General features: G+C 43.4%; 1 protein-coding gene across 3 annotated transcripts; it reads right to left on the bottom strand.

Annotated features, from left to right (window-relative positions):
* Nucleotides 1–94,444: 94,444 nt before the first annotated feature.
* LOC141264848 (pituitary adenylate cyclase-activating polypeptide type I receptor-like) lies at nt 94,445–574,160 on the bottom strand. 3 transcript variants are annotated; one of them, XM_073677213.1, is made up of 16 exons: nt 573,596–574,159; nt 455,366–455,536; nt 421,748–421,850; nt 373,502–373,609; nt 341,493–341,525; nt 341,200–341,232; nt 329,050–329,153; nt 276,994–277,091; nt 275,178–275,310; nt 270,174–270,327; nt 259,546–259,606; nt 258,298–258,367; nt 257,186–257,277; nt 107,919–108,048; nt 105,738–105,779; nt 94,445–102,077 (listed from the first exon to the last, which is right to left on the bottom strand). In XM_073677213.1, exons 2-16 carry the CDS (start codon nt 455,414–455,416, stop codon nt 101,859–101,861), a joined length of 1,431 nt encoding a protein of 476 aa, XP_073533314.1. In that variant the 5' UTR covers nt 455,417–455,536; nt 573,596–574,159; the 3' UTR covers nt 94,445–101,858. The 3 variants fall into 3 exon arrangements, with proteins under 3 accessions (XP_073533314.1, XP_073533315.1, XP_073533316.1); XM_073677214.1 differs by having other exon boundaries at nt 94,445–102,064; nt 573,596–574,157; XM_073677215.1 differs by lacking the exon at nt 341,493–341,525 and having other exon boundaries at nt 573,596–574,160.
* Nucleotides 574,161–576,716: the final 2,556 nt, after the last annotated feature.

The raw sequence follows: 576,716 nt of genomic DNA, 5'->3' as shown, positions 1-576,716 counted from the left end.
CAGGAAGCAAGCAGGAGCCTCCAGGTAGGCTGGCTAGTAGGTGCGGCAGGTAACAGGCAGGTGCTTCCAGGTAAGCAGGCGGGTGGGACCCATAGACAGAGTGGCGGACTGGACTGTAGGCAGACTGTCGGGCTGCAGAGTAGACAAGCTGGCGGGCAGGACTGGTAGTCAGGCTGGCGGACTGGACTGGTAGTCAGGCTGGCGGACTGGACTGGTAGTCAGGCTGGCGGACAGGACTGGTAGTCAGGCTGGCGGACAGGACTGGTAGTCAGGCTGGCGGGCAGGCAGGACTTGTAGTCAGGCTTAGCAGCAGGACCTGAGGGCTGAAGCAGAGTTTAACACACAAAGCTACAACCTTGCACGGGCACCTCCATATTGGAGGAGGTGCCTTTTATAGGGGAAGTCCTCCGGCCATCGGCTGGAGACTTTTTAGGATGGTACGCACGGCCCCTTTAAGAGGGAGGGAGCGCGCGCCCTAAGCACAGAGCCGGGGAGGCTGCGTGCACCAGCAGCAGCTGCAGGGAGGCCAAGAGACGCCGGAGCAGGACCGCGGCGGTAAGGGGGACGGCGTCTCTGCCGGGCAGGAGGCAGAGACCCCGATGGTACAGTACCCCCCCCTTTACGCCCCCTCTTTTTCAGGCCAGCAAGAAATTTTTTAAGGAGAAGCGGGGCATGGATGTTCTCCCTGGGTTCCCAAGTTCTCTACTCTGGGCCAAACCCCTTCCAATCCACCAGAAAAAAGTTTTTTTCTCTTACCCTCTTGGTGGCCAGAATGTTCTCTACCTCATAGACGTCCTCAGTGGAGACCGGAGCTGGGGAGGTACCTGGATTGTCGGAAATAGAATTAAGCACAACTGGTTTGAGGAGAGATACGTGGAAGGAGTTGGGAATCCGTAAGGTGGCCGGGAGTTTTAACTTGTAGGCTACTGGGTTGATTTGCTTGAGGGCCAATGAACCGTGGACCCAACTTATAGGAGGGTATTTTGAGACGAACATGTTTGGAGGAGAGCCAAACCTTGTCTCCCGGACTGAATTGAGGCGGATCCAGACGTCTCTTATCAGCATGCTTCTTCATCCGCTCGGAGGATTGAAGAAGTGCGGATCTAGTGTCCTCCCAAATAGTGGAAAATTTGCTGACCAGAGACTCCGCGGCCGGGTTGTCCACTAAAGCGGAAACGAGAAAGGGAATCCGGGGATGATGACCATAGAACACAAAGAACGGGGACTTGGAAGAAGATTCGCTCTCATGGTTGTTGTAGGAGAACTCGGCCCATGGTAGGAGCTCCACCCAATTGGTATGGTGAGAGTTGACAAAGTGCCGGAGGTAGCTGGTAAGGATCTGGTTGATACGCTCCACTTGACCATTGGACTGCGGATGGTAAGCGGAGGAGAAATCCAAGGTGACATCCAGCAGCTTACACGTAGCTCTCCAGAAGCGCGAAGTGAACTGGACCCCTCGATCAGACACAATGTGGAGGGGTAGGCCGTCAAGACGAAAGATGTGATGGATGAAGTCCTTAGCCAGCACAGATGCAGATGGGAGCCCAGGCAGAGGAATGAAGTGGGCTATTTTAGAAAAGCGGTCAACGACCACCCAAATGATCGTACATTCGGCAGAAACAGGGAGATCCATAATAAAGTCTATAGCAATGTGTTGCCATGGGGCAGCAGGTACGGGAAGAGGCAGGAGACGGCCGGCAGGAAGATGTCTGGGAACCTTGTTGCGGGCACAGGATGAACAGGCCGTGACAAAGTCTACCACATCCTGGCGCAGGGTAGGCCACCAGTAATGCCGGGTAATGAGCAGGAAGGTCTTCTTCTGGCCAACATGGCCGGCTAGTTTGGATGAATGACCTCAGTGAAGAACCTTCTTACGATCCGGAACCTCTACAAACGTCTTACCGGGTGGGAGACGAGACAGATCCAAGGGGGCCACATTCATCACTTTGGAGGGATCGATGATATGCATAGGCTCCTCCTCTTGATCGGAAGACAGGAAGGATCGGGACAAGGCGTCTGCTTTAACGTTCTTGTCCGCCGGGCGGTAATGTAGGGTAAAGTTAAAGCGGGCGAAGAACAAAGACCACCGGGCCTGACGCGGATTGAGTCTTTGGGCGTTCTGAAGATAAGCCAAGTTTTTGTGGTCAGTATAGATGACCACAGGGTGCAGAGTCCCCTCGAGCAGGTAACGCCACTCCTCCAGCGCCAATTTGATGGCTAGCAGTTCTCGGTCTCCAATGGAGTAGTTGCGCTCAGACGAGAAGAGCTTGGAGAAGAAGCCGCAGGTTACCATTCTCCCGGATGGAGATTTCTGGGTGAGCACCGTTCCGGCTCCGGAAGAGCAAGCATCAACCTCCAGAAAGAATTGTTTGTTGTTATCCGGACAGTGCAGCACAGGGGCAGAAGAGAAGGCTTGTTTTAAAGATAGGAAGGCTTCCTCCGCTTCGGACGGCCATTCCTTAGAATTTGCTCCCTTTCGAGTGAGCGCAGAGATGGGAGCAGTCAGGAAAGAGAAATGTGGGATGAAGAGACGGTAATAGTTGGCGAAGCCCAGGAATCGCTGAATCGCCTTCAACCCCTCTGGACGGGGCCACTTTAAGACGGCAGAGACCTTCTCGGGGTCCATCCGTAGACCTGTCTTAGACATAATATAGCCCAGGAATGGAAGAGAGGACTGCTCGAAGAGGCATATCTCAAATTTTGCATATAGGTGATTCTGCCTGAGCCTAAGCAGGACCTGACGAACATCCCTCCGGTGTGAGGGAAGATCCGGAGAGAAGACCAAGATGTCGTCCAGGTACACCACCACGCAAGAATATAAGAGGTCACGGAAGATGTCATTAACTAATTCTTCGAAGACGGCGGGAGCATTACAGAGATCGAAGGGCATCACACGGTATTCATAGTGACCGTCCCGGGTATTGAATGCCGTCTTCCACTCGTCTCCTTGGCGGATCCGGACCAAGTTATACGCCCCACGAAGATCGAGCTTGGTGAAGATCTTTGCGCCTTTAAGGCGGTCAAACAGCTCAGAGATGAGTGACAGGGGGTATTTGTTTTTGACAGTGATTTGGTTGAGTCCTCTATAATCGATACATGGACGTAGTGAACCGTCTTTCTTTTTAATGAAGAAGAATCCGGCTCCAGCCGGGGAGGAAGATTTCCGGATGAACCCCCTAGCCAGATTTTCTTTGATGTACTCCGACATGGCCCGGGTTTCGGCCAACGACAACGGGTAGATACGCCCACGGGGTGGAGCGGCACCGGGTATCAGGTCGATAGGGCAATCATATGGCCTGTGGTGTGGCAGAGTCCCTGCCTCCTTCTTGTCGAAGACATCAGCATAGGACCAGTAGGGTGCCGGTAGACCAGGTAAATTAGTCGGAGTAGATGGGGGTCGAGCCGGGCGAACCGGAACCAGGCAGGTCTCATGGCAATCCTGCCCCCAGCGGAGCACCTCACCGGATTGCCAATTCAGAACGGGTTCATGTCTCTGTAGCCAGGGTAGACCTAGCAAAAGGGGGTGAGAGAGTCCGGAAAGCACATGGAAGGAAATCCTCTCAGAGTGCAGCATTCCCACCTGCAGGGTTACGGGCTCTGTGACGAGCAAGATGGTCACCGGAAGGAGTCTTCCATCCACGGAAGTGACTGCCAATGGTTCGGCCAGAGGTTTGGTAGGAATCTGATACTTCTCTACAAGGGACTGGGATATGAGATTCCCAGCGGCTCCGGAATCCAGGTGGGCGGTTTCAAAGAAGCGGTTCTCTCCACAGGAAATAGTGATGGATAAAGTCAAGAACGGAGAGGATTTACTTTTGCCTAGGATGACCTCTCTGAGCGGTCCTAGACACTGGAGTTTCCCGGCTTCACCGGGCAGGAACGAATCAGGTGCTCCTTACTACCACAGTAGAAACAGCTACCCTCGGCTCGGCGTGTCTCTTGGCTAGATTTGACCATCTTGGTCTGGTAGATCTGCATAGGTCCGGGCGAGCGTGCCCGGGGAGTTGCAGGTTGGGAAGCAGGTTTCTGGAAAACAGGAGCGAGACGAGGAAATCTTCTCTCCCGGGTAGACTCCTTAGCACGTTCTAGGAAACGGATGTCAATCCGGGTAGCTAGTGACACCAGGTCATCCAGGGTGGTAGGAATGTCCCAGCCGGCTAACTTGTCCTTAATCCGACCGGAAAGACCCTCCCAGAAGGTGGACACCAGGGCCTTGTTGTCCCAGGCAAGCTCAGAAGCGAGGGTACGGAACCGTATAGCATACTGGACCACGGTGAGACTCCCTTGGTGAAGACGGAGCAATGAGGAGGCAGTGGAAATCCTTCGTCAGGGCTCATCGAAGACCCTCAGGAAAGTAGTAAGGAAAGCCGGAACATTGGACACCAGGGGATCCCCTCTCTCCCATAGGGGGTTTAGCCATGCCAATGCTTCCCCAGTGAGGTGAGACATGATGAACGCCACCTTGGCCCGGTCGGAGGGAAACTGATGTGCCGGAAGTTCAAAGTGCAGTGTGCACTGATTCAGAAAGCCCCGACATAGGACGGGGTCACCTCCAAAACGAGGAGGCGCAGAAAGCCGGGGTCCTAGGCTGGATGCCGTGGTATTGGTAGGCAGCGGCGCTGCCTTAGCGGGTGTTGCTCGACTTGAGGCGGACACAGGTGGAACAAGCAGTGTGCCCAGGCGAGAGTTGACAGACTACAGGTAGGTCAGGATGGTTTCCTGTTGGGATCTCTGACGAGAAACCTCCTGGTACAGGTCAGCCAGCAAAGGGGCCTGGGGGCCACCAGGTTCCATGGCCCGTGCAAACTGTTATGGATCCGGGTGGTGGAACCTCTGTGCTGTGGTGCAAGGAGGGACCAGAGGGGCGTAACTAGGTATCAACTCGGACCGACCAAGGTAGCAAGCAGGAGCCTCCAGGTAGGCTGGCTAGTAGGTGCGGCATGTAACAGGCAAGTGCTTCCAGGTAAGCAGGCGGGTTGGACCCATAGACAGAGTGGCGGACTGGACTGTAGGCAGACTGTCGGGCTGGAGAGTAGACAAGCTGGCGGGCAGGACTGGTAGTCAGGCTGGCGGACTGGACTGGTAGTCAGGCTGGCGGACTGGACTGGTAGTCAGGCTGGCGGACAGGACTGGTAGTCAGGCTGGCAAACAGGACTGGTAGTCAGGCTGGCAGGCAGGACTGGTAGTCAATTCTCATTCCCCATTTACAATAAATCAATGACAATAAATTCATATATTTTAGTAGATTTATTAAACACAAAGTTTATTTAGCAAACAACAGACACCCCTTATAAAATATGCCACTAAAAAAGACCCATTAAAAGTTGAGGCAGTGTGGTTCTAGCTATGATCTAGTGCGGCAACATAGTTAATACATGATACAAATTTAACATAAAAGTTCAATACATGTATTATCAGATGTAATTTACATACAAGAGATATCCAAGCTAGCATGTATATATGGCTTGTTTGTACAAATCTAATACATTATTAATAACATTGTCAGATGCACAATATAGGAAGATCAGAAGGTCAATTTCTAGATTAATAATAACAAAATCAGATACATGATGTAAGGAAATCAAGGGGCCAAATATTCAATCATATACGTAGATATAGAGAATATACCATCATCTCAGCAAATTAGAGAGTTAGACTGGTTGTTATTACAAAATAGCCACCCAAGGTCTAACGTAAGAATAGTATATAAAAAGTTATATCATAGGCTCCAAGGTTGGTAAAGATTGAGTGCATGAATACCATACAGACCATGTACCATCACTCAGGAGACCACACTGCCTCGTACCCCAACGCGCGTTTCGCGTTCTGCATCGTCGGGGGGACTGGTAGTCAGGCTGGCGGGCAGGCAGGACTTGTAGTCAGGCTTAGCAGCGGGACCTGAGGGCTGAAGCAGAGTTTAACACACAAAGCTACAACCTTGCACGGGCACCTCCATATTGGAGGAGGTGCCTTTTATAGGGGAAGTCCTCCGGCCATTGGCCGGGGACTTTTTAGGACGGCGCGCGCGGCCCCTTTAAGAATGAGGGAGCGCGCGCGCTAAGCACAGAGCCGGGGAGGCTGCGTGCACCAGCAGCAGCTGCAGGGAGGCCAGAAGACGCCGGAGCAGGACCGCGGCGGTAAGGGGGACGGCGTCTCTGCTGGGCAGGAGGCAGAGATGCCGATACTACACTAATATGCCCACCACTGCATATTTCCCTCCCTGAAACTAATCTCTATGCCCTATACTGAATCTTATGTCCTAGATCTAACCCTATACTTCGCCTATTCACTATACATTGCTAACATTGTTCATCAATCACATGGCATTAAAATAAACGCATCAATTCATTCCTATAAAGTTCTATGCATTTTCACATATTACAACAGCCATAAAAATACAATAAAATAACATGACCGAACCATTTTGCAAACGTTGTCCTTTAGGAAGGAAGGCACATGACAGTTCATCATTGCTTTCAATTATATCTGAATCCAGATACCAATTGTAGATCACTGCAGACCAGGTCAGTAATAATGTTTCTGTGGATGAGCAAGTTTTTTATCAAAGATTTTAGAATAAAATGTTGAAAATAATCCCCCCCCCCCAATCGCTCTACCCATAATAACCAGTGGATAATATAAGTCAGGGCTAGCATCAGCCGGAGGCAGATTTCTGTCTCTCCGTAGAGCGTCTTCATTGATTAGCAGACAGTCCGGGTAGACGTGAAATGAGTTAATTATCGCGCCTCCCTTGATTTTCCAGCCATCAATTTGTCTCTTGAATTGGCAGGAAAGAGTGGAGGAATTGATTGTCGTGGCTGTCATTTTAATTAACTTCACTCGTTTATTCTTTGCTCTTATTTGCTTGTTCCAAATCTCTGTTTTTTCGGCAGAAAATGTATCATTGTAAATGAAAGCAATTTAGACATGAAGGTGACATCCAGAGATTAGGAAATTACTGTTGGCGAGGGGTGCGACCCTGCGCTCCAAACCTCCAAACGGTGCAATCGACACTTTCACTAATATAATAGCAGCAATGTGTGAAAACTTTCACCTTGAGTAAAGAATATCAATAGCAATTAGTGAGGTTCTATCATTTCCCAGTACTGAGGCTTCAATATGAACCTTTACTCATAACTATATGAACCTTTACTCATAACTTTACACATCCCTGAACGCTGCCGCCACTTTTCTTTTTTCCTCCCCTTTGTCCAAGAGCCATAACTTTTCTACTTTTCTGTCCACTTATTTTGTTTTATGGCACTTACCATGCTGCTTAAATAATTTTAATCAAACTTTTGCAGGGGGGCGGAAATACCAAATTCATTTTTTTATTTTATTTTTGGATTTTGAAAAAGAAGGTGATTCAAACTTTTTATTTTACATATTTTTTTTCTACTTTTTTTTATTACATTTTACTACTTTTTTGTTAAGTCCACCTAGGGGATTTGAACCTGTCACCTGTATGCTGTATACAGCAATTATAGTACAATGATGGCAGTGATGGAGACATTCACTAGGGCTCATTGTGTCGTGGGCTGTATCATTGCTCTACGCAGAATGACAGTAACATTTAAGTGGTCAAAAAGCAGCGATCAGGGCCAGCTCCGGTAGCTGCTGTTAGAGACCTGTAAGGTGCACCGGGCGGTAGTCATGGGCGAGGGGATGCTGTGTTCCCACCCTATAAGTAAACAAAGTCTCTCAAGGCTTGAGAAAGGTCCTATGAACTGAAACGTTGCAATTTGGGCTTAATAAAGTCCACTTTTTTCCAACTTTGTATGTTTTTTGGAGTGCTTTTTATAATATCTAGATAGATATTATATCTGCTATAGATACTATCTGCTATAGATAGATAGCAGATAGATAGCAGATAGATAATAGATAGCGTCATAGAAAATATTAAAATCTCTGAAGCCACCAGTGAGGGGGATTCCCTCACTCCTTTTTTCCTCTCACACAGATTACCAGTAAGGAAGTCAAGAGCTGACACTCATAGAAATAGACTTGGACAATGGGCATAAAGGAATAGGAAGTTATTATAGCTGGATAGTGAACCATCCTAATTAGAATGCAGGCAATTCCTTTTAGGACAGAGGACTCCTGCAATGGAAAACAGGATGTATTTTGTGTGAAAGATTGAAATTTAGAATAGACAGGTAATTGAGACAGAAGAAGTCTTTTCAGAGGCCTGGACAACAATTGGGTACATGTGTTTACACATAACTTGCAAAGTGGAAGCCTCTTCCTCCCCAGGAAATGCATTTTGAATTCAAGTGACACTGTAGTTGCCTGCAAGGAAAATGCTATACATTGAGCCCAGACCTATGTCTCCTAAAGAAAATTATGAATATCAAAGCTTGTGTAGATCTGATAGTGATGGGACATACATTTTCAGTTTCAGGACGTATCAGGAAAGAAGATGCATGTTTTCTAACTATAACACCTGCCTATAAGCCCCAAATCATTAGTAGACAGATAACTGACAACAGCCATGTCATGTTTGGTTTCTGGGCAACGGTAAAATGGCAATAAAAAATATGGTGGCAATTTCGAACTTCTGCAATCATCCAAAGAGAAATTAACATGTAAGTTGAGAATTTCATAAAACCCTGAAGGGCTGAGAAGAACCCACAACCCAGCCCACGTGAGGTCATCAAGGGGGCTGTGTGAGTGTAACTCAGGTGCTCATAAAAGGTCAAGCCGAATTATGATCTTTGTTCCTGTAGAGAGAAACACATCAGGTGTATACATGAATCCCGTTCACTGAACATCTCCAATCGAAGTGCTCTCCTTCGGCTAAGTTGACTCATCTCTGTGAGCGCCTTAGTAAGTTTCATTCGTTAATTCTTTTTATTTTATGTAACTATATATGTTGTATTGTTTTGTCCTCTTTGTAAAATATTTTGTATATTTTTCATTAACACCGTCTATCGTTTTGGATTAAATATAAAATTTACTAGTTCTGTTCCTTTTGTTCAGTAAACCGCGCTGCAAAGCCATACACTATCTGTCAGGCGTCCAGTCAGCCTGTAAAAACGACTGGTGGTGGCAGCTAATAATCTTTCTTGGGTTATCGTGGAGTTAGCAGTGACCGTACGCGGGTATATAAATATTCCATGCATTGGAATCGGAGGTCTATATGCCATACACTCACTGTTAGTTTCCCAATAACCGGCCTAATAGTGGAAACAGCCTGTGTCCTTCTTCGTTAATCGTTGGTCAATCGAGTAATTGTACGGACAGTAGGGGGTTGCAAAGAGCTGTTCGCTCCAAAGATAACATTCAGTTGGAATCAGTGACGACCCCCCCTGGCTGCAATCTTTGACAATTCGTGGCAGCGGTGGGATTCTGTGTCATCTTTCCGGTGGTATCATTGACAAATTGGTGGCAGCGGTAGGATTCTGCATGATCTTTCCGGTGTCATCCTTGACAGATCGATAATAGATAGAGATAGATGATAGATAGATAGATAGATGATAGATAGATTATTGCTCTCCAGATGATGCGGATATAACCGTGCATTCAGCAGACTTATGAATATTATTTATTTGCTTTTCTATTACAAGGTAATTCTTAGCATGAGGACGAATCTGTGTCATGTAACATCCACACAACAGGTACAGGTCATATCTGTGACTCAGGATCCGGGTTCTGCTCATTATCTCAAGTACAAAGAACTATTATTAGACTTATTTATTCCATCTAGAAGCAGCACAGAAGTTAAAAATACTGATTGTGTCAATGCAGATATGGCCGCTGCTATGTACAGTCCTGAACTCATCCAAAACCAGGTCCCTGCAAAAAGAGAAATATTACAGTGCCTTAAAGGAGAACTCCACCTTTCATCCTCAGCTGCAGTAGCTGATGTCTAGACTAAGGGGATCCCTTTATAGTAGGGTTCCCACACTGGTCAAAGCCGGACCCACCACTCTTTCTTTTTAGCGATCACTGGAGGGTCTGTCTCCTTCCCAGGCCTCAGGTACTCACCTCCTGGGCTCCCTTGATGCTAATCCTGTGATCCTGTGGCAGGACGCTGCCTATTGAAATTTTCATGGATGCTTTTTTTTGTGCCGTTATACATTATATTGTTTGCAATCTCCTATTTGGGTTGATGTCAGAAGTTCTCTTGAATGGGCAGGGGCCATTGTGTTGGTGCCCTGGGCTGGCATTATGGCAAATGCTGTGGCACTAAGAGCATTGCATAACAGTTTTTTTGAGATGGCTTGACGTTTGTCCATTAATCTGGTGTTTGGTGCCCTGTAAGCTGTGAAAGAGTGCAGAGATCTAGGATTATCCCTGCCCCCGAGTAATAATATGGTGGGCTTGTGACTGGAAAGTAGTTATCCCAGATATGGTATAAGCTAACATCTGGACGAATGAAAAGAGTAAAAATTGAGACCTCAGAGGAGTCACTCATAAGAGGAATAGAGGCTGGTGAGAATGAGACTATACAGTATGTGCATGGGAGCCAGTGACTGTGTAAGGCTCACACTGTGAGGTGGATTCTCGAACCCCAAGTTCCAGGTGGGCACACGGGCCATGGGTGTTGGTGCAGTAGGCGGGAGACAGACATCGGGGGCACTGGACAGGAAACTGAGGGAGTGGAAGCCGCAGGCAGCCAGGAGATGTCATGTAAACCGTAGACAGGTTGGAGAGATACTAAAAGCTGCAGGCAGGAGACTGAGGCACTGGAAGCCGCAGGCATCTAGGAGACGTCTTGGAGACCGCAGATAAGTTCCATAGATACTGAAGGCTGCAGGCAGACAGGAGACTGAGGGACTGGAAGCCGCAGGCAACCAGGGGTTGTCCTGGAGACCGGAAACAGGTTGGAGAGATACTGAAGGTCACAGGGCAGACAGGAAACTGAGGGACTGTAAACCACAGTCAGCCAGGAGACGTCTTGTAGACCACAGACAGGTTGAAGGCTGACAGGACTCAGGAACACCAAAGTCTTAATACCAAGACACAAATTTGTGTCTTGGTGAGCCTTTTATAGGCTGGGCCATTTGCAAAGCCTGACATGGAGCACAACAGAATTTAGTGGACCGTTGTGGGGGTGTAAAGCCCAGATCCGGGATAAGTGCGTAACAGGCTGTGTATTGTGAATGGAGCATTGTATCAACTGAAATTCATCTCAACCTGTTGGGACTGAACCATAAAGAGTTGATGTCCCTCACGCGCACTTGGATTCAAACTGTGTGACCAAATCGTGATCTAGGACCACACTGTAGTTGTGCAAATGTTGGGTGTTGTACGTTGGTAGGAGGTAACTAATGATGACTAACTTTTTGGCAAGGCCATTGGGGAGGAAGCTGCATGCAGGACCGAATGCATTCTGGAATAGTCATCATCTCGTTTTAAGACTATTCCCCTTCCATGTCTACTACATCCGATCCATGTATCACGAAGTGCCTAAGCAAGAAACAATACGAATATAAGGCCAAAAAATATAATAAAAAGTATCTTTATTGAAAAAATATATATATAGATAAATAATCACAGTATCAATACAGGTAATGGTGGCACGACATATGTCAGAAAACATTACAGAGACTTAGATAAAACATACTTAAAACCAACCACCAGGTGTCGCCACAGAGTACAGATATCGCATGCCTCATGTAACATTATGGACTATAGCCATATCAGTGAGGGTAATCATATATAGGTGATAATAAATGGCTAAAAAAATTATCGACAGCACAACCACTTAAAGATGTACACCTTCATTATATATATATAGTGTTTATAAGGAAATACCAAGAGAAGGAAATGACACATCAGACATATGATTCACCTTAATATTGGAATCGAAACTGCACGCTGTGTGGCTCCCCGACGCGCGTTTCGGCGCTCCTGCCTTTTTCAAGGGGATAGCTATAACCAGAACCGTTCCCCCTATAAATACCCCTACAAAGGGGTGGGACCTGCCGCTAGTGCCGGAACTAAATGGTCATGTGACCGTTGTCATAGTGGCACATAACGCTATCAACTGTGAATACAAACACAGTGGGATGGGCCATGCCGCTAATACCGGAACCAGACGATCATGTGACCGCAGTCATAGTGGCACATGACGCTACCCATCATGCACTAAGATCCGGAAGTCACCTGACCATATGATCATTGCCATAGCAGCGCATAGCGCTACACACTATGCGCCGCAACCCGGAAGCCAAATAGGCATGTGACCGTTACTATGGTAGCGTAGAACACTAGCCACTACATCTTACAGCCAAGCAAAACAAATAGGTCGTCATCATAGGGATATAGGGGCATATGTATGTGACTGGTGGCAGCACAAAAAGGTGCCTACCCTACATATGACCCGAGAAAAAGACGCAGAATGCCTCGCTGCAAATAGACGACGGACTACATCAGCGTCGTATTTCGTCGTAGCAAAAACCTTCGTGATCACCTTGTTCGTAGCCATTATGAGGGGGGCAGGGTTGGTACTTTTTTGGATAATTTTAGGAACCGCCCGGGATGTACCCCATGTGGTCGGTGTGTGGCCTGCCCCAACGTGGTGAGGAGTACCACATTTGTGGACTCTACGGGGAAATATGTATATGATATTAAGAAACGCATTACATGTAGCTCTCAGAATGTTATATATCATGCTACATGTCCCTGTGGCCTCATCTACGTGGGGATGACCACACGCTGCCTTAAAACACGTATTAGGGAACACGTTCTAGGGATATTAGCGGCATCAGAGCAAAACGATATATCTACGCTAAAAACAATACCAAAGCACTTCAAAAGATACCATAATTGTAATCCAGGGTTGTTAAGGTTTAAAGGGATTGATTCAGTGGAGGTGGGAATACGTGGAGGTCCTGTTTCGCAGAGACTGGCACGTATGGAAACAAGGTGGATTTGGGCCCTGAATACAATAAATCCAAATGGTCTAAATGAACATAATAGCTTCGCCCCATATTTGTGAATCCGGTCCTGCTATTCCACCTTATATATGTGTTAGATACTTTACAGTGAATTTTGCTGTGTTCTTTCGTTCTTTTAATTGTGCACATTTTTATGATGTTTTATCAGGTGCTATGAATCTGTGAGCTCTGATTGGACATGTGTCCCCCTCCCATATTGGACCATTCTACGTGACCTGCTGCTCTATCCCCTTGTATCCATACTGGACTATGTTGTCTTACATTTGGGTACCGGACAATCCCTTGATGAGACACTACGCGTTATGTCATCTGATAATGTGCAATGTATTTCTTTCTTCATTGGATTTGTATATATATTGTGTATATGCCATATGTCATAGTCATGTTATATGTATTAAAATATGGGTTGTATCTCTATGAATATATATACTATCATCCATACATTGTGATGTGACGTGTTGTATGTGCACAATTTACACGTATAGATAGGATGTCAGCATCAAAGGTAATTTATATATACAGTAATTAGTCATGCTAGGGTTGGATATATATCTCTTGTGCTATGTATGGGGTGTATTATGACCCTCTGTATATTGTCATCACTGGGGTGACGTTTCTCCTTTTCTTCCTTCCCCCTCCTTCCCTTCCCCCCCCTCCTCCCCTTTTCTTTTTCCTTCCCCCCTTCCCTCCCCCTTCCCCTCCTCCCTCCCCCCAGTGCTATATAATAGTGTGTGTTATATATATATTCTTACCTTGATGACTCCGTACGCAGATGCCTCCCTGTCTGTGGCTTCTGACTCCATAGGTGTCCTGGGCGGCTTGCTGCTGCGACGCTGATGTAGTCCGTCGTCTATTTGCAGCGAGGCATTCTGCGTCTTTTTCTCGGGTCATATGTAGGGTAGGCACCTTTTTGTGCTGCCACCAGTCACATACATATGCCCCTATATCCCTATGATGACGACCTATTTGTTTTGCTTGGCTGTAAGATGTAGTGGCTAGTGTTCTACGCTACCATAGTAACGGTCACATGCCTATTTGGCTTCCGGGTTGCGGCGCATAGTGTGTAGCGCTATGCGCTGCTATGGCAATGATCATATGGTCAGGTGACTTCCGGATCTTAGTGCATGATGGGTAGCGTCATGTGCCACTATGACTGCGGTCACATGATCGTCTGGTTCCGGTATTAGCGGCATGGCCCATCCCACTGTGTTTGTATTCACAGTTGATAGCGTTATGTGCCACTATGACAACGGTCACATGACCATTTAGTTCCGGCACTAGCGGCAGGTCCCACCCCTTTGTAGGGGTATTTATAGGGGGAACGGTTCTGGTTATAGCTATCGCCTTGAAAAAGGCAGGAGCGCCGAAACGCGCGTCGGGGAGCCACACAGCGTGCAGTTTCGATTCCAATATTAAGGTGAATCATATGTCTGATGTGTCATTTCCTTCTCTTGGTATTTCCTTATAAACACTATATATATATAATGAAGGTGTACATCTTTAAGTGGTTGTGCTGTCGATAATTTTTTTAGCCATTTATTATCACCTATATATGATTACCCTCACTGATATGGCTATAGTCCATAATGTTACATGAGGCATGCGATATCTGTACTCTGTGGCGACACCTGGTGGTTGGTTTTAAGTATGTTTTATCTAAGTCTCTGTAATGTTTTCTGACATATGTCGTGCCACCATTACCTGTATTGATACTGTGATTATTTATCTATATATATTTTTTTTCAATAAAGATACTTTTTATTATATTTTTTGGCCTTATATTCGTATTGTTTCTTGCTTAGGCACTTCGTGATATATGCTATTTATACGAATGGCCCTATATACATAGTCCTCTGAATAGTTTCCAATATGGAGATACTTGTTATCTCCTTTATATATTTGTTTGGTAACTTATTTTTCGGTTCTAATCTTTATTCTAATACATCCGATCCATGGAAAAAGCCTTCCAGAAACGCTGCTTTCAAAAAGCAAAAATGTTTTGGAAAGATTTGAAGGGCACGTAGGAGATTTATCACTTTCTCTGGGAAGGCTGTCGTTTCCCCAGGACAGTATCAGGTCATTCCTGTAGAAGGCAGCAGCCTGGCTGTCGTGAGGACTTACAGAATTTCCAGGCAAACATAGACAAGTGACTGATGAAACCCCTGAGAATAATGTTTAGGCAGGGTAGGCAGTAGGAAGTGGGGAGTCAGGTGGTGTCACAGAAGATCTGAAGCAAGAGCTCTCTATCATTTTGTTCACAATGTGAGTGACCCTTTGAAAAGATAGCGGCCCAACGATGATGAGGATCTAAAGAAGTGTTGGGTGAAAAGGCTGGGAATGCGGTGGCAGGAGGGAGTCTCCATGTTTAAAGAAGAGCCGTCCGCCACCTTGCAAATGTAAGGTGCCCCAGCGAGGTAGTCGTGGGCGAGCTGTAGCCCCCTCTCGCTCTGGCACCCTACAGACAATACGTGTCCTCCCTCTGATGTGTGGATGTGTATGTGGGGCTCTCCACCTACTTCAAACCTTCCGATCGCGGCTGTCTCCAGGCATTTCTCTTCTGGGACCAGGGCAGCAATAAATTCAGAGGACACGAGGTTCTTAACCAGAACTTGAACTTTACTTGGGGAAGAGGAATATGTACAATATTTACAGGCAGATATAATGGATAAGGCCCGACAGGTTATTATCTCTCTCACCCGCGCTGGCAACATCTTCAGCCATGGTTCCCTCTTTAAGTGAAGCATCTCTGTGACTCTAATCTCTAGCCCAAGAGACTCTTCTGCAATACCAACAGTGATCTGGATCTGATATCTCTCCCCCACGTCTTAGCCTGGAGTCCTATTTATCTTCCTCTGCTTCCTGCAGACTAGAAGTGCCCCGGGTCCTCACTAGCTCTGATGAGTTTCTCCGGCCAGCTAACAGGACTCTTGCGCAGGGAGACTTTTGCACTGTTGATCCCACTGTCTGAGGGTATGGAGCTCCCGTCTACCCTAGCAGCCAATATATATTCAGGCCGCCCGTAAGGTTCACTGTCCTATCTCTTACTGAACTTCATTTCCTGCTTCTTAAGGCCCCATCACACTTAGCGACGCTGCAGCGATCCCGACAACGATACGACCTGTCAGGGATCGTTGCTGCGTCGCTATGTGGTCGCTAGTGAGCTGTCAAACAGGCAGGCTCACCAACGATCAGGGGAGCAGCGACATCGTGGAAAGAATCTTTCCACGATGTCCTGCTCCTGGTTACCAGCCTGCTGAAGCAGGAGCAGGCTGGTAACCATGGTAAACATCAGGTTACTAGGGGCACACGCGCACCTAGTAACCCGCTGTTTATCATAGTTACCACTCTGCTAAGGTGAGCGGGAGGTTACCGCTCACTTTAGCAGGCTCGTAACCATGATAAACAGCGGGTTACTAGGTGCGCGTGTGCCCCTAGTAACACGATGTTTATCATGGTTACCAGCCTGATTGCTGCTCCCGCTGGTCACACACAGCGATGTGTGCTGACCAGCGGGAGGGCAACGACCAAAAAAAGGTCCAGGACATTCTGCAGCGATCAGCGACCTCACAGCAGGGTCCTGATCGCTGCAAAGTGTCACACATAGCGACATCGCTGGTGAGGTCGCTGTTGCGTCACCAAAACCTTGACTCAGCAGCGATCTCGCTAGCGATCTCGCTATGTGAGACGGGGGGGCTTTAGAAGCTAAGCAGGGATTTTCTAAAGTGCCCACCCTCTGTGGACTGTCATAACACCTCATTAACCCCATCACTGCCTGTAACACTGCTGGCAGACTCAACCTGACATCTGCACCCAGGACAGAGGCATCTTGTGGCTGTTTACAGGTACTGCAGCCCACAAGGAATTATGGCAGGAACAAGCTCTATATCACTCAAGGCTTGATCAGGGCACTAAGTTCCCCCTTTACTCTGCTGACTGGACCACTGAAGCTAACCCCTTAGCTTGGCCTAGCAACAGTCCAGAGAGGTCTGACTTCAGGAACACTTCCTTTAACTATCTCAGTGCCAAGGGAAGGCTACGCCCTTCCCCACTATTACATTCCCCGACACTTTAATGTTGGTCTTCCCTGACCACACTAAACAATCAACACAGATCGGTAGCTATGACATTATATCACATTACTAAATTTACTAAAACATTTTAGTATACGACTGGTCCTGAAAAACGTCTTCTTGAATGGGAGACCGGCCCTTCTCGGTTAAGGGCCCTGGAAACACAGTGTCCATGTCCATATTTTTAAGACAGGCCAACACCTCAATAGCCCCCAATCTCCTTCAAGGGCTGCATTCTGAGGCACACAGTCACAGGTAACACCCCGTGAGTCTCTTTCTTCTTGGCCCTAGCGGGGGTCACCGGTTCTTCCCGCTAGGCCGCACGTCTCTTAGATTTGGAGGATATCCATCCTCAAGGTGTGCCTCAGCGTTTTAAATTCCAGCAGAAAAAGGCACAACAACCGCAACAAAAATAAAAATAAAAAGTAAAAACAAAAAGAGCAGCTCTCCTGGGCACACAACTTTAGTGCTGCTTAAGGCCTTCCTGGCCTGGGAGGTAGGGGAACAGTCCTCCATTTTTCTCTCCAACTTAATTCAACAAGGGGCACTCCACCCCCTTTGGGAAACAGTCCCAGAATCAGGACCACAGCTTGTGGGTCCTAGTAGAAGAAAAGGTGAAAGGTCAACGGACCTTTTAGCCAGCTCACTTCATCTGGGCCTCCTTCCGTTCCTTCATGAAGGCGGCCCATGCTGCAGAGGAAGGTGGCTTCTTCCACCTCCAAGGCTGATTGGGGTACTTAGTAGGCCCAGGGTCCTCGTCCGAGGACGTAGCACTGCCACAGCCAACCTGGGTAGGGCCGTAGCTGGTCACTGTAAAGCTGTGGACGATGTTACTGGCGCCAGCTTGGATGTCCCTGACAGCTCTCTCAGCCCCTCCTGGGTATTGTGGCACCGACTCCTCCTCTGGCACCACACTAGGGAAATCAGCTTCCTTGCCCCTTGCGAGATCTTCTTCTTCATCACTCACAATATCCCCCCACTGCCGCCTCCTAGGCTCCTCTGCTGGCGGGACATTGGCCTTAGGTGGGGACAAAAAGCCTTTAGGGGCTTCCCTAGCCCAGCGCTGCTTAGCCTCCCTCTTGGCCCTCCTCCTGAAGACCTCTTCGTCCTTTTCCAGGACATCTTTCCACTCGTATGGACAGGTGAGCGCAGCCGCGTACCACCCCCTGGAACATTCACACTTGACGAAGTGAACGATGTCCCCCACACGTAGGTTGTGGAGACGGTCGGGCAGGTAGTCGCGTTTGATAACCTCACGGGTAACGAACACCTCATCCCCGGTCCACTCTTCCTCCAGGAACCCGTACCCCTCACGGATATGGAACTCGAGGACTCGCCCCCGAGTCTGGGATGCCTCCACCGACTCTCTCCGCGCCGCGTTGGACCCTTCCAGCCAGCCTCTGAGGAAGGTGTCGGTCCATCGCCGCTGCTCACGTGGTGTCATCGGGGGGTTGCGGGTAGTCCACTTCAGACTCCCGAGCTCGACGTAACGCTTCGCCGAGGGGGTGTTGATGGCCTCCACTGCCAGTTGCCAAAAACTCTCTTGCGGGGACCTCTTCCTGGGAGGCCTCGCCTCCGCACCACCCCTTTCAGGCCTAGAGGCCCCTGTCACCGTGGAAGGTGTCATGGCAGGCGCTGCAGGTGAAACTGGCCGCTGGGGTATAGGCTGCTCACCTCCATCAAACCCCGCTGCAGCTGTTCCTCCGGCCCCATCGGAATGTTCTCCACCCTCGGCCGAGGGGGACGGGTCTTCCGGCATCTGGCTCCAGCACCACATACGGAACTCATGGACAAGCAGGCCCAGCTCCGGATCGGGCCTAGTGGACCACTGGACAGCCACTGGGGGCAAGGACTCAGGACAGCATCTGCGGGTGAGCGACTCTCGATTGCGGCCCCTGGGGTACTCAGCTCCAAGACCTCCTCCTCGGCTTTCATTCCGAACAGGTCATCCGATCCTCCGGTCGCAATTCTCTCAGAGCATCCACCGCCGCACCTCCTTCCTCTCGCGCTGGACAGAAAATGGCGCTGGTCGCTTACCAGTGACGCGCGTCCTGCGCGTCCAACTCCTCCTCTTCCTGGGCCGGCTTTCTGACGCGACCGCCGCGTCACTCGTCACTCTCGGCAGCTCCGCCTTCAGCCGCGCCCCTTCTCTGTGCGCGCTGATACTCACGGGGCCAGACTTCACTTTACGCCGCGCCCTCTTCCTCACTGGACGTCCCATCCTGGGACGCATCTTCACTGCTGGGCCCATCCTTCTTTGGGCCAGAACTCGTAGGGGCTGGACATCTTTTCGCGCTCTCCGGCGCCGTCCACTCCCACGATAGGCGGTTCTTCTCCCAGACTTTACCGCCATTGTCACCATCTTGGAATCCATGCTTCGGGCCACCATCTTGGGCCGCATGCCTTCCAACACTTTCTCCTCAGTGTTCTGCGTCGGCTCTTCCCCGCTTTCTTCATGCGAGGAGCTCGCATCCTGCCGACTACGCCAAATGTAAGGTGCCCCAGCGAGGTAGTCGTGGGCGAGCTGTAGCCCCCTCTCGCTCTGGCACCCTACAGACAATACGTGTCCTCCCTCTGATGTGTGGCTGTGTATGTGGGGCTCTCCACCTACTTCAAACCATCCGATCGCGGCTGTCTCCAGGCATTTCTCTTCTGGGACCAGGGCAGCAATAAATTCAGAGGACATGAGGTTCTTAACCAGAACTTGAACTTTACTTGGGGAAGAGGAATATGTACAATATTTACAGGCAGATATAATGGATAAGGCCCGACAGGTTATTATCCCTCTCACCCGCGCTGGCAACATCTTCAGCCCTGGTTCCCTCTTTAAGTGAAGCATCTCTGTGACTCTAATCTCTAGCCCAAGGGACTCTTCTGCAATACCAACAGTGATCTGGATCCGATATCTCTCCCCCACGTCTTAGCCTGGAGTCCTATTTATCTTCCTCTGCTTCCTGCAGACTAGAAGTGCCCCGGGTCCTCACTACCTCTGATAAGTTTCTCCGGCCAGCTAACAGGACTCTTGCGCAGGGAGACTTTTGCACTGTTGATCCCACTGTCTGAGGGTATGGAGCTCCCGTCTACCCTAGCAGCCAATATATATTCAGGCCGCCCGTAAGGTTCACTGTCCTATCTCTTACTGAACTTCACTTCCTGCTTCTTAGAAGCTAAGCAGGGATTTTCTAAAGTGCCCACCCTCTGTGGACTGTCATAACACCTCACTAACCCCATCACTGCCTGTAACACTGCTGGCAGACTCAACCTGACATCTGCACCCAGGACAGTGGCATCTTGTGGTTGTTTACAGGTACTGCAGCCCACAAGGAATTATGCCAGGAACAAGCTCTATATCATTCAAGGCTTGATGAGGGCACTAAGTTCCCCCTTTACTCTGCTGACTGGACCACTGAAGCTAACCCCTTAGCTTGGCCTACCAACAGTCCAGAGAGGTCTGCCTTCAGGAACACTTCCTTTAACTATCTCAGTGCCAAGGGAAGGCTACGCCCTTCCCCACTATTACACAGAGACGAGTGGTGATGCAGAAAGATATTGCTGTTTCCAAGTAAAGTAAAAAATTTTGCAACTGTTGAAGTTTGAAATTCAAGAGAGCGTGTAACCACCAAGCATTGTCTGCCATTTAGAGGGACAGCAACTGCTGCTTGTATATCAATTAATTTATATCTTAGATGTGTCCACATGGAATGCCATAAATATCTGATAGATTTTGGCACCTACTCTTGAAACCTGCACTCATTGGCGGACACAGACAGAAGAGGCCCCTGTGCATGAGTAGTATATGGGCCCTTTGGGTCCAATAGCTCATCTTAATGCACAAATCCAACCGTTTTGGAGGTGGAAATGGACCCCCTTATCACTTCAGCCCCTTTGTGGCTGCACAGGTTGCACCAATGTTATGTCCACTCCTGCACCCACCATCTTCCAGAAGGTGGATCTCCAACTTCCTTCCACCTGTTGATGCAATCGCTATGAATGGAGAGATGACTAGCTGCGCGTACGCGACTCTCCCTTTCCATCTCCACTGGACTTCTGCCAACGGCTGAACACGAGATGGAGTAGTGATGGCACCCATAATGGTTGTCAATGTTACCCATGGCAAGAAGACACCAAAGAAAATGACTTAAAATGTGTTGTTTTTTTATTATATTATTAGAGATGAGCAAAAATATTTGCAGGACCCTGGTCCAGCGGCACGTTAATGGTCTGGACCCTGCACGAGACTCCTATGAACCAACCCCAACCTGTCGAAATCCATGGTGCCCAGGGCAACGTCATGCATGCATCACTCTACAAGAACAACATCGTGCCGGGCCTTCTAATCAGAAGAGGCACAGGGATGTAAGTAGGAGGAGGTTTGCAGGGCTCCCATCGAGCAGCCACGGACTAATAATGTGGCCACGTGACCAGGGTCCTGCGAAGCTCAACATTTTATTAAATGCAATTTACAAATAATTGATTGTTACCTCTGTTCCATCGTAGCCGCTGCTTCTTTCAATAAACTAATGGGTTTGATGGCTTCTTGCCCACCGCCAATTAAGTCAGGATTGTAATAGATTTTTAATTTTCTTTCATTGATTTTAATTTTTAATTTTGGCCTCACTTACTTTGGTCTGTTCAACTCCAAATGGAAAAAAAAGTAACGAATGGAGGCAGCACTTCCAAATGGAGTTGTTTTTTTAAAATTTATTGGTAAAATTCCCTGTAGGATACAATTCTTAAATATCAGCTGAACGGTAATACTTTAATGCCGCGATGATTACTATAACACTGACTCAGCTGATTTCTCTGGCTTTTTACATAATGAATGCTGGAAGCTAATGAAGGTGGAACCACAGCTGAATGTAAATATAGTCCTCACTGTCAGATGGAGAGGATTAATAAGCTACTATCGATTGCAAGAACCATGGCAGAAAATATTATATGAGATATCTCGCGTTACAAAAAATGCTGCTCACCCCTATACAAAAATATTAGGATGACCAATCCGCCATGGAGCGGCCTTGGTCAACTGGGATCGGCATTTCTTGGTTGAAAGTTCTTCTGAACCAGGGAGTCACCTCTTTGCTTCAGATTGTGGTATCCATAGTCAAGCAGCCAGGGATTAATATGCTCAATGCCAAGTGGCTGCAGGAGTGGTATAAAGCATGCTTTACTGGACTCCAGAGTAATGGAAATTCATGCATCTGGAAGTCAGGAGGTTTCATCTGTTTGGAAAATATCAACCAGTTCTTGCATGAATGTAATAAATTGTAATACCCTCACTGGACGTTGGATTTTTCCAGAGGAAACCATGGCCAACCAGGCATTTCCCCTGAAGCAGCTGCTGCAGGCGAAACATAATATTACATGGCATCCAGAAAAAAAATATTGATGGACCATAGTGGACCATAGAAGTCCAGCAGAATGTGAGTTGTTCTGGCTCATTGAAGGGAATCTTACGTGGAGGAATTCCCTCTAATGAAGTCCAAGTGCCAAGATCTCCAATGAAATGCCTTAAGAGGATTTCACTGATTGCTAAGGCTAAGTGATTAAAAAAAAAATTCTGTGCCCTTTTGGTATCCAAACAACATTTTCATCCTCTTTTTGGAAAGGTTGGGTACCGGCTATAAACTAATACCTGCTAACTCTTCCAAAACATCCATGAGGCTTAAGAAAATACTGGAGACCTCCTGTTCATCCGAAAGAGTTGGAAAATATATCAGGCAACCACCTTATCCTCCTGGAAACATCCTGGAACGCTTCACTTTCGGATGGTTTCCTGTGTGCAATGCCCAGATATTTCTTCATTCTTTGAGATGAACAAATCAATTGGAGGCAAATAAAATTTGTCTGAAATTTCACAAAAAAAAATTGGATTTACCCGAATCCAAATTTTTTAATGAATCGTCGTGGGTGAATTGAGCAAACTGGCAGCCGGACAAAATTTTGCTGGATTATAGAGGGCCTGGAGAGGGTTAAAAAAAAATTTTATACTCACTTGTCCTCGGCCCTTTCTGTGTCTGTCCCAGCACTGCTGGTTTACCAATAGGGTTTTCTATCTTCTTTCTTGTATTTTGTTCCAAGTCTTCTGTTCACTAGGCCTTCGGAGACATGTGAAGCACAATGCATGTCATTGATTTGCGTCACACACCACATAATAACTGCATGCAATGTTATGTACCTCAATGAAGTGCGTAACGCCCCTTATGATTAGTGTTTGGAAGACTTGGATGGAAGTGGCTGCAGGCTGGTAAAGAACAGAAGTAGAAGACAGAAGGTAGAAGACAGAGGAGTCGATCGAGGGACCGGTGGTGGCAGGATAGGTATTGGTATGGGCAAGCATAGGTGAGGGCTTTTTTTTTTTACCCCTTCTCAGTAGATTTAATTTGCATCGTTTTTATTCAATGCCAATCCAATTTTATCCTTGAATCGAATTAACCCGTCCAAATCAAATTTCGGGAGATTCTCTCAAATCTACCTATTTTTACAAATTGGTGGAAATCTCGGCAACTGGAACCCAATCAAAACTTTTGGCACATTTTGATGAAATATCTGAATATCACAGGCAGTTCTGTTATACAATAGACTCCCTCTCCTTGGTGCACAGACTTGTTTTAAAGTTCTTCCCACTTAGACAATGAGAAGACCTAAATGTAGACAGCATCAAGCATACTTGTCAACAGTTTTGCCAGGACCTAAAAATGCAAAATCTTTCAAAAGTAGTTTGGGGTTGCTCCTAACATGACCCGACTTCAGCAATGTAAATGTTGGCACTTATGTCGGAAGCAGAAATGTTTTATATAATAGGGCAATTTATAAAACTGCTGCTGATGACCTGCACACCACCAATGTTATGAAACCTGGATCCCGATCGGACATTAGTCGAGTCATAATTTTCCGCCGTCTTCACCGCACAGGGAAGCTCACCGTCCTTGCTAATTTTACTGACTTTACAAGTTGCATGATTGCAAGCCCTGGCTCAGAATTTATACTTACTGCATTAACTAAATTACCTCCTGAATTTGTCCAACTCTTCATCTTCAGAATTTATGGAGACTGTAAACTTCTCCGACTGCCGGTTACTTTTGCCAGATCCATTCAATCGGGATAAAGCACTTGAGATTGTTAAAATAGAATTGACCACAGCCGATGATTTCATTAAAATGTATTACATTTCTCTTGCTCTTTCCATATAGTATTAAAATTATTTAAAGAGCTCCAGTCACTTTGACAGATCCCTTTAAATTAGGACACCTACAAAATGCTTGAAGAAAAGTAAATACGTGCACAAACAATGCATGGATTTACACTTAAAAAAATCTCCACCATTCCCCCTAAATGCTGGGTCATGTTATATGCCCTTTTAACTGAAATATTGCTGTACATAGAACAAATGATCAAAGGGTCCCCTAAGGGGACTAAAAAATAAAATGAAAATGTAAAAAAAAAGTTTTTGAAAATATTAGAAAGAAACTTTGTCATTCCCCTTTGCTTAATTCATACATATAACAATTTAAAAAAAAAAAAAAAAAAAAAAGAATATTTGATTTTTCCACATCTGTAAAAGTTTAATCTATCAAAATATACAATTATTTAACTTATATACATCATAAAGATAAAAAAAAATTAAATAAAGCTCCAGGATTTACGTTTTTGTGGTCACCAAACGAGGTAATCAAATCATTGTTTGTACCCCTGAATGGTATCAATACAGCTGGGCAAAGCAAAAATAAGTCTCACGCAGCTCCATCGCTGTAAAAATAAAAATTTACGGCTTTTGGAAAATGGAGACACAAATTAAGTTTTCTTTTAAAAAGTTCAGAATTTTGTTCACAAAAAAAACACCCTGATTTTGGTATGGCCATAATTGTACTCATCTGGAGAACGTTGCTGTCAGGTCATTTTGATTGAACGCCATCAAAACTAAACCCAAAATACAATGGTGGGATTATTTTTTTTTTCTTCGCTATTTCACCACTTTGAATTTTTTTCCCATTTTTCAGTAAACTGTGATAAAATAAACAATCTTATTAAAAACAGCAACTCATCATACAAAAAAAACAACAAGCCTATGGCTATGTAAATGGAAAAATAAAAAAGTCATGGTTCATGGAAAAGAGGAGGAAAAAACAAAAAAACAAAAACCTCAAAAGCGAATATTGACCATTAGAAGGGGGTAGCGTCCACAAATAGGAAAAATAGAAATAATGTTGCGCAGTTGCTTTGCACATTATGACCACCTTACTAGAGGATTAAACCGATGGAATTACCCCTGTAGATATTTCTATTTTTTGATGGATAATCGTGGTTCTGTTTGATTTTGCTATTATTGCTATCAAATAAACTATGAAAGAAAAAAAAAAGGGAACTTTTTACAAGCTGTGGAATGGAACATTTGTGCCACCTATCTCGTCCCTTATTATAAAGGTGACACAAAAGACGTTATATTTTTTCTAAAATGAGATAGGATTGTTTTTCTTTGTGCTCAGTGCCCGGGAAATTGCATTTATTTGATCTATAGGAAATAGGAAACATATTTTTAACTTCAAAGTAAAAATGTATCAGTCCAGAGTCCACAGTTTCTGTGGCAATAATTTTGCACCCACCGATTCATTGTAAAAAATCAATATGTACAATAAAATAACAACATTTCCTAATACTACTAATAATAGTAAGTAACAAACCAATGAAGAAAAAATCTGGGTATATAATGAATCGAAACCCCATCTATAGGTAACCCAGTATATGACAGGTAAATATATATTGTGGACAAACGAAGCAAAAATGTATATGAAAAACCAGAGAAACAAAACTTTGAATCCAAGTCCAATTAATTATAAAATTATAAACCTTTATTAATTTATAATTATTACAAAGGGAAAAAAATGAATCACAGATACAGGAACAAAAAATGTGAAATAGAAACGAGAACAAGAAAAGGAGAACTAGCAAGGAACATGTAGTACAATAACCACATTGGGCAATATCACCTAAATAATCAAGCTGCCAGTGAATTAATCTAAGTTGATCAAATAAATAGAGCCTTTCATAAAGTGCAAGTGCTTAGAGGGTATATGTAACTAAGGAATGTACGCAATCAAAACAGCAAATCATGTTACCATATATAGATTTAAAGACAATTATATAAAGCCAGTATAGCAAATGGCAGACTCCTATAGTTAATATCCTGATCATAATATCACCCAGTTGTAAGCTAGATTGACACATGCACTAATTCATAGTAAAGCATGAAAAGTTAATCCATGTAAATAGGAAAATTACAGCCTGAAAAATGAAAATATAAATCACATAACTACTCACAATGGATAGAAGCGCGGTTCCTTGCTAGCGCTCACCCCGACGCGCGTTTCGGCACAACTGCCCTGACGGAGGCAGTGCATCTAATTCCTGCACGGACTCCATTAAGAATGGTATACAAAATACTAGTCTTAATAAATTGGGGCCAAAGTGTCACATTTTTCACCATGCAAATTTTTGATAAACCTCACTCCTTTCTCTCTTAGTCGTGCCCCTTGTATAGAGTGTGCAAAAAGTGCCTAAAACAATAATATATCTGATGCAAACCACATATGCTAGTTATTGGGCGCAACATGAGCCAGAATTCTGGAAAATGTAGTGAATATGTAAAACTATTTATAGTTAAAATTTGTAGTTTAAGGAAAGAGTTTTTATAATGCTTAGATTCATTCAGACCCAAAATTCAGAACCCAGACCACAAAATTCAAGACACAAACCCCAACATTAAGGCCCCAAACAACATAAATAATATCCTACACCAAACTTCATAACTCAGATCTCAGAAGGCATAATTGAGACTTCAGAGTAGACCTGTTACCAAAATTCACCCCAAAGACTCCATTATTTAGACGCCTTACAGTATACCTGTCCTTACAAACAAAACCTGTGGACAAACTACCCCAATCTCACACAGCAGCTTAAAATAGTTTTTGGTGTACATACCAGTCTATACCCAAAAAATTTTCTGAGTCTCCTACTCTGTAACTTGCCTTCCCCTTTATTTAAGTGGGTGTTTTTTTCAACATTTATCAGCTTTATAGATCTTGGAACTTCCAATTCCTTAGCTTCCCAGCATGAATTGCTCATTGAATTGTCCAAAAGCTTGCCTGTCCTAAACTGAAAGCCCTTCTCTGTAGAGACAAAGACCCACTTCCACATTCTGTAGAGAAAAAGACACCCTTCACTTCTGGTAGAAATACATAGACTCACCTTTAGAGAGCTAAAGACCTGTCCTCACTTCTTGCAGAGAGTCAAAGATTGGTCTCCACATCCACTATAGAAGCAAAGACCTGTCCTACCTCTTACAGAAAGGAAAATTCCCCCCTCACTTCCTGTAGAGAAACAAAGACCCTATTCCACATCCTGTAGAATAGCAAAGACCTGCTCCCACTTCCTGTACAGATCCAAGGACCTGCCCTATATCTTCTACAGACACAAAGACCTGCCCCCACTTCCTGTACAGATATAAGGACCTGCGCCCACTTCCTGTACAGATACAAAGAACCTGCCCCATATCCTCTACAGACACAAAGACCTGCCCTTACTTCCTGTAGAGACTCATTCCCACCCCCACTTCCTGGACAGATCTTACCTATCTTCTGTATAGTCAAAGACCCGCCTCCACTTTCTGTAGAGAGACAAATACCCACCCAGTTACTGATGGGGAGACAAAGACCCGCCAACTTCCTGTAGAGATACAAAGACCAGCCCCCACTTCCTGCACAGATACAAGGACCTGCCCTATATCGTCCAAAAACACAAAGACCTGATCTTACTTCCTATAAAGACACAAAGACCTGCTCCCACTTCCTGTAGAGAGACAAAGACCTGCCCCACTTTACAATACAAAGACCTTCCCTATCACCTGTATAGTCAAAGAACCACCTCCACTTTCTGTAGAGAGACAAAGACACACACCCATTTCCTTCAGAGACAAAATTTAGTCTCCCCTTCCTGTAGAGACAAAGACTTGCCATCTCTTCCTGTACAGATGCAAAAGCCTTGCCTATCTCCTGTAGAGAAACAAAAACCTGCCCCAATTCCTTTAGAGAAAAGACCTTCCCTACCTACTGTAGAGACAAAGACCCACCTCCACTTACTGGAGAGAGACTAAGATCCACCACCACTTCTAGTGAACAGATAAATACAAGCGCCCACTTCCTGTAAAGCGACAAAACTCGCCCAACTTCTGGTAAAAAGAAATAAACTCGCCTTTCTGTAGAGAGAAAAAGACCTGCCTTCACTTCTTACAGAAAGCCAAAGACTGGTCCGAAATATTTTAAAGAATCAAAGACCTGACCTATCTCCTATACAAATATAAAGCCCCCCCCCCCACACTTTCTGTAGAGAGGAAAATTCTCCCTCCCTTCTTGTAGAGAGAAAGAGACCCTCCTCACTTCCTGTAGAGGAAAAAAATACCTGCCTCACTTCCTCAGGAGAAACAAAGACCTTAACCCACATGCAATAGAGAAAACAACCCCCTCACATCAAGACAAATAAAGACACTACCCTACACACAACAGAGAAAAACACCATCCTCACTTTGTGTAGAGAAACAAAGACTCTATCCCACATTCTGTAGAATAGCAAAAAGACCCACCACTCCCTGTACAGATACAAAGACCTGCCCTTACTGCCTGTAGAGAAACAAAGATCTTTTTCCACTTCATGTAGAAAGACAAAGACCCATATACTTCCTTTAGAGAGACAAAGACCTACCAACTTCCTGTAGATAGTCAAAGACCTACCAACTTCCTGTAGAGAGACAAAGACCCACCCCCACTTACTGTAGAGCATCAAAGACCTGTGTCACTTTCTGTAGATCAACAAATACCTGCCTCACTTTCTGTAAATCAACAAAGAACTGCCTCACTTTCTGTAGAACAACAAAGACCTGCCCTCACTTCCTGTAGAGCAACAAAGACCTGCCTCACTTCCTGTAGTGAAACAAAGACCTGCCCTCACTTCTTGTAGATCAACAAAGACCTGCCCTCACTTCCTGTAGAGAAACAAAGACCTGCCTCACTTCCTCTAGAGAAAAAAAAGACCTGCCCTCACTTCCTGTAGAGAAATAAAGACCTGCCCTCACTTCCTGCAGGGAAACAAAGACCTGCCTCACTTCCTGTAGAGTGACAAAGACCTGTGTAACATACTTGGTGGCGTACTTGCATAGTGCACCATCTCCCACTATGCAAGATCGCAAACTTAATCTTCAGTCCAGTCTGCCAGCCTGGCTTCTGTTCTTGCTGTCTGCTTGTCCATGTCCTGACTTCTTAGGGCGGCGGCCCGGTTACTTCCTGTTTCTTGTAGCTGCTGTGGGCACACCCCTAATGTGTCTCCAGCCTATTGCTGTCTGTCACTGGATATTTAAACCAGCTCCACCCTGAAGCTGGTGCCTGAGCAACTCTTTCCTTCAGAGGGCTCCTTGCCTCTGATGTGCCAGGTCCCGTTCCTTTTCATGCCTGTCCGCCAACCTGGGGTCTGTATTCCCAGGCCTGTCTGAACTATCTCCTAGCCTGTTTGTCCGCCTCTCTGGGGGCTGTATACCCAGACTCGCTCCTGTATCTTGTTGCAGTGTCAGTTCCTGTCTGAACACTCTCCTAGCCTGTTTGTCTCTGTGTCCGTACCTTCCCTTTTCCTGCAGTCTCGGAACCTGCACCTAACTCCTACTCGATGTCTCTGTACTTCTGTTGTGAGTTTAGAGTCCACTCGCTACTTCATTGCAAGTACCTTGTGTGTATCTGGTTTTGCCTTTCCCTTCCAGTCTGTTCAGTGTGAACAGAGCCCTGCTTTGCCTTGTTCACCGCTCCGGCGGTTCCTCTCTGCTCTGCCTTGCTCACCGCTCCAGCGGTTCCTTCCTGCTCTGCCTTGCTCACCGCTCCAGCGGTTCCTTCCTGCTCTGCCTTGCTCACCGCTCCGGCGGTTCCTTCCTGCTCTACCTTGCTCACCGCTCCGGCAGTTCCTTCCTGCTCTTCCTTGCTCACCGCTCCGGCGATTCCTTCCTGCTCTGCCTTGTTCACCGCTCCGGCGGTTCCTTTCTGCTATGCCTTGCTCACCGCTCCGGCGGTTCCTCTCTGCTCTGCCTTGCTCACTGCTCCGGCGGTTACTGCCTGCTCTGCCTTGCTCACCTCTCCGGCAGTTCCTGCCTGCTCTGCCTTGCTCACCGCTCCGGCGGTTCCTGCCTGCTCTGCCTTGCTCACCGCTCCGGCGGTTTCTCCCTGCCCTGCTTGCTCACCGCTCCAGCGGTACCTCTCTGCTCCTCCTTGCCCACCGCTCCGGCGGTTCCTCTCTGCTCTGCTTGTCTGTACTGGACCCTATCCAGCCTGTGCTCCAACCTGCTAGTACCTCCTGCCCCTCCAGGCACTCTCTGGTTCATGGCACAGTGGAATCACTAAATCACGCACACGCCAGTCAGCCCGGGCGTGTGCATAACAACCTGCCTCATTTTCTGTAGATCAACAAAGACCTGCCCTCACTTCCTGTAGAGAAACAAAGACCTGCCTCACTTCCTGTAGAGCAACAAAGACCTACTTTCACTTCCTGTAGAAAATTAAAGATCTGCTTCACTTCCTCTAGAGAAACAAAGACCTGCCTCACTTCCTCTAGAGAAACAAAGACCTGCCTCATTTTGTGTAGAGAAACAAAGACTCTATCCCACATTGTGTAGAATAGCAAAAAGACCCACCACACTCCCTGTACAGATACAAAGACCTGCCCTTACTGCCTGTAGAGAAACAAAGATCTTTTTCCACTTCATGAAGAAAGACAAAGACCCATATACTTCCTTAAGAGAGACAAAGACCTACCAACTTCCTGTAGATAGTCAAAGACCTACCAACTTCCTGTAGAGAAACAAAGACCCACCCCTACTTACTGTAGAGCATCAAAGACCTGTGTCACTTTCTGTAGATCAACAAAGACCTGCCTCACTTTCTGTAAATCAACAAAGAATTGCCTCACTTTCCGTAGAGCAACAAAGACCTGCCTCACTTCCTGTAGAGAATTAAAGACCTGCCTCACTTCCTCTAGAGAAGCAAAGACCTGCCCTCACTTCCTGTAGAGAAACAAAGACCTGTCTCACTTCCTCTAGAGAAACAAAGACATGCCCTCACTTCCTGTAGAGCAACAAGGACCTGCCCTCACTTCCTGTAGAGAAACAAAGACCTGCCTCACTTCCTGTAGAGCAACAAAGACCTGCCTTCACTTCCTGTAGAGCAAAAAAGACATGCCTTCACTTCCTGTAGAGAATTAAAGATCTGTCTCACTTCCTCTAGAGAAACAAAGACCTGCCTCACTTCCTCTAGAGAAACAAAGACCTGCCCTCACTTCCTGTAGAGAAACAAATACATGCCCTCACTTTCTGTAGATCAACAAAGACCTGCCTTCACTTCCTGTAGAGAAACAAAGACCTGCCCTCACTTCCTGTAGATCAACAAAGACCTGCCTCACTTCCTCTAGAGAAGCAAAGACCTGCCCTCACTTCCTCTAGAGAAACAAAGACCTGCCTCACTTCCTCTAGAGAAACAAAAACCTGCCTCACTTCCTGTAGAGAAACAAAGACCTACCCTCACTTCCTGTAGATCAACAAAGACCTGCCTCACTTCCTCTAGAGAAGCAAAGACCTGCCCTCACTTCCTCTAGAGAAACAAAGACCTGCCTCACTTCCTCTAGAGAAACAAAAACCTGCCTCACTTCCTGTAGAGAAACAAAGACCTGCCCTCACTTCCTGTAGATCAACAAAGACCTGCCCTCACTTCCTGTAGAGAAACAAAGACCTGCCCTCACTTCCTGTAGATCAACAAAGACCTGCCTCACTTCCTCTAGAGAAGCAAAGACCTGCCCTCACTTCCTCTAGAGAAACAAAGACCTGCCTCACTTCCTCTAGAGAAACAAAAACCTGCCTCACTTCCTGTAGAGAAACAAAGACCTGCCCTCACTTCCTGTAGATCAACAAAGACCTGCCTCACTTCCTCTAGAAAAGCAAAGACCTGCCCTCACTTCCTCTAGAGAAACAAAGACCTGCCTCACTTCCTCTAGAGAAACAAAGACCTGCCCTCACTTCTTGTAGAGAAACAAATACCTGCCCTCACTTCCTGTAGATCAACAAAGACCTGCCCTCACTTCCTGTAGAGAAACAAAGACCTGCCCTCACTTCCTGTAGATCAACAAAGACCTGCCTCACTTCCTCTAGAGAAGCAAAGACCTGCCCTCACTTCCTCTAGAGAAACAAAGACCTGCCTCACTTCCTCTAGAGAAACAAAAACCTGCCTCACTTCCTGTAGAGAAACAAAGACCTGCCCTCACTTCCTGTAGATCAACAAAGACCTGCCTCACTTCCTCTAGAGAAGCAAAGACCTGCCCTCACTTCCTCTAGAGAAACAAAGACCTGCCTCACTTCCTGTAATCTATCACAGCTTCTCTTCTGCTAGATATGGATTACACTAGACTACAGGCAATGCACTAGTTACACAGTAGGAAGAAATCTAGTGGCTAGTATTTTGGAGGAATTTTTGGAGGTAGGACAACATTATTTTTAATTACATTTATTTGCAGATTGTCCATTTATCGCATTATTTATCAATGAGATCACGCTGTCTGATATTACAGAGACCAAGTTTTTCTAGTTGAGCTGCTAATTAAAAAATGTTCTCTTTAATGTTTGAAAACTGGATTGTTACAAAACTGCAGGACGACTGCGCTCCTCGGGAAACTTTAATGATCAGCTCTTTGTTGTTGTGTCTCACAACGAATCGCTACAGAATTTTAATAAAAGGAATAGTTCTGAATAAGCGACTAATTGCATTATTGTCATTGACTGAAGAAGACGTTAACCTTATTACAATAAGCAGCGATGGAGGAATGAGTCACTCGCCAATACTCCGGGGAGAGTCTCGTAATGCACTTTGTGGATTTGTTACTTATTGAATTAAATCTTTAGATGCATTAACGGAAAGATTAAATGAAAAGCCGCAGAGGTTGCTGGTCGGATCGCAGTGATATTAATGCAGTTAATGAATATGTTAATGAAGGTATAGTTTACCCAGTAAGGGCATGTAACCAACATTTTAATATCGTAGTCAGAAGGAGCTGATTGAATTCTGTATTTTGATAAAAGAGATACGTTCGCCATTGTGTATGTTTTTTTTTTTTCATATCGGCTAATTGCGCCATTATAAATTATTTTGAAGATGGAGAAACATGAAGAGGTCATGTATCAATGAAGTAATTTGCTACAGAGTCTACTTTGTCATTCTCTGAGTATATAAGTGGAAAGTAAAACTGAACTGTAAAAAAGTGAAATAAGTGAATCGATGCAATGAAAAATCTAATTTGTGTCAAATTTTAGCAAATTCGTGTATGCAAACAATTTGTAATGTCATTTGCTTGAATCGCTAGAAAATGCCCATCGCTATTTTATGCAAAGCAGTAGATTAGATCAAGCAGAGAAGGCTCACGTGACGTCAGACACGACAGCACCCGCTTCCCCATAATGCCTAATTGCATCATACGGTACAGCACTGCCTATCATAGCCTGTATAAAAGCTAAGCCAGGGAATGCAGCAGCCATTTTAGGGTGAATCTGGATAGTGAGAGGACGTCAGAGCTCACAGTTTAGCCATAGAAAAGGCCATAAAACACTGATTAAACATTACAGATAGGGTATAACAGCGCAGCAGTTAAAAACAGCTACCAACAGTTTTACCCATTGACAGATATGCTGAGGTCACTTGGACATTACTAAGGCTGTGTTTGCTTTAAAGAGCTTGAAAAGTGTTTAATACAGTCCTAGAAGACTTCAGCGTGTTACACGTTCTTTTTCTGGGCAAATTAAGGCTTCATAGCACAACAAATTGAAATTTTCAGCTGGTGAATTCGAACATCAAAAGATTCATTTATCTCTAGTAGCAACCAATGCCAGGCAGCTGCTGTGAAAGTAAATGAGGCCAAAGATACGTGTTGAGTACCTAAGTATCTATAAATCAATAATCAAACCAGATATTTGGTTCCAGAGTTGAAAAGGGTTCAGAGGTGTACTACCAACATAATTTAGGGGATAGGTGGACTGAGCAGGAAACACATTTGGGTTTATTCAGTCTGGGCAAATTGGGTTTAGCAGCTACTTAAGGGAACCCATCATGTTGTATATGTCTTCTTATCTGAGGTCAGCATGGGGTAGAGCAGGAGGACTTGAGAAGATGTGCTTAGGAGTCCAGTGGGTGGTCCTACTTATTGATTGCCCACCTTCCCTATTAGTGGAACTGTCAATCATTGAATATGACCGCCCATTGGACTCATAAGTATGGAAAGAGCATGAATTGAATGAATAAAATGCAAGTTATGCTGAATTGTTTCCAACAAAACTATATATCAATCTGCTCTATAACATGTGGTCTGTAGACCATGCACCATATTCAATGTGACAAGTAATTTTTTGGTACAATACATACCTGATATATGTAACAAAGGCTAACACAAGTGAGTTTGGCACAAGATCTGGGATCGGAAGGGGCCAAGAAGGACCCTCTGTCCCTGGGAAGCCTGGTACTATATATAGTGTTTATAAATGGTAGGTGAGGGCCTTGTAACAAATTTGGCACCGGGGCCAAAAACCTTTAGATTGATCCTCTGACCCCTCTACATTACACATGCTTTCTCTGCTGACAAGTCCAGGAGGTTTCCGATAAAAGCAGAGACTGCCTGGACACCAAGTAGAGGTGGCTGTTAATGAAGTCTCCTGAAAACTCTTTGGAGAGTTTTTTGTGTGATGTTTCACAATCCCTGGTGTCCAATCATTCATTCAGGGGTTAGGAATTAGGGCATGGAGCTCCTGACATCAAGTAAATCAAAGCACAATGGCCCATCCAACATTGTTGACCTCCATGTTTTCATTATTGAAGACTGTACCTGCTACATAATGTAGGGTCACTGGGTGAGGTGGATCTTCCAAGTCCATGGTCTGGGTGGGCACACGAGCCATGGGCGTCGGTGTGGCAGGTAGGTGGAGCACGTGGAACAAGGAAAGCTGAGGGACTGGAAAACGCAGGTAAACAGGTGGAATGGTGGATGCTGAAACCACAGGCTGGAGGGAGACGTTCATGAGAAAACAGGCAAGCAGGTAGACACTTAGAAAGCAAACTAAAAGTTTTAATAAAGTCCTGGAATCCGCAAGGGAACAGGAGACATCCTAGGATCCACAGGCAGACATGTAGAAAGCAAACTAAAAATCTTAATAAAGTCCTGGAAACCACTGACATATAGGCAGGATGCTGGAAACCGCAGGCTGGCGGGAAACATCCAGGAGACCGCAAGCAAGCAGGCATTATTATGGAAACTGCAGACAAGCAGGAAACATCCAGGAGATCGCAGGCAAGCAGGCGAGATGCTGGAAAATGTTGGCAGGTAGGAGACGCGCGGGAGACCACAGGCAAGCAGGCGTGATGCTGGAAACCGCAGTCAAACAAGAAACGTCCAGGAGACCACAGGCAAGCAAGCGGGAAGCTGGAAACCGTTATCAGGTGGGATACGTCCAGGAGACCACAGGCAAGCAGGCGTGATGCTGTAAACTGCAAGCAAACAGGAAACGTCCAGGAGACCACAGGCATGCAGGCGGGAAGCTGAAAACCACAGACAGCCAGGAGACGTCCTGAATGATGACTGCAGACAGGAACTGTGCACAGACAACTAAAAGAGTTACTAGACAGTCTTAATACAATACTAAGACACAGGTGTGAGTCTTTGGAGGCTTCATATAGGCCCAGGAAATACAACACATGGGAGCGCGCCGGGCTATTTACAAAGCCAGATGTGGAGCACAAGAAAATATAACCGACTAGAGCAGGTACGTAAGAGTACCCTAATAAACATGACCCTAAAGGGAGTTGGACAAAGAGATCCCCTTGATTGCTCTTTCTCAAAATTACAGAATATGCGGAATGTGTCCCTATATGCCGTGTAACAGTACGGTTTCTACATTGTAGAGACTTGTGCTTTATCTCCATATCTTTTACATTATTATGTTGTTGTTATTTTCCATTCAATATTTTTAATTATATTATGTAACTTAGTGCTCAGTTCTAATTCTCACTCTTATGTTGTCACTAAGCATCAGTCTTCACCTCCTTCTGTCACTTTCCTTACCCCACACAGCCAGATAGACACAGTAATGTGACAACTAAGCTCCTCCCACAGCTGGATAGACACAGTAATGTGACAACTAAGCTCCTCCCACAGCTGGATAGACACAGTAATGTGACAACTAAGCTCCTCCCACAGCTGGATAGACACAGTAATATGACAACTAAGCTCCTCCCGTAGCTGGATAGACAGTAATGTGACAACTAAGCTCCTCCCACAGCTGGATAGACACAGTAATGTGACAACTAAGCTCCTCCCGTAGCTGGATAGACACAGTAATGTGACAACTAAGCTCCTCCCACAGCTGGATAGACACAGTACTGTGACAACTAAGCTCCTCCCACAGCTGGATAGACACAGTAATGTGACAACTAAGCTCCTCCCACAGCTGGATAGACACAGTAATGTGACAACTAAGCTCCGCCCACAGCTGGATAGACACAGTAATGTGACAACTAAGCTCCTCCCACAGCTGGATAGACACAGTAATGTGACAACTAAGCTCCTCCCACAGCTGGATAGACACAGTAATGTGACAACTAAGCTCCTCCCACAGCTGGATAGACACAGTAATGTGACAACTAAGCTCCTCCCACAGCTGGATAGACACAGTAATGTGATAACTAAGCTCCTCCCACAGCTGGATAGACACAGCAATGTGACAACTAAGCTCCTCCCACAGCTGGATAGACACAGTAATGTGACAACGAAGCTCCTCCCACAGCTGGATAGACACAGTAATGTGATAACTAAGCTCCTCCCACAGCTGGATAGACACAGTAATGTGACAACTAAGCTCCTCCCACAGCTGGATAGACACAGTAATGTGACAACTAAGCTCCTCCCACAGCTGGATAGACACAGTAATGTGACAACTAAGCTCCTCCCACAGCTGGATAGACACAGTAATGTGACTAAGCTCCACCCACTGCTGGATAGATACAGTAATGTGACAGATAAGCTCCACCCACAGCTGGATAGACACAGTAATGTAACAACTAAGCTCCACCCACAGCTGGATAGACACAGTAATGTGAAAACTAAGCTCCTCCCTCAGCTGGATAGACACAGTAATGTGAAAACTAAGCTCCTCCCACAGCTGGATAGATACAGTAATGTGACAGCTAAGCTCCACCCACAGCTGGATAGACACAGTAATGTAACAACTAAGCTCCACCCACAGCTGGATAGACACAGTAATGTGAAAACTAAGCTCCGCCCACAGCTGGATAGACACGGTAATGTGAATGTGGCGCCCCTGAGGGTTCCGTCGCCACAGGGGTACTGCATCTCTTTAATGAGGTAAGGTATCTCTCCTTCGAGGTAAGGATGGTGCAGCTGTCAGGACCCCACCTCTGCATTCAACACTACACCTCTCCCACCTGAGGGGGGCTAATATGCATCAGGGTGCTGCCCCAGCCGGGATAAGAGGAGATGGGGAATCCAAAAGTTAGGGGGAACCTAGTAGTGGGTGAGGGTGGAGGACGCACATTTAGGTTACACCACAAAATTCATATTTAATAAACAGCCATCTTGGGCTTATGGTCTTTGTTTGTGATCTTTATCACTGAATGTGGCTTTCTGTGTGAACCTGCAGCTGAAGGGGGCACGGTCCTCGTACTCTGGCCTTGAGGCGAGGAGCGGGCTAGAGTTAACGGCTGTCTCTACCCAGTCAAGGTCCCTACCTAAGAAGGCCTGGAGGGGAGCAGAGGAGACAAGCTCCACAGGCAAAAGGATCCCAGGGGGATGCAGACGGAGCGGCATACGCCACCTGTCCTCACTATTCTGGCCTAGCCAGAGGGACTCCTGCTGCAAAAGGGGTCACTTCAAGTCTTAGTCAGAGAAGCCCGGAGGCTCAGAGGATCCCAGCGGGTAACGGACGGAGCGGAGTCGCCACCCGTACCCTTGTTCTGTGCATAGTCCAGGGGGAGACCCGGCCTTAGTACACGCATCATACATGGACAGGAGAGGACCTAGTGGGAAAAGTCTAGGAACACTCTGGTGCAGGGTCCTGACCAAAGTACCTAAACTACTCGGAGGTTTTCGGACCCCCAGGTCCTGGAGGCCGCAGCGCACCGTGAGGAGCAGGGAGAAGCCTTGCACCTGTGCATTCTACCGTGAGTAAAGCTTGGAAGACTACCCCTATGGCCTCCGGTCCTTTATTCCCGCGCCGCACCGCACTGCACCAGAATTCACTACTACTCCCTCCATCCGCTTCTCTGCCCTGAGGCCCTGCTCCGCCTGTGGGGAGTAGCACATTCCAAAGCTGCCACTACATCCCGCCTCAGAGGACTTCCGCAGCGCTGGTGGCCATCACCAGACACCACAGGTGGCGTAGTCATTTAATCCACTCGATTACCACCGTCCCTCCTAGCCCTTAACTTTTTAATGTGACAACCCTGGGCACTGACCGGGCCTAGGCCGCGACTACATTCACCTTGCACAGTGGCCCGGCTTCCGAGTACCCCAACTTTCAGGGTGGGCTAGCGAGCGGGGAAGGAGAGGCGTCCCCTAGTCCAACCGACACGGACGTATTTCTACCATCAATCTCTCTCCTCCACCCGGGCGTCACAATTTGGCGTAGTCGGCAGGATTGCGTGCCCGCAGCAACGAAAAAGAAAATCCCTATTGCTACCGGGTACTGCGCGCCTTTTACCACAGACTGTCGTTTTCCACTTAAAATGGCGCCCGCCCAAGAAGAACGGACGCCATAATGTCTAGAAAGGACAGCGTCCTAGCACCTCCTATTGTGGGCCTGGCTCCCCAATGGCGCCAAAAGTGCAGCCCGCCCCTTCCATTAGAGACTGTCCACGGGGTAGTGTCCGTCAAAACGGATGGGATGTCCGAAGGAGTGCCTGTCAGCCTACCGCCCTGGAGCCGCCCCGAAAAGAGGAGGAGACGAAGGAAACCACAAGGTGCGGCCATAACAGTCCGAGACTCACCATACTCAGGAGCAGTCATGGACGCTGCTGAGGAAAGTCCACCTGAGCCTTCCGAACTCGGCCCAGGTCCTACTCCCGTCGGAGAGAGGAGGGAGGCATATTCCTGACCCTGGGAGAAGCTGAATTCCTTCGTGGGGAAACCCCACACCTTGCCCGCAGGGTAGCTGAGGCCCAGCATGCAGCGTCCGCCGCGTGGCGGGAAGAGATGCTGCAAAAGATCCGGGCCCGCCGCCAAGGAGCAGCAACCCAGGAGGAAGAAGCAACGGAGGTCGCGTGCAGCCCAGGATCGGGTAAGAGTGATACCCCCGTCCCAGCTGCTGAGCCCACTGTGCCCCTCCTGGATCGGATGACGGAGTACCTGCTACCTGGCGCGGTAACTTGGCAGCAAGTCTTTGCCGCGGAGCTGGAAGCTTCCGCCATCGCCGGAGGCCTGCATTGCCTCCCACCTCCCGTCTCGGAGGAACCTGTGCCTGCTGGGGAATCTACCGACCCCAACCCGGACTGGTCCGCACTCACCGAGGACCAGCAGCAACCCCTGCTGTCACCGCAACCTGCACCTCCAGTTACCTGGCCGGCGGCGGAGGAGATGGCCTGGGACAACCAGGGGGGGGACCTGATGGGCTTCCCCCAGGAGACCCGGGCTGAAGCGCGGAGGAGGAGCGAACTGTGTAGGCAACAAATCCTCCAGCTTGACAGGGAGCGGCGGCAGAGGGAGATTCGCTGCGAGCTCCTGGAGGTACGCGCCAAGGCCGCAAAATCCAAGGCCCGCCAGGAAGAGGCAGCCTGTCCAAGCCCCCGGGAAGAAGGGCAAGTTGTCCGCTTTCACCAGGAGGCGGGATGGGGCTTCATTCGGAGTTCCCAGTTCGAGAAAGACGTCTTCGTCAGCCGGCGGGACATTGAGCCACGACTAAAGAAGGGACACCCTGGCCGGAACCTCTTCCCGCGTGACCTGGTTTCGTACACCCGCCACCACGGGGTGCGGGGGTGGTACGCCCTGGATGTGCACAAAGTGTCCAGGAGTGATGCCCCCTCGCGCTTGACAGTGGAGGATCAGCCAGCCTCCGTCGGGAGGAATGAACCTTTTCCCTGGTGGGGATATATGGAGTAAGCGGCCCCGGCGGCTGTAGCCTTTTGCAGTTAACTTGTTCTTGTTTTATGTTAACGACCATGTTTTCCTCCCTTCTTTGAGAGACACTTGTCCCTGCGGACTGGCAGTAGACAGACTCTTCTATTGTAAATAGTTTGCATCTATTTAGGTGCTCCCTATTGGTTTTATACAAAACCGCTCTACTACTACCTCAGACCTCAGAAGAAAAACCTGTCTGGAGTGGCTCTCCTGGAGGTCCAACACGGGATCTTCATGCCCTGCAGCCACCCCATGGCCTATGTTGAGGGTTAGGGACAGGTCCCTCTTGCTTCTGAACTGACTCCTTCCTACTGCACTTTAATCAGTCTGTCTATATGCATAATGTCTCTGTGATGTTTTTATACTTTTGTATACTTTTGTACTATTTAAAGTTTGTAACGTTTAAGAAAAAGTGCCTCCCATAATGGGAAGATTGTTGTATTGTTATGCAAAAATTTAAAAAGTCTGTACCATGTTTTTGCTCTCTTTGCAGCCCGCGGACGTGCTGTGTTTCACTAGGGGGGAATGTGGCGCCCCTGAGGGTTCGGTCGCTACAGGGGTACTGCATCTCTTTAATGAGGTGTGGTATCTCTCCTTCGAGGTAAGGATAGTGCAGCTGTCAGGACCCCACCTCTGCATTCAACACTACACCTCTCCCACCTGAGGGGGGCTAATATGCACCAGGGTGCTGCCCCAGCCGGGATAAGAGGAGATGGGGGAACCAAAAGTTAGGGGGAACCTAGTAGTGGGTGAGGGTGGAGGATGCACATTTAGGTTACACCACAAAATTCATATTTAATAAACAGCCATCTTGGGCTTATGGTCTTTGATTGTGATCTTCATCACTGAACGTGGCTTTCTGTGTGAATCTGCAGCTGATGGGGACACGGTCCTCGTACTCTGGCCTTGAGGCGAGGAGCGGGCTAGAGTTAACGGCTGTCTCTACCCGTTCAAGGTCCCTACCTAAGAAGGCCAGGAGGGGAGCAGAGGAGACAAGCTCCACAGGCAAAAGGATCCCAGGAGGGTGCAAATGGAGCGGCATACGCCACCTGTCCTCACTATTCTGGCGCCTAGCCAGAGGGACTACTGCTGCAAAAGGGGTACCGGCCCCCGATATCTGACTCTGTCACTTCAAGTCTTAGTCAGAGAAGCCCGGAGGCTCAGAGGATCCCAGCGGGTAACGGACGGAGCGGAGTCGCCACCCGTACCCTTGTTCTGTGCATAGTCCAGAGGAAGACCCTGCCTTAGTACACGCATCATACATGGACAGGAGAGGACCTAGTGGTAAAAGTCTAGGAACACTCTGGTGCGGCGTCCTGACCAAAGTACCTAAACTACTCGGAGGTTTTCGGACCCCCGGTCCTGGTGGCTGCAGCGCACCGTGAGGAGCAGGGAGAAGCCTTGCAGCTGTGCATTCTACCGTGATTAAAGCTTGGAAGACTACCCCTATGACCTCCAGTCCTTTACTCCCACGCCGCACCGCACTGCACCAGAATTCACTACTACTCCCTCCATCCGCTTCTCTGCCCTGAGGCCCTGCTCCGCCTGTGGGGAGTAGCACCATCCAAAGCTGCCACTACATCCCGCCTCAGAGGACTGCCGCAGCGCTGGTGGCCATCACCAGACACCACAGGTGGCGTAGTCATTTAATCCACTTGATTACCACCGTCCCTCCTAGCCCTTAACTTTTTAATGTGACAACCCTGGGCACGGACCGGGCCTAGGCCGCGACTACATTCACCTTGCACAGTCGCCCGGCTTCCGAGTACCCCAACTCTCAGGTTGGGCTAGCGAGCGGGGAAGGAGAGGCGTCCCCTAGTCCAACCAACACGGATGTATTTCTACCATCAATCTCTCTCCTCCACCCGGGCGTCACATGACAACTAGTCTCCGCCCACAGCTGGAAAGACACAGTAATGTGACAACTAAGCTCCTCCCACAGCTGGATAGACACAGTAATGTGACAACTAAGCGCCTCCCACAGCTGGATAGACACAGTAATGTGACAACTAACCTCCTCCCTCAGCTGGATAGACACAGTAATGTGACAACTAAGCTCCTCCCACAGCTGGATAGACACAGTAATGTGACAACTAACTCCACCCACAGCTGGATAGACACAGTAATGTGAAAACGAAGCTCCTCCCACAGCTGGATAGACACAGTAATGTGAAAACTAAGCTCCTCCCTCAGCTGGATAGACACAGTAATGTGACAACTAGGCTCCGCCCACAGCTGGATAGACACAGTAATGTGATAACTAGGCTCTGCCCACAGCTGGATAGACACAGTAATGTGACAACTAAGCTCCTCCCACAGCTGGATATATACAGTAATGTGACAACTGAGCTCCTCCCACAGCTGGACTGACACAGTAATGTGACAACTAAGCTACACCCACAGCTGGATAGACACAGTAATGTGACAACTAAGCTCCACCCACAGCTGGATAGACACAGTAATGTGACAACTAAGCTCCACCCACAGCTGGAAAGATACAGTAATGTGACAACTAAGCTCCTCCCACAGCTGGATAGACACAGTAATGTGACAACTAAGCTCCTCCCACAGCCATATAAACACAGTAATGTAACATCTTAGCTCCTCCCACAGCTGGATAGACAGAGTAATGTGACAACTAAGCTCCTCCCACAGCTGGATAGACACAGTAATGTGACAACTAAGCTCCTCCCACAGCTGGATAGACACAGCAATGTGACAACTAAGCTCCGCCCACAGCTGGACAGACACAGTAATGTGACAACTAAGCTCCGCCCACAGCTGGATAGACAGTAGCGTGACAACTAAGCTCCTCCCACAGCTGGATAGACACAGTAATGTGAAAACTAAACTCCTCCCACAGCTGGATAGACACAGTAATGTGACAACTAAGCTCCTCCCACAGCTGGATAGACACAGTAATGTGACAACTAAGCTCTTCCCACAGCTGGATAGACACAGTAATGTGACAAATAAGCTCCTCCCACAGCTGGATAGACACAGTAATGTGACAACTAAGCTCCTCCCACAGCTGGATAGACACAGTGATGTGACAACTAAGCTCCTCCCACAGCTGGATAGACACAGTAATGTGACAACTAACTCCACCCACAGCTGGATAGACAGTAATGTGACAACTAAGCTCCTCCCACAGCTGGATAGACACAGTAATGTGACAAATAAGCTCCGCCCACAGCTGGATAGACACAGTAATGTGACAACTAAGCTCCTCCCACAGCTGGATAGACACAGTAATGTGACAACTAAGCTCAGCCCACAGCTGGATATACACAGTAATGTGACAACTAAGCTCCTCCCACAGCTGGTTAGACACAGTAATGTGACAACTAAGCTCCTCCCACAGCTGGACAGACACAGTAATGTGACAACTAAGCTCCTCCAACAGCTGGATAGACACAGTAATGTGACAACTAAGCTCCTCCCACAGCTGGATAGACACAGTAATTTGACAACTAAGCTCCTCCCACAGCTGGACAGACACAGTAATGTGACAACTAAGCTCCTCCCACAGCTGGATAGACACCGTAATGTGACAACTAAGCTCTTCCCACAGCTGGATAGACAGCAATGTGACAACTAAGCTCCTCCCACAGCTGGCTAGACAGTAATGTGACAACTAAGCTCCTCCCACAGCTGGATAGACAGCAATGTGACAACTAAGCTCGTCCCACAGCTGGATAGACACAGTAATGTGACAACTAAGCTCCTCCCACAGCTGGATAGACGCAGTAATGTGACAACTAAGCTCCTCCCACAGCTGGATAGACGCAGTAATGTGACAACTAAGCTCCGCCCACAGCTGGATAGACACAGTAATGTGACAACTAAGCTCCTCCCACAGCTGGATAGACGCAGTAATGTGACAACTAAGCTCCACCCACAGCTGGATAGACACAGTATGTGACAACTAAGCTCCTCCCACAGCTGGATAGACGCAGTAATGTGACAACTAAGCTCCGCCCACAGCTGGATAGACACAGTAATGTGACAACTAAGCTCCTCCCACAGCTGGATAGACACAGCAATGTGAAAACTAAGCTCCTCCCACAGCTGGATAGACACCGTAATGTGACAACTAAGCTCCTCCCACAGCTGGACAGACACAGTAATGTAACAACTAAGCTCCTCCCACAGCTGGATAGACACAGCAATGTGAAAACGAAGCTCCTCCCACAGCTGGATAGACACAGTAATGTGACAACTAAGCTCCTCCCACAGCTGGATAGGCACAGTAATGTGACAACTAAGCTCCTCCCACAGCTGGTTAGACACAGTAATGTGACAACTAAGCTCCTCCCACAGCTGGACTGACACAGTAATGTGACAACTAAGCTCCTCCCACAGCTGGATAGACACCGTAATGTGACAACTAAGCTCCTCCCACAGCTGGATAGACACAGTAATGTGACAACTAAGCTCCTCCCACAGCTGGACAGACACAGTAATGTGACAACTAAGCTCCTCCCACAGCTGGATAGATACAGTAATGTGACAGCTAAGCTCCACCCCCAGCTGGATAGACACAGTAATGTGACAACTAAGCTCTTCCCACAGCTGGATAGACAAAGTAATGTGACAACTAAGCTCTTCCCACAGCTGGATAGACACAGTAATGTGACAACTAAGCTCTTCCCACAGCTGGATAGACACAGTAATGTGACAACTAAGCTCCTCCCACAGCTGGATAGACACAGTAATGTGACAACTAAGCTCCTCTCACAGCTGGATAGACACAGTAATGTGACAACTAAGCTCCTCCCACAGCTGGATAGACACAGTGATGTGACAACTAAGCTCCTCCCACAGCTGGATAGACACAGTAATGTGACAACTAACTCCACCCACAACTGGATAGACAGTAATGTGACAACTAAGCTCCTCCCACAGCTGGATAGACACAGTAATGTGACAACTAAGCTCCGCCCACAGCTGGATAGATACAGTAATGTGACAACTAAGCTCCGCCCACAGCTGGATAGACACAGTAATGTGACAACTAAGCTCCTCCCACAGCTGGATAGACACAGTAATGTGACAACTAAGCTCAGCCCACAGCTGGATAGACACAGTAATGTGACAACTAAGCTCCTCCCACAGCTGGTTAGACACAGTAATGTGACAACTAAGCTCCTCCCACAGCTGGACAGACACAGTAATGTGACAACTAAGCTCCGCCCACAGCTGGATAGACATAGTAATGTGACAACTAAGCTCCTCCAACAGCTGGATAGACACAGTAATGTGACAACTAAGCTCCTCCCACAGCTGGATAGACGCAGTAATGTGACAACTAAGCTCCTCCCACAGCTGGATAGACACAGTAATGTGACAACTAAGCTCCTCCCACAGCTGGACAGACACAGTAATGTAACAACTAAGCTCCTCCCACAGCTGGATAGACACAGCAATGTGAAAACTAAGCTCCTCCCACAGATGGATAGACACCGTAATGTGACAACTAAGCTCCTCCCACAGCTGGACAGACACAGTAATGTAACAACTAAGCTCCTCCCACAGCTGGATAGACACAGCAATGTGAAAACTAAGCTCCTCCCACAGCTGGATAGACACAGTAATGTGACAACTAAGCTCCTCCCACAGCTGGATAGGCACAGTAATGTGACAACTAAGCTCCTCCGACAGCTGGTTAGACACAGTAATGTGACAACTAAGCTCCTCCCACAGCTGGATTGACACAGTAATGTGACAACTAAGCTCCTCCCACAGCTGGATAGACACCGTAGTGTGACAACTAAGCTCCTCCCACAGCTGGATAGACACAGTAATGTGACAACTAAGCTCCTCCCACAGCTGGATAGACGCAGTAATGTGACAACTAAGCTCCTCCCACAGCTGGATAGACACCGTAATGTGACAACTAAGCTCCTCCCACAGCTGGATAGACTCAGTAATGTGACAACTAAGCTCCACCCACAGCTGGGTAGACACAGCAATGTGACAACTAAGCTCCTCCCACAGCTGGATAGACACAGTAATGTGACAACTAAGCTCCGCCCACAGCTGGATAGACAGTAATGTGACAACTAAGCTCCTCCCACAGCTGGATAGACAGTAATGTGACAACTAAGCTCCTCGCACAGCTGGCTAGACAGTAATGTGACAACTAAGCTCCACCCACAGCTGGATAGACACAGTAATGTGACAACTAAGCTCCTCCCACAGCTGGATAGACACAGTAATGTGACAACTAAGCTCCACCCACAGCTGGGTAGACACAGTAATGTGACAACTAAGCTCCTCCCACAGCTGGACAGACACAGTAATGTGACAACTAAGCTCCGCCCACAGCTGGATAGACAGTAATGTGACAACTAAGCTCCTCCCACAGCTGGATAGACAGTAATGTGACAACTAAGCTCCTCGCACAGCTGGCTAGACAGTAATGTTACAACTAAGCTCCACCCACAGCTGGATAGACACAGTAATGTGACAACTAAGCTCCTCCCACAGCTGGATAGACACAGTAATGTGACAACTAAGCTCCTCCCACAGCTGGATAGACACAGTAATGTGACAACTAAGCTCCTCCCACAGCTGGATAGACACAGTAATGTGACAACTAAGCTCTGCCCACAGCTGGATAGACGCAGTAATGTGACAACTAAGCTCCTCCCACAGCTGGATAGACACCGCAATGTGACAACTAAGCTCCTCCCACAGCTGGATAGACTCAGTAATGTGACAACTAAGCTCCACCCACAGCTGGGTAGACACAGCAATGTGACAACTAAGCTCCTCCCACAGCTGGATAGACACAGTAATGTGACAACTAAGCTCCGCCCACAGCTGGATAGACGGTAATGTGACAACTAAGCTCCTCCCTCAGCTGGATAGACAGTAATGTGACAACTAAGCTCCTCGCACAGCTGGCTAGACAGTAATGTGACAACTAAGCTCCACCCACAGCTGGATAGACACAGTAATGTGACAACTAAGCTCCTCCCACAGCTGGATAGACTCAGTAATGTGACAACTAAGCTCCACCCACAGCTGGGTAGACACAGCAATGTGACAACTAAGCTCCTCCCACAGCTGGATAGACACAGTAATGTGACAACTAAGCTCCGCCCACAGCTGGATAGACAGTAATGTGACAACTAAGCTCCTCCCACAGCTGGATAGACAGTAATGTGACAACTAAGCTCCGCCCACAGCTGGATAGACAGTAATGTGACAACTAAGCTCCTCCCACAGCTGGATAGACAGTAATGTGACAACTAAGCTCCTCGCACAGCTGGCTAGACAGTAATGTGACAACTAAGCTCCACCCACAGCTGGATAGACACAGTAATGTGACAACTAAGCTCCTCCCACAGCTGGATAGACACAGTAATGTGACAACTAAGCTCCTCTCACAGCTGGATAGACACAGTAATGTGACAACTAAGCTCCTCTCACAGCTGGATAGACACAGTAATGTGACAACTAAGCTCCTCCCACAGCTGGATAGACACAGTAATGTGACAACTAAGCTCCTCCCACAGCTGGATAGACACAGTAATGTGACAACTAAGCTCCTCTCACAGCTGGATAGACACAGTAATGTGACAACTAAGCTCCTCTCTCAGCTGGGTAGACACAGTAATGTGACAACTAAGCTCCTCCCACAGCTGGATAGACACAGTAATGTGACAACTAAGCTCCTCCCACAGCTGGATAGACAGTAATGTGACAACTAAGCTCCTCCCACAGCTGGATAGACACAGTAATGTGACAACTAAGCTCCTCCCACAGCTGGATAGACACAGTAATGTGACAACTAAGCTCCGCCCACAGCTGGATAGACAGTAATGTGACAATAAGCTCCTCCCACAGCTGGATAGACAGTAATGTGACAACTAAGCTCCGCCCACAGCTGGATAGACAGTAATGTGACAACTAAGCTCCTCCCACAGCTGGATAGACAGTAATGTGACAACTAAGCTCCTCGCACAGCTGGCTAGACAGTAATGTGACAACTAAGTGACGCGCCCCTGGGCCTTCTGTGTTGTGCGGCATCGCGTGCACGGGGGCTTACCCGGAGCCGGATCAGATGGGGGTAGTAGTCTCGTGGCAGTGACCCGGTCCGTGCCCAGGGAGTCAAACTAAGTGGCGAGTCTATTAGCAGTAGATGTTGGATGACTATGTAGCACCTTGAGGATTCGGCTGCTACAGGGGTATTACACCTCAAGCCAGAGGTGTGATATTCCACTCCCGGGTAAGGATGGAGTGTGGAACTGAGCTCAGTTAGCTGCATGCACTACACACATCCCATTTCCGAGGAACAGACCGATGGTACTCCCACTAGAGAAATGTGCAGGTACGACAGTGTCTGTTCCTGGCTGGAGTGGGATGGGGGTGGAACATCCCAGTAGTGTAGGGGCAGATAGGGGGAGCAGCCTGGGTAAAGCTAGGAGCTCATTGGGTGCTGGTCACCTGAGCTCACACATAGAGGGAGTATATAAGGTGGGCACCATCTTAGATCAGGGTCAGTCTGTCAGTCTTTTGTCAGAGCAGAGGAGAAGAGCAGCTCCAAGGCCAAGAGAGAGAGAGAGGAGAAAGAAAGACCCAGAGGGGGAGAGAGAAGGAACTCCAAGAGCCCAAATTAGACCAGAGGGTGAAGAGTTGGCAACAGGGTACCGGATCCTAAGCTGGCAGAGGCTACAGCACACCTTAGCCAGGAACCGGAGGTCGTGGGCAGGATCTGCCACGATCACCCACTAAATCCACCCGGAAGGCAGACCAGGAATAGGGTCAGGGAACCCAGAGACAAGGGTTTACCACCAAGAGGCCCGAGGGAGCCGGACATAGGTGGATCCCTGGTGGGGAAGGCCAGAGAAGAGGACAGGACAGAAAGGGAGCTCAGGACCACGCTCCAGAATCACCTGGGGGTTGGCTGAGTCCAGGACCTGGTGGACGCAGCACGGCTCGGGTGGTCACTTAAGGCCGGAGTGACCAGAACAACTGCAGTAAGTAAACAAACCCTGAACTGCACAGCCCGACTCTGAGTCTCATTTCCATCCCCGCTGCACCACCACAACCCCCATCCTCTGCAACTGACCCCCTGAGGCTATACCCCTCCCGTTGGGGGTTATACTACCTGAGCTGCACTCACATCACCAGCCTCAGCGGACCCTGCTGCAGCGGCGGCCGTATTGACCGCAATTCAACGGGTGGCGTAGTCGACACAAAAGAACATCTAGAAACATCATAAGGACTGCCACACACTGAGCTTGACACCCTGGGCACGGACCGGGTCACAGCCACTCGGAGACTACAACCCCCATCTGATCCGGCTCCGGGTATCCCTAACAGCACTGGCCCAGGGGGCGCGTCAACTTTGGCGTAGTCGGCAGGATAACGTCCCGCAACAACCGGGTACTGCGTGCCTGAAGAAAAGTTCACCGTTACCTCAAAAAGAAGTCTCCTGCCGGTTCCGGAGGGTCCCCGCCAACGGACCCCATCACAGGTCGTTTCCCGCCGGTTGTCCGCCATTTGCAGCTTTTTCCCGCCATCCATGGAGTTTCCCGCCACTGGGAGACGATTCCCGCCATTTCTGAAGATTTCCCGCCTTGGGAGAGCGGACGCCATTATGGGCGTGCCAGAGGGTGGCAAGAGGCCACCTCCCATCGTGGGCCAGGTCGAAGAATGGCGCCAAAAGCGGAAACCGCGCCCACCAACAGAGACTGTGATGCTGGAAGTGTCCATCAGCGTGAGAGAACTGCCCCTGGAACTGAAGTTGCCCCGGGACCACCCTCGATGTGGGCGGAGACAGAAGAAGAGAACAAAGATGGGTGTCGCCTGGAGCAGTCTGGAGAGAGCGCACCCGGAGACAAGACGTCTGGAAGAGAGTCCAGAGAAAGCCTACCCGGAGATGGAGGGAGAGTCAGGCAGCACCGACCCAGTGGTCAGGAGCCTGTTGCAGGTCGCCACTCCAGAAGGCCTGCTGGAGATCCTAGCACAGGTCCCCCGAGACCGGGAGTGTGCACAGACCGCGCTGGAGGGCCTCGCACGGAGGATGGCCCGGGTGCAGCGAGAGACGTTGGCGGAGTGGAGCCAAGAGATGGCCCAGCAGACCGAAACCCGTCAGCGGAGCACGCCACCCGAGACGAGGAGACAGACCGCCTCTGAGGATGGCGCAGGAGGAATGAAGGCAGGAGACGGCGCCGAGAAGGGAGCTGAACGGACGGAGGCAGGTAAAGGGGACGTCTCTACCCCGAGCCGGGAAACCGCGTGCCTGCCCCAGCTCCCCGTCGCAGAGCCCGAAATTCCCCCTGCCGTGCCCGTCGCTGCATCGTCACCGCCGCCGACTAGGCCTCAACCGGAAATTGCGGCCGCGACCCCTGTGACGTCACACGCCTCGACCTCGAGCGTGGCCAAGCAGGAAATACCACCGGCCTGGTCGCAAGGCCTAGTACCCCCGGGCGCCGCAATACCAACAGCGCCTCCTACCTCCGCGGAGCCACCGGCCTGGTCGCAGGGCCGAATAACCCAGGGCGCCGCCGTTCTTACGGTGCCCTTTGCCTTTAAGGTGCCCCAGGCCTGGTCGCAAGGCCTGGTTAACCCGGGCGCCGCTACCATCAACGCGCCCTCAGCATCTAGAGTGCCGCACCTGGGTGAAGATCTATTTGCCCAGCATACGTGCCCGGATGGGCAGCCCTTCATATGGCCCCAGGAGTACATTCAGCTGGAACTCCAGAGAGCAAGGCCCATGTGCGAGCCCCTGATTCCGGCTCCGAAGCCCGTAAAGAGGATCTCGCCCCCGCTGGAGGAGGCACAGTTCGAGTGGGACCCCACCGGAGAAGACCTCATGGGGTTCACTCAGGAGACTCGGGCGGCCGCAGCAGAGCGTGCAGAGTGCTGCCGGCAGCAGCTCGAGGTCTTCGAGAGGGAGCGGAGAGAGAGGCGGGTCCGGGAACAGCAAGCACAGATAAGGAGCGCAGAGCAGAAGAGCCGGACCAGGAGGAATCCCCGTGCAGCTCATGGTCCCCCTTCCACCGGGACTGTGATAAAATTCAACATGCAGCATGGGTGGGGCTTCATTAGAGACCATCAGACCCCCGGCGACGTCTTTGTAACTCGCAGAGACGTAGAAAGCCATCTGCCGGAGGGACACAGAGGTCGTGACCTGTATGTAGGGGATGAGGTCACCTTCACCCGGCACAAGTGTGCCAAAGGACCCTACGCCCTCCATGTGCATCGCCTGACGGAGGAGGAGCTGCGGTGTGAGGAGGAGCAAGAGGACCCGGACGGGTCTGAAACTGAAACCAACCAACAAGAAAGAGCAGGAGGACGCCGTCGTTGAAGTACGGTAGAGAGAGACTGTACATAGTTACCCGTCAGGGTATAAGAACTGTTCTAGTTAAAATATAGTCCCCGTTGGGACCAGCCAATTGAACTGTTAACCCCGTGTGTCCCTATTCCCATTACCTGGCCGAGGACTGAGAGCGGCCATAATTCCCTTGTATATAGTTGCGCTTCCTAAAGCGCCCCCTACCGGTTTTATAGGAAACTGTTTTCTTCCAAAAGAGACTGTCGCACTTTACCCAGTCACAAGTTGCACTGTGACCGGAGGTACCAGAAACAAGAATGTTATTTATATGAAAAGTTTATTGCTGATATATCTATATGATGTTTTCTATGTTTATGTTTTATGAAAAAAAAATGTATGTTTGTGGATGTTTATATCTTACAGCCCGAGGACGTGCTGTGATTTACCAGGGGGGAATGTAGCACCCTGAGGATTCGGCTGCTACAGGGGTATTACACCTCAAGCCAGAGGTGTGATATTCCACTCCCGGGTAAGGATGGAGTGTGGAACTGAGCTCAGTTAGCTGCATGCACTACACACATCCCATTTCCGAGGAACAAACCGATGGTACTCCCACTAGAGAAATGTGCAGGTACGACAGTGTCTGTTCCTGGCTGGAGTGGGAGGGGGGTGGAACATCCCAGTAGTGTAGGGGCAGATAGGGGGAGCAGCCTGGGTAAAGCTAGGAGCTCATTGGGTGCTGGTCACCTGAGCTCACACATAGAGGGAGTATATAAGGTGGGCACCATCTTAGATCAGGGTCAGTCTGTCAGTCTTTTGTCAGAGCAGAGGAGAAGAGCAGCTCCAAGGCCAAGAGAGAGAGAGAGGAGAAAGAAAGACCCAGAGGGGGAGAGAGAAGGAACTCCAAGAGCCCAAATTAGACCAGAGGGTGAAGAGTTGGCAACAGGGTACCGGATCCTAAGCTGGCAGAGGCTACAGCACACCTTAGCCAGGAACCGGAGGTCGTGGGCAGGATCTGCCACGATCACCCACTAAATCCACCCGGAAGGCAGACCAGGAATAGGGTCAGGGAACCCAGAGACAAGGGTTTACCACCAAGAGGCCCGAGGGAGCCGGACATAGGTGGATCCCTGGTGGGGAAGGCCAGAGAAGAGGACAGGACAGAAAGGGAGCTCAGGACCACGCTCCAGAATCACCTGGGGGTTGGCTGAGTCCAGGACCTGGTGGACGCAGCACGGCTCGGGTGGTCACTTAAGGCCGGAGTGACCAGAACAACTGCAGTAAGTAAACAAACCCTGAACTGCACAGCCCGACTCTGAGTCTCATTTCCATCCCCGCTGCACCACCACAACCCCCATCCTCTGCAACTGACCCCCTGAGGCTATACCCCTCCCGTTGGGGGTTATACTACCTGAGCTGTACTCACATCACCAGCCTCAGCGGACCCTGCTGCAGCGGCGGCCGTATTGACCGCAATTCAACGGGTGGCGTAGTCGACACAAAAGAACATCTAGAAACATCATAAGGACTGCCACACACTGAGCTTGACACCCTGGGCACGGACCGGGTCACAGCCACTCGGAGACTACAACCCCCATCTGATCCGGCTCCGGGTATCTGACGCGCCCCCTGGGCCAGTGTTGTTAGGGATACCCGGAGCCGGATCAGATGCGGGTTGTAGTCTCCGAGTGGCTGTGACCCGGTCCGTGCCCAGGGTGTCAAGCTCAGTGTGTGGCAGTCCTTACTGATGTTACTAAAGTTCTTTATGTCGACTACGCCACCCGTTGAATTGCGGTCACTACGGCCGCCGCTGCAGCAGGGTCCGCTGAGGCTGGTGATGTTTGTGCAGCTTAGGTGGTATAACCCCCAACGGGAGGGGTATAGCCTCAGGGGGTCAGGTGCAGAGGATGGTGGTTGTGGAAGTGCAGGGATGATGGTAATGAGAGTCAGAGTCGGGTTGTGCAGTTCAGGGTTCTTTACTTACTGCAGATGTTCCGGTCACTCCGGCCTTGAGTGACCACCCGAGCCGTGCTGCGTCCACCAGGTCCTGGACTCGGCCAACCCCCAAGTAGTTCTGGAGCGTGGTTCTGAGCTCCCGTTCTGTCCTGTCCTCGTCTCTGGCCTTCCCCACCAGGGATCCACCTAAGTCCGGCTCCCTCGGGCCTCTTGTTGGTGAACCCTTGTTTCTGGGCTCCCTGACCCTATTCGTGGTCTGCCTTCCGGGTGGATATAGTGGGTGGCCGTGGCAGATCAGTCCTGCCCACGACCTCCGGTTCCTGGCTAAGGTGTGCTGTAGCCTCTGCCAGCTTGGGATCCGGTACCCTGTTGCCAACTCTTCACCCTGTGATTATATTTGGGCTCTCAGAGTTCCTTCTTTCTCCCCCTCTGGGTCTTTCGTTTTCTCCTCTCTCACTCTTGGCTCTGGGGCTGCTCTGCTCCTCTGCTTTCCTCCACTGCTCTGCAAAGACTTACTGACTGACTTCTCACAGACTGACCCTGATCTAAGATGGTGCCCACCTTATATACTCCCTCTATGTGTGAGCTCAGGTGGCCAGCACCCAATGAGCTCCTAGCACTACCCAGACTGCTCCCCCTATCTGCCCCTACACTACTGGGATGTACCACCCCCCTCCCACTCCAGCCAGTAACAGACTCGGTCGTACCTGCACATTTCTAAGTGGGAGTACCGTTGGTCTGTTCCTCGGAAATGGGATGTGTGTAGTGCATGCAGCTTTCTGAGCTCAGCTCCACACTCCATCCTTACCCGGGAGTGGAATATCACACCTCTGGCTGAGGTGCAATACCCCTGTAGCAGCCGAATCCTCAGGGTGCTACATTCCCCCCTGGTAAATCACAGCACGTCCTCGGGCTGTAAGATATAAAAACATCAAAACATACAATTTTTGCATAAACAACATAATAAAACATATAAAACAACATATATTAGCAGCATCATAAAACTTTTCATATTAACATTCTTGTCTTCTGGTACCTCCGGTCACGGTGCAACTTGTGACCGGGTAAAGTGCGACAGTCTCTTGAAGAAAAATCAGTTCTTCTATAAAACCAGTAGGGGGCGCTTTAGGAAGCGCAACTATATACAAAGGGAAGGTATGGCCGCTCTCAGTCCTCGGCCAGGTATTAGGAAAGGGATGACCGCTCTCAGTCCTCGGTCAGTGGGAATAGGGACACACGGGGTTAACAGTTCAGTTCTCTGGTCCCAACGGGGACTTTATTAGCAGCAACGGTTCACTGTGCCCCGACGGGCAACTATATACAGCTTCTACTCTGCTGTACTCAACGACGACGTCCTCCTGCTCTTTCTTTGTGATTAACTTTAGCTTCAGACCCATCCGGGTCCTCTTGCTCCTCCTCACACCGCAGCTCCTCCTCCGTCAGGCGATGCACATGGAGGGCGTAGGGTCCTTTGGCACACTTGTGCCGGGTGAAGGTGACCTCGTCCCCTATATAAAGGTCACGACCTCTGTGTCCCTCCGGTAGGTGGGACTCAACGTCTCTTCTTGTCACAAAGACGTCGCCTGGGGTACGGTGATCTCGGATGAAGCCCCACCCGTGCTGCATATTAAACTTGATCACAGTCCCGGTGGAAGGGGGATCATGGGCTGCACGGGGACTCCTCCTGGCCTGGCTCTTCTGCTCCGCGCTCTTTATTTGGGCTTGTTGTTCCCGGACCCGCCTCTCTCTCCGCTCCCTCTCAAAGACCTCGAGCTGCTGGCGGCAGCACTCTGCACGCTCCGCTGCAGCTGCCCGGGTCTCCTGAGTGAACCCCATGAGGTCTTCTCTGGTGGGGTCCCACTCAAACTGTGCCTCCTCTAGCGGGGGCGAGGTCCTTTTTACGGGCTTCGGAGCCGGGATCAGGGGCTCACACATGGGCCTTGCCCTCTTTTGGAGCTCTTGTTCGTAGTACTCCCTGGGCCAGACAAAGGGCTGCCCGTCCGGCCATGTGTGTTGGGCGAACAGATCTTCTCCCAGATGCGGCACTCTTGGTTTTATGGGCGCGGTGGTGGTGGCGCCCGGGTTGCCCAGGCCTTGCGGCCAGGCCTGGGGCACCTGGAAAGTGAAGGGCACCGTAAGGACGGCGGCGCCCTGGGCTACTTGGCCCTGCGACCAGGCCGGGGGCTCCGCGGAGGTAGGGGGCGCTGTTGGTATTGCGTCGCCCGGGGGTACTAGGCCTTGCGACCAGGCCGATGGTACTTCCTGCTTGGTCACGCTCGGGGTCGAGGCGTGTGACGTCACAGGGGTCGCGGCTGCGGCTTCCGGTTGAGGCCTAGTCTGTGGCAGTGACGTTGCGGTTACGGGCACGGCAGGGGGTACTTCGGGCTCTGCGACGGGGAGCTGGGGCAGGTACGCGGTTTCCTGGTTTGGGGTAGAAACGTCCCCTTTACCTGCCTCCTTTCGTTCGGCTCCCTTCTCGGCGCCGTCTCCGGCCTTCAGTCCTCCTGCGCCATCCTCAGAGGCGGTCTGTCTCCTCGTCTCGGGTGGCGTGCTCCGCTGACGAGTCTCGGTCCGCTGGGCCATCTCTCGGCTCCACTCCGCCAACGTCTCTCGTTGCACCCGGGCCATCCTCCGTGCGAGGCCCTCCAGCGCAGTCTGTGCACACTCCCGATCTCGGGGGAGCTGTGCCAAGACCTCCACTAAGCCTAGTGGGGTCGTTGCTTCTAGCAGGCTCCTGACCAACGGGTCGGTGCTGCTCTGCTCTCCTCCCGTTGTCTCCAGCAGGCCTTCTGGAGTGGCGACCGGCAACAGGCTCCTGACCACTGGGTCGGTGCTGCCTGGAGTGGCGGCCCGCATCAGGCTCCTGACCGCTGGGTCGGTGCTGCCTGGCTCTCCCTCCATCTCCGGGTAGGCTCTTTCTGGACTCTGCTCCAGGCTTCTTGTCTCCGGGTGCGCTCTCTCCAGACTGCTCCAGGCGACACCCATCTTTGCTCTCTTCTTCTCAGTCCTCCCACTTCGAGGGCGGTCCCGGGGCCACTTGGTGATTGTCAGCTCCAGGGGCAGTTCTTTCACGCTGACAGACACCTCTAGCATCACAGTCTCTGTTGGTGGGGGCGGTTTCCACTTTTGGCGCCATTTTCGGTCCTGGCCCACGATGGGAGGCGGCCTCTTGCCACCCTCTGGCACGCCCATAATGGCGTCCGCTCTTCCAAGGCGGGAAACCTTTGGAAATGGCGGGAAAAAGCTGCAAATGGCGGACAACCGGCGGGAAACGACCTGTGATGGGGCCCGATGGCGGGGACCCTCCGGAACCGGCAGGAGACTTCTTTTTGAGGTAACGGTGAACTTTTCTTCAGGCACGCAGTACCCGGTTGTTGTGGGCACGTAATCCTGCCGACTACGCCAAAGTTGACGCGCCCCCTGGGCCAGTGTTGTTAGGGATACCCGGAGCCGGATCAGATGGGGGTTGTAGTCTCCGACTGGCTGTGACCCGGTCCGTGCCCAGGGTGTCAAGCTCAGTGTGTGGCAGTCCTTACTGATGTTACTAAAGTTCTTTATGTCGACTACGCCACCCGTTGAATTGCGGTCACTACGGCCGCCGCTGCAGCAGGGTCCGCTGAGGCTGGTGGTGTTTGTGCAGCTTAGGTGGTATAACCCCCAACGGGAGGGGTATAGCCTCAGGGGGTCAGGTGCAGAGGATGGTGGTTGTGGAAGTGCAGGGATGATGGTAATGAGAGTCAGAGTCGGGTTGTGCAGTTCAGGGTTCTTTACTTACTGCAGATGTTCCGGTCACTCCGGCCTTGAGTGACCACCCGAGCCGTGCTGCGTCCACCAGGTCCTGGACTCGGCCAACCCCCAAGTAGTTCTGGAGCGTGGTTCTGAGCTCCCGTTCTGTCCTGTCCTCGTCTCTGGCCTTCCCCACCAGGGATCCACCTAAGTCCGGCTCCCTCGGGCCTCTTGTTGGTGAACCCTTGTTTCTGGGCTCCCTGACCCTATTCGTGGTCTGCCTTCCGGGTGGATATAGTGGGTGGCCGTGGCAGATCAGTCCTGCCCACGACCTCCGGTTCCTGGCTAAGGTGTGCTGTAGCCTCTGCCAGCTTGGGATCCGGTACCCTGTTGCCAACTCTTCACCCTGTGATTATATTTGGGCTCTCAGAGTTCCTTCTTTCTCCCCCTCTGGGTCTTTCGTTTTCTCCTCTCTCACTCTTGGCTCTGGGGCTGCTCTGCTCCTCTGCTTTCCTCCACTGCTCTGCAAAGACTTACTGACTGACTTCTCACAGACTGACCCTGATCTAAGATGGTGCCCACCTTATATACTCCCTCTATGTGTGAGCTCAGGTGGCCAGCACCCAATGAGCTCCTAGCACTACCCAGACTGCTCCCCCTATCTGCCCCTACACTACTGGGATGTACCACCCCCCTCCCACTCCAGCCAGGAACAGACTCGGTCGTACCTGCACATTTCTAAGTGGGAGTACCGTTGGTCTGTTCCTCGGAAATGGGATGTGTGTAGTGCATGCAGCTTTCTGAGCTCAGCTCCACACTCCATCCTTACCCGGGAGTGGAATATCACACCTCTGGCTGAGGTGCAATACCCCTGTAGCAGCCGAATCCTCAGGGTGCTACATATCCCTAACAGCACTGGCCCAGGGGGCGCGTCAACTACGCCACCCGTTGAATGCAGCTTTGGAGCTGCCGCTGCAGGGCAGACCGCTGAGGCCGGTGGTAGGATTGTGCAGCGTGATAGTATAACCCCCAACGGGAGGGGTATGGCCTCAGGGCAGCCGACGTGGATGATGGGGGTAGCAGGAACCACTCGAAGACGGTACTGTGTAGTTCAGGGTCTTTACTGGTGACAAAGATAGACCCTCCCGGAGTACTGGCTAGCGATTGGGGCCTGGTCAGTCCTTGAGCAGATGGGATCTCCCCTGGCCAGGCGGAGTTGTAGGCCTCCCAAACTAACGATACTCTTCTGGCTACCTTGCTAGAGGCGGGTATAAGTAGCCCACGTCCCTGAGTGTACCGTGTGGTGCTCACCCGTATGGCCGGTGACTCGGGGCCTTCGGGTTTCTGGGCCAGAGGACCTGCAATCCCCTGCCGGTCGGTTTCTGCTGCCGGATAGGAGTTAGTCCCCACAGCCTCGGACTCCGGGTCCGGTGATAACTTCTCAGTCAGGGCGAGCTCTGCAGCTGCCAGCCCCTGACTCCTTGTAACACTGCTCCCACAGAGCTCCTGTTGTTTCTTCCTATATTTGCTTCTTTTCTCTGCTTCTTCTCTACTCACTCACCCTGCCTCAGCCCTAGGTTTATATAGGGGAAGTTCTTCCCCTCCCAGGACTGGGCAGGAGGTGTGGCATGCATAGGATCCCTGACCAAGAGACCTCCCACCTGCTCTCAGACATGACATTGCTGTTACTGTGGAAAACCAGACCCCTGGGGTGCCACATTCCCCCCTAGTGAAATTTAGTACTCCGGGACTAAACATATTTTAGAAAAACATAACAAGATATAACAATAACAATAAAGAAACACATAAAGGTGGTCACGGCATGTCCGTAACCGGGTGCAGTCTTTGAAGAAAGCAAGGTGTCCATTTCACCAAAACAGGGAGACGTAACCAGGTAGGGGTCTGTCCTGCCCCGAGTCCTTAACAGTCTTTAGTCCGTCCTGGGTTACGCTCCAACTATGTACAAAGGATTCCCGGTAAATCCACCAAGGACTCCTAAAAATAACTAGAAACACATAATTATACACAAGCAACAATAAACAGGTAACCACAAATAAAACAATTTATACACTTCAAATCCTCCAACGTGCGGGTAACTGGCCCCTAGTGGCCCTAGTGGACCTACGGAGCTGACTGTCTGGCCCTGAACTACAGGGTGTAGGAGCTGTTAAGGGTAAACTGGGCAGCGGTCTACGGGCCCTTTGGCTCACTAGGGATATGGCAGGCTCACTGCAAGCAGAGGGTTGATCCTCCTGGTCTGCTGGTGTGGGGTCTTCTGCCTCCTGGACCGGCTGTTCTTCCAGCTCTACCTGTTGCTCCGTAGGTGCTTGGGATGCTGGTTGGAGGAAGGTGAGTACGGGTACCACAACTGCACCATTGACTTGAGTCCAAGACCGAGGGAAGTCTCCGAGCACAGTATTAACCATGTCTTCCCTTTCCTCTACGGGTCGAGGGTCTTCTTGTTCCTCTTCAGGGTTCCGTAGCTGTTCGGGACACTTCTTCAGGTGATCCCGGGATACAATGGTTGTGGTTTCCCCTCCGTCTTTACTGATGGTACAGACCTTTGGGTTGTCGTGGCTTGAGGGCAGTACGGTGTACGGGTCCTTCTCCCACTGGTCGTCCAACTTGTGGAGCCGTCTTTTTCTCTTCAAGACCTGCTCTCCGGGTACCAGGGGAACAGCGGGAGCATACTGGTTGTAAGTTTTCTCTTGTCTTTCCCTAGCCTGACAGAGACTTCGCTCCACGCTCTCCTGTACTCTCCGGTACTGCTGCTGCCTCTCTGTGTCCCAGTCTGCTTCTGGTGAAGTGTCCTCGGGTGTCAGGACTCCCATTTCCAGGTCAACAGGTAACTTACCAGGTCTCGCCCTCATTAGGTAAGCCGGGGTACAGTAGGTGGAACCTACCGGGATGTGGTTGTATCGGTCCACCAGATCGGGCAGCTTCTCAGGCCACAGACTGCGTTCTTCCAGGGGCAACGTTTTCAGAAGATCCATTACCACCTGGTTCATTTTCTCACAAAGTCCATTAGTTTGCGGATGATAGGGTGTCGTCCTTATCTTCCGGCAGCCATACAGAGTGCAGAATTCTTGGAAGACCTCCGCTTCAAAGGCAGGTCCCTGGTCTGTCAACACTTGGTCCGGGTACCCGTGTGGACGGCAGAAATGCTGCTGGAAGGCTCTCGCTGCTGTTCGAGCTGTTAAGTCCTTGACGGGGACGACAACCAAGAACCGGGAGTAGTGATCCACGATGGTTAGTGCGTAGACGTAGCCACTTCTGCTTGGGGTCAGTTTTACATGATCCAAGGCTACCAGTTCCAACGGCTGCCGGGTGACGATGGACTGCAGGGGAGTCTTCTGGCTGGCACGGTCCTTCCTTCTTAGGTTGCACGGGCCACAGTCTCTGCACCACCTCTCGATGGTTCCCCTCATGCCTACCCAGTGGAACCGCTCGCGCAGCAGGAACTCCAGCTTCTTCCATCCGAAGTGTCCAGCCCCGTCGTGGTATGCCTCCATCACCATGGCTGCGTCTCTTCGTGGCACCACTACTTGCCAGATTAGTTCATGCGTCCGGGAGTTAACCATTCTGCGGCACAACTTCCCCTTATAAAGGAACAGTCGACTCTTCTCAGCCCACAGTTGCTTGGCTTCCTCCGGAGCGTCTGGGTCAAGGCGAGCCTCTGGCCGAGTCAGCATCTCCTTCACCAGTCGGACGGCAGGGTCACTGTCTTGCGTTTCCTCCCAGTTGTAGTGAGGCAAGGGGTTAAACGTAGCGGCTTGCTTACTCCTTACCCGGTGGGAATACTGGATAGTCCCATGCCGGTGGAACGCAGGGAGTTCGACTTCTTCCAGTCCCTCTGGATCTTCTCCTACGTCCGGTAGGTTTGGCATCCTGGACAGGGCGTCCGCGTTGGTATTGGAGCGTCCTGCCCGGTATTTGATTGTGAACTCGTAGTTGGACAGACGGGCCATCCATCTCTGCTCTAGGGCACCGAGTCTTGCTGTGTCCAGGTGTGTCAACGGGTTGTTATCCGTGTACATGACGAACCGGGAAGAAGCGAGGTAGTGCTTAAAGCGTTCGGTGACTGCCCACACCACTGCCAGGAACTCTAGCTTAAATGAGCTGTAATTCTCAGGGTTTCTCTCGGTGGGTCGCAGTTTTCGGCTGGCGTAAGCGATTACTCGTTCTTTCCCCTGCTGGATCTGGGACAGCACGGCTCCTAGCCCGATGTTACTTGCGTCGGTGTAGAGGATAAAGGGCTGGCTGTAATCCGGGTACGCCAGGATTTCATCCCCCGTGAGGGCCATCTTCAGCTGGCGGAAGGACTCCTCTTCCAACTTCTCCCATCTGAAGGGCGGCTTCTGGTTCTTGGCCTTCCGGGACTGGCCTATCAGGAGGTCCTGCATAGGAGCTGCCTTTTTGGTGAAACCGGGGATGAACCTGCGGTAGTAGCCTACCAACCCGAGGAACTGCCGCACTTCCTTTACACTGGAGGGACTTGGCCATTTCTTAATTGCGGTGATCTTATCAGGGTCGGGAGCCACTCCGTCAGTTCTCACCACGTGTCCCAGGTACTGCACCTTTGGTTTCAGGAGGTGACACTTGGAGGGTTTCACCTTTAGGCCGTAGCTTGCCAGAGCTTCGAACACTTCCGCCAGGTGTTTCAGGTGGTCCTCATAAGTCTTAGAATATACGATGACATCGTCCAGGTACAACAGGACCGTCTCGAAGTTTCTATGGCCCAGACAGCACTCCATTAATCGTTGGAAGGTTCCTGGTGCGTTGCAGAGTCCGAACGGCATGCAGGTAAACTCGCTAAGTCCCATCGGGGTGGTGAATGCGGTCTTCTCCCGGTCCGCCTCTGCTACAGGAACCTGCCAGTACCCACTAGTGAGATCCAAGGTAGAGAAGAAGTTAGCAGATCTTAAAGCAGCCAAAGACTCCTCTATCCTTGGTAAGGGGTACGCATCCTTGTGTGTGATACGGTTGATTTTCCGGTAATCTACACACATCCTCATGGTGTTGTCTTTCTTTTTGACTAAGACTAGTGGAGCTGCCCAGGGGCTACAGCTATCCCTGATCACCCCAGCCTCCTTCATGTCTCTAAGCATCCCCTTGGCGTGTTGGTAGTGTGCAGGGGGTACGGGTCGATACCTCTCTTTTATGGGAGGATGGTCTCCCGTGGGGATGTGGTGTTCTACCCCCTTGACTCGCCCGAAGTCTAACGGGTGTTTACTAAACACTCTCTCGTACTCTTGAACCACCCGATAGACTCCCTGTTTCTGATGTGAGGGAGTGGAGTCAGTACCCAAATGTAGTTGCTGACACCAGTCCTCCATTGTTTTCTTAGAGCCGTTACCTTCCTCCGGGTGAGATGGAGGCAAGGGTTCCACAGATTGTATAGCATTTTGGTTAATGGTATATAATTTGGCTAGCGTGGCATACCGGGGCAGGTACACTTCCCTCTTCCCGATATTGATTATGCGAACGGGCACCCTCCCATGGCGTACATTAACCACCCCCCGTGCTGTCAAGATGGTGGGCCTACTGTCTGAGTAAACTGGTTCTACCATTGCCTGGTAATCTCTACCTCTCAGACCAATAGCTGCCCGGCACCAAATCATCATTTCACTTTTTGGGGGCATGGCAATAGGGAAAGGGTCACACATTCTCACGCTACCAATCTCACCGCCGGAGAGTTCCACCTGTTGCCGTCGCATCAGTGCCCGGATCTCTTTTTGGAGCACTCGCTGCTCGCCGGAGCTGGCGTTCTTGGCAACCTGCTGTAAAAGGAAAATCACCTCTGCAAGACAATTTTCAATTACATTAGTTCCTAGAGTTATCTTTGGGTGACTCTCGTGTTTGTCAATATCTACAATGATCAGTCCCTGTGCTGCCAGTTCAACTCTACCAATTTTAATGGTCACCTCTTTAAATCCGATCTGTGGCACGGGCTGACCATTGCTGGCGATGATACTCAAGTCGTCGTCAGGGTAGCGGGTAATATCCGAGTCATTCCAGTACTGCTTGAAGAGCACGTACGGGATGGTGGTGACCTGTGACCCGGTGTCCAGTAGGGCACTCATAGGAATGCCATCCAGTACCACAGGCAAGACTGGACGTCCTCCCACATATTTATCACGCCAGTTTGATGGGCCTGATGATCTTTTTCCTAGGGGTTGGCCCTCTACCCTAGGTTGTGCCAGTTTAAAGGACAGTACCTTGCCATATGTCCGGGTTGATTACAGCGGCGGCAGATGGGTCGTCCGTCCTCGTTGTATCGGTCGCTGGGTCTTCCTCTGGCCGGTGGGGTCCTCCTTGGTCGACGCCACGGGATGTCCTCCGGTCCGGATGCCAGCTGGATCTTCCCTGGAGTGGAAACCTGTAAAGACTGCACAGTTCGGGTTAGCGCAGCAACGCTTTTAGCTAGCTCTGGACCTGATGGTGCAGGTCTGGAGCCGAGTCATTGTTCAAAGCCTGCGCATCAGCTCCCACAGGCCCTGCCGACAAGGGCGCCGCCTCCTGGTGGTAGGTGGTAGTGGGGCGTCTGTGGGTCACAACGCCACCTGGTGCCGGTTCTCGGAGCACCCGGATGGCTCTGTCCTTGAACTGTGCAAATCCCAGATGAGGGTCCTGTAAGGCCATTGCCCGCAACTGGGTTCGGTGGGCATTGCAATATAAACCCTCTATAAATTGTTCAGTTAACAGCCTGTCCTCGTCTCCCACGCCGTCAGGGTCGGTCTGCTTAATGGCTCTCAGGGCCTCTTGTAGGTTCAGGGCATAGTCCCTTATACTCTCATGTGCCCGCTGTTTGCACCCGTAGAATCTAAGCTTGATCTCGGCTGAGGTGCGGGTATCAAAGGTGTCCCTCAGCCGGGTTAGTATCCCTGCGACAGTCCTCCCCCCAGGTGGCCAGGACTTTACCTCCCTTTGGGCTGCCCCGGTTAATTGGGCCACCAGGATGCTTACTTTTTGCTCTTCTGTGAGGGGGTACACCTGGAAGAGGCTATCCAGTTTTTCTCTAAAGTCCTGCAGGGTATGTGACTCCCCTGAGTACTGGGGTAACTAGGCTGCCCCCGGGATATAGGGCATGGTGAAAGGCATGACCGCAACAGTGGTGGCGCTGGCGGGGGTTGGAGCGGTGAAGCTCTCCTCCGTATCCGACATCCTTCTCCCCCCTAGTGGACCGTGGCCTACCTTGCGATGATCCTCTTCCGTAGGCCGCGGCTCCGCAGTGAATCGTCAGGGTTGAGGACCTTCCGTCGCGCTCCTGTGACGTCGGCGTCTGCTGGGCTCCTTCCAGGACCTTACGCAACGTCCGGACGTGAGGCGGGGCTTCAGTTCTCGCGCGTTTTCGGAGTCCACGCCCCTCTTCTTCCCGCACGGCGTCCTCAAGATGGCGTCCAATGGCGGGAAAACTCCACGGATGGCGGGAAGAAGGCCGAAGATGGCGCCGGATGGCGGGAAAACTCCACCGATTGCGGGAAGAAAGCGGAAGATGGCGCCGGATGGCGGGAATCTTCACCACGGGTAAGTTTTCACAGTCTTTTTCAGGCACGCAGTACCCGGTGGTTGCGGGCACGAGATCCTGCCGACTACGCCAAAAGTTGACGCGCCCCTGGGCCTTCTGTGTCGTGCGGCATCGCGTGCACGGGGGCTTACCCGGAGCCGGATCAGATGGGGGTAGTAGTCTCGTGGCGGTGACCCGGTCCGTGCCCAGGGAGTCAAACTAAGTGGCGAGTCTATTAGCAGTAGATGTTGGATGACTACGCCACCCGTTGAATGCAGCTTTGGAGCTGCCGCTGCAGGGCAGACCGCTGAGGCCGGTGGTAGGATTGTGCAGCGTGATAGTATAACCCCCAACGGGAGGGGTATGGCCTCAGGGCAGCCGACGTGGATGATGGGGGTAGCAGGAACCACTCGGAGACGGTACTGTGTAGTTCAGGGTCTTTACTGGTGACAAAGATAGACCCTCCCGGAGTACTGGCTAGCGATTGGGGCCTGGTCAGTCCTTGAGCAGATGGGATCTCCCCTGGCCAGGCGGAGTTGTAGGCCTCCCAAACTAACGATACTCTTCTGGCTACCTTGCTAGAGGCGGGTATAAGTAGCCCACGTCCCTGAGTGTACCGTGTGGTGCTTACCCGTATGGCCGGTGACTCGGGGCCTTCGGGTTTCTGGGCCAGAGGACCTGCAATCCCCTGCCGGTCGGTTTCTGCTGCTGGATAGGAGTTAGTCCCCACAGCCTCGGACTCCGGGTCCGGTGATAACTTCTCAGTCAGGGCGAGCTCTGCAGCTGCCAGCCCCTGACTCCTTGTAGCACTGCTCCCACAGAGCTCCTGATGTTCTTTTCCTATATCTGCTTCTCTGTCTCTACTTCTTCTCTACTCACTAACCCTGCCTCAGCCCTAGGTTTATATAGGGGAAGTTCTTCCCCTCCCAGGACTGGGCAGGAGGTGTGGCATGCATAGGATCCCTGACCAAGAGACCTCCCACCTGCTCTCAGACGTAATATCTCTATCACTGTGGCAACCAGACCCCTGGGGTGTCACATAAGCTCCACCCACAGCTGGATAGACACAGTAATGTGACAACTAAGCTCCTCCCACAGCTGCATAGACACAGTAATGTGACAACTAAGCTCCTCCCACAGCTGGATAGACACAGTAATGTGACAACTAAGCTCCTCCCACAGCTGGATAGACACAGTAATGTGACAACTAAGCTCCTCCCACAGCTGGATAGACACAGTAATGTGACAACTAAGCTCCTCCCACAGCTGGATAGACACAGCAATCTGACAATTAAGCTCCGCCCACAGTAAAGAAAGTTTAAAAAAATGTTATTTAAATGGTGATACATTATGGGACATAACAGAGACAGAAACAAACACATTATGTTGTGATTTTCAGGCCTGATCATCAGTGTTCTCCTCCCGGGAGTCATCATTGTCACACTCTGTGAAGAATGGACTTTTCCTTCGCTTTCACATTTGGAGCGTTTTGGACACATTTTGGTCGCTATTTTTATGGGACCCGATAATAAACTGATCAGTCGTCCCTGCTGCTCCGTTGTGCCTGTGGCTCCGGATCAGACATTAGAGCAATCTATTCCTATTAAGCCGCGGTGACGCGGGAGCATGGATCTCTCGTCCTCAGCTCCGGGCACCTTAAGAATCTTTGTGGCTTAATACGACCGCTGTGGCCGACAGCAGGGGAAAATTGGTACAAAAAAGACAAAGTAATAAAATTAACCAACATCGACCATGAAAAAAAATAGAAACGGCAAATGGTCATTGACCGGTGTGATAAGAGGTAGAAACCGATGATTTACGTTAACCTGTTAAATGCTGGCAGGGTTTCACTGAACCACAAGATGGGCATCCAGGGGCCCAGACGCTGACGAATTGCTTAAATCTGCTGCGAAACTAGCATGATAAAGGGGTTCTCACTAAGGTCCCTTTCATGTCCGTGTTTCAGGTACGTGTGGTATGCGTTTTTTTTCACGGATTATAATCTGTGGTGCTGCACACATGTCCATGCAAACCACATGGAAACATGTGCGGTCCGCACACACACACCGTGTGTGTGCCGTCTGCGTGCCATCCGTGTGTCGTCCGCGTGCTATCCGTGTGCTGTCCATGTGCTGAATGTGTGCCATCCGTGTGCTGTACGTGTGGCATCCCCATGTTGTCCGTGTTATGTACGTGTGCCGCCCTTGTGCTGTATGTGTGCCGTGCACGTGCTGTCTGTGTGCCGTCCATGTGCTGTACGTGTGCCGTCCGTGTGCTGTATGCTTGCCGTCCATGTGCTGTACATGTGCCGTCCATATGCCATCCGTACGCTGTACGTATGCCATCCGTGTCGTCCATGCGCGGTACATGTGCTGTACGTGTGTCGTCCGCATGCTGTATGTGTGCCATCCATGTGCTGTGTGAGTGCCATCCATGTGCCGTTCGTGTGCTGTACGTGTGCCGTCCGTGTGCTGTACATGTGCCACCCCCGTGCTGTCCGTGTGTTGTATGTGTTCCGTCCGTGTGCTGTACGTGTGCCATCCTTGTGCCGTCCGTGTGCTGTACGTGTGTCGTCCACGTGCCGTCTGCGTGCTATATGTGCTGTACGTGTGCCATCCCCATGCGCCGTCCATGTGCTGCACGTGTGCCATCCCCGTGCCGTCCGTGTGCTGTACGTGTGCCATCCCCATGCCGTCCGTGTGCTGTATGTGTGCCGTCCGTGTGCTGTACGTGTGCCGTCCGTGTGCCCTCCATGTTTAACATTGCAAAGTGTTAAATGCACGCTGCCTAAGTTCAGATAGGGATGAGACCGGTTACATGAATTCGTTGGAATCCTGGGGGAACCGTTATTCCGGGCGACCATAGGCTGCAGCTTCTCTCAGGCACACGATAGATTCAGTTGCTGACCAGACACATTTGACAAGAATCCTCATAAACGGAGTGCAATGCAAATGTCTCTTTGAGCAACAGGCTTCAGTAATAACAGTACAGTCTCCTTTGCAGCACAGCAGTACACAGTCTATTATTCTGTAACACAGTACAGCACAGTTTTGATGCTTACACAACTACAGGCTTTTCCTTCACAAGGAACACAGCATTCTTTATCCTGCATGGAGATGGAGGGGGGAGGGTTTGATGAGGGAGATGATCTCTATGACACAATTCCTTCCAGTCCTTATCTTCCTGCCCGATGATAGACTTCCTGAACAAACTGTGAAGGGTATCTGACCTGTGCTGAGCTTCACCCTGGACATGAATCCTGTTCTCTTTCCTGCTCTTCTGTGAGATACAGATCACAAACACCACTTCTCCCTTTGGCTGCAGCCAGAATAGTAAACAAGTTCTCCACAATCCCCCTTGGGCTCTGATAACCACTCCCTGTCTCTTGTGACTGTGTTAACTCTTATAGTTACTGGATGCTTCTGAAGCAATAGCACCACTTCTGCATGTCACACTCTTCCCTCCTTTCTGAATGTCGTCCTCGACATTCGCCTTAATTGGTCAATCTGACCAATTCTGAGACAGCGGCGAAAGTTGAGTAACTTTATATACAAATGGGCATTGTCAAATTGGCATAACATTTATAAACATTGATAACAACCTATTCTATGACCTTTTTCTTGTAGTACTCCAGTAAGAAATAAAAATTAACACAATTAACACAATTAGCGTCTCTTCAGCTGGAGCTTTTCATACGACTTCAACCAGCTCTCTCTCACTAGGCCTTAACAGTTCTTTGTTTCTACAAAGTCTTTTAAGGAAAATCAAACCATGAAAACAAGTCTTTCCACCAGGCAACATCTTCCATACAGCCTCTAGGTGGTGAATACCATTCACCTTACCTGGTGCACAGGCAGAGATACCTGTTTCCAGTCGATAGTCCTTGGCACTTGACTCGGTTCACCAAGTGTCTCGTACGTCAGCATCACGGGCCTCCTCACTTCTCGAGTCGACACCCTCCTGGTGGGTTGTTCCTCAGATACCACGGGTTCTTCGGTCACAGGAGTTTCTTACTCCGCACTCATTTCCCATGCTTCCTAAGATGCTCTTGGAGCTGCCTCTGCAAGTTCCTGTACTTCTCCTGAGTCGCTTGTTTGCGCACGGTCTGGTAATTCCGCTCCTCCTGAGTGTCGATCGGTCTCTTCAGGGGCCGGTGTTCGATCATCGGATCTGAATTAGACTTCATCTGTACTCCTTGGTACGAACTCTGGAGCCTCAGGACTTAGTTCACTCTCCTGAGGATGGTACATTCTCTCCTTGCCGGTCCAAGAAATACAATGGTGTGTTCTTCTCCATCGGAACTTTCAAGGTCACTATCCACCTCCGGAGCTTCAGTCTGTGGTGGTCCCTTAGTCGATCTCGGACGATGTCGGTCTACTTCTGGGAAGTCTTGTTGTGGTGTAAGATAATCACAGGGTAGTAGTAAATTCTGATGGACTATTCTGGTTTTCTTGTCTCCCGTTTCCAATCAGATTTCATACACTGGGCTGTCAGCAGCTTTCCTCCTTATGACCACATACACTTTGTCTTCCCAGTACGAACAAAGTTTTCCTGGACCTCCTTACTCACGTACGTTCTTGACTAGCACCCGGCTGTCCGGTGCCAATTCTGCTCCTTAACATTTTCAATCATAGTACTCCTTACTCTTGCTCTGTCCTTGTGTAACCACTTTGGACATACAACCGCTATGTTGTATGCCTCTGCCATCCGTTCCTTCCATTAGCAAACGTACTCCAGATACGTTCTGTAAGTCTCTGACACTGTAGTATCGAACATGATGTCGATTGGCAGTCTTGGTGATCGTCCATACAATAGGAAAAAGGGTGAGTAATCCGTTGCATCGCTCTTTGTAAAGTTATAGGCATGTACCACTTTTGACAGAATACTCTTCCAGTCTTTCTTCTCATCATCTGTTAAAAGTGTGCAACATCGACAATAATGTCCGGTTAAAACGTTCCACTTGTCCATTACCCTCTGGGTGATAGGGCGTTATGTGGGATCTCTGAATTCTACAGTACTTTCCTAGCTTGGCAAAGAGCTGGTTCTCAAATTCTCTTCCTTGGTCGTGGGGTAACCTCGTAGGGAACCCAAACCTCAAAGTAAAATCATTGAAGATCTTCTTTGCTGCTGTTCGACCCGATTTATTGGTGGTGGCATATGCTTGGGCAAATCGAGTGAAATGGTCCATCACCACCAAGATGTTTTCGTAACCACCCTTGCACGTCTTGAGATGTAGAAAGTCTATTGAGATCATCTCAAACGGATATGTAGTTTGGATGTTGCCCATAGGTGCCCGGGTTGATGTGTTGGGACGTTTATCTTTCAGACACCCACACTCCTTGGTCACATACCTCTCAATATCTCTCTGCATGTACGGCCAGAAGAAACGTTCACGGATCAAACTTATTGTCCTTTCCACTCCCAAGAGTCCCATGTTTTCATGGAGTTCTTTGAAGACCAACCTACGAAATACTCTGGGTAGTACCAACTGCCGGTTTTGTCCTCCTTTACGATACAGGATACCGTCTTCACTGAGGTAGAGCTTCGTCAATTCTTTAATTAAAACAGATACTGCTGGTGACTCATTGTCTCTCTCCCATTTACTTGGAAACTGATTTTGGTCCACATAAAGTTGTATTCTACCAATTATCTGATCTTCCCGTTGTGCTCTACGGATTTTCCCTTTTGTAGTTGTTGAATAGACCGGGTGTGATCTCTTTCTCTCGCTTTTATGGTGGTTTCCATCATCAACGGACACCACAATGGTGTGTCTTCCTCCTGATAAGCTTGTACTGCTTGGGTAGTGCTTTCAATTGCTTCCAGACTGACATCCTCCAAGCATTCTTGAATGAACTCCTCAGGCTCTAGTGGCATTCTTAACAATCCGTCAGCATCCGCATTGCATTTTCCTGCTGGCCTGTACTTGATGCTGAAATTGAAGTCAGCTAGTTCAGCGACCCATCTCTGACCCCTTTGCATTCAGTTTGGCTGTAGTAAGGACATAGGTCAAATTCTTGTTGTCAGTGTATACCGCAAACTCTTTGCTGTAGTAGAGATAATCTCTAAATCGTTCACAGATAGCCCATTTCAGTGTCAGGAACTCCAATTTTCCGGAATGTAGATGGTAATTCTTCTCAGCGTCTATCAATGTTCTAGAACTGTAACCGATGACTCTCAATTTTTCCATCTTGATGCTCCCAGTCCAACTTGAGAAGCATCACAATGAAGAACAAATGGTAAATTGAAATCAAGATATCCCAAGATGGGTGGTTTTACCAGGTAGTCTATAAGTTCTTTGAATACCTCCTGGTGGTCTGCTGTCCAGGGAATGGGCTGTTGGGATAAAACGGCGTTGCTTCTTTTAAGCCCGGTTCTACCCGCGTTCTTCTTTTTCTCCATGGGTGCTGTCTCTGTCGTCCTCCCCAAGAGGAGGTATAGCGGGGCGGCAATCCCGGAGAAGTTCCGAACGTAAGTACGATAGATCTGCCTCAACTCCCCGAAAGTAGAGAGCCGCTTGTCTTTTAAGGCCAGTGCCAGAGCGATTTATGCTGGGTCCATGGTATATCCTTCTCCGGACACAATTTTCCCTAGGAATCGGACTTGCCTTTTGAACAGTTCACACTTCTTTGGGGTCAACTTAACTCTGTGTTGTTGATACCGTTGTAATACGGTCCTCAAGTGTTCAACACGCTCCCAAAGGTTTTACTGTGTACCACATTGTCATCCAAGTACGGCTGACAGATATCATCCCTCAATCCTTCTAAACATGTCTCCATGCTCCTCTGGAATTCCGCTGGAGCCGAACTGAGCCCAAACGGTATGCGGATCCACTCATGCAATCCCCATGGCGTGATAAATGCTGTCAAGGGTCTACTGGACTCTTTGACAAACCCTTGGTCGTATGCCTTACCCTGATCAAGGACAGAGAGCCAGGTACTTCCTGATAGGCCATCTAGCATATCTTGGATCTTTGGTATCGGGTGTCGATCAGGTACTGACTTTCGGTTTAATTCCTGGTAATCACAACGTACCATTCTTCTTCCTAACACAGACAATAGTAGAGGAATAAGAGGACTTCGACTTTTGGACCCAACCTCTGTTGATGAGATCTTGTAAATATTCTTTCACTTCACGGTATAATGGTTTCGGCACAGACATGTGTCTTCTGGTTACTGGGGTCATGTCTTTCAAATTGATTTTCAATTGCAATGATGGGATACAGCTTATATCAGAGTCATCTTTGGAGAATGCATGACACTGTTCTCTCAGCATCTGTTTTGCTATTGCTATATCTTCAGCACACAAGTGTTCCAGGGTTACTGGGGTATCCCGGGACCCTGAGGTCGTGCAATTTCCTCCCCTGGGCAACTCCTGTTACTTGGTGGGGAGACTGAATTCACGGTAGACCCCTGGGCAGGTCTCACACTGGCTGGATATACCGTTTTAACAATTTCAATGTGACCTAACACAGTCTTTGGATCCTGTCTAATTTCGTGTTTCGTGGTATTCATCACTGGTACTGTCACTCGAGCAAACCCACCAGTAGGAATCGCAAGCACAGTGTCTCACCTTGAACTAAGCCTTGCAGAAGTTTTGAGGAGTCTTTTGGCACGAACAGTCTTTTTTGGGTTTTTCTTCCCGGTTCTACTCGGACTCCACATCTCACCCCCACCATTTGGTTTGCAGGGATGATGGTTGGGCGCCAACCTACCTTGACTTCTTTTAGGTCCGTTGTATTCTGTGCTTTCTTTACTCTATGAATCACATTTTCCGTCACGGTGTTGGGTATGGTAAGTGATGTGGCAATTGCATGCATCACCAGCATCCATGACTTGAGTTTCGTGATGACCTCACTGATTACATTATAACCCAGGATAGGATCCTCTGCCATGTTCTGATCACTGGTCACGAGAAAAGGTACCAAAAGCTCAATGGTGTTGCTGTTCTTCGTGGCCTTCAGTTGGACAGTCACTTCCACCCAGCCCATGAAAGGGATTTCGGTCTGGTTGACGGCTTTGCCGTGGAGTTTCACTGGTCCCTAGAGTTCTTTTAGTGACTGAAGGCAGGTATGTGGCAGGTAGCGCCTCCTCCATTCTTCATTTAAAAGGCTCGCTTGGGCTCCTGTGTCCCACAGTGCTTTTACCAGGAGTCCATCTAGCTGGCACTGTATAAAGCACCTTTCACCGATTAGGCTGATGAGGCTATCTTTACTGACCGAGGAATCCTCCTCCCAGGAGTACATCATTTGACCTCCGCACTGGGCATTAAGTAAGTGATGCCCCTGTCTCTCTTGCTGCTGTTTTAGATGGGAACACACTTGGGGATAGTACTGACGCAGCCGTTTTACCTCATGCGCCGTTCTGGGGTTTGGTGAGATTTGGATGTGCTTTTGGGGCCTCCTCTGTGTCGCGGTTACCAGTCGCCACGCACTGGCAGCCTCCTGTCTTTTAAACCAAACGACCGTGACCATTGGCACTCCTTGGCATAATGTCCTTCCTCACCACATCTTAGACAGTGGACACACACCGTACTCTGATTTGATGAATGCCACGCTTCACAAGCTGGGTATCTTCTGTTTTGGAACCCACTCCTGGGTCTCAGGGATACAGGTTCTGGCCTGGAACGAATCAACTTTTTCACCTCAATCAACTCGGCTCGCAGTTTTCCTATTACTTCCTCCCAGTCATCCTCTCTGTTGTTGGTGATTTAAGGTTCCCTCTCGGAGGTGGCACTGGAGGGTCTCCATGATGATCTTCGGACTGGCCACTTGGAGTCTCCAACTTCTGCTGACTCATTTTGGTGATTTTAGGAGCAGAGCCTTTAACTTCTGTTAAAGACTCCAAACTCCAAACTAGCTGCCTCATTCATTTTTTCAATTAGGACTTCGTCCAGAATGGCAGGATCTTCTAGGTACTCTTTCAGCTGCAACTTGATGTCTTTGCTGTTTAAATGATCTCAAGAACTTCTTCTGGACTAGTCCAGCATCAAACTTCTCCTCCCCGTCTACATCTCTGGATGCAAACAACAGTCTATCCTTCAGTTCAATTGCTCTGAACAAGAAATTTGGGGTGATTCATTATTTTCTGTGAGAGGTTAATGAGTTGGTGGAACAATTCTGAAGTACTCTCTTCTTTATAGTGCCCTTTTAAAATCATTTTCAGCTGTGGCAAGGTCAATTGACTCTTCATTTCTAACATACTACAGAGGTTCAGTCCTGGGCTGATCGCTTTCACCACCCCCTCAACGATCTCATCTGGCTGGTAGGCTTTCTGTAAGCCTGCATCGATCTGGTGCAACAAGTTCCTATAAGACAGTTTCTCTACAATCTGTCCCAGGCTCTTGAATTCTTTCCTTATGGTGATTTGTGGTGTTAGAGAGGACTGTCTTCCTGATTTATCTAACCCGAGCAGGGTAAAGGTTCTGTCTGAGTCTATCACCCGTTCAGAGGTTTTGGTCGATTCCTGCAGGGCTGTTGTTAGGGCTTTGAATTGTTCTTTCAATTCCTGTAGTTCAGTCTATGGACGGAGATTCCCGCTTTTGGTAATTGGTGCCGCCCCTCCATCCTCCAACTTCAACCTGGTTAGAAACTGTGTTAGTTCCTGGAGGAATGTCCCTATGACATCTTCAGCTTATTTTTCCCCCAGCTTATCTATTTTTCCATTAATGGCAGCTAACAGTTGCCTGCGGTTGTGTGCTTTAGAAATCTGTTCTTTTGTCATCTTTATATGTTCTGCTACTGTTCTCAATTCTTCATAGGTTACCTGAAGAAGCAGCTCACTAATTCTGTCATAACTTTTTTATTTTTTCATCAAGACTTGTAAGGGCTTGTTTTTTTTGCGGGACGAGTTGTACTGTTGAACGACACCATTGATCTTTCCATATCGTGTACTGGAAAACGGGGAAAAATTCCAAGTGTGGTGAAATTGCAAAAAAAAAAGTGCAATTCCACAATGTTTTATATATACATATATATATATATATATATATATATATATATATATAATGTTCACTATATGGCAATATGATTCTCCAGGTCATTACCAGTTCGCAGACACCTAACATGTAAAGGTTCTTTTTTTATTTAAGTGGTGAAAAAAGATCAGAAATTTGTAAGAAAAAATAATTTGCTTATAATGTCATTTTCTAAGAGAGCCGTAGCGTCTAAATTTTTCGGGATCTGGTGCCGGGTGATGGCTTATTTCTTGCACCCAAGCTGACATTTTTATTGATGCCATTTTGGGGTAGATACAATGTTTTGATCGCCCGTTATTGCAATGTTGCTGCGGCCAAAAAAAAACCACCTTAATTCTGACATTTCAATCTCTTGCTCTTGTTAACGCCGTTTACCGATTGTATTATTTTACTTTATATTTTGATAGATCAGACATGTGGACCGAAACGTTTTTATCTGTGTTGAGCTGCAATTAAATACATAAAATGATATCCCTCCGAGTGCAAAGTTTTATTTGCTATTTCCTCTCACAAGAGACTTCTCCCCATGTTCCCATCTATCACCGACTTCTCCCACTGACAAAATGCGGTTTCAGCACGAGATGGACTTTTGACATCAAGGTCGTTCACTTCTCTTCTTTTCAGTCTTCTCTTTCTCACACACAATAGAAAAGTTAACATTCTAGTTATCTGCTGTCGCCCCTAGGGGGAGCTCAAGAGCTGATTGCATACGTAACAAAATAATACCACAGTGTGCAGGGAGCCCCACCTGGTGGTGACTGCAGGTAATTTATGCGCATGAAGGAGATTTGGAGCTTTGTATCAGTAAATTCTTTGACTACTATAAAGATTAAATAAGAAAATAATTAAGGCAGAACTATGGACCCTAAAATAACATAATGATAAAAAAACACCATCATGTGTCAGTCTGTTAGACATGCATATCTGTTAGTAAAGAAACAAATCCTCCAGTGACCCATAGACTATAATCACACGTGTGACTGTACGACATATCCAGAATATTTCTATGCATATTATTTCCATGCTGTTTGTCTGCTGTCATTTAAAGGAGTAAAACCTAATATAAAAGTCAATAAAGAAATCTACATTTAAATAAAACCTGCAAATAAGAGGTGAAAATAGTTCTTCCTAGCTGGCAATCATCACAGACACCTCTAAGCCTTGACGAATGTGCTGATCGAAGACAATAGTATTAGTTCGAAATCAGAAAAACAACAACAGCGACATCTGGTGTTAAAAATATGGTAATGCAAGAAAGTTCCTCCTGCAGGAATTGAATACTAGTATTAATAAAGTGTATATAGTCCTATAGAGATTCTGAGAAAGGGGAGCGAAGTCTGTAATGTGTGATACTGTCTGCTCAGATGATGCATCTAATCCTATCATGCTGGGGTGGGATACAGCTGGTTGTAAAACTGAAGCTTTCGGTTCCCGTTCTGTGATAATTTCTCAGCAGTCTCATTATCATCACAGGCAGGATTACAATGACAGGTAACACTTTTAGATAGACAATAGAGATGAGAGGTCACTTTAGTAATTACATGACTAACAGATAGGAGCCCAACGAACCGCCTCCTACCTGCCAGCATCTCGCTGCCTCCTCAAGACCCCCGTGTCCGCCATGTTTGTACACCTGTGCTTGGCCTTCATAGGAAATCATTAATTTTATAATACACATCAGTATTACAGCATTGTGTTGTATTTTACAAGTCTCATGGGAGGACACAAAAAAATGAAAAAAAAAAAATTAAATTAAAAAAAAAAAAGAAATTAATAAATGATTTTACACATACAGTACAGACCAAAAGTTTGGACACACCTTCTCATTTAAAGATTTTTCTGTATTTTCATGACTATGAAAATTGTACATTCACACTGAAGGCATCAAAACTATGAATTAACACATGAGGAATTATATACTTAACAAAAAAGTGTGAAACAACTGAAAATATGTCTTATATTCTAGGTTCTTCAAAGTAGCCACCTTTTGCTTTGATGACTTGATCTCCTGATGGTCCCGGGGGTCACTCACTGGCAGAAGTTTTATGTTTTTTTGTTTTTCCAGATTGTAAGTCGTAAAAGTTTCTGTCCTCTACCAGGAAAAGCATAAGAAAGTCTTTGGCGCCACCTAGTGGCTGGTTGGAATATGGCACTACAAACTTGAAATATTTAGGACGAGTGACTTTGCTGAAACTTGAATTCGCAGATTTACTCGAAATTTGGACAGAGAATTAAATTTGCATTTAATGTATCTGATATGAATAAAATGTGCGTTATTATGACATGAGCATAATAATCATAGTTAGAATAAAAAACTAAAATAGATATACTTGATCCTCACAAGTTGTGCCACCCTGCCCCGGTCCTGGTGCCTGGCATCTTTCGCACCTCTGGAGAGAGGCACCTAATCAAGGCGTCTGTAATTGATTCTCTGATGTCTATCCCATCGCATTTCGCCGGATTTGCCAAAAGCAATTAACAAAAAAAAAAATTCCGATTCTGGCCAATCTAAATTTTGGGTAAAATTCAAGGCAAAAGCCATAGATTGTATTTCTCAGTTTCATCGGGTGTCGCCCTCTTGTGGCTCATACAATGCTCAGAGTATGAGAGCGACATAGCGTAGGTCTAAGATGAGCACAACTCTCCTCTGTATAAAACACATTGCTATGCCCCGATAACGCTATGGGCACCACGGCGCAGATTTATCAAAACCGTCTAAGGCCTAATTCACACATCTGTGTTTCTCATACATGTGGAGTCCGTTTTCACACGAACCCGGAGACACGTACACCCATTATAATCTATTGGGCTGTGCGCATGCCCGTCTTTTACTGGCAGCATGGATCACACGGACCCATATCAGTCTATGGGTCCATGTAAAACACGTACCGCACAAGGATGACATCCATGTGCCATCTGTGTGACACATACCGGAATAAAATGCAGAGAAGAAATTACAGATTTTTAAGTGATGTGCAAAGATAGTGTGGAAAAGCGGTTTGCTCAGCTGTACACGGAGGTAGACACGGAATACTGTCTCTTTAAGTTTTGGGTTGGTTTATTAAAATTGTCATAAACCACCACAGCCCATTCAGCATAACGGCAAAGCAAAATAAAAAGTTACAGCACAGTCCGTATATCGCCCGGGGTCCGGCAACTCTGGCTTAACTACACACAACACATGCAAGCTCCTCTCTGGAGCAAGTCTCTCCAGATACTGACCCACACGTGAGTCACAAGGCTGGCTATCTACAGCCCAGACCACACCCTAGGGTGGAGATATGGTGAATAGCCTCCCGCCCGCACTTTGGTCATTCACAGTAAAACATGCCCTTTTAAATATGGCTGATTAACCCTCTCTGCACTTACCATGCAGGAGAAGACTCCCACGTTTCACATCACTGAAGCTAATGGCCTCAGTGAAACATATCTCCCCTCCAGTATTCTGCCAGTGACTTTGTCACAATAGAGATAGATAGATAGATAAAAATATTAAATGAAAAAAATGACGTAGGGTCCCCCCCTTATTTTTGTAACCAGCCAAGGTAAAGCAGACAGCTGCAAGCTTATAGTATGAGGCTGGGAAAGTCCATGGTTATTGGGCCCACCTGAGCCTAAAAATACCAGCCCGCAGCCACCCCAGAGACTGGTGATGAGGGAGCCATGCGTACCAGGATTGGGGGATGAGGGGGCCATACATACCAGGATTGGTGATGAGGGAGCCATGCGTACCAGGATGGTGAAATTTACCAGTAGCTGCATCATTTCCCTCCCTAGGCTTATACTTGAGTCATTACGTTTTCTCAGTTTTTTGTGGTAAAATTAGGGGCCTCGGCTTATATTCGGGTCAGCTTATTTAAAATATACGATATTTTAAAATCAGTGAGTACGTGGTGCCCATAATACTGTAGGACTGTGGGGTGCATTATACTATATGGGGGCTACATTTTACCCTATGGGGTGTGTAATATACTATATGGAGGACTATGGGGAGTGCGTATTTTCTATTGAGGACCATGGGACGTTCATTATACTATATGGAGGATTATGGGGGGCGCATTATACTATTTGGAGGATTATGGGTGCCGTATTATACTATATGGAGGATTATGGGTGACGTATTATACAATATGGAAGGCTATGTGGGGCCATTATAATATTTTGAGGGCTATGTGGGGGGCCATTATACTGTATGAAAGCAATTATACGGTGTGAGGGTTTAGTGTGGAGTCCATCATACTGTATGGAGGGCTGTGTGGGAGTCACAGTTGGGGGATCATACTGTGTTGGGGTCACCATACTTTGCCTTGAAAGTTGAGGTTCGGTACAGTAGGGTCATTATACTGTGCATGTGGAGTAGTGTTGAGCGAGCACTAAAATGCTCGGGTGCTCGAAGCTCGGGCCGAGCTCACAGTGATTCTTGGGTGCTCGACCCGAGCAACGAGCCCAAAATATATAACCGATTAGAGCAGGTACGTAACAGTACCCTAATAAACATGACCCTAAAGGGAGTTGGACAAAGAGATCCCCTTGACTGCTCTTTCTCAAAATTACACAATATGCGGAATGTGTCCCTATTAGTGTTGAGCGAGCACTAAAATGCTCGGGTGCTCGAAGCTTGGGCCGAGCTCACTGTGATACTCGGGTGCTCGACCCGAGCAACGAGCCCAATGTTAGTCTATGGGAGACCCGAGCATTTTTGCGGCGGCACCCCCGGCAGTCTGTAGAAAGCCTAAAAAGTGCCCAAAACGATAGTGACAGTGTTCAAATGACATGGGGACAGCATGGGGATCACCCCAGGAAGCATTTCTGACCCCCAGTTCACTGCTGTCAACAACGTGGTCAGAGGTATTAAGCCACTTTTACGGGCTCACAATGAAACGTTCAAAAACGAAACTGCAACGGTTTTCCTGTGAAATATGTTAAGGAACTTCCTTTCTAGGGTAAAGACTTGTGTATAAGGTAAAATAAATAACCAAAAACAAAACTACTCCTCCACACCTTGGGCTATGTTCACAAGTAGCATTTTTTATGCGTTTTTGCACTTTTGTATTGCTTTCAACCGTGACAAATGCATTCACCGGGAAATGTCATTTTAACATTTTACAACCTTATCTGGCCATGTGCAGTGTGACACACGCATACAGTGCTGAAAAGACATGGGAACAGCATGGGGAAGACCCCTGGAAGCATTTCTGACACCCAGGTCACTGCCTAAAAGTGTGCCCATCAGAAGTGATCCTTGCCGCATCAGAAGATGCAGACTTGCAACTATCCCCGTGCAAGTCCTTGTCCCAAGGCAGTGTTCAATTGTACCTCCCCCATTCCTTGCAATGCAAGCGCAAGTATGAAGCCTGCCACCCACCCACCCCCAGGCTGCAATACCATACTGCTAGCTTGCTTGCACTTGAAATTGGGCCTTTTAGGCATGTGGAGGCAGACGCCGGCCACCATGTCATGGCTGCGTCGGCGGCCTGGCATCCATACTCAGTCCCCAGCCGCCCAGCGGCCGGGTTTCCACACTCGGTCCCCAGCCGCCAGGGGGCGGCCGGGTGTCCATACTCGGTCCCCAGCCACCCTGTGGCCGGGTGTCCACACACGGTCCCCAGCCGCCAGGGGGCGGCCGGGTGTCCATAAACGGTCCCCAGCCGCCCCTATTTCTCCTGTCAACTTCCCCAACACTTTTCCTAGCCTAGCCTGCTTTAGGGCAGCATTGGACGAGCCCACCAGAGAACCAGACTCCTCCGGTGGGCCCTGGCTTCTCCATCAGGGGAGTTGAGAGTGCCAAGGTGAGGAGCATGATGATGATGATAGAAGTTAGCATCTGCTTTGTTTTCTTGGAATGCAAGCGTAAGTGTGCAGCCTGCCACCCACCCACCCCCAGGCTGCAATACCATACTGCTAGCTTGCACTTGAAATGGGGCCTTTTAGTTTGGAGGAGGCCGAAGCTGGCCACTACCTCATGGCTGCTTCGGCAGCGAGGTATCCATACTCAGTCCCCAGGCGCCCGGCGGCCGGGTGTCCACGCTCGGTCCCCAGCCGCCAGGGGGCGGCCGGGTGTCCATAAACGGTCCCCAGGCGCCCCTATTTCTCCTTGGAAGTTCCCCCACACTTTTCTTAGCCTGGCCTGCTTTAGGGCAGCATTGGACGAGCCCACCAGAGAACCAGACTCCTCCGGTGGGCCCTGGCTTCTCCATCAGGGGAGTTGAGAGTGCCAAGGTGAGGAGCATGATGATGATGATAGAAGTTAGTGTCTGCTTTGTTTTCTTGGAATTCAAGCTCATGTATGTAGTAGCGGCTAGGCCTGAGTTGGTCAGCGTTTTGGCGCATATCCTACCTCCTCCAAGGATTGCTGGATGTTTTCCTGCTATTATCCCAGTTCTATGACTCCCATTAAAACAAAGCTTCAGGTGATGAATGATGGATGAGGTGGTGGCAAAGGAGAAAGGGCAGGAGGAACAGAGACCATTCACATCAATATCAGGCCAGTCAACCACACGTCTTGTAGGATATGTTTCTATACCAAAAGGAGCGGTTCGGCTACACAGTTATAGGGCATACAGTGAGTGCAATGCCTACCAAAAATTTCAAGGCACTCCAATGCCCCTTGGAAGTGACATGGAGGTCAGAGGGCCTTAACTAAACCATTTTTTCTATTTATAGCAACTGGGTCTCCTGTGCACTGTTGGCCTAAGCAGTGAATGGAAGGCGTTCCAAAAATTATGAGGAACTGTAGTGCCCCTTGAAACAGACGTGGATTACAGCATACTGGTGGAGGTAGCAGTAGCTTAACAAGACGGTTTTAATGCCCCTTGGAAGAGACGTGGAGGTCGCAGTAACTTAACAAGATGGTTTTAATGCCCCTTGGAAAAGTGGTGGAGGTCGCAGTAGCTTAACAAGACGGTTTTAATGCCCATTGGAAGAGACGAGGAGGTCGCAGTAGCTTAACAAGATGGTTTTAATGCCCCTTGGAAAAGTGGTGGAGGTCGCAGTAGCTTAACAAGACGCTTTCATGCCCCTTGGAAGAATGGTGGAGGTCGCAGTAGCTTAACAAGACGGTTTTAATGCCCCTTGGAAGAATGGTGGAGGTCGCAGTGGATTAAAAAGACAATATCAATGCCCCTTGGAAAAGTGGTGGAGGTCGCAGTAGCTTAACAAGACGGTTTTAATTCCCCTTGGAAGAGACGTGGAGGTCACAGTAGCTTAACAAGACGGTTTTAATGCCCCTTGGAAGAATGGTGGAGGTCGCAGTGGATTAAAAAGACAATATCAATGACCCTTGGAAAAGTGGTGGAGGTCTCAGTAGCTTAACAATACGGTTTTAATGCCCCTTGGAAGAGACGTGGAGATCGCAGTAGCTTAACAAGATGCTTTTAATGCCCCTTGGAAGAATGGTGGAGGTCGCAGTGGAATAAAAAGACAATATCTATGCCCCTTGGAAAAGTGGTAGAGGTCGCAGTAGCTTAACAAGACGGTTTTAATTCCCCTTGGAAGAGACGTGGAGGTCGCAGTAGCTTAACAAGATGGTTTTAATGCCCCTTGGAAAAGTGGTGGAGGTCGCAGTAGCTTAACAAGACGGTTTTAATGCCCCTTGGAAGAATGGTGGAGGTCGCAGTGGAATAAAAAGACAATATCAATGCCCCTTGGAAAAGTGGTGGAGGTCGCAGTAGCTTAACAAGACGGTTTTAATGCCCCTTGGAAGAGACGTGGAGGTCGCAGTAGCTTAACAAGACGGTTTTAATGCCCCTTGGAAAAGTGGTGGAGGTTGCAGTAGCTTAACAAGACGGTTTTAATGCCCCTTGGAAGAGACGTGGAGGTCGCAGTAGCTTAACAAGATGGTTTTAATGCCCCTTGGAAAAGTGGTGGAGGTCGCAGTAGCTTAACAAGACGGTTTTAATGCCCCTTGGAAGAATGGTTGAGGTCGCAGTGGAATAAAAAGACAATATCAATGCCCCTTGGAAAAGAGGTGGAGGTCGCAGTAGCTTAACAAGACGGTTTTAATGCCCCTTGGAAGAGACGTGGAGGTCGTAGTAGCTTAACAAGACGGTTTTAATGCCCCTTGGAAGAATGGTGGAAGTCGCAGTGGAATAAAAAGACAATATCAATGCCCCTTGGAAAAGTGGTGGAGGTCACAGTAGCTTAACAAGACGGTTTTAATGCCCCTTGGAAGAGACGTGGAGTTCAGAGTAGCTTAACAAAATGGTTTTCATGCCCCTTACAAGAGCCATGCAGCACAGCATATTATATACTTTATTCTCATTATTGGGGAGTGGCTCTCCCATAGTCGTTGCCTATGCTTTCCAAGCAAAAGCTGCCAAAAATTAGGACGGAGGAACTTGCAATGCTGGCAAACAAGAGCCATGCAGTATAGCATATTAAAAATATTATTCCCAGTATTGGGGAGTGGGTCTCCCATAGTCTTTGCCTATGCCTTCCAAGCAAAAGCTGCCAAAAATTAGGACGGGGGAACTTGCAATGCTGGCAACACGGACCATGGTCACCCTGGTGGTATAGTGGTGGTGGAGGCTGAGGATAAGGAGAAGAGCAAAATACAGCCGAAATGAGGAAGCGTATACCCATGTGTGGGTGTGAAGCGGTGCATGGGAATACACCTCTCGAAATAACACAGTGGATTTGACTTTATGTTACTCTGCTGTCATTTGGTTGTGATGAGAAGTCTGGCCCAATCCAGCCCTTGTTCATTTTGATAAGGGTCAGCTTGTTAGCATTGTCAGTCGACAGGTGAGTGCGCTTATCAGTTATAATTACCCCAGCGGCACTAAAAACACGCTCCGATAACACGCTAGCGGCAGGGCAGGCCAGGACCTCCAAGGCGTACAGAGCGAGTTCATCCCAAGTGTCCAGCTTGGATACCCAATAATTAAAAGGCACAGAGGAATCACGGAGGACGCTGGTACGGTCGGCAAGGTACACCCTCACCATCTTTTGAAACTTTCCACTCCTTGTGAGAGTACCCCACGCCTCAGGGCCTGTAAGCTGGGCGGGTCTCAGAAAACTGTCCCAGAATGTTGACAGTGTTCCCCTCCCTGCTGGATTGGAGTTACGTCTCTATTGCCGGTACGCCTTGGTTGGTCAAAGAACTGTGACCTCTGCCGCTAGTGTGCTCAGATGGGAATTTGTTTAACAGTTCTGCAGCAAGGGCCTTCTGGTACTGCCACATTTTTGGCAGACCTCTTCACTTCAGGAATAAGAGAGTAAAAGTTATCCTTGTAGCGGGGGTCTAAAAGTGTCACCAACCAGTAATGACTGTCACCCAACATTTTGACAACGCGAGGGTCATGGTTAAGGCAGTGTAACATAAAGTCAGCCATGCGTGCCAGACTGGTAACGGGCAAGACTTCCGTGTCCTCACCAAGATGACGACTAACCATGCTCTCCTCCTCCTCCTCCTCCCCCCTGTCCTCAGGCCACCCACGCTAAACAGACTGTATGATAGTTGTACAGGTACTACCATCTACAATGCATGATACCAGCTCCTGTTCTTCCTTCTCCTCTCCCTCATTGTCCCCCAATGCACATTGGGATGAGATGAGGCTGGGCTGTGTGTAATCGCCCATTACGGCTTCTTGATCCATCTCATCATACTCTGGCTGCAATGCCTCCTCTTTAATTCTCTGCAGAGAGCGTTGCAAAAGACAGACAAGTGGGATGCTGACGCTAATGATGGCGTCATCACCACTCACCATCTTGGTGGACTCCTCAAAGTTTGTCAGGATGGTACATATGTCAGACATCCAGGTCCACTCCCGAGGTCTTATGTGTGGAGTCTGACCTGAATATCGACGGCCTTGTTGCAGCTGGTACTCCACAACTGCTCTCTTCTGCTCACAAATCTTTTGCAACATGTGGAGGGTAGAGTTCCAACGTGTGGGGACATCACACACCAGTCGGTGTGTCGGAAGCTGCAAACGCTGCTGCAACACAGCAAGGGCGGCAGAAGCTGTAGCCGACTTCCGAAAATGAGCTGACAGGCGGCGTACTTTGACGACTAGATCTGGCAACTCGGGGTACGATTTAAGAAACTGCTGAACCACGAGGTTAAACACATGAGCCAGGCATGGTACGTGTGTGATGTCGCCTCGCCTCAGAGCCGCCACCAGTTTCCGGCCATTGTCACACACGACCATGCCTGGATGTAGGTGTAACAGTGGGGAAGGGCGTAGCCTTCCCTTGGTACTGAGATAGTTAAAGGAAGTGTCCCTGAGGTCAGACCTCCCTCTCTGTGGTAGACCAAGCTAAGGGGGTTAGCTTTAGTGGTCCAGTTAGTAGAGTAGAGGGGGAACTTAGTGCCCTTATCAGGCCCAGAGAGATATAAAGCTTGTTCCTGGTATAATTCCTTCTGGGCTGTAGTACCTGAAAACAGCCACAATATGCCACTGTTCTGGGTGCAGATGTCAGGTTGAGTCTGCCAGCAAAGTTATAGACAGTGATGGGTTAAAGTTCTGTGATGACAGCTCACTGAGGGTGGGCATATTAGGAAAGTCTCTGTTTAGCTTCCAGAATCAGGAAGTGATTCTTCAGTACGAGTTGAGACCACAAGTTGTTCAGACAGCCTGATTATAGTGGCTGCTAGGGTAGACGGGAGCTCCGTACCCTCAGACAGTGGGATCCCAGTGTGCAAGTCTCCCCACACAAGAGCACGAGTCCTGTCAGCCCGCCGGAGAGACTCATCAGAGCGTAGTGAGGACACGGGGCACTTCTAGTCTGCAGGAAGCAGAGGAAGCTAAATAGGACTCCAGGCTAAGACGTGGGGGAGAGATATTGGATCCAGGTCACTGTCAATACAGAGGAGTCTCTTGGGCCAGGGATTATAGCCACAGAGATGCTCCGCTTAAAGAGGGAACCAGGGCTGAAGCAGTTAACAGCGCCTGTGAGAGAGATGATTGCCTGTCGGGCCTTATCCATTATATCTGACTGTAAATATTGTATATATTCCTCTTCCCCAAGTAAAGTCCAAGTTCTGGCTAAGAACCTCGTGTCCTCTGAAATTATTGCTGCCCTGGTCCCAGAAGAAAATTGCCTGGAGACAGCCGCGATCGGATGGCTTGAAGTAAGTGAAGAGCACTACATACACAGCCACACTTCAGAGGGAGGACCCGTATTGTCTGTAGGGTGCCATAGCGAGAGGGGGCTACAGCTCGCCCACGACTACCTCGCTGGGGCACCTTACATAGGTTCAGTGGTCTCAGCCACAGATCTGCCTGCTCTTTCACAGCTGTCCACAACTCACAAGCAGTGTGAGGTTTATCACCTAAGCTTATGAGTTTCAGCACAGCCTGTAGTCGCTTGGCTGAGGCAGTACTGCAATGCTTCCAGCTTGTAACTGATGTGGTGATATCTGAGATGGAGGCTGAACATGAGGAGGAGGAGGATGATGCACAAGAGCTGTACACTGTGGGGGCAACTCTGACTGACATAGGGCCCGCAATCCTCGGTGTGGGGAGGATGTGTTCCGTCCCAAGGTCCGACTGGGTCCCGGCTTCCACTATGTTTACCCAGTGTGCCGTCAGAGAGATGTACCGTCCCTGGCCACAAGCACTTGTCCACGTGTCCGTTGTCAGGTGGACTCTCCCAGTAACTGCGTTGTTGAGGGCACGGCAGATGTTTTGGGACACGTGCTTGTGTAGTGCGGGGATGGCACACCGGGCAAAATAGTGTCGGCTGGGGACCGAGTACCAAGGGACGGCCACCGCCATAAGGTTGCGGAAGGATTCCATTTCCACCAGCCTAAAAGGCAGCATTTCCAACGCAAGCAGTCGTGAAATGTGCTAATTTAGGACTGTGGCCTGTGGGGCGTTGGCTGCGAATTTGCGCTTTCGTTCAAAGCTCTGGGATATGGACAACTCTTACGTTTTTTGGCTTGCTAGAGAGGGGTTTCTTTGTTGTTTTTTCCCCCTTTTTGTAAATATATATTGAATATACTCCTCCCAAGCCATTGGTTTCCTAAGGTCAGTTAGACTCCCAGAACTAACAGTGTGGAGTATTATCAGCCAGGAAGATAAGGACTGGAAGGAAGCCTGTCATAAAGATCATCTCCCTCATCACACCCTTCCCCCCTCCATCTCCATGCAGGATAAAGAATGCTGTGTACTATTGAGTCCTTGTGAAGGAAAAGCCTGTGGTTGTGTATGCAATAAAACTGTGCTATACTGTGCTACCGGATAATAGACTGTGTACTGCTGTGCTGCAAAGGAGACTGTACTGTACTGTTATTATTGGAGCCTGTTGCTCAAAGAAACATTTGCATTGCACTGGCCGTGCCTCAATAAATGTTACTGTTCTACCATTTATGAAGACTCTTGTCAGATGTGTCTGGTCAGAAACTGAATCTTTTGTGTGCCTGAGAGAAGCTTCAGCCTATGATCGCCCTGAGTAACGGTTCCCCCAGGATTCCAACGAATTCATGTAACCAGTCTCGCCCCTATCTGAACTTAAGTGGCGTGCGTGTAACATGGGATTCCAGCCCAAGAGAAATATTCCACCTGGAATTCTGTAAGCCCCTTCTCCAGGTCCATCGCAGCACCACCAACAGTGCCTGTCGGGCTTAGCTGGGCAGATTCCCACTACACCTAGCAGTTCTGAAGAAGGTGCTGTCATTCTGGGCTCACTTACATAGAAGCAGTCTGAGCTCCCATCGCCATAAAGCCCTGCTACGTATAGGTGGTCCACATGAACCTGGACTCCCGGTGGAGTCTACAGAGAGACTACAGACTGGCCCCAGAGACCGCCAGATCCTGAGCCGGTATAGACTCAGTTCCCACATTCTGGCCATCGAATCCAGCTGGCACAAACAGAGCCACAAGTCCAGGGAGGACAGATTGTGCCCACACTGTGACCTGGAGGATGAGACCCACTTCCTGCTACACTGCACCAAATACTCAGTAGTGAAGGACACTCACTTCAGGAGAATCTCTGATCTCTTCCTGGATTTCAGCTCCATAAAGGAGGAAAAGAAAACATTTATCCCGCTGTGGGAAGAAGAGAGCACGGGGGAGAGAGCAGAGCAGTATATGAGCGCGGGAAAGAGAGCAGTGCAGTATGTGAAGGTGGGAAGAGAGCAGTGCAGTATGTGAGGTCAGGGGAGAGAGCAGTGCAGTATGTGACCTTGAGGAAGAGAGCAGTGCAGCATGTGAAGGTGGGAAGAGAGCAGTGCAGTATGTGAAGGTGGGAAGAGAGCAGTGCAGTATGTGAAGGTGGGAAGAGAGCAGTGCAGTATGTGAGGTCAGGGGAGAGAGCAGTGCAGTATGTGACCTTGAGGAAGAGAGCAGTGCAGTATGTGAAGGTGGGAAGAGAGCAGTGCAGTATGTGAGGTCAGGGGAGAGAGCAGTGCAGTATGTGACCTTGAGGAAGAGAGCAGTGCAGTATGTGAAGGTGGGAAGAGAGCAGTGCAGTATGTGAGGTCAGGGGAGAGAGCAGTGCAGTATGTGACCTTGAGGAAGAGAGCAGTGCAGTATGTGAAGGTGGGAAGAGAGCAGTGCAGTATGTGAAGGTGGGAAGAGAGCAGTGCAGTATGTGAGGTCAGGGGAGAGAGCAGTGCAGTATGTGACCTTGAGGAAGAGAGCAGTGCAGTATGTGAAGGTGGGAAGAGAGCAGTGCAGTATGTGAAGGTGGGAAGAGAGCAGTGCAGTATGTGACCGTGGGGAAGAGAGCAGCGCAGTATGTGGGGGAGAGAGCAGTGCAGTATGTGACCGTGGGGAAGAGAGCCGCGCAGTATGTGGGGGAGGGGGAGAGAGCAGTGCAGTATGTGAGGTCAGGGGAGAGAGCATCGCAGTATGTGGGGGAGGGGGAGAGAGCAGTGCAGTATGTGAGGTCAGGGGAGAGAGCAGCGCAGTATGTGACCGTGAGGAAGAGAGCAGCGCAGTATGTGAGGTCAGGGGAGGGAGCAGCGCAGTATGTGACCGTGACGAAGAGAGCAACGCAGTATGTGAGGTCAGGGGAGAGAGCAGCGCAGTATGTGAGAACGGGGGAGAGAGCAGTGCAGTATGTGAACGCGGGGGAGAGAGCAGCGCAGTATGTGAGCATGGAGGAGAGAGCAGCGCAGTATGTGACCGTGAGGAAGAGAGAGCAGCACTGTATGTGAGGTCAGGGGAGAGAGCAGCGCAGTATGTGGGGGAGGGGGAGAGAGCAGTGCAGTATGTGAGGTCAGGGGAGAGAGCAGCGCAGTATGTGACCGTGAGGAAGAGAGCAGCGCAGTATGTGAGGTCAGGGGAGGGAGCAGCGCAGTATGTGACCGTGAGGAAGAGAGCAGCGCAGTATGTGAGGTCAGGGGAGGGAGCAGCGCAGTATGTGACCGTGAGGAAGAGAGCAGCGCAGTATGTGAGGTCAGGGGAGAGAGCAGCGCAGTATGTGAGAACGGGGGAGAGAGCAGTGCAGTATGTGAACGCGGGGGAGAGAGCAGCGCAGTATGTGAGCATGGAGGAGAGAGCAGCGCAGTATGTGACCGTGAGGAAGAGAGAGCAGCACAGTATGTGAGGTCAGGGGAGAGAGCAGCGCAGTATGTGACCGTGAGGAAGAGAGCAGCGCAGTATGTGAGGGCAGGGGAGAGAGCAGTGTAGTATGTGACCGTGAGGAAGAGAGCAGCGTAATATGTGAGCACGAGGAGAGAGCAGTGCAGTATGTGAGCATGGCAAAGACAGCAGCGCAGTATGTGAGCGCATTGAGAGACTGTCGCAGTATGTGAGCGCAGGGGAGAGATGTCACGCAAGATGTGGGAAAGACTTAGTGCAACACAAAGGGAAGAGGGAAAGGGAGCCCAGACTCTAGGGAAAGGGGGAAGTGGAGACCTCCTAGTCTGGTCTAGTGTCACCCTGTCTCAACTATCGACTCTATATTGGCTCTTCACCAATCGCCGCATGCGTTCCTCGCCCTGTCTTTCCCTGGCATTAGACTCAGGCTAGGGAAGGGAGGAGATGAGCACTAGTCGATCTCCACTGAACACTAAAGGCAACAAGGGAGGACAAACAGGGGAAATTACTTAGCTTTAGACGACTCCAGATAAATGCGCACACGACCTCAAGCACCAGAGAGGAACAAGTACTGCTCTTGCTAAAGCCTTCACATGGAGAAATGAATATCGCCGGCACCTCCCTCTGATACACAGCAGGTATTTATACACCCAGACCAGGGGCTTAATTAGCCAGAGGAAGGTAGCCTCTGGGTCCTAGAGGCAGCCTCTAAGAAGATGTCTGTAATGCGAAACATAGAGATCTCCTGCAACCAACTGCAGGGCGACTGTCTGTCACTTCTGACACACCCGTGACAGTACTCCCCCGCCTCTACGAGTGGCCTCCGGACACTCAGGACTGGGTTTCTAAGGATAAGAGGTGTGGAATAAACGAACCAACCTGGGAGTGTTCACCTCTGATGCTGAAACCCACATCCTCTCCTCAGGATCATAGCCTTTCCAGTGCACCAATTATTGTAGAGAATGACGTTGGAGACGAGAATCTACAATCCTCGAAATCTGGAACTCCAGATTACCATCAACCATTACTGGGGGCGGTGGTAAAGGCGAGGGCTCAAGAGGTTCCACATACTTTTTTGAGTAAGGACCTGTGGAACACGTTTGGGACCTTAAGGGCCTGAGGAAGTTCAAGACGAAATGCTGCTGTTAATGACGGTGGTTATTTTATAGGGACCAATAAGCCTAGGTCCCAGCTTCCAAGAAGGAACTTTCAATCTTATATTCCTGGTAAACACCCACACAAAGTCATTCACATTCAGGTCTGGACCTGGCAAGCAATTTCTGTCAGCCATTTATTTATATCTGTCTCCCATAATCTTTACATTACTCAGCACACCCTGCCACACCGAGGAGAGAGACGAAGCAAACCGTTCCTCCTCAGGAACTCTTGAAGCTCCTCCCCCACTAAATGTACCAAACTGTGGATGATTACCGTGCACCGAAGAACGGTGACCTGCCAGTGGATTCTTGGCGATGAATATTAATGGCAAATTCTGCCAGCGATAAGTATGATGCCCAATCCTCCTGATTTTCAAAGACAAAACACCTGAGGTAGGTCTCCAAATTCTGATTGACACGCTCGGTCTGTCCATTCAACTGAGGGTGGAAGGCAGAGGAAAAGGACAACTGCACCCCCAGTCGAGAACAGAATGCCTTCCAGCACTTAGAAACAAACTGGGTCCCCCGATCTGACACCACATCGGAGGAGACCCCGTGAAGCTTCACAATCTCATTTATGAACACCTGAGCAAGTGTCTTGGCATTTGGAAGTGCAGGTAATGCGATAAAGTGAACCATTTTACTGAACCTATCTACAACCACCAAAACCACCGTTTTGCCTGCACAAACCGGTAGGTCAGTAATAAAATCCATGGACAAGTGTGTCCATGGCCTACTAGGGATAGGTAGTGAAAGGAGAGTACCAGACGGACGGGTAAGCAAAACCTTAGAATGCGGGAAATACTACAAGCAGCTACGTGTTCAATCACATCGCGATGCAACCCCGGCCATCAAAAACGACGAGAGAGGAGGTCCACGGTTGCCTTACCACCTGGATGACCAGCAAGCACAGAGTTATGATGTTCCTTAATTACTTTGTGGCGCAGATTAGATGGTACAAATAACCTTCCTGAAGGGCTGGAGGCTGGGGCATACCCCTGAGCCTCCAGCACCTCCCCCTCCAGTTCAGGATACAGTGCCGAAATGACTACCCCTTTCTTTAATATCGGGGCAGGGTTCTCATGGTCACCAGCACCAGAGAAGCTCCAGGACAAAGCATCAGCCTTGACATTTTTGACCCCTGGACGAAAAGTGACAACATAATTGAACTTATTAAAAAACAGGGACCATCTTGCTTGCCTTGGGTTGAGACGTTTAGCTGACTGGAGATATGACAGGTTCTTATGGTCAGTAATAACAGTAATAGGATGGACAGCCCCCTCCAACCAATGTCGCCATTCTTCAAACGCCAATTTGATCGCCTAAAGTTCCCTATTACCCACGTCATAATTTCTCTCAGCCGAAGACAATTTTTTAGAAAAGAAGACGCATGGACGCCATTTACCAGGGGACGAACCCTGAGACAACACAGCCCCAACCCCGACATCCGATGAATCAACCTCCACAATAAAGGGTTGAGAAACATCGGGTTGACTGAGTATAGATGCAGTGGCAAAATGATGCTTTAAGGAAGTAAAAGCCTGGAGGGAAGCATCCGACCGTGTAGAAAAATCAGACCCCTTCTTAGTCATGTCAGTAAGGGGTTTCACAATTACAGAGTAATTTTGGATGAATTTCTGGTAAAAATTAGTAAAGCCCAGAAAGCTTTGTAGAGCCTTCAGGTTCTCGGGACGTTCCCAATCAAGGACTGCACGGATCTTCTCCGGATCCATCCAAAAACCCGAAGGTGACAACAAGTACCGCAAAAACTGCACCTCCTGAACAGCGAAAACACATTTTTCCAGTTTGGCATATAGTTTGTTATCCCTGAATATCTGGAGCACCTGCTTAACATGCCCCCGATGTGTCTCCAAATCAGGTGAGTAAACCAAAATATTGTCAAGATAGACCACCACAAACCTCCCCACCAAATGATGGAAAATATCATTTATGAAATGCTGGAACACCGCAGGTGCATTGATCAAACCAAAAGGCATAACCAGACTCTCGAAATGTCCTTCCTGGGTATTGAACGCTGTTTTCCATTCATCCCCTTCTCTGATTCTGACAAGATTGTAGGCTCCCCTTAAATCCAACTTGGAGAATACCTTAGCTCCCACAACCTGGCTGAACAAATCAGGAATCAGAGGAAGAGGTTATGGAATGTGAGCGCGGGGAGAGAGCAGCTCAGTATCTGAGTGTGGAGGAGAGAGCAGCTCAGTATGTGAGCCCCGAGGTGAGAGCAGCGCGGAATGTGAGGGCGAAGGGAGAGAACAGCGTGGACTGTGAGCGTGGAGGGAGAGAGCAGCGCAGTATGTGAGCGCCAGGGAGAGAGCAGCACAGTATGTGAGCGCGGAGGAGAGAGCAGTGCAGTATGTGAGCGCCAGGGAGAGAGCAGCACAGTATGTGAGCGCGGAGGAGAGAGCAGTGCAGTATGTGAGTGCGGAGGAGAGAGCAGCACAGTATGTGAGCGCGGAGGAGAGAGCAGTGCAGTATGTGAGTGCGGAGGAGAGAGCAGTGCAGTATGTGAGAACGGAGGAGAGAGCAGGGCAGTATGTGAGCGCGGGGGAGAGAGCAGCACAGTATGTGAGCGCCAGGGAGAGAGCAGCACAGTATGTGAGCGCGGAGGAGAGAGCAGTGCAGTATGTGAGTGCGGAGGAGAGAGCAGCTCAGTATGTGAGTGCGGAGGAGAGAGCAGCGCAGTATGTGAACGCAGAGGAGAGAGCAGCTCAGTATGTGAGCGCGGAGGAGAGAGCAGCTCAGTATGTGAGCACGGGGGAGAGAGCAGCTCAGTATGAGAGTGCGGAGGAGAGAGCAGCGCAGTATGTGAGCACAGAGGAGAGAGCAGCACAGTATGTGAGCGCAGAGGAGAGAGCAGTGCAGTATGTGAGTGCGGAGGAGAGAGCAGCTCAGTATGTGAGTGCGGAGGAGAGAGCAGTGCAGTATGTGAGCGCGGAGGAGAGAGCAGTGCAGTATGTGAGTGCGGAGGAGAGAGCAGCTCAGTATGTGAGTGCGGAGGAGAGAGCAGCGCAGTATGTGAGCGCAGAGGAGACAGCAGCTCAGTTTGTGAGCGCGGAGGAGAGAGCAGTGCAGTATGTGAGTGCGGAGGAGAGAGCAGCTCCTTATGTGAGTGCGGAGGAGAGAGCAGCGCAGTATGTGAGCGCAGAGGAGAGAGCAGCTCAGTATGTGAGCGCCAGGGAGAGAGCAGTGCAGTATGTGAGCCTCGGGGAGAGAGCAGCGCGGACTGTGAGCGCGGAGGGAGAGAGCTGCGCATTATGTGAGAGCAGAGGAGAGAGCAGTGCAGTATGTGAGCCCCGGGGTAAGAGTAGCGCAGTATGTGAGCCCCGGGGAGAGAGCAGCTCAGTATGTGAGTGCGGAGGAGAGAGCAGCTCAGTATGTGAGCGCGGGGGAGAGAGCAGCACAGTATGTGAGCGAGGAGGAGAGAGAGCGCGGAATGTGATTGCAGGTCATAGGCGGCGAGAAAGAGGACTATGATATGCCATGGACTTCCATAGCCCCCACCCTGGATGTGCCCCCATCCATCATCCCACAGTCCCTATCCCTATTGTACACATGCTCTGGCAAAACTAAAGAGTATTTGGTCCTGCCAATAAAGCTTTTTTGAATTTGATAGGTAATAGATAGATGATATATAATTGGTAGATAGATAATAGATAGATAATAGATAGATAATAGATAGATAGATACATGGATAATAGATAGATAATAGATAGATAATAGATAGATAGATGATAGATAGATAGATAATAGATAAATAGATAATAGATAGATAGATACATGGATAATAGATAGATAATAGATAGATGATAGATAGATAATAGATAGATAGATAATAGATAGATAGATACATGGATAATAGATAGATGATAGATAATAGATAGATAGATGATAGATAGATGATAGATAGATGATAGATAATAGATAGATGATAGATAGATGATAGATAGATGATAGATAATAGATAGATGATAGATAGATAATAGATAAATAGATAATAGATAAATAGATAGATAGATAGATAATAGATAGATAGATGATAGATAGATAATAGATACATAGATAATAGATAGATAAATAGATATTAGACTGACAGATACGTCGTTCCGCAGGGGATGTTGTTAGCAAACACTGTTTATTAAGTTGACAATTTCTGTAACAAAACAGATTTTCCCCGATATCAATACATTTCTATTCAGATATTTCAAAAGTTAAAACCACGTTCTACACAGATCGGCCGAGACACATTATTTCCATTTACAATTTAGAAAAGAAGTCTGATTTCACATGAAGAAGCAGCAGATGTCAGTTTGCAATACAACAAGCATTATTAAGACGACCCACTATCAAATTCTACAAGGGCATCTGTCATTGCACACAATGGTAATATATCAAAATTAAAAAAAAAAAAAAAAAAAAGAAGTTAAAAACACAAAAATTTTAAAAATCAAGACTGCGGCATGGTGAGAAACTAGAAATAAAACGAAAATGGACATTACAGAACATTATTAGAAATAATGTGAGGTTATCATTTTATACATACATTAGAATACACTATACATATTATCGAACTGTTCTTTCTATTACAATGACACAGGACTGTACACCACGGCTTCAGGATTAGACGTTACGACATGCTACACACCTCAAAAAGTGAATTTGGCATCGACCACTGTACAACACAGAGCAACAGAGGACGGGTTACATTGTATTAAAGCTGTAGCATTTTTTATTTTGTTTTTATTTTTTGTACAGACATTGGACGGTCATTGGATCAATGACACAAGTTAAGACTTTTTGATATTTTGACATCACAGTAAACAAGTAAAAAGGAGTCATGGTCTGTAATTGCAATAAGGCACCCGAAACGTTGAGTTGCCACGATGCATAATAGAGAAAAAAGGATAGGTATATGCTGACTAAAGGAGCAACATTGAGCTAACAGTCGTGTGAATGTGTCCAAGAGGATCTGTTACGGGAGAGCAACTTCAGCTATAGGTTACAGAGACATCATGGTCGTGAAGCCTAAGGGGGCAAATAAAGAGACGCTAGAGATGAGGAAATCTCATCCGGAAAATTTGCTCGAAATCGGCTTGGAAATTCAATTTGCATTGAACGAATCTGGTGCAAATCAAATTTGCCAAGAAGGTGCCAACAAAAAAAAATCTTATCCTCACTTCTACTCTGCCTTTCCTATCCCTCTCCCACTGCCGCCAGTTTTCGAGCTTCTCTGTCTTCTACTTCTTCTTTCCAGGCCGTCGGCACAGATTAACGTCAATGACGTACATCACAACCCCATGTGATGATGGCACAGGGCTTAGTGAAGACCAAGTGTCGGCGGCCCAGAATTAAGAAATGGAAGATAGAAGACATGGAATAGAAGATGGAGGAGCCAATCAGAGGACTGGTGGAGTCGGGAGAGGTATGGGAAGGGCCAAGGAGAGGTGACTATAAGGGTTTTTTTTTTGTTATAACTTCTTCATGCCCCTCAAAATCCAGCAAAAAGGTGGTAAGATATTCACCCCCCTCTAGACACCATTATTATATATGGACATAGTAGGTGGACGCCCTGTTAGATTTTGCATTTGGGCATAGAAATTCAAGAAATACAACGTTGCCTGATCTCATTACCACTGGGGAAGCACTGAAAACTTTTTTTTTTCCCTTTTTTTTGAAGAACCTAAAACCTTGATCAATTAAGCCCAAAAATTCTTTAGGATTCATGGTTGGGAATCTGCTCTGGACTCGACTTTCCACCATCAAATCTGGCAAAGGTCAACAAAACTATTTCTGTCCCTTTTAGAAGTAGGAGCAACAAGTTACTAATCACCGGGGAACCCGCCGATTCTACAGGACGTCGTTCTCCGGAGACAAATCCTCTTTACGGTGGAATGACATTATAAAATAGCAACCCAGCGCTTGACCAATGCTTTTCTCAATACGACCGCTACATGTTCCTTCTGATTGTAGTATCACACTGGGAAGAAGGTTCTAGAACGTTAAAAAAAAAAATGAAAAGCCCCATTTACCTAGCAAAAAATTTTTTAAACTTACTGTGATTTTTGGACTTTTTCGGAGGTTTTGTGACCCATTTCACCATGCTAGTGATCGCAGAGATCTACATAAAACAAAAAAAAATCCTTTCCTCCAAAAATATCAATTTCCTAAAGATTATAAATTGAAACAAACAACTGAATTAAAAAAGGATATCTGGCTCATAAGAACCAAGGTCAAGGTGGCGAAATGCCAAAAATAAAGAAAATGTAATATTCTTCAAATAGAAAAAAACATGGAATTGACAAGTACATTATATTTTGTCATTTTTAACCAGCTTTCCTAAAACCTCTTTAAGGGTTTACAAATTAACCCATTATGGTCAGTGCCCATTCAAAGTTTTTGGAAAAAATATAGATTTTTGCGTCATATAAATGTAACTGTTTCTGCTGATTGCATAACACTTTAATATCGTCCCGCTTTTATCTTCTGTGACATAATTTTATTATTCTGTCATCTGTGACATCATTTTATATCTTAAAAAAAATAAATAAAATAAACGTAATAAAATAAAATCTTATTTTAGACTGGACTTGTCGAAAAAATATGTTACAAGTCGTTTTGGCACATTTTTCTGCATGTACTAGAACATTATTATGCGTTTTGAAAAAAAGAAGTAAAAGTTTTTTGTGTTCTATATTTAAAAAAAAAAATCACTTCCAGGTCTATTTTTTTCATTCTTTTTATCCACTTTTATATTTCATTTTATTCTATTTCATTTCCCACATTCGGCTTAAGTTCTATTTAAAGGAAACTTACAATTTAAAGCGGTTTAAAGGCAAAAGTAAATCTGCAAAAATTTGAGTAAACGCAAGAATTAAAATTACAGTTAAAAAAAAGTTTAGAATACTTTAGTGTTTGCGGTTCTTATATCATTTCATGTGAGTTAATGTTTTAATGTATAGAGAGACTTTAGTTATAGATATATTTTATTCCTTTCTTTTTTTTCGAAAATACAGTCATCCTAGCTATTCCTAACAAAATATATTTTTCTAACTATTCACTTTTGTGTTTTTTTGCTTTGACACTTTTATGCTGTTTTGATTGGTTCTATTACTTCTTTAAGAATAGCTGGTAGATTTAATGCATTTTATTTCAAGTTGTTTAAACCCGTGTGATAGTTGAAGGATAGAAATGCTGTTGTGAAAAGGCACTTGAGGAACCTCTGCTGTTCTAACAGAAATACAGAAATTTGGGGTGGAAATTCTAAATATTGGGTGTTTTTCAATTTGCAATTTACTTATCACCTAAACATACCTACAGGCTGGAAAATTACTTAGAAAATCACTAATTCACAGATTGAGTTGGCCATCAAAAACTTTGTTGGCCAAGACATCTTTCAATTATGAACTTCCATGTCCGCTGGTTGAAAACAATCAAATAAAGAGAAAAAAAATGTATCAGGATAGAAACCAGATTTTTAGAACATCCTACTAGTCTGTGAACAAAATATCTAATATCTATCGGGGGGCTGGTTAATAATTATACCATATTCCTGGGAATATTTTTTTATAATAATAATAATAATTTTTATTTATATAGCGCCAACATTATTATTATTTTTATAAAAAAAAAGCGTATACTTATCTTACATTTAACAATACAGAGCAATATGTATAAACATGACATCAACGAACCAACCAATAGCTTGGTTGAGATTTTTCTTTTTTTCTTTAAAATTTCTTTTTTTTTTTTGCAGACCACAACATAAAAAAAAAATTATGTACCGTGTATTCAAATAAAAAGTGCAGAATAAAAATCACAGACAGGTGATCTGCGATAAGAGAAATAGCTGGAAATATTCAGAAAACATGAATTTTAAGGAATTTTCCACTATTTTTTTAATAGTTTTCCATCGTGTTCACATTGTTGGGGAGAGGTAACGGAATCTACTGGGTGCCACGATGTGTTTTTTTTTTTGCTTAAATATAAATATAGAATATAGAGTCGTATTACTTTAAATGTTTAGATAGTTTTGTAAGCAAGAAAATGTCCTCATTTGTTATTTTTCGAAATGACCGCTACAAAAAGTAAAACCATTACTGTTGTTTTGACATTTGGCATAAAATTTGGTAGCTCTTCTCCAGCAGAAGTCTAATTTAATGCTAAATATAAGCATTAACTAATTAGAGACCCCCTAAATTGTGGAAGCCCCTTTCGATTGGCCCATTTTGCATTTCTGACGTTGTGGCCTTCCGTCTCATGAGGGCTTTGCAGTACAATATGGTGATTTTACAACATACACGATATAAACATTTAGTGACGCATATATTCTCACTTGTGTTGGCTTGTTACATCCATGGAGAAGAGTTGACATTTGTAGCTATGGCGGCCAGGGGTCTTTGTCTCCTACATGATGAGGACCCTGTAGTAAACTCTGGTGGTGTTCAGGCACTACAGACAAGATTCTGTGACACTTTTCCCCTAGATATGTCCAACTTTTTTCTCAACTTTGTTGGATTGTTCCATCAATGAAAAAAAGTCAAAAGTGGTAGGCTTGGTGACTTCACATATTGGTCTAAATGGCTATGAGGGCCCCGTCGTAAAATATGACGGTGTTGAGGGTCTGCCGACAAGATTTAGTGCCATTTATTTTTCTTAAAATGTCCAGATATTGTTGAATTGTTCCATATATGGAGAAAAGTCAACAATAGTAGATGTTGAATTCATCGGTCTTGGTCTACTTGGCCATGAGGGCCTTGTAGCAAAATCTCGTGATGTTGAGGCATTATAGACAACATTTCGTGCCACATTTCTTCTGGAATTGTCCAGATATTTTCTAAGTTGGTTTGGATTGTTACATCCATTGAGAAAATACAACAGTAGTAGATATGGGGACCTTACATATTAGTTTAGTTGACCACTGAGGGACCTGTGGTGAAATCTATTGATATTGTGGAACTATATACAAGAGTCAGTAGAAAGTTTCCCTTTGAAATGTCCAAATATTTTCTCACTCACTTTGAATTATTCCATCTATGGAGAAAAGTCAACAATAGAAAATGTTGAGTCCTCAAGTCCTGGTGTCCTCAGTCGTGAAGGCCTTGTAGGTGCTGGGGGTCTACAGACAAGAGGTTGTGACACATTTCCTCTTGATCTATCCAGATATTTTTTATTTGTGTTGGATTTTTCCATTCATGAAGAAAAGTCAACAGAGGAAAAACTTGAGTTCTCGAGTCTTGGTGTACTTGGACATGAGGGCCTCGTAGTAAAATATGGTGATGTTGGGGGTCTACAGACAAGAGGTTGTGACACATTTCCTCTTGAACTGTCCAGATATTGTTTTTTCTTTTGTGTTGGATTGTGCCATCAATGAAGAACAGTGGAAAATGTTGAGTTCTCGAGTCTTGGTTTACTTGGCCATGAAGGCCTCGTAGTAAAATATGGTGGTGTTGGGGTCTACAGACAAGAGGTTGTGACATATGTCCTCTTGATCTATCCAGATATTTTTTCTTTTGTGTTGCATTGTTGCACCTATGGAGAAAAGTCCACAGTGGATAATGTTGAGTCCTCAAGTCCTGGTGTACTCGGCCGTGAGGGCCTCATACGTGTTGTGGGTCTACAGACAAGAGGTTGTGACATATGTACTCTTGATCTCTCCAGATATTTTTTTGTTTGTGTTGGGTTGTTCCATTTATGGAGAAAGGTCAACAATGGTAGATGTGGTGACCTTGCATATTGGTGACCTTGGTGATGTGGTGACCTTAATCAATCTATTGGTGTTGGATGACTACAGACAAGATTCAGAGGTAAAATTTCATTTGAAAAGTCTAAATATTTTCAGACTTCTATATCATGAACGGAATCTGAAAACTTCTTTTCATCCCACATCTAAAATATTAAAAGTTTTTTCAAAATGGCTCAGAGAGAACTATGGCACAACTAACATCACAGTCCAATGTATTTGAAAATCAAAAGTTGCTTTGTATAATGTAAACACACATCTGCATTTTATATACACATTCTGCATTATATTTAAACATTCTGATCTGATTATCATCAATCTCGTCTTCAATACGATCGTTACATTCTATGAAGCCACCGGTACAGATTTTCTGCACCTTTTTCCTTATTGTGTTCTATGTATACATCGGCTTTTAGTAATAAAAAAAAATATTCAAAAAATTTAAAATATCCAGTTTTCTTTCAAAGATTTTTGCTTTTTTTTTTTTTAACACTAAAATAAAATGACTCGTTAATCTTATTGTAAAGTGTTCTTAAAGTTAATTGACATCTTATTACTATGAGTTAAGAAAATATGTCCCAGATGTATTTCTGGATACAAGGCAAAGTTATGCAAGACTGTCACAAAATATCGATAATAGTAATAATAATAATTACACATATATATAATTTTTTTGAATTTTTGTAAAAAATATATTTTAATACTGTTAGTGTTCTATCACATGATATGCTGTTTTCCAGTGTTTATGAGAAACATTGCCACCACCCCTGCAAAATTTTTGCTATATTACTAAAATAATACTATTCGGTAATCCACATTTTGCGTTGAGTCTGCTTTTTTTTTTATTTTGTGCAGATCCACCCTGCATCCACCGTCACCATCACCAGTGCAATCTATAGACACAACTCATCTTAAATCAGTTAATTCACATTTTTGATTGATTTAAAAAAAAACAACTAAAAATAAAAAACTAAAATAAAAAAGTAAACGAATGAAAAAAAATAAAATTTAAGCTGCCTGATATGTATTATTGATTTACAACATAATACGTTATTGAATTCATTTTTGATATGAAACATTTAACCTAAAAAAAAGAATAAATCAATTGCTTCCGTATTATTATTATTTTTTTTTTGGCAATGGAAGATACATTTATGAAGACTGGTACAAAAGTAAAAGCAAAAAAAAAAGTGTTTTGTAACCTGTACCAACTGGACTTTAAATAAATAAAAATTACGCTACAAAATTGAGAGGTTACAGAACTTGTTTGAAAAAAAAAAAATTGACACTGAATTTTATTTTTATTTTTTTTTTTTTTTACTATTTCATTTCTGAATTTTGTTTTTGGGATTTTATTTTTGAATTTTTGTCTTGAGTTTATTTTTGAATTTTGAATTAATTTTTAAATTTGAATTTTGAATTAATTTTTCAATTTGAATTTTGAATTCATTTTTCAATTTGAATTTTGAATTGGATTTTTTAAAATTTTTAACTGATAACTTTTTGAAAAAAACAAAGCGTATTTTAGTTTAAAAAAAAAAAGTGTTTTTCATGGATTGTCTTGTATGTATAGAAGTTATATTGCTGGGAAACAAAGCCCAAAAAAAATTCATTTTCTACCTTCTCTCGTCCAAAACCTCTCACTATTTTTTTCTGTAATACCCAGGCACAATGCGCTATTACTTTATCGCCCTCTTCTTCCATTCAATTAAAAAAAAAAAAGTAAAATGAAAAACAAACAAATAAACCCATAGTAATAAAAACTAAAAAAAGAGCGATGTTAGAAAATGTTTAGGCAGTTTCTGATCTCATGTGGCCAGGTTCTCCGCATTTATGCTGGACATCCGGATCTGCGAGCTGCTCTTGCTCAGAATGGACAACTGTGTCCCCCCGTTGACTCCGCTGCTCGCCAGTGATGGATGACGGTGCTTGAAATCCACAGCAAAATACCGGTTGACTTTCCAGCTCCGCCATTTTCTCTTTATTTCTGATTGCACCTTTAGGGAGAAACTTTAAAAGGTCATTTTTTTATGTACTTTTGTTGTTATGGAACAGGATGGTAAATACTCATAATCTATCTGTTATCTATATATTTCATACGTATCTATCTAAAGCTATCAAATATCTAGAAATCTAATATTTAACTATCCGATAGTTGCTATATCTATTATCTATCTATAAATCTCATATCTACCATCTATTTACTATCTAATATAAAAAAAAAAAATCTAAAATCTATTTATTATCTTATCTATCTCCTATTTATCTCTATCTCTCTATAATCTATTATCTATCATCTATCTATCTACAGTGGGGAAAATAAGTATCTGATACACTGACGATTTTGCAAGTTTTCCCACCTACAAAGAATGGGGAGGTCTGTGATTTTTATCGTAGGTCACTTCGCCTGTGAGAGACAGAATCTAAAAATAAAAACCATAAAATCACATTGTAGGATTTTTACATAATTAATCTGCGTTTTATTGCAGGAAATAAGTATTTGATACAATAGAAAAGCAGAATTTAATATTTGGTGCAGAAACCTTTGTTATAATTACAGAGGTCAGATGTTTCCTGTAGATCTTGACCAGGTTTGCACAGTCTGCGGCAGGGATTTTGGCCCCCTCCTCCATACAGATCTTCTCCAGATCTTTCATGTTTCGGGGCTGTCGCTGGACTACATTGAGTTTCAGCTCCCTCCAAAGATTTTCTATTGGGTTCAGGTCTGGAGACTGGCTGGGCCACTCCAGGATCTTGAAATGCTTCTTACAGAGCCTCTCCTTAGTTGCCCTGGTTGTGTGTTTCAGGTCATTATCATGGTGGAAGATCCAGACACGACCCATCTTCAATGCTCTTACTGAGGGAAGGAGGTTGTTGACTAAAATCTCGTGATGCATGACCCCATCCATCCTCACTTCAATACGGTGCTGTCGTCCTGTCCCCTTTGCAGAAAAGCAGCCCCAAATTATGATGTTGCCCCACCATGCTTCACAGTTGGGATGGTGTTCTTGGGGTTTTACTCATTCTTCTTCCTCCTCCAAACACGGCAAGTGTCGTTGATACCAAAAAGTTCTATTCTGGTCTCATCTGACCACATGACGTTCTCCCATGCCTCCTCTGGATCATCCAGATCGTCATTGGCAAACGTCAAACAGGCCTGGACATGTGCTGGCGTGAGCAGGGGGACCTTGAATGCCCTGTAGGATTTTAATCCATGACAGCGTAGTGTCTTACTAACGGTAATTTTTGAGACTGTGGTCCCAGCTCTCTTAAGGTCATTGACCAGGTTCTCCCGTTTAGTTCTGGTCTGATTCCTGACTTTTCTCAGAATCATCCTTATCCCACGAGGCGAGATCCTGCATGGAGCCCCAGACTGAGGAAGATTCACCATCATCTTGTGTTTCTTCCATTTTCTAATAATTGCGCCAACAGTTGTTGCCTTCTCACCAAGCTGCTTGCCTATTGTCCTGTAGCCCATCCCAGCCTTGTACAGGTCTACAATTTTGTCCCTGGTGTCCTTAGACAGCTCTTTGGTCTTGACCATGGTGGAAAGGTTGGAGTGTGATTGATTGAGTGTGTGGACAGGTGTTTTTTATACAGGTAACGAGTTCAAACAGGTGCAATTAATACAGGTAATGAGTGCAGAGTAGTAACAGGTCTGTGCTGGTTGGTAGGTGATCAAGTACTTATTTCATGCAATAAAATGCAATTTAACTATGTAAAAATCATACAATGTGATTTTCTGGATTTATTTTAGATTCTGTCTCTCACAGGTGAAGTGTACCTATGATAAAAATTACAGACCTCTCCATTCTTTGTAGGTGGGAAAACTTGCAAAATTGGCAGTGGATCAAATACTTATTTCTGTACTTATTTCATACTGTATGTATGTATGTACAGTACAGACCAAAAGTTTGGACACACCTTCTCATTTAAAGATTTTTCTGTATTTTCATGACTTTGAAAATTGTACATTCACACTGAAGGCATCAAAACTATGAATTAACACATGTGGAATTATATACTTAACAAAAAAGTGTGAAACAACTGAAAATATGTACTATATTCTAGGTTCTTCAAAGTAGCCACCTTTTGCTTTGATGACTGCTTTGCACACTCTTGGCATTCTCTTGATGAGCTTCAAGAGGTAGTCACCGGAAATGGTTTTCACTTCACAGGTGTGCCCTGTCAGGTTTAATAAGTGGGATTTCTTGCCTTATAAATGGTGTTGGGACCATCAGTTGTGTTGTGCAGGAGTCAGGTGGATACACAGCTGACAGTCCTACTGAATAGACTGTTAGAATTTGTATTATGGCAAGAAAAAAGCAGCTAAGTAAAGAAAAACGAGTGTCCGTCATTACTTTAAGAAATGAAGGTCAGTCAGTCTGAAAAATTGGGCAAACTTTGAAAGTGTCCCCAAGTGCAGTTGCAAAAACCATCAAGCGCTACAAAGAAACTGGCTCACACGAGGACCGCCCCAGGAAAGGAAGACCAAGAGTAACCTTTGCTTCTGAGGATAAGTTTATCCGAGTCACCAGCCTCAGAAATCGCAGGTTAACAGCAGCTCAGATTAGAGACCAGGTCAATGCCACACAGAGTTCTAGCAGCAGACACATCTCTACAACAACTGTTAAGAGGAGACTTTGTGCAGCCGGCCTTCATGGTAAAATAGCTGCTAGGAAACCACTGCTAAGGACAGGCAACAAGCAGAAGAGACTTGTTTGGGCTAAAGAACACAAGGAATGGACATTAGACCAGTGGAAATCTGTGCTTTGGTCTGATGAGTCCAAATTTCTGAGATCTTTGGTTCCAACCACCGTGTCTTTGTGCGACGCAGAAAAGGTGAACGGATGGACTCTACATGCCTGGTTCCCACCGTGAAGCATGGAGGAGGAGGTGTGATGGTGTGGGGGGGCTTTGCTGGTGACACTGTTGGGGATTTATTCAAAATTGAAGGCATACTGAACCAGCATGGCTATCACAGCATCTTGCAGCGGCATGCTATTCCATCCGGTTTGAGTTTAGTTCAACCATCATTTATTTTTCAACAGGACAATGACCCCAAACACACCTCCAGGCTGAGTAAGGGCTATTTGACCAAGAAGGAGAGTGATGGGGTGCTACGCCAGATGACCTGGCCTCGACAGTCACCAGACCTGAACCCAATCGAGATGGTTTGGGGTGAGCTGGACCGCAGAGTGAAGGCAAAAGGGCCAACAAGTGCTAAGCATCTCTGGGAACTCCTGCAAGATTGTTGGAAGACCATTTCCGGTGACTACCTCTTGAAGCTCATCAAGAGAATGCCATGAGTGTGCAAAGCAGTCATCAAAGCAAAAGGTGGCTACTTTGAAGAACCTAGAATATAGTACATATTTTCAGTTGTTTCACACTTTTTTGTTAAGTATATAATTCCACATGTGTTAATTCATAGTTTTGATGCCTTTAGTGTGAATGTACAATTTTCATAGTCATGAAAATACAGAAAAATCTTTAAATGAGAAGGTGTGTCCAAACTTTTGGTCTGTACTGTATGTATCTATCTATCACATTCGAGTACCTGTCCCATACCTTTCTACCTGATCACCTCTCTTAATTCTGCTCTTTCATCTGGATTTTGCCTTCAGTGTATAAAAGAAAAAGAAACTAAATGAAGAATAAACCGTCTCTTACCTCTCCATTCAGGAAGCAATAGAGGATGGCGACCACAAAGCCCTAAGAAAGTCAGAGACATGAAAAACTGTAATATTTGATAAATAAAAAAAATCTACTTCTGTTTTACCCTTTCCCATCGTGGCCATTTTTTTATAAAAATTTTACTGTTTGCTTTTTCATCCTTTCTTTGCAAAAGCCTTAACTTTTTTTTTTATTTTTCCATGTTTTAAATGAAAAAAAAAAAGCTGAATTTTAATAGCATCATGGAGAAGGAAAAACAGACAGAAAAAAATACAATTCTGCCATTGATTTTTTTAGGTTTCGTTTTTTTGTGAAGTAAAAATGACAATTTTCCATTATTTTTTCATTTTACAATTATGGTTTTACTAATTATCTACAGGTTTTCAGATTTTTATTACAAATTTTTCAAAATAAAAAAAAAAAACTTTTTTTTATCCCATCAGCGAATTGTAGTTTTTATTGAGATGGATGTGTGTTATATACTGTACAAGTTTTTTCCGCATTCTATTACATTTTTTTTTTTAGTTTGTATCCTTGTAAATGTTGACATGCTAATTAGGATTTCTTTATCTATTTTTTTATTGTTATTATTGTACAGATTTTTAGGTAACAAACGGAAAAACGGGAGGTCATTTAAAATTTTGTTTGTTTTTTTATTTTTTTTCATTTTGTTAAACTTTTTTTTTGTTCCTGTTGCATTACCTTTTTATTGTTATATGAGAAAAGTTAAAAGAAACAAAAAGGACATTTGTATATTTTCTCATGGGGAGTTAGGGCTAAAAACAACAGTTTGGACAAGCAGTGACTTCTTTTTTATTTTATTTTTTTCTGTGCATTTTTTTATTCTTTTTTTTCAATACAAGGGCATAAAAAACATGTTTTTTGGTGAGGAGCGTAAGGGCCGGAGAGGTGAAGATAAGTATTTTTTTTTACTTTTTACATATTTCATTCGTTATGCTCTTGGGTCTGCAGAGCATAATAAAATAAAATAAATTTGAAGAGAATAACTTTGCTTTATAAACTTATCTCTACTGATTGCCTCTGGCACTGGCTAACTGGCCCCAGTTACAGGGAGCATCCACCCTCTTTTCTGTACTGTTGAGTTGAAAGGAGTCTGCTAAGACCCAGAAGCTTTTGCCCTCTCCCGACACTGGCTCCTGCCGCTGAATTATCTCCATTTTTAAACATTAGGCACTCTTCAAATAGTTATTAAGGACTAGAGAATTCAGCTCTGATTACAGTGGGTTGTCCTCTGAGGACTCGTATGGGCCTGTATGGTGCATTAGAGGGTGGTGCCTTAGGGAAACGCAAAGTCCCCTCTGCTTTGCAAGACAACTTGCATCATAAATGGCACTTGGTGTTGGCTCTGTAACAGATTCGGCTTCTTGTCCTCCCAGTGCACAGATTATAGCAACAAATTCAGGGAGGGGAGAGAGAACTGTGCAGCTGTATTTGTAAAACCATACTGATCTGCAATCCAGCATGTTTCAGGGTCTGGGCAAGAGAAAACTTTTCTTTAATGGGCAGTTTCTAAACTGAGCAACTTCGGTGCTCAGCAGCTTTAAAGTATCACTAATTGGTCCCAAACTTCACAGACACTCGAAGAGGTTATCCAAAGTGTAACAAACCATACACACTTGGAACTGAGATGGATTTAAAGTTCTGTAAGTGATTGGATCCTTACTCTTCCATAGTCCGGCTACTCAGATGGTAACAGCTTAGCTATTGATCATTAGTTATAAAGATTTGGGAGCAACTAGGGATTTATTTATTGGAAAAGTAAGTGAAGAGAGAGAACTGTGCAGCTGTAAAACTATACGGATCTACAAACAAGCATATTTTGAGGTCTGGGCAAATTTCCTCTGAATGTAGAATATCAAAGTCGTGCTATTTAGCTTTAGAGGACCATTAATTGGAGATGTTCCAAACTTTACAGATGCTCAGAAGACGTTATCCAAGTCCCAAGGCTATAAGTGATGAGATATGAGAGGTTTGGATTTTCAATCTTTCCGGTCACTCGGAAAGTAACAATTCAGTTATTGAATCCCAGATATAAAGGTATGGGAGAAACTAGGAAAATATTTAATGATACATGGTAATATAGTAGCAAGGGGAAATTACAAAGTTCACTGGGAGCGACAATTTGCAGGGTTTTTTTTCCATCTTTTTTATATTTACCTGGAAAGATCCAAGTCCCAATTCAAACACGAGCCGTTCCCTCTTACTGACGTTCTCAGGCGAAAAGGCAAAGACGGTGTAGTGTATTCCGAAGAGCGGGATGAGCAGGAGAGTGGACCGGGCCAGCCTCCTATGAAGGGAAAGAATGCATCGGTTCATGGAAAGTCATGTGATGATACTTTGTAGCTTTTTATTTTTCATTTTGTAAGATGTCCCTGGGGGCAGCCATACCTTAGACACATTTCCTTTATAGACGGTACTGGAGAGTGTGTGCGCATTATGGCAGCTTTAATAAATGGGACCTAATGGTCACTAAAGTGTCCACAGACAGACGTCAACCGCAGGGGTGTATTACAGCCCCTCCCCAGAAGAACAGGAACTAACAATGGAGCTGCACACAGAGACTTATTTGTGCACTTGAATTAATTGTAGTGTTACTATCTCGCCCTTAATTAGGTCTTCAGTAGCGGAATAAAGCTCTCATCAACATGAAATCCCCTGTCATCAAGAGATAAAGAGATGACTCTGCTGACTCTGCCCGGTAATGATAAGATGACTCTGCTGACCCCATGAGACAGAGGAGCAGTGTCCTCCCTAAGAAAGATGATTAGACAAACCCTTAAAATATATAAAATATTCTAATCACATAAGAAAGTATTTGTGCAACTGCCAAGATCTTATAGCTAAAATGAAATCTACAAAATATTTCCAATCATAGATTAAGATAAAATGACACAAAATATAAAGTCACAGAGCAGATGTCTTCAATTCATCTTTCAAACACTCAGTGGCCATTATCACTGTCAGCACCGGTATAACTACGGAAGTCAAGCACGTGTCAGCACCATAAAACAACTCAGGATCAGTAATGTAATGTATGTACACAGTGACTGCACCAGCAGAATAGTGAGTGCAGCTCTGGAGTATAATACAGGAGGTAACTCAGGATCAGTAATGTAATGTATGTACACAGTGACTGCACCAGCAGAATAGTGAGTGCAGCTCTGGAGTATAATACAGGATGTAACTCAGGATCAGTACAGGATCAGTAATGTAATGTATGTACACAGTGACTGCACCAGCAGAATAGTGAGTGCAGCTCTGGAGTATAATACAGGATGTAACTCAGGATCAGTAATGTAATGTATGTACACAGTGACTGCACCAGCAGAATAGTGAGTGCAGCTCTGGAGTATAACACAGGATGTAACTCAGGATCAGTAATGTAATGTATGTACACAGTGACTGCACCAGCAGAATAGTGAGTGCAGCTCTGGAGTATAATACAGGATGTAACTCAGGATCAGTAATGTAATGTATGTACACAGTGACTGCACCAGCAGAATAGTGAGTGCAGCTCTGGAGTATAATACAGGAGGTAACTCAGGATCAGTAATGTAATGTATGTACACAGTGACTGCACCAGCAGAATAGTGAGTGCAGCTCTGGAGTATAATACAGGAGGTAACTCAGGATCAGTAATGTAATGTATGTACACACTGACTGCACCAGCAGAATAGTGAGTGCAGCTCTGGAGTATAACACAGGATGTAACTCAGGATCAGTAATGTAATGTATGTACACACTGACTGCACCAGCAGAATAGTGAGTGCAGCTCTGGAGTATAATACAGGATGTAACTCAGGATCAGTAATGTAATGTATGTACACAGTGACTGCACCAGCAGAATAGTGAGTACAGCTCTGGAGTATAATACAGGAGGTAACTCAGGATCAGTAATGTAATGTATGTACACAGTGACTGAACCAGCAGAATAGTGAGTGCAGCTCTGGAGTATAACACAGGATGTAACTCAGGATCAGTAATGTAATGTATGTACACACTGACTGCACCAGCAGAATAGTGAGTGCAGCTCTGGGGTATAATACAGGAGGTAACTCAGGATCAGTAATGTAATGTATGTACACAGTGACTGCACCAGCAGAATAGTGAGTGCAGCTCTGGGGTATAATACAGGAGGTAACTCAGGATCAGTAATGTAATGTATGTACACAGTGACTGCACCAGCAGAATAGTGAGTGCAGCTCTGGAGTATAATACAGGATGTAACTCAGGATCAGTAATGTAATGTATGTACACAGTGACTGCACCAGCAGAATAGTGAGTGCAGCTCTGGAGTATAATACAGGATGTAACTCAGGATCAGTAATGTAATGTATGTACACAGTGACTGCACCAGCAGAATAGTGAGTGCAGCTCTGGAGTATAATACAGGATGTAACTCAGGATCAGTAATGTATGTACACAGTGACTGCACCAGCAGAATAGTGAGTGCAGCTCTGGAGTATAATACAGGATGTAACTCAGGATCAGTAATGTAATGTATGTACACAGTGACTGCACCAGCAGAATAGTGAGTGCAGCTCTGGGGTATAATACAGGAGGTAACTCAGGATCAGTAATGTAATGTATGTACACAGTGACTGCACCAGCAGAATAGTGAGTGCAGCTCTGGAGTATAATACAGGATGTAACTCAGGATCAGTACAGGATCAGTAATGTAATGTATGTACACAGTGACTGCACCAGCAGAATAGTGAGTGCAGCTCTGGAGTATAATACAGGATGTAACTCAGGATCAGTAATGTAATGTATGTACACAGTGACTGCATCAGCAGAATAGTGAGTGCAGCTCTGGAGGATAATACAGGAGGTAACTCAGGATCAGTAATGTATGTACACAGTCACTGCATCACCAGAATAGTGAGTGCAGCTCTGGAGTATAATACAGGATGTAACTCAGGATCAGTAATGTAACGTATGTACACAGTGACTGCATCAGCAGAATAGTGAGTGCAGCTCTGGAGGATAATACAGGAGGCAACTCAGGATCAGTAATGTATGTACACAGTGACTGCATCAGCAGAATAGTGAGTACAGCTCTGGAGTATAATACAGGAGGTAACTCAGGATCAGTAATGTAATGTATGTACACAGTGACTGCACCAGCAGAATAGTGAGTGCAGCTCTGGAGTATAATACAGGAGGTAACTCAGGATCAGTAATGTAATGTATGTACACAGTGACTGCACCAGCAGAATAGTGAGTGCAGCTCTGGAGTATAACACAGGAGGTAACTCAGGATCAGTAATGTAATGTATGTACACAGTGACTGCACCAGCAGAATAGTGAGTGCAGCTCTGGAGTATAATACAGGATGTAACTCGGGATCAGTAATGTAATGTATGTACACAGTGACTGCACCAGCAGAATAGTGAGTGCAGCTCTGGAGTATAATACAGGATGTAACTCAGGATCAGTAATGTAATGTATGTACACAGTGACTGCACCAGCAGAATAGTGAGTGCAGCTCTGGAGTATAATACAGGATGTAACTCGGGATCAGTAATGTAATGTATGTACACAGTGACTGCACCAGCAGTATAGTGAGTGCAGCTCTGGAGTATAATACAGGATGTAACTCAGGATCAGTAATGTAATGTATGTACACAGTGACTGCACCAGCAGAATAGTGAGTGCAGCTCTGGAGTATAATACAGGATGTAACTCAGGATCAGTAATGTAATGTATGTACACAGTGACTGCACCAGCAGAATAGTGAGAACAGCTCTGGAGTATAATACAGAATGTAACTCAGGATCAGTAATGTATGTACACAGTGACTGCACCAGCAGAATAGTGAGTGCAGCTCTGGAGTATAATACAGGATGTAACTCAGGATCAGTACAGGATCAGTAATGTAATGTATGTACACAGTGACTGCACCAGCAGAATAGTGAGTGCAGCTCTGGAGTATAATACAGGATGTAACTCAGGATCAGTAATGTAATGTATGCACACAGTGACTGCACCAGCAGAACAGTGAGTGCAGCTCTGGAGTATAGTACAGGATGTAACTCAGGATCAGTAATGTAATGTATGTACACAGTGACTGCACCAGCAGAATAGTGAGTGCAGCTCTGGAGTATAATACAGGAGGTAACTCAGGATCAGTAATGTAATGTAATGTATGTACACAGTGACTGCACCAGCAGTATAGTGAGTGCAGCTTTGGAGTATAATACAGGATGTAACTCAGGATCAGTAATGTAATGTATGTACACAGTGACTGCACCAGCAGAATAGTGAGTGCAGCTCTGGGGTATAATACAGGATATAAATAAGGATCAGTAATTTAATGTATGTACATAGTGACTGCACCAGCAGAATAGTGAGTGCAGCTCTGGGGTATAATAGAGGATGTAACTCAGGATCAGTAATGTAATGTATGTACACAGTGACTGCACCAGCAGAATAGTGAGTGCAGCTCTGGAGTATAATACAGGATGTAACTCAGGATCAGTAATGTAATGTATGTACACAGTGACTGCACCAGCAGAATAGTGAGTGCAGCTCTGGAGTATAATACAGGATATAAATAAGGATCAGTAATGTAATGTAAGTACACAGTGACTGCACCAGCAGAATAGTGAGTGCAGCTCTGGAGTATAATACAGGATGTAACTCAGGATCAGTAATGTAATGTATGTACACAGTGACTGCACCAGCAGAATAGTGAGTGCAGCTCTGGGGTATAATAGAGGATGTAACTCAGGATCAGTAATGTAATGCATGTACACAGTAACTGCACCAGCAGAATAGTGAGTGCAGCTCTGGAGTATAATACAGGATGTAACTCAGGATCAGTAATGTAATGTATGCACACAGTGACTGCACCAGCAGAATAGTGAGTGCAGCTCTGGAGTATAATACAGGATGTAACTCATGATCAGTAATGTAATGTATGTACACAGTGACTGCACCAGCAGAATAGTGAGTGCAGCTCTGGAGTATAATACAGGAGGTAACTCAGGATCAGTAATGTAATGTATGTACACGGTGACTGCACCAGCAGAATAGTGAGTGCAGCTCTGGAGTATAATACAGGAGGTAACTCAGGATCAGTAATGTAATGTAATGTATGTACACAGTGACTGCACCAGCAGTATAGTGAGTGCAGCTTTGGAGTATAATACAGGATGTAACTCAGGATCAGTAATGTAATGTATGTACACAGTGACTGCACCAGCAGAATAGTGAGTGCAGCTCTGGGGTATAATACAGGATATAAATAAGGATCAGTAATTTAATGTATGTACATAGTGACTGCACCAGCAGAATAGTGAGTGCAGCTCTGGGGTATAATAGAGGATGTAACTCAGGATCAGTAATGTAATGTATGTACACAGTGACTGCACCAGCAGAATAGTGAGTGCAGCTCTGGAGTATAATACAGGATATAAATAAGGATCAGTAATGTAATGTAAGTACACAGTGACTGCACCAGCAGAATAGTGAGTGCAGCTCTGGAGTATAATACAGGATGTAACTCAGGATCAGTAATGTAATGTATGTACACAGTGACTGCACCAGCAGAATAGTGAGTGCAGCTCTGGGGTATAATAGAGGATGTAACTCAGGATCAGTAATGTAATGCATGTACACAGTAACTGCACCAGCAGAATAGTGAGTGCAGCTCTGGAGTATAATACAGGATGTAACTCAGGATCAGTAATGTAATGTATGCACACAGTGACTGCACCAGCAGAATAGTGAGTGCAGCTCTGGAGTATAATACAGGATGTAACTCAGGATCAGTAATGTAATGTATGTACACAGTGACTGCACCAGCAGAATAGTGAGTGCAGCTCTGGAGTATAATACAGGAGGTAACTCAGGATCAGTAATGTAATGTATGTACACGGTGACTGCACCAGCAGAATAGTGAGTGCAGCTCTGGAGTATAATACAGGAGGTAACTCAGGATCAGTAATGTAATGTATGTACACAGTGACTGCACCAGCAGAATAGTGAGTGCAGCTCTGGAGTATAATACAGGAGGTAACTCAGGATCAGTAATGTAATGTATGTACACGGAGACTGCACCAGCAGAATAGTGAGTGCAGCTCTGGAGTATAATACAGGATGTAACTCAGGATCAGTAATGTAATGTATGTACACAGTGACTGCACCAGCAGAATAGTGAGTGCAGCTCTGGAGTATAATACAGGAGGTAACTCAGGATCAGTAATGTAATGTATGTACACAGTGACTGCACCAGCAGAATAGTGAGTGCAGCTCTGGAGTATAATACAGGATGTAACTCAGGATCAGTAATGTAATGTATGTACACAGTGACTGCACCAGCAGAATAGTGAGTGCAGCTCTGGAGTATAATACAGGAGGTAACTCAGGATCAGTAATGTATGTACACAGTGACTGCTCCAGCAGAATAGTGAGTGCAGCTCTGGAGTATAATACAGGATGTAACTCAGGATCAGTACAGGATCAGTAATGTAATGTATGTACACAGTGACTGCACCAGCAGAATAGTGAGTGCAGCTCTGGAGTATAATACAGGATGTAACTCAGGATCAGTAATGTAATGTATGTACACAGTGACTGCATCAGCAGAATAGTGAGTGCAGCTCTGGAGGATAATACAGGAGGTAACTCAGGATCAGTAATGTATGTACACAGTGACTGCTCACCAGAATAGTGAGTGCAGCTCTGGAGTATAATACAGGATGTAACTCAGGATCAGTAATGTAATGTATGTACACAGTGACTGCATCAGCAGAATAGTGAGTGCAGCTCTGGAGGATAATACAGGAGGCAACTCAGGATCAGTAATGTATGTACACAGTGACTGCATCAGCAGAATAGTGAGTACAGCTCTGGAGTATAATACAGGAGGTAACTCAGGATCAGTAATGTAATGTATGTACACAGTGACTGCACCAGCAGAATAGTGAGTGCAGCTCTGGAGTATAATACAGGAGGTAACTCAGGATCAGTAATGTAATGTATGTACACAGTGACTGCACCAGCAGAATAGTGAGTGCAGCTCTGGAGTATAATACAGGATGTAACTCAGGATCAGTAATGTAATGTATGTACACAGTGACTGCACCAGCAGAATAGTGAGTGCAGCTCTGGAGTATAATACAGGATGTAACTCAGGATCAGTAATGTAATGTATGTGCACAGTTACTGCACCAGCAGAATAGTGAGAACAGCTCTGGAGTATAATACAGAATATAACTCAGGATCAGTAATGTATGTACACAGTGACTGCACCAGCAGAATAGTGAGTGCAGCTCTGGAGTATAATACAGGATGTAACTCAGGATCAGTAATGTAATGTATGCACACAGTGACTGCACCAGCAGAACAGTGAGTGCAGCTCTGGAGTATAGTACAGGATGTAACTCAGGATCAGTAATGTAATGTACGTACACAGTGACTGCACCAGCAGAATAGTGAGTGCAGCTCTGGAATATAATACAGGAGGTAACTCAGGATCAGTAATGTAATGTATGTACACAGTGACTGCACCAGCAGTATAGTGAGTGCAGCTTTGGAGTATAATACAGGATGTAACTCAGGATCAGTAATGTAATGTATGTACACAGTGACTGCACCAGCAGAATAGTGAGTGCAGCTCTGGGGTATAATACAGGATATAAATAAGGATCAGTAATTTAATGTATGTACATAGTGACTGCACCAGCAGAATAGTGAGTGCAGCTCTGGGGTATAATAGAGGATGTAACTCAGGATCAGTAATGTAATGTATGTACACAGTGACTGCACCAGCAGAATAGTGAGTGCAGCTCTGGAGTATAATACAGGATATAAATAAGGATCAGTAATGTAATGTAAGTACACAGTGACTGCACCAGCAGAATAGTGAGTGCAGCTCTGGAGTATAATACAGGATGTAACTCAGGATCAGTAATGTAATGTATGTACACAGTGACTGCACCAGCAGAATAGTGAGTGCAGCTCTGGGGTATAATAGAGGATGTAACTCAGGATCAGTAATGTAATGCATGTACACAGTAACTGCACCAGCAGAATAGTGAGTGCACCTCTGGAGTATAATACAGGATGTAACTCAGGATCAGTAATGTAATGTATGCACACAGTGACTGCACCAGCAGAATAGTGAGTGCAGCTCTGGAGTATAATACAGGATGTAACTCAGGATCAGTAATGTAATGTATGTACACAGTGACTGCACCAGCAGAATAGTGAGTGCAGCTCTGGAGTATAATACAGGAGGTAACTCAGGATCAGTAATGTAATGTATGTACACGTTGACTGCACCAGCAGAATAGTGAGTGCAGCTCTGGAGTATAATACAGGAGGTAACTCAGGATCAGTAATGTAATGTATGTACACAGTGACTGCACCAGCAGAATAGTGAGTGCAGCTCTGGAGTATAATACAGGAGGTAACTCAGGATCAGTAATGTAATGTATGTACACGGTGACTGCACCAGCAGAATAGTGAGTGCAGCTCTGGAGTATAATACAGGATGTAACTCAGGATCAGTAATGTAATGTATGTACACAGTGACTGCACCAGCAGAATAGTGAGTGCAGCTCTGGAGTATAATACAGGAGGTAACTCAGGATCAGTAATGTATGTACACAGTGACTGCTCCAGCAGAATAGTGAGTGCAGCTCTGGAGTATAATACAGGATGTAACTCAGGATCAGTACAGGATCAGTAATGTAATGTATGTACACAGTGACTGCACCAGCAGAATAGTGAGTGCAGCTCTGGAGTATAATACAGGATGTAACTCAGGATCAGTAATGTAATGTATGTACACAGTGACTGCATCAGCAGAATAGTGAGTGCAGCTCTGGAGGATAATACAGGAGGTAACTCAGGATCAGTAATGTATGTACACAGTGACTGCATCACCAGAATAGTGAGTGCAGCTCTGGAGTATAATACAGGATGTAACTCAGGATCAGTAATGTAATGTATGTACACAGTGACTGCATCAGCAGAATAGTGAGTGCAGCTCTGGCGTATAATACAGGAGGCAACTCACGATCAGTAATGTATGTACACAGTGACTGCATCAGCAGAATAGTGAGTACAGCTCTGGAGTATAATACAGGAGGTAACTCAGGATCAGTAATGTAATGTATGTACACAGTGACTGCACCAGCAGAATAGTGAGTGCAGCTCTGGAGTATAATACAGGAGGTAACTCAGGATCAGTAATGTAATGTATGTACACAGTGACTGCACCAGCAGAATAGTGAGTGCAGCTCTGGAGTATAATACAGGATGTAACTCAGGATCAGTAATGTAATGTATGTACACAGTGACTGCACCAGCAGAATAGTGAGTGCAGCTCTGGAGTATAATACAGGATGTAACTCAGGATCAGTAATGTAATGTATGTGCACAGTTACTGCACCAGCAGAATAGTGAGAACAGCTCTGGAGTATAATACAGAATATAACTCAGGATCAGTAATGTATGTACACAGTGACTGCACCAGCAGAATAGTGAGTGCAGCTCTGGAGTATAATACAGGATGTAACTCAGGATCAGTACAGGATCAGTAATGTAATGTATGCACACAGTGACTGCACCAGCAGAACAGTGAGTGCAGCTCTGGAGTATAGTACAGGATGTAACTCAGGATCAGTAATGTAATGTACGTACACAGTGACTGCACCAGCAGAATAGTGAGTGCAGCTCTGGAGTATAATGCAGGAGGTAACTCAGGATCAGTAATGTAATGTAATGTATGTACACAGTGACTGCACCAGCAGAATAGTGAGTGCAGCTTTGGAGTATAATACAGGATGTAACTCAGGATCAGTAATGTAATGTATGTACACAGTGACTGCACCAGCAGAATAGTGAGTGCAGCTCTGGGGTATAATACAGGATATAAATAAGGATCAGTAATTTAATGTATGTACATAGTGACTGCACCAGCAGAATAGTGAGTGTAGCTCTGGGGTATAATAGAGGATGTAACTCAGGATCAGTAATGTAATGTATGTACACAGTGACTGCACCAGCAGAATAGTGAGTGCAGCTCTGGGGTATAATAGAGGATGTAACTCAGGATCAGTAATGTAATGTATGCACACAGTGACTCCACCAGCAGCATACTGGGTGCAGCTCTGGAGTATAATACAGGATGTAACTCAGGATCAGTAATGTAATGTATGTACACAGTGACTCCACCAGCAGAATAGTGAGTGCAGCTCTGGAGTATAATACAGGAGGTAACTCAGGATCAGTAATGTAATGTATGTACACAGTGACTGCACCAGCAGCATACTGGGTGCAGCTCTGATCGGCTGCTAGTCAGTGTGGTGATTACGGGTGTGGTGGCTGCAGATCCTGCTGTGAGCTCCTGATCTCTGAGAACCAACACCTCTCCACCTGGGGACCTGCTCTCTCTCTTTCCCGGAGGGAGAGCTGGTTTCTGGGATGAGTGAAGGAGCCAAGCCCCAGGCTTCTGCTTCCCGAACCAGGCCGGCGGGGGGCAGAAGAAACCAGCAACCGGCCTGCACATCAGAGGACTCGGGGGTGAGATGCTGCACCAGGAGTCGCAGCAATGTGGCTCCTACTCCTCCCGGGATTGTGGAGACCCCTAGAAGCCGCAAGGCTTCCAGCATGGAGGTAAAGCCTGACAGCGGCGTGCATAATGGTGCTCCTTCCGGAGAAAAGCGGAGTGCTCACGGAGGTGAGGCCGACCTCCCTGAGGGGGGTTGGGCGCTGCAGGGACCCCGGGAGTCTGTGTCCACCTATGCCACCCGGGTCATGATCCGCCTCCGTGAGTATGAAGATGCAAGTAAGCTCATCAGGAGGCTCCGGGAGGAGCTGCGCTGCACAAGCGCCAAAGCTGCGGGGGCCTCCAAACCAAGGAAGGCTAAACTCCAGACCGAGGTAAAGCGACTGACCAGCGAGATTCACCTGCTGGAACTGAGGAAAGCCACCATCAGGGAGCAGAGTGGTCATTTCAAAGAAAAACTAATAAATGAAGACCGCTTTAGAGAAATGGCTGATACCAGAGAGCAAAGGCAGATGGGGCTGCAGCCTGAGAGCCAGGTGGATGATGAGAGTGATGATGACCAGCCGAAGCCCCACCTGGCAGCCTGCAAAGTCACCCGCAGGCCACGTGCAGCGAGCTCCCTGCAGGACAGGCGACAGTGACATCCGGTCGCAGTTCTGCCGGATCTGGGGAGGACAGTGACAGCAGCGGCCAGGGAGGGGCGCTAATGGCGGAGATTAAGCTCCTGGAGTCCCCAGTGTGCCTCCAAAACTTCCATCTTGGTGACGATCTACCAGAAGAGCCACCTGGGGGCCACAAAAAGGCAAAGAAGACCAAGCCAAAGCTGCAGGAGGCGGTAAGATACGTATATGCCCCCCTTCCTGTACCCCCTGAGTCGGCGGCAGGCTCAGCTCGCTGTATAAGCCCCGTTGCCCAGCCCAGCCCGGGTTCTGCTGTGGATCCGGTGCAAAGGCACGGGGAGATTACAGAGCGCGGTAGTGAGGCGCAGAGCTCCGTCTCTGCTTGTAGTAGCGGGGACGCAGCAGGAGGTGCATCAGCCGAGAGGCTGGACAGTGAGGGCGGCCCGGCGGCGGGCGTTCCATCAGGCCACGATGCTGTGGTGCGCTCCTCAGTGGGAGGGGGGAGCAGCCCGGTGTCGGGGGCAGCTCTGGTAGCCTCGGCACCTCTGAATGCTGTTGCCGCTGATCACTTAGTTGAGAAGCGACGGCAGTGTGAGGGGGCTGTCGGGGCTGAGCGTTCCGGTCCTCCCACGAAAGTGCTATTTTGTGTTGGCGTCACTGGTCCAGAAGATCCTGATGCTAAAGATCAGCGGCGCCTAACTGCAGCTAGAGATCAGCAGCACATTATACCAAATGCCAAACAGCGGAAATTACCGACCGATGATGTGGAGGGCACACATAAGACCGGGGGTGAGGTCGCCTCCAGTTCTATGGAGGTGACTGAGCCCCTTGTGCCTGATGCGGAGGTCAAAATGTCATCCGCCATTGTTACTGGTCCAGCAGGAATGAATGTGGTGGTGGGGGTGAATGAGGCTAATTCATTGTCTAGTGGTGTGGTTGCTGGTTTGGTGGAGGGTGAGATGGAGGTGGGTAATGGTGTTGCTGTTCGGGCTGATGTGGTCACTGGTCCGGTTGCCCCCCCGGGGGTGGCAACACCTGTCCAGAGTTATGCCAGTGTCACCTCCGGGGGCAAATAGGGCATCCTCCTTGTCTCCGGGCTTTGGGGACGGCATGTTGCAACGGCGCCTTCTGGAGGCTCTAAAGAAGGGGGAGAGATCACTAATGGTAGAGGGTCGAGAGGTTGATCTATCCTTCTGGATAGAGAGGCATGGCCTCGGGGACTTCCGAGAGCAAAAAGGGGGGGATACAGTGTGGTCCCTCCCAACAGCCGGGCCAGGCAGTGTGCGTAGGAATGTGGTCCGTCTTCGGTGGAGGGGCAGTGATGCATGTCCTCCAAGGTCTAAAGTTGTGGAGCTCCTGCTGAGGATGGGCTTCAAGGCGATTGACATCTACGCCTTGATACATCCCTATTCCACGCCTGAGTTTGATATCAGCTTTGTTCGGCCGGAGGGGCTTGAGCTCTTCTGGGCGAATTATGAGCTGGCAAAAAATGAGCCCGGCTGGCGAGACTTTGCCGTTCAGGCAGTGTCTCGCCAAAACCAGATCAAGAAAGTGACCGTGATGACTCGTAACGAGTCGCTTTCTTGCTATGACATCATGACGTGGCTTGGTCGGTATGGAGAGGTGGTGGAGATGCCAAAGAAAAACCGCGACGAGTTTGGTATCTGGTCAGGGGCCTGGACGTTTATGGTAAAACTTAAGCGTTCAGGTGGTACGGTTGCCCACATTCCATCGTCTGCCTTCCTGGGTAGGGATCGTATCCTGGTCTTCTACCAGGGGCAACCGAAGCTCTGTCACAGGTGCGGCGACCCCACACACTTCAGTGCAAACTGCACCGTGCAGAAATGCGCGTTGTGTGGCGGTGTCGGCCATCTTGCCGCCTCTTGTGTGGAGATTAGGTGCCACCTGTGTGGTGAGTTAGGTCACCCATTCATCCGTTGTCCTCGCTCCTTCATTAATGCAGTCGAGACCCCGGTGGGAGTAAGCCGTGAGGCCGATTCTGCTGGGGAGGGGACTAGCAGGGGTGGGGGGAGCCGAGGGGCCAGGGAAGAAAAGCAATAAAAAGACGCCTGCCCAGCTGAGGCGTCTAGACAAGCGCAGACAGGAGAGGGAGCGGGGCGAGCCCCAGACTACCGGGGCAGCCCCTGTCCTGGATGCCAGTCTTGCTGCTGAGGCCCCGAGGGATGATGAGTTGGATGAGGAGGTCAGGAGGATCCACAGGGAGGAAACCGCCTCTGCTTCAGAATCCTCCCATTATGAAAGTATGGATGAGGATAATAAGCGGTGGCTAGAGCACAAGCGTAAGCTCGGCACCAAAAAGAAGAAAAAGAAGGGAGATAAAACATCTTCTCCCGCTCTGACCAAGGTACCTAAGGAAGGTAAAACTGACTCCCCTCTGGTTGGTCTTTCTAACCGGTTCCAAGCCCTTGATAACATCTCTTCCTCTGAGGAGGAGGCCGAGGGTGAGGTTCCGGCTTCAGCGGAGCTTACAGGGGGTGCCGAGTCTCCTTCTCCTGGGGATGCAGGGTCCTTGGGGGGAGGGACTGGCCCAGAGTCCGGAGACGAGGACGAGAAAAGAAGGAAAAATGTGGGAATGGACACCTCTGTGTCATTAAAGAGGGGGAAGGATTCCTCCTCTGAGGCAGAGGGTAAGGGGAGTGGGAAGAAGAAAGCCATCTAACTCAATCACCAATGATGGCGGTACCCACTCCGTTGACGCTGGCTTCCATTAATGTCGCCAGCATTAAGTCAAATATGGCTAGATTTGCGGCCTTTGATTTTCTCAGCCGGGTTGAAGCTGACATTTTCTTTTTGCAAGAGACCAGGCTGCCAAATATGGCAGAGGTGTTTATAGCTAAGAGGGAGTGGAGACTCGGGCCCTCCTATTGGTCTCTTGCGGCCGAGCCGTATAGCGGAGTGGCGGTCCTTTTTACCGCACCAGTAGAATGCCGACGGGTTATTGAGTTAGAAATGGGGAGGTGCCTGATATTAGATGTCCTCATGAAGGGACAGGAGCTTCGGCTCATTAACATTTATGGTCCCCAATCTAAGTGGGACCGGAAGTGTCTCTTTACGAGGATCAAGCCCTACCTTTTTACAAGTCGGCAGGTCGTCTTTGGAGGGGACTTCAACACTGTCACGAGGCCCCGGGATAGAGGAGGTTCCAGAGACAAGCTGACTTATGATAGCGTCGCCCTTAATAGTATAGCTAGTGAGGCTCGCCTGGTGGATGTCCACATCCGGCACACCGCAGGCCACGAGGGGTTCACCTATTATAGAGGTAACTGTAGGTCCAGGATAGACAGGTTTTATTTAAAGGAGGAAGCCGTCTCTTCAGCAGTATCTGTTGTTGAGGTGGAGTTCTCCGATCACTGTATGATTTTGTTTTCCCTGAATGTTAGAGACCCCCCGGATGGGAAGAGGCTTTTGGAGGCTCAATTCGTCTCTCTTGGAAGAAGCGGAGATAAGACAGTCCTTTGAGGATTTTCTTCAGAGCCAGGTACCCTTACTGGATCTTTGTAGTAGTAAGTCAGAGTGGTGGGAGATGTTCAAGAAAAGGGTGGCGAGATTCTTCCGCCAGCTCTCGAGCCTCAGGAGCCTGGACAGGTATCGCCTGTATCAGGGCCTGAGGAGGAAACTCGAGCATCTTGTCTCAACTGGAGGTAGCCGCGAGGAGATCTCCAGAGTGAAATCTTTGCTAATGAGGTGTCAGTATGATAGACACGCATCTTTGGTTTTTGAGAAGGATTACGGGAAGTACCGCTCGCCCGACCCTTACAGAAACTGCAAGATGTCAGTGAATAGTAAAGTTGTTACAGGAATGGTTGACACTGCGGGGTCCCTGAAAAGATCCAGATCGGGGATCCTGGAGGTCGTCAGATCCTTCTACTCGCACCTCTTGGGGAAGAGGGATCTGGATTGGGATGAGATGTCGGCTTTTCTGGCTGAAGCCGTCCCCGAACCAGGGGTAGACCCCTCTCTTGGCGTTTTGACAGAGATGATCAGGGAAGAGGAAGTTAAGTTGGCGATTGAAGGGCTTGCCCTGAAGAAATCTCCCGGTCCGGATGGCTTAACATCTGAATTCTATAAGACCTTTAAGGACGCCTTGGTTCCCCTCTTGACTGAGGTATTCAATGAGTGTCTTTCCTCGGGCACTCTGCCAAAGTCAATGAGGAGGTCTGCCCTGATCATCTTGTCAAAGGGTAAGGACCCATCTTGCATTGAGAATTGGCGTCCCATAGCGCTTCTCAATGCAGACAGGAAGGTTTTGGCAAAGGTGCTGTTTAATCGGCTGGTGAAATTTGCACCCCAGCTCCTTTCGGGGGCCCAGCATTGCTCTGTTCCGGGCCGCAGTACAATTAGTGCTGTACTCTGTGCCCGAGAGGCGGTGGAGCAGGGTAGGGCTGGCCACTGGAAGGGGTACATGCTGTCATTGGACCAGGCAAAAGCGTTTGATCGGGTTAATCATGAGTACCTCTGGTCTGTCCTTCTGAGGTATGGCCTGCCGGGGGGGGTTCGTTGATTGGCTTAAGACCTTGTACGCTGGGGCAGAGAGTTTCCCGCTTGTGAACGGTTGTATTGGCAGCTCTTTTGAGGTTGGGTGTGGTGTTCGCCAGGGTTGTCCCTTGAGCCCGCTACTGTACGCGTTTTCGATTGACCCACTTCTTAGGAGGGTGGAGCGTGGACCGTTAGCTGGGATCGGGATGGACCGGGCAGCACCGGAAGCCACTCTGAGAGTGGTGGCGTATGCCAATGACGTCACCGTTTTTGTTTCCTCTGATGGGGAGGCAGAATGGCTGATGTCAGAGGTAAATCGCTACTCGGAGGCATCCGGGTCTAAGATCAACTGGGATAAGTGTGAGAGTCTCTGGCTGGGAGGAGGAGATCCTGGCTTTGATCTCCCGGACACCCTTCCAGAATCCAAAGTCTCTGCAAAAGTTCTTGGCATCGAATTTGGCCAGGGGGATTACCCCAAACAAAATTGGGACAGCAGGCTAGAGATCGCCACTCAGAAGGTAAACCAATGGAAGGGTTGGTCTTTGACCCTAAGGGAAAGGGTAAACCTGATCAAAACTTACCTGCTCCCTTTGCTGATCTATCTGGGCAGTGTGTGCATCTTGCCAGAGCCTCTCTGGACTCGGGTCTACAGTTTGTTCTTTCAACTGTTATGGGGGAATAGACTGAACCTGGTCAAGAGGGAGGTTACTTACCGTACGAGGAGACTAGGAGGGTTGGGTATGGTCAACCCTGTGGTATTCCTTGTGAATACCTTCATTAAGATCAATATTGCAAACCTCTGGAACGAGAGGGCTCCTCCATGGGTATTCTCCTGCAAGGGATGGTTTCAGCCTTTCTTCCAGGAATGGGAGACAGGAGGGCAAGTGAAGGATCTCCGCACACCGCATGGACATCTCCCGGCTTACGCTATCGTGGTTCTGAAGATATTTCGCCGGTGGGGTCTGGGAGTGTGGGAGGTCAGGACTCTGCCAAGGAAGCTCCTTGACAAAAGGGTTCTGTTGACCCATTTTCAGAGGCCTCTGGCGCTCAGGGATTGCCCAAGTCGGGATCTTGGGGTGGGTCTGCATCTTTTGAATTCTATCAGGATCCCCTCGAAGGTTTGGGACTTGGCTTGGCGCTGCTTCCATGGGAAACTGTGTGTGAGGGACAATCTGAAGTGTAGGAGCTCTGAGGACAGGAACTGTCCTCGGGAGCATTGTGGTACCATGCTTGAAAGCATGGACCACTTCCTGCTTCGTTGTCCCTTTAACACAGAGGTGTACAACAGGGTGGGCGCCTCCATTGGCTGGCCCCGGCTGGCCGGTCTCTCTTATGCGGAATGGGCCTATGGAGCATTCGGGGATCTGGGTGGTCGGGACCGCTGCACCTTATTTCTAGTTAGCGCAGTGGTTAGGTATCACACGTGGAACGCACGGTGCTTAGTATCGACGCAGCGGAAAATCCTCCCAGTGGACGATGTGTTTAGGACCATACTCGGTGACCTGGTGAAGGTGCGTTCTCTGGAGTATGAGAGACTGGGTACACGGAGGGCCGCTCTCCTCTGGAGGGGCTTTTCTTTTAGTGTGCCCTAGTCTGGTCGTCTTCTCTCCTGGTGGTGGGCTGCTGCTGACACCATAGATTTTTGTTTTATTGATCAGTAGACAGTGATGTAAGGCTGCAGGCGCCGAACTTGGGCTTTGTCAGTTGTGGTTATTGTATTGTTTGTTTCTGTATATATTGTATATATGGGTTTGGGTGTAGGTGTTAGGTTGGGTGGAGGGAAAAGGGGGGAGGTGGGTTCATCTTGTGGGACACTGGTTATTTGGGTGAAAAACTGGCACTGCCTGATCTGGCCTATGGACGTTGGACATCGACTGAGGCATGAGACGCAGGAACAGCTCTCAGGTCAGTGCCGGGGAGGGACTGGTGGGCTCGAGTGTGGGGGGTTTTGTTTTGTCTTGTATATATTTGTATAGTTAGCATTTATTTTATTTATTAAAAAAAAAAAAAAAAAAGAATGTATATATTAGTTTGTATATAATTTGTCGGTTATTGTTTATTATATTGTTATTTTTTTTTGTTTGGTAACCGGACCAGATGTCACAGTGTAGGTAGTTATTATTGTGTATATATGTATAATATGTGTGTGAGGAGAGAGGGAGCGGCTGGACCAGCAGAATAGTGAGTGCAGCTCTGGAGTATAATACAGGATGTAACTCAGGATCAGTAATGTAATGTATGTACACAGTGACTGCACCAGCAGAATAGTGAGTGCAGCTCTGGAGTATAATACAGGATGTAACTCAGGATCAGTAATGTAATGTATGTACACAGTGACTGCACCAGCAGAATAGTGAGTGCAGCTCTGGAGTATAATACAGGATGTAACTCAGGATCAGTAATGTAATGTATGCACACAGTGACTGCACCAGCAGAATAGTGAGTGCAGCTCTGGAGTATAATACAGGATGTAACTCAGGATCAGTAATGTAATGTATGTACACAGTGACTGCACCAGCAGAATAGTGAGTGCAGCTCTGGAGTATAATACAGGATGTAACTCAGGATCAGTAATGTAATGTATGCACACAGTGACTGCACCAGCAGAATAGTGAGTGCAGCTCTGGAGTATAATACAGGATGTAACTCAGGATCAGTAATGTAATGTATGTACACAGTGACTGCACCAGCAGAATAGTGAGTGCAGCTCTGGAGTATAATACAGGATGTAACTCAGGATCAGTAATGTAATGTATGTACACAGTGACTGCACCAGCAGAATAGTGAGTGCAGCTCTGGAGTATAATACAGGAGGTAACTCAGGATCAGTAATGTAATGTATGCACACAGTGACTGCACCAGCAGAATAGTGAGTGCAGCTCTGGAGTATAATACAGGATGTAACTCAGGATCAGTAATGTAATGTATGTACACAGTGACTGCACCAGCAGAATAGTGAGTGCAGCTCTGGAGTATAATACAGGATGTAACTCAGAATCAGTAATGTAATGTATGTACACAGTGACTGCACCAGCAGAACAGTGAGTGCAGCTCTGGAGTATAATACAGGAGGTAACTCAGGATCAGTAATGTAATGTATGTACACATTGATTGCGCCAGCAGAATAGTGAGTGCAGCTCTGGAGTATAAAACAGGAGGTAACTCAGGATCAGTACAGGATCAGTAATGTAATGTATGTACACAGTGACTGCACCAGCAGAATAGGGAGTGCAGCTCTGGAGTATAATACTGGATTTAACTCAGGATCAGTACAGGATCAGTAATGTAAAGTATGTACACAGTGACTGCACCAGCAGAATAGTGAGTGCAGCTCTGGAGTATAATACAGGATGTAACTCAGGATCAGTAATGTAATGTATGCACACAGTGACTGCACCAGCAGAATAGTGAGTGCAGCTCTGGAGTATAATACAGGATGTAACTCAGGATCAGTAATGTAATGTATGTACACAGTGACTGCACCAGCAGAATAGTGAGTGCAGCTCTGGAGTATAATACAGGATGTAACTCAGGATCAGTAATGTAATGTATGTACACAGTGACTGCACCAGCAGAATAGTGAGTGCAGCTCTGGAGTATAATACAGGAGGTAACTCAGGATCAGTAATGTAATGTATGCACACAGTGACTGCACCAGCAGAATAGTGAGTGCAGCTCTGGAGTATAATACAGGATGTAACTCAGGATCAGTAATGTAATGTATGTACACAGTGACTGCACCAGCAGAATAGTGAGTGCAGCTCTGGAGTATAATACAGGATGTAACTCAGGATCAGTAATGTAATGTATGTACACAGTGACTGCACCAGCAGAACAGTGAGTGCAGCTCTGGAGTATAATACAGGAGGTAACTCAGGATCAGTAATGTAATGTATGTACACATTGATTGCGCCAGCAGAATAGTGAGTGCAGCTCTGGAGTATAAAACAGGAGGTAACTCAGGATCAGTACAGGATCAGTAATGTAATGTATGTACACAGTGACTGCACCAGCAGAATAGGGAGTGCAGCTCTGGAGTATAATACTGGATTTAACTCAGGATCAGTACAGGATCAGTAATGTAAAGTATGTACACAGTGACTGCACCAGCAGAATAGTGAGTGCAGCTCTGGAGTATAATACAGGATGTAACTCAGGATCAGTAATGTAATGTATGTACACAGTGACTGTACCAGCAGAATAGTGAGTGCAGCTCTGGAGTATAATACAGGATGTAACTCAGGATCAGTACAGGATCAGTAATGTATGTACACAGTGACAGCACCAGCAGAATAGTGAGTGCAGCTCTGGAGTATAATACAGGATGTAACTCAGGATCAGTAATGTAATGTATGTACACAGTGACTGTACCAGCAGAATAGTGAGTGCAGCTCTGGAGTATAATACAGGATGTAACTCAGGATCAGTAATGTAATGTATGTACACAGTGACTGCACCAGCAGAACAGTGAGTGCAGCTCTGGAGTATAATACAGGAGGTAACTCAGGATCAGTAATGTAATGTATGTACACATTGATTGCACCAGCAGAATAGTGAGTGCAGCTCTGGAGTATAAAACAGGAGGTAACTCAGGATCAGTACAGGATCAGTAATGTAATGTATGTACACAGTGACTGCACCAGCAGAATAGGGAGTGCAGCTCTGGAGTATAATACTGGATGTAACTCAGGATCAGTACAGGTTCAGTAATGTAAAGTATGTACACAGTGACTGCACCAGCAGAATAGTGAGTGCAGCTCTGGAGTATAATACAGGATGTAACTCAGAATCAGTACAGGATCATTAATGTATGTACACAGTGACAGCACCAGCAGAATAGTGAGTGCAGCTCTGGAGTGTAATACAGGATGTAACTCAGGATCAGTAATGTAATGTATGTACACAGTGACTGTACCAGCAGAATAGTGAGTGCAGCTCTGGAGTATAATACAGGATGTAACTCAGAATCAGTATAGGATCAGTAATGTATGTACACAGTGACAGCAACAGCAGAATAGTGAGTGCAGCTCTGGGGTATAATACAGGATGTAACTCAGGATCAGTAATGTAATGTATGTACACAGTGACTACACCAGCAGAATAGTGAGTGCAGCTCTGGAGTATAATACAGGATGTAACTCAGGATCAGTAATGTAATGTATGTACACAGTGACTGCACCAGCAGAATAGTGAGTGCAGCTCTGGAGTATAATACAGGATGTAACTCAGGATCAGTAATGTAATGTATGTACACATTGACTTCCCCAGCAGAATAGTGAGTGCAGCTCTGGAGTATAATACAGGAGGTAACTCAGGATCAGTAATGTAATGTATGTACACAGTGAGTCCACCAGCAGAATAGTGAGTGCAGCTCTGGAGTATAATACAGGATGTAACTCAGGATCAGTAATGTAATGTATGTACACAGTGACTGCACCAGCAGAATAGTGAGTGCAGCTCTGGAGTATAATACAGGATGTAACTCAGGATCAGTAATGTAATGTATGTACACAGTGACTGCACCAGCAGAATAGTGAGTGCAGCTCTGGAGTGTAATACAGGAGGTAACTCAGGATCAGTAATGTAATGTATGTACACAGAGACTGCACCAGCAGAATAGTGAGTGCAGCTCTGGAGTATAATACAGGATGTAACTCAGGATCAGTAATGTAATGTATGTACACAGTGACGGCACCAGCAGAATAGTGAGTGCAGCTCTGGAGTATAATACAGGATGTAACTCAGGATCAGTAATATAATGTATGTACACAGTGACTGTACCAGCAGAATAGTGAGTGCAGCTCTGGGGTATAATACAGGATGTAACTCAGGATCAGTAATGTAATGTGTGTACATAGTGACTTCACCAGCAGAATACTGAGTGCAGCTCTGGAGTATAATACAGGAGGTAACTCAAGATCAGTACAGGATCAGTAATGTAATGTGTGTACACAGTGACTGCTCCAGCAGAATAGTGAGTGCAGCTCTGGAGTATAAAACAGGAGGTAACTCAGGATCAGTAATGTAATGTGTGTACATAGTGACTGCACCAGCAGAATAGTGAGTGCAGCTCTGGAGTATAATACAGGAGGTAACTCAGGATCAGTAATATAATGTATGTACACAGTGACTGTACCAGCAGAATAGTGAGTGCAGCTCTGGAGTATAATACAGGAGGTAACTCAGGATCAGTAATGTAATGTGTGTACATAGTGACTGCACCAGCAGAATAGTGAGTGCAGCTCTGGAATATAAAACAGGAGGTAACTCAGGATCAGTAATATAATGTATGTACACAGTGACTGTACCAGCAGAATAGTGAGTGCAGCTCTGGAGTATAATACAGGAGGTAACTCAGGATCAGTAATGTAATGTGTGTGCACAGTGACTGCACCAGCAGAATAGTGAGTGCAGCTCTGGAGTATAATACAAGATGTAACTCAGGATCAGTACAGGATCAGTAATGTAATGTATGTACACATTGACTGCACCAGCAGAATAGTGAGTGCAGCTCTGGAGTATAATACACGAGGTAACTCAGGATCAGTACAGGATCAGTAATGTAATGTATGTACACAGTGTCTGCACCAGCAGAATAGTGAGTGCAGCTCTGGAGTATAATACAGGAGGTAACTCAGGATCAGTAATGTAATGTATGTACACAGTGACTGCACCAGCAGAATAGTGAGTGCAGCTCTGTAATATAATACAGGAGGTAACTTAGGATCAGTAATGTAATGTATGTACACAGTGACTGCACCAGCAGAATAGTGAGTGCAGCTCTGGAGTATAATACAGGATGTAACTCAGGATCAGTACAGGATCAGTAAAGTAATGTATGTACACCGTGACTGCACCAGCAGAATAGTGAGTGCAGCTCTGGAGTATAATACAGGATGTAACTCAGGATCAGTCCAGGATCAGTAATGTAATGTATGTACACAGTGACTGCACCAGCAGAATAGTGAGTGCAGCTCTGGAGTATAATACAGGATGTGACTCAGGATCAGTAATGTAATGTATGTACACAGTGACTGCACCAGCAGAATAGTGAGTTCAGCTCTGGAGTATAATACAGGATGTAACTCAGGATCAGTACAGGATCAGTAATGTAATGTATGTATACAGTGACTGCAGCAGCAGAATAGTGAGTGCAGCTCTGGAGTATAATACAGGATGTAACTCAGGATCAGTCCAGGATCAGTAATATAATGTATGTACGCAGTGACTCTACCAGCAGAATAGTGAGTGCAGCTGTGGAGTATAATACAGGATGTAACTCAGGATCAGTACAGGATCAGTAATGTAATGTATGTACACAGTGTCTGCACCAGCAGAATAGTGAGTGCAGCTCTGGAGAATAATACAGGAGGTAACTCAGGATCAGTAATGTAATGTATGTACACAGTGACTGCACCAGCAGAATAGTGAGTGCAGCTCTGTAATATAATACAGGAGGTAACTCAGGATCAGTAATGTAATGTATGTACACAGTGACTGCACCAGCAGAATAGTGAGTGCAGCTCTGGAGTATAATACAGGATGTTACTCAGGATCAGTACAGGATCAGTAAAGTAATGTATGTACACCGTGACTGCACCAGCAGAATAGTGAGTGCAGCTCTGGAGTATAATACAGGATGTAACTCAGGATCAGTCCAGGATCAGTAATATAATGTATGTACACAGTGACTGCACCAGCAGAATAGTGAGTGCAGCTCTGGAGTATAATACAGGAGGTAACTCAGGATCAGTAATGTAATGTATGTACACAGAGACTGAACCAGCACAATAGTGAGTGCAGCTCTGGAGTATAATACAGGATGTAACTCAGGATCAGTAATGTAATGTATGTACACAGTGACGGCACCAGCAGAATAGTGAGTGCAGCTCTGGAGTATAATACAGGATGTAACTCAGGATCAGTAATATAATGTATGTACACAGTGACTGTACCAGCAGAATAGTGAGTGCAGCTCTGGGGTATAATACAGGATGTAACTCAGGATCAGTAATGTAATGTGTGTACATAGTGACTGCACCAGCAGAATAGTGAGTGCAGCTCTGGAGTATAATACAGGAGGTAACTCAAGATCAGTACAGGATCAGTAATGTAATGTGTGTACACAGTGACTGCACCAGCAGAATAGTGAGTGCAGCTCTGGAGTATAAAACAGGAGGTAACTCAGGATCAGTAATGTAATGTGTGTACATAGTGACTGCACCAGCAGAATAGTGAGTGCAGCTCTGGAGTATAATACAGGAGGTAACTCAAGATCAGTACAGGATCAGTAATGTAATGTGTGTACACAGTGACTGCACCAGCAGAATAGTGAGTGCAGCTCTGGAGTATAAAACAGGAGGTAACTCAGGATCAGTAATGTAATGTGTGTACATAGTGACTGCACCAGCAGAATAGTGAGTGCAGCTCTGGAGTATAATACAGGAGGTAACTCAGGATCAGTAATGTAATGTATGTACACATTGATTGCACCAGCAGAATAGTGAGTGCAGCTCTGGAGTATAAAACAGGAGGTAACTCAGGATCAGTACAGGATCAGTAATGTAATGTATGTACACAGTGACTGCACCAGCAGAATAGGGAGTGCAGCTCTGGAGTATAATACTGGATGTAACTCAGGATCAGTACAGGATCAGTAATGTAAAGTATGTACACAGTGACTGCACCAGCAGAATAGTGAGTGCAGCTCTGGAGTATAATACAGGATGTAACTCAGGATCAGTAATGTAATGTATGTACACAGTGACTGTACCAGCAGAATAGTGAGTGCAGCTCTGGAGTATAATACAGGATGTAACTCAGGATCAGTACAGGATCAGTAATGTATGTACACAGTGACAGCACCAGCAGAATAGTGAGTGCAGCTCTGGAGTATAATACAGGATGTAACTCAGGATCAGTAATGTAATGTATGTACACAGTGACTGTACCAGCAGAATAGTGAGTGCAGCTCTGGAGTATAATACAGGATGTAAGTCAGGATCAGTAATGTAATGTAAGTACACAGTGACCGCACCAGCAGGAAAGTGAGTGCAGCTCTGGAGTATAATACAGGAGGTAACTCAGGATCAGTAATGTAATGTATGTACACAGTGACTGCACCAGCAGAACAGTGAGTGCAGCTCTGGAGTATAATACAGGATGTAACTCAGGATCAGTAATGTAATGTATGTACACAGTGACTGTACCAGCAGAATAGTGAGTGCAGCTCTGGAGTATAAAACAGGAGGTAACTCAGGATCAGTACAGGATCAGTAATGTAATGTATGTACACAGTGACTGCACCAGCAGAATAGGGAGTGCAGCTCTGGAGTATAATACTGGATGTAACTCAGGATCAGTACAGGTTCAGTAATGTAAAGTATGTACACAGTGACTGCACCAGCAGAATAGTGAGTGCAGCTCTGGAGTATAATACAGGATTTAACTCAGAATCAGTACAGGATCAGTAATGTATGTACACAGTGACAGCACCAGCAGAATAGTGAGTGCAGCTCTGGAGTGTAATACAGGATGTAACTCAGGATCAGTAATGTAATGTATGTACACAGTGACTACACCACCAGAATAGTGAGTGCAGCTCTGGAGTATAATACAGGATGTAACTCAGGATCAGTAATGTAATGTATGTACACAGTGACAACAACAGCAGAATAGTGAGTGCAGCTCTGGGGTATAATACAGGATGTAACTCAGGATCAGTAATGTAATGTATGTACACAGTGACTACACCACCAGAATAGTGAGTGCAGCTCTGGAGTATAATACAGGATGTAACTCAGGATCAGTAATGTAATGTATGTACACAGTGACTGCACCAGCAGAATAGTGAGTGCAGCTCTGGAGTATAATACAGGATGTAACTCAGGATCAGTAATGTAATGTATGTACACATTGACTTCCCAAGCAGAATAGTGAGTGCAGCTCTGGAGTATAATACAAGATGTAAGTCAGGATCAGTAATGTAATGTATGTACACAGTGAGTCCACCAGCAGAATAGTGAGTGCAGCTCTGGAGTATAATACAGGATGTAACTCAGGATCAGTAATGTAATGTATGTACACATTGACTTCCCCAGCAGAATAGTGAGTGCAGCTCTGGAGTATAATACAAGATGTAAGTCAGGATCAGTAATGTAATGTATGTACACAGTGAGTCCACCAGCAGAATAGTGAGTGCAGCTCTGGAGTATAATACAGGATGTAACTCAGGATCAGTAATGTAATGTATGTACACAGTGACTGCACCAGCAGAATAGTGAGTGCAGCTCTGGAGTATAATACAGGATGTAACTCAGGATCAGTAATGTAATGTATGTACACAGTGACTGCACCAGCAGAATAGTGAGTGCAGCTCTGGAGTGTAACACAGGAGGTAACTCAGGATCAGTAATGTAATGTATGTACACAGAGACTGCACCAGCAGAATAGTGAGTGCAGCTCTGGAGTATAATACAGGATGTAACTCAGGATCAGTAATGTAATGTATGTACGCAGTGACGGCACCAGCAGAATAGTGAGTGCAGCTCTGGAGTATAATACAGGATGTAACTCAGGATCAGTAATATAATGTATGTACACAGTGACTGTACCAGCAGAATAGTGAGTGCAGCTCTGGGGTATAATACAGGATGTAACTCAGGATCAGTAATGTAATGTGTGTACATAGTGACTTCACCAGCAGAATACTGAGTGCAGCTCTGGAGTATAATACAGGAGGTAACTCAAGATCAGTACAGGATCAGTAATGTAATGTGTGTACACAGTGACTGCTCCAGCAGAATAGTGAGTGCAGCTCTGGAGTATAAAACAGGAGGTAACTCAGGATCAGTAATGTAATGTGTGTACATAGTGACTGCACCAGCAGAATAGTGAGTGCAGCTCTGGAGTATAATACAGGAGGTAACTCAGGATCAGTAATATAATGTATGTACACAGTGACTGTACCAGCAGAATAGTGAGTGCAGCTCTGGAGTAAAATACAGGAGGTAACTCAGGATCAGTAATGTAATGTGTGTACATAGTGACTGCACCAGCAGAATAGTGAGTGCAGCTCTGGAATATAAAACAGGAGGTAACTCAGGATCAGTAATATAATGTATGTACACAGTGACTGTACCAGCAGAATAGTGAGTGCAGCTCTGGAGTATAATACAGGAGGTAACTCAGGATCAGTAATGTAATGTGTGTACATAGTGACTGCACCAGCAGAATAGTGAGTGCAGCTCTGGAGTATAATACAGGAGGTAACTCAGGATCAGTAATATAATGTATGTGCACAGTGACTGCACCAGCAGAATAGTGAGTGCAGCTCTGGAGTATAATACAAGATGTAACTCAGGATCAGTACAGGATCAGTAATGTAATGTATGTACACATTGACTGCACCAGCAGAATAGTGAGTGCAGCTCTGGAGTATAATACACGAGGTAACTCAGGATCAGTACAGGATCAGTAATGTAATGTATGTACACAGTGTCTGCACCAGCAGAATAGTGAGTGCAGCTCTGGAGTATAATACAGGAGGTAACTCAGGATCAGTAATGTAATGTATGTACACAATGTCTGCACCAGCAGAATAGTGAGTGCAGCTCTGGAGTATAATACAGGAGGTAACTTAGGATCAGTAATGTAATGTATGTACACAGTGACTGCACTAGCAGAATAGTGAGTGCAGCTCTGGAGTATAATACAGGATGTAACTCAGGATCAGTACAGGATCAGTAAAGTAATGTATGTACACCGTGACTGCACCAGCAGAATAGTGAGTGCAGCTCTGGAGTATAATACAGGATGTAACTCAGGATCAGTCCAGGATCAGTAATGTAATGTATGTACACAGTGACTGCACCAGCAGAATAGTGAGTGCAGCTCTGGAGTATAATACAGGATGTGACTCAGGATCAGTAATGTAATGTATGTACACAGTGACTGCACCAGCAGAATAGTGAGTTCAGCTCTGGAGTATAATACAGGATGTAACTCAGGATCAGTACAGGATCAGTAATGTAATGTATGTACACAGTGACTGCACCAGCAGAATAGTGAGTGCAGCTCTGGAGTATAATACAGGATGTAACTCAGGATCAGTCCAGGATCAGTAATATAATGTATGTACGCAGTGACTCTACCAGCAGAATAGTGAGTGCAGCTGTGGAGTATAATACAGGATGTAACTCAGGATCAGTACAGGATCAGTAATGTAATGTATGTACACAGTGTCTGCACCAGCAGAATAGTGAGTGCAGCTCTGGAGAATAATACAGGAGGTAACTCAGGATCAGTAATGTAATGTATGTACACAGTGACTGCACCAGCAGAATAGTGAGTGCAGCTCTGTAATATAATTCAGGAGGTAACTCAGGATCAGTAATGTAATGTATGTACACAGTGACTGCACCAGCAGAATAGTGAGTGCAGCTCTGGAGTATAATACAGGATGTAACTCAGGATCAGTACAGGATCAGTAAAGTAATGTATGTACACCGTGACTGCACCAGCAGAATAGTGAGTGCAGCTCTGGAGTATAATACAGGATGTAACTCAGGATCAGTCCAGGATCAGTAATATAATGTATGTACACAGTGACTGCACCAGCAGAATAGTGAGTGCAGCTCTGGAGTATAATACAGGAGGTAACTAAGGATCAGTAATGTAATGTATGTACACAGAGACTGCACCAGCACAATAGTGAGTGCAGCTCTGGAGTATAATACAGGATGTAACTCAGGATCAGTAATGTAATGTATGTACACAGTGACGGCACCAGCAGAATAGTGAGTGCAGCTCTGGAGTATAATACAGGATGTAACTCAGGATCAGTAATATAATGTATGTACACAGTGACTGTACCAGCAGAATAGTGAGTGCAGCTCTGGGGTATAATACAGGATGTAACTCAGGATCAGTAATGTAATGTGTGTACATAGTGACTGCACCAGCAGAATAGTGAGGGCAGCTCTGGAGTATAATACAGGAGGTAACTCAAGATCAGTACAGGATCAGTAATGTAATGTGTGTACACAGTGACTGCACCAGCAGAATAGTGAGTGCAGCTCTGGAGTATAAAACAGGAGGTAACTCAGGATCAGTAATGTAATGTGTGTACATAGTGACTGCACCAGCAGAATAGTGAGTGCAGCTCTGGAGTATAATACAGGAGGTAACTCAAGATCAGTACAGGATCAGTAATGTAATGTGTGTACACAGTGACTGCACCAGCAGAATAGTGAGTGCAGCTCTGGAGTATAAAACAGGAGGTAACTCAGGATCAGTAATGTAATGTGTGTACATAGTGACTGCACCAGCAGAATAGTGAGTGCAGCTCTGGAGTATAATACAGGAGGTAACTCAGGATCAGTAATGTAATGTATGTACACATTGATTGCACCAGCAGAATAGTGAGTGCAGCTCTGGAGTATAAAACAGGAGGTAACTCAGGATCAGTACAGGATCAGTAATGTAATGTATGTACACAGTGACTGCACCAGCAGAATAGGGAGTGCAGCTCTGGAGTATAATACTGGATGTAACTCAGGATCAGTACAGGATCAGTAATGTAAAGTATGTACACAGTGACTGCACCAGCAGAATAGTGAGTGCAGCTCTGGAGTATAATACAGGATGTAACTCAGGATCAGTAATGCAATGTATGTACACAGTGACTGTACCAGCAGAATAGTGAGTGCAGCTCTGGAGTATAATACAGGATGTAACTCAGGATCAGTACAGTATCAGTAATGTATGTACACAGTGACAGCACCAGCAGAATAGTGAGTGCAGCTCTGGAGTATAATACAGGATGTAACTCAGGATCAGTAATGTAATGTATGTACACAGTGACTGTACCAGCAGAATAGTGAGTGCAGCTCTGGAGTATAATACAGGATGTAAGTCAGGATCAGTAATGTAATGTAAGTACACAGTGACCGCACCAGCAGAAAAGTGAGTGCAGCTCTGGAGTATAATACAGGAGGTAACTCAGGATCAGTAATGTAATGTATGTACACAGTGACTGCACCAGCAGAACAGTGAGTGCAGCTCTGGAGTATAATACAGGATGTAACTCAGGATCAGTAATGTAATGTATGTACACAGTGACTGCACCAGCAGAACAGTGAGTGCAACTCTGGATTATAATACAGGATGTAACTCAGGATCAGTAATGTAATGTATGTACACAGTGACTGCACCAGCAGAATAGTGAGTGCAGCTCTGGAGTATAAAACAGGAGGTAACTCAGGATCAGTACAGGATCAGTAATGTAATGTATGTACACAGTGACTGCACCAGCAGAATAGGGAGTGCAGCTCTGGAGTATAATACTGGATGTAACTCAGGATCAGTACAGGTTCAGTAATGTAAAGTATGTACACAGTGACTGCACCAGCAGAATAGTGAGTGCAGCTCTGGAGTATAATACAGGATGTAACTCAGAATCAGTACAGGATCAGTAATGTATGTACACAGTGACAGCACCAGCAGAATAGTGAGTGCAGCTCTGGAGTGTAATACAGGATGTAACTCAGGATCAGTAATGTAATGTATGTACACAGTGACTGTACCAGCAGAATAGTGAGTGCAGCTCTGGAGTATAATACAGGATGTAACTCAGGATCAGTAATGTAATGTATGTACACAGTGACTACACCAGCAGAATAGTGAGTGCAGCTCTGGAGTATAATACAGGATGTAACTCAGGATCAGTAATGTAATGTATGTACACAGTGACTGCACCAGCAGAATAGTGAGTGCAGCTCTGGAGTATAATACAGGATGTAACTCAGGATCAGTAATGTAATGTATGTACACATTGACTTCCCCAGCAGAATAGTGAGTGCAGCTCTGGAGTATAATACAAGATGTAAGTCAGGATCAGTAATGTAATGTATGTACACAGTGAGTCCACCAGCAGAATAGTGAGTGCAGCTCTGGAGTAAAATACAGGATGTAACTCAGGATCAGTAATGTAATGTATGTACACAGTGACTGCACCAGCAGAATAGTGAGTGCAGCTCTGGAGTATAATACAGGATGTAACTCAGGATCAGTAATGTAATGTATGTACACAGTGACTGCACCAGCAGAATAGTGAGTGCAGCTCTGAAGTGTAATACAGGAGGTAACTCAGGATCAGTAATGTAATGTATGTACACAGAGACTGCACCAGCAGAATAGTGAGTGCAGCTCTGGAGTATAATACAGGATGTAACTCAGGATCAGTAATGTAATGTATGTACACAGTGACGGCACCAGCAGAATAGTGAGTGCAGCTCTGGAGTATAATACAGGATGTAACTCAGGATCAGTAATATAATGTATGTACACAGTGACTGTACCAGCAGAATAGTGAGTGCAGCTCTGGGGTATAATACAGGATGTAACTCAGGATCAGTAATGTAATGTGTGTACATAGTGACTTCACCAGCAGAATACTGAGTGCAGCTCTGGAGTATAATACAGGAGGTAACTCAAGATCAGTACAGGATCAGTAATGTAATGTGTGTACACAGTGACTGCTCCAGCAGAATAGTGAGTGCAGCTCTGGAGTATAAAACAGGAGGTAACTCAGGATCAGTAATGTAATGTGTGTACATAGTGACTGCACCAGCAGAATAGTGAGTGCAGCTCTGGAGTATAATACAGGAGGTAACTCAAGATCAGTACAGGATCAGTAATGTAATGTGTGTACACAGTGACTGCACCAGCAGAATAGTGAGTGCAGCTCTGGAGTATAAAACAGGAGGTAACTCAGGATCAGTAATGTAATGTGTGTACATAGTGACTGCACCAGCAGAATAGTGAGTGCAGCTCTGGAGTATAATACAGGAGGTAACTCAGGATCAGTAATGTAATGTATGTACACATTGATTGCACCAGCAGAATAGTGAGTGCAGCTCTGGAGTATAAAACAGGAGGTAACTCAGGATCAGTACAGGATCAGTAATGTAATGTATGTACACAGTGACTGCACCAGCAGAATAGGGAGTGCAGCTCTGGAGTATAATACTGGATGTAACTCAGGATCAGTACAGGATCAGTAATGTAAAGTATGTACACAGTGACTGCACCAGCAGAATAGTGAGTGCAGCTCTGGAGTATAATACAGGATGTAACTCAGGATCAGTAATGTAATGTATGTACACAGTGACTGTACCAGCAGAATAGTGAGTGCAGCTCTGGAGTATAATACAGGATGTAACTCAGGATCAGTACAGGATCAGTAATGTATGTACACAGTGACAGCACCAGCAGAATAGTGAGTGCAGCTCTGGAGTATAATACAGGATGTAACTCAGGATCAGTAATGTAATGTATGTACACAGTGACTGTACCAGCAGAATAGTGAGTGCAGCTCTGGAGTATAATACAGGATGTAAGTCAGGATCAGTAATGTAATGTAAGTACACAGTGACCGCACCAGCAGGAAAGTGAGTGCAGCTCTGGAGTATAATACAGGAGGTAACTCAGGATCAGTAATGTAATGTATGTACACAGTGACTGCACCAGCAGAACAGTGAGTGCAGCTCTGGAGTATAATACAGGATGTAACTCAGGATCAGTAATGTAATGTATGTACACAGTGACTGTACCAGCAGAATAGTGAGTGCAGCTCTGGAGTATAAAACAGGAGGTAACTCAGGATCAGTACAGGATCAGTAATGTAATGTATGTACACAGTGACTGCACCAGCAGAATAGGGAGTGCAGCTCTGGAGTATAATACTGGATGTAACTCAGGATCAGTACAGGTTCAGTAATGTAAAGTATGTACACAGTGACTGCACCAGCAGAATAGTGAGTGCAGCTCTGGAGTATAATACAGGATTTAACTCAGAATCAGTACAGGATCAGTAATGTATGTACACAGTGACAGCACCAGCAGAATAGTGAGTGCAGCTCTGGAGTGTAATACAGGATGTAACTCAGGATCAGTAATGTAATGTATGTACACAGTGACTACACCACCAGAATAGTGAGTGCAGCTCTGGAGTATAATACAGGATGTAACTCAGGATCAGTAATGTAATGTATGTACACAGTGACAACAACAGCAGAATAGTGAGTGCAGCTCTGGGGTATAATACAGGATGTAACTCAGGATCAGTAATGTAATGTATGTACACAGTGACTACACCACCAGAATAGTGAGTGCAGCTCTGGAGTATAATACAGGATGTAACTCAGGATCAGTAATGTAATGTATGTACACAGTGACTGCACCAGCAGAATAGTGAGTGCAGCTCTGGAGTATAATACAGGATGTAACTCAGGATCAGTAATGTAATGTATGTACACATTGACTTCCCAAGCAGAATAGTGAGTGCAGCTCTGGAGTATAATACAAGATGTAAGTCAGGATCAGTAATGTAATGTATGTACACAGTGAGTCCACCAGCAGAATAGTGAGTGCAGCTCTGGAGTATAATACAGGATGTAACTCAGGATCAGTAATGTAATGTATGTACACATTGACTTCCCCAGCAGAATAGTGAGTGCAGCTCTGGAGTATAATACAAGATGTAAGTCAGGATCAGTAATGTAATGTATGTACACAGTGAGTCCACCAGCAGAATAGTGAGTGCAGCTCTGGAGTATAATACAGGATGTAACTCAGGATCAGTAATGTAATGTATGTACACAGTGACTGCACCAGCAGAATAGTGAGTGCAGCTCTGGAGTATAATACAGGATGTAACTCAGGATCAGTAATGTAATGTATGTACACAGTGACTGCACCAGCAGAATAGTGAGTGCAGCTCTGGAGTGTAACACAGGAGGTAACTCAGGATCAGTAATGTAATGTATGTACACAGAGACTGCACCAGCAGAATAGTGAGTGCAGCTCTGGAGTATAATACAGGATGTAACTCAGGATCAGTAATGTAATGTATGTACGCAGTGACGGCACCAGCAGAATAGTGAGTGCAGCTCTGGAGTATAATACAGGATGTAACTCAGGATCAGTAATATAATGTATGTACACAGTGACTGTACCAGCAGAATAGTGAGTGCAGCTCTGGGGTATAATACAGGATGTAACTCAGGATCAGTAATGTAATGTGTGTACATAGTGACTTCACCAGCAGAATACTGAGTGCAGCTCTGGAGTATAATACAGGAGGTAACTCAAGATCAGTACAGGATCAGTAATGTAATGTGTGTACACAGTGACTGCTCCAGCAGAATAGTGAGTGCAGCTCTGGAGTATAAAACAGGAGGTAACTCAGGATCAGTAATGTAATGTGTGTACATAGTGACTGCACCAGCAGAATAGTGAGTGCAGCTCTGGAGTATAATACAGGAGGTAACTCAGGATCAGTAATATAATGTATGTACACAGTGACTGTACCAGCAGAATAGTGAGTGCAGCTCTGGAGTAAAATACAGGAGGTAACTCAGGATCAGTAATGTAATGTGTGTACATAGTGACTGCACCAGCAGAATAGTGAGTGCAGCTCTGGAATATAAAACAGGAGGTAACTCAGGATCAGTAATATAATGTATGTACACAGTGACTGTACCAGCAGAATAGTGAGTGCAGCTCTGGAGTATAATACAGGAGGTAACTCAGGATCAGTAATGTAATGTGTGTACATAGTGACTGCACCAGCAGAATAGTGAGTGCAGCTCTGGAGTATAATACAGGAGGTAACTCAGGATCAGTAATATAATGTATGTGCACAGTGACTGCACCAGCAGAATAGTGAGTGCAGCTCTGGAGTATAATACAAGATGTAACTCAGGATCAGTACAGGATCAGTAATGTAATGTATGTACACATTGACTGCACCAGCAGAATAGTGAGTGCAGCTCTGGAGTATAATACACGAGGTAACTCAGGATCAGTACAGGATCAGTAATGTAATGTATGTACACAGTGTCTGCACCAGCAGAATAGTGAGTGCAGCTCTGGAGTATAATACAGGAGGTAACTCAGGATCAGTAATGTAATGTATGTACACAATGTCTGCACCAGCAGAATAGTGAGTGCAGCTCTGGAGTATAATACAGGAGGTAACTTAGGATCAGTAATGTAATGTATGTACACAGTGACTGCACTAGCAGAATAGTGAGTGCAGCTCTGGAGTATAATACAGGATGTAACTCAGGATCAGTACAGGATCAGTAAAGTAATGTATGTACACCGTGACTGCACCAGCAGAATAGTGAGTGCAGCTCTGGAGTATAATACAGGATGTAACTCAGGATCAGTCCAGGATCAGTAATGTAATGTATGTACACAGTGACTGCACCAGCAGAATAGTGAGTGCAGCTCTGGAGTATAATACAGGATGTGACTCAGGATCAGTAATGTAATGTATGTACACAGTGACTGCACCAGCAGAATAGTGAGTTCAGCTCTGGAGTATAATACAGGATGTAACTCAGGATCAGTACAGGATCAGTAATGTAATGTATGTACACAGTGACTGCACCAGCAGAATAGTGAGTGCAGCTCTGGAGTATAATACAGGATGTAACTCAGGATCAGTCCAGGATCAGTAATATAATGTATGTACGCAGTGACTCTACCAGCAGAATAGTGAGTGCAGCTGTGGAGTATAATACAGGATGTAACTCAGGATCAGTACAGGATCAGTAATGTAATGTATGTACACAGTGTCTGCACCAGCAGAATAGTGAGTGCAGCTCTGGAGAATAATACAGGAGGTAACTCAGGATCAGTAATGTAATGTATGTACACAGTGACTGCACCAGCAGAATAGTGAGTGCAGCTCTGTAATATAATTCAGGAGGTAACTCAGGATCAGTAATGTAATGTATGTACACAGTGACTGCACCAGCAGAATAGTGAGTGCAGCTCTGGAGTATAATACAGGATGTAACTCAGGATCAGTACAGGATCAGTAAAGTAATGTATGTACACCGTGACTGCACCAGCAGAATAGTGAGTGCAGCTCTGGAGTATAATACAGGATGTAACTCAGGATCAGTCCAGGATCAGTAATATAATGTATGTACACAGTGACTGCACCAGCAGAATAGTGAGTGCAGCTCTGGAGTATAATACAGGAGGTAACTAAGGATCAGTAATGTAATGTATGTACACAGAGACTGCACCAGCACAATAGTGAGTGCAGCTCTGGAGTATAATACAGGATGTAACTCAGGATCAGTAATGTAATGTATGTACACAGTGACGGCACCAGCAGAATAGTGAGTGCAGCTCTGGAGTATAATACAGGATGTAACTCAGGATCAGTAATATAATGTATGTACACAGTGACTGTACCAGCAGAATAGTGAGTGCAGCTCTGGGGTATAATACAGGATGTAACTCAGGATCAGTAATGTAATGTGTGTACATAGTGACTGCACCAGCAGAATAGTGAGGGCAGCTCTGGAGTATAATACAGGAGGTAACTCAAGATCAGTACAGGATCAGTAATGTAATGTGTGTACACAGTGACTGCACCAGCAGAATAGTGAGTGCAGCTCTGGAGTATAAAACAGGAGGTAACTCAGGATCAGTAATGTAATGTGTGTACATAGTGACTGCACCAGCAGAATAGTGAGTGCAGCTCTGGAGTATAATACAGGAGGTAACTCAAGATCAGTACAGGATCAGTAATGTAATGTGTGTACACAGTGACTGCACCAGCAGAATAGTGAGTGCAGCTCTGGAGTATAAAACAGGAGGTAACTCAGGATCAGTAATGTAATGTGTGTACATAGTGACTGCACCAGCAGAATAGTGAGTGCAGCTCTGGAGTATAATACAGGAGGTAACTCAGGATCAGTAATGTAATGTATGTACACATTGATTGCACCAGCAGAATAGTGAGTGCAGCTCTGGAGTATAAAACAGGAGGTAACTCAGGATCAGTACAGGATCAGTAATGTAATGTATGTACACAGTGACTGCACCAGCAGAATAGGGAGTGCAGCTCTGGAGTATAATACTGGATGTAACTCAGGATCAGTACAGGATCAGTAATGTAAAGTATGTACACAGTGACTGCACCAGCAGAATAGTGAGTGCAGCTCTGGAGTATAATACAGGATGTAACTCAGGATCAGTAATGCAATGTATGTACACAGTGACTGTACCAGCAGAATAGTGAGTGCAGCTCTGGAGTATAATACAGGATGTAACTCAGGATCAGTACAGTATCAGTAATGTATGTACACAGTGACAGCACCAGCAGAATAGTGAGTGCAGCTCTGGAGTATAATACAGGATGTAACTCAGGATCAGTAATGTAATGTATGTACACAGTGACTGTACCAGCAGAATAGTGAGTGCAGCTCTGGAGTATAATACAGGATGTAAGTCAGGATCAGTAATGTAATGTAAGTACACAGTGACCGCACCAGCAGAAAAGTGAGTGCAGCTCTGGAGTATAATACAGGAGGTAACTCAGGATCAGTAATGTAATGTATGTACACAGTGACTGCACCAGCAGAACAGTGAGTGCAGCTCTGGAGTATAATACAGGATGTAACTCAGGATCAGTAATGTAATGTATGTACACAGTGACTGCACCAGCAGAACAGTGAGTGCAACTCTGGATTATAATACAGGATGTAACTCAGGATCAGTAATGTAATGTATGTACACAGTGACTGCACCAGCAGAATAGTGAGTGCAGCTCTGGAGTATAAAACAGGAGGTAACTCAGGATCAGTACAGGATCAGTAATGTAATGTATGTACACAGTGACTGCACCAGCAGAATAGGGAGTGCAGCTCTGGAGTATAATACTGGATGTAACTCAGGATCAGTACAGGTTCAGTAATGTAAAGTATGTACACAGTGACTGCACCAGCAGAATAGTGAGTGCAGCTCTGGAGTATAATACAGGATGTAACTCAGAATCAGTACAGGATCAGTAATGTATGTACACAGTGACAGCACCAGCAGAATAGTGAGTGCAGCTCTGGAGTGTAATACAGGATGTAACTCAGGATCAGTAATGTAATGTATGTACACAGTGACTGTACCAGCAGAATAGTGAGTGCAGCTCTGGAGTATAATACAGGATGTAACTCAGGATCAGTAATGTAATGTATGTACACAGTGACTACACCAGCAGAATAGTGAGTGCAGCTCTGGAGTATAATACAGGATGTAACTCAGGATCAGTAATGTAATGTATGTACACAGTGACTGCACCAGCAGAATAGTGAGTGCAGCTCTGGAGTATAATACAGGATGTAACTCAGGATCAGTAATGTAATGTATGTACACATTGACTTCCCCAGCAGAATAGTGAGTGCAGCTCTGGAGTATAATACAAGATGTAAGTCAGGATCAGTAATGTAATGTATGTACACAGTGAGTCCACCAGCAGAATAGTGAGTGCAGCTCTGGAGTATAATACAGGATGTAACTCAGGATCAGTAATGTAATGTATGTACACAGTGACTGCACCAGCAGAATAGTGAGTGCAGCTCTGGAGTATAATACAGGATGTAACTCAGGATCAGTAATGTAATGTATGTACACAGTGACTGCACCAGCAGAATAGTGAGTGCAGCTCTGAAGTGTAATACAGGAGGTAACTCAGGATCAGTAATGTAATGTATGTACACAGAGACTGCACCAGCAGAATAGTGAGTGCAGCTCTGGAGTATAATACAGGATGTAACTCAGGATCAGTAATGTAATGTATGTACACAGTGACGGCACCAGCAGAATAGTGAGTGCAGCTCTGGAGTATAATACAGGATGTAACTCAGGATCAGTAATATAATGTATGTACACAGTGACTGTACCAGCAGAATAGTGAGTGCAGCTCTGGGGTATAATACAGGATGTAACTCAGGATCAGTAATGTAATGTGTGTACATAGTGACTTCACCAGCAGAATACTGAGTGCAGCTCTGGAGTATAATACAGGAGGTAACTCAAGATCAGTACAGGATCAGTAATGTAATGTGTGTACACAGTGACTGCTCCAGCAGAATAGTGAGTGCAGCTCTGGAGTATAAAACAGGAGGTAACTCAGGATCAGTAATGTAATGTGTGTACATAGTGACTGCACCAGCAGAATAGTGAGTGCAGCTCTGGAGTATAATACAGGAGGTAGTTCAGGATCAGTAATATAATGTATGTACACAGTGACTGTACCAGCAGAATAGTGAGTGCAGCTCTGGAGTATAATATAGGAGGTAACTCAGGATCAGTAATGTAATGTGTGTACATAGTGACTGCACCAGCAGAATAGTGAGTGCAGCTCTGGAATATAAAACAGGAGGTAACTCAGGATCAGTAATATAATGTATGTACACAGTGACTGTACCAGCAGAATAGTGAGTGCAGCTCTGGAGTATAATACAGGAGGTAACTCAGGATCAGTAATGTAATGTGTGTACATAGTGACTGCACCAGCAGAATAGTGAGTGCAGCTCTGGAGTATAATGCAGGAGGTAACTCAGGATCAGTAATATAATGTATGTGCACAGTGACTGCACCAGCAGAATAGTGAGTGCAGCTCTGGAGTATAATACACGAGGTAACTCAGGATCAGTACAGGATCAGTAATGTAATGTATGTACACAGTGTCTGCACCAGCAGAATAGTGAGTGCAGCTCTGGAGTATAATACAGGAGGTAACTCAGGATCAGTAATGTAATGTATGTACACAGTGACTGCACCAGCAGAATAGTGAGTGCAGCTCTGTAATATAATACAGGAGGTAACTTAGGATCAGTAATGTAATGTATGTACACAGTGACTGCACCAGCAGAATATTGAGTGCAGCTCTGGAGTATAATACAGGATGTAACTCAGGATCAGTACAGGATCAGTAAAGTAATGTATGTACACCGTGATTGCACCAGCAGAATAGTGAGTGCAGCTCTGGAGTATAATACAGGATGTAACTCAGGATCAGTCCAGGATCAGTAATGTAATGTATGTACACAGTGACTGCACCAGCAGAATAGTGAGTGCAGCTCTGGAGTATAATACAGGATGTGACTCAGGATCAGTAATGTAATGTATGTGCACAGTGACTGCAGCAGCAGAATAGTGAGTTCAGCTCTGGAGTATAATACAGGATGTAACTCAGGATCAGTACAGGATCAGTAATGTAATGTATGTACACAGTGACTGCACCAGCAGAATAGTGAGTGCAGCTCTGGAGTATAATACAGGATGTAACTCAGGATCAGTCCAGGATCAGTAATATAATGTATGTACGCAGTGACTCTACCAGCAGAATAGTGAGTGCAGCTGTGGAGTATAATACAGGATGTAACTCAGGATCAGTACAGGTTCAGTAATGTAATGTATGTACACAGTGTCTGCACCAGCAGAATAGTGAGTGCAGCTCTGGAGAATAATACAGGAGGTAACTCAGGATCAGTAATGTAATGTATGTACACAGTGACTGCACCAGCAGAATAGTGAGTGCAGCTCTGTAATATAATACAGGAGGTAACTCAGGATCAGTAATGTAATGTATGTACACAGTGACTGCACCAGCAGAATAGTGAGTGCAGCTCTGGAGTATAATACAGGATGTAACTCAGGATCAGTACAGGATCAGTAAAGTAATGTATGTACACCGTGACTGCACCAGCAGAAGAGTGAGTGCAGCTCTGGAGTATAATACAGGATGTAACTCAGGATCAGTCCAGGATCAGTAATATAATGTATGTACACAGTGACTGCACCAGCAGAATAGTGAGTGCAGCTCTGGAGTATAATACAGGAGGTAACTCAGGATCAGTAATGTAATGTATGTACACAGAGACTGCACCAGCACAATAGTGAGTGCAGCTCTGGAGTATAATACAGGATGTAACTCAGGATCAGTAATGTAATGTATGTACACAGTGACGGCACCAGCAGAATAGTGAGTGCAGCTCTGGAGTATAATACAGGATGTAACTCAGGATCAGTAATATAATGTATGTACACAGTGACTGTACCAGCAGAATAGTGAGTGCAGCTCTGGGGTATAATACAGGATGTAACTCAGGATCAGTAATGTAATGTGTGTTCATAGTGACTGCACCAGCAGAATAGTGAGTGCAGCTCTGGAGTATAATACAGGAGGTAACTCAAGATCAGTACAGGATCAGTAATGTAATGTGTGTACACAGTGACTGCACCAGCAGAATAGTGAGTGCAGCTCTGGAGTATAAAACAGGAGGTAACTCAGGATCAGTAATGTAATGTGTGTACATAGTGACTGCACCAGCAGAACAGTGAGTGCAGCTCTGGAGTATAATACAGGAGGTAACTCAGGATCAGTAATATAATGTATGTACACAGTGACTGTACCAGCAGAATAGTGAGTGCAGCTCTGGAGTATAATACAGGAGGTAACTCAGGATCAGTAATGTAATGTGTGTACATAGTGACTACACCAGCAGAATAGTGAGTGCAGCTCTGGAGTATAAAACAGGAGGTAACTCAGGATCAGTAATGTAATGTGTGTACATAGTGACTGCACCAGCAGAATAGTGAGTGCAGCTCTGGAGTATAATACAGGAGGTAACTCAGGATCAGTAATGTAATGTGTGTACATAGTGACTGCACCAGCAGAATAGTGAGTGCAGCTCTGGAGTATAATACAGGAGGTAACTCTGGATCAGTAATATAATGTATGTGCACAGTGACTGCACCAGCAGAATAGTGAATGCAGCTCTGGAGTATAATACAGGATGTAACTCAGGATCAGTACAGGATCAGTAATGTAATGTATGTACACATTGACTGCACCAGCAGAATAGTGAGTGCAGCTCTGGAGTATAATACACGAGGTAACTCAGGATCAGTACAGGATCAGTAATGTAATGTATGTACACAGTGTCTGCACCAGCAGAATAGTGAGTGCAGCTCTGGAGTATAATACAGGAGGTAACTCAGGATCAGTAATATAATGTATGTGCACAGTGACTGCACCAGCAGAATAGTGAGTGCAGCTCTGGAGTATAATACAGGATGTAACTCAGGATCAGTAATGTAATGTATGTACACATTGACTGCACCAGCAGAATAGTGAGTGCAGCTCTGGAGTATAATACACGAGGTAACTCAGGATCAGTACAGGATCAGTAATGTAATGTATGTACACAGTGACTGCACCAGCAGAATAGTGAGTGAAGCTCTGGAGTATAATACAGGATGTGACTCAGGATCAGTAATGTAATGTATGTAGACAGTGACTGCACAAGCAGAATAGTGAGTGCAGCTCTGGGGTATAATACAGGATGTAACTCAGGATCAGTAATGTAATGTATGTACACAGTGACTGCACCAGCAGAATAGTGAGTTCAGCTCTGGAGTATAATATAGGATGTAACTCAGGATCAGTACAGGATCAGTAATGTAATGTATGTACACAGTGACTGCACCAGCAGAATAGTGAGTGCAGCTCTGGAGTATAATACAGGATGTAACTCAGGATCAGTCCAGGATCAGTAATATATTGTATGTACGCAGTGACTCTACCAGCAGAATAGTGAGTGCAGCTGTGGAGTATAATACAGGATGTAACTCAGGATCAGTACAGGATCAGTAATGTAATGTATGTACACAGTGTCTGCACCAGCAGTATAGTGAGTGCAGCTCTGGAGAATAATACAGGAGGTAACTCAGGATCAGTAATGTAATGTATGTACACAGTGACTGCACCAGCAGAATGTTGAGTGCAGCTCTGTAATATAATACAGGAGGTAACTCAGGATCAGTAATGTAATGTATGTACACAGTGACTGCACCAGCAGAATAGTGAGTGCAGCTCTGGAGTATAATACAGGATGTAACTCAGGATCAGTACAGGATCAGTAAAGTAATGTATGTACACCGTGACTGCACCAGCAGAATAGTGAGTGCAGCTCTGGAGTATAATACAGGATGTAACTCAGGATCAGTCCAGGATCAGTAATATAATGTATGTACACAGTGACTGCACCAGCAGAATAGTGAGTGCAGCTCTGGAGTATAATACAGGATGTAACTCAGGATCAGTAATGCAATGTATGTACACAGTGACTGCACCAGCAGAATAGTGAGTGCAGCTCTGGAGTATAATACAGGATGTAACTCAGGATCAGTAATGTAATGTATGTAGACAGTGACTGCACATGCAGAATAGTGAGTGAAGCTCTGGGGTATAATACAGGATGTAACTCAGGATCAGTAATGTAATGTATGTACACAGTGACTGCACCAGCAGAATAGTGAGTTCAGCTCTGGAGTATAATACAGGATGTAACTCAGGATCAGTAATGTAATGTGTGTACATAGTGACTTCACCAGCAGAATACTGAGTGCAGCTCTGGAGTATAATACAGGAGGTAACTCAAGATCAGTACAGGATCAGTAATGTAATGTGTGTACACAGTGACTGCTCCAGCAGAATAGTGAGTGCAGCTCTGGAGTATAATACAGGATGTAACTCAGGATCAGTAATGTAATGTATGTACACAGTGACTGCACCAGCAGAATAGTGAGTGCAGCTCTGGAGTATAATACAGGAGGTAGCTAAGGATCAGTAATATAATGTATGTACACAGTGACTGTACCAGCAGAATAGTGAGTGCAGCTCTGGAGTATAATACAGGAGGTAGCTCAGGATCAGTAATATAATGTATGTACACAGTGACTGTACCAGCAGAATAGTGAGTGCAGCTCTGGAGTATAATATAGGAGGTAACTCAGGATCAGTAATGTAATGTGTGTACATAGTGACTGCACCAGCAGAATAGTGAGTGCAGCTCTGGAATATAAAACAGGAGGTAACTCAAGATCAGTAATATAATGTATGTACACAGTGACTGTACCAGCAGAAAAGTGAGTGCAGCTCTGGAGTATAATACAGGAGGTAACTCAGGATCAGTAATGTAATGTGTGTACATAGTGACTGCACCAGCAGAATAGTGAGTGCAGCTCTGGAGTATAATACAGGAGGTAACTCAGGATCAGTAATATAATGTATGTGCACAGTGACTGCACCAGCAGAATAGTGAGTGCAGCTCTGGAGTATAATACAGGATGTAACTCAGGATCAGTACAGCATCAGTAATGTAATGTATGTACACATTGACTGCACCAGCAGAATAGTGAGTGCAGCTCTGGAGTATAATACACGAGGTAACTCAGGATCAGTACAGGATCAGTAATGTAATGTATGTACACAGTGTCTGCACCAGCAGAATAGTGAGTGCAGCTCTGGAGTATAATACAGGAGGTAACTCAGGATCAGTAATGTAATGTATGTACACAGTGACTGCACCAGCAGAATAGTGAGTGCAGCTCTGTAATATAATACAGGAGGTAACTTAGGATCAGTAATGTAATGTATGTACACAGTGACTGCACCAGCAGAATAGTGAGTGCAGCTCTGGAGTATAATACAGGATGTAACTCAGGATCAGTACAGGATCAGTAAAGTAATGTATGTACACCGTGACTGCACCAGCAGAATAGTGAGTGCAGCTCTGGAGTATAATACAGGATGTAACTCAGGATCAGTCCAGGATCAGTAATGTAATGTATGTACACAGTGACTGCACCAGCAGAATAGTGAGTGCAGCTCTGGAGTATAATACAGGATGCGACTCAGGATCAGTAATGTAATGTATGTACACAGTGACTGCACCAGCAGAATAGTGAGTTCAGCTCTGGAGTATAATACAGGATGTAACTCAGGATCAGTACAGGATCAGTAATGTAATGTATGTACACAGTGACTGCACCAGCAGAATAGTGAGTGCAGCTCTGGAGTATAATACAGGATGTAACTCAGGATCAGTCCAGGATCAGTAATGTAATGTATGTACACAGTGTCTGCACCAGCAGAATAGTGAGTGCAGCTCTGGACAATAATACAGGAGGTAACTCAGGATCAGTAATGTAATGTATGTACACAGTGACTGCACCAGCAGAATAGTGAGTGCAGCTCTGTAATATAATACAGGAGGTAACTCAGGATCAGTAATGTAATGTATGTACACAGTGACTGCACCAGCAGAATAGTGAGTGCAGCTCTGGAGTATAGTACAGGATGTAACTCAGGATCAGTACAGGATCAGTAAAGTAATGTATGTACACCGTGACTGCACCATCAGAATAGTGAGTGCAGCTCTGGAGTATAATACAGGATGTAACTCAGGATCAGTCCAGGATCAGTAATATAATGTATGTACACAGTGACTGCACCAGCAGAATAGTGAGTGCAGCTCTGGAGTATAATACAGGAGGTAACTCAGGATCAGTAATGTAATGTATGTACACAGAGACTGCACCAGCACAATAGTGAGTGCAGCTCTGGAGTATAATACAGGATGTAACTCAGGATCAGTAATGTAATGTATGTACACAGTGACGGCACCAGCAGAATAGTGAGTGCAGCTCTGGAGTATAATACAGGATGTAACTCAGGATCAGTAATATAATGTATGTACACAGTGACTGTACCAGCAGAATAGTGAGTGCAGCTCTGGGGTATAATACAGGATGTAACTCAGGATCAGTAATGTAATGTGTGTACATAGTGACTGCACCAGCAGAATAGTGAGTGCAGCTCTGGAGTATAATACAGGAGGTAACTCAAGATCAGTACAGGATCAGTAATGTAATGTGTGTACACAGTGACTGCACCAGCAGAATAGTGAGTGCAGCTCTGGAGTATAAAACAGGAGGTAACTCAGGATCAGTAATGTAATGTGTGTACATAGTGACTGCACCAGCAGAATAGTGAGTGCAGCTCTGGAGTATAATACAGGAGGTAACTCAAGATCAGTACAGGATCAGTAATGTAATGTGTGTACACAGTGACTGCACCAGCAGAATAGTGAGTGCAGCTCTGGAGTATAAAACAGGAGGTAACTCAGGATCAGTAATGTAATGTGTGTACATAGTGACTGCACCAGCAGAATAGTGAGTGCAGCTCTGGAGTATAATACAGGAGGTAACTCAGGATCAGTAATATAATGTATGTACACAGTGACTGTACCAGCAGAATAGTGAGTGCAGCTCTGGAGTATAATACAGGAGGTAACTCAGGATCAGTAATGTAATGTGTGTACATAGTGACTACACCAGCAGAATAGTGAGTGCAGCTCTGGAGTATAAAACAGGAGGTAACTCAGGATCAGTAATGTAATGTGTGTACATAGTGACTGCACCAGCAGAATAGTGAGTGCAGCTCTGGAGTATAATACAGGAGGTAACTCAGGATCAGTAATATAATGTATGTGCACAGTGACTGCACCAGCAGAATAGTGAGTGCAGCTCTGGAGTATAATACAGGATGTAACTCAGGATCAGTACAGGATCAGTAATGTAATGTATGTACACATTGACTGCACCAGCAGAATAGTGAGTGCAGCTCTGGAGTATAATACACGAGGTAACTCAGGATCAGTACAGGATCAGGAATGTAATGTATGTACACAGTGTCTGCACCAGCAGAATAGTGAGTGCAGCTCTGGAGAATAATACAGGAGGTAACTCAGGATCAGTAATGTAATGTATGTACACAGTGACTGCACCAGCAGAATAGTGAGTGCAGCTCTGTAATATAATACAGGAGGTAACTCAGGATCAGTAATGTAATGTATGTACACAGTGACTGCACCAGCAGAATAGTGAGTGCAGCTCTGGAGTATAGTACAGGATGTAACTCAGGATCAGTACAGGATCAGTAAAGTAATGTATGTACACCGTGACTGCACCAGCAGAATAGTGAGTGCAGCTCTGGAGTATAATACAGGATGTAACTCAGGATCAGTCCAGGATCAGTAATATAATGTATGTACACAGTGACTGCACCAGCAGAATAGTGAGTGCAGCTCTGGAGTATAATACAGGAGGTAACTCAGGATCAGTAATGTAATGTATGTACACAGAGACTGCACCAGCACAATAGTGAGTGCAGCTCTGGAGTATAATACAGGATGTAACTCAGGATCAGTAATATAATGTATGTACACAGTGACTGTACCAGCAGAATAGTGAGTGCAGCTCTGGGGTATAATACAGGATGTAACTCAGGATCAGTAATGTAATGTGTGTACATAGTGACTGCACCAGCAGAATAGTGAGTGCAGCTCTGGAGTATAATACAGGAGGTAACTCAAGATCAGTACAGGATCAGTAATGTAATGTGTGTACACAGTGACTGCACCAGCAGAATAGTGAGTGCAGCTCTGGAGTATAAAACAGGAGGTAACTCAGGATCAGTAATGTAATGTGTGTACATAGTGACTGCACCAGCAGAATAGTGAGTGCAGCTCTGGAGTATAATACAGGAGGTAACTCAAGATCAGTACAGGATCAGTAATGTAATGTGTGTACACAGTGACTGCACCAGCAGAATAGTGAGTGCAGCTCTGGAGTATAAAACAGGAGGTAACTCAGGATCAGTAATGTAATGTGTGTACATAGTGACTGCACCAGCAGAATAGTGAGTGCAGCTCTGGAGTATAATACAGGAGGTAACTCAGGATCAGTAATATAATGTATGTACACAGTGACTGTACCAGCAGAATAGTGAGTGCAGCTCTGGAGTATAATACAGGAGGTAACTCAGGATCAGTAATGTAATGTGTGTACATAGTGACTACACCAGCAGAATAGTGAGTGCAGCTCTGGAGTATAAAACAGGAGGTAACTCAGGATCAGTAATGTAATGTGTGTACATAGTGACTGCACCAGCAGAATAGTGAGTGCAGCTCTGGAGTATAATACAGGAGGTAACTCAGGATCAGTAATGTAATGTGTGTACATAGTGACTGCACCAGCAGAATAGTGAGTGCAGCTCTGGAGTATAATACAGGAGGTAACTCAGGATCAGTAATATAATGTATGTGCACAGTGACTGCACCAGCAGAATAGTGAATGCAGCTCTGGAGTATAATACAGGATGTAACTCAGGATCAGTACAGGATCAGTAATGTAATGTATGTACACATTGACTGCACCAGCAGAATAGTGAGTGCAGCTCTGGAGTATAATAGACGAGGTAACTCAGGATCAGTACAGGATCAGTAATGTAATGTATGTACACAGTGTCTGCACCAGCAGAATAGTGAGTGCAGCTCTGGAGTATAATACAGGAGGTAACTCAGGATCAGTAATATAATGTATGTGCACAGTGACTGCACCAGCAGAATAGTGAGTGCAGCTCTGGAGTATAATACAGGATGTAACTCAGGATCAGTAATGTAATGTATGTACACATTGACTGCACCAGCAGAATAGTGAGTGCAGCTCTGGAGTATAATACACGAGGTAACTCAGGATCAGTACAGGATCAGTAATGTAATGTATGTACACAGTGACTGCACCAGCAGAATAGTGAGTGCAGCTCTGGAGTATAATACAGGATGTGACTCAGGATCAGTAATGTAATGTATGTAGACAGTGACTGCACAAGCAGAATAGTGAGTGCAGCTCTGGAGTATAATACAGGATGTAACTCAGGATCAGTAATGTAATGTATGTACACAGTGACTGCACCAGCAGAATAGTGAGTTCAGCTCTGGAGTATAATACAGGATGTAACTCAGGATCAGTACAGGATCAGTAATGTAATGTATGTACACAGTGACTGCACCAGCAGAATAGTGAGTGCAGCTCTGGAGTATAATACAGGATGTAACTCAGGATCAGTCCAGGATCAGTAATATATTGTATGTACGCAGTGACTCTACCAGCAGAATAGTGAGTGCAGCTGTGGAGTATAATACAGGATGTAACTCAGGATCAGTACAGGATCAGTAATGTAATGTATGTACACAGTGTCTGCACCAGCAGAATAGTGAGTGCAGCTCTGGAGAATAATACAGGAGGTAACTCAGGATCAGTAATGTAATGTATGTACACAGTGACTGCACCAGCAGAATGTTGAGTGCAGCTCTGTAATATAATACAGGAGGTAACTCAGGATCAGTAATGTAATGTATGTACACAGTGACTGCACCAGCAGAATAGTGAGTGCAGCTCTGGAGTATAATACAGGATGTAACTCAGGATCAGTACAGGATCAGTAAAGTAATGTATGTACACCGTGACTGCACCAGCAGAATAGTGAGTGCAGCTCTGGAGTATAATACAGGATGTAACTCAGGATCAGTCCAGGATCAGTAATATAATGTATGTACACAGTGACTGCACCAGCAGAATAGTGAGTGCAGCTCTGGAGTATAATACAGGATGTAACTCAGGATCAGTAATGCAATGTATGTACACAGTGACTGCACCAGCAGAATAGTGAGTGCAGCTCTGGAGTATAATACAGGATGTGACTCAGGATCAGTAATGTAATGTATGTAGACAGTGACTGCACAAGCAGAATAGTGAGTGCAGCTCTGGGGTATAATACAGGATGTAACTCAGGATCAGTAATGTAATGTATGTACACAGTGACTGCACCAGCAGAATAGTGAGTTCAGCTCTGGAGTATAATACAGGATGTAACTCAGGATCAGTACAGGATCAGTAATGTAATGTATGTACACAGTGACTGCACCAGCAGAATAGTGAGTGCAGCTCTGGAGTATAATACAGGATGTAACTCAGGATCAGTCCAGGATCAGTAATATAATGTATGTACGCAGTGACTCTACCAGCAGAATAGTGAGTGCAGCTGTGGAGTATAATACAGGAGGTAACTCAGGATCAGTACAGGATCAGTAATGTAATGTATGTACACAGTGTCTGCACCAGCAGAATAGTTAGTGCAGCTCTGGAGTATAATACAGGATGTAACTCAGGATCAGCAATGTAGTGTATGTACACAGTGACTGCACCAGCAGAATAGTGAGTGCAGCTCTGGAGTATAATACAGGATGTAACTCAGGATCAGCAATGTAATGTATGTACACAGTGACTGCACCAGCAGAATAGTGAGTGCAGCTCTGGAGTATAATACAGGATGTAACTCAGGATCAGTAATGTAATGTATGCACACAGTGACTGCACCAGCAGAATAGTGAGTGCAGCTCTGGAGTATAATACAGGATGTGACTCAGGATCAGTAATGTAATGTATGTACACAGTGAATGCACCAGCAGAATAGTGAGTGCAGCTCTGGAGTATAATACAGGATGTAACTCAGGATCAGTAATGTAATGTATGTACACAGTGACTGCACCAGCAGAATAGTGAGTGCAGTTCTGGAGTATAATACAGGATGTAACTCAGGATCAGTAATGTAATGTATGTACACAGTGACTGCACCAGCAGAATAGTGAGTGCAGCTCTGGAGTATAATACAGGATGTAACTCAGGATCAGTAATGTAATGTATGTACACAGTGACTGCACCAGCAGAATAGTGAGTGCAGTTCTGGAGTATAATACAGGATGTAACTCAGGATCAGCAATGTAATGTATGTACACAGTGACTGCACCAGCAGAATAGTGAGTGCAGCTCTGGAGTATAATACAGGATGTAACTCAGGATCAGTAATGTAATGTATGCACACAGTGACTGCACCAGCAGAATAGTGAGTGCAGCTCTGGAGTATAATACAGGATGTGACTCAGGTTCAGTAATGTAATGTATGTACACAGTGACTGCACCAGCAGAACAGTGAGTGCAGCTCTGGAGTATAATACAGGAGGTAACTCAGGATCAGTAATGTAATGTATGTAAACGGTGATTGCACCAGCAGAATAGTGAGTGCAGCTCTGGAGTATAATACAGGATGTAACTCAGGATTAGTAATGTAATGTATGTACACAGTGACTGCACCAGCAGCATACTGGGTGCAGCTCTGATCAGCTGCTAGTCAGTGTGGTGATTACGGGTGTGGTGGCTGCAGATCCTGTTGTGTGCTCCTGATCTCTGAGAAACCATCACCTCTCCACCTGGGGACCTGCTCTCTCTCTTACCCAGGGAGGGAGCGGGTTTCTGGGATGAGTGAAGGAGCCAAGTCCCAGGCTTCTGCTTCCCGAACCAGGCCGGCGGGGAGGCAGAAGAAACCAGCAACCGGCCTGCACATCAGAGGACTCGGGGGTGAGACGCTCCACCAGGAGTCGCAGCAATGTGGCTCCTAGTCCCCCCGGGATTGTGGAGACCCCTAGAAGCCGCAAGGCTTCCAGCATGGAGGAAAAGCCTGACAGCGGCATGCATGATGGCGCTCCTTCCGGAAGAAAGCTGAGTGCTCACGGAGGTGAGGCCGACCTCCCTGAGGGGGGTTGGGCGCTGCAGGGACCCCGGTAGTCTGTGTCCACCTATGCCTCCCGGGTCATGATCCACCTCCGTGAGTATGAAGATGCCAGTAAGCTGGTCAGGAGACTTCGGGAGGAGCTGCGCTGCACAAGCGCAAAAGCTGCAGGTGCCTCCAAACAGAGGAAGACAAAGCACCAGGCTGAAGTAAAGAGGCTCACCAGCGAGATTCACCTGCTGGAACTTAGGAAAGCCACCATCAGGGAGCAGAGTGGTCCATTCAAAGAAAAACATATAAATGAAGACCGCTTCAGAGAAATGGCTGATACCAGAGAGCAAAGGCAGATGGGGCTGCAGCCTGAGAGCCAGGTGGATGATGAGAGTGATGATGACCAGCAGGAAGGCCCACCTGGCAGCCTGCAAAGTCACCCGCAGGCCACGTGCAGCGAGCTCCCTGCAGGACAGGCGACAGTGACATCCGGTCGCAGTTCTGCTGGCTCTGGGGAGGACAGTGACAGCAGCGGCCAGGGAGGGGCGCTTATGGCGGAGATTAAGCTCCTGGAGACCCCAGTGTGCCTCCAAAACTTCCATCTTGGTGACGATCTACCAGAAGAGGCACCTGGGGGCCACAAAAAGGCAAAGAAGACCAAGCCAAAGCTGCAGGAAGCGGTAAGCTATGTCTATGCCCCCCTCCCTGTACCCCCTGAGTCGACGGCAGGCTCAGCTCGCTGTATAAGCCCCGTTGCGCAGCCCAGCCCGGGTTCTGCTGTGGATCCGGTGCAAAGGCGCGGGGAGATTACAGAGCGTGGTAGTGAGGCGCAGAGCTCCGTCTCTGCTTGTAGTAGCGGGGACGCAGCAGGAGGTGCATCAGCCGAGAGGCTGGACAGTGAGGGCGGCCTGGCAGCGGGCGTTCCATCAGGCCACGATGCTGTGGTGCGCTCCTCAGTGGGAGGGGAGAGCAGCCCGGTGTCGGGGGCAGCTCTGGTAGCCTCGGCACCTCTGAATGCTGTTGCCGCTGATCACTTAGTTGAGGAGCGGCGGCAGTGTGAGGGGGCTGTCGGGACTGAGCGTTCCGGTCCTCCCACGAAAGTGCTATTTTGTGTTGGCGTCGCTGTTCCGGAAGATCCTGATGCTAAAGATCAGCGGCGCCTAACAGCAGCTAAAGATCAGCGGCACATTATACCGAATGCCAAACAGCGGAAATTACCGACCGATGATGTGGAGGGCACACATAAGACCGGGGGTGAGGTCGCCTCCAGCTCCATGGAGGTGACTGAGCCCCTTGTGCCTGATGCGGAGGTCAAAATGTCATCCGCCATTGTTATTGGTCCAGCAGGAATGAATGTGGTGGTGGGGGTGAATGAGGCTAATTCATTGTCTAGTGGTGTGGTTGCTGGTTTGGTGGAGGGTGAGATGGAGGTGGGTAATGGTGATGCTGTTGGGGCTGATGTGGTCACTGGTCCGGTTACCCCCACGGGGGTGGCAACACCTGTCCAGAGTTATGCCAGTGTCACCTCAGGGGCAAATAGGGAATCCTCCTCGTCTCCGGGCTTTGGGGACAGCATGTTGCAACGGCGCCTTCTGGAGGCTCTAAAGAAGGGGGAGAGATCACTAATGGTAGAGGGTCGAGAGGTTGATCTATCCTTCTGGATAGAGAGGCATGGCCTCGGGGCCTTCCGAGAGCAAAAAGAGGGGGATACAGTGTGGCCCCTCCCAACAGCCGGGACAGGCAGTGTGCGTAGGAATGTGGTCCGTCTTCGGTGGAGGGGCAGTGATGCATATCCTCCAAGGTCTAAAGTTGTGGAGCTCCTGCTGAGGATGGGCTTCAAGGCGATTGACATCTACGCCTTGATACATCCCTATTCCACCCCTGAGTTTGATGTCAGCTTTGTTCGGCCGGAGGGGCTTGAGCTCTTCTGGGCGAATTATGAGTTGGCAAAAAATAAGCCCGGCTGGCGAGACTTTGCCGTTCAGGCAGTGTCTCGCCAAAACCAGATCAAGAAAGTGACCGTGATGACTCGTAACGAGTCGCTTTCTTGCTATGACATCATGACGTGGCTTGGTCGGTATGGAGAGGTGGTAGAGATGCCAAAGAAAAACCGCGACGAGTTTGGTATCTGGTCAGGGGCCTGGACGTTTATGGTAAAACTTAGGCGTTCAGGTGGTACTGTTGCCTACATTCCATCGTCTGCCTTCCTGGGTAGGGATCGTATCCTGGTCTTCTACCAGGGGCAACCGAAGCTCTGTCACAGGTGCGGCGACCCCACACACTTCAGTGCAAACTGCACCGTGCAGAAATGCGCGTTGTGTGGGGGTGTCGGCCATCTTGCCGCCTCTTGTGTGGAGATTAGGTGCCACCTGTGTGGTGAGTTAGGTCACCCATTCAGCCTTTGTCCTCGCTCCTTCGCTAATGCAGTTGAGACCCCGGTGGGAGAAAGCCGTGAGGCCGATTCTGCTGGGGAGGGGACTAGCAGGGGTGGGGGAGCTGAGGGGCCAGGGAAGAAAAGCAATAAAAAGACGCCTGCCCAGCTGAGGTGTCTAGACAAGCGCAGACAGGAGAGGGAGCGGGGCGAGCCCCAGACTACCGGGGTAGCCCCTGTCCTGGATTCCAGTCTTGCTGCTGAGGCCCCGAGGGATGATGAGTTGGATGAGGAGGTCAGGAGGATCCACAGGGAGGAAACTGCCTCTGCCTCAGAATCCTCCCATTATGAAAGTATGGATGAGGATAATAAGCGGTGGCTAGAGAACAAGCGTAAGCTCGGCACCAAAAAGAAGAAAAAGAAGGGAGATAAAACATCTTCTCCCGCTCTGACCAAGGAAAGTAAAACCGACTCCCCTCTGGTTGGTCTTTCTAACCGGTTCCAAGCCCTTGATAACATCTCCTCCTCTGAGGAGGAGGCTGAGGGTGAGGTTCCGGCTTCAGCGGAGCTTACAGGGGGCGCCGAGTCTCCTTCTCCTGGGGATGCAAGGTCCTTGGGGGGAGGGACTGGCCCAGAGTCCGGAGACGAGGACGAGAAAAGAAGGAAAAATGCTGGAATGGACACCTCTGTGTCATTAAAGAGGGGGAAGGATTCCTCCTCTGAGGCAGAGGATAAGGGGAGTGGGAAGAGGAAAGCCATCTAACTTAATCACCAATGATGGCGGTACCCACTCCGTTGACGCTGGCGTCCATTAATGTCGCCAGCATTAAGTCAAATATGGCTAGATTTGCGGCCTTTGATTTTCTCAGCCGGGTTGAAGCTGACATTTTCTTTTTGCAAGAGACCAGGCTGCCAAATATGGCAGAGGTGTTTATTGCTAAGAGGGAGTGGAGACTCGGGCCCTCCTATTGGTCTCTTGCGGCCGAGCCGTATAGCGGAGTGGCGGTCCTTTTTACCGCACCGGTAGAATGCCGACGGGTTATTCAGTTAGAAATGGGGAGGTGCCTGATATTAGGGACAAGAGCTCCGGCTCATTAACATCTATGGTCCCCAATCTAAGTGGAACCGGAAGTGTCTCTTTACGAGGATCAAGCCCTACCTTTTTACGAGTCGGCAGGTCGTCTTTGGAGGGGACTTCAACACTGTCACGAGGCCCCGGGATAGAGGAGGTTCCAGAGACAAGCTGACTTATGATAGCGTCGCCCTTAATAGTATAGCTAGTGAGGCTCGCCTGGTGGATGTCCACATCCGGCACACCGCAGGCCACGAGGGGTTCACCTATCATAGAGGTAACTGTAGGTCCAGGATAGACAGGTTTTATTTAAAGGAGGAAGACGTCTCTTCAGCAGTATCTGTTGTTGAGGTGGAGTTCTCCGATCACTGTTTGATTTTGTTTTCCCTGAATGTTACAGAGACCCCCCGGATGGGAAGAGGCTTTTGGAGGCTCAATTCGTCTCTCTTGGAAGAAGCGGAGATAAGACAGTCCTTTGAGGATTTTCTTCAGAGCCAGGTACCCTTACTGGATCTTTGTAGTAGTAAGTCAGAGTGGTGGGAGATGTTTAAGAAAAGGGTTGCGAGATTCTTCCGCCAGCTCTCGAGCCTCAGGAGCCTGGACAGGTATCGCCTGTATCAGGGCCTGAGGAGGAAACTCGAGCATCTTGTCTCAACTGGAGGTAGCCGCGAGGAGATCTCCAGAGTGAAATCTTTGCTAATGAGGTGTCAGTATGATAGACACGCATCTTTGGTTTTTGAGAGGGATTACGGGAAGTATCGCTCGCCCGACCCTTACAGAAACTGCAAGATGTCAGTGAATAGTAAAGTTGTTACAGGACTGGTTGACACTGTGGGGTCCCTGAAAAGATCCAGATCGGGGATCCTGGAGGTCGTCAGATCCTTCTTCTCGCAGCTCTTGGGGAAGAGGGATCTGGATTGGGATGAGATGTCGGCTTTTCTGGCTGAAGCCGTCCCCGAACCAGGGGTAGACCCCTCTCTTGGCGTTTTGACAGAGATGATCAGGGAAGAGAAAGTTAAGTTGGCGATTGAAGGGCTTGCCCTAAAGAAATCTCCCGGTCCAGATGGCTTAACATCTGAATTCTATAAGACCTTTAAGGACGCCTTGGTTCCCCTCTTGACTGAGGTATTCAATGAGTGTCTTTCCTCGGGCACTCTGCCAAAGTCAATGAGGAGGTCTGCCCTGATCATCTTGTCAAAGGGTAAGGACCCATCTTGCATTGAGAATTGGCGTCCCATAGCGCTTCTCAATGCAGACAGGAAGGTTTTGGCAAAGGTGCTGTTTAATCGGCTGGTGAAATTTGCACCCCAGCTCCTATCTGGGGCCCAGCATTGCTCGGTTCCGGGCCGCAGTGCAATTAGTGCTGTACTCTGTGTCCGAGAGGCAGTGGAGCAGGGTAGGGCTGGTCACTGGAAGGGGTACATGCTGTCATTGGACCAGGCAAAAGCGTTTGATCGGGTTAATCATGAGTACCTCTGGTCTGTCCTTCTGAGGTATGGCCTGCCGGGGGGGTTTGTTGATTGGCTTAAGACCTTGTACGCTGGGGCAGAGAGTTTCCCGCTTGTGAACGGTTGGATTGGCAGCTCTTTTGAGGTTGGGTGTGGTGTTCGCCAGGGTTGTCCCTTGAGCCCGCTACTGTACGTGTTTGCGATTGACCCACTTCTTAGGAGGGTGAAGCGTGGACCGTTGGCTGGGATCGGGATGGACCGGGCAGCACCGGAAGCCACTCAGAGTGGTGGCGTATGCCGATGACGTCACCGTTTTTGTTTCCTCTGATGGGGAGGCAGAATGGCTGATGTCAGAGGTAAATCGCTACTTGGAGGCATCCGGGTCTAAGATCAACCGGGATAAGTGTGAGTCTCTGGCTGGGAGGAGGAGATCCTGGTTTTGATCTCCCGGACACCCTTCCAGAACCCAAAGTCTCTGCAAAAGTTCTTGGCATCGAATTTGGCCAGGGGGATTACCCCAAACAAAATTGGGACAGCAGGCTAGAGATCGCCACTCAGAAGGTGAACCAATGGAAGGGTTGGTCTTTGACCCTAAGGGAAAGGGTAAACCTGATCAAAACTTACCTGCTACCTTTGCTGATCTATCTGGGCAGTGTGTGCATCTTGCCGGAGCCTCTCTGGACTCGGGTCTACAGTTTGTTCTTCAAACTGTTATGGGGGAATAGACTGAACCTGGTCAAGAGGGACGTTACTTACCGTACGAGGAGACTAGGAGGGTTGGGTATGGTCAACCCTGTGGTATTCCTTGTGAATACCTTCATTAAGATCAATATTGCAAACCTCTGGAAAGAGAGGGCTCCTCCGTTGGTATTCTCCTGTAAAGGATGGTTTCAGCCTTTCTTCCAGGAATGGGAGACAGGAGGGCAAGTGAAGGATCTCCGCACACCGCATGGACATCTCCCGGCTTACGCTACCGTGGTTCTGAAGGTAATTCGCCGGTGGGGTCTGGGAATGTGGGAGGTCAGGAGTCTGCCAAGGAAGCTCCTTGACAAAAGGGTTCTGTTGACCCATTTTCAGAGGCCTCTGGTGCTCAGGGATTGCCCAAGTCGGGATCTTGGGGTGGGTCTGCATCTTTTGAATTCTATCAGGATCCCCTCGAAGGTTTGGGACTCGGCTTGGCGCTGCTTCCATGGGAAACTGTGTGTGAGGGACAATCTGAAGTGTAGGAGCTCTGAGGACAGGAACTGTCCTCGGGAGCATTGTGGTACCATGCTTGAAAGCATGGACCACTTCCTGCTTCGTTGTCCCTTTAACACAGAGGTGTACAACAGGGTGGGCGCCTCTATTGGCTGGCCCCGGCTGGCTGGTGTCTCTTATGCGGAATGGGCCTATGGAGCATTCGGGGACCTGGGTGGTCGGGACCGTTGCACCTTATTTCTAGTTAGCGCAGTGGTTAGGTATCACACGTGGAACGCACGGTGCTTAGTATCGACGCAGCGGAAAATCCTCCCAGTGGACGATGTGTTTAGGACCATACTCGGTGACCTGGTGAAGGTGCGTTCTCTGGAGTATGAGAGACTGGGTACACGGAGGGCCGCTCTCCTCTGGAGGGGCTTTTCTTTTAGTGTGCCCTAGTCTGGTCATCTCCTCTCCTGGTGGTGGGCTCCTGCTGACACCATAGATTTTTGTTTTATTGATCAGTAGACAGTGATGTAGGGCTGCAGGCACCGAACTTGGGCTTTGTCAGTTGTGGTTATTGTATTGTTTGTTTCTGTATATATTGTATATATGGGTTTGGGTGTAGGTGTTAGGTTGGGTGGTGGGAAAAGGGGGGAGGTGGGTTCATCTTGCGGGACACTGGTTATTTGGGTGAAAAACTGGCACTGCCTGATCTGGCCTATGGACGTTGGACATGGACTGAGGCATGAGGCGCAGGAGCAGCTCTCAGGTCAGTGCCGGGGAGGGACTGGTGGGCTCGAGTGTGGGGGGTTTTGTTTTGTCTTGTATAGATTTGTATAGTTAGTATTTATTTTATTTATTAAAAAAAAAAAAAAAAAAGAATGTATATAATTTGTCGGTTATTGTTTATTATATTGTTATTATTTGTTTGGTAACCGGACCAGATGTCACAGTGTAGGTAATTATTATTGTGTATATATGTATAATATGTGTGTGAGGAGAGAGGGAGCGGCTGGACCAGTTCATTACACTGTTTATTTTGTGGTTATTATTATTGTTATGTTTTTCATTTTTATAATAAAAGATCTACAGGATGTAACTCAGGATCAGTAATGTAATGTATGTACACAGTGACTGCACCAGCAGAATAGTGAGTGCAGCTCTGGAGTATAATACAGGATGTAACTCAGGATCAGTAATGTAATATATGTACACAGTGACTGCACCAGCAGAATAGTGAGTGCAGCTCTGGAGCATAATACAGGATGTAACTCAGGATCAGTAATGTAATGTATGTACACAGTGACTGCACCAGCAGAATAGTGAGTGCAGCTCTGGAGTATAATACAGGATGTAACTCAGGATCAGTAATGTAATGTATGTACACAGTGACTGCACCAGCAGAATAGTGAGTGCAGCTCTGGAGTATAATACAGGATGTAACTCAGGATCAGTAATGTAATGTATGTACACAGTGACTGCACCAGCAGAATAGTGAGTGCAGCTCTGGAGTATAATACAGGAGGTAACTCAGGATCAGTAATGTAATGTATGTACACAGTGACTGCACCAGCAGAATAGTGAGTGCAGCTCTGGAGTATAATACAGGATGTAACTCAGGATCAGTAATGTAATGTATGTACACAGTGACTGCACCAGCAGAATAGTGAGTGCAGCTCTGGAGTATAATACAGGATGTAACTCAGAATCAGTAATGTAATGTATATACACAGTGACTGCACCAGCAGAATAGTGAGTGCAGCTCTGGAGCATAATACAGGATGTAACTCAGGATCAGTAATGTAATGTATGTACACAGTGACTGCACCAGCAGAATAGTGAGTGCAGCTCTGGAGCATAATACAGGATGTAACTCAGGATCAGTAATGTAATGTATGTACACAGTGACTGCACCAGCAGAATAGTGAGTGCAGCTCTGGAGCATAATACAGGATGTAACTCAGGATCAGTAATGTAATGTATGTACACAGTGACTGCACCAGCAGAATAGTGAGTGCAGCTCTGGAGTATAATACAGGATGTAACTCAGGATCAGTAATGTAATGTATGTACACAGTGACTCCACCAGCAGAATAGTGAGTGCAGCTCTGGAGTATAATACAGGATGTAACTCAGGATCAGTAATGTAATGTATGTACACAGTGACTGCACCAGCAGAATAGTGAGTGCAGCTCTGGAGTATAATACAGGATGTAACTCAGGATCAGTAATGTAATGTATGTACACAGTGACTGCACCAGCAGAATAGTGAGTGCAGCTCTGGAGTATAATACAGGATGTAACTCAGGATCAGTAATGTAATGTATGTACACAGTGACTGCACCAGCAGAACAGTGAGTGCAGCTCTGGAGTATAATACAGGATGTAACTCAGAATCAGTAATGCAATGTATATACACAGTGACTGCACCAGCAGAATAGTGAGTGCAGCTCTGGAGTATAATACAGGAGGTAACTCAGGATCAGTAATGTAATGTATGTACACAGTGACTGCACCAGCAGAACAGTGAGTGCAGCTCTGGAGTATAATACAGGATGTAACTCAGAATCAGTAATGTAATGTATATACACAGTGACTGCACCAGCAGAATAGTGAGTGCAGCTCTGGAGTATAATACAGGATGTAACTCAGAATCAGTAATGTAATGTATATACACAGTGACTGCACCAGCAGACTAGTGAGTGCAGCTCTGGAGTATAATACAGGATGTAACTCAGAATCAGTAATGTAATGTATATACACAGTGACTCCACCAGCAGAATAGTGAGTGCAGCTCTGGAGTATAATACAGGATGTAACTCAGGATCAGTAATGTAATGTATGTACACAGTGACTGCACCAGCAGAATAGTGAGTGCAGCTCTGGAGTATAATACAAGATGTAACTCAGGATCAGTAATGTAATGTATGTACACAGTGACTGCACCAGCAGAATAGTGAGTGCAGCTCTGGAGTATAATACAAGATGTAACTCAGGATCAGTAATGTAATGTATGTACACAGTGACTGCACCAGCAGAATAGTGAGTGCAGCTCTGGAGTATAATACAGGATGTAACTCAGGATCAGTAATGTAATGTATGTACACAGTGACTGCACCAGCAGAATAGTGAGTGCAGCTCTGGAGTATAATACAGGATGTAACTCAGGATCAGTAATGTAATGTATGTACACAGTGTCTGCACCAGCAGAATAGTGAGTGCAGATCTGGAGTATAATACAGGATGTAACTCAGGATCAGTAATGTAATGTATGTACACAGTGATTGCACCAGCAGAATAGTGAGTGCAGCTCTGGAGTATAATACAGGATGTGACTCAGGATCAGTAATGTAATGTATGTACACAGTGACTGCACCAGCAGAATAGTGAGTGCAGCTCTGGAGTATAATACAGGATGTGACTCAGGATCAGTAATGTAATGTATGTACTCAGTGACTGCACCAGCAGAATAATGAGTGCAGCTCTGGAGTATAATACAGGATGTGACTCAGGATCAGTAATGTAATGTATGTACACAGTGACTGCACCAGCAGAATAGTGAGTGCAGCTCTGGAGTATAATACAGGATGCAACTCAGGATCAGTAATGTAATGTATGTACACACGACTGCACCAGCAGAATAGTGAGCGCAGCTCTGGAGTATAATACAGGATGTAACTCAGGATCAGTAATGTAATGCATGTACACAGTGACTGCACCAGCAGAATAGTGAGCGCAGCTCTGGAGTATAATACAGGATGTAACTCTGGATCAGTAATGTAATGTATGTACACACGACTGCACCAGCAGAATAGTGAGTGCAGCTCTGGAGTATAATACAGGAGGTAACTCAGGATCAGTAATGTAATGTATGTACACAGTGACTCCTCTTTTTATGGACATATGTAATCTATACCAGGGGTTACAAACACACGACCCGCGGTCCGCATGTGGCCCCTGAGGCTCAATTGTGCGGCCCACATGCCCCAGAGCTCCCAAGACAATCATGTCCAGGGAGTCAGGGGACCACCGATACCAGCACTTATTTTCAGTTGAATGTATGACAAAGGAAGCACATTCAATTGAATTGTATTGTGGTGCAGCGACCAGCTCTTTGTTCGCAATACCTATACCAGCCCTCAGCCAATCAGAGGCCGGCAGCTGGTGCCGTTGTGCCCCTCGTGGCAGCACATGACATCACTGCCCAGCTGGGGAGGAGGAAGAGGACGCTATTCGCTGAAGGAGCGAGGTCAGGTGAGAATATTTTTTTTAATGTTTATGTGAAAAAAAAGCATATTGTGGGACATTATTACAAGAAGAGGACCAGGATGGGGACATTACTACAAGATGAGGACCAGGATGGGGACATTACTACTACAAGATGAGGACCAGGATGGGGACATTACTACTACAAGAAGGGGACCAAGATAGGGGACATTACTACTACAAGAAGGGGACCAAGATAGGGGACATTACTACTACAAGAAGGGGACCAAGATAGGGGACATTACTACAAGAAAAGGACATTTGGGGCCAGAATTACTATGTGGGGCTAATTGTTAAACAATAATACCGTATGGGGCTGATTCAGGGACACAAGAAAGGAAACAAATTCTATAAATTAAAGGAAAATCAAAATAAAATATTTTGCAACAAAAAATCATGTCACTGTAGAGGGATCATATCTATTGTCATTTACACATGGAAACACGAGAAGCAATGGGATGAAACCGAAAGGGAGAAGACACAGATTAGATATTAGAGAAAACTTTTTGACAGTGATGTGATCAATGAGGGGAACAGGCTGCCACGAGAGGTGGTGAGTAGTGTTGAGCATTCCGATACTGAAATATCGGGTATCGGCCGATATTCGCGGTATCGGAATTCAGATACTTAATTCCGATACTTTTACAATATCGAATACCGGAATCGGAAGTTCCCATAATGCCTGCGCTCTGCAGTGTCTCTGAAGGATGACAAGCTGGATGGCAGCGCTCAGCTGAGATCCAGCCTGTCATCAGAACGCCATCCCAGCGTGGGAGAATTCTCCTGATTGTTTAAAAGCCGGCGGGCGGTAAAAAGCCGCCGGCTTTTAAACAATCACACAGCCCCATACTGCTTCCCCGCAGCCTCCCACCCCGATCCTCCGCTCCCCTCGCCACCTCCCATCCCGATCGTAAGTTAGGACCGGGCGGGGAGCGCAGCACCAAGGAGCGGGGAGCGAAGGACCCGGGCGGGGAAGCCGGCAGTGAAAAGACTTCACCGCCGGCTTTCCCGTTCTGTGCTGCGCTTTCCCGCCGGATATTTCAAATGAACAGCTGAGGTATCAGGTGATGCTGATCAGCTGCTCATTTGAAGTCGCCGCGGTGCCCTCGGAGGGTTCATGTGAGTTCATGCTTGACTGCATGAACTCACATGAACTTTCCCACGGCCGCACAGGTCAGCCTCACCTCCCAGACCCGTCATGATTGGTGTGTGTGGGTGTCTGTGCGATGTCTGCGGGTGTGTGTGGGTGTCTGTGCGATGTGTGCGGGTGTGCGCGGTGTCTGTGCGATGTCTGCGGGTGTGCGCGGTGTCTGTGCGATGTCTGCGGTGTCTGTGCGATGTGTGCGAGTGTGCGCGGTGTCTGTGCGATGTGTGCTGGTGTGCGCGGTGTCTGTGGGTGTGTGCGGTGTCTGTGCGATGTGTGCGGGTGTGTGTGTGCAGGCAGACATAGGCCGATGTGACACTACTACTCCCATCGGCCTATGTCTGTCCCCCGTCCACTCCTGCCAGCAGGATCAGCTCGATGGGAGCAGTAGTTCCCATCAGCCTGATCCTGCTATTTAAATTGCCCTACTGTGTCCCCAATAAATGTTAAATACATGTCATTGGTGGCCAGTGGTTACCTACAATAAATTAGTTCATACATTACCTGTCCCCGCCGATCGCCACCTAAAATAAAGTAAAAAAGAAAAAACTACACCTATACTCACCTAGACACCTAATTCCCCGAAGCCATCGATCTCCTGTAATAAAATATAAAATAATAAACCACAACCTTATCCTTACCCCTCCGTAGTAGTCCACAAGTGTCCCACGATGATCTCCAGTTCAGAGCAGCCACATAGAATGTGACCGCTCTGAACCGCTGCCGCCGCTAGAATGACGGGGCCGTAAAGCAGCCCCGTCACTGCATAAGCGGGTTCGCCGGAGTTCAGGCAGCGCTGCTCTGGTTAGCTCCTTTACGGCCCTGCTGTATCGTGAGAAATTCCCACGGTGCAGCAGTGCCGTAAAGGAGGTCTCCGGAGCTGCGCTGACTGAATGCACTCCGGTGACCTCAGTCAGTGGCTCCCGCTGCCGGGAGCGGACGTGTTCCCGGCAGCGTGAGCTTACAGCAGCCATGCACAGCTGTCACCATCTCCAGATGTGACAGCTGTGCATGGGAGATCAGCGCAGGAACGTGGACAGGTAACTATTTTTTTTTAGTAAACTAAGAATTAAATAAAATGGTGTGTTTTATTTCAAATAAATTATTTTTTTCTGGGTGTAGTGTGTTTTTTCTTTTTAACACTTTGTAGGTTAGTAATGGGGGTGTCTTATAGACGCCCATCATTACTAACCTGGGCTTCATGGCAGCTGGCACTGACATGAACCCCAGCCCTATTACCCCCTGCCACCGCACCAGGGCAGCGTGGAAGAGCGAGGCTAAGTGCCAGAATTGGCGCATCCTATGGATGCGCCATTTCTCGGGCGGCTGACGGCTGGTGTTTCTAGCCTGGGAGGGGGCCAATATTCATGGCACCCTTCCTGGGCTATTAATATCAGCCCCCAGCTGCCTGCCTAGCCTTTGCTAGCTATTAAAATAGGGGGGACCCCACGTCATTTTCTTGGGGGGTCCCCCATTTTAATAGCTAGTAAAGGCTAGGTATTCAGCTGGGGGCTGATATTAGTAGTCTGGGAAGCTCCGTGGGTATTACCCCCTTCCCAGGCTTCAAACATCTGCCCCAGCTGTCTGCTTAACCTCCGCTAGAGACTAAAATTATGGGGGATCCCACGCCAATTTTTTTTAAATAAATCCTTTATTTTAGCACTAAATGACATTTGAGGAGTTAATAAAGATGCAGTCCCTAAATTATTATTTATTTTTTAATTAATTTTTCCCAAAAATTTTGATGTGGGCTTTGCCATATTTTTGTATGCCAGCCAGGTACAGCATCCAGCTTCTATGAACGCGCCATTTTCCGGGGCGGCTGCGGACTGCAATTTGCAGCGGGTGGGGCCCAGAAAGCTTGGGCCTCCCTGCGCTGTGGATTCCAGCCCCCAGCTGCCTAGTTGTACCTGGCTGGACACAAAAATAGGGCGAAGCTCCACGTATTTTTTTTTTTAAATTATTTCATGAAATTCATGAAATAATTTAAAAAAAATTGATGTGGGGCTTCGTCCTATATTTGTGTCCAGCCAGGTACAGCAGGCAGGAACGGGCTGCCCCCAACCACCAGCTGACTATTTGTACCTGGCCGGACACAACAATATAGGGAAGCCCTTTTTTTCTTAATTATTTCATGAATTTCATGAAATAATTAAAAAAAAAAATACGTGGGGCTTCGCCCTATTTTTGTGTCCAGCCAGGTACAACTAGGCAGCTGGGGGCTGGAATCTGCAGCGCAGGGAGGCCCAAGCTTTCTGGGCCCCACCCGCTGCAAATTGCAGTCCGCACCCGCCCCGGAAAATGGCGCGTTCATAGAAGCGCCATCTTCTGGCGCTGTACCCAACTCATCCAGGGCCCTGGTGCGGTGGCTCACTGGGTAATAAAGGGGTTAAGGCCAGCTTGGCATTATCAGCTGGCCCTAAGCCCGAAATTCATGGGGTCACGCCAATATTAGACATGACCACCATGAATTTCTAGTAAAGTATTTAAAAAAAAAACACAAAACCCAGAATAAAGTCCTTTAATTGAAATAAAGACACAATTCTTTATTGTTCTAAATTAAACCATACTTACCATCACGCCCATTCCAGCTGAAGCCAACGATCTCCTGCAATAAAAGAAAAATAATAAAGCAACCTCATCCTTACCTTTCCATGGATCCCACGACAGCTTCAGCTCTGCTACATCGAGATGACAGGCTGGACCGCAGCAGAACGCTGCCATCCAGCCTGTCATCCCGCAGACACTGAGAAGCGCAGGCATGCTTGCGCTCCTCAGTGTCTCGCTGTGACGGCATCCAGATGAGCCGAGGTCATGTCCAATGAACTCAGCTCACCTCCTGCACGTCACTGACAGCGTGGGAAAATTCTCCTGCACTCAGCGCTTCAGCGTGAGAATTCTCCCACGCTGTCAGTGACGTACATGAAGTGAGCTGAGTTCATTGGACATTAGCTCACCTCATGCACGTCACTGACAGCGTGGGGAAATTCTCACGCTGAAGCGCTGAGTGCAGGAGAATTTTCCCACGCTGTCAGTGACGTGCATGAGGTGAGGTCATGTCCAATGAACTCGCCTCACCTCATGCACGTCACTGACAGCGTGGGAAAATTCTCCTGCACTCAGCGCTTCAGCGTGAGAATTCTCCCACGCTGTCAGTGACGTGCATGAGGTGAGCCGAGTTCATTGTCGGCTCATCTGGATGCCGTCACAGAGAGACACTGTGGAGCGCAAGCAAGCCTGCGCTTCTCAGTGTCTGCGGGATGACAGGCTGGATGGCAGCGTTCTGCTGCGGTCCAGCCTGTCATCTCGATGTAGCAGAGCTGAAGCTGTCGTGGGAACCATGGAAAGGTAAGGATGAGGTTGGTTTATTATTTTACTTTTATTGCAGGAGATCGTTGGCTTCAGCTGGAATGGGCGTGACGGTAAGTATGGTTTAATTTAGAACAATAAAGAATTGTGTCTTTATTTCAATTAAAGGACTTTATTCTGGGTGTTTGTGTTTTTTTTAACTTTGACTATGGGGTTAGTAATGGGGGTGTCTTATAGACGCCTCTCCATTACTAACCTGGGCTTGATGTCAGCTGGCATTATAAGCTGACATCAACCCCAGCCCTATTACCCCCTGCCACCGCACCAGGGCAGCGTGGAAGAGCGATCTAAGTGCCAGAATCCTATGGATGCGCTATTTCTGGGGCGGCTGACGGATGGTGTTTCTAGCCTGGGAGGGGGCCAATATTCATGGCTCCCTTCCTGGGCTATTAATATCAGCCCCCAGCTGTCTGCCTAGCCTTTGCTAGCTATTAAAATAGGGGGGACCCCACGTCATTTTTTTGGGGGGGTCCCCCATTTTAATAGCTAGTAAAGGCTATGTATTCAGCTGGGGGCTGATATTAGTAGCCTCGGAAGCTCCGTTGGTATTACCCCCTTCCCAGGCTTCAAACATCTGCCCCAGCCGTCTGCTTAACCTCCGCTAGAGCCTAAAATTAAGGGGAACCCCACGCCAATTTTTTTTTAAATAAATCCTTTATTTTAACACTGAATGACAAGTACAGTAATCAACACTATCACTGTACTTCATATATATGTGACTGACATGTTTCTATCTATCTAATCTATGTATGATTCTCTATTCCTTCTATTCTAAATTGTCGGGTACCGCTGCTGAATTGCCGGCCGGCTTTCTTAAAGAGACAACAATAATATTTTTTTAAATAAATCCTTTACACTAAATGACAAGTACAGTAAGCAACACTGTCACTGTACTTCATATATATGTGACTGACATGTTTCTATCTATCTAATCTATGTGTGATGCTCTATTCTTTCTGTTGTAAATTGCCGGGTACCGGTGTATGCCGCCGCTGATGAATTGCCGGCTTTTCATGTAATACATTCTACATTATTCTTAGTTGTTTTACTTCATGTAGAATTAACCTACAAGGAAAGAAAGGGTTTATTTTCATTCCGATATTAGTGTCCCATTGACTTGCATTGGTTTCCGGTATCGGAATCTGCGATATCCGATACTTTTTGAGTATCGGTCCGATCCAATCCGATACGATATTTCCTGATATCGGAAGGTATCGCTCAACACTAGTGGTGAGTTCTCCTTCAATGGAAGTCTTCAATCAGAGGCTGGACAGACATCTGTCTGAGATGGTTTAGTGACTCCTGCATTGAGCAGGGGTTGGACACGAGGACCCCGGAGGTCTCTTCCAACGAGAACATTCTAGGATACTATGTAAAAACTGAAGTAAAAAAGAAAACTTCTACCATAACACGTGATAAACAGCATTAAAAAAAAATGTCAAAAATGGTCAAGACGTCATACAGAACAAAAATGGTATCACTGAGAACATCATCTTTTAGCACAAAGAACACGGCCCGTCATATTCACATTTTTACCATGTGCGGCCCATTTACTCGGCTGACTTTGAGACCCCTGATCTATACAGCAGCGTCTAAAGCCCTTTTAGATCAGTGTTGAACAATGAGTAGACTAATACTTTTTTCTGTGCCATCAGCTGTATCGCTCAGTTTATCCGGTGCTCACGCTGCTTTATTGGAAGGAATACTTCGAGCAAAAGTTGCTTTACCACGTTCTATCTCCAAGATGGTGGAGCAAGACACAGTGTACTGTAAGCGATGGTGTGATATGGTGTGTGGGGTATCATTCTGTCTATATTTATATTTTACTGATTTTCAGAGTGTTGTCTTGTTGCTCTGTGTTCTTCTGTATATTCCCTCTAATGTGACGACACAGCATTTAATACTAATTATCCAGACGTCTATTTTCAGTAGGCCTGGAGAAGTACACTATTATCTTTAGCTTGACTTTTAAATTTATGTGTTTCTTTCTTCGTTTGGTCAAGAAACATGGACTTTTGTCATGAGTCTGAATGTTGACTTTTCTTGTAGGATGAGGTGATACAGCTCCTACAGTTTATTGTATGGTTATCTGTGGAGGACAGGGACACAGGGTCATTGAACAATGGATGTTTGCTAAATAGGTTGCTTAACCATTGTTTGGCCCTACAGCTTGTTGCATAGCTTGGGTGTGGATAATTCATCCTTCAATGTTGGCAAGTCAACATTGGGGGATGAGCTGTGGATGCTCAGTCAATGCTGGTCAATATCATCAATCCTTATCCTTGACCTGCGGATGTGTGCTTGAAAGGACAAATGTGAACTATTTAAGGGGCATATGCCTCTGTATCAGGGAGACTTTTAAAACTCACAGCCAAGAGAGAGGAAGCACCTCACAGAGAATTGGAAAACCCGGATGGTCCTGGATTACTGCTAGAGGAGTCTATATGGAGAGGTATCTGGACTATTGTATCCTCTGTCTGCTGGACTGTTTGACTCTCCTCTCCAGGGGCATTTATCCCGTTACAGGACTGCATTCGTGTTTCAGGACTGTTTTATCCTTTGTGTGGTGGATTGTTTATGGATCGTTCGGTTTGCATATAATAAAGGTTCTGGGGATTGTTCACTCATCTATCGCTCTGTTGTTTGATTGTTTGATACTGGAGAAGGACCCTCGACAGTGTATTTTATATTCCTATCTGTGTCGTATCCCAATCACACGGGTCAAGCATTAGGCATAGCACAGTACATGTGATATTGCAACAATGTGAGTGATTGGGGCTGAGTACAATACAAAGGAAACATAACGGCATTTACATATTTTGTACAATTTTGAAATTACAATACGGATTCACACAAGAAAAAATAATGAGTGTGTGTAGAAAATTGAATCATATACTCTACAAGAAAGATACCACACTTAGATAGAGAATTAAAATATATTATTTATTAAAAAGCTTAAAATATATATCACATCAAAGTATATATGCACAAACTCCAGGGAAATAGTAAGCACAATAAGCTTGTGTCGGGAGATAGGAGTGTAATAATGGTAGTCACACAAGTATGTTAGGTAATTCGATCAAGTAAGAGTTATATCATATCAAATCCAGTTATATATAATAGTGGACAGTAAATTGTCAATTTCCAAGCACCCGTGTTTCGCACATTTGCTTGCTCAGAGAGTCAGAATTACCTAACATCCTTGCATCTTGCACTATTTAGTATAACAGTATTTATGCACTTTTACCTATCTACTATATAATTGTCTTATCCCGTCTGTCTGTCTGTCCAGGAAATCCCGCGTCGCTCATTGGTCCGGCAGCGGCCAATCAGCGCCGTGGGATTTCTGAAAAAAGATGGCGGCCGTTAGCGGCTCATCTGCGGGACGGAGTTGAGTGGCCATGCAGCCGGGAGATGAGCGCCGCGAGGCAACAGCAGAAGGAACCCGACCGCCGGACCCATCTGCGGGACGGAGATGCAGCCGGGAGATGAGCGGAGCGAGGCGCTCATCTCCCGGCCGGTATCAGCGGAAGGACCGCCGGCGCCGCTGACCTCCATGCGGAAGTGAGGACGGGGAGCGGCGCTGCGGGCCGGGATACTTCTGCTGCGAGCGCCCGCTATGTCCCGGGTTCTCGCAGCGGAAGTACCCGCACAGGCAGCGCCGCTCCCCGGTCCTCACCAAGACGATTCGATGATTGGTCGCGGTCTTCGGACCCAACCAATCACTGATCTTAGCGCAAAACTTAAACACCGCTGTGCTGATTGGTCGCCGACGCTGCCCGCGACCAATCACGGATTTGGGCGCCACATTTAAATATCGGCCGCGAACAATCAGTACAGCGGTGTTTAAATGTGGAGCCAAGATCGGTGATTGGTCGCGGCCGATATTTAAATGTGGCGCCCAAATCCGTGATTGGTCGCGGCCAGCGTCCGCGACCAATCACGGATTTGGGCGCCACATTTAAATATCGGCCGCGAACAATCAGTACAGCGGTGTTTAAATGTGGAGCCAAGATCGGTGATTGGTCGCGGCCGATATTTAAATTTGGCGCCCAAATCGGTGATTGGTCGCGGCCAGCGTCCGCGACCAATCAGCACAGTAGTGTTTAACTTTGGCCGCAAGATCAGTGATTGGTCGCGGGCCAAGTCCGCGACCAATCACCGATTTGTGCGGCACATTTAAATAGCGGCCGCGACCAATTGGACCCGCAGCGCCGCTCCCCGGTCCTCCCTTCACACCCTAGCCGCATGGATGTCAGCAGCGCTGCCTGTGCGGGTACTTCCGCTCCGAGAACTCGGGACATGAGCGGACGCTCGGAGCAGAAGCATCCGGACCTGCAGCGCCGCTCCCCGGTCCTCCCTTCACACCCTAGCCGCTGATGTCCCCACAGTATCTGCATGGTGTTACAAAGGTCCGGACATTTGTGTTAAAAATCGCTGATTGGTCGCTGGCGCTGCCCGTGACCAATCACCGATTTGGGCGCCAAATTCAAATATCGGCCGCGACCAATCACCGATCTTGGCTCCACATTTAAACACCGCTGTACTGATTGGTCGCGGACGCTATTTAAATGTGCCGCCCAAATCGGTGATTGGTCGCGCACAGCGTTGGCGACCAATCAGCACAGCGGTGTTTAACTTTAGCGCCAAGATCACTGATTGGTCGCGTGCAGAGAGCGCGACCAATCAGCGAATCGTATTGGTGAGGAGCGGGGAGCGGAATCGTATTAGTGAGGACCGGGGAGCGCCGCTGCCTGTGCGGATACTTCCACTCCGAGAAGCCGGGACATGAGCGACTGCTCGTGACTCGCCCCCTGGGCCATGTTGCAGTGCGGCGCACGTGTGCGCGGGGGAATACCCGGAGCCGGATCCGATGGGGGTTGTAGTCTCCGAGTGGCGGGGACCCGGTCCGTGCCCAGGGTGGTCAAACCAAGTGGCGGTTATTGCTATGATGGTATTAGTGTCCGACTACGCCACCCGTTGAATGCGGTTATGAAACCGCCGCTGCAGGGCAGACCGCTGAGGCCGGTGGTATGGTTGTGCAGCGTGGATGGTATAACCCCCAACGGGAGGGGTATAGCCTCAGGGCAGCTGGTGAAGCAGGAAAAGATGATAGTGGTAGTGGTGGGGTGACAAGGAATCGCAGAGACTTGTAGTGCAGGTTTAAAGCTTTACTCACAGTTGGTGTTCAGATCACTTCGGCCAAGAGTGACCACCCGAGCCGTGCTGCGTCCACCAGGTGCGGGACTCGGCCAACTCCCAGGCAGTTCCAGAGCGTGGTCCCGAGCTCCCCTCTCCTCCTTCCTACTGGCCGTCCCCACCAGGGATCCACCTTTGTCCGGCTCCCTCGGGCCTTCTGGTGGTGAAACCTTTCCCGGCTTCCCTGACCCTATACGTGGTTTGCCTTCCTGGTGGATGTGGCGAGGGGTCGCGCCAAAACTTGACCACGACCTCCGGTTCCTGGCTAAGGATAATTGGCCTCCACCAGTTTGGGATCCGGTACCCTGTTCTGCCAACCCTTCACCCGTTAACTCGTGGGATCTCAGGGTTCCCTCTCTTCTTGCGTCTCTGGGCCTTTCTTGGTGTTCCTGTTTCTCCTTCTTCTTCTTTCTCTCTCTCTCTCAGGCCTCCTCTCCAGGCCTGGCTCTGGAGCTGGGCCCAGACTGAGCCACAGCTCCCTGTCAGCCCTCTCTGGCTGAGCTCCTCTCTAGACTGACCCCTGATCCAAGATGGTGCCCCCCTTATATACTCCCTTCTGACACCCGAGCCCAGGTGACTAGCACCCAATGGGCTCCTACCTATGCCCAGAGTCCCTCCCCTCTCTGCTCCTACACCACTGGGATGTTCCTCCCCCCCTCCCCACTCCAGCCAGGGACAGAAGCTGTCGTACCTGCACATCTATCTGGTGGGAGTACCGTTGATCTGTCCCCCGGAAATGGGGTGAGTGTAGTGCATGCAGCTAACTGAGCCCAGTTCCACGCCCCATCCTTACCCGGGAGTGGAATACCACACCTCTGGTTCGAGGTGCAATACCCCTGTAGCAGCCGAGTCCTCGGGGTGCTACACTCGCAGCAGAAGTATCCTGACCCGCAGCGCCGCTCCCCGGTCCTCCCTTCACACCCTAGCCGCTGATGTCCCCACAGTATCCGCATGGTGTTACAAAGGTCCGGACATTTGTGTTAAAAATCGCTGATTGGTCGCTGGCGCTGCCCGCGACCAATCACCGATTTGGGCGCCAAATTCAAATATCGGCCGCGACCAATCAGCACAGCGGTGTTTAAATGTGGAGCCAAGATCGGTGATTGGTCGCGGCCGATATTTAAATTTGGCGCCCAAATCGGTGATTGGTCGCGGGCAGCGCCAGCGACCAATCAGCGATTTTTAACACAAATGTCCGGACCTTTGTAACACCATGCGGATACTGTGGGGACATCAGCGGCTAGGGTGTGAAGGGAGGACCGGGGAGCGGCGCTGCGGGTCGGGATACTTCTGCTGCGAGCAGTCGCTCATGTCCCGGCTTCTCGGAGTGGAAGTATCCGCACAGGCAGCGGCGCTCCCCGGTCCTCACTAATACGATTCCGCTCCCCGCTCCTCACCAATACGATTCGCTGATTGGTTGCGCTCTCCGCACGTGACCAATCAGTGATCTTGGCGCTAAAGTTAAACACCGCTCTGCTGATTGGTCGCGGTCGCTGCCCGCAACCAATCACCGATTTGGGCGCCACATTTAAATAGCGGCCGCGACCAATCACCGATCTTGCCGCGACATTTAAACACTGCTGTGCTAATTGGTCGCGGACGCCAGCCGCGACCAATCAGCGAGCTTGGCGCCAAATTTAAACAACGCTCTGCTCATTGGTCGCGGACGCCAGACGCATCCAATCAGCGATTTTGGCGCCAAATTTAAACACCGTTCTGCATCGCTCTGCTGATTGGTCGCGGTCGCCGGCCGCGACCAATCAGCAGTATTGTCACCAAATTTAAACACTTCTTTGCTGATTGGTCGCGGTCGCGACTAATCAGCGATTTTGGTGCCAAATTTAAACACGCTCTCCATTCCTCACTAACACGGTTCGCTGATTGGTCGCGGCCGCCATCCGCGACCAATCAGCGATTTTGGCGCAAAATTTAAACACCGCTCTGCTAATTGCGCCCCGTCGGCCGCATACCTATTCTAGAATACCCGATGCATTAGAATCGGGCCACCATCTAGTATGATTATATCTTGTTTGATTACATTTAATGATTATCCGCACGGTCTATTAATTTTTATGTTGAATATGTGATTGCCATTATTACACCCGCTTAATGTGCTTACTACTTCCCTGGAGTTTGTGCATACATACTTTGACATGATGTATATTTTAAAGCTATTTATCAAATAATATATTTTAATTCTCTTAAGTGTGGTATCTTTTCTTGTAGGGCATAAAATGTTGAAATTGTAAAACAATGATACAACGTGCAGACTGATAAAGCCGGACACGCACAACACGTACGACACCATCATGCAGAACAAGCACTGCAATGGTACAGGGTAGAGCACACTTACAGTGTAACGATGGATAGCTCAGACATCTTGAATGAGTACTGGTTAGCCCTCTTATTGTTACAGAAGCATTTCTGAAGGCAGCTGATGGACATGACAAGATTAACAGGTCAGCTTATTACTGTACATGTCTGACCACCACTGACAAAGAACAGGAGAAGACACCTCACGAGACAAGTACAGACACAGAACATGTACAAATGTAACACCGAGACTAATCACAAACAATGGAGCTGTATAATGGTCACAATAAACATAAGAAGAATGTACGATGGAAGCAGTATAATAGTAGTTATATTCTTGTACATAGCAGGCAGTATTATAGTAGTTATACTCTTGTACATAGGAGGCAGTATTATAGTAGTTATATTCTTGTACACAGGAGCAGTATTATAGTAGTTATATTCTTGTACATAGGGGGCAGTATTATAGTAGTTATATTCTTGTACATAGGAGGCAGTATTATAGTAGTTATATTCTTGTACACAGGAGCAGTATTATAGTAGTTATATTCTTGTACATAGGGGGCAGTATTATAGTAGTTATATTCTTGTACATAGGAGCAGTTTTATAGTAGTTATATTCTTGTATATAGCGGCAGTATTATAGTAGTTATATTCTTGTATATAGGGGCAGTATTATAGTAGTTATATTCTTGTACATAGGGGGCAGTATTATAGTAGTTATATTCTTGTACATAGGGGTAGTATAATAGTAGTTATATTCTTGCACATAGGAGGCAGTATTATAGTAGTTATATTCTTGTACATAGGAGCAGTATTATAGTAGTTATATTCTTCTACATAGGGGGCAGTATTATAGTAGTTATATTCTTGTACATAGGAGCAGTTTTATAGTAGTTATATTCTTGTATATAGGGGCAGTATTATAGTAGTTATATTCTTGTATATAGGGGCAGTATTATAGTAGTTATATTCTTGTACATAGGGGGCAGTATTATAGTAGTTATATTCTTGTACATAGGGGCAATATTAAAGTAGTTATATTCTTGCACATAGGGGGCAGTATTATAGTAGTTATATTCTTGTACATAGTGGGCAGTATTATAGTAGTTATATTCTTGCACATAGGAGGCAGTATTATAGTAGTTATATTCTTGTACATAGGAGCAGTATTATAGTAGTTATATTCTTGTACATAGTGGGCAGTATTATAGTAGTTATATTCTTGTACATAGGAGCAGTATTATAGTAGTTATATTCTTGCACATAGGAGGCAGTATTATAGTAGTTATATTCTTGTACATAGTGGGCAGTATTATAGTAGTTATATTCTTGTACATAGGAGCAGTATTATAGTAGTTATATTCTTGTACATAAGAGCAGTATTATAGTAGTTATATTCTTGTACATAAGAGCAGTATTATAGTAGTTATATTCTTGCACATAGGAGGCAGTATTATAGTAGTTATATTCTTGTACATAGGATCAGTATTATAGTAGTTATATTCTTGTACATTGGAGGCAGTATTATAGTAATTATATTCTTATACATAAGAGCAGTAATATAGTAGTTATATTCTTGTACATAGGAGGCAGTATTATAGTAGTTATATTCTTGTACATAAGAGCAGTATTATAGTAGATATATTCTTGTACATAGAGGGTAGTATTATAGTAGTTATATTCTTGAACATAGGGGCAGTATTATAGTAGTTATATTCTTGTACATAGGAGCAGTATTATAGTAGTTATATTCTTGTACATAAGAGCAGTATTATAGTAGTTATATTCTTGTACATAGGAGGCAGTATTATAGTAGTTATATTCTTGTACATAAGAGCAGTATTATAGTAGTTATATTCTTGTACATAGAGGGTAGTATTATAGTAGTTATATTCTTGTACATAGGAGGCAGCTTTATAGTAGTTTTATTCTTGCACATAAGAGGCAGTATTATAGTATTTATATTATTGTACATAGGAGCAATATTATAGTAGTTATATTCATGTACATAGGGGGCAGTATTATAGTAGTTATATTCCTGTACATAGGGGCAGTATTATAGTAGTTATATTCTTGTACATAGGAGCAGTATTATAGTAGTTATATTCTTGTACATAGGAGCAGTATTATAGTAGTTATATTCTTGTACATAGGAGCAGTATTATAGTAGTTATATTCTTGTACATAGGAGCAGTATTATTGTAGCTACATTCTTGTACATAGGGGGCAGTATTATAGTAGTTATATTCTTGTACATAGGGGCAGTATTATAATAGTTATATTCTTGTACATAGGGAGCAGTATTAAAGTAGTTATATTCTTGTACATAGGGGCAGTATTATAGTAGTTATATTCTTGTAAATAGGGGCAGTATTATAGTAGTAATATTCTTGTACATAGGGGCAGTATTATAGTAGATATATTCTTGTACATAGGAGCAGTATTATAGTAGTTATATTCTTGTACATAGGGGGCAGTATTATAGTAGTTATATTCTTGTACATAGGAGGCAGTATTATAGTAGTTATATTCTTGTACACAGGAGCAGTATTATAGTAGTTATATTCTTGTACATAGGGGGCAGTATTATAGTAGTTATATTCTTGTACATAGGAGCAGTTTTATAGTAGTTATATTCTTGTATATAGGGGCAGTATTATAGTAGTTATATTCTTGTATATAGGGGCAGTATTATAGTAGTTATATTCTTGTACATAGGGGGCAGTATTATAGTAGTTATATTCTTGTACATAGGGGTAGTATAATAGTAGTTATATTCTTGCACATAGGAGGCAGTATTATAGTAGTTATATTCTTGTACATAGGAGCAGTATTATAGTAGTTATATTCTTGTACATAGGGGGCAGTATTATAGTAGTTATATTCTTGTACATAGGAGCAGTTTTATAGTAGTTATATTCTTGTATATAGGGGCAGTATTATAGTAGTTATATTCTTGTATATAGGGGCAGTATTATAGTAGTTATATTCTTGTACATAGGGGGCAGTATTATAGTAGTTATATTCTTGTACATAGGGGCAATATTATAGTAGTTATATTCTTGCACATAGGGGGCAGTATTATAGTAGTTATATTCTTGTACATAGTGGGCAGTATTATAGTAGTTATATTCTTGCACATAGGAGGCAGTATTATAGTAGTAATATTCTTGTACATAGGAGCAGTATTATAGTAGTTATATTCTTGTACATAGTGGGCAGTATTATAGTAGTTATATTCTTGTACATAGGAGCAGTATTATAGTAGTTATATTCTTGCACATAGGAGGCAGTATTATAGTAGTTATATTCTTGTACATAGTGGGCAGTATTATAGTAGTTATATTCTTGCACATAGGAGGCAGTATTATAGTAGTTATATTCTTGTACATAGGATCAGTATTATAGTAGTTATATTCTTGTACATTGGAGGCAGTATTATAGTAATTATATTCTTATACATAAGAGCAGTAATATAGTAGTTATATTCTTGTACATAGGAGGCAGTATTATAGTAGTTATATTCTTGTACATAAGAGCAGTATTATAGTAGATATATTCTTGTACATAGAGGGTAGTATTATAGTAGTTATATTCTTGAACATAGGGGCAGTATTATAGTAGTTATATTCTTGTACATAGGAGCAGTATTATAGTAGTTATATTCTTGTACATAAGAGCAGTATTATAGTAGTTATATTCTTGTACATAGGAGGCAGTATTATAGTAGTTATATTCTTGTACATAAGAGCAGTATTATAGTAGTTATATTCTTGTACATAGAGGGTAGTATTATAGTAGTTATATTCTTGTACATAGGAGGCAGCTTTATAGTAGTTTTATTCTTGCACATAAGAGGCAGTATTATAGTATTTATATTATTGTACATAGGAGCAATATTATAGTAGTTATATTCATGTACATAGGGGGCAGTATTATAGTAGTTATATTCCTGTACATAGGGGCAGTATTATAGTAGTTATATTCTTGTACATAGGAGCAGTATTATAGTAGTTATATTCTTGTACATAGGAGCAGTATTATAGTAGTTATATTCTTGTACATAGGAGCAGTATTATAGTAGTTATATTCTTGTACATAGGAGCAGTATTATTGTAGCTACATTCTTGTACATAGGGGGCAGTATTATAGTAGTTATATTCTTGTACATAGGGGCAGTATTATAATAGTTATATTCTTGTACATAGGGAGCAGTATTAAAGTAGTTATATTCTTGTACATAGGGGCAGTATTATAGTAGTTATATTCTTGTAAATAGGGGCAGTATTATAGTAGTAATATTCTTGTACATAGGGGCAGTATTATAGTAGATATATTCTTGTACATAGGAGCAGTATTATAGTAGTTATATTCTTGTACATAGGGGGCAGTATTATAGTAGTTATATTCTTGTACATAGGAGGCAGTATTATAGTAGTTATATTCTTGTACACAGGAGCAGTATTATAGTAGTTATATTCTTGTACATAGGGGGCAGTATTATAGTAGTTATATTCTTGTACATAGGAGCAGTTTTATAGTAGTTATATTCTTGTATATAGGGGCAGTATTATAGTAGTTATATTCTTGTATATAGGGGCAGTATTATAGTAGTTATATTCTTGTACATAGGGGGCAGTATTATAGTAGTTATATTCTTGTACATAGGGGTAGTATAATAGTAGTTATATTCTTGCACATAGGAGGCAGTATTATAGTAGTTATATTCTTGTACATAGGAGCAGTATTATAGTAGTTATATTCTTGTACATAGGGGGCAGTATTATAGTAGTTATATTCTTGTACATAGGAGCAGTTTTATAGTAGTTATATTCTTGTATATAGGGGCAGTATTATAGTAGTTATATTCTTGTATATAGGGGCAGTATTATAGTAGTTATATTCTTGTACATAGGGGGCAGTATTATAGTAGTTATATTCTTGTACATAGGGGCAATATTATAGTAGTTATATTCTTGCACATAGGGGGCAGTATTATAGTAGTTATATTCTTGTACATAGTGGGCAGTATTATAGTAGTTATATTCTTGCACATAGGAGGCAGTATTATAGTAGTAATATTCTTGTACATAGGAGCAGTATTATAGTAGTTATATTCTTGTACATAGTGGGCAGTATTATAGTAGTTATATTCTTGTACATAGGAGCAGTATTATAGTAGTTATATTCTTGCACATAGGAGGCAGTATTATAGTAGTTATATTCTTGTACATAGTGGGCAGTATTATAGTAGTTATATTCTTGTACATAGGAGCAGTATTATAGTAGTTATATTCTTGTACATAAGAGCAGTATTATAGTAGTTATATTCTTGTACATAAGAGCAGTATTATAGTAGTTATATTCTTGCACATAGGAGGCAGTATTATAGTAGTTATATTCTTGTACATAGGATCAGTATTATAGTAGTTATATTCTTGTACATAGGAGGCAGTATTATAGTAATTATATTCTTATACATAAGAGCAGTATTATAGTAGTTATATTCTTGTACATAGGAGGCAGTATTATAGTAGTTATATTCTTGTACATAAGAGCAGTATTATAGTAGTTATATTCTTGTACATAGAGGGTAGTATTATAGTAGTTATATTCTTGTACATAGGGGCAGTATTATAGTAGTTATATTCTTGTACATAGGAGCAGTATTATAGTAGTTATATTCTTGTACATAAGAGCAGTATTATAGTAGTTATATTCTTGTACATAGGAGGCAGTATTATAGTAGTTATATTCTTGTACATAAGAGCAGTATTATAGTAGTTATATTCTTGTACATAGAGGGTAGTATTATAGTAGTTATATTCTTGTACATAGGAGGCAGCTTTATAGTAGTTTTATTCTTGCACATAAGAGGCAGTATTATAGTATTTATATTATTGTACATAGGAGCAATATTATAGTAGTTATATTCTTGTACATAGGGGGCAGTATTATAGTAGTTGTATTCTTGTACATAGGAGCAGTATTATTGTAGCTATATTATTGTACATAGGGGCAGTATTATAGTAGTTATATTCAGGTACATAGGGGGCAGTATTATAGTAGTTATATTCCTGTACATGGGGGCAGTATTATAGTAGTTATATTCTTGTACATAGGGGCAGTATTATAGTAGTTATATTCTTGTACATAGGAGCAGTATTATAGTAGTTATATACTTGTACATAGGGGCAGTATTATAGTAGTTATATTCATGTACATAGGGGGCAGTATTATAGTAGTTATATTCCTGTACATAGGGGCAGTATTATAGTAGTTATATTCTTGTACATAGGAGCAGTATTATAGTAGTTATATTCTTGTACATAGGAGCAGTATTATAGTAGTTATATTCTTGTACATAGGAGCAGTATTATAGTAGTTATATTCTTGTACATAGGAGCAGTATTATTGTAGCTACATTCTTGTACATAGGGGGCAGTATTATAGTAGTTATATTCTTGTACATAGGGGCAGTATTATAATAGTTATATTCTTGTACATAGGGAGCAGTATTATAGTAGTTATATTCTTGTACATAGGGGCAGTATTATAGTAGTTATATTCTTGTAAATAGGGGCAGTATTATAGTAGTTATATTCTTGTACATAGGGGCAGTATTATAGTAGATATATTCTTGTACATAGGAGCAGTATTATTGTAGCTATATTCTTGTACATAGGGGCAGTATTATAGTAGTTATATTCTTGTACATAGGGGCAGTATTATAGTAGATATATTCATGTACATAGGAGCAGTATTATTGTAGCTATATTCTTGTACATAGGAGCAGTATTATAGTAGTTATATTCATGGACATAGCGGGCAGTATTATAGTAGTTATATTCCTGTACATAGGGGAAGTATTATAGTAGTTATATTCTTGTACATAGGGGCAGTATTATAGTAGTTATATTCTTGTACATAGGAGCAGTATTATAGTAGTTATATTCTTGTACATAGGAGCAGTATTATAGTAGTTATATTCATGTACATAGGGGACAGTATTATAGTAGTTATATTCCTGTACATAAGGGTAGTATTATAGTAGTTATAGTCTTGTACATAGGGGCAGTATTATAGTAGTTATATTCCTGTACATAGGAGCAGTATTATAGTAGTTATATTCTTGTACATAGGGGGCAGTATTATAGTAGTTATATTCTTCTACATAGGAGCAGTATTATAGTAGTTATATTCTTGTACATAGGGGCAGTATTATAGTAGTTATATTCCTGTACATAGGGGCAGTATTATAGTAGATATATTCTTGTACATAGGGGGCAATATTATAGTAGTTATATTCTTGTACATAGGGGCAGTATTATAGTAGATATATTCTTGTACATAGGAACAGTATTATAGTAGTTATATTCTGTACATAGGGGCAGTATTATAGTATATATATTCCTGTACATAGGAGCAGTATTATAGTAGTTATATTCTTGTACATAGGAGCAGTATTATAGTAGTTATATTCTTGTACATAGGAGCAGTATTATTGTAGCTATATTCTTGTACATAGGGGGCAGTATTATAGTAGTTATATTCTTGTACATAGGGGCAGTATTATAATAGTTATATTCTTGTACATAGGGAGCAGTATTATAGTAGTTATATTCTTGTACATAGGGGCAGTATTATAGTAGTTATATTCTTGTAAATAGGGGCAGTATTATAGTAGTTATATTCTTGTACATAGGGGCAGTATTATAGTAGATATATTCTTGTACATAGGAGCAGTATTATTGTAGCTATATTCTTGTACATAGGGGCAGTATTATAGTAGTTATATTCTTGTACATAGGGGCAGTATTATAGTAGATATATTCATGTACATAGGAGCAGTATTATTGTAGCTATATTCTTGTACATAGGAGCAGTATTATAGTAGTTATATTCTTGCACATAGGGGCAGTATTATAGTAGTTATATTCCTGTACATAGGGGCAGTATTATAGTAGATATATTCTTGTACATAGGGGGCAATATTATAGTAGTTATATTCTTGTACATAGGGGCAGTATTATAGTAGATATATTCTTGTACATAGTAACAGTATTATAGTAGTTATATTCTGTACATAGGGGCAGTATTATAGTAGTTATATTCTTGTACATAGGGGGCAGTATTATAGTAGTTATATTCATGTACATAGGAGGCAGTATTATAGTAGTTATATTCTTGTACATAGGAGCAGTATTATAGTAGTTATATTCTTGTACATAGGGGCAGTATTATAGTAGATATATTCTTGTACATAGGGGGCAATATTATAGTAGTTATATTCTTGTACATAGGGGGCATTATTATAGTAGTTATATTCCTGTACATAGGAGCAGTATTATAGTAGTTATATTATTGTACATAGGAGCAGTATTATAGTAGTTATATTCTTGTACATAGGAGCAGTATTATAGTAGTTATATTCTTGTACATAGGAGCAGTATTATTGTAGCTATACTCTTGTACATAGGGGGCAGTATTATAGTAGTTATATTCTTGTACATAGGGGCAGTATTATAGTAGATATATTCTTGTACATAGGAACAGTATTATAGTAGTTATATTCTTGTACATAGGGGCAGTATTATAATAGTTATATTCTTGTACATAGGGAGCAGTATTATAGTAGTTATATTCTTGTAAATAGGGGCAGTATTATAGTAGTTATATTCTTGTACATAGGGGCAGTATTATAGTAGATATATTCTTGTACATAGGAGCAGTATTATTGTAGCTATATTCTTGTACATAGGGGCAGTATTATAGTAGTTATATTCTTGTACATAGGGGCAGTATTATAGTAGATATATTCATGTACATAGGAGCAGTATTATTGTAGCTATATTCTTGTACATAGGAGCAGTATTATAGTAGTTATATTCATGGACATAGGGGGCAGTATTATAGTAGTTATATTCCTGTACATAGGGGAAGTATTATAGTAGTTATATTCTTGTACATAGGAGCAGTATTATAGTAGTTATATTCTTGTACATAGGAGCAGTATTATAGTAGTTATATTCTTGTACATGGAGCAGTATTATAGTAGTTATATTCATGTACATAGGGGGCAGTATTATAGTAGTTATATTCCTGTACATAAGGGTAGTATTATAGTAGTTATAGTCTTGTACATAGGGGCAGTATTATAGTAGTTATATTCCTGTACATAGGAGCAGCATTATAGTAGTTATATTCTTGTACATAGGGGGCAGTATTATAGTAGTTATATTCTTGTACATAGGAGCAGTATTATAGTAGTTATATTCTTGTACATAGGGGCAGTATTATAGTAGTTATATTCCTGTACATAGGGGCAGTATTATAGTAGATATATTCTTGTACATAGGGGGCAATATTATAGTAGTTATATTCTTGTACATAGGGGCAGTATTATAGTAGTTATATTCCTGTACATAAGGGTAGTATTATAGTAGTTATAGTCTTGTACATAGGGGCAGTATTATAGTAGTTATATTCCTGTACATAGGTGCAGTATTATAGTAGTTATATTCTTGTACATAGGGAGCGGTATTATAGTAGTTATATTCTTGTACATAGGAGCAGTATTATAGTAGTTATATTCTTGTACATAGGAGCAGTATTATAGTAGTTATATTCTTGTACATAGGAGCAGTATTATAGTAGTTATATTCTTGTACATAGGGGGCAGTATTATAGTAGTTAAATTCTTGTACATAGGGGCAGTATTATAGTAGTTATATTCTTGTACATAGAAGCAGTATTATAGTAGATATATTCTTGTACATAGAAACAGTATTATAGTAGTTATATTCTTGTACATAGGGGCAGTATTATAGTAGTTATATTCCTGTACATAGGGGCAGTATTATAGTAGATATATTCTTGTACATAGGGGGCAATATTATAGTAGTTATATTCTTGTACATAGGGGCAGTATTATAGTAGTTATATTCCTGTACATAAGGGTAGTATTATAGTAGTTATAGTCTTGTACATAGGGGCAGTATTATAGTAGTTATATTCCTGTACATAGGTGCAGTATTATAGTAGTTATATTCTTGTACATAGGGAGCGGTATTATAGTAGTTATATTCTTGTAAATAGGAGCAGTATTATAGTAGTTATATTCTTGTACATAGGAGCAGTATTATAGTAGTTATATTCTTGTACATAGGAGCAGTATTATAGTAGTTATATTCTTGTACATAGGGGGCAGTATTATAGTAGTTAAATTCTTGTACATAGGGGCAGTATTATAGTAGTTATATTCTTGTACATAGAAGCAGTATTATAGTAGATATATTCTTGTACATAGAAACAGTATTATAGTAGTTATATTCTTGTACATAGGGGCAGTATTATAGTAGTTATATTCCTGTACATAGGGGCAGTATTATAGTAGATATATTCTTGTACATAGGGGGCAATATTATAGTAGTTATATTCTTGTACATAGGGGCAGTATTATAGTAGATATATTCTTGTACATAGGAACAGTATTATAGTAGTTATATTCTTGTACATAGGAGCAGTATTATAGTAGTTATATTCATGTACATAGGGGGCAGTGTTATAGTAGTTATATTCTGTACATAGGGGCAGTATTATAGTAGTTATATTCTTGTACATAGGGGGCAGTATTATAGTAGTTATATTCATGTACATAGGAGGCAGTACTATAGTAGTTATATTCTTGTACATAGGGGCAGTATTATAGTAGATATATTCTTGTAGATAGGGGGCAATAATATAGTAGTTATATTCTTGTACATAGGGGGCAGTATTATAGTAGTTATAGTCTTGTACATAGGGGCAGTATTATAGTAGTTATATTCTTGTACATAGGAGCAGTATTATAGTAGTTATATTCTTGTACATAGGGGCAGTATTATAGTAGATATATTCTTGTAGATAGGGGGCAATATTATAGTAGATATATTCTTGTACATAGGGGGCAGTATTATAGTAGTTATATTCTTGTACATAGGGGGCAGTATTATAGTAGTTATATTCCTGTACATAGGAGCAGTATTATAGTAGTTATATTCTTGTACATAGGAGCAGTATTATAGTAGTTATATTCTTGTACATAGGAGCAGTATTATAGTAGTTATATTCTTGTACATAGGAGCAGTATTATAGTAGACATATTCATGTACATAGGGGGCAGTATTATAGTAGTTATATTCCTGTACATAGGGGCAGTATTATAGTAGTTATATTCTTGTACATAGGAACAGTATTATAGTAGTTATATTCTTGTACATAGGGGCAGTATTATAATAGTTATATTCTTGTACATAGGGAGCAGTATTATAGTAGTTATATTCTTGTAAATAGGGGCAGTATTATAGTAGTTATATTCTTGTACATAGGGGCAGTATTATAGTAGATATATTCTTGTACATAGGAGCAGTATTATTGTAGCTATATTCTTGTACATAGGGGCAGTATTATAGTAGTTATATTCTTGTACATAGGGGCAGTATTATAGTAGATATATTCATGTACATAGGAGCAGTATTATTGTAGCTATATTCTTCTACATAGGAGCAGTATTATAGTAGTTATATTCATGGACATAGGGGGCAGTATTATAGTAGTTATATTCCTGTACATAGGGGAAGTATTATAGTAGTTATATTCTTGTACATAGGAGCAGTATTATAGTAGTTATATTCTTGTACATAGGAGCAGTATTATAGTAGTTATATTCTTGTACATGGAGCAGTATTATAGTAGTTATATTCATGTACATAGGGGGCAGTATTATAGTAGTTATATTCCTGTACATAAGGGTAGTATTATAGTAGTTATAGTCTTGTACATAGGGGCAGTATTATAGTAGTTATATTCCTGTACATAGGAGCAGTATTATAGTAGTTATATTCTTGTACATAGGGGGCAGTATTATAGTAGTTATATTCTTGTACATAGGAGCAGTATTATAGTAGTTATATTCTTGTACATAGGGGCAGTATTATAGTAGTTATATTCCTGTACATAGGGGCAGTATTATAGTAGATATATTCTTGTACATAGGGGGCAATATTATAGTAGTTATATTCTTGTACATAGGGGCAGTATTATAGTAGTCATATTCCTGTACATAAGGGTAGTATTATAGTAGTTATAGTCTTGTACATAGGGGCAGTATTATAGTAGTTATATTCCTCTACATAGGTGCAGTATTATAATAGTTATATTCTTGTACATAGGGAGCGGTATTATAGTAGTTATATTCTTGTACATAGGAGCAGTATTATAGTAGTTATATTCTTGTACATAGGAGCAGTATTATAGTAGTTATATTCTTGTACATAGGAGCAGTATTATAGTAGTTATATTCTTGTACATAGGGGGCAGTATTATAGTAGTTAAATTCTTGTACATAGGGGCAGTATTATAGTAGTTATATTCTTGTACATAGAAGCAGTATTATAGTAGATATATTCTTGTACATAGGAACAGTATTATAGTAGTTATATTCTTGTACATAGGGGCAGTATTATAGTAGTTATATTCCTGTACATAGGGGCAGTATTATAGTAGATATATTCTTGTACATAGGGGGCAATATTATAGTAGTTATATTCTTGTACATAGGGGCAGTATTATAGTAGATATATTCTTGTACATAGGAGGCAGTACTATAGTAGTTATATTCTTGTACATAGGAGCAGTATTATAGTAGTTATATTCTTGTACATAGGGGCAGTATTATAGTAGATATATTCTTGTAGATAGGGGGCAATATTATAGTAGTTATATTCTTGTACATAGGGGGCAGTATTATAGTAGTTATATTCTTGTACATAGGGGGCAGTATTATAGTAGTTATATTCCTGTACATAGGAGCAGTATTATAGTAGTTATATTCTTGTACATAGGAGCAGTATTATAGTAGTTATATTCTTGTACATAGGAGCAGTATTATAGTAGTTATATTCTTGTACATAGGAGCAGTATTATAGTAGTTATATTCCTGTACATAGGGACAGTATGATAGTAGTTATATTCTTGTACATAGGGGCAGTATTATAGTAGTTATATTCTTGTACATAGGGGCAGTATTATAGCAGTTATATTCTTGTACATAGGAGCAGTATTATAGTAGTTATATTCCTGTACATAGGAGCAGTATTATAGTAGTTATATTCATGTACATAGGAGGCAGTATTATAGCAGTTATATTCTTGTACATAGGAGGCAGTATTATAGTAGTTATATTTTTGTACATAGGGGGCAGTATTATAGTAGTTATATTCTTGTACATAGGAGCAGTATTATAGTAGTTATATTCTTGTATATAGGGGGCAGTATTATAGTAGTTATATTCTTGTACATATGAGCAGTATTATTGTCAGGACTGCGAATATTTTTCATTACATTTTGGCCATTTTTGCCCTCTTTCAAGATGGTGTCTTTTGTCTCATGTGCCCCTTGTCTTCCTGCTTTATAACTCCACCCCAGCCTCTAATCAGTACTAGAGTATACTGCCTGTGACCTGTTCCTGGTGGTTTCCTAGTTTCCTGCTCTGCCCTGCAGACTTGTGTGGATCTTCTGTTACCTGCTCTCAGAGATTCTGCTGCATTCAGTTGTTACCTGTATTCCCCCTTCTCCTGGCTGCTCCTGCTGTTACCTCTGAGCCTCAGTCTTCACCTGCATTCTGCTAACAAGTAAGCTGGTTTCTGTTCTGACTCACCTGCATTAGATAGCTGCAGAGCACGGGACTGTGCTGCGCTATCAGGGACTTCCTACCCAGGCCTCCCTGGATTATCTAATATATATATTGTGTGGACTTCCTTGCATGGACTTGATATAGACTTCCTCTATTGTGAACTGTGCTTTACAGATTGCTTTGCTGATTGCATTTAGAGCACGGGACTGTGCTGCATTATCTGGGACTTCCTACCCAGGCCTCCCTGGATTATCTAATATATATTGTTTGGACTTCCTTGCATCTATAGATATACTTGTGTATGGACTTGATAAAGACTTCCTTGTTTTCTAACATTCTCTGGTGTGAACTGCGCTTTACAGTCTTCTCTGCTGATTGCATTTTCCCCTGAGTGTTTATGGACTTTGCGTTTTCATCTGCACTGGTTAGAAACACGGTGTGTTTATAATATACACTTTGACACCTATTAACTGTGTTCTGTTGTATCTTTGTTCCACGCAAAAAGACTCCTGCGGTATCCATTATAATTATTACAATTATAGTAGTTATATTCTTGTACGTAGCAGCAGTATTATAGTAGTTACATTCTTGTACATAGGGAGCAGTATTATAGTAGTTATATTCTTGTACATAGGAGCAGTATTATAGTAGTTATATTCTTATACATAGGGGCAGTATTATAGTAGTTATATTCTTGTACATAGGGGGCAGTATTACGGTAGTTATATTCTTGTACGTAGGAGCAGTATTATAGTAGTTATATTCTTGTACATAGGGGACAGTATTATAGTAGTTATATTCTTGTACATAGGGGCAGTATTATAGTAGTTATATTCTTGTACATAGGGGGCAGTATTACGGTAGTTATATTCTTATACGTAGGAGCAGTATTATAGTAGTTATATTCTTGTACATAGGGGACAGTATTATAGTAGTTATATTCTTGTACATAGGAGCAGTATTATAGTAGTTATATTCTTATACATAGGGGCAGTATTATAGTAGTTATATTCTTGTACATAGGGGGCAGTATTACGGTAGTTATATTCTTGTACGTAGGAGCAGTATTATAGTAGTTATATTCTTGTACATAGGGGACAGTATTATAGTAGTTATATTCTTGTACATAGGAGCAGTATTATAGTAGTTATATTCTTGTACGTCGGAGCAGTATTATAGTAGTTATATTCTTGCACATAGGGGACAGTATTATAGTAGTTATATTCTTGTACATAGGGGCAGTATTATAGTAGTTATATACTAGTACATAGGGGCAGTATTATAGTAGTTATATTCTTGTACATAGGGGCAGTATTATAGTAGTTATATTCTTGTACATAGGGGGCAGTATTATAGTAGATATATTCTTGTATATAGGAGCAGTATTATAGTAGTTATATTCTTGTACATAGGAGCAGTATTATAGTAGTTATATTCTTGTACATAGGGGCAGTATTATAGCAGTTATATTCTTGTACGTAGGAGCAGTATTATAGTAGTTATATTCTTGTACACAGAGGACAGTATTATAGTAGTTATATTCTTGTACATAGGGGCAGTATTATAGTAGTTATATTCTAGTACATAGGGGCAGTATTATAGTAGTTATATTCTGGTACATAGCGGCAGTATTATAGTAGTTATATTCCTGTACATAGGGGGCAGTATTATAGTAGATATATTCATGTATATAGAAGCAGTATTATAGTAGTTATATTCTTGTACATAGGGAGCAGTATTATAGTAGTTATATTCTTGTACAAAGGGGCAGTATTATAGTAGTTGTATTCTTGTACATAGGGGGCAGTATTATAGTAGATATATTCTTGTATATAGGAGCAGTATTATAGTAGTTATATTCTTGTACATAGGAGCAGTATTATAGTAGTTATATTCTTGTACATAGGGGCAGTATTATAGCAGTTATATTCTTGTACATAGGGGCAGTATTATAGTAGTTATATTCCTGTACCTAGGGGCAGTATTATAGTAGTTATTATCTTGTACATAGGAGCAGTATTATAGTAGTTATATTCTTGCACATAGGGGGCAGTATTATACTAGTTATATTCTTGTACATAGGAGCAGTATTATAGTAGTTATATTCTTGTACATAGGAGGCAGTATTATAGTAGTTATATTCTTGTATATAGGAGCAGTGTTATAGTAGTTATATTCTTGTACATAGGGAGCAGTATTATAGTAGTTATATTCTTGTACGTAGGAGCAGTATTATAGTAGTTATATTCTTGTACATAGGAGCAGTATTTTAGTAGTTATATTCCTGTACATATGAACAGTGTTATAGTAGTTATATTCTTGTACGTAGGAGCAGTATTATAGTAGTTATATTCTTGTACATAGGGGACAGTATTATAGTAGTTATATTCTTGTACATAGGAGCAGTATTATAGTAGTTATATTCTTATACATAGGGGCAGTATTATAGTAGTTATATTCTTGTACATAGGGGGCAGTATTACGGTAGTTATATTCTTGTACGTAGGAGCAGTATTATAGTAGTTATATTCTTGTACATAGGGGACAGTATTATAGTAGTTATATTCTTGTACATAGGAGCAGTATTATAGTAGTTATATTCTTGTACGTAGGAGCAGTATTATAGTAGTTATATTCTTGCACATAGGGGACAGTATTATAGTAGTTATATTCTTGTACATAGGGGCAGTATTATAGTAGTTATATTCTAGTACATAGGGGCAGTATTATAGTAGTTATATTCTTGTACATAGGGGCAGTATTATAGTAGTTATATTCTTGTACATAGGGGGCAGTATTATAGTAGATATATTCTTGTATATAGGAGCAGTGTTATAGTAGTTATATTCTTGTACATAGGGAGCAGTATTATAGTAGTTATATTCTTGTACGTAGGAGCAGTATTATAGTAGTTATATTCTTGTACATAGGAGCAGTATTTTAGTAGTTATATTCCTGTACATATGAACAGTGTTATAGTAGTTATATTCTTGTACGTAGGAGCAGTATTATAGTAGTTATATTCTTGTACATAGGGGACAGTATTATAGTAGTTATATTCTTGTACATAGGAGCAGTATTATAGTAGTTATATTCTTATACATAGGGGCAGTATTATAGTAGTTATATTCTTGTACATAGGGGGCAGTATTACGGTAGTTATATTCTTGTACGTAGGAGCAGTATTATAGTAGTTATATTCTTGTACATAGGGGACAGTATTATAGTAGTTATATTCTTGTACATAGGAGCAGTATTATAGTAGTTATATTCTTGTACGTAGGAGCAGTATTATAGTAGTTATATTCTTGCACATAGGGGACAGTATTATAGTAGTTATATTCTTGTACATAGGGGCAGTATTATAGTAGTTATATTCTAGTACATAGGGGCAGTATTATAGTAGTTATATTCTTGTACATAGGGGCAGTATTATAGTAGTTATATTCTTGTACATAGGGGGCAGTATTATAGTAGATATATTCTTGTATATAGGAGCAGTATTATAGTAGTTATATTCTTGTACATAGGAGCAGTATTATAGTAGTTATATTCTTGTACATAGGGGCAGTATTATAGCAGTTATATTCTTGTACGTAGGAGCAGTATTATAGTAGTTATATTCTTGTACACAGAGGACAGTATTATAGTAGTTATATTCTTGTACATAGGGGCAGTATTATAGTAGTTATATTCTAGTACATAGGGGCAGTATTATAGTAGTTATATTCTGGTACATAGCGGCAGTATTATAGTAGTTATATTCCTGTACATAGGGGGCAGTATTATAGTAGATATATTCATGTATATAGAAGCAGTATTATAGTAGTTATATTCTTGTACATAGGGAGCAGTATTATAGTAGTTATATTCTTGTACAAAGGGGCAGTATTATAGTAGTTGTATTCTTGTACATAGGGGGCAGTATTATAGTAGATATATTCTTGTATATAGGAGCAGTATTATAGTAGTTATATTCTTGTACATAGGAGCAGTATTATAGTAGTTATATTCTTGTACATAGGGGCAGTATTATAGCAGTTATATTCTTGTACATAGGGGCAGTATTATAGTAGTTATATTCCTGTACCTAGGGGCAGTATTATAGTAGTTATTATCTTGTACATAGGAGCAGTATTATAGTAGTTATATTCTTGCACATAGGGGGCAGTATTATACTAGTTATATTCTTGTACATAGGAGCAGTATTATAGTAGTTATATTCTTGTACATAGGAGGCAGTATTATAGTAGTTATATTCTTGTATATAGGAGCAGTGTTATAGTAGTTATATTCTTGTACATAGGGAGCAGTATTATAGTAGTTATATTCTTGTACGTAGGAGCAGTATTATAGTAGTTATATTCTTGTACATAGGAGCAGTATTTTAGTAGTTATATTCCTGTACATATGAACAGTGTTATAGTAGTTATATTCTTGTACGTAGGAGCAGTATTATAGAAGTTATATTCTTGTACATAGGGGGCAGTATTATAGTAGTTATATTTATGTACATAGGGATCAGTATTATAGTAGTTATATTCTTGTACACAGGGGGCAGTATTACAGTAGGCATATTCTTGTACATAGGGGGCAGTATTATAGTAGTTATATTCTTGTACATAGGAGCAGTATTATAGTAGTTATATTCTTATACATAGGGGCAGTATTATAGTAGTTATCGTCTTGTACATAGGGGCAGTATTATAGTAGTTATATTCCTATACATATGAGCAGTATTATAGTAGTTATATTCTTATACATAGGGGGCAGAATTACGGTAGTTATATTCTTGTACATAGGAGCAGTATTATAGTAGTTATATTCTTGTACATAGGGGCAGTATTATAGTAGTTATATTCCTGTACATAGGGGCAGTATTATAGTAGTTATTATCTTGTACATAGGAGCAGTATTATAGTACTTATATTCTTGTACATAGGGGGCAGTATTATAGTAGTTATATTCTTGTACATACGGGCAGTATTATAGTAGTTATATTCCTGTACATAGGAACAGTGTTATAGTAGTTATATTAATGTACGTAGGAGCAGTATTATAGTAGTTATATTCTTGTACATAGGGGGCAGTATTATAGTAGTTATATTTATGTAAATAGGGATCAGTATTATAGTAGTTATATTCTTGCACACAGGGGGCAGTATTACAGTAGTTATATTCTTGTACATAGGGGGCAGTATTATAGTAGTTATATTCTTATACAAAGGGGCAGTATTATAGTAGTTATAGTCTTGTACATAGGGGCAGTAATATAGTAGTTATATTCCTATACATATGAGCAGTATTATAGTAGTTATATTCTTGTACATAGGGGGCAGTATTACGGTAGTTATATTCTTGTACGTAGGAGCAGTATTATAGTAGTTATATTCTTGTACATAGGGGCAGTATTATAGTAGTTATATTCTTGTACGTAGGAGCAGTATTATAGTAGTTATATTCTTGTACATAGGGGACAGTATTATAGTAGTTATATTCTTGTACATAGGAGCAGTGTTATAGTAGTTATATTCTTGTACATAGGAGCAGTATTATAGTAGTTATATTCTTGTACATAGGAGCAGTATTATAGTAGTTATATTCTTGTACATAGGAGCAGTGTTATAGTAGTTATATTCTTGTACATAGGGGCAGTATTATAGTAGTTATATTCTTGTACATAGGGGCAGTATTACAGTAGTTATATTCTTGTACATAGGAGCAGTATTATAGTAGTTATATTCTTGTACATAGGAGCAGTATTATAGTAGTTATATTCTTGTACATAGGGGCAGTATTATAGCAGTTATATTCTTGTACGTAGGAGCAGTATTATAGTAGTTATATTCTTGTACACAGAGGACAGTATTATAGTAGTTATATTCTTGTACATAGGGGCAGTATTATAGTAGTTATATTCTAGTACATAGGGGCAGTATTATAGTAGTTATATTCTGGTACATAGCGGCAGTATTATAGTAGTTATATTCCTGTACATAGGGGGCAGTATTATAGTAGATATATTCATGTATATAGAAGCAGTATTATAGTAGTTATATTCTTGTACATAGGGAGCAGTATTATAGTAGTTATATTCTTGTACAAAGGGGCAGTATTATAGTAGTTGTATTCTTGTACATAGGGGGCAGTATTATAGTAGATATATTCTTGTATATAGGAGCAGTATTATAGTAGTTATATTCTTGTACATAGGAGCAGTATTATAGTAGTTATATTCTTGTACATAGGGGCAGTATTATAGCAGTTATATTCTTGTACATAGGGGCAGTATTATAGTAGTTATATTCCTGTACCTAGGGGCAGTATTATAGTAGTTATTATCTTGTACATAGGAGCAGTATTATAGTAGTTATATTCTTGCACATAGGGGGCAGTATTATACTAGTTATATTCTTGTACATAGGAGCAGTATTATAGTAGTTATATTCTTGTACATAGGAGGCAGTATTATAGTAGTTATATTCTTGTATATAGGAGCAGTGTTATAGTAGTTATATTCTTGTACATAGGGAGCAGTATTATAGTAGTTATATTCTTGTACGTAGGAGCAGTATTATAGTAGTTATATTCTTGTACATAGGAGCAGTATTTTAGTAGTTATATTCCTGTACATATGAACAGTGTTATAGTAGTTATATTCTTGTACGTAGGAGCAGTATTATAGAAGTTATATTCTTGTACATAGGGGGCAGTATTATAGTAGTTATATTTATGTACATAGGGATCAGTATTATAGTAGTTATATTCTTGTACACAGGGGGCAGTATTACAGTAGGCATATTCTTGTACATAGGGGGCAGTATTATAGTAGTTATATTCTTGTACATAGGAGCAGTATTATAGTAGTTATATTCTTATACATAGGGGCAGTATTATAGTAGTTATCGTCTTGTACATAGGGGCAGTATTATAGTAGTTATATTCCTATACATATGAGCAGTATTATAGTAGTTATATTCTTATACATAGGGGGCAGAATTACGGTAGTTATATTCTTGTACATAGGAGCAGTATTATAGTAGTTATATTCTTGTACATAGGGGCAGTATTATAGTAGTTATATTCCTGTACATAGGGGCAGTATTATAGTAGTTATTATCTTGTACATAGGAGCAGTATTATAGTACTTATATTCTTGTACATAGGGGGCAGTATTATAGTAGTTATATTCTTGTACATACGGGCAGTATTATAGTAGTTATATTCCTGTACATAGGAACAGTGTTATAGTAGTTATATTAATGTACGTAGGAGCAGTATTATAGTAGTTATATTCTTGTACATAGGGGGCAGTATTATAGTAGTTATATTTATGTAAATAGGGATCAGTATTATAGTAGTTATATTCTTGCACACAGGGGGCAGTATTACAGTAGTTATATTCTTGTACATAGGGGGCAGTATTATAGTAGTTATATTCTTATACAAAGGGGCAGTATTATAGTAGTTATAGTCTTGTACATAGGGGCAGTAATATAGTAGTTATATTCCTATACATATGAGCAGTATTATAGTAGTTATATTCTTGTACATAGGGGGCAGTATTACGGTAGTTATATTCTTGTACGTAGGAGCAGTATTATAGTAGTTATATTCTTGTACATAGGGGCAGTATTATAGTAGTTATATTCTTGTACGTAGGAGCAGTATTATAGTAGTTATATTCTTGTACATAGGGGACAGTATTATAGTAGTTATATTCTTGTACATAGGAGCAGTGTTATAGTAGTTATATTCTTGTACATAGGGGCAGTATTATAGTAGTTATATTCTTGTACATAGGGGCAGTATTATAGTAGTTATATTCTTGTACATAGGAGCAGTATTATAGTAGTTATATTCTTGTACATAGGGGGCAGTATTATAGTAGTTATATTCTTGTACATAGGAGCAGTATTATAGTAGTTATATTCTTGTACATAGGAGCAGTATTATAGCAGTTATATTCTTGTACATAAAGGACAGTATTATAGTAGTTATATTCTTGTACATAGGGGCAGTATTATAGTAGTTATATTCTAGTACATAGGGGCAGTATTATAGTAGTTATATTCTGGTACATAGCGGCAGTATTATAGTAGTTATATTCTTGTACATAGGGGGCAGTATTATAGTAGATATATTCATGTATATAGAAGCAGTATTATAGTAGTTATATTCTTGTACATAGGGAGCAGTATTATAGTAGTTATATTCTTGTACATAGGGGGCAGTATTATAGTAGATATATTCTTGTATATAGGAGCAGTATTATAGTAGTTATATTCTTGTACATAGGAGCAGTATTATAGTAGTTATATTCTTGTACATAGGGGCAGTATTATAGCAGTTATATTCTTGTACATAGGGGCAGTATTATAGTAGTTATATTCCTGTACCTAGGGGCAGTATTATAGTAGTTATTATCTTGTACATAGGAGCAGTATTATAGTAGTTATATTCTTGCACATAGGGGGCAGTATTATACTAGTTATATTCTTGTACATAGGAGCAGTATTATAGTAGTTATATTCTTGTACATAGGAGGCAGTATTATAGAAGTTATATTCTTGTATGTAGGACCAGTGTTATAGTAGTTATATTCTTGTACATAGGGAGCAGTATTATAGTAGTTATATTCTTGTACGTAGGAGCAGTATTATAGTAGTTATATTCTTGTACATAGGAGCAGTATTTTAGTAGTTATATTCCTGTACATAGGAACAGTGTTATAGTAGTTATAGTCTTGTACGTAGGAGCAGTATTATAGAAGTTATATTCTTGTACATAGGGGGCAGTATTATAGTAGTTATATTTATGTACATAGGGATCAGTATTATAGTAGTTATATTCTTGTACACAGGGGGCAGTATTACAGTAGGCATATTCTTGTACATAGGGGGCAGTATTATAGTAGTTATATTCTTGTACATAGGAGCAGTATTATAGTAGTTATATTCTTATACATAGGGGCAGTATTATAGTAGTTATCGTCTTGTACATAGGGGCAGTATTATAGTAGTTATATTCCTATACATATGAGCAGTATTTTAATAGTTATATTCTTATACATAGGGGGCAGAATTACGGTAGTTATATTCTTGTACATAGGAGCAGTATTATAGTAGTTATATTCTTGTACATAGGAGCAGTATTATAGTAGTTATATTCTTGTACATAGGAGCATTATTATAGTAGTTATATTCTTGTACATAGGGAGCAGTATTATAGTAGTTATATTCTTGTACATAGGAGCAGTGTTATAGTAGTTATATTCTTGTACATAGCAGTATTATAGTAGTTATATTCTTGTACATAGGAGCAGTATTATAGTAGTTATATTCTTGTACAAAGGAGCAGTATTATAGTAGGTATATTCTTGTACATAGGAGCAGTATTATAGTAGTTATATTCTTGTACATAGGGGCAGTATTATAGTAGATATATTCTAGTACATAGGGGCAGTATTATAGTAGTTATATTCCTGTACATAGGGGCAGTATTATAGTAGTTATATTCTTGTACGTAGGAGCAGTATTATAGTAGTTAAATTCTTGTACATAGGGGGCAGTATTATAGTAGTTATATTTATGTACATAGGGATCAGTATTATAGTAGTTATATTCTTGCACACAGGGGGCAGTATTACAGTAGTTATATTCTTGTACATAGGGGGCAGTATTATAGTAGTTATATTCTTATACATAGGGGCAGTATTATAGTAGTTATAGTCTTGTACATAGGGGCAGTAATATAGTAGTTATATTCCTATACATATGAGCAGTATTATAGTAGTTATATTCTTGTACATAGGGGGCAGTATTACGGTAGTTATATTCTTGTACGTAGGAGCAGTATTATAGTAGTTATATTCTTGTACATAGGGGGCAGTATTATAGTAGATATATTCTTGTACGTAGGAGCAGTATTATAGTAGTTATATTCTTGTACATAGGGGACAGTATTATAGTAGTTATATTCTTGTACATAGGAGCAGTGCTATAGTAGTTATATTCTTGTACATAGGAGCAGTATTATAGTAGTTATATTCTTGTATATAGGAGCAGTATTACAGTAGTTATATTCTTGTACATAGGAGCAGTGTTATAGTAGTTATATTCTTGTACATAGGGGCAGTATTATAGTAGTTATATTCTTGTACATAGGGGCAGTATTATAGTAGTTATATTCTTGTACATAGGGGCAGTATTATAGTAGTTATATTCTTGTACATAGGGGCAGTATTATAGTAGTTATATTCTTGTACATAGGGGGCAGTATTATAGTAGTTATATTCTTGTACATAGGAGCAGTATTATAGTAGTTATATTCTTGTACATAGGAGCAGTGTTATAGTAGTTATATTCTTGTACATAGGGGCAGTATTATAGTAGTTATATTCTTGTACATAGGGGCAGTATTATAGTAGTTATATTCTTGTACATAGGGGCAGTATTATAGTAGTTATATTCTTGTACATAGGGGCAGTATTATAGTAGTTATATTCTTGTACATAGGGGGCAGTATTATAGTAGTTATATTCTTGTACATAGGAGCAGTATTATAGTAGTTATATTCTTGTACATAGGGGCAGTATTATAGTAGTTATATTCTTGTACATAGGGGCAGTATTATAGTAGTTATATTCTTGTACATAGGAGCAGTATTATAGTAGTTATATTCTTGTACATAGGAGCAGTATTATAGTAGTTATATTCTTGTACATAGGAGCAGTGTTATAGTAGTTATATTCTTGTACATAGGAGCAGTATTATAGTAGTTATATTCTTGTATATAGGGGCAGTATTATAGTATTTATATTCTTGGACATAGGGGGCAGTATTTTAGTAGTTATATTCTTGTACATAGGGGCAGTATTATAGTAGTTATTATCTTGTATATAAGAGCAGTATTATAGTAGTTATATTCTTGTACATAGGGGGCAGTATTTTAGTAGTTATATTCTTGTACATAGGGGCAGTATTATAGTAGTTATATTCTTGTACATAGGGGGCAGTATTATAGTAGTTATACTTATGTACATAGGGATCAGTATTATAGTAGTTATATTCTTGTACACAGGGGGCAGTATTACAGTAGTTATATTCTTGTACATAGGGGGCAGTATTACAGTAGTTATATTCTTGTACATAGGGGGCAGTATTACAGTAGTTATATTCTTGCACATAGGGGGCAGTATTATAGTAGTTCTATTCTTGTATATAGGAGCAGTATTATAGTAGTTATATTCTTATACATAGGGGCAGTATTATAGTAGTTATCGTCTTGGACATAGGGAGCAGTATTATAGTAGTTATATTCTTGTATATAGGGGCAGTATTATAGTAGTTATATTCTTGTACATAGGGGGCAGTATTATAGTAGTTGTATTCTTGTACATAGGAGCAGTGTTATAGTAGTTATATTCTTGTACATAGGAGCAGTATTATAGTAGTTATATTCTTGTACATAGGAGCAGTATTATAGAAGTTATATTCTTGTACATAGAGGCATTATTATAGTAGTTATATTCTTGTACATAGGGGGCAGTATTATAGTAGTTATATTCTTGTACATAGGAGCAGTATTATAGTAGTTATATTCTTGTACATAGGGGCAGTATTATAGTAGTTATATTCTTGTACATAGGGGCAGTATTATAGTAGTTATATTCTTGTACATAGGAGCAGTATTATAGTAGTTATATTCTTGTACATAGGAGCAGTATTATAGTAGTTATATTCTTGTACATAGGAGCAGTGTTATAGTAGTTATATTCTTGTACATAGGAGCAGTATAATAGTTATATTCTTGTACATAGGAGCAGTATTATAGTAGTTATATTCTTGTACATAGGGGCAGTATTATAGTAGTTATATTCTTGGACATAGGGGCAGTATTATAGTAGTTATATTCCTGTACATAGGGGCAGTATTATAGTAGTTATTATCTTTCATATAGGAGCAGTATTATAGTAGTTATATTCTTGTACATAGGGGGCAGTATTTTAGTAGTTATATTCTTGTACATAGGGGCAGTATTATAGTAGTTATATTCTTGTACATAGGGGGCAGTATTATAGTAGTTATATTTATGTACATAGGGATCAGTATTATAGTAGTTATAATCTTGTACACAGGGGGCAGTATTACAGTAGTTATATTCTTGTACATAGGGGGCAGTATTACATTAGTTATATTCTTGTACATAGGGGGCAGTATTACAGTAGTTATATTCTTGCACATAGGGGGCAGTATTATAGTAGTTATATTCTTGTACATAGGAGCAGTATTATAGTAGTTATATTCTTATACATAGGGGCAGTATTATAGTAGTTATCGTCTTGTACATAGGGGCAGTATTATAGTAGTTATATTCCTATACATATGAGCAGTATTATAGTAGTTATATTCTTGTACATAGGGGGCAGTATTACGGCAGTTATATTCTTTTACGTAGGAGCAGTATTATAGTAGTTATATTCTTGTACATAGGGGGCAGTATTATAGTAGTTATATTCTAGTACGTAGGAGCAGTATTATAGTAGTTATATTCTTGTACATAGGGGACAGTAATATAGTAGTTATATTCTTGTACATAGGAGCAGTGTTATAGTAGTTATATTCTTGTACATAGGAGCAGTATTATAGTAGTTATATTCTTGTACATAGGAGCAGTATTATAGTAGTTATATTCTTGCACATAGGAGCAGTGTTATAGTAGTTATATTCTTGTACATAGGAGCAGTATTATAGTAGTTATATTCTTGTACATAGGAGCAGTATTATAGTAGTTATATTCTTGTACATAGGAGCAGTATTATAGTAGTTATATTCTTGTACATAGGAGCAGTATTATAGTAGTTATATTCTTGTACATAGGGGGCAGTATTATAGTACTTATATTCTTGTACATAGGGGACAGTATTATAGTAGTTATATTCTTGTACGTAGGAGCAGTATTATAATAGTTATATTCTTGTACATAGGGGGCAGTATTATAGTAGCTACATTCATGTACATAGGGATCAGTATTATTGTAGTTATATTCTTGTACATAGGGGCAGTGTTATAGTAGTTATATTCTTGTATATAGGGGCAGTATTATAGTAGTTATATTCATGTACATAGGAGCAGTATTATAGTAGTTATATTCTTGTACATAGGAGCAGTATTATAGTAGTTATATTCTTGTACATAGGGATCAGTATTATTGTAGTTATATTCTTGTACGTAGGAGCAGTATTATAGTAGTTATATTCTTGTACATAGGGGGCAGTATTATAGTAGTTATATTCTTGTATATAGGGGCAGTATTATAGTAGTTATATTCATGTACATAGGAGCAGTATTATAGTAGTTATATTCTTGTACATAGGAGCAGTATTATAGTAGTTATATTCTTGTACATAGGGATCAGTATTATTGTAGTTATATTCTTGTACGTAGGAGCAGTATTATAGTAGTTATATTCTTGTACGTAGGGGGCAGTATTATAGTAGTTATATTCTTGTACATAGGAGGCAGTATTATAGTAGTTATATTCTAGTACATAGGGGGCAGTATTATAGTAGTTATATTCTTGTACATAGGGGACAGTATTAAAGTAGTTATATTCATGTACATAGGGATCAGTATTATTGTAGTTATATTCTTGTACATAGGAGCAGTATTATAGTAGTTATATTCTTGTGCATAGGGGCAGTATTATAGTAGTTATATTCATGTACATAGGGATCAGTATTATTGTAGTTATATTCTTGTACATAGGAGCAGTATTATAGTAGTTATATTCTTGTACATAGGGGGCAGTATTATAGTAGTTATATTCTTGTACATAGGAGGCAGTATTATAGTAGTTATATTCTTGTACATAGGAGCAGTATTATAGTTGTTATATTCTTGTACATAGGGGCAGTATTATAGTAGTTATATTCTTGTACATATGGGGCAGTATTATAGTAGTTATATTCTTGTACATAGGAGCAGTATTATAGTAGTTATATTCTTGTACATAGGAGCAGTATTATAGTAGTTATATTCTTGTACATAGGGGCAGTATTATAGTAGTTATATTCTTGTACATAGGGTGCAGTATTATAGTAGTTATATTCTTGTACATAGGAGCAGTATTATAGTAGTTATATTCTTGTACATGGGAGCAGTATTATAGTACTTATATTCTTGTACATAGGTGCAGTATTATAGTAGTTATATTCTTATACATAGGGGGCAGTATTATAGTAGTTATATTCTTGTACATAGTGGCAGTATTATAGTAGTTATATTCTTGTACATAGGAGCAGTATTATAGTAGTTATATTCTTGTACATAGTGGCAGTATTATAGTAGTTATATTCTTGTACATAGTGGCAGTATTATAGTAGTTATATTCTTGTACATAGAGGGCAGTATTATAGTAGTTATATTCTTGTACATAGGAGCAGTGTTATAGTAGTTATATTCTTGTACATAGGAGCAGTATTATAGTAGTTATATTCTTGTACATAGGAGGCAGTATTTTAGTAGTTATATTCTTGTACATAGGGGCAGTATTATAGTGGTTATATTCTTGTATATAGGGAGCAGTATTATAGTAGTTATATTCTTGTACATAGGGGCAGTATTATAGTAGATATATTCTTGTACATAGGGGCAGTATTATAGTAGTTATATTCTTGTACATAGGGGGCAGTATTATACTAGTTATATTCTTGTACATAGGAGGCAGTATTATAGTAGATATATTCTTGTACATAGGAGGCAGTATTATAGCAGATATATTCTTGTACATAGGAGGCAGTATTATAGTAGTTATATTTATGTACATAGGGATCAGTATTATAGTAGTTATATTCTTGTACACAGGGGGCAGTATTACAGTAGTTATATTCTTGTACATAGGGGGCAGTATTATAGCAGATATATTCTTGTACATAGGAGGCAGTATTATAGTAGGTATATTCTTGTACATAGGAGCAGTATTATAGTAATTATATTCTTGAACATAGGAGCAGTATTATAGTAGTTATATTCTTGTACATAGGAGCAGTATTATAGTAGTTATATTCTTGTACATAGGGGGCAGTATTATAGTAGTTATATTCTTGTACATAGGGGGCAGTATTATAGTAGTTATATTCTTGTACATAGGAGGCAGTATTATAGTAGATATATTCTTGTACATAGGGGGCAGTATTATAGTAGGTATATTCTTGTACATAGGAGCAGTATTATAGTAATTATATTCTTGAACATAGGAGCAGTATTATAGTAGTTTTATTCTTGTACATAGGAGCAGTATTATAGTAGTTATATTCTTGTACATAGGGGGCAGTATTATAGTAGTTATATTCTTGTACATAGGGGCAGTATTATAGTAGTTATATTCTTGTGCATAGGGGGCAGTATTATAGTAGATATATTCTTGTACATAGCAGTATTATAGTAGTTATATTCTTGCACATAGGAGCAGTATTATAGTAATTATATTCTTGTACATAGGAGCAGTATTATAGTAGTTATATTCTTGCACATAGGAGCAGTATTATAGTAATTATATTCTTGTACATAGGAGCAGTATTATAGTAGTTATATTCTTGTACATAGGAGCAGTATTATAGTAATTATATTCTTGTACATAGGAGCAGTATTATAGTAGTTATATTCTTGTACATAGGAGCAGTATTATAGTAGTTATATTCTTGTACATAGGAGCAGTATTATAGTAATTATATTCTTGTACATAGGAGCAGTATTATAGTAGTTATATTCTTGTACATAGGAGCAGTATTATAGTAATTATATTCTTGTACATAGGAGCAGTATTATAGTAGTTATATTCTTGTACATAGGGGGCAGTATTATAGTAATTATATTCTTGTACATAGGAGGCAGTATTATAGTAGTTGTATTCTTGTACATAGGGGCAGTATTATAGTAGTTATATTCTTATACATAGGAGCAGTATTATAGTAGTTATATTCTTGTATATAGGGGGCAGTATTATAGTAGTTATATTCTTGTATATAGGGGGCAGTATTATAGTAGTTATGTTCTTGTACATAGAGGGCAGTATTATAGTAGTTATATTATTGTACATAGGGGGCAGTATTATAGTAGTTGTATTCTTGTACATAGGGGCAGTATTATCGTAGTTATATTCGTGTATATAGGGGCAGTATTATAGTAGTTATATTCTTGTACATAGAAGCAGTATTATAGTAGTTATATTCTTGTACATAGGAGCAGTATTATAGTAGTTATATTCTTGTACATAGGAGCAGTATTATAGTAGTTATATTCTTATACATAGGGGCAGTATTATAGTAGTTATCATCTTGTACATAGGGGCAGTATTATAGTAGTTATATTCCTATACATATGAGCAGTATTATAGTAGTTATATTCTTGTACATAGGGGGCAGTATTACGGCAGTTATATTCTTTTACGTAGGAGCAGTATTATAGTAGTTATATTCTTGTACATAGGGGGCAGTATTATAGTAGTTATATTCTAGTACGTAGGAGCAGTATTATAGTAGTTATATTCTTGTACATAGGGGACAGTAATATAGTAGTTATATTCTTGTACATAGGAGCAGTGTTATAGTAGTTATATTCTTGTACATAGGAGCAGTATTATAGTAGTTATATTCTTGTACATAGGAGCAGTATTATAGTAGTTATATTCTTGCACATAGGAGCAGTGTTATAGTAGTTATATTCTTGTACATAGGAGCAGTATTATAGTAGTTATATTCTTGTACATAGGGGGCAGTATTATAGTACTTATATTCTTGTACATAGGGGACAGTATTATAGTAGTTATATTCTTGTACGTAGGAGCAGTATTATAATAGTTATATTCTTGTACATAGGGGGCAGTATTATAGTAGCTACATTCATGTACATAGGGATCAGTATTATTGTAGTTATATTCTTGTACATAGGGGCAGTGTTATAGTAGTTATATTCTTGTATATAGGGGCAGTATTATAGTAGTTATATTCATGTACATAGGAGCAGTATTATAGTAGTTATATTCTTGTACATAGGAGCAGTATTATAGTAGTTATATTCTTGTACATAGGGATCAGTATTATTGTAGTTATATTCTTGTACGTAGGAGCAGTATTATAGTAGTTATATTCTTGTACGTAGGGGGCAGTATTATAGTAGTTATATTCTTGTACATAGGAGGCAGTATTATAGTAGTTATATTCTAGTACATAGGGGGCAGTATTATAGTAGTTATATTCTTGTACATAGGGGACAGTATTAAAGTAGTTATATTCATGTACATAGGGATCAGTATTATTGTAGTTATATTCTTGTACATAGGAGCAGTATTATAGTAGTTATATTCTTGTGCATAGGGGCAGTATTATAGTAGTTATATTCATGTACATAGGGATCAGTATTATTGTAGTTATATTCTTGTACATAGGAGCAGTATTATAGTAGTTATATTCTTGTACATAGGGGGCAGTATTATAGTAGTTATATTCTTGTACATAGGAGGCAGTATTATAGTAGTTATATTCTTGTACATAGGAGCAGTATTATAGTTGTTATATTCTTGTACATAGGGGCAGTATTATAGTAGTTATATTCTTGTACATATGGGGCAGTATTATAGTAGTTATATTCTTGTACATAGGAGCAGTATTATAGTAGTTATATTCTTGTACATAGGAGCAGTATTATAGTAGTTATATTCTTGTACATAGGGGCAGTATTATAGTAGTTATATTCTTGTACATAGGGTGCAGTATTATAGTAGTTATATTCTTGTACATAGGAGCAGTATTATAGTAGTTATATTCTTGTACATGGGAGCAGTATTATAGTACTTATATTCTTGTACATAGGTGCAGTATTATAGTAGTTATATTCTTATACATAGGGGGCAGTATTATAGTAGTTATATTCTTGTACATAGTGGCAGTATTATAGTAGTTATATTCTTGTACATAGGAGCAGTATTATAGTAGTTATATTCTTGTACATAGTGGCAGTATTATAGTAGTTATATTCTTGTACATAGTGGCAGTATTATAGTAGTTATATTCTTGTACATAGAGGGCAGTATTATAGTAGTTATATTCTTGTACATAGGAGCAGTGTTATAGTAGTTATATTCTTGTACATAGGAGCAGTATTATAGTAGTTATATTCTTGTACATAGGAGGCAGTATTTTAGTAGTTATATTCTTGTACATAGGGGCAGTATTATAGTGGTTATATTCTTATATATAGGGAGCAGTATTATAGTAGTTATATTCTTGTACATAGGGGCAGTATTATAGTAGATATATTCTTGTACATAGGGGCAGTATTATAGTAGTTATATTCTTGTACATAGGGGGCAGTATTATACTAGTTATATTCTTGTACATAGGAGGCAGTATTATAGTAGATATATTCTTGTACATAGGAGGCAGTATTATAGCAGATATATTCTTGTACATAGGAGGCAGTATTATAGTAGTTATATTTATGTACATAGGGATCAGTATTATAGTAGTTATATTCTTGTACACAGGGGGCAGTATTACAGTAGTTATATTCTTGTACATAGGGGGCAGTATTATAGCAGATATATTCTTGTACATAGGAGGCAGTATTATAGTAGGTATATTCTTGTACATAGGAGCAGTATTATAGTAATTATATTCTTGAACATAGGAGCAGTATTATAGTAGTTATATTCTTGTACATAGGAGCAGTATTATAGTAGTTATATTCTTGTACATAGGGGGCAGTATTATAGTAGTTATATTCTTGTACATAGGGGGCAGTATTATAGTAGTTATATTCTTGTACATAGGAGGCAGTATTATAGTAGATATATTCTTGTACATAGGGGGCAGTATTATAGTAGGTATATTCTTGTACATAGGAGCAGTATTATAGTAATTATATTCTTGAACATAGGAGCAGTATTATAGTAGTTTTATTCTTGTACATAGGAGCAGTATTATAGTAGTTATATTCTTGTACATAGGGGGCAGTATTATAGTAGTTATATTCTTGTACATAGGGGCAGTATTATAGTAGTTATATTCTTGTGCATAGGGGGCAGTATTATAGTAGATATATTCTTGTACATAGGAGCAGTATTATAGTAGTTATATTCTTGCACATAGGAGCAGTATTATAGTAATTATATTCTTGTACATAGGAGCAGTATTATAGTAATTATATTCTTGTACATAGGAGCAGTATTATAGTAGTTATATTCTTGTACATAGGAGCAGTATTATAGTAGTTATATTCTTGTACATAGGAGCAGTATTATAGTAATTATATTCTTGTACATAGGAGCAGTATTATAGTAGTTATATTCTTGTACATAGGAGCAGTATTATAGTAATTATATTCTTGTACATAGGAGCAGTATTATAGTAGTTATATTCTTGTACATAGGAGCAGTATTATAGTAGTTATATTCTTGTACATAGGAGCAGTATTATAGTAATTATATTCTTGTACATAGGAGCAGTATTATAGTAGTTATATTCTTGTACATAGGAGCAGTATTATAGTAATTATATTCTTGTACATAGGAGCAGTATTATAGTAGTTATATTCTTGTACATAGGGGGCAGTATTATAGTAATTATATTCTTGTACATAGGAGGCAGTATTATAGTAGTTGTATTCTTGTACATAGGGGCAGTATTATAGTAGTTATATTCTTATACATAGGAGCAGTATTATAGTAGTTATATTCTTGTATATAGGGGGCAGTATTATAGTAGTTATATTCTTGTATATAGGGGGCAGTATTATAGTAGTTATGTTCTTGTACATAGAGGGCAGTATTATAGTAGTTATATTATTGTACATAGGGGGCAGTATTATAGTAGTTGTATTCTTGTACATAGGGGCAGTATTATCGTAGTTATATTCGTGTATATAGGGGCAGTATTATAGTAGTTATATTCTTGTACATAGAAGCAGTATTATAGTAGTTATATTCTTGTACATAGGAGCAGTATTATAGTAGTTATATTCTTGTACATAGGAGCAGTATTATAGTAGTTATATTCTTATACATAGGGGCAGTATTATAGTAGTTATCATCTTGTACATAGGGGCAGTATTATAGTAGTTATATTCCTATACATATGAGCAGTATTATAGTAGTTATATTCTTGTACATAGGGGGCAGTATTACGGCAGTTATATTCTTTTACGTAGGAGCAGTATTATAGTAGTTATATTCTTGTACATAGGGGGCAGTATTATAGTAGTTATATTCTAGTACGTAGGAGCAGTATTATAGTAGTTATATTCTTGTACATAGGGGACAGTAATATAGTAGTTATATTCTTGTACATAGGAGCAGTGTTATAGTAGTTATATTCTTGTACATAGGAGCAGTATTATAGTAGTTATATTCTTGTACATAGGAGCAGTATTATAGTAGTTATATTCTTGCACATAGGAGCAGTGTTATAGTAGTTATATTCTTGTACATAGGAGCAGTATTATAGTAGTTATATTCTTGTACATAGGGGGCAGTATTATAGTACTTATATTCTTGTACATAGGGGACAGTATTATAGTAGTTATATTCTTGTACGTAGGAGCAGTATTATAATAGTTATATTCTTGTACATAGGGGGCAGTATTATAGTAGCTACATTCATGTACATAGGGATCAGTATTATTGTAGTTATATTCTTGTACATAGGGGCAGTGTTATAGTAGTTATATTCTTGTATATAGGGGCAGTATTATAGTAGTTATATTCATGTACATAGGAGCAGTATTATAGTAGTTATATTCTTGTACATAGGAGCAGTATTATAGTAGTTATATTCTTGTACATAGGGATCAGTATTATTGTAGTTATATTCTTGTACGTAGGAGCAGTATTATAGTAGTTATATTCTTGTACATAGGGGGCAGTATTATAGTAGTTATATTCTTGTATATAGGGGCAGTATTATAGTAGTTATATTCATGTACATAGGAGCAGTATTATAGTAGTTATATTCTTGTACATAGGAGCAGTATTATAGTAGTTATATTCTTGTACATAGGGATCAGTATTATTGTAGTTATATTCTTGTACGTAGGAGCAGTATTATAGTAGTTATATTCTTGTACGTAGGGGGCAGTATTATAGTAGTTATATTCTTGTACATAGGAGGCAGTATTATAGTAGTTATATTCTAGTACATAGGGGGCAGTATTATAGTAGTTATATTCTTGTACATAGGGGACAGTATTAAAGTAGCTATATTCATGTACATAGGGATCAGTATTATTGTAGTTATATTCTTGTACATAGGAGCAGTATTATAGTAGTTATATTCTTGTGCATAGGGGCAGTATTATAGTAGTTATATTCATGTACATAGGGATCAGTATTATTGTAGTTATATTCTTGTACATAGGAGCAGTATTATAGTAGTTATATTCTTGTACATAGGGGGCAGTATTATAGTAGTTATATTCTTGTACATAGGAGGCAGTATTATAGTAGTTATATTCTTGTACATAGGAGCAGTATTATAGTTGTTATATTCTTGTACATAGGGGCAGTATTATAGTAGTTATATTCTTGTACATAGGGTGCAGTATTATAGTAGTTATATTCTTGTACATAGGAGCAGTATTATAGTAGTTATATTCTTGTACATGGGAGCAGTATTATAGTAGTTATATTCTTGTACATAGGTGCAGTATTATAGTAGTTATATTCTTATACATAGGGGGCAGTATTATAGTAGTTATATTCTTGTACATAGTGGCAGTATTATAGTAGTTATATTCTTGTACATAGGAGCAGTATTATAGTAGTTATATTCTTGTACATAGTGGCAGTATTATAGTAGTTATATTCTTGTACATAGTGGCAGTATTATAGTAGTTATATTCTTGTACATAGAGGGCAGTATTATAGTAGTTATATTCTTGTACATAGGAGCAGTATTATAGTAGTTATATTCTTGTACATAGGAGCAGTATTATAGTAGTTATATTCTTGTACATAGGAGGCAGTATTTTAGTAGTTATATTCTTGTACATAGGGGCAGTATTATAGTGGTTATATTCTTGTATATAGGGAGCAGTATTATAGTAGTTATATTCTTGTACATAGGGGCAGTATTATAGTAGATATATTCTTGTACATAGGGGCAGTATTATAGTAGTTATATTCTTGTACATAGGGGGCAGTATTATACTAGTTATATTCTTGTACATAGGAGGCAGTATTATAGTAGATATATTCTTGTACATAGGAGGCAGTATTATAGCAGATATATTCTTGTACATAGGAGGCAGTATTATAGTAGTTATATTTATGTACATAGGGATCAGTATTATAGTAGTTATATTCTTGTACACAGGGGGCAGTATTACAGTAGTTATATTCTTGTACATAGGGGGCAGTATTATAGCAGATATATTCTTGTACATAGGAGGCAGTATTATAGTAGGTATATTCTTGTACATAGGAGCAGTATTATAGTAATTATATTCTTGAACATAGGAGCAGTATTATAGTAGTTATATTCTTGTACATAGGAGCAGTATTATAGTAGTTATATTCTTGTACATAGGGGGCAGTATTATAGTAGTTATATTCTTGTACATAGGGGCAGTATTATAGTAGTTATATTCTTGTACATAGGAGGCAGTATTATAGTAGATATATACTTGTACATAGGGGGCAGTATTATAGTAGGTATATTCTTGTACATAGGAGCAGTATTATAGTAATTATATTCTTGAACATAGGAGCAGTATTATAGTAGTTTTATTCTTGTACATAGGAGCAGTATTATAGTAGTTATATTCTTGTACATAGGGGGCAGTATTATAGTAGTTATATTTTTGTACATAGGGGCAGTATTATAGTAGTTATATTCTTGTGCATAGGGGGCAGTATTATAGTAGATATATTCTTGTACATAGGAGCAGTATTATAGTAGTTATATTCTTGCACATAGGAGCAGTATTATAGTAATTATATTCTTGTACATAGGAGCAGTATTATAGTAGTTACATTCTTGCACATAGGAGCAGTATTATAGTAATTATATTCTTGTACATAGGAGCAGTATTATAGTAGTTATATTCTTGTACATAGGAGCAGTATTATAGTAATTATATTCTTGTACATAGGAGCAGTATTATAGTAGTTATATTCTTGTACATAGGAGCAGTATTATAGTAGTTATATTCTTGTACATAGGAGCAGTATTATAGTAATTATATTCTTGTACATAGGAGCAGTATTATAGTAGTTATATTCTTGTACATAGGAGCAGTATTATAGTAATTATATTCTTGTACATAGGAGCAGTATTATAGTAGTTATATTCTTGTACATAGGGGGCAGTATTATAGTAGTTATATTCTTGTACATAGGAGGCAGTATTATAGTAGTTGTATTCTTGTACATAGGGGCAGTATTATAGTAGTTATATTCTTATACATAGGAGCAGTATTATAGTAGTTATATTCTTGTATATAGGGGGCAGTATTATAGTAGTTATGTTCTTGTACATAGAGGGCAGTATTATAGTAGTTATATTATTGTACATAGGGGGCAGTATTATAGTAGTTGTATTCTTGTACATAGGGGCAGTATTATCGTAGTTATATTCGTGTATATAGGGGCAGTATTATAGTAGTTATATTCTTGTACATAGAAGCAGTATTATAGTAGTTATATTCTTGTACATAGGAGCAGTATTATAGTAGTTATATTCTTGTACATAGGAGCAGTATTATAGTAGTTATATTCTTATACATAGGGGCAGTATTATAGTAGTTATCATCTTGTACATAGGGGCAGTATTATAGTAGTTATATTCCTATACATATGAGCAGTATTATAGTAGTTATATTCTTGTACATAGGGGGCAGTATTACGGCAGTTATATTCTTTTACGTAGGAGCAGTATTATAGTAGTTATATTCTTGTACATAGGGGGCAGTATTATAGTAGTTATATTCTAGTACGTAGGAGCAGTATTATAGTAGTTATATTCTTGTACATAGGGGACAGTAATATAGTAGTTATATTCTTGTACATAGGAGCAGTGTTATAGTAGTTATATTCTTGTACATAGGAGCAGTATTATAGTAGTTATATTCTTGTACACAGGAGCAGTATTATAGTAGTTATATTCTTGCACATAGGAGCAGTGTTATAGTAATTATATTCTTGTACATAGGAGCAGTATTATAGTAGTTATATTCTTGCACATAGGAGCAGTATTATAGTAATTATATTCTTGTACATAGGAGCAGTATTATAGTAGTTATATTCTTGTACATAGGAGCAGTATTATAGTAATTATATTCTTGTACATAGGAGCAGTATTATAGTAGTTATATTCTTGTACATAGGAGCAGTATTATAGTAGTTATATTCTTGTACATAGGAGCAGTATTATAGTAATTATATTCTTGTACATAGGAGCAGTATTATAGTAGTTATATTCTTGTACATAGGAGCAGTATTATAGTAATTATATTCTTGTACATAGGAGCAGTATTATAGTAGTTATATTCTTGTACATAGGGGGCAGTATTATAGTAATTATATTCTTGTACATAGGAGGCAGTATTATAGTAGTTGTATTCTTGTACATAGGGGCAGTATTATAGTAGTTATATTCTTATACATAGGAGCAGTATTATAGTAGTTATATTCTTGTATATAGGGGGCAGTATTATAGTAGTTATATTCTTGTATATAGGGGGCAGTATTATAGTAGTTATGTTCTTGTACATAGAGGGCAGTATTATAGTAGTTATATTATTGTACATAGGGGGCAGTATTATAGTAGTTGTATTCTTGTACATAGGGGCAGTATTATCGTAGTTATATTCGTGTATATAGGGGCAGTATTATAGTAGTTATATTCTTGTACATAGAAGCAGTATTATAGTAGTTATATTCTTGTACATAGGAGCAGTATTATAGTAGTTATATTCTTGTACATAGGAGCAGTATTATAGTAGTTATATTCTTATACATAGGGGCAGTATTATAGTAGTTATCATCTTGTACATAGGGGCAGTATTATAGTAGTTATATTCCTATACATATGAGCAGTATTATAGTAGTTATATTCTTGTACATAGGGGGCAGTATTACGGCAGTTATATTCTTTTACGTAGGAGCAGTATTATAGTAGTTATATTCTTGTACATAGGGGGCAGTATTATAGTAGTTATATTCTAGTACGTAGGAGCAGTATTATAGTAGTTATATTCTTGTACATAGGGGACAGTAATATAGTAGTTATATTCTTGTACATAGGAGCAGTGTTATAGTAGTTATATTCTTGTACATAGGAGCAGTATTATAGTAGTTATATTCTTGTACATAGGAGCAGTATTATAGTAGTTATATTCTTGCACATAGGAGCAGTGTTATAGTAGTTATATTCTTGTACATAGGAGCAGTATTATAGTAGTTATATTCTTGTACATAGGGGGCAGTATTATAGTACTTATATTCTTGTACATAGGGGACAGTATTATAGTAGTTATATTCTTGTACGTAGGAGCAGTATTATAATAGTTATATTCTTGTACATAGGGGGCAGTATTATAGTAGCTACATTCATGTACATAGGGATCAGTATTATTGTAGTTATATTCTTGTACATAGGGGCAGTGTTATAGTAGTTATATTCTTGTATATAGGGGCAGTATTATAGTAGTTATATTCATGTACATAGGAGCAGTATTATAGTAGTTATATTCTTGTACATAGGAGCAGTATTATAGTAGTTATATTCTTGTACATAGGGATCAGTATTATTGTAGTTATATTCTTGTACGTAGGAGCAGTATTATAGTAGTTATATTCTTGTACATAGGGGGCAGTATTATAGTAGTTATATTCTTGTATATAGGGGCAGTATTATAGTAGTTATATTCATGTACATAGGAGCAGTATTATAGTAGTTATATTCTTGTACATAGGAGCAGTATTATAGTAGTTATATTCTTGTACATAGGGATCAGTATTATTGTAGTTATATTCTTGTACGTAGGAGCAGTATTATAGTAGTTATATTCTTGTACGTAGGGGGCAGTATTATAGTAGTTATATTCTTGTACATAGGAGGCAGTATTATAGTAGTTATATTCTAGTACATAGGGGGCAGTATTATAGTAGTTATATTCTTGTACATAGGGGACAGTATTAAAGTAGTTATATTCATGTACATAGGGATCAGTATTATTGTAGTTATATTCTTGTACATAGGAGCAGTATTATAGTAGTTATATTCTTGTGCATAGGGGCAGTATTATAGTAGTTATATTCATGTACATAGGGATCAGTATTATTGTAGTTATATTCTTGTACATAGGAGCAGTATTATAGTAGTTATATTCTTGTACATAGGGGGCAGTATTATAGTAGTTATATTCTTGTACATAGGAGGCAGTATTATAGTAGTTATATTCTTGTACATAGGAGCAGTATTATAGTTGTTATATTCTTGTACATAGGGGCAGTATTATAGTAGTTATATTCTTGTACATAGGGTGCAGTATTATAGTAGTTATATTCTTGTACATAGGAGCAGTATTATAGTAGTTATATTCTTGTACATGGGAGCAGTATTATAGTAGTTATATTCTTGTACATAGGTGCAGTATTATAGTAGTTATATTCTTATACATAGGGGGCAGTATTATAGTAGTTATATTCTTGTACATAGTGGCAGTATTATAGTAGTTATATTCTTGTACATAGGAGCAGTATTATAGTAGTTATATTCTTGTACATAGTGGCAGTATTATAGTAGTTATATTCTTGTACATAGTGGCAGTATTATAGTAGTTATATTCTTGTACATAGAGGGCAGTATTATAGTAGTTATATTCTTGTACATAGGAGCAGTATTATAGTAGTTATATTCTTGTACATAGGAGCAGTATTATAGTAGTTATATTCTTGTACATAGGAGGCAGTATTTTAGTAGTTATATTCTTGTACATAGGGGCAGTATTATAGTGGTTATATTCTTGTATATAGGGAGCAGTATTATAGTAGTTATATTCTTGTACATAGGGGCAGTATTATAGTAGATATATTCTTGTACATAGGGGCAGTATTATAGTAGTTATATTCTTGTACATAGGGGGCAGTATTATACTAGTTATATTCTTGTACATAGGAGGCAGTATTATAGTAGATATATTCTTGTACATAGGAGGCAGTATTATAGCAGATATATTCTTGTACATAGGAGGCAGTATTATAGTAGTTATATTTATGTACATAGGGTTCAGTATTATAGTAGTTATATTCTTGTACACAGGGGGCAGTATTACAGTAGTTATATTCTTGTACATAGGGGGCAGTATTATAGCAGATATATTCTTGTACATAGGAGGCAGTATTATAGTAGGTATATTCTTGTACATAGGAGCAGTATTATAGTAATTATATTCTTGAACATAGGAGCAGTATTATAGTAGTTATATTCTTGTACATAGGAGCGGTATTATAGTAGTTATATTCTTGTACATAGGGGGCAGTATTATAGTAGTTATATTCTTGTACATAGGGGCAGTATTATAGTAGTTATATTCTTGTACATAGGAGGCAGTATTATAGTAGATATATACTTGTACATAGGGGGCAGTATTATAGTAGGTATATTCTTGTACATAGGAGCAGTATTATAGTAATTATATTCTTGAACATAGGAGCAGTATTATAGTAGTTTTATTCTTGTACATAGGAGCAGTATTATAGTAGTTATATTCTTGTACATAGGGGGCAGTATTATAGTAGTTATATTCTTGTACATAGGGGCAGTATTATAGTAGTTATATTCTTGTGCATAGGGGGCAGTATTATAGTAGATATATTCTTGTACATAGGAGCAGTATTATAGTAGTTATATTCTTGCACATAGGAGCAGTATTATAGTAATTATATTCTTGTACATAGGAGCAGTATTATAGTAGTTACATTCTTGCACATAGGAGCAGTATTATAGTAATTATATTCTTGTACATAGGAGCAGTATTATAGTAGTTATATTCTTGTACATAGGAGCAGTATTATAGTAATTATATTCTTGTACATAGGAGCAGTATTATAGTAGTTATATTCTTGTACATAGGAGCAGTATTATAGTAGTTATATTCTTGTACATAGGAGCAGTATTATAGTAATTATATTCTTGTACATAGGAGCAGTATTATAGTAGTTATATTCTTGTACATAGGAGCAGTATTATAGTAATTATATTCTTGTACATAGGAGCAGTATTATAGTAGTTATATTCTTGTACATAGGGGGCAGTATTATAGTAGTTATATTCTTGTACATAGGAGGCAGTATTATAGTAGTTGTATTCTTGTACATAGGGGCAGTATTATAGTAGTTATATTCTTATACATAGGAGCAGTATTATAGTAGTTATATTCTTGTATATAGGGGGCAGTATTATAGTAGTTATGTTCTTGTACATAGAGGGCAGTATTATAGTAGTTATATTATTGTACATAGGGGGCAGTTTTATAGTAGTTGTATTCTTGTACATAGGGGCAGTATTATCGTAGTTATATTCGTGTATATAGGGGCAGTATTATAGTAGTTATATTCTTGTACATAGAAGCAGTATTATAGTAGTTATATTCTTGTACATAGGAGCAGTATTATAGTAGTTATATTCTTGTACATAGGAGCAGTATTATAGTAGTTATATTCTTATACATAGGGGCAGTATTATAGTAGTTATCATCTTGTACATAGGGGCAGTATTATAGTAGTTATATTCCTATACATATGAGCAGTATTATAGTAGTTATATTCTTGTACATAGGGGGCAGTATTACGGCAGTTATATTCTTTTACGTAGGAGCAGTATTATAGTAGTTATATTCTTGTACATAGGGGGCAGTATTATAGTAGTTATATTCTAGTACGTAGGAGCAGTATTATAGTAGTTATATTCTTGTACATAGGGGACAGTAATATAGTAGTTATATTCTTGTACATAGGAGCAGTGTTATAGTAGTTATATTCTTGTACATAGGAGCAGTATTATAGTAGTTATATTCTTGTACATAGGAGCAGTATTATAGTAGTTATATTCTTGCACATAGGAGCAGTGTTATAGTAGTTATATTCTTGTACATAGGAGCAGTATTATAGTAGTTATATTCTTGTACATAGGAGCAGTATTATAGTAGTTATATTCTTGTACATAGGAGCAGTATTGTAGTTATATTCTTGTACATAGGAGCAGTATTATAGTAGTTATATTCTTGTACATAGGGGGCAGTATTATAGTACTTATATTCTTGTACATAGGGGACAGTATTATAGTAGTTATATTCTTGTACGTAGGAGCAGTATTATAATAGTTATATTCTTGTACATAGGGGGCAGTATTATAGTAGCTACATTCATGTACATAGGGATCAGTATTATTGTAGTTATATTCTTGTACATAGGGGCAGTGTTATAGTAGTTATATTCTTGTATATAGGGGCAGTATTATAGTAGTTATATTCATGTACATAGGAGCAGTATTATAGTAGTTATATTCTTGTACATAGGAGCAGTATTATAGTAGTTATATTCTTGTACATAGGGATCAGTATTATTGTAGTTATATTCTTGTACGTAGGAGCAGTATTATAGTAGTTATATTCTTGTACATAGGGGGCAGTATTATAGTAGTTATATTCTTGTATATAGGGGCAGTATTATAGTAGTTATATTCATGTACATAGGAGCAGTATTATAGTAGTTATATTCTTGTACATAGGAGCAGTATTATAGTAGTTATATTCTTGTACATAGGGATCAGTATTATTGTAGTTATATTCTTGTACGTAGGAGCAGTATTATAGTAGTTATATTCTTGTACGTAGGGGGCAGTATTATAGTAGTTATATTCTTGTACATAGGAGGCAGTATTATAGTAGTTATATTCTAGTACATAGGGGGCAGTATTATAGTAGTTATATTCTTGTACATAGGGGACAGTATTAAAGTAGTTATATTCATGTACATAGGGATCAGTATTATTGTAGTTATATTCTTGTACATAGGAGCAGTATTATAGTAGTTATATTCTTGTGCATAGGGGCAGTATTATAGTAGTTATATTCATGTACATAGGGATCAGTATTATTGTAGTTATATTCTTGTACATAGGAGCAGTATTATAGTAGTTATATTCTTGTACATAGGGGGCAGTATTATAGTAGTTATATTCTTGTACATAGGAGGCAGTATTATAGTAGTTATATTCTTGTACATAGGAGCAGTATTATAGTTGTTATATTCTTGTACATAGGGGCAGTATTATAGTAGTTATATTCTTGTACATAGGGTGCAGTATTATAGTAGTTATATTCTTGTACATAGGAGCAGTATTATAGTAGTTATATTCTTGTACATGGGAGCAGTATTATAGTAGTTATATTCTTGTACATAGGTGCAGTATTATAGTAGTTATATTCTTATACATAGGGGGCAGTATTATAGTAGTTATATTCTTGTACATAGTGGCAGTATTATAGTAGTTATATTCTTGTACATAGGAGCAGTATTATAGTAGTTATATTCTTGTACATAGTGGCAGTATTATAGTAGTTATATTCTTGTACATAGTGGCAGTATTATAGTAGTTATATTCTTGTACATAGAGGGCAGTATTATAGTAGTTATATTCTTGTACATAGGAGCAGTATTATAGTAGTTATATTCTTGTACATAGGAGCAGTATTATAGTAGTTATATTCTTGTACATAGGAGGCAGTATTTTAGTAGTTATATTCTTGTACATAGGGGCAGTATTATAGTGGTTATATTCTTGTATATAGGGAGCAGTATTATAGTAGTTATATTCTTGTACATAGGGGCAGTATTATAGTAGATATATTCTTGTACATAGGGGCAGTATTATAGTAGTTATATTCTTGTACATAGGGGGCAGTATTATACTAGTTATATTCTTGTACATAGGAGGCAGTATTATAGTAGATATATTCTTGTACATAGGAGGCAGTATTATAGCAGATATATTCTTGTACATAGGAGGCAGTATTATAGTAGTTATATTTATGTACATAGGGATCAGTATTATAGTAGTTATATTCTTGTACACAGGGGGCAGTATTACAGTAGTTATATTCTTGTACATAGGGGGCAGTATTATAGCAGATATATTCTTGTACATAGGAGGCAGTATTATAGTAGGTATATTCTTGTACATAGGAGCAGTATTATAGTAATTATATTCTTGAACATAGGAGCAGTATTATAGTAGTTATATTCTTGTACATAGGAGCAGTATTATAGTAGTTATATTCTTGTACATAGGGGGCAGTATTATAGTAGTTATATTCTTGTACATAGGGGGCAGTATTATAGTAGTTATATTCTTGTACATAGGAGGCAGTATTATAGTAGATATATACTTGTATATAGGGGGCAGTATTATAGTAGGTATATTCTTGTACATAGGAGCAGTATTATAGTAATTATATTCTTGAACATAGGAGCAGTATTATAGTAGTTTTATTCTTGTACATAGGAGCAGTATTATAGTAGTTATATTCTTGTACATAGGGGGCAGTATTATAGTAGTTATATTCTTGTACATAGGAGCAGTATTATAGTAGTTATATTCTTGTACATAGGGATCAGTATTATTGTAGTTATATTCTTGTACGTAGGAGCAGTATTATAGTAGTTATATTCTTGTACATAGGGGGCAGTATTATAGTAGTTATATTCTTGTATATAGGGGCAGTATTATAGTAGTTATATTCATGTACATAGGAGCAGTATTATAGTAGTTATATTCTTGTACATAGGAGCAGTATTATAGTAGTTATATTCTTGTACATAGGGATCAGTATTATTGTAGTTATATTCTTGTACGTAGGAGCAGTATTATAGTAGTTATATTCTTGTACGTAGGGGGCAGTATTATAGTAGTTATATTCTTGTACATAGGAGGCAGTATTATAGTAGTTATATTCTAGTACATAGGGGGCAGTATTATAGTAGTTATATTCTTGTACATAGGGGACAGTATTAAAGTAGTTATATTCATGTACATAGGGATCAGTATTATTGTAGTTATATTCTTGTACATAGGAGCAGTATTATAGTAGTTATATTCTTGTGCATAGGGGCAGTATTATAGTAGTTATATTCATGTACATAGGGATCAGTATTATTGTAGTTATATTCTTGTACATAGGAGCAGTATTATAGTAGTTATATTCTTGTACATAGGGGGCAGTATTATAGTAGTTATATTCTTGTACATAGGAGGCAGTATTATAGTAGTTATATTCTTGTACATAGGAGCAGTATTATAGTTGTTATATTCTTGTACATAGGGGCAGTATTATAGTAGTTATATTCTTGTACATAGGGTGCAGTATTATAGTAGTTATATTCTTGTACATAGGAGCAGTATTATAGTAGTTATATTCTTGTACATGGGAGCAGTATTATAGTAGTTATATTCTTGTACATAGGTGCAGTATTATAGTAGTTATATTCTTATACATAGGGGGCAGTATTATAGTAGTTATATTCTTGTACATAGTGGCAGTATTATAGTAGTTATATTCTTGTACATAGGAGCAGTATTATAGTAGTTATATTCTTGTACATAGTGGCAGTATTATAGTAGTTATATTCTTGTACATAGTGGCAGTATTATAGTAGTTATATTCTTGTACATAGAGGGCAGTATTATAGTAGTTATATTCTTGTACATAGGAGCAGTATTATAGTAGTTATATTCTTGTACATAGGAGCAGTATTATAGTAGTTATATTCTTGTACATAGGAGGCAGTATTTTAGTAGTTATATTCTTGTACATAGGGGCAGTATTATAGTGGTTATATTCTTGTATATAGGGAGCAGTATTATAGTAGTTATATTCTTGTACATAGGGGCAGTATTATAGTAGATATATTCTTGTACATAGGGGCAGTATTATAGTAGTTATATTCTTGTACATAGGGGGCAGTATTATACTAGTTATATTCTTGTACATAGGAGGCAGTATTATAGTAGATATATTCTTGTACATAGGAGGCAGTATTATAGCAGATATATTCTTGTACATAGGAGGCAGTATTATAGTAGTTATATTTATGTACACAGGGATCAGTATTATAGTAGTTATATTCTTGTACACAGGGGGCAGTATTACAGTAGTTATATTCTTGTACATAGGGGGCAGTATTATAGCAGATATATTCTTGTACATAGGAGGCAGTATTATAGTAGGTATATTCTTGTACATAGGAGCAGTATTATAGTAATTATATTCTTGAACATAGGAGCAGTATTATAGTAGTTATATTCTTGTACATAGGAGCAGTATTATAGTAGTTATATTCTTGTACATAGGGGGCAGTATTATAGTAGTTATATTCTTGTACATAGGGGGCAGTATTATAGTAGTTATATTCTTGTACATAGGAGGCAGTATTATAGTAGATATATACTTGTATATAGGGGGCAGTATTATAGTAGGTATATTCTTGTACATAGGAGCAGTATTATAGTAATTATATTCTTGAACATAGGAGCAGTATTATAGTAGTTTTATTCTTGTACATAGGAGCAGTATTATAGTAGTTATATTCTTGTACATAGGGGGCAGTATTATAGTAGTTATATTCTTGTACATAGGGGCAGTATTATAGTAGTTATATTCTTGTGCATAGGGGGCAGTATTATAGTAGATATATTCTTGTACATAGGAGCAGTATTATAGTAGTTATATTCTTGTACATAGGGATCAGTATTATTGTAGTTATATTCTTGTACGTAGGAGCAGTATTATAGTAGTTATATTCTTGTACGTAGGGGGCAGTATTATAGTAGTTATATTCTTGTACATAGGAGGCAGTATTATAGTAGTTATATTCTAGTACATAGGGGGCAGTATTATAGTAGTTATATTCTTGTACATAGGGGACAGTATTAAAGTAGTTATATTCATGTACATAGGGATCAGTATTATTGTAGTTATATTCTTGTACATAGGAGCAGTATTATAGTAGTTATATTCTTGTGCATAGGGGCAGTATTATAGTAGTTATATTCATGTACATAGGGATCAGTATTATTGTAGTTATATTCTTGTACATAAGAGCAGTATTATAGTAGTTATATTCTTGTACATAGGGGGCAGTATTATAGTAGTTATATTCTTGTACATAGGAGGCAGTATTATAGTAGTTATATTCTTGTACATAGGAGCAGTATTATAGTTGTTATATTCTTGTACATAGGGGCAGTATTATAGTAGTTATATTCTTGTACATAGGGTGCAGTATTATAGTAGTTATATTCTTGTACATAGGAGCAGTATTATAGTAGTTATATTCTTGTACATGGGAGCAGTATTATAGTAGTTATATTCTTGTACATAGGTGCAGTATTATAGTAGTTATATTCTTATACATAGGGGGCAGTATTATAGTAGTTATATTCTTGTACATAGTGGCAGTATTATAGTAGTTATATTCTTGTACATAGGAGCAGTATTATAGTAGTTATATTCTTGTACATAGTGGCAGTATTATAGTAGTTATATTCTTGTACATAGTGGCAGTATTATAGTAGTTATATTCTTGTACATAGAGGGCAGTATTATAGTAGTTATATTCTTGTACATAGGAGCAGTATTATAGTAGTTATATTCTTGTACATAGGAGCAGTATTATAGTAGTTATATTCTTGTACATAGGAGGCAGTATTTTAGTAGTTATATTCTTGTACATAGGGGCAGTATTATAGTGGTTATATTCTTGTATATAGGGAGCAGTATTATAGTAGTTATATTCTTGTACATAGGGGCAGTATTATAGTAGATATATTCTTGTACATAGGGGCAGTATTATAGTAGTTATATTCTTGTACATAGGGGGCAGTATTATACTAGTTATATTCTTGTACATAGGAGGCAGTATTATAGTAGATATATTCTTGTACATAGGAGGCAGTATTATAGCAGATATATTCTTGTACATAGGAGGCAGTATTATAGTAGTTATATTTATGTACATAGGGATCAGTATTATAGTAGTTATATTCTTGTACACAGGGGGCAGTATTACAGTAGTTATATTCTTGTACATAGGGGGCAGTATTATAGCAGATATATTCTTGTACATAGGAGGCAGTATTATAGTAGGTATATTCTTGTACATAGGAGCAGTATTATAGTAATTATATTCTTGAACATAGGAGCAGTATTATAGTAGTTATATTCTTGTACATAGGAGCAGTATTATAGTAGTTATATTCTTGTACATAGGGGGCAGTATTATAGTAGTTATATTCTTGTACATAGGGGGCAGTATTATAGTAGTTATATTCTTGTACATAGGAGGCAGTATTATAGTAGATATATACTTGTATATAGGGGGCAGTATTATAGTAGGTATATTCTTGTACATAGGAGCAGTATTATAGTAATTATATTCTTGAACATAGGAGCAGTATTATAGTAGTTTTATTCTTGTACATAGGAGCAGTATTATAGTAGTTATATTCTTGTACATAGGGGGCAGTATTATAGTAGTTATATTCTTGTACATAGGGGCAGTATTATAGTAGTTATATTCTTGTGCATAGGGGGCAGTATTATAGTAGATATATTCTTGTACATAGGAGCAGTATTATAGTAGTTATATTCTTGCACATAGGAGCAGTATTATAGTAATTATATTCTTGTACATAGGAGCAGTATTATAGTAGTTATATTCTTGCACATAGGAGCAGTATTATAGTAATTATATTCTTGTACATAGGAGCAGTATTATAGTAGTTATATTCTTGTACATAGGAGCAGTATTATAGTAATTATATTCTTGTACATAGGAGCAGTATTATAGTAGTTATATTCTTGTACATAGGAGCAGTATTATAGTAGTTATATTCTTGTGCATAGGGGCAGTATTATAGTAGTTATATTCATGTACATAGGGATCAGTATTATTGTAGTTATATTCTTGTACATAAGAGCAGTATTATAGTAGTTATATTCTTGTACATAGGGGGCAGTATTATAGTAGTTATATTCTTGTACATAGGAGGCAGTATTATAGTAGTTATATTCTTGTACATAGGAGCAGTATTATAGTTGTTATATTCTTGTACATAGGGGCAGTATTATAGTAGTTATATTCTTGTACATAGGGTGCAGTATTATAGTAGTTATATTCTTGTACATAGGAGCAGTATTATAGTAGTTATATTCTTGTACATGGGAGCAGTATTATAGTAGTTATATTCTTGTACATAGGTGCAGTATTATAGTAGTTATATTCTTATACATAGGGGGCAGTATTATAGTAGTTATATTCTTGTACATAGTGGCAGTATTATAGTAGTTATATTCTTGTACATAGGAGCAGTATTATAGTAGTTATATTCTTGTACATAGTGGCAGTATTATAGTAGTTATATTCTTGTACATAGTGGCAGTATTATAGTAGTTATATTCTTGTACATAGAGGGCAGTATTATAGTAGTTATATTCTTGTACATAGGAGCAGTATTATAGTAGTTATATTCTTGTACATAGGAGCAGTATTATAGTAGTTATATTCTTGTACATAGGAGGCAGTATTTTAGTAGTTATATTCTTGTACATAGGGGCAGTATTATAGTGGTTATATTCTTGTATATAGGGAGCAGTATTATAGTAGTTATATTCTTGTACATAGGGGCAGTATTATAGTAGATATATTCTTGTACATAGGGGCAGTATTATAGTAGTTATATTCTTGTACATAGGGGGCAGTATTATACTAGTTATATTCTTGTACATAGGAGGCAGTATTATAGTAGATATATTCTTGTACATAGGAGGCAGTATTATAGCAGATATATTCTTGTACATAGGAGGCAGTATTATAGTAGTTATATTTATGTACATAGGGATCAGTATTATAGTAGTTATATTCTTGTACACAGGGGGCAGTATTACAGTAGTTATATTCTTGTACATAGGGGGCAGTATTATAGCAGATATATTCTTGTACATAGGAGGCAGTATTATAGTAGGTATATTCTTGTACATAGGAGCAGTATTATAGTAATTATATTCTTGAACATAGGAGCAGTATTATAGTAGTTATATTCTTGTACATAGGAGCAGTATTATAGTAGTTATATTCTTGTACATAGGGGGCAGTATTATAGTAGTTATATTCTTGTACATAGGGGGCAGTATTATAGTAGTTATATTCTTGTACATAGGAGGCAGTATTATAGTAGATATATACTTGTATATAGGGGGCAGTATTATAGTAGGTATATTCTTGTACATAGGAGCAGTATTATAGTAATTATATTCTTGAACATAGGAGCAGTATTATAGTAGTTTTATTCTTGTACATAGGAGCAGTATTATAGTAGTTATATTCTTGTACATAGGGGGCAGTATTATAGTAGTTATATTCTTGTACATAGGGGCAGTATTATAGTAGTTATATTCTTGTGCATAGGGGGCAGTATTATAGTAGATATATTCTTGTACATAGGAGCAGTATTATAGTAGTTATATTCTTGCACATAGGAGCAGTATTATAGTAATTATATTCTTGTACATAGGAGCAGTATTATAGTAGTTATATTCTTGCACATAGGAGCAGTATTATAGTAATTATATTCTTGTACATAGGAGCAGTATTATAGTAGTTATATTCTTGTACATAGGAGCAGTATTATAGTAATTATATTCTTGTACATAGGAGCAGTATTATAGTAGTTATATTCTTGTACATAGGAGCAGTATTATAGTAGTTATATTCTTGTACATAGGAGCAGTATTATAGTAATTATATTCTTGTACATAGGAGCAGTATTATAGTAGTTATATTCTTGTACATAGGGGCAGTATTATAGTAGTTATATTCTTGTGCATAGGGGGCAGTATTATAGTAGATATATTCTTGTACATAGGAGCAGTATTATAGTAGTTATATTCTTGCACATAGGAGCAGTATTATAGTAATTATATTCTTGTACATAGGAGCAGTATTATAGTAGTTATATTCTTGCACATAGGAGCAGTATTATAGTAATTATATTCTTGTACATAGGAGCAGTATTATAGTAGTTATATTCTTGTACATAGGAGCAGTATTATAGTAATTATATTCTTGTACATAGGAGCAGTATTATAGTAGTTATATTCTTGTACATAGGAGCAGTATTATAGTAGTTATATTCTTGTACATAGGAGCAGTATTATAGTAATTATATTCTTGTACATAGGAGCAGTATTATAGTAGTTATATTCTTGTACATAGGAGCAGTATTATAGTAATTATATTCTTGTACATAGGAGCAGTATTATAGTAGTTATATTCTTGTACATAGGGGGCAGTATTATAGTAGTTATATTCTTGTACATAGGAGGCAGTATTATAGTAGTTGTATTCTTGTACATAGGGGCAGTATTATAGTAGTTATATTCTTATACATAGGAGCAGTATTATAGTAGTTATATTCTTGTATATAGGGGGCAGTATTATAGTAGTTATGTTCTTGTACATAGAGGGCAGTATTATAGTAGTTATATTATTGTACATAGGGGCAGTATTATAGTAGTTGTATTCTTGTACATAGGGGCAGTATTATCGTAGTTATATTCGTGTATATAGGGGCAGTATTATAGTAGTTATATTCTTGTATATAGGAGCAGTATTATAGTAGTTATATTCTTGTACATAGGGGCAGTATTATGGTAGTTATATTCTTGTACATAGGAGCAGTATTATAGTAGTTATATTCTTGTACATAGGGGCAGTATTATAGTAGTTATATTCTTGTACATAGGGAGCTGTATTATAGTAGTTATATTCTTGTACATAGGGGGCAGTATTATAGTAGTTATATTCTTGTACATAGGGGCAGTATTATAGTAGTTATATTCTTGTACATAGGGGCAGTATTATAGTAGCTATATTCTTGTACATAGGGAGCTGTATTATAGTAGCTATATTTTAAGAGTCAGGTAGTATTATTGTATATCAGGGATTTGATAGACACAATATATTGATTAGTAACATACAGTTTCCAGCACTTGTTATTGGGCTGTTCTCTGTCATCTTGTTATTGGTGGAGTAAGATGTTTTCACATTTATACTGATGATTTATCTATTAATGATTCACTAATTGACACATTTATTCAACTAATGTCTCCGTGTGCAAAACAGAGAGAACAGATCCTGTTTATGGTGATGACACATGTGACATTGCTTTGCTGACATGACATTTTCTTGTTCCATGTCTGACATTTCAAATCAAAGTACAAGGCAGGAGATGAACATGGAGGTCAGACGAGTGTTACTGAATATGGAGGAACGGCAAAAGTGGAAAACATAAAAGCAACAGCAAGCAAATATAAGTTCATTATTCAAAGAGCTGAAAATTCATACTACCTCCACAACAGAGACAGCCACAACAGTGCCTCCACAACAGAGACAGATACAGCAGTGCCTCCACAACAGAGACAGATACAGCAGTGCCTCCACAACAGAGACAGATACAGCAATGCCTCCACAACAGAGACAGCCACAACAGTGCCTCCACAACAGAGACAGATACAGCAGTGCCTCCACAACAGAGACAGCCACAACAGTGCCTCCACAACAGAGACAGACACAACAGTGCCTCCACAACAGAGACAGCCACAACAGTGCCTCCACAACAGAGACAGATACAGCAGTGCCTCCACAACAGAGACAGACACAACAGTGCCTCCACAACAGATACAGCAATGCCTCCATAACAGAGACAGCCACAACAGTGCCTCCATAATAGAGACAGACATAACAGTGCCTCCATAACAGAGGCAGATACAACAGTGTCTCCATAACAGACAGACATAACAGTGCCTCCACAACAGAGACAGATACAACAGTACCTCCATAACAGAGACAGCCACAACAGTGTCTCCATAATAGAGACAGATACAACAGTGCCTCCATAACAGAGGCAGATACAACAGTGTCTCCATAACAGACAGACATAACAGTGCCTCCACAACAGAGACAGCCACAACAGTGCCTCCATAACAGAGACAGATACAACAGTACCTCCACAACAGAGACAGACACAACAGTGCCTCCATAACAGACAGCCACAACAGTGCCTCCACAACAGAGACAGCCACAACAGTGCCTCCATAACAGACAGCCACAACAGTGCCTCCATAACAGACAGCCACAACAGTGCCTCCATAACAGAGACAGACACAACAGTGCCTCCATAACAGAAACAGCCACAATAGTGCCTCCATAACAGACAGCCACAACAGTGCCTCCACAACAGAGACAGCCACAACAGTGCCTCCACAACAGAGACAGCCACAACAGTGCCTCCATAACAGACAGCCACAACAGTGCCTCCATAACAGAGACAGCCACAACAGTGCCTCCACAACAGAGACAGCCACAACAGTGCCTCCATAACAGAGACAGACACAACAGTGCCTCCACAACAGAGACAGCCACAACAGTGCCTCCATAACAGAGACAGCCACAACAGTGCCTCCACAACAGAGACAGATACAGCAGTGCCTCCACAACAGAGACAGCCACAACAGTGCCTCCACAACAGCAGTGCCTCTATCATATATTACTGACTTATTATAATAAAGGCCATCAATCAGTTAAATGAAGGGTTAAATGAGCATATGTAGTGTAATACTGCTGTAGTTTTCCCATTAGGGAACCCTGGATCTGCACATCCTCAGGTTATAGCGAGTCCTCGGTAACGAGCCGGGAATACCAATGTTTAACTACCGGTGTCACCTGTCACTGTCACAAAGTAACAGAATGACAGCGCAGATCAGGAGAAAGCAGCAGCAATTCTAATGCGGATTAACGAGTATCTGACATCACAAATCTATGTGTCATATTGAAAAGGTCACAAGCGTCAGAGAAAATATAAGGAGGTAACAACTAAGGAAAACTCTACCCTCCGAAATCACAGCAGGTATAACCTGGGCATCCTCTGTATATAATTATATATGTACAGCTGGTATAACCTGGGCATCCTCTGTATATAATTATATATGTACAGCTGGTATAACCTGGGCATCCTCTGTATATAATTATATATGTACAGCAGGTATAACCTGGGCATCCTCTGTATATAATTATATATGTACAGCTGGTATAACCTGGGCATCCTCTGTATATAATTATATATGTACAGCTGGTATAACCTGGGCATCCTCTGTATATAATTATATATGTACAGCTGGTATAACCTGGGCATCCTCTGTATATAATTATATATGTACAGCTGGTATAACCTGGGCATCTCCTGTATATAATTATATATGTGCAGCTGGTATAACCTGGGCATCTCCTGTATATAATTATATATGTACAGCTGGTATAACCTGGGCATCTCCTGTATATAATTATATATGTACAGCTGGTATAACCTGGGTATCTCCTGTATATAATTATATATGTACAGCTGGTATAACCTGGGTATCTTCTGTGTATAATTATATATGTACAGCTGGTATAACCTGGGCATCTCCTGTATATAATTATATATGTACAGCTGGTATAACCTGGGTATCTTCTGTGTATAATTATATATGTACAGCCGGTATAACCTGGGCATCTCCTGTATATAATTATATATGTACAGCTGGTATAACCTGGGCATGTCCTGTATATAATTATATATGTATGGCTGGTATAACCTGGGCATCTTCTGTATATAATTATATATGTATGGCTGGTATAACCTGGGTATCTCCTGTATATAATTATATATGTACAGCTGGTATAACCTGGGCATCTCCTGTATATAATTATATATGTACAGCTGGTATAACCTGGGCATCTCCTGTATATAATTATATATGTACAGCTGGTATAACCTGGGCATCCTCTGTATATAATTATATATGTACAGCTGGTATAACCTGGGCATCTCCTGTATATAATTATATATGTGCAGCTGGTATAACCTGGGCATCTCCTGTATATAATTATATATGTACAGCTGGTATAACCTGGACATCTCCTGTATATAATTATATATGTACAGCTGGTATAACCTGGGTATCTCCTGTATATAATTATATATGTACAGCTGGTATAACCTGGGCATCTCCTGTATATAATTATATATGTACAGCTGGTATAACCTGGGCATCTCCTGTATATAATTATATATGTACAGCTGGTATAACCTGGGCATCCTCTGTATATAATTATATATGTACACAGGAAATTTCCCGGTGGGCCCCGGGCCCCTTGCAGAGAGAACAGGAGAATTTTTAAAAAAAAGTGGTCGTGGGCCCTTTAAGGGCGCGCGCACGCTCTTTCACCGACGCGATGCCCAGGACAGTAGTGGGAGGGGCCTGGGAGCAGGAGAGCAGGGGCTGCACTGCAGCGTCACACTCAGCAGACAGGGCCGCACGTCTGCTAAAAGTGACGTCACAGCGCGCCCTGCACTGCAGTCTCCCACATTAGGAGCGTGTCTGTACACTGTATGGGCTGGAGACAAGCCAAGGTACTGTAATATTTGTGTGTTTGTATGGATTTTTATGTATATGCTGCCTGCATGTGTGTGTGTACAGTGTGTGTATATGCCTGTGTGTACAGTGTGTGTATATGCCTGTGTGTACAGTGTGTGTATATGCCTGTGTGTACAGTGTGTGTATATGCCTGTGTGTACAGTGTGTGTGTATATGCCTGTGTGTACAGTGTGTGTGTATATGCCTGTGTGTACAGTGTGTGTATATATATATATGTGTGTGTGTGTGTACAGTGTGTGTATATGCCTGTGTGTACAGTGTGTGTGTACAGTGTGTGTGTACAGTGTGTGTATATGCCTGTGTGTACAGTGTGTGTATATGTGTGTGTGTACAGTGTGTGTGTATATGCCTGTGTGTACAGTGTGTGTGTATATGCCTGTGTGTACAGTGTGTGTATATGCCTGTGTGTACAGTGTGTGTGTATATGCCTGTGTGTACAGTGTGTGTGTATATGCCTGTGTGTACAGTGTGTGTATATATATATATATGTGTGTGTGTGTGTGTACAGTGTGTGTATATGCCTGTGTGTACAGTGTGTGTATATGCCTGTGTGTACAGTGTGTGTGTATATGCCTGTGTACAGTGTGTGTATATGCCTGTGTGTGTACAGTGTGTGTGTGTACAGTGTGTGTGTGTACAGTGTGTGTGTGTATGCCTGTGTGTGTACAGTGTTTGTGTGTGTGTGTGTGTACAGTGTGTGTGTGTGTGTGTATATGCCTGTGTGTACAGTGTGTGTATATACCTGTGTGTGTGTACAGTGTGTATATGCCTGTGTGTGTGTATATATGCCTGTGTGTGTACAGTGTGTGTGTGTACAGTGTGTGTGTGTATGCCTGTGTGTGTACAGTGTTTGTGTGTGTGTGTGTACAGTGTGTGTGTGTATATGCCTGTGTGTGTGTGTATATGCCTGTGTGTATGCGTGTGTGTGTCTATATGCCTGTGTGTTTAGGTGTCTTCACATATGTGTGTGCTTCCCTGCGTGTCTGCATTTCTGTGTGTGCTTGCCTGCTTGTGTACGTGTCCCCATTTCTGTGAGTATGTGTATCTGCGTGTGTATATTAGGGCTCTTTCACATGTCCTGATATTTACGGGACTGGAGATATCCGTGTCCACCTGTGTGTCATCCAAGTGACACATACTGGCGCTTGGGAATCAGTATACAGTTAGCGCTGTTCCCAAGAGCCGGGTGCTGAGCGCTGCCCTCATCATAGATCCATGCCGATGCTGCGATCAGCAGCAGCAGGGTCAATGATGAGAGTAGTAGTCTACTCCCACCGTGTCCGTGTCCAACTGTAAAAATGATAAAATAAAAAAATCCTTATACTCACCTCTCCTAAGTGTCACCTGCTGTAATCCGTGCGAGCGCTCACGCCGAGGAGAATGACTCCTGCAGCGAGCTTGCTCCAGAGCTGCGTTTATTGAATCACAGGGCACCGCTTGTTGAGCGCAGCTCCGGAGCCCACTCGCTGCAGGAGACATTCTCCTCGGCGTGAGAGCTTGCACGGATTACAGTGGGTGACACTTAGTAGAGGTTAGTATAAGGATTTTTTTATTTTATTATTTTTACAGTTGGACACAGCGGGTATAGACTATTACTCTCATCATTGACCCTGCTGGTGCTGATTGCAGCACCTTCAGGGATCTATGATGAGGGCAGTTCTCAGCGCTCTTCCCAAGCACCGCGTGCTAACTGTCATCAGTGTGCGGGACATTTCGCGGTCTGGACAGCAAGTAAAAAACAGACATGCCAGCGTGTTTTGCCCACGGACACCACATGATCTGTGGAAAGTGGAAACACATTGACATGTGCACATACGCATTCATTTGAATGGGTCTACGTGTGTCAGTGTCTCTGGTACGTGTGGAAACGGTCACCGCATGTACTGACGTGTGAAAGAGCCCTTAGTATGTGTCTGTGTGCTCTTGTTTTCGTGTGTGTAAGCGCGCTTCTGCATGTCTGTGTGCTCTTCCGAAGATTTATTATATTTGGAGAGAGATGGGAGAGAAATTTTAGGAGACAGAATGGGGAGATGTGTGAAGAAACAGTATGGTGAACCAGAGGAGGTGTGGGAATGGGTGCGGGAACAGAATGGGGAAGGGATGTATAAGACAGTATGGAGAGCGGGGGAATAGTGTGAGGAGACAGTATGGAGGGAGAAAAGTGTGAGGTGACACAGCACAGAGACTAGGTAGTGTGGGGGAAGGTATAGAGATGCGGCAGTATGGGGGGAACAGTGTGAGGGCACAGAAAGGAGGGAACAGTATGCTGAGGAGGGGGAGAGTGATGAAGGGGCACAGTATAGAGACTGGGCAGTATAGGGGGGACACAGTGTGAGAGGACAATGTGAAGAGGGGGGCCCAGTATGGTAAGGAGAGGACAGTGTGGAGAGCAGGTAGCATAAGAGGGGTAGAGTGTATGTCATGTTTTGTGCAGAGAGCATTGTAAGAGTTAGGTTTATTCAGGGGCTCAGTGTAGATATTTTTATTCAGGAGCATTATAATGACACTGCTATCTTTAAGGGCATCGTGTCGGGATGTGCTGCAGAAGACCGGAGAAGATGGAAGTCTGCAGAGACGAGCTGTGGATAAGAAAAGTCATCATTGAGACTGGACAAGAGGAAGAACAGAAAGAGAACGACTCTAATCAGAGAAACCGTCTCAGGTAAGATACCTGGATGTAAATGTTCATCTGTGATCCTGCCTGTGTCTCATCAGTACTGTGGTTGCTGTATGGTCCGCAGTCTGATGATGACTGATAACAACTCCCAGTATCTCTATTGTTAATTACATACTGGGAGCTGTAGGTTTATGTGATATAAAGATATATGGGGCTGACCTGACATTACAAATGATGGTGGTTCAGATGATGTATTCATGTACTGATGTGTTTGTGCGCGTCTGTGTGTTTGTGCGCGTCTGCGTATCTGGAATAATATGTCTTTTTGTAAGATGCGTGTATGTAACTGTGCATTGTGGTGTGTAATAACATTCATATGCTTGAGGCACCTTTACTAAATCTATTAGGTATCTTTCACATGTGTTAGGGAATTCCATTTGTCTTTCCACATTTAGGAACAGACAAGTGAAATTTGCTAACCTTGTCATAACTGTCACCATTGGGATGTGCTTGTATGGAGCGGGTTCAGGAGCTGAGCCTGCTCCATACCGGGCAGATGTCGGCTGTGTTACATAGCTGGCGTCTGCCTGTAACAGCAGTGATCAGAGCTCGCCTTGATTGCTGATGTTTTGAGTATTTAAGTGCCCTTGTCAATCACTGACAGCGGCATTTAGATAGCACAATGGCCGGTGCATGCTGTCACCTGTTCCCTTCTGCCCCCTGTGACGCAGTTGCAGGTTGCTGATGGGTTGCCAGTAGTGCTGAGTGAGCGTGGTCGGATAAGAGACATTACAGTCACCGCGAACTACAAAGTGAGCGTGCTGCAATAACGTCCGGCACCTTGATTGTGACACTTCCATGGAGCCCAACCTCAGGCTGAGCTTCATTGAATGACTAACATGGCAGCAACACCTGGCAACTAGTGCTGAGTGAGTGTGGTCGGATAAGGTGTGATCCCAGCAAGCTCGGGTGTTATCCAGGTATCTTGTAGTGCTCTGCTAATATGCTCGAGTCCCGGGGGTAACATGTTTTGCGGCGGTAAACAGAAGCAACACATGCAGTGATTACCTAACAAACAGGCAATTCCTAAATGTGTTGCATCTGCCTACCGCCGCAAAACATGCTACCCCGGGGACTCGAGCATAGTAGCAGAGCACTACAAGATACTCAGATAACACCCGAGCATGCTGGGATCACACCTTATCCAACCACGCTCGCTCAGCACTAGTTGCCAGGTGCTGCTGCCATGTTAGTCATTCAATGAAGCTCAGCCTGAGGTTGGGCTCCATGGAAGTGTCACAATCAAGGTGCCGGACAATATTGCAGCATCCTCACTTTGTAGTTCGCAGTGACTGTAAAGTCTCCCTCCTTGCACCGATCCTATGACAGGAAGCGAGTGGCGGCAGGGAGAATAAAATGTAATTTTCTCCGTGTAGCCAACGCTTTTCTAATAAGCCGTCTAACCAGGCTTTAAACCCTATTTACCTGCAGATTACCCCTATATCTGCAGATAAATAGCGTTTTTCAAGGTGACAAGTTACCATTAAAGGGACTCTGGCAGTGCGGAATGGCTGTCCGAAGAAAGTCCTGCCGCTCAGTGCTTCACAGCTGGTGGGCTGTAGTGTGGGCCCCTAGAGTCAGTTCCCCTGGTGGGCCCTAGGCACCCCAGTCCGACCCTGTATGTACAGCTGGTATAACCTGGGCATCTCCTGTACATAATTATATATGTACAGCTGGTATAACCTGGACATCTCCTGTATATAATTATATATGTACAGCTGGTATAACCTGGGCATCTCCTGTACATAATTATATATGTACAGCTGGTATAACCTGGGCATCTCCTGTATATAATTATACATGTACAGCTGGTATAACCTGGGCATCCTCTGTATATAATTATATATGTACAGCTGGTATAACCTGGGCATCTTCTGTATATAATTATATATGTACAGCTGGTATAACCTGGGCATCTTCTGTATATAATTATATATGTACAGCTGGTATAACCTGGGCATCCTCTGTATATAATTATATATGTACAGCTGGTATAACCTGGGCATCCTCTGTATATAATTATATATGTACAGCTGGTATAACCTGGGCATCTTCTGTATATAATTATATATGTACAGCTGGTATAACCTGGGCATCCTCTGTATATAATTATATATGTACAGCTGGTATAACCTGGGCATCTTCTGTATATAATTATATATGTACAGCTGGTATAACCTGGGCATCCTCTGTATATAATTATATATGTACAGCTGGTATAACCTGGGCATCCTCTGTATATAATTATATATGTACAGCTGGTATAACCTGGGCATCTTCTGTATATAATTATATATGTACAGCTGGTATAACCTGGGCATCCTCTGTATATAATTATATATGTACAGCTGGTATAACCTGGGCATCCTCTGTATATAATTATATATGTACAGCTGGTATAACCTGGGCATCTTCTGTATATAATTATATATGTACAGCTGGTATAACCTGGGCATCCTCTGTATATAATTATATATGTACAGCTGGTATAACCTGGGTATCTTCTGTATATAATTATATATATATACAGCTGGTATAACCTGGGTATCTCCTGTATATAATTATATATATGTATAGCTGGTATAACCTGGGCATCCTCTGTATATAATTATATATGTACAGCTGGTGTAACCTGGGTATCTCCTGCATATAATTATATATATGTATAGCTGGTATAACCTGGGCATCCTCTGTATATAATTATATATGTACAGCTGGTGTAACCTGGGCATCCTCTGTATATAATTATATATGTACAGCTGGTATAACCTGGGCATCTTCTGTATATAATTATATATGTACAGCTGGTATAACCTGGGCATCCTCTGTATATAATTATATATGTACAGCTGGTATAACCTGGGCATCCTCTGTATATAATTATATATGTACAGCTGGTATAACCTGGGCATCCTCTGTATATAATTATATATGTACAGCTGGTATAACCTGGGCATCTTCTGTATATAATTATATATGTACAGCTGGTATAACCTGGACATCTCCTGTATATAATTATATATGTACAGCTGGTATAACCTGGGTATCTCCTGTATATAATTATATACAGTATGTACAGCTGGTATAACCTGGGCATCTCCTGTATATAATTATATATGTACAGCTGGTATAACCTGGGCATCTCCTGTATATAATTATATATGTACAGCTGGTATAACCTGGGCATCCTCTGTATATAATTATATATGTACACAGGAAATTTCCCGGTGGGCCCCGGGCCCCTTGCAGAGAGAACAGGAGAATTTTTAAAAAAAAGTGGTCGTGGGCCCTTTAAGGGCGCGCGCACGCTCTTTCACCGACGCGATGCCCAGGACAGTAGTGGGAGGGGCCTGGGAGCAGGAGAGCAGGGGCTGCACTGCAGCGTCACACTCAGCAGACAGGGCCGCACGTCTGCTAAAAGTGACGTCACAGCGCGCCCTGCACTGCAGTCTCCCACATTAGGAGCGTGTCTGTACACTGTATGGGCTGGAGACAAGCCAAGGTACTGTAATATTTGTGTGTTTGTATGGATTTTTATGTATATGCTGCCTGCATGTGTGTGTGTACAGTGTGTGTATATGCCTGTGTGTACAGTGTGTGTGTACAGTGTGTGTATATGCCTGTGTGTACAGTGTGTGTATATGCCTGTGTGTACAGTGTGTGTATATGCCTGTGTGTACAGTGTGTGTGTATATGCCTGTGTGTACAGTGTGTGTGTATATGCCTGTGTGTACAGTGTGTGTATATATATATATGTGTGTGTGTGTGTACAGTGTGTGTATATGCCTGTGTGTACAGTGTGTGTGTACAGTGTGTGTGTACAGTGTGTGTATATGCCTGTGTGTACAGTGTGTGTATATGTGTGTGTGTACAGTGTGTGTGTATATGCCTGTGTGTACAGTGTGTGTGTATATGCCTGTGTGTACAGTGTGTGTATATGCCTGTGTGTACAGTGTGTGTGTATATGCCTGTGTGTACAGTGTGTGTGTATATGCCTGTGTGTACAGTGTGTGTATATATATATACAGTTATATGAAAAAGTTTGGGCACCCCTATTAATCTTAAGCTTAATGTTTTATAAAAATTGGTGTTTTTGCAACAGCTATTTCAGTTTGATATATGTAATAACTGTTGGACACAGTAATGTTTCTGCCTTGAAATGAGATTTATTGTACTAACAGAAAATGTGCAATCTGCATTCAAACAAAATTTGACAGGTGCATAAGTATGGGCACCTCACCAGAAAAGTGACATTAATATTTAGTAGATCCTCCTTTTGCAAAAATAACAGCCTCTAGTCGCTTCCTGAAGCTTTTAATGATTTCCTGGATCCTGGATGAAGACATTTTTGACCATTCCTCTTTACAAAACAATTCCAGTTCAGTTACGTTTGATGGTCGCCGAGCATGGACAGCCCTCTTCAAATGATCCCACAGATGTTCAATGATATTCAGGTCTGGGGACTGGGATGGCCATTTCAGAACATTGTAATTGTTCCTCTGCATGAATGCCTGAGTAGATTTGGAGCGGTGTTTTGGATCATTGTCTTGCTGAAAGATCCATCCCCTGCGTAACTTCAACTTTGTCACTGATTCTTGAACATTATTGTCAAGAATCTGCTGATACTGAGTGGAATCCATGCGTCCCTCAACTTTAACAAGATTCCCGGTGCCGGCATTGGCCACACAGCCCCAAAGCATGATGGAACCTCCACCAAATTTTACTGTGGGTAGCAAGTGTTTTTCTTGGAATGCTATGCTTTTTTGCCGCCATGCATAACGCCTTTTTGTATGACCAAACAACTCAATCTTGGTTTCATCAGTCCACAGGACCTTCTTCCAAAAAGAAATTGGCTTCTCCAAATGTGCTTTTGCATACCTCAGCCGACTCTGTTTGTGGCGTGCTTGCAGAAATGGCTTCTTTCGCATCACTCTCCCATACAGCTTCTCCTTGTGCAAAGTGCGTTGTATAGTTGACCGATGCACAGTGACACCATCTGCAGCAAGTTGATGCTGCAGCTCTCTGGAGGTGGTCTGAGGATTGTCCTTGACTGATCTCACCATTCTTCTTCTCTGCCTTTCTGATGTTTTTCTTGGCCTGCCACTTCTGGCCTTAACAAGAACTGTCCCTGTGTTCTTCCATTTCCTTACTATGTTCCTCACAGTGGAAACTGACAGGTTAAATCTCTGAGACAACTTTTTGTATCCTTCCCCTGAACAACTATGTTGAATAATCTTTGTTTTCAGATCATTTGACAGTTGTTTGGAGTAGCCCATGATGCCACTTTCAGATGAGATTCAAACATGAGAACAACTTGCAAGTGGCCACTTTAAGTAGCTTTTCTCATGATTGCATACACCTGGCTATGAAATTCAAAGCTCAATGAGGTTACAAAACAAAAAAAAAGTGCTTTAGTAAGTCAGTAAGAAGTAGGTAGGAGTATTTAAAACAAGAAAATGATAAGGGTGCCCATACTTATGCACCTGTCAAATTTTGTTTGAATGCAGATTGCACATTTTCTGTTAGTACAATAAACCTCATTTCAAGGCAGAAACATTACTGTGTCCAACAGTTATTACATATATCAAACTGAAATAGCTGTTGCAAAACCACCAATTTTTATAAAACATTAAGCTTAAGATTAATAGGGGTGCCCAAACTTTTTCATATAACTGTATATGTGTGTGTGTGTGTGTACAGTGTGTGTATATGCCTGTGTGTACAGTGTGTGTATATGCCTGTGTGTACAGTGTGTGTGTATATGCCTGTGTACAGTGTGTGTATATGCCTGTGTGTGTACAGTGTGTGTGTGTACAGTGTGTGTGTGTACAGTGTGTGTGTGTGTATGCCTGTGTGTGTACAGTGTTTGTGTGTGTGTGTGTGTACAGTGTGTGTGTGTGTGTGTATATGCCTGTGTGTACAGTGTGTGTATATACCTGTGTGTGTGTACAGTGTGTATATGCCTGTGTGTGTGTATATATGCCTGTGTGTGTACAGTGTGTGTGTGTACAGTGTGTGTGTGTATGCCTGTGTGTGTACAGTGTTTGTGTGTGTGTGTGTACAGTGTGTGTGTGTATATGCCTGTGTGTGTGTGTATATGCCTGTGTGTATGCGTGTGTGTGTCTATATGCCTGTGTGTTTAGGTGTCTTCACATATGTGTGTGCTTCCCTGCGTGTCTGCATTTCTGTGTGTGCTTGCCTGCTTGTGTACGTGTCCCCATTTCTGTGAGTATGTGTATCTGCGTGTGTATATTAGGGCTCTTTCACATGTCCTGATATTTACGGGACTGGAGATATCCGTGTCCACCTGTGTGTCATCCAAGTGACACATACTGGCGCTTGGGAATCAGTATACAGTTAGCGCTGTTCCTAAGAGCCGGGTGCTGAGCGCTGCCCTCATCATAGATCCATGCCGATGCTGCGATCAGCAGCAGCAGGGTCAATGATGAGAGTAGTAGTCTACTCCCACCGTGTCCGTGTCCAACTGTAAAAATGATAAAATAAAAAAATCCTTATACTCACCTCTCCTAAGTGTCACCTGCTGTAATCCGTGCGAGCGCTCACGCCGAGGAGAATGACTCCTGCAGCGAGCTTGCTCCAGAGCTGCGTTTATTGAATCACAGGGCACCGCTTGTTGAGCGCAGCTCCGGAGCCCACTCGCTGCAGGAGACATTCTCCTCGGCGTGAGAGCTTGCACGGATTACAGTGGGTGACACTTAGTAGAGGTTAGTATAAGGATTTTTTTATTTTATTATTTTTACAGTTGGACACAGCGGGTATAGACTATTACTCTCATCATTGACCCTGCTGGTGCTGATTGCAGCACCTTCAGGGATCTATGATGAGGGCAGTTCTCAGCGCTCTTCCCAAGCACCGCGTGCTAACTGTCATCAGTGTGCGGGACATTTCGCGGTCTGGACAGCAAGTAAAAAACAGACATGCCAGCGTGTTTTGCCCACGGACACCACATGATCTGTGGAAAGTGGAAACACATTGACATGTGCACATACGCATTCATTTGAATGGGTCTACGTGTGTCAGTGTCTCTGGTACGTGTGGAAACGGTCACCGCATGTACTGACGTGTGAAAGAGCCCTTAGTATGTGTCTGTGTGCTCTTGTTTTCGTGTGTGTAAGCGCGCTTCTGCATGTCTGTGTGCTCTTCCGAAGATTTATTATATTTGGAGAGAGATGGGAGAGAAATTTTAGGAGACAGAATGGGGAGATGTGTGAAGAAACAGTATGGTGAACCAGAGGAGGTGTGGGAATGGGTGCGGGAACAGAATGGGGAAGGGATGTATAAGACAGTATGGAGAGCGGGGGAATAGTGTGAGGAGACAGTATGGAGGGAGAAAAGTGTGAGGTGACACAGCACAGAGACTAGGTAGTGTGGGGGAAGGTATAGAGATGCGGCAGTATGGGGGGAACAGTGTGAGGGCACAGAAAGGAGGGAACAGTATGCTGAGGAGGGGGAGAGTGATGAAGGGGCACAGTATAGAGACTGGGCAGTATAGGGGGGACACAGTGTGAGAGGACAATGTGAAGAGGGGGGCCCAGTATGGTAAGGAGAGGACAGTGTGGAGAGCAGGTAGCATAAGAGGGGTAGAGTGTATGTCATGTTTTGTGCAGAGAGCATTGTAAGAGTTAGGTTTATTCAGGGGCTCAGTGTAGATATTTTTATTCAGGAGCATTATAATGACACTGTATCTTTAAGGGCATCGTGTCGGGATGTGCTGCAGAAGACCGGAGAAGATGGAAGTCTGCAGAGACGAGCTGTGGATAAGAAAAGTCATCATTGAGACTGGACAAGAGGAAGAACAGAAAGAGAACGACTCTAATCAGAGAAACCGTCTCAGGTAAGATACCTGGATGTAAATGTTCATCTGTGATCCTGCCTGTGTCTCATCAGTACTGTGGTTCCTGTATGGTCCGCAGTCTGATGATGACTGATAACAACTCCCAGTATCTCTATTGTTAATTACATACTGGGAGCTGTAGGTTTATGTGATATAAAGATATATGGGGCTGACCTGACATTACAAATGATGGTGGTTCAGATGATGTATTCATGTACTGATGTGTTTGTGCGCGTCTGTGTGTTTGTGCGCGTCTGCGTATCTGGAATAATATGTCTTTTTGTAAGATGCGTGTATGTAACTGTGCATTGTGGTGTGTAATAACATTCATATGCTTGAGGCACCTTTACTAAATCTATTAGGTATCTTTCACATGTGTTAGGGAATTCCATTTGTCTTTCCACATTTAGGAACAGACAAGTGAAATTTGCTAACCTTGTCATAACTGTCACCATTGGGATGTGCTTGTATGGAGCGGGTTCAGGAGCTGAGCCTGCTCCATACCGGGCAGATGTCGGCTGTGTTACATAGCTGGCGTCTGCCTGTAACAGCAGTGATCAGAGCTCGCCTTGATTGCTGCAGTTTTGAGTATTTAAGTGCCCTTGTCAATCACTGACAGCGGCATTTAGATAGCACAATGGCCGGTGCATGCTGTCACCTGTTCCCTTCTGCCCCCTGTGACGCAGTTGCAGGTTGCTGATGGGTTGCCAGTAGTGCTGAGTGAGCGTGGTCGGATAAGAGACATTACAGTCACCGCGAACTACAAAGTGAGCGTGCTGCAATAACGTCCGGCACCTTGATTGTGACACTTCCATGGAGCCCAACCTCAGGCTGAGCTTCATTGAATGACTAACATGGCAGCAACACCTGGCAACTAGTGCTGAGTGAGTGTGGTCAGATAAGGTGTGATCCCAGCATGCTCGGGTGTTATCCAGGTATCTTGTAGTGCTCTGCTAATATGCTCGAGTCCCGGGGGTAACATGTTTTGCGGCGGTAAACAGAAGCAACACATGCAGTGATTACCTAACAAACTGGCAATTCCTAAATGTGTTGCATCTGCCTACCGCCGCAAAACATGCTACCCCGGGGACTCGAGCATAGTAGCAGAGCACTACAAGATACTCAGATAACACCCGAGCATGCTGGGATCACACCTTATCCAACCACGCTCGCTCAGCACTAGTTGCCAGGTGCTGCTGCCATGTTAGTCATTCAATGAAGCTCAGCCTGAGGTTGGGCTCCATGGAAGTGTCACAATCAAGGTGCCGGACAATATTGCAGCATCCTCACTTTGTAGTTCGCAGTGACTGTAAAGTCTCCCTCCTTGCACCGATCCTATGACAGGAAGCGAGTGGCGGCAGGGAGAATAAAATGTAATTTTCTCCGTGTAGCCAACGCTTTTCTAATAAGCCGTCTAACCAGGCTTTAAACCCTATTTACCTGCAGATTAACCCCATATCTGCAGATAAATAGCGTTTTTCAAGGTGACAAGTTACCATTAAAGGGACTCTGGCAGTGCGGAATGGCTGTCCGAAGAAAGTCCTGCCGCTCAGTGCTTCACAGCTGGTGGGCTGTAGTGTGGGCCCCTAGAGTCAGTTCCCCTGGTGGGCCCTAGGCACCCCAGTCCGACCCTGTATGTACAGCTGGTATAACCTGGGCATCTCCTGTACATAATTATATATGTACAGCTGGTATAACCTGGACATCTCCTGTATATAATTATATATGTACAGCTGGTATAACCTGGGCATCTCCTGTACATAATTATATATGTACAGCTGGTATAACCTGGGCATCTCCTGTATATAATTATACATGTACAGCTGGTATAACCTGGGCATCCTCTGTATATAATTATATATGTACAGCTGGTATAACCTGGGCATCTTCTGTATATAATTATATATGTACAGCTGGTATAACCTGGGCATCTTCTGTATATAATTATATATGTACAGCTGGTATAACCTGGGCATCCTCTGTATATAATTATATATGTACAGCTGGTATAACCTGGGCATCCTCTGTATATAATTATATATGTACAGCTGGTATAACCTGGGCATCTTCTGTATATAATTATATATGTACAGCTGGTATAACCTGGGCATCCTCTGTATATAATTATATATGTACAGCTGGTATAACCTGGGCATCTTCTGTATATAATTATATATGTACAGCTGGTATAACCTGGGCATCCTCTGTATATAATTATATATGTACAGCTGGTATAACCTGGGCATCCTCTGTATATAATTATATATGTACAGCTGGTATAACCTGGGCATCTTCTGTATATAATTATATATGTACAGCTGGTATAACCTGGGCATCCTCTGTATATAATTATATATGTACAGCTGGTATAACCTGGGCATCCTCTGTATATAATTATATATGTACAGCTGGTATAACCTGGGCATCTTCTGTATATAATTATATATGTACAGCTGGTATAACCTGGGCATCCTCTGTATATAATTATATATGTACAGCTGGTATAACCTGGGTATCTTCTGTATATAATTATATATATATACAGCTGGTATAACCTGGGTATCTCCTGTATATAATTATATATATGTATAGCTGGTATAACCTGGGCATCCTCTGTATATAATTATATATGTACAGCTGGTGTAACCTGGGTATCTCCTGCATATAATTATATATATGTATAGCTGGTATAACCTGGGCATCCTCTGTATATAATTATATATGTACAGCTGGTGTAACCTGGGCATCCTCTGTATATAATTATATATGTACAGCTGGTATAACCTGGGCATCTTCTGTATATAATTATATATGTACAGCTGGTATAACCTGGGCATCCTCTGTATATAATTATATATGTACAGCTGGTATAACCTGGGCATCCTCTGTATATAATTATATATGTACAGCTGGTATAACCTGGGCATCCTCTGTATATAATTATATATGTACAGCTGGTATAACCTGGGCATCTTCTGTATATAATTATATATGTACAGCTGGTATAACCTGGACATCTCCTGTATATAATTATATATGTACAGCTGGTATAACCTGGGTATCTCCTGTATATAATTATATACAGTATGTACAGCTGGTATAACCTGGGCATCTCCTGTATATAATTATATATGTACAGCTGGTATAACCTGGGCATCTCCTGTATATAATTATATATGTACAGCTGGTATAACCTGGGCATCCTCTGTATATAATTATATATGTACACAGGAAATTTCCCGGTGGGCCCCGGGCCCCTTGCAGAGAGAACAGGAGAATTTTTAAAAAAAAGTGGTCGTGGGCCCTTTAAGGGCGCGCGCACGCTCTTTCACCGACGCGATGCCCAGGACAGTAGTGGGAGGGGCCTGGGAGCAGGAGAGCAGGGGCTGCACTGCAGCGTCACACTCAGCAGACAGGGCCGCACGTCTGCTAAAAGTGACGTCACAGCGCGCCCTGCACTGCAGTCTCCCACATTAGGAGCGTGTCTGTACACTGTATGGGCTGGAGACAAGCCAAGGTACTGTAATATTTGTGTGTTTGTATGGATTTTTATGTATATGCTGCCTGCATGTGTGTGTGTACAGTGTGTGTATATGCCTGTGTGTACAGTGTGTGTGTACAGTGTGTGTATATGCCTGTGTGTACAGTGTGTGTATATGCCTGTGTGTACAGTGTGTGTATATGCCTGTGTGTACAGTGTGTGTGTATATGCCTGTGTGTACAGTGTGTGTATATATATGCCTGTGTGTACAGTGTGTGTATATATATATATGTGTGTGTGTGTGTGTACAGTGTGTGTATATGCCTGTGTGTACAGTGTGTGTGTATATGCCTGTGTGTACAGTGTGTGTATATGCCTGTGTGTACAGTGTGTGTGTATATGCCTGTGTACAGTGTGTGTATATGCCTGTGTGTACAGTGTGTGTATATGCCTGTGTGTGTACAGTGTGTGTGTGTACAGTGTGTGTGTGTACAGTGTGTGTGTGTATGCCTGTGTGTGTACAGTGTTTGTGTGTGTGTGTGTGTGTGTGTGTACAGTGTGTGTGTGTGTGTGTACAGTGTGTGTGTGTATATGCCTGTGTGTACAGTGTGTGTATATACCTGTGTGTGTGTACAGTGTGTATATGCCTGTGTGTGTGTATATATGCCTGTGTGTGTACAGTGTGTGTGTGTACAGTGTGTGTGTGTACAGTGTGTGTGTGTATGCCTGTGTGTGTACAGTGTTTGTGTGTGTGTGTGTACAGTGTGTGTGTGTATATGCCTGTGTGTGTGTGTATATGCCTGTGTGTATGCGTGTGTGTGTCTATGTGCCTGTGTGTTTAGGTGTCTTCACATATGTGTGTGCTTCCCTGCGTGTCTGCATTTCTGTGTGTGCTTGCCTGCTGGTGTACGTGTCCCCATTTCTGTGAGTATGTGTATCTGTGTGTGCATATTAGGGCTCTTTCACATGTCCTGATATTTACGGGACTGGAGATATCCGTGTCCACCTGTGTGTCATCCAAGTGACACATACTGGCGCTTGGGAATCAGTATACAGTTAGCGCTGTTCCCAAGAGCCGGGTGCTGAGCGCTGCCCTCATCATAGATCCATGCCGATGCTGCGATCAGCAGCAGCAGGGTCAATGATGAGAGTAGTAGTCTACTCCCACCGTGTCCGTGTCCAACTGTAAAAATGATAAAATAAAAAAATCCTTATACTCACCTCTCCTAAGTGTCACCTGCTGTAATCCGTGCGAGCGCTCACGCCGAGGAGAATGACTCCTGCAGCGAGCTTGCTCCAGAGCTGCGTTTATTGAATCACAGGGCACCGCTTGTTGAGCGCAGCTCCGGAGCCCACTCGCTGTAGGAGACATTCTCCTCGGCGTGAGAGCTTGCACGGATTACAGTGGGTGACACTTAGTAGAGGTTAGTATAAGGATTTTTTTATTTTATTATTTTTACAGTTGGACACAGCGGGTATAGACTATTACTCTCATCATTGACCCTGCTGGTGCTGATTGCAGCACCTTCAGGGATCTATGATGAGGGCAGTTCTCAGCGCTCTTCCCAAGCACCGCGTGCTAACTGTCATCAGTGTGCGGGACATTTCGCGGTCTGGACAGCAAGTAAAAAACAGACATGCCAGCGTGTTTTGCCCACGGACACCACATGATCTGTGGAAAGTGGAAACACATTGACATGTGCACATACGCATTCATTTGAATGGGTCTACGTGTGTCAGTGTCTCTGGTACGTGTGGAAACGGTCACCGCATGTACTGACGTGTGAAAGAGCCCTTAGTATGTGTCTGTGTGCTCTTGTTTTCGTGTGTGTAAGCGCGCTTCTGCATGTCTGTGTGCTCTTCCGAAGATTTATTATATTTGGAGAGAGATGGGAGAGAAATTTTAGGAGACAGAATGGGGAGATGTGTGAAGAAACAGTATGGTGAACTAGAGGAGGGGTAGGAATGAGTGCAGAAACAGAATGGGGAAGGGGGATGTATGAGGAAACAGTATGGAGAGTGGGGAAATAGTGTGAGGAGACAGTATGGAGGGAGAAAAGTGTGAGGTGACACAGCACAGAGACTAGGTAGTGTGGGGGAAGGTATAGAGATGCGGCAGTATGGGGGGAACAGTGTGAGGGCACAGAAAGGAGGGAACAGTATGCTGAGGAGGGGGAGAGTGATGAAGGGGCACAGTATAGAGACTGGGCAGTATAGGGGGGACACAGTGTGAGAGGACAATGTGAACAGGGGGCCCAGTATGGTAAGGAGAGGACAGTGTGGAGAGCAGGTAGCATAAGAGGGGTAGAGTGTATGTCATGTTTTGTGCAGAGAGCATTGTAAGAGTTAGGTTTATTCAGGGGCTCAGTGTAGATATTTTTATTCAGGAGCATTATAATGACACTGTATCTTTAAGGGCATCGTGTCGGGATGTGCTGCAGAAGACCGGAGAAGATGGAAGTCTGCAGAGACGAGCTGTGGATAAGAAAAGTCATCATTGAGACTGGACAAGAGGAAGAACAGAAAGAGAACGACTCTAATCAGAGAAACCGTCTCAGGTAAGATACCTGGATGTAAATGTTCATCTGTGATCCTGCCTGTGTCTCATCAGTACTGTGGTTCCTGTATGGTCCGCAGTCTGATGATGACTGATAACAACTCCCAGTATCTCTATTGTTAATTACATACTGGGAGTTGTAGGTTTATGTGATCTAAAGATATATGGGGCTGACCTGACATTACAAATGATGGTGGTTCAGATGATGTATTCATGTACTGATGTGTTTGTGCGCGTCTGTGTGTTTGTGCGCGTCTGCGTATCTGGAATAATATGTCTTTTTGTAAGATGCGTGTATGTAACTGTGCATTGTGGTGTGTAATAACATTCATATGCTTGAGGCACCTTTACTAAATCTATTAGGTATCTTTCACATGTGTTAGGGAATTCCATTTGTCTTTCCACATTTAGGAACAGACAAGTGAAATTTGCTAACCTTGTCATAACTGTCACCATTGGGATGTGCTTGTATGGAGCGGGTTCAGGAGCTGAGCCTGCTCCATACCAGGCAGATGTCGGCTGTGTTACATAGCTGGCGTCTGCCTGTAACAGCAGTGATCAGAGCTCGCCTTGATTGCTGCTGTTTTGAGTATTTAAGTGCCCTTGTCAATCACTGACAGCGGCATTTAGATAGCACAATGGCCGGTGCATGCGGTCACCTGCTCCCTTCTGCCCCCTGTGACGCAGTTGCAGGTTGCTGATGGGTTGCCAGTAGTGCTGAGTGAGCGTGGTCGGATAAGAGACATTACAGTCACCGCGAACTACAAAGTGAGCGTGCTGCAATAACGTCCGGCACCTTGATTGTGACACTTCCATGGAGCCCAACCTCAGGCTGAGCTTCATTGAATGACTAACATGGCAGCAACACCTGGCAACTAGTGCTGAGTGAGTGTGGTCAGATAAGGTGTGATCCCAGCATGCTCGGGTGTTATCCAGGTATCTTGTAGTGCTCTGCTAATATGCTCGAGTCCCTGCGGTAACATGTTTTGCGGCGGTAGACAGAAGCAACACATGCAGTGATTACCTAACAAACAGGCAATTCCTAAATGTGTTGCATCTGCCTACCGCCGCAAAACATGCTACCCCGGGGACTCGAGCATAGTAGCAGAGCACTACAAGATACTCAGATAACACCCGAGCATGCTGGGTTCACTCCTTATCCGACCACGCTCGCTCAGCACTAGTTGCCAGGTGCTGCTGCCATGTTAGTCATTCAATGAAGCTCAGCCTGAGGTTGGGCTCCATGGAAGTGTCACAATCAAGGTGCCGGACAATATTGCAGCACCCTCACTTTGTAGTTCGCAGTGACTGTAAAGTCTCCCTCCTTGCACCGATCCTATGACAGGAAGCGAGTGGCGGCAGGGAGAATAAAATGTAATTTTCTCCGTGTAGCCAACGCTTTTCTAATAAGCCGTCTAACCAGGCTTTAAACCCTATTTACCTGCAGATTACCCCTATATCTGCAGATAAATAGCGTTTTTCAAGGTGACAAGTTACCATTAAAGGGACTCTGGCAGTGCGGAATGGCTGTCCGAAGAAAGTCCTGCCGCTCAGTGCTTCACAGCTGGTGGGCTGTAGTGTGGGCCCCTAGAGTCAGTTCCCCTGGTGGGCCCTAGGCACCCCAGTCCGACCCTGTATGTACAGCTGGTATAACCTGGGCATCTCCTGTACATAATTATATATGTACAGCAGGTATAACCTGGGCATCTCCTGTATATAATTATATATGTACAGCTGGTATAACCTGGGCATCTTCTGTATATAATTATATATGTACAGCAGGTATAACCTGGGCATCTCCTGTATATAATTATATATGTACAGCTGGTATAACCTGGGCATCTCCTGTACATAATTATATATGTACAGCTGGTATAACCTGGGCATCTCCTGTACATAATTATATATGTACAGCTGGTATAACCTGGGCATCTCCTGTATATAATTATACATGTACAGCTGGTATAACCTGGGCATCCTCTGTATATAATTATATATGTACAGCTGGTATAACCTGGGCATCTTCTGTATATAATTATATATGTACAGCAGGTATAACCTGGGCATCTTCTGTATATAATTATATATGTACAGCTGGTATAACCTGGGCATCCTCTGTATATAATTATATATGTACAGCTGGTATAACCTGGGCATCCTCTGTATATAATTATATATGTACAGCTGGTATAACCTGGGCATCTTCTGTATATAATTATATATGTACAGCTGGTATAACCTGGGCATCCTCTGTATATAATTATATATGTACAGCTGGTATAACCTGGGCATCTTCTGTATATAATTATATATGTACAGCTGGTATAACCTGGGCATCCTCTGTATATAATTATATATGTACAGCTGGTATAACCTGGGCATCCTCTGTATATAATTATATATGTACAGCTGGTATAACCTGGGCATCTTCTGTATATAATTATATATGTACAGCTGGTATAACCTGGGCATCCTCTGTATATAATTATATATGTACAGCTGGTATAACCTGGGCATCCTCTGTATATAATTATATATGTACAGCTGGTATAACCTGGGCATCTTCTGTATATAATTATATATGTACAGCTGGTATAACCTGGGCATCCTCTGTATATAATTATATATGTACAGCTGGTATAACCTGGGTATCTTCTGTATATAATTATATATATATACAGCTGGTATAACCTGGGTATCTCCTGTATATAATTATATATATGTATAGCTGGTATAACCTGGGCATCCTCTGTATATAATTATATATGTACAGCTGGTGTAACCTGGGTATCTTCTGTATATAATTATATATGTATAGATGGTATAACCTGGGCATCTCCTGCAAGTAATTATATATGTACAGCTGGTGTAACCTGGGTATCTTCTGTATATAATTATATATGTACAGCTGGTATAACCTGGACATCTTCTGTATATAATTATATATGTACAGCTGGTATAACCTGGGCATCTTTTGTATATAATTATATATGTACAGCTGGTATAACCTGGGCATCTCCTGTATATAATTATATATGTACAGCTGGTATAACCTGGGCATCTCCTGTATATAATTATATATATATATACAGCTGGTATAACCTGGGCATCTCCTGTATATAATTATATATGTACAGCTGGTATAACCTGGGTATCTCCTGTATATAATTATATATGTACAGCTGGTATAGCCTGGGCATCTTTTGTATATAATTATATATGTACAGCTGGTATAACCTGGGCATCTCCTGTATATAATTATATATGTACAGCTGGTATAACCTGGGCATCTCCTGTATATAATTATATATGTACAGCTGGTATAACCTGGGCATCTTTTGTATATAATTATATATGTACAGCTGGTATAACCTGGGCATATCCTATGTGTACAGCTGTATATGATACACCCGGGTTGTTACTCTTTCGGTTTTCCGCAGACCCTCAGTGTGGGGGTCCGTGCACTTACAGGTATATGCTGGACTCGTTGCCGCCGATGTCGGGGGACTGAAGCTTCTGCACCAGGATGATGATGATTCCCACAAACAGCACAAAGTTGATCTATTGGACAAAGCGAGAATTGGAATCTGGAAACACCGTTGGATTTTGCACATTTGTCAGAATCGTATTATCACGAGATCGAGGTCACCGGAGCCCACAACTGTCAGCAGTGTGACGGGGCCGTGTGGTGGACGCAGCGGTGAACTGCAGAGCTGCCATCATTAATTCTTCCCTTACATGTCTGCCAATATAAACTGTGGGTGCATTCATTCGCCTCTGTGTACAGAGTGCCGGGGTACGATGCGGCTGACTCATTAACCCCTTTACTGCCACAGAGATTGTGGAATCTAGGTGTAAATGTAGCAGCAATCAGATCCAGCTCCGGTCGCTTGTGTTAGGGGCAGGTGCCGGCTGTATAACACAGTGTACGGAGCGAGCGCAGCTCTTGAGCAGGTTTAGGAAGCTGTAATACAATTATTGCATCTCTGGCCAGAAAGTCGCATTTCTGGAGAATTTTTCTGGCTGAAAGACTTTTTAAGAAAAGTCAAAGAATGGCAGAAAATGAAAAAAAAAAAAAAAAAAAAATATTTTTGAAAATATGCATGCATCAAAATTTGTGATATTATTTTCCCACCTCATAGCCCTCTGCGGTCAAAATCTGCAGACCCTTTCTAATTATTGCGTTTTAGCCACAACTATTGAAAATAGAAGCAGAAAAAAGAGCTGTAGTCAGATTTCAGCTACATTTACACACATTTGTTTGAAACAGTTACACTTGGGACTTTGTCACTAGTTATCCGTTGTTTTCAGTGGGCAGTTCCTCATCATCAGCATTCTGCCAGCACTAGAGGTTCCGTAATGCCCATTTAATGGCTATTTTATGGTTAGCTGTGTCTGTCACTTTCAGTCGTACTTTTTTTTTTTTTAATGACGGTGGAACAAGATTTAGCCACGTAACAGCCATATAAGAACCGTAAGGATCCACCCGATCCAGTTTACAAATGATATCAGTGATACAAAACAATCCAAGAATATGGAGGTAAGATGTTATCGACCACCACTTACATAAGATTCACTTACCATAATGGAGCCAATGACCGGACCTTTAATCACCCACCAGAGAGCCACATTATTATTCATCTCCCAGCAGCTAAAAAATAATAATAATAACAACAACAATAACATCAAACATTTGTTTTCTTCAATTATTTGCCAAGTGATCAAAGATTCAAAGACAGCACAATGCCAATCAGCTGCTACTAAAGCTGGACAGATAATATAGTGCTCTAATTTTTGGTCGTTGCCTGTTTATCATGGTTACGAGCCTGCTAAAGTGAGCGGTAACCTCCCGATCACCGTAGCAGAGTGGTAACCATGATAAACAGCGGGTTACTAGGTGTGCGTGTGCCCCTAGTAACCCAATGTTTATCATGGTTACGAGCCTGCTCCTGCTTCAGCAGGCTGGTAACCAGGAGCAGGACATCGTGGAAAGATTCTTTCCACGATGTCGCTGCTCCCCTGATCGTTGGTGAGCCTGCCTGTTTGACATCTCACCAGCGACCACATAGCGACGCAGGAACGATCCCTGACAGGTCGTATCATTGTCGGGATCGTTGCAGCGTCGCTAAGTGTGATGGGGCCTTAAGGCTGCGTTCACACTTAGTGACCTTGGCGGGTGCCGGCTGTGTTATACAGGTGATGCCAGCGTCCAACAGCAGCAATCGGAGCAAACTCTGATCGCTTCTGTTTAATGGTTTCAGGCCTTGACAGTGACATTTAAATGGCACAATCCGGTTGGGCATCTGGTTTAGCGCCCATCACCCCCATAATGGGCTGTCATGGCGGTTGGGGTTGTACTGGTCTTGGTCTTGGTCTTTGCCTTTTACTAATATAAAATCAAATGAATAAAAAAAAAATTCAAATAATAAAAATTGACATTTTTCACTCATTAAACCTCCCCCCAAAAAAATGCAATAAAAAGCAATTAAAAAACATTGTATGGACATAAAAATGCTACCGATAAAAACTGCAGGAAAAAAAAAAGCCTTCCTATGGCGTTGTCTATGGAAAATTAAAAAAAAAGTTATGGCTCTTAAAAAAATAAAAGTGCAAAAACAAAAATTGTCCCAGCCAGGAATGGGTGGAGGAAAGCCGCCATGCTTATCTAATGCTGGACAGACCCTTTAAATGATACAAGTAATTCAGAACGCACTTCCATTATTCCATTGCTTCCTTAGCGAGGCCCCCGACCTCCACCACGGCCTCCAATCCCCAATTCTTCCCCCCCTAATATTCAGCATTATAAGGCTGCACATGTGTCATACATACCCCTGGTCGTCAAAATGAAGCCTTAATACGGCCCATATGGTCACACATATCAGAGGAGTGCCTGAAGGAGAGAGAAAAGCGGTCAGTCATTTATATGGAAGCAGCGGTACGGCTGTGTAGGTGATCGTCCACCAATAAAAATGACACCTTTTTTGTAGGGATCCGATGTGCCAGTCCGGAGAAATCTAGTGTAGAAGATGTATGCAAATCAGTCTGGAAGTGCACGAGGGGCGTGTCAATGTACTTGGCCTGCATCATCAAGTGCAGTGACACGCCTGGCACTGGCACATCGGATCCCTACAAAAAAGGTCTCATTATTATTGCTGGACGAGAACTTACTGTACATTGTGTCGTATCAGACATAGCACAGCTCACAGAGGGTACCACACAGGATAGGATTAGATACACAGCTCACAGAGGGTACCACACAGGAGAGGATTAGATACACAGCTCACAGAGGGTATCACACAGGAGAGGATTAGATACACGGCTCACAGAGGGTATCACACAGGAGAGGATTAGATACACAGCTCACAGAGGGTATCACACAGGAGAGGATTAGATACACGGCTCACAGAGGGTATCACACAGGAGAGGATTAGATACACAGCTCACAGAGGGTATCACACAGGAGAGGATTAGATACACAGCTCACAGAGGGTATCACACAGGAGAGGATTAGATACACAGCTCACAGAGGGTACCACACAGGAGAGGATTAGATACACGGCTCACAGAGGGTATCACACAGGAGAGGATTAGATACACGGCTCACAGAGGGTATCACACAGGAGAGGATTAGATACACAGCTCACAGAGGGTACCACACAGGAGAGGATTAGATACACAGCTCACAGAGGGTACCACACAGGAGAGGATTAGATACACAGCTCACAGTGGGTATCACACAGGAGAGGATTAGATACACAGCTCACAGAGGGTATCACACAGGAGAGGATTAGATACACAGCTCACAGAGGGTACCACACAGGAGAGGATTAGATACACAGCTCACAGAGGGTACCACACAGGAGAGGATTAGATACACAGCTCACAGTGGGTATCACACAGGAGAGGATTAGATACACAGCTCACAGAGGGTACCACACAGGAGAGGATTAGATACACAGCTCAGCAGACAGTATCACACAGGAGAGGGTTAGATACACAGCTCAGCAGACAGTATCACACAGGATAGGATTAGATACACGGCTCAGCAGACAGTATCACACAGGAGAGGATTAGATACACAGCTCAACAGACAGTAACACACAGGATAGGATTAGATACACGGCTCAGCCGACAGTATCACACAGGATAGGATTAGATACACGGCTCAGCAGACCGTATCACACTGGATAGGATTAGATACACAGCTCAGCAGACTGTATCACACAGGACAGGATTAGATACACAGCTCAGCAGACCGTATCACACTGGATAGGATTAGATACACAGCTCACAGAGGGTATCACACAGGATAGGATTAGATACACAGCTCACAGAGGGTATCACACAGGATAGGATTAGATACACAGCTCACAGAGGGTATCACACAGGAGAGGATTAGATACACAGCTCACAGAGGGTATCACACAGGAGAGGAATAGATAAACAGCTCACAGAGGGTACCACACAGGAGAGGATTAGATACACAGCTCACAGAGGGTACCACACAGGAGAGGATTAGATACACAGCTCACAGAGGGTACCACACAGGAGAGGATTAGATACACAGCTCACAGAGGGTATCACACAGGAGAGGATTAGATACACAGCTCACAGAGGGTATCACACAGGAGAGGATTAGATACACAGCTCACAGAGGGTACCACACAGGAGAGGATTAGATACACAGCTCACAGAGGGTACCACACAGGAGAGGATTAGATACACAGCTCACAGAGGGTACCACACAGGAGAGGATTAGATACACAGCTCACAGAGGGTATCACACAGGAGAGGATTAGATACACAGCTCACAGAGGGTATCACACAGGAGAGGATTAGATACACAGCTCACAGTGGGTATCACACAGGAGAGGATTAGATACACAGCTCACAGAGGGTACCACACAGGAGAGGATTAGATACACAGCTCACAGAGGGTATCACACAGGAGAGGATTAGATACACGGCTCACAGAGGGTATCACACAGGAGAGGATTAGATACACGGCTCACAGAGGGTATCACACAGGAGAGGATTAGATACACGGCTCACAGAGGGTATCACACAGGAGAGGATTAGATACACGGCTCAGCAGACAGTATCACACAGGAGAGGATTAGATACACACCTCACAGCGGGTATCACACAGGAGAGGATTAGATACACAGCTCACAGTAGGTATCACACAGGAGAGGATTAGATACACAGCTCACAGAGGGTATCACACAGGAGAGGATTAGATACACAGCTCACAGAGGGTATCACACAGGAGAGGATGAGATACACGGCTCACAGAGGGTATCACACAGGAGAGGATTAGATACACGGCTCACAGAGGGTATCACACAGGAGAGGATTAGATACACGGCTCAGCAGACAGTATCACACAGGAGAGGATTAGATACAAAGCTCAGCAGACATCACACAGGAGAGGATTAGATACACAGCTCACAGTAGGTATCACACAGGAGAGGATTAGATACACAGCTCACAGTAGGTATCACACAGGAGAGGATTAGATACACAGCTCACAGAGGGTATCACACAGGAGAGGATTAGATACACAGCTCACAGCGGGTATCACACAGGACAGGATTAGATACATAGCTCACAGAGGGTACCACACAGGAGAGGATTAGATACACAGCTCACAGAGGGTACCACACAGGAGAGGATTAGATACACAGCTCACAGAGGGTACCACACAGGAGAGGATTAGATACACAGCTCACAGAGGGTATCACACAGGAGAGGATTAGATACACGGCTCACAGAGGGTATCACACAGGAGAGGATGAGATACACGGCTCAGCAGACAGTATCACACGGGATAGGATTAGATACACAGCTCACAGAGGGTATCACACAGGAGAGGATTAGATACACGGCTCAGGAGACAGTATCACACAGGAGAGGATTAGATACACAGCTCAGCTGACAGTATCACACAGGAGAGGATTAGATACACAGCTCACAGAGGGTATCACACAGGAGAGGATTAGATACACGGCTCACAGAGGGTATCACACAGGAGAGGATTAGATACACGGCTCACAGAGGGTATCACACAGGAGAGGATTAGATACACGGCTCAGCAGACAGTATCATACAGGAGAGGATGAGATACACGGTTCACAGTAGGTATCACACAGGAGAGGATTAGATACACAGCTCACAGAGGGTATCACACAGGAGAGGATTAGATACACAGCTCACAGAGGGTATCACACAGGAGAGGATGAGATACACGGCTCAGCAGACAGTATCACACGGGATAGGATTAGATACACAGCTCACAGAGGGTATCACACAGGAGAGGATTAGATACACGGCTCAGCAGACAGTATCACACAGGAGAGGATTAGATACACAGCTCAGCTGACAGTATCACACAGGAGAGGATTAGATACACAGCTCACAGAGGGTATCACACAGGAGAGGATTAGATACACGGCTCACAGAGGGTATCACACAGAAGAGGATTAGATACACGGCTCACAGAGGGTATCACACAGGAGAGGATTAGAAACACGGCTCAGCAGACAGTATCACACATAAAATGATTAGATACACAGCTCAGCAGACAGTATCACACTGGATAGGATTAGATACACAACTCACAGAGGGTATCACACATAAAAGAATTAGATACACAGCTTAGCAAACAGTATCATACAGGAGAGGATTAGATACACGGCTCAGCAGACAGTATCACACAGGAGAGGATTAGATACACAGCTAACAGCGGGTATCACGCAGGAGAGGATTAGATACATGGCTCAGCAGACAGTATCACACAGGAGAGGATCAGATACACGGCTCACAGAGGGTACCACACAGGAGAGGATCAGATACACAGCTCACAGAGGGTACCACACAGGAGAGGATTAGATACACAGCTCACAGAGGGTACCACACAGGAGAGGATTAGATACACAGCTCACAGAGGGTATCACACAGGAGAGGATTAGATACACAGCTCACAGTGGGTATCACACAGGAGAGGATTAGATACACAGCTCACAGAGGGTATCACACAGGAGAGGATTAGATACACAGCTCACAGAGGGTATCACACAGGAGAGGATTAGATACACAGCTCACAGTGGGTATCACACAGGAGAGGATTAGATACACAGCTCACAGAGGGCACCACACAGGAGAGGATTAGATACACAGCTCACAGAGGGTATCACACAGGAGAGGATTAGATACACGGCTCACAGAGGGTATCACACAGGAGAGGATTAGATACACGGCTCACAGAGGGCACCACACAGGAGAGGATTAGATACACAGCTCACAGAGGGTATCACACCGGAGAGGATTAGATACACGGCTCAGCAGACGGTATCACACAGGAGAGGATTAGATACACACCTCACAGCGGGTATCACACAGGAGAGGATTAGATACACAGCTCACAGTAGGTATCACACAGGAGAGGATTAGATACACAGCTCACAGAGGGTATCACACAGGAGAGGATGAGATACACGGCTCACAGAGGGTATCACACAGGAGAGGATTAGATACACGGCTCAGCAGACAGTATCACATAGGAGAGGATTAGATACAAAGCTCAGCAGACATCACACAGGAGAGGATTAGATACACAGCTCACAGTAGGTATCACACAGGAGAGGATTAGATACACAGCTCACAGTAGGTATCACACAGGAGAGGATTAGATACACAGCTCACAGTAGGTATCACACAGGAGAGGATTAGATACACAGCTCACAGAGGGTATCACACAGGAGAGGATTAGATACACAGCTCACAGCGGGTATCACACAGGAGAGGATTAGATACATAGCTCACAGAGGGTACCACACAGGAGAGGATTAGATACACAGCTCACAGAGGGTACCACACAGGAGAGGATTAGATACACAGCTCACAGAGGGTACCACACAGGAGAGGATTAGATACACAGCTCACAGAGGGTATCACACAGGAGAGGATTAGATACACAGCTCACATAGGGTATCACACAGGAGAGGATTAGATACACGGCTCACAGAGGGTATCACACAGGAGAGGATGAGATACACGGCTCAGCAGACAGTATCACACGGGATAGGATTAGATACACGGCTCAGCTGACAGTATCACACAGGAGAGGATTAGATACACAGCTCACAGAGGGTATCACACAGGAGAGGATTAGATACACGGCTCAGCAGACAGTATCACACAGGAGAGGATTAGATACACAGCTCAGCTGACAGTATCACACAGGAGAGGATTAGATACACAGCTCACAGAGGGTATCACACAGGAGAGGATTAGATACACGGCTCACAGAGGGTATCACACAGGAGAGGATTAGATACACGGCTCACAGAGGGTATCACACAGGAGAGGATTAGATACACGGCTCAGCAGACAGTATCATACAGGAGAGGATGAGATACACGGTTCACAGTAGGTATCACACAGGAGAGGATTAGATACACAGCTCACAGAGGGTATCACACAGGAGAGGATTAGATACACAGCTCACAGAGGGTATCACACAGGAGAGGATGAGATACACGGCTCAGCAGACAGTATCACACGGGATAGGATTAGATACACAGCTCACAGAGGGTATCACACAGGAGAGGATTAGATACACGGCTCAGCAGACAGTATCACACAGGAGAGGATTAGATACACAGCTCAGCTGACAGTATCACACAGGAGAGGATTAGATACACAGCTCACAGAGGGTATCACACAGGAGAGGATTAGATACACGGCTCACAGAGGGTATCACACAGGAGAGGATTAGATACACGGCTCAGCAGACAGTATCACACATAAAATGATTAGATACACAGCTCAGCAGACAGTATCACACTGGATAGGATTAGATACACAGCTCACAGAGGGTATCACACATAAAAGAATTAGATACACAGCTTAGCAAACAGTATCATACAGGAGAGGATTAGATACACGGCTCAGCAGACAGTATCACACAGGATAGGATTAGATACACGGCTCAGCAGACAGTATCACACAGGAGAGGATTAGATACACAGCTAAGCAAACAGTATCATACAGGAGAGGATTAGATACATGGCTCAGCAGACAGTATCACACAGGATAGGATTAGATACACAGCTCACAGCGGGTATCACGCAGGAGAGGATTAGATACATGGCTCAGCAGACAGTATCACACAGGAGAGGATCAGATACACGGCTCACAGAGGGTACCACACAGGAGAGGATCAGATACACGGCTCACAGAGGGTATCACACAGGAGAGGATTAGATACACAGCTCACAGAGGGTATCACACAGGAGAGGATTAGATACACGGGTCACAGAGGGTATCACACAGGAGAGGATTAGATACACAGCTCACAGAGGGTATCACACAGGAGAGGATTAGATACACGGGTCACAGAGGGTATCACACAGGAGAGGATTAGATACACAGCTCACAGAGGGTATCACACAGGAGAGGATTAGATACACAGCTCACAGAGGGTATCACACAGGAGAGGATGAGATACACAGCTCACAGAGGGTATCACACAGGAGAGGATTAGATACACAGCTCACAGAGGGTATCACACAGGAGAGGATTAGATACACGGGTCACAGAGGGTATCACACAGGAGAGGATTAGATACACAGCTCACAGAGGGTATCACACAGGAGAGGATTAGATACACGGCTCACAGAGGGTATCACACAGGAGAGGATGAGATACACAGCTCACAGAGGGTATCACACAGGAGAGGATTAGATACACAGCTCACAGAGGGTATCACACAGGAGAGGATTAGATACACGGCTCACAGAGGGTATCACACAGGAGAGGATTAGATACACAGCTCACAGAGGGTATCACACAGGAGAGGATGAGATACACAGCTCACAGAGGGTATCACACAGGAGAGGATGAGATACACAGCTCACAGAGGGTATCACACAGGAGAGGATTAGATACACAGCTCACAGAGGGTATCACACAGTAGAGGATTAGATACACAGCTCACAGAGGGTATCACACATGAGAGGATTAGATACACGGCTCAGCAGACAGTATCACACAGGAGAAGATTAGATACACAGCTCACAGAGGGTATCACACAGGAGAGGATTAGATACACGGCTCACAGTGGGTATCACACAGGAGAGGATTAGATACACAGCTCACAGAGGGTATCACACAGGAGAGGATTAGATACACAGCTTACATAGGGTATCACACAGAAGAGCATTAGATACACGGCTCAGCAGACAGTATCACACAGGATAGGATTAGATACACAGCTCACAGCGGGTATTACACAGGAGAGGATTAGATACACGGCTCAGCAGACAGTATCACACAGGAGAGGATCAGATACACAGCTCTCAGAGGGTATCACACAGGAGAGGATTAGATACATGGCTCACAGAGGGTATCACACAGGAGAGGATTAGATACACGGCTCACAGAGGGTATCACACCAGAGAGGATTAGATACACGGCTCACAGAGGGTATCACACAGGAGAGGATTAGATACACAGCTCACAGAGGGTATCACACAGAAGAGCATTAGATACACGGCTCACAGATGTATCACACATAAAAGGATTAGATACACAGCTCAGCAGACAGTATCACACAGGGTAGTATTAGATACACAGCTCAGCAGACAGTATCACACAGGAGAGGATTAGATACACAGCTCAGCAGACAGTATCACACAGGATAGGATTAGATACACGGCTCAGCAGACAGTATCACACAGGATAGGATTAGATACACGGCTCAGCAGACAGTATCACACAGGATAGGATTAGATGCACAGCTCAGCAGATAGTATCACACAGGATAGGATTAGATACACGGCTCAGCAGACAGTATCACACAGGATAGGATTAGATACACGGCTCAGCAGACAGTATCACACAGGAGAGGATTAGATACACAGCTCAGCACACAGTATCATACAGGATAGGATTAGATACACAGCTCACAGAGGGTATCACACATAAAAGGATTAGATACACAGCTCACAGAGGGTACCACACAGGAGAGGATTAGATACACAGCTCACAGGTATCACACATAAAAGGATTAGATACACAGCTTAGCAAACAGTATCATACAGGAGAGGATTAGATACACGGCTCAGCAAACAGTATCACACAGGATAGGATTAGATACACAGCTCACAGCGGGTATCACACAGGAGAGGATTAGATACACGGCTCAGCAGACAGTATCACACAGGAGAGGATTAGATACACAGCTCACAGAGGGTATCACACAGGAGAGGATTAGATACACGGCTCAGCAGACAGTATCACACAGGAGAGGATTAGATACACGGCTCACAGAGGGTACCACACAGGAGAGGATTAGATACACGGCTCAGCAGACAGTATCACACAGGAGAGGATTAGATACACAGCTCACAGCGGGTATCACACAGGAGAGGATTAGATACACGGCTCAGCAGACAGTATCACACAGGAGAGGATTAGATACACGGCTCACAGAGGGTACCACACAGGAGAGGATTAGATACACGGCTCAGCAGACAGTATCACACAGGAGAGGATTAGATACATGGCTCAGCAGACAGTATCACACAGGAGAGGATTAGATACATGGCTCAGCAGACAGTATCACACAGGATAGGATTAGATACACGGCTCAGCAAACAGTATCACACAGGATAGGATTAGATACACAGCTCAGCAGACAGTATCACACAGGATAGGATTAGATACACGGCTCAGCAGACAGTATCACACAGGATAGGATTAGATACACGGCTCAGCAGACAGTATCACACAGGATAGGATTAGATACACGGCTCAGCAGACAGTATCACACAGGATAGGATTAGATACACAGCTCAGCAGACAGTATCACACTGGAGAGGATTAGATACACGGCTCAGCAGACAGTATCACACAGGATAGGATTAGATACACAGCTCAGCAGACAGTATCACACAGGATAGGATTAGATACACGGCTCAGCAAACAGTATCACACAGGAGAGGATTAGATACACGGCTCAGCAAACAGTATCACACAGGATAGGATTAGATACACAGCTCAGCAGACAGTATCACACAGGATAGGATTAGATACACGGCTCAGCAGACAGTATCACACAGGATAGGATTAGATACACAGCTCAGCAGACAGTATCATACATTACAGGATTAGATACACGGCTCAGCAGACAGTATCACACAGGATAGGATTAGATACACAGCTCAGCAGACAGTATCATACATTACAGGATTAGATACACAGCTCAGCAGACAGTATCACACAGGACAGGATTAGATACACGGCTCAGCAGACAGTATCACACAGGATAGGATTAGATACACGGCTCAGCAAACAGTATCACACAGGATAGGATTAGATACACAGCTCAGCAGACAGTATCACACAGGATAGGATTAGATACACAGCTCAGCAGACAGTATCACACAGGATAGGATTAGATACACGGCTCAGCAAACAGTATCACACAGGATAGGATTAGATACACGGCTCAGCAGACAGTATCACACAGGATAGGATTAGATACACAGCTCAGCAGATGGTATCACACACAACAGGATTAGATACAGCAGCTCTGCAGCAGAGTATCACACATAGCGGGCTTGGATACACTGAGCACAGTGATAGGTCAGGTATCTCTATATAATGTATGGCTTGTTCTCTAGGGGACGGTGACTTCAGAGTATCTTCTGTTTGATGAGAGTTGTCACCTTATATCTGAAACTCATGAATGGATAAAAAAAACTAGATATAAAGCGTTTCGCCGCCCGATGATGAAACCCCCCAACATCAATCAGAATTCTGAGAACCCGACGCCAGAACCGCGGACGTTTCCTTTGAAATGCAAAGCTGAGACCAAAGTCGATCTCCTGAATAAATTGTCCCGGACAGGATCCAGTCTTTTGATATGAAGCTTGTAATTAAAATGCAAATAAATGTCGTACAGCGGCGCCTCGACCGGACGGTGAATTATTAAACGCTGCGCTGAAACTTTGAAATATCTGAACATGTGCAGAAGCGCAAGATCAATATTTCATCTCCGAGTCTCAACCCTGCTCCACTTTGTTCTTTGGATGATTGCACTTATTAAAAGGAGTCCTGCCATCAAAGAATCCAGCATGGATTCCACACTACTGGTTGTAAGTATGGGGTTAAGTTTATATCATGTTCTCAGATTTCTATTTATCTGGCATCTATTTGGTTCATGAAGAGAATGCCGGAACTACTGTAAGGACTGACACAGGCAGATCATTAGCGATCAAAATGAACTCCGAATAACATTCTTAATTTATAAGCTAATTAGAAAGAGGCGACAGCCCCTTTAAGATCCTGTATGCACTGTATGTACTGATCTGAACATATGGTCATTCAGACAGAACCTATCCCCCACCTTCATGGTCATTTTAGTATCTTGTGTATGGTGGAATACATACCCCATCCAATTATCGTGTACCAATAGAAATATCTTCGCTCCGGGAAAAAGGTTTCCACCAGAAGCGTAAAGAGGTAGAGTCCTTCTATGAAGAGCCAAAAATAATTGGACATGACACAGTAGTGAAAAAACACCATCACGGCTTTACATTCCACCTGGAAAAAAAGAGGAAATGGAGTAAGTTTTGTGTATCTCAAGAGGTATATGCATGGACAATGAGACCTGTGCTCCTTGGGGGCGGATGCATGGACAATGAGACCTGTGCTCCTTGGGGGCGGATGCATGGACAATGAGACCTGCGCTCCTCGGGGGCGGATGCATGGACAATGAGACCTGTGCTCCTTGGGGGCGGATGCATGGACAATGAGACCTGCGCTCCTCGGGGGCGGATGCATGGACAATGAGACCTGTGCTCCTTGGGGGCGGATGCATGGACAATGAGACCTGTGCTCCTTGGGGGCGGATGCATGGACAATGAGACCTGCGCTCCTCGGGGGCGGATGCATGGACAATGAGACCTGCGCTCCTCGTGGGCGGATGCATTGACAATGAGACCTGCACTCCTCAGGGGCGGATGCATGGATAATGAGACCTGCACTCCTCAGGGGCAGACGCATGGACAATGAGACCTGCACTCCTCAGAGGCGGACGCATGAACAATAAGACCTGCACTCTTCGGGGGCAGATGCATGGACAATGAGACCTGAGCTCCTCGAGGGCGGATGCATGGACAATGAGACCTGCACTCCTCGAGGGCGGACGCATGGACAATGAGACCTGCGCTTTTTGGGGGCGGACGCATGGATAATGAGACCTGCGCTCCTTGGGGGCGGACGCATGGATAATGAGACCTGCGCTCCTTGGGGGCGGACGCATGGACAATGAGACCTGTGCTCCTCAGGTGCGGACGCATGAACAATGGGACGGAGCTCACCAACCAAGGAGCTACATTTTTTAGGTATTTATAAACCCTTAAAGTCTTCTAACTTTTTATTTACAAAAGTATAAACAGAATTTTTTATATATTTACAACAAACACAAAATTGCTTTGATAACATTTCACATTTTTTATAGTTTGGCATTGAGCCACAACCGCCCATATGTGTATTATATGGACAGCAACCTGTCATGGTACATCCATCGATCAATGCAAAAATCCAAGATGACCCATCATCACCAGTGATCGGCAACAATAGTCAAAATGGCGCAACTTTCCTCCGATGTGTATCCTCGCCTTTAGGCTGGGTCCAGACTGCGACCTTAGAACGACACAGGTCACGTGGCCGCTGCCACATCGCAGCATAATGCCGGTGAATGGTGACACATTGTGAACCCGAGGAAACCGAGAGAAACAAGCCTCAAATCGCGGCAACTAGCTGGATTTTTTGCATCTTGCTTACTGGGAGTTGTAGTTCTGCAACAATTGACAACCACTGAGCTAAAAGCAACATGGATCACGGCCGGCTCTAAAACATTTCCTACTTCTTGCACTGCTGAAATCTTCTGTATGTAAATGGTGGTAACAGCAAATTGTAACATTTTCTAAAGAAATGTATCTAAACGATGAAAATAAGTGATGCGTGAAATCCATTAGGGAGAGGAGACTTCTCTTACATAACATTCACTTATCATCCACCATTCTGGGCAGATTTCTGATGTATCCCTGGATAGCACCATCTATCTATATATGTAGGAAAACATCCCTATCCTATTAGAAGAAATGCACTGAATATGAACACTGGTCCTATTAACACTGACTATAGAAAGCAAATATAAAATCCGTCATCTTTACTGGGGTTATCTAGTTCCTAGGAATTGTCTTCTAAGCCACACAGTTGAAAAAGAAAATTATATGAGGGAGCTCACAGTATAAATCTCTATGAACTATGCTCCCCTCCTGTCAACTGAATGCAGAGAACATCCCTTAGCGGTGGCTGCATGCAGTGACTATGAGCTCCCCCTAGTGGTGGCTGTATAAATCTGTATGTAGTGAGCTCCCCCTAGAGGTGACTGTATAAATCCATACGTAGTGAACTCCCCCAAATGGTGGCTGGATACATTTGTATGTACTGAGCTCCCTCTAGTGGTGGCTGTATAAATCTGTATGTAGTGAGCTCCCTCTAGTGGTGGCTGTATAAATCTGTATGTAGTGAGCTCCCTCTAGTGGTGGCTGTATAAATCTGTATGTAGTCAGCTCCCTCTAGTGGTGGCTGTATAAATCTGTATGTAGTGAGCTCCCTCTAGTGATGGCTGTATAAATCTGTATGTAGTCAGCTCCCTCTAGTGGTGGCTGTATAAATCTGTATGTAGTGAACTCCCCCTGGTGGTGGCTGTATAAATCTGTATGTAGTGAGCTCCCCCTAGAGGTGACTGTATAAATCCATACGTAGTGAACTCCCCCAAATGGTGGCTGGATACATTTGTATGTACTGAGCTCCCTCTAGTGATGGCTGTATAAATCTGTATGTAGTGAGCTCCCTCTAGTGGTGGCTGTATAAATCTGTATGCAGTGAGCTCCCCCTAGTGGTAGCTGTATAAATCTGTATGTACTGAGCTCCCTCTAGTGATGGCTGTATAAATCTGTATATAGTGAGCTCCCTCTAGAGGTGGCTGTATAAATCTGTATGTAGTGAGCTCCCTCTAGTGGTGGCTGTATAAATCTGTATGTATAGAGCTCCCCCAAAGTGATGGCTGTATAAATCTGTATGTAGTCAGCTCCCTCTAGTGGTGGCTGTATAAATCTGTATGTAGTGAGCTCCTCCTAATGGTGACTGTATAAATCTGTATGTAGTGAGCTCCCCCAAAGTGATGGCTGTATAAATCTGTATGTAGTCAGCTCCCTCTAGTGGTGGCTGTATAAATCTGTATGTAGTGAACTCCCCCTGGTGGTGGCTGTATAAATCTGTATGTAGAGAGCTCCCTCTAGTGGTGACTGTATAAATCTGTATGTAGTGAGCTCCTCCTAATGGTGACTGTATAAATCTGTATGTAGTAAGCTCCCTCTAGTGGTGGCTGTATAAATCTGTATGTAGTGAGCTCCTCCTAGTGGAGGCTGTATAAATCTGTATATAGTGAGCTCTCTCTAGTGGTGGCTGTATAAATCTGTATGTAGCGAGCTCCCTCTAGTGGTGGCTGTATAAATCTATATGTAGTGAGCTTCCTCTAGTGGTGGCTGTATAAATCTGTATGTAGTGAGCTCCTCCTAGTGGTGGCTGTATAAATCTGTATATAGTGAGCTCCCTCTAGTGGTGGCTGTATAAATATGTAGGTAGTGAGCTCCCTCTAGTGGTGACTGTATAAATGTGTATGTAGTGAGCTCCCTCTAGTGGTGACTGTATAAATCTGTATGTGGTGAGCTCCCTCTAGTGGTGGCTGTATAAATGTGTATGTAGTGAGCTCCCTCTAGTGGTGACTGTATAAATCTGTATGTGGTGAGCTCCCTCTAGTGGTGACTGTATAAATCTGTATGTAGTGAGCTCCCTCCAGTGGTGACTGTATAAATCTGTATGTGGTGAGCTCCCTCTAGTGGTGGCTGTATAAATGTGTATGTAGTGAGCTCCCTCTAGTGGTAGCTGTATAAATCTGTATGTAGTGAGCTCCCTCTAGTGGTGACTGTATAAATCTTTATGTAGTGAGCTCCCTCTAGTGGTGGCTGTATAAATGTGTATGTAGTGAGCTCCCTCTAGTGGTAGCTGTATAAATCTGTATGTAGTGAGCTCCCTCTAGTGGTGACTGTATAAATCTTTATGTAGTGAGCTCTCTCTAGTGGTGGCTGTATAAATCTGTATATAGTGAGCTCCCTCTAGTGGTGGCTGTATAAATTTATCTAATGAGCTCCCCCCAGTGGTGACTTTAGACAAACAGCTCACCCTAGTTGGTGGCTGAACGCAGTGAGATCCACCTAGTAATGACTGTAAACAGTGAGCTGCCCGTAGCGGTGGCTGAATGCTATGCGTTTCCCCTATAACTCCTCATATAACTGTGAGAAAGCAGTTTGAAGCTCTTCAAAATAAAATAGAGCTTCAAGTCCTATAAGGATTTCTGAAAATATTAAATTAAATTATGGGTTTTCTTACCAGCCCCCGATCACCACCACTATCTAAAATAAAAGAGGTAGCCCACCCTGAAATATTGTATTGTAGTGTCACAGCTGAACATGATTTAATATTTGACTGTGTGTTACTCCATGTTGTATATTCCATTCACATCCAGAGCAGTAATCATAATTCTGATTGCTTAGAATCCAACCACAACAAGTATTTCAGCAATAGTATAAATATTTTTTAGTATGAATAGCGGTGTGTCCGGACTGTGAATAAATCACTTCTCACTCCCTCTCTCATCCCTCTCTCACCCCTTTCTCACCCCTCTCTCATCCCGCTCTCATCCCGCTCTCATCCCTCTCTCACCCCCTCTCTCACCCCCTCTCTCACCCCTCTCTCATCCCTCTCTCACCCCCTCTCTCACTCCCTCTCTCACCCCTCTCTCACCCCCTCTCTCACCCCTCTCTCACCCCCTCTCTCACCCCCTCTCTCACCCCTCTCTCACCCCTCTCTCACCCTCTCTCTCACCCCTCTCTCATCCCTCTCATCCCTCTCTCACCCCCTCTCTCACCCCTCTCTCACCCCTCTCTCATCCCTCTCTCACCCCCTCTCTCACCCCTCTCTCACCCCCTCTCTCACCCCTCTCTCACCCCCTCTCTCACCCCCTCTCTCACCCCCTCTCTCACCCCTCTCTCACCCCCCTCTCACCCCTCTCTCATCCCTCTCTCACCCCTCTCTCACCCCTCTCTCATCCCTCTCATCCCTCTCTCACCCCTCTCTCATCCCTCTCTCATCCCTCTCTCATCCCTCTCTCATCCCTCTCTCATCCCTCTCTCACCCCCTCTCTCACCCCCTCTCTCATCCCTCTCTCATCCCTCTCATCCCTCCTCTCTCATCCCTCTCTCACCCCTCTCTCATCCCTCTGCATGTATCTTATACAGTATAGTTATATCTGCACTCACGGTTGACACGTGGCAGTGATTGCTGTCCTGCTCGGCGTACAGAACTTCGTCTTTGATAAAAACGGATATCGCTCTCAGGATGAACGAGACAAACAGATTCATGTGGATGAAGTTTCTGGTGCAGTGAAGTTTCCTGAAACAATGAAATATATATGTTTTTGTTTGTTTTACAAACATTCATTCTGAGTCCAGTAAATAACAGAACATTCTGCCAGTTCTGTTGAACTCTAACAAAGTTTTGCGCAAATTTTTCTTCCATCTCATGTCAGGTCGACAGAAGGTCTGGGACAATATCTTAACACAACAAGTAAACGGTCAAGCACTAACTTTTTAAAGGTAAGATTCTAGAAAAGCAATATAGACATACAGTGGCCATAGACCATGGTATATAATATGCTAATATATAGTATAGTGCCCATATAATACAGTGTCAATTTATTAGAACTATATATTACAGCGTCATACATTGTCCACATAGTTACATCATAAGGTAACCACATATAAATGTTGTATATGGACTCTTATAGTGCCATACAGTGCATATAAATACGGTATTAGAAAGTTCTCCCAAAATCTGAAGTTATCCCCTTTAATAGAATAGGTGATAACTTGCTGAATGATGGGGGTCCAACCACTGAGACCCCCGGCGATCCTTAGAATGGAGCCCTGAAACAGCATTAGCGGCACATTAAAGAAGACCTGGAGTGTTCAGACAAGAATAAATGGGTGCTAGACGTCACTAAATGATATAGACTACGGGACAATTTATTTCTTACCCACGATACTATCTAGAAATGCTATGCAGCTTTCTGTGGTCGGTGTGACATAATGCTCGAGACCACTAATTTTCAGTATTAGTTATATGGCAGTATTATTTCACTATTGTTTGTTAGTATTTTTACACAACACTATTTTATCCAAAGTATAGCAGAACTACCTGAGTCGCATATAGTAGTACTTACTTAGATATTATATGGCAATTTGGTATTGGAACATTTATTTGGCATTGTATAGCGGTATGTCATTGTATGACGCAGTACAGTATTTTATCGTACAATGTATGGTGACAACGGCGCTTTATAAAATTGCTTCAAAATGTTCCTATATGACCCAGCTCTTGCTGTACCGCTCTGTACACTGTATAGCATGCTTATGTTCACACTATATGTCAGCATTATTTTGATATTATGTAGTCAACGTATGGATCTTAACAGTGTATCTAGAGATTCTAGATGATCAGGAGCTGGACCATTGGATGGCGTTGATGATTATAGAGACGTTATATAACACATTATTTGTGCCGTTCTTTTGTTTCTTAGTCCACGGAGAGAAAGACGGGTCCTCCATTAGTAAAATAGCCCAATTTACCCCATTATCCTATTGCAAAAACACCAAAGTATGAAAAAGCGACGCTCGTCAGTGGGTAGAAATCCACAGCGGGGAGGAAATAATGACTGGAGAAGTGTAAAAACGAAGAAGAAAAGCAGCAAAGGGATAAAATGTAACAAAAGTGCGAGTATAGGATTAATGTGCCGCTATTGGGATAAAGCGGAGAATGCAAATGATCTCCACGACCAAAAGGAAGAGGAGGAAAAATAAGTCAGAAAGTGCAATAGTGACAGCGAGCCAAGTCAGAAATACGGAGAAATATACAAGATAGTGACATCACGACCCCGTCCTGACCGGAGGCTTATAGACCTTACTGCAGGGAGGAGAACAGGGATTATTTTCCTAATTGTAGCAAAACTTTTGTGTCTCTTTTTTTATATGGAATCATTGCAGAAATGAACATTATATAATATAATACAGCAATTACCTGAAGCGGCACAGGATCACCATAGCAGTGGTCAGAGCCACGAGGGACGTGCTGTATCCAACCGTGTATAAGGCTTTTACTGAGAGGAAGTAAGTGTCCTGCAGAGAAAACCCTCAGAATAAGAGCAAAGAAGACCAAGGGATATAAGACACCACAGCAAAACACTAATATATAAGGCATTCCTCCACCTAATCATATTGTACATAGGAGCAGTATTATAGTAGTTATATTCTTGTACATAGGAGCAGTATTATAGTAGTTATATTCTTGTACATAGGGGCAGTATTGTAGTAGTCATATTCTTGTACATAGGGGCAGTATTATAGTAGTTATATTCTTGAACATAGGGGGGCAGTACTATAGTAGTTATATTCTTGTACATAGGAGCAGTATTATAGTAGTTATATTCTTGTACATAGGAGCAGTATTATAGTAGTTATATTCTTGTACATAGGGGCAGTATTGTAGTAGTTATATTCTTGTATATAGGGGCAGTATTATAGTAGTTATATTCTTGTATATAGGGGGCAGTATTATAGTAGTTATATTCTTGTACATAGGAGCAGTATTATAGTAGTTATATTCTTGAACATAGGGGCAGTATTATAGTAGTTATATTCTTGAATATAGGGGCAGTATTATAGTAGTTATATTCTTGTACATAGGAGCAGTATTATAGTAGTTATATTCTTGTACATAGGGGCAGTATTATAGTAGTTATATTCTTGAATATAGGGGCAGTATTATAGTAGTTATATTCTTGTACATAGGAGCAGTATTATAGTAGTTATATTCTTGAACATAGGGGCAGTATTATAGTAGTTATATTCTTGAATATAGGGGCAGTATTATAGTAGTTATATTCTTGTACATAGGAGCAGTATTATATTAGTTATATTCTTGTACATAGGAGCAGTATTATAGCAGTTATATTCTTGTACATGGGGGCAGTATTATAGTAGTTATATTCTGGTACATAGGGGGCAGTATTATAGTAGTTATATTCTTGTACATAGGGGCAGTGTAATGCACACGCCCGGGCTGAGCGGCGTGTGCGTGTGATTGTAGTGATTCCACTGGACCGTGCCGGAGAGTGAATGCCTGGAGGGGCGTAACTAGGTATTCACCCGATCCGACCAGGGTCCACGACGGCATACGACGCCAGTGCACCAAGGAGGAACCGAGCAGAGGGACCAGGTGCTACTCCAGGACAGACCCCGGACACGGCTGTTGACCCACACAGGGGAATACAGGAACAGACTGGTAGGCTGGCACACAGACTGGTGGGTATAGGCAGGCACGACTAGTATGCAGGCAGGGGGGTACAGGCAAGCACAGCTAGAGTGCAGACAGGGAGGCACTAGCAGGTAGGAACACAGGCGGGATAGGACCCAGTACACACTGGGACTCAGGAACAGAACCACAGATGTGGCGGACAAACACAGCAGAGTGAGGCCGCCCAGAGAGGTGAGCGAGAACAGGGCAGGACAAGGCCGCCTGGAGCGGTGAGCAAGAGTAGAGCAGGACAAGGCCGCCAGGAGCGGTGAACAAAGGGTCAGAGCTGAGCGAGACTGCCGGAGCAGTGAGCAAGAGTAAAGCAGGACGAGGCCGCCTGGAGCGGTGAGCAAGAGTGGAGCAAGACTGCCGGAGCAGTGAGCAAAAGGATAAGAGCGGAGCGAGACTGCCGGAGCAGCGAGCAAAAGGGTCGGAGCGGAGCAAGGCTGCCGGAGCAGCGAGCAAAAGGAGTCAGAGCAGGCTAGAACCGCCGGAGCGGTGAGCAAAGGAGTCAGAGCAGGCTAGAACCGCCGGAGCGGTGAGCAAAGGAGTCAGAGCAGGCTAGAACCGCCGGAGCGGTGAGCAAAGGAGTAGGAGCAGGCTAGAACCGCCGGAGCGGTAAGCAAGGCAGAGCAGGGGGGACAGGGCTCTGTTCACATGGAACAGACAGGAAGAGAAAGGCAGAGCCAGATACCCACAGGATACTTGCAGTGAAGTAGCGAGTGGACCACAAACTCATAAACGGGAGTACAGAGACAACAAGCAGGAGTTAGGTACGAGTTCAGACTCTGCAGAAAAAGGAAGGGAACGGACATAGAGGCAAAACAGGTAAAGGATAGGAAAGAGTTCAGACTGGAACTGAGTGTACTGAGGAGACCGACACTGCAGCGGGATACAGGAGCGGGTCTGGGAATACGGCCCCCAGAGAGGCGGGACGAACAGGCAAGGAGCGTGTTCAGACAGGACAGACAAGATACAGGAGCGGGTCTAGGTAATCGGCCCCTAGAAGGCGAGAGGAACAGGCTAGGAGCGAGTTCAGACAGGCCTGGAAATACAGCCTCCAGGATAGGCAGACGAGAGAACACAGACAGGACTCAGTTCAGACACGGGAACTGATACCGCAAGGCAGGAGACATAGACAGGACTCAGTTCAGACACGGGAACTGATACCGCAAGGCAGGAGACATAGACAGGACTCAGCTCAGACACGGGAACTGATACCGCAAGGCAGGAGACATAGACAGGACTCAGTTCAGACACGGGAAATGATACCGCAAGGCAGGAGACATAGACAGGACTCAGCTCAGACACGGGAACTGATACCGCAAGGCAGGAGACATAGACAGGACTCAGTTCAGACACGGGAACTGATACCGCAAAGCAGGAGACATAGACAGGACTCAGTTCAGACACGGGAACTGATACCGCAAAGCAGGAGAAATAGACAGGACTCAGTTCAGACACGGGAACTGATACCGCAAAGCAGGAGACAAAGAACGGGACCTGGCACCTTCAGAGTGCACGCACACACTGAATGAAACACTATGCTCAGGCAGGGATAGATGGGAGCAGCTGAGCTATATACCAGGTGACAGACAGCAATAGGCTGAGGACGCACAAGGGGTGTGACCCACAGCAGGTACAAAAAGCAGGAAGTGATCGGGCGCCGCCCTTAAGCAGCAGAAACAGACACAAACAGACAGCATGGAGGGAAGCCAGAGAGACATTCTGGACTGGAGATCAAGTGCGCGCTCTTGCACAGTGGGAGATGGACCACCATGCAAGGACGCCGCCAGGTATGTTACAGGCAGTATTATGGTAGTTATATTCTTGAACATAGGGGGCAGTATTATAGTAGTTATATTCTTGTACATAGGGGGCAGTATTATAGTAGTTATATTCTTGTACATAGGAGCAGTATTATAGTAGTTATATTCTTGTACATAGGAGCAGTATTATAGTAGTTATATTCTTGTACATAGGGGACAGTATTATAGTAGTTATATTCTTGTATATAGGAGCAGTATTATAGTAGTTATATTCTTGTACATAGGAGCAGTATTATAGTAGTTATATTCTTGTACATAGGGGACAGTATTATAGTAGTTATATTCTTGTACATAGGGGCAGTATTATAGTAGTTATATTCTTGTACATAGGAGCAGTATTATAGTAGTTATATTCTTGTACATAGGAGCAGTATTATAGTAGTTATATTCTTGAACATAGGGGGCAGTATTATAGTAGTTATATTCTTGTACATAGGGAGCAGTATTATAGTAGTTATATTATTGTACATAGGGGGCAGTATTATAGCAGTTATATTCTTGTACATAGGAGCAGTATTATAGTAGCTATATTCTTGCACATAGGGGGCAGTATTATAGTAGTTATATTCTTGTACATAGGAGCAGTATTATAGTAGCTATATTCTTGTCCATAGGGGGCAGTATTATAGTAGTAATATTCTTGTCCATAGGAGCAGTATTATAGTAGCTATATTCTTGTCCATAGGGGGCAGTATTATAGTAGTAATATTCTTGTACATATGGAGCAGTATTATAGTAGTTATAAACTTGTACATAGGGGGCAGTATTAAAGTAGTTATATTCTTGTACATAGGAGCAGTATTATAGTAGTTATATTCTTGTACATAGGGGGCAGTATTATAGTAGTTATATTCTTGTACATAGGAGCAGTATTATAGTAGTTATATTCTTGTACATAGGAGCAGTATTATAGTAGTTATATTCTTGTACATAGGAGCAGTATTATAGTAGTTATATTCTTGTACATAGGGGCAGTATTATAGTAGTTATATTCTTGTACATAGGAGCAGTATTATAGTAGTTATATTCTTGTACATAGGAGCAGTATTATAGTAGTTATATTCTTGTACATAGGGGCAGTATTGTAGTAGTTATATTCTTGTACATAGGAGCAGTATTATAGTAGTTATATTCTTGTACATAGGGGGGCAGTATTATAGTAGTTATATTCTTGTACATAGGAGCAGTATTATAGTAGTTATATTCTTGTACATAGGAGCAGTATTATAGTAGTTATATTCTTGTACATAGGGGCAGTATTGTAGTAGTTATATTCTTGTACATAGGAGCAATATTATAGTAGTTATATTCTTGTACATAGGAGCAGTATTATAGTAGTTATATTCTTGTACATAGGGGCAGTATTATAGTAGTTATATTCTTGTACATAGGAGCAGTATTATAGTAGTTATATTCTTGTACATAGGAGCAGTATTATAGTAGTTATATTCTTGTACATAGGGGCAGTATTGTAGTAGTTATATTCTTGCTCATAGGAGCAGTATTATAGTAGTTATATTCTTGTACATAGGAGCAGTATTATAGTAGTTATATTCTTGTACATAGGAGCAGTATTATAGTAGTTATATTCTTGTACATAGGGGCAGTATTGTAGTAGTTATATTCTTGTACATAGGAGCAATATTATAGTAGTTATATTCTTGTACATAGGAGCAGTATTATAGTAGTTATATTCTTGTACATAGGGGCAGTATTATAGTAGTTATATTCTTGTACATAGGAGCAGTATTATAGTAGTTATATTCTTGTACATAGGAGCAGTATTATAGTAGTTATATTCTTGTACATAGGAGCAGTATTGTAGTAGTTATATTCTTGCTCATAGGAGCAGTATTATAGTAGTTATATTCTAGTACATAGGGGCAGTATTACAGTAGTTATATTCTTGTACATAGGAGCAGTATTATAGTAGTTATATTCTTGTACATAGGGGGCTGTATTATAGTAGTTATATTATTGTACATAGGAGCAGTATTATAGTAGTTATATTCTTGTACATAGGAGCAGTATTATAGTAGTTATATTCTTGTACATAGGGGCAGTATTGTAGTAGTTATATTCTTGCTCATAGGAGCAGTATTATAGTAGTTATATTCTAGTACATAGGGGCAGTATTACAGTAGTTATATTCTTGTACATAGGAGCAGTATTATAGTAGTTATATTCTTGTACATAGGGGGCTGTATTATAGTAGTTATATTATTGTACATAGGAGCAGTATTATAGTAGTTATATTCTTGTACATAGAGGCAGTATTATAGTAGTTATATTCTTGTACATAGGGGGCTGTATTATAGTAGTTATATTCTTGTACATAGGAGCAGTATTATAGTAGTTATATTCTTGTACATAGAGGCAGTATTATAGTAGTTATATTCTTGTACTTAGGGGGCTGTATTATAGTAGTTATATTCTTGTACATAGGGGCAGTATTATAGTAGTTATATTCTTGTACATAGGAGCAGTATTATAGTAGTTATATTCTTGTACATAGAGGCAGTATTATAGTAGTTATATTCTTGTACATAGGGGCAGTATTATAGTAGTCATATTCTTGTACATAGGGGCAGTATTATAGTAGTTATATTCTTGTACATAGGGGGCTGTATTATAGTAGTTATATTCTTGTACATAGGAGCAGTATTATAGTAGTTATATTATTGTACATAGAGGCAGTATTATAGTAGTTATATTCTTGTACATAGGGGGCTGTATTATAGTAGTTATATTCTTGTACATAGGAGCAGTATTATAGTAGTTATATTCTTGTACATAAGGACAGTATTATAGTAGTTATATTCTTGTACATAGGAGCAGTATTATAGTAGCTATATTCTTGTACATAGGGGGCTGTATTATAGTAGTTATATTCTTGTACATAGGAGCAGTATTATAGTAGTTATATTCTTGTACATAGAGGCAGTATTATAGTAGTTATATTCTTGTACATAGGGGCAGTATTATAGTAGTCATATTCTTGTACATAGGGGCAGTATTATAGTAGTTATATTCTTGTACATAGGGGGCTGTATTATAGTAGTTATATTCTTGTACATAGGGGCAGTATTATAGTAGTTATATTCTTGTACATAGGGGCAGTATTATAGTAGTCATATTCTTGTACATAGGGGCAGTATTATAGTAGTTATATTCTTGTACATAGGGGGCTGTATTATAGTAGTTATATTCTTGTACATAGGAGCAGTATTATAGTAGTTATATTCTTGTACATAGGAGCAGTATTATAGTAGTTATATTCTTGTACATAGGAGCAGTATTATAGTAGTTATATTCTTGTACATAGGGGGCTGTATTATAGTAGTTATATTCTTGCACATAGGAGCAGTATGATAGTAGTTATATTCTTGTACATAGAGGCAGTATTATAGTAGTTATATTCTTGTACATAGGGGGCTGTATTATAGCAGTTATATTCTTGTACATAGGAGCAGTATTATAGTAGTTATATTCTTGTACATAGGGGCAGTATTATAGCAGTTATATTCTTGTACATAGGAGTAGTATTATAGCAGTTATGTTCTTATACATAGGAGCAGTATTATAGTAGTTATATTCTTGTACATAGGGGCAGTATTATAGTAGTTATATTCTTGTACATAGGGGCAGTATTATAGTAGTTATATTCTTGTACATAGAGGCAGTATTTTAGTAGTTATATTCTTGTACATAGGAGCAGTATTATAGTAGTTATATTCTTGTACATAGGGACATTATTATAGTAGTTATATTATTGTACATAGGAGCAGTATTATAGCAGTTATATTCTTGTACATAGGAGTAGTATTATAGCAGTTATGTTCTTGTACATAGGAGCAGTATTATAGTAGTTATATTCTTGTACATAGGGGCAGTATTATAGTAGTTATATTCTTGTACATAGGGGGCAGTATTATAGTAGTTATATTCTTCTACATAGGAGGCAGTATTATAGTAGTTATATTCTTGCACATAGGGGCAGTATTATAGTAGTTATATTCTTATACATAGGAGCAGTATTATAGTAGTTATACTCTTGCACATAGGAGCAGTATTATAGTAGTTATATTCTTATACATAGCAGCAGTATTATAGTAGATATATTCTTGCACATAGGGGGCTGTATTATAGTAGTTATATTCTTGTACATAGGAGCACTATGATAGTAGTTATATTCTTATACATAGGAGCAGTATTATAGTAGATATATTCTTGTACATAGGAGCAGTATTATAGTAGTTATATTCTTGCACATAGGAGCAGTATTATAGTAGTTATATTCTTGTACATAGAGGCAGTATTATAGTAGTTATATTCTTGTACATAGGAGGCTGTATTATAGTAGTTATATTCTTGTACATAGGAGCAGTATTATAGTAGTTATATTCTTGTACATAGGGGCAGTATTATAGCAGTTATATTCTTGTACATAGGAGTAGTATTATAGCAGTTAGGTTCTTGTACATAGGAGCAGTATTATAGTAGTTATATTCTTGTACATAGGGGCAGTATTATAGTAGTTATATTCTTGTACATAGGGGCAGTATTATAGTAGTTATATTCTTGTACATAGAGGCAGTATTATAGTAGTTATATTCTTGTACATAGGAGCAGTATTATAGTAGTTATATTCTTGTACATAGGGACAGTATTATAGTAGTTATATTATTGTACATAGGAGCAGTATTATAGCAGTTATATTCTTGTACATAGGAGTAGTATTATAGCAGCTATGTTCTTGTACATAGGAGCAGTATTATAGTAGTTATATTCTTGTACATAGGGGCAGTATTATAGTAGTTATATTCTTGTACATAGGGGCAGTATTATAGTAGTTATATTCTTGTACATAGAGGCAGTATTATAGTAGTTATATTCTTGTACATAGGAGCAGTATTATAGTAGTTATATTCTTGTACATAGGGACAGTATTATAGTAGTTATATTATTGTACATAGGAGCAGTATTATAGCAGTTATATTCTTGTACATAGGAGTAGTATTATAGCAGCTATGTTCTTGTACATAGGAGCAGTATTATAGTAGTTATATTCTTGTACATAGGGGCAGTATTATAGTAGTTATATTCTTGTACATAGGGGCAGTATTATAGTAGTTATATTCTTGTACATAGAGGCAGTATTATAGTAGTTATATTCTTGTACATAGGAGTAGTATTATAGCAGTTATGTTCTTGTACATAGGAGCAGTATTATAGTAGTTATATTCTTGTACATAGGGGCAGTATTATAGTAGTTATATTCTTGTACATAGGGGCAGTATTATAGTAGTTATATTTTTGCACACAGGGGGCAGTATTATAGTAGTTATATTCTTGTACATAGGGGGCAGTATTATAGTAGTTATATTCTTGTACATAGGAGGCAGTATTATAGTAGTTATATTCTTGCTCATAGGGGCAGTATTATAGTAGTTATATTCTTATACATAGGAGCAGTATTATAGTAGTTATACTCTTGCACATAGGAGCAGTATTATAGTAGTTATATTATTATACATAGGAGCAGTATTATAGTAGATATATTCTTGCACATAGGGGGCAGTATTATAGTAGTTATATTCTTGTACATAGGCGCAGTATTATAGTAGTTATATTCTTGTACATAGGGGCAGTATTATAGTAGTTATATTCTTATACATAGGAGCAGTATGATAGTAGTTATATTCTTATACATAGGAGCAGTATTATAGTAGATATATTCTTGCACATAGGGGGCAGCATTATAGTAGATATATTCTTGTACATGGGGGGCAGTATTATAGTAGATATATTCTTGTACATATGGGGCAGTATTATAGTAGTTATATTCTTGTACATAGGAGCAGTATTATAGTAGTTATATTCTTGTACATAGGGGCAGTATTATAGCAGTTATATTCTTGTACATATTAGTAGTATTATAGCAGTTATGTTCTTATACATAGGAGCAGTATTATAGTAGTTATATTCTTGTACATAGGGGCAGTATTATAGTAGTTATATTCTTGTACATAGGGGCAGTATTATAGTAGTTATATTCTTGTACATAGAGGCAGTATTATAGTAGTTATATTCTTGTACATAGGAGCAGTATTATAGTAGTTATATTCTTGTACATAGGGACAGTATTATAGTAGTTATATTATTGTACATAGGGGCAGTATTATAGCAGTTATATTCTTGTACATAGGAGTAGTATTATAGCAGTTATGTTCTTGTACATAGGAGCAGTATTATAGTAGTTATATTCTTGTACATAGGGGCAGTATTATAGTAGTTATATTCTTGTACATAGGAGTAGTATTATAGTAGTTATATTCTTGTACATAGGAGGCAGTATTATAGTAGTTATATTCTTGCACATAGGGGCAGTATTATAGTAGTTATATTCTTATACATAGGAGCAGTATTATAGTAGTTATACTCTTGCACATAGGAGCAGTATTATAGTAGTTATATTCTTATACATAGCAGCAGTATTATAGTAGATATATTCTTGCACATAGGGGGCTGTATTATAGTAGTTATATTCTTGTACATAGGGGCAGTATGATAGTAGTTATATTCTTATACATAGGAGCACTATGATAGTAGTTATATTCTTATACATAGGAGCAGTATTATAGTAGATATATTCTTGTACATAGGAGCAGTATTATAGTAGTTATATTCTTGTACATAGGAGCAGTATTATAGTAGTTATATTCTTGTACATAGGGGGCTGTATTATAGTAGTTATATTCTTGCACATAGGAGCAGTATTATAGTAGTTATATTCTTGTACATAGAGGCAGTATTATAGTAGTTATATTCTTGTACATAGGCTGTATTATAGTAGTTATATTCTTGTACATAGGAGCAGTATTATAGTAGTTATATTCTTGTACATAGGGGCAGTATTATAGCAGTTATATTCTTGTACATAGGAGTAGTATTATAGCAGTTATGTTCTTGTACATAGGAGCAGTATTATAGTAGTTATATTCTTGTACATAGGGGCAGTATTATAGTAGTTATATTCTTGTACATAGGGGCAGTATTATACTAGTTATATTCTTGTACATAGAGGCAGCATTATAGTAGTTATATTCTTGTACATAGGAGCAGTATTATAGTAGTTATATTCTTGTACATAGGGACAGTATTATAGTAGTTATATTATTGTACATAGGAGCAGTATTATAGCAGTTATATTCTTGTACATAGGAGCAGTATTATAGTAGTTATATTCTTGTACATAGGGGGCTGTATTATAGTAGTTATATTCTTGCACATAGGAGCAGTATGATAGTAGTTATATTCTTGTACATAGAGGCAGTATTATAGTAGTTATATTCTTGTACATAGGGGGCTGTATTATAGCAGTTATATTCTTGTACATAGGAGCAGTATTATAGTAGTTATATTCTTGTACATAGGGGCAGTATTATAGCAGTTATATTCTTGTACATAGGAGTAGTATTATAGCAGTTATGTTCTTATACATAGGAGCAGTATTATAGTAGTTATATTCTTGTACATAGGGGCAGTATTATAGTAGTTATATTCTTGTACATAGGGGCAGTATTATAGTAGTTATATTCTTGTACATAGAGGCAGTATTTTAGTAGTTATATTCTTGTACATAGGAGCAGTATTATAGTAGTTATATTCTTGTACATAGGGACAGTATTATAGTAGTTATATTATTGTACATAGGAGCAGTATTATAGCAGTTATATTCTTGTACATAGGAGTAGTATTATAGCAGTTATGTTCTTGTACATAGGAGCAGTATTATAGTAGTTATATTCTTGTACATAGGGGCAGTATTATAGTAGTTATATTCTTGTACATAGGGGGCAGTATTATAGTAGTTATATTCTTGTACATAGGAGGCAGTATTATAGTAGTTATATTCTTGCACATAGGGGCAGTATTATAGTAGTTATATTCTTATACATAGGAGCAGTATTATAGTAGTTATACTCTTGCACATAGGAGCAGTATTATAGTAGTTATATTCTTATACATAGCAGCAGTATTATAGTAGATATATTCTTGCACATAGGGGGCTGTATTATAGTAGTTATATTCTTGTACATAGGAGCACTATGATAGTAGTTATATTCTTATACATAGGAGCAGTATTATAGTAGATATATTCTTGTACATAGGAGCAGTATTATAGTAGTTATATTCTTGTACATAGGAGCAGTATTATAGTAGTTATATTCTTGTACATAGGGGGCTGTATTATAGTAGTTATATTCTTGCACATAGGAGCAGTATTATAGTAGTTATATTCTTGTACATAGAGGCAGTATTATAGTAGTTATATTCTTGTACATAGGAGGCTGTATTATAGTAGTTATATTCTTGTACATAGGAGCAGTATTATAGTAGTTATATTCTTGTACATAGGGGCAGTATTATAGCAGTTATGTTCTTGTACATAGGAGTAGTATTATAGCAGTTATGTTCTTGTACATAGGAGCAGTATTATAGTAGTTATATTCTTGTACATAGGGGCAGTATTATAGTAGTTATATTCTTGTACATAGGGGCAGTATTATAGTAGTTATATTCTTGTACATAGAGGCAGTATTATAGTAGTTATATTCTTGTACATAGGAGCAGTATTATAGTAGTTATATTCTTGTACATAGGGACAGTATTATAGTAGTTATATTATTGTACATAGGAGCAGTATTATAGCAGTTATATTCTTGTACATAGGAGTAGTATTATAGCAGCTATGTTCTTGTACATAGGAGCAGTATTATAGTAGTTATATTCTTGTACATAGGGGCAGTATTATATTAGTTATATTCTTGTACATAGGGGCAGTATTATAGTAGTTATATTCTTGTACATAGAGGCAGTATTATAGTAGTTATATTCTTGTACATAGGAGTAGTATTATAGCAGTTATGTTCTTGTACATAGGAGCAGTATTATAGTAGTTATATTCTTGTACATAGGGGCAGTATTATAGTAGTTATATTCTTGTACATAGGGGCAGTATTATAGTAGTTATATTTTTGCACACAGGGGGCAGTATTATAGTAGTTATATTCTTGTACATAGGGGGCAGTATTATAGTAGTTATATTCTTGTACATAGGAGGCAGTATTATAGTAGTTATATTCTTGCTCATAGGGGCAGTATTATAGTAGTTATATTCTTATACATAGGAGCAGTATTATAGTAGTTATACTCTTGCACATAGGAGCAGTATTATAGTAGTTATATTATTATACATAGGAGCAGTATTATAGTAGATATATTCTTGCACATAGGGGGCAGTATTATAGTAGTTATATTCTTGTACATAGGCGCAGTATTATAGTAGTTATATTCTTGTACATAGGGGCAGTATTATAGTAGTTATATTCTTATACATAGGAGTAGTATGATAGTAGTTATATTCTTATACATAGGAGCAGTATTATAGTAGATATATTCTTGCACATAGGGGGCAGCATTATAGTAGATATATTCTTGTACATGGGGGGCAGTATTATAGTAGATATATTCTTGTACATAGGGGGCAGTATTATAGTAGTTATATTCTTGTACATAGGAGCAGTATTATAGTAGTTATATTCTTGTACATAGGGGCAGTATTATAGCAGTTATATTCTTGTACATAGGAGTAGTATTATAGCAGTTATGTTCTTATACATAGGAGCAGTATTATAGTAGTTATATTCTTGTACATAGGGGCAGTATTATAGTAGTTATATTCTTGTACATAGGGGCAGTATTATAGTAGTTATATTCTTGTACATAGAGGCAGTATTATAGTAGTTATATTCTTGTACATAGGAGCAGTATTATAGTAGTTATATTCTTGTACATAGGGACAGTATTATAGTAGTTATATTATTGTACATAGGAGCAGTATTATAGCAGTTATATTCTTGTACATAGGAGTAGTATTATAGCAGTTATGTTCTTGTACATAGGAGCAGTATTATAGTAGTTATACTCTTGCACATAGGAGCAGTATTATAGTAGTTATATTCTTATACATAGCAGCAGTATTATAGTAGATATATTCTTGCACATAGGGGGCTGTATTATAGTAGTTATATTCTTGTACATAGGGGCAGTATGATAGTAGTTATATTCTTATACATAGGAGCACTATGATAGTAGTTATATTCTTATACATAGGAGCAGTATTATAGTAGATATATTCTTGTACATAGGAGCAGTGTTATAGTAGTTATATTCTTGTACATAGGAGCAGTATTATAGTAGTTATATTCTTGTACATAGGGGGCTGTATTATAGTAGTTATATTCTTGCACATAGGAGCAGTATTATAGTAGTTATATTCTTGTACATAGAGGCAGTATTATAGTAGTTATATTCTTGTACATAGGCTGTATTATAGTAGTTATATTCTTGTACATAGGAGCAGTATTATAGTAGTTATATTCTTGTACATAGGGGCAGTATTATAGCAGTTATATTCTTGTACATAGGAGTAGTATTATAGCAGTTATGTTCTTGTACATAGGAGCAGTATTATAGTAGTTATATTCTTGTACATAGGGGCAGTATTATAGTAGTTATATTCTTGTACATAGAGGCAGCATTATAGTAGTTATATTCTTGTACATAGGAGCAGTATTATAGTAGTTATATTCTTGTACATAGGGACAGTATTATAGTAGTTATATTATTGTACATAGGAGCAGTATTATAGCAGTTATATTCTTGTACATAGGAGTAGTATTATAGCAGCTATGTTCTTGTACATAGGAGCAGTATTATAGTAGTTATATTCTTGTACATAGGGGCAGTATTATAGTAGTTATATTCTTGTACATAGGGGCAGTATTATAGTAGTTATATTCTTGTACATAGAGGCAGTATTATAGTAGTTATATTCTTGTACATAGGAGTAGTATTATAGCAGTTATGTTCTTGTACATAGGAGCAGTATTATAGTAGTTATATTCTTGTACATAGGGGCAGTATTATAGTAGTTATATTCTTGTACATAGGGGCAGTATTATAGTAGTTATATTTTTGCACACAGGGGGCAGTATTATAGTAGTTATATTCTTGTACATAGGGGGCAGTATTATAGTAGTTATATTCTTGTACATAGGAGGCAGTATTATAGTAGTTATATTCTTGCTCATAGGGGCAGTATTATAGTAGTTATATTCTTATACATAGGAGCAGTATTATAGTAGTTATACTCTTGCACATAGGAGCAGTATTATAGTAGTTATATTATTATACATAGGAGCAGTATTATAGTAGATATATTCTTGCACATAGGGGGCAGTATTATAGTAGTTATATTCTTGTACATAGGCGCAGTATTATAGTAGTTATATTCTTGTACATAGGGGCAGTATTATAGTAGTTATATTCTTATACATAGGAGCAGTATGATAGTAGTTATATTCTTATACATAGGAGCAGTATTATAGTAGATATATTCTTGCACATAGGGGGCAGCATTATAGTAGATATATTCTTGTACATGGGGGGCAGTATTATAGTAGATATATTCTTGTACATATGGGGCAGTATTATAGTAGTTATATTCTTGTACATAGGAGCAGTATTATAGTAGTTATATTCTTGTACATAGGGGCAGTATTATAGCAGTTATATTCTTGTACATAGGAGTAGTATTATTGCAGTTATGTTCTTATACATAGGAGCAGTATTATAGTAGTTATATTCTTGTACATAGGGGCAGTATTATAGTAGTTATATTCTTGTACATAGGGGCAGTATTATAGTAGTTATATTCTTGTACATAGAGGCAGTATTATAGTAGTTATATTCTTGTACATAGGAGCAGTATTATAGTAGTTATATTCTTGTACATAGGGACAGTATTATAGTAGTTATATTATTGTACATAGGAGCAGTATTATAGCAGTTATATTCTTGTACATAGGAGTAGTATTATAGCAGTTATGTTCTTGTACATAGGAGCAGTATTATAGTAGTTATATTCTTGTACATAGGGGCAGTATTATAGTAGTTATATTCTTGTACATAGGGGGCAGTATTATAGTAGTTATATTCTTGTACATAGGAGGCAGTATTATAGTAGTTATATTCTTGCACATAGGGGCAGTATTATAGTAGTTATATTCTTATACATAGGAGCAGTATTATAGTAGTTATACTCTTGCACATAGGAGCAGTATTATAGTAGTTATATTCTTATACATAGCAGCAGTATTATAGTAGATATATTCTTGCACATAGGGGGCTGCATTATAGTAGTTATATTCTTGTACATAGGGGCAGTATGATAGTAGTTATATTCTTATACATAGGAGCACTATGATAGTAGTTATATTCTTATACATAGGAGCAGTATTATAGTAGATATATTCTTGTACATAGGAGCAGTATTATAGTAGTTATATTCTTGTACATAGGAGCAGTATTATAGTAGTTATATTCTTGTACATAGGGGGCTGTATTATAGTAGTTATATTCTTGCACATAGGAGCAGTATTATAGTAGTTATATTCTTGTACATAGAGGCAGTATTATAGTAGTTATATTCTTGTACATAGGCTGTATTATAGTAGTTATATTCTTGTACATAGGAGCAGTATTATAGTAGTTATATTCTTGTACATAGGGGCAGTATTATAGCAGTTATATTCTTGTACATAGGAGTAGTATTATAGCAGTTATGTTCTTGTACATAGGAGCAGTATTATAGTAGTTATATTCTTGTACATAGGGGCAGTATTATAGTAGTTATATTCTTGTACATAGGGGCAGTATTATAGTAGTTATATTCTTGTACATAGAGGCAGCATTATAGTAGTTATATTCTTGTACATAGGAGCAGTATTATAGTAGTTATATTCTTGTACATAGGGACAGTATTATAGTAGTTATATTATTGTACATAGGAGCAGTATTATAGCAGTTATATTCTTGTACATAGGAGCAGTATTATAGTAGTTATATTCTTGTACATAGGGGGCTGTATTATAGTAGTTATATTCTTGCACATAGGAGCAGTATGATAGTAGTTATATTCTTGTACATAGAGGCAGTATTATAGTAGTTATATTCTTGTACATAGGGGGCTGTATTATAGCAGTTATATTCTTGTACATAGGAGCAGTATTATAGTAGTTATATTCTTGTACATAGGGGCAGTATTATAGCAGTTATATTCTTGTACATAGGAGTAGTATTATAGCAGTTATGTTCTTATACATAGGAGCAGTATTATAGTAGTTATATTCTTGTACATAGGGGCAGTATTATAGTAGTTATATTCTTGTACATAGGGGCAGTATTATAGTAGTTATATTCTTGTACATAGAGGCAGTATTTTAGTAGTTATATTCTTGTACATAGGAGCAGTATTATAGTAGTTATATTCTTGTACATAGGGACAGTATTATAGTAGTTATATTATTGTACATAGGAGCAGTATTATAGCAGTTATATTCTTGTACATAGGAGTAGTATTATAGCAGTTATGTTCTTGTACATAGGAGCAGTATTATAGTAGTTATATTCTTGTACATAGGGGCAGTATTATAGTAGTTATATTCTTGTACATAGGGGGCAGTATTATAGTAGTTATATTCTTGTACATAGGAGGCAGTATTATAGTAGTTATATTCTTGCACATAGGGGCAGTATTATAGTAGTTATATTCTTATACATAGGAGCAGTATTATAGTAGTTATACTCTTGCACATAGGAGCAGTATTATAGTAGTTATATTCTTATACATAGCAGCAGTATTATAGTAGATATATTCTTGCACATAGGGGGCTGTATTATAGCAGTTATATTCTTGTACATAGGAGCACTATGATAGTAGTTATATTCTTATACATAGGAGCAGTATTATAGTAGATATATTCTTGTACATAGGAGCAGTATTATAGTAGTTATATTCTTGTACATAGGAGCAGTATTATAGTAGTTATATTCTTGTACATAGGGGGCTGTATTATAGTAGTTATATTCTTGCACATAGGAGCAGTATTATAGTAGTTATATTCTTGTACATAGAGGCAGTATTATAGTAGTTATATTCTTGTACATAGGAGGCTGTATTATAGTAGTTATATTCTTGTACATAGGAGCAGTATTATAGTAGTTATATTCTTGTACATAGGGGCAGTATTATAGCAGTTATATTCTTGTACATAGGAGTAGTATTATAGCAGTTATGTTCTTGTACATAGGAGCAGTATTATAGTAGTTATATTCTTGTACATAGGGGCAGTATTATAGTAGTTATATTCTTGTACATAGGGGCAGTATTATAGTAGTTATATTCTTGTACATAGAGGCAGTATTATAGTAGTTATATTCTTGTACATAGGAGCAGTATTATAGTAGTTATATTCTTGTACATAGGGACAGTATTATAGTAGTTATATTATTGTACATAGGAGCAGTATTATAGCAGTTATATTCTTGTACATAGGAGTAGTATTATAGCAGCTATGTTCTTGTACATAGGAGCAGTATTATAGTAGTTATATTCTTGTACATAGGGGCAGTATTATAGTAGTTATATTCTTGTAAATAGGGGCAGTATTATAGTAGTTATATTCTTGTACATAGAGGCAGTATTATAGTAGTTATATTCTTGTACATAGGAGTAGTATTATAGCTGTTATGTTCTTGTACATAGGAGCAGTATTATAGTAGTTATATTCTTGTACATAGGGGCAGTATTATAGTAGTTATATTCTTGTACATAGGGGCAGTATTATAGTAGTTATATTTTTGCACACAGGGGGCAGTATTATAGTAGTTATATTCTTGTACATAGGGGGCAGTATTATAGTAGTTATATTCTTGTACATAGGAGGCAGTATTATAGTAGTTATATTCTTGCTCATAGGGGCAGTATTATAGTAGTTATATTCTTATACATAGGAGCAGTATTATAGTAGTTATACTCTTGCACATAGGAGCAGTATTATAGTAGTTATATTATTATACATAGGAGCAGTATTATAGTAGATATATTCTTGCACATAGGGGGCAGTATTATAGTAGTTATATTCTTGTACATAGGCGCAGTATTATAGTAGTTATATTCTTGTACATAGGGGCAGTATTATAGTAGTTATATTCTTATACATAGGAGCAGTATGATAGTAGTTATATTCTTATACATAGGAGCAGTATTATAGTAGATATATTCTTGCACATAGGGGGCAGCATTATAGTAGATATATTCTTGTACATGGGGGGCAGTATTATAGTAGATATATTCTTGTACATAGGGGGCAGTATTATAGTAGTTATATTCTTGTACATAGGAGCAGTATTATAGTAGTTATATTCTTGTACATAGGGGCAGTATTATAGCAGTTATATTCTTGTACATAGGAGTAGTATTATAGCAGTTATGTTCTTATACATAGGAGCAGTATTATAGTAGTTATATTCTTGTACATAGGGGCAGTATTATAGTAGTTATATTCTTGTACATAGGGGCAGTATTATAGTAGTTATATTCTTGTACATAGAGGCAGTATTATAGTAGTTATATTCTTGTACATAGGAGCAGTATTATAGTAGTTATATTCTTGTACATAGAGACAGTATTATAGTAGTTATATTATTGTACATAGGAGCAGTATTATAGCAGTTATATTCTTGTACATAGGAGTAGTATTATAGCAGTTATGTTCTTGTACATAGGAGCAGTATTATAGTAGTTATACTCTTGCACATAGGAGCAGTATTATAGTAGTTATATTCTTATACATAGCAGCAGTATTATAGTAGATATATTCTTGCACATAGGGGGCTGTATTATAGTAGTTATATTCTTGTACATAGGGGCAGTATGATAGTAGTTATATTCTTATACATAGGAGCACTATGATAGTAGTTATATTCTTATACATAGGAGCAGTATTATAGTAGATATATTCTTGTACATAGGAGCAGTATTATAGTAGTTATATTCTTGTACATAGGAGCAGTATTATAGTAGTTATATTCTTGTACATAGGGGGCTGTATTATAGTAGTTATATTCTTGCACATAGGAGCAGTATTATAGTAGTTATATTCTTGTACATAGAGGCAGTATTATAGTAGTTATATTCTTGTACATAGGCTGTATTATAGTAGTTATATTCTTGTACATAGGAGCAGTATTATAGTAGTTATATTCTTGTACATAGGGGCAGTATTATAGCAGTTATATTCTTGTACATAGGAGTAGTATTATAGCAGTTATGTTCTTGTACATAGGAGCAGTATTATAGTAGTTATATTCTGGTACATAGGGGCAGTATTATAGTAGTTATATTCTTGTACATAGAGGCAGCATTATAGTAGTTATATTCTTGTACATAGGAGCAGTATTATAGTAGTTATATTCTTGTACATAGGGACAGTATTATAGTAGTTATATTATTGTACATAGGAGCAGTATTATAGCAGTTATATTCTTGTACATAGGAGTAGTATTGTAGCAGCTATGTTCTTGTACATAGCAGCAGTATTATAGTAGTTATATTCTTGTACATAGGGGCAGTATTATAGTAGTTATATTCTTGTACATAGGGGCAGTATTATAGTAGTTATATTCTTGTACATAGAGGCAGTATTATAGTAGTTATATTCTTGTACATAGGAGTAGTATTATAGCAGTTATGTTCTTGTACATAGTAGGAGTATTATAGTAGTTATATTCTTGTACATAGGGGCAGTATTATAGTAGTTATATTCTTGTACATAGGGGCAGTATTATAGTAGTTATATTTTTGCACACAGGGGGCAGTATTATAGTAGTTATATTCTTGTACATAGGGGGCAGTATTATAGTAGTGATATTCTTGTACATAGGAGGCAGTATTATAGTAGTTATATTCTTGCTCATAGGGGCAGTATTATAGTAGTTATATTCTTATACATAGGAGCAGTATTATAGTAGTTATACTCTTGCACATAGGAGCAGTATTATAGTAGTTATATTATTATACATAGGAGCAGTATTATAGTAGATATATTCTTGCACATAGGGGGCAGTATTATAGTAGTTATATTCTTGTACATAGGCGCAGTATTATAGTAGTTATATTCTTGTACATAGGGGCAGTATTATAGTAGTTATATTCTTATACATAGGAGCAGTATGATAGTAGTTATATTCTTATACATAGGAGCAGTATTATAGTAGATATATTCTTGCACATAGGGGGCAGCATTATAGTAGATATATTCTTGTACATGGGGGGCAGTATTATAGTAGATATATTCTTGTACATATGGGGCAGTATTATAGTAGTTATATTCTTGTACATAGGAGCAGTATTATAGTAGTTATATTCTTGTACATAGGGGCAGTATTATAGCAGTTATATTCTTGTACATAGGAGTAGTATTATAGCAGTTATGTTCTTATACATAGGAGCAGTATTATAGTAGTTATATTCTTGTACATAGGGGCAGTATTATAGTAGTTATATTCTTGTACATAGGGGCAGTATTATAGTAGTTATATTCTTGTACATAGAGGCAGTATTATAGTAGTTATATTCTTGTACATAGGAGCAGTATTATAGTAGTTATATTCTTGTACATAGGGACAGTATTATAGTAGTTATATTATTGTACATAGGAGCAGTATTATAGCAGTTATATTCTTGTACATAGGAGTAGTATTATAGCAGTTATGTTCTTGTACATAGGAGCAGTATTATAGTAGTTATATTCTTGTACATAGGGGCAGTATTATAGTAGTTATATTCTTGTACATAGGGGGCAGTATTATAGTAGTTATATTCTTGTACATAGGAGGCAGTATTATAGTAGTTATATTCTTGCACATAGGGGCAGTATTATAGTAGTTATATTCTTATACATAGGAGCAGTATTATAGTAGTTATACTCTTGCACATAGGAGCAGTATTATAGTAGTTATATTCTTATACATAGCAGCAGTATTATAGTAGATATATTCTTGCACATAGGGGGCTGCATTATAGTAGTTATATTCTTGTACATAGGGGCAGTATGATAGTAGTTATATTCTTATACATAGGAGCACTATGATAGTAGTTATATTCTTATACATAGGAGCAGTATTATAGTAGATATATTCTTGTACATAGGAGCAGTATTATAGTAGTTATATTCTTGTACATAGGAGCAGTATTATAGTAGTTATATTCTTGTACATAGGGGGCTGTATTATAGTAGTTATATTCTTGCACATAGGAGCAGTATTATAGTAGTTATATTCTTGTACATAGAGGCAGTATTATAGTAGTTATATTCTTGTACATAGGCTGTATTATAGTAGTTATATTCTTGTACATAGGAGCAGTATTATAGTAGTTATATTCTTGTACATAGGGGCAGTATTATAGCAGTTATATTCTTGTACATAGGAGTAGTATTATAGCAGTTATGTTCTTGTACATAGGAGCAGTATTATAGTAGTTATATTCTTGTACATAGGGGCAGTATTATAGTAGTTATATTCTTGTACATAGGGGCAGTATTATAGTAGTTATATTCTTGTACATAGAGGCAGCATTATAGTAGTTATATTCTTGTACATAGGAGCAGTATTATAGTAGTTATATTCTTGTACATAGGGACAGTATTATAGTAGTTATATTATTGTACATAGGAGCAGTATTATAGCAGTTATATTCTTGTACATAGGAGCAGTATTATAGTAGTTATATTCTTGTACATAGGGGGCTGTATTATAGTAGTTATATTCTTGCACATAGGAGCAGTATGATAGTAGATATATTCTTGTACATAGAGGCAGTATTATAGTAGTTATATTCTTGTACATAGGGGGCTGTATTATAGCAGTTATATTCTTGTACATAGGAGCAGTATTATAGTAGTTATATTCTTGTACATAGGGGCAGTATTATAGCAGTTATATTCTTGTACATAGGAGTAGTATTATAGCAGTTATGTTCTTATACATAGGAGCAGTATTATAGTAGTTATATTCTTGTACATAGGGGCAGTATTATAGTAGTTATATTCTTGTACATAGGGGCAGTATTATAGTAGTTATATTCTTGTACATAGAGGCAGTATTTTAGTAGTTATATTCTTGTACATAGGAGCAGTATTATAGTAGTTATATTCTTGTACATAGGGACAGTATTATAGTAGTTATATTATTGTACATAGGAGCAGTATTATAGCAGTTATATTCTTGTACATAGGAGTAGTATTATAGCAGTTATGTTCTTGTACATAGGAGCAGTATTATAGTAGTTATATTCTTTTACATAGGGGCAGTATTATAGTAGTTATATTCTTGTACATAGGGGGCAGTATTATAGTAGTTATATTCTTGTACATAGGAGGCAGTATTATAGTAGTTATATTCTTGCACATAGGGGCAGTATTATAGTAGTTATATTCTTATACATAGGAGCAGTATTATAGTAGTTATACTCTTGCACATAGGAGCAGTATTATAGTAGTTATATTCTTATACATAGCAGCAGTATTATAGTAGATATATTCTTGCACATAGGGGGCTGTATTATAGCAGTTATATTCTTGTACATAGGAGCACTATGATAGTAGTTATATTCTTATACATAGGAGCAGTATTATAGTAGATATATTCTTGTACATAGGAGCAGTATTATAGTAGTTATATTCTTGTACATAGGAGCAGTATTATAGTAGTTATATTCTTGTACATAGGGGGCTGTATTATAGTAGTTATATTCTTGCACATAGGAGCAGTATTATAGTAGTTATATTCTTGTACATAGAGGCAGTATTATAGTAGTTATATTCTTGTACATAGGAGGCTGTATTATAGTAGTTATATTCTTGTACATAGGAGCAGTATTATAGTAGTTATATTCTTGTACATAGGGGCAGTATTATAGCAGTTATATTCTTGTACATAGGAGTAGTATTATAGCAGTTATGTTCTTGTACATAGGAGCAGTATTATAGTAGTTATATTCTTGTACATAGGGGCAGTATTATAGTAGTTATATTCTTGTACATAGGGGCAGTATTATAGTAGTTATATTCTTGTACATAGAGGCAGTATTATAGTAGTTATATTCTTGTACATAGGAGCAGTATTATAGTAGTTATATTCTTGTACATAGGGACAGTATTATAGTAGTTATATTATTGTACATAGGAGCAGTATTATAGCAGTTATATTCTTGTACATAGGAGTAGTATTATAGCAGCTATGTTCTTGTACATAGGAGCAGTATTATAGTAGTTATATTCTTGTACATAGGGGCAGTATTATAGTAGTTATATTCTTGTAAATAGGGGCAGTATTATAGTAGTTATATTCTTGTACATAGAGGCAGTATTATAGTAGTTATATTCTTGTACATAGGAGTAGTATTATAGCAGTTATGTTCTTGTACATAGGAGCAGTATTATAGTAGTTATATTCTTGTACATAGGGGCAGTATTATAGTAGTTATATTCTTGTACATAGGGGCAGTATTATAGTAGTTATATTTTTGCACACAGGGGGCAGTATTATAGTAGTTATATTCTTGTACATAGGGGGCAGTATTATAGTAGTTATATTCTTGTACATAGGAGGCAGTATTATAGTAGTTATATTCTTGCTCATAGGGGCAGTATTATAGTAGTTATATTCTTATACATAGGAGCAGTATTATAGTAGTTATACTCTTGCACATAGGAGCAGTATTATAGTAGTTATATTATTATACATAGGAGCAGTATTATAGTAGATATATTCTTGCACATAGGGGGCAGTATTATAGTAGTTATATTCTTGTACATAGGCGCAGTATTATAGTAGTTATATTCTTGTACATAGGGGCAGTATTATAGTAGTTATATTCTTATACATAGGAGCAGTATGATAGTAGTTATATTCTTATACATAGGAGCAGTATTATAGTAGATATATTCTTGCACATAGGGGGCAGCATTATAGTAGATATATTCTTGTACATGGGGGGCAGTATTATAGTAGATATATTCTTGCACATAGGGGGCAGTATTATAGTAGTTATATTCTTGTACATAGGAGCAGTATTATAGTAGTTATATTCTTGTACATAGGGGCAGTATTATAGCAGTTATATTCTTGTACATAGGAGTAGTATTATAGCAGTTATGTTCTTATACATAGGAGCAGTATTATAGTAGTTATATTCTTGTACATAGGGGCAGTATTATAGTAGTTATATTCTTGTACATAGGGGCAGTATTATAGTAGTTATATTCTTGTACATAGAGGCAGTATTATAGTAGTTATATTCTTGTACATAGGAGCAGTATTATAGTAGTTATATTCTTGTACATAGGGACAGTATTATAGTAGTTATATTATTGTACATAGGAGCAGTATTATAGCAGTTATATTCTTGTACATAGGAGTAGTATTATAGCAGTTATGTTCTTGTACATAGGAGCAGTATTATAGTAGTTATACTCTTGCACATAGGAGCAGTATTATAGTAGTTATATTCTTATACATAGCAGCAGTATTATAGTAGATATATTCTTGCACATAGGGGGCTGTATTATAGTAGTTATATTCTTGTACATAGGGGCAGTATGATAGTAGTTATATTCTTATACATAGGAGCACTATGATAGTAGTTATATTCTTATACATAGGAGCAGTATTATAGTAGATATATTCTTGTACATAGGAGCAGTATTATAGTAGTTATATTCTTGTACATAGGAGCAGTATTATAGTAGTTATATTCTTGTACATAGGGGGCTGTATTATAGTAGTTATATTCTTGCACATAGGAGCAGTATTATAGTAGTTATATTCTTGTACATAGAGGCAGTATTATAGTAGTTATATTCTTGTACATAGGCTGTATTATAGTAGTTATATTCTTGTACATAGGAGCAGTATTATAGTAGTTATATTCTTGTACATAGGGGCAGTATTATAGCAGTTATATTCTTGTACATAGGAGTAGTATTATAGCAGTTATGTTCTTGTACATAGGAGCAGTATTATAGTAGTTATATTCTTGTACATAGTGGCAGTATTATAGTAGTTATATTCTTGTACATAGGGGCAGTATTATAGTAGTTATATTCTTGTACATAGAGGCAGCATTATAGTAGTTATATTCTTGTACATAGGAGCAGTATTATAGTAGTTATATTCTTGTACATAGGGACAGTATTATAGTAGTTATATTATTGTACATAGGAGCAGTATTATAGCAGTTATATTCTTGTACATAGGAGTAGTATTATAGCAGCTATGTTCTTGTACATAGGAGCAGTATTATAGTAGTTATATTCTTGTACATAGGGGCAGTATTATAGTAGTTATATTCTTGTACATAGGGGCAGTATTATAGTAGTTATATTCTTGTACATAGAGGCAGTATTATAGTAGTTATATTCTTGTACATAGGAGTAGTATTATAGCAGTTATGTTCTTGTACATAGGAGCAGTATTATAGTAGTTATATTCTTGTACATAGGGGCAGTATTATAGTAGTTATATTCTTGTACATAGGGGCAGTATTATAGTAGTTATATTTTTGCACACAGGGGGCAGTATTATAGTAGTTATATTCTTGTACATAGGGGGCAGTATTATAGTAGTTATATTCTTGTACATAGGAGGCAGTATTATAGTAGTTATATTCTTGCTCATAGGGGCAGTATTATAGTAGTTATATTCTTATACATAGGAGCAGTATTATAGTAGTTATACTCTTGCACATAGGAGCAGTATTATAGTAGTTATATTATTATACATAGGAGCAGTATTATAGTAGATATATTCTTGCACATAGGGGGCAGTATTATAGTAGTTATATTCTTGTACATAGGCGCAGTATTATAGTAGTTATATTCTTGTACATAGGGGCAGTATTATAGTAGTTATATTCTTATACATAGGAGCAGTATGATAGTAGTTATATTCTTATACATAGGAGCAGTATTATAGTAGATATATTCTTGCACATAGGGGGCAGCATTATAGTAGATATATTCTTGTACATGGGGGGCAGTATTATAGTAGATATATTCTTGTACATAGGGGGCAGTATTATAGTAGTTATATTCTTGTACATAGGTGTAGTATTATGGTAGTTATATTCTTGTTCATAGGAGCAGTATTATAGTAGTTATATTCTTGTACATAGGAGCAGTATTATAGTAGTTATATTCTTGTATATAGGAGCAGTATTATAGTAGTTATATTCTTGTACATAGGAGCAGTTTTATAGTAATTATATTCTTGTACATAGGAGCAGTATTATAGTAGTTATATTCATGTATATAGCAGTATTATAGTAGTTATATTCTTGTACATAGGGGCAGTATTATAGTAGTTATATTCTTGTACATAGGAGCAGTATTATAGTAGTTATGTTCTTGTACATAGGAGCAGTATTATAGTAGTTATATTCTTGTACATAGGGGCAGTATTATAGTAGTTATATTCTTGTACATAGGGGGCAGTATTATAGTAGTTATATTCTTGTATGTAGGAGCAGTATTATAGCAGTTATATTCTTGTACATAGGAGCAGTATTATAGTAGTTATATTCTTGTATATAGGAGCAGTATTATAGTAGATATATTCTTGTATATAGGAGCAGTATTATAGTAGATATATTCTTGGACATAGGGGGCAATATTATAGTAGTTATATTCTTGTACATAGGAGCAGTATTATAGTAGTTATATTCTTGTGCATAGGAGCAGTATTATAGTAGTTATAATCTTGTATATAGGAGCAGTATTATAGTAGATATATTCTTGTACATAGGGGGCAGTATTATAGTAGTTATATTCTTGTACATAGGAGCAGTATTATAGTAGCAATATTCTTGTACATAGGGGGCAGTATTATAGTAGTTATATTCTTGTACATAGGAGCAGTATTATAGTAATTATATTCTTGTACATAGGGACAGTATTATAGTAGTTATATTCTTGTACATAGGGACAGTATTATAGTAGTTATATTCTTGTACATAGGGGCAGTATTATAGTAGCTATATTCTTGTACATAGGGGGCAGTATTATAGTAGTTATATTCTTGTACATAGGGGGCAGTATTATAGTAGTTATATTCTTGTACATAGGAGCAGTATTATAGTAGTTATATTCTTGTACATAGGAGCAGTATTATAGTAGTTATATTCTTGTACATAGGGGCAGTATTGCAGTAGTTATATTCTTGTACATAGGAGCAGTATTATAGTAGTTATATTCTTGTACATAGGAACAGTATTATAGTAGTTATATTCTTGTACATAGGGGCAGTAATATAGTAGTTATATTCTTGTACATAGGAGCAGTATTATAGTAGTTATATTCTTGTACATAGGAGCAGTATTATATTAGTTATATTCTTGTACATAGGGGCAGCATTGTAGTAGTTATATTCTTGTACATAGGAGCAGTATTATAGTAGTTATATTCTTGTACATAGGGGGCTGTATTATAGTAGGTATATTCTTGTACATAGGAGTAGTATTATAGTAGTTATATTCTTGTACATAGAGGCAGTATTATAGCAGTTATATTCTTGTACATAGGAGTAGTATTATAGCAGTTATGTTCTTGTACATAGGAGCAGTATTATAGTAGTTATATTCTTGTACATAGGGGCAGTATTATAGTAGTTATATCCTTGTACATAGAGGCAGTATTATAGTAGTTATATTCTTGTACATAGGAGTAGTATTATAGCAGTTATGTTCTTGTACATAGGAGCAGTATTATAGTAGTTATATTCTTGTACATAGGGGGCAGTATTATAGTAGTTATATTCTTGTACATAGGGGCAGTATTATAGTAGTTATATCCTTGTACATAGAGGCAGTATTATACTAGTTATATTCTTGTACATAGGAGTAGTATTATAGCAGTTATGTTCTTGTACATAGGAGCAGTATTATAGTAGTTATATTCTTGTACATAGGAGCAGTATTATAGTAGTTATATTCTTGTACATAGGGGGCTGTATTATAGTAGTTATATTCTAGTACATAGGGGCAGTATTACAGTAGTTATATTCTTGTACATAGGAGCAGTATTATAGTAGTTATATTCTTGTACATAGGGGGCTGTATTATAGTAGTTATATTATTGTACATAGGAGCAGTATTATAGTAGTTATATTCTTGTACATAGGAGCAGTATTATAGTAGTTATATTCTTGTACATAGGGGCAGTATTGTAGTAGTTATATTCTTGCTCATAGGAGCAGTATTATAGTAGTTATATTCTAGTACATAGGGGCAGTATTACAGTAGTTATATTCTTGTACATAGGAGCAGTATTATAGTAGTTATATTCTTGTACATAGGGGGCTGTATTATAGTAGTTATATTATTGTACATAGGAGCAGTATTATAGTAGTTATATTCTTGTACATAGAGGCAGTATTATAGTAGTTATATTCTTGTACATAGGGGGCTGTATTATAGTAGTTATATTCTTGTACATAGGAGCAGTATTATAGTAGTTATATTCTTGTACATAGAGGCAGTATTATAGTAGTTATATTCTTGTACTTAGGGGGCTGTATTATAGTAGTTATATTCTTGTACATAGGGGCAGTATTATAGTAGTTATATTCTTGTACATAGGAGCAGTATTATAGTAGTTATATTCTTGTACATAGAGGCAGTATTATAGTAGTTATATTCTTGTACATAGGGGCAGTATTATAGTAGTCATATTCTTGTACATAGGGGCAGTATTATAGTAGTTATATTCTTGTACATAGGGGGCTGTATTATAGTAGTTATATTCTTGTACATAGGAGCAGTATTATAGTAGTTATATTATTGTACATAGAGGCAGTATTATAGTAGTTATATTTTTGTACATAGGGGGCTGTATTATAGTAGTTATATTCTTGTACATAGGAGCAGTATTATAGTAGTTATATTCTTGTACATAAGGACAGTATTATAGTAGTTATATTCTTGTACATAGGAGCAGTATTATAGTAGCTATATTCTTGCACATAGGGGGCTGTATTATAGTAGTTATATTCTTGTACATAGGAGCAGTATTATAGTAGTTATATTCTTGTACATAGAGGCAGTATTATAGTAGTTATATTCTTGTACATAGGGGCAGTATTATAGTAGTCATATTCTTGTACATAGGGGCAGTATTATAGTAGTTATATTCTTGTACATAGGGGGCTGTATTATAGTAGTTATATTCTTGTACATAGGAGCAGTATTATAGTAGTTATATTCTTGTACATAGGAGCAGTATTATAGTAGTTATATTCTTGTACATAGGAGCAGTATTATAGTAGTTATATTCTTGTACATAGGGGGCTGTATTATAGTAGTTATATTCTTGCACATAGGAGCAGTATGATAGTAGTTATATTCTTGTACATAGAGGCAGTATTATAGTAGTTATATTCTTGTACATAGGGGGATGTATTATAGCAGTTATATTCTTGTACATAGGAGCAGTATTATAGCAGCTATGTTCTTGTACATAGGAGCAGTATTATAGTAGTTATATTCTTGTACATAGGGGCAGTATTATAGTAGTTATATTCTTGTACATAGGGGCAGTATTATAGTAGTTATATTCTTGTACATAGAGGCAGTATTATAGTAGTTATATTCTTGTACATAGGAGTAGTATTATAGCAGTTATGTTCTTGTACATAGGAGCAGTATTATAGTAGTTATATTCTTGTACATAGGGGCAGTATTATAGTAGTTATATTCTTGTACATAGGGGCAGTATTATAGTAGTTATATTTTTGCACACAGGGGGCAGTATTATAGTAGTTATATTCTTGTACATAGGGGGCAGTATTATAGTAGTTATATTCTTGTACATAGGAGGCAGTATTATAGTAGTTATATTCTTGCTCATAGGGGCAGTATTATAGTAGTTATATTCTTATACATAGGAGCAGTATTATAGTAGTTATACTCTTGCACATAGGAGCAGTATTATAGTAGTTATATTATTATACATAGGAGCAGTATTATAGTAGATATATTCTTGCACATAGGGGGCAGTATTATAGTAGTTATATTCTTGTACATAGGCGCAGTATTATAGTAGTTATATTCTTGTACATAGGGGCAGTATTATAGTAGTTATATTCTTATACATAGGAGCAGTATGATAGTAGTTATATTCTTATACATAGGAGCAGTATTATAGTAGATATATTCTTGCACATAGGGGGCAGCATTATAGTAGATATATTCTTGTACATGGGGGGCAGTATTATAGTAGATATATTCTTGTACATAGGGGGCAGTATTATAGTAGTTATATTCTTGTACATAGGGGTAGTATTATGGTAGTTATATTCTTGTTCATAGGAGCAGTATTATAGTAGTTATATTCTTGTACATAGGAGCAGTATTATAGTAGTTATATTCTTGTATATAGGAGCAGTATTATAGTAGTTATATTCTTGTACATAGGAGCAGTTTTATAGTAATTATATTCTTGTACATAGGAGCAGTATTATAGTAGTTATATTCATGTATATAGGAGCAGTATTATAGTAGTTATATTCTTGTACATAGGGGCAGTATTATAGTAGTTATATTCTTGTACATAGGAGCAGTATTATAGTAGTTATGTTCTTGTACATAGGAGCAGTATTATAGTAGTTATGTTCTTGTACATAGGAGCAGTATTATAGTAGTTATATTCTTGTACATAGGGGCAGTATTATAGTAGTTATATTCTTGTACATAGGGGGCAGTATTATAGTAGTTATATTCTTGTACGTAGGAGCAGTATTATAGCAGTTATATTCTTGTACATAGGAGCAGTATTATAGTAGTTATATTCTTGTATATAGGAGCAGTATTATAGTAGATATATTCTTGTATATAGGAGCAGTATTATAGTAGATATATTCTTGGACATAGGGGGCAATATTATAGTAGTTATATTCTTGTACATAGGAGCAGTATTATAGTAGTTATATTCTTGTGCATAGGAGCAGTATTATAGTAGCTATATGCTTGTACATAGGGGGCAGTATTATAGTAGTTATATTCTTGTACATAGGAGCAGTATTATAGTAATTATATTCTTGTACATAGGGACAGTATTATAGTAGTTATATTCTTGTACATAGGGACAGTATTATAGTAGTTATATTCTTGTACATAGGGGCAGTATTATAGTAGCTATATTCTTGTACATAGGGGGCAGTATTATAGTAGTTATATTCTTGTACATAGGGGGCAGTATTATAGTAGTTATATTCTTGTACATAGGAGCAGTATTATAGTAGTTATATTCTTGTACATAGGAGCAGTATTATAGTAGTTATATTCTTGTACATAGGGGCAGTATTGCAGTAGTTATATTCTTGTACATAGGAGCAGTATTATAGTAGTTATATTCTTGTACATAGGAGCAGTATTATAGTAGTTATATTCTTGTACATAGGGGCAGTAATATAGTAGTTATATTCTTGTACATAGGAGCAGTATTATAGTAGTTATATTCTTGTACATAGGAGCAGTATTATATTAGTTATATTCTTGTACATAGGGGCAGCATTGTAGTAGTTATATTCTTGTACATAGGAGCAGTATTATAGTAGTTATATTCTTGTACATAGGGGGCTGTATTATAGCAGTTATATTCTTGTACATAGGAGTAGTATTATAGTAGTTATATTCTTGTACATAGAGGCAGTATTATAGCAGTTATATTCTTGTACATAGGAGTAGTATTATAGCAGTTATGTTCTTGTACATAGGAGCAGTATTATAGTAGTTATATTCTTGTACATAGGGGCAGTATTATAGTAGTTATATCCTTGTACATAGAGGCAGTATTATAGTAGTTATATTCTTGTACATAGGAGTAGTATTATAGCAGTTATGTTCTTGTACATAGGAGCAGTATTATAGTAGTTATATTCTTGTACATAGGGGGCAGTATTATAGTAGTTATATTCTTGTACATAGGGGCAGTATTATAGTAGTTATATCCTTGTACATAGAGGCAGTATTATACTAGTTATATTCTTGTACATAGGAGTAGTATTATAGCAGTTATGTTCTTGTACATAGGAGCAGTATTATAGTAGTTATATTCTTGTACATAGGGAGCAGTATTATAGTAGTTATATTCTTGTACATAGGGGCAGTATTATAGTAGTTATATTTTTGTACATAGGGGGCAGTATTATAGTAGTTATATTCTTGTACATAGGGGGCAGTATTATAGTAGTTATATTCTTGTACATAGGAGGCAGTATTATAGTAGTTATATTCTTGCACATAGGGGGCAGCATTATAGTAGATATATTCTTGTACATGGGGGGCAGTATTATAGTAGATATATTCTTCTACATAGGGGGCAGTATTATAGTAGTTATATTCTTGTACATAGGGGTAGTATTATGGTAGTTATATTCTTGCTCATAGGAGCAGTATTATAGTAGTTATATTCTTGTATATAGGAGCAGTATTATAGTAGATATATTCTTGTACATAGGAGCAGTATTATAGTAGCTATATTCTTGTATATAGGAGCAGTATTATAGTAGATATATTCTTGTACATAGGGGGCAGTATTATAGTAGTTATATTCTTGTACATAGGAGCAGTATTATAGTAGTTATATTCTTGTATATAGGAGCAGTATTATAGTAGATATATTCTTGTATATAGGAGCAGTATTATAGTAGATATATTCTTGTATATAGGAGCAGTATTATAGTAGATATATTCTTGTACACAGGGGGCAGTATTATAGTAGTTATATTCTTGTACATAGGAGCAGTATTATAGTAGTTATATTCTTGTACACAGGGGGCAGTATTATAGTAGTTATATTCTTGCACATAAGAGCAGTATTATAGTAGTTATATTCTTGTATAGAGGAGCAGTATTATAGTAGATATTCTTGTATATAGGAGCAGTATTATAGTAGATATATTCTTGTATATAGGAGCAGTATTATAGTAGATATATTCTTGTACACAGGGGGCAGTATTATAGTAGTTATATTCTTGTACATAGGAGCAGTATTATAGTAGTTATATTCTTGTGCATAGGAGCTGTATTATAGTAGTTATATTCTTGTACATAGGAGGCAGTATTATATTAGATATATTCTTGTACATAGGCGGCAGTATTATAGATGTTATATTCTTGTACATAGGAGCAGTATTATAGTAGATATATTCTTGTACATAGGTGGCAGTATTATAGTAGCTATATTCTTGTACATAGGAGGCAGTATTATATTACATATATTCTTGTACATAGGGGGCAGTATTATAGATGTTATATTCTTGTACATAGGAGCAGTATTATAGTAGATATATTCTTGTACATAGGTGGCAGTATTATAGTAGTTATATTCTTGTACATAGGGGGCAGTGTTATAGTAGCTATATTTCTGTACATAGGGGGCAGTATTATAGTAGTTATATTCTTGCACATAGGGGCAGTATTATAGTAGTTATATTCTTGTACATAGGGGAAGTATTATTGTAGTTATATTCTTGTACATAGGGGCAGTATTATAGCAGTTATATTCTTGTACATAGGGTGCAGTATTATAGTAGATATATTCTTGTACATAGGGGGCAGTATTATAGTAGATATATTCTTGTACATAGGAGCAGTATTATAGTAGTTATATTCTTGTACATAGGGGCAGTATTATAGTAGTTATATTCTTGTACATAGGAGCAGTATTATAGTAGTTATATTCTTGTACATAGGGGCAGTATTATAGTAGTTATATTCTTGTACATAGGGGCAGTATTATAGTAGTTATATTCTTGTACATAGAGGCAGTATTATAGTAGTTATATTCTTGTACATAGGAGCGGTATTATAGTAGTTATATTCTTGTACATAGGGACAGTATTATAGTAGTTATATTCTTGTACATAGGGGCAGTATTATAGTAGTTATATTCTTGTACATAGAGGCAGTATTATAGTAGTTATATTCTTGTACATAGGAGTAGTATTATAGCAGTTATGTTCTTGTACATAGGAGCAGTATTATAGTAGTTATATTCTTGTACATAGGTGCAGTATTATAGTAGTTATATTCTTGTACATAGGGGCAGTATTACAGTAGTTATATTTTTGTACATAGGGGGCAGTATTATAGTAGTTATATTCTTGTACATAGGGGGCAGTATTATAGTAGTTATATTCTTGTACATAGGAGGCAGTATTATAGTAGTTATATTCTTGCACATAGGGGCAGTATTATAGTAGTTATACTCTTGTACATAGGAGCAGTATTATAGTAGTTATATTCTTATACATAGGAGCAGTGTTATAGTAGATATATTCTTGCACATAGGGGGCAGTATTATAGTAGTTATATTCTTGTACATAGGGGCAGTATTATAGTAGTTATATTCTTATACATAGGAGCAGTATTATAGTAGATATATTCGTGCACATCGGGGGCAGCATTATAGTAGATATATTCTTGTACATGGGGGCAGTATTATAGTAGATATATTCTTGTACATAGGGGGCAGTATTATAGTAGTTATATTCTTGTACATAGGGGTAGTATTATGGTAGTTATATTCTTGTTCATAGGAACAGTATTATAGTATTTATATTCTTGTACATAGGAGCAGTATTATAGTAGTTATATTCTTGTATATAGGAGCAGTATTATAGTAGTTATATTCTTGTACATAGGAGCAGTATTATAGTAGTTATATTCTTGTACATAGGAGCAGTATTATAGTAGTTATATTCTTGTACATAGGGGCAGTATTACAGTAGTTATATTCTTGTACATAGGGGGCAGTTTTATAGTAGTTATATTCTTGTACATAGGAGCAGTATTATAGTAGTTATATTCTTGTATATAGGAGCAGTATTATAGTAGTTATATTCTTGTATATAGGAGCAGTATTATAGTAGTTATATTCTTGTACATAGGAGCAGTATTATAGTAGTTATATTCTTGTACATAGGAGCAGTATTATAGTAGTTATATTCTTGTACATAGGGGCAGTATTACAGTAGTTATATTTTTGTACATAGGGGGCAGTATTATAGTAGTTATATTCTTGTACATAGGGGGCAGTATTATAGTAGTTATATTCTTGTACATAGGAGGCAGTATTATAGTAGTTATATTCTTGCACATAGGGGCAGTTTTATAGTAGTTATACTCTTGTACATAGGAGCAGTATTATAGTAGTTATATTCTTATACATAGGAGCAGTGTTATAGTAGATATATTCTTGCACATAGGGGGCAGTATTATAGTAGTTATATTCTTGTACATGGGGCAGTATTATAGTAGTTATATTCTTATACATAGGAGCAGTATTATAGTAGATATATTCGTGCACATAGGGGGCAGCATTATAGTAGATATATTCTTGTACATGGGGGCAGTATTATAGTAGATATATTCTTGTACATAGGGGGCAGTATTATAGTAGTTATATTCTTGTATATAGGGGTAGTATTATGGTAGTTATATTCTTGTTCATAGGAGCAGAATTATAGTATTGATATTCTTGTACATAGGAGCAGTATTATAGTAGTTATATTCTTGTATATAGGAGCAGTATTATAGTAGTTATATTCTTGTACATAGGAGCAGTATTATAGTAGTTATATTCTTGTACATAGAGGCAGTATTATAGTAGTTATATTCTTGTACATAGGGGCAGTATTACAGTAGTTATATTCTTGTACATAGGGGGCAGTATTATAGTAGTTATATTCTTGTACATAGGAGCAGCATTATAGTAGTTATATTCTTGTATATAGGAGCAGTATTATAGTAGTTATATTCTTGTATATAGGAGCAGTATTATAGTAGTTATATTCTTGTACATAGGAGCAGTATTATAGTAGTTATATTCTTGTACATAGGAGCAGTATTATAGTAGTTATATTCTTGTACATAGGGGCAGTATTATAGTAGTTATATTCTTGTACATAGGAGCAGTATTATAGTAGTTATATTCTTGTACATAGGGGCAGTATTATAGTAGTTATATTCTTGTACATAGGGGACAGTATTATAGTAGTTATATTCTTGTACATAGGAGCAGTATTATAGTAGTTATATTCTTGTACATGGGAGCAGTATTATAGTAGTTATATTGTTGTATATAGGAGCAGTATTATAGTAGATATATTCTTGTATATAGGAGCAGTATTTTAGTAGTTATATTCTTGTACATAGGAGCAGTATTATAGTTGTTATATTCTTGTGCATAGGAGCAGTATTATAGTAGTTATAATCTTGTATATAGGAGCAGTATTATAGTAGATATATTCTTGTACATAGGGGGCAGTATTATAGTAGTTATATTCTTATACATAAGAGCAGTATTATAGTAGTTATATTCTTGTACATAGGAGCAGTATTATAGTAGTTATATTCTTGTATATAGGAGCAGGATTATAGTAGATATATTCTTGTACATAGGGGGCAGTATTATAGTAGTTATATTCTTGTACATAGGAGCAGTATTATAGTAGCTATATTCTTGTACATAGGGGGCAGTATTATAGTAGTTATATCCTTGTACATAGAGGCAGTATTATAGTAGTTATATTCTTGTACATAGGAGTAGTATTATAGCAGTTATGTTCTTGTACATAGGAGCAGTATTATAGTAGTTATATTCTTGTACATAGGGGCAGTATTATAGTAGTTATATTCTTGTACATAGGGGCAGTATTATAATAGTTATATCCTTGTACATAGAGGCAGTATTATACTAGTTATATTCTTGTACATAGGAGTAGTATTATAGCAGTTATGTTCTTGTACATAGGAGCAGTATTATAGTAGTTATATTCTTGTACATAGGGAGCAGTATTATAGTAGTTATATTCTTGTACATAGGGGCAGTATTATAGTAGTTATATTTTTGTACATAGGGGGCAGTATTATAGTAGTTATATTCTTGTACATAGGTGGCAGTATTATAGTAGTTATATTCTTGTACATAGGAGGCAGTATTATTGTAGTTATATTCTTGCACATAGGGGGCAGCATTATAGTAGATATATTCTTGTACATGGGGGGCAGTATTATAGTAGATATATTCTTCTACATAGGGGGCAGTATTATAGTAGTTATATTCTTGTACATAGGGGTAGTATTATGGTAGTTATATTCTTGCTCATAGGAGCAGTATTATAGTAGTTATATTCTTGTACATAGGAGCAGTATTATAGTAGTTATATTCTTGTATATAGGAGCAGTATTATAGTAGATATATTCTTGTACATAGGGGGCAGTATTATAGTAGTTATATTCTTGTATATAGGAGCAGTATTATAGTAGATATATTCTTGTACATAGGGGGCAGTATTATAGTAGTTATATTCTTGTACATAGGAGCAGTATTATAGTAGTTATATTCTTGTACATAGGAGCAGTATTATAGTAGTTATATTCTTGTATATAGGAGCAGTATTATAGTAGATATATTCTTGTATATAGGAGCAGTATTATAGTAGATATATTCTTGTATATAGGAGCAGTATTATAGTAGATATATTCTTGTACACAGGGGGCAGTATTATAGTAGTTATATTCTTGTACATAGGAGCAGTATTATAGTAGTTATATTCTTGTACACAGGGGGCAGTATTATAGTAGTTATATTCTTGCACATAAGAGCAGTATTATAGTAGTTATATTCTTGTACACAGGGGGCAGTATTATAGTAGTTATATTCTTGTACATAGGAGCAGTATTATAGTAGTTATATTCTTGTGCATATGAGCAGTATTATAGTAGTTATATTCTTGTATATAGGAGCAGTATTATAGTAGATATATTCTTGTACATAGGGGGCAGTATTATAGTAGTTATATTATTGTACATAGGAGCAGTATTATAGTAGTTATATTCTTGTGCATAGGAGCAGTATTATATTAGATATATTCTTGTACATAGGGGGCAGTATTATAGATGTTATATTCTTGTACATAGGAGCAGTATTATAGTAGTTATATTCTTGTACATAGGAGCAGTATTATAGTAGTTATATTCTTATACATAGGAGCAGTATTATAGTAGTTATATTCTTGTACATAGGAGCAGTATTATAGTAGTTATATTCTTGTATATAGGAGCAGTATTATAGTAGATATATTCTTGTACATAGGGGGCTGTATTATAGTAGTTATATTCTTGTACATAGGAGCAGTATTATAGTAATTATATTCTTGTGCATAGGAGCTGTATTATAGTAGTTATATTCTTGTACATAGGAGGCAGTATTATATTAGATATATTTTTGTACATAGGGGGCAGTATTATAGATGTTATATTCTTGTACATAGGAGCAGTATTATAGTAGATATATTCTTGTACATAGGTGGCAGTATTATAGTAGTTTTATTCTTGTACATAGGAGGCAGTATTATATTAGATATATTCTTGTACATAGGGGGCAGTATTATAGATGTCATATTCTTGTACATAGGAGCAGTATTATAGTAGATATATTCTTGTACATAGGTGGCAGTATTATAGTAGTTATATTCTTGTACATAGGGGGCAGTATTATAGTAGATATATTCTTGTACATAGGAGCAGTATTATAGTAGTTATATTCTTGTACATAGGGGCAGTATTATAGTAGTTATATTCTTGTACATAGGAGCAGTATTATAGTAGTTATATTCTTGTACATAGGGGCAGTATTATAGTAGTTATATTCTTGTACATAGGGGCAGTATTATAGTAGTTATATTCTTGTACATAGAGGCAGTATTATAGTAGTTATATTCTTGTACATAGGAGCAGTATTATAGTAGTTATATTCTTGTACATAGGGACAGTATTATAGTAGTTATATTATTGTACATAGGAGCAGTATTATAGCAGTTATATTCTTGTACATAGGAGTAGTATTATAGCAGTTATGTTCTTGTACATAGGAGCAGTATTATAGTAGTTATATTCTTGTACATAGGGGCAGTATTATAGTAGTTATATTCTTGTACATAGGGGCAGTATTATAGTAGTTATATTCTTGTACATAGAGGCAGTATTATAGTAGTTATATTCTTGTACATAGGAGTAGTATTATAGCAGTTATGTTCTTGTACATAGGAGCAGTATTATAGTAGTTATATTCTTGTACATAGGTGCAGTATTATAGTAGTTATATTCTTGTACATAGGGGCAGTATTACAGTAGTTATATTTTTGTACATAGGGGGCAGTATTATAGTAGTTATATTCTTGTACATAGGGGGCAGTATTATAGTAGTTATATTCTTGTACATAGGAGGCAGTATTATAGTAGTTATATTCTTGCACATAGGGGCAGTATTATAGTAGTTATACTCTTGTACATAGGAGCAGTATTATAGTAGTTATACTCTTGTACATAGGAGCAGTATTATAGTAGTTATATTCTTATACATAGGAGCAGTATTATAGTAGATATATTCTTGCACATAGGGGGCAGTATTATAGTAGTTATATTATTGTACATAGGGGCAGTATTATAGTAGTTATATTCTTATACATAGGAGCAGTATTATAGTAGATATATTCTTGCACATAGGGGGCAGTATTATAGTAGTTATATTATTGTACATAGGGGCAGTATTATAGTAGTTATATTCTTATACATAGGAGCAGTATTATAGTAGTTATACTCTTGTACATAGGAGCAGTATTATAGTAGTTATATTCTTATACATAGGAGCAGTATTATAGTAGATATATTCTTGCACATAGGGGGCAGTATTATAGTAGTTATATTATTGTACATAGGGGCAGTATTATAGTAGTTATATTCTTATACATAGGAGCAGTATTATAGTAGATATATTCGTGCACATAGGGGGCAGCATTATAGTAGATATATTCTTGTACATGGGGGCAGTATTATAGTAGATATATTCTTGTACATAGGGGGCAGTATTATAGTAGTTATATTCTTGTACATAGGGGTAGTATTATGGTAGTTATATTCTTGTTCATAGGAGCAGTATTATAGTATTTATATTCTTGTACATAGGAGCAGTATTATAGTAGTTATATTCTTGTATATAGGAGCAGTATTATAGTAGTTATATTCTTGTACATAGGAGCAGTATTATAGTAGTTATATTCTTGTACATAGGAGCAGTATTATAGTAGTTATATTCTTGTATATAGGAGCAGTATTATAGTAGTTATATTCTTGTATATAGGAGCAGTATTATAGTAGTTATATTCTTGTACATAGGAGCAGTATTATAGTAGTTATATTCTTGTACATAGGAGCAGCATTATAGTAGTTATATTCTTGTACATAGGGGCAGTATTATAGTAGTTATATTCTTGTACATAGGAGCAGTATTATAGTAGTTATATTCTTGTACATAGGGGCAGTATTATAGTAGTTATATTCTTGTACATAGGGGGCAGTATTATAGTAGTTATATTCTTGTACATAGGAGCAGTATTATAGTAGTTATATTCTTGTACATAGGAGCAGTATTATAGTAGTTATATTGTTGTATATAGGAGCACTATTATAGTAGATATATTCTTGTATATAGGAGCAGTATTATAGTAGTTATATTCTTGTACATAGGAGCAGTATTATAGTAGTTATATTCTTGTGCATAGGAGCAGTATTATAGTAGTTATATTCTTGTACATAGGAGCAGTATTATAGTAGCTATATTCTTGTACATAGGGGGCAGTATTATAGTAGTTATATTCTTGTACATAGGAGCAGTATTATAGTAGTTATATTCTTGTACATAGGGGCAGTATTGTAGTAGTTATATTCTTGTACATAGGAGCAGTATTATAGTAGTTATATTCTTGTACATAGGGGGCTGTATTATAGTAGTTATATTCTTGTACATAGGAGCAGTATTATAGTAGTTATATTCTTGTACATAGGGAGCAGTATTATAGTAGTTATATTCTTGTACATAGGAGCAGTATTATAGCAGTTATGTTCTTGTACATAGGAGCAGTATTATAGTAGTTATGTTCTTGTACATAGGGGCAGTATTATAGCAGTTATATTCTTGTACATAGGAGCAGTATTATAGCAGTTATGTTCTTGTACATAGGAGCAGTATTATAGTAGTTATATTCTTGTACATAGGGACAGTATTATAGCAGTTATATTCTTGTACATAGGAGCAGTATTATAGCAGTTATGTTCTTGTACATAGGAGCAGTATTATAGTAGTTATATTCTTGTACATAGGGAGTAGTATTATAGTAGTTATATTCTTGTACATAGGAGCAGTATTATAGCAGTTATGTTCTTGTACATAGGAGCAGTATTATAGTAGTTATATTCTTGTACATAGGGACAGTATTATTGTAGTTATATTCTTGTACATAGGAGCAGTATTATAGCAGTTATGTTCTTGTACATAGGAGCAGTATTATAGTAGTTATATTCTTGTACATAGGGGCAGTATTATAGTAGTTATATTCTTGTACATAGGGGCAGTATTATAGTAGTTATATTTTTGTACATAGGGAGCAGTATTATAGTAGTTATATTGTTGTACATAGGAGCAGTATTATAGTAGTTATATTCTTGTATATAGGAGCAGTATTATAGTAGTTATATTCTTGTATATAGGAGCAGTATTATAGTAGTTATATTCTTGTACATAGGAGCAGTATTATAGTAGTTATATTCTTGTACATAGGAGCAGCATTATAGTAGTTATATTCTTGTACATAGGGGCAGTATTATAGTAGTTATATTCTTGTACATAGGAGCAGTATTATAGTAGTTATATTCTTGTACATAGGGGCAGTATTATAGTAGTTATATTCTTGTACATAGGGGGCAGTATTATAGTAGTTATATTCTTGTACATAGGAGCAGTATTATAGTAGTTATATTCTTGTACATAGGAGCAGTATTATAGTAGTTATATTGTTGTATATAGGAGCACTATTATAGTAGATATATTCTTGTATATAGGAGCAGTATTATAGTAGTTATATTCTTGTACATAGGAGCAGTATTATAGTAGTTATATTCTTGTGCATAGGAGCAGTATTATAGTAGTTATATTCTTGTACATAGGAGCAGTATTATAGTAGCTATATTCTTGTACATAGGGGGCAGTATTATAGTAGTTATATTCTTGTACATAGGAGCAGTATTATAGTAGTTATATTCTTGTACATAGGGGCAGTATTGTAGTAGTTATATTCTTGTACATAGGAGCAGTATTATAGTAGTTATATTCTTGTACATAGGGGGCTGTATTATAGTAGTTATATTCTTGTACATAGGAGCAGTATTATAGTAGTTATATTCTTGTACATAGGGAGCAGTATTATAGTAGTTATATTCTTGTACATAGGAGCAGTATTATAGCAGTTATGTTCTTGTACATAGGAGCAGTATTATAGTAGTTATGTTCTTGTACATAGGGGCAGTATTATAGCAGTTATATTCTTGTACATAGGAGCAGTATTATAGCAGTTATGTTCTTGTACATAGGAGCAGTATTATAGTAGTTATATTCTTGTACATAGGGACAGTATTATAGCAGTTATATTCTTGTACATAGGAGCAGTATTATAGCAGTTATGTTCTTGTACATAGGAGCAGTATTATAGTAGTTATATTCTTGTACATAGGGAGTAGTATTATAGTAGTTATATTCTTGTACATAGGAGCAGTATTATAGCAGTTATGTTCTTGTACATAGGAGCAGTATTATAGTAGTTATATTCTTGTACATAGGGACAGTATTATTGTAGTTATATTCTTGTACATAGGAGCAGTATTATAGCAGTTATGTTCTTGTACATAGGAGCAGTATTATAGTAGTTATATTCTTGTACATAGGGGCAGTATTATAGTAGTTATATTCTTGTACATAGGGGCAGTATTATAGTAGTTATATTTTTGTACATAGGGAGCAGTATTATAGTAGTTATATTGTTGTACATAGGGGGCAGTATTATAGTAGTTATATTCTTGTACATAGGAGGCAGTATTATAGTAGTTATATTCTTGCACATAGGGGGCAGCATTATAGTAGATATATTCTTGTACATGGGGGGCAGTATTATAGTAGATATAGTCTTCTACATAGGGGGCAGTATTATAGTAGTTATATTCTTGTACATAGGGGTAGTATTATGGTAGTTATATTCTTGTTCATAGGAGCAGTATTATAGTAGTTATATTCTTGTACATAGGAGCAGTATTATAGTAGTTATATTCTTGTATATAGGAGCAGTATTATAGTAGATATATTCTTGTACATAGGGGGCAGTATTATAGTAGTTATATTCTTGTACATAGGAGCAGTATTATAGTAGTTATATTCTTGTACATAGGAGCAGTATTATAGTAGTTATATTCTTGTATATAGGAGCAGTATCATAGTAGATATATTCTTGTATATAGGAGCAGTATTATAGTAGATATATTCTTGTACACAGGGGGCAGTATTATAGTAGTTATATTCTTGTACATAGGAGCAGTATTATAGTAGTTATATTCTTGTACACAGGGGGCAGTATTATATTAGTTATATTATTGTACATAGGAGCAGTATTATAGTAGTTATATTCTTGTACATATGAGCAGTATTATAGTAGTTATATTCTTGTACATAGGAGCAGTATTATAGATGTTATATTTTTGTACATAGGAGGCAGTATTATAGTAGTTATATTCTTGTACATAGGGGGCAGTATTATAGTAGTTATATTCTTGTACATAAGAGCAGTATTATAGTAGTTATATTCTTGTACACAGGGGGCAGTATTATAGTAGTTATATTCTTGTACATAGGAGCAGTATTATAGTAGATATATTCGTGCACATAGGGGGCAGCATTATAGTAGATATATTCTTGTACATGGGGGCAGTATTATAGTAGATATATTCTTGTACATAGGGGGCAGTATTATAGTAGTTATATTCTTGTACATAGGGGTAGTATTATGGTAGTTATATTCTTGTTCATAGGAGCAGTATTATAGTATTTATATTCTTGTACATAGGAGCAGTATTATAGTAGTTATATTCTTGTATATAGGAGCAGTATTATAGTAGTTATATTCTTGTACATAGGAGCAGTATTATAGTAGTTATATTCTTGTACATAGGAGCAGTATTATAGTAGTTATATTCTTGTATATAGGAGCAGTATTATAGTAGTTATATTCTTGTATATAGGAGCAGTATTATAGTAGTTATATTCTTGTACATAGGAGCAGTATTATAGTAGTTATATTCTTGTACATAGGAGCAGTATTATAGTAGTTATATTCTTGTACATAGGGGCAGTATTATAGTAGTTATATTCTTGTACATAGGAGCAGTATTATAGTAGTTATATTCTTGTACATAGGGGCAGTATTATAGTAGTTATATTCTTGTACATAGGGGGCAGCATTATAGTAGTTATATTCTTGTACATAGGAGCAGTATTATAGTAGTTATATTCTTGTACATAGGAGCAGTATTATAGTAGTTATATTGTTGTATATAGGAGCACTATTATAGTAGATATATTCTTGTATATAGGAGCAGTATTATAGTAGTTATATTCTTGTACATAGGAGCAGTATTATAGTAGTTATATTCTTGTGCATAGGAGCAGTATTATAGTAGTTATATTCTTGTACATAGGAGCAGTATTATAGTAGCTATATTCTTGTACATAGGGGGCAGTATTATAGTAGTTATATTCTTGTACATAGGAGCAGTATTATAGTAGTTATATTCTTGTACATAGGGGCAGTATTGTAGTAGTTATATTCTTGTACATAGGAGCAGTATTATAGCAGTTATGTTCTTGTACATAGGAGCAGTATTATAGTAGTTATGTTCTTGTACATAGGGGCAGTATTATAGCAGTTATATTCTTGTACATAGGAGCAGTATTATAGCAGTTATGTTCTTGTACATAGGAGCAGTATTATAGTAGTTATATTCTTGTACATAGGGACAGTATTATAGCAGTTATATTCTTGTACATAGGAGCAGTATTATAGCAGTTATGTTCTTGTACATAGGAGCAGTATTATAGTAGTTATATTCTTGTACATAGGGAGTAGTATTATAGTAGTTATATTCTTGTACATAGGAGCAGTATTATAGCAGTTATGTTCTTGTACATAGGAGCAGTATTATAGTAGTTATATTCTTGTACATAGGGACAGTATTATTGTAGTTATATTCTTGTACATAGGAGCAGTATTATAGCAGTTATGTTCTTGTACATAGGAGCAGTATTATAGTAGTTATATTCTTGTACATAGGGGCAGTATTATAGTAGTTATATTCTTGTACATAGGGGCAGTATTATAGTAGTTATATTTTTGTACATAGGGAGCAGTATTATAGTAGTTATATTGTTGTACATAGGGGGCAGTATTATAGTAGTTATATTCTTGTACATAGGAGGCAGTATTATAGTAGTTATATTCTTGCACATAGGGGGCAGCATTATAGTAGATATATTCTTGTACATGGGGGGCAGTATTATAGTAGATATAGTCTTCTACATAGGGGGCAGTATTATAGTAGTTATATTCTTGTACATAGGGGTAGTATTATGGTAGTTATATTCTTGTTCATAGGAGCAGTATTATAGTAGTTATATTCTTGTACATAGGAGCAGTATTATAGTAGTTATATTCTTGTATATAGGAGCAGTATTATAGTAGATATATTCTTGTACATAGGGGGCAGTATTATAGTAGTTATATTCTTGTACATAGGAGCAGTATTATAGTAGTTATATTCTTGTACATAGGAGCAGTATTATAGTAGTTATATTCTTGTATATAGGAGCAGTATCATAGTAGATATATTCTTGTATATAGGAGCAGTATTATAGTAGATATATTCTTGTACACAGGGGGCAGTATTATAGTAGTTATATTCTTGTACATAGGAGCAGTATTATAGTAGTTATATTCTTGTACACAGGGGGCAGTATTATATTAGTTATATTATTGTACATAGGAGCAGTATTATAGTAGTTATATTCTTGTACATATGAGCAGTATTATAGTAGTTATATTCTTGTACATAGGAGCAGTATTATAGATGTTATATTTTTGTACATAGGAGGCAGTATTATAGTAGTTATATTCTTGTACATAGGGGGCAGTATTATAGTAGTTATATTCTTGTACATAAGAGCAGTATTATAGTAGTTATATTCTTGTACACAGGGGGCAGTATTATAGTAGTTATATTCTTGTACATAGGAGCAGTATTATAGTAGATATATTCGTGCACATAGGGGGCAGCATTATAGTAGATATATTCTTGTACATGGGGGCAGTATTATAGTAGATATATTCTTGTACATAGGGGGCAGTATTATAGTAGTTATATTCTTGTACATAGGGGTAGTATTATGGTAGTTATATTCTTGTTCATAGGAGCAGTATTATAGTATTTATATTCTTGTACATAGGAGCAGTATTATAGTAGTTATATTCTTGTATATAGGAGCAGTATTATAGTAGTTATATTCTTGTACATAGGAGCAGTATTATAGTAGTTATATTCTTGTACATAGGAGCAGTATTATAGTAGTTATATTCTTGTATATAGGAGCAGTATTATAGTAGTTATATTCTTGTATATAGGAGCAGTATTATAGTAGTTATATTCTTGTACATAGGAGCAGTATTATAGTAGTTATATTCTTGTACATAGGAGCAGTATTATAGTAGTTATATTCTTGTACATAGGGGCAGTATTATAGTAGTTATATTCTTGTACATAGGAGCAGTATTATAGTAGTTATATTCTTGTACATAGGGGCAGTATTATAGTAGTTATATTCTTGTACATAGGGGGCAGCATTATAGTAGTTATATTCTTGTACATAGGAGCAGTATTATAGTAGTTATATTCTTGTACATAGGAGCAGTATTATAGTAGTTATATTGTTGTATATAGGAGCACTATTATAGTAGATATATTCTTGTATATAGGAGCAGTATTATAGTAGTTATATTCTTGTACATAGGAGCAGTATTATAGTAGTTATATTCTTGTGCATAGGAGCAGTATTATAGTAGTTATATTCTTGTACATAGGAGCAGTATTATAGTAGCTATATTCTTGTACATAGGGGGCAGTATTATAGTAGTTATATTCTTGTACATAGGAGCAGTATTATAGTAGTTATATTCTTGTACATAGGGGCAGTATTGTAGTAGTTATATTCTTGTACATAGGAGCAGTATTATAGTAGTTATATTCTTGTACATAGGGGGCTGTATTATAGTAGTTATATTCTTGTACATAGGAGCAGTATTATAGTAGTTATATTCTTGTACATAGGGAGCAGTATTATGGTAGTTATATTCTTGTACATAGGAGCAGTATTATAGTAGTTATATTCTTGTACATAGGGACAGTATTATAGCAGTTATATTCTTGTACATAGGAGCAGTATTATAGCAGTTATGTTCTTGTACATAGGAGCAGTATTATAGTAGTTATATTCTTGTACATAGGGAGTAGTATTATAGTAGTTATATTCTTGTACATAGGAGCAGTATTATAGCAGTTATGTTCTTGTACATAGGAGCAGTATTATAGTAGTTATATTCTTGTACATAGGGACAGTATTATTGTAGTTATATTCTTGTACATAGGAGCAGTATTATAGCAGTTATGTTCTTGTACATAGGAGCAGTATTATAGTAGTTATATTCTTGTACATAGGGGCAGTATTATAGTAGTTATATTCTTGTACATAGGGGCAGTATTATAGTAGTTATATTTTTGTACATAGGGAGCAGTATTATAGTAGTTATATTGTTGTACATAGGGGGCAGTATTATAGTAGTTATATTCTTGTACATAGGAGGCAGTATTATAGTAGTTATATTCTTGCACATAGGGGGCAGCATTATAGTAGATATATTCTTGTACATGGGGGGCAGTATTATAGTAGATATATTCTGCTACATAGGGGGCAGTATTATAGTAGTTATATTCTTGTACATAGGGGTAGTATTATGGTAGTTATATTCTTGTTCATATGAGCAGTATTATAGTAGTTATATTCTTGTACATAGGAGCAGTATTATAGTAGTTATATTCTTGTGCATAGGAGCAGTATTATAGTAGTTATATTCTTGTACATAGGAGCAGTATTATAGTAGCTATATTCTTGTACATAGGGGGCAGTATTATAGTAGTTATATTCTTGTACATAGGAGCAGTATTATAGTAGTTATATTCTTGTACATAGGGGCAGTATTGTAGTAGTTATATTCTTGTACATAGGAGCAGTATTATAGTAGTTATATTCTTGTACATAGGGACAGTATTATAGCAGTTATATTCTTGTACATAGGAGCAGTATTATAGCAGTTATGTTCTTGTACATAGGAGCAGTATTATAGTAGTTATATTCTTGTACATAGGGAGTAGTATTATAGTAGTTATATTCTTGTACATAGGAGCAGTATTATAGCAGTTATGTTCTTGTACATAGGAGCAGTATTATAGTAGTTATATTCTTGTACATAGGGACAGTATTATTGTAGTTATATTCTTGTACATAGGAGCAGTATTATAGCAGTTATGTTCTTGTACATAGGAGCAGTATTATAGTAGTTATATTCTTGTACATAGGGGCAGTATTATAGTAGTTATATTCTTGTACATAGGGGCAGTATTATAGTAGTTATATTTTTGTACATAGGGAGCAGTATTATAGTAGTTATATTGTTGTACATAGGGGGCAGTATTATAGTAGTTATATTCTTGTACATAGGAGGCAGTATTATAGTAGTTATATTCTTGCACATAGGGGGCAGCATTATAGTAGATATATTCTTGTACATGGGGGGCAGTATTATAGTAGATATATTCTGCTACATAGGGGGCAGTATTATAGTAGTTATATTCTTGTACATAGGGGTAGTATTATGGTAGTTATATTCTTGTTCATAGGAGCAGTATTATAGTAGTTATATTCTTGTACATAGGAGCAGTATTATAGTAGTTATATTCTTGTATATAGGAGCAGTATTATAGTAGATATATTCTTGTACATAGGGGGCAGTATTATAGTAGTTATATTCTTGTACATAGGAGCAGTATTATAGTAGTTATATTCTTGTACATAGGAGCAGTATTATAGTAGTTATATTCTTGTATATAGGAGCAGTATCATAGTAGATATATTCTTGTATATAGGAGCAGTATTATAGTAGATATATTCTTGTACACAGGGGGCAGTATTATAGTAGTTATATTCTTGTACATAGGAGCAGTATTATAGTAGTTATATTCTTGTACACAGGGGGCAGTATTATATTAGTTATATTATTGTACATAGGAGCAGTATTATAGTAGTTATATTCTTGTACATATGAGCAGTATTATAGTAGTTATATTCTTGTACATAGGAGCAGTATTATAGATGTTATATTTTTGTACATAGGAGGCAGTATTATAGTAGTTATATTCTTGTACATAGGGGGCAGTATTATAGTAGTTATATTCTTGTACATAAGAGCAGTATTATAGTAGTTATATTCTTGTACACAGGGGGCAGTATTATAGTAGTTATATTCTTGTACATAGGAGCAGTATTATAGTAGTTATATTCTTGTACATAGGGGGCAGTATTATAGTAGCTATATTTCTGTACATAGGGGGCATTATTATAGTAGTTATATTCTTGCACATAGGGGCAGTATTATAGTAGTTATATTCTTGTACATAGGGGCAGTATTATAGTAGTTATATTCTTGTACATCGGGGGCAGTATTATAGTAGTTATATTCTTGTACATAGGGGCAGTATTATAGCAGTTATATTCTTGTACATAGGGGGCAGTAGTATAGTAGTTATATTCTTGTACATAGGGGCGGTATTATAGCAGTTATATTCTTGTACATAGGGGGCAGTAGTATAGCAGTTTAATCACTGTTCTGTGTTTTTTAGATATTTGGGGACAGGGTGAAGTGATGAATATGTTTCTGTGATTTTCCTCCTGCCATGTGATACACATGTGGTCAAAATTGTTGGTACCCCTCGTTTAATGAAAGAAAAACCCACAATTGTCACAGAAATAACTTGAATCTGACAAAAGTGATAATAAATTAAAAATCTATGAAAATGAACAAATGAAAGTCAGACATTGCTTTTCTGCTTCTACAGAATTAAAGAAAAAAATTAAACTCATGAAATCGGCCTGGACAGAAATGATGGTGCCCCTGAAAATAATGTGACAAAAGGGACATGTTAAATCAAGTTGTGTCCACTAATTATCATCACCGGTGTCTACAATCTTGTAATCAGTCAGTGGGCCTGTATATAGGGCTACAGATACTCACTGTGTTGTTTGGTGACATGGTGTGTACCACACTCAACATGGACCAGAGGAAGCAAAGGAAAGAGTTGTCTCAGGAGATTAGAAAGAAAATTAAAGACAAGCATGTTAAAGGTAAAGGTTATAAGACCATCTCCAAGCAGCTTGATGTTCCTGTGACTACAGTTGCACATATTATTCAGAAATGTAAGATCCATGGGACAGTAGCAAACCTCCCTGGACGTGGCCGCAGGAGGAAAATTTATGACAAATCAAAGAGACGGTTAATACAAATGGTAAGAAAAGAGCCCAGGATAACTTCTAAAGAGATTAAAGGTGAACTTCAAGCTCAAGGAACATCAGTGTCAGATTGCACCATCTGTCATTGTTTGATCCGAAGTGGACTTCATGGGAGACGACCAAGGAGAACACCATTGTTGAAAAAAAATTATAAAAAAGCCAGACTGGAATTTGCCAAACTACATGTTGACAAGCCACAAAGCTTCTGGGAGAATGTCCTATAGACAGATGAGACAAAAATGGAAGTTTTTGGCAAGGCACATCAGCTCTACTTTCACAGGCGTAAAAATGAAGCATATCAAGAAAAGAACACTGTCCCTACTGTGAAACATGGTGGAGTCTCTGTTATGTTCTGGGGCTGCTTTGCTGCATCTGGCACAGGGTGTCTTGAATCTGTGCAGGGTACAATGAAATCTCAAGACTATCAAGGGATTCTAGAGAGAAATGTGCTGCCCAGTGTCAGAAAGCTTGGTCTCAGTCGCAGGTCATGGGTCTTGCAACAGGATAATGACCCAAAACACACAGCTAAAAACACCCAAGAATGGCTAAGAGGAAAACATTGGACTATTCTGAAGTGGCTTCTATGAGCCCTGAACTAAATCCTATTGAGCATCTTTGGAAAGAGCTGAAACCTGCCGTCTGGAAAAGGCAACCTTCACACACGAGACAACTGGAGCAGTTTACTCATGAGGAGCGGCCAAAATACCTGTCGAGAGGCGCAGAAGTCTCATTGACAGATACAGGAATCGTTTGATTGCAGTGGAAGCAGAAAAGCAACGTCTGACTTTTATTTGTTCATTTTCATAGATTTTTAATTTATTATTACTTTTGTCAGATTCAAGTTATTTCTGTGACCATTGTGGGTTTTTCTTTCATTAAATGAGGGGTACCAACAATTTTGACCACGTGTGTACTTCACAGCTTGTAATAAATCTCCACTCTTATTCCTCAGTCATGTTCTGCTCCTGATTCTGCATGCTGGGGACTGACTGCCCATTAGCACACAGATGCAGGACTGCTTTTCCCAGTTCGCCTGTCATTTCTTATTGTGTATCGCTGACCTACATTGGTGAGTCCGGCTGTAGAGGAGACTGCACCGCGGAGACTTTGCTGGATTCTGCTGGGTCTTTTAAAGGGAACATGTCACCAGGACAATCCTCTGAATGCAGTGAATCCTGGATCCTCGTTTACTAAACAATAAGAGAGCTAAACCCCTGATGACCAGTAGGGGGGGCTACATTGTATCACCCACAATGCAGTGTGCAGTGCAGATTATCACACTGTGGGGCTCATTATGTGTTGGCTGTTAGTGAGATATCCGCACATACAGGACGCAGTTTACACTGACACTCCCGGCTTTATCATTTTCTTACCTGATCCTGACCTGTTTGATTAAGGTCAAAGCCGCAAGCGTCTGAGTAATGAGGGAAGGGCTCCGACCAGCCGCTCTCCGTGCAGTTCCGACTGATTATTCCCTCTGGGGACGGCAGAAAACACAAAAGATTTCACATTGTGGTCAAAGGAAATGATATCCCTGAGGATGAGAGGCTGAGAGGTGGTGTAGGAGACGGAGGACGGCAATGTAAAATACTCAATATTATCATCATCATACAGACCACTACCCATAGAAATATTATCACCATCCTTATCATACAGCTCACTATCCATAGAAATATAATCATCATCATCATACAGATCATTATTAGTGATGAGCGAGCACTAAAATACTCAGATGCTCGATGCTCGGGTCGAACACATTGGAATACTCAGGTGCTCGACTCGAGCAACGAGCCCAATGTAAGTCTATGGGGAACTTGAGCATTTTTCAGGCGGCTCCCCCCAGCGGTCTGCAGAGGGCCTAAAAATTGCCCAAATCGATGGGAACAGTGCTCAAATGGCATGGGAACAGCATGGGGAAGACCCCTGGAAGCATCTCTGACTCCCAGGTCACTGCCTAAAAGTGTGCCCATCATAAGTGATCCTTGGCGCATGCGATGATGCCTTCCGCCATGCACCTGTCGTTGCAGACTTCCAACAATCACCATCCACGTTCTTGTCCCAGTACAGCGTTCAGTTGTCCCTACCCCATTCCTTGGAATGCAAGCGCAAGTATGCAGCCAGCCACCCACCCACTCACAGGCTGCAATACTATACTGCCAAATTTTTGACAGCTGCTTGCACTTGAAATGTGGCCTTTTAGGCTCGTGGAGGCGGAAGCTTTTCATAACCTCATGCCGGCGGCGGCCGGGTGTCCATACTTGGTCCCCAGCCGCCACTGTTTCTCCCAGTATCATCTCCGCCTTCCACAAGCACGGGTCCCACAACATTACCCGTGCCCTCCCCAGTGCACTTACTGGGAAGGACGGCCTAACCACAAACACGTGGACAGGTGAATGTGGCCAGGTACGGTACGGAGCCAGTCCACAGCTTTTTTTGCTGAGAGTTGTATTTAGCTCGGTGAAAGGACTGGCATAGAGGGAAACCGTATCTACCCTGGGTGTCATTTCTCCCAGGAAGTCCTGTAATGCAGCTTGTTGCAGAAGCAATGGCAGCCTGTCCAACATCAACTAGCACTTTTCGGTGGTGCTTTGACACACAAACATCTTTCTTTGCACATTTAATTTCATGAATACAGAGTTGGACAATGGCCTGATCTGCAATGCGGTTTAAGAAATAACATGCATAAGCATGGCCGATCCACATTAAAAAAGCAGCCATAGAGTTTCCCGGGAACCTTCCCCCACACTTTTCTTAGCCAGGGCTGCTTCTCGGCAGGGTTGGACGGGCCCACCAGAAAACCGGAGACTCCTCCGGTGGCCCTGGCTTCTCCTTCAGGAGAGTTCATAGTGCCGAGGTGAGGCCATGATGATGATAGAGGCCACCATCTGCTTAGTTTTCTGTTACTTGGAATGCAAGCGCAAGTATGCAGCCAGCCACCCACCCACCCACAGACCGCAACACTAAACTGCAAGATTTCTGGGCAACTGCTTGCACTTGAAATATGGCCTTTTAGGCTCATGGAGGCAGAAGCTGTCCACAATCTTATGGCGGCGACCGGGTGTCCATACTTGGTCCCCATCCACCATTATTTTTCCTGGTATCATCTCCGCCTTTCACAAGCACGGGTCCCACAACATTACCCGTGCCCTCCCCAGTGCACTTACAGGGAAGGGCCGCCTACCCACAAACACGTGGATAGGTGAATGTGGCCAGGTGAATGTGGCCAGGGACAGTATGGAGCCAGTCCACAGCTTTTTTTGCTGAGAGTTGTATTTAGCTCGGTGAAAGTACTGGCATAGAGGGAAACTGTATTTTCTCCGGCTGTCATTTCTCCGTTACCAGGTCACACACGACCATGCCTGGCTGTATGTTCAGCGGTGAGAGCCACAGATCAGGCTGCTGTGTTACAGCTTTCAACAACTCTGCAGCACTGGGCAGTGTGTCACCTAACCATTAAGCATGTTATCTTCAGCACAGCCTGTTGCCGCTTGGCCAAGGCAGTGCTGCAGTGCTATCAGCTTTTGACTGATGTGATCATTTCGGAGATGGAGGAGGAGGTGCATGAGCTGAACAATGTGATTACATTGAGGTTAAATTGGTGACGCTGTTTTTTATACTAAAGAAAGATCCCATTGTTTTGTTTTTTTTTAAGTTATTTTTTAAGACAAATGCATTCACCGGGAAATGTGATTTTAACATTTTACAACTTTATCTGGCAATGTGGTGTGTGACACATCATCAGACACATCCTGTTTAAATTTATGATGGAGGGACTCTGAAAGTCATAAAGCCTATTTTTATAGGGCCATCAGACGGCCCTTACTATTCTTAAAAGGCCAGCAGTCGGCCCTCGCTATTGTTAGAGAGTCATCAGCCGGCTATGCTTTGTTGTTCCCATTATTAACAAGTGGGTCTCCTATACTGTTATTGCATATCCAGTGACTGCAAGGGCTGCCAAAAATTTGGACACACTTCAATGCCCCTTGGAAGAGACGTGGAGGAGGGCCTCATAAAAATATGTTCCCATTAGAAAGGAGCGGGCCTCCTATACTTGTAATGCCCATGCACTAAGTGTATGGGCTCACAAACATTTACCGCTGGGGGGTATACATGAACATACTGTATAAAAAAAATTTTTTACGGGCATCATAAACACCCTTTAAAAAAATTAGGTGGGTGTTGCATGACGGACCACGGTCACCCTGGAGATATGGTGGTGGAGGATAAGGAGAAGGAGGAGGACAAGAGCAAATAGCCAAAATCAGGAAGCGTATACCCATGTGTGGGTGTGAAAAGGTGCATGGGAATATACCTCCCAAAAAAAGACACTGTATTTGAGTTTATGTTACATTGCTATCATTCAGTGGTGTCGAGAAGTCTGGCCCAATACAGCCCTTGTTCATTTTTATAAGAGTCAGCCTGTCTGTATTTTCAGTTGACAGGCGGATGCGCTTATCAGTTATAATTCCACCAGCGGCACTAAAAACCCACTCTGATAAAACGCTGGCGGCAGCGCAGGCCAGAACCTCCAAGGCATAGAGAGACAGTTCATTCCACGTATCCAGCTTGGATACCCAACAATTATAAGGCACAGAGGAATCACGGAGGATGTTGCTACGGTCGGCAAAGTACTCCCTCAGCATCTTCCCAAACTTTGCACTCCATGTGAGAGTACCCTGCGCCTCAGGGCCTGTGCGATGGGAGGGTGTGAGAAAACTCTCCCAGAACTTTGACAGTGTTCCCCTGCCTCTGCTGGATTGAAGTTGTGTCTCTCTCGCCTGTGCTCCTTGGTTGTCCAACGAAGTTTGCCCTCTGCCGCCAGCGCATTCAGATGGGAATTTTTTTAATAGCTCCTCAACAAGGGCCTTCTGGTACAGCCCCATTTTTGTAGATCTGTCTGCCTCAGGAATAAGAGATAGAAAGTTCTCCTTGTAGCGTGGGTCTAGAAGTGTCACCAACCAGTAATGTCTGTAACCAAAAATTTTGACAACGCGAGGGTCATGGGAAAGGCAGCGTAACATAAACTCAGCCATGCGTGCCATACTACTAACAGGCAAGATTTCCATGTCCTCACCAAGAGGCTGACTGACCACGCTCTCCTCCTCCTCCTCCTCTCTGTCCTCTGGCCATCCACGCTGAACAGACGGTATGACAGCTGTGCAGGTAGTACCGTCTATAGTGCATGAAACTAGCTCCTGTCCTTCCTCCTCCTCTTCCTCATTGACACCCAATCCACGTTGGGATGAGATGAGGCTTGGCTGTGTGTAATCACCCTGTATGGTTCTTTGCGCCATCTCATCGTGCTCCGCCTGCAATGCATCCTCTTTGATTGTGAGCAGAGAGCGTTTCAGAAGACAGAGAAGCGGGATGGTGATGCTAATTATGGCATCATCGCCGCTCACCATCTTGGTGGAGTCCTCAAAGTTTTGGGACAATGGTACATATGTCTGACATCCATGTCCACTCCTGAGGTCTTATGTGTGGAGTCTGAACTGAATACCGACGGCCTTGTTGATGCTGGTACTCAACATCTGCCCTCTTCTGCTCACAAATCCTTCCCAACATCTGCAGTGTAGAGTTCCAAAGCGTGGGGCATCACACACCAGTCTGTGAGCCGGAAGCTGAAAACGCTGCTGAAACACTGAAAGGGCGGCGGAAGCTGTAGCTGACTTTCTAAAATGGGCATACAGGCGGCGTACTTTAACAAACAGATCCAGCAGCTCCGGGTAGGATTTGAGAAACCGCTGAACCACGAGGCTAAACACATGGGCCAGGTATGGTACGTGTGTGAACTCGCCTCGCCTCAGAGCCGCTACCAGGTTCCGGCCATTGTCACACATGACCATGCCTGGCTGTAGGTTCAGCGGTGTGAGCCACAGATCTGCCTGCTCTTTCAGACCTGTCCACAACTCTTCAGCATTGTGCGGTTTGTCACCTAAGCATATTAGCTTCAGCACAGCCTCTTGCCGCTTGGCCGAGGCAGTGCTGCAGTGCTTCCAGCTTGTGACTGATGTGGTCATTTCGGAGATGGAGGTTGAAGAGGAGGAGGAGGCTGAGGAGGATGAGGTGCAGGAGCTGTAGACCATGGGACATCGGGAGGACGTGTTCCGTCCCAAAGTTCGACTGGGTCCCGGCTTCCACTATGTTAACCCAGTGTGCCGTCAGCGAGATGTACCGTCCCTGCCCACAGTCACTTGTCCACGTGTCCGTGATTAGGTGTACTTTCCCGGTAACTGCGTTGTTGAGGGCACGGCTAATGTTTTGGGACACGTGCTTGTGTAATGCGGGGACGGCACACAGGGAGAAATAGTGGCAGCTGGGGACCGAGTACCGAGTGATGGCCGCCGCCATCAGGTTGCGGAATGCTTCCGTCTCCACGAGCCTAAAAGGCAACATTTCAAGCGCAAGCAGTCGTGAAATGTGAAAATTTAGTAGTGGGGCGTTGGCTGCATATTTGTGCTTGCGTTCCAAGGACAGGGGTATGGACAACTGAACGCTGCGCTGGGACAAGGACGTGCTTCCTGATGCTGCTACTTGAGAGTGTGCAACGACAGGTGCAGGGCAGGAGGCATCTTCGCATGCACCATAGACAGGGGATTGGCTTGCATGCACAACAGCGGAAGAAGCAATGGTGTCACGTGCAGACACTGTTCCTGGACCCTGGGGTTCGGCCCACAAAGTCGGGTGCTTTGCTGCCATGTGCCTGATCATGCTGGTGGTGGTCAGGCTGGTCGTTTTGCCACTCCTGCTGATGCTGGCCTGGCAGGTGGTGCAAATGGCCTTTTTGGGGTTACCGGCAGTCTTTAAAAAACAACCAGACTCGGTAAGACCTAACAGTTGTACTGGCAACTTCCTTCGTGTTGGTGTTACGGGGAACGGTTGCCTGCCTTCTGACTGCAGCCACCACACTGCTTCTTCCTGCCTGTTGGGGTACTCTGCCTCCCTCCCCCTGTGTGCTGCTGGCTTCGCTCTGCGTGTCCTCCTGCCAGGTTCAGTCAGTTACTATATCATCCACCACCTCGTCTCCCACTTCCGCACCCTGGTCCTCCTCCTGACTTTCTGGCAATTGTGTCTCATCATAGTCCACCTCTTGTGACACTTTCCCACCGTTGCCTTCGTGTGACCGTGGCTGCTCAAATATTTCGGCATCGCTACACGCGATCTCCTCTTGTCCCACTTCAAGTTGACCGGGCGAGAGGCCCAAATCTATAAATGGAAAAGTGAACAGCTCTTCAGTGTCCAAGTGTGGGATTAGTTGTCTCTGGGTACTCGGCATGGTGGGAGGAAGGAGGATCAGGGTGAGGAATATGCGGTCCAGACTCACGGCTAATGAGACTTGACCGTGCGGAAGATAGGGTGGTGGTGGTGGCTAAGTGACTGGAAGTATTATTGACGCGCCCCCTGGGCCGTGTGTGGGGGAATACCCGGAGCCGGGTCTCTGTGTAATGCTGGGGTTTTGTAGTCTCCGTGGCGGCGACCCGGTCCCGTGGCTCAGGGCGGTTAAACCAGTGGCGGATCTGTTTATTTGGTTTTTAATGTTTAAATGTCCGACTACGCCACCCGTGGATTGCGGTCACTGAGAACCGCAGCTGCGGGGCAGACCGCTGAGGCTGATGTTGTGTGCGCAGCAGAGGGTAGTATAACTCCCCACGGGAGGAGTATAGCCTCAGGGCAGTGAGTGCAGATGGTGGGGGTGATGGTGCGCAGGAGCAGCAGTAATGACTCAGAGTCCAGTGATGCAGTCCAGGGTCTTTACTCACAGTTTTAGACTCCAAGCCACTTCTGCAGGTAATGGCTGCCCAAGTCGTACTGTGCTCACCAGGTGAGGGGCTCGGCCAACTCCCAGGTACCTTTGGAATACTTTTCAGGACCCCCTTCGTGTGTCCTCTCTCTGGCCCGTCGTACCCCACAATTGACCACGTTTCTGTCCAGCTGCCTCAGGCCTTTGCGGGCAAACGTATGTTCCGTTTTCCTGGGTCCTATGTGGTGCCTTCCTAACAGGTGTAATGAGGGGCCGTAACACGTGCAATGCCACGGCCTCCGGTTACTAGCTGAGGGTAGTTGCTCTCCTCCACTAGATGAGGGATCCGGTTCCCTTTCTTGGCCTGACCCCACTACTCTGGTAGCAGCGGGCGTACGGTGGCGACTGGCCGGTCCGCACCCCTGGGGTCCCTTCACTCCACTCCTGGAGCCTCCTCCGTTCCTCTCCTTTCCTTTCTTCTCCTCCAGGCCCCGGCCTTGTGACTTGGCCTGCCCGCGGAGCAGAGCTCGTACAGAGCCCCTGCTCCCTGTCTTCTTCTCTCTCTGCTCTCTCACCTCTCTCTCTGACTCCAAGATGGTGCCCACCTTATATACTCCTTTTTCCAGTGCACCCTGGATCTACTCTCCCCTCCCACACACTACCGGGTTCCCCCTTTCTAGGTGTTCCATCCCCCCACTCCAGCCAGGGACAGGGGCAGTTGTGCTCACCCTTGGGAGCATTGTCGCCCTGCCCCCCGGAAATGTGGTATAGTGCATGTGGGTGTTAGGGTCCTGAGCCACACTCCATCCTTACCTGGAAGTGAGATATCACACCTCTGGGTGAGATGCAATACCTCTGTAGCGGCCGAACCCTCGGGGCGCTACATTATCCGCTATCCAACCAACAACCTTTTGACACTGCTCTGGGTTCAATAGTGGCGTGCTGCGGTCCCCTAGGATTTGGGACAGGAAGGTCAGGCGAGAAGATGTGGGTGTTTGCTGTGCCATATTTCAGCTTGCCCACGGCCTTGTCCTCGGCCTCTGCATGCACCATTACCATCACGTCCAGTTCCCCGTCCCTTGCCACGTGCCTTGCCCATTTTAAATGGAGGACAATATCTTCCACACTCACTACAAATGACTGAGTTTGGCGTGAACTTATATGTGATCCGTGTGACGGAGAAAACACAGTTGTAAATAGCTGGATTTCTAGCGCTGTAATATGGAAAGGACCTGGCTGTATTCTGCAGTGCCAACAAGCAAATGGCGCAGAAAAACCGTGTTCTCTGGATTGCTTTTTAAGCAAATAATGAGGATTAAGATCCAAAGAAAAGTATTCCTGGCCCCTGAGACCTGGGCCTTTGTATAGAAATATCTAACAGCAGCAGAAGGCAGAACTGGAATGGAGCCTCCTGTGCTATATGCACTGCAGTCTGCTATATACACTGCCTTCCTATATACACTGCCTGCCTGATATCTCTGCAGATGGATTAGTCCTCAGAAGGACTGTTTGTTAAGATGGATATGTGTAATGTACGGCTTTTCTCCCTACACTACCTAATACACGATCAAATCTCTCCCTGACGCAGCAGTAGCTCTCCCTACACTGTCTGATTCCGGAGTGATTGTGACGAGCATGGCGGCGCCAGGTCTGATATAGACCTGATGATGCTGTGCGGCCAGCCAATCACTGTAATGCCACAACCAACATGGCTACGGCATTACAGTGCATGGCAGGCAATCCCTGCATGTTCATTGGCTCTCTAAAGAGCGCCAAACATGGAGGGAGAAGACCCGAGCTCCCGCCGAGCAACCCCGGAAATACTCACCGAGCTCCCGCCGAGCAACCCCGGAAATACTCGACGAGCGCCGAGAATCTCGAGTGGTGAGATGCTCGGGCGAGTACCGAGCAGTAGCGAGCATGCTCGCTCATCACTAATCATTATCCATAGCTATATTATCACCATCCTCATCATCATACAGATCACTATCCATAGAAATATTATCACCATCTTCATCATCATACAGCTCACTATCCATAGCTATATTATCACCATTCATACCAACAACATCATCGTTACCATTATCATCAACTGCAGATGCCCCATCATCATCATCATCATCATCATTGATACAAACTGAAGAAGATAAGGAGTGAGATGAGAAGATAAGTAGAAGACACGACATAATTAGTGATGAGCGAGCACTAAAATGCTCGGGTGCTTGAAGCTCGGGTCGAGCACATTGGAATACTCGGGTGCTCGACCCAAGCAACGAGCCCAATGTAAGTCTATGGGAAACTTGAGCATTTTTCTGGCGGTCCCCCCCAGCGGTCTGCAGAAGGTCAAAAATTGCCCAAATCGATGGGAACAGTGCTCAATTAAACGTCAGGCAGGCAGAATATATAGGCAGGCAGGCAGGGTATATAGGAGGGTGCATGAAAAACATAGCAAGGCACTTGGAACACACTAGTGCCCTCCGATTTTCATGCACCCGTCTCTTTAAAAAAGCCGGCCGGCAATTCATCAGCGGCATACACCGGTACCCGACAATTTAGAACAGAAAGAATAGAGCTTCACACATAGATTAGATACATAGAAACATGTCAGTCACATATATATGAAGTACAGTGATAGTGTTGATTACTGTACCTGTCATTTAGTGTTAAAATAAAGGATTTATTAAAAAAAAAATTGGCGTGGGGTTCCCCGTAATTTTAGTCTCTAGCGGAGGTTAAGCAGACGGCTGGGGCAGATGTTTGAAGCCTGGGAAGGGGGTAATACCCATGGAGCTTCCCAGGCTACTAATATCAGCCCCCAGCTGAATACCTAGCCTTTACTAGCTATTAAAATGGGGAATCCATCAAAAAATGACGTGGGGTCCCCCCTATTTTAATAGCTAGCAAAGGCTAGGCAGACAGCTGGGGGCTGATATTAATAGCCCAAGAAGAGTGCAATGAATATTGGCCCCCTCCCAGGCTAGAAACACCAGCCGTCAGCCGCCCCAGAAATGGCGCATCCATAGGATGCGCCAACTCTGGCACTTAGCCTCGCTCTTCCCACTGCCCTGGTGCGGTGGCAGGGGGTAATAGGGCTGGGGTTGATGTCAGCTTATAATGCCAGCTGACATCAAGCCCAGGTTAGTAATGGAGAGGCGTCTATAAGACACCCCCATTACTAACCCCATAGTCAAAGTTACAAAAAAAAACACAAACACCCAGAATAAAGTCCTTTAATTGAAATAAACACACAATTCTTTATTGTTCTAAATTAAACCATACTTACCGTCATGCCCATTCCAGCTGAAGCCAACGATCTCCTGCAATAAAAGTAAAATAATAAAGCAACCTCATCCTTACCTTTCCATGGTTCCCAGGACCGGTCCAGCTCTGCTACATTCACATGACAGGCTGGATCGCAGCAGAACGCTGCCATCCAGCTAGCCATGCCGCAGACACTGAGAAGCGCAGGCATGCTTGCGCTCTGCAGTGTCTCTGAAAGAGGACAAGCTGGATGGCAGCGTTCTGCTACCATCCAGCCTGTCATCTCAATGCCATCCCAGCGTGGGAGAATTGTCCTGCTCAAGTGGTGACGTCATTTGCCGGCACCGCATGCGCAGGAGAGTTTTCCCACGCTGTCAGTGACGTGCATGAGGTGAGCTGAGTTCATTGAACATGAACTCGGCTCATCTGGATGCCGTCACAGCCAGACACTGAGGAGCGCAAGCATGCGTACGCTTCTCAGTGTCTGCGGGATGACAGGCTGGATGGCAGCATTCTGCTGCGATCCAGCCTGTCATCTCGATGTAGCAGAGCTGGAGCCGTCGTGGGAACCATGGAAAGGTAAGGATGAGGTTGCTTTATTATTTTACTTTTATTGCAGGAGATCGTTGGCTTCAGCTGGAATGGGCGTGATGGTAAGTAGGGTTTAATTTAGAACATTAAAGAATTGTATGTTTATTTCAATTAAGGGACTTTATTCTGGGTGTTTGTGTTTTTTTTTTAACTTTGCCTATGGGGTTAGTAATGGGGGTGTCTTATAGACACCTCTCCATTACTAACCTGGGCTTCATGTCAGCTGGCATTATAAGCTGACATCAACCCCAGCCCTATTACCCCCTGCCACCGCACCAGGGCAGCGTGGAAGAGCGAGGCTAAGTGCCAGAATTGGCGCATCCTATGGATGCGCCATTTTTGGGGCGGCTGACGGCTGGTGTTTCTAGCCTGGGAGGGGGCCAATATTCATGGCACTCTTCCTGGGCTATTAATATCAGCCCCCAGCTGTCTGCCTAGCCTTCGCTAGCTATTAAAATAGGGGGGACCCCAAGTTTTTTTCTTTTTTTGGGGTCTCCCATTTTAATAGCTAGTAAAGGCTCGGTATTCAGCTGGGGGCTGATATTAGTAGCCTGGGAAGCTCCGTGGGTATTACCCCCTTCCCAGGCTTCAAACATCTGCCCCAGCCGTCTGCTTAACCTCCGCTAGAGACTAAAATTATGGGGGATCCCACGCCAATTTTTTTTTTTTTTTAATAAATCCTTTATTTTAACACTAAATGACAAGTACAGTAACCAACACTATCACTGTACTTCATATATATGTGACTGACATGTTTCTATCTATCTAATCTATGTGTGATGCTGATGAATTGCCGGCTTTTCATGTTTCACTGTTGGCACTGTTCCCATCGATTTGGGCAATCACTGTAATGCCACAACCACCATGGCTGTGGCATTACAGTGAGTGGCAGACAATCCCTGCATGATTGGTGCTCTAAATAGCGCCAGACATGCAGGACGGGGACCCGAGCTCCCGCCCGAACATCGCGCAAGTACTCGGCGAGCTCCGAGCATCTCGAGTACTGAGGTGCTCGGGCGAGTACCGAGCAGTGGCGAGCATGCTCGCTCATCACTAGACACAAACTATCAGATAAACACAAAGGAAAGAAGTTTTATTCTAAATATCATATAGAGACCAAAGGATGGAAAACATTCAAAAAGGGCACAGGGGGTCCGCACCCTGATAAGAGGTCGGCCCCCCACACATGAAATAAGAAGCCACTTCTGGTGGTGTAAAGTGAGGGGTGCCGTGCCCCCTCTCCTCCTTCCCTGGAGACCCCTTGATCTGCTTGTATTATATTGTTATGGTACATTTGTCTTGCATTTTACCTTATTAAGCAGACATCTATAGGGGGTCCCAATCATCTCATCATCATCAATGTTACCACCAATATAATCATCAATATCCTCCCCAATATCATCACATGATCACTTTCATCATCAATCTCACCACCTATGTCATTATCCAAATCTCATCATCATCATCTTCACCATCATCATCCCTGCTCCTCCCATTCATTCCTTCTGGTTTCTCACAATCCTCGCTCTCTGATCACAGTTTCCGCTCACATGTGACGTGAGACTTTGTGTCCGGCTTATCCCAGGCACAGTGATGATCATCGTACCCCCAGCCCCATATAGCGTACCTACACCCTGCCAGCCCCATATACAGTACTTTCGCCCTTCCAGCCCCATATACAGTACCTCCGCCCTTCCAGTCCCATATACAGTACCTCCGCCCTTCCAGTCCCATATACAGTACCTCTCCCTTCCAGTCCCATATACAGTACCTACACCCTTCCAGCCCCATATATAGTACCACCGCCCTTCCAGCCTCACATACAGTACCTCCGCCCTTCCAGCCCCATATACAGTACCTCGCCCTTCCAGCCCCATATACAGTACCTCTGCCCTCCCAGCCCCATATACAGTACCTCCTCCCTTCTCACCTGACTGCAGTTCCTCCAGGTTCTCCGGAGACTCTGAACGATGTAAGACAAAGGACAAGACACCATCAGTCATCAGTGACATAAAGCGACAATATACCATTATCTGCAATGTATCCACAATGTGACCAGTGGTCCCTCCATGTCAGGAGACCCCCCGCTATAAGTGCGGCACCACAGCTGGGGGCTCCGTTACGGATTTTACTTTGGCGCTAAGAAGACTGAAGTCAATAGGGGGCAATAGAGCCCGTGACGGGGGGGTGCGCGGTGTGAATGTGAGATGGTCCCGCTCTTACCCAGCTGCGACTGTCGGTCTGACAGGTCCATGTCTGTAACAAAGAGAAAACAATCGTCATCACAGGAGGGAATCCGTGAGATGGCGCCGGCGGCCGTACGCCTACCCCCGAGCCACATTGCCCTATATGAGGGGTAACTACAGGCCGGGCGGAACTATAGTAGGAGCAGGGGCTGCAATCACCCCCGGGGGGCAGGAGCCTAAGGGGCCCAAACAGGTCCCTATGGGCCACATGGAAAGACCATTACTATTAAAGTCTTGCAAATAACTGATGGCCGTGTTGGAGCTTTTGCATCTACATCTATGTCTTATATGGGCAAAAGGAAAAAATAATCTACCGCAATCCCCGACGCGCGTCCACCATTCACAGCAATCTGCATCGCATCCGCCGGCTGCTAAACTAATGAAGCATTTTACGGAAACGCACTTTCATAAAAAGAACATTTTCTGACGACCAACAAGTAAAGCTCTGAACGTTATCGTTCACTGACAGCAAGCAGAGGTCTTAGTTTCAGGTCATTATGTGCAAAATGTTAAAAATATATTTTTCAGAGATTATTATATATTTATAGAAGGAATGATACTTTCATAGCATTATTGCATGAAGGATGTGATAAGCATATTGAGCACTAGATGGCGACGGTGATGCACACATTTCTATGGATGGACTGGAGGAAAAATAATATAAGCGATTATCCGGATCACTGTGGAAACGTCACAAAGACACCGAGACTTAACGCACCAACCAAATGGGGGTGAAAAAAAGTGCACCCTAACTTTAAGGGAAAAATCACTAGGTGGTCCTTGCAGCTTGTCTGGTGGTCTCTTTTAAAAGTCTTGATATTTCCAAGAAATAGGAAAAGAGTGAAAATGATGATAATTGGTGCTTGGGCGTCCTCCTCTAGGATGAATGGTGTTGTGCCATCGACCAGCACCTGCTATGGGGTCCCATATTGATGCGCCATGGGGCAATCTCAGCTCTATATACTGCGCATCATAAGAGAATGGATTCTGTTTGGATCAAAGAATGGAAACAATAAAACATTCCATTCACTTCTTTTTTTTAAGGACTACAATTTACTTTTAGTACCTGCAGACTGCCACCTAGTGGTCAACAAATTAATAAGCTCTAGAAAAGTTTGGGGTGGGTGGTGGGCAAGAAAAGTTTTATTGTGGACTTTAAAAAAAATATAAAAAAATTCACCGAAGCCCTTCTAAATCTCCAACATAAATTCTTGGCATGGAAGTATCAGTTCTACTTTACAAGATGAAAAATGCAAAATTGACACATGAGCCGCGTATCCTACGTCACAAAATATTAGGCTATGTTCACACGTTGCATTTTTTTCAGCATTTTTTATGAGCTTTTTTATACAAACTTTCATTTGCATTTTACAGTACCTGCAAAGTCAGAATCTCATGCACACAGCTTGGGGTTTTTTGTCCTCAGTAATTTATTAAATACCTTGGTTTCTGCAAAATTCAGCATGTCAGTAAAGAAGCTGCTGCAAAATAGCAGGTATCAGGTTTCGCTGCATTTTTGCTGCAAAAACCGGAGGAAGTTGAATCAAGTTATATTTTTTGCATTAAACTTTATCAGTATGAACAAGAGTGAAATGTGCACGGGCAAAAACGAAGTAAAAAAAAGCACTAGGAGCACAGCAAAAACTCAGGAAAACCTGCTTTTTTTAAGCAGCTTCTTTACTGCCAAGAGAGCAGGTTTTGCCTCAGAAAAAAAGCATCAAAAACGCAACATGTGAACATAGCAGTGCAAAATTATATTTCTCCAATGTCTTACAGAACTCACATCCCCTGTATAGACAAAGATATCTGCCGAAGCAACTATGGTGGCTAAATAAATATATATATATATATATGCACTGAGCTCCCCCTAGTGGTGGCTGCAGACAGAATCTTATCATGTATCTCTGTATACAGGGAACTCCCCCTAGTGGTGGCTGCAGACAGAATCTTATCATGTATCTCTGTATACAGGGAGCGCCCCCTAGTGGTGGCTGCAGACAGGATCTTATCATGTATCTCTGTATACAGGGAACTCCCCCTAGTGGTGGCTGCAGACAGAATCTTATCATGTATCTCTGTATACAGGGAGCTCCCCCTAGTGGTGGCTGCAGAGAGGATCTTATCATGTATCTCTCTATACAGGGAGCTCCCCCTAGTGGTGGCTGCAGACAGAATCTTATCATGTATCTCTGTATACAGGGAGCTCCCCCTAGTGGTGGCTGCAGACAGAATCTTATCATGTATCTCTGTATACAGGGAGCTCCCCCTAGTGATGACTGCAGACAGAATCTTATCATATATCTCTGTATACAGGAAGATCCCCCTAGTGGTGGCTGCAGACAGAATCTTATCATGTATCTCTGTATACAGGGAGCTCCCCCTAGTGGTGGCTGCAGACAGAATCTTACCATGTATCTCTGTATACAGGGAGCTCCCCCTAGTGATGACTGCAGACAGAATCTTATCATGTATCTCTGCATACAGGGAGCTCCCCCTAGTGGTGGCTGCAGACAGGATCTTATCATGTATCTTTGTATACAGGGAGCTCCCCCTAGTGGTGGCTGCAGACAGGATCTTATCATGTATCTTTGTATACAGGGAGCTCCCCCTAGTGGTGGCTGCAGACAGGATCTTATCATGTATTTCTGTATACAGGGAGCTCCCCCTAGTGGTGGCTGCAGAAAGGATCTTATCATGTATCTTTGTATACAGGGAGCTCCCCCTAGTGGTGGCTGCAGACAGAATCTTATCATATATCTCTGTATACAGGAAGATCCCCCTAGTGGTGGCTGCAGACAGAATCTTATCATGTATCTCTGCATACAGGGAGCTCCCCCTAGTGGTGGCTGCAGACAGGATCTTATCATGTATCTTTGTATACAGGGAGCTCCCCCTAGTGGTGGCTGCAGACAGGATCTTATCATGTATCTTTGTATACAGGGAGCTCCCCCTAGTGGTGGCTGCAGACAGGATCTTATCATGTATTTCTGTATACAGGGAGCTCCCCCTAGTGGTGGCTGCAGAAAGGATCTTATCATGTATCTTTGTATACAGGGAGCTCCCCCTAGTGGTGGCTGCAGACAGGATCTTATCTTGTATCTCTGTACACAGGGAGCTCCCCCTAGTGGTGGCTGCAGACAGGATCTTATCATGTATCTCTGTATACAGGGAGCTCCCCCTAGTGGTGGCTGCAGACAGGATCTTATCTTGTATCTCTGTATACAGGGAGCTCACCCTAGTGATGAATGCAGACAGAATCTTATCATGTATCTTTGTATACAGGGAGCTCCCCCTAGTGGTGGCTGCAGACAGGATATTATCTTGTATCTCTATATACAGAGAGCTCCCCCTAGTGGTGACTGCAGACAGATTCTTATCATGTATCTCTGTATACAGGGAGCTCCCCCTAGTGGTGGCTGCGGACAGAATCTTAACATGTATCTCTGTATACAGGGAGCTCCCCCTAGTGGTAGCTGCAGACAGAATCTTGTCATGTATCTCTGTATACAGGGAGCTCCCCCTAGTGGTGGCTGTAGACAGAATCTTATCATGTATCTCTGTATATTTGGAGCTCCCCCTAGTGGTGGCTGTAGACAGAATCTTATTATGCATCTCTGTATACAGGGAGCGCCCCCTAGTGGTGGCTGTAGACAGAATCTTATCATGTATCTCTGTATACAGGGAGCTCCCCCTAGTGGTGACTGCAAACAGAATCTTATCATGTATCTCTGTATACAGGGAGCTCCCCCTAGTGGTGACTGCAAACAGAATCTTATCATGTATCTCTGTATACAGGGAGCTCCCCCTAGCGGTGACTGCAGACAGAATCTTATCATGTATCTCTGCATACAGAGAGCTCCCCCTAGTGGTGGCTGCAGACAGAATCTTAACATGTATCTCTGTATACAGGGAGCTCCCCCTAGTGGTGGCTGCAGACAGAATCTTATCATGTATCTCTGTATACAGGGAGCTCCCCCTAGTGGTGACTGCACACAGAAACTTATCATGTATCTCTGTATACAGGGAGCTCCCCCTAGTGGTGGCTGCAGACAGAATCTTATCATGTATCTCTATATACAGAGAGCTCCTCCTAGTGGTGGCTGCAGACAGAATCTTATCATGTACCTCTGTATACAGGGAGCTCCCCCTAGTGGTGGCTGCAGAGAGGATCTTATCTTGCATCTCTGTATACAGGGAGCTCCCCCTAGTGGTGGCTGCAGACAGAATCTTATCATGTATCTCTGTATACAGGGAGCTCCCTCTAGTGGTGGCTGCAGAGAGGATCTTATCTTGCATCTCTGTATACAGGGAGCTCCCCCTAGTGGTGGCTGCAGACAGAATCTTAACATGTATCTCTGTATACAGGGAGCTCCCCCTAGTGGTGACTGCAGACAGAATCTTATCATGTATCTCTGTGTACAGGGGGCTCCCCCTATTGGTGACTGCAGACAGAATCTTATCATGTATCTCTGTATACAGGGAGCTCCCACTAGTGGTGGCTGCAGACAGAATCTTATCATGTATCTCTGTATACAGGGAGCTCCCCCTAGTGGTGGCTGCAGACAGAATCTTATCATGTATCTCTGTGTACAGGGAACTCCCCCTAGTGGTGGCTGCAGACAGAATCTTATCATGTATCTCTGTATACAGGGAGCTCCCCCTAGTGGTGGCTGCAGACAAGATCTTATCATGTATCTCTCTATACAGGGAGCTCCCCCTAGTGGTGGCTGCAGACAGAATCTTATCATGTATCTCTGTATACAGGGAGCTCCCCCTAGTGGTGGCTGCAGACAGAATCTTATCATGTATCTCTGTATACAGGGAGCTCCCCCTAGTGGTGGCTGCAGACAGAATCTTATCATGTATCTCTGTATACAGGGAGCTCCCCCTAGTGATGACTGCAGACAGAATCTTATCATATATCTCTGTATACAGGAAGCTCCCCGTAGTGATGACTGCAGACAGAATCTTATCATGTATCTCTGCATACAGGGAGCTCCCCCTAGTGGTGGCTGCAGACAGGATCTTATCATGTATCTTTGTATACAGGGAGCTCCCCCTAGTGGTGGCTGCAGACAGGATCTTATCTTGTATCTCTGTACACAGGGAGCTCCCCCTAGTGGTGGCTGCAGACAGGATCTTATCATGTATCTCTGTATACAAGGAGCTCCCCCTAGTGGTGGCTGCAGACAGGATATTATCTTGTATCTCTGTATACAGGGAGCTCCCCCTAGTGATGAATGCAGACAGAATCTTATCATGTATCTCTGTATACAGGGAGCTCCCCCTAGTGGTGGCTGCAGACAGGATATTATCTTGTATCTCTATATACAGAGAGCTCCCCCTAGTGGTGACTGCAGACAGATTCTTATCATGTATCTCTGTATACAGGGAGCTCCCCCTAGTGGTGGCTGCAGACAGAATCTTAACATGTATCTCTGTATACAGGGAGCTCCCCCTAGTGGTGGCTGCAGACAGAATCTTAACATGTATCTCTGTATACAGGGACCTCCCCCTAGTGGTGGCTGCAGACAGAATCTTATCATATATATCTGTATACAGGGAGCTCCCCCTAGTGGTGGCTGCAGACAGAATCTTATCATGTATCTCTGTATACAGGGAGCTCCCCCTAGTGGTGACTGCACACAGAATCTTATCATGTATCTCTGTATACAGGGAGCTCCCCCTAGTGGTGGCTGTAGACAGAATCTTATCATGTATCTCTGTGTACCGAGAGCTCCCCCTAGTGGTGGCTGTAGACAGAATCTTATTATTTATCTCTGCATACAAGGAGCTCCCCCTAGTGGTAGCTGCAGACAGAATCTTATCATGTATCTCTGTATACAGGGAGCTCCCCCTAGTGGTGGCTGTAGACAGAATCTTATCATGTATCTCTGTATACTTGGAGCTCCCCCTAGTGGTGGCTGTAGACAGAATCTTATTATGCATCTCTGTATACAGGGAGCTCCCCCTAGTGGTGGCTGCAGACAGAATCTTATCATGTATCTCTGTATACAGGGAGCTCCCCCTAGTGGTGGCTGCAGACAGAATCTTAACATGTATCTCTGTATACAGGGAGCTCCCCCTAGTGGTGACTGCACACAGAATCTTATCATGTATCTCTGTATACAGGGAGCTCCCCCTAGTGGTGGCTGCAGACAGGATCTTATCATGTATCTTTGTATACAGGGAGCTCCCCCTAGTGGTGGCTGCAGACAGGATCTTATCTTGTATCTCTGTACACAGGGAGCTCCCTCTAGTGGTGGCTGCAGACAGGATCTTATCATGTATCTCTGTATACAGGGAGCTCCCCCTAGTGGTGGCTGCAGACAGGATCTTATCTTGTATCTCTGTATACAGGGAGCTCCCCCTAGTGATGAATGCAGACAGAATCTTATCATGTATCTCTGTATACAGGGAGCTCCCCCTAGTGGTGGCTGCAGACAGGATATTATCTTGTATCTCTATATACAGAGAGCTACCCCTAGTGGTGACTGCAGACAGATTCTTATCATGTATCTCTGTATACAGGGAGCTCCCCCTAGTGGTGGCTGCAGAGAGGATCTTATCTTGCATCTCTGTATACAGGGAGCTCCCCCTAGTGGTGGCTGCAGACAGAATCTTATCATGTATCTCTGTATACAGGGAGCTCCCTCTAGTGGTGGCTGCAGACAGAATCTTAACATGTATCTCTGTATACAGGGAGCTCCCCCTAGTGGTGACTGCAGACAGAATCTTATCATGTATCTCTGTGTACAGGGAGCTCCCCCTATTGGTGACTGCAGACAGAATCTTATCATGTATCTCTGCCTTCAGGGAGCTCCCCCTAGTGGTGGCTGCAGGCAGAATCTTATCATGTATCTCTGTATACAGGGAGCTCCCCCTAGTGGTGGCTGCAGACAGAATCTTATCATGTATCTCTGTATACAGGTAGCTCCCCCTATTGGTGGCTGCAAACAGAATCTTATCATGTATCTCTGTATACAGGGAGCTTCTCCTAGTGGTGGCTGCAGACATAATCTTATCATGTATCTGTATACAAAGAGCTACCCCTAGTGGTGACTGCAGACAGAATCTTATCCTGTATCTCTGTATACAGGGATCTCCCCGTAGTGGTGGCTGCAGACAGGATCTTATCATGTATCTCTGTATACAGGGAGCTCCCCCTAGTGGTGGCTGCAGACAGAATCTTATCATGTATCTCTGTATACAGGGAGCTCCCCCTATTGGTGGCTGCAGACAGAATCTTATCATGTACCTCTGTATACAGGGAGCTCCCCCTAGTGGTGACTGCAGACAGAATCTTATCCTGTATCTCTGCATACAGGGAGCTCCCCCTAGTGGTGACTGCAGACAGAATCTTATCATGTATCTCTGTATACAGGGAGCTCCCCCTATTGGTGGCTGCAGACAGAATCTTATCATGTATCTCTGTATACAGGGAGCTCCCCCTAGTGGTGGCTGCAGGCAGAATCTTATCATGTATCTCTGTATACAGGGAGCTCCCCCTAGTGGTGGCTGCAGACAGAATATTATCATGTATCTCTGTATACAGGGCATTCCCCCTAGTGGTGACTGCAGACAGAATCTTATCATGTATCTCTGTATACAGGGAGCTCCCCCTAATGGTGACTGCAGACAGAATCTTATCATGTATCTCTGTATACAGGGAGCTCCCCCTAGTGGTGGCTGCAGACAGAATCTTATCATGTATCTCTGTATACAGGGAGCTCCCCCTAGTGGTGGCTGCAGACAGAATCTTATCATGTATCTCTGTATACAGGGAGCTCCCCCTAGTGGTGGCAGCAGACAGAATCTTATCATGTATCTCTGTATACAGGGAGCTCTCCCTAGTGGTGGCTGCAGACAGAATCTTATCATGTATCTCTGTATACAGGGAGCTCCCCCTAGTGGTGGCTGCAGACAGAATCTTATCATGTATCTCTGTATACAGGGAGCTCCCCCTAGTGGTGGCTGCAGACAGGATCTTATCATGTATCTCTGTATACAGGGAGCCCCCCCTAGTGGTGGCTGCAGACAGAATCTTATCATGTATCTCTGTATACAGGGAGCTCCCCCTAGTGGTGACTGCAGACAGAATCTTATCATGTATCTCTGTATACAGGGAGCTCCCCCTAGTGGTGGCTGCAGACAGAATCTTATCATGTATCTCTGTATACAGGGAGCTCCCCCTAGTGGTGGCTGCAGACAGAATCTTATCATGTATCTCTGTATACAGGGAGCTCCCCCCTAGTGGTGGCTGCAGATAGAATCTCATCATGTATCTCTGCATACAGGGAGCTCCCCCTAGTGGTGGCTGCAGACAGAATCTTATCTTGTATCTCTGTATACAGGAAGCTCCCCCTAGTGGTGTCTGCAGACAGATTCTTATCATGTATCTCTGTATACAGGGAGCTCCCCCTAGTGGTGGCTGCAGACAGAATCTTATCATGTATCTCTGTATACAGGGAGCTCCCCCTATTGGTGGCTGCAAACAGAATCTTATCATGTATCTCTGTATACAGGGAGCTTCTCCTAGTGGTGGCTGCAGACATAATCTTATCATGTATCTGTATACAAAGAGCTACCCCTAGTGGTGACTGCAGACAGAATCTTATCCTGTATCTCTGTATACAGGGATCTCCCCCTAGTGGTGGCTGCAGACAGGATCTTATCATGTATCTCTGTATACAGGGAGCTCCCCCTAGTGGTGGCTGCAGACAGAATCTTATCATGTATCTCTGTATACAGGGAGCTCCCCCTATTGGTGGCTGCAGACAGAATCTTATCATGTACCTCTGTATACAGGGAGCTCCCCCTAGTGGTGACTGCAGACAGAATCTTATCCTGTATCTCTGCATACAGGGAGCTCCCTCTAGTGGTGACTGCAGACAGAATCTTATCATGTATCTCTGTATACAGGGAGCTCCCCCTATTGGTGGCTGCAGACAGAATCTTATCATGTATCTCTGTATACAGGGAGCTCCCCCTAGTGGTGGCTGCAGGCAGAATCTTATCATGTATCTCTGTATACAGGGAGCTTACCCTAGTGGTGGCTGCAGACAGAATCTTATCATGCATCTGTGTATACAGGGAGCTCCCCCTAGTGGTGGCTGCAGACAGAATCTTATCATGTATCTCTGTATACAGGGCATTCCCCCTAGTGGTGACTGCAGACAGAATCTTATCATGTATCTCTGTATACAGGGAGCTCCCCCTAGTGGTGACTGCAGACAGAATCTTATCATGTATCTCTGTATACAGGGAGCTCCCCCTAGTGGTGGCTGCAGACAGAATCTTATCATGTATCTCTGTATACAGGGAGCTCCCCCTAGTGGTGGCTGCAGACAGAATCTTATCATGTATCTCTGTATACAGGGAGCTCCCCCTAGTGGTGGCAGCAGACAGAATCTTATCATGTATCTCTGTATACAGGGAGCTCCCCCTATTGGTGGCTGCAGACAGAATCTTATCATGTATCTCTGTATACAGGGAGCTCCCCCTAGTGGTGGCTGCAGGCAGAATCTTATCATGTATCTCTGTATACAGGGAGCTTACCCTAGTGGTGGCTGCAGACAGAATCTTATCATGCATCTGTGTATACAGGGAGCTCCCCCTAGTGGTGGCTGCAGACAGAATCTTATCATGTATCTCTGTATACAGGGCATTCCCCCTAGTGGTGACTACAGACAGAATCTTATCATGTATCTCTGTATACAGGGAGCTCCCCCTAGTGGTGACTGCAGACAGAATCTTATCATGTATCTCTGTATACAGGGAGCTCCCCCTAGTGGTGGCTGCAGACAAAATCTTATCATGTATCTCTGTATACAGGGAGCTCCCCCTAGTGGTGGCTGCAGACAGAATCTTATCATGTATCTCTGTATACAGGGAGCTCCCCCTAGTGGTGGCAGCAGACAGAATCTTATCATGTATCTCTGTATACAGGGAGCTCACCCTAGTGGTGGCTGCAGACAGAAGCTTATCATGTATCTCTGTATACAGGGAGCTCCCCCTAGTGGTGGCTGCAGACAGAATCTTATCATGTATCTCTGTATACAGGGAGCTCCCCCTAGTGGTGGCTGCAGACAGGATCTTATCATGTATCTCTGTATACAGGGAGCTCCCCCTAGTGGTGACTGCAGACAGAATCTTATCATGTATCTCTGTATACAGGGAGCTCCCCCTAGTGGTGGCTGCAGACAGAATCTTATCATGTATCTCTGTATACAGGGAGCTCCCCCTAGTGGTGGCTGCAGACAGAATCTTATCATGTATCTCTGTATACAGGGAGCTCCCCCTAGTGGTGGCAGCAGACAGAATCTTATCATGTATCTCTGTATACAGGGAGCTCCCCCTATTGGTGGCTGCAGACAGAATCTTATCATGTATCTCTGTATACAGGGAGCTCCCCCTAGTGGTGGCTGCAGGCAGAATCTTATCATGTATCTCTGTATACAGGGAGCTTACCCTAGTGGTGGCTGCAGGCAGAATCTTATCATGAATCTCATGCCTCTCTGTATACAGGGAGCTCCCCCTAGTGGTGGCTGCTATTTATAGATCGTCTTCTATAACTTAGCAGTGTACTTATCGGTTGAAAAACACAAATGATTGCAGTAAATATTTTTTACCACTAGGTGCTGCTGTAGAGTATTAAACTACATATAGCTTAACCGCACACCATGTGGTCAGACGTGGTATTGAATGGAAAGAAAATGAGCGCTGTTAATGTGAACCATTATGAAATATAAAGTGACAGACTCTTTATCACTATATATTGTAGATGGAAATTTTTTTTTTATATATTTCTGCTCCACGGATTTTTCTCCCTCTTTTATGAGAGCAGACAATTGCCTTCACAGAGAAGCCATCACTCCGCCAGCAGCTGAACCACCGCGCTCATCTTCACGTTGACGCTACAGCTCTAATTACACAATTAATTTCACCATTAGCCGGAATTTTAAATGCGAGTAAAAGACGCCGGGATGAAATGTTTCTTCTAATTGTCTCGTTCTTATATTTATCTGTAATTTAAAGGAAGAGGAAACTCAGGAACCATAAAAAATATTTCTGTTGTATTTTATTTCTGTCTTTAATTTAAAAATTAAGAATTATTTTCAAAAATTTTTTTCGTATATCATTTTAAAAAAAATATATATGAGACAAGAAAAAAAATGGTGATGCCGCTCTCACCTATTGGCCGTGGCTGGTATTCACTTTAATTGGGCACAGCTGTAAATTACTCAAATGTTACCATCATGGTATATATAACATACAATAAATACAGGGGATATAAAAAAATCTACACGCCCCTGGTATAATGTCATTTAATAAAATATCCTTCCGAGAAAAATAATTTCAGAACTTTTTCCACCTTCAATGTCAAATCCATTGAGAAAAAAAAACTGAAATAATTTTTTAGGGGGAAAATAAAAAGAACAAAACTAAAATAATGTGATTTGCATAAGTCTAAACACCCGCTTATAATTGAGACTGTGGTGGTGTTTAAAATTAGCCGATCACATTTATCCTTATGTTACATAGTAGTCAGTTCACAGCAAGTCTGATTAACTCCAGAGAAAGTGTCGCTGTTCTAGGAGGATGTTCCTGACATTTTTTTTTTGTCTGTAAACAGCTGACAACACAGCAAAGGGATCTCATTGTGGAAAGTTATCATTCAGGAGAGGAGTATGAAAAAAACCTTCCCAGGCTTAAACTCTACATCAAGAAAGGGCTTACATTTGGCACAAATTAATCCTAGAATTGGATGTCCCTCAAAAATTGACTTATGGACAAGAAGAAAATTGATCCAAGAGGCCAGCAGCAACATTAAAGGAGCTGCAGGAATGTCTGGCAAGTACTGGTTGTGCAATACATGCGACAACTATCTCCTGTGTTCTTCATATGCCTGATGTGTGCGGTCAGGGGGGGCAAGACTGAAACTTTTTTTCTATACAAAGAAAAACATTTATATCTAACTTTAGATAATAATTCTAGTGATTGGAGTCTGAGGTAGTTTAAAATACACCAGAGACTCAGACTGTGGCTGTTCCTCCACCATGCTTTACACTGAATCATTGATCAGTTTTATAGAAAACTCCAGATTAGCTGGGATAAGGTAAAATCCACTTCTTGTTTTTATCCACGAGTTAGGCTGCTGCTTTGTCACTCACTCCTCCATGCTTTACACTGCAGCTTTGAACGTGGAAGCAAGGATCTGTCATGACGGCTCAGGGTTAAAAATATTTGAAGGATAAATGCCTCAATTGAGATTCCCGTGGGAGTTGTAGCTGTGGCCATATTGGGTGTCACCCACTTTTCCTAGGAACAAACACAACTCTGCTACATCTGAATATAATTTTGGAATATTTCCTACGGGGGGCCGCCCGAGGGTCTTGTATCTGCTGTGATATCTTTGCACAGTAATGATTTTCAGCTTCTCTTGCCCGCAGTTTTATCGCAGTAATGTGTCAGTACGCCGCCATATGTCACAGTGTTCGCTCACATTATAACGTGCCGCCTATAATAACTTCCCCTCCGGCTGTTGGGGGGATTTACAGGACTGTGAGATAATAAGCATTTTCCCACTTTCTGCACCTAAATTATAAATGTGCACGGAGCTCAGACACGTGCCGTAAACATGGCTGCTACCAGAGAGCAAGCGACGCTGCCGTCCAGCTGCTGTCTGCGGGTAAACCAGTGAATAGTTAATTTGATAAAATGTCCATCTGGGGAGCGAGGACCAGAAAATCTGCTTCTCACTCCGGGCTTATCGCTTCTCTGGATCTCGGAGCAAACAAAAAACACACTGCAACTTGGTCAGATGCTATAATGGAGAATAAAGGGTTAATTAAAAGGGATCCCTCATCTCTTAGCCCAGGAGGCTACAAAGAGCATCTCTCTCTCTCTCTCTCTGCATTATGTGAATAACCCATTGATTTTAAAAAATGCAGGGAGTAATACTCCATTCTGCCTGCGGGGGGCGCTATAGGAAACGCTAACATTCACTATTAAAGGTTTCATGCAAATTTGGGTTTCACAATTCTAGAATACGTAGAGATCAGCTTATCACAGGGGGGGCGGGGGCTTTATAACAAAAAAAGGAATTGCAAAAACAGAAACCCTATTTAATGATTTGAAGATGTATTAGTCTGTATGTGGTGAGCTCCCTCTAGTGGTGGATGTATAACTCTCTATGTTGTGCGCTTCCTCTGGTGGCTGTATAAATCTGCATGTAGTGAGCTCCCTCTAGTGGTGGCTGTATAAATCTGCATGTAGTGAGCTCCCTCCAGTGGTGGCTGTATAAATCTGTATGTAGTGAGCTCCCTCTAGTGGTGGATGTATAACTCTCTATGTTGTGCGCTTCCTCTGGTGGCTGTATAAATCTGTATGTAGTGAGCTCCCTCTAGTGGTGGCTGTATAAATCTGTATGTAGTGAGCTCCCTCTAGTGGTGTCTGTATAAATCTGTATGTAGTGAGCTCCCTCTAGTGGTGGATGTATAACTCTCTATGTTGTGCGCTTCCTCTGGTGGCTGTATAAATCTGCATGTAGTGAGCTCCCTCTAGTGGTGGCTGTATAAATCTGCATGTAGTGAGCTCCCTCCAGTGGTGGCTGTATAAATCTGTATGTAGTGAGCTCCCTCTAGTGGTGGATGTATAACTCTCTATGTTGTGCGCTTCCTCTGGTGGCTGTATAAATCTGTATGTAGTGAGCTCCCTCTAGTGGTGGCTGTATAAATCTGTATGTAGTGAGCTCCCTCTAGTGGTGTCTGTATAAATCTGTATGTAGTGAGCTCCCTCTAGTGGTGGATGTATAACTCTCTATGTTGTGCGCTTCCTCTGGTGGCTGTATAAATCTGTATGTAGTGAGCTCCCTCTAGTGGTGGCTGTATAAATCTATATGTAGTGAGCTCCCTCTAGTGGTGGCTGTGTAACTCTCTATGTGGTGCGCTTCCTCTGGTGGCTGTATAAATCTGTATGTAGTGAGCTCCCTCTAGTGGTGGCTGTATAAATCTGTATGTAGTGAGCTCCCTCTAGTGGTGGCTGTATAAATCTGTATGTAGTGAGCTCCCTCTAGCGGTGGCTGTATAAATCTGTATGTAGTGAGATCCCTCTAGCGGTGGCTGTATAAATCTGTATGTAGTGAGCTCCCTCTAGTGGTGGCTGTATAAATCTGTATGTAGTGAGATCCCCCTAGTGGTGACTGTATAAATCTGTATGTAGTGAGATCCCTCTAGTGGTGGCTGTATAAATCTGTATGTAGTGAGCTCCCTCTAGTGGTGGCTGTATAAATCTGTATGTAGTGAGATCCCCCTAGTGGTGACTGTATAAATCTGTATGTAGTGAGATCCCCCTAGTGGTGACTGTATAAATCTGTATGTAGTGAGCTCCCTCTAGTGGTGGCTGTAGCGCCGGCGTCCCTGCCCTCTGCTAGGCAGGGACGCTGTTCCCCTCACCTCTCTGCTCCGTGCCCGGCGTCCTCCTCCCGCTCTGCTGGCAGCGCGCGCTCCTTCCCGGCCACTGTGCTTAGGGCGCGCGCGCGCGCTCTCCCTCCCTCTTAAAGGGGCCGCACGCGCCGTCCTAAGGAGTCCCCGGCCAATGGCCGGAGGACTTCACCATATATAAGGCACCTCCTCCAAAATGGAGGTGCCCGAGCAATGTTGTTGCACTGTTCACTACTCTGCTTCAGCCCTCAGGTCCCGTTGCCAGTTACCTGCCAGATACCTGCCAGATTCCTGCCAGCTTGCTGTCTTATTCCTGCCTAATATTCTGCTACCTGCCTGCTAGCCTGAGGTCCGACGGTCTGCCTTACTACTCCTGTCAGTCTGTCTAAGGACCAGCTTGCCCGCTCACCTGGGAGCGCACATCAACTACCTGCCTGCTTGCCTGAGGTCCGACGGTCTGCCTTCCAACTCCTGTCAGTCTGTCTATGGACCAGCTTGCCCGCTCACCTGGGAGCGCACATCTGCTACCTGCCTGCTAGCCTTCCTGGAGGCTCCGCCGTCACGTGCTGTGACCACCTGCCTGTCCAGTGACTCCTGCCCGCTCACCTGGGAGCGCTCATCTGCTGCCTGTCTGCTAGCCTACCTGGAGGCTCTGCCGTCACGTGCTGTGACCACCCGCCTGTCCAGAGACTTCTGCCCGCTCACCTGGGAGCGCTCATCTGCCGCCTGTCTGTTGGTCTTCCTGGAGGCTCCGCCGTCACATGCTGTGACCACCCGTTTATCCAGAGACTCTCGCCTGCTCACCTGGGAGCTCACGTCTACCATCAGCCGCCACAGGTCGTACCAACCCTTTACCCAGAGACTGCCCCGGTCACTTGCCGTGACCATCTGCCTGTTCACCCAGAGACTGCCCCGGTCACTTCCCGTGACCATCTGCCCGTTCACCCAGAGACTGCCCCGGTCACTTGCCGTGACCATCTGCCCGTTCATCCAGAGACTGCCCCGGTCACTTGCCGTGACCTCCTGCCCGTTCTTCTAGAGACTGTCCCGGTCACCTGCTGTGACTGCCTGCCTGGTCGCCACCCGCTCCCTTACAAGGACCGCCCCCTTGTATAGTAGCTCAGAGGTTCCGCCTCCCAGACCCGTTACAGTTTGCTCGGGCCATGGAACCCGGTGGCACCCAAGCTCCCTCGCTCTCGAACCTGTGTCATGAACTGTCCCGTCAGAGGTCCCAACAGGAGTCCATCCTGGGTCACCTGCGGAATGTCAATTCTCGCCTGGACACTCTGACTGCTCCGCCAGCAACCTCCGCCAGTGCCATGACTCGCAATCCGGCAGCTCCGCTGTCCACTAATGCCATGGTATCCTACCCCGGACCCCGGCTTTCTGCACCTCCTCGCTTCGGAGGCGACTCCGCCCAGGCTCGGGGCTTCATAAATCAGTGCACCCTGCACTTTGAACTCCTGTCCCACCAGTTTAACTCCGACCGGGCCAAAATTGCCTTCATCATGTCCCATCTCACCGGGGAGGCCCTGGCCTGGCTAAATCCTCTATGGGAGAGAGGAGACCCCCTGGTGTCCGACTTGCCTGCCTTTCTCATGGCTTTCCGGAAAGTCTTCGACGAACCCGGACGGAAGACCTCATCCGCATCATCACTGCTACGCCTCCGTCAGGGAAGTCTCACCGTGGGCCAATATGCCATACGGTTCCGTACCCTTGCCTCGGAGCTGGCCTGGGATAACGACGCTCTGGTATCTGTCTTCTGGGAGGGTCTGTCCGGCCGTATTAAAGATGAACTTGCCGGTCGGGACATTCCTACCACTCTCGATGACCTAATAACTCTTGCCACCCGGATTGACCTACGGTTCCAGGAGCGTGCCAAAGAGGTCACCCGTGAGAGGAGGTTTCCACGTCTAGCTCCTACTTTTCAGAAATCCGTCTCTCCCCAGGTACACTCTCCTGAGCCTATGCAGGTCGACTAGACCAAGATGGTCAAAACCCGTCAGGACTTACGCCGTGCCGAGGGGAGCTGCTTCTACTGTGGCAGTAAGGAGCACCGGATCCGTGCCTGCCCGGAGAGGTCGGGAAACGCCTGTGTCTAGGTTCGCTCAGAGAGGTCGACCTAGACAAGAATAAATCCTCTCCATCTCTGCTGCTGTCAGTCTCAATTGTCTGCGGGGAGAACCGTTTTTTCGAACTAGCCCAACTTGACTCTGGAGCAGCCGGGAATCTTATTTCACAGTCCCTGGTAGAGAAATACCGCATCCCCACCAAACCTCTGGCTGTACCCTTGTCTGTTGCTGCCGTGGATGGGGGTCTCTTACCACGCCCCATCCAACTCATCACCGAATCCATTACTCTGCAGGTGGGAATGCTGCATTCTGAGAGTATCTCCTTTCATGTTCTGCCTGGACTCTCTCACGCCCTCTTGCTAGGTCTACCTTGGCTCCAGAGACATGCACCCGTGCTTGACTGGCAGACCGGAGAAGTCCTTCGCTGGGGACAGGACTGCCATAAGACTTGTCTGGTTCCCGTCCATCCCGTCCGTCCTTCTCCTACCCCAGCTAATCTACCTGGACTTCCGATTCCTTATTGGTCTTATGCTGATGTCTTTAATAAAAAGGAGGCAGAGACACTACCCCCTCATAGACCATACGACTGCCCTATCGACCTGTTACCTGGTACTACTCCCCGTGGGCGTATTTATCCATTATCCGCTGCTGAGACCCGGTCGATGTCCGAATATATTGAGGAGAATCTGGCCAGGGGATTCATCCGGAAATCTACCTCCCCGGCGGGAGCAGGCTTCTTTTTCGTCAAAAAGAAGGACGGCTCTCTCCGTCCCTGTATAGACTATAGAGGCCTTAACCAGATCACGGTGAAGAATAAGTACCCCCTTCCGCTCATTCCGGAGTTATTTGATCGTCTGAGGGGGGCTAGAATCTTCACCAAACTGGACCTCCGTGGGGCGTACAACCTGGTTCGTATCCGTCAGGGGGATGAATGGAAGACGGCATTCAACACCCGGGACGGCCACTATGAATATCTGGTAATGCCCTTTGGTCTCTGTAACGCTCCTGCCGTCTTTCAAGAGTTGGTCAATGACATCTTCCGGGACCTTCTCTACTCCTGCGTAGTGGTGTACCTGGACGACATCTTGGTCTTCTCTCCGGATCTCCAGACTCACCGGAGAGACGTTCGTCAGGTCCTGCTCAGGCTCAGGCAGAATCACCTCTTCGCTAAATACGAGAAGTGCCTCTTTGAGCAGACCTCGCTTCCGTTTTTGGGCTACATTATTTCTCAGACCGGCCTACGAATGGATCCAGAGAAACTGTCTGCCATCGAGAAATGGCCTCGACCGGAGGGGTTGAAGGCCATTCAGCGGTTCCTGGGCTTCGCCAACTACTACCGCCTCTTCATACCGCACTTCTCTTCCCGGACTGCCCCAATTTCCGCGCTCACCCGTAAGGGTACTAATCCCAAAGAGTGGCCGCCCGAAGCAGAGGAGGCCTTTCTTTCCTTAAAACAGGCCTTCTCTTCCGCCCCGGTGCTGCATCGCCCGGACGGCAACAAGCAGTTCTTCCTGGAAGTTGACGCCTCCTCCTCTGGAGCCGGAGCGGTACTTACTCAAAAATCATCTTCCGGGAGGATGGTAACTTGCGGCTTCTTCTCTAAACTCTTCTCCTCCTCAGAGCGCAATTATTCCATAGGAGACCGAGAGTTATTGGCCATCAAACTGGCATTGGAGGAGTGGCGTTACCTACTCGAGGGGGCTCTTCACCCGGTAATAATTTACACTGACCACAAGAACTTGGCTTACCTCCAGCATGCCCAGAGACTTAACCCGCGCCAAGCCCGGTGGTCCTTGTTTTTTGCTCGCTTTGATTTTGTTCTTCATTTTCGCCCGGCTGACAAAAACGTCAAGGCGGACGCCTTGTCTCGATCCTTTCTGGTGTCTGATCTCGAGGAAGATCCGAAACACATCATCGATCCCGCCAGAGTAATGCAGGTGGCTCCTGTGAGTCTAAATCGTCTCCCTCCCGGAAAGACGTTCGTATCAGTACCTGATCGGGAGAAGATCCTTCACTGGGGTCACTCGTCTAAACTGGCTGGCCACGCCGGTCAGAAAAAGACCCTCCAGCTTATTACCCGGCACTACTGGTGGCCTACCCTGCACAAGGACGTAATAGACTTTGTTTCTGCCTGTGTGTCCTGCGCCCGCAACAAAGTCCCGAGACACCTGCCAGCCGGTCGCCTCCTTCCGCTTTCTGTACCTGCTGCCCCCTGGCAGCATATAGCAATGGACTTTATAACTGACCTCCCAGTCTCTGCCGGTTGTACGGTCATTTGGGTGGTCGCTGACCGCTTCTCCAAGATGGCTCATTTCGTTCCCCTGCCAGGCCTCCCGTCTGCACCCGAGCTAGCGAAAGACTTTATTCGTCACATCTTTCGTCTTCATGGCCTGCCCCTCCACATCGTGTCGGATCGTGGGGTACAGTTCACCTCACGCTTCTGGAGAGCCACTTGTAAACTACTAGACGTCACCCTGGACTTCTCCTCCGCTTACCACCCACAGTCCAATGGTCAAGTGGAGCGGATCAATCAGAACCTGACCAGTTACCTCCGGCACTTCGTTAATGCCCATCATTCAGACTGGTGGATCTCCTACCATGGGCCGAGTTCTCTTATAACAATCACGAGAGCGAATCCTCCTCCAAATCCCCGTTTTTTGTAGTCTTCGGTCAGCATCCTCGGATTCCTTTTCCTGTCTCCACCTCTGTGGACAACCCGGCTGCGGAATCTCTCGTTAGCAAATTTTCCTCCATTTGGGAGAGTACCCGATCCGCACTCCTTCAGTCGTCCGAACGGATGAAAAGACACGCTGACAAAAAACGCCTGGATCCTCCACAATTTCGTCCTGGAGATAAAGTCTGGCTCTCATCTAAATATGTCCGACTCAAGATACCTTCTTACAAGTTAGGGCCTCGGTTCATCGGTCCTCTGGAGGTCATCAGTCAGATCAACCCGGTGGCCTATAAATTGAAACTTCCGGCCAACTTACGGATCCCTAACTCCTTCCATGTATCTCTCCTCAAACCTGTGGTACTTAACTCTTTTTCCAAGTCTACAGGTACGCCTCCTGCTCCGGTTTCTGCTGAGGACGAGTTTGAGGTAGAGAACATTCTTGCCACCAAAAGGGTAAGAGGAAAGACCTTTTTTCTAGTAGATTGGAAGGGGTTTGGTCCTGAGGAGAGAACGTGGGAGCCCCGGGAGAACATCCATGCCCCTCTCATCCTTGCTAAACTTCTGTCTGGCCTAAAAAAGGGGGGGCCTAAAGGGGGGGGTACTGTAGCGCCGGCGTCCCTGCCCTCTGTTAGGCAGGGACGCTGTTCCCCTCACCTCTCTGCTCCGTGCCCGGCGTCCTCCTCCCGCTCTGCTGGCAGCGCGCGCTCCTTCCCGGCCACTGTGCTTAGGGCGCGCGCGCGCGCTCTCCCTCCCTCTTAAAGGGGCCGCGCGCGCCGTCCTAAGGAGTCCCCGGCCAATGGCCGGAGGACTTCACCATATATAAGGCACCTCCTCCAAAATGGAGGTGCCCGAGCAATGTTGTTGCACTGTTCACTACTCTGCTTCAGCCCTCAGGTCCCGTTGCCAGTTACCTGCCAGATACCTGCCAGATTCCTGCCAGCTTGCTGTCTTATTCCTGCCTAATATTCTGCTACCTGCCTGCTAGCCTGAGGTCCGACGGTCTGCCTTCCAACTCTTGTCAGTCTGTCTATGGACCAGCTTGCCCGCTCACCTGGGAGCGCACATCTGCTACCTGCCTGCTAGCCTACCTGGAGGCTCTGCCGTCACGTGCTGTGACCACCCGCCTGTCCAGAGACTTCTGCCCGCTCACCTGGGAGCGCTCATCTGCCGCCTGTCTGTTGGTCTTCCTGGAGGCTCCGCCGTCACATGCTGTGACCACCCGTTTATCCAGAGACTCTCGCCTGCTCACCTGGGAGCTCACGTCTACCATCAGCCGCCACAGGTCGTACCAACCCTTTACCCAGAGACTGCCCCGGTCACTTGCCGTGACCATCTGCCCGTTCACCCAGAGACTGCCCCGGTCACTTGCCGTGACCATCTGCCCGTTCACCCAGAGACTGCCCCGGTCACTTGCCGTGACCTCCTGCCCGTTCTTCTAGAGACTGTCCCGGTCACCTGCTGTGACTGCCTGCCTGGTCGCCACCCGCTCCCTTACAAGGACCGCCCCCTTGTATAGTAGCTCAGAGGTTCCGCCTCCCAGACCCGTTACAGTGGCTGTATATATCTGTATGTAGTGAGCTCCCTCTAGTGGTGGCTGTATAAATCTGTATGTAGTGAGCTCCCTCTAGTGGTGGCTGTATAAATCTGTATGTAGTGAGCTCCCTCTAGCGGTGGCTGTATAAATCTGTATGTAGTGAGCTCCCTCTAGTGGTGGCTGTATAAATCTGTATGTAGTGAGATCCCCCTAGTGGTGACTGTATAAATCTGTATGTAGTGAGATCCCTCTAGTGGTGGCTGTATAAATCTGTATGTAGTGAGCTCCCTCTAGTGGTGGCTGTATAAATCTGTATGTAGTGAGCTCCCTCTAGTGGTGGCTGTATAAATCTGTATGTAGTGAGCTCCCTCTAGTGGTGGCTGTATAAATCTGTATGTAGTGAGCTCCCTCTAGTGGTGGCTGTATAAATCTGTGTGTAGTGAGCTCCCTCTAGTGGTGGCTGTATAAATCTGTATGTAGTGAGCTCCCTCTAGTGGTGGCTGTATAAATCTGTATGTAGTGAGCTCCCTCTAGTGGTGGCTGTATAAATCTGTGTGTAGTGAGCACCCTCTAGTGGTGGCTGTATAAATCTGTATGTAGTGAGCTCCCCTAGTGGTGGCTGTATAAATCTGTATGTAGCGAGCTTCCTCTAGTGGTAGCTGTATAAATCTGTATGTAGTGAGCTCCCTCTAGTGGTGGCTGTATAAATCTGTATGTAGAGAGCTCCCTCTAGTGGTAGCTGTGTAAATCTGTATGTAGTGAGCTCCCTCTAGTGGTGGCTGTATAAATCTGTATGTAGTGAGCTCCCTCTAGTGGTGGCTGTATAAATCTGTATGTAGTGAGCTCCCTCTAGTGGTGACTGTATAAATCTGTATGTAGCGAGCTCCCTCTAGTGGTGGCTGTATAAATCTGTATGTAGTGAGCTCCCCCTAGTGGTGACTGTATAAATCTGTATGTAGTGAGCTACCCCTAGTGGTGACTGTATAAATCTGTATGTAGCGAGCTCCCCCTGGTGGTGACTGTATAAATCTGTATGTAGTGAGCTCCTCCTAGTGGTGGCTGTATAAATCTGTATGTAGTGAGCTCTCTCTAGTGGTGGCTGTATAAATCTGTATGTAGTGAGCTCCTCCTAGTGGTGGCTGTATAAATCTGTATGTAGTGAGCTCCCTCTAGTGGTGACTGTATAAATCTGTATGTAGTGAGCTCCCCCTAGTGGTGGCTGTATAAATCTGTATGTAGTGAGCTCCTCCTAGTGGTGGCTGTATAAATCTGTATGTAGTGAGCTCTCTCTAGTGGTGGCTGTATAAATCTGTATGTAGTGAGCTCCCCCTAGTGGTGGCTGTATAAATCTGTATGTAGTGAGCTCTCTCTAGTGGTGGCTGTATAAATCTGTATGTAGTGAGCTCCTCCTAGTGGTGGCTGTATAAATCTGTATGTAGTGAGCTCCCTCTAGTGGTGACTGTATAAATCTGTATGTAGTGAGCTCCCCCTAGTGGTGGCTGTATAAATCTGTATGCAGAGAGCTCCCCCTAGTGGTGGCTGTATAAATCTGTATGTAGTGAGCTCTCTCTAGTGGTGGCTGTATAAATCTGTATGTAGTGAGCTCCCTCTAGTGGTGACTGTATAAATCTGTATGTAGTGAGCTTCCTCTAGTGGTGGCTGTATAAATCTGTATGTAGTGAGCTCCCTCTAGTGGTGGCTGTATAAATCTGTATGTAATGAGCTCCCTCTAGTGGTGACTGTATAAATCTGTATGTTTTGAGCTCCCCCTAGCGGTGGCTGTATAAATCTGTATGTAGTGAGCTCCCCCTAGCGGTGGCTTTATAAAACTGTATGTTTTGAGCTCCCTCTAGAGGTTGCTGCAAGCAACTGGATTTTTTTACATTGATCAAGACAGTAGGGAGTAGATTGCCCATTCCATATTTTGCTTTGAAGCTCTGTAAATCAGTCTAATCTCCCATACTCACTAATTCCCATTACAAGCGCAGCAATGCTTGGTTAAAAGACATATGAACGGAGATTTACATTATTATTGATAATTTATTTTTATGTGTTCTCTCCTCCTTTCATTTGCACATACATTTATTAAACGGGTGAATTTATAAATATACTTTAGCTCTTCAAGATGCAATTCCCATGTGTAGTCACTAGAGGGCAGTAGTAGGTCTCTGAGAAAATCAGTTCTGGTCCAGGACCAATTTACGTCAGCATGACTCACGCTTGTGTCACTGCTGTATATTGCTGGGTGTCATTTATCTACCTAAATTCATCACACCAAGAACCAGATTCTAATACGACATGCAGCCCACATAATATCTACTGAATCACATCTGTTCTCATGTTTTCATCAAGTTTTATTTTGTAGAATTTTAACTTGTTTGCTGCCTTATATGAAAGCACGGCAGATCATCACTAATTCTGATACAGGAGGAACAGTGTGATACCCTCTCCTCCCAGCAGACGGAGCTGTCATAAATATTAGTTAAAATATTGTCAATGCAAATCCAATTGAACCTAATATTCCATATTTTTTGTTAAATTGGAACTGCATACAAGGGAATTAAAAGGGACAATCTGCATGTAGTGAGCTCCCTCTAGTGGTGGCTGTATAAATCTGTATGTAGTGAGCTCCTCCTAGTGGTGGCTGTATAAATCTGTATGTAGTGAGCTCCACCTAGTGGTGACTTTATAAATCCGTATGTAGTGAGCTCCCTCTAGTGGTGGCTGTATAAATCTGTATGTAGTGAGCTCCTCATAGTGGTCATTGTATAAATCTATATGTAGTGAGCTCCCTCTAGTGGTGGCTGTATAAATCTGTATGTAGTGAGCTCCCTCTAGTGGTGACTGTATAAATCTGTATGTAGTGATCTCCCTCTAGTGGTGACTGTATAAATCTGTATGTGGTGAGCTCCCTCTAGTGGTGGCTGTATAAATCTGTATGTAGTGAGACTCCCTCTAGTGGTGGCTGTATAAATCTGTATGTACTGAGCTCCCTCTAGTGGTGGCTGTATAAATCTGCATGTAGTGAGCTCCCTCTAGTGGTGGCTGTATAAATCTGCATGTAGTGAGCTCCCTCTAGTGGTGGCTGTATAAATCTGCATGTAGTGAGCTCCCTCTAGTGGTGGCTGTATAAATCTGTATGTAGTGAGCTCCCTCTAGTGAATCATAGAATCATAGAATGGTAGAGTTGGAAGGGACCTCCTGGGTCATCTGGTCCAACCCCCTGCTCAAAGCAGGATTCACTAGATCATCTCAGACAGATGTCTGTCCAGCCTCTGTTTGAAGACGTCCATTGAAGGGTAACTCACCACCTCTCGTGGCAGCCTGTTCCACTCATTGATCACCCTAACTGTCAAAAAGTTTTTTCTAATATCTAATCTGTGTCTCCTCCCATTTAGTTTCATCCCATTGCTTCTAGTCTTTCCTTGTGCAAATGAGAATAAAGATGATCCTTCTACAATGTGACAGCCCTTGACATATTTGTAGACAGCTATTAAGTCTCCTCTCAGTCTTCTTTTTTGCAAGCTAAACATTCCCAAATCCTGTAACCGTTCCTCATAGGACATGGTTTGCAGACCGGTCACCATTCTGGTCGCTCTTCTCTGAACTTGCTCCAGTTTGTCTATGTCTTTTTTAAAATGTGGTGCCCAAAACTGTACACAGTATTCCAGATGAGGTCTGACCAAAGAGGAGTAAAGACCGATAATGACTTCACGTGATCTAGACTGTATGCTTCTGTTAATACATCCCAGAATTGTATTTGCCTTTTTTGCTGCTGCATCACACTGTTGACTCATGTTCAGTCTATGATCTATTAGTATACCTAAGTCTTTTTCACATGTACTGTTGCTTAGCTCTATTCCTCCCATTCTGTATATGCTTTTTTCATTTTTATTGCCCAGATGTAGTACTTTGCATTTTTCCCTGTTAAAAACCATTCTGTTGGTTGCTGCCCACTGCTCCAGTTTATTTAGGTCTTTTTGAATCCTCTCTCTCTCTTCTCTAGTGTTAGCTATCCCTCCTAGCTTTGTGTCATCAGCAAATTTAATCAGTTTACCCTCAATTCCTTCATCTAAATCATTGATAAAGATGTTGAACAATACAGGTCCCAGGACGGAGCCCTGTGGTACCCCACTTGAGACATTCATCCAGCTGGATGTGAAGCCATTTACAACCACCCTTTGAGTCCGATCACTAAGCCAGTTATGAATCCACCTAACAGTTGCCTGGTCCATTGCATACTTGGTCATTTTTTCAATAAGGATGGTGTGAGATACTTTGTCAAATGCTTTGCTGAAGTCAAGATATACTATATCTACAGCATTTCCCTGATCCACCCAGTCAGTGATTCTGTCATAGAAGGAAATTAAGTTAGTCTGACATGACTTGTTAGTTACAAACCCATGCTGACTCTGGTTAATCACTTCATTCTTATCCATGTACTTACATACATGTTGTTTAATAATTTGTTCAAAGATCTTTCCTGGTATAGAAGTCAGACTCACCGGCCTATAGTTCCCTGGGTCCACCTTCTTCCCCTTTTTGAAGATAGGAACAACATTTGCTCTTCTCCAGTCTTCTGGGACTTCTCCTGTTCTCCAAGAATTTTCAAAGATTATGGAGAGTGGTTCTAAAATTTCTTCTACGATCTCCTTCAGTACTCTGGGGTGTAATTCATCTGGACCTGGAGACTTGAACTCATTTATGTTAGCTAAATATTCCCTCACAATCTTTCTGTTTACAGATAACTTGGATTCTTCTATTCCTTTGAAAGGACAGTGAAGATCAGTTGATGTTACATTTTCTTTCTGAGAGAAAACAGATGCAAAATAGGAATTAAAAAGTTCGGCCTTCTCAACATCCTCTCTTACCATTTCTCCATTTTCATCCTGTAAAAATCCTATAGCATCTTTGACTTTTCTTTTACTTTTGACGAACCCCCAAAATTCTTTTTTATTGCTTTTGACATCTCTTGCAAGCCTTAATTCATTGTCAGCTTTAGCTAACCTGATACGTGCCCTACAGGATCTGCAGACTGCATCATAATCTTCTTTAGATATGCCTCCCTCTTTCCATTTAATAAACATTTCTTTCTTTTTAGCATGTGTTTAAGTTCTGTGTTCATCCATCCTGGTTTCCTTAAATGCTTCCCATTCTTCCTACTTTTCGGGATTGTTAACGATTGTGCTTTGAGAATCTCATTTTTAAAAATTTCCCATCCTTCCTGGACATTTTTGTCCTTAAGGACATCCAGCCATTGGATCCCTCCTATTTTCTTTCTGAGTCTCTTAAAATCTGCCTTTCTAAAATCTAACCTTGAAGTTTGAGTCTTCACATGTCTTCCTCCTCTAGTTATCCAAAATTCTATAATAGCATGATCGCTGCCTCCTAGGGTCCCAGCCACCTTTACCTCCTCAACCATTTCCTCCCTGTTTATAAGGATTAGATCCAAAGTAGCAGATCCCCTTGTTTTCTCCCCTACCTTTTGGAAGATAAAGTTGTCAGCAAGAGAGGATAAGAATTTGCTTGACCTGTTAGTTTTACTTGAGAGAGATTCCCAACAAATGTCTGGATAGTTGAAATCTCCCATGACCACTACGTCATATTTTTTGGAGAACTTGGTCATTTGATACATAAAGAGTTCATCCATATCTTCAGCTTGCCCAGGTGGCCTGTAGTAAATGCCTACAATGGTGTCCTTTCCGTTGTTCTCTCCTTGTATTCTTACCCAAACAGTTTCCACAGAACTCCCAGTCTCTGAAGCTTCAATCTCTGTGCAGATATACGCTTTTCTAACATACAATGCGACACCTCCTCCTCGTTTATCAAGTCTGTTTCTTGCAAATAAGTTGTATCCTTTTAGCCTTTTATTCCAATCATGTGTATCGTCCCACCAAGTTTCAGTGATTCCAATGACATCATATTCCTTTTCCTGCATTAGTAGTTCCAATTCTCCTTGTTTGTTGCCCATGCTTTGTGCATTTGTATAAAAACATTTTAGTTTGTGATTGGTTTCTCTTCCTCCCATATTTTTATTATTTAAATTGTTTTGTCTTTGTTCTTCTTTTCCACTTCCAGTAGCAGAGATCTCAATAGTATTTGTGGTGGCTGTATAAATCTGTATGTAGTGAGCTCCCTCTAGTGGTAGCTGTATAAATCTGTATGTAGTGAGCTCCCTCTAGTGGTAGCTGTATAAATCTGTATGTAGTGATCTCCTCCTAGTGGTGGCTGTATAAATCTGTATGTAGTGAGCTCCCCCTAGTGGTGGCTGTATAAATCTGTATGTAGAGAGCTCCCTCTAGTGGTGGCTGTATTAATCTGCATGTACTGAGCTCCTCCTAGTGGTAGCTGTATAAATCTGTATGTAGTGAGCTCCCCCCAGTGGTGGCTGTATAAATATGTATGTAGTGAGCTCCCTCTAGTGGTTGCTGTATAAATCTGCATGTAGTGAGCTCCTTGTAGTGGGGGATGTATAAAAATGCATGCACTTAGTTCCTCTTGGTGGTACAAAGATCTAGCAATCTCTTTGTGAGTAGGGACATGGTATAGGCAAATGAAAAAAAATCACAGGAGAGAGTCCCATATCTAATTAGTTATGGGCTCCCACACCTTATTAAATGCCTCCTACTAGTCATACTACATGTTATTTTTATGTACAAATTGGCAACCATGAAAGACCACTAGGGGGAGAACTTTGCTAATGAATATATAAAGTTCCCCTGGAGTCTTACATCGTACTTACATCCTCCCTCTATCTGAAACTGAATCTCTCCAAAACTGAACTTCTTGTGTTTCCCCTCTCTACTAACCTAACTCTACCTAACATCGAAAATTACCTTGGAGGGTTCAACCATAACTCCCAGCAGCACGCCCGCTGCCTGGGGGTCATATTCGACACTAACCTTTCCTTTACTCCCTATATCCGATCACTCACTCGCTCTTGTCACCTGCATCTTAAAAACATCTCCAGAATCCGATCTTTTCTCACCTTTGAAACTGTTAAAAACTCTTACTGTCGCTCTTATTCACTCTCGTCTGGACTACTGCAACTCTCTTCTGATCGGTCTCCCGCTTACCAAACTTTCTCCTCTGCAATCTGTCCTGAATGCGGCAGCCAGGGTCGTATTTCTGTCCAGCCGCTTCACCGATGCCTCCACCTTGTGCCAGTCATTACAGTGGTTACCCATCCGCTACAGGGTCCAATATAAACTCATCGTTCTCACCCACAAAGCTCTCCACAGTTCTGCACCGCCTTATATCTCCTCTCTCATCTCAGTCTATCACCATACACGTGCCCTCCGTTCCACAAATGACCTAAGACTAACATCCCCCATAATCTGAACCTCGCACCTCCGTCTCCAAGACTTCTCTCGTGCTGCGCCAGTTCTCTGGAATGCTCTACCCCAGACGATCCGATTGATGCCTAGCCCCGATGTCTTCAAGCGCGCTTTAAAAACCCATCTCTTTAAACAAGCCGACCACCTCAAATACCCAGTAAACTAACCTTCCCCTGTGGGGGATAACTGATAGCCGGATCTACGGGTTGACATCAGGAGCAATGCTGGCTGTGATCTCAGAGGTGATCTAGGAGAGATCTCACAGCGGTGGATAAAATCCATATTTTTTATTTTAGATAATAGGGAATTAGATCAATTCTTCAAGCAGTGGAGCGTTGTGAAGGTGTTCTGCCGCCGCCCCTGCCGCTACCTGATTATCTCACCCTAATTAGACAAACAGCACAAGATACAAAAATAAGACTCGTTCTGTAGTCACAGCAACTGGGGAGCAGGCGGCGCGGGCGATGTCAGATAATGCCGTCTGCTCAGCTCTGTCTAATCTGACAAACGTGCAGCCGCACCAGGACCCTGGGGGCTTCATTTCAAGGTGTACTTATCCCTAATCGATTGACCCTTTCCATATGGCCTTTGATGAAAGTAATAGAAAGAAACACATTCATTAACCAGGGAGGTGGCTACTTTAAGCCCCACTTAAATTTTATGTTCAAAATCCTTTGCAAAATAAATTCATAAGTGTTCTTCATAGGCATGAGAAATCTATTTTTCTCATACAGAATCCCCTGCAAATATTTGTTTTGCCTAGAGCCACCATTAGGGGGAGCTCCCTGTATACAGAGATACATGATCAGATTCTATCTGCAGCTACCACTAGGGGGAGCTCCCTGTATACAGAGATACAGGATAAGATCCTGTCTACAGCCACCACTAGGGGGAGCTCCCTGTATACAGAGATACATGATAAGATCCTGTCTGCAGCCACCACTAGGGGGAGCTCCTGTATATATTGATATATGATAAGATTCTGTCTGCAGCCACCACTAGGGGGAGCTCCCTGTATACAAAGAAACATGATAAGATTCTGTCTGCAGCCACCACTACGGGGAGCTCCCTGTATACTGAGATACATGATCAGATTCTATCTACAGCCACCACTAGGGGGAGCTCCCTGTATACAGAGATACATGATCAGATTCTATCTGCAGCCAACACTAGGGGGAGCTCCCTGTATACAGAGATACATGGTAAGATTCAGTCTGCAGCCACCACTAGGGGGAGCTCCCTGTATACAGAGATACATGGTAAGATTCTGTCTGCAGCCACCACTAGGGGGAGCTCCTTGTATACAGAGATACATGATAAGATTCTGTCTGCAGCCACCACTAGGGGGAGCTCCCTGTATACAAACATACATGATAATATTCTGCCTGCAGTCACCACTAGGGAGAGCTCCCTGTATACAGAGATACATGATAATATTCTGCCTGCAGCCACCACTAGGGGGAGCTCCCTGTATACAGATATACATGATAAGATTCTGTCTGCAGCCACCACTAGGGGGAGCTCCCTGTATACTGAGATACATGATCAGATTCTATCTACAGCCACCACTAGGGGGAGCTCCCTGTATACAGAGATACATGATCAGATTCTATCTGCAGCCAACACTAGGGGGAGCTCCTTGTATACAGAGATACATGATAAGATTCTGTCTGAAGCCACCACTAGGGGGAGCTCCCTGTATACAAACATACATGATAATATTCTGCCTGCAGTCACCACTAGGGGGAACTCCCTGTATACAGAGATACATGATAAGATTCTGTCTGCAGCCACCACTAGGGGGAGCTCCCTGTATACAAACATACATGATAATATTCTGCCTGCAGTCACCACTAGGGGGAGCTCCCTATATACAGAGATACATGATAAGATTCTGTCGGCAGCCACCACTAGAGGGAACTCCCTGCATACAAACATACATGATAATATTCTGCCTGCAGTCACCACTAGGGGGAGCTCCCTGTATACAGAGATACATGATAAGATTCTGTCTGCAGCCACCACTAGGGGGAGCTACCTGTATAACAGAGAGACATGATAAGATCCTGTCTACAGCCACCACTAGGGGGAGCTCCGTGTATACAGAGATATATGATAAGATTCTGTCTGCAGCCACCACTAGGGGGAGCTCCGTGTATACAGAGATACATGATAAGATCCTGTCTACAGCCACCACTAGGGGTAGCTCCCTGTACACAGAGATATATGATAATATTGTGTCTGCAGCCACCACTAGAGGGAGTCCCTGTATACAGAGAAACATGATAAGATCCGGTCTGCAGCCACCACTAGGGGGAGCTCCCTGTATACAGAGATACATGATAAGATTCTGTCTGCAGCCACCACTAGAGGGAGCTCCCTGTATACAGAGATACATGATAAGATTCTGTCTGCAGCCGCCACTAGAGGGAGCTCCCTGTATACAGAGATACATGATAAGAATCTGTCTGTAGCCACCACTAGGGGGAGCTCCCTGTATACAGAGATACATGATAAGATTCTGTCTGCAGCCACCACTAGAGGGAGCTCCCTGTATACAGAGATACATGATAAGAATCTGTCTGCAGCCACCACTAGGGGGAGCTCCCTGTATACAGAGATACATGATAAGATTCTGTCTGCAGCCACCACTAGGGGGAGCTCCCTGTATAGAGAGATACATGATAAGATCCTGTCTGCAGCCACCACTAGGGGGAGCTCCCTGTATACAGAGATACATGATAAGATTCTGTCTTCAGTCACCACTAGGTGAAGCTCCCTGTATACAGAGATACATAATAAGATCCTGTCTTCAGCCACCACTAGAGGGAGCTCCCTGTATACAGAGATACATGATAAGATTCTGTCTGTAGCCACCACTAGGGGGAGCTCCCTGTATACAGAGATACATGATAAGAATCTGTCTTCAGTCACCACTAGGTGAAGCTCCCTGTATACAGAGATACATGATAAGATCCTGTCTTCAGCCACCACTAGAGGGAGCTCCCTGTATACAGAGATACATGATAAGATTCTGTCTGTAGCCACCACTAGGGGGAGCTCCCTGTATACAGAGATACATGATAAGAATCTGTCTACAGCCACCACTAGGGGGAGCTCCCTGTATACAGAGATACATGATAAGAATCTGTCTACAGCCACCACTAGAGGGAGCTCCCTGTATACAGAGATACATGATAAGATCCTGTCTGCAGCCACCACTAGGGGGAGCTCCCTGTATACAGAGATGCATGATAAGATCCTGTCTACAGCCACCACTAGGGGGAGCTCCCTGTATACAGAGATGCATGATATGATTCTGTCTGCAGCCACCACTAGGGGGGAGCTCCCTGTATACAGAGACAGATGATAAGATTCTGTCTGTAGCTACCACTAGGGGGAGCTCCCTGTATACAGAGATACATGATAAGATTCTGTCTGTAGCCACCACTAGGGGGAGCTCCCTGTATACAGAGATACATGATAAGATTCTGTCTGCAGCCACCACTAGGGGGAGCTCCCTGTATACAGAGATGCATGATAAGATCCTGTCTACAGCCACCACTAGGGGGAGCTCCCTGTATACAGAGATACATGATAAGATCCTGTCTACAGCCACCACTAGAGGGAGCTCCCTGTATACAGAGATACATGATAAGATCCTGTCTGCAGACACTACTAGAGGGAGCTCCCTGTATACAGAGATACATGATAAGATCCTGTCTGCAGCCACCACTAGGGGGAGCTCCCTGTATACAGAGATGCATGATATGATTCTGTCTGCAGCCACCACTAGGGGGAGCTCCCTGTATACAGAGATACATGATACGATTCTGTCTGTAGCCTGCACCCAGATTTCCTCAACATAACTAACAAATGCACTGTAAGGTGATACATGACATTTATAATATCAGTTGATTCTTACCATCCTCAGATTCGATCATGCTGAACCATGCTGGGCATCGGATAAAAGCGATCTTGCCAACCACTGCAGGCATCCAGCAGGTTATGTTGTCCCACATCCCTGGGCATCCTAAAACAAAAGATAATATTGTATCTTAATTATTGACAGAAGACAGAATGCTTTGATCTTTTTGCTACAATGTAACATGTTGAAAAATAAAGCAACGATCAACAGACAATAAAAATGTTGCATGTGAATAAAACCCTAAAGTGATTTATACAATTTTCTTCTTTCAATCTAAATAGATCTATTTTGCATAGATTCATTTTTTTTTATATAACTTTTCAACGATCACAGATGTTTTTCTTATGCAAAGGTCTAAATCCCTTGCATTGCCCTGAAGTTTACAGGTAGCATTGCAGTAACTTGTGGCCACCATTAGAGGGAGCTACACAGCTGACTGCATATTGTTTTTTGACATTGAACTGAATAATAACACAGTATGTACTGAACTCCCCCTAGTGGTGGCAACAGATAGACAGAATTTTGTAATGTAACTTTATATTTATGTAGGGGATTAGTAGCTCTGTACCAGACTGCAACCAAGATATATGAATCAATTATTCAACATAAAACCTATTACACAGTACCATGAGATTATAGGAACTGTGTGAAAAGAATAAGTAACTTAAAGGGGGAGACTATACATCTTCTATTGTCCCGTCTACACTTCCACTGTTAATAAATATATATACTCCACATATATTTTAAAAACTTTTTGAGAAATCTGCTATTTAACACTGATTCCTCTGATTTCTTGCTGCCATCTCTTCTGTAAATTATCATGAACTATAATAAACCTAAAAAAGTGATTTTATATACAGTGTATCCATCCATCTATCTATCTATTATCTATCTATTATCTATCATCTGTCTATCATCTATCTATCATCTATCTATCATCTATCTATCATCTATCTATTATCTATTATCTATCATCTATCTGTCTATTATCTATCTATCATCTATCTATTATCTGTCATCTATCTATTATCTATCTATCTATTATCTATCTATTATCTATCATCTATCTATCATCTATTATCTATCTATTATCTATCTATTATCTATCATCTGTCTATCATCTATCTATCATCTATCTATCATCTATCTATTATCTATCTATTATCTATCATCTATCTGTCTATTATCTATCTATCATCTATCTATCATCTATCTATTATCTATTATCTATCTATTATCTATCTATTATCTATCATCTATCTATCATCTATTATCTATTATCTATCATCTATCTGTCTATTATCTATCTATCATCTATCTATTATCTATTATCTATCTATTATCTATCTATTATCTATCATCTATCTATCATCTATTATCTATCTATTATCTATCTATTATCTATCTATCTATTATCTATCTATATATATATAAATTATCATGGAATATAGTCAACCTAAAAAAAAAATAATAGTAACAAAAATTTCCATAAATAAATATATTATTCCAAAAATGATAAATATAAAAGGTGGTATATAAATGAAAACAAAAATAATATATTAGCAATAAAAAATAATAACGAAAACTGCAGTAGTAGCATAAAATATATAATTAAACGATGTAATAGAATTTCTCTCTAGACTTTGCTCTCGTTAGCGGCGGCCGGCGCAGAAATCCTGCCGCAGGGAAGCTGCTAATGAGCCGGGTTAGTTCCCGGGAAGGTGGCGCCGCTGCAGAGAACACGGCGCCTTGTTTACTTATTTATTTCTACATTGCACTTCTCCGAAATATAAGAATCTTCTGCAGCAAGTGGAAAGTTCACACTTCAGTACAGAGTGTAAATCATTTTTGCTTGGAGGGAAAAGAGGAGGGAGGTGAGGAAAGTGCGAGACAAGCTGCAGCATTGTAATGGGAAACAACACGAGGCGGCTACAAGAACTGATACCGGGGCAGCTAGAAGTATCACAAATCCCAGTCGCATTCATACACTTTAATGAAATTATTGGGATAAGGCGCTCCTATAATCTTTGGTGCAGAAGTAATGTCCCACCCCGTATATGGTAAACATAGAACTTGGCACTCATGGATGAAAGAATAGTAGAGATTTATTAAACAAAAAAGTGGTGTCACAGAGTATGCATGACGTTTCGCTCCGTTCCGCTTCCTCAGGTGCACATAATATCTGTGGAGAAATCGACTTCAGGAGAAAGTGTGCAGAGCTGTGGTATTGTGGGACCCCGCCGTGGAATGGCGCATTAATTAATACACTTGTCGAATGTATCAACTGTTTACATACATCCTTAAAGGGAATGTCCAGGTTTACAAAAACATGGCTGCCTTGTTCCCAAAATATTATCTAGGTGAACAGAGTGTTAGAAATTAGAGCACAACATGTATAACAAGGTATCAATCATCTTGGATTCTAGAATGATTATGTAACAAGGTGAACAGGAGATGTGAATCCACTAGATCGCTAGGCTTAGGACCACAGACAGGTATGGATATTCGCACAGGGTCAGATCTCCTGAATAGGGTCCCGATGGCAATGGCTGGTGGTCGAAAGGTGGAAATCAAAAAGTCACGGCCTCAAGGCAGCAGGCAGGAATGGTAGTCAGAGGGCGCACAAGTCGTGGCAATTGCTGGACCAGCAATGGTTAAGAAGGGAAGAAGATGTAGTCAAGATTACAAACCCAGTCAATGCCTAACAGAACAGCAACTTCTGGACGCCGGCTAATAAAAAGGACCTTATTGCTTGGGCAAAGTTCCGTAGGGGATGAGTCCTTGAGAAGGGCACTTCAGTGTGGGTGGAGTCAGGGACAATTAGTGGACACGCCCTTGAAGAGCCAGAACATGATCCAAGACCAGAGGAGCATAATGCTGGAGCCAAGTAGGGGGGGGTCAGAAATAAGACGCTGGACACTCACAGAGGTTGTTATTAGTGTATATTATGCCGGAGCGTCACTGGGTGTTCTGTAATGAATCACTAGTGGACATGTAGACAGAAGCTACAAGTTGTGACTCTTGTGATAAGAGGGAAGAGGGAGATGGAGCTGCAGCATCTCTTCTATAGTGGGTGTATGACTGTATGCTGAGGGGGGAACAGGGAGCAACTAAGCTGTGTGCATAACTGATTATAGGGGGAAGAGGGAGATTGGGCTGCAGTATCTCTTTTATAGTGTGTGTATGACTGTATGCTGAGGGGGGAACAGGGAGCAACTAAGCTGTGTGCATAACTGATTATAGGGGGAAGGGGGAGATTGGGCTGCAGTATCTCTTTTATAGTGGGTGTATGACTGTATGCTGAGGGGGGGCAGGGAGCAACTAAGCTGTGTGCATAACTGATTATAGGGGGAAGAGGGAGATTGGGCTGCAGTATCTCTTTTATAGTGGGTGTATGACTGTATGCTGAGGGGGGGGGCAGGGAGCAACTAAGCTGTCTGCATAACTGATTATAGGGGGAAGAGGGAGATTGGGCTGCAGTATCTCTTTTATAGTGTGTGTATGACTGTATGCTGAGGGGGGGCAGGGAGCAACTAAGCTGTGTGCATAACTGATTATAGGGGGAAGAGGGAGATTGGGCTGCAGTATCTCTTTTATAGTGGGTGTATGACTGTATGCTGAGGGGGGGGGGCAGGGAGCAACTAAGCTGTCTGCATAACTGATTATAGGGGGAAGAGGGAGATTGGGCTGCAGTATCTCTTTTATAGTGTGTGTATGACTGTATGCTGAGGGGGGGCAGGGAGCAACTAAGCTGTGTGCATAACTGATTATAGGGGGAAGAGGGAGATTGGGCTGCAGTATCTCTTTTATAGTGTGTGTATGACTGTATGCTGAGGGGGGGCAGGGAGCAACTAAGCTGTGTGCATAACTGATTATAGGGGGAAGAGGGAGATGGAGCTGCAGCATCTCTTCTATAGTGGGTGTATGACTGTATGCTGAGGGGGGGGGACAGGGAGCAACTAAGCTGTCTGCATAACTGATTATAGGGGGAAGAGGGAGATGGAGCTGCAGCATCTCTTCTATAGTGGGTGTATGACTATGCTGAGGGGGGGGACAGGGAGCAACTAAGCTGTCTGCATAACTGATTATAGGGGGAAGAGGGAGATTGGGCTGCAGTATCTCTTTTATAGTGTGTGTATGACTGTATGCTGAGGGGGGAACAGGGAGCAACTAAGCTGTCTGCATAACTGATTATAGGGGGAAGAGGGAGATGGAGCTGCAGCATCTCTTCTATAGTGGGTGTATGACTATGCTGAGGGGGGGGACAGGGAGCAACTAAGCTGTCTGCATAACTGATTATAGGGGGAAGAGGGAGATTGGGCTGCAGTATCTCTTTTATAGTGTGTGTATGACTGTATGCTGAGGGAGGGCAGGGAGCAACTAAGCTGTGTGCATAACTGATTATAGGGGGAAGAGGGAGATGGAGCTGCAGCATCTCTTTTATAGTGTGTGTATGACTGTATGCTGAGGGGGGGGCAGGGAGCAACTAAGCTGTCTGCATAACTGATTATAGGGGGAAGAGGGAGATTGGGCTGCAGTATCTCTTTTATAGTGTGTGTATGACTGTATGCTGAGGGGGGGGCAGGGAGCAACTAAGCTGTCTGCATAACTGATTATAGGGGGAAGAGGGAGATTGGGCTGCAGCATCTCTTCTATAGTGGGTGTATGACTGTATTCTGAGGGGGGAACAGGGAGCAACTAAGCTGTCTGCATAACTGATTATAGGGGGAAGAGGGAGATGGAGCTGCAGCATCTCTTCTATAGTGTGTGTAAGGCTATGTGCCCACGTTGCATTTATGAAGCAGAAAATTTCTGCTGCATAAATGCAAGTCCTCTCCCGGAAAAACGCATGCGGAATTCCGCACGCGTTTATCGCGCTTTTTTCGCGCGTTTATCACGCGTTTTCCACATGCGGAATTGCCTTGCGTTTTTTATGCATTGAACAAAGGCAATTCTGCTTGCGGAAACGCAAAATTAAATGACATGCTGCGGATTTTTGAACGCAGCATAAACGCTGCGGAAAAATCCGCAGCATGTGCATAGAACTTGCGGAATCCCATTGGGGATCATGGGGTGCGGGTTACCAAGCGTTTTTCAAGCGTTTACGCTGCGGAAATTCCGCATCAAAAACGCTTGAAAAATGCTACGTGGGCACACAGCCTAAGACTGTATGCTGAGGGGGGAACAGGGAGCAACTAAGCTGTGTGCATAAGTGATTATAGGGGGAAGAGGGAGATGGAGCCGCAGCATCTCTTCTATAGTGTGTGTATGACTGTATGCTGAGGGGGGAACAGGGAGCAACTAAGCTGTGTGCATAACTGATTATAGGGGGAAGGGGGAGATGGAGCTGCAGCATCTCTTCTATAGTGGGTGTATGACTGTATGCTGAGGGGGGAACAGGGAGCAACTAAGCTGTGTGCATAACTGATTATAGGGGGAAGGGGGAGATGGAGCTGCAGCATCTCTTCTATAGTGGGTGTATGACTGTATGCTGAGGGGGGGGCAGGGAGCAACTAAGCTGTCTGCATAACTGATTATAGGGGGAAGAGGGATATGGAGCCGCAGCATCTCTTCTATAGTGGGTGTATGACTGTATGCTGAGGGGAGAACAGGGAGCAACTAAGCTGTCTGCATAACTGATTATAGGGGGAAGAGGGAGATGGAGCTGCAGCATCTCTTCTATAGTGGGTGTATGACTGTATGCTGAGGGGGGAACAGGGAGCAACTAAGCTGTGTGCATAACTGATTATAGGGGGAAGGGGGAGATGGAGCTGCAGCATCTCTTCTATAGTGGGTGTATGACTGTATGCTGAGGGGGGAACAGGGAGCAACTAAGCTGTGTGCATAACTGATTATAGGGGGAAGGGGGAGATGGAGCTGCAGCATCTCTTCTATAGTGGGTGTATGACTGTATGCTGAGGGGGGAACAGGGAGCAACTAAGCTGTGTGCATAACTGATTATAGGGGGAAGGGGGAGATGGAGCTGCAGCATCTCTTCTATAGTGGGTGTATGACTGTATGCTGAGGGGGGAACAGGGAGCAACTAAGCTGTCTGCATAAGTGATTATAGGGGGAAGAGGGAAGAGGGAGATGGAGCTGCAGTAACTCTCCCTCAGTGACAGCATGCTGAGGGAGGGAAGAGGGAGAAGCAAGGGCAGATATCTGGCAACAAAATATCACTGATATGAGCCATCGGGTGACTGGATACAAAACACACCATTAAAAAATTATCAACAAGATGGAACAAATCTGGTGCACGCTCCAGGGAAGCTCCGAGTGTTATTATAAGGGCGCGTGCACACCGCGTTTTGTAGAAGTCAGCAGATCCGCTGAGTTTTTGAAGCAGAAGACACTTCAGGAAAATGTCAGCAAGTGTTTTTCCTGAAGTGTCTTCTTTGGCATCTTTATGGTCGTTTGTGCAGCAACTTTGCCGCCAGCGTTTTTTTGTTTTTTTTGTATATCTGTACATATAAAATACTGAGAGGCTTCCAAACGGAAACTGCCTGAAGAATGGATCGGTGACTTATTTTTTAGCTGCTTCGCATATTTGGAAGCCAGAAGTAGATAAAATAATATAAAAAAAAATGCACAGCAAGTCGTTTTTTACATTGCAGAGCATGTGTTCATTCATTTTGGTTGTCTTTTAGCACTTTTTCAGATGGGTTCCAGGTGAAATCTGCCTGACAAAGACATGAACACTTTTATCCTATGGATTGTTCCAGACAGACCACCAAGAATCCTGCAGGTAAAGTAAGATTTCATCAGTGCTTCTCTGCTTCTGTTCACACTCGGAAATACACAAGCAATGTGGGGATGTTAAAAGCTGCAGTTTCAATTTCTGATGCGGATTGTTATTTCAGACTTCAATGTATAAAGAGGTGAAATTCAGAGCAAAAGAAGAAATGCGGAATTTTTGAAGTCTTTCCTTGGTGGATTTGCATGAAAAAATCCACTGCACTTGGACCAATAAGGCTCATGAAGGACCAGTCAGTACGATAGCGTTGGTTTTTGCCTTGAGATAATATTTTTACTGTACCTGGTATTAATAAATTGGTGACATTTTCTATCCAGACGGCTGGACACCTTGGTTTCCTTTCTCCATCCACAAGTGTCAAGTGTCTGAATTTCCCTACCTCTGCTCATTGCATTCACCTGGTATGTTTTTTAACTAATCACTGCTCCCCTTTCCCCACTTTCTCACTTTTCTTTATGGCCTCCTAGTTTACTCTGCCTTTGAATATCCAGCATATGGTTCAGTCTTAATTATCTGATAAAGATGAGCACAGGACACTCCCCTCTGTTTCACGCCTGAATGCATTTGTTAGGAAATATATTGTGAACAATAAGTCTGCAAGACGTCAGTCTGCTCAGTGCACCATACAAGTGCAATATACAGTATAAGTGTGCAACTATGAATTAAACCAGAATTGAACCAGAAGGAACTAAAGGTAACTGGATACATAGTCACAGTAAATAATGCTTCTGTTTGTTTTTACTCTCACCCCTATGGTCCTACACTTTCTACTAACCCCACTAATCCCTACACCTAGTCATGAACTGTTCATCTCTCCCTCCATCCTCCCCAACCATCTCACCTCCTCCTTAGAACTGTTCCTCAACATACAATCCTGTGTCTCGAAACACAGACAGCCGCCTCATGCTCTCTCCTGCTCCCACCTGCTAACACTTTCTCTGCTCCTCCTCACTGCTGGCGATATCTCCCCAAATCCTGGTCCTCCTGACCACATCCTCACAATCATTTTCACCTCTCATCCACGATCTATCACAAATTTCCGTAACCCTTCAAACCTTATACCCATCCGCCCAGCCTCTGCTTCTCTCTAACAGGAGCCCTATGGAACACTCACTTTGTCTGCAATAAACTTTCCTACATCCATGATCTTTTCATTACTAACAAACTTACCTTCCTCTGCATCCCTGAATCCTGGCTCACCCCCTCTGACACAGCCTCACCAGCTGCATTTTCTTCTGGTAGATTCCATCTTTCTCACACGCCCTGCACCAGCAGCAAGCAGGGTGGAGAATTTGGTTTTCTCCTGTCAGATAACCGCTCCTTCACCCCAATTCCACTACCACCCTAAGTTACCATCCCTTCTTTTACGGTGCACTCTGTGCGCACCCTACTCCCCCTCCAACTGGCTGTCATTTATTGCCCCCCATAGCCAGCCACTACATTCTTCAACAACTTCACCACCTGGCTACTTCATTTCCTCTTCACTGACATGCCCACTATCATCACGGGTGACTTCAACATCCCCATTGACACTTCTCTCTAAGCTGTCTCTAAGCTTCTATCTTTTACTTCCTCCTTTGGCCTTGCTCAAGGGTCTTCCGCAGCCACTCACAAAGATGGCCACACTCTGGACCTCATCTTCACCCACCTCTTTTTTTCCCTATCTAGCCTCTCTAACTCACCTCTCCCTCTGTCTGACCACAACCTACTCACATTCTCTTCCTTCACCTCTCCAGGTGCACAATCCTCACTCCACAAACTTGCACACCCTCGCAGAAATCTCAAACACCTTGATCTACAGTCACTCTCTGAATCTCTTCTCCCTCTTACAGATATATCTTCCTTACACAATGCAGATGCTGCTGCCGCTTTATATAACACCACAAAGGCTGCAGCTCTAGAATCAGTCACCCCTCTCACACATACCAAAGCTCGCAAAATTAACAGGCAACCTTGGCACACCAGCCTGACTAAAGAACTGAGGCGGGCTTCCAGGGTTGCTGAGCGGTGATGGAAAAGATCTTACTCCAACGAGCAGTTCATCGCATTCAAAAAATCCCTCACTAGTTTCAAGTCCAGACTGATTACAGCAAAACAAACATACTTCTCATCTCTCATATCCTCCCTGTCTGTCAAGCACTGTGTAGGAAAGACTAAGCGCAACACAAAGGGAAGAGGGGAAGGGAGCCCAGACTCTAGGGAGTGGGGGGAGTGGAGACCTCCTTGGCTGATCTGATATCACCCTGTTCCCCTACCGTCCCTCTATTGGTTCTTCACAATCGCCGCACAGGAACCTACCCCTGTATTTCCCTAGCACTTGGACCTGGATAGGGAAGGGGGGTATGAGCACTAGTCAATCCTCACTAGCAACTAAAGTCCACAAAGGAGCCAAACACGGGGAAAAGTAACTTAGCTTGAGCAGACTTCAGAGAGAGAACTCCAAACGTCTTCCTAGCACCAGAGAAGTAGAAAGCAGTCTGGAATAGCTCCAAGCATTCACAAGGAAACATGTGAATATCAACAGCACCTTCCTGCTGCAAAGTGAAACTATTTAAACACCCAGGCCAGGGTGTCAATTAGAGCAGGAAGGAGGTAGCTGTTGGGTCCTAGAGTGAAACAGCTAATAAAATGTCTGTAATGCCAAATGAAGAGATCTTCTGCAACCAACTGCAGAGCCCCTATCAGTCACATCTGACACACCCGTGACACTGTCTCACAACCCTAAACAGCTATTCAACACTTCTAATTCTCTCCTCTGTCCCCCAGCACCTCCTCCCTCTCCACTCATCTCAGTTGAAAACTTTGCCTCATTATTCAAGCAGAAGATTGATAACATCAGAGAAAGCTTTGGCCTACAACCCCCACAGCCTCTGCTCACAACCACTCAGCCCTCCTCCTCCAAAACTAGCTTCTCTGCCATAAAGGAAGATCAACTTTCTTTTCTACTCTCAAGATCACATCTCACCACCTGTGCACTTGACCCAATCCCATCCCACCTCATCCCAAACCTCACCACAGTCTTCATCCCAACCCTAACCCATATTTTCAACCTATCACTAACTGGTATTTTCCCTTAATACTTCATACATGCTTCGATCACACCCATCTTCAAAAAGCCCTCCCTTGACTCATCTTCAGTATCTAGCTATCGCCCCTTATCACTTCTCCCTTATGCCTCAAAACTACTGGAACAACACATACATCTTGAACTATCCTCCAACCTCTCCTCATGCTCCCTTTTTGACCGCTTTCAATCTGGCTTCCGACCGCATCACTCCACTGAAACTGCCCTGACTAAAGTCACCAATGACCTACTAACCTCCAAATTCAAGCGACGCTACTCTGTCCTCCTCCTCCTGGACCTGTCATCTGCTTTTGACACAGTGGACCATTCCCCCTTACTACAGACTCTCTCATCTCTCGGAATCACAGACTTGGCCCCATCTTGGATCTCGTCATACCCAACAAACCAGACATTCAGCATCTCCCACTCGCACACCACCTCCTCATCTCGCCCCCTATCTGTCGGTGTCCCGCAAGGTTCAGTTCTAGGACCTCTGCTCTTCTCCATTTACACTTTCGGCCTGGGATAGCTAGTAAAGTCTCACAGCTTTCAGTATCGCCTCTATGCTGCTGACACACAGATCTACCTCTCTGGACCCAATATCTCCTCCCTATTAACCAGGATCCCACAATGTCTGTCCGCTATCTCATCCTTCTTCTCTGCTAGATTTCTAAAATTTAACATGGGATAAAACTGAATTCATCATCTTTCCCCTATCTCACTCAACTTCCCCAATGGACCTATCCATCAAAGTCAATGGCTGTTCACTCCCCCCAGTCCCTCAAGCTCGCTGCCTTGGGGTAACCCTGAACTCTTATCTCTCCTTCAAACCACATATCCAAGCCATTTCCACTTCCTGCCGACTCCAACTCAAAAATATCTCCCGGATCCGCACATTCCTCAACCATGAATCTGCAAAAACCCTAGTGCACGCCCTCATCATCTCCTGCCTCGACTACTGCAACCTCCTGCTCTGTGGCCTCCCCTCTAACACTCTCGCACCCCTCCAATCTTTCCTAAACTCTGCTGCCCGACTAATCCACCTGTCCCCTCGCTATTCCCCGGCCTCTCCTCTCTGTTAATCTCTTCACAGGCTCCCCATTGCTCAGAGACTCCAGTTCAAAACCCAAACCATGACATACAAAGCCATTCACAACCCGTCTCCTCCATATGTCTCTGACCTAGTCTCCCGCTACATACCCGCACGCAACCTCCGATCCTCACAAGATCTCCTTCTCTACTCCCCTCTCATCTCCTCTTCCCACAATCACATACAAGATTTCTCCCGTGCTTCCCCCCTACTCTGGAACTCTCTACCCCAACACATCAGACTCTCGCCTACCGTGGAAACCTTCAAAAGAAACCTGAAGACCCACCTCTTCCGACAAGCCTACAACCTGCAGTAACCACCGCTCCACCATACCGCTGCACGACCAGCTCTACTCTCACCTACTGTATCCTCACCCATCCCTCGTAGATTGTGAGCCCTCGCGGGCCGGGTCCTCGCTCCACCATACCGCTGCACGACCAGCTCTACCCTCACCTACTGTATCCTCACCCATCCCCTGTAGACTGTGAGCCCTCGCGGGCAGGGACCTCGCTCCACTATACCGCTGCACGACCAGCTCTACCCTCACCTACTGTATCCTCACCCATCCCCTGTAGACTGTGAGCCCTCGCGGGCAGGGTCCTCGCTCCACCATACCGCTGCATGACCAGCTCTACCCTCACCTACTGTATCCTCACCCATCCCCTGTAGACTGTGAGCCCTCGCGGGCAGGGTCCTCGCTCCACCATACCGCTGCATGACCAGCTCTACCCTCACCTACTGTATCCTCACCCATCCCCTGTAGATTGTGAGCCCTCGCGGACAGGGTCCTCGCTCCACCATACCGCTGCACGACCAGCTCTACCCTCACCTACTGTATCCTCACCCATCCCCTGTAGACTGTGAGCCCTCGCGGGCAGGGTCCTCGCTCCTCCTGTACCAGTCGCTGACTTGTATTGTTAATGATTATTGTACTTGTGTTTTGCTATGTATACCCCATCACATAATCACATGTAAAGCGCCATAGAATACATGGCGCTATAATAATAAATAATAATAATTTAGCACAGATTTCAGCCTTGATGAAAATTCTCTGTCAATCCACATGTGAATTGGGTTTCTCGGGCCCTGAGTCTCCTCCACAAGGAATATTACATCTTAGTCTGAGCTATGGGAGAAATGCACCAATAAGTAGCTCGTTACTAATTGTGAAATTTCTAATCCTCATGTTGATTTGCAGCGCGACCGGCAGAACTTCCACAGCAGAATCCAAGGTTGCACTGGAAATGCAGCAGGTGGACTTCTCGGCTGTTTGTGGTGGGATATGAGAGCGGTGATGAACTGGTCTATGTACAGCTGATAGACATTCATTGAGACACATGGGTGCTCTGCGGAGTATTGCTCAGGAATATTTAGTGCGCGGGGTTAAGTGTGTCACACAGTCCAGGATCCAGAGGTTGATCCTTCTCAGCCTGTAAGTCCAGGACACTGTGTATATCCTATGGATACAGTAACGGCACAAATATTTACACTGTGGCAGTTACATTCCAGCTCCTGTATAAAGTGACAGAGGCAGAAAACAGACGGCACCCCCCACCCACAGAGGCCCCCAGATACCCACTGTCACTGGTTGTGGGAGAGACCTTCTGCATCGCTCTCACCCACTCATCTTCACAATGTAGCCAGTGTATGGCACGGTTATCAGCACTTTGTGTGGCTGGGATATGCTAGTACTGTATGACAGTATTATTTGGACTCTCTATGGCTGTATTATGTGTGCGCTGTATGACAGCATTAATTGGATACTCTGCGGATATAATATTGTGGTACTGTATTTCTGTAATATTCGAGCACTCTATGGCTGTATTACATGAGATCTTAATGAGATTTATCTGGACACTGTGTTGATGTAATATTCAGATGAAATATTTCAGTACAGTATTTTTTGCGATGTTTGGACTCTCTATGGCCGTATTGTGGGTTCATTGCATTAATTGGATACTGTGTGGATATAATATTTTTGTACTGTATTTCTGTAATATTTTTGCACTCTATGGCTGTTTTACAAGGACACTGTATGAAATTTATTTGGGCACTGTGCGGATGTCATATTTGCATGTAATATTTCAGTTGGGTATTTCTGTGACATTTGGGCTCTGTATGGCGGTATTAGGTGGGCACTGTGTGACAGCATTATTTGGGCACTGTGCGGATGTCATATTTACATGTAATGTTTCAGTTCGGTATTTCTGTGACATTTGGGCTCTATATGGCGGTATTAGGTGGGCACTGTGTGACAGCATTATTTGGGCACTGTGTTGATGCCATATTTGCATGTAATGTTTCAGTTCGGTATTTCTGTGACATTTGGGCTCTATATAGCGGTATTAGGTGGGCACTGTGTGACAGCATTATTTGGGCATTGTGCAGATGTCATATTTGGATGTAATGTTTCAGTTCGGTATTTCTGTGACATTTGGGCTCTGTATGGCGGTATTAGGTGGGCACTGTATGACAGCATTATTTGGGCACTGTGCGGATGTCATATTTACATGTAATGTTTCAGTTCGGTATTTCTGGGACATTTGGGCTCTATATAGCGGTATTAGGTGGGCACTGTGTGACAGCATTATTTGGGCATTGTGCAGATGTCATATTTGGATGTAATGTTTCAGTTCGGTATTTCTGTGACATTTGGGCTCTGTATGGCGGTATTAGGTGTGCACTGTATGACAGTGCTTATTTGGGCACTGTGCAGATGTCATATTAGGATGTAATGTTTCAGTTCGGTATTTGTGAGATATATGGGCTCCGTATGGCGGTATTATTTGTGCACTGTAAGACAGTATTATTTGGGGACTGTGCGGATGTAATATTCTGGTACTATAAGTCTGTAGTATTTTCAGTATTATTTGGGCACCATTATTAGGTAAGAAATGGCGGTATTATATTGGCGCTGTACATTATCTGGCGGCATTATAATCAAGCGCAATAAATAAATGATACGAGCACTGTATACCAGTGCGATATGTATAGTCTGCACTTCCTTCTCCGCGGCGGCAGCTCCGTCTCCTCCTCCGTTGTGCTGATTCTTCTCTCTCATCCTCTATCTCTCCCTGATTTTCATTACTTTTCTCCCATGGTTATTCCTCCTTTGCTTCTCTCCGTGCCCCTGTTACATTCTCCCCCCATCATTTCCTCAGCAGATACCTGAATAAATAGCAATTCCATTTCCTATTTCAAGAGGTTCTGCAGCATCTGGATAAAGATCCATCTCCAAGACGCTAGCTGCTACGGAACCTCTTGTCAGCTTGTATTTCCCTACTTGACCCTGATGCACATTACTCCGGACAGATACATTTGCTTAGTGATGTTGTCTTTGTGATTTCTCCTGTCAGATTGCGCTATAACCATTATTGAATCTGAGCACAGCGAAAACCCCGGGCGGTTCACCTTCCCCAGGATTATAATGAAGCCGTTGACGCTTCGTCTTTTCTGCACTACGGTCTCCAGATGCATCCGGAGAGTTAGAATTAAAGGGACGGTCCTGTGCCATGTAAATAAAGCTTAATCCCTCTATTTTGTAAAGTTCTGAAACTTTCTAATATACATTTTGTATTTCAAATCCATTTGCAAAATCTCTGCTCGCTGTCAATTTTTTTTTTAGTTTTCCTCTGCGGGTGGCGGTGGAAAATAGTAGAAAAGTGCTGTCTCCCCCTTTACTGGCAGGTAGACCACCTTTTTTTCTTACTTTGGAGATGTTGGGAAATTTACAAAACTTCTTTAAATTCTTTATGGGACCAGACTAATAGAATAGATCGAACTCCTTTAAAATTGAGGTTTTGTTACTTGATTGTGGTCTAGAGAAAAATGTCCGCTGGGGGTTGTAGTTACTCCGCATGCTTTATTGTAGATGGAGGCGGTCTGCTGTCATTCTGCGCTAATGGTTTATTATGGTCCAGATAGGTTACTGGGGCTCGTCAATGTGCCGCTCATGAATTTGCCTCCCATCCTGATAATGGGATGATGGTTTTTCCTGCCTTGCTTGAAAAGATCCAGATGTCTATGACAATAGCAGGACATATATTATATACATATATAGGCTCTCCGGAGGGGGGATAGCGCCATACCGGGCGGGGTACCAGCCAATAATAAATGGTTGGTAAGGAATAAAATCCTAGAAATAATATAATCATTGCAATCGGAGGAAGATTGTATAATACCACGTACTCTGTAATAAAGGAGAAGTGCGCTCTACTGTGTGCGGCGGTATAAAGACTTTACCCCTATGTTATAGAATAGCACCGGTGTTTATCATCTGGATGTTATATAGCTATAAAAGACAGGTGATACCGAAGGAGGGAATGTCATGCCGGATTATTGTAGATTGTGAAAAGGTGTCAGGATTTCTGCTGCCCTTCTACAGTTTGACCACTAGTAGCCGCTATTGTTCACTTTATAAATTGTGCTGCAGTTTCATTTCTTACCACTGGAGGCTGATATTGTGTTCTGCAATTACCCTTTACCAAGATGGCGGATTCTGAGGAATCCATCTTGTTTTCTGTTTGGGCCTACTTAAAGCCACATGGATCTCTCACTCATTGCTTGAGTATTGTGTCTAGCTGTTAGCCTAGTTTCAGTCTCCAGCCCCTGAACATTCTTACCCAGACTTAGAACCAAAAAAAGGGGATTGTATGGGAAAAATATCAACAAACCAGATGGTAGATACCCAATCCCAAGAGAAGGCAGCCAGAGAAAAAAGCCATTAAATGATTATACAATTTATTGAGTCTTAAATAGGACAGATATCAAAATATAAAATTGCTACTAGTAAACAGTGGTTTCCAAAAGAAGCACAACTAGATAAGGCAGATGAAAAAAAAGCAAAGGAAGGAGACGATATCCCTATAAGCTGCCCCAAGCACCAACCGGATATGTATAAGGCATGTGCATATAAACTGACTAAGATCAAGTGCTACAGGTATCATATAGTTCTGATTCATAAAATGTCAATGTTATAGAAGTCAGAGCAATGATATCAAGTGAGGCTGCAATGATACTCTAATGTCGTCAATGGTAGCATCTAGTCGCCTGGTATGTATACATCACGAATCAGTGGTATATACCAGTGCTCCTTGATATAGTTGGTAGCTAGAAAACTAATAACCCCTAAAGTATTGTTCACATGAATAAGTGACAGATAAAGTTAACAATAATAATAATAAAAGTGGTCGGTTAGCCATATGAAGACATACCAGATTCTCTATCTGGTATGTCTTCATATGGCTAACCGACCACTTTTATTATTATTATTGTTAACTTTATCTGTCACTTATTCATGTGAACAATATTAGTTATTTATACTTACATGACTCCATCTGATACCAGCTGGAAATACCCTAGACTATTATGGGGATATATAATTATTCACTAGCAGGCTCTCTCATATATACACTGATACTCTCTTTTTTGATGCCGGCTGTTGTGGCTCATGGGCGTCCCAGGCACCTCTGGACTGGCCACCCACCTGCTGTCTGGTTGTATGCCCCTGATTGCCACAGCGGTCGGTATTCGATCCCTCCTCTGGATGCATCTGATCCGGCGCACCGCCGGCATCTGGGACGGGCCTGGGTTGCCATGACAGCAGGCCGTTTGTTATTACTTCCGCCCTGCATTTTACGGCGTGCTCGGGGCCCGCCCAGCTGCCGGAGAGGGCGTGGCATTGGGATTTACTTGATGCCCATTGGTCGGTTCTCACGTTGAGTCATATATATAGACCCACCTACACATCACTAAGCCACGCCTCCTGACAAAGCCATCAAGGCTAAACGCGCGTTGAGGCGCGCTATCAGTCCCCTGTCAGCTGTGCCTGCACACCGCACCTACAACATGTCTCTAGGTAATGTTGCTTGCACTAATACCTTGTATCTTTCATAGCCCTCAAGACACTTATATTCTTATACATTTATATAGTGTTACTTTAGGGGTTATTAGTTTTCTAGCTACCAACTATATCAAGGAGCTCTGGTATATACCACTGATTCGTGATGTATACATACCAGGCGACTAGATGCTACCATTGACGACATTAGAGTATCATTGCAGCCTCACTTGATATCATTGCTCTGACTTCTATAACATTGACATTTTATGAATCAGAACTATATGATACCTGTAGCACTTGATCTTAGTCAGTTTATATGCACATGCCTTATACATATCCGGTTGGTGCTTGGGGCAGCTTATAGGGATATCGTCTCCTTCCTTTGCTTTTTTTCATCTGCCTTATCTAGTTGTGCTTCTTTTGGAAACCACTGTTTACTAGTAGCAATTTTATATTTTGATATCTGTCCTATTTAAGACTCAATAAATTGTATAATCATTTAATGGCTTTTTTCTCTGGCTGCCTTCTCTTGGGATTGGGTATCTACCATTTGGTTTGTTGATATTTTTCCCATACAATCCCCTTTTTTTGGTTCTATGTTCTCATTAAGGGAAAAATCTAATAGGTGTTGTATTCTTACCCAGAATGTTCTAATTCATCTACAGATTGTTTCCTATAACTCTTTGCTATCTCCAATAACTTCTACTACTGCTTGCTGTTCCTGCTTGTGCTCCTTCGGCCACTGGTTTCCAGCAGTACTATGCCTGTATCTTAATAAAAGGGAAGAAACAAGAAAAAAAATGTAATGGAAGGAAAAGGAAATAAATACGTAAGAAACATTAAGGAAGCTGTCCGGTAGTTTAAATAAAATTATTAATTGGCCAGGGATGGTGCAAAAGTAAAAGAAAAATCACACTCACCTACTGTTATTTTGAACCTGCTGCTTCTCTGTTCCACACCTGTATCCTGACTGTTTCTTCCAGATCTGACTAAATGTGACTCCTGCAGTCAATCAGTATCCACTGATTGGCTGCAGAGGTCACCAGAACAGGGAGCTGAGAGACTGGCAGGGAACACAGTACAAAGTATAAAGGAGTGGCAGGTTCTGGTATATGAGTAAAATAAAATGTTACTTTTTGCATCTCTCTGAGCCAATAAATAATTTCTTTTAAAGTAGGGGACAACCCCTTTAAAAAGCAAAGGAAAAGAACATAGAAAAAGAATGGAAAGAGAAAGGAAAAGAAAAATAACCTAGGTAAGGAACAAAAAAAATAATGAAAAGGAAAGAAAAGAAAAACAGCAAAAGGAAAGGAATGAAATTGTCAGGGCTCAGTTTTGGGATTTGATCCGGTGACCTCTGTTGCTTCGCGGGCGGTTCTTTTGTTGAGCTATTGCTCTTCTTCTTTGCTGCCCAAATGCTATTTGTTCCTTTGCCCTTATTCTCCCTTCTTGGTTTGCTTCTTTCTGGCTGTTTTCCATTTTCCAATTTGGTTTGTCCTATCATGTTCTGGCTGGGGCTTTATATAGTATCCCTTCTCTGCACTTCCTTGCTGGCTATATTTCCTGGTGGATGTATACTTAGGAGTGCCAGCTCTTTATCTTAGGGTTTACCTTGCTGAGTAAATTCCCATTGTATTCTTGTGGTAAGTTGGTTTGCTTTCCATCCCATCGCCTTTTCCTTTATCTCTGTCAGGTTCTTGGGAGGTCTTACTTTTCCCTTTTATTTTTGGTACTCCTTAGCCTTCACTCCTTCATCTGATTTGAATATGTTTTAGTTTCTCACCTTGGGTTCTCCTACCTCTCCTCACACTTTCCTCTTCCCTTGTTTGCAGTGTGTTGTTGTGGCCTCCCCTCTGATTCCTCAGGAGGTGCGAGAAACCCTTCGACAGCCTTTTAGGGAGTTGGGTCGGAGGTTGTTTTTATAGCTAAGGCCTTTCTAGTCTGTACACTGACCAGTTCGACATAGGTGTTTCCCTGATGTGAGTGTGTGAACAGAAATGAAAAGGAACCGAAAGAAAGGAAGGAAAAAAAGGGAAAGGAAAAGGAACATAGAAAAGATAGGAAATAATATGGAACATAGTAAAGGAATGAAAAAGAAGGTGAAAGTAAAGATAAAGGAAAGGAAATAGAAGAAAAAATAAATTAAAAAAATAAACGGAAGAGAAAAGAAAAGGGAATAGAGAAAAAGAAAGAATCATAGGAAGGAATATATGAAAGGAAAAAAACAGTAAAGAAAAAGATATATAAGAGAGAACAGAAAAAGCTGGAAAGGAAAGGAAAAGGAACATAGTAAAGAAATGGAAGGGAAAGAGAACAGGAAGGAAACTTAAGGTGGAAAAGGAATGGAAAGGGAACATAAGAAAGGAATGACAAGCAGAAAGAGGGTAGAAGGAAAAGGAAAGGACAAGGAATGGAAAGTTAACATTACAAAGGAATCAGAAGAAAAAGGGAAAGGAAAAGGAACATGGTAAAGGAATGTGAAGAAAAGAAATGAAAGGGAAAGGCACCAAAGGAACATCGGCAGAAAGTAAAGAAAGAAAAAGAAAGGCGGAAGAGAAAAGGAAAAGAAATATAGGAAAGGATAAATATCACAGGGAAAGTAAAAAGTAAGGCGAGATTCACACTAGCTTTGGAAATAGAATTTTTCTGTTCCAGGAATGGAATAAAAGAATTCATGCCGGAATCGGATCACTTGAAGGACACAAACAGCAGTGGGAGTCATGCCGCGCTTCTTCTTATTCATATGGTTGAAATAAGATACACGTCCATCAAAGTCAACCGAGTGATGGGAAGAATAATGGGAATGGGGTATAGGTGCATCGATGATGCCTTATCCAGACTGCCGCAAAGAGCAGATATTTACAAATGTACAAGTTACATGCGTATTAACAGTATCTTCTTCTAAAAAAGCATCTAAGCCTTTTATGAAGCCATCCATGGCTCCTACTGATTTCGGCTTCTGAGGTCGGCTAATCCACAGATCAATACTTCTATGGTAAAGTAGTCTTGTTGTATCCTATGGAGATTGAACCTATCTTTCTCCAGGTGGAGGGAGCACCACTTGTGTTTTGAAGGAATTTTACATGAAACTTTTGACCATACTTTTTGTATGGATCATTTATGTCCTTCTACAAATTAATCATGACGTCCCGCAGACGTCTCGTCTCAAGACTAAGGTTAAGTTCACATGATGCGTTTTTCCCGCCGCCGAAACATTGCGAAAACGCTTGTTAATAGGTCTGTCAGGTATTGCAATGGTAATTCAGATGTGCTGCGCACATGATGCGGAAATTTCCGCTCCGGATTACCATTGCGGTAAAAAACGCAGGATGGCCATTTCTTGCGCGATCCCACTGCAAATTTGCGACCAATGACTTGCATTGAACCGCAGCAAACCCGCAGATACCTGTGGATTTGCTGCATTTCAATAAAAGCCAATGGCTGCGAATTTGCGGCAGAAATGCGGTGCGGGTGGTACCTGGGTCGGGAGAGGAGGACTACAGCTCCTCTCATCCACGGTTATCAGCGGGAGCGGCCTTAATGGGAGGAGCAGTAGTCTGCTCTGCCCAGCCCGCGGTAAAAAAAAAAGAAGTAAAAAAAAAACAAAAAAAACTTACACTCACCTGTGCGGCAGCGCACGGTGTCCTCCTGGTCCCCGGTGGTGATCCTCTCCTCCTGGAAGCCGGCGGTATACTGCGGGGAGCGGGCTCGCTCCCCGCACTAGACTGTGCTTCCAGGACCTGTGCTGACGCCACCGATCAGCTGATGGTCACGTGACCATCAGCTGATCGCTGACGTGACCTCCCCGTGGGAGCATTCTGAAGCATTCTCCCATGGTGGTAAGATCACCGGGGCTGATCAGCTAATCTTCAACTGATGAACCCCAGTGACCTCCTGCAGAATGTATACTGATAGTGAGTGATTTTACACCCCTGTCAGTATACAGTGCTGTCTTCTACAGCAGGGACATCAGTGATTGCTGATGTCACTGCTGTAGAAGTGACACGGATCGCATAGGGACAATCATTGGCGGTACGTGGACTACATTGTTGACGGCGGACAGGTGAGGGATATGGTTGTTTGTTATTTTACGTTTTTTTTCAGGAGATCGAGGGCTTCGGGGTAATTAAAAAAATTGTAGACCCATGTGTTTTTTATTTAATTAAAATACTTTATTCTGGCCGTGTCTTTTATTGAAAAAGCGGCGATCACTTTACTACGCGGCTAGTAATGGGGGCATCTTATAGACGCCCTCCATTTCTAACCTGGGCTTCACGTCAGCCGCCAATACAAGGCTGACATGAACCCCAACCCCATTACCCCACTCGCCACCGCTACAGGGCAGTGGGAAGAGCAGAGGCTATGCGCCAGATTTGGTGCATCTTATGGATGCGCCATTTCTAGGACTGCTGAGGGGTGATATTAATAGCTGTGGAGGGGGCTAGTATTCATGGCCCCTTCCCTGGCTATTAATATCAGTAGCCTTTGCTGGTTAGATTTTATAGGGGGACGTCAATTTTTTTCTGGGGTCCCCTGTTATCTAGCCAGTAAAGGCTAAATAAACAGTTGTGGGCTGATATTAATAGCCAGGGAATATTGTTGGCTAATGGCCCCCTCCACGGCTACTAATATCAGCCCCCAGCGGTCGGCTTTCCCTCTGCTGGTTTTAAAAATGAGGCGGGAGCCCACACCATTTTTTTCAAAAATTTTAGGCTCCAGTAGGATCCAGACGTAGCAGAGCTTTGGACGCATATTTTTTGCAGCGTCCAAAACGTTGCATTCTATTGAACGCAGGTAAATCCACATGTTTTCACTGAACCATGCGTATTTACTGCATTCTATACTTTCTAGTGGTCAATTTATGTTGCGGAGACTAGCGACTCCGCAAGAGAATTTGACATGCTGCGGTCCTGAAAGACACGCTGCATGTCAGTGTCCACAGGTGATTTGCAGCCTCTAATGCATGCATAGTGGACATGGGATTTCTAGAGATCCCATCCACTATGCTGTAACATCTGGCCGCTGCAGGTCTGGCACTGTATAAGCAGGCAGCGTCAAACCTGCAGCGACTCCTGATTGTGGCCATGTACCCAAACTCACCAGCAGAATGTCAATTTCTGTAGCGGACACGCTAGTCTCCACTGCAGATTTTGACCAACTGAAGTGTCATTATATGTGCTGGATTCACATGTACCGACAACAAAAGTGCGGCATTAAAACACCGTGTTTTGGACGCAACAAAAATGCGCTGCATCCAAAGTGCTGCTGAGTGCTGATCGGGGGGATGTAGTGGCTAACGAACCAGCTGTGAGATGTTATTTAATGGCCAGGGACCATGTTTGAAAATAGCACCTTCCCAGGCTAAGAATAGCAGCTCGCAGCAGTCGCATAAATTACATGAATAGAAATGCTAATGAAGATTGGTGTGAATGGGGCTAGCCGACACCCAGCTCTTTTGTTTGGTGATGACAAGGTGTCAATCAGACCTTTTCATGACCAAACCTAATTAAAGTAAAGAGTTAAATAAACACACAGAGCAAACACTTTATTTGAAATACAACAGACACATTCTTTAATCATTCAAATTAACCAATATACTCACCCCAGTTCGGATGGTAATCCAAGGCTTTAAGCAATGTCCCACCAAATAACTTTATTTAGCTCCAAAAAGCATTCATTGATGTACAAAAAAGCTTAAAAAAACACATAAAAAAGCATCAAAAAATGCGTCAAAAATGCGTCAAAAACGCATAAAAAATGTCCAGCATTTTTCCTACCAAGGAGATGCAGAAATGCTCAGGAAATTTCTGCTTCAAATCCTGATCGTGTGCACATAACCAAGACCCTCCCTGCCCTTTTTCAGTTTTTTGGCTCTTTGTACCTTTCCTAGTTCCAGAACATTTCACAATATTTCCTTGATCTTGTTACAATTTCAGCATTGAGGAGAGTGATTTCAGGAGCAAAGTCTCACCCTCCTCACAATCCTGCTCTCCTATTGCCTCTGTCACACTCACTTTCATATCTCTCCTAACATGCTGACGTTCTCCTCCTCCTTTCCTAATTGTCTCGTCTTTCCTAAAGAGTGTAAAACCAGGAAGGTTTACAACTGAATTATGTGAAGAGTCCAGCCCTGTCTCCGCAACTTCAACCTCATCAATGCTCCTCCAATACCAGGGCCACAAGTTCTCGCGCTTTGCTAGCTGGACTCCTGGCTTTTCTGAATACACATTTTAAGTTTCCACATTCACTTTCAGAAATGCAAATTCCTGACATTTTGAGGCCACATTTATCTTCACGGTTTGTTTGTAACGCTTGGATCTCCCAATGTTTAGTCCTAATCCTCCCCCAATTGTCCACTTCTCCACCCTCAGATATGGTCTGGCTTCTCTCTAACCGATATACCCCTTTATTTTCTGCTTTGTCTGTCCTAATCCTCCCCCCATTGTCCCTAGTTTTAATTGTCCGGCACTCCTGCTAGGATTCTCCTCTCCAGATCCCCCTCCATTCAGGTGCAATTAATCTGCAGAGTACAGATTGTACCCCAATGAATAGTCAGCCTCACGCTCTAAGAACCCAAATTCTTCTGCTCTGCACCAAGACTTAAGCCTTCATGGTGAAAATGATGGAAGATACTGTATGCACAGCAGAGGTCTAGAGCCCGATGGGCCCGGTGCAAAATTTGGACCTGGGCTCCCCCATACATGTTTGTCAGATGTATGGGCCCTTGTAGCTTTCTAAAGCCTGTGAAGACATACGTCTTCACCCTCTCATGCAACAATGTCCCCCGTCCTGTAATAATGTCCTCCATCTCGTGCCCCATTTCTTTATCAATAGGAAATTTATTATGCCAGGATGAGGGGCATTATTACAGGAAGGAGCCCAGTATGGGGGACAATATACCATAAAAAGGCCCAGGTAGGGGGGACATTATTACTGGAAAGGGCCCAAGATGGGGGACATTATACCATAAAAAGGCCCAGGAAGGGGGGACATTATTACTGGAAGGGACCCAGGATGGGGGACATTATACCATACAAAGGCCCAGGATATGAGGGACATTATTACTGGAAGGGGCCCAGGATAAGGGACATTACACAATAAAAAGGCCCAGGAAGGGGGACATTATTACTGGAAGGGACCCAGGATGGGGGACATTATACCATAAAAAGGCCCAGGAAGGGTGGACATTATTACTGGAAGGGCCCCAGGATGGGGGACATTATACCATAAAGAGGCCCAGGATGGGGGGCGGGGCATTATTACAAGAAGGGGCCCAGTATATGTAAATTATACCATAAAAAGGCCCAAGATGGGCGACATTATTACAGGAATGGCCTAGGATGGAGGATATTATTACAGGAAGGGACCAGGATATGGGGGGCATTATTACAGGAAAGTGAAGAATTCCCGGAAGATATAATGAATCTTGATTCTTTTATTTATCAGAATCTGAAAGTTTCAGTTTCTCCCGAGCTTTCAACAGCAGTGAAATAGTGCAAGCAACAGTTTCAGCATATAATGAATTAAACAGAAGTGACATCAGAGAATAATCAGTGATAATTAAATAACATTTGAGCAATCCATAATATGAAGTTACACATAAACATATAAAAAATTTTTTTTTTTTTTACAAAGTATAAATACACGGAAAAATCCTTCACAGCTAAGAAAAATAAATGAATAACAATGGGATTATAATCTATTGGTTCTAAACCAAGAATCCAAAGAGGGATACACATCTCATTCAAGATTAGATACAAGCCATAAAAAAAAATTCATGAAAAAAAATCTTTTATCATTCTAGATTATAATAGTAAATGACTACGCTTTAATGTTTTTTTATTGTTTTTATTTTTTTATCTTGCCATTTTTAAAAAAAAAAAATGGAAAAAAAAATTTTTTTATATATATATTTTTTTACAGTTTTATTTTTTATAATATAAACCAAACATATATGAATCGCTCAAATTTAATAAACCATAAATAACAATAAATATATTTAATCTCAAATGTACTTGTTCGTGGAATATATCCAATCATAGGTATGCTTAGAAAAATTGTACTTTATATGAAGTAATGGTAAATTATCCGCCTCATTAATACCCTTCGCCTGTGAAGTCTGGCGATGAGAGAGAAAATGGGAATTCATGTCAGTCTGCAGCTCAAACTCTCTATTTTTTTATGGTTTGTATCTAATCTCGTTATCAATTGGATATGTATCCCTCTTTGGATTCTAGGTTTAGAACCAACAGATTATAATCCAGTGGTTGAAAGCTCAGGAATAGCTGAAATGTTCAGATTCTGACAAATAAAAGAATCAAGATTCACAATATCTCTGAGTGCCGGGAATTCTTCAATTTCCTGTAATAATGTCCTCCATCCTAGCCCCTTCCTGTAATAATGTCCCCCATCCTGACCCCTTCCTAAAATAATATTCTTCATTCTAGCCCCTTCCTGTAACAATATCCTCCATCCTAGCCCCTTTCTGTAATAATGTCCCCCATCCTGACCCCTTCCTAAAATAATATTCTTCATTCTAGCCCCTTCCTGTAATAATGTCCCCTATCCTGGGCCTTTTTATGATATAATATCCCCCGTCCTGGGCCCCTTCCAATAATAATGTCCCTCATCCTGGCATAATGTCGCCCCTCCTGACCCCTTCCTAAAATAATATCGTTCATCCTAGCCCCTTCCTGTACTAATGTCCTCCATTTTAGCCCCTTCCTGTAATAATGTCCCCATCCTGGCCCCTTCCTGTAATAATATCCTCCATTCTAGCCCCTTCCTGTAATAATGTCCCCAATCTTGGGCCTTTTTATGATATAATATCCCCCATCCTGGGCCCCTTCCAATAATAATGTACCTCATCCTGGCATAATGTCGCCCCTCCTGACCCCTTCCTAAAATAATATCGTTCATCCTAGCCCCTTCCTGTAATAATGTCCTGCATTTTAGCCCCTTCCTGTAATAATGTCCCCATCCTGGCCCCTTCCTCTAATAATATCCTCCATTCTAGCCCCTTCCTGTAATAATGTCCCCCATCTTGGGCCTTTTTATGATATAATATCCCCCATCCAGGCCCCTTCCAGTAATAATGTCCCTCATCCCAGTATAATATCTTCATATTGGGCCCCTTCCTGGTATAATGTCTCCCGTTCCTGGTATAATGTCCTCCATCCTGGGCCCCTTTTAGTAATATATGTCCCCTATCCTGGTATAATGTCCTCCATCTTGGGCTTCTTCTAATAATAATGTCCCTGTTCTGAGAATACATGTGTGGCCCAATACATTTCATCTGAACGTGCGTCCTCGGAAACACATCCAGCTGAAATAGCGGCTGCCGTCGGCGGACCCCCTTTCTGCACCCTCTGCGTCAGAGATCATTACTCCCTTGTGCAGAACCTTCTAACAGAGGCTCCAAGGCAGGTGTGAATGAAACCAAAAGGCAACAAAGAAGAGCAAAGCAAAGGGACACTACACTAGGGTTAGGGTTAGGGGTTAGGGGTTAGGGTTAGGGTCTTAGTGGAAAATAAGGTTAAGAGAATGGGTCACATGAGAGGATCATAAAGAAATATAATGGGGAGAAAGAACAAAATAAAAAATTGTGAAAAAATTATAGATGGAATACGGGAAAGAAATGAGGCACTGAAAAAAAATGGAAATTTGCAAAGGAAAAGAATAAAAAAATTGTTGAAAATATTAGAACATTGAGAAGGTAAGTGAAAAGGAAAGAAAGGAACAAGAAATGGCAGAGGAGTAAATAAAAAAGGGCATAAGGAAAGAAAACGGTGTCTCGGAAAAAAATGGAGCATAGGAAAGGACAAGAAAGGAGAAAAAACAGGAGAGAAATGAATAGAAATAAAGGAAGAGGAATTCATAAAAAAAAAAGTTTTAAAAACTAAGTTAAAGAAAGAAGTGAATGAAAATGTAAAAATGAAAAGAACAAAATGGGAAAGACAATTAGGATAAAAATGGAAAGAAGCAAATAATGAAATCCGAAAGAAAATTTAATTTTTTGAAATGAAAAAAATTTGATAAAAGGAAAACGAGCAAGAAAAGAAAGAGAAAATGGACAAAAAGGGAAGCACAAGATTGAGAAAATGAAACTTGTAATAAATGAACTTAATATGGAAAAAAAAAAGGAATAGGAAAATGAAAATTGAAAGTAAAAGGTAAATTAAAGGTAAAAATTAAAAAAAAGGAAACTTTAGATTTTTGTATTATCAAATGAAATAGTGTCAGAGACTGTGGAGATCTCATGACGTCGGTGTCTTATAGTCTAAAGAATAAAACGTGACGGAGGTCCCTGTCCTATAATCTGTCACCTCAATCACAGGGAGAAATGCTCGGAAGAACAAACACTGAGCAGCCGAGAAAGAAAGAGAACGACAAAGGTAAGGATTGATGATAGAATTGATAATAAGAGGATAAAAGTGAAATGAAAGGTAAAAAAAAACGACTGAATTACCAAAACACTTTAAAGTCGTTTTTTCGGCTGTGCTGATGCCTCCGTTATACAATTTATTATTTTCCCACCATGTAACAATTTTGGAGCATCTTGTTTTATTCTGTCCCTCTGTAAAGGCTCCTGGAAAACTCATAAATTTGTCACCAATTGGAGCAGGGGGTGTGTCTCTACAGAGTTTGAAAGTGTCCAATCAGTGCTGACGGTATCAGACACGCCCTTTCTGACAGGAGGAACAGTGAGAATCACTTTGTTCATAATTTTCTAGGAGGAATAACAGAGGAATAGTAACGTCTGTGTATTATATAAGGGTTATATTAGGAATATGTCAGCGATGTGCTCGGGCCTCCTGCTCTCTAGTGTCGCCTCGGTTCATGTAATCTCCATATTAATTCCACTCTTCCATTAGAGGATGTGCAGTAATCACTGAACCAGAGACGCCGTTATCCCGTCCGCCTGCGTCTTGCGTCTTGAATCCGGCATGACGCCGGCTCAGCACAAGGAGCAGCAGAAACGCTTCAAACGCACTTTGAAGAAGGTACTTCACTGGAGAGAATGTGAGAGGACGGCTGATAGCGGCAGAGCGCGGACGAGCAATTAATGGCAGCACAGCCCTAGAATTCATCACATGTATTGGAAACCCAGAAAAGTCTATTCTGGAGGAGTCACCAGAAACTGACGGCACTTCAGAGGTCAGGAAATCCAGGCAAAATTGGTGTAAGACTTATGTCATAAGAGGATGCCAAAAGTTAAGCTGCAGTATAAAGCATGGAAACATGTCAGTCTTCATGTCCTTGTCTGGCAGCCTAAAAGTATACAAATGCAGGCGATGTACAGAATAGATTCATTACAATAATGACATCCACTGCAACAATGTATCATACTCCTCCAATTATTATCTTAGAACTGAAGTGTTCACTACATGTTCTAATGTTTTCACCATTCTAATGGTTATGTGATAATGAATCAACTAAATGTATCATAGACAAATCCAACCAGGACACTGACCCCCCAGATTGGGATTAAAAAGTAAATTATACATCCTCTTCATCCTATTCAACCAGTTAAATACTCTCCCCGGTGTACAAAACTCAAAATACTATAATAATATCCCTTATGTACAAGAATATAACTCCTATAATACTGCTCCTACGTACAAGAATATATATACTATAATACTGCTCCCTATGTACAAGAATATAACTACTATAATACTGCCCCTATGTACAAGAATATAACTACTATAATACTGCTCCTACGTACAAGAATATAACTACTATAATACTGCCCCTATGTACAAGAATATAACTACTATAATACTGCCTCTATGTACAAGAATATAACTACTATAATACTGCTCCTACGTACAAGAATATAACTACTATAATACTGCCCCTATGTACAAGAATATAACTACTGTAATACTGCCTCTATGTACAAGAATATAACTACTATAATACTGCTCCTACGTACAAGAATATAACTACTATAATACTGCTCCTACGTACAAGAATATAACTACTATAATACTGCCCCTATGTACAAGAATATAACTACTATAATACTGCCTCTATGTACAAGAATATAACTACTATAATACTGCTCCTACGTACAAGAATATAACTACTATAATACTGCCCCTATGTACAAGAATATAACTACTATAATACTGCTCCTACGTACAAGAATATAACTCCTATAATACTGCTCCTACGTACAAGAATATATATACTATAATACTGCTCCCTATGTACAAGAATATAATTACTATAATACTGCCCCCTATGTACAAGAATATAACTACTATAATACTGCTCCTATGTACAAGAATATAACTACTATAATACTGCCCCTATGTACAAGAATATAACTACTATAATACTGCCCCCTATGTACAAGAATATAACTACTATAATACTTCCCCTATCTACAAGAATATAACTACTATAATACTGCCCCCTATGTACAAGAATGTAACTACTATAATACTGCTCCTACGTACAAGAATATAACTACTATAATACTGCTCCTACGTACAAGAATATATCTACTATAATACTGCCCCTATGTATAAGAATATAACTACTATAATACTGCCCCTATGTACAAGAATATAACTACTGTAATACTGCCCCTATGTACAAGAATATAACTACTATAATACTGCCCCTATGTACAAGAATATAACTACTATAATACTGCTCCTATGTACAAGAATATAACTACTATAATACTGCCCCTATGTACAAGAATATAACTACTATAATACTGCCCCCTATGTACAAGAATATAACTACTATAATACTTCCCCTATGTACAAGAATACAACTACTATAATACTGCCCCCTATGTACAAGAATGTAACTACTATAATACTGCTCCTACGTACAAGAATATAACTACTATAATACTGCCCCTATGTACAAGAATATAACTACTATAATACTTCCCCTATGTACAAGAATATAACTACTATAATACTGCCCCCTATGTACAAGAATATAACTACTATAATACTGCCCCTATGTACAAGAATATAACTACTATAATACTGCCCCCTATGTACAGGAATATAACTACTATAATACTGCTCCTATGTACAAGAATATAACTACTATAATACTGCCCCCTATGTACAAGAATATAACTACTATAATACTGCCCCTATGTACAAGAATATTACTACTATAATACTGCTCCCATGTACAAGAATATAACTACTATAATACTGCCCCCTATGTACAGGAATATAACTACTATAATACTGCTCCTATGTACAAGAATATAACTACTATAATACTGCTCCTATGTACAAGAATATAACTACTATAATACTGCTCCTATGTACAAGAATATAACTACTATAATACTGCTCCTATGTACAAGAATATAACTACTATAATACTGCCCCCTATGTACAAGAATATAACTACTATAATACTGCCCTCTATGTACAAGAATATAACTACTATAATACTGCTCCTATGTACAAGAATATAACTACTATAATACCGCCCTCTATGTACAAGAATATAACTACTATAATACTTCCCCTATGTACAAGAATATAACTACTATAATACTGCCCCCTATGTACAAGAATATAACTACTATAATACTGCCCCCTATGTACAAGAATATAACTACTATAATACTGCTCCTATGTACAAGAATATAACTACTATAATACTGCCCCCTATGTACAAGAATATAACTACTATAATACTGCCCCCTATGTACAAGAATATAACTACTATAATACTGCCCTCTATGTACAAGAATATAACTACTATAATACTGCTTCTATATACAAGAATATAACTACTATAATACTGCTCCCTATGTACAAGAATATAACTACTATAATACTGCTCCCTATGTACAAGAATATAACTACTATAATACTGCCCCCTATGTACAAGAATATAACTACTATAATACTGACCCTATGTACAAGAATATAACCACTATAATACTGCCCCTATGTACAAGAATATAACTACTATAATACTGCCCCCTATGTACAAGAATATAACTACTATAATACTGCCCCCTATGTACAAGAATATAACTACTATAATACTGCCCCTATGTACAAGAATATAACTACTATAATACTGCCCCCTATGTACAAGAATATAACTACTATAATACTGCTCCTATGTACAAGAATAACTACTATAATACTGCCCCTATGTACAAGAATATAACTACTATAATACTGCTCCTATGCACAAGAATATAACTACTATAATACTGCTCCTATGTACAAGAATATAACTACTATAATACTGCCCCCTATCTACAAAAATATAACTACTATAATACTGCCCCCTATCTACAAGAATATAACTACTATAATACTGCTCCCTATGTACAAGAATATAACTACTATAATACTGCCCCCTATGTGCAAGAATATAACTACTATAATACTGCTCCTATGTACAAGAATATAACTACTATAATACTGCGCCTATGTACAAGAATATAACTACTATAATACTGCCCCCTATGTACAAGAATATAACTACTATAATACTGCCCCCTATGTACAAGAATATAACTACTATAACACTGCTCCTATGTATAAGAATATAACTACTATAATACTGCCCCTATGTACAAGAATATAACTACTATAATATTTCCCCCTATGTACAAGAATATAACTACTATAATACTGCCCCTATGTACAAGAATATAACTACTATAATACTGCCTCCTATGTACAAGAATATAACTACTATAATACTGCCCCTATGTAGAAGAATATAACTACTATAATACTGCCCCTATGTACAAGAATATAGCTACTATAATACTGCCCCTATGTACAAGAATATAGCTACTATAATACTGCCCCCTATTTACAAGAATATAACTACTATAATACTGCTCCTATGTACAAGAATATAACTACTATAACACTGCTCCTATGTATAAGAATATAACTACTATAATACTGCCCCTATGTACAAGAATATAAGTACTATAATACTGCCCCTATGTACAAGAATATAACTACTATAATACTTCCCCCTATGTACAAGAATATAACTACTATAATACTGCTCCTATGTACAAGAATATAACTACTATAATACTGCTCCTATGTACAAGAATATATCTACTATAATACTGCTCCCTATGTACAAGAATATAACTACTATAATACTGCTCCTATGTACAAGAATATAACTGCTATAATACTGCTTCTATGTACAAGAATATAACTACTATAATACTGCGCCTATGTACAAGAATATAGCTACTATAATACTGCTTCTATGTACAAGAATATATCTACTATAATACTGCTCCTATGTACAAGAATATAACTACTATAATACTGCCCCCTATGTACAAGAATATAACTACTATAATACTGCTCCTATGTACAAGAATATAACTACTATAATACTGCTTCTATGTACAAGAATATAACTACTATAATACTGCCCCTATGTACAAGAATATAACTACTATAATACTTTCCCCTATGTACAAGAATATAACTACTATAATACTGCTCCGATTTACAAGAATATAACTACTATAATACTGCCCTCTATGTACAAGAATATAAATACTATAATACTGCTCCTATGTACAAGAATATAACTACTATAATACTGCACCCTATGTACAAGAATATATCTACTATAATACTGCCCCTATGTGCAAGAATATAACTACTATAATACTGCTTCTATGTACAAGAATATAACTACTATAATACTGCTCCCTATGTACAAGAATATAACTACTATAATACTGCTTCTATGTACAAGAATATAACTACTATAATACTGTCCCCTATGTACAAGAATATATCTACTATAATACTGCCCCCTATGTACAAGAATATAACTACTATAATACTGCTCCTATGTACAAGAATATAACTACTATAATACTGCTTCTATGTACAAGAATATATCTACTATAATACTGCTCCCTATGTACAAGAATATAACTACTATAATACTTCCCCCTATGTACAAGAATATAACTACTATAATACTGCCCCTATGTACAAGAATATAACTACTATAATACTGCCTCCTATGTACAAGAATATAACTACTATAATACTGCCCCTATGTAGAAGAATATAACTACTATAATACTGCCCCTATGTACAAGAATATAGCTACTATAATACTGCCCCTATGTACAAGAATATAGCTACTATAATACTGCCCCCTATTTACAAGAATATAACTACTATAATACTGCTCCTATGTACAAGAATATAACTACTATAACACTGCTCCTATGTATAAGAATATAACTACTATAATACTGCCCCTATGTACAAGAATATAAGTACTATAATACTGCCCCTATGTACAAGAATATATCTACTATAATACTGCCCCCTATGTACAAGAATATAACTACTATAATACTGCTCCTATGTACAAGAATATAACTACTATAATACTGCTTCTATGTACAAGAATATATCTACTATAATACTGCTCCCTATGTACAAGAATATAACTACTATAATACTGCCCCCTATGTACAAGAATATATCTACTATAATACTGCCCCCTATGTACAAGAATATAACTGCTATAATACTGCTTCTATGTACAAGAATATAACTACTATAATACTGCGCCCTATGTACAAGAATATAACTACTATAATACTGCCCGTATGTACAAGAATATAACTACTATAATACTGCCCCCTATGTACAAGAATATAACTACTATAATACTGCCCCCTATGTACAAGAATATAACTACTATAACACTGCTCCTATGTATAAGAATATAACTACTATAATACTGCCCCTATGTACAAGAATATAACTACTATAATACTTCCCCCTATGTACAAGAATATAACTACTATAATACTGCCCCTATGTACAAGAATATAACTACTATAATACTGCCTCCTATGTACAAGAATATAACTACTATAATACTGCCCCTATGTAGAAGAATATAACTACTATAATACTGCCCCTATGTACAAGAATATAGCTACTATAATACTGCCCCTATGTACAAGAATATAGCTACTATAATACTGCCCCCTATTTACAAGAATATAACTACTATAATACTGCTCCTATGTACAAGAATATAACTACTATAACACTGCTCCTATGTATAAGAATATAACTACTATAATACTGCCCCTATGTACAAGAATATAAGTACTATAATACTGCCCCTATGTACAAGAATATAACTACTATAATACTTCCCCCTATGTACAAGAATATAACTACTATAATACTGCTCCTATGTACAAGAATATAACTACTATAATACTGCTCCCTATGTACAAGAATATAACTGCTATAATACTGCTTCTATGTACAAGAATATAACTACTATAACACTGCTCCTATGTATAAGAATATAACTACTATAATACTGCCCCTATGTACAAGAATATAAGTACTATAATACTGCCCCTATGTACAAGAATATAACTACTATAATACTTCCCCCTATGTACAAGAATATAACTACTATAATACTGCTCCTATGTACAAGAATATATCTACTATAATACTGCTCCCTATGTACAAGAATATAACTACTATAATACTGCTCCTATGTACAAGAATATAACTGCTATAATACTGCTTCTATGTACAAGAATATAACTACTATAATACTGCGCCTATGTACAAGAATATAGCTACTATAATACTGCTTTTATGTACAAGAATATATCTACTATAATACTGCTCCTATGTACAAGAATATAACTACTATAATACTGCCCCCTATGTACAAGAATATAACTACTATAATACTGCTCCTATGTACAAGAATATAACTACTATAATACTGCTTCTATGTACAAGAATATAACTACTATAATACTGCCCCTATGTACAAGAATATAACTACTATAATACTGCTCCTATGTACAAGAATAACTACTATAATACTGCCCCTATGTACAAGAATATAACTACTATAATACTGCTCCTATGCACAAGAATATAACTACTATAATACTGCTCCTATGTACAAGAATATAACTACTATAATACTGCCCCCTATCTACAAAAATATAACTACTATAATACTGCCCCCTATCTACAAGAATATAACTACTATAATACTGCTCCCTATGTACAAGAATATAACTACTATAATACTGCCCCCTATGTGCAAGAATATAACTACTATAATACTGCTCCTATGTACAAGAATATAACTACTATAATACTGCGCCTATGTACAAGAATATAACTACTATAATACTGCCCCCTATGTACAAGAATATAACTACTATAATACTGCCCCCTATGTACAAGAATATAACTACTATAACACTGCTCCTATGTATAAGAATATAACTACTATAATACTGCCCCTATGTACAAGAATATAACTACTATAATATTTCCCCCTATGTACAAGAATATAACTACTATAATACTGCCCCTATGTACAAGAATATAACTACTATAATACTGCCTCCTATGTACAAGAATATAACTACTATAATACTGCCCCTATGTAGAAGAATATAACTACTATAATACTGCCCCTATGTACAAGAATATAGCTACTATAATACTGCCCCTATGTACAAGAATATAGCTACTATAATACTGCCCCCTATTTACAAGAATATAACTACTATAATACTGCTCCTATGTACAAGAATATAACTACTATAACACTGCTCCTATGTATAAGAATATAACTACTATAATACTGCCCCTATGTACAAGAATATAAGTACTATAATACTGCCCCTATGTACAAGAATATAACTACTATAATACTTCCCCCTATGTACAAGAATATAACTACTATAATACTGCTCCTATGTACAAGAATATAACTACTATAATACTGCTCCTATGTACAAGAATATATCTACTATAATACTGCTCCCTATGTACAAGAATATAACTACTATAATACTGCTCCTATGTACAAGAATATAACTGCTATAATACTGCTTCTATGTACAAGAATATAACTACTATAATACTGCGCCTATGTACAAGAATATAGCTACTATAATACTGCTTCTATGTACAAGAATATATCTACTATAATACTGCTCCTATGTACAAGAATATAACTACTATAATACTGCCCCCTATGTACAAGAATATAACTACTATAATACTGCTCCTATGTACAAGAATATAACTACTATAATACTGCTTCTATGTACAAGAATATAACTACTATAATACTGCCCCTATGTACAAGAATATAACTACTATAATACTGTCCCCTATGTACAAGAATATAACTACTATAATACTGCTCCGATTTACAAGAATATAACTACTATAATACTGCCCTCTATGTACAAGAATATAAATACTATAATACTGCTCCTATGTACAAGAATATAACTACTATAATACTGCACCCTATGTACAAGAATATATCTACTATAATACTGCCCCTATGTGCAAGAATATAACTACTATAATACTGCTTCTATGTACAAGAATATAACTACTATAATACTGCTCCCTATGTACAAGAATATAACTACTATAATACTGCTTCTATGTACAAGAATATAACTACTATAATACTGCCCCTATGTACAAGAATATAACTACTATAATACTGTCCCCTATGTACAAGAATATATCTACTATAATACTGCCCCCTATGTACAAGAATATAACTACTATAATACTGCTCCTATGTACAAGAATATAACTACTATAATACTGCTTCTATGTACAAGAATATATCTACTATAATACTGCTCCCTATGTACAAGAATATAACTACTATAATACTGCCCCCTATGTACAAGAATATATCTACTATAATACTGCCCCCTATGTACAAGAATATAACTGCTATAATACTGCTTCTATGTACAAGAATATAACTACTATAATACTGCGCCCTATGTACAAGAATATAACTACTATAATACTGCCCGTATGTACAAGAATATAACTACTATAATACTGCCCCCTATGTACAAGAATATAACTACTATAATACTGCCCCCTATGTACAAGAATATAACTACTATAACACTGCTCCTATGTATAAGAATATAACTACTATAATACTGCCCCTATGTACAAGAATATAACTACTATAATACTTCCCCCTATGTACAAGAATATAACTACTATAATACTGCCCCTATGTACAAGAATATAACTACTATAATACTGCCTCCTATGTACAAGAATATAACTACTATAATACTGCCCCTATGTAGAAGAATATAACTACTATAATACTGCCCCTATGTACAAGAATATAGCTACTATAATACTGCCCCTATGTACAAGAATATAGCTACTATAATACTGCCCCCTATTTACAAGAATATAACTACTATAATACTGCTCCTATGTACAAGAATATAACTACTATAACACTGCTCCTATGTATAAGAATATAACTACTATAATACTGCCCCTATGTACAAGAATATAAGTACTATAATACTGCCCCTATGTACAAGAATATAACTACTATAATACTTCCCCCTATGTACAAGAATATAACTACTATAATACTGCTCCTATGTACAAGAATATAACTACTATAATACTGCTCCCTATGTACAAGAATATAACTGCTATAATACTGCTTCTATGTACAAGAATATAACTACTATAACACTGCTCCTATGTATAAGAATATAACTACTATAATACTGCCCCTATGTACAAGAATATAAGTACTATAATACTGCCCCTATGTACAAGAATATAACTACTATAATACTTCCCCCTATGTACAAGAATATAACTACTATAATACTGCTCCTATGTACAAGAATATATCTACTATAATACTGCTCCCTATGTACAAGAATATAACTACTATAATACTGCTCCTATGTACAAGAATATAACTGCTATAATACTGCTTCTATGTACAAGAATATAACTACTATAATACTGCGCCTATGTACAAGAATATAGCTACTATAATACTGCTTTTATGTACAAGAATATATCTACTATAATACTGCTCCTATGTACAAGAATATAACTACTATAATACTGCCCCCTATGTACAAGAATATAACTACTATAATACTGCTCCTATGTACAAGAATATAACTACTATAATACTGCTTCTATGTACAAGAATATAACTACTATAATACTGCCCCTATGTACAAGAATATAACTACTATAATACTGTCCCCTATGTACAAGAATATAACTACTATAATACTGCTCCGATTTACAAGAATATAACTACTATAATACTGCCCTCTATGTACAAGAATATAACTACTATAATACTGCTCCTATGTACAAGAATATAACCACTATAATACTGCACCCTATGTACAAGAATATATCTACTATAATACTGCCCCTATGTGCAAGAAAATAACTACTATAATACTGCCCCTATGTACAAGAATATAACTACTATAATACTGCTTCTATGTACAAGACTATAACTACTATAATACTGCTCCCTATGTACAAGAATATAACTACTATAATACTGCCCGTATGTACAAGAATATAACTACTATAATACTGCCCCCTATGTACAAGAATATAACTACTATAATACTGCCCCCTATGTACAAGAATATAACTACTATAACACTGCTCCTATGTATAAGAATATAACTACTATAATACTGCCCCTATGTACAAGAATATAACTACTATAATACTTCCCCCTATGTACAAGAATATAACTACTATAATACTGCCCCTATGTACAAGAATATAACTACTATAATACTGCCTCCTATGTACAAGAATATAACTACTATAATACTGCCCCTATGTAGAAGAATATAACTACTATAATACTGCCCCTATGTACAAGAATATAGCTACTATAATACTGCCCCTATGTACAAGAATATAGCTACTATAATACTGCCCCCTATTTACAAGAATATAACTACTATAATACTGCTCCTATGTACAAGAATATAACTACTATAACACTGCTCCTATGTACAAGAATATAACTACTATAATACTGCCCCTATGTACAAGAATATAAGTACTATAATACTGCCCCTATGTACAAGAATATAACTACTATAATACTTCCCCCTATGTACAAGAATATAACTACTATAATACTGCTCCTATGTACAAGAATATAACTACTATAATACTGCTCCCTATGTACAAGAATATAACTGCTATAATACTGCTTCTATGTACAAGAATATAACTACTATAACACTGCTCCTATGTATAAGAATATAACTACTATAATACTGCCCCTATGTACAAGAATATAAGTACTATAATACTGCCCCTATGTACAAGAATATAACTACTATAATACTTCCCCCTATGTACAAGAATATAACTACTATAATACTGCTCCTATGTACAAGAATATATCTACTATAATACTGCTCCCTATGTACAAGAATATAACTACTATAATACTGCTCCTATGTACAAGAATATAACTGCTATAATACTGCTTCTATGTACAAGAATATAACTACTATAATACTGCGCCTATGTACAAGAATATAGCTACTATAATACTGCTTTTATGTACAAGAATATATCTACTATAATACTGCTCCTATGTACAAGAATATAACTACTATAATACTGCCCCCTATGTACAAGAATATAACTACTATAATACTGCTCCTATGTACAAGAATATAACTACTATAATACTGCTTCTATGTACAAGAATATAACTACTATAATACTGCCCCTATGTACAAGAATATAACTACTATAATACTGTCCCCTATGTACAAGAATATAACTACTATAATACTGCTCCGATTTACAAGAATATAACTACTATAATACTGCCCTCTATGTACAAGAATATAACTACTATAATACTGCTCCTATGTACAAGAATATAACTACTATAATACTGCACCCTATGTACAAGAATATATCTACTATAATACTGCCCCTATGTGCAAGAAAATAACTACTATAATACTGCCCCTATGTACAAGAATATAACTACTATAATACTGCTTCTATGTACAAGAATATAACTACTATAATACTGCTCCCTATGTACAAGAATATAACTACTATAATACTGCTTCTATGTACAAGAATATAACTACTATAATACTGCCCCTATGTACAAGAATATAACTACTATAATACTGTCCCCTATGTACAAGAATATATCTACTATAATACTGCCCCCTATGTACAAGAATATAACTACTATAATACTGCCCCCTATGTACAAGAATATAACTACTATAATACTGCTTCTATGTACAAGAATATATCTACTATAATACTGCTCCCTATGTACAAGAATATAACTACTATAATACTGCCCCCTATGTACAAGAATATATCTACTATAATACTGCCCCCTATGTACAAGAATATAACTGCTATAATACTGCTTCTATGTACAAGAATATAACTGCTATAATACTGCTTCTATGTACAAGAATATAACTACTATAATACTGCCCCCTATGTACAAGAATATAACTACTATAATACTGCCCCTATGTACAAGAATATAACTACTATAATACTGCACCCTATATACAAGAATATAACTACTATAATACTGCTCCCCTATGTACAAGAATATAGCTACTATAATACTGCTTCTATGTACAAGAATATATCTACTATAATACTGCCCCTATGTACAAGAATATAACTACTATAATACTGCCCCCTATGTACAAGAATATAACTGCTATAATACTGCTTCTATGTACAAGAATATAACTACTATAATACTGCGCCTATGTACAAGAATATAGCTACTATAATACTGCTTCTATGTACAAGAATATATCTACTATAATACTGCCTCTATGTACAAGAATATAACTACTATAATACTATCCCTATGTACAGGAATATAACTACTATAATACTGCGCCTATGTACAAGAATATAGCTACTATAATACTGCTCCTATGTACAAGAATATATCTACTATAATACTGCTCCTATGTACAAGGATATAACTACTATAATACTGCCCCCTATGTACAAGAATATAACTGCTATAATACTGCTTCTATGTACAAGAATATAACTACTATAATACTGCGCCTATGTACAAGAATATAGCTACTATAATACTGCTTCTATGTACAAGAATATATCTACTATAATACTGCCTCTATGTACAAGAATATAACTACTATAATACTATCCCTATGTACAGGAATATAACTACTATAATACTGCCCCTATGTACAAGAATATAACTACTATAATACTGCCCCTATGTACAAGAATATAACTACTATAATACTGCCCCTATGTACAAGAATATAACTACTATAATACTGCGCCTATGTACAAGAATATAGCTACTATAATACTGCTTCTATGTACAAGAATATAGCTACTATAATACTGCCTCTATGTACAAGAATATAACTACTATAATACTGCCCCCTATGTACAAGATAATTGTAATCTTCAGGCAGCGCCCCTACAGGTAAAATAAATCATTGCAGCCTGAAGTTTTCAATCAGATCTGTAGCATCGTGTGTACAATTATATGAATACAGACGCAGCTGTAATAACTTTCCGCCATCTCTGACTCTCCAGGGCTTAAGTGAGTTTAGTTATGTTCAGATTGTCGGGATCTAATTATGATCTGTGGTTTCATAGAAATCTTCCGTTGTTTGTTTTCTTGTTTGTCCTGACAGATCACAGGATGAGACAGTTCTCTCCAGATGTCTTTCTTTTATGTTTTTTTTTTTATTTTATGCCAAAAATATAAATCGAAAATAAGAGATGACCGGAGTGGAGAAAACAATGTGTCATCATATTCATGTGCGGGGGTGTAATGAATATGACGGCAGTTATGGCTATCACCTATTAATTGATTCATGTATTTGCTTTCTTTTATGGGGCCAAAATTTTACAAAAAGATTTTTTTTAAAAAATTCCTAACATAGAATGTTTGTTTCTTCTTTACAAAACCATCTGATAATCGTTCTATGTGACTTATTTTTACCAGGAATCGTGTACAAGTTGCTGCAGTTCCGGCTTCTAGGAGGAACATTAGAAGGTAACGGATGATGCAGAGCCTGTATCTGTGCACATGTTATATTCACCCCCCAACATGCAAATTACATCACCAAGAAGCTGAAGTCATGGAAAGCTGGGAATCACAGGAGGGAGACGTTACCGATCTGTAAATGATCAAAAAAAAAGTACTCAACTCAATATTGAAATTGTAAGAAGGAAAAGTCGCGGAATTCTGGAACTCAAAGAATGGAGACATCACTGATCTGCAAATGTCTTGCCACTAAATGCACTCGGGCAAATCATCAAGATCCTCTGCTGCCAGCTCCTGTGCGATCACCCACCAATGACGCCCCCAATGTGCTCGATGGGAGACAAGTCCAGAGACGTTGCAGCCACGGGAGCAGGTTTAGACCACGCAGGGGTCTCACAGGACCTCCAGCAACATGTGGCGCTGGATGGATGTTTTGCAAAAAATGTCTTCTGGGACATTTTGGAGAAACGGCTCCACAAAGTCATTGTTCATACACTCACTCGCCAGGATTTCAGCACTATAATCACATTTCCCTATAACAATGAATCATCCTCCTATGCCAGTACATTGTATCCATCCAATGCTTCATATCGCTTTGCTGAGGCTTCAAGCTCTTTTCATTATACAGGCAGTTCAGCACTGGAGATGGGACTGTTTGAAGGGAGGATAGAAAAGGACCAGGAGAGGGACAATCATTTTGTATTTAGACCCATTTTAATGGTGTAGTGTAAGGAATGGGATGGGGCAATTGTCACCTGTTTATTAATTAGCTTTCCATGTTGTAATAGTGGATCCTCCAGGTCATTTCTGGTTTGCAGTAGGATCTTCCTGTTGTATGCCATTAAAGGGGTTTTCTCTTCAGGAGGGCACTGCTCCCGGCTTGCACCGGTGGCATGGCTGAGCCGCTGACCCGACTTGATATTAGCAGAGGCGACTTTGCTGCTGCAGCATCGGAGGAATGAAGGGGCTCTGGACCCAGCGGTTCTGACAGCTTTAGAGTGGTGCTTTCAAGAGGTTTCGATTGCAAGCACATGCTCCTCGCCTAGGAAAACTGGCCACCTCTTAAGATCCGGATTTTTGAATAAAAATTACACCGCAAGTTGCAAATTTGTTTGTTTTTGCAAGCACTTTGCAACTGTATCCATTGTGCCAACCATTCCTGTATCTGCAGCTGACGTTCAGAGTCCTGCGTATATAGAAAGTAACTGAGATTCTCAGCCAGAAAAGTTGGCGAGTGTCATGCGGTTTTTCCTTTACCTATCATCGGTATGACATCCGTATGCGTTTTTAACATCAGCTTTTACATACAGTAATTCTCTGTCATTTCAATCTAGTTTTCTAACAATCTTATATACAGATATAGAAAGATAGATAATAGATTGATAGATAGATAGAAATATGTCAGTGAGATATATAATCAGTGCTTTGCGTGTGTAGTTTTCTGTACTTGTATTTAGCTAACATAAATAAATGAAAAAAATGGCGTGGGGTCCCTCTTATTTTTATTAACCAGCTGAGAGAAAGCAGACAGCTGAGAGCTGGTCTTAATAAAGCTTTCCAGACTATTATTATCATCCCGCAGCTGTCTACTTAACCTTTACGGGTTATAAAAAGGGGGACCCCAAAAAACAACTCATGTGGTTTCCCCCTATTTTTAATAACAAGTCAAGGCTAAGCAGAAACCCATTTATTACCTTTAAAAAATAAAATAATCCAAGCAAGCGGTGAATTTATTAAGGTTACTGCAGTTCATCAGCTGTGAACTGCGATAACCTTACTTACATTAGCGCTCGTCGCAGCAACCGGATTCAGACGCTACTCTCAGTATGTTCTGGCTGCCGTGCTGAGCAGTCACATTACTGATGTCATCACTCACCAGAGCATTCGGATGAAGCAGAGTCGGGGATTTTTGTGGGACGTTCTGATTATGGATTTTCGGTGGACCCCTTTGGATTATTTTATTTTTTAAAGGTAATAAATGAGTAAAAGAGGGTCGGGGAGTGCTTTTTACAAAATAAAGGACTTTTCTGTGTGTGTTTATTTCTTTTGACAACAGGGTTAGTAATGGGGGTGTCTTATAGACGTCTCTCCATTTCTAATTCCCTGGGCTTGATGACTACAGGGTTAGTAATGGAGTCATCTGATACACGCCTTTCCATTACAAACCCCTGGTCTTGATGTCAGCTGACATTACACAGATGACATAAACCCCAAAACCATTACCATTGCCAACACACCAGGGTAATACGGAAGAGCTGAGGCTAAGCGCCAGAATTGGCACATCTATTCAATGTGCCATTTCTGGGGCGCTTGAGGGCTGGTGTTATTACCCTGGGAGGGGGCCAATATCCATGGCCCCTTCCTAGCCTATTAATATAAGCCCACAGCTGTCTGCTTAGCCTTTGCTAGTTATTAAAAATAGGGTGGACCCATGTCATTTTTTTTCAGGTCCCCCCTTTTTAATAACCAGTAAAGGCTAAGTAGACAGCTGTGAGCTGATACTAGTAGCCTGGGTCTGAGATGTCACCATGCACAATAATGAGCTAGCCCAGACATTACTAAATACTGGCCAAAGGCGCCTTGTAGATCCATCACATCTATGGATCATGTGGAGTAGGAAAAATATCCGGATGATCACAATTAAGTGTAGAAAAGGATCCCATCCCCTTACCATTGCTGAGCCATAGATAAAGCAGAGATGAGTCCTGTAGTTCAGTGTGTGAGAACATCGTGGATTGTGCTCTGATTACTGTCAGATCAGTCTGGATTGTGCGTTGACTGAGCATGAATTACCATAATTAGACTTTCATTATTTCAATGCATGAGAATAGCCTGGATTACTCTCTGATTAGTTCAGAATGTGAGAACAGACTTCATGAAAATATGAGAGTGACTTGTGCTATGCTTTGATTATTCGAGAGTACCAGAATATTCTGGTTTATGCTCTGATAACACTTTATTTATTTTAAGGATGAGATAGCCTGGATTCATTTCTAATCAATTTGAGAAAATTTCATGAATTTTGTTGTGATTAGTTGGTAGCGTGAGATGAATTTTCGTTATGCAATAATTATTTAATTGAATGGATGAGAATGTCCTAAATTAGGCTTTGATCAGTTAAGTGCATGACAATAGCTTAGATTTTGCAAGATTGTTTTATAATATGGGAATAGTCTAAATTATGTTCAGATGAGTAGAGAATAGTATGTGTTATGCTATAATTATTTCAGAATATGAGAATAGCCTGGGTAATTCTCCAAGGTCATTCTCACACTGTTTCTTCACCATGCTTCAAGAGAAATAATAAAAATCTGTTAGAGAAAGTGGTAATCCTTCTGGCAGTACGAGCCTGGCAGGACAACAGAGTGGAGTGGACCACGCAGTCCGCAGCCCCAGTCCTCAGCCCCAGTCCGCAGCCCCAGTCCGCAGCCCCAGTCCGCAGCCCCAATCCGCAGCCCCAATCCGCAGCCCCAATCCGCAGCCCCAGTCCCCAGCCCCCAGTCCCCAGCCCCCAGTACCCAGTCCTCAGCCCCAGTCCTCAGCCCCAGTCCTCAGCCCCAATCCACAGCCCCAGTCCTCAGCCCCAGTCCTCAGCCCCAGTCCTCAGGCCCATTCCCCAGCACCAGTCCCAGTCCTCAGCTCCAGTCCTCAGTCCCAATCCTCAGGCCCAGTCCTCAGGCCCAGTCCCCAGCCCCCAGCCCCAGTCAGCAGCCCCAGTCCTCAGCCCCAGTCCTCAGTCCCAATCCTCAGGCCCAGTCCCCAGCCCCAGTCCCAGTCAGCAGCCCCAGTCCACTGCCGCAGTCTGCAGCCCCAGTCAGCAGCCCCAGTCCGCAGCCCCAGTCCGCAGCCCCAGTCCGCAGCCCCAACCCGCAGCCCCAGTCCGCAGCCCCACTCCGCAGCCCCAGCCCTCAGCCCCAGCCCCAGCCCGCAGCCCCAGTCCTCAGCCCCTGTCCTCAGCCCCAGTCCTCAGCCCCAGTCCTCAGCTCCAGTCCTCAGCCCCAGTCAGCAGCCCCTGTCCTCAGCCCCAGTCCTCAGCCCCAGTCCTCAGCCCCAGCCCTCAGCCCCAGTCCGCAGCCCCAGTCCGCAGCCCCAGTCCTCAGCCCCAGCCCTCAGCCCCAGTCCTCAGCCCCAGTCCTCAGCCCCAGTCCTCAGCCCCAGTCCTCAGCTCCAGTCCTCAGCCCCAGTCCTCAGCCCCAGCCCTCAGCCCCAGTCCGCAGCCCCAGTCCTCAGGCCCAGTCCTCAGCTCCAGTCCTCAGCCCCAGTCCTCAGCCCCTGTCCTCAGCCCCAGTCCTCAGCCCCAGTCCTCAGCCCCAGTCCTCAGCCCCTGTCCTCAGCCCCAGTCCTCAGCCCCAGCCCTCAGCCCCAGCCCGCAGCCCCAGCCCGCAGCCCCAGTCCTCAGCCCTAGTCCGCAGCCCCAGCCCGCAGCCCCAGTCAGCAGCCCCAGTCAGCAGCCCCAGTCCGCAGCCCCAGTCCGCAGCCCCAGTCCTCAGCCCCAGCCCTCAGCCCCAGTCCTCAGCCCCAGTCCTCAGCCCCAGTCCTCAGCCCCAGTCCTCAGCCCCAGTCCTCAGCTCCAGTCTTCAGCCCCTGTCCTCAGCCCCAGTCCTCAGCCCCAGTCCTCAGCCCCAGCCCTCAGCCCCAGTCCGCAGCCCCAGTCCGCAGCCCCAGTCCGCAGCCCCAGTCCGCAGCCCCAGTCCTCAGCCCCAGCCCTCAGCCCCAGTCCGCAGCCCCAGTCCTCAGCCCCAGTCCTCAGCTCCAGTCCTCAGCCCCAGCCCGCAGCCCCAGTCCTCAGCCCCAGTCCACAGCCCCAGCCCGCAGCCCCAGTCCTCAGCCCCAGTCCGCAGCCCCAGTCCGCAGCCCCAGTCCTCAGCCCCAGTCCTCAGCCCCAGTCCACAGCCCCAGCCCGCAGCCCCAGTCAGCAGCCCCAGTCAGCAGCCCCAGTCCGCAGCCCCAGCCCTCAGCCCCAGCCCGCAGCCCCAGCCCGCAGCCCCAGTCCTCAGCCCTAGTCCACAGCCCCAGCCCGCAGCCCCAGTCAGCAGCCCCAGTCAGCAGCCCCAGTCAGCAGCCCCAGTCCGCAGCCCCAGCCCGCAGCCCCAGTCCGCAGCCCCAGTCCTCAGCCCCAGTCCTCAGCCCCAGTCCTCAGCTCCAGTCTTCAGCCCCAGTCAGCAGCCCCTGTCCTCAGCTCCAGCCCTCAGCCCCAGTCCGCAGCCCCAGTCCGCAGCCCCAGTCCGCAGCCCCAGTCCTCAGCCCCAGCCCTCAGCCCCAGTCCGCAGCCCCAGTCCTCAGCCCCAGTCCTCAGCTCCAGTCCTCAGCCCCAGTCCTCAGCCCCAGCCCGCAGCCCTAGTCCACAGCCCCAGCCCTCAGCCCCAGTCCGCAGCCCCAGTCCTCAGGCCCAGTCCTCAGCCCCAGTCCTCAGCCCCAGTCCGCAGCCCCAGTCAGCAGCCCCAGTCCGCAGCCCCAGTCAGCAGCCCCAGTCAGCAGCCCCAGCCCTCAGCCCCAGCCCTCAGCCCCAGCCCGCAGCCCCAGCCCGCAGCCCCAGTCCTCAGCCCTAGTCCACAGCCCCAGCCCGCAGCCCCAGTCAGCAGCCCCAGTCAGCAGCCCCAGTCCGCAGCCCCAGCCCGCAGCCCCAGTCCGCAGCCCCAGCCCTCAGCCCCAGCCCGCAGCCCCAGCCCGCAGCCCCAGTCCTAGTCCACAGCCCCAGCCCGCAGCCCCAGTCCTCAGCCCCAGTCCGCAGCTCCAGTCCTCAGCCCCAGCCCTCAGCCCCAGTCCGCAGCCCCAGTCCTCAGCCCCAGTCCTCAGCCCCAGTCCTCAGCCCCAGTCCTCAGCTCCAGTCTTCAGCCCCAGTCCGCAGCCCCAGCCCTCAGCCCTCAGCCCCAGTCCGCAGCCCCAGTCCGCAGCCCCAGTCCTCAGCCCTAGTCCACAGCCCCAGCCCGCAGCCCCAGTCAGCAGCCCCAGTCAGCAGCCCCAGTCCGCAGCCCCAGCCCGCAGCCCCAGTCCGCAGCCCCAGCCCTCAGCCCCAGCCCCAGCCCGCAGCCCCAGTCCTCAGCCCTAGTCCACAGCCTCAGCCCGCAGCCCCAGTCCTCAGCCCCAGTCCGCAGCCCCAGTCCTCAGCCCCAGTCCTCAGCCCCAGTCCTCAGCCCCAGTCCTCAGCTCCAGTCTTCAGCCCCAGTCAGCAGCCCCAGCCCTCAGCCCCAGTCCGCAGCCCCAGTCCGCAGCCCCAGTCCGCAGCCCCAGTCCTCAGCCCCAGCCCTCAGCCCCAGTCCGCAGCCCCAGTCCTCAGCCCCAGTCCTCAGCTCCAGTCCTCAGCCCCAGTCCTCAGCCCCAGTCCTCAGCCCCAGTCCTCAGCCCCAGTCCTCAGCCCCAGTCCTCAGCCCCAGCCCGCAGCCCCAGTCCGCAGCTTTAGCCCTAGTGATGTACAGGGAATTAAAGTTTCTATGACAACTGATTTTCGATGGTCTTCCTTCTTCCAGCATCAGATGATTTGTCAGGTGGTGAAGACACAAAGGGTGAAATATTCTGTAAGTATTCTATAATTGGGAGCAAATTACCTGGTTGCGAATCGTTCCACATCTCAGCCTCATATCTCTGGATTTTCTCTGCACAAGCCTCCTCTTCCTTCTTGATCAGACAGTATGGATGCATAACGGCCATCTGAGAATATAGAAAACGTTATATATCAATTACTCACATCATGAAACTTTTTACACAAATCGTCCTACACAATGGAGCCACTATAATAATTTAGCAATTGCCACAGAAGAGTTGGTAAGTAGATACTTATGGGGGACACATCTGTCCAGGATCAACCATTTCCTACTTTTCCTTCCTGCAGATCTTTTATCGCTGTAAGGCATCTGGCTACAGCACAAGCCCTCCCCCACAGTCCGGTTAGTACATGTCCTGCCCTATCATTAGACCGGCTCTTTATCTGCCTTTCAGCTGACAGTGGACGAGGTCAGGAGGAACCTGAATCCAGTCTTCTCCACAAGAACAGCTTAGTCCAGCTCATAGAATATAGTTGTGAACCATTAGAAGAGTTTTTGGAGATGGCAAACTTTCTATTAGTTTATCGACTAGAACAGGCGACCCGTGGTGGGCGGATTGCGTCATCTCCACCGATCATCCTACACCGCGGTCATGTCACAGGCACAGTCTATACTTTGTCCCCATGTTGAGCCTCATCCTTCGATTCTGTGTAAAGTGTCAAAAATTACAGTCATTTCTCAGGCACTTAGGAAAAAAAAAAATGAAAGAACAATCTTGTGTAATCCCAGCCGAAAGTGGCTCAGTCAATTTATATTACTTTCTGAGAAGGAAAAATCATAGACATTCAGGAACGAAGCTACTAAGTCATCGAAATGTTCGGTTCTTAAAATATAACCCATTAAAGGTAAAGGTCTGGGGGGAATACAGAAGACTGGCAGGTAGTGGCTCCTTGTTACAATGTTTCCTGGAAATATCTCATTGTAGTTCTCCGCACGGGATAATTACACCTGTCTTCCTGCAGAACAGTCATTCATGACGGTGGGGGGTAGTAGTCATCATAAGACGTAGAGTTAATCATGGATTGAACAACATGAAGCTGTTCTTCTTTACATCGAGGTCCGCACCCGTCAATGGGATCCGGCGTCTTCGTCTGTTGCCCAGTTTTCCCTGCACATTGACGCTCCCATCCATTCACTCTTACGGAGTTTTTTGTTCTGATCCCCCCCCCAGAGGTCGGACCCTCACAGATCTCAATCTGAAACTACACTATAAAATGGCAAAATAAGCCAGAGTTACAATAATACAAAGCGCTACTAAGTGCATGGAGCGTGGGGAAACAAATGACAGAAGGTGCCAGATTCAGGGGGGTGTAACGAGCATGACAAGGCGGGGGGGGCCGCCGACGCCAACGCCTACTTCAGCTGGATGTGCATCTACCGAGGACGCACATTCAGCTCAAGTTTATTGCAACGCAGGGACCCTCCGGCTCCCTGCACAGCAATATGCTGCAATACACGCCGCTAGCCAATCAGAGGCTGGCAGCGGACGTCGGCATGTCAGACACGAGCAGCGATGGCAGTGGCCATGCCGGCACAGTGAAGTAAGCTACTGAAGAGGATGCCACATGTCGCGGGAGCAGAGGAAGGCAAGAACTGTTTATTTTTTTAATGTTTTGGAAAACAGAACGGACATTATACCAAGAAAGGGCCCAGGATGGGGTCGTTATATCAGAATGGGGGTCATTATACCAGGATGGGGTCCAGGATGTTGGTTATTATATGAGCATGTAGGACATTATTACAGTAAGGGGCCCAGTACAGGAGACATTATACCAGGAAAGGGTCCAGGATGGGGGACATTATAACAAGAAGAGGCCCAGGACAATGGATGTTATAACAAGAAGGGGCCTAGGAAGAGAGACATTAATACAGGATGAGGACCAGGAAGGGGGACATTATTACAGAAAGAGGCCAGGACTGGGGACATTATTACAGAAAGGGGCCAGGACGGGGGAGATTATTACAGGAAGGGTCCATGATGGGGACACTATTTATATGTATGTCTTTATAGGATCTAGAACGCTACAAAGGCCCTTATATGTGACCGAAAAAAACACAAAATATTATTCTATGCCTGATGAAGAGACCTGCGTAGTCTCGAAAGCTTGAAACCATCTTTTCAGTTAGCCATTAAAAGGTATCAACCACTGAGGACTCTCAAGCCTAAATATTTTTCTATCTACTGGTTAAAACTGTACAAAGATATATATATTTTTACATCTGACCAATATGGAGGTGTGGGGCCCAGGTCCAAATTTTGTACCGGGGCCAATGGGACTTTAATTAGGCCACTTGCCAGATTCTAAGGCCATGGCCCCACTATCAGTATTTGGTCAGTATTTGGTCAGTATTTTTTCTCCGGAGTGGGAGCCAAAACCAGGTAAGGAACAATCAGAGAAAAGGTAGAATAGAAACAAGTCACCAATTCTGCATTTATCACCCACTCCTGGTTTTGGCTCCCACTCCTGAGAAAAAATACTGACCGAATACTGATAGTGGGGCCGTGGCCTAAGGGAAAGTTATGAAAGGAGAGCATGGAATAGTGAGATTAGTGAGGTGATAGGCCAGTCTAAAGAGATGATTAATAATTAATATCATACCTAAACACCAGACCGCAGGATGTGGGAGCTCACAGAGGGGCCGCGTGTCCACCCCAACGCGCGTTTCTGCGCTTCTGTCCTGTACTATGATGAATTTTTATAGTGTATGTGTTTTGCACCATCTTTGTCAACTGTCTGTATTATATTGATGTAATAAATTCTATTTTTTGATATATATATTTGGGTTCTTTTGATCGTTTATGTTCATCTATGAGCTTGTATTTTATTGCGATTTACCCTTGTGAGTACTATATCCACAGGTGCGATTTACCTCTTTCGATGCATTGTGTACTATAACTATGCACCAGTTGAAAAATCTAGTCATACAATATTGGAGTATGCAGAATTTCAGGGAACAACACTCCGCTGCCTCTGATCATCAGGACAATTACGCAACGGACTAATGAGCGTTGAACGAGGTTGTGGCTGTTTACACTACTAGGCCAGTTATTGGGGAACTCACAGTGAGAGTATAGTATGTACACAACCGATTTTAATGCATGCAATATATATATATATATATATATATATATATATATATATATATATATATATATATATATATATATATATATATACCCCGGTATGGTCACTGCCAAACTCCATAATAACAAAAGGAACTAGTTTCCACCACCAATCGTTTATACAGGCTGAGTGGACACCCGTTACAGGTAGTGTATGGCTGCAGGGGTGCAGTTTATAGAGAAAGTGGAACAGGGCTATCACATTTTTATATATTTAATCAAAAAAGTAGGCAGTGCTTATAAAAATATACAAAGATGTTACAAAATGGACAAAACAATACAGTATAAACAACCACATAAAATAAAAAGGATAAACAGAAGAAATGTACTAAACCTGATGTCGCAGGGTTGGCTCTGTTTCTTATGAATGGGAGCTCTCCGTTTTTGGGGATAATGATACAGCACCACTGTGCACTGTGTCTCAAAGGACTGACAATGATTATAGGTCAGCATTTGCTTTACTTAACACAAGTCACGCCGACATACCTATGCTCCAGTGATTGGTAGCTGAGCTGGTAATGGGAAGTGTGGCTAAGTCTTTAAAAAATTACAATATCTTCATCCCTGAAGGTCCCAGGCAGGAGATATTACTGTCATGTTTCCCATCATGAATTCACCTTTCTATAGGTAGGAAACATTGTATGGATAGTGTGAAGTATCCTCACCACGCCTCCCGCCTGACATCGCTATTGCGTCAGATGGATCACGTGATACAGATCTGTACTTTGCACCAACGTGACGTTCCGCACCCCCTTGGGGACACATAAGGTCAGATTGGTATAGTTCTACACAGACACCCCCTATCCTGATGGGTTAAGGTACCAGGAGTGAGAAGAGGTGGCCCACTCAGTCATTGAAGTGGCACCACACTCATTCACACCCCTGACAGACTGAGAGGCCCCTCTCACTGACCCCAGTGAAACAGAACCTTAGCAGCCCGGTAGAGCTGCCACCAGTTTCTATTAGACATAAGCTGCGGTCCGTAACGGGAATTATATTGGGTCAGAAACCAGCCCCGGTAGCATGGGAACTGAACCAAACAAAAGAGGTTTGGATTTGTGGATCAAGATAAAAGAGAAGCCCAAGGTTAAATTATATATTTAATCGCCTTAAGGTCACACTAGACAATACACTACATACATAAGGGTTATACATACATAATGGTCAGAAAGGCAAACACAATAGTAGTGGTACAAAAGATATAAGCAGATATTAAGTGTCAAGTACCAGTCAGATGAGAGGCCTGGCTTGCGGGGGATGGGCTGCCACATGGGAGGCTTGTGGGTCCCTCTGTTGAGTGACTTCACTCACAGGATGTGTCGTCGTGACCACCCAGAGAAAAATCCATAGGCCAAGAGCTGCAGGAGCTTTTTAACCCCTCTTGGTCACCCCCTTTCTGCCTCCTGGGCTGGACCCAAGACTCCCCCCCCTTGGTTTCTAGCAGCTATAAATTCCAGAAACTAAGATGGGTCATAGCTCCTGAATGGACAGTCCTAGGGAGCTGGTTCTGGTGTTGTCTTAACCAGCTGGGTCCCGGCTACATGTGGAAACTAAACACAGTGGCCCTAGGGGTTTCTGAATGCCTGTGCCATGTATCTCCTTATCCCTATGTGAAAGACTGGGTCGAGACCCAGGCGGACATTGCCCATGTTCTTCGGATTTCAGAAATCTATTTGGTGTATGGCTGGGATGTATAGTATTTCCATAGCTCAATATCAAATTATAGCAGTCTGAAACAAAGGGAGACCGCATGGCTTAGATCCACAGGGGGTCTTCCTGTAGCAGCTCACCAGCTAGCTGATGGGGGTGTAACTCCTTTGTTTGAAGCTAGCCAGGTAATATATTTGTCACTCCTAGTCTCTTGACCCCCCCCTGCTGCTGCTCAGGGTCCTGATATGATTGCACACTGAAGGGCTTTATAATCCTCTGCCAAATAGGATACAATGATTGACATGGAATTATATCTCCAATATTCTTCACAGACAGCATCATCCATCTGTCCGATATTAATTTGAAAGTGTTACTGCAACCGCCCAGTGACATAAGACAATGTGTTATGTCCCCCACTTTGTCATGACTCCGAAAATATGACTTTCATATCTGTCACGTCTATGCTGTTCATAAAAACCTCAATATTCCTAATTTGCAAAGCAAGACAAAATAGCTTAAAGTAGCTTGCCTGCCAGTTCTGTGACACAGGCAGGCAAGGGCCATAAATCTGTCACCTCTCCTCTTCTTCTGAAAGTTGAGGAATGGAATGGTGTCTGTGATCTATCAGATGACCACCTTTAATTACCTGTGGTAAGGGTGGGAGTTAAGAGGGTCTCATCCCCAGTTATCTGGAGGTCATGGAGCTAAATTTTGCTCCCTGTAATCCATGCTCCAATGAGAATATGAGAACTTTATAGATGTATGTCCCTATATACAATATTGCCATTATTGCATGTGCCATGCAGTGTCAGACATAGAATGTTTTATACAGCAATAACTAAGCATGCTCCCAGACAGCACCAGTCACTGTGTGCCCTATACAATCACAGCAATAGCCTCCATACTTTACCAGCCGCAGTGGTGGCCCCATGCAATGCCAGCCACAGAATAGCTTTTTACTGCATTGGCCAAGTGTGCTCCCATAGAATGCCATCCACAGTGAGCGTCCATATTATGCCAGGCATAGTGTGACCCATAAAGACCCAGCAATACAGCATTAGCCAAATGTGCCATTTATAGTGTCCCCATACAGTGTTAGCCAAATGTGCTCCCCTATTGTGCCTTCATAATGTAACCCCATACAGTGCTAGCAATAGCATTCCTCCATACAGTGTGCGTCATACTGTGCCCAAATATTGTGCCAGTCATAGTTTGCCCTCATACAGTGATAGCCAAAAATGCCACCATCCATTGCCAGTCACAGTGTTCCCTCATGTGGTGCACGTCATGGTGTGCTCCCATATAGTGCCACTGCCATCTACAGCATGATGTCAGAGCCATGAGAGCCGTCAAAGTACAGTACACGGTGCAGTCCTAATGTCCAATAATCATCCAAAATGTGTCTCCATTGTCAGTGATTCCCCAATATCAGACAGTGACATTGGATCCAGCCGGTGGCCCCAGGACAGCGTGCGGCAGCAGAGGGGCCCCGGGTCCAGCCCCTCAGCACAGCGTACCACCACATTACCACAAAAGAAACTGGACTTAATTCCCTAAGAAGAGTCTGGTTTGTGTTCACTGCCGAGAATTAGATTGTAGATCTTGTACTTTACGTCCTTTCCGGCGGGACGTGATCTCTAATAAACTGACACAAAGAGAAGACAAATCCCATATGTGGGCAATCGGTCTGCTCAACTGACGGCAAGCAGAGATCTTCAAAATGGCTGGATAGGAAAATACCAAGGGGCAGAAGAGGCCACATTATAACAGCCGGATAACTGACTGATGGGTGGTGTCAGATTTAGGATTTGCCTTCTCTGATACATCTGTCACATCGGACGTCACTGTCGTCGACTCGTCAACGTTCACACTGGAAGAAAGTTCTGCGGCGAACCGTTTGGAACTTTTTTTGCATCTTATAAATGGCTTGAAAATTCTGGGGCAAATGATTAAGACGGTATTCCCAACTCAGAGCCGCAGGACGTGGCATCAATGTGTGACGCGAGTCATAGAGTCCTGCACCGGGCGGAGAATGATCCTAGATCTTCCAAAACCGTGACCCTGCAGAGCCGACACCGGTGACTGAGGACAAAATCTACCGGAAATGCCTCCTTCTTTTCTCTCTTGTTCTCTTTTTCTCTCTCTTTCCATCTCTCTGTTTTTCTTCACTCTTTTTTCATCTCTCTGTTGTCTCTCCTTCTTTCTCACTTAATTTCTATCTTTGTCACTCCTCTCTCACTATCTCTCTCTTTTTTCCATCCATCTCTATTTCTTTTTCTCCCCTCTTTCGACATCTCATCTTTTTCTCGTTTTCTCTTCTCTCTCGTTCTCTCTTTCTTCTCACATCTTTTATTTTCTCCACTTTTCATCTCTCTTGTTTTCACTCACTTTCCCCCTCTCTCCTCTCTATTTTGTTCTTTATTTCATTCTTTCTTTTTCTCTCTCTCTCTGTCTCCCATTTTCTCTCTCTTGTGCTTTTTTCTTACCAGTATATAGTTATATACAAGAATATAACTACTATAATACAGCCCCCTATGTATAAGAATATAACTACTATAATACTGCCCCCTGTGTATAAGAATATAACTACTATAATAATGCTCCTATGTACAAGAATATAACTACTATAATACTGCCCCCTGTGTATAAGAATATAACTACTATAATAATGCTCCTATGTACAAGAATATAACTACTATAATACTGCCCCCTGTGTATAAGAATATAACTACTATAATAATGCTCCTATGTACAAGAATATAACTACTATAATACTGCCCCCTGTGTATAAGAATATAACTACTATAATAATGCTCCTATGCACAAGAATATAACTACTATAATACTGCTCCTATGTACAGGAATATAACTACTATAATACTGCCCCTATGTACAAGAATATAACTACTATAATACTGCTCCCTATGTACAAGAATATAACTACTATAATACTTCCCTATGTACAAGAATATAACTACTATAATACTGCTCCTATGTACAAGAATATAACTAATATAATACTGCCCCCTATGTATAAGAATATAACTACTATAATACTGCTCCCTATGTACAAGAATATAACTACTATAATACTGCCCTATGTACAAGAATATAACTACTATAATACTGCTCCTATGTACAAGAATATAACTACTATAATACTGCCCCTATGTACAAGAATATAACTACTATAATACTGCCCCCTATGTATAAGAATATAACTACTATAATAATGCTCCTATGTACAAGAATATAACTACTATAATACTGCCCACTATGTACAAGAATATAACTACTATAATACTGCCCACTATGTACAAGAATATAACTACTATAATACTGCCCCTATGTACAAGAATATAACTACTATAATACTGCCCCTATGTACAAGAATATAACTACTATAATACTGCTCCTCTGTACAAGAATATAACTACTATAATACTGCTCCTATGTACAAGAATATAACTACTATAATACTGCCCCTATGTACAAGAATATAACTACTATAATACTGCCCCCTATGTACAAGAATATAACTATTATAATACTGCTCCTATATACAAGAATATAACTACTATAATACTGCCCCCTATGTACAAGAATATAACTACTATAATACTGCTCCTATATACAAGAATATAACTACTATAATACTGCCCCCTATGTACAAGAATATAACTACTATAATACTGCTCCTATATACAAGAATATAACTACTATAATACTGCCCCCTATGTACAAGAATATAACTACTATAATACTGCCCCCTACGTATACGAATATAACTACTATAATACTGCCCCCTATGTACAAGAATATAACTAGTATAATACTGCTCCCTATGTACAAGAATATAACTACTATAATACTGCCCCCTATGTACAAGAATATAACTAGTATAATACTGCTCCCTATGTACAAGAATATAACTACTATAATACTGCCCCCTATGTACAAGAATATAACTACTATAATACTGCCCCCTATGTACAAGAATATAACTAGTATAATACTGCTCCCTATGTACAAGAATATAACTACTATAATACTGCTCCTATATACAAGAATATAACTACTATAATACTGCCCCCTATGTACAAGAATATAACTACTATAATACTGCCCCCTACGTACACGAATATAACTACTATAATACTGCCCCCTATGTACAAGAATATAACTAGTATAATACTGCTCCCTATGTACAAGAATATAACTACTATAATACTGCCTCCTATGTACAAGAATATAACTAGTATAATACTGCCCCTATGTACAAGAATATAACTACTATAATACTGCCCCCTATGTACAAGAATATAACTAGTATAATACTGCTCCCTATGTACAAGAATATAACTACTATAATACTGCCCCTATGTACAAGAATATAACTACTATAATACTGCCTCCTATGTACAAGAATATAACTACTATAATACTGCCTCCTATGTACAAGAATATAACTACTATAATACTGCTCCTATGTACAAGAATATAACTACTATAATACTGCTCCTATGTACAAGAATATAACTACTATAATAATGCTCCCTATGTACAAGAATATAACTACTATAATACTGCCTCTATGTACAAGAATACACTTTTTTTTCCATGGGCTTGCATACAGAAGTTTCCATATTTAATATTGTATATTTGGGGATTATTTTATTTCTATTTCATGAAATAAAATATGTTATATTTGAAAATTTCATTTTTTTTTTTAGTCCGGCTCTGACAGCATCATCACGAGTCACTAACAGTATCATCAGTCACTGATTGCATAGTAACATAGTAACGTAGGTTGAATAAAGACCTAGGTCCATCAAGTTCAACCTTTCTCCCCCAATTGTACTCCCCCCATACCAATACTACACTAACTTACTGGAACTAGGCCTCACAAATTAATTAACATTTTTATTTTTATCATTACTGCACTATTACAATTACAAATAAACCAGTTTATAATTTTTTAATTTGTTTTATTTTTGTATTACTCTTGTGATAATCCCATCCCTAGTTGCCGCCTTTGAACTGACTCTAAGGCGGTGTGCCCACGATGCGTTTCCTAAGCGTTTCTGCAGCGGCAATTCCGCTGCAGAAACGCTTAAAAAACACTTGGTAGAAGGCCTGCCATGTTCCCCAATGATAATCCGCATGTGCCGTGCACATGCTGTGGAAATTTCCGCTGCGGATTATCATTGCGGAAAAATACGCAGCACTACTAATTATTATGCGGAAGCGCTGCGTTTTCGCCGCCATTGACTTGCACTGGAACGCATGGAATCCGCATCACTGTGTATGTAGATGCTGAATCCATGCGTTTCAATATGCGGATGGTACCCGGGTGTGGAGGACAGGAGACTCTCATCCAGACCCGGGTACCATAGAACCTGTAAAAAAAGAATAAAATAAAAAATAAACATTATATTTACCTTCTGATGGCCCCCAGTGCGCTTGTCTTCGCTTGCCGGCAGCTCGCGGTACACTGAAGGACCTGCGCTGACGTCATTTAGTCATGTGACGGCAGGTCCTTCAGTGTACCGCGAGCTGCCAGCAAGCCAGGACGAAGCGAATAAAGACTGCGGGGGCCATCGGAAGGTAAGTATAATATTTATTTTTTATTTTTTACCATTCTTTACGGTCACACTATATATGCCGGTTGCATGGATTTATATAGTGTGACCAAGTTGTCAAGCACTTTCCAAGTGATGCTAAAATCGCGTGACAACCCGCATGCGCAAATGCATGTGAAGAACGCTTCACATCCGCATGTCCCTGGCAGGAAAACGCACGTACAATCCGCATGTAGAATCCGCATGTGCAATCCGCATGTGCAATCCGCATGTACAATCCACATGGACAATCCGCATGTACAATCCGCATGTGTTTTTTCTGCCAGGGAGATGCAGAAACGCCCAGGAAAAAATCCGGAGCATTTCTGCATCGTGGGCACATAGCCTAACTTCTGAATATCCTTTATAAAATGTGGAGCCCAAAACTGGATCCCATATTCCAGATGTGGCCTCACTAGTGATTTATAAAGAGGTAACAATACGTTGGGATCACAGGATTTTATTTCTCTTTTTATAAACCCTAAAATCTTATTTGCTTTTGCGGCTGCTGCCTGACATTGAGTGCTGCTGCTCAGCTTACTTGTAACCAGAATCCCGTCCTCCTCCTGTTCTGTAGTCTCGAGTACACTCCCATCTAATGTACAGGGTGGGCCATTTATATGGATACACCTAAATTAAATGGGACTAGCTGGTGATATCAACTTCTTGTTTGTGGCACATTAGTATATGGGAAGGGGAAACTTTTCCAGATGGGTGGTGACCATGGCAGACATTTTGAATTTGGCCATTTTGGATCCAACTTTATTATTTTTAATGGGAAGAGGGTCATGTGACACATCAAACTTATTGAGAATTTCATAAGGAAAACAATGGTGTGCTTGATTTTAACGTAACTTTATTCTTTCATGAGTTATTTACATGTTTATTTTTTTTACAGCCATTGACATGTCGCAGAGGTTAACACGTGAGGAGCGGATAGAAATTGTGTTGATGTCCGGTGAACGCAGTACCCGGGTCATTGCAGCAGATTTCAATGCAAGACACCCTACGAGACCACCCATCTTCCATGCTACAGTTAGCAAACTGCTTGCCAAATTTCATGAAACAGGTTCAGTGCTGGGTTTGCCAAAATGTTGACGCAACAAAACTGTCACTAATGAAGAAACATCAGTGGCTGTCCTAGCTTCATTCAGCAAGAGCCCACAGCGTAGCACTCGCTGCACGTCACTGGAGAGCGGCATCAGTCGAACATCCCTTCGGCGGATATTAGCTACTCACAAATGGCACCCTTACAAAATCCAGCTGTGGCAGCATCTCAACGAGGATGAGCCAGATCGGCGCATTGAATTTGCAGAATGGGCAAAACAAAAATTGGAACAGGACCCTCAGTTTACACAGAACATTATGTTCAGTGATGAGGCAGACTTTTTTGTGAATGGTGACGTTAAAAAAGAAAACCACCGCTATTGGTCTGACACTAACCCACAGTGGATAGATCCCTCCAAGACTGTTGGAACACAAAAATTTGTGGTATATGGGGTACAAAGATAGTGGGGCCATTCTTCATCAATGGAAACCCCACTGGATATCTAAAATTGCTACATGATGATGTGTTGCCCTCTTTATGCGCTGAAGATGGCACGTTCCCTGAGTTTTTCCAACAAGATGGTCACCACCCCATTATGGGTGTCAGGTCCGAGCATTCCTACATGAACAGTTTCCTGGAAAGTGGATTGGTCGTCGTGGGCCAGTTGAATGGCCACCAAGGTCTCCCGATCTCACCCCCTTAGACTCTTAACTTTGGGGTCATCTGAAGGCAATTGTCTATGCTGTGAAGATACGAGATGTGCAGCATCTGAAACAACGGATACTGGAAGCCTGTGCTAGCATTTCTTCTGCGGTGTTGCTATCAGTGCGTCAAGAGTGGGAGAAGAGGGCGGCATTAACAATCCAACACAATGGGCAGCACTTTGAACGCATTTTATAAGTGGTCATAAACTTGTAAAAAACTCATGAAACAATAAAGTTACGTTAAAACCAAGCACACCATTGATTTTCTTATGAAATTCTCAATAAGTTTGATGTGTCACATGACCCTCTTCCATTGGAAAAAATAAAGTTGGATCCAAAATGGCCAACTTCAAAATGGCCGCCATGGTCACCACCCATCTGGAAAAGTTTTCCCCCTCCCATATACTAATGTGCCACAAACAGGAAGTTGATATCACCAACCATTCCCATTTAATTTAGGTGTATCCATATAAATGGCCCGCCCTGTATATGCAGCCATAGGATTACTCCATCCTCGGTGCATTACTCTACATTTATCTACATTAAACCTCATTTGCCATGCGTTTGCCTATTCAGGCTCTTATCCAGATCGTTCTGCAATATCGCAATATCAAGATCATATTTTAATATCCTACATAGCTTGGTGTCGTCAGCAAAGACTGAGACTTTACTCTCAATCCCATCCCCCAGGTCATTAATAAAGAGGTTAAAGAGAATCGGTCCTAGGACAGATCAATGCGGTCCCCACTGCTCCCGGTACAGATCTCTGCGGCCCCCACTCCTCCCGGTACAGATCTCAACGGCCCCCACTCCTCCCGGTACAGATCTCTGCCGCCCCCACTCCTCCCGGTACAGATCTCTGCGGCCCCCATTCCTCCCGGTACAGATCTCTGCGGCCCCCACTCCTCCCGGTACAGATTTCTGCGGCCCCCACTGCTCCCAGTACAGATCCCTGGGGTCCCCACTGCTTCCAGTACAGATCCCTGCGGTCCCCACTGTTCCCAGTACAGATCCCTGCGGTCCCACACTGCTCCCGGTACAGATCCCGGCTGTCCCCCCTGCTCCCGGTACAGATCCCTGCGGTCCCCCACTGCTCCTGGTAGAGATCCCTGCGGTCCCACACTGCTCCCAGTACAGATCCCTGCGGTCCCCACTGCTCCCAGTACAGATCCCTGCAGTCCCCACTGCTCCCAGTACAGATCCCTGCGGTCCCCACTGCTCCCAGTACAGATCCCTGCGGTCCCCACTGCTCCCAGTACAGATCCCTGCGGTCCCCACTGCTCCCAGTACAGATCCCTGCAGTCCTCACTGCTCCCAGTACAGATCCCTGCGGTCCCCACTGCTCCCAGTACAGATCCCTGCGGTCCCCACTGCTCCCAGTACAGATCCCTGCGGTCCCCACTGCTCCCAGTACAGATCCCTGCGGTCCCCACTGCTCCCAGTACAGATCCCTGCAGTCCCCACTGCTCCCAGTACAGATCCCTGCAGTCCCCACTGCTCCCAGTACAGATCCCTGCGGCCCCCACTGCTCCCAGTACAGATCCCTGCAGTCCTCACTGCTCCCAGTACAGATCCCTGCGGTCCTCACTGCTCCCAGTACAGATTCCTGCGGCCCCACTGCTCCCAGTACAGATCCCTGCGGTCCCCATTGCTCCCAGTACAGATCCCTGCGGTCCCTACTGCTCCCAGTACAGATCCCTGCGGTCCCCACTGCTCCCAGTACAGATCCCTGCAGTCCCCACTGCTCCCAGTACAGATCCCTGCAGCCTCCACTGCTCCCGGTACAGATCCCTGCGGTCCCCACTGCTCCCAGTACAGATCCCTGCGGTCCCCACTGCTCCCAGTACAGATCCCTGTGGTCCTCACTGCTCCCAGTACAGATCCCCGCGGTCCCCACTGCTCCCAGTACAGATCCCTGCGGTCCTCACTGCTCCCAGTACAGATCCCTGCGGCCCCCACTGCTCCCAGTACAGATCCCTGCAGTCTCCACTGCTGACTATGTCCCATTTAGAGAACGTACCATTTACGATGACTCTTTGTTTCCTATCATTTAGACCATTCCTTACCCATCTGCATATAGTTCCCCCAAGTCCTTGCCTCCTTACCTTCAGTATAAGGCTGTTACGTGGTACAGGATCAAATGCCTTCGCAAAGTCCAGATAAATCACATCCGCCGCATTACCAACATCCAGATCTGCACTTACCTCTTCATAGAAACCCAACATGTTGGTCAGACACGACCTATTCTTCATGAAGCCATGCTGATTATCATTTATTATATTATTCTCTGCGATGTAACTCTGCAGCTCATCTCTTATAAGGCCCTCAAAAACTTTGCACACTACTGATGTCAGACTTACCGCCCGGTAGCATCATCAGCAATCACTGACAGCATTGTGGCGCCCCTGCGGGTCCAGTCGCCACAGAGGTACTGCATCTCAGCCAGAGGTGTGGTACCCCACTCTCAGGTAAGGAGGGAGCACTACCCGGGACCCACACACCCACATCCAACACCACATCACTCCAGTAGGGAAGGGCGAGATTGCTCCTGAGGGAGAGCACAGTCCCTGTCCCTGTCTGGAGGAGGGAACTAGGTAGAGGAGGTGGGTGGAGGAAGTAGTTTAGGGGAGCACACAAGGAAGGACTGAAGGTAGAGGGGACCACGTAGAGTGACAGTTCGTGACGTGGGTCACATGACAGACAGTATAAAAAGACAGTTAGAAATATCTAGAAGCGCCCAGTGAGTGAGGACCGTTGAGGAGTAGGGTCCAGACAGAGTTAGGCCAGTCAGAGGGGCCCAGGAGGAGAGAGAACGAGAGGAGCGAGGGAGTCAGAGAAGGGTTCCAGAGACAGAGAAGGGATCCTAAGGGCACGGGAAGCGCGGCGTCCATCCGTGAGCCCGAACTCACGCCGACCGTAGTCGGGAGAAGGGATCAAGTCGCAGTAGGGGACCGGCCCCAGACTAGTGGAGGACTGCAAGACTCAGCTAGCAAACTGGAGGCTGCGGTATCTCTAAGTGTCGTAGCCAAAACCACACACATTCGCTGAAAAGGACCAAGTGGACAGAGAGGACGTCGCCCGACTAGGCCCGCGGCCACTGGCTCGGGACACTGTGTGTGAGGCACAGGGCATGAGGGCGAGAGCCAGCGCAGAGAGAGACGACCCGGGAAGGTACACAAGAAGAGGGTCCCGATCAAGTGCACCCAAGTTATCTCAGAGTTGGCTGGATCACTTCCCCGGAGGACATAGGACTCGGTGGGCTGTTATAACCTGCTGGCAGTTGTAACCTGGAATATCATAAGAACTGTGAGTAAAAACTTGAATACTGCACCCCGCTGTGCCCTTGACTTAATTGCTGCATCATCTGCCTTGCACTACACCAACAACAAAGCTACCTCTTTAACTGCCCTGGGGTATAGCTCTACCCGTGGAGAGCTGAACCATCTCCGCTGCGTCACCAATGGCCCCAGTGGATATAGACAGCAGCGGCGGCCACCTATAGCCGCATACCACTGGTGGCGTCACAAAACTTTATCCCCAAAACTTTATTCTCCTCTGTTATTGACCGCCCAGGGCCACGGACCGGGTCACGCCACCGTGACTATCCTAAAAGAACCGACCAGCTCGGCGCCGAGTACTCCACGGCCCTAGGGGGCACGTCAGCATCATCAGCAATCACTGACAGCATCATCAGCAGTCACTGACAGCATCATCATCAGCAATCACTGACATCATCATCATCAGCAATCACTGACATCATCATCATCAGCAATCACTGACATCATCATCAGCAATCACTGACATCATCATTATCAGCAGTCACTGACATCATCATCATCAGCAATCACTGACAGCATCATCAGCAATCACTGACAGCATCATCAGCAATCACTGACAGCATCATCATCAGCAATCACTGACAGTATCATCAGAAATCACTGACATCATCATCATCATGAGCAATCACAGACAGCATCATGAGCAATCACTGACAGCATCATGAGCAATCACTGACAGCATCATCAGCAGTCACTGACAGCATCTTCAGCAATCACTGACAGCATCATCAGCAGTCACTGACAGCATCATCAGCAGTCACTGAAAGAATCATCAGCAATCACTGACAGCATCATCAGCAGTCACTGACAGCATCATGAGCAATCACTGACAGCATCATCCGCAATCACTGACATCATCATCATCAGCAGCAATCACTGACAGCATCATCAGAAATCACTGACATCATGATCAGCAATCACTGACATCATCAGCAATCACTGACAGCATCATCATCAGCAATCACTGTCAGCATCATTAGCAATCACTGACATCATCAGCAATCACTGACATCATCATCTGCAGTCACTGACAGCATCATCAGCAATCACTGACAACATCATCAGCAATCACTGACAGCATCATCATCAGTCACTGACAGCATCATCAGCAATCACTGACATCATCATCAGCAATCACTGACAGCATCATCATCAGCAATCACTGACAGCATCATCATCAGCAATCACTGACAGCATCATCAGCAATCACTGACAGCATCATCAGCAATCACTGACATCATCATCAGCAATCACTGACAGCATCATCAGCAATCACTGACAGCATCATCAAAAATCACTGACATCATCATCATGATCAGTAATCACTGACATCATCATCATCAGAAATCACTGACAGCATCATCATCAGCAATCACTGACAGCATCATCAGCAATCACTGAGAGCATCATCATCAGCAATCACTGACAGCATCATCAGCAATCACTGACAGCATCATCAGCAATCACTGACAGCATCATCATGAGCAATCACTGACAGCATCATCATGATCAATCACTGACAGTATCATGATCAATCACTGACAGCATCATCATGAGCAATCACTGACAGCATCATGATCAATCACTGACAGCATCATCGTGAGCAATCACTGACAGCATCATCAGCAATCACTGACAGCATCATCAGCAATCACTGACAGCATCATCAGCAGTCGCTGACAGCATCATCATCAGCAATCACTGACAGCATCATGAGCAATCACTGACAGCATCATCAGCAATCACTGACAGCATCATCAACAGTCATTGACAGCATCATCATCAGCAATCACTGACAGTATCATGAGCAATCACTGACAGCATCATGAGCAATCACTGACAGCATCATCAGCAATCACTGACAGCATCATCAGCAATCACTGACAGCATCATCATCAGCAATCACTGACAGCATCATGAGCAATCACTGACAGCATCATCAGCAGTCACTGACAGCATCATCATCAGCAATCACTGACAGCATAATGAGCAATCACTGACAGCATCATCAGCAATCACTGACAGCATCATCAGCAATCACTGACAGCATCATCATAAGCAATCACTGACAGCATCATCATGAGCAATCACTGACAGCATCATGAGCAATCACTGACAGCATCATCAGCAATCACTGACAGCATCATCAGCAATCACTGACAGCATCATCATGAGCAATCACTGACAGCATCATCAGCAATCACTGACAGCATCATCAGCAGTCACTGACAGCATCATCATCAGCAATCACTGACAGCATCATCATCAGCAATCACTGACATCATCATCAGCAATCACTGACAGCATCATGAGCAATCACTGACAGAAATTATCAACAATCACTGACATCATCATGAGCAATCACTGACAGCATCATCAGCAATCACAGACAGCATCATCATCAGCAATCACTGACAGCATCATGAGCAATCACTGACATCATGAGCAATCACTGACAGCATCATCAGCAATCACTGACAGCATCATCCTCAGCAATCACAGACAGCATCATCATCAGCAATCACTGACAGCATCATCAGCAATCACTGACAGCATCATTATCAGCAATCACTGACAGCATCATCATCAGCAATCACTGACAGCATATTCATGAGCAATCACTGACAGCATCATCAGCAATCACTGACAGCATCATCAGCAATCACTGACAGCATCATCATCAGCAATCACTGACAGCATCATGAGCAATCGCTGACAGCATCATGAGCAATCACTGACAGCATCATGAGCAATCACTGACAGCATCATCAGCAATCACTGACAGCATCATCATCAGCAATCACTGACAGCATCATGAGCAATCACTGACAGCATCATCAGCAATCACTGACAGGATCATCAGCATACACTGACATCATCATCAGCAATCACTGACAGCATCATCATCAGCAATCATAGACAGCATCATCAGCAATCACTGACAGCATCATGAGCAATCACTGACAGCATCATCAGCAATCACTGACAGCATCATCACGATCAATCACTGACAGCATCATCAGCAATCACTGACAGCATCATGAGCAATCACTGACAGAAATTATCAACAATCACTGACATCATCATGAGCAATCACTGACAGCATCATCAGCAATCACTGACAGCATCATCATGAGCAATCACTGACAGCATCATCAGCAATCACTGACAGCATCATGAGCAATCACTGACAGAAATTATCAACAATCACTGACATCATCATGAGCAATCACTGACAGCATCATCAGCAATCACAGATAGCATCATCATCAGCAATCACTGACAGCATCATGAGCAATCACTGACATCATGAGCAATCACTGACAGCATCATCAGCAATCACTGACAGCATCATCCTCAGCAATCACAGACAGCATCATCATCAGCAATCACTGACAGCATCATCAGCAATCACTGACAGCATCATTATCAGCAATCACTGACAGCATCATCATCAGCAATCACTGACAGCATCATCATGAGCAAACACTGACAGCATCATCAGCAATCACTGACAGCATCATCAGCAATCACTGACAGCATCATCATCAGCAATCACTGACAGCATCATGAGCAATCGCTGACAGCATCATGAGCAATCACTGACAGCATCATGAGCAATCACTGACAGCATCATCAGCAATCACTGACAGCATCATCATCAGCAATCACTGACAGCATCATGAGCAATCACTGACAGCATCATCAGCAATCACTGACAGCATCATCAGCATACACTGACATCATCATCAGCAATCACTGACAGCATCATCATCAGCAATCACAGACAGCATCATCAGCAATCACTGACAGCATCATGATCAATCACTGACAGCATCATCAGCAATCACTGACAGCATCATGAGCAATCACTGACAGCATCATCAGCAATCACTGACAGCATCATGAGCAATCACTGACAGCATCATCAGCAATCACTGACAGCATCATGAGCAATCACTGACAGCATCATCAGCAATCACTGACAGCATCATGAGCAATCACTGACAGCATCATCAGCAGCAATCACTGACAGCATCATCAGCAGTCACTGACAGCATCATCATCAGCAATCACTGACAGCATAATGAGCAATCACTGACAGCATCATCAGCAATCACTGACAGCATCATCAGCAATCACTGACAGCATTATCAGCAATCACTGACAGCATCATCATAAGCAATCACTGACAGCATCATCATGAGCAATCACTGACAGCATCATGAGCAATCACTGACAGCATCATCAGCAATCACTGACAGCATCATCAGCATTCACTGACAGCATCATCATGAGCAATCACTGACAGCATCATCAGCAATCACTGACAGCATCATCAGCAGTCACTGACAGCATCATCATCAGCAATCACTGACAGCATCATCATCAGCAATCACTGACAGCATCATGAGCAATCACTGACAGCATCATCAGCAATCACTGACAGCATCATGAGCAATCACTGACAGAACTTATCAACAATCACTGACATCATCATGAGCAATCACTGACAGCATCATCAGCAATCACAGACAGCATCATCATCAGCAATCACTGACAGCATCATGAGCAATCACTGACATCATGAGCAATCACTGACAGCATCATCAGCAATCACTGACAGCATCATCCTCAGCAATCACAGACAGCATCATCATCAGCAATCACTGACAGCATCATCAGCAATCACTGACAGCATCATTATCAGCAATCACTGACAGCATCATCAGCAATCACTGACAGCATCATCATGAGCAATCACTGACAGCATCATCAGCAATCACTGACAGCATCATCAGCAATCACTGACAGCATCATCATCAGCAATCACTGACAGCATCATGAGCAATCGCTGACAGCATCATCAGCAATCACTGACAGCATCATGAGCAATCACTGACAGCATCATCAGCAATCACTGACAGCATCATCATCAGCAATCTCTGACAGCATCATGAGCAATCACTGACAGCATCATCAGCAATCACTGACAGCATCATCAGCATACACTGACATCATCATCAGCAATCACTGACAGCTTCATCATCAGCAATCACAGACAGCATCATCAGCAATCACTGACAGCATCATGAGCAATCACTGACAGCATCATCAGCAATCACTGACAGCATCATCATGATCAATCACTGACAGCATCATCAGCAATCACTGACAGCATCATGAGCAATCACTGACAGCATCATCAACAATCACTGACAGCATCATGAGCAATCACTGACAGCATCATCAGCAGCAATCACTGACAGCATCATCAGCAATCACTGACAGCATCATCAGCAATCACTGACAGCATCATCATCAGCAATCACTGACAGCATCATCAGCAATCACTGACATCATCATCAGCAATCACTGACAGCATCATCATCAGCAATCACAGACAGCATCATCATCAGCAATCACTGACAGCATCATGAGCAATCACTGAAATCATCATGAGCAATCACTGACAGCATCATCAGCAATCACTGACAGCATCATCATCATCATCAATCACTGACATCATCATCATGATCAATCACTGACAGCATCATGATCAATCACTGACAGCATCATCAGCAATCACTGACAGCATCATGATCAATCACTGACAGCATCATGAGCAATCACTGACAGCATCATGAGCAATCACTGACAGCATCATCAGCAATCACTGACAGCATCATCAGCAATCACTGACAGCATCATCATCAGCAATTACTGACAGCATCATCATCAGCAATCACTGACAGCATCATGATCAATCACTGACATCATCATCAGCAATCACTGACAGCATCATGATCAATCACTGACATCATCATCAGCAATCACTAACATCATCAGCAATCACTAACATCATCATCATGAGCAATCACTGACATCATCATCATCAGCAATCACTGACATCATCATCAGCGGTCACTGACAGCATCATCATCAGCAATCACTGACATCATCATCATCAGCAATCACTGACAGCATCATCATCAGCAATCACTGACAGCATCATCAGCAATCACTGACAGCATCATCAGCAATCACTGACAGCATCATCATCAGCAATCACTGACAGCATCATGAGCAATCACTGACAGCATCATCAGCATACACTGACAGCATCATCAGCAATCACTGACAGCATCATCATCAGCAATCACTGACAGCATCATCATCAGCAATCACTGACAGCATCATCAGCAATCACAGACAGCATCATCATCAGCAATCACTGACAGCATCATCAGCAATCACTGACAGCATCATCCTCAGCAATCACAGACAGCATCATCATCAATCACTGACAGCATCATCAGCAATCACTGACAGCATCATTATCAGCAATCACTGACAGCATCATCATCAGCAATCACTGACAGCATCATCATGAGCAATCACTGACAGCATCATCAGCAATCACTGACAGCATCATCAGCAATCACTGACAGCATCATCATCAGCAATCACTGACAGCATCATGAGCAATCGCTGACAGCATCATCAGCAATCACTGACAGCATCATGAGCAATCACTGACAGCATCATCAGCAATCACTGACAGCATCATCATCAGCAATCTCTGACAGCATCATGAGCAATCACTGACAGCATCATCAGCAATCACTGACAGCATCATCAGCATACACTGACATCATCATCAGCAATCACTGACAGCTTCATCATCAGCAATCACAGACAGCATCATCAGCAATCACTGACAGCATCATGAGCAATCACTGACAGCATCATCAGCAATCACTGACAGCATCATCATGATCAATCACTGACAGCATCATCAGCAATCACTGACAGCATCATGAGCAATCACTGACAGCATCATCAACAATCACTGACAGCATCATGAGCAATCACTGACAGCATCATCAGCAGCAATCACTGACAGCATCATCAGCAATCACTGACAGCATCATCAGCAATCACTGACAGCATCATCATCAGCAATCACTGACAGCATCATCAGCAATCACTGACATCATCATCAGCAATCACTGACAGCATCATCATCAGCAATCACAGACAGCATCATCATCAGCAATCACTGACAGCATCATGAGCAATCACTGACATCATCATGAGCAATCACTGACAGCATCATCAGCAATCACTGACAGCATCATCATCATCATCAATCACTGACATCATCATCATGATCAATCACTGACAGCATCATGATCAATCACTGACAGCATCATCAGCAATCACTGACAGCATCATGATCAATCACTGACAGCATCATGAGCAATCACTGACAGCATCATGAGCAATCACTGACAGCATCATCAGCAATCACTGACAGCATCATCAGCAATCACTGACAGCATCATCATCAGCAATTACTGACAGCATCATCATCAGCAATCACTGACAGCATCATGATCAATCACTGACATCATCATCAGCAATCACTGACAGCATCATGATCAATCACTGACATCATCATCAGCAATCACTAACATCATCAGCAATCACTAACATCATCATCATGAGCAATCACTGACATCATCATCATCAGCAATCACTGACATCATCATCAGCGGTCACTGACAGCATCATCATCAGCAATCACTGACATCATCATCATCAGCAATCACTGACAGCATCATCATCAGCAATCACTGACAGCATCATCAGCAATCACTGACAGCATCATCAGCAATCACTGACAGCATCATCATCAGCAATCACTGACAGCATCATGAGCAATCACTGACAGCATCATCAGCATACACTGACAGCATCATCAGCAATCTCTGACAGCATCATCATCAGCAATCACTTACAGCATCATCATCAGCAATCACTGACAGCATCATCAGCAATCACTGACAGCATCATCAGCAATCACTGACAACATCATCATCAGCAATCACTGACAGCATCATGAGCAATCACTGACAGCATCATCAGCATACACTGACATCATCATCAGCAATCACTGACAGCATCATCATCAGCAATCACAGACAGCATCATCAGCAATCACTGACAGCATCATGAGCAATCACTGACAGCATCATCAGCAATCACTGACAGCATCATCATGATCAATCACTGACAGCATCATCAGCAATCACTGACAGCATCATGAGCAATCACTGACAGCATCATAAGCAATCACTGACAGCATCATGAGCAATCACTGACAGCATCATCAGCAGCAATCACTGACAGCATCATCAGCAATCACTGACAGCATCATCATCAGCAATCACTGACAGCATCATCAGCAATCACTGACAGCATCATCAGCAATCACTGACATCATCATCAGCAATCACTGACAGCATCATCATCAGCAATCACAGACAGCATCATCATTAGCAATCACTGACAGCATCATGAGCAATCACTGACATCATCATGAGCAATCACTGACAGCATCATCAGCAATCACTGACAGCATCATCATCATCATCAATCACTGACATCATCATCATCATCAATCACTGACAGCATCATGATCAATCACTGACAGCATCATCAGCAATTACTGACAGCATCTTGATCAATCACTGACAGCATCATGAGCAATCACTGACAGCATCATCAGCAATCACTGACAGCATCATCAGCAATCACTGACAGCATCATCAGCAATCACTGACAGCATCATCATCAGCAATTACTGACAGCATTATGATCAATCACTGACATCATCATCAGCAATCACTGACAGCATCATCATCAGCAATTACTGACAGCATCATGAGCAATCACTGACAGCATCATCAGCAATCACTGACAGCATCATCATCAGCAATCACTGACAGCATCATCAGCAATCACTGACAGCATCATCATCAGCAATTACTGACAGCATTATGATCAATCACTGACATCATCATCAGCACTCACTGACAGCATCATCATCAGCAATTACTGACAGCATCATGATCAATCACTGACATCATCATCAGCAATCACTAACATCATCATCAGCAATCACTAACATCATCATCATGAGCAATCACTGACATCATCATCATCAGCAATCACTGACATCATCATCAGCAATCACTGACAGCATCATCAGCAATCACTGACAGCATCATCATCAGCAATCACAGACAGCATCATCATCAGCAATCACTGACAGCATCATGAGCAATCACTGACATCATCATGAGCAATCACTGACAGCATCATCAGCAATCACTGACAGCATCATCATCATCAATCACTGACATCATCATCATGATCAATCACTGACAGCATCATGATCAATCACTGACATCATCATCAGCAATCACTAACATCATCAGCAGCAATCACTAACATCATCATCATGAGCAATCACTGACATCATCATCATCATCAGCAATCACTGACATCATCATCAGTGGTCACTGACAGCATCATCATCAGCAATCACTGACAGCATCATCAGCAATCACTGACAGCATCATCATCAGCAATCACTGACAGCATCATCAGCAATCACTGACAGCATCATCAGCAATCACTGACAGCATCATCATCAGCAATCACTGACAGCATCATGAGCAATCACTGACAGCATCATCAGCATACACTGACATCATCATCAGCAATCACTGACAGCATCATCATCAGCAATCACAGACAGCATCATGAGCAATCACTGACAGCATCATCAGCAATCACTGACAGCATCATGAGCAATCACTGACAGCATCATCAGCAATCACTGACAGCATCATCATGATCAATCACTGACAGCATCATCAGCAATCACTGACAGCATCATGAGCAATCACTGACAGCATCATCAGCAATCACTGACAGCATCATGAGCAATCACTGACAGCATCATCAGCAGCAATCACTGACAGCATCATCAGCAATCACTGACAGCAGCATCAGCAATCACTGACAGCATCATCATCAGCAATCACTGACAGCATCATCAGCAATCACTGACAGCATCTTGATCAATCACTGACAGCATCATGAGCAATCACTGACAGCATCATCAGCAATCACTGACAGCATCATCAGCAATCACTGACAGCATCATCATCAGCAATTACTGACAGCATTATGATCAATCACTGACATCATCATCAGCAATCACTGACAGCATCATCATCAGCAATTACTGACAGCATCATGAGCAATCACTGACAGCATCATCAGCAATCACTGACAGCATCATCATCAGCAATCACTGACAGCATCATCAGCAATCACTGACAGCATCATCAGCAATCACTCACAGCATCATCATCAGCAATCACTGACAGCATCATCAGCAATCACTGACAGCATCATCAGCAATCACTGACAGCATCATCATCAGCAATCACAGACAGCATCATGAGCAATCACTGACAGCATCATCAGCAATCACTGACAGCATCATCATGATCAATCACTGACAGCATCATCAGCAATCACTGACAGCATCATGAGCAATCACTGACAGCATCATCAGCAATCACTGACAGCATCATGAGCAATCACTGACAGCATCATCAGCAGCAATCACTGACAGCATCATCAGCAATCACTGACAGCAGCATCAGCAATCACTGACAGCATCATCATCAGCAATCACTGACAGCATCATCAGCAATCACTGACAGCATCATCAGCAATCACTGACAGCATCATCATCAGCAATCACAGACAGCATCATCATCAGCAATCACTGACAGCATCATGAGCAATCACTGACATCATCATGAGCAATCACTGACAGCATCATCAGCAATCACTGACAGCATCATCATCATCATCAATCACTGACATCATCATGATCAATCACTGACAGCATCATGATCAATCACTGACAGCATCATCAGCAATCACTGACAGCATCTTGGTCAATCACTGACAGCATCATGAGCAATCACTGACAGCATCATCAGCAATCACTGACAGCATCATCAGCAATCACTGACAGCATCATCATCAGCAATTACTGACAGCATTATGATCAATCACTGACATCATCATCAGCAATCACTGACAGCATCATCATCAGCAATTACTGACAGCATCATGAGCAATCACTGACAGCATCATCAGCAATCACTGACAGCATCATCATCAGCAATCACTGACAGCATCATCAGCAATCACTGACAGCATCATCAGCAATCACTGACAGCATCATCATCAGCAATCACTGACAGCATCATCAGCAATCACTGACAGCATCATCAGCAATCACTGACAGCATCATCATCAGCAATTACTGACAGCATTATGATCAATCACTGACATCATCATCAGCAATCACTGACAGCATCATCATCAGCAATTACTGACAGCATCATGATCAATCACTGACATCATCATCAGCAATCACTAACATCATCATCATGAGCAATCACTGACATCATCATCATCAGCAATCACTGACATCATCATCAGCGGTCACTGACAGCATCATCATGATCAATCACTGACAGCATCATCAGCAATCACTGACAGCATCATGATCAATCACTGACAGCATCATCAGCAATCACTGACAGCATCATCAGCAATCACTGACAGCATCATCAGCAGTCACTGACAGCATCATCAGCAATCACTGACAGCATCATCAGCAATCACTGACAGCATCATGATCAATCACTGACAGCATCATCAGCAATCACTTACAGCATCATCATCAGCAATCACTGACATCATCATCATGAGCAATCACTGACATCATCATCAGCAATCACTGACATCATCATCATGAGCAATCACTGACAGCATCATCAGCAATCACTGACAGCATCATCATCAGCAATCACTGACATCATCATCATGAGCAATCACTGACATCATCATCAGCAATCACTGACATCATCATCATGAGCAATCACTGACAGCATCATCATCAGCAATCACTGACATCATCATCAGCAATCACTGACAGCATCATCAGCAATCACTGACAGCATCATCATCAGCAATCACTGACATCATCATCAGCAGTCACTGACATCATCATCAGCAGTCACTGACAGCATCATCATCAGCAATCACTGACAGCATCATCATCAGCAATCACTGACAGCATCATCATGAGCAATCACTGACAGCATCATCATCAGCAATCACTGACAGCATCATCATCAGCAATCACTGACATCATCATCAGCAATCACTGACAGCATCATCATCAGCAATCACTGACAGCATCATCATGAGCAATCACTGACAGCATCATCATCAGCAATCACTGACAGCATCATCATCAGCAATCACTGACATCATCATCAGCAATCACTGACAGCATCATCATCAGCAATCACTGACAGCATCATGATCAATCACTGACAGCATCATGATCAATCACTGACAGCATCATCAGCAATCACTGACAGCATCATGAGCAATCACTGACAGTATCATGATCAATCACTGACAGCATCATGATCAATCACTGACAGCATCATCAGCAATCACTGACAGCATCATCAGCAATCACTGACAGCATCTTGATCAATCACTGACAGCATCATGAGCAATCACTGACAGCATCATCAGCAATCACTGACAGCATCATCAGCAATCACTGACAGCATCATCATCAGCAATTACTGACAGCATTATGATCAATCACTGACATCATCATCAGCAATCACTGACAGCATCATCATCAGCAATTACTGACAGCATCATGAGCAATCACTGACAGCATCATCAGCAATCACTGACAGCATCATCATCAGCAATCACTGACAGCATCATCAGCAATCACTGACAGCATCATCAGCAATCACTGACAGCATCATCATCAGCAATCACTGACAGCATCATCAGCAATCACTGACAGCATCATCAGCAATCACTGACAGCATCATCATCAGCAATTACTGACAGCATTATGATCAATCACTGACATCATCATCAGCAATCACTGACAGCATCATCATCAGCAATTACTGACAGCATCATGATCAATCACTGACATCATCATCAGCAATCACTAACATCATCATCATCATGAGCAATCACTGACATCATCATCATCAGCAATCACTGACATCATCATCAGCGGTCACTGACAGCATCATCATGATCAATCACTGACAGCATCATCAGCAATCACTGACAGCATCATGATCAATCACTGACAGCATCATCAGCAATCACTGACAGCATCATGAGCAATCACTGACAGCATCATCAGCAATCACTGACAGCATCATCAGCAGTCACTGACAGCATCATCAGCAATCACTGACAGCATCATCAGCAATCACTGACAGCATCATGATCAATCACTGACAGCATCATCAGCAATCACTTACAGCATCATCATCAGCAATCACTGACATCATCATCATGAGCAATCACTGACATCATCATCAGCAATCACTGACATCATCATCATGAGCAATCACTGACAGCATCATCAGCAATCACTGACAGCATCATCATCAGCAATCACTGACATCATCATCATGAGCAATCACTGACATCATCATCAGCAATCACTGACATCATCATCATGAGCAATCACTGACAGCATCATCATCAGCAATCACTGACATCATCATCAGCAATCACTGACAGCATCATCAGCAATCACTGACAGCATCATCATCAGCAATCACTGACATCATCATCAGCAGTCACTGACATCATCATCAGCAGTCACTGACATCATCATCAGCAATCACTGACAGCATCATCATCAGCAATCACTGACAGCATCATCATCAGCAATCACTGACAGCATCATCATGAGCAATCACTGACAGCATCATCATCAGCAGTCACTGACAGCATCATCATCAGCAATCACTGACAGCATCATCATCAGCAATCACTGACAGCATCATCATCAGCAATCACTGACAGCATCATCATCAGCAATCACTGACATCATCATCAGCAATCACTGACAGCATCATCATGAGCAATCACTGACAGCATCATGAGCAATCACTGACAGCATCATGATCAATCACTGACAGCATCATGATCAATCACTGACAGCATCATCAGCAATCACTGACAGCATCATGATCAATCACTGACAGCATCATGATCAATCACTGACATCATCATCAGCAATCACTGACAGCATCATGATCAATCACTGACAGCATCATGATCAATCACTGACAGCATCATCAGCAATCACTGACAGCATCATCAGCAATCACTGACAGCATCATCAGCAATCACTGACAGTATCATGATCAATCACTGACAGCATCATGATCAATCACTGACAGCATCATGATCAATCACTGACAGCATCATGATCAATCACTGACAGCCGCCCCTCTCGTACATTTTCATCATTAGGCAGAAAGATATCAATATAATGCAACAGTAGCAATAATGCAGGAGCGTCTCGTAGACTGCGCCAGTCTGGACAGGTGTAAAGCGACTGCTCTCTGTCCTGACGCCACCTCTCTCCAGAGTGATACAAACAAGCCGAGCGATATCTATGGAAACGAATCCCTGTGAATTATCGCTGCCTGTTAAAACACCTGCATTGCAGTCAAGTTTAATATTCACTTCCAACACGGAGCCAAATTTATGACTCACGTATTTTCTTTGTTTCTCGAGAGCCTTTTGCTACCTGTAAGAATTGAAAGAATTTTTCCTACAATTTATAAAGACAACTTAGGTTAATCAAATATCATTGCTGCACTTCCATCGTGAAAGCCAAGAGAAAAGAAAAAGCACAGCAGGGCACGGCCCGAAAAAGAAGATGGAAATACCGTATTCTGCCAATTTCTTCCCTGCGATTACTGCAGAACGGGCAGACGAGGAAGATGGGGGAGGTCGGGGGTAAAGGCAAACTTTTCTCGCCAAGTCTGAACTTCTGGTCCCAAAAGTTGACTTTACATGATCAGACTTCAACTTTTGTAATTTTTTTTTTTTTTTGGGGTTCAGTACAAAACATAACCAAGTCCATACAATAGTACCCCGATACTATAAAATCATTCATGGCAGAGCAGCTTGGATATTATTGTTCAGGAAAAGGCACATCATCCATTGAAGGCCTGTCCTAAGGATAGACTATGGGTGATAAATTCTGAAAACCCCTATTGAAGGGTAGGCCATTACTTTTTTTTTTTTTTTTATTGATGACCTATTCATAGGATAGGCCAAAAATATCTGATTGGTGGGGATGCCACAGCCGCCAAACTCACCGATCAGCTGTTAACGGAGCCGGACGGAAGTTTACGGATTTTGCCTTATTTGAATAGAGGGTGGATCTGCAGTTATTAGAAATAATGGAGCTGTTGTGTTCTGGTAGCATCCAAAAACTTCTATCCACCACAATTGCTGATCGGCGGAAGTGCTGGGTGTCGCACCGCCACCGATCAGACATTGACAACCGACTGCATAAAAAAAATATAAGTTTATCGAATCAAGTTAAAAAGTTCATTAAAAGTTAAAAACCTCAAAACTTTGGTTTTTCTCTCCACACCTGCCACTAACAGCAGTGACTGGAGCTACCTCCGATCACTGCAATAAAAAATTGATCAAAACATCGTGTTTACTCCATAACATGGAAAATAAACCCTCAAACAGCTCCATGGATGAGAAAAAAAAAAAGTAATGAGAATCAGAAAACGGCGACACAAGCTATTATTTTAGTTTGCAAAGTTCAGGATTTTGTTTAAATCATTAAAAAAAAAATCATTAAAAAAAAAAGTTTTCGGTTTAGTCTCGCCATAATCGTACCGATCTGAAGATTCATGTCACAGGGTCACTTTTACTGTACAATAAACCCCAAAAAGTGGAGGAACTAATGTTTTTTTTAACCACCATTCCGTTTTTCAGTTCATTAATTAAATGAATGGTGCAAAATGACTGGCGTTAATCAAAATCTACAACTTGTCAACCTGCAAAGAGACACGCCCTCGTACCATTGTGTCGATGCAAAAAGAGAAAAAAGTTATGAAACTTGGAAGAAAGGGAGAAAAAAAAAATAAAAGCAGAATATATATATATATATATATATATATATATATATATTTTCCCAGTCAATAAGGGGTTAAAGGACAAAACTTCTCCAGCAAAAATGAACAAAGATGTAAAAATGTTGCAAAAAAACTGTAAAACTGGTTCATTTTTTCATTTATTAGAATGTTTACAGCATTCTTGTGGCATGTGATGGTGGAGGGTGGTGGCGCCCGGCTGGGTAGCATTATCAAAAAATGGCACATATATGTGAAATTGGCTCCACTGACTCGGTCGTTAGGTTTGTTATGATTTTTTATTAGTTCACATTCCAGTGATGAAATCCAAAGTGTTCAAGACCAATGCGTTCTGTGTGTCCGTAGAGGGCGTTTTGTTGCTATCCTGCCTTATTTAGGTCTTAAAGTAATACAACATTTTCTATGCGGAAATGATGTTATTCTGCTGATCCTAACCTCTGATGATAATGAGGTGAGACTGCTGAGCCTACCCTGCAATGATGATAAGACTCTGCTGATCCTCTGCTCTAAGGCCGGGTTCACACATCTGTATTTCGCTGTCTGTACTCTGATGGGGATGCGCAGACTGGCCACTTATCTCCTGACCTGAACTCGGCAGCCTCATATATGTCCATGATTCTGCGAGTTCGCGCCAGGAGACCTGTGGCCAGTCTGGGCATCCCGATCAGAGTATGGACCACAAAAACACACCTGTGTGAACCCGGCCTAAAATGAACTGGATGACTCTGCAGACTTCACCCTCTTATCTTTATGAGATGACTCTGCAGACCCTACCCACTAATGATAACAATAAGGAGATGACTCTGCTGACCCTGCCTGCTAATGTTAAAGAGATGACTCTGCTGACTTCACTCTCTTATTATGATGGGATGACTCTGCTGACCCTACTCACTAATAATAAAATTAATGAAATTACTCTGCTGACCACAGCCCTAAAAATATTTAGATAATTTTGCTTACCCTGACCTAAAACATTAATGAGATTACATTACTGGCTCTGTTTTCTAAAAATAATAAAGGGACTCTGCTGATCCCACTCTCTTATGGTAATGGGATGACACTGCTGACCCTGCCTACTTATGTTAAAGAGATGACCTTGTTACAACCTACACATATGAACCTGCCCTCTAATAATAATGAGATGATTCTGCTGACCCTGCCAGCTAATGTTAAAGAGATGACTCTGATGACCCTTTCTCAATTATGAGAGTGAGATGACTCTACTGACCCTGCCTTCTTATATTTAAGAGATAGCTCTGCTGACCTTGTTACAGCCTACACAACTGAACCTGCCCTCAAAAAAAAAAATAATGAGACGATTCTACTGACCCTGCCTACTAATCTTAAGATACAATTGTTTTTTCACTTGAAAAAGATGATAGTCCAGCGTTGAAACGTGTTGTGGAAATAAAAATCGTTCAACTCATCTTGGTCCCAAGGATTCTTCAATACAGCAGCACAGCCTGATATTTTATTATCATTCCAATTGGTCGATCTTAAAATGATGACTCTGCGGACCTCTCCCTCTTATGATGAGATGACTCTGCTGACCCTGCCTGCTAATGTTACAGCACCATTCCAATGTTTTTTTTTATTGCAGCACTGGAGTGGTGCTACTAATGTAAGGTGCCTGCACCTAGTCTTAGACTTACAAGCTGCTGTCTTCAGCTCTTTCCGGCGCCGCTCTCCAGCAGTTTGTGACCTTCCAGATTGATCCAGTGTTTGCTGTGAGATCTGGAAGTCACAACTCAAAGTAAGTCTATGAGAGCCAGAACAAGACCAGAAGGAGGATCTTATAGACTTACATTGAGAGCTTGTGACCTTTACCCCTGACTTTCGGTCAGTCAGAAATTGAAGTCACAAGATAGCAGCGGCATCGGGAGGAGCTGAAGACGGTGAATGGTGAGTATAATACTAGGGCAGAGATCTTACGATAGCAACACCACTCACGGGGCTGAAATAAAAAATATGCTGGAATAGTGCTTTAAAGAGATGACTCTGCTGACGCCCTCCCAATTATGATAATAAGATGACTCTACTGACCCTGCCTTTTATATGGTAAAGAGATGACTCTGCTGACGCCCTCCCAATTATGATAATAAGATGACTCTACTGACCCTGCCTTTTATATGGTAAAGAGATGACTCTGCTGACCTTGTTACAGCCTACACAACAAAGCTGATAAACTGCAGCACAAAAGAAATAGCGTCACCTACCAGTGATGATGCCACAGTGAGCAGTAAGTACAGTCTGACAATCATCTCCATGTTTATCTCGTACGAAGATTTGCCTTGAGATTTTCCACTCTGTTCTCAGTAAATAATAAAAAGAAGAAATAAAAAAAAAAAAATCTGCTTGACAAAAGCTTCAGATTTTGGTCCAGGGCTCTGTAACAAATAGAAAGAAAGAAAAGCGTAAGAGGAAATGGTGTGAAAATTACATCAACACAATTGCTGTTCTGCCTGGGAAATGACAGTGAAATTGAACTACAGAAAATTGTGATTTTTTTTTTTTCTTTTCGAAAAACTCGTCGAAGCAGAAGTGTTTGTGAAGGACACGACATAAAAGCTCAGACTATAGAGATGATGTATTGGCGGCACAGACTGCTTCCCTACATTGCCGACCTCCCACCTTGGAATCTCAACCCTCTTCCAACTCCAAATTTTATTCATATACATTTTATTTTCAAACAAAAAAAAAAACTTTCAGCCACAAGTTCTACCTTAAATCTGGCAGCAAGTGTTCAATGCCAAAGTTATGTACATATATATACATTTTTTCACATTACCCCCACAAACTTAAATGTATTTTATTGGGATTTTATGTGATACAAACACAAAGTAACAAGTATTTGTGACGTGTAAAGGAAATGATAAAGGGTTTGCTAATTATTTTAAGAATATAAATCTGAACATTGTTCCGTGCATTTGTTTTCAGCCCCTGAGTTAGTAATCTCTGTAGGACCACCTTTCTCTGCAGTTACTGCTGCAGTCTTTAGGGGTCTGTCTCTGGAGTCTCCACCTTTCTCTGCAGTTACTGCTGCAGTCTTTAGGGGTCTGTCTCTGGAGTCTCCACCTTTCTCTGCAGTCTTTTGGAGTCTGTCTCTCCACCTTTCTCTGCAGTCTTTTGTGGTCTGTCTCTCCACCTTTCTCTGCAGTCTTTTGGGGTCTGTCTCTACACCTTTCCCTGCAGTCTTTTGGGGTCTCTCTCTCCAGCTTTCTCTGCAGTCTTTTGGGGTTTCTTTCTCCAGCTTTGTCTGCAGTCTTTTGGGGTCTGTCTCTCCAGCTTTCTCTGCAGTCTTTTGGGGTCTATCTCTCCAGCTTTGCACATCTAGAGGTGACATTTTGCCCCGTCTTCTTTGCACACTCGCTCTCGCTCAGTGAGATCGGATGGAGACGTCTGTGATCAGTGATTTTCAGATCTTGTCACAGATTCTCTGGGATTTGGGTCTGGACTGTGACTGCTCCGTTCACACAAATGAATGTGCTCTGATCTAAACCCCCCCATTGTGGTTCTATCAGGATGTTTAGGGTCATTGTCCTGCTGGAAGGTGAACCTGCGCCCCAGGCTCAAGTCTTCTGCAGCCTCTAACAGGTTTTCCTGCAGGATTGCTCTGTATTTAGCTCCATCCATCTTCCCATCAACTCTGACCAGCTTCCCTAGCCCTGCTGAAGAAAAGCCTCCCCACAGCAGGAATTGCCCCCACCATGTGCAACAGTAGGGAGGGTGTTTTCAGGGTGATGTGCAGTGTTAGTTTTCCGCCACACATAGCGTTTTGTATTTGCCCATAATGTTCCCCTTCGGTCTTATCTGACCAGAGAACTTTCCTCCTCATGTCATGTATAGGACACAACTAGCATTTGGAAAAAGGTGCAGATATATCTATCTATCTATGTGCAGTCAAAAGTTTCCATACATTTCATTAGTATTTGGTACCATTGCCCTTAAACTGAATGACTTGGGTGAAACGTTTGGGATATCCTTCCACAAGCTTCTCACAATAGTTGGTGGGAATTTGGGCCAATTCCTCCTGACAATACTGGTGTAACTGATCCAGGTTTGCAGGTCGTCTTGCTCGCAACATTGGGTTGATATACACATGTCGGATCAAGGCATGTTCATCTCTGGGACACAGAACCCGTCTCCTTCCTGAGTAGTATGATGGCTGGATATTCCCATCTTGTTTTTACTTGCGTATAATTGCTTGTAGAGATGAACGAAGCATTTTCAGGTACCTTGAAAGTCCACAATTCTCTTCCTGATATCTTGTCTGATTTCTTTAGACTTTCCCATGATGCTACACAAAGAAACAAAGTGTTTCAGGTGTGCATTAAAATACATCTACAGGTGTGTCTGCAATTAACACACATGTTGCCAAGAAACCTATCAGAAGCTTCCAAACTCATGACATCATCATATGGGCATCTCGTATCTTGATGATATGGTGTGGTATATTGGGTACAAAGATAGTGGGGCCATTCTTCATCAATTGAAACCTCAATGCCACTGGATATCTGAAATTACTCCATGATGATGTGTTGCCCTCTTTATGCGCTGAAGATGGCACGTTCCCTGAGTTTTTCCAACAAGATGGCGCACCACCACATTATGGGTGTCAGGTCTGAGCATTCCTACATGAACAGTTTCCTGGAAAGTGGATTGGTCGTCGTGGGCCAGTTGAATGGCCACCAAGGTCTCCCGATCTCACCCCCTTAGACTCTTAACTTTGGGGTCATCTGAAGGCAATTGTCTATGCTGTGAAGATACCAGATGTGCAGCATCTGAAACAAAGGATACTGGAAGCCTGTGCTGGCATTTCTTCTGCGGTGTTGCTATCAGTGTGTCAAGAGTGGGAGAAGAGGGCGTCATTGACAATCCAACACAATGGGCAGCACTTTGAACACATTTTATAAGTGGTCATAAACTTGTAAAAAACTCATGAAAGAATAAAGTTACGTTAAAACCAAGTACACCATTGATTTTCTTATGAAATTCTCAATAAGTTTGATGTGTCACATGACCCTCTTCCCATTGGAAAAAATAAAGTTGGATCCAAAATGGCCAACTTCAAAATGGCCGCCATGGTCACCACCCATCTGGAAAAGTTTTCCCCCTCCCATATACTAACAGGAAGTTGATGTCACCAACCATTCCCATTTAATTTAGGTGTATCCATATAAATGGCCCGCCCTGTAGATACTTTACTGTAACACTTATAAGTCACCAAGGACGAATGGAGAAGAGGGTGTGATAAAGGGGGCACAGGGGTAAAAACTGCATCTGGGCTCTAGTGTCAGAGGGGACCCCATAGATAAGAAGGTATTGGGGGTCTACAAGTGTCATTTTAAGACTTTGAAGCCTATTATAGGCAAACCTAAGTCTGGGCACTTGTCGGATATGGCGCCTTTCCCAGTTCTGAAGAGACTGTCAATCAACTTTTCCACAAGACAAATCAGCCGAGTTATACATTCCGCTTCCCCAAATAATGTTTAATCCTTAATTATCAAAGTCCAAAACCTAGCGATGATGAATTCCCCATCTGACGGCATAATCTCCAGCTCACATCTGCAGCAACAATCCTATAATTGACCACCGGCTGAAATAAACTGATGGTTAATTACTATAAAAATCAGGACTGAAGATGTGAAGTGTTTAATTACCATGGAGTGGGATCTGAATTCTCCGAGGCTTCATGTTAGGAGGTGGCACAGCGCCCGGGGTAGAGGGGGAGATAAATAATACTGTCATAGGCATGAATAATCTGCAACGATAGTCACAGGATCTTATATGTCTCATGATGATGGTGAGCCAAAGATACAATATACAAGTAAAACTAATTGAAACTATTCTGAAGTTCTACTTGCAATTCCATATCTGACCACACGGAATGCTGTTGCAAGAAAACATCCTCAGGAAGCACAACTACTACAACATTGTACCACTGCCCCTAGTGGTAGAGCTTGTTATATCGCACTGGCACACATTGATTGTGTCAAAAGAGCAACACTTATTTTTTTATTATTTCTTTTTACTTTTTGGTCTAAATTAGTTTTTTTTTTATTCATTTTTTCACTTTTTGGATGAGTTGTTTGCTATTTTTTATTAGTTTTTTCCTTTCTGGTCTAAATTAGGGTTTTTTAATTCTTTTTTTTCCGTTTTAATATGTTTTCTTTCATTTGTTTTTTTTATTCAATATTTTTCCTTTTTGGTTTAAATTATTTTTTTTTATTATTCACTTTTTTCCCTTTTTTTGGTTTAAATTATTTTTTATTTATTTTTGTTCTGTTTTAGTTTACATTATTTTTTTATTATTATTTCACTATTTTTCCTTTTTGGTCTAAATTAACTGCTTTAATTTTTTTTTTTCTTTTTAGTCTAAATTTAGTATACGAAAAGGAAACCAAACAAATAAAAAAAAAATATTAATTTAGACCAAAATGGAAAAAAAAACGAATTAAAAAAAAAAACTAATTTAGATCAAAAAGGAAAAAAAAATAGACCAAAATGGAAAAATAATGAATTAAAAAAAAAAACTAATTTAGACCAAAAAAAAGGGGAAAAATGAATTAAAAAAAGAAGAAAACAATTTAGACCAAAAATGAAAAAAAAAAAATTAAATAAATAATAAATAATAAAATTAATTAAATTAAAAAATTAATAAAAAAAAATAGATCAACACATTATCAGAGTTTCAGAATAAGATTGAAAATGGTGCACTTTGCTCCAAAATTAAAGGGGGTTTTGCAGAATTAGCAAAACATGCATGCTTGTATTTTCTACAACTAACGATGTACAACTTCTCAGCCCCAGTGGAACTTAGGTGCAATACCAGACACATCCTTTTGACAAGTGTGGCGCTGTTTTTAGGAAAAAGGGCTGTATTTCTAATCCTGAGCAAGGGAGGGATATTTCTGCAAGTATTTCTGCTATTTTCTTTGTATTATTATTTAAGCTATTTTTTTTTCTTTCAGCCTTGGACAGGAGCTCATATTCATTCCACTAATGTGTCTGGAGTCGCCCGTGTAACCCCGGCAGGTTTTAACAAAACAAACTACAAAAGTCACCAAATCTGGGTCCAGTTTAATACCTAGCAATGGCTTCCTGCCCTTCATTGTCCCTCAACCTGAAACCACAAAAATCGTAACTGAAAATTTAATCTTCTGAGCTCGCCTGGAAGCGGCCATGATGGGACCTGCCGGCCATCATTGTGTCACTGCACGATAACGAATCAGACTAATGGCCGTGGAAAACTCAGCTCTGTCCTGATAAATGATCTTCACGGTTAATGTCATTGTCTCCACCAGTTGCGACATCAGCCGCTCCTGTTTCTCGTTACGATGAGGAACATTTTCCTACGTCCTCGAGAAAGAACATTGGAGAATCGGCTTTTTTGGGAGCATATCCAAAAATGAATGACGTTGTTACTTGGTGGCAAAAAGATGAAAGGAATTGATTGGAGACTTTTAGGATTTGCCGATGAGATATATTGGAAGGACCTATGGTCGAACGTCTGGGAGATGGAGCTGGACTAATACAACCTACGATAAAGGATCTCTTTATCCTGGACTTCTCCTTGTCCACCATTAATGTGACCTTTCCGAGAAAACCGGAAGTACAAAAACTATCAGTGTTCTAACTAGTGGTGACTCCATCATTCTGAACATTGTTGGGGTTCCCGACCCCATTCCTTTCTCACTGGTGCCATAGGCAGAAGAAGCACTACAAGGCTGGTTAAAGGGTCAGATATTGACTCATTAAAGTGTAGCTACCTCCAATAGGTGTAACTAGAGAGACAGTTTTACTCTTTCTGGAAGAGAGCTCATTTCCATTTTTTTCCCATGGAGCATTACATGGAAGTGTCTATACTTCAGCTAGATCTCCTTGTACTCCCCAGTAAAGGGTCCAAGACATGGCGCTCAATGAATGGATGGATAAGAGGCATCTACTGTATATCTGCCTTATGAAATAAATATCTGATTAGTGGAGTATAACAAATAACAAAATGGTTCTTTTCGTGTAACAACAGTGCTACATTTGTTAAGGAATTTAAAAAAAAAACCTAGATTCCCTGTCCCAGTCATTACAGCGCTGCCTCTCCCGTGGTCCCTGCCCATCCTCCAGCAATGATGTCACATCTCTCTTTTTACTTTACCACTGCAGTCAATCACTGGCGTCAGTGGTCACATGCCAAATGTGCCAGCGTCAAGACTGAGGCCAGCGATTGGCTGAAATGGTCACATGATATCATAACTGCAGGACAGGAAGGGACGGCTGGAGTGCCGGAGCGGCAGGGGTTTGAAAATGTGAGAAGTTGACTTGTTATATGTTATACATTTTTATATATTTTGGACTATTTCCTGTCTTTACCCCAATTTTGAAGACCATGGATAACTCATGTGATCAGTGTTGGTGATGTCATAACCCCGTAATTAACTGATAATATTAATTCCGATGTTGTCTCAGGAAATTCGTGCTCAGAAATGCAAAAAGCTGCAAAAACAGTTTACCCCAAAAAGTCAATTAACAAAGCTGGACTCTCTTAAAAATGGCTCTAATTACAGTATATTGTAAGGAAATTGTTAAAAATAACAAGTCCTTCACAAGATAATTAATGGCTCCTCTCCTGATGGATGGGCTACTGAACGCGCGCACTAATTAGCACCATCAGGAGATATAGACTGCTGTTCATCCATCCCAGTCATTTTTTCTTCAGCCATCCCATAATTTCAGGAGACCAAATTGATTAATTGAGGTAAGATATGACATAAATGTTGCCAGCATCCAGGTCTTTTTTTCTCTAGTAGTCAATGGATTGCTTATAGTATAGGCAGTAACCATAGGGCCATTTTTACCCATTGATGGACCTATGATTGGGTTGCTTCCGAATCGCCACCGTCCTCTTCACTGATCCAGTAGCTTTTTGTCATAGATCCAATGTTATTCGTGACATCAACAGTTGCCCCCTGAGCCTTACATCAAAGCCCAAGCCTGAGATATCTCCATCGGTGCCACAGTCCGAAAGGGTTGTTTTAGATTACAAGTCACATATGTCCTCTAAAAACTAGAACCCAACCCACATTGACTTCTTTTGCTGAGGTTCTTTCAAGATGGTACCCCTCTGAGTAATAAAATGATGATAATGTCACATGGGCCATGGATAATCCCATGCAACATTTGCCCACGAGCTGTGAATGGGTGACCCATGATTCAGGAGACTAACAAGAATGTGGCCAATGACTTCCAACAGCTCGGAGGACCAGCTCTGGAGAAGGTAGGAGAAGGATCAATGTCTTTTGAAAACCATCAGGGATGTATTTGTGCCACATCCACATATGGTGAATACGACCCCCATATAGTGTAGAAAGGTAAAAAAGATGCTGGAGGCGATTCAATGCCCCATTGTTGCTGACACTAGTGGTTGCCACCAGAGACCATTAGCATTCTACGCACGAGCCTCCCGTCTACCGACAAGAAGTGTTTTGCCTCAGTGAGTGTGTATTTAATGAGAAGGAATTTCTTCTCCTTGTGTGCGATTCTTCACCAACAAGGAATCTAATTATATGAGTTAACCAGCACTCTGCTGGAAAACGACAGAGAGGGAAAGATAACATTGTGAAAGGGAACAAGCTGGAGATGTCCTCGGTGACATTCAAGGCGGCTGATGAAGCTGCGGTAACTTCGCGAGGCAGATTCTGGTCACATCACCAGCAGCCCGAGATGAGGTGGAGAATACAACATGTGGGTGAGAAGATATAAAAAGATAATAAATGAAGATGATGGAACCATCAGTATTGCCAGTAGATGACCACAGATTGCGAACACAAGATGGTAAATGGCCAATGAGATGGCAAAACCTTGTGTAGCTTCAACCTGGATGACATGGGACATCAAATCCTCCTAGGACTGAATCCTGTTTTTTGTTTCTTCTCCCTAAAGATGGCCACATGCTGTAGATGTTGGACGAACACTGGTTTGGACATCAAATATTACTTCCAACTTCCATACAGTTGTGTTTTCAGTGGTTGGAGAAGAAAGAGCTCCCATTAAAGCAAACGGGTGAAATTCAACATAGTCACCGTTTGAGGGAGAGTCAGGACACCTTCATCTACATATGATGGTCTTCTGGTCAAAAATTACCAAGTTTCCCCCACATTCATATTTAAACCACCTTAATAGGGTGATATGCCCCACTCAGAATGGTTCTCCCCTTAACACCGCTTATTTCTGGATATGGCCAAACGCTGACATATTGTGTAGCCAACTACTGGTGGCACTAGAGAGGTGAAGCAGACAAGGTGGAGGAGACAAGGAGTTCCCCTTGAGGCCGCCACTTTTCCAGGGGGTAACAACACTCTACTGGTCAGTACTCTATCAAGAATATTCACAAATGATCACAACTCAGGTCATAAAATGCAGACCTTATAGCAAAGATGTAACTTGAGGTTGTTAGACATCAAAAGAAGATCTGAACCTGACCGACCATGCTGCATTTATTATACTGGTGTCTCCTTATGTGGCAGAGTGGCCATTGCGCCCCCTTAGATTCCAGGGTCAAGTTAAAATTTCTACCTGGGCATGGCCTTCAGCTTTCTGTTCTATAACTGTTCCCTAGGAGAAGGGATGACCAAGAATAAAGGGATGGTCAAGAATAAAGTTCTTCCCACTCAATGCTAGTTATGGTAAATCAGACAAACTTATCTAAGGAAGTCGATCACCAAAGTCCCTATAGAAGCTAGAAGGTCATCTCCTACATAAAACCTATAGAGATCTACAGAAAATCTGTTAATACAGTCTCATTAAATGGAGAAGGCCATATGAACCGAGCTCCAATAGTCGTCATTGTAAGTGCACTGCCCCTTTAAAAATGTTTGTCAGGTTTGGTAGATAATATCTCCAGAGTATCTCATCATTTTCTCTGCAAGCACCTGATGTCCAATAAAACATACAAAAACGAAACCAAAATGGATTTTCCTGGGAAATATGTTAAGGAACATCCTTTCCAGGGTAATGACTTGTATATAAGACAAAATAAATAACCAAAAACAAAAATGCTCCTCCACACCTTGGGCTATGTTCACACGTAGCGTTTTTGATGCGTTTTTGCACTTTTGCATTGCTTTCAACCAAGACAAATGCATTCACTGGGAAATGTCATTTTAACATTTTACAACCTTATCTGGCCATGTGGTGTGTGACACATCATCAGACACATCCTGTTTCATTTATGATGGATGGACTCATCCATCACAAACACTATTTTTATAGGGCCATCAGGCGGCCCTTACTATTCTTAAAGGGCCATAAGCCGGCTATGCTTTGTTGTTCCATTAACAAGTGGGTCTTCTATACTGTTATTCCATATGCAGTGACTGCAAGGGCTGTCTAAAATTTGGACGCAACCCAATACCCCTTTGAAGAGACATAGATGAGGGTCTCCCAAAAAAAAAAATGTTCCCATTATAAAGGAGCTGGTCTCCTATAATGGTAATGCCCATGCTGTGACTGCAAGGGCTGCGGAAATTTGGGAAAAACCCCACTAACAATTTAAAGACACATACAGCTGGGCCACAGTAACAACATGTTCCCATTAGAAAGGAGAGAGTCTGCTATTCAGTTATAGGGTATGCAGTGAAGCAACGGCTGCCAAAAATTTGGAGGAACTCCAATGCCCCTTACAAGAGACATAGCGGTCAGAGGGCCTCCTGCAAAAAATGCTCCCATTATTAGGAAGTGTGTCTCCCATATTGTTTGCCTATGCAGTGAAGAAACGGCTGCCAAAAATTTGGAGGAACTCCAATGCCCCTTGCAAGAGACGTAGAGGTTGGAGGGCCTCCTGCAAAAAATGCTCCCATTATTAGGAAGTGGGTCTCCCGTACTGTTTGCCTATGCAGTGAAGCAACGGCTGCCAAAAATTTGGAGGAACTCCAATGCCCCTTGCAAGAGACGTAGACATGTTGATATTGTACATATGGTGATGATATGTTGGCGAAGGATGAGGAGAAGGAGGAGGACAAGAGCAAATAGACAAAATCAGGAAGCATATACCCATGTGTGGGTGTGAAGACAGAGGTGCATGGGAATTGAGTTAGACCTCCTAAAAAAAAGACACTGGATTTGAGTTTATATTACGCTGCTATCATTCGGTGGTGTTGAGAAGTCTGGCCCAATCCAGCCCTTGTTCATTTTTATAAGATTCAGCCTGTCAGTATTTTCAGTTGACAGGCGGATGCGCTTATCAGTTATAACTCCACCAGAGGCACTAAAAAACCCGTTCTGACAAAACGCCAGCGGCAGGGCAGGCCAGAACCTCCAAGGCATAGAGAGACAGTTCATGCCACATGTCCAGCTTGGATACCGAATAATTATAAGGCACAGAGGAATCACGGAGGACGTTGGTCCGGTCGGCAAGGTACTCTCTCAGCATCTTCCCAAACTTTGCACTCCTTGAGAGAGTACCCCACACCTCAGGGCCTGTGCGATGGGAGGGGCTGAGAAAAATCTCCCAAAACTTTGACAGTGTTCCCCTGCCTCTGCTGGATTGCATTTGTGTCTCTCTCGCCTGTACTCCTTGGTTGTCCAACGAACTGTGACCTCTGCCGCCATTGTTTTTAGATCGGAATTTTTTTAAATAATTCCGCATCAAGGGCCTTCTCGTACTGCCCCATTTTATTAGGATTGTCCTGCAAGGGAATAAGAGACAGAAAGTTCTCCTTGTAGCGTGGGTCTAGAAGTGTCACCAACCAGTAATGACTGTCACCCAAAATTTTGACTACGCGAGGGTCAAGGGAAAGGCAGCGTAACATAAACTCAGCCATGTGTGCCAGACTGCAAAGAGGCAAGACTTCCGTGTCCTCACCAAGAGGATGACTGACCATGCTCTCCTCCTCCTCTTCCCTGTCCTCAGGCCATCCACGCTGAACAAACGGTATGACAGTTATGCAGGTAGTACCGTCTATAGTGCATGAAACTAGCTCCTGTTCTTCCTCCTCCTCCACTTCCTCATTGTCACCCAATCCACGTTGGGATGAGATGAAGCTGGGCTGTGTGGAATCACCCTGTATGCTTCCTTGCTCCATCTCATCATGCTCCGCCTGCAATGCATCCTCTTTAATTGTGAACAGAGAGCGTTTCAGAAGACAGGAATGGTGACGCTAATTATGGCGTCATCGCCGCTCACCATCTTGGTGGAGTCCTCAAAGTTTTGCAGGATGGTACAAATGTCTGACATCCATGTCCACTCCTGAGGTTTTATGTGTGGAGTCTGACCTGAATACCGACGGCCTTGTTGATGCTGGTAGTCAACAATTGCCCTCTTCTGCTCACAAATCCTTCCCAACATCTGCAGTGTAGAGTTCCAACGCGTGGGGACATCGCAGATCAGTCGGTAAGCTGGAAGCTGCAAATGCTGCTGAAGCATGGCAAGGGTGGCGGAAGCTGTAGCTGACTTTCTAAAATGGGCACACAGGCGGCGTACTTTGACAAGCAGTTCCGACAGATAAGAGTAGGTTTTGAGAAACCGCTGAACCACGAGGTTAAGAACATGGGCAAGGCATGGTACGTGTGTGAGCTCGCCTCGCCGCAGAGCCGTCACCAGGTTCCGGTCATTGTCACACACGACCATGCCTGGCTGTAGGGTCAGTGGTGTCAGCCACAGATCCGCCTGGTCTTTCAGTGCTGTCCACAACTCTTCAGCGCTGTGCGGTTTGTCACCTAAGCATATTAGCTTCAGCACAGCCTGTTGCCGCTTGGCCGAGGCAGTGCTGCAGTGCTTCCAGCTTGCGACTGATGTGGTCATTTCGGAGATGGACGCTGAAGAGGAGCAGGTGCAGGAGCTGTAGAATGTGGGGGCAACCCTGATTGACCCAGGGCCCGCAATCCTCGGCGTCGGGAGGACGTGTTTCGTCTCAAGGTCCCACTGGGTCCCGGCTTCCACTATATTAACCCAGTGTGCCATCAGCGAGATGTACCGTCCCTGCCCACAAGCACTTGTCCATGTGTCCGTGGTTAGGTGGACTTTCCCAGTAACTGCATTGTTGAGGGCACGTCTAATGTTGTGGGACACGTGCTCTTGTAATGCAGGGACGGCACGCCGGGAGAAATAGTGGCGGCTGGGGACCGAGTACCGAGGGATGACTGCCGCCATCAGGTTGTGATAATCTTCCATCTCCACGAGCCTAAAAGGCAACATTTCAAGCTCAAGCATTCGTGAAATGTATGAATTTAGTAGTGTGGCCTGTGGGGCGTTGGCTGCGTATTTGCGCTTGGGTTCCAAGGACTGGGGTAGGGACAACTGAACGTTGCGCTGGGATAAGGAAGTGCTTGCTGATGGTGCTAGTTGAGAGTATTCAACGACAGATGCAGGGCGGGAGGCATCTTGGCATGCGCCATGGACGGGGATTGGCGTGCACGCACAACAGTGGAACAAGCAGTGATGTCACCCACAGACACTGTTGCTGGACCCTGGGGTTCGGCCTACTTAGTCAGGTGCTTTGCTGCCATGTGCCTGATCATGCTGGTGGTGGTCAGGCTGCTAGTTTTGCTACCCCTGCTGATGATGGCCTGGCAGGTGGTGCAAATGGCCTTTTTGGGGTTATCTGCAGAGTCTTTAAAAAATAACCAGACTCAGGAAGACCTAACAGTTGTACTGGCAACTTCCGTCATGTTGGCGTTACGAGGTTGGGTCAGTTACTATATCATCCACCACCTCGTCTTCCAAACCCTGGTCCTCCTCCTGACTTTCTGGCAATTGTATCTCATCATCATCATCATCCACCTCTTGTGACAGTAATTCGTGTGACCGTGGCTGCTCCAATATTTGGGCATCGCTACACGCGTTCTCCTCTTGACTTGCTTGAAGCTGGCCGGGCGAGAGGTCTGAATCTACAAATGGAAACGTGAATAGCTCTTCAGAGTGTCCAAGTATGGAATCAGTTGTCTCCGGGCACTCGGCATGGTGGGAGGAAGGAGGATGAGGGTGAGGAGCATGCGGTCCAGACTCACAGCTACTGAGACTTGACAGTGTAGAAGACAGGGTGGTGGTGGCTAAGTCACTGGAAGCATTATCTGCTATCCAACCAATAACCTTTTGACACTGCACTGTGTTCAATACTGGTGTTCTGCGGTTCCCTATTAATTGGGACAGGAAGGTCGAGCAACAAGATATGGGTGTTTGTTGTGGCACAATTTCAGCTTGCTCACGGCCACGTCCTCGGCCTCTGCATGCACTATCACCATCACGTCCAGTTCCCCGTCCCTTGCCACACACCTTGCCCATTTTTAATGGAGGACAATATTTTCCACCTTCACGAGAAATGGCTGATTTTGGAACGCAGTTATATGTGATACGTCTGACAGAGAACCACAATTTTAAATAGCAGGCCTGTAATTTGTTAATACTATCCTTTACAGACACGTAGTGTGAATAGTGTAATGCACACGCCCGGGCTTAGCGGCGTGTGCGTGTGATTGTAGTGATTCCACTGGACCGTGCCGGAGAGTGAATGCCTGGAGGGGCGTAACTAGGTATTCACCCGATCCGACCAGGGTCGCACGACGGCATACGACGCCAGTGCACCAAGGAGGAACCGAGCAGAGGGACCAGGTGCTACTCCAGGACAGACCCCGGACACGGCTGTTGACCCACACAGGGGAATACAGGAACAGACTGGTAGGCTGGAATACAGACTGGTGGGTATAGGCTGGCTCGACTGGGATGCAGGCAGGCGGGTATGCAGGCAGGGGGGTACAGGCAAGCACAGCTAGAGTGCAGACAGGGAGGCACTAGCAGGTAGGAACACAGGCGGGATAGGACCTAGTACACACTGGGACTCAGGAACAATACAGACAGAGGGGTACAGGCAAGCACAGCTAGAGTGCAGACAGGGAGGCACTAGCAGGTAGGGACACTGGCGGGATAGGACCCAGTACACATTGTGACTCAGGAACAGAACCACAGATGTGGCGGACAAACACAGCAGAGTGAGGCCGCCCAGAGAGGTGAGTGAGAGCAGAGGAGGACAAGGCCGCCAGGAGCGGTGAGCAAAGGGTCAGAGCTGAGCGAGACTGCCGGAGCAGTGAGCAAGAGTAAAGCAGGACGAGGCCGCCTGGAGCGGTGAGCAAGACTGCCGGAGCAGTGAGCAAAAGGATAAGAGCGGAGCGAGACTGCCGGAGCAGTGAGCAAAAGGGTCAGAGCAGAGCAAGGCTGCCGGAGCAGCGAGCAAAAGGAGCCAGAGCAGGCTAGAACCGCCGGAGCGGTGAGCAAAGGAGTCAGAGCAGGCTAGAACCGCCGGAGCGGTGAGCAAAGGAGTCAGAGCAGGCTAGAACCGCCGGAGCGGTGAGCAAAGGAGTCAGAGCAGGCTAGAACCGCCAGAGCGGTGAGCAAAGGAGTCAGAGCAGGCTAGAACCGCCAGAGCGGTGAGCAAAGGAGTCAGAGCAGGCTAGAACCGCCGGAGCGGTGAGCAAAGGAGTCAGAGCAGGCTAGAACCGCCGGAGCGGTGAGCAAAGGAGCCAGAGCAGGCTAGAACCGCCGGAGCGGTGAGCAAAGGAGCCAGAGCAGGCTAGAACCGCCAGAGCGGTGAGCAAAGGAGCCAGAGCAGGCTAGAACCGCCAGAGCGGTGAGCAAAGGAGTCAGAGCAGGCTAGAACCGCCGGAGCGGTGAGCAAAGGAGTCAGAGCAGGCTAGAACCGCCGGAGCGGTGAGCAAAGGAGCCAGAGCAGGCTAGAACCGCCGGAGCGGTGAGCAAAGGAGCCAGAGCAGGCTAGAACCGCCAGAGCGGTGAGCAAAGGAGCCAGAGCAGGCTAGAACCGCCGGAGCGGTGAGCAAAGGAGTCGGAGCAGGGGGGACAGGGCTCTGTTCACACGGAACAGACAGGAAGAGAAAGGCAGAGCCAGATACCCACAGGGTACTTGCAGTGAAGTAGCGAGTGGACCACAAACTCACAAACGGGAGTACAGAGACAACAAGCAGGAGTTAGGTACGAGTTCAGACTCTGCAGAAAAAGGAAGGGAACGGACATAGAGGCAAAACAGGTAAAGGATAGGAGAGAGTTCAGACTGGAACTGAGTGTACGGAGGAGACCGACACTGCAGCGGGATACAGGAGCGGGTCTGGGAATACTGCCCCCAGAGAGGCGGGACGAACAGGCAAGGAGCGTGTTCAGACAGGACAGACAAGATACAGGAGCGGGTCTAGGTAATCGGCCCCTAGAAGGCAGGAGGAACAGGCTAGGAGCGTGTTCAGACAGGACGGACAAGATACAGGAGCGGGTCTAGGTAATCGGCCCCTAGAAGGCAGGAGGAACAGGCTAGGAGCGTGTTCAGACAGGCCTGGAAATACAGCCTCCAGGATAGGCAGACAAGAGAACACAGAACGGGACCTGGCACCTTCAGAGTGCAAGCACACACTGAATGAAACACTATGCTCAGGCGCCATCTTGAGGAAGAAGGTGGTATAAATACCCAAAGATGGACAGCAATAGGCTGAAGGTGCAACAGGGGCGTGTCCGCAGCAGGTACAAGAAACAGGAAGTTCAGCGGGCGTCGCCCTATGCAGCCAAAACAGACAAACAGACAGCAAGGAGGGAAGCCAGAGAGACACCCTGGACAGGAGATCAAGTGCGCGCTCTTGCACAGTGGGAGATGGACCACTATGCAAGGACGCCGCCAGGTATGTTACAGTACCCCCCCCCTTACGCCCCCTCTTCTTCAGGCCTGCCAGAATCTTCCGCAGGGAATTCGAGGACCAGTCGTTCACTTCAAGGAGATCACTTCCACTGTCCACAGGAAAAATTGATCTCATCTGGTTAGCTAGGATGCTACCTCCTATCCAGCCATCCTTAGCTACAGACGAAACGGGTGGAGTACCAGGAACAGCACACACGTTAGTCTCTCTCCACATATTTTCAGGTGGCACCCCAGAGGGTACAGGAGACAACTGGAAGTCCTTCACCGGGTTGGAGGGGGACAGAGACTTGGGGGTAATCTCTGCTTCGAGGTACATCTTGTCAAGCTCACAGGAAGAAATAGACGGGTTATCAGGTACATAATGAGGAAAAGTCACTGTCTCTTTGTTATCTGGTGGTACCCTGGAGAATTCAGGAAACAACTGGAGGTCCTCCGCCAGGTCAGAGGGGTGTAGAGACTCAAGGGTAACCTCTGCTTCAGAGTACACAAGGTCGGACTCACTGGACGAAGCAAGCGAGGTATCAGATCCAGGATATAGGAAAGTCTCTGTCCATTCACCACCAGGTGGCACCCCGAAGGGTTCTGGAGACAACTGGAGGTCCTCCGCCTGGTCGGAGGGGTGTAGAGACTCGGGAGTAACCTCTGCTTCGGAGTACACTAGGTTGGACTCACTGGACGAAGCGAGCGAGGTATCAGGTACAGAGTATAGGAGAGTCTCTGTCCTTTCGCTACCAGGTAGCACCCCGAAGGGTTCTGGAGACAACTGGAGGTCCTCCGCCTGGTCGGAGGGGTGTAGAGACTCGGGGGTAACTACCACTTTGGGGTACCCATTGTCAGGCTCACAGGACGAAGCGGACAAAGTATCGAGTACCGAGTGTAGAGAAGTCTCTCTCCATTTGTCATCGAGTGGTATCCCGGAGGATTCAGGAGGCAACAGGGGGTCCTCCGCCAGGTAGTAGAGGTGCACAGACTCAGAGGTAACCACAGCTTTGGAGCATCCTTGGACATGCACACCGGTTAAAGTGGGTGAAGCATCTGATGCCGGGTGCAGGAAGTTCTCCTGTGTGGAGTCTGGATGGGCAGAAGTCTCTTCGGGCAGGAGAACCGGAGCACTACCCACGCACATTACCCGTTGGGGCTTCTCCGGGATACAGGGAGATGAAGCTTCAGTAGGGACTTCAAGGTGGGGGTCAGGAGGTCTCAGGGAGGACAGACCCTGGCGTGACGGCTTGCCTCTACGTCTAGCACGTCTGGACTGCCTCTTGAGGTTGGGAGAAGTATTCCGGAAAGCGTAGTCACCCTGTGAGGATTCTGGGTGGGCAGTAGTCTCATTGGGCTGGAGGACTATTGCGCTACCCACACACATTACCCATCGGGGCTGCTCCGGGATATTGGGAGGTGAAGCTTCAGCAGGAGCCTCCGGGTTAGGATCATCGAAGACCATTAGAAAGGCCACCAGGAAGGCCATTAGGTCCAGGAGGATCGGATCCTGTGTTTCATATAGGGGGTTGATCCATTCCAAGGCATCACCCGCCAGGTAAGACATAATGAATGCCACCTTAACCCGATCGGTGGGAAAACATAGAGGGTAGAACTTGAAGTGTAGCATGCATTGCTCCACAAATGCACGACTTTGTCTTGGATCCCCATAGTAACGTGGCGGATCCGCAGGAACGAGAGCGGATAGATCCATCTGGACGGGTGCGTAATTAGCCTGGAACTCAGCTGAGAAAAAAAAAAAAATTATTTATTTATTTTTAATGCATGTATTCACTGGAAACTTCTCAGAGAGCGAAGGCCGTGGGGCTCAACGGGAACCATGGCCTGAGCATGCTGTAATGCACACGCCCGGGCTTAGCGGCGTGTGCGTGTGATTGTAGTGATTCCACTGGACCGTGCCGGAGAGTGAATGCCTGGAGGGGCGTAACTAGGTATTCACCCGATCCGACCAGGGTCGCACGACGGCATACGACGCCAGTGCACCAAGGAGGAACCGAGCAGAGGGACCAGGTGCTACTCCAGGACAGACCCCGGACACGGCTGTTGACCCACACAGGGGAATACAGGAACAGACTGGTAGGCTGGAATACAGACTGGTGGGTATAGGCTGGCTCGACTGGGATGCAGGCAGGCGGGTATGCAGGCAGGGGGGTACAGGCAAGCACAGCTAGAGTGCAGACAGGGAGGCACTAGCAGGTAGGAACACAGGCGGGATAGGACCTAGTACACACTGGGACTCAGGAACAATACAGACAGAGGGGTACAGGCAAGCACAGCTAGAGTGCAGACAGGGAGGCACTAGCAGGTAGGGACACTGGCGGGATAGGACCCAGTACACATTGTGACTCAGGAACAGAACCACAGATGTGGCGGACAAACACAGCAGAGTGAGGCCGCCCAGAGAGGTGAGTGAGAGCAGAGGAGGACAAGGCCGCCAGGAGCGGTGAGCAAAGGGTCAGAGCTGAGCGAGACTGCCGGAGCAGTGAGCAAGAGTAAAGCAGGACGAGGCCGCCTGGAGCGGTGAGCAAGACTGCCGGAGCAGTGAGCAAAAGGATAAGAGCGGAGCGAGACTGCCGGAGCAGTGAGCAAAAGGGTCAGAGCAGAGCAAGGCTGCCGGAGCAGCGAGCAAAAGGAGCCAGAGCAGGCTAGAACCGCCGGAGCGGTGAGCAAAGGAGTCAGAGCAGGCTAGAACCGCCGGAGCGGTGAGCAAAGGAGTCAGAGCAGGCTAGAACCGCCGGAGCGGTGAGCAAAGGAGTCAGAGCAGGCTAGAACCGCCAGAGCGGTGAGCAAAGGAGTCAGAGCAGGCTAGAACCGCCGGAGCGGTGAGCAAAGGAGTCAGAGCAGGCTAGAACCGCCGGAGCGGTGAGCAAAGGAGTCAGAGCAGGCTAGAACCGCCGGAGCGGTGAGCAAAGGAGCCAGAGCAGGCTAGAACCGCCGGAGCGGTGAGCAAAGGAGCCAGAGCAGGCTAGAACCGCCAGAGCGGTGAGCAAAGGAGCCAGAGCAGGCTAGAACCGCCGGAGCGGTGAGCAAAGGAGTCGGAGCAGGGGGGACAGGGCTCTGTTCACACGGAACAGACAGGAAGAGAAAGGCAGAGCCAGATACCCACAGGGTACTTGCAGTGAAGTAGCGAGTGGACCACAAACTCACAAACGGGAGTACAGAGACAACAAGCAGGAGTTAGGTACGAGTTCAGACTCTGCAGAAAAAGGAAGGGAACGGACATAGAGGCAAAACAGGTAAAGGATAGGAGAGAGTTCAGACTGGAACTGAGTGTACGGAGGAGACCGACACTGCAGCGGGATACAGGAGCGGGTCTGGGAATACTGCCCCCAGAGAGGCGGGACGAACAGGCAAGGAGCGTGTTCAGACAGGACAGACAAGATACAGGAGCGGGTCTAGGTAATCGGCCCCTAGAAGGCAGGAGGAACAGGCTAGGAGCGTGTTCAGACAGGACGGACAAGATACAGGAGCGGGTCTAGGTAATCGGCCCCTAGAAGGCAGGAGGAACAGGCTAGGAGCGTGTTCAGACAGGCCTGGAAATACAGCCTCCAGGATAGGCAGACAAGAGAACACAGAACGGGACCTGGCACCTTCAGAGTGCAAGCACACACTGAATGAAACACTATGCTCAGGCGCCATCTTGAGGAAGAAGGTGGTATAAATACCCAAAGATGGACAGCAATAGGCTGAAGGTGCAACAGGGGCGTGTCCGCAGCAGGTACAAGAAACAGGAAGTTCAGCGGGCGTCGCCCTATGCAGCCAAAACAGACAAACAGACAGCAAGGAGGGAAGCCAGAGACACCCTGGACAGGAGATCAAGTGCGCGCTCTTGCACAGTGGGAGATGGACCACTATGCAAGGACGCCGCCAGGTATGTTACAAATAGCTTGACCGACACACTGCAACGGAAAGAAAATGGAAGAAATGTCTGATTTTGGAACACTCTTAAAGGTGTTATGTCAGACAGAGAACCACAATTTTAAATAGCAGCCCTGTAATTTGCTGATATAATCCTTCACAGACACCTAGTGTGAATAGCTTGACCTATGCAGCTGGATTAGTCCTCAGAACGACTGTTAGTTCAATTGGATAAATATATATATATATATATACATACGTGGTCAAAATTGTTGGTACCCCTCGTTTAATGAAAGAAAAACCCACAATAGTCACAGAAATAACTTGAATCTGACAAAAGTAATAAATTAAAAATCTTTGAAAATGAACAAATGAAAGTCAGACATTGCTTTTCAACCATGCGCCCACAAAATTTTTTAAAAAAATTAATCGGCCTGGACAGAAATGATGGTTCTTAACTTAATATTTTGTTGAACCTTTTGAGGCAATCACTGCAATCAAACAATTCCTGTAACTGTCAATGAGACCTCTGCTCCTCTCGACAGGTATTTTGGCCGACTCCTCATCAGTAAACTGCTCCAGTTGTCTCGTGTGTGAAGGTTGCCTTTTTCAGACGTCATGTTTCAGCTCTTTCCAAAGATGCTCAATAGGATTTAGGTCAGGGCTCATAGAAGCCACTTCAGAATAGTCCAATGTTTTCCTCTTAGCCATTCTTGGGTGTTTTTAGCTGTGTGTTTTGGGTCATTATCCTGTTGCAAGACCCATGACCTGTGACAGAGACCAAGCTTTCTGACACTGGGCAGCACATTTCTCTCTAGAATCCCTTGATAGTCTTGAGATTTCATTGTACCCTGCACAGATTCAAGACACCGTGTGCCAGATGCAGCAAAGCAGCCCCAGAACATAACAGAGCCTCCACCATGTTTCACAGTAGGGACAGTGTTCTTTTCTTGATATGCTTTATTTTTCCGTCTGTGAACATAGAGTTGATGTGCCTTGCCAAAAACTTCCATTTTTGTCTCATCTGTCCATAGGGCATTCTCCCAGAAGCTCTGTGGCTTGTCAACATGTAGTTTGGCAAATTCCTGTCTGGCTTTGTTATGATTTTTTTCAACAATGATGACACATTTCCTTTATATTTTAGGGAAAAAATATAGATATTTTCATCTTTTACATTTTGAAAATTACAAAAAGAAAAATGGGCCTATGCAAAAGTTTGGGCACCCTGCATGGTTAGTACCTACTAGTGCCCCCTTCTGCAAGTATCACAGCTTGTAAACACTTTTTGTAGCCAGACAAGAGTCTTTCAATTCTTTTTTGAGGGATTTTCAACTATTATTCCTTGGAAAATTCTTCCAGCTCTGTGAGATTCCTGGCCAGTCTTGCATGCACTGCTATTTTGAAGTCTAGCCACAGATTTTCAATGATGTTCGGATCAGGGGACTGTGAGGGCCATTGTAAAACCTTCAGCTTGCGCCTTTTGAGTTTGTCTATTGTGGATTGTGATGTGTGTTTAGGATCATTATCCATTTGTAGAAGCCATCCTCTTTTCAGCTTCAGCTTTTTTCCAGATAGTGTTATGTTTGCATCAAGAATTTGATGAAATTTCATTGAATCCATTCTTCCCTCTACCAGTGAAATGTTCCCTGTCCCATTGGCTGCAACACAACCCCAAAGCATGATTGATCCTCCCCCATGCTTAATGGCTGGCGAGATGTTCTGTTCCTGAAATTCTATGCTCTTTTTTCTCCACACATACCTTTGATCATTGTGGCCAAAGAGTTATATTTTATCTCAGCGGTTCACAGGACTTATTTCCAAAATGCATCAGGCTTGTTTAGATGTTCTTTTGCATACATCTGACGCTGAATTTTATGGTGAGAATGCAGGAGAGGTTTTCTTCTGATGATGTCACGGGTGTGTCAGGGTTGATAGACAGTCATACGTTGTCTAGCTGTGGCGTTTGGCCTTACAAACATCTCCCTGATCCTTTTATGATTCCTCTCTTTAGGACCCAGCAGTGATCGTCACCTTTCTTGGGGATTATACCTTTCCCTTTAGGACCCAGCGGTGATCCTCACCTTTCTGCTGTTCATCAGCACTTCCTTTCTGTGTCCTTAAATACACTCAGACCCTCAGAGAGTTGCTGGTGATAGCGTGTGTTACCTATTCAGGCCTGGGATTCTAGTAGTCAGCTAGAATTACCTTGGAGTTCCTTCGTGGATTGTTGCCGTGCTTTCTCCTGTGTCATCTTGGAGCTAAATGTATTCCCCTGTTTGGAGGACCCAGCGTATACGAAGGGAAGAAGGGAGGGAGCCCTACAACTACGGAAAGGGAGAGTGGAGATCCCTAGTGTGATAGATGACTCTTTCGTGAAGGCCATATTTGTGCAGGTGAACAGTAGAACAATATACCACAACTCCAGAATCTGTTAAACCTTTCTGAAGGTCTTTTGCAGTTAAGCAGGGGTTCTGATTTGCCTCCCTATCAATCCTACGAGCAGCTCTCACTGACATTTTGCTTGATCTTCCAGACCTTATCTTTACCTCCACTGTTCCTGGTAACTGCCATTTCTTAATTACATTTTGAACTGAGGAAAGGGCAACTTGAAAACGCTTTTCTATCTTCTTATAGCTTCTCCTGCTTTGTGGCCTCCACCATTTTCAGAGTGCTCGGAAGTTGCTTAGAAGAACCCATGGCTGCTGTTTTTGGGAACAAGGTTAGAGGAGGCTGGGTTTTTATAAAGCTGGGAAATTTGCATCACCGGCCTTTCCTAATGATGATAGTGAACAAGCCATAACCCTAACAGGCTAATTAAGGTATGACACCTTGTCCAATGTTATCTGAGCACACAATCTCCAGGGATGCCCAAACTTTTGCATCGACCCATTTTCTTTTCTGTAATTTTTGAAATGTGAAGGAAGAAAATATATATTTTTTTGCCTAAAATACAAGGGAAATGTGTCATCTGTAACTTTAGGTCTTGTAGAGATCATTTCATCTTCAACTTGCTTAACTGTTCACAATAACAGTAATTCTGACCAGGGGTGACCAAATTTTTACATGCTACTGTAGGTGCAGTACTGTATAAAGTATACTCTTGTACTGTACTACAGTGGTTGAGTAATTTTTGTTAGAGCAGTTTTCTCTTTGTAGAGTCAGGATATGATAATATGATGATGATGATGATGGTGATGGCGGTCATGATGGTGATGACGGTGATGATGATGGTGGTGATGATGGCGATGATGATGGTGATGGCGGTGATGATGATGGTGGTGATGGCGGTCATGATGGTGATGACGGTGATGATGATGGTGGTGATGGCGGTCATGATGGTGATGACGGTGATGACGGTGGTGATGGCGGTGATGATGGCGATGATGATGGTGATGGCGGTCATGATGGTGATGGCGGTCATGATGGTGATGATGGCAATGGTGATGGTGGTGATGATGGCGGTGGTGATGATGATGGTGATGATTTTGATGGTGATGATGATGGCGGTGATAATGATGATGACGATGGCTATAGCGGTGATGATGATGATGATGACGATGGTGATGGTGGTGATGATGGTGATGGCGGTGATGACGATGATGATGGTGATGGCGGTGATGATGGCGATGATTATGGTGATTTTGATGGTGATGATAATGATGATGATGACGATGGTTATAGCGGTGATGAAGATGATGATGGTGATGGCGGTGATGACGATGATGATGACGATGATGGTGATGGCGATGATGATTGTGGGCATAGTGAGTATCTGAGAGAGACTAAAAAGCAGTCATACGCAGCTGACGGCTCTGTCTTCCTGTGCGCAGGTTTTTCAGGGTGACGAGGTTTCTCGCCATTATTCTGTCAGATTTAGTCACAGTACATTTTTTTAACATTCATTTTTCAAGAAAAATAAAAATTAACTGAATCAACGCTCCATGATTTTGCACTGTGGCTGCTGCAGAACATCGCGATTTGCGAACATGAAGTTAATTTTCCCATTGTTCAGTATGTATCATGTGGATTGGATATAACACCAACTTTGTTGTTGCTTAGCAACCCGATCTCCTTTAATGCAAATATATAGTAGTATCAGTGTGAGACTCATCCTAACTCTGCAGGCAGCGCACAAATTACTAATCTGCTGCCGTGATACTTAGACTTTTAACCCCTTTTGAATTGAATTTTTTTTAAAAAAAAAAACAACAAAAAAACAATGTTATAAAAAGTGCAAATATCAATATTTTCTGCTCAGATTGATCGAGAATGATCAGCAGGAGATGCAACGTACAGCAATAATAAAAGAGAAGGGCGTCATAGTAGAATTAGACAGGGGCAGGTCAGCGGCTTCCTGATATCATAGCTATGGGTATTGGGTTATCAGCTGCTCGATCACTGGTCGCTCAGCCGATCACTGGTCACTCAGCCGATCACTGGTCACTCAGCCGGTTACTGGTCGCTCGGTCGCTTAGCCGCTTAGCCGGTCACTGGTCGCCCAGCCGGTCACTGGTCGCTCAGCCGGTCACTGGTCGCTCAGCCGGTCACTGGTCCCTCAGCCGATCAGCCGGTCACTGGTCGCCCAGCCGGTCACTGGTCGCTCAGCCAGTCACTGGTCCCTCAGCCGATCAGCCGGTCACTGGTCGCTCAGGCGGTCACTGGTCCCTCAGCCGGTCACTGGTCGCTCAGCCGGTCACTGGTCGCTCAGCCGGTCACTGGTCCCTCAGCCGATCAGCCGGTCACTGGTCGCCCAGCCGGTCACTGGTCGCTCAGCCGGTCACTGGTCCCTCAGCCGATCAGCCGGTCACTGGTCGCTCAGCCGGTCACTGGTCCCTCAGCCGGTCACTGGTCGCTCAGCCAGTCACTGGTCGCTCAGCCGGTCACTGGTCGCTCAGCCGGTCACTGGTCGCTCAGCCAGTCACTGGTCGCTCAGCCGGTCACTGGTCGCTCAGCCAGTCACTGGTCGCTCAGCCAGTTACTGGTCGCTCAGCCGGTCACTGGTCGCTCAGCCAGTCACTGGTCGCTCAGCCGGTCACTGGTCGCTCAGCCAGTCACTGGTCGCTCAGCCGGTCACTGGTCCCTCAGCCAGTCACTGGTCGCTCAGCCAGTCACTAGTCGCTCACCCTTTAGAAGAGATATAGACCTCACAGCATTACCCCTTTAAAGAGGACCTGTCACTTGCCATTAATATGTTTGTGTTTCTCCTCTACCCGGTGTAAATGTCGCTGTTCTCCTGAATCCGGCAATGTTTTTCTTCTCTTCCTGCGCCTCTCTGTTCCTGATATACGGCCCCATCTTCACCCTGTATAAATCTAGTCTTGTTAGTCAAGTGGGTGTGGTGCTTAACTGCTCTCCATAGAATTCCTCCTGAGGAACTCGCCCAGTTGGCTAAAAAGACTAGATTTACTGTACAGGGAAAAGTAGGTGATATCTCAGGAATGGAGAGGCGCAGAAAGAAAAGAAAAACAACGCCGAATTCAGGAGAACAGCAGCTGTTACACCAGGTAAAAAAAAAAAAGATATTTGTGGAAAGTGACAGGTTCCCATCACCGAAAAACACATCTTATTATTATTAACTTAGGAATGAAGGAAAAAACAAAACTTTGTAAAAATAATTGAAAAATAATTATGTCTGGACATATTGACATTGTTTGATGTCCGCGAGCACAATATGCAGAATGGCAACTCCCTGAGCGAAGTGGCCGCCAGGAGGCCGAGCCGGAAGTTTCCGTCACTTGCTGGGGAATGAAGGGTCAGGACTGGACACTTTGGGGGAAACTTGCATTCTTTATTTTAGCTGATATCACTGCCGCTCTGATGCACATACGGAGGTTATATCTTCAGCAGCTTTAGTGTTAATAGCAGAGGGTGTGCAGCAGCGACAGGTCCGCTAATAGTCAGTGCACTGCCCACACACTTAGCAATCTAGATATAATCCTTCCCGTGCTCCCTGCTGTATGCAGCATGATCTCGCTGTTTGGGGCAGGGGATTGCCCTCAGTAGCGGGGTGCACACTGTGCTATTTTTCTGGGTATTTGTGAGTTCCGAGTGCGCGACCTAAGAACCTTCCTATTAATTTCTATGTAAAACGCCTCGCTGTTCACATGTTCAGGCTTCTGAGCGTCTTTTATCCACATCAGGTTTTCAAAAAAGCCAAGTGATTAAAAGACGTGAGCTTGGAGGACGCCTCATACATTACAACAGCGAAGGAAAAGGCAAAAAAAAAAAGGCTCCCGGTGTCTGAGTTCAGTGTTTGCCGGCATTTTTGTTCAAAAAATGGTTAGCATTTTCTTCATCGTTTAATGGATTTAAAAAAATATATACGGAAAACCACAGTAAAAACAAGTTACAAAAATGCTGAAAAAATAAACTAAAAAATACCGATGGCGGGAAAACAACACTGAAATGTAGCACCCTGAGGATTCGGCTGCTACAGGGGTATTGCACCTCAACCCAGAGGTGTGATATTCCACTCCCGGGTAAGGATGGAGTGTGGGACTGAGCTCGGTAGGCTGCATGCACTACATACATCCCATTTCCGAGGAGCAGACCGACGGTACTCCCACTTAGAAATGTGCAGGTACGACCGAGTCTGTTCCTGGCTGGAGTGGGAGGGGGGGTGGAACATCCCAAGTAGTGTAGGGGCAGATAGGGGGAGCAGCCTGGGTAAAGATAGGAGCTCATTGGGTGCTGGTCACCTGAGCTCACACATAGAGGGTGTATATAAGGTGGGCACCAACTAAGAACAGGGTCAGTTGCAGAGAGAAAGTCAGGAGCAGAGGAGAAGAGAGACCCAGAGTGAGAGAGGAGAGAGAGACCCAGAGGGGGAACCAGAAGAAAAGGACTCCAAGAACCCAACTTAAATCCCCGGGTGAAGAGTCGGCATCAGGGTACCGGAACCCAAGCTGGTGGGGGCAAAAACACTCCCCAGCCAGAGACCGGAGACCGTGGGCAGCGTTTGTCACGGTCACCCACCACATCCACCACGAAGGCATACCACGAGGAGGGTCAGGGAACCCAAGGCCAAGGGTCTCCCAACAGAAGGCCCGAGGGAGCTGGACCTGGGTGGATCAATAGTGGGGACGGCCAGAGAAAGGACTGAAGGAGAGCTCAGGGTCACGCTCCGGACTTATTTGGGAGTTGGCTGGATCCAGAACCTGGTGGACGCAGCACGGCTCGGGAGGTCACTCGAAGCTGGAGTGACCAGAACATCAGCAGTGAGTAAACATCCTAAACTGCATAACCCGACTCTGTCTCTGATTGCCGTCTACACTGCATCACCACAACTCCCATCCTCTGCACCTGATCCCACTGAGGCTATACCCCTCCCGTTGGGGGTTATCCTATCAAGCTGCACCAACACCACCAGCCTCAGCGGACCCTGCTGCAGCGGCGGCCACAGTGACCGCAACACAACGGGTGGCGTAGTCGACAAATAAAGAACTTATAACATCTGTATGACTGCCACATACAACTGAGTTTGACACCCTGGGCACGGACCGGGTCACAGCCACTCGGAAGACTACAACTCCCATCTGATCCGGCTCCGGATATTCCCACTAACGAATATGGCCCAGGGGGCGCGTCAACTTTGGCGTAGTCGGCAGGATTACGTGCCCACAACAACCGGGTACTGCGTGCCTGAAGAAAAGAACGAGTTTACCTCAAAAAGAAGTCTCCTGGCGGTTCCGGAGGGTCCCCGCCATCGGACCCCATCACCAGTCGATTCCAGCCGGTTGTCCGCCATTAACAGCGTTTTCCCGCCATCTGCAGAGTTTCCCGCCACTGGGAAGCGATTCCCGCCATTTCCAAAGGTTTCCCGCCTTGGAAGAGCGGACGCCATTATGGGCGTGCCAGAGGGTGGCGAGAGGCCACCTCCCATCGTGGGCCGGAACCGAAAATGGCGCCAAAAGTGGAAACCGCCCCCACCAACAGAGACTGTGATGCTAGAGGTGTCTGTCAGCGTGAAAGAACCGCCCCTGGAGCTGACAGTCACCCAGTGGCCCCGGGACCGCCCTCGAAGTGGGAGGAGACGAAAGAAAAGAACGAAGATGGGTGCCGCCTGGAGCAGTCTAGAGCGAGCGCACCCGGAGGCAAGAAGCCTGGAGAAGAGTATCGGAGGAGCTTACCCGGAGATGGCGAGAAAGCAGAGCAGCACCGGCCCGTTGGCCAGGAGCCTGCTAGAAACCGAGGAGGGAGAGCAGAGCAGCACCGGCCCGCTGGCCAGGAGCCTGCTGGAGACGACTGTAGGAGAGCAGAGCAGCACCGACCCGTTGGTCAGGAGCCTGCTGGAAACAACGACCCCACTAGGACTAGTGGAGGTCCTAGCACAGCTCCCCCGAGACCGGGAGTGTGCACAGACTGCCCTGGAGGGCCTCGCACGGAGGATGGCCCGGGTACAGCGAGAGACATTGGCGGAGTGGAGCCGAGAGATGGCCCAGCAAACCAAGACCCGGAGCACGCCAGCCAAGATGAGGAGACAGACCGCCTCTGAGGATGGCGCGGGAGGACCCAAGGCCGGAGACGGCGCCGAGAAGGGAGCCGAACGCATGGAGGCAGGTAAAGGGGACGTCTATACCCCAAACCAGGACACCGCTTACCTGCCCCAGCTCCCCGTCGCAGAGCCCGAAAGTCCCCCTGCTGTGCCCGAAAACGCCATGTCACCGACGCAGACTAGGCCCCAACCGGAAGCCGCCGCCGCGACCCCTGTGACGTCACACGCCTCGACCCCGAGCGTGACCAAGCAGGAAGTACCACCAGCCTGGTCGCAAGGCCTAGTACCCCCGGGCGTCGCATCACCAACAGCGCCCCCTACCTCCGCGGAGCCTCCGGCCTGGCCGCAAGGCCAGGTAGCCCAGGGCGCCGCCGTCCTGACGGTGCCCTTCACCTTCCAGGTGCCCCAGGCCTGGCCGCAAGGCCTGGGCAACCCGGGCGCCACCACCACCGCGCCCGCACCCGTAAAACCAAGGGTGCCGCGTCTGGGAGAGGACTTGTTTGCCCAGCACACGTGGCCGGACGGACAGCCTTTCATCTGGCCCCAGAAATATTATGAACTGGAGCACCAGAGGAGAGTTGGGGCCATGTGTGCACCCCTGATTCCGGCTCCGAAGCCCGTGATAAGGATCTCGCCCCCGCTTGAAGAGACCCAATTTGAGTGGGACCCCACCGGAGAAGACCTAATGGGGTTCACTCAGGAAACCAGGGCAGCTGCAGCGGAGCGTGCTGAGTGCTGCCGACAGCAGCTCGAGGAGTTTGCGAGGGAGCGGAGAGAGAGGCGGGTCCGGGAACAACAGGCCCAAATAAGGAGCGCCGAGCAGAAGAGCCGAACCAGGAGGGACCCCCGTGCAGCGCACAGTCCCCGCACCACCGGGACTGTAATTAAGTTCAACATGCAGCATGGGTGGGGCTTCATCAGAGACCACAACACCCCCGGCGACGTCTTTGTCACGCGCAGAGATGTGGAGTCCCATCTGCCGGAGGGGCACAGAGGTCGTGACCTTTATATCGGGGACGAGGTCACCTTTACCCGGCACAAGTGTGCCAAAGGACCTTACGCCCTCCATGTGCATCGCCTGACAGAGGAGGAGCTGCGATGTGAGGAGGAAGAGCAAGAGGATCCGGACGGGTCTGAAGCTGAGATCCCCAAAGAAAGAGCAGGAGGAAGACGTTGTTGAGTACAGCGGAGTAGGTGCTGTAAATAGTTACCTGATCGGGGTATAAAGAAACTGTTACTGCAAATATAGTCCCCGTTGGGACCAGCTGTGTGAACTGTTTACCCGTTTACCCTTAATCCCACAGGCTGAGGACTGTGAGCAGCCATCCCCTTTCCCTCCTTAACTGGCCGAGGACTGAGAGCGGCCATATCCTTGTATATAGTTGCGCGTCCTAAAGCGCCCCCTACCGGTTTTATAGGAAAACCAGTTTTCTAGAAAGACTGTCGCACTTTACCCGGTCACACGTTGCACAGTGACCGGAGGAGGAGCCAGAGGCGACGAGAATGTTTTATATATATATAATGTTTTTATATGTTTTATATGTTTATGAAAAAAATTGTATGTTTTGGTGTTGTTTTATGTCTTACAGCCCGAGGACGTGCTGTGATTTACCAGGGGGGAATGTAGCACCCTGAGGATTCGGCTGCTACAGGGGTATTGCACCTCAACCCAGAGGTGTGATATTCCACTCCCGGGTAAGGATGGAGTGTGGATCTGAGCTCGGTAGGCTGCATGCACTACATACATCCCATTTCCGAGGAGCAGACCGACGGTACTCCCACTTAGAAATGTGCAGGTACGACCGAGTCTGTTCCTGGCTGGAGTGGGAGGGGGGGTGGAACATCCCAAGTAGTGTAGGGGCAGATAGGGGGAGCAGCCTGGGTAAAGATAGGAGCTCATTGGGTGCTGGTCACCTGAGCTCACACATAGAGGGTGTATATAAGGTGGGCACCAACTAAGAACAGGGTCAGTTGCAGAGAGAAAGTCAGGAGCAGAGGAGAAGAGAGACCCAGAGTGAGAGAGGAGAGAGAGAGACCCAGAGGGGGAACCAGAAGAAAAGGACTCCAAGAACCCAACTTAAATCCCCGGGTGAAGAGTCGGCATCAGGGTACCGGAACCCAAGCTGGTGGGGGCAAAAACACTCCCCAGCCAGAGACCGGAGACCGTGGGCAGCGTTTGTCACGGTCACCCACCACATCCACCACGAAGGCATACCACGAGGAGGGTCAGGGAACCCAAGGCCAAGGGTCTCCCAACAGAAGGCCCGAGGGAGCTGGACCTGGGTGGATCAATAGTGGGGACGGCCAGAGAAAGGACTGAAGGAGAGCTCAGGGTCACGCTCCGGACTTATTTGGGAGTTGGCTGGATCCAGAACCTGGTGGACGCAGCACGGCTCGGGAGGTCACTCGAAGCTGGAGTGACCAGAACATCAGCAGTGAGTAAACATCCTAAACTGCATAACCCGACTCTGTCTCTGATTGCCGTCTACACAGCATCACCACAACTCCCATCCTCTGCACCTGATCCCACTGAGGCTATACCCCTCCCGTTGGGGGTTATCCTATCAAGCTGCACCAACACCACCAGCCTCAGCGGACCCTGCTGCAGCGGCGGCCACAGTGACCGCAACACAACGGGTGGCGTAGTCGACAAATAAAGAACTTATAACATCTGTATGACTGCCACATACAACTGAGTTTGACACCCTGGGCACGGACCGGGTCACAGCCACTCGGAAGACTACAACTCCCATCTGATCCGGCTCCGGATATTCCCACTAACGAATATGGCCCAGGGGGCGCGTCAGAAAGAGCGCTCAGAAACCAACCAAAGAAAGAAAGAAACTTCAGGTTCCAAAACTATGAAGAAAAGGAAAGTTTCACAAGTTGTTGTCTGCTTGAAAGTAGGTGTTTATTGACTGTGGGAAATAAACGTTGTGTGAACATCGCCTAAGTTTACCAGCAGTGACAGCAGCTGAAATAATGGATACAAGTTTCCACCAACCGTGTCCCAATCCTGAGCTTTAAACAATCACCATAATTTTAATTTTTATTTCATAAATCATGAAAATAAGAAACTTTGTAATATATGTTATCTGAAAAATCCACTTATTTCTCCTGCGGGACTGGTCATTTATTCTCAATTCATGAGTAAAATCTGTAATCAGTGAAGACAGTTGGTGCTCATAAAGTTCTATGGAGAGGGAGGAGCTAGAGGCGACGTGGGCAGGAGGGAGGAGTTAGAGGCGACGCGGGCAGGAGGGAGGAGCCAGAGGCGACGCGGGCAGGAGGGAGGAGCTAGAGGCGACGCGGGCAGGAGGGAGCAGCCAGAGGCGACGCGGGCAGGAGGGAGGAGCTAGAGGCGACGCGGGCAGGAGGGAGCAGCTAGAGGCGACGCGGGCAGGAGGGAGGAGCTAGAGGCGACGCGGGTAGGAGGGAGGAGCCAGAGGCGACGCGGGCAGGAGGGAGGAGCTAGAGGCGACGCGGGCAGGAGGGAGGAGCTAGAGGCGACGCGGGTAGGAGGGAGGAGCTAGAGGCGACGCGGGCAGGAGGGAGGAGCTAGAGGCGACACGGGCAGGAGCCAAAGGCGACGCGGGCAGGAGGGAGGAGCTAGAGGCGACACGGGCAGGAGGGAGGAGCTAGAGGCGACACGAGCAGGAAGGAGGAGCTAGAGATGACACAGGCAGGAGGGAGGAGCTAGAGGCGACACAGGCAGGAGGGAGGAGATAAAGGTGATACAGGCAGGAGGGAGGAGCTAGAGGCGACACAGGCAGGAGGGAGGAGCTAGAGGCGACACGGGCAGGAGGGAGGAGCTAGAGGCGACACGAGCAGGAGGGAGGAGCTAGAGATGACACAGGCAGGAGGGAGGAGCTAGAGGCGACACAGGCAGGAGGGAGGAGATAGAGGTGACACAGGCAGGAGGGAGGAGCTAGAGGCGACACAGGCAGGAGGGAGGAGATAGAGGTGACACAGGCAGGAGGGAGGAGCTAGAGGCGACACGGGCAGGAGGGAGGAGCTAGAGATGACACAGGCAGGAGGGAGGAGCTAGAGGCGACACGAGCAGGAGGGAGGAGCTAGAGACCAACAGACAAATTGATGCAAGTTCTCCTGAAACGACAGTTACAGATCTCCATAGAACTTTATAAGCACCAACTGTCATCTCCTATCTCAGTAATATAACATTCGGTCTTCAGTGAATACAGATTTTACCCATGAATTGAGAATAAATGCTCAGTCCAGGAGTTGAAAGAAGCAGATTTCTCTGATAAGATATATTACAAAGTTTCTTATTTTCACGTGTATCATTGATATTCTTTCATGCCTTCATGCTCCCTGCTTTTATGATCGCCTGCCTTTAGTGACTGAAGTTCTGCAGCAGTTTTGCCCTTCCTTGGCAGGATCATAAGCATGCATAGAGTGCATAGAGCAGAGGAATGCAAAGAAATGGCGCCAACCACAAGATGGCGGAACGCATAAGAAGAAAACAGGTGAAATAAAAGTAAGGCATTCAGATCGATATAAACTTTCAGATCAGTTAATATTTATCTAGAAAAGCTAAACATATAACGATGCAACAGAGATAGAAACAAGTCACTGATGACGTGTCGCTGGATTAGTGAGAAATGAAACCCAAAAATGTCAGATTGGCTAGAATCCGAAAGGTTTAGGAAATTTGTGAAAAATGTGATCAGTTTCGGATCGTTTTTTCTCATTTTTTCCCTCTGGTCCATTTCAACAGATGACAACTCAACCGATATCTGGCTCCAGAAGAGACAAACTGATCGGCTGCAGTGGTGACGTCCGCGAGTCAGAACAACATGGCTGCAGCAGGAAGTAACCACTGATGAGGGACCGCGCAGAGTCTGAACAGGAGCAGAAGGAAATCATTACAAACATTTCTGTCAACATGGAAAATCCTTTAAAAAATACTTAAGACCTGATTTTTGGTGATTTGCCCCTTTTTTTGTTTGCACCAAATTCATCCGTCTATTTGCTCTTAAGTCTATTTTACATGTTCGCCTGTTTGTTTGATTTTCGTTTTTTTTTGTCGCCATTGTGGACTTGATTTTGGGTTTCCACATGTTTTTGCCCAACTAATGATTTGCAACTTTTCAAAAAGTTGCAAAATTAGTTACAAATTTACCCGTTTTCCCCCATTCCCCTGAGTGATTTTTTATGTATCTGCAAATTCGAAACATTTTGAGTTTTTGCTCTTCAAAAAAAGTCACAGAAATGGTTAAAAACAGGGAAAAAAAGGACCATTCTTAACTTTACAGAAAATTTATCAACCATTTTTATGAATTTGTCACAAAAAAACACATCAGCGAATACCAAAAGACTAATAAAGAAAAGTGACTTGAAAAAAACCCGCAAATGATGAATGGCTCTGAAAATTGCCAACATTTGATTGATGGCCCCTGGGACAGAGGTAGAGGAGTACTGACCAGAGCGCGCAGAGTACTGGTCAGAGCACACAGAGTACTGTCCTGAGTGCACAGAGTACTCCCCTGAGAGCACACAGAGTACTGCCCTGAGCACGCAGAGTACTGCCCTGAGTGCACAGAGTACTGCCCTGAGTGCACAGAGTACTCCCCTGAGAGCACACAGAGTACTGCCCTGAGCACGCAGAGTACTGCCCTGAGTGCACAGAGTACTGCCCTGAGAGCACACAGAGTACTGCCCTGAGCACGCAGAGTACTGCCCTGAGTGCACAGAGTACTGCCCTGAGTGCACAGAGTACTGCCCTGAGATTGCAGAGTACTGCCCTGAGCGTGTCAAGTATTGCCTTGAGATCAGACTACTGCTCCGAGCGTACAGAGTAGAGCCCCGAGCGTACAAAGTAGAGCCCCGAGCGTACAGACTACTGCCCCGAGCGTACAGACTACTGCCCCAAGCGAACAGACTACTGCCCCGAGCGCACAGAGTAGAGCTCCGTGAGAACTGACTACTGCTCCGAGTGCACAGACTACTGCCCCGAGCGCACAGAGTAGAGCCCTGAGCGCACAGACTACTGCCCAGAAAGCACAGACTACTGCCCCGAGAGCACAGACTACTGCCCCGAGAGCACAGACTACTGCACCGAGAGCACAGACTACTGCCCCGAGAGCACAGACTACTGCCCCGAGCGCACAGAGTAGAGCCCAGAGAGCACAGACTACTGCCCCGAGCGCACAGACTACTGCCCCGAGCGCACAGACTACTGCCCAGAGCGCACAGACTACTGCCCAGAGAACACAGAGTAGAGCCCCGAGCACAGACTACTGCCCAGAGCGCACAGACTACTGCCCAGAGCACACAGAGTAGAGCCCCGAGCACAGACTACTGCCCCGAGCGCACAGACTACTGCCCCGAGGGCACAGACTACAGCCCCGAGCGCACAGACTACTGCCCCGAGAGCACAGACTACTGCCCAGAGAGCACAGAGTAGAGCCCAGAGAGCACAGACTACTGCCCAGAGCGCACAGACTACTGCCCAGAGCGCACAGACTACGGCCCAGAGCGCACAGACTACTGTCCAGAGCGCACAGACTACTGCCCCGAGCGCACAGACTACTGCCCAGAGCGCACAGACTACTGCCCAGAGCGCACAGACTATGGCCCAGAGCGCACAGACTACTGCCCAGAGCGCACAGAGTAGAGCCCCGAGCGCACAGACTACTGCCCAGAGCGCACAGACTACTGCCCAGAGCGCACAGACTACTTCCCAGAGCGCACAGACTACTGCCCAGAGAGCACAGACTACTGCCCAGAGCACAGACTACTGCCCAGAGCGCACAGACTACTGCCCAGAGCGCACAGACTACTGCCCAGAGAGCACAAACTACTGCCCCGAGCACAGACTACTGCCCTGAGCGCACAGGCTACTGCCCTGAGCGCGCCGCCAGGGATTTCCTTACCATAGCTACATCTTTTCAAGACCATTTCCACCCACATTTATTCTCCATTATTTTCCGCCCTTAAATCCTCTGTTTCTGCCTTTCTTTGATGCTAGGAAAGAAAAACCCTTCTGTTGTTGGCCATTTTTTGTGGTGCCTGGGTGATTGGCCGACTCCTTTGGAAGTCCAGGATTTCTACTATTTTCCGTAAAGAGTTGGCAGGTAGGAGTCATACTCTTTTTGCTTTTCCCCTTCCCTGGGTTGGAGTAATGAAAAACAAGTCTGTACAGCACTGAGAGGCAGTGTATCACACAGTGGATGGAACTTCCTGTGACCACTTCTGTACATGTAGCGACCTGTACACAAATGGTGGTCACCCAGACAGGAAGTGATCTGATTGCTGGGAAGACTGGTGTCCCAGAGCTGAGAGATGAGACTAAAGCGGCTGCGAGAAGAGAACCAGACCGAGCTCCTCTTATTCTGTCTATACCAGAGGTGAGACTGCTCCAGTGGAAACGCCCTTTAAATCTACATTCTTGTATTTCAAGTCTGCAGAGAATATGAAGTGTCTGCTCCGGAGCAGCGCTCAGCCCTGCACCTTGCTTGCCATACAACGCTAATTACCCTTTACATGGAGCTTTCAAGAGTTTTGCAATAGAAAATCGCCATGTTGCTTCCTAGCGCTGATGTCTCCTAGTAATTAATCTAATGAGCCATTAGATGCACATGTCAGGCAGCTCATTACAGACAAGCAGAAGGACTGCAAGCTGATATTGACCGCGGCTCGGGCCAGACACCGCTGCCGTCTTCTTCATCCATGAATGAATTCTCTACAGTTACAGCCATATTATTTCTAAAGAATGAAATATGAGTAAATACTCCGAATGACACAATGTATCAGAGGAGTCCTGAGTGTTCCTTTAAGAGGGTCACAATGATGTCGGAGGATAGCCGTAAACGAGAGGTTGTTCAGTGTCAGCCAGCTTAAACGACAACAGCGCCCCCTCTCTGGCTGGAGGAATAAAGGTTTAATCTCTGGCAGTGAGAAGGATTCTTTACAGTAAGAGCAGTGAATCTGGAGAATAGTGCTGGTTTTAACAGAAATGGATTCAGAATTTATTTTTTTTTTTTAGGAAATTTTACCTTCTTTGGTATGAAAGGTCAACTACGATTCCAACATTTTCCATTATCACCAAGTTGAACTTCACGGAATATGACATCGGAAAATAATCTATTGGTTTTATGTTAACATATTTTTTTTAGAAGTTTGGATATTTTGTTTTTTTTAACTTCCAGAATATTATCTACTTTGCCCGCACCTTGGCTCAGTGGTTAGCACTATACTGTGGGTCAGTGGTTAGAACTGTTGCTCTGCAGTGATGGGGTCCAGGGTTCAAATTCCACCAAGGACAACATCTGCAAGGCGCCTGCAATTTTTACTGAGGTCACTGAGCCTCATAATTGGCAGAAACTTTCTGTTCTGTAGAAATCATTTTCAGAGACAGGATTAAGATATCACCTATGGAAAGTTAACACCGGTCCACCAGTCACAATAGGTGATGGGCACAGTTCACCTGCTCCCTCCTTGCATAATGACCTCTGCACAGGTGACAGAGTATGCCCACAACACTTTTCCATAGAGGTGATGTCACAGCTGCCTTCCTCCTCCCTCCTTGCATAATGACCTCTGCACAGGTGACAGAGCATGCCCACAACACTTTTCCATAGAGGTGATGTCACAGCAGCCTTCCTCCTCCTCCCTGCACAATGACCTCTGCACAGGTGACAGAGTATGCCCACAACACTTTTCCATAGAGGTGATGTCACAGCAGCCTTCCTCCTCCTCCCTGCACAATGACCTCTGCACAGATCATAGAGCATGCCCACAACATTCTGCCCTAGAAGACAATAAATCCCCTTGAGTCTATTGCCTCCCATGGTTCATGTGGCGGCTGTGAAGCGTATCTCTTACCGCAGTGTTCACAGGGAGCATTTGGGCAGCTTTTTTGCCCCGCAGGTACTGGCAGGAAGAATGCTGCGTACACTGCACACTTTCCTCGGGAGTTTTGAGTTGCGTTTCTTAAGCATTTATTTGCTGAAAGAATTGACATATTGTAGATTTGAAAAACATTCATGGTTTAAAAACAAAGGGAAAATAAAAATTGCAGCATGTGAATGACATTTTGGAAATTTCATTAATTTTGCTGGGACTGTAAAATCCTGCATTTTTTCAGCATAAAAAAAACTATGCAAAAATGCAAAGTGTGAACAAGCCCTTACTGTTGTTAACAGAAGCTCAGGAAAGAGCCCCCCCACGTCAGTGGTGTACAGTCAATGGCGGCAACTCACGTGGCTGCTATGGGACTCATGAGCCAGGGGGGGCCAGGTACCAGCAGCGGCACCTGGTCCCCTCTCCCCCGCCCGTCATTGCAAGTTCAACTGTATCAAGTTGAAAGCAATAATGAAAGAGGGAGCTTCAGTTGATGCTTCCATCATTCGTCCTCGGCGCCTGACATCTCATCGCTGCGGGCCCAATCACATCACTACATTCAGGACGCTCGCTACAGAGACCGGAGTAGTGGTGGAACGAGGAGGAGAGGTGAGTATTGTATTTTTTTTTCTTTTTTAATCAACAAGTACATTGTGGTAGCCATAATACTGTATGGAGAACTATGGGGAGTGCATTATACTGTATGGAGGACTATGGGGAGTGCATTATACTATATGGAGGACTATGGGGGTACATTAAACTATATCGAGGACTATGGGGAGTGCATTATACTATATGAGGACTATGGGGAGTGCATTATACTATATGAGGACTATAGGGAGTGCATTATACGATATAGAGGACTATGGGGAGTGCATTATACTATATGGAGGACTATGGGGTGCATTATACTGTATGGAGGACTACTGGGTGCATTATACGCTATGGAGGACTATGGGGAGTGCATTATACTATATGGAGGACTATTGGGTGCATTATACACTATGGAGGACTATGGGGAGTGCATTATACTATATGGAGGACTATGGGGAGTGCTTTATGCTATATCGAGGACTATGGGGAGTGCATTATACTATATGGAGGACTATTGGGTGCATCATACGCTATGGAGGACTATGGGTTGCAGTATACTATATGGAGGACTATGGGGCCCATTTTACTATAAGGAGGGCTATATGAGGGCTATTATAATATTTGGAGGACTATGGGATGGTCATTATAATATTTGGAGGGCTATATGGGTGCCATTACACTGTATGCAAGCAATTATACAGTGTGAAGGTTTGTATGGAGTCCATCATACTGAGTGGAGGGCCATTATACTGCATTAACGGCTGGGTGGGGGTCACAGTTCGGGGATCATACGTTGCTGAGGTAGTTAAGGGGGGTACAGTAGATCATCATATTGTGCGTTTGGAGGGCACTGTGGGGGAATCATACAGTGTTTGGGGGGCTTTTTTGTCGGCATCATCTTTTATGGGGCAATGAAACTGAATCTAGGGCTTCAGTAGGAGGAAAATTACTTTGTAAAGGCTGGAAAGTTGTGAGATACAGTCCCCTCTTCTGTGACCCCGCCGAATATTCATTTTTTTGTTGTTGTAGGGGGTAGGGGCCCAATTAGAACTTCTACTATGGGGTCCCATGATTTCTATGTACGCCCCTGCCTCCCCCCTTAATCATGTACATACATTTTTTTATAGGAAATTAATTTCCTTTAGTGGGATAATAGTCTACAGAATTAATTGGTTGATTAACCAATTAGCATATCGATTAAGCATGCCATAAAACTTTGAGCAAAATGGAGGCGGCACTAGTTTGGTGTTTCTGACACACGTCTACTATAATGTTGCACTAAAAGGATCTGTCGAATTATTCATCTTTTGCAGCTTTGGGCGGGACTAGAGAACATTCAAAAATATATAATAGCCTTAAATAAGCAAAATAAATAAGAAATAAAATAAGCTCAAAGGAAAATATTTACCAAACCACTCAGCCATATGCTGTATGGATCGAATTAAAACGTATCAGCTTGTTACCACCACTAGGGGGCGATATTCATACAACTGTATGCATTTTAATTGATGGCGTGTACAGACCGGCCCCCTGGTGGTGGAAAATGACAGCTGAGATTGTTACATGTGTAATATTATTTTGGAAATGGTTCCCAATTATCTGTATTGCAGTGAAGAAATGATAATGTCCAGTACAACTGAATGCACATTGTACAACCCCGACCACACCGCCCTTGGCGCCCCCCGTACAAGTACCGGTTTAGCCCCGCCGTGCCTTCTATTTGCCTTCCAGATATCTAAACATTGTCCTCCGGGGTCCTGGACGCTGATAAATGATTCTGTGTCTCCCGAGGAGCTGCAGGATATTACGCGGTGGGAGATTGATCGCTTTTCCCCTCTAATCTTCTCAACCTAAAATTGCCTAATTTAAACAATGGGAAAGAACATGAAATATTGATAAATGGCTGCGGCTCTCGGGCCCCATAAAAATCACACAAACGACAGCGGGGAGAAAGTTTACTGCTGTCTGTGGAAAGTTAATAAATGAAGACCTCGCTATACTGACACCTCTATATAAAGAGCCCCTCTTTGTAATGAGCTCCTCCCTATAATGAGAGCCTCTATATAATGAGCTGCTCACTATAATAAGCCCTCTCTATAATGAGCCGATCACTATAATAAGCCCCTCACTATAATGAGCTGCTCACTATAATGAGCTGCTCACTATAAGTCTTCTCTATAATAAGCCCCACATTATAATAAGCCCTCTGTATAATAAGCTACTCACTATAAGAAGACCTCTCTATTATGAGCCCCTTTATATAATGAGCCCCTCTCTATAGTGAGTCCTTCTCTCTAAGACACTCTTTAATGAATCCCTCTCTATTTGGAGCCCCTCTCCATAGTTATCCCCTTTCTATTATGAGAATGACATGCTATTGAACCCCTCTCTAAGCTGAGCCTTTTTCTATAAGCCTATGTCTAGGCTGAGACCCCCTCTGTAGTGATCCCCTGTTAATAATGAGCCCCTTCTATAGTGAGCCCATCTTTTTCAGCTCCTCTCTATAGTGAATCCCTCTCTATATGAAACGCCTCTCTATAAACCTCTCTCTATGTTGAGCCCGATCTGTAGTGAGCCACTCTCTATAAACCCCTCTCTATGCTGAGACCCTCCTGTAGTGAGCATCTCTCTAAAAACCCTCTCTATGCTGAGCCCCTCTCTGTAGTGAGCCCCTTCTCTATAAACCCCAATGCTGAGCCCCACTGTAGTAAGCCCGTCTCTATGCTGAGCCCCTCTGTAGTGAGCCCCTCTCTATGCTGAGCCCCCTCTGTGGTGAGCTCTTCTCTATGTGCCACTCTCCATAGTGAGCCCCTCTCTTTGCTGAGACCCTCTATAGTGAGCCTCTCTCTATGCTGAGTCCTCTCTGTAGTGAGCCCCTCTCTATGCTGAGCCCCTCTGTAATGAGCCCCTCTCTATGCTGAACCCCCTCTGTGGTGAGCTCTTCTCTATGAGCCACTCTCCATAGTGAGCCCCTCTCTTTGCTGAGACCCTCTGTAGTGAGTGTTAGAACCCTCCTGTTTGTTTTTTCTATCTTGTGTTTTGCAGTCACATGACCATCTGCCTTTATATTCCAGCTCCGCCCCTTTGGCTGTGCTGGACTTCAGTGTTTGACTGTTTCTCTAGCCTGGTGCTTCGGTGCCTTTCTCTGTCAAGTTTACTTGGTCCTCTGGGACCTGTAGTACATTTTTGTCAGTTTGTGTTCTGCAACAACTTCTGTTTAGGAGGTGTCCCATTTTTGTTCCAGTCCTTAGTTCTTTTAGGGATCCCTCCCTTAATTCTATAGGTTTTCGTTCAGACTAGCTGAGGACTAAGGCGGGTCTGTTCACTAGGAACAGGCAGCCCGCTACATCGTAGGGATTCAGCTTAGTCTTACTGTAGGGACAGCTTTCCCCTATCTTTCCTTAGTACTTGTTGCAGATCATAACAGTGAGCTTCTCTCTATGCCGAGTCCTCTCTGTAGTGGGCCCCTCTCTATGCTGAGCCTCTCTCTGTAGTGAGCTCCTTCTCTATAAACCCCTCTCTATGCTGAGCTCCCTCTGTAGTGAGCCCCTCTCTATAAACCACTTTTTGCTGAGCCCCTCTCTGTAGTGAGCCCCTCTCTATGCTGAGCTCTCTCTGTAGTGACATCTTCTCTATGAACCACTCTCCATAGTGAGCCCCTCTCTATGCAGAGCCCCTCTAGTAAGCACCTCTCTATAAACCCCTCTCTATGCTGTGTCCTCTCTGTAGTGAGCCCCTCTATATTATGAACCACTCTCCATAGTGAGCCCCTCTCTATGCTGAGCCCCCTCTGAAGTGAGCTCTTCTCTATGATGAGCCACACTCCATAGTGAGCCCCTCTCTATGCTGAGACCCTCTGTAGTGAGCCTCTTTATGCTCAGTCCTCTCTGTAGTGAGCCCCTCTCTATGCTGAGACCCTCTGTAGTGTGCCCCTCTCTATGCTGAGCCCCTCTGTAGTGAGCACCTCTCTATAAACCCCTCTCTATGCTGAGCCACTCTCTGTAGTGAGCCCCTTCTCTATAAACCCCTCTCTATGCTGAGTCCCTCTCTGTTATGTTTCTGCAACTTAGAACTAAGGAATAAGAGGGAAAAGCTGTCCCTGCACTGAGACTCAGCTTTACCCTACGCTGGGGTGGGTGCCCTATTCCTTATGAATAGCCCCACTGAAACTCCTGCACTGAACTCACACGAAGACCTGTAGGAAGGGGAAAGGGGTTCCTAAAAGATCTAAGGACTGGGGGCAAAATCAGGAGACCTCCTAACAGAAAAGTTAGTTGCAGAAACGAAAATTAAAGGAAACAAAACTGGTGGAACAAGAAGTCCCAGGATAACAATAGTCCAAAGCAAAAAGAACTAAACAAGGCTACTTAGCCAGAGCATGAGCGTTGCAACACTGATGTCCAGCGGGGAATGGGAGTCAGGTGCTGAGTAATAAAGAGTGCAGAGATCACGTGACCAAGAAACCCAGCACCAGAGGAAAAGACTAGAAGCCAGCAAACCACAACAAGATGGTCGATAGTAAAACAAAATAGATTCTAACACTCTCTATGCTGAGCCCCCTCTGTAGTGATCCCCTCTCTATAAACCTTTTTGCTGAGCCCCTCTCTGTAGTAAGCCCCTCTCTATGCTGAGCTCTCTGTAGTGAGCTCTTCTCTATGATGAACCACTCTCCATAGTGAGCCCCTCTCTATGCTGAGACCCTCTGTAGTGAGCCCCTCTCTATGCTGAGCCCCTCTCTAGTGAGCACCTCTCTATAAACCCCTCTCTATGCTGAGCCCCTCTGTAGTGAGCACCTCTCTATAAACCCCTCTCTATGCTGAGCCCCTCTGTAGTGAGCACCTCTCTATAAACCCCTCTCTATGCTGAGCCCCTCTGTAGTGAGCACCTCTCTATAAACCCCTCTCTATGCTGAGCCCCTCTGTAGTGAGCCCCTTCTCTATAAACCGCTCTCTATGCTGAGTCTTCTCTGTAGTGAGACCCCTCTCTATAAACCCCTCTCTATGCTGAGTCTTCTCTGTAGTGAGACCCCTCTCTATAAACCCCTCTCTATGCTGAGTCTTCTCTGTAGTGAGACCCTTCTCTATAAACCCCTCTCTATGCTGAGCCCCTCTGTAGTGAGCCCCTTCTCTATAAACCCCTCTTTATGCTGAGTCTTCTCTGTAGTGATCCCCACTGCTGAGCCCCTCTGTAGTGAGCACCTCTCTATAAACCCCTCTCTATGCTGAGCCCCTCTGTAGTGAGCACCTCTCTATAAACCCCTCTCTATGCTGAGCCCCTCTGTAGTGAGCCCCTTCTCTATAAACCCCTCTCTATGCTGAGCCCCTCTGTAGTGAGCCCCTCTCTATAAACCCCTCTCTATGCTGAGTCCTCTCTGTAGTGAGACCCTCTCTATGCTGAGCCCCCTTTGTAGTGGGCTCCTCTCTATGCTGAGACCCTCTCTATAAACCCTTCTCTATGCTCTCTTTTTGCCCTCTTTATTGCTCAGCAAAAATGAGCATAGACCCCCTTTTGAAAACTTAGATTTTAATCAATATCTCACTGAACACAAGAACATTTTCCAACATTTTGACCTGACCGAGTTTCAAAGAACATGTTTTCCCCATAACATGACAGTAAGGTTAATAATATAATTTTCATTACAAAATCTTCAGTTTTACTCTAATTAGTTCATACAAAAATGAGTACACCCCACATCAAAACCTCCTACATCTAGTATTGTGTACGACCTCTATGATGTGTAAGGACGGCACTGAGTCTTCTAGGCCTGAAAGGAATAAGGTGGCGACATATTGTAACATTGATCTTTCTCCATTCTTCAAGAACGAGCTCAAGAGCCTGGATGCCGGATGGAGAGTGATGACAGCTTGTGCCTGCCGAGCTCTCCGTAGGTGTTCAGTTGGGTCAGATCAGGAGACACTTGGCCACTGAGTCACCGTCACCAGGTTCTTTTTCAGTAATGCCACAGATGTGAGTTTTGTATCATTGTCATGTTGGAAAATTGCATGTCTACCAAGGGCACGGAGTTATGGCAGCATTTTCTCTGTCACTATAGAGCAGTACATCTGAGCATCCATGATCCCATCACTGACATGTAGCCCCCCGCCAGCAGCTGCACTCATGCAGCCCCACATAAGGACACGGCCAGCACCAAATCTCACTGTAGGCACCAGGTAATTTTCTTTGTACTCTTGACCTTTATGACGTCATACAGATTTGAAGCCGTCAGTTCCATAAACCTTTGTCTTGGTCTCGTCACTCCAGACTATAGGGTGCCAGGAGTCTTCATATTTTTCGGTCTGGACCCTGCAAACTGTAAGCCTGGACTTTAGGAGCAGCTTCCTCCATGGACGACCCCCATGAATGCCGCCCCTCCTTGCAACATTGTTTGATTTTAGGGGTATGGTCCATAGATTAGGGGCTTGTCAGAGTTTGCAGGTGCCGCACGTCCTGAGAATCCACAGATTATAAAGCGCCGGATAGAAGTAATGATTCTGGAGAATGTGATGGTTGTAAGCAGCGCAGCAGTGATTAGTGCGAGGGCCGTGCACGCTGACGGGTTCACCGCTCCGGTACCATCACATCATCGTGTACACGACGTGTCTGTGCAGGGTGAGGGTTTACTATCCGAGTATTAGCAGCAATGAGACAATGGTTAGTGAACTATATCAGGCAGAGCATATGTAGAATCTGCAGTAATTACACAGCGGGGGATGGGCAGCCATATCTGACACTGCGGAGAAGTGCAGACTAATACTGACAATGATATTCCAACTACTGTACCAGAAGGGTACAAAGCACTACCTGTACCAAGAGCAGTCCGGACAAGGAAGCAGCAACAAGGAAGGGAAGGGAACGGAGCAAGGGAAGGGAGCAAGGGAAGGGAAAGAAAGAGAAAGGAGCAAGAGAAGGAAGCAAGGGAAGGGAAAGGAGCAAGGGAAGGGAGGGGAGGAAGGCAAGGGAAGGGAGCAAGGGAAAGGTGCAAGGGAAGGGAGCAAGGGAAAGGTGCAAGGGAAGGGAGCAAGGGAAAGAAGCAAGGGAAGGGAAAGAAAGAGAAAGGAGCAAGGGAAGGAAGAAAGGGAAGGGAAAGGAGCAAGGGAAGGGAGGAAGGCAAGGGAAGGGAGCAAGGAAAAGGTGCAAGGGAAGGGAGCAAGGGAAGGGAAAGGAGCAAGGGGAGGGAGGGGAGGAAGGCAAGGGAAGGGAGCAAGGGAAAGGTGCAAGGGAAGGGAGCAAGGGAAGGGAAAGAAAGAGAAAGGAGCAAGGGAAGGAAGAAAGGGAAGGGAAAGGAGCAAGGGAAGGGAGGGGAGGAAGGCAAGGGAAGGGAGCAAGGAAAGGGAAAGGAGCAAGGGAAGGGAAAGGAGGAAGGGAAGGGAGGGAGGAAAGCAAGGGAAGGGAGCAAGAAAAAGGAAGGAAGAGGAGGAAGGGAAGGAAGAGAAAAGAAGGAAGAGAAAAGAAGGAAGGGAAAGGAAAGAAATAAAATCAGTAAGAATCAGCAAGAAGAAGAAAGAAAGAAAGGAAGGAAGAAGAAGAGTGACGCATTTCTTGGAAAGAGTGAAGGTTCCAGAGGTCAAAATCTACAACAACAACTATTATGTAACTGAATAGGGCTTGTTACCAATTCAAAATTTGACAGTTTTTTTTAAATATTTTATTTCCGCTGCTCCCCTGAGTACTGTGTTTTATTAGTTTTTTTTGTTTGTTTGTTTGTTTTTTAATCCACTACACGATGCTAAAGAGATGGGCATGTTTAGTGTTAATTTGTATGGTTGTTACTAAAGGGGCGTGGCTCATAGGATCCTCTGGGGCGTGTCTTTAGGATCCTCTGCATAAAGACCCTGTGAGCCTCACCCCCTTAGTCAAGATCATAAAAGGTAAGCAGTGAATAAAAAGGTTCATAACTCTGGAACCATATGGAGGATATAAAAAAAATAAAAACATAATACTCAGCAGAACAGTGAGAATAAATTAAGAACAAAAACTGCCCACTTTTGACCTGGTGATAAGAAATTATGACTTTTTTTAAAAAAAAAACAAAGTTAAGTATTTCACTAGTGTGCGTCACTGGATAAAACTTATAAAGCAGGAGAAAAAAAGAGACAAAGAGACTCAAGGATAGAAGATAATTAAGCAGAAGAGAGAGAAAAAGAGGAAGAGAAGAGAAAGCAAGAAAATAGGGAAGAAAAACGATGGGAAAAAATGGATATAAGGGTGAATGGAAAATAATTGAATGTATAAATAAAAGGAGATTGGGACATGGAAAGGAAGCAGAAGAAAAAAAATTAAGATAAGGAAAGAGAGGATGAATAAACGGAAAAAGGGGAAGGGAAAGAGAAATGGGAAGGGAAAGAGAAAGGAAAAGGGTGGGGGACATACCATTGGATCAGCCTGTGTAGCTGCGCGGGGGACCAAGAGGTAAGGGGGCCACCAATGCAGGTGAAATTCTGCATTAAGATGAGCTATTTTTTTGTGAGGGGCCCGTATACTGTTCTTGCATAGGGGCCCCCTTTTGACTGTCCTCGCTCTGGATAGATTGATAGATAGATAATAGCTAGCTAAAATGCTAGATAGATAAATAGATAGATAGATAGATATGTCACTGGCAAAGTACTCGAGGGGCGATATGTAGCACTGAGATTGTTAGCTCCAGTAATTAAACATGGGAAAAAGGTTCTAGCACACAAAGTGATAAGGGGTTAATCAGCCATGTTTAGTGCTAGGGTGATTAAACACCTGTAGAGAGGGAGAATGAATTCCCAGCCTTTTAGAGCATTTGGTGTGGGGTGGGTCTGGAGATACAAGCTCTGAAGTCGTTTTGTCATGTGAAGACAAGCTAAATCTAGGGTTGTTTGTTCCTGAAGCGGGCGGTTACCCGAATCAACAAGGACTGTGCCATAAGTTATGTTTTGTTTTTCCAGTTAGGCCAGGAAGGCTGTGTTTGTTTTTGCTAACATTGCCATGGTTTATACAGTGCTCTTAATAAACCACAGAAGATTTAAAGAGAGAGTGTTCCTGTGTCTACCTATGTGCAACCAAGTGAACCGATCTATGACAGTTGGTGCTAGTAGTGCGGGCAAGATCCCCAGGAAGCAAGTGCGATGGCTGTGGACAGACTGCATGTTCTGGGTGAAGGCGGCTATAAAGATGGAACAGCGGTCAGACAAAATGGAGGAGTATCAACCACCTGGTCCAAAGCCAGCAGCAGCAGCACCTACAACAGCTGCATCAGCAGCATCGAGAGCAGCAGCAGCTCTAGCAGCAACAGCTCCAGCAGCAACAGCTGGCACAACAGGAGATTAGTAAGCTGCTGATGCAACAGCTACAGCAGCAACAGTACCAGCAGCAGAGGCGACAACAGCACCAGCAGATTGATGTGCTCACAGAGGTGATTCGTGGCACAGCGGCAGCTCCGACCCCAATGTCAGCTGATGATTTCTCTGTCTGAGAGGCGGTGAGGAGAGCCTTGCAGAAGATGACCCCGGGTGATGACAGAGGCCTGTTTAACCATTTTTAAAAGGGTTGCCGATAGAGAGAAACTCCCGCCGGAGCAGTGGGCGGAAGTCTTGGCACAATTCTTAACGGGGGAGCCACAAAAGACTTATTATGATTTGGCCTTACAGGATGCCAAAGACTATGAAAAATTGAAAACAGAAATTTTGGCGCATTTAGGGGTTGACAATGTCTGTCAGGGCACAACGGGTCCACCGCTGGGCATATCACCGCGACAAACTTACCCACTCCCAAATGTTTGATCTGCTGCACCTCATCCAAAAGTGGTTACAGCCAGAGTCCTCTACACCAACGCAAATGATGGAGCGAGTTGTAATGGACCGGTTCTTGCACTCCCTTCCAAGCCCGATGCAGACTTGGGGGGCCCAGAGAGATCTCTGGAATGCTGATGACTGTGTCAGACTGGTTGAATGGTATCAGGGGGAATCGACAGGTCTGTGAGGAGGCAACTCATTCCATACTGGGGGGTGGAGGTTAAAAAGGGGGTGGGGCATTCAAAGTTCAAAGGGGCGGCAGAGGTCATGCCAAGGCCCTCATCAAGGGATGTAATTTGCTGGAGATGTCACGGTCCAGGTCATATAGCAGCCCATTGCCCCCTGACCACCGAGCAAATGAACTGTAGCATGGGACGCCAGTGTTCGTTCTATGCATATCCAGCTTGCAGTGTGGACTGTCCACCCAGCAAGGGGCCTCAAGCTTGTGCTGTAACAGTGAATGGCCTTCAAATGACTGGACTACTAGACTCGGGAAGTTTGGTAACCCTCGTGAGGGACACACTCTCTCTCCAATTGATCCCTGGGAAGAAAGTGGGCGTCCGCTACATTCACGGGGATGCTAAAGACTATCGGTGGCCAGAGTGGTGATTGAGACGGCCCGAGGTACTGAGTCCAAAGAGGTCGACATGGTCCAGGATTTGTTACACCCAATTATCATAGGTCGGGACTTTGTGTTGTTTTGGGACTTGTGGGGGAAGGGCGGAGACCTCAATTGCTCGGGTAAGAAATGGGTTGGCCCTAAAAACATCACACCAACCTCTATGTGCTGGGTAAAGAGGAGAAGGTAGTATCATCTGAGGCAGACATTACTGAGATAAGGGTGACCAGAGAAAATTTTGGGCTTACCCAACATAGGGGCCTAACTCTAAAAGAAGCATTCAATAAGGTGACATTTATAAATGGCATAACACAGGAGTCGGGGGTTGAGTGAAGACTTATTGTACCAGGTCACTAAGGTGAGGGAGGAGATAGTGGAGCAATTATTGTTACCAGGACCCTATAGACAAATGGTGTTGGACAGAGCCTATTCACATGTCTTGGGTGGCCATCTGAGGGTGGAAAAAACTCAAGAACGGGTCATGCAGAGGTTCTATTGGCCCAGATGTCACCGTGAAATCCTAAAATATTGCAAGTCCTTCTCCACCAGACAGTTAACCACTACCACCTCTCCCTTCCAAAATCCTCCAGTGCCACTATCCATCAAGGCAGGGCAACAGAGAAACCAAGTTGAAGCTCCACGTGAGCTGGGCAAACCAGAAGGTGAAACTAAGGGTGTCACTGTGGCAGACACGGTGTCACCGGTCGAGAAACAACAGTCCCAAGAACTGCTTCAGCAGAACCGGGACCTGTTCTCGGAGTTGCCAAGACGTACGCAGGTTGGTGAACATGGAATCCTGACAGAACCACATGTGCAGGTGAACCAAAAGCCGTATAGAATCCCCGAAGCCCACCACAAGGTGATTTCAAAAGGAAGGGGCTAAATTTGATGCGTATTCGATACCCCGGGACAATTAACTCATATCGAAGCTAGGCTCAGCCAGATACATCACCTCCCTGGACCTGAAAAGAAATATTTTTGGCAAATCCTCCTTTCTAAAGGTGCCAAGAAGAAGACGACCTTTTTTACACCTGATAGTAACATAGTAACATAGTTTTTAAGGTTGAAGGAAGACTAAGTCCATCTAGTTCAACCCATAGCCTAACATGTTGATCCAGAGGAAGGCAAAAAAAACCCAAACACTAAGCTCCACATTGGGGAAAAAAATTCCTTCCCGACTCCATACGACAATCAGACTAGTTCCCTGGATCAACGCCCTATCAAGGAATCTAGTATTTATAACCTGGAATATTATACTTCTCAAGAAAGGCATCCATGCCCTTCTTAAATTTTAACAGTGAATCACTCATTACAACATCATGTGGCAGAGAGCTCCATAGTCTCACTGCTCTTACAGTAAAGAATCCCCGTCTGTGATTATGATTAAACCTTCTTTCCTCCAGACGTAGAAGATGCCCCCTTGTCCCCGTCTCAGGCCTCAGAGTAAAAAGATCAGTAGAAAGGTCTTTGTACTGTCCCCTCATATACTTGTACATAGTAATAAGATCACCCCTAAGCCTTCTTTTTTCCACAGTAAATAACCCCAAGAATAATAACCTGTCTTGGTATTGCAGACCCCCCAGTCCTCTAATAACCTGCCTTGGTATTGCAGACCCCCCAGTCCTCTAATAACCTGCCTTGGTATTGCAGACCCCCCAGTCCTCTAATAACCTTGGTCGCTCTTCTCTGCACCCGCTCTAGTTCAGATATGTCTTTCTTATACACCGGAGACCAGAACTGTACACAGTATTCTAAGTGTGGTCGCACTAATGACTTGTAGAGGTAAAATTATGTTCTCCTCATGAGCATCTATGCCTCTTTTAATGCATCCCATTATTTTATTTGCCTTTGCAGCAGCAGCCTGACACTGGCCACTAAACGTGAGCTTGTCGTCCACCAATACACCCAGGTCTTTTTCAGTTACAGTTTTGCCCAGTGTTTTACAATTAAGCATATAATTATACATTTTATTTCCTCTGCCCAAGTGCATTACCTTACATTTATCCCCATTAAAGCTCATTTGCCATTTATCAGCCCAAGCTTCTAGTTTACATAGATCCTCCTGTAATATAAAATTGTCCTCCTCTGTATTGATTACCCTGCAGAGTTTAGTGTCATCTGCAAATATTGAAATATTACTCTGTATGCCCCCTACAAGGTCATTAATAAATATGTTAAAAAGAAGGGGGCCCAATACTGACCCCTGTGGTACCCCACTGTTAACTGAGACCCAGTCTGAGTGTTTTCCATTAATAACCACCCTTTGTTTCCTATCACTGAGCCAATTCTTAACCCACATACATATATTTTCCCCTATCCCCATTGTTCTCATTTTATGTATCAACCTTTTGTGTGGAACCGTATCAAAAGCTTTTGAAAAGTCCATATACACAACATCCACTGCATTTCCTTGGTCCAGTCCAGAACTTGCCTCCTCATAAAAACTGATCAGATTAGTCTGACAGGAACGGTCCCTCGTAAACCCATGTTGATATTGGGTCATGAGGTTATTCTTCTTCAGATACTCTAGTATAGCATCTCTTAGGAAACCCTCCAGGATTTTACCCACAGTAGAGGTTAAGCTTACCGGCCTAGAATTTCCAAGTTTGGTTTTTGTCCCCTTTTTGAATATTGGCACCACATTTGCAATACGGTTGAAAAAAAATCATTTAGCATATTGGCTTTTTCCTCATCCTCATACACCATTTCACCCAGACTATTTTTAAGGGGGACAACACTATCATTTTTTAGTTTTTTACTATTTATGTAGTTAAAGAATATTTTGGGATTATTTTTACTTTCTCTAGCAATGATTCTCTCTGCCTCAATCTTTGCTGCCTTGATTTGGTTTTTACATAATTTATTTAATTTTCTATATTTATTTAATGCCTCATCGCTACCTACTTGCTTTAGTTCTCCAAATGCTTTCTTTTTGTCATGGTTGCTTCCAGTATACCAGAAGCCCATTTGGCCTACAAAGAGACTCAGCTACCTTCCGGAGTACCATACACCGGATCTTATCCCCTCACAAAAAGTATGCCGCAGATTATCTTGACGATATTGTGATATTCAACCCGGATTGGGGAAGTCCTCTGCAGAAGATCCAGGCCATGCTGGATGCGCTGAGGAAAGGGGGGTTTACCATAAACCCAAAGAAGTGTGCCATCAGGAAAAAGAAGGGAAAATACCAGGGCTACATCGTTGGAAGAAGCAAAGTAAAGCCACAAGTGAATAAAGGTGGAGGCAGTCCAAAATTGGCTTAAACCGGTCTCCAAGGAGCAGCTTCGGGTATTTCTGGGAATGGTGAGACACTATCAGCCGGGTATCCTGAATTTCGCCATTATAGCCACACCACTAGCCGACCTTCTTAAGGGTACGAAGACGTCAATGGCCAAATGGCCTCTTGAAGCAGAGATGACATTCCAAGAGTTGAAGCTCTGGGCTATGGGTCTTCATCTTTCATGTGAACACAGGCCTGGGAAGCTGCACGGTAAGGCAAGTGCCCAGTTTAGACTCCCCTGTTTGGTGACTGAAGGTGCCAAAACCTACAGCTTTGGGCAGAGGGGGGGATATGTGACAGTCATTGGCAAAGTACTGGAGGGAAGATACGTAGCACTGAGATTGTTAGCTGCAGTAATTAAACAAAGGAAAACGGTTCCAGCACACAAAGTGATAAGGGGTTAATCAGCCATGTTTAGTGCTAGGGTGATTAAACACCTGTAGAGAGGGAGGAGGACAGAGGATAAATTCCCAGCCTTTTAGAGCATTTGGTGTGGGGTGGGTCTGGAGACACAAGCTCTGAAGCTGTATTGCCATGTGAAGAAAAGCTAAACATTGGGTTGTTTATTCCTAAAGCGGGTGGTTACCCGTAGCAACAAGGACTGTGCCGTACGTTATATTTTATTTTTCCTGTTAGGCCGGGAAGGCTGTGTTTGTTTTTGCTAACATTGCCGTGGTTTATGCAGTACTCTTAATAAACCACAGAAGATTTAAAGAGACAGTGTTCCTGTGTCTACCTCTATGGCAAACAAGTGAGCCGATCAACCATAATAGATAGATAGAAAGATAGATAATAGAACAGGACATCTTGCTGTATTCCTATCTCTTTCATGCGCGGTCTCAGCGAGGTGAAGGATCCCGGAGCCAATGACATCCTCGGTGATGGAGTATACAGGATACACTGGGGATGAAGGGTGTCATGTCTGTCTTCTAACAATATAATGGATGTGGAAAAAGCAAAGGCTTGTGAAACCTGGAACCAGATGTCAGCGCTAAACCTAACCGGAGGGGATGAGGATGTCTCCTGTCACATCTATCACTAGGATGTTACTACAGAACAGGAAAAATTTATCCAGTATTCTTATATGGATGTATCCTGCATGGGAGCAGGGTCTACAGCAGCACAGAGGATTTCAGAAGACAATTATGATTTTGTGAGGGGAAATAATTGAGTTTCACAGTAGGAGGACACAGATACATATGAAATCAGGACTTGTTGAGCAAGAATATCCCGCTGGATCTGGGGTGGTCGGGAGCTGTGATGCAGGACTGCGGCTCCTTCAGTATTCGGCAGGTGCATCGGGCCCCATGTTTTGGGCTGTATGCCGGGCATCCCGCTAAGCGACATGTGAGCCATTACAGGCATGGGGGTGGGCTGATCCGGTGGGATTCCCGCAGGGGCGGATGCCTCGCTCCTCGGATAGCAGAGTAATATAATTGCATGCACTTTGGGTTTCGGTACTTAGTAGTTTGTGACAATGTAACAGTGTAGACAATGGACCCAGCACCGATCTCTCTCCTGTGCTGGATTCACAGCTGTTATCTGCACCGACACATTGTAACAAGACCTCATTTGTCTGAGCAGCAGGATTGTTTCCTTTCACTGACAGCAAACAGAGATCTTGAAAATGGTCAAAACGTAAAATCTATCAGCAGATCAGCCGGTGTACTTCCGTTCTCTCATCATTAAAGCGTCTGTCAGTGAATACCGGCAGCTGCGGCCGACTCCGCATTCAGTGTCAGGCGGCGCATGTGACAGGATAAAAGCTCTGCGGGGCGTCGTGTGGTGGAGGCGGAGGACAATAGAGCGGCGGCGGAGCGCACGTCCTCCCCGCTGACTGACACAGTGATCGCCTGTAGTGCGCCATCCAAAATATGAGAGCGCGAGCGTGTGACGGGTCTGTACAGCAACGTGAGGGGACATTGTACATGAAGACCCCAGACCGCCGGGATGTAATTGTAGGGGGAGGAGGGCAGGAGCCCCGACCGGTGCTAGGCAATGTTACAGGGCCAGGAAATGACAGTGACAAAATATATGGGGGGTGTGAAGGTTCCTCTGCACATCCCAGCATTATAGTGATTATTGCAAACACTTTGGGTTGATCTATTATTTGTGCCTTTTATATCGCGTTTTCGGTGTTTCTCGTCTCTTTTTCATTCATCTCTTCCTCCTTTTTAAGGTCTACTTTTTAAACGTTCGCCTGCTTTCTTTTATTATGCTCACCATTGTGGGTGGAGTTCGGAGTTATCAGATATTTTCTGCTGATTCATCAATTGTGACTTTTTCAAAAGTTGCAACATTTTTATACAATTGTCCTTTGGCCGCACCTTCCTCTCCCCCCAGAGTGATTTTATGTACGCCTGTAGTTTAGCACAATCTTTGCACCATTTCAGCGGAATATGTGATTTTTTTTTTTTAAAAGAAGGTGTTGTGGTCAGATGAGACAAAAATTGAGCTCTTTGGCATTAACTCCACTCGCCGTGTTTGGAGGAAGAGAAATGCTGCCTATCACCCAAAGAACACCATCCCCACTGTCAAGCATGGAGGTGGAAACATTATGTTTTGGGGGTGTTTCTCTGCTAAGGTAGCAGGACTACTTCACCGCATCAATGGGAGAATGGATAGAGCCATGTACCGTAAAATCCTGAGTGACAACTTCCTTCCCTCTGCCAGGACATTAAAAATGGGTCGTGGCTGGGTCTTCCAGCAAGACAATGACCAAAAACATACAGCCAAGGCAACAAAGGAGTGGCTCAAAAAGAAGCACATTACGGTCATGGAGTGGCCTAGCCAGTCTCCAGACCTTAATTCCATAGAAAACTTATGGGGGGAGTTGAAGCTTTGAGTTGCCAAGCGACAGCCTCAAAATCTGAATGATTTAGAGATGATCTGCAAAAAAGGAGTGGACCAAAATTTCACCTGCAAAAAGCGTCTGACTGCTGTGCTTGCCAACAATAGTTTTGCCACCAAGTATTAAGTGTTGTTTGCCAGAGGGATCAAATATTTATTTCTCATAGCAAGATGCAAATAAATTTATCTAATTTATATAATGTGATTTTCTTGATTTTTTGGGGGGGATTTTCTATCTCTCAATGTTAAAATTAACCTATCCTTAAAATTATAGACTGTTCATGTCTTTGTCAGTGGACAAACTTACAAAAACAGCAAGGGATCAAATAATTATTTCCTTCACTGGATATAGCAGTCTTGGCGTCTCCTATGTGATGTATATACCGCAGTCTTGGCGTCTCCTATGTGATGTACATACTGCAGTCTTGGCGTCTCCTATGTGATGTATATACCACAGTCTTGGCATCTCCTACATACGTGGTCAAATTGTTGGTGCCCCTCGTTTAATGAAAGAAAAACCCACAATGGTCACAGAAATAACTTGAATCTGACAAAAGTAATAATAAATTAAAAATCTATGAAAATGAACAAATGAAAGTCAGACATTGCTTTTCTGCTTCCACTGAATTTAAAAAAAAATTAAACCCATGAAATCGGCCTGGACGGAAATGATGATTCTTCTTAACTTAATATTTTGTTGAACCTTTTGAGGCAATCACTGCAATCAAACGATTCCTGTAACTGTCAATGAGACTTTTGCGCCTCTCGACAGGTATATTGGCAGACTCCTCATGAGCAAACTGCTCCAGGTGTCTCGTGTTTGAAGGTTGCCTTTTCCAGACGCCATGTTTCAGCTCTTTCCAAAGATGCTCAGTAGGATTTAGGTCAGGGCTGATAGAAGGCCACTTCAGGATAGTCCAATGTTTTCCTCTTAGCCATTCTTGGAGGTTTTGAGCTGTGTTTGGATCATTATCCTGTTGCAAGACCCATGACCTGCGACTGAGACCAAGCTTTCTGATACTGGGCAGCACATTTCTCTCTAGAATCCCTTGATGGTCTTGAGATTTCATTGTACCCTGCACAGATTCAAGACACCCTGTGCCAGATGCAGCAAAGCAGCCCCAGAACATAACAGAGCCTCCTCCATGTTTCACAGTAGGGACAGTGTTCTTTTCTTGATATGCTTGATGTGCCTTGCCAAAAACTTCCATTTTGTCTCATCTGTCCATAGGACATTCTCCCAGAAGCTTTGTGGTTTGTCAACATGTAGTTTGGCAAATTCCAGTCTGGCTTTTTTAAGATTTTTTTTCAACAATGGTGTTCTCCTTGGTCGTCTTCCATGAAGTCCACTTTGGATCAAATGGTGCGATCTGACACTGATGTTCCTTGAGCTTGAAGCTCATCTTTAATCTCTTTAGAAGTTTTCCTGGGCTCTTTTGTTACCATTCGTATTATCCGTCTCTTTGATTTGTCATTAATTTTTCTCCTGCAGCCACGTCCAGGGATGTTGGCTACAGTCCCATGGATCTTAAATTTCTCAATAATATGTGTAACTGTAGTCACAGGAACATCAAGCTGCTTGCAGATGGTCTTATAACCTTTACCTTTAACATACTTGTCTATAATTTTCTTTCTAATCTCCTGAGACAACTCTTTCCTTTGCTTCCTCTGGTCCATGTTGAGTGTGGTACACACCATGTCACCAAACAGCACAGTGAGTATCTGTAGCCCTATATACAGGCTGATTACAAGACTGTAGACACCCGTGATGCTAATTAGTGGACACAACTTGATTTAACATGTCCCTTTTGTCACATTATTTTCAGGGGTACCATCATTTCTGTCCAGGCCGATTTCATGAGGTTAATATTTTTTAAAATTCTGTGGAAGCAGAAAAGCAATGTCTGACTTTAATTTGTTCATTTTCATAGATTTTTAATTTATTATTACTTTTGTCATATTCAAGTTATTTCTGTGACCATTGTGGGTTTTTCTTTCATTAAAAGAGGGGTACCAACAATTTTGATGTGTATGTGATGTATATACAGCAGTTTGTGTCTCCTATCTTTGAAAATTCTTGAGGAACAGAAGAAGTCCCAGAAGACTGGAGAAGAGCGAATGTTGTCCCGATCTTCAAAAAGGGGAAGAAGGTGGACCCAGGGAACTATAGGCCGGTGAGTCTGACTTCTATACCAGGAAAGATGTTTGAACAAATTATTAAACAAAATGTATGCAAGTACCTTTATGAGAATGAAGTGATTAACCAAAGCCAGAATTGGTTTGTAATTAATAAGTCATGTCAAACTAACTTACTTTCCTTCTATGATAGAATCACTGACTGGGTGGATCAGGGAAACGCAGTAGATATAGTATATCTTCACTTCAGCAAAGCATTTGACAAAGTATCTCACACCATCCTTATTGAAAAAATTACCAACTATGGAATGGACAAGGCAACTGTTAGGTGGATTCATAATTGGCTTAGTGATTGGACCCAAAAAGTGGTCATAAATGGTTGCACATCCAGATGGAAGAATGCCTCAAGTGGGGCACCACAAGGCTCTGTCCTGGGCCCTGTAGTTGTTCAACATCTTTATCATGAATTGGATGAATGAATTGAGGATAAACTGATTAAATTTGCTGATGACACAGAGATAGGAGGGATAGCTAATACTGGAGAAGAGAGAGGATTCAAAAAGATCTAAACAAACTGGAACTGTGGGCAGCAACTAACAGAATGGTTTTTAACAAGTCCTACATCTGGGCAAAAAAAATGAAAAAAGCATATACAGAATGGGAGGAATAGAGCTAAGCAACAGCACATGTGAAAAAGACTTAGGTATACTAATAGATCACAGACTGCACATGAGTCAACAGTGTGATGCAGCAGGAAAAAAGGCAAACACAATTCTGGGATGTATTAAGAGAAGCATAGAGTCTAGATCACGTGAAGTAATTATCATTCTCTACTTCTCCTTAATTAGACCTCATCTGGATACTGAGTCCAGTTCTGGGCACCACATCTTATAAAAGACATGAAGAACCTGGAGCAAGTTCAGAGAAGAGCGACCAGGATGGTGACCGGTCTGCAAACAATGATCTGGGAATGTTTAGCAAAAGAGAAGACTGAGAGGAGACTTAATAGCTGTCTACAATTATCTGAAGGGCTGTCACAGTGTAGAGGAGTCATCCTTATTCTCATTTGCACATGGAAACATGAGAAGCAATGGGATGAAACTGAAAGGGAGAAGATACAGATTAGATATTAGAAAAAACTTTTTGACAGTGATGTGATCAATGAGGGGAACAGGCGGCCACGAGAGGTGGTGAGATCTCCTTCAATGGACATCTTCAAACAGAGGCTGGACAGACATCTGTCTGAGATGGTTTAGTGAATCCTGCTATGAGCAGGGGGTTGGACACAAGGACCATGGAGGTCCCCTCCAACTCTAATATTCTAGGATTCTATACATCTGTGATCGGTACGACTTACTGCTGCGAGTTCTTTACAAAACTTATCCCAAAGAGTCTCCTGTGCTCCAGACTGACGCAAACCTGGAAACGCAGATACAAGAAGCAACATCATCCAGACCACCGAACATCACAGCCGCTCCAAAGAGAAGCCGCTCCACCCGTCACATTGGGGGGGAGGGAATTAAATGTATGGCCGAATATTGCCGGGTAAATTTCAAGTTGATAATTTTGTACGACCCTCGAAGGTTGGAATAAATATCAAAATGGCCCCTGGCAGAAACAAGCTTCCCCACCCCTGTAATAGATGATAGATAGATAATAGATAGATAATAGATAATCGATAGATAGATGATAGATAGATAATAGATAGATAATATAGATAGATAATAGATAGATAATAGATGATAGATAGATGATAGATAATAGATAATCGATAGATAATAGATAGATGATAGATAATAGATAGATAATAGATAATTGATAGATAATAGATAGATAATAGATAGATGATAGATAATAGATAGATAATAGATGATAGATAGATGATAGATAATAGATAATCGATAGATAGATGATAGATAGATAATAGATAGATAATATAGATCGATAATAGATAGATAATAGATAATCGATAGATAGATGATAGATAGATAATAGATAGATAATAGATAATCGATAGATAGATGATAGATAGATAATAGATAGATAATATAGATAGATAATAGATAATAGATAGATAATAGATGATAGATAGATGATAGATAATAGATAATCGATAGATAATAGATAGATGATAGATAATAGATAGATAATAGATAATAGATAGATAATAGATAGATGATAGATAGATAATAGATAATCGATAGATGATAGATAGATGATAGATAATAGATAGATAATAGATAATCAATAGATAATAGATAGATAATAGATAGATAATAGATAGATAATAGATAATCGATAGATGATAGATAGATGATAGATAGATGATAGATAATAGATAGATAATAGATAATCGATAGATAATAGATAGATAATAGATAGATGATAGATAGATAATAGATAATCGATAGATGATAGATAGATGATAGATAGATGATAGATAATAGATAGATAATAGATAATCGATAGATAATAGATAGATAATAGATAGATGATAGATAATAGATAGATAGATGATAGATAATAGATAGATGATAGATAGATGACAGATAATAGATAGATAATAGATAGATAATAGATAATCGATAGATGATAGATAGATGATAGATAGATAATAGATAGATAATAGATAGATGATAGATAATAGATAGATAATAGATAATCGATAGATAATAGATAGATAGATGATAGATAATAGATAGATGACAGATAATAGATAGATAATAGATAGATAATAGATAGATGATAGATAATAGACAGATAATAGGTAGAATCATTACCCCTGCTGTAATTGTGATATCTCATAGTTCAGCGCTGGATTATGAGACTTTCTGGATTATCAGATTTCGGATCAGTAGGTTTGGCGCGCACCTGCTGCCTCCTCTCTGCCACCCTCTTCGCGGCGGCACCAACAATATAAAACTGTCAATAAAACACTATAGAAAGTAACAAAAAAAAAGAAAGAAAATAATTGTGTTCCCGGCAGTACATAAAACGACAGAGTCTATGAGAAAGAACATAAAGCCGGATCCCCGGGGTCTCGACAGACACAGTAACGAGCAGCGGGGGGCAGAGAACGGAGCAGAAGTATCGGAATGGAGCACAAATGGGGTGAGATGGAGCGAGGGCGGTGCGGGGGTCACGGAGCGGGGAAAGGTCTATTTCTGGAGCCCCTCAGAGCCTGGTGCTCGGCATCCATCCCTGTAGCCTCCACTCAGGGCACCGGTGGCCACACGACGGCCCACAAACACCTCGGAAGACACAAGTGCAAACTGCTCCTCTTTGGAATCTAATTAAGTGGGAGACGGAAAAAAAAAACAATAAAATACGAGATAATATTTAATCTACTGTAAATCGGAAGAATATTGTAAGTCAGCGGGAGTCCTGCGACCTTCTAAAATAAACACATTTTATTATCATCAGGAGGGGTGAGCGCGGCGGCACATCTGGCGGTATTACCACTACAACCAAATACAGGCATAGATGTGCATGGGGGCTCCGTACATAAAACGGTTCGAGATTATATACCAAGGCTATTTGCAGAAGCTTCATTATTTAACCTCTTCACGGCGTGTGATGGAATAGTACGTCGATCTCAGGGTCGCTCGGTTTGCATTGCCCATCAAACCCCTGTGATGCGATCATGCGGTGCTAATGGGCTGCTGAAGGCCTCCGTCACCGCCATCTTTGTGCTCCCAGAAAAAAAAAGTTAATAAAATGATACAATATATAATAAACAATCAAACTTGGCATCGCTGCATCCGTCAAAATATAATATTAACTCATGCACTAAATGCCAAAGAGGAAAAAAAATAAACATCGGAATGACAAAATTGCCGTTCTCTGGTGGTGAAAATACCCCAAAAAAATATACAAAATATACAGCTCACCATGAAGAAAACAAGCCCCTAAGGCTCCATCAACTGAAAACCTAAAAATGCCCCCCCACCCCTGATTACAAGAAGCAGGGGGTTTTCTTCGTGCCCCCGTTCGGCCTCCACACCATCTCAGGTCCATCATCTTCAGCGATCGCTATTATAAAACGAAAGGCAATTAGCGAGATTCCAAGAAGACAGGATTCTAAGAAAGCGATGAATGATGGACCAGGACGGAGGGAGCGGGGGGACGGGGTCTACTTTGTTCTACTCCCCGTCTGTTTGCCTTTGTGCAAATAGACAGGATTATTTTTCACCAAACTACAGGACCATAAGTATGTGCACCCTTGGTTACATTCCCAGCCCGTGGCTGTAGATATGGCGTTGGTCCCTCTCCGTTTGTTGACCTTCCGTCCTACATTCTCTAGGGAAGATTTTCCATCACCTTAAGAAAATGGCTGCAAGTCTATTCAGTTCCAATCTGTTGTGAGGCCGAGCAATGATGGACGGGGGTCGGGCTGACAGTCGGTAAAGCTCAGATCATGAGTCTCTGCCATAGAATTCTGCATCTAAAACTCAACCACTAAAAGGAAGACAACGGCCTCTAAGAAGCCATCTATAAGCAGCTGGATCTCGGGAATATCTATAAGGAGCGGCTGCTATACAAGACATCTCACGCAGCCTGGACAATCCCAACTCCGAACTTATTAGGAGCAAAATCTAGGAAACGGAGCGGTCCACAGATTCAGTCAATGTCCAGAGTCGTGTTTTCAGGCTCCTTGATGGGTCAATCATTGGCTTAGAGGATAATTACCAAGAGGTTTCCTCCTGAATACTCTTTTCCACTGAGCATCGCCTGTAAGATGGCCTTCACCAACTCGATCTTCTCAAGATGAACCAGTTCCAAAAGAAGGACCTACCAAGTCAAGATGGGGAATGACATGATCTTCCTCAATCTCTTCTCACCATGTCGGAAGCTCCTAACTCTTTTCATTGTCATTTGATACTTGAGAGCTTTAGGTGGTGTCTTTTTTTATTTTTACTTTTGAGAACTTTTGACTAAATACTTTGAACATCCACAACTCCCGAGAAGGTGGAGCCCTAAATCTGCCCTTAAGACAGTAAAGATGGACGCTCTTGATGGAAATCAATTATTTCTATGTAGGGTGACTGTGCAGCCAACTATCCAATCAACAACCAGGTGTCCAGGACACTTGTTTGAGAATGGTGGAGGTCCAAGATATTAGAAAGAAAAGAAGGCAGGAAGGAAGAGAAAGAATATCGGGAAGGAAGGAAGGAATGGAAAAGAAAGGAAGGAAAGAAAGTAAAAAGGAAGGCAGGAATGAAGGAAAATAAAGGAAAGGAAGAGAAAGGATGTTGGGATATAATAAAGGAAGAAAGAAAGGATGGTGTTAAGGAATAAATAAAGAAAGAAAAAAGAAAGGAAAAGGAAGGAAGAAAAATAAAGGAAAGGATGAGTAACAATGTTAGGAAGAAAGGAAGGCTGGTGGGAAGGAAGAAAGAAAGGATGGCGGGAAGGAGGGAGAGCTAGGAAGGAAGGAAAGGAACAAGAAGGAAAGAAGAGAAAGTATGGCAGGAAAAAGGGAAGGAACGAAGGAAGGAAGGGAAGAAGAAAGGATGGCAGGATGGAAAGAAGCATGTCAGGAAGAAGAGAAGGAAGAAGATGGCAAAAAGGAAATGAAGGCAAAAAGGATGGTGGTAAGGAAGGAGGAGAAAGGATGTCTTGAAGACAGTGAGGCTGCTGGGAAGGAGAAAGGATTATGGGAAAGAAGGAAGACTGTCAGGAAGAAAGGAAAAAAAGACAGGAATTTATCAATCAAGAAAAATACATTTTTATAGACCATTTAAAGACTATACTATTGATAATAGTGACACATTTCTGGGAAGGATGAAAGTCTCAGAAGTCAGAATCGACCACAATCATTTTCATTAAGATGTTAATAATTAAATTCTAGAAGTAAATAAAGTGTCATTGGATAAACCTTATAAAACTAAGTGGGAGAGAAAAAGTGAGCGAGACTTGAGGATAGAAGAGAAATAAGAAGAAGAGAGACCAGAAAAAAAGAAAGGAAGGAAATAGAAAACAAGACAATGGGGAAAAGGAAAGTCAGGGTGAAGAGAAGAGAATCACATACAGAAGTAAAAGTAGAAAGGGACATGGAAACAAGGCAGAAGAAAAAGAAAAGGAGGAAGGAAGGAATGAGGGAAAAGTGGTGGAGAGGAAGGAAGGATGGGAGGAAAGAAAGGAAGGAAGGGTTGATGTTGAGAATGAAATAAGATAGAATGGATTTTTCATTTAGGGCCAGAGCTGAGCGGGAACAGGAGGAGCGTCCTGACAGCGCTGAAAATAATGAGATTTTTCGAAGAAGTTATAAGATTTCTTTAAGAAAGAAAAAAAAATGTATCATCAAATATTTGTCAACATTCCAAAATGTACTGGGACCATCCAGTCCCAGTTTGCAGGAACTCTCAATTTCCCTCCCTTTTTCTATCCAGTATATCCAAAAATTTGCCAGGGATTGTATCCAAAAAATCTGGATGGTCCCAGTAAATTTGTGAATGTTGACAAATATTTGATGATGATACATTTTTTTTACTTGTTTCATAAAGAGTAGAGACAAGACTTAAATTCTGTGAAGTTTGCGGTCATTACTCAGAGCGGTGCCACGGGCCCTTTGCCCAATGATTGGCGAGACTGGTCAGGTGCCCTCATGGCAGGAGCACAACAGTATGGAAATCAAAGGGGGATCCGGGCAACAATGTAACAGAAGCGGCAGGAGATCGGTGACTAATGCTCTGCTACAATTAGTAATGACTTCAAGAAACATTATTCCGACCCTTGTCCTCTATAATGACTGAACATTAATTAGAACATAATTTTCCTGTTTACTATGAAAAGAATTCTATGTCTCAAGGGAAAATCACTTATTTTTCTAATAAAATTGCCATTCATTTCCTCTTCTAACATCAAATTGATAATTTCATGTTCACTTTAATGTTAATAATTTTACATCTATGAGAATAATTATTTTCTTGTAAGAATTTTTTTACTCATTTTGCTAAGACAAAACCTCAAATTATATACACAGCTCAAAAAACTAAAGGGAACCCTGAAATAACACATCCTAGATCTGAATGAATGAAATCTTCTCATTGAATACTTTGTTCTGTAGAAAGCTGAATGTGCTGACAACAAAATCACACAAAAATCATCAATGGAAATCACATTTATTAACCAATGGAGGCCTGGATTTGGAGTCACCCCCAAAATTAAAGTGGAAAAACACTACAGGCTGATCCAACTGTGATGTAATGTCCTTAAAACAAGTCACAATGAGTCTCAGTAAATTGTGTGTGGCCTCCACGTGCCTGTATGACCTCCCTACAACGCCTGGGCATGCTCCTGATGAGGCTGAATATTGTGTGTGGCCTCCACGTGCCTGTATGACCTCCCTACAACGCCTGGGCATGCTCCTGATGAGGCTGAGTATTGTGTGTGGCCTCCACGTGCCTGTATGACCTCCCTACAACGCCTGGGCATGCTCCTGATGAGGCTGAGTATTGTGTGTGGCCTCCACGTGTCTGTATGACCTCCCTACAACGCCTGGGCATGCTCCTGATGAGGCTGAGTATTGTGTGTGGCCTCCACGTGCCTGTATGACCTCCCTACAACGCCTGGGCATGCTCCTGATGAGGCTGAGTATTGTCTGTGGCCTCCACGTGCCTGTATGACCTCTCTACAACGCCTGGGCATGCTCCTGATGAGGCTGAGTATTGTGTGTGGCCTCCACGTGCCTGTATGACCTCCCTACAATGCCTGGGCATGCTGCTGATGAGGCTGAGTATTGTGTGTGGCCTCCACGTGCCTGTATGACCTCCCTACAACGCCTGGGCATGCTCCTGATGAGGCTGAGTATTGTCTGTGGCCTCCACGTGCCTGTATGACCTCTCTACAACGCCTGGGCATGCTCCTGATGAGGCTGAGTATTGTGTGTGGCCTCCACGTGCCTGTATGACCTCCCTACAACGCCTGGGCATGCTCCTGATGAGGCTGAGTATTGTCTGTGGCCTCCACGTGCCTGTATGACCTCTCTACAACGCCTGGGCGTGCTCCTGATGAGGCTGAGTATTGTGTGTGGCCTCCACGTGCCTGTATGACCTCCCTACAACGCCTGGGCATGCTCCTGATGAGGCTGAGTATTGTCTGTGGCCTCCACGTGCCTGTATGACCTCTCTACAACGCCTGGGCATGCTCCTGATGAGGTTGCAGATGGTCTCCTGTGGGATCTCCTCCCAGACCTGGACTAAAGCATCCGCCAACTCCTGGACAGTCTGTGGTGCAACGTGACGTTGGTGGATGGAGCGAGACATGATGTCCCAGATGTGCTCAATCGGATTCAGGTCTGGGGGACGGGCGGCCAGTCCATAGCTTCAATGCCTTCATCTTGCAGGAACTGCTGACACACTCCAGCCACATGAGGTCTGGCATTGTCCTGCATTAGGAGGAACCCAGGGCCAACCGCACCAGCATATGGTCTCACAAGGGGTCTGAGGATCTCATCTCGGTACCTAATGGCAGTCAGGCTACCTCTGGCGAGCCCATGGAGGGCTGTGCGGCCCTCCAAAGAAATGCCACCCCACACCATTACTGACCCACTGCCAAACCGGTCATGCTGAAGGATGTTGCAGGCAGCAGATCGCTCTCCACGGCGTCTCCAGACTCTGTCACGTCTGTCACATGTGCTCAGTGTGAACCTGCTTTCATCTGTGAAGAGCACAGGACGCCAGTGGAGACTCTGCCAATCCTGGTGTTCTGTGGCAAATGCCAAGCGTCCTGCACGGTGTTGGGCTGTGAGCACATCCCCCATCTGTGGACGTTGGGCCCTCATACCACCCTCATGGAGTCGGTTTCTAACCGTTTGTGCAGACACATGCACATTTGTGGCCTGCTGGAGGTCATTTTGCAGGGCTCTGGCAGTGCTCCTCCTGTTCCTCCTTGCACAAAGGTGGAGGTAGCGGTCCTGCTGCTGGGTTGTTGCCCTCCTACGGCCCCCTCCACGTCTCCTGGTGTACTGGCCTGTCTCCTGGTAGCGCCTCCAGCCTCTGGACACTACGCTGACAGACACAGCAAACCTTCTTGCCACAGCTCACATTGATGTGCCATCCTGGATGAGCTGCACTAGTTATATTCTTGTACATAGGGGGCAGTATTATAGTAGTTATATTCTTGTACATAGGGGCAGTATTATAGTAGTTATATTCTTGTACATAGGGGGCAGTATTATAGTAGTTATATTCTTGTACATAGGGGCAGTATTATAGTAGTTATATTCTTGTACATAGGGGGCAGTATTATAGTAGTTATATTCTTGTACATAGGAGCAGTATTATAGTAGTTATATTCTTGTACATAGGGGGCAGTATTATAGTAGTTATATTCTTGTACATAGGGGGCAGTATTATAGTAGTTATATTCTTGTACATAGGGGGCAGCATTATAGTAGTTATATTCTTGTACATAGGGGGCAGTATTATAGTAGATATATTCTTGTACATAGGGGGCAGTATTATAGTAGTTATATTCCTGTACATAGGGGGCAGTATTATAGTAGTTATATTCTTGTACATAGGAGCAGTATTATAGTAGTTATATTCCTGTACATAGGAGCAGTATTATAGTAGTTATATTCTTGTACATAGGGGGCAGTATTATAGTAGTTATATTCTTGTACATAGGAGGCAGTATTATAGTAGTTATATTCCTGTACATAGGAGCAGTATTATAGTAGTTATATTCTTGTACATAGGGGGCAGTATTATAGTAGTTATATTCTTGTATATAGGGGCAGTATTATAGTAGCTATATTCTTGTAAATAGGAGCAGTATTATAGTAGTTATATTCTTGTACATAGGAGCAGTATTATAGTAGTTATATTCTTGTACATAGGGGCAGTATTATAGTAGTTATATTCTTGTACATAGGAGCAGTATTATAGTAGTTATATTCCTGTACATAGGAGCAGTATTATAGTAGTTATATTCTTGTACATAGGGGGCAGTATTATAGTAGTTATACTCTTGTACATAGGAGCAGTATTATAGTAGTTATATTCCTGTACATAGGAGCAGTATTATAGTAGTTATATTCTTGTACATAGGGGGCAGTATTATAGTAGTTATATTCTTGTACATAGGGGGCAGTATTATAGTAGTTATATTCTTGTACATAGGAGCAGTATTATAGTAGTTATATTCTTGTACATAGGAGTAGTATTATAGCAGTTATGTTCTTGTACATAGGAGCAGTATTATAGTAGTTATATTCTTGTACATAGGAGCAGTATTATAGTAGTTATATTCTTGTACATAGGAGCAGTATTATAGTAGTTATATTCTTGTACATAGGGGGCAGTATTATAGTAGTTATATTTTTGTACATAGGAGCAGTATTATAGTAGTTATCTTTTAGTACATAGAGGGAAGTATAGTTTTATTCTTATCCATGAGGGGTAGGATTGTTTCAATCAGTGTTGATGTAGTAAATCTGGACACATTTATTTGCTTGCAATATACCAGCCACTTGTTGAGCCGCTGCCATATCGCAGATCTGATTTTCGCTCTCCTGTTGTCTCGCTGTATAATTATTATCCCAATTTCCAGCTCTTACATGATACATTGCAGATAATTGTTTGGTTTCTACCTGATTTACAATGTATAATGAGAATATTTTACATGTTATAATTGATGGATGGATGTCTTCGTCCTGATCTGGTCGGGTTCACCACTAATGAGATGTATACTGTATATATTGTGGTGTAGCTGGTTGTTACCGCTCACAGATCAAACACTGAGGACTTCCGGTCCCATGGGGCCTGTACAGCAGGAAAGCTCAGAGATGGATCTTTGAGGCCATAGACAGGGAATAGAGACTTCAGCTGTCTAACGCAGAACTCCCCGCACCTGAGACCTGGAATAGTGGAGAGCCGGGACTCGGACCACCATCTGGTATTATAGGGAGAGATAATTAAACAACGTCCATTCTCATGATTTTAATCAAAATCATTTATTTTGTATTTAAAGACTCTTAAAATAAGTTGTCTGATTTTGGCAATTGCTATCGCTATGCCTTTAGTAAGAGTGTGCGGATGTAGCATAGAGCGGGTCCCCTACTCCGGATCCACATTTATTAGCCCAAGGGGAGAGCGGCTGCAGCGGTCACATCTCACAGTGGAGGACACAGCTTTATCCTCACAGTCGATTAGATATGTGATAACTATAGACATTGTTACATGATCACTACATAGGTTATGCTATGTGATTATTATATAGTTATTGAAGGGGTTGTCTGGTCTTCGGACAAAAGTATGCAGTCACTCTCTGACTGCAGACTTCTGAATCCATACAGGGTGCGGTGTGCACACTGTCAGGATTCTCCGGCATAGCCGGTGAGACAGCGGTCACATGACTGTGTGTGGGGGAATGTACTGTGGGGACATCATACTGTGTGTGGGGAATGTACTATGGGGACATCATACTGTGTGTGGAGAATGTACTATGGGGACATCATACTGTGTGTGGGGAATGTACTGTGGGGACATCATACTGTGTGTGGGGAATGTACTGTGGGGACATCATACTGTGTGTGGGGAATGTACTATGGGGACATCATACTGTGTGTGGGGAATGTACTGTGGGGACATCATACTGTGTGTGCGAAATGTACTGTGGGGACATCATACTGTGTGTGGGGAATGTACTGTGGGGACATCATACTGTGTGTGGGGAATGTACTGTGGGGACATCATACTGTGTGTGGGGGAATGTACTGTGGGGACATCATACTGTGTGTGGGGAATGTACTGTGGGGACATCATACTGTGTGTGGGGAATGTACTGTGGAGACATCATACTGTGTGTGGGGGAATGTACTGTGGGGACATCATACTGTATGTGGGGGAATGTACTATGGGGACATCATACTGTGTGTGGGGAATGTACTGTGGGGACATCATACTGTGTGTGGGGAATGTACTGTGGAGACATCATACTGTGTGTGGGGGAATGTACTGTGGGGACATCATACTGTATGTGGGGGAATGTACTATGGGGACATCATACTGTGTGTGGGGAATGTACTGTGGAGACATCATACTTTGTGTGGGGAATGTACTGTGAGGACATCATACTGTGTGTGGGGAATGTACTGTGGGGACATCATACTGTGTGTGGGGGGAATGTACTGTGGGGACATTATACTGTGTGGGGAATGTACTGTGGGGACATCATACTGTGTGTGGGGAATGTACTGTGAGGACATCATACTGTGTGTGGGGAATGTACTGTGAGCACATCATACTGTGTGTGGGGAATGTACTGTGGGGACATCATACTGTGTGTGGGGGAAGGTACTGTGGAGACATCATACTGTGTGTGGGGAATGTACTGTGAGGACATCATACTGTGTGTGGGGAATGTACTGTGGGGACATCATACTGTGTGTGGGGGAAGGTACTGTGGAGACATCATACTGTGTGTGGGGAATGTACTGTGAGGACATCATACTGTGTGTGGGGAATGTACTGTGAGGACATCATATTGTGTGTGGGGAATGTACTGTGGGGACATCATACTGTGTGTGGGGGAATGTACTGTAGTGACATCATACTGTGTGTGGGGAATGTATTGTGAGGACATCATACTGTGTGTGGGGAATGTACTGTGGGGACATCACACTGTGTGTGGGGAATGTACTGTGGGGACATCATACTGTGTGTGGGGGAATGTACTGTGGGGATATCATACTGTGTGTGGGGAATGTACTGTGGGGACATCATACTGTGTGTGGAGGGAATGTACTGTGGGGACATCATACTGTGTGTGTGGAGGAATGTACTGTGGGGACATCATACTGCGTGTGGGGAATGTACTGTGGGGACATCATACTGTGTGTGGGGAATGTACTGTGGGGACATCATACTGTGTGTGGGGAATGTACTGTGTGGACATCATACTGTGTGTGGGGAATGTACTATGGGGACATCATACTGTGTGTGGGGGAATGTACTGTGAGGACATCATACTGTGTGTGGGGAATGTACTGTGGGGACATCATACTGTGTGTGGGGGAATGTACTGTGAGGACATCATACTGTGTGTGTGGGGAATGTACTGTGGGGACATCATACTGTGTGTGGGGAATGTACTGTGGGGACATCATACTGTGTGTGGGGGGAATGTACTGTAAGGACATCATACTGTGTGTGGGGGAATGTACTGTGGGGACATCATACTGTGTGGGGGGAATATACTGTGGGGACATTATACTGTGTGGGGGGAATGTACTGTGGGGACATTATACTGTGTGGGGAATGTACTGTGGGGACATCATACTGTGTGTGGGGAATGTACTGTGAGGACATCATACTGTGTGTGGGGAATGTACTGTGGGGACATCATACTGTGTGTGGGGGAATGTACTGTGGGGACATCATACTGTGTGTGGAGGAATGTACTGTGGGGACATCATACTGTGTGTGGGGGAATGTACTGTGGGGACATCATACTGTGTGTGGGGAAAGTACTGTGAGGACATCATACTGTGTGTGGGGGAATGTACTGTGGGGACATCATACTGTGTGTGGGGAATGTACTGTGGGGCATCATTCTGTGTGTGGGGGAATGTACTGTGGGGACATCATACTGTGTGTGGGGAAAGTACTGTGAGGACATCATACTGTGTGTGGGGGAATGTACTGTGGGGACATCATACTGTGTGTGGGGGAATGTACTGTGGGGACATCATACTGTGTGTGGGGAAAGTACTGTGAGGACATCATACTGTGTGTGGGGGAATGTACTGTGGGGACATCATACTGTGTGTGGGGGAATGTACTGTGGGGACATCATACTGTGTGTGGGGAAAGTACTGTGAGGACATCATACTGTGTGTGGGGGAATGTACTGTGGGGACATCATACTGTGTGTGGAGGGAATGTACTGTGGAAACATCATACTGTGTGTGGGGGAATGTACTGTGGGGACATCATACTGTGTGTGGGGGAATGTACTGTGGGGACATCATACTGTGTGTGGGGGAATGTACTGTGGGGACATCATACTGTGTGTGGGGGAATGTACTCTGGGGACATCATACTGTGTGTGGGGGGAATGTACTGTGGGAACATCATACTGTGTGTGGGGAATGTACTGTGGAAACATACTGTGTGTGGGGGAATGTACTGTGGGGACATCATACTGTGTGTGGGGGAATGTACTGTGGGGACATCATACTGTGTGTGGGGGAATGTACTGTGGGGACATCATACTGTGTGTGGGGGAATGTACTGTGGGGACATCATACTGTGTGTGGGGGAATGTACTGTGGGGACATCATACTGTGTGTGGGGAATGTACCGGGGGACATCATACTGTGTGTGGAGGGAATGTACTGTGGAGACATCATACTGTGTGTGGGGAATGTACTATGGGGACATCATACTGTGTGTGGGGGAATGTACTGTGAGGAAATCATACTGTGTGTGGGGAATGTACTATGGGGACATCATACTGTGTGTGGGGAATGTACTGTGGGGCATCATACTGTGTGTGGGGAATGTTCTGTGGGGACATCATACTGTGTGTGGGGAATGTACTATGGGGACATCATACTGTGTGTGGGGAATGTACTATGGGGACATCATACTGTGTGTGGGGGAATGTACTGTGAGGACATCATACTGTGTGTGGGGAATGTACTATGGGGACATCATACTGTGTGTGGGGGAATGTACTTTGGGGACATCATACTGTGTGTGGAGAATGTACTATGGGACATCATACTGTGTGTGGGGAATGTACTGTGGGGACATCATACTGTGTGTGCAGAATGTACTATGGGGACATCATACTGTGTGTGGGGAATGTACTGTGGGGACATCATACTGTGTGTGTGGGGAATGTACTATGGGGACATCATACTGTGTGTGGGGAATGTACTGTGGAGACATCATACTGTGTGTGGGGAATGTACTGGGGGGACATCATACTGTGTGGGGGAATGTACTGTGGGGCATCATACTGTGTTTGGGGAGAATGTACTGTGGGGACATCATACTGTGTGTGGGGAGAATGTACTATGGGGACATCATACTGTGTGAGGGGGAATGTACTGTGGGGACATCATACTGTGTGTGGGGGAATGTACTGTGGGGACATCATACTGTGTGTGGGGAATGTACTGTGGGGACATCATACTGTGTATGGAGGGAATGTACTGTGGAGACATCATACTGTGTGTGGGGAATGTACTATGGGGACATCATACTGTGTGTGGGGAATGTACTATGGGGACATCATATTGTGTGAGGGGGAATGTACTGTGAGGACATCATACTGTGTGTGGGGAATGTACTATGGGGATATCATACTGTGTGTGGGGGAATGTACTGTGGGGACATCATACTGTGTGTGGAGAATGTACTATGGGACATCATACTGTGTGTGGGGAATGTACTGTGGGGACATCATACTGTGTGTGGAGAATGTACTATGGGGACATCATACTGTGTGTGGGTAATGTACTGTGGGGACATCATACTGTGTGTGTGGGGAATGTACTATGGGGACATCATACTGTGTGTGGGGAATGTACTGTGGAGACATCATACTGTGTGTGGGGAATGTACTGTGGGGACATCATACTGTGTGGGGGGAATGTACTGTGGGGCATCATACTGTGTGTGGGGAGAATGTACTGTGGGGACATCATACTGTGTGTGGGGAGAATGTACTATGGGGACATCATACTGTGTGAGGGGGAATGTACTGTGGGGACATCATACTGTGTGTGGAGGGAATGTACTGTGGGGACATCATACTGTGTGTGGGGAGAATGTACTGTGGGGACATCATACCGTGTGTGGGGGAATGTACTGTGGGGACATCATACCGTTTGTGGGGAGAATGTACTGTGGGGACATCATACTGTGTGTGGGGAGAATATACTGTGGGGACATCATACTGTGTGTGGGGGAATGTACTGTGGGGACATCATACTGTGTGTGGGGGAATGTACTGTGAGGACATCATACTGTGTGTGGGGAGAATGTACTGTGGGGACATCATACTGTGTGTGGGGGAATGTACTGTGGGGACATCATACTGTGTGTGGGGGAATGTACTGTGGGGACATCATACTGTGTGTGGGGGAATGTACTGTGGGGACATCATACTGTGTGTGGGGGAATGTACTGTGGGGACATCATACTGTGTGTGGGGAATGTACTGTGGGGACATCATACTGTGTGTGGGGGAATGTACTGTGGGGACATCATACTGTGTGTGGGGGAATGTACTGTGGGGACATCATACTGTGTGTGGGGGAATGTACTGTGGGGACATCATACTGTGTGTGGGGGAATGTACTGTGGGGACATCATACTGTGTGTGGGGGAATGTACTGTGAGGACATCATTCTGTGTGTGGGGAATGTACTATGGGGACATCATACTGTGTGCGGAGGGAATGTACTGTGGGGACATCATACCGTGTGTGGGGGAATGTACTGTGGGGACATCATACCGTGTGTGGGGAGAATGTACTGTGGGGACATCATACTGTGTGTGGAGGGAATGTACTGTGGGGACATCATACCGTGTGTGGGGGAATGTACTGTGGGGACATCATACCGTGTGTGGGGAGAATGTACTGTGGGGACATCATACTGTGTGTGGGGAATGTACTGTGGAGACATCATACTGTGTGTGGAGAATGTACTATGGGGACATCATACTGTGTGTGGGGAATGTACTGTGGGGACATCATACTGTGTGTGCGAAATGTACTGTGGGGACATCATACTGTGTGTGGGGAATGTACTGTGGGGACATCATACTGTGTGTGGGGAATGTACTGTGGGGACATCATACTGTGTGTGGGGGAATGTACTGTGGGGACATCATACTGTGTGTGGGGAAAGTACTGTGGGGACATCATACTGTGTGTGGGGAATGTACTGTGGAGACATCATACTGTGTGTGGGGGAATGTACTGTGGGGACATCATACTGTATGTGGGGGAATGTACTATGGGGACATCATACTGTGTGTGGGGAATGTACTGTGGGGACATCATACTGTGTGTGGGGTATGTACTGTGGAGACATTATACTTTGTGTGGGGGAATGTACTGTGGGGACATCATACTGTATGTGGCGGAATGTACTATGGGGACATCATACTGTGTGTGGGGAATGTACTGTGGAGACATCATACTGTGTGTGGGGAATGTACTGTGAGGACATCATACTGTGTGTGGGGAATGTACTGTGGGGACATCATACTGTGTGTGGGGGGAATGTACTGTGGGGACATTATACTGTGTGGGGAATGTACTGTGGGGACATCATACTGTGTGTGGGGAATGTACTGTGAGGACATCATACTGTGTGTGGGGAATGTACTGTGAGCACATCATACTGTGTGTGGGGAATGTACTGTGGGGACATCATACTGTGTGTGGGGGAATGTACTGTGGAGACATCATACTGTGTGTGGGGAATGTACTGTGAGGACATCATACTGTGTGTGGGGAATGTACTGTGAGGACATCATATTGTGTGTGGGGAATGTACTGTGGGGACATCATACTGTGTGTGGGGGAATGTACTGTAGTGACATCATACTGTGTGTGGGGAATGTATTGTGAGGACATCATACTGTGTGTGGGGAATGTACTGTGGGGACATCATACTGTGTGTGGGGAATGTACTGTGGGGACATCATACTGTGTGTGGGGGAATGTACTGTGGGGATATCATACTGTGTGTGGGGAATGTACTGTGGGGACATCATACTGTGTGTGGAGGGAATGTACTGTGGGGACATCATACTGTGTGTGTGGAGGAATGTACTGTGGGGACATCATACTGTGTGTGGGGAATGTACTGTGGGGACATCATACTGTGTGTGGGGAATGTACTGTGGGGACATCATACTGTGTGTGGGGAATGTACTGTGTGGACATCATACTGTGTGTGGGGAATGTACTGTGAGGACATCATACTGTGTGTGTGGGGAATGTACTGTGGGGACATCATACTGTGTGTGTGGGGAATGTACTGTGGGGACATCATACTGTGTGTGGGGAATGTACTGTGGGGACATCATACTGTGTGTGGGGGGAATGTACTGTAAGGACATCATACTGTGTGTGGGGGAATGTACTGTGGGGACATCATACTGTGTGGGGGGAATATACTGTGGGGACATTATACTGTGTGGGGGGAATGTACTGTGGGGACATTATACTGTGTGGGGAATGTACTGTGGGGACATCATACTGTGTGTGGGGAATGTACTGTGAGGACATCATACTGTGTGTGGGGAATGTACTGTGGGGACATCATACTGTGTGTGGGGGAATGTACTGTGGGGACATCATACTGTGTGTGGAGGAATGTACTGTGGGGACATCATACTGTGTGTGGGGGAATGTACTGTGGGGACATCATACTGTGTGTGGGGAAAGTACTGTGAGGACATCATACTGTGTGTGGGGGAATGTACTGTGGGGACATCATACTGTGTGTGGGGAATGTACTGTGGGGCATCATTCTGTGTGTGGGGGAATGTACTGTGGGGACATCATACTGTGTGTGGGGAAAGTACTGTGAGGACATCATACTGTGTGTGGGGGAATGTACTGTGGGGACATCATACTGTGTGTGGGGGAATGTACTGTGGGGACATCATACTGTGTGTGGGGAAAGTACTGTGAGGACATCATACTGTGTGTGGGGGAATGTACTGTGGGGACATCATACTGTGTGTGGGGGAATGTACTGTGGGGACATCATACTGTGTGTGGGGAAAGTACTGTGAGGACATCATACTGTGTGTGGGGGAATGTACTGTGAGGACATCATACTGTGTGTGTGGGGAATGTACTGTGGGGACATCATACTGTGTGTGTGGGGAATGTACTGTGGGGACATCATACTGTGTGTGGGGAATGTACTGTGGGGACATCATACTGTGTGTGGGGGGAATGTACTGTAAGGACATCATACTGTGTGTGGGGGAATGTACTGTGGGGACATCATACTGTGTGGGGGGAATATACTGTGGGGACATTATACTGTGTGGGGGGAATGTACTGTGGGGACATTATACTGTGTGGGGAATGTACTGTGGGGACATCATACTGTGTGTGGGGAATGTACTGTGAGGACATCATACTGTGTGTGGGGAATGTACTGTGGGGACATCATACTGTGTGTGGGGGAATGTACTGTGGGGACATCATACTGTGTGTGGAGGAATGTACTGTGGGGACATCATACTGTGTGTGGGGGAATGTACTGTGGGGACATCATACTGTGTGTGGGGAAAGTACTGTGAGGACATCATACTGTGTGTGGGGGAATGTACTGTGGGGACATCATACTGTGTGTGGGGAATGTACTGTGGGGCATCATTCTGTGTGTGGGGGAATGTACTGTGGGGACATCATACTGTGTGTGGGGAAAGTACTGTGAGGACATCATACTGTGTGTGGGGGAATGTACTGTGGGGACATCATACTGTGTGTGGGGGAATGTACTGTGGGGACATCATACTGTGTGTGGGGAAAGTACTGTGAGGACATCATACTGTGTGTGGGGGAATGTACTGTGGGGACATCATACTGTGTGTGGGGGAATGTACTGTGGGGACATCATACTGTGTGTGGGGAAAGTACTGTGAGGACATCATACTGTGTGTGGGGGAATGTACTGTGAGGACATCATACTGTGTGTGTGGGGAATGTACTGTGGGGACATCATACTGTGTGTGTGGGGAATGTACTGTGGGGACATCATACTGTGTGTGGGGAATGTACTGTGGGGACATCATACTGTGTGTGGGGGGAATGTACTGTAAGGACATCATACTGTGTGTGGGGGAATGTACTGTGGGGACATCATACTGTGTGGGGGGAATATACTGTGGGGACATTATACTGTGTGGGGGGAATGTACTGTGGGGACATTATACTGTGTGGGGAATGTACTGTGGGGACATCATACTGTGTGTGGGGAATGTACTGTGAGGACATCATACTGTGTGTGGGGAATGTACTGTGGGGACATCATACTGTGTGTGGGGGAATGTACTGTGGGGACATCATACTGTGTGTGGAGGAATGTACTGTGGGGACATCATACTGTGTGTGGGGGAATGTACTGTGGGGACATCATACTGTGTGTGGGGAAAGTACTGTGAGGACATCATACTGTGTGTGGGGGAATGTACTGTGGGGACATCATACTGTGTGTGGGGAATGTACTGTGGGGCATCATTCTGTGTGTGGGGGAATGTACTGTGGGGACATCATACTGTGTGTGGGGAAAGTACTGTGAGGACATCATACTGTGTGTGGGGGAATGTACTGTGGGGACATCATACTGTGTGTGGGGGAATGTACTGTGGGGACATCATACTGTGTGTGGGGAAAGTACTGTGAGGACATCATACTGTGTGTGGGGGAATGTACTGTGGGGACATCATACTGTGTGTGGGGGAATGTACTGTGGGGACATCATACTGTGTGTGGGGAAAGTACTGTGAGGACATCATACTGTGTGTGGGGGAATGTACTGTGGGGACATCATACTGTGTGTGGAGGGAATGTACTGTGGAAACATCATACTGTGTGTGGGGGAATGTACTGTGGGGACATCATACTGTGTGTGGGGGAATGTACTGTGGGGACATCATACTGTGTGTGGGGGAATGTACTGTGGGGACATCATACTGTGTGTGGGGGAATGTACTCTGGGGACATCATACTGTGTGTGGGGGGAATGTACTGTGGGAACATCATACTGTGTGTGGGGAATGTACTGTGGAAACATACTGTGTGTGGGGGAATGTACTGTGGGGACATCATACTGTGTGTGGGGGATTGTACTGTGGGGACATCATACTGTGTGTGGGGGAATGTACTGTGGGGACATCATACTGTGTGTGGGGGGATGTACTGTGGGGACATCATACTGTGTGTGGGGGAATGTACTGTGGGGACATCATACTGTGTGTGGGGAATGTACTGTGGGGACATCATACTGTGTGTGGAGGGAATGTACTGTGGAGACATCATACTGTGTGTGGGGAATGTACTATGGGGACATCATACTGTGTGTGGGGGAATGTACTGTGAGGACATCATACTGTGTGTGGGGAATGTACTATGGGGACATCATACTGTGTGTGGGGAATGAACTGTGGGGCATCATACTGTGTGTGGGGAATGTTCTGTGGGGACATCATACTGTGTGTGGGGAATGTACTATGGGGACATCATACTGTGTGTGGGGAATGTACTATGGGGACATCATACTGTGTGTGGGGGAATGTACTGTGAGGACATCATACTGTGTGTGGGGAATGTACTATGGGGACATCATACTGTGTGTGGGGGAATGTACTTTGGGGACATCATACTGTGTGTGGAGAATGTACTATGGGACATCATACTGTGTGTGGGGAATGTACTGTGGGGACATCATACTGTGTGTGCAGAATGTACTATGGGGACATCATACTGTGTGTGGGGAATGTACTGTGGGGACATCATACTGTGTGTGTGGGGAATGTACTATGGGGACATCATACTGTGTGTGGGGAATGTACTGTGGAGACATCATACTGTGTGTGGGGAATGTACTGGGGGGACATCATACTGTGTGGGGGGAATGTACTGTGGGGCATCATACTGTGTGTGGGGAGAATGTACTATGGGGACATCATACTGTGTGAGGGGGAATGTACTGTGGGGACATCATACTGTGTGTGGGGGAATGTACTGTTGGGACATCATACTGTGTGTGGGGAATGTACTGTGGGGACATCATACTGTGTATGGAGGGAATGTACTGTGGAGACATCATACTGTATGTGGGGAATGTACTATGGGGACATCATACTGTGTGTGGGGAATGTACTATGGGGACATCATATTGTGTGAGGGGGAATGTACTGTGAGGACATCATACTGTGTGTGGGGAATGTACTATGGGGATATCATACTGTGTGTGGGGGAATGTACTGTGGGGACATCATACTGTGTGTGGAGAATGTACTATGGGACATCATACTGTGTGTGGGGAATGTACTGTGGGGACATCATAATGTGTGTGGAGAATGTACTATGGGGACATCATACTGTGTGTGGGTAATGTACTGTGGGGACATCATACTGTGTGTGTGGGGAATGTACTATGGGGACATCATACTGTGTGTGGGGAATGTACTGTGGAGACATCATTCTGTGTGTGGGGAATGTACTGTGGGGACATCATACTGTGTGGGGGGAATGTACTGTGGGGACATCATACTGTGTGTGGGGGAATGTACTGTGAGGACATCATACTGTGTGTGGGGAGAATGTACTGTGGGGACATCATACTGTGTGTGGGGGAATGTACTGTGGGGACATCATACTGTGTGTGGGGGAATGTACTGTGGGGACATCATACTGTGTGTGGGGGAATGTACTGTGGGGACATCATACTGTGTGTGGGGAATGTACTGTGGGGACATCATACTGTGTGTGGGGGAATGTACTGTGGGGACATCATACTGTGTGTGGGGGAATGTACTGTGGGGACATCATACTGTGTGTGGGGGAATGTACTGTGGGGACATCATACTGTGTGTGTGGGAATGTACTGTGAGGACATCATTCTGTGTGTGGGGAATGTACTATGGGGACATCATACTGTGTGTGGAGGGAATGTACTGTGGGGACATCATACCGTGTGTGGGGGAATGTACTGTGGGGACATCATACCGTGTGTGGGGAGAATGTACTGTGGGGACATCATACTGTGTGTGGAGGGAATGTATTGTGGGGACATCATACCGTGTGTGGGGGAATGTACTGTGGGGACATCATACCGTGTGTGGGGAGAATGTACTGTGGGGACATCATACTGTGTGTGGGGAATGTACTGTGGAGACATCATACTGTGTGTGGGGAGAATGTACTGTGGGGACATCATACTGTGTGTGGAGGAATGTACTGTGGGGACATCACACTGTGTGTGGAGGAATGTACTGTGGGGACATCATACTGTGTGTGGGGAGAATGTACTGCGAGGACATCATACTGTGTGTGGTGGGAATGTACTGTGGGGACATCATACTGTGTGTGGGGAATGTACTGTGTGGACATCATACTGTGTGTGGTGAGAATGTACTGTGGGGACATCATACTGTGTGTGGGGAATGTACTGTGGGGACATCATACTGTGTGTGGGGGGAATGTACTGTGGGGACATCATACTGTGTGTGGGGGGAATGTACTGTGGGGACATCATACTGTGTGTGGGGGAATGTACTGTGGGGACATCATACTGTGTGTGGGGGATGTACTGTGAGGACATCATACTGTGTGTGGGGAATGTACTGTGGGGACATCATACTGTGTGTGGGGAATGTACTGTGGGGACATCATACTGTGTGTGGGGGAATGTACTATGAGGACATCATACTGTGTGTGGGGGAATGTACTGTGGGAACATCATACTGTGTGAGGGGAATGTACTGTGGGGACATCATACTGTGTGTGGGGAATGTACTGTGGGGACATCATACTGTGTGTGGGGGATGTACTATGGGGACATCATACTGTGTGTGGGGGATGCACTATGGGGACATCATACTGTGTGTGGGGGAATGTACTGTGGGGACATCATACTGTGTGTGGGGGATGTACTATGCGGACATCATACTGTGTGTGGGGGATGTACTGTGAGGACATCATACTGTGTGTGGGAGGAATGTACTATGGGGACATCATACTGTGTGTGGGGAATGTACTGTGGGGACATCATACTGTGTGTGGGGAATGTACTGTGGGGACATCATACTGTGTGTGGGGAATGTACTGTGAGGACATCATACTGTGTGTGGGGGGAATGTACTATGAGGACATCATACTGTGTGTGGGGAATGTACTATGGGGACATCATACTGTGTGTGGGGAATGTACTGTGGGGACATCATACTGTGTGTGGGGAATGTACTGTGGGGACATCATACTGTGTGTGGGGAATGTACTGTGAGGACATCATACTGTGTGTGGGGGGAATGTACTATGGGGACATCATACTGTGTGTGGGGGAATGTACTGTGGGGACATCATACTGTGTGTGGGGGAATGTACTGTGGGGACATCATACTGTGTGTGGGGAATGTACTGTGAGGACATCATACTGTGTGTGGGGAATCTACTATGGGGGCATCATACTGTGTGTGGGGAATGTACTGTGGGGACATCATACTGTGTGTGGGGGAATGTACTGTGGGGACATCAGACTGTGTGTGTGGGGAATGTACTGTGAGGACATCATACTGTGTGTGGGGAATCTACTATGGGGACATCATACTGTGTGTGGGGGAATGTACTGTGGGGACATCATACTGTGTGTGGGTGAATGTACTGTGAGGACATAATACTTTGTGTGGGGAATCTACTATGGGAACATCATACTGTGTGTGGGGGAATGTACTGTGGGGACATCATACTGTGTGTGGGGAATGTACTGTGAGGACATCATACTGTGTGTGGGGAATCTACTATGGGGACATCATACTGTGTGTGGGGGAATGTACTGTGGAGACATCATACTGTGTGTGGGGAATGTACTGTGGGGACATCATACTGTGTGTGGGGGAATGTATTGTAGGGACATCATACTGTGTGTGGGGGAATGTACTGTGGGGACATCATACTGTGTGTGGGGAATGTACTGTGAGGACATTCTGTGTGAGGGGGAATGTACTGTGGGGACATCATACTGTGTGTGGGGAATGTACTGTGGGGACATCATACTGTGTGTGGGGAATGTACTGTGAGGACATTCTGTGTGAGGGGGAATGTACTGTGGGGACATCATACTGTGTGTGGGGAATGTACTGTGAGGACATTCTGTGTGAGGGGGAATGTACTGTGAGGATATTATACTGTGTGTGGGGAATGTACTGTGGGGACATCATACTGTGTGTAGGGGAATGTACTGTGGGGACATCATACTGTGTGTGGGGGAATGTACTGTGGGGACATCATACTGTGTGTGGGGGATGTACTATGCGGACATCATACTGTGTGTGGGGGATGTACTGTGAGGACATCATACTGTGTGTGGGAGGAATGTACTATGGGGACATCATACTGTGTTTGGGGAATGTACTGTGGGGACATCATACTGTGTGTGGGGAATGTACTGTGGGGACATCATACTGTGTGTGGGGAATGTACTGTGAGGACATCATACTGTGTGTGGGGGGAATGTACTATGAGGACATCATACTGTGTGTGGGGAATGTACTATGGGGACATCATACTGTGTGTGGGGAATGTACTGTGGGGACATCATACTGTGTGTGGGGAATGTACTGTGGGGACATCATACTGTGTGTGGGGAATGTACTGTGAGGACATCATACTGTGTGTGGGGGGAATGTACTATGGGGACATCATACTGTGTGTGGGGGAATGTACTGTGGGGACATCATACTGTGTGTGGGGGAATGTACTGTGGGGACATCATACTGTGTGTGGGGAATGTACTGTGAGGACATCATACTGTGTGTGGGGAATCTACTATGGGGGCATCATACTGTGTGTGGGGAATGTACTGTGGGGACATCATACTGTGTGTGGGGGAATGTACTGTGGGGACATCAGACTGTGTGTGTGGGGAATGTACTGTGAGGACATCATACTGTGTGTGGGGAATCTACTATGGGGACATCATACTGTGTGTGGGGGAATGTACTGTGGGGACATCATACTGTGTGTGGGTGAATGTACTGTGAGGACATAATACTTTGTGTGGGGAATCTACTATGGGAACATCATACTGTGTGTGGGGGAATGTACTGTGGGGACATCATACTGTGTGTGGGGAATGTACTGTGAGGACATCATACTGTGTGTGGGGAATCTACTATGGGGACATCATACTGTGTGTGGGGGAATGTACTGTGGGGACATCATACTGTGTGTGGGGAATGTACTGTGGGGACATCATACTGTGTGTGGGGGAATGTATTGTAGGGACATCATACTGTGTGTGGGGGAATGTACTGTGGGGACATCATACTGTGTGTGGGGAATGTACTGTGAGGACATTCTGTGTGAGGGGGAATGTACTGTGGGGACATCATACTGTGTGTGGGGAATGTACTGTGGGGACATCATACTGTGTGTGGGGAATGTACTGTGAGGACATTCTGTGTGAGGGGGAATGTACTGTGGGGACATCATACTGTTTGTGGGGAATGTACTGTGAGGACATTCTGTGTGAGGGGGAATGTACTGTGAGGATATTATACTGTGTGTGGGGAATGTACTGTGGGGACATCATACTGTGTGTAGGGGAATGTACTGTGGGGACATCATACTGTGTGTGGGGAATGTACTGTGAGGACATTCTGTGTGAGGGGGAATGTACTGTGGGGACATCATACTGTGTGTGTGGGGAATGTACTGTGGGGTCATCATACTGTGTGTGGGGAATGTATTGTGGGGACATCATATTGTGTGGGGGAATGTACTGTGGGGACATCATACTGTGTGTGGGGGGGAATGTACTATGGGGACATCATACTGTGTGTGGGGGGAATGTACTGTGGGGACATCATACCGTGTGTGGGGGAATGTACTGTGAGGACATCATACTGTGTGTGGGGAATGTACTGTGGGGACATCATACTGTGTGTGGGGAATGTACTGTGAGGAGATTCTGTGTGAGGGGGAATGTACTGTGGGGACATCATACTGTGTGTGTGGGGAATGTACTGTGGGGACATCATACTGTGTGTGGGAAATGTATTGTGGGGACATCATATTGTGTGGGGGAATGTACTGTGGGGACATCATACTGTGTGTGGGGAAAGTACTATGGGGACATCATACTGTGTGTGGGGGGAATGTACTGTGGGGACATCATACTGTGTGTGGGGGAATGTACTGTGGGGACATCATACTGTGTGTGGGGGAATGTACTGTGGGGACATCATACTGTGTGTGGGGGAATGTACTGTGAGGACATCATACTGTGTGAGGGGAATGTACTGTGGGGACATCATATTGTGTGGGGGAATGTACTGTGGGGACATCATACTGTGTGTGGGGGAATGTACTGTGAGGACATCATACTGTGTGAGGGGAATGTACTGTGGGGACATCATATTGTGTGGGGGAATGTACTGTGGGGACATCATACTGTGTGTGGGGGAATGTACTGTGAGGACATCATACTGTGTGAGGGGAATGTACTGTGGGGACATCATATTGTGTGGGGGAATGTACTGTGGGGACATCATACCGTGTGTGGGGGAATGTACTGTGGGGACATCATACCGTTTGTGGGGAGAATGTACTGTGGGGACATCATACTGTGTGTGGGGAGAATGTACTGTGGGGACATCATACTGTGTGTGGGGGAATGTACTGTGAGGACATCATACTGTGTGTGGGGAGAATGTACTGTGGGGACATCATACTGTGTGTGGGGGAATGTACTGTGGGGACATCATACTGTGTGTGGGGGAATGTATTATGGGGACATCATACTGTGTGTGGGGGAATGTACTGTGGGGACATCATACTGTGTGTGGGGAATGTACTGTGGGGACATCATACTGTGTGTGGGGGAATGTACTGTGGGGACATCATACTGTGTGTGGGGGAATGTACTGTGGGGACATCATACTGTGTGTGGGGGAATGTACTGTGGGGACATCATACTGTGTGTGGGGGAATGTACTGTGGGGACATCATACTGTGTGTGGGGGAATGTACTGGGAGGACATCATTCTGTGTGTGGAGGAATGTACTGTGGGGATATCATACTGTGTGTGGGGAGAATGTACTGCGAGGACATCATATTGTGTGGGGGAATGTACTGTGGGGACATCATACCGTGTGTGGGGGAATGTACTGTGGGGACATCATACCGTGTGTGGAGAGAATGTACTGTGGGGACATCATACTGTGTGTGGGGAATGTACTGTGGAGACATCATACTGTGTGTGGGGAGAATGTACTGTGGGGACATCATACTGTGTGTGGAGGAATGTACTGTGGGGACATCATACTGTGTGTGGAGGAATGTACTGTGGGGATATCATACTGTGTGTGGGGAGAATGTACTGCGAGGACATCATACTGTGTGTGGTGGGAATGTACTGTGTGGACATCATACTGTGTGTGGGGAATGTACTGTGTGGACAACATACTGTGTGTGGTGAGAATGTACTGTGGGGACATCATACTGTGTGTGGGGAATGTACTGTGGGGACATCATACTGTGTGTGGGGGGAATGTACTGTGGGGACATCATACTGTGTGTGGGGGGAATGTACTGTGGGGACATCATACTGTGTGTGGGGGAATGTACTGTGGGGACATCATACTGTGTGTGGGGGATGTACTGTGAGGACATCATACTGTGTGTGGGGAATGTACTGTGGGGACATCATACTGTGTGTGGGGAATGTACTGTGGGGACATCATACTGTGTGTGGGGGAATGTACTATGAGGACATCATACTGTGTGTGGGGGAATGTACTGTGGGGACATCATACTGTGTGAGGGGAATGTACTGTGGGGACATCATACTGTGTGTGGGGAATGTACTGTGGGGACATCATACTGTGTGTGGGGGATGTACTATGGGGGCATCATACTGTGTGTGGGGGATGCACTATGGAGACATCATACTGTGTGTGGGGGAATGTACTGTGGGGACATCATACTGTGTGTGGGGGATGTACTATGCGGACATCATACTGTGTGTGGTGGATGTACTGTGAGGACATCATACTGTGTGTGGGGGGAATGTACTATGGGGACATCATACTGTGTGTGGGGAATGTACTGTGGGGCCATCATACTGTGTGTGGGGAATGTACTGTGGGGACATCATACTGTGTGTGGGGAATGTACTGTGAGGACATCATACTGTGTGTGGGGGGAATGTACTATGAGGACATCATACTGTGTGTGGGGAATGTACTATGGGGACATCATACTGTGTGTGGGGAATGTACTGTGGGGACATCATACTGTGTGTGGGGAATGTACTGTGAGGACATCATACTGTGTGTGGGGAATCTACCATGGGGACATCATACTGTGTGTGGGGAATGTACTGTGGGGACATCATACTGTGTGTGGGGGAATGTACTGTGGGGACATCATACTGTGTGTGTGGGGAATGTACTGTGAGGACATCATACTGTGTGTGGGGAATCTACTATGGGGACATCATACTGTGTGTGGGGGAATGTACTGTGGGGACATCATACTGTGTGTGGGGGAATGTACTGTGAGGACATCATACTGTGTGTGGGGAATCTACTATGGGAACATCATACTGTGTGTGGGGAATGTACTGTGGGGACATCATACTGTGTGTGGGGGAATGTATTGTGGGGACATCATTCTGTGTGTGGGGGAATGTACTGTGGGGACATCATACTGTGTGTGGGGAATGTACTGTGAGGACATTCTGTGTGAGGGGGAATGTACTGTGGGGACATCATACTGTGTGTGGGGAATGTACTGTGAAGACATTCTGTGTGAGGGGGAATGTACTGTGAGGATATTATACTGTGTGTGGGGAATGTAATGTGGGGACATCATACTGTGTGTAGGGGAATGTACTGTGGGGACATCATACTGTGTGTGGGGAATGTACTGTGAGGACATTCTGTGTGAGGGGGAATGTACTGTGGGGACATCATACTGTGTGTGTGGGGAACGTACTGTGGGGTCATCATACTGTGTGTGGGGAATGTATTGTGGGCACATCATATTGTGTGGGGGAATGTACTGTGGGGTCATCATACTGTGTGTGGGGAATGTATTGTGGGGACATCATATTGTGTGGGGGAATGTACTGTGGGGACATCATACTGTGTGTGGGGGGAATGTACTATGGGGACATCATACTGTGTGTGGGGGGAATGTACTGTGGGGTCATCATACTGTGTGTGGGGAATGTATTGTGGGGACATCATATTGTGTGGGGGAATGTACTGTGGGGACATCATACTGTGTGTGGGGAATGTACTATGGGGACATCATACTGTGTGTGGGGGGAATGTACTGTGGGGACATCATACTGTGTGTGGGGGAATGTACTGTGGGGACATCATACTGTGTGTGGGGGAATGTACTGTGGGGACATCATACTGTGTGTGGGGGAATGTACTGTGAGGACATCATACTGTGTGTGGGGAATGTACTGTGGGGACATCATATTGTGTGGGGGAATGTACTGTGGGGACATCATACTGTGTTTGGGGAATGTACTGTGGGGACATCATACTGTGTGGGGGGGAATGTACTGTGGGGACATCATACTGTGTGGGGGAATGTACTGTGGGGACATCATACTGTGTGTGTGGAGAATGTACTGTGGAGACATCATACTGTGTGTGGGGGAATGTACTGTGGGGACATCATACTGTGTGTGGGGAATGTACTGTGAGGACATCATACTGTGTGTGGGGGGAATGTACTGTGGGAACATCATACTGTGTGTGGGGGAATGTACTGTGGGGACATCATACTGTGTGTGGGGAATGTACTGTGAGGACATCATACTGTGTGTGGGGGAATGTACTGTGGGGACATCATACTGTGTGTGGGGAATGTACTGTGGGGACATCATACTGTGTGGGGGAATGTACTATGGGGACATCATACTGTGGGGACATCATACTGTGTGTGGGGGAATGTACTGTGGGAACATCATACTGTGTGTGTGGAGAATGTACTGTGGAGACATCATACTGTGTGTGGGGGGAATGTACTGTGGGAACATCATACTGTGTGTGGGGGAATGTACTGTGGGATATCATACTGTGTGTGGGGGGAATGTACTGTGGGGACATCATACTGTGTGTGGGGAATGTACTGTGGGGGCATCATACTGTGTGTGGGGGGAATGTACTGTGGGGATATCATACTGTGTGTGGGGGAATGTACTGTGGGATATCATACTGTGTGTGGGGGGAATGTACTGTGGGGACATCATACTGTGTGTGGGGGAATGTACTGTGGGGACATCATACTGTGTGTGGGGGAATGTACTGTGGGGACATCTTATATTGTGTGGTGAGAATGTACTAAACATCATGTGGGAGAAATGTACAGTGAGGACATCATACTGTGTGTGGGGGAATGTACTGTGAGGACATCATACTGTGTGTGGGGAATGTACTGTGGGGACATCATATTGTGTGGGGGAATGTACTGTGGGGACATCATACTGTGTGTGGGGAATGTACTGTGGGGACATCATACTGTGTGGGGGGGAATGTACTGTGGGGACATCATACTGTGTGGGGGAATGTACTGTGGGGACATCATACTGTGTGTGTGGAGAATGTACTGTGGAGACATCATACTGTGTGTGGGGGAATGTACTGTGGGGACATCATACTGTGTGTGGGGAATGTACTGTGAGGACATCATACTGTGTGTGGGGGGAATGTACTGTGGGAACATCATACTGTGTGTGGGGGAATGTACTGTGGGGACATCATACTGTGTGTGGGGGGTATGTACTGTGAGGACATCATACTGTGTGTGGGGGAATGTACTGTGGGGACATCATACTGTGTGTGGGGAATGTACTGTGGGGACATCATACTGTGTGGGGGAATGTACTATGGGGACATCATACTGTGTGTGGGGGGAATGTACTGTGGGGACATCATACTGTGTGTGGGGGAATGTACTGTGGGGACATCATACTGTGTGTGTGGAGAATGTACTGTGGAGACATCATACTGTGTGTGGGGGGAATGTACTGTGGGAACATCATACTGTGTGTGGGGGAATGTACTGTGGGATATCATACTGTGTGTGGGGGGAATGTACTGTGGGGACATCATACTGTGTGTGGGGAATGTACTGTGGGGGCATCATACTGTGTGTGGGGGGAATGTACTGTGGGGACATCATACTGTGTGTGGGGGAATGTACTGTGGGATATCATACTGTGTGTGGGGGGAATGTACTGTGGGGACATCATACTGTGTGTGGGGGAATGTACTGTGGGGACATCATACTGTGTGTGGGGGAATGTACTGTGGGGACATCTTATATTGTGTGGTGAGAATGTACTAAACATCATGTGGGAGAAATGTACAGTGAGGACATCATATTGTGTGTGGGGGTATCATACAAACTGTATGTGGGGGAATGTACTATAGTGACATCATATAGTGTGTGGGTGAAATTTACAGTGGGGGCATCATACTGTGTGTGGGGAATGTACTATGGGGACATCATACTGTGTGTGGGGAATGTACTGTGGGGACATCATACTGTGTGTGGGGAATGTACTGTGGGGAAATCATACTGTGTATGGGGAATATACTGTGGGGCATCATACTGTGTGTGGGGAATATACTGTGGGGACATCATACTGTGTGTGGGGGAATATACTGTGGGGCATCATACTGTGTGTGGGGTATATATTGTGCGGCATCATACTGTGTGCGGGTGAATTTACTGTGAGGAATATCATACTGTGTGTGGGGGAATGTACGGTACTTTGGGGATATAATACTGTTTGAGGGGAATGTACTGTGGGGCATCATACTGTGTGTGGGGGGAATGTACTGTGGGGCATCATACTGTGTGTGGGGGAATGTACTGTGGGGACATCATACTGTGTGTGGGGGAATGTACTGTGGGGACATCATACTGTGTGTGGGGGAATGTACTGTGAGGACATCATACTGTGTGTGGGGAATGTACTGTGGGGACATCATATTGTGTGGGGGAATGTACTGTGGGGACATCATACTGTGTGTGGGGAATGTACTGTGGGGACATCATACTGTGTGGGGGGGAATGTACTGTGGGGACATCATACTGTGTGGGGGAATGTACTGTGGGGATATCATACTGTGTGTGTGGAGAATGTACTGTGGAGACATCATACTGTGTGTGGGGGAATGTACTGTGGGGACATCATACTGTGTGTGGGGAATGTACTGTGAGGACATCATACTGTGTGTGGGGGGAATGTACTGTGGGAACATCATACTGTGTGTGGGGGAATGTACTGTGGGGACATCATACTGTGTGTGGGGAATGTACTGTGAGGACATCATACTGTGTGTGGGGGAATGTACTGTGGGGACATCATACTGTGTGTGGGGAATGTACTGTGGGGACATCATACTGTGTGGGGGAATGTACTATGGGGACATCATACTGTGTGTGGGGGGAATGTACTGTGGGGACATCATACTGTGTGTGGGGGAATGTACTGTGGGGACATCATACTGTGTGTGTGGAGAATGTACTGTGGAGACATCATACTGTGTGTGGGGGGAATGTACTGTGGGAACATCATACTGTGTGTGGGGGAATGTACTGTGGGATATCATACTGTGTGTGGGGGGAATGTACTGTGGGGACATCATACTGTGTGTGGGGAATGTACTGTGGGGGCATCATACTGTGTGTGGGGGGAATGTACTGTGGGGACATCATACTGTGTGTGGGGGAATGTACTGTGGGATATCATACTGTGTGTGGGGGGAATGTACTGTGGGGACATCATACTGTGTGTGGGGGAATGTACTGTGGGGACATCATACTGTGTGTGGGGGAATGTACTGTGGGGACATCTTGTATTGTGTGGTGAGAATGTACTAAACATCATGTGGGAGAAATGTACAGTGAGGACATCATATTGTGTGCGGGGGTATCATACAAACTGTATGTGGGGGAATGTACTATAGTGACATCATATAGTGTGTGGGTGAAATTTACAGTGGGGGCATCATACTGTGTGTGGGGAATGTACTATGGGGACATCATACTGTGTGTGGGGAATGTACTGTGGGGACATCATACTGTGTGTGGGGAATGTACTGTGGGGAAATCATACTGTGTATGGGGAATATACTGTGGGGCATCATACTGTGTGTGGGGAATATACTGTGGGGACATCATACTGTGTGTGGGGGAATATACTGTGGAGCATCATACTATGTGTGGGGTATATATTGTGGGGCATCATACTGTGTGCGGGTGAATTTACTGTGAGGAATATCATACTGTGTGTGGGGGAATGTACGGTACTTTGGGGATATAATACTGTTTGAGGGGAATGTACTGTGGGGCATCATACTGTGTGTGGGGGGAATGTACTGTGGGGCATCATACTGTGTGTGGGGGAATGTACTGTGGGGACACCATACTGTGTGTGTGGGGAATGTACTGTGGGGACATCATACTGTGTGTGGGGAATGTACTGTGGGGACATCATACTGTGTGTGTGGGGAATGTACTATGGGGACATCATACTGTGTGTGGGGAATGTACTGTGGGGCATCATACTGTGTGTGGAGGGAATGTACTGTGGGGACATCATATTGTGTGTGTGGGGAATGTACTGTGGGAACATCATACTGTGTGTGGGGGAATGTACTGTGGGGACATCATACTGAGTGTGGGGGAATGTACTGTGGGGACATCATACTGTGTGTGGGGGATGTACTGTGGGGATATCATACTGTGTGTGGAGGGAATGTACTGTGGAGACATCATACTGTGTGTGGGGGAATGTACTGTGGGGACATCATACTGTGTGTGGGGGAATGTACTGTGGGGACATCATACTGTGTGTGGGGGAATATACTGTGGGGACATCATACTGTGTGTGGGGGAATGTACTGTGGGGACATCATACTGTGTGTGGGGAATGTACTGTGGGGACATCATACTGTGTGTGGAGGGAATGTACTGTGGAGACATCATACTGTGTGTGGGGAATGTACTATGGGGACATCATACTGTGTGTGGGGGAATGTACTGTGAGGACATCATACTGTGTGTGGGGTATGTACTATGGGGACATCATACTGTGTGTGGGGAATGTACTGTGGGGCATCATACTGTGTGTGGGGAATGTTCTGTGGGGACATCATACTGTGTGTGGGGAATGTACTATGGGGACATCATACTGTGTGTGGGGAATGTACTATGGGGACATCATACTGTGTGTGGGGGAATGTACTGTGAGGACATCATACTGTGTGTGGGGAATGTACTATGGGGACATCATACTGTGTGTGGGGGAATGTTCTGTGGGGACATCATACTGTGTGTGGAGAATGTACTATGGGACATCATACTGTGTGTGGGGAATGTACTGTGGGGACATCATACTGTGTGTGGAGAATGTACTATGGGGACATCATACTGTGTGTGGGGAATGTACTGTGGGGACATCATACTGTGTGTGTGGGGAATGTAATATGGGGACATCATACTGTGTGTGGGGAATGTACTGTGGAGACATCATACTGTGTGTGGGGAATGTACTGTGGGGACATCATACTGTGTGGGGGGAATGTACTGTGGGGCATCATACTGTGTGTGGGGAGAATGTACTGTGGGGACATCATACTGTGTGTGGGGAGAATGTACTATGGGGACATCATACTGTGTGAGGGGGAATGTACTGTGGGGACATCATACTGTGTGTACGGGAATGTACTGTGGGGACATCATACTGTGTGTGGGGAATGTACTGTGGGGACATCATACTGTGTGTGGAGGGAATGTACTGTGGAGACATCATACTGTGTGTGGGGAATGTACTATGGGGACATCATACTGTGTGTGGGGGAATGTACTGTGAGGACATCATACTGTGTGTGGGGAATGTACTATGGGGACATCATACTGTGTGTGGGGAATGTACTGTGGGGCATCATACTGTGTGTGGGGAATGTTCTGTGGGGACATCATACTGTGTGTGGGGAATGTACTATGGGGACATCATACTGTGTGTGGGGAATGTACTATGGGGACATCTTACTGTGTGTGGGGGAATGTACTGTGAGGACATCATACTGTGTGTGGGGAATGTACTATGGGGACATCATACTGTGTGTGGGGGAATGTACTGTGGGGACATCATACTGTGTGTGGAGAATGTACTATGGGACATCATACTGTGTGTGGGGAATGTACTGTGGGGACATCATACTGTGTGTGGAGAATGTACTATGGGGACATCATACTGTGTGTGGGGAATGTACTGTGGGGACATCATACTGTGTGTGTGGGGAATGTACTATGGGGACATCATACTGTGTGTGGAGGGAATGTACTGTGGGGACATCATACTGTGCGTGGGGAGAATGTACTGTGGGGACATCATACCGTGTGTGGGGGAATGTACTGTGGGGACATCATACCGTTTGTGGGGAGAATGTACTGTGGGGACATCATACTGTGTGTGGGGAGAATGTACTGTGGGGACATCATACTGTGTGTGGGGGAATGTACTGTGGGGACATCATACTGTGTGTGGGGAAATGTACTGTGAGGACATCATACTGTGTGTGGGGAGAATGTACTGTGGGGACATCATACTGTGTGTGGGGGAATGTACTGTGGGGACATCATACTGTGTGTGGGGGAATGTACTGTGGGGACATCATACTGTGTGTGGGGGAATGTACTGTGGGGACATCATACTGTGTGTGGGGAATGTACTGGGGGACATCATACTGTGTGTGGGGGAATGTACTGTGGGGACATCATACTGTGTGTGGAGAATGTACTATGGGACATCATACTGTGTGTGGGGAATGTACTGTGGGGACATAATACTGTGTGTGGAGAATGTACTATGGGGACATCATACTGTGTTTGGGGAATGTACTGTGGGGACATCATACTGTGTGTGTGGGGAATGTACTATGGGGACATCATACTGTGTGTGGAGGGAATGTACTGTGGGGACATCATACTGTGCGTGGGGAGAATGTACTGTGGGGACATCATACCATGTGTGGGGGAATGTACTGTGGGGACATCATACCGTTTGTGGGGAGAATGTACTGTGGGGACATCATACTGTGTGGGGGGAGAATGTACTGTGGGGACATCATACTGTGTGTGGGGGAATGTACTGTGGGGACATCATACTGTGTGTGGGGAAATGTACTGTGAGGACATCATACTGTGTGTGGGGAGAATGTACTGTGGGGACATCATACTGTGTGTGGGGAGAATGTACTGTGGGGACATCATACTGTGTGTGGGGGAATGTACTGTGGGGACATCATACTGTGTGTGGGGGAATGTACTGTGGGGACATCATACTGTGTGTGGGGGAATGTACTGTGGGGACATCATACTGTGTGTGGGGAATGTACTGGGGGACATCATACTGTGTGTGGGGGAATGTACTGTGGGGACATCATACTGTGTGTGGGGGAATGTACGGTGGGGACATCATACTGTGTGTGGGGGAATGTACTGTGGGGACATCATACTGTGTGTGGGGGATGTACTATGCGGACATCATACTGTGTGTGGGGGATGTACTATGGGGACATCATACTGTGTGTGGGGAATGTACTGTGAGGACATCATACTGTGTGTGGGGGGAATGTACTATGGGGACATCATACTGTGTGTGGGGAATGTACTGTGGGGACATCATACTGTGTGTGGGGAATGTACTGTGGGGACATCATACTGTGTGTGGGGAATGTACTGTGAGGACATCATACTGTGTGTGGGGGGAATGTACTATGAGGACATCATACTGTGTGTGGGGAATGTACTATGGGGACATCATACTGTGTGTGGGGAATGTACTGTGGGGACATCATACTGTGTGTGGGGAATGTACTGTGAGGACATCATACTGTGTGTGGGGGGAATGTACTATGGGGACATCATACTGTGTGTGGGGGAATGTACTGTGGGGACATTATACTGTGTGTGGGGGAATGTACTGTGGGGACATCATACTGTGTGTGGGGGGAATGTACTGTGAGGACATCATACTGTGTGTGGGGAATCTACTATGGGGACATCATACTGTGTGTGGGGAATGTACTGTGGCGACATCATACTGTGTGTGGGGGAATGTACTGTGGGAACATCATACTGTGTGTGTGGGGAATGTACTGTGAGGACATCATACTGTGTGTGGGGAATCTACTATGGGGACATCATACTGTGTGTGGGGGAATGTACTGTGGGGACATCATACTGTGTGTGGGGGAATGTACTGTGGGGACATCATACTGTGTGTGGGGGAATGTACTGTGAGGACATCATACTGTGTGTGGTGAATCTACTATGGGGACATCATACTGTGTGTGGGGAATGTACTGTGGGGACATCATACTGTGTGTGGGGGAATGAACTGTGGGGACATCATACTGTGTGTGGGGGAATGTACGGTGGGGACATCATACTGTGTGTGGGGAATGTAATGTGAGGACATTCTGTGTGAGCGGGAATGTACTGTGGGGACATCATACTGTGTGTGGGGAATGTTCTGTGGGGACATCATACTGTGTGTGGGGAATGTACTGTGAGGACATTCTGTGTGAGGGGGAATATACTGTGGGGACATCATACTGTGTGTGGGGAATGTACTGTGGGGACATCATACTGTGTGTGGTGAATGTACTGTGAGGACATTCTGTGTGAGGGGGAATGTACTGTGGGGACATCATACTGTGTGTAGGGGAATGTACTGTGGGGACATCATACTGTGTGTGGGGGAATGTACTGTGGGGACATCATACTGTGTGTGTGGAATGTACTGTGAGGACATTCTGTGTGAGCGGGAATGTACTGTGGGGACATCATACTGTGTGTGGGGAATGTACTGTGGGGACATCATACTGTGTGTGGGGAATGTACTGTGAGGACATTCTGTGTGAGGGGGAATGTACTGTGGGGACATCATACTGTGTGTGTGGGGAATATACTGTGGGGTCATCATACTGTGTGTGGGGAATGTATTGTGGGGACATCATATTGTGTGGGGGAATGTACTGTGGGGACATCATACTGTGTGTGGGGAATGTACTATGGGGACATCATATGTGTGTGGGGGGAATGTACTGTGGGGACATCATACTGTGTGTGGGGGAATGTACTGTGAGGACATCATACTGTGTGTGGGGAATGTACTGTGGGGACATCATACTGTGTGTGGGGAATGTACTGTGAGGACATTCTGTGTGAGTGGGAATGTACTGTGGGGACATCATACTGTGTGTGGGGGAATGTACTGTGGGGACATCATACTGTGTGTGGGGGGAATGTACTGTGGGGACATCATACTGTGTGTGGGGGAATGTACTGTGGGGACATCATACTGTGTGTGGGGGAATGTACTGTGGGGACATCATACTGTGTGTGGGGGAATATACTGTGGGGACATCATACTGTGTGTGGGGGAATGTACTGTGGGGACATCATACTGTGTGTGGGGAATGTACTGTGGGGACATCATACTGTGTGTGGAGGGAATGTACTGTGGAGACATCATACTGTGTGTGGGGAATGTACTATGGGGACATCATACTGTGTGTGGGGGAATGTACTGTGAGGACATCATACTGTGTGTGGGGAATGTACTATGGGGACATCATACTGTGTGTGGGGAATGTACTGTGGGGCATCATACTGTGTGTGGGGAATGTTCTGTGGGGACATCATACTGTGTGTGGGGAATGTACTATGGGGACATCATACTGTGTGTGGGGAATGTACTATGGGGACATCATACTGTGTGTGGGGGAATGTACTGTGAGGACATCATACTGTGTGTGGGGAATGAACTATGGGGACATCATACTGTGTGTGGGGGAATGTTCTGTGGGGACATCATACTGTGTGTGGAGAATGTACTATGGGACATCATACTGTGTGTGGGGAATGTACTGTGGGGACATCATACTGTGTGTGGAGAATGTACTATGGGGACATCATACTGTGTGTGGGGAATGTACTGTGGGGACATCATACTGTGTGTGTGGGGAATGTACTGTGGAGACATCATACTGTGTGTGGGGAATGTACTGTGGAGACATCATACTGTGTGTGGGGAATGTACTGTGGGGACATCATACTGTGTGGGGGGAATGTACTGTGGGGCATCATACTGTGTGTGGGGAGAATGTACTGTGGGGACATCATACTGTGTGTGGGGAGAATGTACTATGGGGACATCATACTGTGTGAGGGGGAATGTACTGTGGGGACATCATACTGTGTGTGGGGGAATGTACTGTGGGGACATCATACTGTGTGTTGTGAATGTACTGTGGGGACATCATACTGTGTGTGGAGGGAATGTACTGTGGAGACATCATACTGTGTGTGGGGAATGTACTATGGGGACATCATACTGTGTGTGGGGGAATGTACTGTGAGGACATCATACTGTGTGTGGGGAATGTACTATGGGGACATCATACTGTGTGTGGGGAATGTACTGTGGGGACATCATACTGTGTGTGGAGAATGTACTATGGGACATCATACTGTGTGTGGGGAATGTACTGTGGGGACATCATACTGTGTGTGGAGAATGTACTATGGGGACATCATACTGTGTGTGGGGAATGTACTGTGGGGACATCATACTGTGTGTGTGGGGAATGTACTATGGGGACATCATACTCTGTGTGGAGGGAATGTACTGTGGGGACATCATACTGTGCGTGGGGAGAATGTACTGTGGGGACATCATACCGTGTGTGGGGGAATGTACTGTGGGGACATCATACCGTTTGTGGGGAGAATGTACTGTGGGGACATCATACTGTGTGTGGGGAGAATGTACTGTGGGGACATCATACTGTGTGTGGGGGAATGTACTGTGGGGACATCATACTGTGTGTGGGGAAATGTACTGTGAGGACATCATACTGTGTGTGGGGAGAATGTACTGTGGGGACATCATACTGTGTGTGGGGGAATGTACTGTGGGGACATCATACTGTGTGTGGGGGAATGTACTGTGGGGACATCATACTGTGTGTGGGGGAATGTACTGTGGGGACATCATACTGTGTGTGGGGAATGTACTGGGGGACATCATACTGTGTGTGGGGGAATGTACTGTGGGGACATCATACTGTGTGTGGAGAATGTACTATGGGACATCATACTGTGTGTGGGGAATGTACTGTGGGGACATAATACTGTGTGTGGAGAATGTACTATGGGGACATCATACTTTGTGTGGGGAATGTACTGTGGGGACATCATACTGTGTGTCTGGGGAATGTACTATGGGGACATCATACTGTGTGTGGAGGGAATGTACTGTGGGGACATCATACTGTGCGTGGGGAGAATGTACTGTGGGGACATCATACCGTGTGTGGGGGAATGTACTGTGGGGACATCATACCGTTTGTGGGGAGAATGTACTGTGGGGACATCATACTGTGTGTGGGGAGAATGTACTGTGGGGACATCATACTGTGTGTGGGGGAATGTACTGTGGGGACATCATACTGTGTGTGGGGAAATGTACTGTGAGGACATCATACTGTGTGTGGGGAGAATGTACTGTGGGGACATCATACTGTGTGTGGGGGAATGTACTGTGGGGACATCATACTGTGTGTGGGGGAATGTACTGTGGGGACATCATACTGTGTGTGGGGGAATGTACTGTGGGGACATCATACTGTGTGTGGGGAATGTACTGGGGGACATCATACTGTGTGTGGGGGAATGTACTGTGGGGACATCATACTGTGTGTGGGGGAATGTACTGTGGGGACATCATACTGTGTGTGGGGGAATGTACTGTGGGGACATCATACTTTGTGTGGGGAATGTACTGTGAGGACATCATACTGTGTGTGGGGGGAATGTACTATGGGGACATCATACTGTGTTTGGGGAATGTACTGTGGGGACATCATACTGTGTGTGGGGAATGTACTGTGGGGACATCATACTGTGTGTGGGGAATGTACTGTGAGGACATCATACTGCGTGTGGGGGGAATGTACTATGAGGACATCATACTGTGTGTGGGGAATGTACTATGGGGACATCATACTGTGTGTGGGGAATGTACTGTGGGGACATCATACTGTGTGTGGGGAATGTACTGTGAGGACATCATACTGTGTGTGGGGGGAATGTACTATGGGGACATCATACTGTGTGTGGGGGAATGTACTGTGGGGACATTATACTGTGTGTGGGGGAATGTACTGTGGGGACATCATACTTTGTGTGGGGGAATGTACTGTGGGGACATCATACTGTGTGTGGGGAATGTACTATGGGGACATCATACTGTGTGTGGGGGGAATGTACTGTGGGGACATCATACTGTGTGTGGGGGAATGTACTGTGAGGACATCATACTGTGTGTGGGGAATGTACTGTGGGGACATCATACTGTGTGTGGGGAATGTACTGTGAGGACATTCTGTGTGAGTGGGAATGTACTGTGGGGACATCATACTGGGTGTGGGGGAATGTACTGTGGGGACATCATACTGTGTGTGGGGGGAATGTACTGTGGGGACATCATACTGTGTGTGGGGGAATGTACTCTGGGGACATCATACTGTGTGTGGGGGAATGTACTGTGGGGACATCATACTGTGTGTGGGGAATGTACTGTGGGGTCATCATACTGTGTGTGGAGAATGTATTGTGGGGACATCATATTGTGTGGGGGAATGTACTGTGGGGACATCATACTGTGTGTGGGGAATGTACTATGGGGACATCATACTGTGTGTGGGGGGAATGTACTGTGGGACATCATACTGTGTGTGGGGGAATGTACTGTGGGGACATCGTACTGTGTGTGGAGGAATGTACTGTGGGGACATCATACTGTGTGTGGGGGAATGTACTGTGGGGACATCATACTGTGTGTGGGGGAATGTACTGTGGGGACATCATACTGTGTGTGGAGGGAATGTACTGTGGGGACATCATACTGTGTGTGGGGAATGTACTGTGAGGACATCATACTGTGTGTGGGGAATGTACTATGGGGACATCATACTGTGCGTGGGGAATGTACTGTGGGGCATCATACTGTGTGTGGAGGGAATGTACTGTGGGGACATCATGTTGTGTGTGTGGGGAATGTACTGTGGGAACATCATACTGTGTGTGGGGGAATGTACTGTGGGGACATCATACTGTGTGTGTGGGGGGAATGTACTGTGGAGACATCATACTGTGTGGGGGAATGTACTGTGGGGTATCATACTGTGTGTGGGGAATGTACTGTGGGAACATCATACTGTGTGTGGGGGAATGTACTGTGAGGGCATCATACTGTGTGTGGGGGAATGTACTATGGAGACATCATACTGTGTGTGGGGGAATGTACTGTGGGGACATCATACTGTGTGTGTGGGGAATGTACTGTGGGGACATCATACTGTGTGTGTGGGGAATGTACTGTGGGGACATCATACTGTGTGTGTGGGGAATGTACTGTGGGGACATCATACTGTGTGTGGAGGGAATGTACTGTGGGGACATCAACCTGTGTATGTGGGGAATGTACTGTGGGGACATCATACTGTGTGTGGAGGAATGTACTGTGGGGACATCATACTGTGTGTGTGGGGAATGTACTGTGGGGACATCATACTGTGTGTGGAGGGAATGTACTGTGGGGACATCATACTGTGTGTGTGGGGAATGTACTGTGGGGACATCATACTGTGTGTGGAGGGAATGTACTGTGGGGACATCATACTGTGTGTGTGGGGAATGTACTGTGGGGACATCATACTGTGTGTGGAGGGAATGTACTGTGGGGACATCATACTGTGTGTGTGGGGAATGTACTGTGGGGACATCATACTGTGTGTGGAGGGAATGTACTGTGGGGACATCATACTGTGTGTGTGGGGAATGTACTGTGGGGACATCATACTGTGTGTGAGGAATGTACTATGGGGACATCATACTGTGTGTGGGGAATGTACTGTGGGGACATCATACTGTGTGTGTGGGGAATGTACTGTGGGGACATCATACTGTGTGCGGAGGAATGTACTGTGGGGACATCATACTGTGTGTGTGGGGAATGTACTGTGGGGACATTATACTGTGTGTGGAGGGAATGTACTGTGGGGACATTATACTGTGTGTGGAGGGAATGTACTGTGGGGACATGATTCTGTGTGTGGGGAATGTACTGTGGGGACATCATACTGTGTGTGGGGGAATGTACTGTGGGGACATCATACTGTGTGTGGGGGAATGTACTGTGGGGACATCATACTGTGTGTGGGGGAATGTACTGTGGGGACATCATACTGTGTGTGGAGGGAATGTACTGTGGGGACATCATACTGTGTGTGGGGAATGTACTGTGAGGACATCATACTGTGTGTGGGGAATGTACTATGGGGACATCATACTGTGCGTGGGGAATGTACTGTGGGGCATCATACTGTGTGTGGAGGGAATGTACTGTGGGGACATCATGTTGTGTGTGTGGGGAATGTACTGTGGGAACATCATACTGTGTGTGGGGGAATGTACTGTGGGGACATCATACTGTGTGTGTGGGGGGAATGTACTGTGGAGACATCATACTGTGTGGGGGAATGTACTGTGGGGTATCATACTGTGTGTGGGGAATGTACTGTGGGAACATCATACTGTGTGTGGGGGAATGTACTGTAAGGGCATCATACTGTGTGTGGGGGAATGTACTATGGAGACATCATACTGTGTGTGGGGGAATGTACTGTGGGGACATCATACTGTGTGTGTGGGGAATGTACTGTGGGGACATCATACTGTGTGTGTGGGGAATGTACTGTGGGGACATCATACTGTGTGTGTGGGGAATGTACTGTGGGGACATCATACTGTGTGTGGAGGGAATGTACTGTGGGGACATCAACCTGTGTATGTGGGGAATGTACTGTGGGGACATCATACTGTGTGTGGAGGAATGTACTGTGGGGACATCATACTGTGTGTGTGGGGAATGTACTGTGGGGACATCATACTGTGTGTGGAGGGAATGTACTCTGGGGACATCATACTGTGTGTGTGGGGAATGTACTGTGGGGACATCATACTGTGTGTGGAGGGAATGTACTGTGGGGACATCATACTGTGTGTGTGGGGAATGTACTGTGGGGACATCATACTGTGTGTGGAGGGAATGTACTGTGGGGACATCATACTGTGTGTGTGGGGAATGTACTGTGGGGACATCATACTGTGTGTGGAGGGAATGTACTGTGGGGACATCATACTGTGTGTGTGGGGAATGTACTGTGGGGACATCATACTGTGTGTGAGGAATGTACTATGGGGACATCATACTGTGTGTGGGGAATGTACTGTGGGGACATCATACTGTGTGTGTGGGGAATGTACTGTGGGGACATCATACTGTGTGTGGAGGAATGTACTGTGGGGACATCATACTGTGTGTGTGGGGAATGTACTGTGGGGACATTATACTGTGTGTGGAGGGAATGTACTGTGGGGACATTATACTGTGTGTGGAGGGAATGTACTGTGGGGACATGATTCTGTGTGTGGGGAATGTACTGTGGGGACATCATACTGTGTGTGGGGGAATGTACTGTGGGGACATCATACTGTGTGTGTGGGGAATGTACTGTGGGGACATCATACTGTGTGTGGAGGGAATGTACTGTGGGGACATTATACTGTGTGTGGAGGGAATGTACTGTGGGGACATCATACTGTGTGTGGGGGAATGTACTGTGGGGACATCATACTGTGTGTGGGGAGAATGTACTGTGGGGACATCATACTGTGTGTGGGGAGGGAATGTACTATGGGGACATCATACTGTGTGGGGGAATGTACTGTGGGGACATTATACTGTGTGTGGAGGGAATGTACTGTGGGGACATCATTCTGTGTGTGTGGGGAATGTACTGTGGGGACATCATACTGTGTGTGGAGGGAATATACTGTGGGGACATTATACTGTGTGGGGAGGGAATGTACTGTGGGGACATTATACTGTGTGTGGAGGGAATGTACTGTGGGGACATCATACTGTGTGTGTGGGGAATGTACTGTGGGGACATCATACTGTGTGTGGAGGAATGTACTGTGGGGACATCATACTGTGTGTGGAGGGAATGTACTGTGGGGACATTATACTGTGTGTGGAGGGAATGTACTGTGGGGACATCATACTGTGTGTGTGGGGAATGTACTGTGGGGACATCATACTGTGTGTGTGGGGAATGTACTGTGGGGACATCATACTGTGTGTGGGGAATGTACTGTGGGGACATCATACTGTGTGTGGGAGAATGTACTGTGAGGACATCATACTGTGTGTGGGGGGAATGTACTGTGGGGACATCATACTGTGTGTGGGAGAATGTACTGTGAGGACATCATACTGTGTGTGGGGGAATGTACTATGGGGACATCATACTGTGTGTGGGGGGAATGTACTGTGGGGACATCATACTGTGTGTGGGGGGAATGTACTGTGGGGACATCATACTGTGTGTGCGGGAATGTACTATGGGGACATCATACTGTGTGTGGGGGGAATGTACTGTGGGGACATCATACTGTGTGTGGGGGGAATGTACTGTGGGGACATCATACTGTGTGTGGGGAATGTACTATGGAGACATCATACTGTGTGTGGGGGGAATGTACTGTGGGGACATCATACTGTGTGTGGGGAATGTACTATGGAGACATCATACTGTGTGTGGGGGAATGTACTGTGGGGACATCATACTGTGTGTGGGGGAATGTACTGTGGGGACATCATACTGTGTGTGGGGGAATGTACTGTGGGGACATCATACTGTGTGTGGAGAATGTACTGTGGGGACATCATACTGTGTGTGGGGGAATGTACTATGGAGACATCATACTGTGTGTGGGGGGATGTACTGTGGGGACATCATACTGTGTGTGGGGGAATGTCCTGTGGGGACATCATACTGTGTGTGGGGGAATGTACTGTGGGGACATCATACTGTGTGTGGGGGAATATACTGTGGGGACATTATACTGTGTGGGGGGAATGTACTGTGGGGACATCATACTGTGTGTGGGGGAATGTACTGTGGGGACATCATACTGTGTGTGGGGGAATGTACTGTGGAGCATCATACTGTATGGAGTAGCACATAAAAATGACTGGCGAGGTTAGGGTACTGGCTAAGCCTATTTTTTAAAGTTGAGAGGTATGGCTCAGAGGTATGTTTTTGTTTAGGGGTCTGGTTTCGGACCTGTGTTTATTTAGGGGTTTGAATTACATAGTTACATAGTTAATTTGAAGAAAAAAGACAAAATGTTCATCAACTTCCATTGTGCAATTGGAAATGATAAAAAGGACACGATATACGTACAACCACAATACATGATCTGATCTGCCACAAAAGAGCTAAACTTTCCCTCCTGATCACAATTTTCGATCTACTGGTCCAAACAGTCAGAAAAGAACTTTAGGCATCTCCATAATTATGTTATTATCTTCTAAATAAGCATCTAAGCCTTTTATGAAGACATCCACAGTTCCGCTGTGACCGGCTCTTGATGTCGGCTATTCCACAGAATAATACTTCTATTGTAAAGAAACCTTGTGTCCTCTGGAGACTGAACCTGTCTTTCTCTAGTTGGAGGGAGCGCCCCCTTTGCCTTTTAAGGAGTTTTACATGAAACAGCTTTTGACCATACTTTTTGGATGGACCATTTATGTACTTATATAAGTTACTGGTGTCGCCCCTCTTCTACTCTTCTCGACTAAATAAATGTAATGCTTTTAATCTTTACTCATAAGATCCTCCGCGCCTCTTATCAGTTATGTGGCTCTTCTTTGTACCTTTCCTAGATCCAAGTGATCCTTTCTATGAACTGGTGCCCAGAACTGTACTGCATATTCGAGATGAAGCCGCACAATATCCTGCTGGCTTTAGAGGCTGCTGATTGACATTGAATGCTTTATTGAGTCTGTGGTTAGTTAAGGAGTGTCAGTCTGTGTTTTGGTCCTATCTGGGTTCTCTTTTTAATTTTGGGGGGGTATGATATGATATCTATTTTCTACATTTACAAGTATCAGAAGTGTCTTTCCTTAGTTCTTTGGACAAGCGGATCGGCTGCTGCTTCCTTCTCCGGCTCGTAGATTCCCAGTCACATAAACGCACTACAATGTCCATACGTCCTACAGTTATGTATGGGAAGGGTCCGCAATAGAAAACTCCAGAACCAAATTGGTCGTGATCTTTTCTAGACGGCATCAGCTCAAATTTTTCTGCAAATGACAATTGTAGAAAGTCTCCTAATGATATGAATGATTATAGGTGTGCGCCGCCTTCCGGGAATGAAGACGGGAAAGTATATGTAAGTGAAGCCAGGAGCCATGATGTTTATATAAGTGACGACAGATATATATGTGCTGATGATACTTCACTGACCTGAGGCATCAGGAAGCCAATACGGCTGTTTATATGTATCATACACGGTATATAGTGGCAGCTATTAATGGACGTTTCAGAATAGTCAGAAGGGGATGAGAGGCATAAAGATTCCACAATTCCTAGAACTTTCTTTAATCTGTAACGTAAAATTCCAGCATTTCTAATATGTAACTGTGGATGCAGTAAGATAAAGTCAAATAAATGCTCTAAAGCTCAAGGAAGTGACTATCTGCCACCACTAGGAGGAGCTCACTACATGCAGATCTATACAGCCACCACTAGAGGGCGCTCACTACATACATATTTATACAGCCACCACTAGGAGGAGCTCACTACATACAGATTTATACAGACACCACTAGGGGGAGCTCACTACATACAGATTTATACAGTGACCACTAGAGGGAGCTCACTACATACTGATTTATACAGCCACCACTAGAGGGAGCTCACTACATACAGATTTATACAGTGACCACTAGAGGGAGCTCACTACATACTGATTTATACAGCCACCACTAGAGGGAGCTCACTACATACAGATTTATACAGCCACCACTAGAGGGACCTCACTACATACAGATTTATACAGCCACCACTAGGGGGAGCTCACTACATACAGATTTATACAGCCACCATTAGGAGGAGCTCACTACATACAGATTTATACAGCCACCATTAGGAGGAGCTCACTACATACAGATTTATACAGGCACCACTAGGGGGAGCTCACTACATACAGATTTATACAGCCACCACTAGGGAGAGCTCCCTACATACAGATTTATACAGTCACCTCTAGGGGGAGCTCACTACATACAGATTTATACAGTCACCACTAGAGGGAGCTCACTACATACAGATTTATACAGCCACCACTAGAGGGAGCTCACTACATACAGATTTATACAGCCACCACTAGAGGGAGCTCACTACATACAGATTTATACAGCCACCACTAGGGGGAGCTCACTACATACAGATTTATACAGTCACCACTAGAGGGAGCTCACTACATACAGATTTATACAGTCACCACTAGAGGGAGCTCACTACATACAGATTTATACAGTGACCACTAGAGGGAGCTCACTACATACTGATTTATACAGCCACCACTAGAGGGAGCTCACTACATACAGATTTATACAGCCACCACTAGAGGGAGCTCACTACATACAGATTTATACAGCCACCATTAGGGGGAGCTCACTACATACAGATTTATACAGTCACCACTAGAGAGAGCTCACTACATACAGATTTATACAGCCACCACTAGGGGGAGCGCACTACATACAGATTTATACAGCCACTACTAGAGGGAGCTCACTACATACAGATTTATACAGTCACCACTAGAGGGACCTCACTACATACAGATTTATACAGCCACCACTAGGGGGATCTCACTACATACAGATTTATACAGCCACCACTAGGGGGATCTCACTACATACAGATTTATACAGCCACCACTAGGGGGAGCTCACTACATACAGATTTATACAGTCACCACTAGGGGGAGCTCACTACATACAGATTTATACAGCCACCACTAGGGGGAGCTCACTACATACAGATTTATACAGCCACCACTAGGGGGATCTCACTACATACAGATTTATACAGCCACCACCAGAGAGAGCACACTACATACAGATTTATACAGCCACCACTAGGGGGAGCTCATTACATACAGATTTATACAACCACCACTAGTAGGAGCTCACTATATACAGATTTATACAGTCACCGCTAGAGGGAGCTCACTACATACAGATTTATACAACCACCACTAGAGGGAGCTCACTACATACAGAATTATACAGCCACCACTAGGGGGATCTCACTACATACAGATTTATACAGTCACCACTAGGGAGAGCTCACTACATACAGATTTATACAACCACCACTAGGGGGAGCTCACTACATACAGATTTATACAACCACCACTAGGGGGAGCTCACTACATATAGATTTATACAGCCACCACCAGAGAGAGCACACTACATACAGATTTATACAACCACCACTAGAGGGAGCTCACTACATACAGATTTATACAACCACCACTAGGGGGAGCTCACTACATATAGATTTATACAGCCACCACCAGAGAGAGCACACTACATACAGATTTATACAACCACCACTAGGGGGAGCTCACTACATACAGATTTATACAACCACCACTAGGGGGAGCTCACTACATATAGATTTATACAGCCACCACCAGAGAGAGCACACTACATACAGATTTATACAACCACCACTAGTAGGAGCTCACTACATACAGATTTATACAGCCACCTCTAGAGGGAGCTCACTACATACAAATTTATACAGTCACCACTAGAGGGAGCTCACTACATACAAATTTATACAGTCACCACTAGAGGGAGCTCACTACATACAGATTTATACAGTCACCACTAGAGGGAGCTCACTACATACAGATTTATACAGCCACCACTAGGAAGAGCTCACTACATACAGATTTATACAGCCACCACTAGAGGGAGCTCACTACATACAGATTTATACAGCCACCACTAGAGGGAGCTCACTTCATACAGATTTATACAGCCACCACTAGAGGGAGCTCACTACATACAGATTTATACAGCTACCACTAGAGGGAGCTCACTACATACAGATTTATACAGTCACCACTAGAGGGAGCTCACTACATACAGATTTATGCCTGAAGAATGTCAGCTGCAGTGAGCTCCCCCTAATTGTGACTTCAGGCCATTATCACCTTCTGTTATCAATCTGATGAATTCTAGTGGTCTCTTTGTCACATAAAAAAGACATCTGTATTATAAATGGCATATGGGGTCCTGTTATAGATTTTCCATTAAAAAAAATATGCCTAAAACTGCAGCTGCAGTGTTTCTATTAACATTTGATAACCATGTACCCTTAGATAATCCAGCAGCAATCAGTGTCCATTATGGCCAGGTGTTAAAAGATCCTTATTCCTAAAAGTGCATTTAACTCATCATACAGGGACGAGATCATCCAGTCGTTTCACATGTTCTGGACGCACATGAGAAGATGCTTTAGCGCAATAAATGATGTGGAGATGGCCACTGATTTTCCTGATTGTGAAGCCCTTTGGCTCTTACTCGTTATCTGATACATTTGGCTCATGACTATAAGCGCATTTTAATGATTTTAGTGGCCTTTTTATCGACTACTGCATGCGATTTAAAGTGACAGATCTCTGAGCAGTGTTAAAGGGCTTTCAGGTGTTTCGAACCCTTTATGGAGATTAAAGATCTGGAGAAGGACCTGTCGCCAGGTCAGAGGGGGTCAGTTGTTTTTTTGCTCCATTTCATTCCTGCTGCTCAACTCAGGTTTCTAATTTTCTTTAATCCGTCATATGGTTCCAGAGCGATGGGCCTTTAATTTAGTATCGATTTTTATGGTAGCCACACCAATGTAGGCGTGGCTAACAGGATCCTCTGGGGCGTGTCTTTAGTCTGTTCTGCATAATTATCCTGTAAGCCACGCCCTCCTTAGTAAAGACCATAAAAATTAGCTCTCTGGAACCATATGGCGGATTTGGAGAAAAATTCAAAAACACCGAAGACTCCGGTGGTCTTCAGTGCATCGATGATTCAATTGTTGGTTAGATTGCAACGTTTATAGGAGTTTTACAACTCTGAAGGTAGCAAATGGTGTTTTCTCTTTAAGGACCACAGATTGGTCATTATTAATCATTAATAATTTGCTGCAATACATCATCATCATCATCATCATTGACGGGTCTCTAGTCTAAACTCAACTTTCTGCTCCATGTCTGAAGTCAGAGCTGAAATACCGACCCTGAGGAACTCATCACATAGGTGTATGTCATGGTCCACATCTCAGGTACATTAGAGGAAAAGGGTCTCACAGCTGATCATCTCCTGCTGGAGCAGCCAGGGGGGGAGTTCATCCAGTGCCGCAATCCGCCATGTGGGCGAGAACTATTCTGAGATTGTGTTTTCATGACATATTGTACTTCATGATAGTGTTAAAATTTCTTCGATATCACTTGCGTTTACTTGTGGAAAAAAAATGGAAATTTGATGAAAATTTTTCAATTTTCAAACTTTTGAATTTTTCACGCCCTTAAATCCGAGAGATGTGTCACACAAAAGAGTTAATAAATAACATTTCCCACATGTCTACTTTACATCAGCACAATTTTGGAAACAAAATTTTTATTTTGTTAGGAAGTTATAAGGGTTAAAAGTTGACCAGCGATTTCTCATTTTTCCCACAAAATTTACAAAACCCATTTTTTTTTTTTAGGGACCACATCACATTTGAAGTGACTTTGAGGTGGTCTATATGACAGAAAATACCCAAAAGTGACACCATTCTAAAAACTGCACCCCTCAAGGTGCTCAAAACCACATTCAAGAAGTTTATTAACCCTTCACGTGCTTCACAGGAACTGAAGCAAAGTGGAAGGAAAAAATGAACATTTAACTTTTTTTTCACAAAATGTTTACTACAGACCCAATTTTTTTATTTTCGCAGAGAGAAAATGGATCACAAAATTTGTTGTACAATTTCTCCTGATGAAGCCGATACCCCATATTTGGGGGAAAACCACTGTTTGGGCGCACGGCAGGGTTCGGAAGGGAAGGAGCGCCATTTGACTTTTTGAATGTAAAATTTGCTTGAATAATTAGCAGACGCCATGTCGTGTTTGAGGAGCCCCTGATGTGCCTAAACAGTGGAAACCCCCAACAAGTGACCCCCTTTTGGAAACTAGATCCCTGAGGAAACTTATCTAGATGTGTGGTGAGCACCCTGAACCGCCAGGTGCTTCACAGAAGTTTGTAACGTAGAGCCGTGAAATTAAGAATCAATTTTTTTCCACAAAAATGTACTTTTAGCCCCAACTTTTTTATTTTCACAAGGGTAACAGGAGAAAATGGACCCCAAAATTTGTTGTGCAATTGCTCCTGAGTTTCGACATACCCTATATGTAGGGGAAAACTATTGTTTGGGCGCATGGCATAGCTTGGAAAGGAAGGAGTGACGTTTGGAATGCAGACTTTGATGGAATGGTCTGCGGGTGTCATGTCGCGTTTGGAGAGCCCCAGTGCAGTCACTGTGTACATACATTATTACATTACTGATCCTGAGTTACATCCTGTATTATACTCCAGAGCTGCACTCACTATTCTGCTGGTGCAGTCACTATGTACATACATTACATTACTGATCCTGAGTTACATCCTGTATTATACTCCAGAGCTGCACTCACTATTCTGCTGGTGCAGTCACTATGTACATACATTACATTACTGATCCTGAGTTACCTCCTGTATTATACTCCAGAGCTGCACTCACTATTCTGCTGGTGCAGTCACTATGTACATACATTACATTACTGATCCTGAGTTACATCCTGTATTATACTCCAGAGCGGCACTCACTATTCTGCTGGTGCAGTCACTATGTACATACATTACATTACTGATCCTGAGTTACCTCCTGTATTATACTCCAGAGCTGCACTCACTATTCTGCTGGTGCAGTCACTATGTACATACATTACATTACTGATCCTGAGTTACATCCTGTATTATACTCCAGAGCTGCACTCACTATTCTACTGGTGCAGTCACTGTACATACATTACATTACTGATCCTGAGTTACATCCTGTATTATACTCCAGAGCTGCACTCACTATTCTGCTTGTGCAGTCACTGTGTACATACATTACATTACTGATCCAGAGTTACATCCTGTATTATACTCCAGAGCTGCACTCACTATTCTGCTGGTGCAGTGTCTGTGTACATACATTACATTACTGATCCAGAGTTACATCCTGTATTATACTCCAGAGCTGCACTCACTATTCTGCTGGTGCAGTCACTGTGTACATACATTACATTACTGATCCTGAGTTACATCCTGTATTATACTCCAGAGCTGCGCTCACTATTCTGCTGGTGCAGTCACTGTGTACATACATTACATTACTGATCCTGAGTTACATCCTGTATTATACTCCAGAGCTGCACTCACTATTCTGCTGGTGCAGTGTCTGTGTACATACATTACATTACTGATCCTGAGTTACATCTGTGGTGGCCCTGAGGGTTCGGTCGCCACAGAGGTATTGCATCTCACCCAGAGGTGTGGTATCTCACTCTCAGGTAAGGAAGGAGTATGGCTCAGGACCCTAGCACTACATCCACTACACCACATTTCCGGGGGACAGGGCGATAATGCTCCTACGGGAGAGCACAAGTGTCCCTGATGCCTGGCTGGAGTGGGGAGGAACCACCTGGAGAGGGGGAACTATGTAGTGGGTGGGTGGAGGACGTAGATCCTGGGAGCACAGTAGTAAGAGGTATAACAGGAAGGAACCATCTTGGTTCAGTCAGTCGGTGGGGGAGTTTCAGTCACACAGACTGAGGAGGAGTCAGGGAGCAGAGGCTCTGTATGAGCTCTGCTCCACAGGAAGGCCTAGTCAGGAGGCCTGAGCCTGGGAGAGAGAAAAGAGGGAGCAGGAAGGCTCCAGGAACCGAAGGGACCCTAGGGGTACGGGCCGTGCAGCAAGCCACCCGTACGCCCGCCGCTACTAGAAGAGTAGGGGGGTCAGGCCAGAGAAGGGGAACCGGGTCCCCCAACCAGCAGAGACTACAGGGCTCAACTGGGAACCGGAGGCTGCAGCACTTCAAGTACAGCAGGCTGTCCAAACCAGCCACTAGGAAAGTAGCCACATAGGGTCAGGGGACGGGACACACGTCGCCCGTCAAGGCCCGAGGACACTGGACAGAGGTGCCGCTAGGTGTGAGATAAAAGGAGAGAGGCCAGAGAGGACACACACAAGGGGGTCCTGATAAGTGCTCCAGAGCTACCTGGGAGTCGACTGAGCCCCTCACTCGGTAAACACAGGACGACGCGGGAAGTTATAAACCTGCAGTAATAACTTGGAGTAAAAGAACTGTGAGTAAAGACCCTGAGACTGCATTGCAAAGACTCCGCGTTGTCACTACTGATTCCCTGCACTATCACCACCATCATCCATTCATGCTGCCCTGAAGCTCCACTCTTCCTGTGGGGAGTCACATCACCTAGCTGCGCATACCACCAGCTTCAGCGGACTGCTCCGCAGCGGCGGTTACCAATAACCGCAATCCACAGGTGGCGTAGTCGGACATTAACATCTATACACATAGACTACCCCCTTGGTTTGACCGCCCTGGGTCACGGACCGGGTCGCCGCCACGGTGACTACAACCCCCAGCATCTACAACGCCCGGCTCTGGGTACCCCACGGCCCAGGGGGTGCGTCAACTTTGGCGTAGTCTGCAGGATTCGAAACCAACCCGTTATCATCGGGTATTGTGTGCCTAGAGACTGTTTCACTGTACTGAATGTGGCTTTCGCCCCAGAAGAACGGACGCCATTATGTGCGTGCTAAAAGAGAACCAGAGACCACCTCCCATCGTGGGCCGGGTCCCAGCATGGCGCCAACAGCGGAGCCCGCCCCAAACAGCAATGGTCATGTATGCCAGTGTGTCCATCAAGGTGGGGGGGCTGACCCTGAAGGTGACCGACAGCAGGCTGCCATGGGACCGCAGTAAATTGCCCTGGGACCGCCCCCAGCAAGGGAGGGGAGAGAAGAAAACTGGGAGACAGGGTGTGGTCTGGATCAGTCTAGACAGATCACACCCGGTGGGGAAGATGGAGGATGGCAGCACCAGAGCCCCAGCCAGCGACATGCTGCCGTCTGAAGCACCCTACACCCTGGAGGAGCTCGTGGCAAAGCTGGCCCAGGAGGACTCCCAGTTCCTCCGCTCTGGGATGGAAGACCTGGGCCGGAGGATGGAGAAGGCCCAGCGTGACGCCATCGCCGGATAGAAGCGGGAGATGGAGCAGAGGATGGCGGAACATCAGCAGAGGACGCTGCCCAGCATCGGCAGTGTCCCAGCCGTCGCGGATCCCGACCAGCGCCAGGAGGCGATGCGAGACGCAGGAGCGGACGTGGGGAGCAGGTAGGAGGAGTCTCCCTGTCCCGGGCGCTGCCAGCGTCGACCTGCTCCTGGGCCCCCTGGTGGAGCCGCTGCTCCTAGGCTCTACCACCGCCAGCCCGCTCCTACCCCCGCAGCTGGGCCTATCGCCAAGCTCTCCAGCCCCGGGCGCCACCAGCGGCGGCCCGCTCCTGCAGCCAAGCCCTCCAGCCCCGGGCGCCACCAGCGGTGGCCCGCTCCCGCAGCCAAGTCCTCTGATCCCGGGCGCTACTACCACCAGCCCGCGCCCAGGCCCAAAGCCGCGCCTTCTGACCCCGGGCGTGATCAGCAGCGGCCCTCTCCAGGCCCCGCCGCAAGCCCCGCAAATCCCGGGCGCGCCAATCCTGCACGTCCCTCAGACCTCAACGCCGCTACCTCTGGGCACCAGCGATCCCGGACAGCTTCTGGGTCCCCTGCAGGAGCCATCTCCCCCGCCCACTGAGTGGGTGTACCGATGTCGCCGGTGGGACTGGTCCGCGGAGGTGGAAGACCAGCAGCCCTCACTCCTGCCCGCTCCACAGCCTGCCGCCGCTTCCCAGGTACCGCAGCAGGAGGCCCAATTCGAGTGGGATCACTCGGGGGAGGATCTAATGGGGTTCTCCCAGGAGACCAGGGCAGCCGCGGCCCGCCGCAAGGAATTCTGCCACGAGCAGCTGGCTGAATTTGAAAAAGAGCGCAGCTCACGGCGCGAGCGGCGGGAGAGATTAGAGGCCCAGAACCTGCAGGAGAAGACCCGGGCCCGTCAGTCCAACGAGGCCGCTCACGGCCCCAGAGAAGAGGGTACCGTTGTCAAATTTGATTTAAAGGCCGGATGGGGGTTCATCCGGGACCCGCACACAGACATTGATTTGTTTGTGAATAGAAGGGACGTGGAGTCTCATCTCAGAGCGGGTCATCCTGATCGGGACCTCTACCCCAGAGACATTGTTACATATACCAGGCTGGGTCAGCTTCTCGAGGACCAGAGCCTCCCCACAGGGAGCAGTATAATTAGGAACTTTAAACAGCCACCAGTACCCGTGCAGAGTGGACACTGCAAGTTTAGAGCTAATGTGTGTGTGTGAACAGTTAACCCGTTTATATAGTTACCCGGAACGGGTCCAAAGACTACCTGGCTGAGGACTGGGAGCAGCCACTCCTTGTAAATAGTTGCACCTTTTGAGGTGCCCCATATTGGCTTTATAAGAACCTACAACAAATAAGTACCTCAGAACAAAAACCCATTGGAGGTGGCCGAAGACGAGGTCTAGCATCTGGACCGTCTAAGCCCTGCAGCCACCCCAGGGCCTTCGTTGAGGGTTTGGGACGGGTCCCTCATGTTTGTTAGTTGCCAGTTGCACTTTAAAGAAAATGGACACCTGGACGCGAATTGCACTGTGGCCAGTTAATCAAAGATTACTTGAAAATGTTTTATATGTCTTATATATATGAAAAGTTTTATACAAGTGAAAAGAATTTTATAATGTTTTATATAACGTAACCAGTAACGTTAAAAGAAGTATGCCTCCCATAAAGGGAAGAAGTGTTGTTAATAATCTTATATGTGGACATGTCCTAAAATTTTGTATGTCTTTAAAAATTGCCTTTTACTCTGTTCCAGCCCGCGGACGTGCTGTGTTTTACCAGGGGGGGTGTGGCGCCCCTGAGGGTTCGGTCGCCACAGAGGTATTGCATCTCACCCAGAGGTGTGGTATCTCACTCTCAGGTAAGGAAGGAGTATGGCTCAGGACCCTAACACTACATCCACAACACCACATTTCCGGGGGACAGGGCGATAATGCTCCTACGGGAGAGCACAAGTGTCCCTGATCCCTGGCTGGAGTGGGGAGGAACCACTTAGAGAGGGGGAACTATGTAGTGGATGGGTGGAGGAGGTAGATCCTGGGAGCACTGTGGTAAGAGGTATAATAGGAAGGAACCATCTTGGTTTGGTTCAGTCAGTCGGTGGGGGAGTTCCAGTCAGACAGACTGAGGAGGAGTCAGGGAGCAGAGGCTCCGTATGAGCTCTGCTCCACAGGAAGGCCTAGTCAGGAGGCCTGAGCCTGGGAGAGAGAAAAGAGGGAGCAGGAAGGCTCCAGGAACCGAAGGGACCCTAGGGGTACGGGCCGTGCAGAAAAGCCACCCATATGCCTGCCGCTACTAGAAGAGTAGGGGGGGTCAGGCCAGAGAAGGGGAACCGGGTCCCCCAACCAGCAGAGACTACAGGGCTCAACTGGGAACCGGAGGCTGCAGCACTTCAAGTACAGCAGGCCGTCCACACCAGCCACTAGGAAAGTAGCCACATAGGGTCAGGGGACGGAACACACGTCGCCCGTCAAGGCCCGAGGACACTGGACAGAGGTGCCGCAAGGTGTGGGATACAAGGAGAGAGGCCAGAGAGGACACACAGAAGGGGGTCCTGCTAAGTGCTCCAGAGCTACCTGGGAGTCGACTGAGCCCCTCACTCGGTAAACACAGGACGACGCGGGAAGTTATAAACCTGCAGTAATAACTTGGAGTGAAAGAACTGTGAGTAAAGACCCTGAGACTGCATTGCAAAGACTCCGCGTTGTCACTACTGATTCCCTGCACTGTCACCACCATCATCCATTCATGCTGCCCTGAAGCTCCACTCTTCCTGTGGGGAGTTACATCACCTTGCTGCACATACCACCAGCTTCAGCGGACTGTTCCGCAGCGGCGGTTACCAATAACCACAATCCACAGGTGGCGTAGTCGGACATTAACATCTATACACATAGACTACCCCTTGGTTTGACCGCCCTGGGTCACGGATCGGGTCACCGCCACGGTGACTACAACCCCCAGCATCTACAAGGCCCGGCTCCGGGTACCCCACGGCCCAGGGGGCGCGTCACATCCTGTATTATACTCCAGAGCTGCACTCACTATTCTGCTGGTGCAGTCACTGTGTACATACATTAACATTACTGATCCTGAGTTACATCCTGTATTATACTCCAGAGCTGCACTCACTATTCTGCTGGTGCAGTCACTGTGTACATACATTACATTACTGATCCTGAGTTACCTCCTGTATTATACTCCAGAGCTGCACTCACTATTCTGCTGGTGCAGTCACTGTGTACATACATTACATTACTGATCCTGTAATGATCCTGAGTTACCTCCTGTATTATACTCCAGAGCTGCACTCACTATTCTGCTGGTGCAGTCACTGTGTACATACATTACTGATCCTGAGTTACATCCTGTATTATACCCCAGAGCTGCACTCACTATTCTGCTGGTGCAGTCACTGTGTACATACATTACATTACTGATCCTGTAATGATCCTGAGTTACCTCCTGTATTATACTCCAGAGCTGCACTCACTATTCTGCTGGTGCAGTCACTGTGTACATACATTACTGATCCTGAGTTACATCCTGTATTATACCCCAGAGCTGCACTCACTATTCTGCTGGTGCAGTCACTGTGTACATACATTACATTACTGATCCTGAGTTACATCCTGTATTATACTCCAGAGCTGCACTCACTATTCTGCTGGTGCAGTCACTGTGTACATACATTACATTACTGATCCTGAGTTACATCCTGTATTATACTCCAGAGCTGCACTCACTATTCTGCTGGTGGAGTCACTGTGTACATACATTACATTACTGATCCTGAGTTACCTCCTGTATTATACTCCAGAGCTGCACTCACTATTCTGCTGGTGCAGTCACTGTGTACATACATTACATTACTGATCCTGAGTTACATCCTGTATTATACTCCAGAGCTGCACTCACTATTCTGCTGGTGCAGTCACTGTGTACATACATTACTGATCCTGAGTTACATCCTGTATTATACCCCAGAGCTGCACTCACTATTCTGCTGGTGCAGTCACTGTGTACATTCCTTTGTCTCGCCATTAGGTGGCAGACCCTCCCGTTCTCTATCATTATGACACTCTGGGGTCTCCACTGCTGAACTCTTCCTATAGATCGATCACTGTCCCTCCCCCACTCATATAAAGTCATCACACAGAGGCGCAATGAAGCTCTTCCACCAGACACAGATATGGCGCTCGCTGTCCAGATGTCGCGCTCCCACTCTGGATCCGTAAACTTGACGCCAATTTGTCTGGTTTTCAAATGTTTGTGAAGGTCCAGTTGAATATTGGCTGCTATAGAGGGGGGGTCTCTACCATTAATGAGGGTCTGAAAAAACAACTCAGAACATCAGAGGATTCTAGGGAACGGCTTCTCCATTGCAGGTGGCCATAGATCATGTGACAATGTAGCGCCGGCCAGATGCCTTCCCTCTGGATTGTATTGGGCGCCTATAGGACAAGGTCAAGGGGGGAATTGGAAGAACTCAAGGTCACGAGTCATTAAAGGGTTAATAATGTCAGTGTGTGTGTGAGGGTGTATGGGGGGCGAAACGTATCAACCCCAAATATCCCATCTGATATCGGCACAATATTGATCATGAGCGCCGCTGTCATAGACTTACAGCTACGCGGTACAGAGACATTGCAGCAGACGCCACAACACTTCTGATGCTATGACATCATCGCATCCAATCCACCGACATGGTGTGAACAAGAACCAAAGTTTTATCACATCATCTACCTTATAGGAGCAAGGGCAAAATCCTCATCTGCCCTAAACTCAGAGGGTCATTATAAGGAAGGTATAAAATACATCTAAAATAGTAATAAGAAAAATATAATAATAATAATAATACATGTAAACATAATAGCGACCTAAAGTCAGTGCATTCGATATATTTAAGAGAAAGGTGAAACATATTATTTAAATCTCTTATATTAAAAAAAAAGATGCATTGTTATATTAAAATACAGTACAGCATATATACAAAAAAAAAATAAAACAGACCCTGTTACCGGACCCTGAGATAAAAATAAATAAATAAATAAATATAAATAAAATAAATATATAAATAAAATAAATAAATAAATATAAATAAAATAAATATATAAAATAAATAAATAAATAAATATAAATAAAATAAATAAAAAATTCTAAAGAGTTGTTTTTGGATGTAAAACCCATGAGAATGGTGTATTCTAATGAAAAAGAAAAAAAATACATATAAAAATAAAAAAAAGCAAAAACAGAAACAGATGGAATCAAATACTTGGCTGCAAAATCCAGGATGATCTAATCTGTTTCCGACAAGGCTCATAATGTTAAAGGATTCTACTGGTTCATTTATATAAAGGATGAACAAAAATGAGACATATGTTCATGTTATTAAAAAAATAAGCCAATTGAAATAAAATAAATAAATAATAATAAATATATATATATACACATATATAATGTAAAATATATATACACACACATAATGTAAAATATATATATACACACATACACATATAATGTAAAATATATATACACACATATAATGTAAAATATATATACATACACACCTACTATATATATATATATATATATATACATATATATATAATTTTATTTTTTGACTATTATCTTAGATTAATTTAAATACAACATTTATTCCTTTTTCTTCTATTCCTCAGCTCTGTAATTGTATCCAGTGGACATATTGCATTACTCTATACGTGATCCCCATAAACAATCCAGGTACCATAGCAAAGCAATGTACTGGAAGATTAAAAAGCTTAGTGTCCCCCAGCATCCCCCCCATTCAACCATCAAAAACAAGCCCCCCGGTGCCCACCTGGCCACTGACACAAGTGCACACCATCTATACCCCTTGATACTGCTTGCACCTTATCAATAGACACAGAAAAGCCAATCAGCCAGTGATCAAAACATGTCCTTCCAGAGAGTAGAGAGAGCAGGGGGATCCATTGTATCACTGACAGCAGCTGCAGCCCCCATGCAGGGTTGTGCAGTGTGCAGACACCCCCCATCCATCCATAGATGTAGCAGAGCTGAGCTTGTCATTACATGCAGATATTAAGTGTTTGCTGCAGAGACTGACAGATAGCAATGATGATGACCCCCATCATCCTCCCCTGTAGTCACAGCAGCAGCTCTGCTACATTGCATAGCTCCACATTGCAGAGCAGCAGGGCGACTTACCAGTTGCTACTTGCAGAGGTTGAGTCCCAGAGCTGAAGTTTGGCAGCATTGGAGGAGCCCTGGATGGAGCCTTCCCCTCCTGCAGCCCAGGGCTCGGATCTGTGCTGTGAATACAGACTGCAGCTGCACAGAGGCTCCTGCCAGGGGCGCATTCCCTCACAGGCTGCAGGCTGCCATGCAGAAGTTCAGGTGTCTGTTGCCAGCTGACATATCCACAGGGAGAAGAAGAAGGCAGTGATACAATATATGATATACAATGTATCCCCAGTGGCTTCTGTGGGAATTGTGTCTCTGGGAATTGCAGGTCCCCTGGTCTTTAGCACTAGACAAAGCACAGCAAAGCTTGCAGGTCTTGCTGAGAGAAGACCACCCTACAGTCAGGGGGGGAAAAGGCGCCGTGGCCAATGGCTTCTGAGGCTGCGATTCTTATAAATATTCATCCGATGCACCGGGCCAATTAGGCTGTGAATGGGATGGGGCTTATTTAAATCAAACTGAGTCATTCAACTCTGGAAGCAGCGAGCTGGCGCTGAGCACTGCGGTGCGGAGCGGTGTCTGCGCTCACAGCTCGTCCTATTGATGTGCAGATGCTGCGGCCGCTGTACTCCAGGCTCCGTCACGTGGCCTCATTGCAGGGGCTCCACACATTCATGACCTCAGGGGTGGAAGCGATAGAGAAAGCTCCGAATAACGGATCCGGAATGATGCGCGGAGTGTTGGAGGCGGCGAGGGAGACGCTTCCTATTCCAGGGACCCCGAAGACGTTATTCTGCAAGGGTCTCGCCGTCTGTTCTGGTCCGAGGGCCGCACTGTCAGACTGAACCCAGCAATAAAACTTAGGTCACGTTCACACCTTCAGTATTTGGTCAGTATTTCTCATCATCAGTATTTGTAAGTCAAAACCAGGAGAGGAACAAATCAGAGGAAAAGTATAATAGAAACCCGTCACCACTTCTGCATTTATCACCCACTCCTGGTTTTGGCTTCCAAATACTGATGTAAAATACTGAACGTGTGAACGTGGTCTAAGAGGTATTTCCATCTGAGACATTTATGGCAAATCGAAAGAATGGCAGCCCCACATCCAGGACTCTCACATTATCAGGAGAATTTGTGTGTCTTTCTCTATTCACACCCCAGTAATGAAGGGGTGCAAGTATGCGGCCACCAACATGTACCACGCTAGAGTGATGACATAAGCCGCCTGGGTAATTAGCGTAGTGTGCCCGCCACCATGTTGGCATAAGTACAGTACCACCTCTCCTTAGTGCCGCACAGGAGATGAGGGTCCATGCAATATATGGGGGTCCTAGAGATGGCCGCTCAGTGCTGTTAATACTTATTAGAGATGAGCGAATCGATTTGCAGAATCCTGGGTAAGTGGACCCATCAGTATTCAACGCCAGCCGGACAGGACCCCTGCGAAACCTCTCCCACCTGCGGGCGTCCATGGAGCCCCTTTTGAGTAGTTGCCAAAGGGCCTGATGTTGTTTCCCATTTTCCCTGTCTCCAAGACCTTTCCAACCTAGAAAGAATATGTAAGACTCATATATGAGACACGTCAACTCCCCCTGGTTCCTGAATTCATCATCCAAGATGAATTGCCAGTTCACTGAGGGATCAGATTGCAGCTGCCTGATGAAGTCTATGGAGAGGGAAGGAGGAGAGAGAGAGAGCAGCAGTAGCAGCTATCTAGCAAGGGCTTATTCCACTCAAATGCTGGATTCACAGTTTCACTGCTCAGTACCGCTGTATAAATGTTCTCTATGCTTTGGCAGATTTCTAGTAAATGTTTTATCTCACCCCTCTACTGAATCCACAGCTACAACGCTCAGTACTGCTGTGCAATGCCATGCATTCTGGTTCTTTCTAAAATGTGTTGTATCTTATCTTAGTGCTGGATTTACAGTAACACTGCTCAGTGCTGCTGTATAAATGTTCTCCATGCTTTGGCAGCTTTCTGGTAAATGTTTTATCTCACCCAACTGCTGGATGCACAGCTGCACTGCTGTATAATGCCCTCCATGCTGCTTCTTTCTAGAATGTCTTGTATTTTATCTTAGTGCTGGATTTACAGTAACCCTGCTCACTGCTCGGTGCTGTTGTATAACATCTTGCATGCTGATGCTTTGTAATAAGCATTTATCTCACCCCATATCTGGAATAATAGCTTCCAGTGCTGGATTTACTTACAACTCTATAATGTTGACCATGCTGCAGCCTTCTATTAACTGTTTTATCTCATCCCGCATTGCACTGCTCAGTAATGCTGTATAATGCCCTACATACTGCTGCTTTCTATAAGGGTTTTACCTCACTCCAGTGCTGGATTCACAGCAACACTGTTCATTGCATAATCATTCATGCTGCTACTTTCGAGTATTACATCTCAATCCAGATCTGGAACCATAGCAAACTGCTCATTACAGTTATAATAATGTCCACCATTCTGCAATTTTCTAGTAATTGTTTTATCTCACCCAAGTGTGGCATTCACAGCTACACAGCTCAGTACTGCTGTATAATGTCATCCATGCTGCTGCTGTTTTTGAACATTTTCTGCAGAGAAGCAGGAGAGGAGGAATCCCTCATGTCTATGTTCTTTGTACTGGAGACATCAAAGGAGGTAGTTTCCCCTCACTAGCTCAGAGACGACTGAAAATTATAGATTGAGTCTGCAGAGGGGAAACTGGTGAAAATGCAGAATACAAGTCACATAATGGTCAGCAATAGTGTTATTCCTCATGTACACACACGACAGTTTATTCTTTAAGACAAATAAGATGAGCTAACAAATTCCTTACCAAATTGCCTCATTTACATTTTGGATCAAAATAAGGGGTTGCAATAGTTTACACTCCCGTATTATACAGTCATGTTCTAAAGTGTTGGCACCCTTGAAATTGTTCCAGAAAATGAAGTATTTCTTCCAGACAATTATCACAATTACACATTTTGTTGTACAGATGTTTCCTTTGTGTGTATTGGAGCAACACAAAAAAAAAACAGAAAAAAAGGCAAATTGGACATAATTTCACACAAAACCCCAAAATGGAGTGGACAAAATTGTTGCACCCTCAATTTAATATTTGGTTGTATCCTTTGGAATAAATAACTGCAG

The sequence above is a fragment of the Phyllobates terribilis genome, unplaced genomic scaffold (assembly GCF_046119375.1).
Source record: "Phyllobates terribilis strain yellow unplaced genomic scaffold, ASM4611937v1 Scaffold_4__5_contigs__length_816908805, whole genome shotgun sequence".
Taxonomy (NCBI): domain Eukaryota; kingdom Metazoa; phylum Chordata; class Amphibia; order Anura; family Dendrobatidae; genus Phyllobates; species Phyllobates terribilis.
The sequence above is the reverse complement of the archived record's forward strand: the minus strand, read 5'-3'. Positions and strand labels throughout refer to the sequence as shown.

Coding starts and splice junctions, on each gene's coding strand:
- LOC141264848 (XM_073677213.1), bottom strand. CDS start 455,416: ATGGAGATGATTGTCAGACTGTACTTACTGCTCACTGTGGCATCATCA. Junction 259,607..270,173: donor GTACACGATAATTGGATGGG/GTATGTATTCCA, acceptor TCTCTCCTTCAG/GCACTCCTCTGATATGTGTG. Junction 108,049..257,185: donor AACGAGTCCAGCATATACCT/GTAAGTGCACGG, acceptor TTCCCTTCATAG/GAGGCTGGCCCGGTCCACTC.